General features: G+C 38.3%; 1 protein-coding gene and 3 long non-coding RNA genes across 31 annotated transcripts, besides 14 other annotated features; 1 reads left to right on the forward strand and 3 right to left on the reverse strand.

Annotated features, from left to right (window-relative positions):
* Positions 1 to 798: 798 nt before the first annotated feature.
* Positions 799 to 328,876, forward strand: TPRG1 (tumor protein p63 regulated 1). 28 transcript variants are annotated; one of them, XM_047448038.1, is made up of 14 exons: positions 124,874 to 125,433; positions 127,151 to 127,272; positions 130,629 to 130,782; positions 131,776 to 131,940; positions 132,908 to 132,961; positions 133,465 to 133,546; positions 135,971 to 136,269; positions 151,156 to 151,219; positions 210,948 to 211,166; positions 218,864 to 218,955; positions 223,140 to 223,199; positions 242,305 to 242,481; positions 313,958 to 314,111; positions 324,198 to 328,876. In XM_047448038.1, exons 9-14 carry the CDS (start codon positions 210,957 to 210,959, stop codon positions 324,390 to 324,392), a joined length of 888 nt encoding a protein of 295 aa, XP_047303994.1. In that variant the 5' UTR covers positions 124,874 to 125,433; positions 127,151 to 127,272; positions 130,629 to 130,782; positions 131,776 to 131,940; positions 132,908 to 132,961; positions 133,465 to 133,546; positions 135,971 to 136,269; positions 151,156 to 151,219; positions 210,948 to 210,956; the 3' UTR covers positions 324,393 to 328,876. The 28 variants fall into 28 exon arrangements, 24 of the variants coding, with proteins under 24 accessions (XP_047303988.1, XP_047303984.1, XP_047303990.1 ...); XM_047448029.1 differs by lacking the exons at positions 131,776 to 131,940; positions 132,908 to 132,961; positions 133,465 to 133,546 and adding an exon at positions 123,385 to 123,959 and having other exon boundaries at positions 125,234 to 125,433; XM_047448039.1 differs by lacking the exons at positions 132,908 to 132,961; positions 133,465 to 133,546.
* Positions 26,073 to 26,589: an enhancer, noted in NCBI's record as "NANOG-H3K27ac-H3K4me1 hESC enhancer chr3:188740290-188740806 (GRCh37/hg19 assembly coordinates)". NCBI's record gives its function as "activates a minimal SCP1, AML or CMV promoter by ChIP-STARR-seq in naive H9 embryonic stem cells {active_cell/tissue: H9 hESC(naive)}" and the evidence as "EXISTENCE:reporter gene assay evidence [ECO:0000049][PMID:30033119]".
* On the reverse strand, positions 67,452 to 104,631 carry LOC107986167 (uncharacterized). The gene is made up of 5 exons (XR_007096249.1): positions 104,608 to 104,631; positions 102,577 to 102,751; positions 76,808 to 76,906; positions 74,377 to 74,509; positions 67,452 to 67,992 (listed from the first exon to the last, which is right to left on the reverse strand). It is a non-coding gene; the product is annotated as an uncharacterized LOC107986167 (long non-coding RNA).
* Positions 131,587 to 132,786: an enhancer, noted in NCBI's record as "BRD4-independent group 4 enhancer chr3:188845804-188847003 (GRCh37/hg19 assembly coordinates)". NCBI's record gives its function as "activates an origin of replication core promoter dependent on BRD2, P300/CBP, MED14 and CDK7 cofactors, and independent of BRD4, by STARR-seq in HCT116 cells {active_cell/tissue: HCT116}" and the evidence as "EXISTENCE:reporter gene assay evidence [ECO:0000049][PMID:35650434]".
* Positions 135,375 to 136,574: an enhancer, noted in NCBI's record as "CDK7 strongly-dependent group 2 enhancer chr3:188849592-188850791 (GRCh37/hg19 assembly coordinates)". NCBI's record gives its function as "activates an origin of replication core promoter dependent on BRD2, BRD4, P300/CBP, MED14 and CDK7 cofactors, with strong dependence on CDK7, by STARR-seq in HCT116 cells {active_cell/tissue: HCT116}" and the evidence as "EXISTENCE:reporter gene assay evidence [ECO:0000049][PMID:35650434]".
* Positions 136,012 to 136,081: an enhancer, noted in NCBI's record as "active region_20976". NCBI's record gives its function as "activates an Ori minimal core promoter by ATAC-STARR-seq in GM12878 lymphoblastoid cells {active_cell/tissue: GM12878}" and the evidence as "EXISTENCE:reporter gene assay evidence [ECO:0000049][PMID:35858748]".
* Positions 140,880 to 141,381: an enhancer, noted in NCBI's record as "NANOG hESC enhancer chr3:188855097-188855598 (GRCh37/hg19 assembly coordinates)". NCBI's record gives its function as "activates a minimal SCP1, AML or CMV promoter by ChIP-STARR-seq in naive H9 embryonic stem cells {active_cell/tissue: H9 hESC(naive)}" and the evidence as "EXISTENCE:reporter gene assay evidence [ECO:0000049][PMID:30033119]".
* Positions 170,050 to 171,249: an enhancer, noted in NCBI's record as "MED14-independent group 3 enhancer chr3:188884267-188885466 (GRCh37/hg19 assembly coordinates)". NCBI's record gives its function as "activates an origin of replication core promoter dependent on BRD2, BRD4, P300/CBP and CDK7 cofactors, and independent of MED14, by STARR-seq in HCT116 cells {active_cell/tissue: HCT116}" and the evidence as "EXISTENCE:reporter gene assay evidence [ECO:0000049][PMID:35650434]".
* Positions 242,049 to 243,248: an enhancer, noted in NCBI's record as "CDK7 strongly-dependent group 2 enhancer chr3:188956266-188957465 (GRCh37/hg19 assembly coordinates)". NCBI's record gives its function as "activates an origin of replication core promoter dependent on BRD2, BRD4, P300/CBP, MED14 and CDK7 cofactors, with strong dependence on CDK7, by STARR-seq in HCT116 cells {active_cell/tissue: HCT116}" and the evidence as "EXISTENCE:reporter gene assay evidence [ECO:0000049][PMID:35650434]".
* Positions 242,258 to 244,166, reverse strand: TPRG1-AS2 (TPRG1 antisense RNA 2). Its single transcript, NR_046722.1, has 3 exons — positions 244,069 to 244,166; positions 243,849 to 243,958; positions 242,258 to 242,528 (listed from the first exon to the last, which is right to left on the reverse strand). It is a non-coding gene; the product is annotated as a TPRG1 antisense RNA 2 (long non-coding RNA).
* Positions 276,507 to 276,696: an enhancer, noted in NCBI's record as "active region_20977". NCBI's record gives its function as "activates an Ori minimal core promoter by ATAC-STARR-seq in GM12878 lymphoblastoid cells {active_cell/tissue: GM12878}" and the evidence as "EXISTENCE:reporter gene assay evidence [ECO:0000049][PMID:35858748]".
* Positions 289,845 to 289,894: an enhancer, noted in NCBI's record as "active region_20978". NCBI's record gives its function as "activates an Ori minimal core promoter by ATAC-STARR-seq in GM12878 lymphoblastoid cells {active_cell/tissue: GM12878}" and the evidence as "EXISTENCE:reporter gene assay evidence [ECO:0000049][PMID:35858748]".
* Positions 311,490 to 311,549: an enhancer, noted in NCBI's record as "active region_20979". NCBI's record gives its function as "activates an Ori minimal core promoter by ATAC-STARR-seq in GM12878 lymphoblastoid cells {active_cell/tissue: GM12878}" and the evidence as "EXISTENCE:reporter gene assay evidence [ECO:0000049][PMID:35858748]".
* Positions 327,638 to 328,837: an enhancer, noted in NCBI's record as "MED14-independent group 3 enhancer chr3:189041855-189043054 (GRCh37/hg19 assembly coordinates)". NCBI's record gives its function as "activates an origin of replication core promoter dependent on BRD2, BRD4, P300/CBP and CDK7 cofactors, and independent of MED14, by STARR-seq in HCT116 cells {active_cell/tissue: HCT116}" and the evidence as "EXISTENCE:reporter gene assay evidence [ECO:0000049][PMID:35650434]".
* Positions 398,180 to 398,389: an enhancer, noted in NCBI's record as "active region_20980". NCBI's record gives its function as "activates an Ori minimal core promoter by ATAC-STARR-seq in GM12878 lymphoblastoid cells {active_cell/tissue: GM12878}" and the evidence as "EXISTENCE:reporter gene assay evidence [ECO:0000049][PMID:35858748]".
* Positions 408,517 to 408,596: an enhancer, noted in NCBI's record as "active region_20981". NCBI's record gives its function as "activates an Ori minimal core promoter by ATAC-STARR-seq in GM12878 lymphoblastoid cells {active_cell/tissue: GM12878}" and the evidence as "EXISTENCE:reporter gene assay evidence [ECO:0000049][PMID:35858748]".
* Positions 452,559 to 453,103: an enhancer, noted in NCBI's record as "OCT4-NANOG hESC enhancer chr3:189166776-189167320 (GRCh37/hg19 assembly coordinates)". NCBI's record gives its function as "activates a minimal SCP1, AML or CMV promoter by ChIP-STARR-seq in naive H9 embryonic stem cells {active_cell/tissue: H9 hESC(naive)}" and the evidence as "EXISTENCE:reporter gene assay evidence [ECO:0000049][PMID:30033119]".
* Positions 465,474 to 481,764, reverse strand: LOC105374270 (uncharacterized). The gene is made up of 3 exons (XR_924819.3): positions 481,460 to 481,764; positions 472,174 to 472,293; positions 465,474 to 465,560 (listed from the first exon to the last, which is right to left on the reverse strand). It is a non-coding gene; the product is annotated as an uncharacterized LOC105374270 (long non-coding RNA).
* Between the last annotated feature and the right edge of the window lie 94,952 nt (positions 481,765 to 576,716).

The raw sequence follows: 576,716 nt of genomic DNA on the forward strand, positions 1-576,716 counted from the left end.
GAGTAAACAGTGAAGAAGAAATTACCCAATCAATGATTGAAAAAAAATTCCCAGATCCAAAGGACCTGATTTTTCAGGTTGAAGATGTACATGTCATGGCTATCATAAGAAGTGAAAAAAAGACCAAGAATACTGTGGACAGAGAGAAGTTTTCTAAAAGCTACTAGGAGAGAAGATGCCATATACAAAAAGATCAGAAATAAAAATGGCATCTCCATCTATTTGTATTTTACTTTAACGTTTAATCTGGAAAATATGTTGAAATTAATTAAATATGTTTTCTACTGAAATTGAGTCTTAAACTGTGAGATACCTCTTAGCTATGAGCAACATGACTACAAGAGGGACTTGGTGCTAGAGGGTAGGTACACTGGCACAAACTATTTTCCTTGCTGGAAAAACAACTCAAAGCAAGTGAGGTTCGTCAGTGCCAGTTCGAAGTGCTTTCTTTCTTTCTCTTTTTTTTTTTTTTTTTCTGAGTCTCACTCTGTCACCCAGGTTGGAGTGCAGTGGTGCGATCTTGGCTCACTGAAACCTCTGCCTCCCAGGTTCAAGTGAATCTCCTCCCTCAGCCTCCTGAGTAGCTGGGATTACAGGCGCGTGCCACCATACCTGGCTAATTTTTTATATTTTTAGCAGAGACAGCGTTTCACCAAATTGGTCAGACTGGTCTCGAACTCCTGACCTCGTGATCCACCAGCCTCAACCTACCAAAGTGGTGGGATTACAGGCATGAGCCGCTGCACCCGGCCAGAAGTGCTTTTTAAATTCATGTCATTTATGTTTTCTTCTCTCTCTCCCTCCTTCTATGCATTTTTTTCTTTAGCAAACATTTTCAAGATTTGACATAGGTAGAATAATTTCTAAGCTGAGAAGCATCCATTCTATTGCCTTATGTGTCACTTTTCCCCTGGGGCTCTCACTGTAATCGCTGGCTCCATCAGATGGTCCTCTTTAAATACTCTCTTACTTTCTGTACAGTTCAGAAAATCTTTCCTCAGATTTTTAAATACATCAAACTCTGAGGAAAGCTATAGGAAAATGTTTTTCTTATGAAGTACAGTGTAACGTTTTGATCTTCTAGAGTGATCAGTTGTTCCAGTTTGCCAGAGGCTGAGAGGGTTACTGGAACATGAGAATTTCAGCTTTAAAACCAGGATAGTTCTAGATAAACTGAGATGAGTTGGTCACCCTCGATCTGACTCAAGTAATTCACTGTCTGAGATAGCTACCCTTCAGCCTCAAAGAATGGCCACAACCTCTCAGGTTCCTGAAACAAAGTTTATCATATCTATAGTTCCTGGAAATATCTTCATGAAGGGACATCCGAACAATTACATTCCAGGAGCTGTCTCCTATATATCTTTATGACTATATCACGAAGTATAAAAAGGGAAATTTTCTCCTCTGTACTTCCTCCCCTTGCTCCTCTCCCAAGACCCTGATTTCTGTTTCTAGTTTGAGACACGATTTTTCCCCATTGGCTTTACTTTACATAGATCCTTTCTCTACACATCAGAATTTAACTTTACCCTTGCCAGAGAAAAAAAAATTCACATTCATTCATTCATTCATTCATTCCCTCCCTCACTCATTTGTTCAATTAAAAAACATACAAAGTTCTTGCTAAGGGTCAGGCACGATTTTAGGTGCTGGGAATTTGGTGGTTAAAAAAAAGAAGTGTTCTTGCTGCCATGAAACTTATGTTCTTATGGGAGCAGACCATAAACAAACAGAAATATGATAGTAACATAATTTACATGAGTATAAAATCAAGTGGTGTGATGGGATAAAAAATAATGGGATGTATTTAAAATTGGGCATTAAGGAAAGACCTTTGTAAGGAAATCAAATGTGAGCTGTAGCTTAGAAATATGAGAAGAAGCTAGCTCTGAGAAAGTTTAGGGAAAAGAAGAGTGACAACTATAAAGTTCCCCAAATGGGAGACAGCTGGACTTGTTTAAGACACAAGGCCAGTATGGCTGGAACATAGGAAACACATATGGTATGACTTGATGTTAGAAAGGCAGAAAGGAACCACAGCATGCTAGAGTTTTGTGGGTCATGGTAAAGAATCTGTGTAAAGACACTAGATGGTTTTGAAAAGGAGAGTGATGTAGTCTGAATTACATTAAAAATGTTAATCTTTTTGTTTCAATGGATAAATGGATAAAAAGTGTGGTACACATACACAGTGGAATACTATTCAGTCATTAAAAGGAATGAAACCCTGTCATTTGCAGCAACATGGATGGAACTGGAGTTCATTTTGTTAAGTGATAAGCCAGGCCCACAAAGGCTAATATCACATACTCTCACTCATATGTGAGCTAAAAAAGTTGATCTTATAGAAGTAGAGAGTGGAATGATGCTTACCAGAGGCTGAGGGGGTGTGGGAGGAAATGAAGAGAGGTTTGTTAATGGGCGCTAAAATGTAATTGGACTGAAGGAACTAGTTCTATTGTTCAGCAGCACTGTAGGGTGACTATAGTTAACAGTAATTTGTTGTGTATTTCAAAGTAGCCAGAAGGGAATATTTGGAATGCTCCCAACACAAAGAAATGATAAAGGTTTGAGGTGATGAGTATCCTAATTACCCATATTTGGTCATTACAATTATTATGTATCAATAAAAAACATAAATCTCTTTGGCTATTGTGTGGAAAGGATCACAGGAGGTAAGGGTAAGGGTAGTGAGACCAGTTAGGGAGGTGTTGTGTGGTTGTTCAGGGGAACGTAAGAGCTGGCTTGTTCTAGGGTGGAATCAGTGGAGAAGGAAAGTGGTTGAAGTTGGGACATATTTTGAAAGTGAAGATAACAGGACTCCCTGTTGGATTAAATGGGGTGGTGGTGAGGGAAAGAGAAGTCTCCTTGACTTCTGGTGCGAGTCAAAGGCAGCTGTTGGTGTCTAAATACTATTCATTGATCACAGCACTCATGGCATGCCTACAATAAGAGCTACAGAAAAGAGACCATTCTGAAGTAAGCAAAGCATTTTCCTATGACATTACATATTTCTCCACCACAGTATGGACAGTATGCACAGGGGTTAGGAGCAGTGGCTCTGGAGCCACACTGCTTAACTGCGTAATTCCATCCTGCCATATGGTGACTATGGATCTAGGTTAAAATAACTTATTTGCCCTTTTTTTCTTATGAGGAGAATAAGTAATACACACTTCATAGGATTTTGTGAAAATTAAATGAGTTAACACATGAAAAGTACTTAGGAAAATGCCTGGCAAGAAATGATAGTTATTATATTTATTACTTTTTTTATTGGCTGTATAATATTTGATTATGTAAATGTATTAATTTATATAATAGGTCTCCCCACTTTCTTGGATATTTAGATGATTTCTAATGGGCTTTATTAGCTATAGTTATACAATGAACACTCTTTCACATATATACATATATACGTACATACTTTTCCATTATTATGATTATTTATTCAGGATAAATTTCTACGGTTTGAATCTGGTGGCTTAAATAATCTAAAAGATGCATGATTTAAGAGTTTTGATACATATTGCCAAATATTATACCCTTTTATACTCCCACTAGCTGAGTATTTCCTTACACCATAGCCAAATTTGGATACTATAATAAAAAAGAAAATAACACATTTACAAATTTGGTAGAAAAAATTACATTCTTATTATTTCAGTTGACTTTAAAAATTATGGAATAGACTGAATGTTTTATGCAATAGTTAGCTGTTGGCCAGTTTTCTTTTGGAGTATTTGGATTTTTCTTTTTGATTTGTAGCAGTGTTTACCTGCTATTTTTGCTTCAATTTAGTTTAGTTTATCATTTGGTGGTGGTTGTTGGATTCAATGTGTACATCTTTTACTATATTGCATTTGTCTTCATCCTGATATCATGTAAACATCAACCATATTTTTAAAGGGCTAATTTATTTCAGCATATGGTATAAATTTATACCATAGATATTATGATATAAACCTAATATCTAGGTTTTTATTTTTCAAAATAGTTAATTGTTCCATATCCTTTATTTACTCTTGAATTTTTTGTTCTCCTTTAATTTAAAATGCTTACCCTAAAACACTACTGAGCTATTTCTATAGGAGTTTGTATATAAGTATGCAGATGGATTCATTTTTAAAAATGGAACACACTCACCTCATTTTTAATGTACAAAATTATTACATGTGTGTGGCTCTGTTTTTGAGTTTTCCTCTCTGTTTCATTTGGCCATCTCTGTATTCCTATACCAGTATCCTATTAGTGAGGTAATTGTAGCTCTTTAATTCCATTATGTATGTTCATGTGCATATTTATATATATTATACATATGTATTTTTTTTTTTTGAAACAGGATCTCACTCTGTTGCCTAGGCTGGAATGTGGTGGCATGATCACAGCTCACTGCAGCCACAAATTCCTGGGCTCAAGCAATCCTCCTGCTTCAGCCTCCTGAGTAGCTGGGACTATAGGCAAGCGCTACTGTGCTCAGGTAATTTTTGTATTTTTGTGGAGATGGGGCCTTGTTTTGTTGCCCAGGCTGGCTTCAAGTGATCCTGCCACCTTGGTCTCCCAAAGTGTTGGGATTACAGGCATGAAACACCACATCTGACCTCATTTAATATGTTATGTGTAAGTCCTCTAAATTATTCCTCACTTCAAAATGACATTGGAGTTTTAACTAGAATGGTCTTAAATGTAAAAATGAATTTTGGAGAATGTTAACAACATGAAACATCAAATCTCCCCAACCAGAGACATGTATTCATTCACTCTTCAAGTTTCACAATTTTTGAGTTGAAATATTTAAGCAAGAAAGACAAACAACTAAATCACAACAATAAAACAACAACAACAACAACAAAACCTTTTTGTCTTGAAGAAATTTTACTCTTTGTCCTAGTCTGTTCGAGCTGCTAACAAAATCCCATAAACTGGGGGCTTACAAATAGCAAACATTTATTTCTGAAGGCTGGGAATTCTAAGATCAAGGTATTGGCAGATTCAGTGTCTGGTGAGGACCCTTTCTTCATAGGCTGAACCTTTGCTCACTTCAGGACTGTGTGTTCACTTGGTTGGAAGGGCAAACAAGCTCCCTTGGGTCTCTTTTAAAAGACACTAATTCCATTAATGAGGGCTCCATCTTCATGATCTACTTACCTCCCCAAAGTCCTACCTCTTAATATCATCACTTTGGGAGTTAAGTTTCAACATATAGATTTTGAGGGACACAAACATTCAGACCAGTGCAGCTTTGTGTTATTGAAAGATGCTGAAGACAAGATGAGCTCCATGACTCACTTCCTTGGCTCAAGATATGGAAGTCATGGAAGTGAGTTTCAAGTCATGGAAATGAGCTCCATGACTCACTTCTTTGACTTCCATGACTCAAGATAAGATGAGCTCCATGACCCTTTCTGAGTGTGAGGATTGGAAATACAGAAACAACAATAATGCATTATATGTGTGTGTTGCTGTTTTACTTATCAAAGTGTTTTTTAAATCTAAATATTACTTAACCTTCTCAGTATCTGTTGGAGGAAGGCAGGCAAACTGCTTAAAGTTCCATTTTATAGAAGAGGAACTTAGCGGGCAGAGCCCAAGTTGCCCAGGACAGCACAACTAGTTAACGTGGCCTTTGGCTTAAGATTAGGTCTTTTGGATTCTGGAGCTGGCTCCATAATACTCCTTAGCCTAGTGGGTTCTGGTTATGAAGAAAAGGATGGGTATAAATTGAAGAGCCTTAAATATGCAGCGCGCTGCCTCATGGGCCCAGGCCACCCTGATGCAGATACTTGATTCAGGGATACTTAGTTTCTACATTTCCAACCTCCTGCTTTGTCTCCTCCACAGAGGCCAACATTCTCTTTTTTTTTTTCCTTGTTACTTTCCTCCTTTACAGCTTGTTCTTGTGAAAACAACTGATATATCTATAAATTTCACAGGGATTTTCTTACACTTAAGCTGTTGACAGGTCTAAAGTCTAAATTGTGAGGCAAAAATCTGATGCCATAGACATCAGAGAGCTGAGCTAGAAAGGTGATGTTTTAATCCAGGTGAATTTTTCAGTTTCTAGAGTCATACTATGTAGGAAGGGCTTGCCTGGCCATTGGACAGATTCCATATAGCGTATGAATTCACAGAGTTGGAAGAACCTTTATATGCAGCATCCCAAATGCCTCTCTGAAGTCCTTAACTTTAAGGGAAACCTGCTCACTCCATTCTCCCTGGAGCTCCATGTTGATAAATTACCCGAAGGAATTTTATGAATCTACATCTTTTATGTCTGCAGACATGACCTTTCATCTGATGAATATTGAAACAGAATTCTCCAGTACAATAGAGGACTTGTGGACATTAGTAGGAGCTTGCTCTGAACCAACACTGGTTTCATCCAGGACTTGAACCTGGGCATTATTTTCTATCTGCTCAGTATATTGACCTGTCAGCACCTTACTTATTTTTTAAGCACATGCTCAATGGCCACCCACTCCAAGAGGTTTGAATGATTTAATACATGAAAAACATTTAACCACACCTAGCTTATATATAGTAAGAACTCAATAAATATTAGCTATTAATAATTTTAAAATGGCTTCCGAGTCTTCTAAACAAAGACTGAAATATGAGCTCGGCTTAACCTGTTAGGTGTATTAAAGGCATAACGACATTATTTTTCATTTGCCATAGTCACCTGAAGCTGTTGTTTCAGAGACAATGATTGTGTTTGGGTACTACTTACTGCTTGGTGTAAACCACATTCCACGCGCTAGTGTTCAGGTAGTCGCACAGAGAGGGAGAGAATTAGAGAAAATGACAGTGCCAGTGTCATCCATTAGGCACTGAGTCACAAGGCTTTGAGGTTAACATGGACTTGGAGACTACCTAGCCCTAAAGGCTCCTACAGCACTTCCAACCAATAAGCCCCATGGCTCTGTGTCACTGTCTCCTTAAAATGGCAAAGTAGCCTATCCTATCTCTAGATAGCTATGTTAAATCCTCTTAATTTGGAACAAAATGTGACGTTAGGACTTTTACCTAGGATTCCAGTTCTGTTCTCTGATACCACACAGGAAAAGTTTAATCTCTCCTCTTTGAGACTGTTCTTCAAAATTCTTGGAGACCTGCAGTAGCTAAGCACTCTAGGATCTAGTTGTAGAGCTCTGGCTTGTATATTGATTGACTTCAAAGGTCAATTTGTATAATGTACTCTCCTGATTCATCTTTGGTGACTGAGTATGACTAGAGATTTAGTTTTATCCCTAGATGGGTTGGCATTACAGTTCTCTCTTGTAGACTGGTATGAGAAGTCATTCCTGATCCTTCTACTTTCCCAAATGCTACCCTTTTAAAGACTCTTTGTGTATGCCAGAGGGTACCATGGTTCAATATTTATATTCTGTTCTTCTTCAAAGTTTTCCTTGCTGTAATATTTTTTTTCTGAAACTCACAGCTGTATACTTAGATCTTGCAATTCCTTCTCTTGGGGGTAGTGGGGGATTTATACCATAGGGCTGAGAATCCAGGAATGGATCTTACCATATGGCCCTTGCCCCTGATTAAATCTGCTCGCCATTTTGTCCGAGTAAAACTCGGTGAAAATAAACATTATAAGTGAATCCGACAGAGAAAACTGATGCTGCTGAAGGGCCAAAAAAGACAAAATGTTTGGATGAATGTGAGCACCAGGTTTTCTTTAATTTCATTTTAATAGTTGCTGTATTTTTGGAAATGGTAATGCATTTATGTGGTTCAAAAATTTAACGTTTATCTGTACACCAAACCCCCATGACACAATTTACCTATATAGTAAACCAGCACATGTACCTCTGAACCTAAAATTAAAGTTAAAAAAAATACAGTGTTAACAGATGTACACTAAAAATCTGTTTCCCACTCCTGTTCCTAGTCACTGTGTGTTTCCTTGCTCACTGTGATTAAGTTTCTAGTGTGTAGTTTTGAAATGACAAGAAATATAAATGCATATTCTTATTTCCCCCTGTTTACATGATGGATAGTTCTGGCAGAAGCCATAGTGTTCACCAATATTCACACTCTTTTCTATCTAATAAAGACTTCGTGTGTGGATAAAACTCTTCCTTATGTGATCTTTTCTCTTTTAGCTCTCACTCTCTGGCTGAATGTAGAGGACTCTGAAGGCTTAGGCAAGAGGGGAGTTATAAGGCACCACAGAACCCTGAATGACTGCATGGAGCAGAACCCTTCGCAAACCTGCTCTTCAGGCCTCCTTTTTGAGACAGCTGGAAAAGATTCTTTCTCCTTTTCTAGCAATTACTTCCTCCCTCCGACTCAAATGCCTACTCAGCCTCTAGTATTCAGTGTAAGTACGTGTATCACTAGAAATCTAGATCTGGGGATTTAACCTCAGAAGCTTTCTCTGCCTATCCTAACCCATACTGCCCATTTTTTAAAATTTTATTTTTATTTTTAATTTTTGTGGGTTCATAGTAGGTATATTATTTATGGGATATATGAGATGTTTTGATACAGACATGCAATGTGAAATAAGCAATAACATGGATGGAACTGGAAATCATTATGTTAAGTGAAATAAGCCAGTCACAGAAAGACAAGCATCACATGTTCTCATATTTATGGGATCTAAAAATCAAAACAATTGAACTCAGGGACATAGAGAGTAGAAGAATGATTACCAGAGGCTGGGAAGGGTAGTAATGGGCTGGGAGGGGTGAGAAGGTGGGACTGTTGCTCACTTTTAAACCAATGCCTTATAGCATATTTTACAGTCTAATTTAGAAGTTTACATCTGTTCTTACTCGGCAGATCATAAGCTGCTTGAACTCATAGAAAATGTTTTTTGCTTCTTGTATCACCTCAGTGCCGAGTAAAGTGTGATACAAAGTGGGGACTCAGTATATCTTAATTGATTCACTGATTTTCTAGTGGAACAGATGAGAGGTGACTGGGGAGCTTGAATGAGCTATCTCCACATCAGATTCTGAGTCTGAACTTTTGGCCCAATCTAGAACTCTCCAGGAGTATTTTGAGGTATCTTCCAAGAAAATTTTCAAATCAGGAAAAAACTATCATTTTTATTGAGGACTTAGCCAAAGTTGAATATTTAGTAATTTAGGAAATTTTGCTGACAGCTTTGATTGTGTTGACTTTTAAGCATTAATAATTCCATAAAAAAGAGAAATTAGCTGGGGATTATGTTCCTTTATTTAAAGAAGTGAACAAAAGTGTTTCTGGGCACGTACATGTGGCTAAGGAGATTCATTTTGAGTTGAGAAGGAAATTCCCATTATATACCATCTTTCTTGAAAGGAGTCATCTAATTTTCTTCTTCCTTTGGGGATATTTTCATTACTTTTAAAAGGCTAATGGTGGAAGAAACTTCTCAACACAGGTCCATATGATGAAATAATTAATTAATTAAATTTATTCAGCAGTAATTGAGCACTTAGTAAACTAAAGGCACTATACAAAACAGGATGAAGCATGTAACAGAAAATGGAAGCATATGCAAAATGAAAAGAATACTGGATAAACAGCAACAACAGCAGTATCAATAGCAGTAGTAATGGTAGCTGCTATTATTCAGCATGTATTCATGCCAGGAACACTAATTATATAATTCCTAACTCTCAAAATAACCCTTCAAAGTAAGTATTTACTAATATACATATTTTTATAGTTAAGAAAATTGGTAAAACTACGAAGCGTATTTGAATATAGCTGTTTCTCAATCCGCATGCAGCTTCCCGATCACTAAGCACACTTTCTTGCAGTACAGGGGCTGGGTTCAAGTCTAGATTTTGTCTCTTAATGTTTGTTGAGCCTCAGTTTTCTTACCTTAACATCTGGATGATGATCATCTTGGCTCTACTTATCTCCCAGGAGGATGTTCTAATCAAAGGGCCTAGAGGATGTGAAAGGGTTTGTGTAGAACCCATAACACAATAGTGTGGAAAGTGATAAATGATGCAATACAGGCACTGAGGAGAAGGTAGCGGTGTCCAGAGGGAGAGACACCCCTGTTGGGATATCAGAACAGTAATAAACATTTGTGGATATAGGCTTTTGGGGAGCAGCCATGGCTTCTGCTCTGAAAGAGTGGCTCTCCTCTGGCAGGCAGATACACTCTGACAACTATAATGGAGTTCTAATCACAAGGCAAAAATCTAAACTTGAACTCAGGCCCTGTGACTACAAGAAAGTGTGTGGAGTGGTGGGGGAAAGCTACATATGGATTGAGAAACAACTGTATTCTAAAGAGCACTGTCATCACAATCATTACAGTCCCAGTTTAAAAAAAAATGTAGTAATTTCTTTATATGCCTTAGGGGTTCTAAGTCAGGGGTGAGCAAACTTTAGCTTCTCGCCTAAGTGTTTGTTTTTGTAAATAAAGTTTTATTGGAATACAGCCAGGCACATTTTTGAATGTATTTTCTATGGCAGACTTGAGTCATTGCTACAGAGACCGCATGGCCTGCAAAATTTAAAATATTTACAATCTGGTCCTTTAAGAAAATGATTCCCTAGAAGAAAACCTAGGCATTACCATTCAGGACATAGGCATGGGCAAGGACTTCATGTGCAAAACACCAAAAGCAATGGCAACAAAAGACAAAATTGACAAATGGGATCTAATTAAACTAAAGAGCTTCTGCACAGCAAAAGAAACTACCATCAGAGTGAACAGGCAACCTACAAAATGGGAGAAAATTTTCGCAACCTACTCATCTGACAAAGGGCTAATATCCAGAATTTACAATGAACTCAACCAAATTTACAAGAAAAAAACAAACAACCCCATCAAAAAGTGGGCGAAGGACATGAACAGACACTTCTCAAAAGAAGACATTTATGCAGCCAAAAAACACATGAAAAAATGCTCATCATCACTGGCCATCAGAGAAATGCAAATCAAAACCACAGTGAGATACCATCTCACACCAGTTAGAGTGGCAATCATTAAAAAGTCAGGAAACAACAGGTGCTGGAGAGGATGTGGAGAAATAGGAACACTTTTACATTGTTGGTGGGACTGTAAACTAGTTCAACGATTGTGGAAGTCAGTGTGGCGATTCCTCAGGGATCTAGAACTAGAAATACCATTTGACCCAGCCATCCCATTACTGGGTATATACCCAAATGACTATAAATCATGCTGCTATAAAGATACATGCACACGTATGTTTATTGTGGCATTATTCACAATAGCAAAGACTTGGAACCAACCCAAATGTCCAACAATGATAGACTGGATTAAGAAAATGTGGCACATATACACCATGGAATACTATGCAGCCATAAAAAATGATGAGTTCATGTCCTTTGTAGGGACATGGATGAAATTGGAAACCATCATTCTCAGTAAACTATCGCAAGAACAAAAAACCAAACACCGCATATTCTCACTCATAGGTGGGAATTGAACAATGAGATCACATGGACACAGGAAAGGGAATATCACACTCTGGGGACTGTGGTGGGGTGGGGGGAGGGGGGAGGGATAGCATTGGGAGATATACCTAATGCTAGATGACGAGTTAGCGGGTGCAGCGCACCAGCATGGCACATGTATACATATGTAACTAACCTGCACAATGTGCACATGTACCCTAAAACCTAAAGTATAATAAAAAAAGAAAAGAAAGAAAAAAAAAAAAACGTTCTAGAAAAAAAAAAATGATTCAAGGGATCCTACTTTAAATGGAGACAGCAGGCATCAGTTAAATAAAAATAATGGTCATGTTACACATGTATCTGCATGTGTGTGAGTGGTGAGAGGGGCCAATGGGGTGAGCAATGCGAGTGCCATCGACTTTGTCCACTGTTGATGGAATCTACTTTGTTCGCAGTTAGTCACTAGGAGAGGCAGCACACTGTGATCAGTTGTTCACAAGTTTGGCTGCATATTGGAATCACTTGGACATCTTTTAAAACTCTTCATGCACAGGCTGTACCCAGAACAATGTAATTAGGATCTCTTCAAATATGATTGATGATCAGTGATTATTATAGCTTTACAGGTGATTCCAATGTGCCGCTAAAGTTGCAAATCATAATGTAGTGGAAATAACCTTGGCCTGGGTTTCTAAAATGTAGTTCACAGCCCAAGAATTAGTACAATTTTACTTTAACTAACTACTGAGTGTATAAATGAGAAATTAGTTGCTATTCATGCTTTTTTTTCCTTCCAAAGCAGTATTTTTTACTGTCTTTCTTGGACTGACAAGAAGCCTGGGAGGCTCTAAAGCAATGGGATTATTAATTTGGGTTTTCTTCTTGCTGTAAGAGATTGTGCATGCTCCATGCACAATAGATTTCAGAGTTTATGGACACTGGAAGGCATCAAAATTGTATGGAAAAGGAAACAGCCATCGGGCTAGTCCCTTGGGATTTAAGATGTGCTGAGGAAAACACAACAGAACACAATAAAATATTGTCTCTGTTTGAATAGAGTTTTTAAGCATTATTCTATAGTGCCTAATGGCAGAGAATGGGCAACTCAGTACTTTTTCTTATCTCTCCAAGACCTCTTTACTCTTCCTGGATTGAGAATGAGTGGGTCGGCAAAGGTGATTGAGAAGGGTGTGCGAGTAAACTGGGGATTTGCTATTTGCCTTTGTGCTGTGGCTTTTCATTTGATACCATAGAACTAATTGTTTACCCCAGCACAGAGTAGGCCTACTAAATCAATGAATGCATTCTGGTTATCTTCAATCAGTAACCAGAATGCATTCACTGATTCCACCACTGTTTCGTGGCCCACCGGCTGGCTATGAGAGCTACAGAGTCCAAATTTGGGGTGTGTTTTCTGAAGCCATGATCAAAATCCAAGTATGTTCATTAGGGTTGTGGAAGGATTGTGGAAAACTTAACCCTATTAACTCATTAGCTCCCATTAATATTGATAATTTATTTGACTGGTCTGAGGGAAAGGACATTGGCCTAGTAAATGTAAATAATACCTAAGAGAAGTGGGTATACTAGACCAAGGAGTAGGATGAGAATGATGCTAGTTAGGGAAGGCAGATGTATTGAGACCCTTTAAGGAGGGCCTGCGAAATTGGATAAGTAAAAATTCTACTCAGTGAAAAGGTCTCTTTTCCCCTCCAATTGTAAAAGTAACCCCTGATTTTATATACATATACAGCACCTGCAGAAATGCAAAGAAATATATTTTAAAAAGCAAGAAAACTAAAATCATCTCATAATCTTCTCTATTAATGCTTTCTGATCATTTTTTCCATTTATTAATGCAAAGTTCTTTCCCAATAGAAATAAATATAATATTTATATCTAGTATTTACCAATAGTGTTATCTTATGACTCTCAGGTGGTCGACACCCAGGTGCAATAATTCTCTCTCTTTTTTTTATTTCCAACTTTTATTTTAAGTTCAGGGGTACATGTGCAGGATGTGCAGGTGTGTTATATAGGTAAATGTGTGCCATGGTGGTTTGCGCGCAGATCATCCCATCACCCAGGTATCAAGCCCAGCATCCACTAGCTATTTTTCCTGATCCTTTCCCACCCCTTGCCCTCCCACAGGCCCCAGTGCATGTTGTTCCCTACCATGTGTTCATGTGTTCTCATCATTTAGCTCCCACTTATAAGTGAGAACATAGGTATTTCATTTTCTGTTCCTGCATTAGTTTGCTAAGGATAATGGCCTTCAGCTCCATCCATGTCCCTGCAAAGGACATGATCTTCTTCCTTTTTATGGCTGCATAGAATTCCATGGTGTATATGTACCACATTTTCTTTACCCAGTCTATCACTGATGGACATTTAGGTTGATTCCATGTCTTTGCTGTTGTGAATAGTGCTCCAGTGAACATGTGTCTTAATAATAGAAAAATTTATATTCCTTTGGGTATATACCCAGTAATGGAATCACTGGGTTGAATGATATTTCTGTCTTCAGCTATTTGAAGAATCACCACACTATTTTCCACAATGGCTGAGCTAATTCACACTCCTACCAACAGTGTATAAGCATTACTTTTTCTCCACAACCTCACCAGTACCTGCTATTTTTTAGCTTTTTAGTAATAGCCATGACTGGTGTGAGATGGTATCTCATTGTGGTTTTTGATTTGCATTTCGCTAATAATCTGTGATGTTGAGCATTTTTTTCATGTTTGTTGGCTGCATGTATGTCTTCTTTTGAAAAGTGTCTCTTCATGCCTTTTGCCCACTTTTTAATGGGGTTGTTTTTCTTTTGTAAATATGTTTAAGTACTTTGTAGAGTCTGGATAACAGACCTTTGTCAGATGGATAGATTTCAAAAATTTGTCCCATTCTGTAGGTTGTCTGTTTACTCTGTTGACAATTTCTTTTGCTGTGCAGAAGCTCTTTAGTTAATTAGATCCCATTTGTCTATTTTTGCTTTTGGCATCTTCCTCATGAACTCTTTACCCATGCCTATGTCTTGAATGGTATTACTAGGTTTTCTTCTAGGGTTTTTATAGTTTTGGGTTTTACATTTAAATCTTTAATCCAGCTTGAGTTGATTTTTTTGGTATATGGTGTAAGGAAGGGGTCCAGCTTCAATCTTCTGCATATGGCTAGCCAGTTCTCCCAGCACCATTTATTGAACAGGGAATCATTTCCCCATTGTGTGTTTCTGTCAGCTTTGTTGAAGATCAGATGGTTATAGGTGTGTGGTCTCATTTCTGTGTTTTCTATTCTGTTAGATTGATCTATATGTCTGTTGTTGTCCAGTACCACATTGTTTTGGTTACTGTAGCCTTGTAGTATAGTTTGAAGTCAGGTAGCCTGATGCCTCCAGCTTTGTTCTTTTTGCTTATGATTGCCTTGTCTAATCGGCTCTTTTTTTGTTCCATATGAATTTTAAAACAGTTTTTCCTAATTCCGTGAAGAATGTCAATGGTAGTTTAATGAGAATAGCATTGAATCTATAAATTACTTTGGGTAGGATAGCCATTTTCACGATATTGATTCCTTCTATCTGTATTAGTTCATTTTCATGCTGCTGAAAAGACATATTCGAGAATGGGCAATTTACAAAAGAAAGAAATTTAATGGAGAACTCATAGTACCATGTGGCTAGGGATGCCTCTCAATCATGGCAGAAGGCAAGGAGAAGCAAATCAAATCTTACTTAGATGGTGGCAGGCAAAGAGAGCTTGTGCGGGGCAACTCCCATTTTTAAAACTATCAGATCTTGTGAGACCCATTCACTATCATGAGAAGAGCATGGGAAAGACCGGCCCCCATGAATCAATCATCTCCCACTGGGTCCATCCCACAACATGTGGGAATTATGGGAGCTATGAGATGAGATTTGGGTGGGACAAAGAGCCAAACCATATCACTATCCATGAGCATGGGATGTTTTTCCATCTGTTTGTGTCCTCTCTGATTTCTTTGAACAGTTATTTGTAGTTCTCCTTGAAGAGGTCCTTCACTTTCCTTGTTAGCTGTATTCCTAGTTATTTTATTCTTTTTGTAGCAATTGTGAATGGGAGTTCATTTGTGATTTGGCTCTCAGCTTGCCTATTGTTTGTGTATAGGAATACTAGTGATTTTTGCACAGTGATTTTGTATCCTGAGACTTTGTTGAAGTTGTTTATCAGTTTGAAAAGCCTTTGGGCTGAGATGACGGGGTTTTCTAGAGGTAGGATCATGTCATCTGCAAACAAAGTTAATTTAGCTTCCTCTCTTCCTATTTAAATATGCTTTATTTCTTTCTCTTGGCTGATTGCCTTGGCTGGAACTTCCAATACTATGTTGAATAGGAGTAGTGAGACAGAGCAACCTTGTGTTGTGCTGGTTTTCAAGAAGAATGCTTCTAGCATTTGCCCATTCACTGTGATATTGGTTGTGGGTTTGTCATATATGACTTTTATTATTTTGAGGTATGTTCCATTAAAACCTAGTTTATTGAGAGTTTTTAAATGAAGGAATGTTGAATTTTATCTAAGGCCTTTTCTGCATTTGAGATAATCATGTGGTTTTTGTCTTTAAGTATGTGATGAATTATGTTTATTAATTTGTGTATGCTGAACGAGTCTTGCATCCCAGGGATGAAGCCTACTTGATAATGGTGGATAAGCTTTTTGATGTGCTGCTGGATTTGGTTTTGCCAGTATTTTGTTTTCAATTTTTCAGAATAGTTTCAGTAGGAATGATACCAGCTCTTCTTTGTACATCTGGTATAATTCAGCTGTGAATCTGCCTGGTCCTGGACTTTTTTGGTTGGTAGGCTATTTATTACTGACTCAATTTCAGAACTCATTATTGGTCTATTCATGGATTCAATTTCTTTCTGGTTCATTCTTGGGAGGGTGTATATGTCCAGCAATTTATTCATTTCTTCTAAATTTTCTATTTTATGTGCATAGGGATGTTTATAATATCCTCTGATAGTTGTTTTTATTTCTCTAGGGTCAGTGGTAATATCCCCCTTATCATTTCTGATTGTGTTTTTTGAATCTTCTCTCTTTTCTTCTTTGTTAGTCTAGCTAGTGGTCTATTTTATTAATTTTTCAAAAAATCAGTTCCTGGATTTGTTGATTTCTTGAAGGATTTTTCATATCTCTACGAAGGAGATAGAAATATCTTTTGTATTTCTATCTCCTTCAGTTCAGCTCTAATCTTGGTTATTTCTTGCCTTCTGCTAGCTTTGGGGTTTGTTTGCTCTTGATTCACTAGTTCTTTTAGTGATGTTAGGTTGTTATCTTGAGATCTTTCTAGCTTTTTGATGTGGGCATTTGGTGATATAAATTTCCCTCTTTTCACTGCTTTAGCTGAGTCTCAGAGATTCTGGTACTTTGTATCTTTGTTCTCACTGGTTTCAAAAAACCTTCTTGATTTCTACCTTAATTTCATTATTTACCCTAAATTCATTCAGGAGCAGGTTGTTCAATTTCCATGTAGTTGTATGGTTTTAAGTAAATTTCTTAATCTTGAGTTCTAATTTGATTGTGCTGTGGTCCAGGAGACTGCTTGTTATGATTTCAGTTCTTTTGCATTTGCTGAGGAGTGTTTCACTTTCAATTATGTGATCATTTTTTTGAGTAAGTGCTATGTGGCAATAAGAAGAATGTATATTCTGTTGTTTTGGGTCAAAGGGTTCTGTAGATATCTATCAGGTCCACCTGATCCAGAGCTGAGTTCAGGTCCTGAAAATCCCTGTTATTTTCTGTCTTGATGATTTGTTTAATATTGTCAGTAGGGTGTTAAAGTATCCCACTATTATTGTGTGGGATTTGAGGTCTCTTTGAAGTTTTCTAAGAACTTGCTTTATGAATCTGGGTGCTCCTGTATTTGGTGCATAAATATTTAGGGTAGTTAGCTCTATGCTACATATATATGAACCCTCTACCCTTATATATTGCCCTTCTTTGTCTTTTTTTGACTTTTGTTGATTTAAAGCCTGTTTTGTCAGAAACTAAGATTGCAACCCCTGCTTTTTAATTTTTTCATCCATCCCTTAATTTTGAGCCTGTGATGTTCTTACCTGTGAAATGGATCTCTTGAAGATAGCATTGCAGTGGGTGTTGGTTCTTTATCCAGCTTGCCACTCTGTCTTTTCATTGGGGGCCCATGTCGTCTTCTTACATTTAAGGTTAGTATTGTTATGTGTGAATTTGATCCTGCCATCATGATGCTAGCTGGTTACTTTGCAGACTTGTTTATGTGGTTGTTTCATAGTGTCACTAGTCTGTGTACTTCAGTGTGTTTTTGTAATGGCTGCTAATAGTTTTTCTTGTCCATATTTAGTGTTTCTTTCAGAAGGTGTTGTAAGGCAGGTCTAGTGGTAACGAATTGCCTCAGGATTTGCTTGTCTGAACAGGATCTTATTTATTTCTCCTTCACTTATGAAGCTTAGTTTGGCTGGATATGAAATTCTTGGTTGATATTTTTTTCCTTTAAGAAAGTTGAATACTGGCCCCCTATCTCTTCTGGCTTGTAGGGTTTCCACTGAAAGGCCTACTGTTAGTCTACTGGGCCCCCACTGTAGGTGACTTGGCCTTTCTCTCTCACTGCCCTTAACATTTTTTCTTTTATTTCGACCTTGGTGAATGTGATGATGATGTGTCTTGGGGTAATCTTCTCATGGACTGTTATAATGTATGATATGGTTTGGCTCTGTGTTCCCACCTAAATCTCATTTTGAATTAGAATTCCCACATTTCATGGGAGGGGCCTGGTGCAAGGTGACTGAATCATGGGGGAAATCTTCTCCCTTGCTGTTCTCATGATTGTGAGGGAGTTCTCACAAGATATTGTCATTTGAAAGTGTGTGGCACTTCCCCCTTTGCTTTCTCTTTCTCCTGCTCCACCAGGGGAAGATGTGCCTTGTTTCCCCTTTGCCTTCCACTATGATTGTAGGTTCCCTGAGGAGCCCCAGTCATGCTTCCTGTTAAGCCTGGAGAACTGAGTCAACTAAATGCCTTTTCTTCATAAATTACTCAGTCTCAGGTAGTACTTTATAGCAGTGAGAAAATGGAATACTACAGAAAATTGGTACCAGGATAGTGGGGCACTGTTATAAAGATACTTGAAAATGTAAAAAGAACTTTGGAACTGGTTAGCAAGTAGAGGTTGGAACAGTTTGGAGGGGTCAGAAGAAGATAAGATGACGCAGGAAAGTTTGGAACTTCCTTGAGATTTTTTTGAATAATTTTGACCAAAATGGTAATAGTGATATGGACAAGAAAGTCCAGGGCGAGGTGTTCTCAGGTGGAGATGAAGAACTTATTGGGAACTGGAGTAAATGTTATTCTTGCTAAGCTTTAGGAAAAGACTGGTGGCATTGTGCCCCTGTTCTAGGGATCTGTGGAACTTTGAACCTGGGAGAGATGATTTAGTGTATCTGGTGGAAGAAATTTCTAAGCAGTAAAACATTCAAGATGTGGCATGGCTGCTTGTAACTGTGTACAGTTATATGCATTCACAAAGAGATGGTCTGAAATTGAAACTTATGTTTAAAAGGTAAACAGAGCATCAAAGTTTGGAAAATTTGCAGCCCAACTATATGGTAGAGAAGAAAAAAACATTTTCTGGAAGAAATTAAAGCTGCTTGCAGAAATTTGCATAAGTAAAGAGGAGCCAAATGTTAATAGCCAAGACAATGGGGAAAATGCCCCCAGTGCATGTCACAGACCTTCGTGACAGCCCCTCCCATCCCAGTCCTGGAGGCTTAAGAGGAAAAAATGGTTTCATAAGCCAGGCCCAGGGCCCTGCTGCTCTTTGCAGCCTTGAGACATGGTGCCCTGTGTCCCAGCTACTCCTGCTTAAGCTGTGGCTAAAAGGGGCCAGGATACAGCTTGGGCCATTGCTTCAGAGGGTGCAAGCCCCCCAGACCTTGGTGGTTTCTATGTGGTGTTGGGCCTGCAGGCACACAGAAGGTAAGAGTTGAGGTTTGGGAACCTCCACTTAGATTTCAGAGGATTTATGGAAACAAATGGATGTCTAGGCAGAAGTTTACTGTAGGCACAGATCCCTCATGGAGAGCCTGTACAAAGTCAGTACAGAGGGGAAATGTGGAGTTGGAGCCCCCACACAGAGTCTCCACTAAGACACTGCCTAGTGGAGCTGTGAGAAGAAGGCTACCATCCTCCAGACCCCAGAATGGTAGATCCAATAACAGCTTGCACCGTGTACCTGGAAAAGCTGCAGGCACTCAATAACAGCCTGTGAAAGCAGCCAAGAGGCCTGTACCCTGTAGAGCCACAGGGGTCGAGATGCCCAAGGCCTTGGGAACCCATCCCTGGCATCAATGTGGCCTTGATGTGAGACATGGAGTCAAAGGAGATTATTTTGGAACTTTAAGATTTAAAGACTGCCCTGCTGGGTTTCAGAATTGCTTGGGGCCTGTAGCACCTTTATTTTGGCCAATTCCTTCCATTTGGAATGGGAGTATTTACCCAATAATTGTGCTGCCATTGTATTTTGGAAGTAACTAAGTATGTCCCTTCTGTATATGAGCCTCTTTTTGATTTTATAGGCTCATAAACAGAAGGGACATACTTTGTCTCAGATAAGACTTTGGATTGTGGACTTTTGAGTTAATGTTGGAATCAGTTAAGACATTGGGGGACTGTTGGAAAGGCATGACTGGTTTTGAAATGTGAGAAGGACATGAGATTCGGGAGGGGCTGGGATGGAGTGATATGATTGTGCTCTGTGACCCCACCCAAATCTCATTTCAAATTTTAATCCTCATGTGTTTGGTGAGGGACCAGGTGGGAGGTAATTGAATTATGGGGGTGGACTCCTATCTTGCTATTCTTGTAATAGTGAGTGAGTTCTCATGAGATCTGGTTTTATGAAAGTGTGTGGCACTTCCCCCTTCATGCTCTCTTTCTCCTGCTCTGCCATGGGAAGATGTCCCTTGCTTCCCCTTCACCTTCTGCCATGATAGTAAGTTTCCTGAGGCCCCCCAGTCATGCTTTCTATTAAGCCTACAGAACTGTGAGTCAATTAAACCTCTTTTCTTCATAAATTACTCAGTCTCTGGTAGTTCTCTATAGCAGTGTGAAAACGAATTAATATACTGGGTTCTCTGCATTTCCTGAATTTGAATGTTGGCCTGTCTAACTGGGTTGGGGAAGTGCTCCTGGATGATATCCTGAAATATGTTTTCTAAATTGGTTCCATTCTCACTGTCTCTTTCAGGTACCCCAATCAGTTGTAGATTTGGTATCTTTTCATAATCCCATATTTCTTGGACATTTTGTTCATGCCTTTTCATTTTTTTTTTCTAATCTTGTCTGCCTGTCTTATTTCAGAAAGACAGTCTTTGAGCTCTGAGATTCTTTTTTTTTTTATTAAAATATATATTTTTTTATATTATTATACTTTAAGTTTTAGGGTACATGTGCACATTGTGCAGGTTAGTTACATATGTATACATGTGCCATGCTGGTGCACTGCCCCCACTAACTCGTCATCTAGCATTAGGTATATCTCCCAGTGCTATCCCTACCTGCTCCCCCCACCTCACAACAGTCCCCAGAGTGTGATGTTCCCCTTCCTGTGTCCATGTGATCTCATTGTTCAATTCCCACCTATGAGTGAGAATATGCGGTGTTTGGTTTTTTGTTCTTGTGATAGTTTACTGAGAATGATGATTTCCAGTTTCATCCATGTGCCTACAAAGGACATGAACTCATCATTTTTTATGGCTGCATAGTATTCCATGGTGTATATGTGCCACATTTTCTTAATCCAGTCTATCATTGTTGGACATTTGGGTTGGTTCCAAGTCTTTGCTATTGTGAATAGTGCCGCTATAAACATACGTGTGCATGTCTCTTTATAGCAGCATGATTTATAGTCATTTGGGTATATACCCAGTAATGGGATGGCTGGGTCAAATGGTATTTCTAGTTCTAGATCCCTGAGGAATCGCCACACTGACTTCCACAAGGGATGAACTAGTTTACAGTCCCACCAACAGTGTAAAAGTGTTCCTATTTCTCCACATCCTCTCTGGCACCTGTTGTTTCCTGACTTTTTAATGATCGCCATTCTAACTGGTGTGAGATGGTATCTCATTGTGGTTTTGATTTGCATTTCTCTGATGGCCAGTGATGGTGAGCATTTTTTCATGTGTTTTTTGGCTGCATAAATGTCTTCTTTTGAGAAGTGTCTGTTCATGTCCTTTGCCCACTTTTTGATGGGGTTGTTTGTTTTTTTCTCGTAAATTTGTTGAAGTTCTTTGTAGATTCTGGATATTAGCCCTTTGTCAGATGAGTAGGTTGCGAAAATTTTCTCCCATTTTGTAGGTTGCCTGTTCACTCTGATGGTAGTTTCTTTTGCTGTGCAGAAGCTCTTTAGTTTAATTAGATCCCATTTGTCAATTTTGGCTTTTGTTGCCATTGCTTTTGGTGTTTTAGACATGAAGTCCTTGCCCATGCCTATGTCCTGAATGGTAATGCCTAGGTTTTCTTCTGGGGTTTTTATGGTTTTAGGTCTAACGTTTAAGTCTTTAATCCATCTTGAATTGATTTTTGTATAAGGTGTAAGGAAGGAATCCAGTTTCAGCTTTCTACATATGGCCAGCCAGTTTTCCCAGCACCATTTATTAAATAGGGAATCCTTTCCCCATTGCTTGTTTTTCTCAGGTTTGTCAAAGATCAGATAGTTGTAGATATGCGGCATTATTTCTGAGGGCTCTGTTCTGTTCCATTGATCTATATCTCTGTTTTGGTACCAGTACCATGCTGTTTTGGTTACTGTAGCCTTGTAGTATAGTTTGAAGTCAGGTAGTGTGATGCCTCCAGCTTTGTTCTTTTGGCTTAGGATTGACTTGGCATTGCAGGCTCTTTTTTGGTTCCATATGAACTTTAAAGTAGTTTTTTCCAATTCTGTGAAGAAAGTCATTGGTAGCTTGATGGGGATGGCATTGAATCTGTAAATTACCTTGGGCAGTATGGCCATTTTCATGATATTGATTCTTCCTACCCATGAGCATGGAATGTTCTTCCATTTGTTTGTATCCTCTTTTATTTCCTTGAGCAGTGGATTGTAGTTCTCCTTGAAGAGGTCCTTCACATCCCTTGTAAGTTGGATTCCTAGGTATTTGATTCTCTTTGAAGCAATTGTGAATGGGAGTTCACTCATAATTTGTCTCTCTGTTTGTCTGTTGTTGGTGTATAAGAATGCTTGTGATTTTTGTACATTGATTTTGTATCCTGAGACTTTGCTGAAGTTGCTTATCAGCTTAAGGAGATTTTGGGCTGAGACAATGGGGTTTTCTAGATATACAATCATGTCGTCTGCAAACAGGGACAATTTGACTTCCTCTTTTCCTAATTGAATACCCTTTATTTCCTTCTCCTGCCTAATTGCCCTGGCCAGAACTTCCAACACTATGTTGAATAGGAGTCGTGAGAGAGGGCATCCCTGTCTTGTGCCAGTTTTCAAAGGGAATGCTTCCAGTTTTTGCCCATTCAGTGTGATATTGGCCGTGGGTTTGTCGTAGATAGCTCTTATTATTTTGAAATACGTCCCATCAATACCTAATTTATTGAGAGTTTTTAGCATGAAGAGTTGTTGAATTTTGTCAAAGGCCTTTTCTGCATCTATTGAGATAATCATATGGTTTTTGTCTTTGGCTCTGTTTATATGCTGGATTACATTTACTGATTTGCGTGTATTGAACCAGCCTTGCATCCCAGGGATGAAGCCCACTTGATCATGATGGATAAGCTTTTTGATGTGCTGCTGGATTTGTTTTGCCAGTATTTTATTGAGGATTTTTGCATCAATGTTCATCAAGGATATTGGTCTAAAATTCTCTTTTTTGGTTGTGTCTCTGCCCAGCTTTGGTATCAGAATGATGCTGGCCTCATAAAATGAGTTAGGGAGGATTCCCTCTTTTTCTATTGATTGGAATAGTTTCAGAAGGAATGGTACCAGTTCCTCCTTGTACCTCTGGTAGAATTCGGCTGTGAATCCATCTGGTCCTGGACTCTTTTTGGTTGGTAAGCTATTGATTATTGCCACAATTTCAGATCCTGTTATTGGTCTATTCAGAGATTCAACTTCTTCCTGGTTTAGTCTTGGGAGTGTGTATGTGTCGAGGAATTTATCCATTTCTTCTAGATTTTCTAGTTTATTTGCGTAGAGGTGTTTGTAGTATTCTCTGATGGTAGTTTGTATTTCTGTGGGATCGGTGGTGATACCCCTTTATCATTTTTTATTGCGTCTATTTGATTCTTCTCTCTTTTTTTCTTTATTAGTCTTGCTAGCGGTCTATCTATTTTGTTGATCCTTTCAAAAAACCAGCTCCTGGATTCATTAATTTTTTGAAGGGTTTTTTGTGTCTCTATTTCCTTCAGTTCTGCTCTGATTTTAGTTATTTCTTGCCTTCTGCTAGCTTTTGAATGTGTTTGCTCTTGCTTTTCTAGTTCTTTTACTTGTGATGTTAGGGTGTCAATTTTGGATCTTTCCTGCTTTCTCTTGTGGGCATTTAGTGCTATAAATTTCCCTCTACACACTGCTTGAATGCGTCCCAGAGATTCTGGTATGTTGTGTCTTTGTTCTCGTTGGTTTCAAAGAACATCTTTATTTCTGCCTTCATTTCGTTATGTACCCAGTAGTCATTCAGGAGCAGGTTGTTCAGTTTCCATGTAGTTGAGCGGTTTTGATTGAGATTCTTAATCCTGAGTTCTAGTTTGATTGCACTGAGGTCTGAGAGATAGTTTGTTATAATTTCTGTTCTTTTACATTTGCTGAGGAGAGCTTTACTTCCAAGTATGTGGTCAATTTTGGAATAGGTGTGGTGTGGTGCTGAAAAAAATGTATATTCTGTTGATTTGGGGTGGAGAGTTCTGTAGATGTCTATTAGGTCTGCTTGGTGCAGAGCTGAGTTCAATTCCTGGGTATCCTTGTTGACTTTCTGTCTCGTTGATCTGTCTAATGTTGACAGTGGGGTGTTAAAGTCTCCCATTATTAATGTGTGGGAGTCTAAGTCTCTTTGTAGGTCACTGAGGACTTGCTTTATGAATCTGGGTGCTCCTGTATTGGGTGCATATATATTTAGGATAGTTAGCTCTTCTTGTTGAATTGATCCCTTTACCATTATATAATGGCCTTCTTTGTCTCTTTTGATCTTTGTTGGTTTAAAGTCTGTTTTGTCAGAGACTAGGATTGCAACCCCTGCCTTTTTTTGTTTTCCATTTGCTTGGTAGATCTTCCTCCATCCTTTTATTTTGAGCCTATGTGTGTCTCTGCACATGAGATGGGTTTCCTGAATACAGCACACTGATGGGTCTTGACTCTTTATCCAATTTGCCAGTCTGTGTCTTTTAATTGGAGCATTTAGTCCATTTACATTGAAAGTTAATATTGTTATGTGTGAATTTGATCCTGTCATTATGATGTTAGCTGGTTATTTTGCTCGTTAGTTGATGCAGTTTCTTCCTAGTCTCGATGGTCTTTACATTTTGGCATGATTTTGCAGCGGCTGGTACCGGTTGTTCGTTTCCATGTTTAGCGCTTCCTTCAGGAGCTCTTTTAGGGCAGGCCTGGTGGTGACAAAATCTCTCGGCATTTGCTTGTCTGTAAAGGATTTTATTTCTCCTTCACTTATGAAGCTTAGTTTGGCTGGATATGAAATTCTGGGTTGAAAATTCTTTTCTTTAAGAATGTTGAATATTACCCCCCACTCTCTTCTGGCTTGTAGGGTTTCTGCCGAGAGATCTGCTGTTAGTCTGATGGGCTTCCCTTTGAGGGTAACCTGACCTTTCTCTCTGGCTGCCCTTAACATTTTTTCCATCATTTCAACTTTGGTGAATCTGACAATTATGTGTCTTGGAGTTGCTCTTCTCGAGGAGTATCTTTGTGGCGTTCTCTGTATTTCCTGAATTTGAACGTTGGCCTGCCTTGCTAGATTGGGGAAGTTCTCCTGGATAATATCCTGCAGAGTGTTTTCCAACTTGGTTCCATTCTCCCCATCACTTTCAGGTACACCAATGAGACGTAGATTTGGTCTTTTCACATAGTCCCATATCTCTTGGAGGCTTTGCTCGTTTCTTTTTATTCTTTTTTCTCTAACCTTCCCTTCTTGCTTCATTTCATTCATTTCATCTTCCATTACTGATACCCTTTCTTCCAGTTGATCGCATTGGCTCCTGAGGCTTCTGCATTCTTCACGTAGTTCTCGAGCCTTGGTTTTCAGCTCCATCAGCTCCTTTAAGCACTTCTCTGTATTGGTTATTCTAGTTATACATTCTTCCAAATTTTTTTCAAAGTTTTCATCTTCTTTGCCTTTGGTTTGAATGTCCTCCCGTAGCTCAGAGTAATTTGATCGTCTGAAGTCTTCTTCTTTCAGCTCGTCAAAGTCATTCTCCTTCCAGCTTTGTTCCGTTGCTGGTGAGGAACTGCGTTCCTTTGGAGGAGGAGAGGCACTCTGCTTTTTAGAGTTTCCAGTTTTTCTGTTCTGTTTTTTCCCCATCTTTGTGGTTTTATCTACTTTTGGTCTTTGATGATGGTGATGTACAGATGGGTTTTTGGTGTGGATGTCCTTTCTGTTTGTTAGTTTTCCTTCTAACAGACAGGACCCTCAGCTGCAGGTCTGTTGGAGTACCCTGCAGTGTGAGGTGTCAGTGTGCCCCTGCTGGGGGGTGCCTCCCAGTTAGGCTGCTCGGGGGTCAGGGGTCAGGGACCCACTTGAGGAGGCAGTCTGCCCGTTCTCAGATCTCCAGCTGCGTGCTGGGAGAACTACTGCTCTCTTCAAAGCTGTCAGACAGGGACATTTAAGTCTGCAGAGGTTACTGCTGTCTTTTTGTCTATGCCCTGCCCCCAGAGGTGGAGCCTAAAGAGGCAGGCAGGCCTCCTTGAGCTGTGGCAGGCTCCACCCAGTTGGAACTTCCCGGCTGCTTTGTTTACCTAATCAAGCCGGGGCAATGGCGGGCGCCCCTCCCCCAGCCTCGCTGCCGCCTTGCAGTTTGATCTCAGACTGCTGTGCTAGCAATCAGCGAGACTCCGTGGGGTAGGACCCTCCGAGCCAGGTGCCGGATATAATCTCATGGTGCGCAGTTTTTTAAGCCCGTCGGAAAAGCGCAGTATTCGGGTGGGAGCGACCCGATTTTCCAGGTGCCGTCCGTCACCCCTTTCTTTGACTCGGAAAGGGAACTCCCTGACCCCTTGCACTTCCCGAGTGAGGCAATACCTCGCCCTGCTTTGGCTCGCGCATGGTGCGCGCACCCACTGACCTGCGCCCACTGTCTGGCACTCCCTAGTGAGATGAACCCGGTACCTCAGATGGAAATGCAGAAATCACCCGTCTTCTGCGTCGCTCACGCTGGGAGCTGCAGACCGGAGCTGTTCCTATTCGGCCATCTTGGCTCCTCCCCGAGCTCTGAGATTCTTTACTCCACTTGGTCTGTTCTGCTTTAATACTTGTGATTGCATGGTGAAGTTCTTGTACTGTGTTTTTCAGCTCTATCAGGTCAGTTATTTTCCTCTCTATACTGGCTGTTTTTGCTGTCAGCTTCTGCATTGTTTTATCATGATTCTTAGCTTCTTCGCATTGAGTTACAGCATGCTCCTTTAACTTAGCGAAGTTTGTTTTTATCCATATTCTGAAGCTTACTTCTGTCATTTTAGCCATCTCAGCCTCAGCCCAGTTCTGAACCCTTGCTGGAGAGGTGTTGCAGTCATTTGGAGGAAAGGGGGCACTCTGCCTCTTTGAGTTGTCAGCATTTTTGCACTGATTCTTTCTCATCTTTATGGGCTTACCTTTGATCTATGAGGTTGCTGCCCTTTGGATGGGGTTATTGTGTTTCTTTTTTGTTGTTATTTTTGTTTGTTTGTTGTTTTTCTTTTAACAGTCTGGCCACTCTTTTCTAGGGCTGCTGCAGTTTGCGGGGTTCTTCTCCAGACCATAGATGCCTCAGTTTTTGCAGTACCTGGAGGTTTCACCAGTGAAAGCTCTGAAACAGCAAAGATGGCAGCCTGCCCTTTCCTCTGGGAGTTCCATCCTAGGGGTGTACAGAACTGTTGCTGGCCTGAATACACCTGCATGAGGTGGCTGAAGACTCCAGTTGGTAGGTCTCACCACTCAGGAGGAACGGGATCAGAGACCCACTTAAAAAAGTAGTCTGGCTGTGTTTTGGTAGAGCAGCTTTGCTGTGTTGGGGGATCCCTTCAGTCCCCAGTTGGTTTGGACTCTCCAAGGCACACAGGCTAGACCAGCTGAAACGTCTAAACAGCAAAGGTGGTGGCCCACCCTGCCCTCCAGGCACTCCATCCCAGGGAGAAATTAGAACTCTGTAGCCAGTAGAACATGGGGAGAGATGGCTGGAGGCCCTGGCTGGGAGAACCTTCCCCGTGAGGAGGAATGGATCAGGGTCCCCTTTAAAGAAGCAGTCTGGCCACACCTCAACAAAACAGGCCAGCTCTGCTGGGGAACCGCCTCTGCCCTGATTCGTTTGGACTCTCCAAAGCCTCTAGGCTGGAACAGCCAAGTCACCCAAACAGCAAAGGTAGTAGCCTGCCCCTCTCCCAGGGCACTCTATCCCAGGGGGAAATCAAAACTCTGTCTATATAATATAGGCAAGGGTGGCTGGAAGCCCTGGCTGGGAGCTCTTGCCCAGTGAGGAGGAGTGGACTGGGGTCTTGTTTAAAGAAGCAGTGTGGCGATGTTCTGGTGAAGCAGCTGTGCTGTGCTGGGGGGTTTCTTCCTTGTCCAGACGGTTTGGACTCTCTAAAGCCTGCAGTCTGGAACAGATGAGCTGTCCAAACAACAATGATGGTGGCCTACCCCTCCCTCCTGGGCACTCCGTTCCAGGGAGAGATCAGATTTCTGCCTATAGAATATAGGCAGAGGTGCTGGAGGCTCTGGATGCGAAGTCCTGCCCAGTAATGAGGAATGGATAAAGATCCCTCTTAAGGAAGCAGTCTGGCCACATTTTGATAAAGCATCTGTGCTGTGTTTGGGGATCCCTTTCTCGTTCGGATCTTTGGACTCTGCAAAGGCTGGCTGAGTTGTCCAAATGACAGAGCCCCCAGGGGCTTCGTCCCATCTCAGACAGGCATTACGCTGCTGCCAGTGGCTGGCTGGAATTCCAAGCCAGTGGGTTTTATTTTGGGAGGTGCTATGGAAGTGGGTCCTGCAGACTGATGCTGCCTGGTCCCCTGGATTCAGCCCCCTTCCTAGGGGTATGTACCAACATCCTGCCTTGCCTGAGATGCCATCACCTTTCTTGGGGATCCTAAGGCTGGAGTATGTAAAGCTCCTGGGTCTCTGTATGTGCCTGAGCACCGGTTCTTCCTAGACTCCACACAGCTCTGTGTGTTGGACCCAAGGCCCTGGTGGGGTGGGCTCATGAGGGGATATCCTGATCTGAGGGTTGCAAAGATCCATAGGAGAAGTGTGGTTTCCAGGGGTCACACATTCACTCACTGCCTCCCTTGGCTTGGGGTGGGGGTTCCCTTGGCTCCGTGTTGCTCCTGGGTGGGCCACTGCCCTGCCCTGCTTTTCTCCATTTTCTCTGCATTGAATTGCTTCCCTGATCAGTCCCAATGCGAGTCCCTGGATATTTCAGTTGAAGGTGCTGTATTTACTTGCTCCCTTTGTTCCTCTCCCTGAGTGCCATGCAAGTTAACTGCTTCTAATCAGCCATCTTGTCTCCCTCCTTAATAATTCTCAACTGGCTTGTGGATGTATCTTCTCAAGGGTGCTGATAAAATGTGAGCAGTATACTGAAGCGAATTGTGTGTGGTATGATAGTGTATTCACTCTAATGGTTGACATGTCCTCTGAAATAAGGGGAAAAACAAGGAGTAACTTGCTGACACTGAGAGGAAAGAGACATGGAATAATCAAGCATGTGCCTGCTTTCTGGAATATTCTCTAGGGTATAAGAGAATGTTGTCTTTTGAGTATCTAAGAAAGCATTAACAAATCAGTTGACATATCTACAGTGAAAAAAATAATAACTTCATGTTGAACAGTGATCCAGAAAAAGTGCAAAATGGTGGATGATTTTTAAACATTCAGAGATACAGTTCTTCCTCAAAAGAGATGTGTTGTTATTAATCGTGACTTTTTTCAGTTTTTTAAAATATTTTTAGGCCCTTATTAGTGCATCACCAAAATTTATAGGCTTCACAGTCATTGAACACAAGGTTGAGAATCCCTATTCTAAGGAGTGAGGGAGAGTGTATTAGTTAGCTCGAGCTGCCACAACAAAATGCCACAGATTGGGTGTCTTAACAGACATTTTTTTTCTCACTATTTTGGAGACTGAAATTATGATGCTAACAGGGTTGGTTTCTGATGGGGCCTCTCTTCCTGACTTGACAACTGCCTCCTCCTCACTTTGTCCTCATGTGGTCTTTTCTCTGTGGAGAGAGAGAGACAGTGAGAAAACGACAGAGAGAGAGAGTGAGCTCTGGTGTCTCTTCTTCTTCTTATAAGGACATCAGTCCTATCAGATTAGGGAGCCAGCCTTCAGATCTCATTTAACCTTAGACCTCTTTAAAGATCTAAATCCAAATACTGTCACATTGGGGGTTGGATTTTGACATATGAACTTTGGGGCCACACAATTCAGTCTATAACAGGGAGCAAGTGATTTTTGCACATTGCTGGGCAGGTGAGGTTTATACTAGCCCTGGTATTGGGGAAGTTTTTTCTTTCCACATGGACGAGAACATTGAGATGGAAAAATCAAAACCATGTTTTGGGAATGGCAAGTAGGGTTTAAGCTTAGCTGGAACATAAGATTTGTGCAGGGAGAGATTTAGAATATTAGTTAGAAAAGACATATTGAGGTGAAGTTGTAGAGTCTTGGAAAAGCAGAATGGGGATGCATCACTTGATTTGGGAGGACAGCTAAGAGACACTAATGAGTTTTGAGCTGAAGAATAACATGGAACGAAGCTGTGCTATAGACAGTCACATTGGCGAAGGATGGATTGAAAGACGAAGGAGTAAGATGGAGGCAAGGAGCCCAGGTAGGAGGCAACATGGCGTGTTTGTTGAGAGCATTGACTCCACACCCAGGCTGTCAGGTCTTAAACATGACTTGTGCCACTTATATATATCAATAACTTTAGAAAAATGTCTTTATTTTTCTGAGCTTTTGATTTTTTGTAAGTAAAATGTGCTGATCAATGTGTTAACAGTATTAGATGAGTCAATATCTGTAGGGTGCTTAGAAAAATACCTTGCACGCAATGCTATGCAATTGTTTTCTTGTGCAGTGAAGGTGGGAAAGCACTAGAGAAAAATTCCAAATCAACACTTTCTTCTTTCCTTGACCAACCTTAAAATAAGAGTTTTTCAGTTAATAACTTCTGTGGTGTCTACTACATTTGTACCTCAGGCCTACTTTTGTAAACAATTAGATTTTCACTCAGCCTGCCTCACTCTGACCCTGCCAAAAGAAACCAAAATACCCCACCAGTATTCAGAATGCCTACAAGCAATCAATAAATCCTTTGCTTCTAAAAGATGCAGCTGTTCTAAAAGTTTACATCTGGACTAAGTAAGGTATGTAAATAGAAAGTCAGAACTATGCTGAAAATCTCATTTTTCTGCATTCAACTTGAACAACCAGACTGTAATGAACCAAAACACCATAAAGTCTATGTAGAAATATAAATACACGCATGGTGTATGCAAGACAAGCCCACAGGGGCAATATTATTGTGATTAAAATATGGCTAGGTTGAATTTCTTCACTAGGTTTTCAAAGGCATACAAAATTATGTTTTTATGTATCCAATGCTGTATTCCGTGCTGCTTGGTGGATGGTATTTGGACTCAGTTTGAGTTAGTCTATGTTTTGGATGAATTATGCAAAATCCCCAAATCATATGTTTTGTAAACATAAGAAAGGAAGTGATTCCAATGGATAGGAAAAGTTGTTCCAAATTGGAAAAATGGAAAATCAGGGCCAGATGGAAGTGTGTTGGAAGGCTTAAAAGCAATAGCATTGTGAACAGTGAGCATGCATTCCCTCTTATGCCTTGATGTGAAGGAAAAACTTATTACCGATTCCTGAGAACTGACGTAGTGGCCATTTTTTTTCGTTCCCTCATTATTCATTATTTCATCAAGTATTTACTATTGAGAACTTACAGTGTGCCATGTCCTAGGATTTCTCAGGAAATTCATATTCTGGTGATTATTCATTATTTCATCAAGTATTTACTTTGAGAACTTACTGTGTGCCATGTGCTGGGATTTCTCAGGAAACCCACATTCTGGTGAATAACAGGAAGATATAGCTAGAAGGAGCCTTTGGTTATATAATCGTACTCCATGACTTCACGGATGGGGAAATTGAGGCCTAACTCCAGTCAATCATATTGTCAGAAATAGGCTTCAAGTTCCCTGACCGCATTCCAGTGCCCTATTTGCCACCCAAGATTGGCACTTGAGGGAGACGCTTGGGCATTCCATAAATTGCTCATTGTGCAAAGGTGGAGAGAACGAATGAAAGGCCAGATAAGCCACTGAAGATGACCAATAGTGTCACAACTATTTCTTCTATGGGGGACAGGGTCACTTTTGCTGTCCTTCATATAGCATGCATTGCTCATGTGTTCCTTGGTAGTAAGTGGGAGACAAAGAGGAATTAGGATCGTGGTTCTGTCATATCTGAGATCTTCACCCATTATAGCTAACAGATAAGAAAACAAAGAACTTTGTGTGTTAAGGGATCTAGATTCCAGTTCCCCCTTTAGCAGTTTTTAGGGTTTGTAATTACCTGCCCTTTCCCTTGCAAGTATCAGGTTTTTAATTGCGTGTGCTAATATTTATTAGTGCAGTATCATTGCTGTGATGTAGTAGGGGTAAGATGTTGAGCACACTGCACACTGTGTATGGTAAGGCCAATAAATAGTAGTTAGCATGGTCATTTGTCTCTGTAAACAGTAAAACAAATGGTAGTAATGTATTTCTACTGTACGTTAGTTAGAGTACATCATAGCCCCTGCCCTCCAGTAGGTGAGGCTGACAAATGTATGACTACAGAGCAGATTATAATAGGCATTTTAATAAAAATACCAAGTGTCTCGAAATAAAGGAGCAAGGGAGGCTAATTTAACTTTCTCCTCGTCCCCAGTCATGGTCTATTTCCTATTGAAGATGGAATTGAGTAAGTGTTTTCAATAAAAAAAAAAAAAAGTAATTTAGTAGGTTGAAAGTGATAATTTATTTTAGGCAAAGTGAACAGTTTGGAAAGAGGTTCAATAAAAATTGAGCCTTTTTTTCTACTCTAAAATAGTTAATATGATAATGCCTGCTATCCTGAGCTAAGGGAGCCAGAGAAAATAATACCTTTTTATTGAAATTTAAATTGGTTGAAGGGGGAGAAAGGAATCAGTTTGTGAGATGTGACTTCAACAGCTGAAAACAGACACCTGGAAATGTGGTTTATTTAGAGATGCAATGTTTTATGATGTTGCTGCTTCTGATAAAAAGAGCAGGGAATAAACAGTATAGAATGTCGATGTTATAAAACATTCCATGTAAATTAACATCAATAGAGATGAATAGGGCTTTAACATAATTAATGCCAACCTGTCTCTGTGCTGTCTTTCATTATAGAACAGACAAAAGCAATTCAATAGGCTTTTCCCAAGCAGGCCCACACAATCTTAATTAATGGGTTAATGATTTTAGCAACAACAACAAAAAGGCAATGTAGTATAAGCCTTTATAAATGGCTTAGAAGCTGGATTCTAAATTTAAGAAAGATATTTTTATGTAACTAGCTGATATGGTTTGGGTGTTTGTCCACCCAAACCTCATGTTGAAATGTAATCTCCAATGTTGGAGGTGGAGCCTAGTGGGAGGTGTTTGGATCCTGGGGGCAGGTCCCTTGTGAATGGCTTGGTGCCATCCCCTGGATAATGAGAGAATTCTCACCGTAGTCATTCCCATGAGATTTGGTTGTTTATTAGTGTGGCACCTCCCACAGCTCTCTTTCTCTTGCTCTGATCATGTGATACGCTGGCTCCCTATTGCCTTCCGCTATGATTGGAAGCTTCCTGAGGCCGCACCATAAGCAGATATCAGCATCAGCATCATGCTTCCTGTACAGCCTGCAGAACTGTGAGGCAGTCAAACCTCTTTTCTTTACAAATTACTCAGCTTCAGGTATTTCTTTATAGCAACACGAAGACAAACTGGGTACGGGAGGAGAAACCAGAGGTGTTTCTTCTCTTTTTCTATGCTCTTTTGCCTGAACATTTCTGATGTTTTTTTGTGCTTCTTGTGACTTGAAAAGGAGTCATAAGATCTGGGTTTGAGTCTTGCGTTTCATTTTCTAGATGTGGGCGACTTTATTTCATTATCTATTTCAATTTTCCCATCACAAAATAAGGAAATTGTGTGAGATGAATATTGGCATTTCAGAGTAGGTTTGCCAGAATTAGCAAAAGATATAAACAAAAGTAAAAAACAACATCCAGTTAAATTTAAATTCAAGTTTACCTGGATGTCTTGGATTTTTTTCTGGCAATACTATACTCCTTTCTCCAATAAGTTTTAAATAGCCTCTGGAATCAAAAATCAAAATATCAGTTTCTTTCTTTTTTCTAATTAATCTGCATTAAATAATTCACTTTCCAATTCCTCCAACCATTATTCCCAATTAAATCTACTAAAAGTAAAATCCAGGTAATGATCCTACAGGGGAAGAAGTGAACAGAGTTGCTAAAGGTGTTACTCCAAGCTCCCTACCTTGGGGAGTGTACATACTTCTAGGACATGAGGACAACATGCCCTAGAAGTATGAAGAAGAGTTGCTGAAAGTGTTACGCCAGTCACCTACCCTGAGGAGTGGAGTGTACAACCTGTTCTGTACGTATGAGGAAGGGGTCATGGCAGATCACCATATGTCATGCTTCTTAACTCATTTAACCTACCCTTCAATTCTATGAATTAGCTTTCATTATTGTCACTATCCCATTTTACAGATGAGGAAACTGGGACACAGAAATGAGTTGTCATTTGTCCAAGATCACACAGCCAGTAAAAGACAAAGCCAGCACCTTAACCCAGACTATCTGTCTTCAGTGTCTGTGCCCTATTACTTATTACTGGAGAAAATATTCAATAAAAAATTAAAAAGGGCCGAGCGTGGCTCACGCCTGTAATCCCAGCACTTTAGAAGGCTGAGGCGGGTGGATTGCTTGAGGTCAGGAGATCTCAAGCTGTTAGAGACCAGCCTGGCCAACATGGAGAAACCCCGTCTCTACTAAAAATACAACAACAACAAAAAATTATCCAGACGTGGTGTCAGGTGCCTGTAATCCCAGCTGCTCGGGAGGCTGAGGCAGGAGAATCACTTGAACCTGGGAGATGGAGGTTGCAGTGAGCCGCGATTGCGCCACTGCACTCCAGCCTGGGCGACAGAGCGAGACTCTGTCTTAAAAAAAAAAAAGAAAAATTAAAAGGGACACTGAAAACCGTGTAAGGTTGAAAAGCGAACAAGGCAATTCTTTCTACCTCACAGGATATGTGGTACCAATACACATGGCATATGTATGCATGATGTTTCATATATTTATACATTTATATGAAGCCTATTTTACTTAGATATTAACATCTCTGGAAGTCAAGACAAGCAACATTGGGTGGTAGGTTAGTATTTTCTTCAGTGTCTTCCTCTTTGTATTCCTTACATTGCTGGCTTTTCTCTTTCTGTTGTGGCTATCACATAAAGACCAATTCAATACATCATTTAGCAAACTGTTGCTGAGTGAATATCACATTCCAAGCACTGTTTTAGGTCCACAAAATACAAATATGTATAGGACAGTGTTCTTTAATGAGACGGTTGGTGATTCACTCTGTGGAGGAGTGGTTGAGATGAAGAGAGGAAATATCAGGCAACCTTTATTTGGGAAGTGGGGAGGCAAACAGTGCATGTAACATATTAAAAAGTGTTTCCTAAACAAAGATCTTGTTTTAAAGCACTCTTGGAAAAAGTGTCTCACCAAGGAAAGTAGCAATTAGAATAATAAAAATAAATAATAATAAGAAGAAGCTAATAGAGTTTGGGAAAGAGGGTATATTAGTTAGAATTTAGGTCCAGTTAGGTATAAAATTGACCCAAAGTAACAGTCGTTTATAAAAGATGTGGGAGGTAGAATAAAGCCCCCTTACTCCAAATATATCCACATCCTAATGTTTGTAACCCATAACTATGTTACCTTACATAGCAAAAGAGGCTTTGCCGATGTGATTGAGTTAAAGATTATAAGACAAAAAATTACCATGAACAATTTGAGTGGGCGCCATGTAATCACAAGAGTCTTCACATGAGAGAGGGAGGAGGCGCAGAGTCAGAAAAGAAAATGTGATGACTGAAGCAGAGGTTGCTGTAATGCAAGGAAGAGGCCGTGACCTAAGGAATGTAGGTGACTTCTACACACTGGAAAAAGCAGGGAAACAGATTCTTCCCCTAGGGCCTCCAGAAAGAAAGCAGTCCTGCACCTTGAATTTTGGACTTCTGACATCCAAAACTGTATGAAAATAAATTCAAGTTGTTTTAAGCTACTAATACAGTGGTAATTTGTTACAGGAGCAATAGAAAAAATAAAAAATAGAATACACTAGATAAATTATTTCTCTCGTACATACGAATCAAGTGGCAGGTGGTCCTGGGCTGGTTGTGAGAGTTTTGCTCCACCAGTTGGCTATTTATGTGTTATTAATCTCTCCTTTTTTTTTCTTTTTTTTTATTATTATTATACTTAAGTTTTAGGGTACATGTGCACAATGTGCAGGTTAGTTACATATGTATACATGGGCCATGCTGGTGTGCTGCACCCGTTAACTCGTCATTTAGCATTAGGTGTATCTCCTAATGCTATCCCTCCCCCCTCCCCCCACCCCACAACAGTCCCCAGAGTGTGATGTTGCCCTTCCTGTGTCCATGTGTTCTCATTGTTCAATTCCCACCTATGAGTGAGAACATGCGGTGTTTGGTTTTTTGTCCTTGCGATAGTTTACTGAGAATGATGATTTCCAATTTCATCCATGTCCCTACAAAGGACATGAACTCATCATTTTTTATGGCTGCATACTATTCCATGGTGTATATGTGCCACATTTTCTTATCTGTAGTCCAAATGTCCCACAACCGTGCACACGATTCAGACAGCTGGATAGAAGAAAAAGAAAAGAAAGATAATGTCTCTTTAGGAAATCTCTTTAGGAAATGTATTTCAAAAATCACACATATCATTTCTCACACATTTTGGACCAGAACTTATCACATGACCATGCCTTAAGTGAAGCTGGGAAATTTAGTCTTTGGGTAGCTTTGTACCAAACTAAAAGCCAGGTTCTCTATTACTACAGAAAAAAAGGAGATTGGCTATTGAGAACAGCTACGCAGAGTCATTATTCCTTTTTTTTTTTTTTTAATTTCTTGAGGCAGGATCTCACACGTTCACCCATGCCGGAGTGCAGCTGTATGATCTTGGTTCACTGCAACTTCTGCCTCTCAGGCTCAAGAGATCCTCCCACTTCAGCCTCCTGAGTACCTGGGACAACAGGTACGTGCCACCACGCCCAGCTAATTTTTGTATTTTTTGTAAAGATGGGATTTTGTCATGTTGCCTGGGTAGGTCTTGAACACCTGAGCTCAAGTAATCTGCCCTCCTCAAAGTGCTGGGATTATAGGTATGAGCCACTGCACTTAGCCTACTCTTCTACTCCTTTTTTTTTTTTGAGATGGAGTCACTTTGTCACCCAGGCTGGAGTGCAGTGGTGCAATCTTGGCTCCCTGCAAGCTCCACCTCCCGGGTTCATGCCATTCTCCTGCCTCAGCCTTCCGAGTAGCTGGGACTACAGGTACCAGCCACCATGCCCTAATTTTTTGTATTTTTAGTAGTGACAGGGTTTCACTGTGTTAGCCAGGATGGTTTTGATCTCCTGACCTCGTGATCCACCTGCCTCGGCCTCCCAAAGTGCTGGGATTACAGGCGTGAGCCACCGTGCCCAGCCTACTCCTCTTAATAAAAGAAAAAAGGTATAGAGTAATTTATGCCATAGATTATTAATGATACCAACAAAGCTTGTAGAGGGCTAAGAGAGATAAAAGATACATGGAAGCATTGTCTGCTAGAGGAAAAGAAATAGACATTAACTTTTAAAATATTGATGGTTTACGTGTAGCTATGTGTCTTAATAACTTAAGAATAACCCCAGGATATTAAAAGTAGAATGCATAACTTCTAAGCAACGAGAAGGAAATTTGATCTATCTAATGAAAGTTGAGAGGAAAAAAGGGGACAAATAGAAGTTTTGTAAATGGAAACACAAAATGTGGTAGAAGTAATTTCTAACAAAGGAGGAATTACAATAAATATAAATGAATTATCTTACCAGTCAAAATCAAAAGCAGATCCTTTCAGATTGGATTAAAAACAAGATCCACACTTATGTTATCTGCATAAGCTGCATTTAAACAAAAGCTTACAGAAAGATTAAAAATAAAGACATAAAATGACATCAGACAAATATGATCAGATAGCAAATTAAGATAGCAATTTCAAAATTGGCTCATTAGAAATGGAGACAAGTTATCATTGTCAAAAATCATAGATTTAATATATTGGCAACATAAACAATATATCAATGTACCTTATGTTTTAAATACATAAAGCAAGAATGACAGAACTGTGGTGAAATAAAGGCAAATGAATAGCTGAGCTAGAGAGTCTTTAAAAATTGTTAGTTTAAACAGATAAAAAAGAAAAAGCAAGGACATAAAAGTTGTAAACAAGAACATTTAGAAGGAAATCTGGTGCTTTAAATACCTCTAAAAGAATAATAATTAAATACATTTTCCACTGAAGAAGCTAAGGTGAAAGCTCTTTACACCAATTACACAACACTGATGAAAGAAATCAGAGATGACACCAACAAATGGAAAAACATTCCATGCTCATTTATAAGAAGAATGAATATTGTTAAAAGAGCTATACTTCCCAAAGCAATTTACAGATTCAATGCTATTTCTATCAAATTACCAATGTCATTTTCCGCAGAATTAGAAAAAACTATTCTAAAATTTGTGTGGAACCAAAAAAGAGCCTGAATAGACAAAGCAATCCTAAGCAAAAAGGACAAAGCTGGAGGTATCAAACTAAAAAACTTCAAACTATATTACAAGGCTACGGTAACAAAACAGCATGGTACTAGTATAAAAACAGACACATAGACCAATGGAACAGGGTTGAGAACCCAGAAATAAAGCCACACACCTACAACCATATGATATTTGACAAAGTCAACAATAACAAGTAATAAGGAAAGGACTTCTTACTTAATTAATGGTACTGGGATAACTGGCTAGTCATATGCGGAAGATTGAAACTGAACCCCTACCTTTCACCATATACAAAAATTAACTCAAGATGGATTAAAGACTTAAATGTAAGACCTCAAACTATAAAAACCTAGAAGCAAACCTAGGAAATATCATTCTGTACATCACCTTGGAAAATAATTTATGACTAAGTCCCCAAAAACAATTGCAACAAAAACAAAAATTGACAAATGTGACCTGATTAAACTAAAGAGCTTCTTTCTGCACAGCAAAATAAACTGTCAATAAACAGGCATCATACAGAATGGGAGAAAATATTGGCAAACTATGCATCTGACATATGTGTACTATCTAGAATCTATAAGGAACTTAATCCAGCAAGCAAAAACCAAGTAACCCCATTAAAATGGGCAGAAGACATGAATAGACACTTCTCAAAAGAAGGCATACATGTGACCAACAAATATATTAAAAAGTACATCACTATTCATTAGAGTGAATCAAAAACTACAATGAGATACCAACTCATACTAGTCAGAATGGCCATTACTAAAATGTCAAAAAATAACAGATGTTGGGGAAGTTGCAGAGAAAAGGAAACACTTATACACTGTTAGTGGGAATGTAAATTAGTGCATCTAGCGTGGAAAGTAGTTTTGAGATTTCTCGAAGAACTTAAAACAGAACTACCATTCTACCCAGCAATCCCCTTACTGGGTCTATACCCAGAGGAAAATAAATTGTTCTACCAAAAAGACAAATGCACTTGTATGTTCATTGAAGCACTATTCACAATAGGAAAGACATGGAATCAATCTAGATGCCCATTACTAGTGGATTGGATAAAGAAAATATGGTCCATATACACCATGGAATATTATGCACCTATGAAAAAAAACAAAATCCTGTCCTTTGCAGCAACATGGATGGTCATTATCTTAAGTGAATTAATGAAGGAACAGAAAAACACATACTGCATGTTCTCATTTGTAAGTGGGAGCTAAACATTGAGTACACACAGACACAAAGATGGGAACAATAAACATGGGGACCACTAGAGAGGGGAGGGTAGAATGGGGCTAGGGTTGAGAAACTACTAGTGTAAAATTAGTACTGTTGGGTACTATGCTCACTACTTGGGTGACAGGATCATTTGTACACCAAATCTCAGTGTCATGCAATTTACACATGTAAGAAACCTGCACATGTACCCCATGAACCTAAAATAAAAATTACAAAACCCCACTAATGTGTGGAAAAAGTTAAGGGAATGGACACCCATGAAGTTGAGATAAGTTATAGGAGATAAGGAAGCTATAATTGTTTGCATATGTAAAAATATAAAAAGAGCAACAACATAATGCTATCCCAGACAAAGGAGGAATAATAAAATAATAAAGATAATATAAAATTCAAGAAATAAGAAATAATAACACCATATACGTGACAACAGACAAATAAGTTTGAATTCTTTGGAAAGATGAGTAACATATACAGGTATCTGGTAACACTGGTAACAAAAAGTTGAAAATTAGCAAAATATAGAATAAAAAAGGTGATGTAAATTTAGATGTAATGTACAGATGGATAATTATAGATGTAATGAAGATTATAAAGACAGTAAATACTATTAATGAGATCTATAAACCGATTAAATGAAACCAAATCATTTTTTAAAAATTCCAGAATCAGCAGAAGAAGAAATAAAAAATTTGAAAGGTCTAAAAATCATAAGATAAACTGACATAGTTATCAAAAAAGTCCCCATTCTTACTCCTACTCCTGCCCCACCAAAATCCGAGGCCCAAATGATTTATAAGTGACTTCTGAAAAAAAAAACGAAACAAATATTTAAAAAAAAAATCACCCTCCTTTCCTCATACAAGTTGTCCTAGATAATAGAATAATAGAAAAGGCCAAAGTGCCTTAATCATTCTTTGATACTCATGAAACAGTAATTATTTTTACTTGATAAAAATATTGTCTATAAAAAATTATAGAACAAATTTATTTATAAATTTGTGTGTAAAAATTCTACGAAAATCATTAGATCACACACTAAAATATTATTTGAGAAAAGAAAAAAACATGATGAACATGTATGATTTACCTCAGTAACATAAGGAGGATTTCATATCAGAAGCTCTATCAATGTAACAGTAGTAATTTACTAAGGAAACAAATCATATGTTTAGCTCAATATAAGTAGAAAAATTATTAAATAAAATGTAATTTCTGTTTATAATACAACTTTTCACAAAATCAGGCATAAATGAGAACCTTATTAACTAGTTAAAGGCTGTATATGAACAACTTTCAGTAAGTATTTTTTAAAGAAGAAACTTAAGGTATATTTAATATTAGACAAGAAAACATTATGTCGCCACTACTAGTTAACCTAGTACTAGTGGGACATAACCAAATATAATGAAACAAGAAATACAATGAGATATCACTGCTGGAAGATGAAAGAGCTTCAGATGATTTAATCATTTATGGAAACTAACAGTCTTCTCCAAGATTTTGTATACAACTAGTAAGAGTATTTCTGGATAAAATATATTAAACAACCAACAATATTTTCTACCAGTAGTAAATTAGTAAGATATATCCATCAAGTATAATATACCAGCAAAACTTTAAGATATAAATATATTAACCTATTAAGAAGTCTAAAGATTGTTTTGGAGAAACTACCATCTCTATCAAAAGGCATACAAGATCTGAATGAATACAGAGATAAACCATGTTCATGGATGGGGCAACTTAGTATTTTAAAGAGGTCAAATTTTGCCAAATTAAATAAAAAATGTATAGAATTCCAATCAAAACTTATACAGAGAAACTTAGGTCTAAAATATATTGTGAAAAACAAAAGTCCATAAGTAAATGATAATTTTGGAAGAGCAAAAAGGAATACCTTCCCTACCCTCTATTATTATATAACCATAAAAGAAAAAAAAATAGCCTGCCACATGATCAGACAAGTAAAACAATGGGATAAAGAACCATAAACCGTCCCTTATGGAATATGGTATAAAATTAAGGTGACTATTTTAATTTGCCTGTGAAAATTTTACTGCATTTATGCCTATTGGCCTAGCAAAATTAAAAATAATGTCCTCTTTTACTTTTCAGTTTGGAATATATTGTATGATGTCTTCATATATAATCAATTGATATAATAAATCAATGGAGGAAAGATAGGCTTTTTAAAAGCATATAGTATTGGCAAAACTGGCTTGTTAAATGGAGAAAAGTAAAATTTGATAAAATTTTGAATTAAACATTAGTATGTAAAATGTAAAGATAAACTGGTGAGAAAATAATGGAAAGTACCTTGGCAACTTCGGGGTGGGGAATGATTTCTGGAACAATACTCCCAAAATTAAAAGTATAATGGGAAAAAAATGAATGGATCTGATACATAATAATTATGAATTTCTGTTCATTGAAGGACACTGTAGATAAAGGTAACAGATGGGAGACAGACTGGGGGAAGATAATTACAACATTTAAAACTGACAAGGGATTAATACCTAGAATAATTAAGCAATTCCTGCAAATCAACAAAGAAAAGAGAGTAATTGGCAAAAAAAAAAAAAAAATGAATAGACAATTCACAGAAGGGCAAACCCAAATTACTTACATGCTCATGAAGACATCCCCAACATCATAAGTAATGAGAGAGCTATAAATTAAAACCATAATGAGACTCATTTTACACCCATCAGATTGGTAAAAATGAGAAAGTCAGATGGTATCATTGTTGGCACAGATGTGAAAAAATGAGAATCCTCATGCACTGCTGGTGGGAGTGGAAACTGGTGAGCCATTCTGGAGGGCAATCTGTTGGAAGTATATGTATATATATACCCCTTGACCCAGAAATTCCCGGAGGGAAACCTATGCAGGGTCACATGTGACATATACAAGGATATAGCTATCTAGATGAAATAGCATTACAGTTTGGGTAGGGAGGTGTTGCTTTATGGAAATGTTCAGAAAGAAATGGAGCACAGTGAACCCAGAGCTGGCTCTCTGTAGGCTTATATTCTTTGCTGAATCTTCAGTAAGAAGAAAGCAAAGGTTACTTCCATTCCACCCCAGTCCTAGGCATTGTCAAGGCCCAGGTACACCCTTGTTCCTGGCACTCTCCAAACTTTCAGGGCCCTGTTGTGAAATTCTCTGGGAAGTTAAATACATGAATGATGTTAGAAATTGAAAGGAGCATTTTAAAAAATGAGGGTTACCACAAGATGAGGGCAACGTTTAACTGAAAGGGGAAAATGATACAATATAGGTTTCAGTGATAGCTAAACAACAGAAATCTGTGACATCACTGAGTGCAGACACTTAGAGGCCCCAACAGAAATTTGGAGACCTCTTTAGATCTTTCCTTCTGTGTAGTGAAAAGAAAGCAATTTCATAAGAGAACATGACAGTGAACATTTCTATTGAAAACCACAAAGTTTTTGCAATTTTAGCAGAAGTCTAGTTTTGAAGATCAAATCATTGAGAGAGAATGTACACTTGTTTTTTTGTCATTTACTGAAAGCCAGAAAAATAGGTGAAGCTTGTCTTAATTCAGATGGCACCTTGGAAAGGAGATCATTCTGATATCTTCTTCTCACTCCTATTTTTTTTTTTGACTTTTCAAAGAGCAACAGAACATTGGAGCTAGAAGTAGCCTCTAAAGTTAAGTAACACAGCTCCAGTCTGCTATGGAATTCTTCCTACAAACATGCATTTCCTTATATGTAAACCTCAAGAATCTACTGGAACCAGACCATTGATCCATTACTTTAAGATACATTACTCCTTCCTTAAGGGAGTTATGTAAGCTCTTTCTATAGAGGCTATGCCTGGAAAGCTGCCTCCCTGACACCCTAGGGCCAGGTTATAACTCTTGGACCTAGCTTGCCTCCACTAAACTCCAAATTTGGGGGTTACATTTTTTATAAGTCATGTTTTCTCTTGAATGGCCTCATTGTGGTAGATGAAAGAAACGAATTTTAATGAAAGTGAATTAATCTTAATGAAAATTAAATAGACTTTTATGACTCCTTAGACATTTAGGAAAACAGCGAAATATTGAACTTCTATCCCTTCTTTAGCCATCCTCCTAGTTATTTACAGGTATTCCCAGAGGTATACATGATGGACAAATAAGCCTCCTCAGTTTTGGTTGCCAAAATGTTTGTTTCCCTGGTAGTTTCATCACTGTTGCTGCTGGTGGTATTCCCCATGGATGGTGCCAAGAGAGTTATACCAAGGGTTCTGTCTTCTCTTGCTCTCAAAATACCACCTCAGGCCATTGCTTGGCTTCCTGCTGTGGCTAAGGCTCTTGGCATCTCTCAGTGGGAGCACAATGCCATTCTGTCCACCATTAAGAGTACTGCTGTTCTTGCCCCCTGATACTGGTGCTACTTCTGCTCATATCTTCTGCAATGGAAAAAACCCCTTTCTCCCAACCTTGTACCATTGTCTGTTACACTGGTCCCACAGTGGTATGATCCCTTACTCTCAAAGTCTTAAAGAAACGATGGGTAAAACATTCCATCCAGGTTGTTTTCTTTCCCCATGATTTGGGCACAAGTCCCTAGGGACTGAGCCACGAGATGAGTCAAAGGGTGGTCCTCAGTGTCATTCTTCCTCTATTGCTCAGAGGCACTTTTCAGGCATCTCTGCCTGGGCTTTGGCAGCTATTCCTTAGATTGACTTACTTCCCAAGAGGCTCCTCAAGCCTGTTCAGCCCTGGTCGCCCCTCCACAGTCTTCTGGTCTTTCCCTGACTGTTTCCATTTTAGGCTGAGAGCACCTGCATCTTGAACCAGGGTGCCTTTGCACTTTAGCCTGGATAACATCACAGCTCTAGATTTGGTGAAAGGAAACAGAATCAGGGAACCCCTGAGCCACAGCCATTTTAGGATGTCGCTAGGCTCCTCTACTTCCTCTTTCCTTATTGCTCCCAATTCTTTGCTTCCTTCTTGCTAAGTTGGAAGGAGCCCACCTCCCCCTAGAAAGAGGATCATTTCATAAGCTGGATTCTCATGTAGCATGGTCATTGCATTCCTTAAACTCACCTCTAGGTCCCAAATGATAAACTAAAAGCTGCTTGAGTTATTCAAGTAACAGGAAAAATATAGTATTGCAACTAAGAATCTGAACTTTGAAATCAGAGAGTCTCGGATTCAAATCCTGGCTCTTCCCTTTCTGGCTGTATGCTTTGGGCAGATTATTTAACAACTCTGAGCCTCTTTAGCACGTACTTCACAGGACTATTGTGATTAAGTAAGCACTCAATGTGTGGGAGATATTATTGTTTCTAATTAGGGAGCAAAGCAAAACTGCACATGGGGCATGGGCAAGGCACTCATGGCTTCCCTTCTCACCCCATGTGGGGAGGTGGAACAAGCTTCCTAGTCTTAGCCCTTTACTCAGATGCCAGCAATTTTCTGCCATGTTACCTGGTGATGGGGCCCTCTGGTGGCAGGAGAGAATGTGATTTCTTTTTGAGAGACCAGCTTGCCCTTAGATCTGCTTTCAAGTGGAGGCGAAGGGTTGGGGAAAACCCCAGCAGATTCTGAAACTGCCATGCACAAAGGCCTCAGACTCAGATGCTGAGCTGTCCCTGTTGCTGCAGAACTGTTTATTTCCTTAGGATGTTGAACGTAAAATATACAACTAGACACTGCCTTCTCTTGCTCTCAAAATACCATCTCAGGCCATTGCTTGAGCCTCACCCAATAATTTGGATTCTGATATGAAAATCAACTTCCCTACCTCCAGCCTTAGGATGCTTCTGTATTGTTAATGCCAATGTTAGCAGCTTGTTTCTGAATCATTGGGGAGCTCTGTAAACACATGTTGATGGGAATTGACCTATCTTCTTAAGGTTAGGTCCTTAAGAAGCCCTAAACATTGAACAATGAAAATATCCTCAATTTTAGAAATTAAAAAAAAATCTGAAATTATAAAACAAGTATTAAAAAGTCAAAGAAAGATAAACTTTTAGCTATAATGACAACCTTAACGTCCTTTTTTGAACTATCAAGAATATATTTCTTTTCCAATTTCAGCTTTTTTGGTTAATTTTATTTTTCTAGTATCTTACCTTGTGTTTTATCCCTCTTTGGGTCATCCTGATCTGCTAGGTGTATAATAAGCTTTATGTCAGAGGTGAGTAAAATATTGATAACATTTTCTATCTATAAGATGTTTAATAATTTATAGGTTACTTAGGTATCTGTTATGTTTCAAAAATCTCATGCCAATCCTGGTTAATTATGGATTTTCAAGAAATACTTTTTGAATGAAGAGGAAGGAGGAAGACGTTGTATCTTCAGATGAACAAATAGAGTCCTGGAGAGGTTGTGTGGATCTCTGGGCTAGCAGGGGTCAGAGTTGGCTCACCAACCCAGGTCTTCTCACTGCTTCTTTATATTGTATCTCAGCTGCTTGAGGCATACTTGATGATCCCTCATGAAAATGAACTCAATCATGCTTGAAGAAAAGTATGCTACACAATGGAAAGCTAAATAGTTTCTTTAGGCATTGAGATAAATCATCATATAACAACATGTAATCTGCTAAGGCTGGGAGGAACCTTATTTTATGGATGAGGAAACTGAGGTCCATAGGAAGGAAGAGCTACAAGCAGGAGGTTGCGTGGTGGCTCACCAGAAGAGCTGTCAAGGAAACCCTGGTCTCAACCCAAAGACCTCCATAAAGGAGACAGCTGAAACAAGCTAGAGTAAGCCCGGTGCCTGTCACCGTTTGTAACCAGAGACAATGACCACACTGTTCACCCATTGTTTATTCTCCAAATATTTTGTAAAGCAAAGGAGAACACTATGGGATCTGCTAACTATAAGGCCTTTCTACTTTCACCTTGTTTCACAAGGTCACAATTAAATGGGCCCTGTTCAAAAAATAGAAGGAAAACTATATATAGATTGAATCCAAACCGAAAGATGAATCTAAACCACAAAATATTGGCTTGAACATAGGGCCTCATGGTGCCTGAGTTTTAATAAACATAAAATTCTTTCTTTGGGGAAACAACATGATGGGGATACAGATTAAAGAGTACGGTTTAAAGGGTATTGCAAAGACCCTGAGGCTTGGAATGAGGAGTGTCAGATTGTGGAGATGCTTTCAACACTTCCACTGACTTTCTCTGTGACCTCGTGCAAGATGTTTCTTTCTTAGCCCTCAGTTTTTCCATTCACACAAATGACAAGGTTGGACTGCATATCATGCAGGCCCTTTATGGGATCTGACCTTCTGTGACATTAAGTGTTCTCTTTATTTTTCATATTTTCACCCCTGATGGAAGAACAATTTGTTGACTTACTAAGAAGCAGACTGTCATAAAAGCCAATCGTCTGCTTAACTCCATTACAATTTTTTGGGCGACAACTCCCTTCAGAGACTGGCTTGTATATATTGACACCACCTCAATTTAGGCACTGCGATGGCACTGGAATTCTATGACACCCACTCTTGAATTGAAGGAGGGCACGGTGACATTGGCATTTCTGCTTGGGGCTAGTGGTTGAATCACTGTTTAAAACTAGTAGTTGGGTTGTGATCCAAAGCTTATTGGAGCCAAAAGTTTCCACAAGGATGTCATTAAGAAAAGTGACTTTTATTCCCAGAGAAGAGAGCTGGGTCTCTCGAGACGATGAGGTCTATGAATAACGAGTGCCATCTACAGCATTTGAGCAATACCCAGTAGTGAGACTAAGACAAATAACTTCATTTTTTTCATTTCTTATTTTTCCATCTAATGATCCAGTATCAATGTTTTGCTGGTGTCTGTGTCTGCTACAATAGTAGGTACAAGGTAGATATTCAGCAAATGCTTGATAAATAAATGAATATATAAAAATTACTCTCTCAAATTAGTTCATCTCCTCAAAGAATAGTAGAGAGAGAGAGAGAAAAGACCTGCAAGTAAATAAATAAATACAAGGCAAATTGTCGGAAAGAGACAAGCTAAGTATCACAGGGACTCTGGAGCTGGAGAGGTTAGATGCAACATCATGACAAAGAAAAAAAAATGTGGCCGGGTACGGTGGCTCACACCTGTAATCCCAGGATTTTGGGAAGCCGAGGTGGGTGGATCACCTGAGGTCAGGACTTTGAGACCAACCTGGCCAACATGGCAAAACGCTGTCTCTACTAAAAATACAAAAGTTGGCTGGGCGTGGTGGCAGGCGCCTGTAATCCCAGCTACTCTGGAGGCTGAGGCAGGAGAATCACTTGAACCTGGGAGGTGGAGGTTGCAGTGAGCTGAGATCACGCCATTGCACTCCAGCCTGGGTGATAAGAGCAAAACTCCGTCTCAAAAAAAAAAAAAAAGTGAGCTGAGCTTTGAAGGACAGTTCTGTATTTAATATGTAAGGATGGCAAAGAATAGAAAGAGGATACGAAGGTTAAGAAGAGCATAAGCAAGGGCAAAGGGGAACTATGATGTACAGCAAAGAGCAATGGCCTAAGTTGCATGAGGCAGGGAAGAAGTTTGAAAAAGGTAGTTGGTGGTCTTCTTGAGGAGAAACTTGAATGACAGAATTTTTGGACTTTTATATAAAATGGATGGCCACTGAATGTTTTAGAGAAAGGGAATGATATGATCAGATCAAAGGATTAGAATTAATTCATTTAAACATACAAGAGTATAGTATGAAAGGGCCATAACATTAGATTTTATGTCGAAGTGTGGTTTGTTTTTTGACAGTGTAATGCTTATCCTGGGTGAAGAAAATGAACTCTTTCAGCCATCAGAGTATTCATTAATATTCTTGGAAAATCACCAAATAAAACTGCTACCCCAGAAGATCTAATGTGTCCAGCATAAGCTGAGCTGTACCTCTAGAGAGTTTATTTAACTGTGCCCTTCATGGGTTAAGGTCTATTTTTAATCAATGCTCATATATATTTTTAAAAACATTACACTAAGATAAACATCTGGAATGGCAATCATGATATTTCAGTTTTAAGAACACCAAAGGACTGTCCCGAAATGATGACAGGCTAATTGCTAACTGAGTAACACTCTATTGCAAAAATTGCAGTGTACTCATCAAAGTCCAGGTCCAATCTTCTACTTCATCTATACAAGTGAATGACTTCTTTAATTGCTATTCAACAATCATGGAAAAGAACGTCAAGTCTCAAATTATATATTTCTAAATAATAAGATCAGGATTTATACATTTTGTGGACAAATGTAAGTGGAAAAGATGGCAGCTCTTGGAATTAGATGTCTGGACTTCATTTTGATGCTATCAATTATTAGCAGTTAATCGGAACAGGTTACTTGATCTGTCTACACTTCAGCTTCTTATTCTGTAAAGTGGGAAAATGTCTGTACAGTGCAAAATATCTGTACAGTGCACGGAATAGAAGCTGGTACAGAATAACTATCTGCTAAGTGGTAGCTATTTTAATCATTATCATTGTTACTAATATTATATATTTTTCCTTGATTGTATATTTACACTGAAAGAAATTATTTATATTATAACTGGAACAGTGTTGGGCTCTTGGCTATATTTAGATCACAGCAACAAGGCCTGCAGTGGAGAGGACAAGCCTGGGGCTGACTGGTTTGGAGGCCGAGGAAGTCTGCCTGCTGCAGAGGCTTGGCATTTGGGCAGCTATGGTCTACATCCAAAGGTTCAATATACACACCAAGGTCAGGTAGGGGCTGGGGCCAGCAAGGGAAGGGTAAGTAAGAGGGTGCAAAAGAATAAGGGAAAACTCAGCAGCAGGAAGATGTTACTCAAAGTCAGGAAAGAGGCAGGATCCCGAGTGCAGGGCCTCAGTAAGAGGCAAAGCTGTTGCTCCTGGAAATGAGTCTGCAAAAGCTCAGCAGACTTCTAAGGTTTTAGTTATGAGACAGGATATTGGGACCAGGAAGTTGGGGGAAACCAAGGAAAAACCCAATCGAATCTTGGTTTGGGCCAATGGTTCTTCCTGTGCACACTGACTGTGTAGGTCAATGACAGCAGGATTTAATGTCAGGGTCCAGAAATCTGGACAACATCTCTGTTGGTGGACAGAGATTGTTGGTAAACCCTCTTCTCCACTTAGGCACTGAGGTAAGCACAGTCGGTGTGAACTCAGAAATCACAGAGACAGTTCAGTAAGGCAGCTAATCAGATCTGCTTCTCAGGAGAGTTGCAAAGATCCACCGATTAAATATGTGGGACAGAGCTAACGGCTATTTCTTTGGGCAGTATCTAGGAAAATTTTTCTGGCTTGAGATATAGGGAATAATTATGCAGAGAATTCTTTAAGTTAAAACCCAACAGGGAAATACAGTGAAAGGGGAATGATTCATCTGACAAACTAGGGAAAATTAAAAGATTGTATAACAGGAACATCACCACAGGGTTTTTAAGGCTTCTCTAAAAGATTTCCTGGATTCTTTTTAAAAAGTTTTAAGATTAAAGATATTTGCATTATACTTTTCCTGTAGTATACGTTTCCTTCTCTAAAAGATTTACTGGATTCTTTTTAAAAAGTTTTAAGATTAAAGATATTTGCATTATACTTTTCCTATAGTGGAAGTTGCCCAGGGAAGACAATTTTTACTTAATGGCTACTAGTCAGTTCTTTTAACTGTCTTCCCCCATCATCAACTCAGACTACCACCACTAAAAACTGCCTTAAAGAAAAACAACAACAACAACCACCACCAAAACAAAACAAAACAAAACGACAACAATGAGTTCTCACTGAACGCAGAGGGGAAGAGCAAGAACTTTGGAACCAGAAAAGCTTTGTTTAAGGCAATGAAGTATCCTGGAATTGAAGCAGCTTTACTTTTTTTTCTGAAAATACAGGTATAGCTCTTTCTTGAAGGCCAAGTAGATGGAGCGAAGGATGCTATAAAACTGATGCCAAAGTAAGAGATATATCATATATATTACCAGGAAATATACAACAATTTTATTACAATCTTAAATATATACACGCATAGGTTGGAGATACTGTTGATTTGCTTCCACTCTACTGTCTAAAGCAATATCACAATAAAGTGAATCACATAATTTTTTGGTTTTCCAGTGCATATAAAAGTTATTTCTACAGTATACTATAGTCTATTAAGTGTACAATAGCATTATATCAAAAACCCCAAGGTACATACCTTAATTAAAAATACTTTATTGCTAAGAAAATGGTAACAATCATCTGAGCCTTAAGTGAGCTGTAATCTTTTTACTGGTGGAGGGTCTTGTCTGTATGTTGATGGCTGATGACTGAATAGGGTGATGATTGCTGAAGGCTGGGAAGGCTGTATCAATTCCTTAAAATAAGACAGCAATAAAGTTTGCCACATCAATTGACTCTTCTTTTCATGAAAGATTTCTCTTTAGCATGTGATGCTGTTTGACAGCATTTTTCCCACAGCAGAATTTTCAAAATTGGAGTCAATTATTTGAAACCCTGCTGCTGCTTTATCTTCTAAGTTTATGTAATAGTTTAATCCTTTGTTGTCATTTCAACAATGTTCACATCATTTTACCAGGAGTAGATTCCATTTCAAGAAACAACTTTCTTTGCTTCTCCGTAAGAAGTAACTCCTCATCTGTTAAAGTTTGATCATGAGATTATGCAATTCAGTTACATCTTCAGGCTCCACTTCTCATTCTAGTTATTTTGTCATTTCCAGCATGTTTGCAGGCATTTTCTCCAGTCAAGTCTGGAACCCCTCAGTTATCCATGAATGTTGAAATTAACTTATTCCAAACTTCTGTTAATATTGGTATTTTGACTTCTTCCCATGAATCATGAATGTTCTTAATGACATCTAGAATAATGAATTCCTTCCAGAAGGTTTTCAATTTACTTTAGCCAGATACAGCAGAAGAACCACTGTTTATGGCATCTATAGCCTTACAAAATGTATTTCTTAAGACCAGAAAGTCAACATTATTCCTTGATCCATGGGCTGCAAAATGAATATATGTTAACAGGCATGAAAACAACATTAACTTCTTGTGCAGCTCCATCAGAGCTCTTGGATGCCTAAGTGCATTGTCAATGAGCAGTAATATTTCAAAAGAAATATTTTTTTCTGAGCAGTAGGTCTTAAGAGTAGGTTTAAAATATTTGCTACATCATGCTATAAAAAGATGTGTTATCAATCAGGCTTTTTGTTCTATTTAAAGAGCACAGTCTGAGTAGATTTATCATAATACTTAAGGGTCCCAAAATTCTCAGAAAGGTAAATGGGTATTGACTTAAAACTAAAGTCACCAGATGCATTAATCCCTAAAAAGATGAGTCAGCCTATCCTTTGATGCTTTGAAGCCAGTCATTTCTTGTTCCTCTTAGAAAGTCCTAGTTGGCATCTTTTTCCAATAGAAGGCTGTTTTTTTTCTACCTTGGAAATCTGGGCTACATGAGTTGGATCATGGTGGATGGGACTCAAGACTAGATTCAGCTCCAGACAGAGCAGCATGAGGAGGCTTGCACTGTGAATTTTACCTCCAGATCGACTGCAAGAACAAACCAGCAATCTCAAGAGGACCCACAGACCCTCTGAAGGAAGCGAATGCTCCTGCAGGACCTGGGAGACACTCCAAATACTGTGAGTGCCCCAACTGCAGAAGAGCGAAAGGGAGACCCTCCCGTCCGCAACACACACCCCCACTGGAGAAGCTGAAGATCTGTTTGCAGGAGAAGTTTCCAACTTCACCTGGAGCTGAGTCAAGTTAGAGAGCTGAGCGAAATACAGGGGTAGAGGAGCAGCAGAAAGGCCTTGAGAGCTCGCTTGGTCCCCAGGCAACCCATTCCTGCATGGCACCACAGCGATCCACTGGGAGGGTAGCCAGAGGAGCAGGGAGTAAAACTCCACAGGGAGAAGGAATTCTCTAGCTGAACTTTGTAATAATTTGAACAGGGTGAAAAGCCTCCCGGCCACAACTAGGGGAAGGGTGGGAATAGGTTGGGCAGACTTCACAGGCACAGGCACGGAAGAACTAAAGCCCTTTTCTCTTGCAGCTGGGAGGCAGATAGCCTCAGGCAAGTTTTCAAGCCCCTCTCGCCCTCCACCTGGAAACAGGCTTGGGGCTGTGGGTAGTGGGGGCATAGTGGGAGTGAGACTGGCTCTTCAGTTTGCAATGGGAGCTGGGTGAGGCCTCTGACTGCTTGCTTTCCCCCACTTTCCTGACGACCTTCATGACTCAGCAGAGGCAGCCATAGTCCTCCTAGGTACACAACTCCAGTGACCTGGGAATCTCACCCCCATACCCCACAGCAGCCACAGCAAGACTGGTCCGAGGAGAGTCTGACCTCAGACACACCTAGCCCTGCCCCCACCTGACGGTCCTTCCCTATCCACACAGGTAGCTGAAGACAAAGGGCATATAATCTTGGGAGTTCTAGGGCCCTGCCCACCACCAGTTCCTCTCCACACTACTACAGCTGATGCTTTCTGGAAAGCGCCACCTCCTGGCCCAAGGCTAACCAGCACAAAAATAGAGCATTAAACCACCAAAGCTAAGGACCTTTAGGGAGTCCACTGCACCTTCTGCCACCTCCACCAGAAAAGGTGCTGGTATCCATGACTGAGAGACCCATAAACGGTTCACATCACAGGACACTGTGCAGACAACCCCCAGTACCAGCCAGGATGGAAATTTAAAAAATCTTTGAACTGAATGACAATAATGACACAACCTATCAAAACCTCTGGGATACAGCAAATTTGGTGCTAAAAGGAAAGTTCGTAGCCCTAAACACCTACATCAAAAAGCCTAAAAGAGCACAAACAGACAATCTAAGGTCACGCCTCAAGGAACTAGATCAACAAGAACTGACTAAGCCCAAACTCAGCAGAAGAAAGGAAATAACCAAGGTCAGAGAAGAACTAAATGAAACTGAAACAAACAAACAAAAAACACAAAAGATAAATGAAACAAAAAGCTGGTTCTTTGAAAAGAGAAATAAAATTGATAGACCATTGGCAAGATTAACCGAGAAAAGAAGAGAGAAAATCCAAATAACCTCACTAAGAAACAAAACAGGAGATATTATAGCTGACACCACTGAAATACAAAAGATCATTCAAGGCTACTATGAACAACTTTATGCACATAAACTAGAAAACCTAGAAGAGATGGATAAATTTCTGGGAAAATACAACCTTCCTAGCTTAAATCAGGAAGAATTAGATAACCTGAACAGACCGATAACAAGCAGCAGGTTTGAAATGGTAATTTAAAAATTACCAACAAAAAAAATTCAGGACCAGACAGATTCAGAGCAGAATTCTATCAGACATTCACAGAATTGGTACCAATCCTTTTGACACTATTCCACAAGATAGAGAAAGAAGGAACCCTCCCTAATGCATTCTATGAAGCCAGCCTCACCCTAATACCAAAACCAGGAAAGGACATAACCAAGAAAGAAAACTACAGACCAATATCCTTAATGAACATAGATGCTAAAACCCTTAACAAAATACTAGCTAACCGAATCCAACAGCATATCAAAAAGGTAATCCACCATTATCAAGTAGGTTACATAACAGGGATGCAGGGATGGTTTAACGTACACAAGTCAATAAATGTGAAACACCACATAAGCAGAATTGAAAACAAAAATCACATGATCCTCTCAATAGATGCAGAAAAAAGCATTCAACAAAATCCAGCATTCCTTTATGATTGAAACTCTCAGCAAAATCGGCATGCAAGGGACATACCTTAATGTAATAAAAGCCATCTATGACAAACCCACAGCCAACATAATATTGAATGGGGAAAAGTTGAAAGCATTCCCTCTGAGAACTGGAACAAGAAAAGGATGCCCACTCTCACCACTCCTTTTCAACATAGTACTGGAAGTCCTAGCCAGAGCAATCAGACAAGAGAAAGAAATAAAGGGCATCCAAATCGGTAAAGAGGAAGTCAAAATGTCACTGTTTGCTGACGATATTTATCATTTACCTTGAAAACCCTAAGGACTTCTCTAGAGAGCTCCCAGAACTGATAAAATAATTCAGCAAAGTTTCCAGATACAAGATTAATGTACACAAATCAGTAGCTCTTCTATACACCAACAGCGACCAAGCAGAGAATCAAATCAAGAACTCAGCCCCTTTTACAAGCTGCAAAACAAATAAACAAACAAAAAACCACCTTAGGAATATACATAACAAAGGAGTTGAAAGACTTCTGCAAGGAAAACTACGAAACACTGCTGAAAGAAATCATAGATGACACAAACAAATGGAAACACATTCCATTCTCATGGATGGGTAGAATCAATATTGTGAAAATGACCATACTGCCAAAAGCAATCTACAAATTCAAGCAATCCTCATCAGAATACCAGGATCTTTCTTCACAGAATTAGAAAAAAAAATTCTAAAATTTATATGGAACCAAAAAAGAGCTCACATAGCCAAAGCAAGACTAAGCAAAAAGAGCAAATCTGGAGACACCACACTACCTGATTTCAAACTATACTATAAGACCATAGTCACCAAAACAGCATGGTACTAGTATAAAAATAGGCACATAGACCAATGGAACAGAATAGAGAACCCAGAAATAAACCCAATTACTTCCAGCCAACTGATCTTCAACAAAGCAAACAAAAACATAAAGTGGGGAAAGGACACCCTTTTCAACAAATGGTGCTGGAGTGATTGGCTAGCCACATGTAGGAGAATGAAACTGGATCCTCATCTCTCACCTTGTACAAAAATCAACTCCAGATATATTAAGGACTTAAACCTAATACCTGAAACTATAAAAATTCTAGAAGATAACATTGGAAAAACTCTTCTAGACATTGCTTTAGGCAAGGATTTCATGACCAAGAACCCAAAAGCAAATGCAATAAAAACAAAAATAAATAGCTGGGACCTAATTAAACTAAAGAGCTTTTGCACGGCAAAAGGAACAGTCAGCAGAGTAAACAGACAACCCACAGAGTGGGAGAAAATCTTTACAACCTATACATCTGCCAAAGGACTACTATCCAGAACTGCAATGAACTCAAATCAGTGAGATAAAAACAAACAATGCCATCAATAAGTGGGTTAAGGACATGAACAGACAGTTCTCAAAAGAAGATATACAAATAGCCAACAAACATATGAAAAAATGCTCAACATCACTGATGATCAGGGAAATGCAAATCAAAACTACAATGAGATACCACCTTACTCCTGCGAGAATGGCCATAATCAAGAAATCAAAAAACAGTAAACACTGGCATGGATGTGGTTAACAGGGAACACTTCTACACTGCTGGTGGGAATGTAAAGTAGCACAGCCACTATGGAAAACAGTGTGGAGATTCCTTAAATAACTGAAAGTAGAACTACCATTTGATCCAGCAATCCCACTACTGGGTATCTACCAGAGGAAAAGAAGTCATTATTCGAAAAAGATACTTTCACATGCATGTTTGTAGCAGCACAATTCACAATTGCAAAATTGTGGAACCAACCCAAATGCCCATCAATCAATGAGTGGATAAAGAAACTATTATATATATATATATGCTATGCAGCCATAAAAAGGAATGAATTAACAGCATTTGCAGTGACCTGGATGAGATTCGGGACTATTATTCTAAGCGAAGTAACTCAGGAATGGAAACCAAACATTGTATGTTATCACTGATATGTGGTAGCTAAGCTATGAGGACGCAAAGCCATAAGAATGATACAATGGACTTTGGGGACTTGGGGGGAAGAGTGAAAGAGGGGTGAGTGATAAAAGACTACAAATATGGTGCAGTGTATACTGCTTGGGTGATGGGTGCACCAGAATCTCACAAATCACCATTAAAGAACTTACTCATGTAACCAAATACCACCTGTATCCCAATAACTTACAGAAAAAAAAGAAAATCAGATGTTTAGTGTAGCCAGCTTCATCAATTATCTTAGCTAAATCTTCTGAATAACTTGTGGCTCCTATATCAGCACTTGCTGCTTCACCTTGCACTTTTAGGAAGACAGCTTTTTTCTTTAAACCTCATGAACCAACTTATACTAGCTTCCAACTTTTCTTCTGCAGCTTCCTCACCTGTCTTAGCCTTCATAGAATTGAAGATAAAAGCAGCCCAATTTTCTCATAGAACTGATGTTTATGGTTTCTTTTGAGGAAACATAGAAATTGACCCTCCCAGTCTTGAAACTTGAGGAAATTATTTTTGTCTTATCCGAGTTTCTTTCTCAGGAAACCAAACATTTGGGCTCCCGGATAGTATCAAGGAATTGAAACTTACCAGATCACTGCATACGGACAATAAGATGCCAGACCCCGCACCCACCATGATTGCCTAAGTGACCTTCCACTTCCTGTTGACCAACTCCTGCTCCTTGCTCCTCCCTAATTTCTGTTTTCCCATATGTGGTTACATTTCTTCTCTGCTATATAAACCCCTAATTTTAGTCTGCCAGGAGGACGGATTTGAGACTGATCTCCCATCTTGGCTGCAGTACCCAGTTAAAGCCAATACTCATTGTCTCAGTGATTGGCTTTCTGTGTGGTGAGCAACAGGACCTAGACTGAACCCTGGTGTTTTGGTAACAAAGAGCAACAGGACCTAGACTGGACCCTTGTGTTTTGGTAACAAGGAGAGTTAGGTCATCGCCCTGGATTAGGCTTCGGCTTAAGGGAATGTTGTAGCTTGTTTGATCTTCTTTACAGATCACTAAAACTTTGTATCTGCAATAAGGCTGTTTTGCTTTCTTAACATTTGTGTATTCATTGAAGTAGCACTTTCAATTTCCTTCAAGATTTTTTCCTCTACATTCACAGTTTGGCTGTTTGGGGTAAGACGCTCAGCTTTCAGTCTTTTTTGTTGTTGTTGTTTTCAACATTCTTTTCTCACTAAGCTTAATCATTTCTAGCTTTTGATTTAAAATGAGAGACATGCAAATCTTCCTTTTACTTTAACCCTTACAAGTCATTGTAGGATTATTTATTGGACTAATTTCAAAATTGTTATGTCTCAAAGAGGAGAGAGTCCTAAGGAGACAGAGAAGGACGGGAGGATGACCAGTTGGTAGGACAGTCAGAGTATACACATTTGTCAATGAAATTTGCCATTTTATAAGACCATGGTTTGTGGCACCCCAAAACAATTACAATATTAACATCAAAGATCACTGATTATAGGCTAGGCGCAGTGGCTTATGTTTGTAATCCCAGCACTGTGAAAGGCTGAGGTGGGATTACAAACATAAGCCACTGCATCTAGCCTGTAATCAATGATCTTTGATATTAATATTGTAATTATTTTTGGCGTGCCACAAACCATGCTCTTATAAAATGACAAATTTAAATGGCAAACTCCTCAGGGCTAGGAGTTTGAGACCAGCCTGGACAACATAGTAAGACAACAATGTCTACACACACACACCCACAGATGCACACACACAAAAGCCGGGTGTGGTGGTACCCATCTGTAGTCCTAGCTACTGGGGAGGCTGAGTGAGAGGATCACTTGAGCCCAGGGTAGAGGTTATGGTGAGCTATGATTGCGTGACTGCACTCCAGCCTGGGTGACAGAGTGAAACACTGTCTCTTAAAAAACAAAAATCACTGATTATATATAACCATAACAGATAGGATAATAATGACAATGAAAAAATGTTTAAAATAGTTTGAGAATTACAAAAATGTGACACAGAGAAACGAAGTAAGCATGTGCTGGTGGAAAGATGGTGCCAATAGACTTGCTCAATGCAGAGTTGCCACAAACCTTCAGATTGTAAAAAATGCACCATCTGCAAAGTGCAATAAAGTGGAGTGCATTAAAATGAGGTATGTGTGTACAGTTTTTCTCTAACTAAACTATCTGTTTGAATAAAATGCTACCTAGTATTTAGTTGTAGAGTTTCTCCTGGCTAAATTAAAAGTTTTGTCTATGAACACTTAGGCTAGAAATATGAGATCCTTTTCTAAGGTCCCCAGGTAGTTAGAAGAGATCTCTTAATGCCCAGTCTAAAAGTACCACTGTCTTTCTTCTAGTGTTATCTCTTATTTCCTCTTCTTTCCAAAGACCTTCTACTGTTCCTAGCTTAGGTTTTGATCCTCAGAAGCAGACCCTGAGGCAAAAATCCATGTGAAATTGAATTTTAAGGAAATGTTCCCAAGAATAACTTGTAGAGTAATAGCGAAGTGGAACCAATAGAAAAGGAGGCCAAGTCAGAGTACGCTATCAACCAGAGGTCCGCAAGGGCCCACTCAGGCTCTGATTCACAGGGAAGTTTTGGGAAGCGTGTAGGTAGTCCCAAAAATTTGTCCCAACCAAGGTGCAGGGGAGCTAGAACATTTATATTCCTCACTCACCAGTCATTTGTTAAAGGAAACTCTCCATCTTCCTGACCAGAGGGCTGGGTTGTGGATGGGAATATGTAACATATCAGACACTTCTTATTCTCTGACTGTGTAGGCAAACAGTTTCTGGCCATTTGAGAACAGCCCTCCCAACAAAGAGATGGCAGGTGCTAGTTTTCAGGAGTAAAATTCCACCCAAAGCTAGCGTTCATGAAATTGGTAATGAGGTCCAAGGGAATATGTGTGGAGTCCTGATACTGACCCATACAGTTCCTTTCCAGGCATAGAGGGTAGAGTACTACACCCATTATGATCTGGCTCCAAAACCTCTCTCACTGCTCTGCTTTTCCCTTACCTTCCAGTCTCCTACCTTTCTATATGCTGTTTCTTCTGCCTGCAGTGGCCCTCTCTTCCCTGTCCATTTGCTCTTTCTTACTCTGCTTCAATGTCACCTCTTGTATGAGGATCTCTCTCTCCCTCCCTCCCTTCCCTCCCTCCCTTCCTTCCTTCCTTCCTTCCTTCCTTCCTTCCTTCCTTCCTTCCTTCCTTCCTTCCTTCCTTCCTTCCCTCTTTCTTTTCTGAGAGAGAGTCTCATTCCATTGCCCAGGCTGGAGAGCATGGCAAGATCTTGGGTCACCGCAACCTCTGCCTCCCGGGTCCAAGCGAGTCTCATGCCTCAGTCTCCCAATTAGCTGGGATTACAGGCACATGCCATCATGCCCAGCTAATTTTTGTATTTTCAGTAGAGACGGGGTTTTGCCATGTTGGCCAGGTTTGTCTTGAACTCCTGACCTCAAGTGACCTACCCACCTCTGCCTCCCAAAGTGTTGAGATTACAGGCATGAGCCACCATGCCCAGCCTAGCAGAGGTATTTTTGCTGTTTGTTTTCTCTCCCCCTTATTTGTGTGTGATTCCTACCAGGCAGAGTACAGGACCCAATAAATAGGCCTCAATAAATGTTGAGTAAATGAATGAAAAGAACTTCAAGTCTCCCTGCCAATCAAAGTAATCAATCTCTCCATGATTACACCATTTTCCTCTTAATCATAATTATTTATACTCATGTACTAATTCCCCTGCCAGTTTACAAGTTCCTTGAGGTCAAGAATCATGTTAGATTCCCCCATGAAAGTGCCTAGTATAGGTTTTTGAACATGGTAGGGGTTCAGATGATGCTAACTGGAGTGGTTACAAGAATCTCTCAGTGCAGACAGATGAACAGATTGAATCCATGATACTGCAGCAGGGTGGGGTTTTCAGTTTTTACTCTTGTTCACACCTACTCCTTTGGGACTGTAATGTCTTAGGCTACTAATCAAAATGATGGCTGGTGCTTTGGAAAGCCTCAGTACTATGTCACGATTGAAGATGATATACATCCCCAAGTTCATATGATTTTTTTTCCACTGTACATCCAGTGCTCTTCCAACTGCATCTTGAACTCACTTCCCCCTGAGGATAATTTCTGAAGTGTAAAAATTAATCACTCTTGCTTCCCCTTGAAGCATTGCTAAATTAATGGCTTGACATCACATCTATCATGCTTTCTCTAAGCTCTCTAGGGCCCGTTAGGATTGGGGAGTTTCTGGGAACACAGCACAGGCTGAGTGAGAAAATCTTCCTTGGGAATCAGTGAGTGAATCCAAAATTGTTTCATACACAGTGGCATTTGAGGCCCTGGGCTTATGGCTTGTGTTGCCAGCACATGATGTATGCTTCAGCCATGAGGTGCTTGCTCACGTTTGCATTGGTACACTATTTCTTCAGGTCTGAATCACTAAAGTAGAAAATATTCCCTCTGGGCTGTAACATGAAAGAGAAGATTTTTAGATTGAAAATCATTTTGTAAACCTCCTGCAATTTTATTTTGTCTAGACAAAAGGCAATAAAAGGAAGAAAAATCATCAGAGATGGTAATAAGGAGACACGTGCAAGAGGATTTGCTTCTTACAGAGCCCTGATTGCTTTTTTTTTTTTTTTACACATTCTGTGGGCTCTTTTCTACAACCCCATCACTTTCTAAAAATTCTTCAGACACTTTTCTCTGTTTGACTGCTCTCCCAGGAGAGAAGTGTTAATAGATGTGGACAAACTTCATGTTGAAACAAAAACATGGAATAAAACACCAGAAGTAAATGACTCACTAATAGGAGACAAGAGGGCATTATTCTAATTTTGGAACCATGGTTCATATTTCTATTAGTATATATATACATATATATATATATACACACACATATACATATATGTATATTTATGGGTATGTATGTATATATATGTGTGTATATATATACACACATATGTATGTGTGTATATATATACACACATACGTATGTGTGTATATATATATACGTATACACATATATACACACGTATATATCTTGTATATATGAATATATAAGTATATATTGTGTGTATATATATGTTGTATGTACATATATTGTAGGTTGTGTATATATTATGCTGAATATTAACATGACAGTATGTATATGTCAGGATTTTTTCTGGACCTCCACCATCTTCCTCTGCATAGTGAGTTAATTGAAGCCAATTTGGGCTGGGATATCCACTACCTGTAGAGTGAGTTTGTACTCATAGACTGTCAGCAAGAAAGGGGCCTTGGAGATCATCAGTTATGTCCCCAATCACATATCACACTTAGGAAGAGCGAGGTCCCAGCGATGACAAGTAATGTAAATATGTGTTAGAGCTGAAGTGTCAACATTGCACTCTGGGATCTTTTCATCATCCAAAGCTTTGCTCTCCTTAAATCCATCTCTGACATGTTTATCAATAGATTATTTTCTTTGTACTCAGGAGTGTAACGTCGGTACACAGAAAGTCTCCACAATTGTAGTTTGGCCTCAATTGACACAGTAATAGGCGGAAAGTGAAAATGTTAGCTGGTTTCTATAAAATGGCACCAAACACACAACCTAATTAATTCTGCTTTATTCTTTATATTTATAACTGTGTATCTACCCTTTGTGGGGCCCACAAAACAAGTCATTGGATCAAGGGATTCGGAAAAGTCAAGGCGCTGTTAGAATTAATATAGTCTCCACAAAGAAGGGTGCTAACAAAGAGGTATGCATCATGAAATTGTTTTAAGAAAAATAATTGTTAATGCTGGTTTCTTAAAGCTGATGCTTCCTTAGGAAAGCAGTGGGTTGTCTGTGGGGCTAATTTACCCAGTATGTGACTAACTTACAACAGCTGTATTTAGAATACACACTCAGCCTTTATCGCTGGGGCTGAAGGAGAGTTGAATGCTTTATGCTTTTGCTGCTCAGGCTGAATTGATGGAATGGACCTCAAAATATATTAACTATAAGGCATACTTAGAAGCATTGAAAACGTCCCACATGCACAGATACCAGCAAGCAAGATCGAGCAAACTGAGGAATTTTCATTTAGATGGGGTCCTTTCTGTAAGCATATCTAGTTCTGCCCCTCTTAGCACTAGCACTGAGGCTCCAAAAGTCATTAGGGTGTCCCAGGGCAGAGTAGTAGCAGTTCTGGCTCCGTTGCTTGCTAGTTCTGTGATATTGGGCAAGTTATTTACCCTAGCGAGCCTCAGTTTCCTGATGTCTAAAATTTAAATAATAATATCTAATTCATAGGATTGTTTTGAGGATGACATGAAGTAGTCCCAAGTTTCCAAGTAAGACAGTAAGAATAACTAATATTTTCCAAGCACTTTCTGTGCCAGACACAGTTCTTAAGTACTTCACAAATATTAACTCAATTAAATCTTAGAAAAAGTCTGTGAGAAGGCCAGGTGCAGTGGCTCATGCCTGTAATCCCAGCACTTTGGGAGGCTGAGGCGGGTGGATCAGGAGGTCAGGAGATGAAGACCATCCTGGCTAACATGGTGAAACCCCGTCTCTACTAAAAATACAAAAAATTAGCTGGGTGTGGTGGCATGCGCCTGTAGTCCCAGCTACTTGAGAGGCTGAGGCAAGAGAACCGCTTGAACCCAAGAGGTGGAGGTTGCAGTGAGCTGAGATCGCGCCACTGCACTCCAGCCTGAGCGACAGAGCAAGACTCCATCTTAAAAAAACAAAAACAAAAACAAAATGAAAAAAACAAAGGAAAAAAAAAAGGTCTGTGAGATAGTCAATATTTTTGTTTCAGTTTTAAACATGAAAAAACTGAGGCATAGTGAGGTTAAGTAATTTTCTTAAAATCACATAAATAGTAGTTATATAGCTGGGATTCAAACCTTGATAGTCTGGAATGAAAGGTAATATAGATCAAGTAGGCTTCATCCCCAGGATGCAAGGTTGATTCAACACATACAAATCAATAAATGTGATTCATCACATAATAAAGACAAAAGCTGCATGATTGTCTCAATAGATGCAGAAAAGGCTTTCAATAAAATTCAACATTCCTTCATGTTAAAAACTCTTGGCTGAGTGTGGTGGCTTACGCCTGTAAGCCCAGCACTTTGGGAGACCGAAGTGGGTGGATCACCTGAGGTCTGGAGTTTGAGACCAACCTGACCAACCTGGAGAAACCCAGTCTCTACTAAAAATACAAAATTAGCCGGGTGTGGTGGCGCATGCCTGTAATCCCAGCTTTTCAGGAGGCTGAGGCAGGAAAATCACTTGAACCTGGGAGGCAGAGGTTGTGGTGAGCTGAGATTGCGCCATTGCACTCCAGCCTGGGCAACAAGAGCGAAAATCCGTCTCAAAAACAAACAAAGAAACAAACAAAAAACTCAATAAACTAGGTTTTGAAGGAACATACCTCAAAATAATAAGGGCCATCTATGACAAAGCCACAGCCAACATCATACTGAATGGAGAAAAGCTGGAAGCATTCCTCTTGAAAACTGACACAAGACAAGTATGCCCTCTCTCACCACTCCTTTTCAACATAGTATTGGAAGTCTTGGCCAGAGGAATCAGGTAAGAGAAAGAAATAAACAGCATCCAAATTGGAAGAGAGGAAGTAAAACTATCCCTGTTTGTGGAAGACATCATTCTATATCTAGAAAACCCCATAGTATTGGTTCAAAAGCTCCTTAAGCTGATAAATAACTTCAATAAAGTTTCAGGACATAAAATCAATGTGCAAAAATTGTTAACATTCCTATATACTAACTACAGCCAAGATGAGAGCCAAATCAGGAAGGCAATCCCATTCACAGTTGCCACAAAAAAGAATAAAATACCTAGGAATACAGCTAACCAGAAAGGTAAAATATCTCTACAATGAGAATTTTGAAACTCTGCTCAAAGAAATTAGAGATAACACAAACATATGGAAAATCATCCCATGGTCATGGATAGGAAGAATCAATACCATGAAAATGGCCATACTGCCCAAAGCATTGTACGGATTCAACACTACTCCTCTCAAAGTACCCATGACATTCTTCACAGAACTAGAAAAAAACTATTTAAAAATTCATATGGAACCAAAAAAGAGCCTGAATAGCAAAGGCAATCCTAAGCCAAAAGAACAAAGCCAAAAGCATCACATTACCCAACTTCAAATTATACTATAGGGCTACAGTAACCTGAACAGCATGATACTGGTATGAAAATAGGCACATAGACCAGTGAAACAGAATAGAAAGCCCAGAAATAAGGCCACACATTCACAACCATTTGATCTTTGACATTGCTGACAAAAACAAGCAATGAGGAAAAGACTCCTTGTTCAATAAACGGTGTTTGGAGAACTGGATAGCCATATGCAGAAGATTGAAGCTGGACTCCTTCCACCATATACAAAAATTAACTCAAGATGGCTTAAAGACTTAAATGTAAAACCCCAAACTATAAAACACCCCTAGACAAACTGGGCAATATCATTCTAGACATAGGAATAGGCAAATATTTCATGACAAAAATGCCAAAAGCAATTTCAACAAAAGCAAAAATTGACAAATGAGATCTAAGTAAGCTAAAGAGCTATTGCACAGCAAAAGAAGCTATTAACAGAGTAAACAGACAATGTACAGAATGTGAGACAATATTTGCAAACATTGCATCTGACAAAGGTCTAATATCCAGCAGCTATAGGGAACTTAAATTCACAAGAAAAAAACAAACAATCACATTAAAAAGTGGGCAAAATACATGAACAGACACTTTTCAAGAGAAGACATACATGTGGCCAACAAGCATATTTAAAAAGCACAATATTACTGATCATTAGAGAAATGCCAATCAAAACCACAACGAGATGCCATCTCATGCCAGTCAGACTGGCTATTTATAAAAAGTCAAAAAGTAACAGATGATAGTAAGGTTGTGGAGAAACAGGAACATTTATACACTGGTGGTGGAGTGTAAATTAGTTCAATCATTATGGAAAGCAGTGGGGCAATTCCACAAAGAATTAAAAACAGAACTGCCACTTGACCCAGTAATCCCATTACTGGGTATACACCTAGAGGAATATAAATCATTCTACCATAAAGACACATGCCTGTGAATGTTCACTGCAGCACTATTCACAATAGCAAAGACATGGAATCAACTTAAATGCCCACCAATGACAGATTAGATAAAGAAAATGTGGTACCTATACACCATGTTATACTGTGCAGCCATATAAAAGAACAAGATCATGTCTTTTGTGGGAACATGGATGGAGCTGGAGGCTATTATCCTTAGCAAACTAATGCAGGAAGAGAAAGTCAAATACCACGTGTTCTCGCTTGTAAGTAGGAGCTAAATGACGAGGACCTGTGAACACAAAGAAGGGAACAACAGATACTGGGGACTACTTGAGGGTAGAGGACTGAGGAGGAAGAGGATCAGAGAAAATAACTATTGGATACTAGGCTTAATACCTGGGTGATGAAATAATCTGTACAACAAACCCTGGCGACATGAGTTTAACTATATGTCAAACCTGAATATGTATCCCTGAACCTAAAATAAAACTTTAAAAAAAGAAAATGATAATTTTTTTGGACTGTTAGGAAGAAAGAAGGAACAAAAAAATAGCAGAAATATGAGTACATACAATGGACTATCCTTCCCCTCATGAGTTTTATAAATCATAATTGATCACTGAAATAAAAATTCTCTTACCATCTGACATTCAATGATATTTAAAAGTGGAGAAGGAAAATGGACCTAAATTAAAGGGAGGATTCCATGTCTGAAATGTTGATGCCAGTAGAATGTGATAAGCCATATAATAAGCCATATGTATATGTTGTAATATCCCCACCCCACAAAAAACTACAAAAGCTGTACAAAGAAATACTCTGAGAAATACTATAAATAAATCAAAATAGAATAATAAGAAATTTTCATATAACCCACAGGAAGGCAATAAAAGAGTAACAGAGTAACAAGAACCAGATGAAATAGAAAACAAACAATAAAATACTAGGCTTCAGTACCAACATATCAAAAATTATCTTAAATATAAATTATCTGAATACATCAATCAAAGAAAGAGATTGGTAGAGTGAACAAAAAAGACCCAATGATATACTGATTACAAGAAATTCACTTTAAATTCAATGATATGGGTGGATTGAAAATAAAGGAATAGAAAAAATTTACCATGCAAACTTTAAGCAAAAATGCAGGTGTGGTGTATTAATATCTAATAAAGTGGACTTCAGAGCAAAGAAAATTACTAGAGAAAAAGTCACATTACATAATAATAAAAGGATCAACTTACTAGGAAGAGGTAGTAATTCTAAATGTACACACCAAAAAACAGAGCTTCAAAATGCATAAAGCAAAAACTGATAGATTTGCAAGGAGAAATAGGTAAATCTACAGTTATAATTCAGTACTTCAGCATTACCTTTCAGCAACTGATAGAACTCCTAGAACTCCTAGACAGTAAATCAGAAAATACTTAAAAGATATGAACCACACAATTATTCACCAATAGTATCTAAACGACATATGTAAAAACTCCACACAATAGCAGAATAAACTTTTTTTCAAGTGCCCATTTAACATTCAGTTATATATTCCATATTCTGAGCCATAAAATATACCTCAACAAATTTATAAGAACTGAAATCATACAGTGTGTTTTCTCTGACTACAATGGAATCAAACTAGAAATAAATAAAGTCTACAGGAAATTCTCAAAATATGTGGGAATTAAGCAACATACTTCTAAATACTTTATTGGTCAAAAAGGAAATCTCAAAGGACATTTAATACATATACAAAACCAAATTAAATTGAAACAATAATGTGTCAAAACATATGGGATGCATCTAAAGCAGTCCTGAGAGGGAAATTTATAGCAGTAAAAACTTACTCTAGAAGCAAAGTGTTTTGGAGGTCCCCAAGACCACTCCTGTTTTGGTGATTTTATTAGAAGAGCTTTTAGGACTTAGAAGTCATTATACTCATGATTGTGGTTTATTATAGTAAAGGGTCCCAAGAAAAATCAGTGAAGAGAAAAGGTGTATGGGTAACGTTTGGAGAAAATCAGGCACAAGCTTCTAAGAATATTCTTCTAGTGGAGTCACTAGAAAATACACTTAATACACATAAGATGCACTTAATTCTTCCAAGAATAAATTGTGAAGGTGCATGTAAAGTTTTGTCTATTACAGAGACTTGTCTAAGCCTATAAGTTCACAATTTTCATTGTGGGTTGGTTACATAGGGATATAGTATCCGTAGGACTGACTACAGTTGCTGAAGATCCAGGTCCCCAAAGGAAATGAGTTTGTTCATAAATCACATTCCTCATACAAACTATTTAGAAAGCCTGGCATAATATGGCTCAAGGTCCCAAGTGTTTAAAGCATTCCTAGAAGTTAGAACATTCCAAGATCTCAATTCCCAAGAACTGTTTAAGGCCTCACCACAGAATAGGGCTTTCTTGAGAACTGCAAAGTTGGAGCAACTCAGGACAACTGGGTTAACGCTTTCCTGTACACAAGAAAAAAAAATTCAAATCAATAATCTAAATTTCTTTCACAAAAGATTAGAAAAAAAGCAAAATACATCCGAAGCAAGCATAAGAAAAAATAAGAAAGATTATAGCAGAAATTAATAAGATTTAAAATGAGAAATGATAGACAAAGTTAATGAAAGCAAAAGCTGATTCTTCAAAAAAGTCAGTAAAATCAATAATCTCTAACAATACTAGTAAAAATAAAAAGTGAGATGACATCCCTAATATCAGGAATGAAATAGAGGATATTATGATAGATGCTGCAGCCATTACATTGCTAATTAGAGAATACTGTGAAAAGCTTTATGTGCTATAAATTCAACAACTAAAAAAATACACAAATTCCTAAAAAATTAGACACCACAAAAACTCAAACAAGTTGAAATAGATAATGTAAGTTGTCTTAGAATCATTACAAAATTGGATTAATAATTTAAAAACTAATAATTAAGAAATCTCAAGGTTGGCCACAGTGGCTCACACCTGTAATCCCAGTGCTTTGAGAGGTTGAGATGGGAGGATTGCTTGAGATTAGGAGTTTGAGACCAGCTTGGACAACAAGGTGAGACTCCATCTCTACAAAAAGTTTGAAAATTAGCTGTATGTGTTGGCGCACAGCTACTCAAGAGGTTGAAACAAGAGGCTTGCTGAAGCCCAGGAACTCAAGGCTGCAGTGAGCTAAAATTATGCTAGTACACTTGATTCTGGGTAACAGAGCTAGACTGTCTCTTAAAAAAAAAGAAGTAAAAAAATACCATTTTGAGACCAAAATGATTTTACTAAAGAATAATACCAAACATTTAAAGGAGCATTAACACAAATTTTGCACAATTTCTTCCAGAGAATAGAGAGGAAACACTTATTACCTTATTTTATGAGACCAGTAGTACTCTGATACCAATACCAAACAAAGACAGTACAAAGAAAGAAAGTCACAGACTTGTATCCCTCATGATTTTAGATGTAAACATTTTAAACAAAATATTAACAATCCCTATCTAACAATATTTAAAAAGAATTATAGATCATGAACAACAGATTTATTTCAGGTATAGAAAAGTGACTTAACACTCAAAAATCATTCATGTAATATACCATGTCCAAAAGCTAAAAAAAAAAGGCAATGATGATATCAATTGATGCAGAAAAAATATTTCACAATATCAAACATTTATCAGGATAAAAACATTTAGCAAGTTATAAATAGGAATTACTATGACTTGATATGAACATCTACAAAAAAACTGTAGCTAATATCATACTTATTGGTCCAAGACTAAATGCTTTCCTCCTAAGTCTGAGAACAAGGCAAGGATGTCTTTAATACTACTCTTATTCAATAGAGTACTGGCGCTCTAGCTACTGCAGTAAGCTAAGAAAAAAAAAGGCACACAGATTGGAAAGGAAGGAATAAAACTATAATTTTTTGAAGATGACATGATTATCTTAATAAAAATCCCAAGGAATCTAAAGAAAAAGAATCCTAGAACTAATAAATGAATTCATCAACTTTGCAGGATATAAGATTAAAACACAAAAATTGGACATTGCAGCTGATACTGCAGAAATTCAAAGGATCATTATAGACTACTATGAGCAACTATATGCCAATAAATTGGAAACCTAGAAGTGGGTAAATTCTTAGACACATACAGCCTACCAAGTTTAAGCCATGAAGAAATGCAAAACCTGAATAGATGAATAACAAGTAACAGATCAATGCCATAGTAAAAGTCTCCGAGCAAAGGAAACCCTGGGACCCAATTGCTTCATTGCTGAATTCTACCAAATATTTAAAGAAGAACTAATATCAATCCTACTTAAACTATTTCAATAAATAGAGGATAAGAGAATATTTCCAAACTCATTCAACAAGGCCAGTATTACCCTGATACCCAAACCAGACAAAGAACATTACAAAAAAGAAAACTACAGGCCAATATCGCTAATAAACATTGAGCAGAAATTCTTAATATAATACTAGCAAACTGACTTCGACAATACATTAAAAAGATATTTCATCATGACCAAGTGGGATTCAACCCAGGGATGCAAGGATGCTCCAAAAAATGCAAAAATAAATCAATATGATACATCATATCAGCAGAATGAAGTACAACATATGACCATTTCAATTGATGCTGAAAAAGCGTTTGATACAATTTAACATCCCTTCATGATAAAAACCTTAAAAAAAAAAAACTGGCTATAGAAGAAACATGCCTCAATACAATAAAAGCCATATACAACAGATCCACAGCTAGTATTATACTAAATGGGGAAAAACTGAAAGCCTTTCATATTAGATCTGGAACAAGACAAGAATGCCCCTTTCCCCAGTTATTCAACATAGCACTGGAAGTCCTAGCTAGAGCAACAAAATGAGAGAAAAAAACAGAAAAGGCATCCAAATTTGAGAGGAAGAAGTCAAATTATCCTTCTTTGTGGATGATACAATCTATCATTTGGAAAAACCTAAAGACTCCACCAAAAAACTATTAGAACTCATAAACAGATTCAGTAAAGTTGCAGAATATAAAAATCCACCTACAAAATTTAGTAGCATTTCTATATGTCAAGAGTGAGCAATCTGAAAAAAGAAATCAGGAAAGTAATCCTATTTACAATAGTTACAAATAAAACAAAATACCTAGGAATAAACTTAACCAAAGAAGTGAAAGATCTCTACAATAAAAACTATAAAACATTGATGCAAGAAATTGAAAAGAATACAAAAAGTGGAAAAATATTCCATATTCATGGATTGGAGGCATCAATATTGTTATAATGTTCATACTACCCAAAGCAATCTATAGATTCAGTGCAATCTCTATCAAAATACAAATTACATTCTTCAGAAATAGAAAAAATAATCCTAAAATTTATATGGAACCACAAAATGCCCAGAATAGACAAGTCTGTCCTAAGCAAAAAGAACAAAACTGGAGAAATCACATTACCTGACCTCTAATTATACTACAGAGCTATAGTAACCAAAACAGCATGGTACTGGCATAAAAATAGAAACATAGATCAATGGAACAGGACAGAGAACCCAGAAACAAATTCACACATCTGCAGTGAACTCTTTCTCAACAAAGGTATCGAGAAAATACACGGGGGAAAAGACAGTCTCTTAAGTAAGTGGTGGTGGGAAAACTGGATATCCATATGCAGAAGGATGAAGCTAGAGCCCTATCTCTTCACATATGTAAAAAAAATCAAATCAAAATGGATTGAAGGCTTAAATGTAAGACCTCAAGCTATGAAACTACTAAAGGAAAACATTGGGGAAACTCTCTAGGACATTGGTCTGGGCAAAGATTTCTTGAGTAACAACCCATAAGCACAGGTAGTCAAAGCAAAAATGGACATGTGGAATCATATCAAGTTAAAAAGCTTCTGCACAACAAAGGAAACAATCGACAAAAAGACAACCCACGGAACAGGAGAAAATATTTGCAATCTATCTGGCTGACAAGGGATTACTATCCAGAATATAAAAGGAGCTCAAACAACTCAATAGGGAAAAATCTAATAATCTGATTAGAAAATGGACAAAAGATCTGAATAGACTTTTCTCAAATGAAGACGTACAAATGGCCAACAGGTATATGAAAAGGTGCTCAATATCATTTATCAGCAGAGAAATGTAATTCAAAACCACCGTGAGATATCATCTCACTCCAGTTAAAGTGACTTTTATCCAAAAGAGGCAATTGCTGGCAAGAATGTGGAGAAAAAGTAACTGTCATACACATTTGATAGAAATGTAAATTAGTAGAGCCACTATAGAGAACAGTATGGTGGTTCCTCAGAAAACTAAAAATAAAACTACCAGATGATTCAGCAATGCCACTGCTGGGTAGATATCTAAAGGAAATGAAATCCGTATGTTGAAGAGATAATTGCACTCACAACATGCGCTATTTGCAATAGCCAGGATTTGGAATCAACCTAAGTGTCCATCAACAGATGAATGGATTAAAAAAAGATGGTACATATACACAACAGAGTACTAGTCAGCCATAAAAAAGAACAAGATTCTTGGCTGGACGCAGTGGCTCACGCCTGTAATCCCAGCACTTTGGGAGGCCAAGGTGGGTGGATCACTAGGTCAAGCGTTTGAGATCAGCCTGGCCAACATAGTGAAACCCCGTCTCTACTAAAAATATAAAAAATTAGCCAGGCGTGGTGGCGGTCGCCTGTAATCCCAGGTACTCAGGAGGTTGAGGCAGGAGAATCGCTCAAACCTGGGAGGCGGAGGTTGCGGTGAGCCGAGATTGTGCCACTGCACTCCAGCCCGGATGATAGTGCGAAACTCTGTCTCAAAAAAGAGAAAAAGGAAGGAAGGAAGGGAGGGAGGGAGGAGGGAGGAGGGAGGACAAGTTTCCATCATTTGCAACAACGTGGAGAGAACTGGAGAACATTATGTTAAGTAAAATAAGCAAGGGACAGAAAGACAAACTTAGCATTTTCCACTCATTTGTGGAAGCTAAACGTTAAAACAATTGGATTCATGAAGGTAGAGAGTAGAATGAAGGTTACCAGATGGGCATTTATTCAGAGAAATGAAGACCTATGTTTACACAAAAACCTGTATATGAATATTTATAGATGCTTTATTCATAATAGCCAAAACTGGAAACAATTCAGATGTCACTCAGTGGGTGAATAGCTAAACAAATTGTTACATCTATATCATGAATTACTGCTCAGCAATGAAAAAATCGCTAACTTCCCATGTGTACAACAGCCTGGATAAATCTTAAGAGAATTATGGTGACTGAAGGAAAAAAGCCAATTCCAGAAGTTATATTTTATAATTCCATTTAAACAACTTTCTTTAAAATACATACTTTTAGAAATGGAGAACAGGTTAATGGTTACCAGGGATAAAGGTAGGAGTGGGCCAGACGACAGTGAGTACAGCAAAAAGGGAAACATGAGAGATTCTTTCGGTGATGGAACTGTTCTGTATCTTGACTGTATCAATGTCAAAATCTTGGTTGTGATATTGTACGATAGATAGTTTAAGATCTTACTTTTGGGGGAGACTGGATAAAGGGTACATGGTATTTATCTATATTATTTTTTACAGTTGCATCTAAAGGTATAATGATCTAAAACAAAAATGTTTAATAAAAAAAGAAAAGCCCTTGCAAATACCACATGACCCAGAAATTTCAGTCTTGGGCATTTAGTCCAGAGAAATGACAACTGACATTCCCACAAAATGTATACACATGTTCATAGCAACTTTCTTCATAATAGCCCCAATCTAGAAATAGCCTAGATGTGCTTCAACAGGTAAGTAGTTAAACAAACTGAGGAACATACATACTATGGAATACTACTCCACAATACAAAGGAAAAACAGGCTGGGCGTGGTGGCTCATACCTGTAATACCAGCACGAGGTCAAGAGATCGAGACCATCCTGGCCAACATGGTGAAACCCTGTCTCCACTAAAAACACAAAAATTAGCTGGATGTGGTGGTGCCACGTGTCTGTAGTCCCAGCTACTCGGGAGGCTGAGGCAGGAGAATCGGTTGAACCTGGGAGGTGGAGGTTGCAGTGAGCAGAGATCACGCCACTGCACTCCAGCCTGGTGACAGAGCGAGACTCCATTTCAAAAAAAGAAAAAAAGGAAAAACAATAAGAAATACACACTGCTTGGAAGAATGTCCAGTGAATTCGACTGACAGAAATAATTTCAAGTTACATACTGTATGATTTAATTTATATAACGCTTATGAAATGACAAAATGTTAGAAATGGAGGACAAATAAGTGGTTGCCAGGGAGTCGTGATGAAAGAGGTATAGGCAGGAGAGGGGTGAGTATCATTATGAAAGGTCAACACAAGGAACCCTTGGATGAGGGAACTGTTCAGTACCTTGTCTGTGGTGATGGCTATATGAACCTATACATGTAATAAAATTGAATAGAACTAAACACACACACTCATGAATGTGCATAAAAATAAGTATAAGTCCCCTTCTCTGGGGATATTTGATTACGATTGCCAGTTCGTATCAATGTCAATATCCTGATTGTGCTATGATAGTATAGTTTTGCAAAATGTTACCACTGGAGAAACTGGGTAAGGTTTCTTAAGGATATATGTATTATTTCTCACAATTGCATTTGAATCCAAATGATTTCAATAAAAATTTAAATCAACGTATAGTAAGAAAGAGAGAGAAAGAGAACAATACGACAGTTTTATTAAAAAAATTCTTCGTGGCTACAGCTTGAAATCTAAGATAGCTGAGCATCTAGGTATTCCAGAATCTTACATTATTGAAAAGGAGATATTCCAACCAATCTAAAGTTAGTAGGAGCAAAGGCAATTACCTGAAAAACATGGCAGGAGATTGAGTTGGGGCTTGCGAGAAGTGTGAATCTCTGTGTGACCATTGTTTAAACTGGCCTTTGACAGTCCAAGATAGAGGCCACAAAGCTGAGGGTTGAGGGGATGAAGGAAGGCCTGTTGATTGAAAATAGAAATTCTCAGATTTGTTTCTGGGTTTAAATATGGTGACTTGATGAAACTTCTGGCTTTGTTACTTACCCCAGGAATTGCCTGGAAGCAAAGAAACTAAAAGCCAAAGAAAAAGAAAAAAAAAAAAAAAAAAGGAATGCCTTAGAAACAGCTCAGTGAAGGTCCCCAGACCAGGTGCCCAAAGCAGACTCTGGTCACCAGGGCAGAGAATCCTGTTATTCCTGCTCAGCAGAATTGATATATGCAGGGGACCAGCCATCACTATGTGTGGGTGGTTCCAATTTTTCCTTTTCCATGTGGGAACTTAAAGCTAACCCTAAATATTTCTGTTAAATAAGCCAATAAATTTCCTTTTTCCTTAAACAACTTTTAGTTTAGTTTAATGTCACTTACCATTAAAGAGATCCTTATAAATACATTGTTCATCCATTTTATACTTAGTAGTGTATGAGTTTTACACACACACACACACACAAAGTAGCACAGCAATGCAGAGGTATTTATCCACACAGACACAGAGGTGTCCACACACTTGCACAGAGGCATGAACTTACACCTATAAGCATCAGTATGCATCTGTACACACACAGACACACACACATGCAATTGAAAGAGGCAAGCACACAGGTACAGAAAAAGTCATTTACAGTGGTATATGTGTGTGCATACAGAGTAATAGCTCCAGCAAAAACTACCATTATGAGTCATCCTCTGCCTGACACCTTTCAGCATATCATTAGCCTGAGGGTATTCAAAGGCAGAGATGATGCACTTACTGCCAACGATTAATGAGCAGAGTTACATTTTGTTTGAGCTTCAAAAGATGATGTAGGATTATAATATAATGAAGGTTTCTAAGGTTCGAAATCTGCTAATTAGCTTGTGTGTTCACTTCAATGGAGCTTTGGTTCCCACAAATAAAATCAGCACCTAGATCTCTTTAAAGTAGTCTCTGCAGAGCTGGGTTCGGGAAAACTGTAGACTTACAGCATGGTATCATCTCTGTCCTTCTTGGTATATGCATGGACAGTAAAGCTAAGCCTCATTTAGTTGAGAAGTAGTAATCAGGGAATGTGAAATGTTGGCCATACTGGGCCTTTGTCAGGCTGACTTGATAGTGATGATGGAGAAAAAAAGGAACATTTTATGTTCTCACTGAACTTGATTCTAAAACATATGGAGGAGCAGGCATAATAAATGGGCCCATCATTTAAGGATTTCCCTTCTTTCATCAATGTCTTGAAGCAATTTAACATTCATATAACATTTGACCTACAGATCATATTCCAGAACTGTCAGTTTTCCCATAGTATGCTTTATGACTATTATCTCCTGCCCCAGTTTAAGAATCCAATCTAGAGTCATGAATTGCATTTAGGTGTCATGTTTCTTTACTTTCCTTTAATTAGGAACCATATTCAGCTGTTCTTTGTTTTTTATATTATTGATAATTTTGAAAAACAAAGCTCAGATATTTTGACTATTGTTTCTCAATGTGGATATTTTTTATATTTTTTATGATAAAATGGAAATTATCCCTTTATGGCTAGTGTACTCCACAGGTGATATTTTATTTTTCATGGGGCATACATCCAGAGGCACAATATGTCTGTGTGCCCTTCATTGGTAATGTTAATTTAGATCACTTGGTTGCAAGTGTTCAGTTTCTCCACTTTTTTCTTTTTTCTTTATAAGTAATTTGTAGTGATATGCTTTTAGATTTTGCAAGTATTTTTTATAAAACTACCTTCCTCTACCCAAGATCCATTGGTTGTTTCTTGCCTATCGTTCTCTTTATATCTCTCTATCAATCAATTCGTCCATCCATCCATCCATCCATCATTTATCTGTCTATGTAATTTTTATTAGTAGGGACTCATGGAATTTATTATGTTTAATTGTTTATAATCTACAACAGTTCTCATTAATTTCCTTACTCACATCGTCCCAGATATCAAAGTGGGAGCCCCTTCAAGCATGCTTCTGTGTATTGTTATATGCTTCCCAAGTTTTTAAGACACTTTCTTACTCTTTGGCACAACAAGATGATGATCTTATCTTGTGCTTTCCCTGCCCCAGTTATTGAATTGAATTAGTAGCTATTTCCACAATGAGTACTGGTTTGTTTAGTGGGAATAGCATTTAGAAACTGAGATCTGGGTACTAGATGTGTTCATTTCTATGTGAGTGCACTGTTTTAAGAGCTTTCATAGACAGACCTAGGAAATAGATACCTATATGGAATCAGAAGTTTCTATTTCTCTGAATGCATCCCAACCTTACAGGGTTTTTCCTTGCCTTCTCCCATTCTGTATGTGTATTTCTTCCTTCCAAGAACTCTGGCTTCCAGGGATATCTGTATATTTGCTCTTTTGTTCGGTCCTGTTAACACAGACACATACAAAGTTCTTTCAGTGTTATTACTCTCATGACACTATAAACACAAATCAATTACGAGTATTCAAGATTTGTTTGTAGTTCTTTTTTTCGCCCCTTTGGATGAAAGGTATATAGATAAAGTAGAGAACTAAGTTATTTGAATAGGTATCTTTTTTTCCCATTTAGTGTGCTTAAATTTATCTAAAACACTCTTATGTTCATTTTTTTCTGTTTGTACTTGGTTTTAGTGTTTTCTTTCTCATGCTCGTTGATTTAATTTTGTTTTGAATATGTAGATCATTATGATAATTCTATATGTCAAAACATTACAAAAACAATGTGCTCAGAAAAGTGTCACATTCTCCCTTATTCTTTATACACCCCTGTAGGTGAGCAATTTTATTATTTTTTGGTTTATCCTTTCAATGTTTCTTTTAGGAAAAATGACTTTTTTTCTTCTTTCTCATGCACAATATATACAGAAGTAATATGTATGCTTCTATTTTTATTCAAATAGCATGTATGCTACCAATATTCTCTTGTATTTTTACTTTTTATGGTTATCAACATATTTTAGAAATTACTCTGTATTATTTCATGTATTCTTACCCTCACTTTTGAATGACAGTTTAATTGAAACTGTTGATTCAAGTTGTGAACTCCTTTATTAGTTTTTGGAAGCTATTGGTGCTGATGAGAAGTCGGCCATCAAATAACGGTTGTTAGTTGTAGAATTTGGCCTTTCTCTTTGTCCTTGAAGTTTTTCAGATTCATCAAGATGGGCTGCTGTATAGATTTGGTGTAGATTTTTCTTTATTAATTCATGTTGGCGTTTGGAGTTTTTTTTAATTCTGAGGAATTATTTTCCTTTTTTTTTTTTTTTTTTTTTTTTGACGTGGAGTCTCGCTCTGTCACCCAGGCTGGAGTGCAGTGGCGCGATCTGCGCTCATTGCAAGCTCTGCCTCCAGGTTTCGCGCCATTTTCCTGCCTCAGCTTCTTGAGTAGCTGGGACTACAGGCGCCCGCCACTACGCCCGGCTAATTTTTTGTATTTTTAGTAGAGATGGGGTTTCACCGTGTTAGCCAGGATGGTCTCGATCTCCTGACCTCGTGATCTGCCCGCGTCGGCCTCCCAAGTGCTGGGATTACAGGTGTGAGCCACCGCGCCCGGCCCAGAATTGTTTTCTTTTTTACGTTTGGAAACTCTTTCTGGAACTCATATTAGATGTAGGTTAGAGCATCTTAGTTTATTCTCTATGCTTCTTAATCATTCTTTCATGTTTTTATTTCTTTTTCCCTGTGCTGTTCTTTCTTTAACTGTGTTCTTTTATTGATCAACTATGCTTATTTATTGATCTTATTGTTATATCCATATATTCTTTCATTAATTATGCTTTTTAAAATATCTTTGAATCTTTTATGTTATTTCATCATTTATCACTTTGAGTACACTAATATCCTTATTTTAAAGTCTGTCAGCCTACCTTTTTTTTTTTCTTGAGACGGAGTCTCGCTCTGTCGCCCAGGCTGGAGTGCAGTGGCGCGATCTCCGCTCACTGCAAGCTCCGCCTCCCGGGTTCCCGCCATTCTCCTGCCTCAGCCTCCCGAGTAGCTGGGACTACAGGCGCCCGCCACCACGCCCGGCTAATTTTTTGTATTTTTAGTAGAGACAGGGTTTCATCGTGTTAGGCAGGATGGTCTCAATCTCCTGACCTCGTGATCCACCTACCTCGGCCTCCCCAGCCTACCCCTTAATATCAGTTTTACAGAGAGCGAATTCATGCTCTGATTTTTAAATTTTATTATTTTTTTTATTTTTTGAGACGAAGTCTCAGTCTGTTGCCCAGGCTGGAGTGCAATGGCACGATCTCCACTCACTGCAACCTCTGCCTCCCGGGTGCAAGTGGTTCTCCCGTCTCCGCCTCCCAAGTAGCTGGGATTACAGGCATGCACCACCATGCCCGGCTAATTTTCTTGTATTTTTAGTAGAGATGGGGTTTCACCATGTTGGCCAGGCTGTTCTCGAACTCCTGACCTCAGGTGATCCACCCACCTCGGCCTCCCAAAGTGCTAGGATTTACAGGAGTGAGCCACTGCACCTGGTGCATGCTCTGATTTTTTTGCTTCATTGGTTGTCTTTCCTCACTCTAGACTTCTTTATGAGTTTTAGAATTTGAGTAGATGGGCCCATTGTCAGTCAGCCAAATTATTTTTGTCTCTTTTTTCTCCCTGGTCAGTATTTTGCATTTCTCTAGGCACTTGAAACTATCTCCCCCTATCCCCAGTTCTGAGTCTGATTTTATAATGGCATTCTGGGGCTTTAGATTTGTGGTGATTTTAGAGAAAATTAGTTGCCTTGGTCAGTTCCACATCAGAGTGTATTTTTACAGTCCCACTTCCTTAGCCCACAGTTCCCATCAACTGTATCTTCAGGGATAAAATTGGCAACTTTTTAATTTTCTGCTCCCTTTTATGCACGGGGATAACCCCATACTTAGCAAATCCCTATCTTCAAGCAGTCAGCCTAGTTTTGTTCACCTGTCTTGCATGGAACACTTTTCTTCCATTATTCTATACCTGCCACTTCTGGTTTCTCTCTCCAAAGGCGCTCAGGTTCTTTGTTTCAACTCCCCTTCCCAATATATACTTTTTTTCTCTTTATGAATATAACAACATATTTATTTTCTTCAACCCCAATTTTCAGGTGAGGATATTAAAATATTAAGATGAAACGACTTGTCTCAAGCCACATGGTTAATATGTGGAAGGGCTGGGACTCATATCCAGGTATACTTGGCCTGAGATTTCATATTTTTAGTAGCTCCAAGCGGCCTTCTGGTTGGCTTTTGTTTGTCCATTAAGCATTTTTTCTAAACATCTAATAGGTTTGGACTTTCTTTTCTAATTTAGACTGTAAAAAAGAGCGCTTTTCCTCACAAATGCATAATGATATGGTGAAATGAACACTGGGCTGTAAGTAAAATTACCAGAGTTTGGTTCCTGGCTTGGAAATTAGTTGTCTCTGGCCCTCAGTTTTATCTTCTAAAACATTAAGTGGTTTGACTTAGATGGGCTCTAAGTTCCCTTGCAGTTCTAATGATCTGTAAGTGCACCTTTAGTATGCTCCATTCTCAGCAAGCTGTATTTTGCTGATTGAATATCATCTTTTAAAAATATGTGTATTATCTGTCACTGAGACTGTTTTTTTTTTTACAAAAAAATACTTGTATAAAAACAGAATGGGCTCATCGCCATGAGCAGATGGTTAGTAAGTAGTTTAATGGTTCCATATGGAACACTGTTGTTAAGCCCTGGGCTTAATGGTCTCTCCTTCCCCCTTTTTAAATTCATAGATCATTACTGGGAGTGATAAGATAATGTAACTAAAAAAAACATGCCCAGTAATTTCCAGGAAGATACTAATGGGCCACCTAGGCAAATGTATCACTGTTTATACTGGAAATGACAGATGAATACCCAAACTCTCAAATAAATAGCTAAATATTGTCATTTATTGAGTCAGATTTGAAAAGAAGTTATAGCATTATATGCAGAAAAGTGGGCAAACACTTCACAAAAGAATATATGTGTACATATATATATATATATATAGCCAATAAGCACATGAGAAAGTGCTTATTGAAAATAAAAACCACAATAAGATAAATTGTAAATGGCTAAAATCAAGAAGACAGACAACATTAAATGCCAGTGATGATATGGAGCAAGTGGAACTTTCCTACATTGCTGTTCTGAGTGAAAATGCTGCATAACTATGGGAGAGTGTTCCGCAGTTTTTTAAAGTTCAGCAATTATGTACTCCATGGCTGTTCCACTTCTAGGAATTTACTCAAGATGTATGAAAATATAAATCCACAAAAGATTTAAACAGCAATGTTTATGGTATATTATTAATTCAACGTCATATTACTTAGCCTTTAAAAATAATGAACTACTTTTACACATAACAACGTGGATCTCAAAAACATCATATTAACTGAATGAAGCCAGATTCAACAAAAATACACACTTTCTGTATTTTTGCCTATACTAACTAACTAATAGTTAGGCAACTAATAGTTAGTTAGTTTGCCTAACTAACAGTTAGGCAAAACTAACTATGGGGATAGAAATCAGAAATTTGTTGCCTCTTTAGAAAAGATTGAGTGGAAAAAGACACAAGGAATTTTTGGGGTGATAAAGATATTCAATATTTTGTTGCGGGAATGATTATATAGGTGTACAAAATTGTCAAAATTCATTGAACTCAACACTTAACAATTTGTGCATTTTACTGTATGTTAATTATACCTAAACTAAAGAGAAATTGATATATTCCACCCTTTTAATCCAGTCAGAGATTGTATTTATTGATTGGAAATATTCACACTTCACACCTTTTAGGCACTCAGTATAGATTAGATTTTTATTAATCTGCTTTGAAATACAATGAGTTCCTTTCTTACCAGATATTTTCTTTTAGTTGGAGAATTGAGAAATTGCACTGTTAGCTTTGCATTTGTACAGAAACCAGTGTATGGTGGCTTAAACTTAATATAGTTTACCTGAAGTATAAAGTCAGTGCTTCTTCCAAACAAAGATGATCATGTAGCCATTTACCAATTACTGTGCTTTGAAGAACTCTCTTGGTCTCATTAATATTTCTCCTAAAAACCTTTTCCTTCCTTCCTTCCTTCCTTCCTTCCTTCCTTCCTTCCTTCCTTCCTTCCTTTCTCTCCTTTCTCTCTTTCTCTCTTTCTCTCTTTCTTTCTTTCTTTCTTTCTTTCTTTCTTTCTTTCTTTCTTTCCTTTCTTTTTTTTTTTTTAGATGAAGTTTTGTTCTTGTCATCTAGGCTGGAATGCAATAGCACTATCTTGGCTCACTGCAACCTCTGCCTCTTGGGTTCAAGTGATTCTCCTGCCTCACCCTCCCGAGTAGCTGGGACTACAGGTGTGTGCCACCATGCTTGGCTAATTTTTGTATTTTTAGTAGAGATGGGGTTTCACCATATTGTTCAGGCTGGTCTTGAACTCCTGACCTCAGCTTGTCTGCCACCTCAGCCTCCCAAAGTGCTGGGATTACAGGTGTGAGCTACTGTGCCTGGCCAAAAACCCTTTTCTTAAAAATGTGTTTCTATAGTTAAAATGTCCTGAAGATGCAGTCTGTATTTCTTATACATCTTCTACTGAATGAGCGAAGGAAGGTAGACCTGGAATTGCCAATGAAATTTCTTACCCATAGCTAGACTGCAGTCTAAATTGTTTTGTCTTATTAAGTACTGTAAGCTCTTTTCTCTTGTCATGAATTCAGGGTTATGAAGAAAAATAATCTTTTGATAATAGATATATTATGCTTTATTATGTAATTAGGAACCCATGGCTCTGAATTCAGGCAGACTTATGTTTAAATACATTGGCTCCACCACACACTAGCTGTGCTACCTTAAACAAGTTTTCAGTGTTTCTGAGTCTATGTCTTTATTTAACTTTGTACAATAATAATGTAACAATAATGTCTACCTCAAGGGTTTTGTGTTATGACTTAAGTAAAGCAATAGTGTGGTGTTTGGCATGGGTAGGTCACCATAACTGTCATCGTGTCTCAGTCTGTTTACATTGCTATTGAGGGAATACTTTAGGCTGGATAATTTATAAAGAAAAGAGGTTTATTGGGCTCATGGTTCTGCAGATGGTATAAGAAGCATAGTGCTCACATCGCATCTGCTTCTGGTGAGGGCCTCAGGAAGCTTCCAATTATGGCAGAAAAGGAAAGGGAGCAGGAATGTCACATAGCAAGGGAGGGAGCAAAAGGAAGAGAGGAGGAAGGTGCCAGCCTCCTTTTAATAGCTAGATCTCATTGGAACTAATACAGTGAGAACTCACTCTTTATGGCAAGTAGGGAGGCAAGCCATTCATGAGGGATCTGCCCACATGACCCCGACACCTCCCACCAGGTGTTCCCCACCTCCAACATTGGGGAACAAATTTCAACATGAAATTTAGAAGGGACAAATATCCAAACTATGTCACATCATGAAGCTTCACTGTTACCACTTGCTTACTTGATTGTTATCACCCTCTAAATTGGAAGCCCCTCAAGAATAGAGACCATGGCTTCTATATCCATATTTTAACCTGCACCCAGAATAGTTTCACAATAAATGCTGAATAAATGATTTTACTTTTTCATTTTTGTGGTGTTTTCTCATTGTTTATGCAATATTAACATATACTACTAATAATTAAAAACAGAAGTATTTTAAACACACACACAAATATGCACACTCATAATTAATTAAACAAGATTCCTGGTCTTGAAAATATTTTTGTTTCTCTTGGCTTTGATTGACACTCTGCACTCCCCATATCCCAGTAGTACAACATGCAATTACTACAGTGAAAAACTAAATCATTCAATCTTTATTGGCTTTCTGGACATAAACTCAGTCTTCTAAGCACATGTTTAAGATCTCATCTATGAGGCCAAAAGGTTTAAATATGGAACAGTAAGCATTTTCCGAGGCATTCATCTGACTCGTAACCAAGTACTACCTGTGTTAATGCTTCACTTGTTTGTGGATGCCTTTTCCTGCCATCAAGATAATAAATGCTTTGTACCTGATACTTTTTTGTGCCCTCCCTCCAAATTCCAACACCTGATGTGGTTGGATGCACGTTGTATAGCTAAATAGATATCTGTTGAATGAACGAATAAATGAGAAAATTTATTGCACAGTTCTAGTCAGTATATAATGAAGGGCTACATTATATGGCAATGGACAAGACTGTAAGAGCTAGAAAAGATGTTGAAAGTTATCTAGTTCAAACTTCTTTTAAGTTTGGACAGCGAAACAGAAATCATGCTGGATCTTTAAATAGAGTGAGTTTTAATATCGGGAATTTGTCATTTCTGTGACAGAAATGCTGAAAAACCAAACAGAGAATAGTAAGGCAACCCAGAGAACAAAGACCACTCCTCAACTGGAGGGACTGGAGGGAGGTATTGCTTCCAGAGTTCAGAAGCTGGGACTATCCACAGTAGCTGAAGCCATAGAAGAGACATAGCCATTACTGCAGACACTGCAAAAATACACAGAAATAGGAAAAGTAAAATACTGGCTTGTCTTTCTTTTCTTGAATCTTTTTTCCTGCTTTCCTGGAGCCAAACCTACCCAAAAGCTAGAGGGCAAGGGAACCTTATTCCCTTGTAGTGATACAGAGAGGAAAAGGGAAGGGAGAGGATGGATCTGAGAGCAAACTGGCAGTTGACCAGCATAGGTTCCTAAAGAAAGGTGGGCATGGGCTAAGTCTGGAAGAATAAGTTGAATTTTGAAACTTGGAGGTGCAAGAATGAGGCATTTGGGAAAATGGGACCTAAAAGATAAAAAACAAGGAGGTATGAGGTATATTGATGCAGTGTGGGGAGGCCATCCTGGGTTGATTAGGAAGTACATATTGAATAGCACTGGGATTAACTAGGTAAACTGGGTTAGGTCATGATCTGGTATGCTAGTGGAGGAGTGACATGAGAAAATGGTATTGAAGGAAGAATGTTTGGCAGTGGCATGCAGGGTAGATTTGAGTGAGAAGAGACCAGAGGCAGGAAAGCCACAAAGGAAGCTACTGAGATAAGTTACACGTGGGCCAGCTAGAGTCTTGTCAAGGGATTGGCAGCAGGTGTAGAGATGAATATTTCTCTTTATAGAAGATGAAGGTAAAGAATTGGTTAAAAATGATGTCATTTATTTTCAGTCTGGATAATTAGAAGAATAATTGTGATTGAAACGGGCTGGTGACTGAAGATGATAGCAAAATATGAATGGACAAATCAAGGAAAATGAAGATATACCACTGAAGCTTGTTTGAAAAGATAGATGTGGTGATGCAGCTTTGAAGGTCATCAGTAGGCCATGAGAATGAATGAGGAAAAAATGCGTGGGGAGAGGGATTGTTGAGAGAACCAAGGACTAACCTTGGGTAATGTCTTAGAAGAGCCAAGAGGCAGAAGGAGAAAGAGGCACAAGTGAAAGGGACCGAGGAGCAGTCAAAGAGGCAGAAAGATGGGTAGAGTTTCAAGACAGAAAGTGAAAAGGCAAGTCAGGGCAGGATGAGGAGTCAGTATTATGCAGGTAATGGAAATATGGTCCAATTGGCAAGGTATAGTTACATGATGAACAATCCGAAATTCATGCTTGAATGAAAGAATAGAAGAAAAAAAGTATGGTCACAAGTATTAAATGATACAGAAAAGTTGATAAAAATACAGACCAAGAAAACACCTTACATGGTTCACTTTGGATCATTAAGTAGCAAAGATTACCTCTCTATTCTGAATTTTCCTTATAATGTAATGATGTATTTCTTTCTGTTAAAAAATAAACCAAACATATGCACATACACTTACTATATCTTCTCTTCCATGATTTCTTTCCTTGTTAAAACTATATGTCACAATTTATAGCATGTCGTAGTACCTCTATGGTGTTGCATATTTTTTAGGTTCCTTTGGTTATAATTCTGTATTGATGAAACTTTTTTTTGCAGTGTTATTTAACTGTCTTTGGAGGTTGGAATTTGCCTGGGATTCATCGAGATTTAGCTCAGCTCTGTTTTGCCATCAAAAGAGATTCTAGACGAGGCTAAACTCACTAAGGAAGAGTTGGGGGTTATTTGATAATAAGCCATCTACCTGGCTTCAGCTTAGTGGACAACATTGGACTTGTTGTCTGAGGTGGAACAAGATATATCTGAGGTCTATCTTGCTGAGGTGGAAACTATCAGTGGCTAGTGATAAGAGAGGGACACACAAGGTGAAAACATAAGAGGGTGTGTGTCTTCAACGTGTAAAGATGACCTGGAGGTAAGCATGTACCCTGGAAATGCAGCTATTTGAAATGAGAAAACCTGGGTCCTTGCCTGGCTTTGCCATCTCTTGCCTGCATGATTTTGAACAGATCATTCAATTAACCTCTCTGGGCCTTACATGACCCTTGGGAAGATTAACCAAGAGGACAAGATGAAAGTGTGGAGCATGCTGCTTGGCTCTATGTAGGTGTTCTTGACTGTTTTTCTTTACTATGCTTTATCTAGGAAGACAAAAACTTAAAAGAATGGTTAGGCATCTTGTCAGAAGCAAGACAACAGTTGGTAAGTCCTATCTCCCAACTCTTGAAGGCTATAGGCAGTCTTCTGGGCTTTATCTGCATACATGCCTGTTAATGGAGTCCCTCACAACGGATGCCAAGTCCAAGTCAAGATTTGTGACATCTTACACTTGAGCAACCGAGACAGGTACTCTCAGGTGTCCTGCCACTCACTCTAATTTGGTTTGACTGATTCTGTTTCAAACTTTACAATTTACCTTGAATTTCTCGAGCTCAGAAGGTAAATTCCAGTGGTTAGAACATTCATAAATGCAGCTGTAGCAGCCATAACCTGTAACTGACACTTTAAAAGGCCAGCAATTGATTCCAAGCATAGCGGAATATTTGACTGCTGATAATATCCCTGCTACATTTACTCATGCACACTCAAGAACGTACATTCACACACACACACAGCAGATATTTCCCTGTGTTTGTGCTATGTCACATGCACAGGAGATTTTGTTTTTTACCTGAAGGAAGAGAAATGGTATTTGGGTGGGGTCAGAGCCTAGGAAAAAGCAGGACAAGAAAAAGGGAGAAGATGGCACGGCTCATTTCTCATATTTTTCCATTGACTGGGATTGAGTGCTATAATTAGTGGGGGCTGTGGGTGGGGGCTGGGTGTGGAAGCTGGCAGGCCTGTTTAAAAAATATTTTGTGAGATTCTTGGCACAAGCATAACCGCTGGGGCCCAGGTGACCAAGGGTGACACTGAGCTGGGGAGGTGGGGCTTCTCATTGATACTGCATGGAAGCCAGCACATCCTTGGGGCCAGAGGCCTGGAAACTTTGACCACTCTGGCATAGGGATTCGGCTGCTAATGATGGGTGGAGCAGCTGTGGTGAGGCTTCTCCTGGGGGGTTTGTGGGCAACAGAGAAGACCTAGCAGAACCCAGAGAAGGAAAGGGAGGGGCAGGGAAGATGCCTTATGCATACTCTATCTGATCGACTGGTCCTTGGGCCTGTCACGCCATCTACCCAAGGGACCCCAGGAACCACTGGAGCAGGGAAGGGTTAGGTGACTTTAATTTTAATACCAGCTTTGTCATGAACTTACTTTGTTGCCTTGGGCAGATCATCCTTCCCTCTCTAGATCTGTTTTCCTATCTGGAAAATGAGGATTTGGGATTGGGTCTCAAAGGTTCCTCCTAGGTCTAACAGAATTAACCTCCCAATTGTATTAATCTGTTGTCAGTTAATCAAACAAAATATTTTCCTAGTGCCTATATCAAGTTTCTACTGCCAAATTCTAGAGATGGAATTATAAGTATATGTTGCCTGTGATGCTTGTCAGGTCCAGGTTCAAAACCCATTTTTGTCATTCACTGGCTGTTAATTTTCTTTATCTCTGATCTTCAGCTTCTTCATAGGAACACTGAGGATAGTAACACCTCCTGTTAGGGTTATTAAAAACAAAATGGGTCAGGCATGGTGGCTCACGCCTGTAATCCCAGCACTTTGGGAGGCTGAGGCAGGCGGATCACCAGAGATTGGGAGTTTGAGATCAGCCTGGCTAATGTGGTGAAACGGCTGGGCGTGGTGGCACATGCCTGCAATTCCAGCTACTTGGGAGGCTGAGGCAGAAGAATCACTTGAACCTGGGAGGCGGAGGTTGCAGTGAGCCAGGATTGCACTGTTGCACTCCAGCCTGGGTGACAGAGTGAGACTCCGTCTCCAAAAAAAAAAGAAAAGAAAAAAATGTACCATGCGTTGAAGACATAATAGGTGCTCAGTGAATATTGCCAACAATTATTTTATTATAAATTAGATATTCTAATAATGGACACTATTAACCTATACATAAAAATGTGGCTTTATAAAGTACCAATAGAAATACCAATACGTATGAGCTTGTCAAGGGGTCTTACTGAATTAAGAAACTTTCTGCTCAATATATATTCTATCATAAAAATAAGGAGCCATCCTTTGAGAATGCCCTGTTCTTTAGCTGTTTCATTACTCAGGCTTGCCTCAGAATTCCACTCAGCTTGTCATTCCTCATGTTTCTTTTCCTCTGACAAGAAACTGAGAAAGTCCAAGGATCTTTTCCATGTATGCAACTTAAAGATTTCAACCTAATTAAAGTAACTTTGCTTAATTAGGTTAAATATAACTTCTTTTATTCTGAATCAGAATCTAGAGAAAGCTATTCATTAACTAAGCTTTCTGTCTCTCACTATGCGTTTCTCTCAGAACTGCCATCTCTCCTCCACCCTCCACTTGGAACACTGTTATGTGGCCTAAATGGATGCTGGTCTTGTAAACCTATGTTTCCTGTGTAGTATCTAGATACAGCCCATTATCTGACATCATGCGTAAGAGGAAACTTCCTAAGTCCACACAGTTGCTACAAATAGTTACGCAACACTTGACCTTACCCAAATGTTTCAGGAGAGACTTCGCACCCCCAAAGGAAGCCAACCATATTTTTGTCATTTCTCTTGCCCCAGAAATAGTAGATGCTTGATAAAACATGTTAAATTACAGTAACAGACAATATGTGCACATGCTTTACCAAGAATAGTTGCAAACATTTTCTCATATGATCCTTGCAGCAGTCCTCTAAGAAAAATATGATTGTGCTGTTTAACAAATGAGGACACGTAGATTGAGTGATTTTATCCAAGTTACATGAATCATAAACTAGTAAAGCCTTGCCTTGACTCTAAAAACAAAACAAAAGCGAAAAGCAAGTACCGGGCTCTGTTACCAAGTGGGGCATAGGTACATTACGGTCCTATAGGTGGGGTGAGGTGAAGGATACTCAATGCCTGAAGGTGTGTCAGTCTGTCAATGAGCTATTCAGCTGTAAGCTATCCCCACAATTCATAGACATGCAATTCACATCTCATAGTATTTGCAAGACATGCAATTCATATCTCATAGTATTGGAAAACAAAAGGGAAAGATGGCTGGCGGTGGATACACATTTTCATTAATGTTTGGATTCCTCGTGTCTGTGTGTGTGTGCATGTGTGTGTGTGTGTGTGTGTGTGTGTATTATGGAGTTCCAGTAGCTGAATGTTGCAGCTAGACCAATGTTTGCTTCCCTAACAGGAGATAGCTGTTGCTGTCTGGTTCATTCTTTCCTGGGAGAGTCCTAATTAATATATGTTCCTCTCTTAACATGAGCTAATAACTAACTCCTCAGCCTAATCAAGAAGTATTTGAAGCAAATATACTGAGATTACAACTTTCCTTCCAGTTGAAGGATGACATCAGCAGCTTTATAGTGGAAACACTTTAACTTCTCAGGAATAAGTGATCTGATCCATAATGAAAAGTTCAAAGGCACAAATATTGTTACCGTTATGAAATTAATTGAAGATTAAAATCCATTTACACTTGAGGATATGGATGTATTTCATTCATTTTGCTTTCAATAAAATAAGAGTCATAAAATCATGAAATTAAGTGTTCAATCACTGTATTAGTCAGGGTTCTCTAGAGGGACAGGACTAACAGGATAGATGTATATATGAAAGGGAATTTATTAAGGAGTGCTGACTCACACCATCGCAAGATGAAGTCCCACAATAGGCCATCTGCAAGCTGAGGAGCAACGAAGTCAGTCTGAGTCCCAAAACCTCAAAAGCAGGGAAGCCGACAGTGCAGCCTTCAGCCTGTGTCTGAAGGCCTGAGAGCCCCTGGCAAACCACTAGTGTAGGTCAAAGGGTCCAAAAGCTGAAGAACTAGGAGTCTGATGTTCAAGGGCAAGAAGCATCCAGCACAGGAGAAAGGTGGAGGCCAGAAGGCTCAGCCAGTCTAGTCCTTCCGCATTCCTCTGCCTGCTTTTATCCTAGCTGTGCTGGCAGCTGATTAGATGGTGCCCACCCAGATTGTGGGTGGGTCTTCTTCTCCCAGTCCACTGATTCAAATTTTTTTTTTTTTTTGAGATAGGGTCTCACTCTCTTTCCCAGGCTCCCAGGCTGCACTGCAGTGGCACAATCAAAGCTCATTGCATCCTGGAGCTTCTGGGCTCAAGCAATCCTCCCTCCTCAGCCTCCCCAAAATTCTGGGACTGCAGGCATGTGCCACCACACCCAGCTAATTTTTTTTTTTTTTTTTTGAGATGGAAGTTTGCTCTTGTTGCCTAGGCTGGAGTGCAATGTCGTGATCTCGGCTCACCACAACCTCCGCCTCCCGGATTCAAGTGATTCTCCTGCCTCAGCCTCCCAAGTAGCTGGGATTACAGGCATGTGCCACCACGCCCAGCTAATTTTTTGTATTTTTAGTAGACACAGGGTTTCTCCATGTTGGTCAGGCTGGTCGAACTCCTGGAGGAGTTTTTTTGTTCTTGCAATAGTTTGCTGAGAATGATAGTTTCCAGCTTCATCCATGTCCCTACAAAGGACATGAAGTCATCCTTTTTATGGCTGCATAGTATTCCATGGTGTATATGTGCCACATTTTCTTAATCCAGTCTATCATTGATGTACATTTGGGTTGGTTCCAAGTCTTTGCTGTTGTGAATAGTGCTGCAATAAACATACGTGTGCATGTGTCTTTGTAGCAGCATGATTTATAATCCTTTGGGTATATACCCAGTAATGGGATGGCTGGGTCAAATAGTATTTTTAGTTCTAGATCCTTGAGGAATCGCCACACTGTCTTCCACAGTGGTGGAACTAGTTTGCAGTCCCACTAACAGTGTAAAAGTGTTCCTATTTCTCCACATCCTCTCCAGCACCTGTTTTTTCCTGACTTTTTAATGATCGCCATTCTAACTGGTGTGAGATGGTATCTCATTGTGGTTTTGATTTGCATTTCTCTGATGGCCAGTGATGATGAGCATTTTTTCCTGTGTCTGTTGGCTGCATAAATGTCTTCTTTTGAGAAGTGTCTGTTCATATCCTTTGCCCAATTTTTGATGGGGTCGTTAGTTTTTTCTTGTAAATTTGTTTGAGTTCTTTGTAGATTCTGGATATTAGCCCTTTGTCAGATGAGTAGGTTGCAAAAATTTTCTCCCATTCTGTAGGTTGCCTGTTCACTCTGATGGTAGTTTCTTTTGCTGTGCAGAAGCTCTTTAGTTTAATTGGATCCCGTTTGTCAATTTTAGCTTTTGTTGCCATTGCTTTTGGTGTTTTAGACATTAAGTACTTGCCCATGCCTATGTCCTGAATGGTATTGCCTAGGTTTTCTTCTGCGGTTTTTATGGTTTTAAGTCTAACATTTAAGTCTTTAATCCATCTTGAATTAGTTTTTGTATAAGGTGTAAGGAAGGGATCCAGTTTCAGCTTTCTACAGATGTCTAGCCAGTTTTCCCAGCACCATTTATTAAATAGGGAATCCTTTCCCCATTTCTTGTTTTTGTAAGGTTTGTCAAAGATCAGATGGTTGTAGATGTGTGGTATTATTTCTGAGGGCTCTGTTCTGTTCCATTGGTCTATATCTCTGTTTTGGTATTGGTACCATGCTGTTTTGGTTACTGTAGCCTTGTAGTATAGTTTGAAGTCAGGTAGCATGATGCCTCCAGCTTTGTTCTTTTGGCTTAGGATTGTCTTGGCAATGCGGGATTTTTTTGGTTCCATATGAACTTTAAAGTTTTTTCCAATTCTATGAAGAAAGTCATTGGTAGCTTGATAGGGATGGCATTGAATCTATAAATTACCTTTGGCAGTATGGCCATTTTCATGATATTGATTCTTCCTATCCATGAGCATCGAATATTCTTCCATTTGTTTGTTTCCTCTTTTATTTCTTTGAGCAGTGGTTTGTAGTTCTCCTTGAAGAGGTCCTTCACATCCCTTGTAAGTTGGATTCCTGGGTATTTTATTCTCTTTGAAGCAATTGTGAATGGGAGTTCACTCATGATTTGGCTCTCTGTTTGTCTGTTATTGGTGTATAAGAATGCTTGTGATTTTTGCACATTGATTTTGTATCCTGAGACTGCTAAAGTTGCTTATCAGCTTAAGGAGATTTGGGGCTGAGACGATGGGGTTTTCTAAATACACAATCATGTCATCTGCAAACAGGGACAATTTGACTTCCTCTTTTCCTAATTGAATACCCTTTATTTCTTTCTCCTACCTGATTGCTCTGGTCAGAACTTCCAACACTAATTCATAGTCATTCTTGACCTTGACCTCAAATGTCGGGGTTACTTCCAAAAATACTATTAACTGTTTATTTCAGTTACTTACAAATGTAATTAAACTTATAATAAATCATCTATATCTATATATTTTCACCCCATTTCCTATATCCAATCTACATTCAGAGAGCATTTGTGATCCATGTGTGAGAGGAGGGGAAGAGAGAAATAAAAGACTTTGAAAATCGTCTCAAGTAGTGAAAAAAGGTTTGCACTTGAATTAGGAGGTCAAATTAACATCTGTTGCTGTGAAAATTGAGTAAGTAATATATCTTTTTCGTACATCAAACTTTTTAAAAAAGCAAGTTATTAGATTAAATTACCAATGAAGTCACTCCAAGCCCTAATGCTCTTCCTCTGTTTCTCTCCCTCTCTGTCAGATATATGTGTATCTATTGATATCTATCTATCTATCTATCTATCTATCTATCTATCTATCTATCTATGTATCATCTGTCTATTAATACCTTTTTACAAAAGGCACAACTAAGGCATTTGTTTTAGGATTTTTTTCATCTGTGTTCTTAAGTCCAATTGAATGATTACAGGACTAACAGTCTATAGTTTGATATCAGGATTTTCTACTGTTACAGAATCAAATGGGAAGCTGTCCATCAAAAAACACTGTGGAATGTTTTCTTAAAAATTTAATAGAATTCATCTGTAGAATCACATGGGATTCCTTTAACAGAAATACTCTGATTATTTTTTCAATCTTCTCTTCTGACTACTGGCTATTCTGGTTTTTCAAGATTCTTCTGTAGTCTATTTTGTATCTTTACTAAAACTAAGACATATTATCCAATTTGTCTAGATTTTCAAATTTACTGGCATAACTTATAAACAATATTCTCTCTTAACATTTTCAAAATCTGTTCCATATTGGTATTTTAGTCTATTTTCCACTGCTTATCATGAAATATCTGGAACTGGGTTATTGATAAGAAATTTATTTCTTACAGCTATGGAGGCTGAGAAGTCCAATGTCAAGGAACCACATCTGGTGAGGCCCTCCTTGCTGGTGGGGACTCTGCAGAGTCCCAAGGCTATACAGAGCATCACATGGTGGGGAGGCTGAGCAAGCTAGTTCATGTCTCTCTTCCTCTTCTTATAAAGCCACCAGTCCCATTATCATGATAATGCACTAACCCATTAACCTATTATTTCATCAATTCATGAATGGACTAATCCTTGATAATCAAATCACCTTTTAAAGGTCCCACCTTTCAATACTGCCCCATTGGGAAATAAGTTTCAACATGAGTTTTGGAGGGGACAAACATTTAAACCATAGCAACTGATAATAATATTTTTTATTTTGTTTGTCTTCTTTTTTTTATGAGATTTTTCCAGGAGTTTATCTATATAATTAGTCTTTTCAAGGAAGCAGCTATTGGGGTAATTGATTAATCCTAAAATCTATTATTTTATTAATACTTATTTTCTATGTATTACTTTTCAATAGCCATTGGATTTATTTCATTGTTATTTTATATAGTATTTTAAATTGAATTCATATTTAATTTATTTTCAGTATTTCCTGTTTGATAGTAAATGCATTTAAGAACATACGGATTCTTCTGAATATTACTTTAATACAAAGCTACATCCCCCAAATTTTGACGCATAGTATTCTTATTGTCATTTATTTCTAAATGGATTTTGACCACAATTATTATTTAAAATGTTTCAATATTTTCAGGTGGATTGTCATTTTTTGGAGAGGATGGATAATGTTTGTCGTTAATTTCTAACTGTACTGCTTTAAGATCAGAATCTCTGATCTATACGTAATTTTTGCTTCATAGCAGGCTGATAATAGGTCAGTGTTTATAGATATGCAAAGTGGAAAAAATATATATTGTTAATTAAATTATTCAGATCTGTATTTGCTTTTGATCTACTTAGGATGACGATTATTGAGAAAGATATATTAAGATATTTCATTGTTTTTGCTTTATCATAGTTTTTTATTTAGATATTTTGCATCCATTTTAATTAGGTATATAGAAGGTTAATGACAGCTTTATTCTCTTAATCATACCTTTTATCAATTTAAACAATTCTTTGATATTTAAAAAACTTTTCCCCTTGAGTTCTGCCTTTTATATTAACGTTAATATATCTACTATTTTCAACATTTACCCTATGTATCTCTTTAATGTTTTCATTTTTATCTTTTCTGGATCTTTCTGTTTTAGGTATATCTTTTATAATAACTTATTGCTAAGCTTTATTCTTTTCTTTAACAAATCTTTGTCTCTGACTTATAATAGGGAAATTTATTCCAAAGTCTTTGCTTTGATTAATGACGTTTTGCAATTGTTTCATGCATTTATGTTTTTAACTTAATGACAAGAAGCAGTGTAAAAGAATGTTATTTGCTCTGACTGGGAAACCCAGTTCTACCATAGTAGATATTTGACCTTGCTTAAATTACATATATTTTCTATGCCTCAGTTTCTTCATAAATTAAATGAGAATGATTATAATTATGCTCAATTCATTGACTTATTGTAGGGATTAAGGAAATGATTACATGTAAAATATTTAAAACTTTGCCTGAGAAAGAGTGTGTATGAAATAAATGTCAACTATCATTATGTGGCTTTTTTCTTTCCACTTGTATTTGTTCTCTCCACCCCCTTTCTTCTTCCAGTGGTTTGTAAACAGTGCATTTGAGTTTTATTGTTCTAGCAGTTACTTTGTATATGTGACAGATGCATTTTGAAATCAACTTTATTGAAATATCATTTGTATATAATATCATGTACCCATTTTAAGTATATATTTTGATGAATCGTGACAAATATATACAACCACTTAATTACCACCACAATTGAGATATAGGACATTTCCATCACATAGTAATAGCCTGTGTCATTTCCTATACAATGCTCTCCACACCCTCCACCTCTTTCCAATACCCCGTTAGTCATTGATATGCTTTCTGCCACTATGGATTAGATTTATCTTTTCTAGAGTTTCATATAAATAGGAACACATAGCAGGCAGTCTTTCGTAACATATATTAAAAATTATTTTGCCTGTATTATCTGGAGTTATTTAATACCTCTGTCCTCCCCTGAATAACAACTTCAGTAGTTTTTCTCTCTCCTCCTCCTCTGTTACCTTCTATTTTCAGATGACCTAAGATCCTAGTTATAAACATTTAGAGATTATGCACTGAGTTATTTATTAATCTGTTTTCTACTTCATTTACTCATCACTGTGTCTTGTATCTTCTGTGTTACTTATTTTATCTATTTATCTTTGTTTCCCACATTTTTTTTCAGATATTTTGAAATACATAGACATGTATTTTTTCCTAGAGGGCATGAAAGGTGGTAACTTTTCTGAATCTTTGCAATATTCTGTATGTCCTTATTTTGCTCTCCTATTTGAATGGCATTTTAGATGCTAAATGTAGGATTCTAAGAAATATTGTCCTCCTTTATTTTCTCCTGATATGTAGTTTTGCCAGCAGGAGCTCAGATTTAGCACTAAAGAAGACTAACACAACTGGATCTTTTCACTCACTATTTTTCAGTTCAGAGATATCTATTTCTACTTTGCAGTTTATCAGTGATTTTTTCAATAATCAAAAATTCAAATATCAATCCTGCTAGTTCAGTAGTTCTCTAATAGCAATATGCATACAAACCACCTGTGGGATCTGTTAAAATGCAGATTCAGTTTTAGTCATTTTAGGATGAGGCCTGAGATTCTGCGCCTCTAACAAGCTCCCAGGTGATGGTGATGTTGCTGGTCTGTGGACCACACTTTAAGTATCAAGGCCCTGGCTACTGCATCTTCATGGATTTGATATCCCTTTAAACCATTCTGAAGAATACATTATTTATCTGAAATTTCTTTTTTTTTTTTTTTTGGTATCTTCTATTAATTCTGTTTTCTTGAGATAGCGATACTTGTATTTCTTAGGTCTGTGGCTTCTCGCTTCCGGTATTGATTTTCCTCAATTTGTTTCCTTCTTTTAAAAATGCTTGGTTGTCAGAGTTACCTGTTGCTTATCTATTGCTGTGACTGTGGGTGAGGGGAGGCACGCTGCTCAGAGTGCACTGGGAGCAATGTGAGGATTCTACATCTGCCTGTCTGACTTCAGAACTGGCTCTGCTTCTGTCTACGGGCAATACCACTGTCACCAAATGCTTATCATAAGCTAGGGGAGAGCGCTGACCAGCACAGCTGATAATGATGATGATCAAAATAACCAAATTAACATTTTTGAGTGCCTACTGCATGCAAGGCCCTGTTCTAAGTGCTACACACGTATTAACTTGTTTAACAAATGCATCTTGTCAAAGACATGTTTAAAAATCTAAACCATATTAACAGTTCCTCTCTGTTTTTAGTGTTCTCTAATTTGCTGAAATTGATGAGCATGATTTATCTTTATTCTAATTATTTCTCCTTCTTCTTCTGTGATTAAACAGAAAATGCTAAATATACAGATATTTGCCTAGTTGAAATAGCCAAAATATTCCAGCATAACTAGATAATACCCCCAAACCGAACCCTGTATAGAGGACAGTGAATGGAGACAAAGAGCATGAGAGAATAAGAAAAAAGAAGAAATAAAAGAAAGTAAACTCAAGGAGAGAGCGTCAATAAAGAGACAATATAAAAGATGAAGGAGAAGATTAATGGAGGTAAAACTTGCACGATAAAGAATTCAGCTGCATTTTGCTTGGGTTTATGTTTAGACCTTCCTTAAATTCTTTCACATCTCTGCAAACAGGAAGATTAATTGAGTAGCCTTCAACATTCAGACACAGCCCTGGCTGTGGTGACCTTACAGATTTGACCCAGGAGAACAGGAGGAATATTAATTTTGGCTTCTAAACAGGCAGATTTTCATAAATTTATTGGAGAGACATCTTGTTCTGTGTTGTATGGATTGTTTCTGTGAGCTGAATGAAATGGTCTCTTATTTTGTGGGCTCGCGGGGATTTTATTAGCAATATTTATTTAGACACCAAAGAAGAAGCCATTTGAATCTTGGAACCTGGTTTGAATTTGCAGCTAAATGTGATCTTTCATCTCGGGGCTATTTCCTTTCATTTTCAGGATGTGGATAGACAATGGAAAGACAGGTGAAGCCATTGGTATTTTGGGCTCATGCCACTAAATTCCAATATTTCGGGTTCTGGGAAATTTGAAGCTCACACTCTTAAAATGTTTTCCACTGTTTGTAAAGGCATTTGTTTTGCAAAGGAAACACAATCCTGATGTTCTGTACTTATAAAATCTGCATCTTTAGAGTTGACCGTGCCTCTACGGGCCTTTCTACTTGTCTTTAATTAGGGTTAGATAATATTATTCTGGATAAAGAAAGCAGCCCAACAGAAAAGGGATGGTCAAAGCAGCCCTCGGGACATCAGCCTGGTTTGAATCTATCTATATTTTTAATAAATTGTTCATTTTTCAGTTTGTAACTTGAATCTCACTGAAAGATACAGCCTCCAAACACACGGAGTTTCTACCATGGGCCTTGCCCTAAGCTCGAACCCTGGGACACAAAGATAATTCCATGAAATTCTTGGGTTCAGGGACCATCAGATGAGTCCTAAACAGAGATATTTTTGGGAACAGAGTGCTAAAACACATTATATGTACTGTAACAGGGTAGCGTATGAAGTAAGTGGAAAGGGGGCCTCACTCAGCCTGAGTAAGTGGAGTACTGAACAGACATTGTGAAGGAGGCAACGTTGCCCCTGGATCTCACAAAATGAAGAGATGTTCTCCAGTACAATTTTTCTCTCTTCTTCCAACACTCCATAACTGCCCCCTCCTTCTCTTCCTCATTCCACTATGCCTCTGCATGCCTACTTTTAAAGCTTTGTTTCTGAAGAAAAAGGATCTATTCAAAATGCTGACAATCCCCGTTAAATGGCTCTTTAAGAGGTCCCAGGTTGTCAGAACTGCTTCACGTCCTTGAGCTTGGAGATCAACCTGCTATTTATCCAGCTGAAATCCCTCCACCTCCTCACAGACTCCGGCTTGCATCTTAAATTTGCGTCATTTGTTCTGACTCACGCAGCTGTTTGAATTATAGCACTCAACTTCACCCAGGTGTAATTGATTTTCTCTTGCCTGCCACTTGTATATTGGCAGCCAATCCCAAAAAGAGGAAGTGTCTTAAATTTAGGCGATTTGAGACATGATAGGTAGTGCTGAGTATCTGTGTGTGTCAATGTTGATGGGGGAGGTGAGAGAACTCCATAACTCCCCTTCTTTAGGGTGACAATCCTCTTGCTGTCATCCATCACTGAAGCCTTCCTCCTTGCTCTGGTCGAGGCAGGGAGCAGGCCCATCCATCCTGGAGGAGCAGGATGCACAACCGTAGAAAATGATTGGCATCAGTTTTACAGAGGCACTCTCCGTTCTGGGGCATCATATCAGTCTTGTGTCATGTGTATTGATTGTAGACTTCCTTACAGAGAGTCTGGCTCACGACTAGGGTACCAATGCAATTCTTCTGGCCCCTGCCTGCTGAGAGAGGGAGATGACAGAGAGGTTGTGTGAAGGTGAAACAAAGACTTGATCTTCAGTGGCTGTTGTTTCATTTGTTCTGAGTACCTGCAAGGCTCTGCAATGGAACAGGACATCTTTTACCTTCTAATTGCCAGTCTAGGAGAGGCTGCCTGCTAGAGGCAGATTTGGGTAATGAAGACTGGCAAGGTTTCTAATGATGAACAAAGGGAGAGTGGGGGAGTCATAGACCAGAGCATAGATAATTCATGGCATACTCAAAATTGTGTCTCAGTGGCATGTCTCTTCCTTGCCCTTGAGTTCAGAGTATCTCATCTGATATTTATGGAATGTCTCTGCGGTGGCATGCATGATGCTAGGTATGTGGGACCCATAGCCAAACAAGACAGAGTCCCTGCCCTTCAAGGCCTTAGGATTGATGTATTAGTATTGTTTCATCAGTCTCCGTTCTTTAAAAATCTCTTGAATTACTCTCGTCTTCTCCATCCTCTCTGGAAAGCTTCGCCAACTTCAGGCAAAGCTCCTCTCTATACTCTGTACTTAGGTTAGCACTGAACTCTCTAAGTCATGGTCAGATGGGTTTCTCTCCCCTGAATGTCTTGTTCATAAGTCTCTGCGGGCAAAAACAGCATCTTTTCATCTCAGAATCCCCATTGCTCTTGTCAGGAAGTGGGCATTCAGAAGTACATTGAGTGATGAACCTCACAGCTTATGTCTGTCTTTCCCTTATTCATTCTTCAGTATCCTTCTCAGGTTGGGATAGAAGAAGCTCAGCCAGGGCCTAACGTTATAAAATGTTGTCTGGTGAATGAGACCTTGGGAGAGGAGAGGGGAGTTTGGTCAGGGCCCAGCTCTGTCTCTGATTTGCACTTGGCATGAATCATCTCACTTCTCTTGACCTCTATCAGTCGTATCCATAACGTTTGCTCATGTATACTGTGGGAATTGGAAACGATAAGACACTGCTAACTGCATTCATGGTCAATCATTGTTTTCATGTGCACATTAATCTTGCAAACAGTTATTAAACACCAGTTGTATAGGAGGCTTCTCCCAGCAGGCTCTGCATACCACACCTCAGTTGCATCAAATGGAATGCTTGCTCTCCACTCAGTATACCTTCCTTCTCCTGTCCTGGGGCTCTTCCCCCTGCTTGGGAGGCCCTAGTGCCACCCCATCACTACTGTCTTTTCTTTGGTTTTGTTTTCTGAATCCTCAGTTTCTATTCTGGCTTCTCGAGTGTTACCTTCTCTGTGAAGACTTCTCTCACCCCTCTTCTCTCCACTTGAGTGGAGCACTTCATCTCTCCTCTGCTGTGGCATGCCTGTGCTTGTAGAGCAGCTATAGATCTGCATGTTTACCTTCCTATTAAATTATGAGCTCTATAAGAGCTGGATTCCTCATAGTGTCTGATACCAAGAGATTGATCTTTTCTTCCTTCTGACCTGTTCTTCTACAGCAGTGGTGCTCAAACATTTTGGCTTCAGGACTCCTTTGTGTGCTTTAAAATGATTAAGGACTCCAAAGAGCTTTTGCTTATGTTAGTTAGATCTATTCATATTTACTCTATTAGAAATTAAAAGTGTGAAACGTAAAAAATTCATTAGTTCACATATTTTCCAAAAGAAAGTGGTGTTGTTTTACATTCTTGCAAATCTCCTAAGTTTGGCTTAATTGAAGACATAAGTATATTCAATCTGTAATAATATGTTGTTTAGTTGAAGTAGATGAAGAAAATTCTGCCTTATACAGACGTATAATGGAAAAAGAGTGAAATATTTTAATAGTATTTTCAGACAACTGTAGACAGTTCTCTCTCTCTCTCTTTTTTGCTACCACATCAAAACTTAACAACTGGGAGTTTCTCTAAGATTAACTGCATTGTGGGATCTGGAACTATATGAATGAACATTTTGTACTCAGTTATATTAAAATTTACTAGTGCATCTTGCATTTTAAATGTGTATTTTCTCCATGCATGGCTTTGTAACACTACGCATTTGGTCATCTGGGAAATATTGGTTCACTGACTTCTACCAGTCTTTCAAATGTTGGCACATTTCATTCCAAAACTCAAATTATCACATATTTCAACATCAACACTAATCAAATAAAAAAAGTTTTAAGTATTGGGGAGCTGTTAAGTTCCTGGTGGTGGATACACCTTTTCCAACATTCTAATTTTTTATTGAAAGCTTAAATTTTATGATTGGCAAAAGGTATTATTGATTGTGCTCTTGAAGTGGCAGCTTCACTTTGTTCATTACTGAAAAAATGTCTGTGAAATACCCAGGTTTAAATACCTATAGTTTGTCTGTCAGTCATTCTTCCAAATAAATATGTGTTTCATGAAAAAAGCAATTGACTTAGTTTATATCTCAATTGCACAACTACTTTTTCTTGAGACAACTATTATACTTCAGGAAACAGCAGAAGCCCTTCGTGCATATTTCTCATTTTGTCATGGAATAGAAAAAGATGTGTACTCATCGTTATAAATTTCATAAAATAAATAATAATTTTAACTGCATCTTTAAAGCAAATTAAAGAGAAATTTACTTTTTCTTTTAATAGTTGTTCATGGCCGTGAAAAATATGGCCTGATTTGGGTTCACTTCCTTAAATGTGCTAAGGCCCCAGCAATTTTACCTGCTGTTGTTTTTGCACATCAGTCCAAATGGCAACACAGGAAAAGTGGCAAATAATAGCTTCATATTATTTTGAAAATAATTGGACCTTGTGTCTTCTCTGAAAGGATCTCAGAAACCGCTAGGGATTGTTGAACCACAATTTGAGAACTACTGATGGAAATAATTGGTTTCTGTGTTTTCCCCCCTTTACGTAGTCATCTTTTCTTTACCAAGAGTAAAAAAGGCCTGTTTGTACTAGATCTATACCGAAGATTTAAGAGGAGAGACAGGATTTTCTATTTGACTTCATTTCTTTCTGCAATCTCATTCTGCCTTTGGTTTAGACATCGTCTCCTTTGATTCATCAGGGGCCAGTGACCTAGTCAGAGGGTCACAGAGCTAAGACTGACCAATTGATCAAGCACTAGAAGCACAGAGTATAAAGAAGAAGAAAAGAGAGCCGGGTAGGGAAAGTACTAGAGGAAACAATGTTTGAAGATAAAAAATATGAGAATTAAAGAAAGAGGAACTAAGGAGGAGTGAACAGGAAGGGAAATAAATGAAGAAAAACAGGGACAATACGAGTAAAGAAAATAAGACGAAAGGAAGGGGGATCCTGTGGTAGGAGAGCATGATGTCATCTGCTAGAAAGGCTGTGAACCAGGAGATCTGGGTTCAGCAGGGCCACATCCAGCTTCTATCCTTGCAAGACTCTATATCCTCCATGGGTCTCACATTTTTCCTTCTGCAAAATGAGATGGCTGAGAGGGGAAGAGAGGGTACTGGGGGCAGACAAGAACGTCCAGGGGATGGGCTTCCAGGAAAGCCCCTGCACTCCCAAAATTGTGAGTAAAATCTTGGGTGTTCAGAGGTTTTTTTTTCCCAGGACAGGGAGTGGGTTGTTCTCATAAATTACTCAAAGGTCTCTTTACCAAGCTGGATGAAGAAGCGCTGGTTTGGATGGTTTATGATCTTTTGTGGCCCCAAAACTTTATGATTCTTGCATAGAAGTAGAGCCCGCATTCTGATTCTAAACTAATTTCCAAGCCTTGTGGTTTCACCATCATTGCCTTTGACCCTGAGCAAAATTCAACATGAAGTCTCTGGCCTTATAACAATTTGTTTTTCCCTATGTAGAAAAAAATTAATGAAACAACAATCCCTGAGAGTCCTGAACCCTTGTCACCCTGCAGTGTCTGGCAGGTAGAACAGGTGGAAAATCAGAATCTTTGGGAGCCACCCAGCCCAGCTGCTGCCCCAAACAAGCTGCAAGCAAACAGAGACGGCTTTACCCTGCGTGCTACAGCCGCAGCTCCTCTGGTCCCAGCTTGTTGACTTGGTCCCAGAGAAGGAACAAAGCTGTCCAAGTCCAATGAATGGCCGGCAGTGGAAAACCAGTGTTGCTGTCTGTTGGCAGGCAGGGCGGCCGACACCACACTTGGTCAGCTCCCCACAAGCGGCGCTCCCCTACCCCCACCATGGCTAGCTTTGGCAGGCGTTGCCAGGCCTGAGAACGCAGGAAGTTTTGGGTCACGGTGACCTCTAGTTGTTGATGCCAGATGAAATATGCCCTGGAGGTTCTCCAGTGTCACATGGTGTGTGGAGCAAGAAAAGGCAGGGTTGCTCTTGCGCTGACGAAGTGGATTTTGGTTCCCAAATGGCACCCCTTGGGGAATAGGAGGGGTTGTGGGTGGGAAGGGGGGCAGGCAGGCCGAGCGGTGGTGTGAGAGTGGGCAAGGGAGGATTAGTTTTGCATTTTTCATCTCCTTCAGCCTTCCAGGAAGCCGCTTCCTCCTGGAGGTGGAAGCATACCCCCAGATTTGTGGCGTGGGAATTTGGGGAAAAGTTTCTGCGGTGTTTTAGTTGTTTATGTGGTGGTGGGGGTGGATTTCTAGCCCTATACATGCTGGGTCTCATAGCTGGATAAAAGCTATGTAACATGTGGGGCCTGACCTACAGCCCCGCCGGTAGCTCAATTGCTTAAAATGGAAAGGACGTCAACCATGGTTGCTCAGGGGAGGGGGTGCCACCTCCAGACCCAGATTGCTTTCAGCTACTACCCGGGAAAACGATACTGTCCCTTTCCATCCTGCTGAAATCTCTCTTCATCTTGTTTACACATGTTGAGTTATCTAGTCCTGTTTTTCTGAATTCCAAACACTTAGAGGAGGCTCAGTGGCTCCCAAAGGAGACCTCTACCAGAAGTCCAGTGATGGACACCTGTCTTTTGTCCCACGTAGGTCCATCATGCCTAAATACAATCTCTATGCCTTGTCCTGGGCAGGAGGATGAGGCTTGGCTACGTTCCCTTTCACGAATCAAGACGAGAGGACTGAAAGAGAAACAGCTGAAAAGAAGGAGCCAAATAAAAAACAAGATCCAGCTGGAGGAGTTCAGGCCCGATAAGCAGGCTTGAAAAAGAGGTCAGGCCCCAGGAGCTGGGCTGGAGCAGTGAGGAGTGTTTCTTCCAAGAGAAGATGACTGCCTGAGAGGTAGGTGGGCTCTAGTCTGCTGCCCCACACCCAGCTTCAGTTGCCACAGGGAGGCCTTTCCAGTTTTCCCTCCTTCTCTCCTGAAGGCCAAATTGCCTCAGCTGCATTGAAATGGAGACAGAAAGGGTATATCTGAGATGTAGAGGGAAGGTATCTTTGGGGAAAATGAAAAATCATTCAAGGGTCATCTCCAATCTCACCTCCTCCAAGAATCCTTGCCAAATCTCTCTCATGGGTCTCGGCTCTCTCTCCACCCTCCTCCATAGCAGTTCATGTCTTGGTTCTAGTATATGTCTCTAACTGTCACATAATGAATTATTTGGTAATGGTAGTAAGATAATATTTGCACAGTGTGTCTTCCATTGCAAAATGTATTACTTTTGCAAATAGTAACTCGTTTGCTCTCTGTAATGACCCTGAAAAGTAGCTAGTAGTTATTGATAGTTTGCTTTATTTAGAAGTAGGGTGGTACAGAAAGCACAGACCTTGGCTCTGTCAGATTAAGGCTTGAATTATAAACCTTGTGATTGGCTGACTATGAGAGCTTGGATAGCCTTCTTGACCAGTTCAGACAGCGGTTGGCCCCACCAAGAGAAATCTGTGCCCTCTCATCTGCCAGTGGGGCCACTGCGGCTTCCACCGCAAGCTAAGTTTCTGGTAAAAGAAAATCCTGCCTTGTACATCCAGAAAAATATTAGCTTGGAGGCATCCTATTTTCACAACATACTATTTGGAACTCTGAGCAAATGCCATGGTTTTCTAGCATCAAAACAACTTTATTCCAAAGTTTCTTTTGGAAATTTGAAGGCCATGCACTCTGCCAGGCCTCACATTCCAGCTCTCCTTGGCAGCCATGCCCTTGGGTCATTACAGCTCCTCTCTCACATACCTGCATCCATGTCCTGCTTTGATTTCTCTTCGCTTTCCCTCCTGTGTCCTCCCCCTTCCAACTCTTTTCACAGTACCCTTGAAGTTTGCCTGTTCATGCCAGCGAACCCTCACAGTTTTAGTCTCTTTATAGAGTTCCTTCCCTATCTTCTGCCCTAATTGAAACTTGGTCTCCCCTACTTGTTGGAAGTCCTCTTAATGGTCTTCTAAGACATGTAAAGTCTCACCCTAAATTTGGAGCTATGTGACTTTTTCTTATATCCCACATTACTGTTCCAAAATGTTATTCTTCCTGCAATTCAACATTTATCTTAAAAAAAAAAATTAGGTATTTGGCGACACCATCCAAGTCCTCCACATTTCACACTCACCCCCCACTGTCAACCATGGACCTCTGGCAACCATGGACCTCTTAATTTCTCTCCACAGTCATTGAATATTTAAAAACACAATTTGCAATTCTCCTTCTTTCCTTAAGCCCTACCATCATTCTGGATGGTCAATATTCGGGACCATCCAATTCCTTGACTTTCAGAAACTTCAGGATCTCATTTTCTAACCACAAGCCTTGATCATTGTGTATCTCACCCCCTTCATCTGTTCTCTGATATCTTTTAGAGTCCTTGGGCTGTCTGCACCAAACTTCTCCAACCTAACATTTTTGTTTGTTTTCTTTTCAAATTAATAATAAAAATAATAATAAATAAATAATAATAAAAATTAATAATAAAAATAATAGCAAATATTTCTTGAGTACTCAGTACTTGGTGTGCTGCATGATCAGATTTTTACGTACATCTTTTTAGTTGCTATATACAACCCTATGAGTTAGGTGCTGCTATTGTTTTATTTTAATTTTTTTGCAGATGAGAAAACTAACAAATAGAGGTACTGAGTTGGGATTTGAGCTCAAATATTCTGGCTCTAGAGAGGATATTACTACCATGTCTCTCCTCTCTCTATCTCTTAAAAGTCTTTGTGTTGGGGGTTTCAACCTTGGTCATCCTTTTCATTCCACACACTTTTTCCAAATGTCCTGCTCATGTGCTCCTATATTCAGTTAACACCCAATTCTGTAATTTTAGTGTTATTGTAGAAAACATTCCCCTGGCCTTTCTTTGGCCTCAGTTTCCTCATCTGTGAAATGAGAGTAATGATAGTTTCTACCTCCTAGGGCTGTATGTAGTAAGCAAATGTATATAAAAAGCTGACTTTTTATCTATCTCCAGAGCCAGCTTCTTATTCACCATCTACATTTCCACTCAAATGGCCCACAGGCATCTCACACACAACATGTACCAAGCTGCATTCACCATGCCTCACATGTTCCAATATTGGTGGCTTTTCCCTCTTATCCATCCAATTTCCTTGTGAATAGTTTTCTTCTTCTTTCTCAGCCCTACATGTTACCTGTCTCTAAGTTGTGTTCCATCAGTTCTAGTATGTAAATTGACTCTATTGCCTAAATTCAGGCCCTCATCCCTTCACGTCTGAATAATTGCCATGTTTTCCTACCTGGAATCCCTCCCTGTTCCTACTTTTTATAGCTTTAAGAGATAATTAATTTTTTTAAAAAAGAAGGAATCAGACGATGTTCATTCTGTTTGTTTTAAATTCTTCCATGGTTCCCCAAAGCTTTTAGGATAAAGTTCAAATTTCTTTGTTTATTAATTTTTTTAAAACTTTATCTTGCTTTTGTGCTTCATCATGTTAATATTTCTTGCCATTTTTCCTAACACTTATTTTGCCCAATCATGGGGAACTTCTGGTAGGTCCTCAAACGCCAGGGTCTACCAAAGCTCATTGCACTTGTAAATGCTGATTTTTCTGTTCATCTCTCCTTGCTCTGGCTAACTTCCTCTTAAACTTGTCTCAGCTCAGGTGTCATCTTTTGCAGAAATATATTTTTCTTGATGCCTGTGGTTTATTTTGGTGCTTCGTCTGTAATTCCAGAGCACCTGGTACCTATTTCTGCCAATCAATTAACTCTCCACATCATGATTCTCAACTTTACTTTGCCTCCAAATACCTAGAGCCAGGGTGGCAAACAGCAGCCCAGTGACCAAAGTCATCCTGCCACTTGTTTTTGTAAATAAAGTTTTATTGGAACAGAAGCATGCCCATTCAGTGTGCTCTATGGCTGATTTTGGATAAAAAGAGCAGAGTTTAATTGTTGTAACAGAGTCTATGTATCCCCCAAAGCTAAAATATTTACTATTTGACCTTTTGCAGAAAATGTTTGCAGTCCCCTTTCATCTATTACTGTGCATCACTATTACAAAATTCTTAGCCAGAGATGCCAGACCCTGAGGGAGAAAGTGGATCAAGATCTTGCAGAGGAGGAGTGTCAAGGGAAAACTAGAGTTGGATGATTCAGATACATACCCTAGGGGATCATGTTCCTTCCCTACACCACGGACAATCATTCCATGTGTCCTTATGAAATATTTCTTATATATCATGAGACAGAGACTGTATGTTTTTTAATCTTTTGGCTTACATGCCTAACATGGTGACAGACTATTAGAAGTAAAAATAAGCCAGAAAACAACCCCCAAAAGCCAAGCTCACACCAAAAGAATTTTTTGAAGGATACTGGGATATAATCAGGGGGTCTAAGAAAGAGGTGAACACCCAGTTCTTGAAAAGACACAGCAATGATGTGGAGTAATGATTGTTATCAGGATCCAGCCTCTGTCTTGTGTCTCTGCTGTTTCTCATCATGTCAGCTTCATCTTTCCCTTTCACCGTGGACTTCCTCTAGCTGGCAAAAATCACGGCCCATCACAGTTCCTGAGTTTTTCATTTTATAGTTTTCAGTCATTGATGAGCCTTTATCCTGACTTTGTCTTAGTCCCATATTCCAAAATACTAAGTCAGTTTACCATTGATGTGGTCAAGGAAGAGGGGTTAGGTGAGAAAACAGAAATGTTAGTGATACTTATGGATAGACTAAAGATAGAGGATGAGCCAAGAACGAAAGAGGTACTGTTCCCAGAATAAGGGAGAGCTACATAGACAAGGCAGTAGGTGTCCCCATGGTAGCTCCTGGTAGATGCCCCCCAACAGTAGCACTTAGGAGGTGCTTAACTGATGTATGTTGACTCAATAAATAAAGAAAGAAATTAACCTCTTTGAGCCTCTTCTGTGAGATGAGAATAGCATCTACCTCACAGGCTTGTACTGACGATAGAGCACTAACCACAGTGCTTGACAGGCGTAGATATTCAGTAAATGCAACCTAAATATCCTAGCACTCATCTGGGTTGGAATTGCAAAGGGAAATTAAGGGAGAATTTATTACAGCAGATTATCTTTTAAAATTCAATCAGCATGATTATCCAATAAAATTTTAATCAAACTCTATGTCCCATCTTGTCTTCTAATCAGACTTAAGTCAACATAAATATTAGCCCAGGACTCTCACTTGGCTCAGTCTGAGTTGGCGCATTCCCTAAGGGAAACTGTAGGGTGTCAGAAGAAAGCCCCGATTTGTACCTATAAGAGACTATATTTACTTGTTCAGAAGACGAACAGAAACTGGAGATTAAGAACCCTCGGTCTACTAGATCAATGTCTACTGTTTCACGAGTTAAGCTTTAGCTTCCCTGTTAACCAGACTAGCTCACACAACATATACCCACCTGAACTATTAATGTGTGCATTTTCTTGGATGTGCCTCCTTCCTTTGGACAGTATTGCTCTTTGTCTCATATTTAAAATGCCTTCCTCTGCCCTGTTACCTTCATCTGCATAACTCCTCAACCTTCAGGGTCTCCTCTGGCTCCATAATTTTACTGACCCATCCCCATCAGCTTTGAAAAATCATAATTCAAGTTTTTCCAAGACCTGATACAGAACACTTTGGCACAAGCCAGGTACCTGGGTCCTTCTACTCTAATTCCCTAACCAAACTCTTTCTTCTAAACTCATACTGAGAAATGCTAAAGATTTCCAATAAAATTTCTTTTCATGGCTCAGTGGTTTGTAGAAACCGTTTATAGTTTACAAAGCTCTCTACAACTCTCTGATGTTGGTGTTATTAAGGACATCCCACTCCTGATCAGAATTTCTAATTGATCGATAATTTGGGGAGATGAGACTTGATTTTACTGAGAATAGTGTCCTAAATCTTTCGTTAAGGAGGCTTTTTTCAATGGTATGTCTCAGTGCTAGAAGAAACTCTAAAGCTTACTCATGATGTTGGTCCTGAAAAGCACCTGAATCTTCTCTATATGGCCCTCAGATGGAATGTAATCTGTACTGAAATTTATGGCTTCTGAATTGACTTCCAGAGGAATATCCATTTCTCCACCCTACCATATTAGACATCTCCCACTATTAGCTCTTTTTCATGCATTGAGGCACACTTTGCCCCCCTGCTAACTTACCATAATGAGCCTCTCTCATATCCATTAGAGAGAATCTAAGTTCCTCTTCTACATATGAGTTTGAGTAGGTATGTGGTAGGTATGTGGGGTCAAGATAGCATCTCCCTCATTTTCCCTTTTCTATCCCCAACAACCTTGGGAACTTCAACTGCTGGTTTTGAGTCTACTTTGCTTTTTCTCAGGATATATTCTGGTCTACCAGTTTTACTGTTTTAAATTCTTAAATTTAGCAAGCTGATTTTCTTTGAAGCCTACGGAATAGAGGGTGTCAAAAATGTCCTTCCGACATAATAATTACTAAGTATATAGAGATTAGAAGCTTACTTTGGATATAGAGACTTTCTAAATTGGAAACATTTTTTGAAGACAGGAAATTCAGCCTAAGTAAAACCTAGTGTGTCCACTGGGGCATGTTGGGTTTGGGGAGGGAAAGTATCAGGAAAAATAGCTAATGCATGCTGGGGTTAATACCTAGGCGATGGGTTGACAGGTGCAGCAAACCACCATGATACATGTTTACCTATGTAACAAACCTGCACATCCTGCACATGTACCTAGGAACTGAAAATTCAACAACAACAACAACAAAAACACTGAAAAACAAAGACACTGTTCTACCAGAAACAAAACAAAACAAAACAAAAAAACTAGTGTGTCGATATTCACAATTGTTTTGGTTTATTCTTAAAAGCAGTATGAGATCATTATGATGACCACATAAATGAAAAACAGTAACAGTCATTCTGGCCTTCTAGTACCTTGAAGATGTCCAGTTACTTCAAAGCCTTTGAATGTGCTTTCCCCCTTCCCCCACCCTGGGAATATTGTCTGCAACCCCAACCCTCCAAATTTTGGTCTGCCAACTTTTCATACTTCAAATCTCTGAAAAGCTTTTTCTTAATTATCTTGTTGCCCCCGACCCCAGTCCTAATCTAAATTGGGTCACCCATCATAATTTTGTAACCTGCCTTTAAATTTTTCTTATGGCAAATATACAAATTTTAATGGTATATTTAGTGATATGATTATTTAGTGTCTGTCTTTTCCATTAGACTATTAATTTTGGGAAGCAATTCTGTCTGCCTTGTTTACTGTGGAATCCCCAGTGCCTGGCAGAGAGGCTGGTTTGTGTTGGTTGTTCACATAATGTTTCCTGGATGATTGCATGAATGAATAAATGACTATTACATTTGTAATAAATGTAATAAATGATTGTCACACACTGTTTTTCTTCTTCTTTGCTTACATTTGTATATGACCTTGTGTTTTTCAAAGAATTTTCATGTTTCTGTAGTTTTAGGTAGATAAGACTAATTATTACTGTCCCAATTTCCATCTGATGAACCTAGGGCCCAGAAAAATGAAAAGACTAACACAAATTCACATACCTGGTGATGTGTGAAGCTGCAGTCAGAGCCGAGACTACATGTTTACTCTTAGACTAGTGTTCTCTCCTTTAGTAATTTAAAAAATAATATTAGTCTCTTAAAAGATAATTTAAGTGCACATAATGTGATTTTTTTTTTAATCTTGGAAAAAATAGCATTTGTTTTTTTTGGAAGGTTCTGGTTAAAATACAATACCCTGACTTTTTAAACAGAATTTTACTGTTTAGAGCTGTTTTAGGTTCACAGCAAAATGGAGCTGAAGGTACAGATATTTCCCATTTACCTCCTGCAATACCCTGACTTTTATGACTTCTTTTCTTTAGGTGACCTATTATATAGGGGAATGTGAAGGGGAGATCTCACTTAATCCCATTTTTGGGGGTGCCTTCAGGACCTCAGGCAGCCTATATGCAATATATCTTGCTTAAAGGCAGAAAACAGTTTTTTGCATCTGAACACGTTTATATATGTTCTTGTGAGAGAAATTAGTCAAAATTAAAATATTAGTTTTTGTCCAAAGAGTGGCTTAAAAAAGTAAAAATTCTTTCTAAAATACCTTTTGCTTCATACATGTCTAACACAAATTGTCTTCTTTCCTATTCATTTACCTCATTTTACTAATCAAACCTTTACAATAACGTATGGACAAAAAAGCAATACAGCATTATTCCCTTACAGAAATTTCACCCCTTAGCCTTTTTGTTTTCCTATTGAATCATATCAATCTTTTCATATCATTTCAAATTGGTAGTGTCTGTTGTTCATTCACCTGCATTCAGAAAATCATAAGATCCTATTACAGTCACATTAGCACTAACCTGCTTTAAATGAAAAAATGTGCATATCCCTGTAAGTTTTTTACTAAATTGATACATAATTTTAAAAGCATTATTTACCTTGTAGCCTATCTCTCTGATTTATCTCTCAGGGTATAGAATTCTTAAATATGGTATCATTTATTTTTATCTCTCTATGGAATCATCCAGGCTTTGATTCATTATGGAAGAGAAATTTCTTATAATGTAGTATTTTTTCTCACTTCCTTGAAAAAAAATTGCATAGAATCATAAGGTTGTATCGTAACAAGAGATTTTATAGGCCGTTTAAACCAACTCTTTGAATTCCCTGTGCATATGCCATCCAAGGTCATCTATTTGCTACTTGGATACTTTGTCTAATGGGGAGGTCGCCACTTCACTTTAACTATATGCCCTCAGGGATAAACCAGGTTGGTTGCCTATCCAATTATGTATGGTTCCTTTAACTCACCAGCAAATATGGGGCTTTATTTATATCTGTACAGTATGCCCAAGCTTCCTTGAATCCTGGACATCTGGAGAGTGTGCTCTGCAATTGGAGTCAATCTGCGATTGTTTAGACTGTCTGGAAGCAAGGCAGGCTGACTTCATTTGGAGCTGGAAGCAGGGGCAAGCTGACAGCAACTTATAGAACATGGAGATTCCTGGCTAGCTGCTTGCTAGAAAGAAAATGTTTTAAGTGAACTTAGGTTTCCAGATGTCCCACTAAAAAGTACATAATTGCCATGACAGAGGATGAAAAAAGGAAAATGTGTAGTATGTGAATTAATTACTTTTTCTCTGATTATTTTTTACTTAACATTTGGCAGCACAGTTTCCATAAATTTTATTTTTTAGAACGTGTTTTTTTTTTTTTCGCCTCGGAACAACTGTACGGAATGCTGATAGACCCACAGCTTTTCTTAGTAAGATTTTTATGTGCATTCTTTTTCACTTAGTTCACACATTATTCCATATACTAAAAATTCTTTGTTTCTGCTTTCTGAAGAATAGCATAATTTTATAACATAAAATAATTTCAACAATATCAAATCAATAACCAACATTTATGGTACCTTATGAAATAGGATAGCTTGCTCAAGTATTTCTATCTTCCTGTAAAAGAGAGTGCAATAAAGGTAGCGCCTTTAAAAAACTTTTAAGCAGGTGAGGTGGAGCTGCATTTGAAGACACCAATCTGTTTTTCCTAGCGGTGTTTCCATCTTGCTTTGCTCTCCTGCACCCCTGTAGTTAACTCTGTGCTTGATTGCCTCAGGGGAGGCAGGAAAAGGGCTGAACTCAGAAATAGCCTGCTTGTCTTTCTGACATTTGTCATGAAGAAGCCTAAGCCCTCAGGGGAACTTAGAGAGTTTTGCGGAGAAGGTAAAAGTTGGTATTTAAGGGTATAGACAAAGTATTTTGGTCAGAAACAAGCAGAGGAGAGAGCAGAGTATTCCTCTGGGCTGTGTGGGAGACAGAGCAGAGAGAGAGGGAAGGAGAAGAGGAGGAAGGGATGAATGAAATGGATCAATGAAAGATTTCTGTCGTCCGGAGGAAGGATTCTGCCTTTGCTTTACAGCAGTGCTGATGGACCATCAGCAAGATCCTAAAGAGGAAACGACTGTCTAGTGCGTGTGGTGCGGTGTTAATTGACACACAGTAGCCTTGTAAGAGTGACGTGGAAACAATGGGAGTTACCTGGAGTTACCAGATGTAATCGCTCATATGTCCTGGGACAAGGGATGCAGCAACGTGTGTGAACCTGAGTACTGATCCCTGGCAACCTCTGCTCCCACCTTGCTACTGCACAGTTAATGGCATAAATTTTGGAGAAGCAGAGACAAAAGATAATTCTCAGGAAGAACTGAAGATAAGTTCATCCACCAGTCCAGCAGAATAGAAACTCAGGAAAAAGTATTACAATGAATTATAGAAAATGAACGTATAATACATTTAAGTGTGTTTACTGAGAGGCACACTTGCTTACAATCAATAACTATTTTTCTTTTTTCCCCACCTAAAAAAATTAAGGTAAAATTTACAGACATTCCCTTTTAGTACACAATTCTATGAGTTTTTGCAAACACCCAGTCTTGTAACAACCACCACAATCAACATGTAGAACATTTCTCTCACTCCCCTAAATTCTCCAGTGCTCCTTTGTAGTTAATCCCTCTCTCCTGGCAACCATTGATTTGCTTTTGCCCCTTTTGCAAGAATGTCAGAAATTGAATCATAAACTATTAAGCCCTATGAATCTTATTTTTCTTTGAATAATGCATTTGTAATTCATTCATGTTGCATGTATCAGCAGTTTGCTCCTTTTTATTCCTGAGTAGTATTTAATTGTATGTATGTACCACAGTTGTGTCCAGCTTTTGTGGTTGCAAATAAAGCTGCTATAAACATTAGCATACAGGATTTTGTGTGAATATAGGTTTTCATTTAACTTCGGTAGAAACTACAAGTGGGATTGCTGCATTGTGTAGTATATGTTTAACTTGGTAAGATTCTGCCAAATAGATTTTCAAGGTGGCTGTAAGTTTGCATTCTCATCAACAATGTATGAGGAGTTCTAGTTACTCCACCTTATATTGCCAGTTTAAATAAATTCGTTATGTTAAGTGCATAACAGTATCTCATTGTGACTTTAATTTTCATGGCTTATTTGCCATTTATATTTATGATACATTATCTGTTCAAATGTTTTGTCCACTTTTAAATTGGTTTGTAAATGTTGGGTTTTTAGACTTCTTTTTCTATTCTGGTTACAAGTCCATATCAAACATATCATTTGGAAAAATTTTCTCTCAGTTTGTGCTTTGTATTATCTTCCTACTGGTATCTTTTGAAGAGCAAAAGTTTTTATATTTGATTAGGTAAAATATGTAAAAAAAAATTTGGCTTAGACTTTTGATGTCCTATCTAAGAACTCTTTGCTTATTCCACAGTTACAAAGTTTTTTGGTATTTTTTTAATTCTGCTTTTTCTTCTGGAAGTTTTCTAGTTTTTACACAAAAGTTTGATAATTCTAGGTTTGTGATCCAATTTCAGTTAAGTTTTTATAAGGTACAAAGTCTGTATCTAGGTATTTTGTTTTGCTTTGTGCAAATGGGCATTCATTGTTCCAGAAATATTTGTTGAAAAGACTACCCTTTCTTTACTGAATTGCTTTTGTACCTTTATTGAAACTTGGTTTTCCACATGTGGATCTGCTTTTGGAGTCTCCACTGTGTTCATATATATTTATATTATATAATAGATATATAAAACCTTTCTTTAATACCAACTGGTTTGACTATTACAGCTTTAAGTAAGCCTGGAAGTTAAGTAGTATGAGTCTTCCAAATTTGTTTTTGCTTTGAAAAATATTCCAGCTATTCTTTTTTCTCTGCCTTTCCTTGGAAATTTTAGAATCAGCTTGGCAATTTCTAAAAAAACAAACAAACAAAAAAAATCTTACTAGAATTGCATTGAATCTGTAGGTTAATTTGGGGGAAATTAACATATTAATAATGTTGAGTCATCTGATCCATGAACATAGTATATATCTCCTTTTATTTAGGTCTTCTTTGATTTCTTTTGTCAGTATTTTGTAGTTCTCAGTATAAAGGTCTTAGAGATATTTTGCAAGATTTGTACATAAATATTTCAGGCTTTTTGTTGCTATTGTAAATTATGGTTTTAAAATTTTAATTTTCAAGTGTTCATTGCTAGTATAGATGATCCCCTACTTATAATGGTCCAACTTATAATTTTTCAACTTTATGTTGGGTTTATCAGGATTTAGCCTCATCATAAATGGAGGGGCTTCTTATTTATGATAGGGTTATAATTTCTACTGAATGTATATTGCTTTCACACCATCATAATATAAACAAATCTTGTCTAATAATTGTTAGCCAGGGACCATCTGCTATGTTGCCAGCATTAAATGAATTTTCAACTTATGATATTTTTTATTAAAATAGACATTTCAGGATGTAACTTCATCGTAATTTGAGAAGCATTTGTATACAGTAACATGATTGCCCGTGTATCCTCTACCTTTGCTAAAATCACTTATTAGTCCTAGTAGGTTTCTAAAGTATGTTTTTGAGATTTTCTCTTTTGGCAATCATGTTACCTATGAATCAAGTCTTGCCTTGTTGCACTGGCTTAGACTTTCAGTATATTGTTGAATAGAAATACTGAGAACATCTTTGCCTTGATTCTGGTCTTGGGGAAAAGCATTCAGTTTTTCATCATTTGATATTATCGTAACTCTTCTGATGGTGCCCTTTACATGGTTGTGGAAATTTTCTTTTATTCCTAGTTTTCTGGGAGTCTTTAATCATAAATGAATGTCAGATTATGTCAAAGGCTTTCTTTGTGTCTATTGATATGATCATTTGTTTTTTTCCTTTGTATTCTGTTGATATGATGAATTACGCTAACTGATATTTGAATATTGAAACTGCTTAGCATTTTTGGGACCAACTCCACCTGGTCATGATGTGCTATACTTTTTATAGGCTATTGAATTTTATTTGCTAGTACTTTGTAAGAATTTTTGCATCTATGTTTGTGAGAGATATTGGTCTATAATTTTCTCTCTTTCTTGGCATGGTTTTGGCATGGAGGTAATGCCAGCCTCATAAAATTCATTGAAAAGTGTTCCTGTTCACTCTGATGGTAGTTTCTTTTGCTGTGCAGAATCTCTTTAGTTTAATTAGATCCCATTTGTCAATTTTGGCTTTTGTTGCCATTGCTTTTGATGTTTTAGACGTGAAGTCCTTGCCCAAGCCTATGTCCTGAATGGTAATGCCTAGGTTTTCTTCTAGGGTTTTTATGGTTTTAGGTCTAACGTTTAAGTCTTTAATCCATCTCGAATTAATTTTTGTATAAGGTGTAAGGAAGGGATCCAGTTTCAGCTTTCCACATGTGGCTAGCCAGTTTTCCCAGCACCATTTATTAAATAGGGAATCCTTTCCCCATTGCTTGTTTCTCTCAGGTTTGTCAAAGATCAGATAGTTGTAGATATGTAGCATTATTTCTGAGGGCTCTGTTCTGTTCCATTGATCTATATCTCTGTTTTGGTACCAGTACCATGCTGTTTTGGTTACCGTAGCCTTGTAGTATAGTTTGAATTCAGGTAGCGTGATGCCTCCAGCTTTGTTCTTTTGGCTTAGGTTTGACTTGGCGTTGCAGGCTCTTTTTCGGTTCCATATGAACTTTAAAGTAGTTTTTTCCAAATCTATGAAGAAAGTCATTGGTAGCTTGATAGGGATGGCATTGAATCTATAAATTACCTTGGGCAGTATGGCCATTTTCACGATATTGATTCTTCCTATCCATGAGCATGGAATGTTCTTCCATTTGTTTGTATCCTCTTTTATTTCCTTGAGCAGTGGTTTGTAGTTCTCCTTGAAGAGGTCCTTCACGTCCCTTGTAAGTTGGATTCCTAGGTATTTTATTCTCTTTGAAGCAATTGTGAATGGGAGTCCACTCATGATTTGGCTCTCTGTTTGTCTGTTATTGGTGTATAAGAATCCTTGTGATTTTTGTACATTGATTTTGTATCCTGAGACTTTGCTGAAGCTGCTTATCAGCTTAAGGAGATTTTGGGCTGAGACGATGGGGTTTTCTAGATATACAATCATGTCATCTGCAAACAGGGATAATTTGACTTCCTCTTTTCCTAATTGAATACCCTTTATTTCCTTCTCCTGCCTAATTGCCCTGGCCAGAACTTCCAACACTATGTTGAATAGGAGTGGTGAGACAGGGCATCCCTGTCTTGTGCCAGTTTTCAAAGGGAATGCTTCCAGTTTTTGCCCATTCAGTATGATATTGGCTGTGGGTTTGTCATAGATAGCTCTTATTATTTTGAGATATGTCCCATCAATACCTAATTTATTGAGAGTTTTTAGCATGAAGAGTTGTTGAATTTTGTCAAAGGCCTTTTCTGCATCTATTGAGATAATCATGTGGTTTTTGTCTTTGGTTCTGTTTATATGCTGGATTACATTTATTGATTTGCTCTCACTCATAGGTGGGAATTGAACAATGAGAACACATGGACACAGGAAGGGGAACATCACACTCTGGGGACTGTTGTGGGGTGGGGGGACGGGGGACGGATAGCTTTAGGAGATATACCTAATGCTAAATGACGAGTTAATGGGTGCAGCACACCAGCATGGCACATGTATACATATGTAACTAACCTGCACATTGTGCACATGTACCCTAAAACTTAAAGTATAATAATAATAAAATAAAATAAAATAAAATAAAATAAAGTGTTCCCATCTATATTATTGGAGAATTTGTGTAGAATTGGTATTATTTCTTGGTCAAGAATTTTTTGCGTTGAAAAGAAAAGCCAGATATTTAATCACATTAAAATTTTTACTTTACTATTCCGTCAGCTAAAATACCAGAACCCCTTATTACATGAGGGAGCTTCTATGAAGATAATTTTATTGTGGGGTGTTTTGAGGATAACTAGTGAATGCAACTCCAGTGTCTCCAGCTCTAGAGCAATCTCTGTTGTTGTTAGATGGAAGGAAACCAACATGTTGGACACAGATGTTGTACCAGGCACCTAGATGTTGCTTGTTTGTTTGTTTGTTTGTTTGTTTGTTTTAAGATGGAGTCTCCCTCTTGTCACCCAAGCTGGAGTGCAGTGATGCGATCTCGGCTCACTGCAACCTCTGCCTCCCGGGTTCAAGCGATTCTCCTGCCTCAGCCTCCCAAGTAGCTGGGATTACAGGCACACACCACCATGCCTGGCTAATTTTTGTATGTTTAGTAGAGACAGGGTTTCACCATGTTGCCCAGGCTGGTCTTGAATTCCTGACCTCAGGTGATCTGCCCTCCTTGGTCTCCCAAAGTGCTGGGATTATAGGAGATCACTGGTTTTATTTCATGAATGACACATAGGGTAAGAGTCCACTCCTCTCATGCCCCCGAATTCCTCCCAAATAAGGATTTGCCCAGCCACAAGGAAGAAGAGGACTAGTGATGCTAATACTAGATGCAGGCTTGGCCTGTGTCATTGAGATGGAGCCCAGTATCCCATTTCTACATTGTCTAATATTTGATTCCTGTCACTTGGTCCAGAAACGTGGGTAATAGAAATGCTATAGAAATTAGTGGTATTTAAGAGTTAAATAGATTGATAACTGGCTTAGTCAGTTATAGCCCTGAGGGATGGCAAGACTCAGAAAATCTCAACTACAACAGGACTGTGAGCTATAGCTGTGGCTGTAAGAAGACAGAAAGAACTCTACTCCTACTGTATCTCTTTTAGAATATAAAGTAGGAATTTCTGTTTTTACACAAGTAAAGGGAAGAGGGCACTTATCCTTGTTTTATTTCACCCCCTGTTGAAGAGACTTGATCCCAGGACACACAAGTTCTCTGACAGGTAGAGGTTGTGGTTGTATTGTGCAGCTTTGCTTAAGGCAGAGTGTATGTGTTCAATTCAGGGGGTGGAGCACAAAAACTGAGAAGGAAGAAGGCATTTTCTATGTAGTAAAACAGCTTTTTAAATTTTTGTCAGTTCTGGAATTATTTCTCAAATGGATCAGAATTTGAGAGAAGAGAGGAGTGTTATTTATTGCCTTCCACTATAAACTTCAACATATTGGCGCATGGACTGGGAACCTTAAGAAATAGTCCCAAGTGCTGATGTTTGCAGGCTGAAATCTAGGAGAAGTTGAGCCTTCCACAGTAGCTAGGGCAATAGCTATAGGCTTTGATAATTTTGTAGGCCAAGCTCTCTTGGGTATTTGACCTTAGTGATTGGCAAGGGCTTATGTTTTGCTTTTGTATCTGGATTTTCACTGGTCCAAAGAAGGCATAGATTTGTCTTGTGGAGTTGTGCTTTATAATGCAGACTTTTAAAGTATTAGCGGTTGTCTAATGGCTCTCTTACACAATATATTCTGCCAGGATTGTAGGCCTGGGCTTTAAACTACAAAAACTGAGACTGTGTTCCACAATGTTACAATGAATGAGACATGGTCTCTAAATTGTATTAGGTATTAGCAGTTAGCATAAGGCCCACCTGAGAAAATTCTGTTACTCTTTATCTTGTTTGGAATTGCATTCACTATGGAGGAGGCCAAGGAGAGAAATACGAAGGTCTAAACTTTATCATCTCTCTTTTTCTCTGTGAGACTTCTTGGGCAGGTTACCTCTTTTAATCTACTAATAATTAAAAAAAATTCCTTTTACAGATGTTTGTCAGGGAAATGTAAATCGAAAACACAATGAGATACCACACCACACCCAGTAGAATGGCTACTATCAAAAAAACAGAACATAACCACTGTTGGCAAGGATGTGGAGAAACTGGAACCCTTGCATGCTGTTGATGGAAATATAAAATGGTATAGCCAGTATGGGCAACAGTATGCTGGTTTCTCAAAAAATTCAAAATAGTATTACCATATGATCCAGCAATTCTACTTTTGGATATATGTTCCAAAGAATTGAAAACAAGGTCTCGAAGATATTATTATTATTATTATTTTTTGAGATGGAGTGTCACTCTGTCACCCAGGCTGGTGTGCAGTGGCGTGATCTCGGCCTACTGCAACTTCCGCCTCTTGGGTTCAAGCAATTCTCTGCCTCAGCCTCCTGAGTAGCTGGGATTGCAGGCGTCCACCACCATGCCCGGCTAATTTTTTTGTATTTTTAGTAGAGTTGAGGTTTCACCATCTTGGCCAGGTTGGTGTTGAACTCCTGACCTCGTGATCCACCCACCTTGGCCTCCCAAAGTGCTGGGATTACAGACATGAGCCACCGCGCCCAGCTCGAAGAGATATTTTTACACCCATATTCATAGCAGCATTATTCACAGTAGCCAAAAGGTAGAAGTAATCCAGTGTTCATTGACAGATAAACAATATGTAGTATGCATGTACAACAGAATAGTATTCAGCCTTAAAAAGGAAAGAAATTCTGACATTTGCTATGACTTGCATGAACATTGGTGACATGCTAAGTGAAATAAGCCAGTCATAAAAAGACAAATACTGTATGATTCTATTTACATGAGGTACATGAAGTAGTCATATTCATAGAGATAGAAAGTGGAATGGTGGTGGATAGGGCCTCAGGAAAGGGATGAATGGGGAGTTGTTTAATGGGTGTAGAGTTTTAGTTTTCAAGATAAAAAGAGTTTTGGAGACTGGTTGTAGAACAGTGTGAATGTACTTAACAGTACTGAAGTGTACACCTAAAAGTGGTAAAGATGGTACATTTTATGTTATGTATATTTTACCACAACTAAAAATACAAATAATAAAAAATACTAAAAAAAATTTTCTCAAAGAGAAGTTAGACTTGGCTGTATCCCCTTTACTTTTCATACCAGTTCGCCTGTCCTCCAAGATCTTTACTTTAAGGATGTCTCTTTCTCCAGTTTAAACAGTCTTACTTCCTTTACCTGAGCCAAAGTGTCATGCAAATACTTTATTGGGACTTATAATCTCAGGGCAGGGAGAGAGGAAAAAGAGGGCAATGAGGAAAAGAGGGTAAAGAGGAAAAGAAGGTAAGCATATATAAGGTGGCATGTTACTGAATTGGCCATGTGTTCATAACAAATCATGAGTGGTTGCTCAACCATGTGGGACATAACTGGAAGGACGTGGGAAGACAGATTTCTTTGCCAGCACCTTTCCACCACCTGTTACTCAGTAGTTAAAATTCTCATTGTAGGGAGTTTATTCCCTCACACTTCCAGTTTATATCACCTAGCCCCTCAAAAGAGATAGTCCCTGGGGAAGCTGGACTCCATGCCCTGTAGTTTAGCACTTCAACCAAATATAAAAGTGATAGAAGAAACCAGCACTTTTGTGGGTTCAGGCAGTGACATGGTTTTGCTGTGTCCTCACCCAAATCTCATCTTGAGTTGTAATCATCACAGTCCTGTGTCATGGGAGGGACCCCATGGGAGGTAATTGGATCATGGGAGTAGTTTCCCACATGCTGTTCTTGTGATAATGAGTGAGTCTCACAAGATCTGATGGTTTGTTAAACATCTGGCATTTACCCTCGTTGTACTCATTCCATCCTGCCACCATGTGAAGAAGGTACTTGCTTCTCCTTTGCCTTCTGCCATGTTTGTAAGTTTCCTGAGGCCTCCCCAGCCATGTGAACTGTGAGTCAATTAAACTTCTTTATAAATTACCCAGTCTCAGGTATTTCTTCATAGCAGTGTGAGAATGGACTATTACAGTAAATTGGTACTGGCTAGTGGGGTGCTGCTGTAAAGATACCCGAAAACGTGGAAGTGACTTTGGAAGTGGGTAACAGGCAGAGATTGGAACAGTTTGGAGGGCTCAGAAGAAGACAGGAAGATGTGGGAAAGTTTGAGACTTCCTAGAGACTTGGAGATCTCAGAAGACAGGGAGATATGGGAAAGTTTGGAACTTCCTAGAGACTTGTTGAATGGCTTTGACCAACATGCAGATAATGATGTGGACAATGAAGTCTAGGCTGAGGTGGCCTCAGATGGAGATGAGGAACTTGTTGGGAACTGGATTACAGGTCACTCTTGCTATGGAAAGAGACTGGCCGCATTCTACCCCTGCCCTAGAGATCTGTGGAACTTGGAATTTGAGAGAGATTATTTAGGGAATCTGGCAGAAGAAATTTCTAAGTGCCAGAGCATTCAAGAGGAAGCAGAGCATAAAATTTGGAAAATTTGCAGCCTAACAATGTGATAGAAAAGAAAACCCCATTTTCTGGGGAGAATTGCAAGCCACCTGCAGAAAGTTGTATAAGTATCAAGGAGTCAAATATTGATCACCAAGACAATGGGGGAAAATGTCTCCAGGGCTTGTCAGAGACCTTCACAGCAGCCCCACCTGTCACAGGCCTGGAGGCCTAAGAAGGAAAAATGGTTGTGTAGCCTGGGCCCAGGGACCCCTGCAGCCTTGAAACATGGTGCTCTGCATCCCAGCTGCTTCAGCTCCAGCTGTGGCTAAAAGGGGCCAACATACAGCTCAGGACATTGCTTCAGCGAGTGCAAACCCCAAGCCCCAAGCCTTGGCAGCTTCCATGTGGTGTTGGTCCTGTGGGTACACAGAAGTCAAGAACTGAGGTTTGGAAACCTCTGTCTAGACTTCAGAGGATGTATGGAAATGCCTGGATGTCTAGGCAGAAGTCTGCGCAGAGGCAGAGTCCTCATGGAGAACCTCTGCTACAGCAGTGTGGAAGGAAAATGTGGGGTCAGAGCCCTAACACAGAGTCCTCACTGGGGCACTGCCTTGTGGAGCTGTGAGAAGAAGGCCACCATCCTGCAGACCCCAGAATGGGAGGTCTACATACAGCTTGCACTGTGTGCCTGGAAAAGCCACAGGCACTCAGTGGCAGCCCATGAAAGCAGCTGTTAGGGGGGTTGAGCTTTGCAAAGCCACAGGGCAGAGCTGCCCAAGGCCATGTTGTGGGAGACCACCTTTTGTATCAGTGTGACGTGGATGTGAGTCATGGAGTCAAAAGAGATAATTTTGGAACTTTAAGGTTTAATGACTGCCCTGTGGAGTTTCAGACTTGCATGGGGCCTCTAACCCCCTTGTTTTGGCCAATTTCTCCCATGTAGAATGGGTGTATTTACCCAATGCCTATGCCCCCATTGTATCTAGGAAGTCACTAACCTACTTTTGATTTTACAGGCTCATAGGTGGAAGGGACTTACCTTGTCTCAGAAGAGACTTTGGACTTGGACTTTTGGATTAATGCTGGAATGACCTAAGACTTTGGGGGACTGTTGGAGGGGCACGATTGCGTTTTGAAATGTGAGGACATGAGATTTGGCAGGGGCCAAGGGCAAATTGATATGGTTTGGCTCTGTTTCCCCACCCAAATCTCACCTGGAGTTGTAATAATCTCCACATGTCGTGGGAGGTACTCAGTGGGAGGTAATGAAATCACAGAGGCAGTTACCCCTATGCTGTTCCTGTGGTAGTGAATGAGTTCTCATGAGATCTGATGGTTTATAAGGAACATTTCCCTGTTTGCTCAGCACTTCTCTCTCCTGCCGCCATGTGAAGAAGGACATGTTTGCTTCCCCTTCTGCCATGGTCGTAAGTTTCCTGAGGCCTCCCCAGCCATGCTGAACTGAGTCAATTAAACCTCTTTCCTTTATAAATTACCCAGTCTCAGGTATGTCTTTAATAGCAGTGTGAGAACAGACTAATACACGCAGGTTCCAGTAATGGGGTCTGTCCACCGGAGCGCCTCTGGCTCAGCCGTGGCAGACACAGTGGAGGCTATGCTAGCAGATAAGGAGGTTTCGGGGATGGCAGTGGCATCTAGAGCACTCCATGAGCAAGTTGTCAAGTGTCTTGGAGACAAGTGGTAACCTATTAGACCTGAGAGGGCATCATTAACTGTGCCCCAAACTAAAACATACTAAACGAACAAACCCCAAACAAATATCAGTATCTGTCAGAGGCAGTGGCAATGACCACTATGCTAGGAATGCATTTTAAAATTAGGGTGGGGAGGCTGTGTTGTTTGCAATCCAGTGCTTAACTGGCTCAAAATAGAGTTGGGAATTTTTAGAGCTTTAATATGCTAGATGAAAGAAAACAAGTGACATGATGACTAGAACCGCCACCACTGAATTTTCTAAACTTTAAGAAAAGGCAAGAAAATTGCTTTTAGAAGAAGAGAAGTTGAGAATATGCCCCAGTGAATCCTCCCCACCTGCAGTTATGGTAAATGTCTTTGTTTCAATTAATCTAATGATAATATATTTCATTCTCAGTAAGTTCCAAGATGTAGATTCTGGACAAAGAGTCTGGCATACTGGAAAGGAAAAAATATGTGAATCTTTGGGTCAGTGGTTCATTGAAGAATACTGACATTTAAAAAAATGCTTATAATAATGTGTGTTAAGTGCTATGAGAAAGATATGTGATACAGTGTATTTTGAATTCACATAAATGGAACATCCAACCAGACTTTGAAGGCCAGGAAAGTTGTCCAGAGAAAAGTAATGTCTAGGATTAATCCTAAAAGATGACTGAGGGTTGGTTGGCTAAATAAGGCTGAACAGCCAAACTGTTAAGAGGGCTCAGGAAATTTCATCTAAATTATAGCTGAAAGGCAAACCTGGTAAACCTCGATATAGGTCAATAAATTTTGGTGTGTGTTTTGAAAATCTTCTAAATTCTTCTCATGGTCACACACCCCATCTGAGACCAGGTCTTGTTAGTATTTCTGCAGTTTCAGAGGAATGTGCAGGAAGTGGGAAAATTTAGATAAATAATAAAGCATTTTATTCAATTAAAATTAAGGACATGTGTGGGAAAGCTAAAGGTAAATTATTAGATGACGCAGTACTACATTGAGCAAAAATCTTCTGTCCCAGAATGTGGTAGGTGAAAATAAAGATACAGATCTCTAAATTTTTATTTTCTTAGAGGATAAAACCAAAACAATTATAGAAAGAGTTTAATTATGAAAGGATTTTGTCAGTTAGGTAGATAAACCTGAGAGTTTGTAGATTTTAGTACCTGAAAAATCTCTTTAGGTAGAGTAAATAATCTAATTTACGTAACAGCCCTTGTGGCAGAGACAATGCCCTGTTTTACCACATCATTTCCTCTTCCTGGATACTCCGGAAGACAATATTTCTCAGCCTCCTTGAGGTTAGGTTAGGACTGAGTTTTATGTGATGGAATTTTGGCCAATGGAATGTGAGTAAAAAACCTTGAGCTCTAAAAAATTTCTGACATATTCTGTACCCCTCCTTCTCTTTTTTATGTTGAATTTGGAAGACAGGATTGTTTATTTTGTAGCTAAAAAGCAGAAGCAACTTGAATCTTTGACTCATAGCTTAGAAGAACCACTGAGTAGAACCAATCTATATCAGACTGTAATTGAACAAGAAGTAAATGTTTGTTGTGCTAAGCTACTGCTATTACTGGAATTATTTGTTCTTGAAGCAGAGCCTGATCTATCCTGACAAATGTACTCTTCCTTCCAGAGGTTTCCCCATGCCCTCTTTTGGACTTGATGGGGGTCATTTGGGACAATAAGGCCTGATAACTCCTTGGACTTAGGAAGCGAGAGAGCAGGAATCAAGAAAAGCTTTTGTGTTTTTTGGTTTGTGTAGAAAATATGATGGATTGAGATAAAATTTTTCAAAATAGGCCCAATGAAGAAGAGCAGATTCAAGGAGTAAAGGTATGATTTTAAATTGGACATGTTATGTTGAAAAGATATTTGGCCTTATATCATGCAGGATCTTGTAATTGCCTTTGAGAGAAAGCAGTGTTTTTATATGTCTAATTTTCTTTAGTATCTAGTATTTATATACAATTTATGTTTGTTGATGGGTTGGTTCCCTTAGCTGTGTGTGTGTGTTTGTGTATGTATGTATGCACACATGCCTAGAATTGCTTTGAGTTGTCTATACATTCACATGAAGTACTAGTAGCTTGTTTAAATGACAATAGTATATTTATATTCCTTCTTTCTTTCACTTTCTCTCCGACGTCTTTTCTGAATGTTTTTAGTCAGCATGTTCTTACTCTTTTTAAAGATATTTCTCATTAGGTAGATTGTAAAAGCCAACACCAAATGTTAAATCCAAGTTTGTTACACAAGCAGTTTGGAAGGTCAGAATGATCTCCACAAGATGCATACCAGAAGCTAACTCAATTTTTGATTTTCCCAAATGACTTTTCTTGTGAAATCTGGTTTTCACATCTCCCTATGCTTTTCCCCAATGGCCTGCTTTTATATTTCAAAATATAACCAGGACAAAGTATTTTAGAAAAGTTATTGGTTTTAATTTATCTTTGAAATCTCTTGGATTATTCCTGGGCATTTTTTTCCTAGAAGAGTATTTTGCGTAGCATGGGTATTAAAGGAGTCTTTGTTGACTGGTTAAAAGATCTTAGTTAGTTTGAGCTAGAAGAAAACTTACAGATCATCTAGTCCAACCCTGTCCTTTTATCGTTGTGAAACAAAAGCCCAGATAATTGAAATGTCTTGGCCAAGTTCACAAGGTTAGGCTTAGACCTGCTGCTATTACTAATGATGCTGCTCCCTTATTTATGTGCATAAGTTGTCAGTTTCACAAAGCCATCATTTATCTCATTTGTTCCTACGGTAACTATGTGAGATAAGAAATACAGAGATTATCAGTCCTTTTGGTTTTTTAACAAATGAAAAAATTGAGGCCCGGAGGAACTAAGTCAAATAGTTAGATTATCTTACTCATTTATGCACAAATATTGATTGAGCTCTTATTATGTGCCAGGCACTATTCTAGTTTTGTTCTAAAAACAGGCAAATGCTTTGTCCTCCTTGTATCAGGGAGAATGAAAGTGAAAACGCTCTAATAAATAATAGCTGAAATGAGTGAGCTTGCCTTCTCACTTCAGTCCAGTGGTGTTTTTCTCTACATCTCTGCTAATTAATTAAAACAAATAACATTTCTGGTGGATTGATTAATTCTCCTTTACTGAAGAGAAATAGCCCCTTTAAAGAATTTATCCTGTAAAGCATGCAAAACATTTTAGATGCAGCAATAAAAAGAGGGCTTTAGAGAGTTATATAATTTTATGTGCTCAAGAGAATATGGAGAAACATCAGTACATGTTCCCTTTCTCTCCAGCTTTGAGATTTATGATTGGTCTGTTACAATAATAATAGCTGAATATTGGTGCAAGAAATATATTTGATTCAGTGGGTAACATTTGACAGCCTTAACTTGTGAAATGTAGAAAAGTTCTTGCAGGAAGCTCCGGCAGAATGTGTAATGTACAAGAAGGTATTCAGGGAACAGAAAAATAAAATGAAAGGAACCTGCTACCCAATCTGTTTCATTAAATATGAAAATTAAAATGCCTTAACAAAATGCTTTCTCTTCCTCTCTCCTCCCAACAAACAAAAGCTTTGGTAGGCAGCCTGAAATTGCTCATCAAGGAAAAAGACCAGACTCGGATTTTAAATGGCTTCTTCTGAATGAAGCAATTAATGCTAAAAGGAACATGTTGTCTTATCAGCATTTATAAGGTACAACATTCATTGTACTTGCTGGCACTCTATCAAGTCTCTCCTTGGCCTAAGCGAGTAGAGAAATGCTTTGCTGCGTGTGCTCTTGACCTCTGGTAATCGGGAGGATTTGGCTGATAAACTTGACAGGAGTGATTCTCCCTGGGACTGGAAATGTGCCCGGGAAATGTGCTCTGGAGTCTCTCTCGCTCAGACCCTGGCCAGCCAGCCGTGGCAGGCCCATCAAGGCTGGCAACTCACCTATTTGCCAATTAGAGGTGGTACTGCTGTATGATTGTTTAGGATTTGAAATGCATTAGAGTAATGCAGCAGAGTCTTGTCTTTACTTCGTTGTACGTGTTCTGATTATTCAGCTTTTTCAGGTAATATTTTAAGAATATTACCTTCTTAAAGTTACTTATTATTCATTGACTCACTAATTCACGTGTTCATTCAGAGCACATGAATTAATGAGTTCCAGTGTGCCAGAGACAGCTTTGGGGAGGCTCTGGAGTAGGTACACAGAATAAGACATGGTGCTTGTCTTTAAGGAGCCTCAGTCTAACGGAAGAAGCAGGCAGAGAAATTCCTTGTGGCAATAAAACATAGTGGCTTAGAAAAGAAGCATATTTAAAGTGCAAGGGGAGCTCAGAAGGGGTGACAAAAGCTCCATCCTGTATGGTGATTTAAAGCAATGGCTTTCAAACTGTACTGTGACAACCCTGGGAGATGGGGAAAGTGAAAGACATAGATTAACAAGAGAGTTTAGATTATTCTTCTGCTAGATCCCCTCAGAAGAAGGGCTTTCTCTTTTGTTTCACGTATACATATTATGACATTTTTTTTAAGAACAAAGGACTTTGTGTGTGTGTGTGTGTATATATATATACACACACACACATACGTGTACATATATTAATATAGCTTTTCTTCATTAACTCATTTAATACTCTAATAATCTTGGCAGCAGGAGGCAATGTCCTCTCCACTTTATGTATGAGGAAACTATTTATCTTACATGAACATTTGTTATTTCATGGGCATTGCTAAAAATAGTAATCTTTATTTTTTCCTCCATAAAACCAAACTACTGAAATATTTTCACATTCAATTTGGGAAGGTCCACTACTGGCATGGAGCAAGATAAGAAATTGTTCAATGGGTAAATGATGGCAGAGTCTAGACCTATCTTTCTATACAATAACCCATGTTAAATAAATCCAAACTTTTAATTTATTAGCTTGAAAGTTAAATAAACTTTTGACCAAAGTAGTATTAGATCTTGCAATGAGATCTTAAGTGATTTACTTTAATCTGTTCTACCTTCAATTTAGTAGGTAATCTTTTAGGTCTCTCTTCGCTCTGAATGTTTGCTTTTACTTCTTGTTTTCCAATATTGGATGATTTATTTAATTAATTTCTAGGCAACTACATAAAAAAGTCTGCTTATACTCAGACAAAAAGTTTTCTTATTGTTTTTAATGTTTACTTTAAGATAATAATGTAGCATTGGAAGGGAAACCTGTATTATAGAGTCAGAGCAAGTCAAATCCTTGTTGTTCCACAAACAAGACATATAACCTCGGGCAAGTTTCTTTTTCTCCCTTGGCTTCAGTATTCTCAGGTGTCAAATGGAGATATTAATCCCAGTTAACCTCCCGTATTGTTTTTGAGGATCAAAAGAAATGATATAATAGAAATTACACAGTGAATTTATAAAGTACTACATTAAATGAAGGTGCTTATTATTTACTGAGCCCTGGGCCTGTCAGACCATATGATCTTCTTCCAGGGTTGTCTGTTTATAGCTGATTAATTCCTCTTTCTCTCCACCCCACCCCTTTTGAGGTCCAAAAAGGTAGGAGATTGGCAAAGAAATAAAAAGCCACAGCTTTCATGTAAACAACTCCTCCCCCAATTAATCCTTCTTTGGTCTCTCTATTCATATGTCTTCTTAATCAACAGGTACAAAGGAAGTATCACCTTCAAGCCCCATGTTAGGATTCTGCCAGCTCAGGGGCCCCAGATCTCAGAAAAGACCATCCTCCTCCTTTGCAGAATTCTTTATATCAGACTTATTTTTCTCATTGAGAGATTCCATTGCCTATTCAGAAGATGGAGCTGCAGGGTGTTTTGTGTGTGTGTGTGTGTGTGTGTGTGTGTGTGTGTGTGTGTGTGTGTGTGTGTGTGTGTTTGGTATATTTAGTTTTATTTTTTAAAATGTCTTTAGTGATCAGAAAAAAATGCTTCTGTAAGAACATCACCCTGATGGCACTCCATCTTTATTGTCTCATATCAGATTAACTTTTCTGACAAAGTACAAAGTGGATTTCTCCCTGCCAGCTCTATAAGCACTGCCGATGCCTGGAAGAGAGCTGGGCTCTTTTCCTGAGTTCACAGCATCATTATAGATAATAAAAATCCTGGAAGTGGGACTTTACTGACAATTTTGGTTTGGGGGATGATGCATGAGACAGAGAAAAGTCCATTTTGGGCAATGAGGTGCTGACACCAGGAAAACTCTTTGTTCCACATAAAATAAGTCAATTTGACTCAGAAGATACATGGAGGGTAGAGCTATATTCTCATAAGGTGGCATGACCTTCTTCTAGTATTAAAAAAATACCACTCTGCTTTCAGACAGAACTTGAAGGTTATTTCTTCTTTCCTTAGTTAAGGGAATCTGCTCAGAGAACAAGATAATAAATAGGCTTAACTCCTAGTTTTGCCACTTATTAGCTCGATGTCACTAAGACTGGCCACTGGTTATTTATAAATTGGGAAAAAATACCTGCCTTATTATCCCCTGGTATGTTGTGAGGGTTAAGTGAGAATTCCTTCATGTGTATGAGGCTTTCTGATTTTAAAGCATTTTTATATGGGAAATGGGTGCATGTGATTAAGAGTGTGGTTTTTTGGGGCAGCAAAATGTGTCTGAATTCCATTTCCATTATTTCCTAGCTCTATGACCTTGTATAATTTGCTTAAGCTTGCTGAGCTTAGATCTACTCATTGTTCAAATGGAAATTGGACCTCCAAATTTATGAGGACATCAGAAGGATTAAATGATACAAGTGAAGTGTTTACCTTGGCACCTGGTGTTTGCTATGTATTCTATAAATTATTGCTAGTTGTATCTTATTTGATTCCTACCAAACCCTGTAGGGAAAGAAAGACAGCTCTTATTCACACGATTTCATTGTGAAATAATTGCTAACCAGAAGTACAGAAAGATGAGTGTGATGATGATCTAGGGTTTGAATCCAGTTTCTAGACTTAAATCCAGCAGGAATATCCTGTAAAACAACATATAAACTTAGAGCTTCTGACCTCTAAGCTGTCAGTAATTACAAATCTGCATCTTCCCTTTGAGACAGGATTATTTATGAGGATGGCCTGTGCAAAAAGACACCCAGAGATTTCATGCTGTTGATTCACAGAAAGCCTGTTCCTCTTCACTCCGTAGAGTCCTCAGAGTCTGGATCATCCCTTACAGAAGATCCTTGATAATATTTCTGATATACCTCCAAGGTGAGTAGAAGGAACTATGGGAGTGGCAACCAAAAAGGAAAATTATGATGCCTATAGGAATTTGATTTCAGTAGCCAGAATAGCATTGAGGCCACAAAACCATTACTTAGGTGTCTGCTCCATCAAAAACTGGGATCCTAAAAGGCAAGATGTCAGAACTAGAAGGATTTTAGAGATCATATAGGTGCTGACATATGTTAACAAATGGAAACTATTGACACAAGTTAAAATTGTATCTGCCACAGTGTATATTATAACCAATGTGCCAAGTTAGTGGTCAATGGGCCTCTCAACTTTCAATTTTGAAAGTCACGTTTGCTTTGGAGATACCGTAGGGCATCTTGACATGAACATGACACAACCTTTGTCCTTAAGACCAAAATAAGAGATATCAATACAATGTGAATAACATGTGGCTATACTCCCAGGTAAAGGTCTTAAGGTCTTTTTATAGCAATGTGGAGATTCAGAGAAAAACAAACCATACTTGATTTGGAGAATAAAGGAGGTAAACTCACAAAAGAGATGGCCTCTGGGTAGAACCTTGAGGTCCAGATGTTATGGAAGAGAAAGAAGTATGAAATCAATGGCCTTTGTGAGGTAGAGTCTAAGTTGTCTTCCCTCAGACTCAGTTTCTCACTAGGAAAGTGAAGTTAAGCATAATTCCCTATATGCTTAGCTGGTATATGTAAAAATGTTGTGTTCAAAGTCTTCCTCCTCTTCTCTTTCATTCTTTCCCCAAAACCTCACTACAGGTCCCAAGAGGTGGGCTCCTACTTTAGTCTACCAGGACCATCTTATAGGTTGTTGCTGATTTTGATCTTTCCTCACAGCTTAAAAAATCTGCACAGTATTTTTATCATTGGGCTTTTGTGGGGAGTGAGAAGTAAAAATAACTTAAAAATTTTAAAATAAATTTTGCACAATTGCAAGATGAGTCAGAAAGGGAAAATTCCTGTTTGTCGTGTACTCTTAATGAATTCGTTTTGCTAGAGTCTTGTGATAGATGAACCTTTGTGCAGCTCTCCTGGAGCATGGGCCGCCATGGCCCTTGCATGGAATCATTGTACCAGAGCTGTCAGTATTGTGCAAAGACGGCCTGGAGGAGGGAAGAAGACACCTTCAAGAAAGGGACAGAGTATTGGAAGTCAGGTCAAGGTAGGTTTATCAGATTTAGGAAATAAAAATACAGGGCATCTAAAGAAAAAAATTGTTTTAAGTATGTCTCAACCATAACATGAAACATATTTATACTAAAAAAGTTGTTTATCTGAAATTCAAATTTAACTGGAGTCCTATATTTTATCTGGCAACTGTAGTTGAATGAGATGAAAAGGTCAAAGAGTTAAGAAGTAATAAAGATATTTTTATAAGGGTTTATAATTTTCGAAGTGCCCTCATGTTCCTTATCTCATTTTGACCTCATATCAACAAAATGTTGGTACTATTTCTCTAATTTTAGTGATAATGAAAGATTAGGCTGAGAGAGCTTAGGTAACTTACCTAAGGACATGCCACTGGTAGGTGTCAGTGTTGGCTCTTCAACTCAGTTATTTTATTATTAGCATTATTTTTTGAGACAGAGTTTCGCTCTTGTTGTCCAGGCTGGAGTGCAAGGGCGCAATCTCGGCTCACTGCAACTTCCACCTCCCGGGTTCAAGCGATTCTTCTGCCTCAGCCTCCTGAGTAGCTGGGATTACAGGCGTGAGCTGCCGCACCCGGCCCAACTCAGTTATCTTTTAAACTTCTTATTTTGAGATAATTTTAGACTCAGGAAAAACAAAAACAAAAACAACAGCAGCAGCAACTTCTCCTAATGTTAACATCTTATCTACCCGTGGAACAATGATTAAAAACTAAGAAATTAACTTTAGTACTATTCACTAAAGTATGGACTTTATACATATTTCATCAATTTTTTCACAAATGTCCTTTCTTATTCCTAGGCTCCAATTCAGAGTCCCACGTTGCCTTAGTTGTCAGGTCTCCTGCCATCTGTGACAGTTTCTCACAGTTTTTCCTTTTCTTTCATGATTGTGACACTTTTGAAGAGTACTGATGAGTTATTTTGTAGAATGTCCTTCAATTTTGGTTTTTCTGATCTTTTCTTGGGACTATACTGAAGGTATTGCAAAAGATACCACAGCAGGGATGCGTCCTTCTCAGGCTGTGATACCAGGTATATTATGTTGATATATATTATTGGTGACATTAACCCTGATCACTTGGTTAAGATGGCATCTGCTGGATTTTTCCACTGTAAATTTGCTGTTTCCCCCTTTGTTATTACTAAATATTTTGAGAAGTGACACTTGAGACTATAAAAATATGCTGTTTATACTTAAACTTTCCCTCATTAACTAATTTTAGCCTCTTGTGGTGGATCTTGCTTGTTGCCATTGTTATTATGATGTTGTAATGGTCATTTTCTATTTTCCTCATTTTCTCTATATTTATTAACTGAAACTCTCTGTTGGAAAGAGTTGTCGCTTCACTCCTTATTTAAGCTCAGTTATTTTAAGTCCAAGACTATTGCTTTTTTCACTAAAGCACAGATGAAGAAAAAAGTATAGGATTTTGAGCTATGGTAAAGTTATGATTGTTTCATGTGCACAGTGGAAGGAGTATGAAAATAATTTTACTTATTTTACTAACATTGATCAAACATTTACTTCTATACAGGGCCTTGTGTTAGGCATTGTGAAGGAAAGAGAAATGCACAAAAAATCTCATGGAGGCTGATAAATCAAAGATAATACTTAAGGTACTCTTCATAAGAGGGATAATAAAACTTCTCAGCTGAATGTTGAACTGATAAATGATTATGTTGATGACTATGGCAATGATAAGTGAATTGTAATGCAGTTATCAAGCACTCATGGCAAGCTCAGCTCTGAGTAATATAGAATATCCTCAACCAGATGATCATGATGTATGTACAGATCTTGGCACATACATCATGTGCCATGGGTTCTAGGCACATGCATAGTACCGAGTATGTTGGGTTATAAGCACCATGAGATCTTTCTCATAATTTATAGAAAGAAGAACTCAACTAGACAATAACTATTTTGACTGTCTTTAGGATCCATGATTCCTTTCTGCCTGGGAGAGATTATGAGGCTTCAGAGAATTCAAACATTGCTCCTCATTAAGGAAATGGTGAATTAACTTACATGTAGTACCTGAAAAAATTAAACTTCTATTCTCAGTGCTTTCTTAACTGGCCTAAAATGGACCTTACAGGTATAATCTCAGTAACTCAAATGTTATCAGAGGAAAATGGCCTGGCATGGTCAAAACGTAGCAGATTATTTTAACCAGTAGTTAATAAAACTGAACAACAGCATGAAAGAGAACACCAATAGTCCCTTGACATGGACTGTAATAGGATGAAACTAGAGGCAAATGTAGATTCCCTTCTGTGAGTGTGAGGGCTCTACTATCAAGCAACCATTTATATATTCTGGCAGAATATGAACTGCTTAGGACACACTCATAATGTGATGTGAAGAGTACCAATGTCTGTTAAAAAAATCCATTTGAAAGTACTATTTAAAAAATCCAACAGTAGAGCTATATATTCCAGCTATAACAGGCTTTCATTTACATTCTTCCTCAAATGCAGGTCATAACCTGAGTTTGAGATGCAGGGAATGACCTGCGTTTTAGAGAAGAGGAAAGTGAGGTTCAGGGCCATATGTGATTTTTGCTAACAATGGTGGATCTTGAGCTAGGATCCAAAACTTCTGATTATGAGATGTGTACTTTTTACCTCATGCCATGTTACCTCTGGCCGGTAAAATACCTAAAATTCTGCACAACTCTAAGTAACGTGATCGTATGTCCCACTTTGCCCAGAACAGTTCAGATTTATCCTTTTTGGCAGCATAATTAGTAATAATCTTACCTTTTACTCTAAAAAATGTTTTAAATCGGAGCAGCGATTATGTAGTAATTTCACTGATGGGAGGGCTCAGGGAGATTCCAACTTGGGCTTCAGTGTTTAAATTGGTGCTAAAGAAATCCCTAATGAGTTACTTCTATACATTACAAAAAGGCAATATCATTTAAGATATTATGTAAATATGATACATTCTAATGTTGGAATTATATATAAATATTCATGTGTGTATATGTATACGTGTATATACGTGTATCTATATGTGTGTTTATATATATATAGTTGTCTAGAAAAAAGCTCACTAAAAGGCAAAATTACAATAATTTGAGAATATAAAATCTCCATCTTGAAGGAAACAAGACCATGTAGATAGCAGTTGATAACATAATAATAATTCTTCTCACAAATGCAGTAGGACTTTATATTACTGAGCACTTTCTGATCATATTTTCTCATTTCAACTTTCTAAGAATGCTCAGTCAATAAACGAATCCCCCATTTTGCAGGTGAAGCCAAAATGCAGATACACAGTGAATGAGGCAGATCTGGGACCTCTGAGATTGTCCTCATTAAGACCCTTCAGCACTGACCTTTATCCTTATCCTATATTGGCTTTCAAAGCTAAGAGTGAGACATTGAACTTATAGCCAGAGGCATATTATTATGCTTGTGCTGCTTGTCTCTCATCTCCTTGAGAAGGAAAAGGAGAGCATAATAGTGCCACAGTATAACTCAGGAGAAACTAAGGAAAGCTTCTTTTTTATTTAAAGCCAACGTTTAGCCAATGGTTAATTTCTGTCTCAAGCTATTCAAAGGAATACTAACTAAGATTTGCTGTGACTGCTATGTGATTTATGGCAACTTGCTTTTCTTCTCTAGTCCTCAGTTTCTCCATGTGAAAAATGAAACTTTTAACTAGATCATCTCCATGGTTCTCTCTGGCTCTGATAGTGCACGACTCCCTGATTCTGAACTTCTGGGAAAAGGACAAATTCCAAAGCTGTATTCCAGAACCACCCTGTCTAACTTGGTCTCTTCTTTTCTTTGCATTTGGAGTGAGCCCAAAAGAAAGGTCATTTTTGCAGACATCTTGATGTTGTGCTCCAATGTCCTCATTAAATAACAGGAGCCTGGACTGGCAGGCCCAAGGGAATATTCAATCAAGGAGAAAAAGGCCAAGTCATTACTGGAACCCTATCATCAGAGCTGTAAACACAAGCATCTATTCCTGGGCGTTAGCTGAAAGCGTGTTTGATCGCGTGCTTTCTCTCTCTCCTTATACAGGTTCCGTTTGTCAAATGTGTGCGACCCTTCTGATAAGTCACCAGAGGTGATGAGGGAGAGAGAGAAAGAAAGCAAATTACAACTGTAAAGAGTCTCTGAACAGTGAAAGATCAAAACAGACAGTCTCTGGCTTTACTGGATGAGTCACCATTGCAGCCCGACCGCAAAAACAAGCGTGGCTTCTGTACTTAGCAGCAGTCTTCCTGTCTGGAAAGGAAACATTGCTCAGATTGGAGATACTGGCCATTTTATAGACTTCAAAGCAACTTAGGCCACTGAACTGTCAGGCGGGAAAACAGGTAAAACAATTTTCCTAGCGTTTGTCTGGAGAATCAGCTACTCAAATCTGATTTGAAGCTGCATGGAAATACTTTCATCTTTAGCCAAAGCTGTTTATTTTAAAAAGTTTTAGTATGATGGTCTTCAGTTCCAGTGTAGTATGTCTATTTTTCCTCAAATAATGTAAGTTAGTTTTTTCTGGAAGAGACTTGTTTCCAGGCACTGAGCTAAGTTCTGTGGGGGATGGAGATATAATCAACATGAGGACCTTCTAATGAGGAAGCGGGGCCAGTACACATACCATGACACTATGAACGGAAATATGTACTGAAAACAGGAAAAACATGATACCATGATGGTGCAAGGAAAACAGAGGTGGGTCTTGATGAATGGTCTACCAGAGGAGAGACTAGTGTAAAGAAAGGCCTGTGTGTATTCAGGATTTAGCAATGAGTCTAATTTAGGTTGAAATGTAACATACAAATAAGGAAGTAGAAGAAATAAAACTGGAAAGAGACTGGGATCAGATCTGGAAAGAGTTTGAATGCCAGGATGAAGATTTGAAGTCTTATGCTGTGTGCTAGGGAGACAGGGAGAGAAGAAGTAGTAACGTTATGGGAAGATAATAGTGCCAACTCCAGAGAGGAAAAGGCAAAGGAGCAAGATCAAGATCAGTTAGAAGCCTCTTGCCACAGTTCAGGAAAGAAATTAATTTTGGCCTGATATGGTTTGGCTGTGTGTCCCTACTCAAATGCCATCTTGAATTGTAATCCCCTCGTATTGAGGGAGGGAAGTGACTGGATTATGAGGGTGGTTTCCCCCATGCTGGTCTTGTGATAGTTCTCACAAGACCTGTTGGTTTTATAAGCCCTGCCTACACTTCTCTCTCCTGCCACCATGTGCAGAAGGTCCTTGCTTTCTCCTCTGCCATGATTGTGAGTTCCCTGAGGCCTCTTCAGCCTTGTGGAACTGTGAGTCAATTAAGCCTTTTTCCTTTACAAATTACCCAGTCTCAGGCAGTATCTTTATAGCAGTGTGAGAACAAACTAACACATGGCTCCTCACTTACAGCATTCCATCTCGAGCTAGACAAGAGAAGATCTACAGGAGAGGGTTGTGTTAATGCATCTGAATTTCTAACCTAGTCTATGAGGATATTAATATAAATAAAAGTATTCACCATCACAGAATGGATTAGTGTATGTTAAAGTCATTGAGTGGAGGTGTGTGAGACTCTGAAGACTGTGGCCAACTCAAGTTGACACAACAAAAGAAAGTTGCTCACTTCATAGAAGTGTGGAGGCAAATAGTGTTATCTGGACTACTCATACTGCAGGCTTTATTGCTGCTTGGAATGTTGAATACACATGTTAGCTATTCAACCCATAGTTTCTTTCCATTGTATGGTTTGTTTCCAGTCAAGGTCCCAGCCCTTGGTCTTTGAAAGTAGTGACACCAGGAAGGAAGAGCTTCCACCTTATCTGGTGGCTCTGTCCCTGCTGTGTGTCTGACCGTGGGTAAATCACCTGCCATCTCTGGGGCTTGGTTTCCTCATCTGCAAAATGAACATGTTATGTTCTTCAGTATTCAGGGCCCTTCAAAGTTTCAGCAGTTTAAGTTGTATGTTCAGTACAAGTAGTATCCATTACTAACGTTATCTTTCACAAAATGAACCAATCTCATTGAACCCTCCTAACAGCCCTAGGAATAAGCAGTGGGGGTATCCTTTTTTTTTTTTTTTTTTTTTTTTTTTGAGACAGAGCCTCTCTTTGTTGCCCAGGATGGAGCACAGTGGCATGATCATAGCTCACTGCGGCCTTGACTTCCCTGACTCAAGTGATCCTCCCACCTCAGCCTCCCCAAGTAGGTGGGACTATATATAGAGGCATGCCACCACACCTGACTAATTTATAAAATTTTGTAGAGTTGGGGTCTCACAATGTGGTACAGGCTGGTCTCAAACTTCTGGCCTCAAGCAATCGTCTTTCCTCAGCCTCCCAAACTGCTGGAATTATAGGCATGAGCCACTGCATCTGGATGGTATAATTATTTTAAATACATTTTACTCATATGTTAATAGAGCCACATGAAAGGTAAATAATTTTCACTAGGACTTACAGTGATTTACTGATCTAGTCATGACTAGAGCCTTGACCACCTGACTCCTAGCCCAGTGCTCTCTCCACTCTACCAGGCTGTACTGATCAGTAAAGTACATGACAAGGAATGTACGCAGTTTTCTATGATCTTGAATATGCTGTGGCTTTATTGTTTCTTCTGAGTTAGGACAGCCCAACAGAAAAATAATGGTTTTACGGGGTCCCTGAAAAGTTTTACTGGTTAAATGCATGTCTTTTAGTCTACTTCCTTACAGTGGGATGTGTGCAGATGTTGAGCTCTTCTTTGCGGTCAGTACTTCTGTCGTCAGATGCAGGTGGTTATGAACTTGGATGCAGTCAGTAGCCAGAGACTTGGCCATCTACACTCTTCAGCATGGGTCCCTCTGACCCTAAAAATCATACAGTCCCTGGGCCAAAATGGCCTCATCCAATCCAATGTCCTGTCCAGGGCTTGATCTCTTCTATTGCAGTTCTAATGGTTGTCCAGCATCTTCTTGAGCGTCAACATCACTTGTGGATCCTGGACGTGTACTGTCAATTGTCTCAACATCTTCACATGCTTCCCTCACTGTCAGCTCACATTCAACATGACAAGTTTCAAAACCCATGTTACCTTTTCTAAATACTTTTCTTCTCAGATGGCATTGCTATCTATTTAGTTTAACAAGCTAAAACCTAGTCCTCTTACACCCAGTCTTCTTCGACATTTAGCAACTTATGCTCCCCCTGAAATCTGTCTACATCTATCCTCTATTGTATTCACTTTCCCTGTCGCCCTTCATGCCCCCCTGCTATATTTCTCTGGACTATATGTGTAGCTGCTCAAATGATTGCTCAGAGCCTTTAATAGGCAAGTCTGCATTTTACATTTCTAAAAAAGAATATAGGATACATTTCTCCAACTTATTGGCTATGGAACATCTTTTTTTCCTCAGAGCATCTTCTGGAAAATGCTAGTCTAGCCTTTCCAGATGCAGTGTAGTCCCTGTCATTGTCACATCTGTCCACCCCTCTTTGTAGCTGAACTTGTTATTTCCTCTGCTTAGAATGCCCTTCTTCCTGACTCTTGCCATCTGGAGAAATCCTACGCATATTTCACAGTCCAATTCAAATATCTCCTACTCTCTGAAGCCTTCTTTGATCTCAAGTCCCAGTACATTGGCATAACCTCTGAGCTCTCAGAGGGCCGTGTACTTGAATCTATTATAATATCTAAATTATATTATAGCTGTGTGTTTGTGCCTATCTACCAACAATTCTAAGCTCTATATGTTACTCACCTGTCACCAAGTCTGGAAATTTGACTCCCTTCTTTCACTTCTTTGAACATTCACCAACTTATAGTTGATGCTAAATAAACTTCATGCAATAAATGAGCTTACAGTTCTAGTACAGTGTTCAGCCTCTTCACTTCCACCATGATTCCCTGTGTCCTGGTGGAGGGTGTATGCTGGGGCATGAGAACATTGTTTCAGAAGGGAAGGTGGGACAAATATATCAGTAGTAATTACTGATCCTTATGGAAGGGGACTTCTGGGGGTGGAGAAGCCGTTCAAGATGCTTATGGAAGGAGACTGCTCAGGGAGGAGAGCCGTTTCTGGAGAGGAGCTATTAGGGAACATCCCTGAAGCTGAGTATCAATGTCTTACATTTACTGAGCACTTTCTTCTTGCGGGATATTGTGCTCAGAACTGTGAATACATGTGAACCCTCAAGCAGCTTCTAGTTAATAGTTAGGCTTGCTAAAGACTCCTGGCTTCAATTAACAAAAAATGTCTCTGCTAACTGGACAACAAAGATAAGTTTACTTTAAGAATGCGGAAATTTCAGAATTCAAGGGCAAGAAAACAGCTAGGTCTCTGCCCTGCCTCTCACTCTCGTTACAGCGCTGGGCCTCATCAAGGTTATTATGCACATTTGAAATATATTTGCCAAAGTATCTTCCAGTATCCTAAAATAGATAAATGACTCTTCAGTTTGGGGGCAATCCATACATTCCCAGTCTAGGCAATAATTATACTTCCCTGTGTAGACCACTACAGGATTTATAGAGCATTTTAATGTCTATTACCTTATTTGGTCTCCACAATCATCATTCAGTCACTCAATGATCTTTACTGAGGGCTACAACATACCAGGTGCTAGGATAGGTGTATGGAGACAATTTTTAAAAAAATGGACATGACCCCTGTCCTTATGGAATTTGAAAGTCTGGAAAGACAGAGTTCATATTTTTCTTATTTTAGAGACAAACTAAGGTGGAATGATTTGTCCCAGCAAGGTGGTAGAGCTAGGACTCAAACCTGGGCTTCCCATTCTGAATCCAAGACTGTGATTTTGCCACGCCTGCTTTGCAATCATTGGGAAATCCCTGTGTATCTTCCAGGAGTTAACTGAAAGAAAATAATGTCAATGAAAACATCAAAGTGGCAAATAAAGAAGCCCAAAGTATCAACATTAAGAAAGCAACAAAATAAACAGCTTCTGAAAACCCCAAAATGTGTGTGTGTGTGTGTGTGTGTGTGTGTGTGTGTGTGTGTGTGTGTGTGTGTTTGGGTGAAGTGAGCTCTCAAACCAAAACAAGTAACAGCAGCAATAGCCACTTGAAAACAGAACAAAACAAAAAAACAAAAACAACAAAAAAAGAATTTTTCCCTCAAATCTGGAATGCAGCAGGGTGTCCTTAAGTTGTACAGAGCAGTGTTTGATGTGAGCATCCAGGCCCTGCTGTGAACAGAGCTCTACATTCCACACAGCCCTTATTGACTGGCTTTGCTGGACTCAAATGTGAGCAGGCTACAGCTTTGCCTCTGGCCATTAGAAGGATAATCTTTCTTGGGGGTCCCAGTAGGGTGCCAAGTGGGAATGCAGTGAGCGGGAGAGAGAGGCAGGAGGCCTATTTTGATAGGGAAGTTCCGCATGTCTACAACACTTTATGCCTGCTTCTCTCACGTGAGCATCCTTCCCCCTTCTCGTGTCTCTGTATGTAGCCAGTATAGGCCTTGGTTGGTGGATGGGTAGAAAGAAAAATGTGATCTTCCTTTTCCTGCGCTATGATGAGATCTTCTAAAGGTGAATCAAATGGACAATTCCATTTGTCTCTGTGCCTCTCTATTTTTAAGCTGGAAGATGTAGCCTTAGGGTACCTAATTCCATAGATAATAGACAAAAATAGAAAGGAAAAAAGAGAGCTGCCTTAGACGTCCATTAAAGCCTTGAATAAGACATAGTGCCTGCCTCAAGAGGAGGGACACATATGTGTAAACCATAGTTCCATTATCACATAATAATGGGCATGTACAAGTTTTGTGAAAGCCCAGGGGAGGAAGTGACAATACTTCTGGGTGGGTGTGTTAGAGCTGGGTCCTGCAAGTAGGAGTTTACTCAATACAAAAGTGTAATTGGAGTTCAGGAGAGAAGAGACAAGGGAAAAAATGTCATGTAAGCAAAGGCTTGGAGGTGTGAAAGAGCATGGTGTTTTCAGGGAGTATTTGAGGAGACACTGGTTGTTTTTCTGGTAACAACACATTTTGTGTAATGAGATAAAGTCAATGATTGCTTGGGTTTTATGGCAGGGCTAGCTACATTAACAACCAACCAACAAATACCAGCGGATTAAGAGAGCAGACTTTCATTTCTCACCCACTTCCCAGCACAATACAGGTTGGCAAGGGAGTTATGCTCCAGGCAGTCATTCAGAGACCCAGGTTCCTTCCATCTTCTGGTTTTCTCCTCCCCTTAGTTCCTCAGGTCTTTGCCACTCAGCTGGAGGTTGGAGAAAGAGAATGAGGATCAGGCACGCATAGGAAGTTTAAAGGTGATGTCTGGAAGTTGTGTACATCACTCCTGTCCATATGTATGCCTTTGGCTAGAACTTAGCCACCCAGCCACACTCAACTGCAAGGGGTCCAGGGAATTAGAGGCTAAGGGGAGAACACATTGTTAAGCAGATCGGTGTCTATCACAGCTTTGTGTCTGGAGAACAGGAGGATGGAGAGCATGAGGGCTTTATGCATATAAGATAGAACTTGATGAAAGTGTTCTAGCTTCCCTAGGGGACAAGCATGTAATAAAGGGGTCAGGGAGGGCTCTAGGTGAAAGGTGCCCTGTGGCCACACTCCTTGGGGAAAAGAAGATGAATGATTCTATCTGAAAGGTGTTTGTACTCAGACAGAAAAAAAATCTGCTCCAGCCATGAGAAAATGGACAAAAAATCACTGTAGCTCAGCTCTTAAAATGGGAGCAAAAGAAACCCAGCCAAGTAGACAACTTACAGCCCCAACATTTAGAAAGCACCATGTGGTTTACTGTATGCTCACACACAAGGTTCTCAGCTGATCCTCACAAAGGAGGAGGACCTGGTTGAAAATTATCCCTGTTTTAGAAGTGGAAAAATGTATGCTCAGAGATGTTAAATAAGTTGCCAAGGGTTGCACAGTAAGTAAGAGATGCATCTGCCACTGAAACCCACACTGTGCTCTTTGCAGTTTCACAGACCCTCCTCTGTGTAGCGGAGATACTGACCACACTTTGGGGAGCTGACCCGGATCCAGCCCTGGACTGGGGGCCAGGATCCTAGGGAAGCTCTCCTCCATCACCCAGCCCTCTGTTTGCCTGACTTCTGGAATCAGTGAACCAGCTCCTCATCCAGAGAGCACGTACATGTTAGCTGTCAAACAGTGCGTGCCGCATCTGACAACCCTAATATCACTGTTTGTATTATCAGACAATTACCAGCCGAGCTCGTATTCATAATTTGACTAACAACTCGCGACAATGATTATTTTTCCTTTTCTGGCAAAACAAATATAGCAGCGTTTTCTTTTCAGCATCAGCGCTGATGCTCCTTGGCATTCTATCAGCTGAAGGATTTTTTTTTTTTTTTCAAAAAAAAATGTTAGTCGTACTCCCCCACATCTCGCTAACTTTACAGTCCCCCATGGCATCTGTGTGCAGTGAACTGAGCTGTTGAGACTAAATGTAATTTGCAATCAAGCTTCTGTTAACATGGAAATGTACCGGCTGGTCTGCTGCAATATGGGTTCTCATTCTGTCTAGCATATGGTTGCATTAAATCCAGTCTCCAGAATGTCTCTTGTTACCACATTGTCAATCCGTGCAGAGCAGAGAACCCTAAAAAACCACTAAAGGAACATATTTTTGGAATTGGCTCTTCTATTGGATCTTGACAAGAGCTGTCCAAAGACATACTTGGTTACTTGAAATGAACTAGCCCTGTCAGATCTATGCACACACACACAGAGACACACAATAAACTTGAAAACTGGCTTGATGCTCTGTAGTCGTAAGCATAGGAATCATGCTGGAGGACAAAGGAAAGAAGGTGAAGGACTCAGCTTCACCAGATACACTTGAGACTCCTTTATAGGTTTTCTCTTGGTATCTCAATATTTAAGGCCCAGAAAATTAGAGTTGGACAGGACATAAGCAGTCTTTGTGGCTAAAAGCGTAGGCTCCTGAAGTGGATGGACTTAAGCTTGAATCCTGACCCCAGCCCTCCCTAGCTTGGTGACTTTGGGCACATTCCGAAGCTTTGTGTGCCTCAGTTACTTCATCTGTAAAATGGAGTGGACGAAGTGTACCCTCACAACTTACAGCATTATAGGGGATTAAATCCCTACACACGGGACTTATGTCAACAAATCATTGCTATTACTTAGTATTAATTACCTCTTCCTCACCAACCCTATTCCCAAATCTGATGCTTAAATACCTCCTACAATGTTACCACTATTATTCTCCTTCTCTTGTCTTGCACCCCGCTGGTGTCCAGAAGGCCAGTCTCTTCTAAGGCAGCCCGTTCTTTTCCGTACAATTCTGTTAAATGGTTTTTTCTTATATTAAACACAAATCTTACCTGCACCTTGAGCCTTTCCTTTGGGTCATATAGAAAAGCCTAATTCGGTGGCAGTCCTTCAGGTATTTCAAGAGGGTAATCATGCACTCTGTAAGTATTCTGCAGTTTCATTTGGTACCTTTCATTTCTCCTTTGAATTATGCAGTTTTGCATCCCCTTCCTAGGCAGACACCTCCTCTCGAACTTGCCTGGGTATGTCCGCGCCAATCTTGATTTCTGCAGCCCAAGCTGAGTGCCGTGTTTGCAGCTGCTGTATCACCAGCCTGCAAACCAGGTCCTACCTGGTGATGAGTAAGGATTTGCCTGATTACTTTAACACAGCTCAAAAGTGGACCTATTTGCACACAAGTACATCAAGCTTTATAAAATAGACTCTCCTTGAAGAATTAACAAATAGCAGTTTTCAGCAAATCATACTTTAAATTCAATGCAGGAAAAAGAGCTGCATGCCTACAGGTCTCTGTATCATGTTGCAGAAAAAATCCTTTTTTCAAGGAAGTAATTTCCATCCTTATACATCTCTTCTGTAAATCTAAAGTTCTGTAAGTTGTATGGAATGTGCTTTAAGTAAGAAACACACACAGACGGTGCACTGTATCTCACCGAAGAGATAGGATGCAATATCCTCCAACATTTAAAGGGCACTTTGGGAGGTCAGGGGAAAATGGAGGGGAAGACATTCTAGCCATTCATTCATTCATTCATTCATTCATTTGTTTAAAACCTATTTGTGTGCCAGACACTGTGTTAGGCACCAGGCATGTTTCTAACAAGCTGCTCTTGCCACCAAGAAGCCGGAAGACAGGTTAAAGCCAATTAAGATATGCCAAGTGCAGGATGCTGTGGGGCCATCTCACCTAGTCTTGAGTAGCTCAAAATCCAGGGATGGGGATAGATATGAAGGAAAATAATTACATTACTATGGAATAAGTGTTATATTTAAAGACTGTACAAACTGCTCTGAGCACTTTGAGAAGAGAATTTGTTCATCAAATATTTTATTGAGCACCCAGTATTACTGGATCTACAATGAAGAGCAAAACATAGTCCTTGAAATTTACCAACGTTACAGTCTCAAGTATTTGTGTGTGTAGTCTTAAATCAAGTTCATACACTATATTTTTTATTGATTGATTACTTTAAAAAGCTGTGACAAGTGTAATGAAGGAAGAGAACAGGATTCTAGTAGAAAATTAGATGGGGCCCTGACTGGAGAAGTCAATGGGATATGAAGGATTTCTCCTCCAAGTGGTATTTAAGTGGAGACCTGAGAGATAAATTGCAATAAGGATGACAAAGATGGAGACAAGCACCTGTTCAAAGACCTGAAAGAGGGACCAAGTTTAAGGAGTCTGAGGAACTGGGGGAAACAGGGTGACAGAAAGGGGGTGGTCAGGAATGTCTTTGCTGAGCAGGTGGCTCCACTAAGGAAGACTTAGAATGTGCAGAGGAAAGACAGGTCATTTCGGGCAGGACGGGCAGCACGTACAGAGGACGCGTCCAGGTCTGGGAGAAGCTCCTTCCATCTTCGTGGTGATGCGAGGTGGTGGTGAGATGTTCAGGGAATGTGCAGAAATGGAGAGGAAAGCTGGGCCAGGTCATAAATGGCTTTATAAACTACACCAAGGGATTGATTATACCTGCAGACCCCACAAAAGCACTGAAGATATGCTAGATTGTCTTCATTTTCTTTTTTTAAAACCCATATCCCATGCTTGTGAGTAAGGAGAGGGTAGAGGCATGCCTTCTGTATCTCTAGATCCTACCCCCTGCCCCCATTTTCAACGATGGGTGGTTCAGTTAAATTCTATCTCCTCCTTGTCACTTTGTTCCCAGCTCTGATTTGTGATCTGTGGAAGCTTTCATTTTGCCATTCTCTGATTCTTGTTGTAGTGACCTTGTGCTACAGTCTCTTGATATGAGTGAGGGGTCAGCAGCTTCTGAAGACCAAAGAGACTCTAACTCAACCCTGCATGGTGCTTGCAACCTGTTCCTGCATTCTGACAGGAAGGTTTCACCCAAAGGTGTGAAGGATGAATCACCCCATGATGCAGATTATTTTCGGCTGCCAGTTGGCCATCTCTTACTGAGATCACAGAAACCAGAGGCTTGTGAGACTGTTTAGCCCAGTGCTCAGGCTCAGTGGAGAAACTCATTAGCTCTATTTAATTAGAGAAAGCAAACACTTCCAAACCTACTTTAATGTCAGCCTACTTCCCACCACCTCATTAATATATTTTTAAAAACTTTCACCTTTAATGTGGCAATGATTTTCTTAATTCTTTCAGTATTAGAACTCCATAGATTTAAGGCATTTAGCTAGAGAACAAGTAGAAAGATTATACAAGTGATAGTCATGATTCTTTGAACCAGTATCTTTTGGTATTACTAAATAAGAGATTTTTAAACTCGATTTTCATGTATAACCTAGATGAAGGTTGTTGTTCTGGTTTAATCCTATAATATTGCAATTTTTAGGATCATCTTTTTTTTATATAGGATTTTACATTTTCCAAAAGGTTTTACATCCATCAGATGATTCCCACAAAACACTGAAACAAAGTAGGAGCCGCTGGTAATATCTCCATTCTCCAGATGAGGAAGTCTGGGCTGAGAGCAGTCAAAGGATTTCTCCGAATGACATCTATATGCTTCAAGGTTGACAATGAGGACACAAGTTTCAGGCCCAAGTGGCTTGAGATACTGCCTGTCGATGATAAATAAGGAAGTTAGGAGGAGAAGATGGTTGTCTGAGAAAAGTGACAAACTCAGAGTAGGATGTTCTAAATTGCAGCTGACTAGAGAGCTGGAAGCTGGATGCATATTTGTATGGCTCTGTCATACAAAAGCTGCTCCAATACTGTGTGAGTATGGTCTCCTCAACCTGGAGGGGGCCAACATTTTTCTTGAGTCAGAATCTTTTCCAGGTAGCCTGAGAACCCACATTAGGAAGTAACCTCTTAATTCATCCTAGACACCTCTTTGTAATCCCTTGGTCTTTTACTCAGGCTGACCCCAACCCAGACTTAGGTGTAGGTGACACTGATTTCATAACATGTTTTCATATGTTTTACCACAATTGATTCCCACAGCACTCCTGTGAGATTTGGATTCTGGTCTCTGTCAAATCTACTGGAAAATGGGACCCTGTTAAGATGCAGGCTTTTCCAGTAGGAAACAGCTAATGGTGGAAGACTGGGGGCTTGAAGCTTGGGCCTCTCTCTCCAATAGCGTGACTTATTCAATCATTTCCGGTGAAACTCCCCCAGACACTTTGCTTTCCTCTTCCATTTCCTCTCTGTGTAGCTTCCTACTTTAGGATCTTCAGGAACTCTTCCCACAGTCTAATGACCAGATCTGCTTTCTGGAAACATTCTCATGTCAGTCATACATGTTTTACTACGATTTTAAAACTTTGAGTTATCTCTGTTAAGAGTATACATATTCTCATTATTGTCTTCTCCTTGCTCACTATAACAAATACTTCTTGAGCCCTTGCTATGCTCTTGACACTGGGAGTACAATGATGAACAAGCAGACATCACCTACATCCTCCTGGATTCAATATGGTTGTGGCAAGAAAGCTTTGTTTCCTATAAGTGGACTTCAGAGATCCACATAACTTATAGGCAACCATTTGTTCCTGCAATTTCAAGGTATTTTTAACCTTTAATTGTGGGTTTAGGAATATTTAGCCAAATACTCCTCCAGGTGACATATAGGCAATGAAGAGGAAACAGTACATAAAATAGTGATGTGACTTCACATTTCGAAACAAAGAGGCAGGTGGTTCTGCTGTCAAACTGAGCATTAAAATATAACTGGGGGTGTAGGTGTGGGAGTTTCTCAATAGCCCTGGAAACAGCTAATATTTTGGTAGATTCACAGGATTTTCTCTTTTAATAAAGGGGATTACTTGCATCTTATCACAGGACTAAACAGTGAAGCCAGGAAATAGTATGAGTTTCCTACTGGTTTTTGCTGAAATTTTGGAACAGATCATTACACAACTGATTCATGGGTATTTTGAAGAAAAGACACTGATCACTAGAAGTTAATAGGAGTTTACCATAAACAGGTTGTGTTAGACACACCCCATTTCCTTTTCTTATTACGCCACACAACTGGTAAATCAGCAGGATGAGGAAGTTTTAGCAGTGGACTTAACACGACCTCTTGTGACGTGATTGCACATAAGCAGGTGAAATATAGGCAGGGTCATGTCTTACACACTGGTTTCACGGGCAGGTGAATAAAAATGACGCTTGAGCCTTGCTAACTGTTCCATGTAAGCTAGAAGGAGGTTTTTGGTGAGGACTAGAAGCCTTTTATTCTGTTCAATATTTTTTGTTAATTACTTGAAAGATTATCTGGAAGAGGGAATACCCAAGTATAAAAATGACACCGGCCGGGTGCGGTGGCTCAAGCCTGTAATCCCAGCACTTTGGGAGGATGAGGTGGGCAGATCATGAGGTCAAGAGATTGAGACCATCCTGGCCAACATGGTGAAACCGCGTCTCTACTAAAAATACAAAAATTAACTGGGCGTGGTGGCAGGCGCCTGTAATCCCAGCTACTCAGGAGGCTGAGGCAGGAGAATCATTTGAACCCAGGAGGTGGAGGTTGCAGTGAGCTGAGATCGTGCCAGTGCACTCCAGCCTGGCAACAGAGGGAGACTCCATCTAAAAAAAAAAAAAACATGCCAAACTAAAACAAAAATCAAATACCATAGACTAACACAAAGAGATGGCGTAATATAGTAAGGAGAAAGAGTTCTGGCATTGGAGAGAGAATGGCCTAACCTTGCAGCTTGTCTCTGACCCCTTGACAGTGAAGTAACATTGAACAGAGACTTACTGTTTCTAAGAGTTCAGTTCCATCACCTATAAGGTAGCAATAGGGTTGTTTGTGATTCAGATCAGATGAGAATTGAAAAAGAAGTGTGTCAACAGCTAGTATCATGCTTGGCACACATTTTCAATAAATTAATAGCAATAACATTAATAATAACAGCAAATTAATATCTAAAATGATCTAGAACTTCTAGAACACAGGACTGAAAACAATGAAGCAAATCTGAACTTAAAAGATATGCGTGGAGATGATATTGGAGGTATCAGGACCATATTTATGACACTCAAGCTGCTAAGAAGTGATTAACACATGTCAGACACTTCAGAAAGTACGTTAATGATGACTTAATTATCTGTGTGTGCTTGAGAAATCACAAAGGAGAATCTTATATTGATATTATATGTGTCTGATATCTTCATATATATGAATGGCTGCCATATTGAAGAGAATATGCATATCTTTATTTGCATTTTTCTAAGAGAAAGCCAGGCTAAAATTGGTAGTAGTTAAAAAGGGAGACAATCTGGATAATATTAAAACCTTTTTCTGTAATAGTCAGAGCTTTACTATCATTGATCTGTGTGGCTTGTGGAACAGGAGACCCTTCATCACATCAGCTGGTTTTCCCTGTACTGAAAAACCAGGCAGTGTTGGTTGCATGATGAATGTATTAAAGCTTTGTTTATGCATTGCCGTGACTAAAGATCAGTTTCATGTTGGGCAGTGAGTTAAATGCTGGTGGCCAAAGGATAAAGATGTGACCTCCACCTTCAGTTAGGTCACAGTTAGGAAGAGAAGGCGCCCGTAAGTCTCTCTGAGGGATCTGAGGAAGACTTAGACAATTACTAGGAATTTTCCAGGCAGATATTCCATTTAAAGAGAGTAGCCAGTGTCAAGGTTAGACGTATGAGACATCATAATGGATTCTCAAAAAAACAAATGTTGTTGGGAGTAGACTTTTCCAGGAAGGCAAGGACCTGCAATGCCCTGTACAGAGTGTCAGGGACTCAAGACGCCTTCCCACTCTGTCTGTTGTATCTTGTACATACCCATGTTAGAGCACTGATCCCCCATATTATAATTGCTGTGGATGCATCTCCTCAACACACTACAAGTTCCTTGAGGGCAGAGACCATGTTTTATATATTCTTGTATCTTCACTGCTTACCCTGAGCTATCCACAGTTTACATACTAAATAAATGCTAATAAATAAAAAAGTAATTAAATGAAAGCAATATGCATCTCATTTAAAAGATGAGTTTTGGCATGATTTAGGAAGAGGTGTTTGGTTCTTAGAGGTTTCCAAAGCTGGGCTGAATGTAACACCAAGAATCATTTCTAGAGAGTTGTGCCTTTTCCACAGTACTTCTGCAAATGCTAATGCTATTATTTAGTATATGGACACAGGTACTGCACTAAACACTTTTCCTGCCTTATCATTTAATCTGCACAGCGTCCCCTCTGGGGTCCACATGTATTTTCTCCATTTATTGATAAAGAATTTAAGATTTGGAGAGGCTAAGTAACTCATCCAAGGTCATAGATTCAGGGAGTGACACAGCTGGGATTTGAACCCCGGTCTGTTTGACTCCAGAGCCTGAGTCTTAACCACTACACTATCTACAGAAGGAAGAGGAGGGAAGAGTTATCCAGTGATCCCATCTCCAGGGTAGACCCTTGAGATTCCCTGTGAATTAAAAGAGACTTGCTTAGTTAAAAGAAGCTGAGCTCTCCAGAATCTTTCGGCCTCACATTCTAATATAACCTCTGCTCTAGCAGTGGAGAAAGAGAAAATCCATAGGGGTAGGATGAGTTTAGAGGACCTGGAGCATTGTGGATGCAGGTGGATATGGCAGCCACCCCTCCCTGCTCTCTACCTGTAGCACTACTACACCAGCAGACGCAACACTTGGTTAGAGAGCAGAGGAAATTACAAAATAGCCATGTCGGAGGCAGAAAAGAAGTGGAAATTGAGACTCTTCTTGCCTTTGAATGTTTTGTATCGTCTGGGAGACCCACTGGGATGTTTCTTTTTGTTTTTCCTTTCGACTAGGATGTCTTCCATTTGGAAGCCCCTTTGCTTCTAAGAAGTTCCAGAGACCATCCCAGGCCCACAGGTAAGGAGGCTAGGGCGTACCTCTAAGTTCTATCCTGGAAGAGAGGGAAAAGTGACCTGTAGGTCTCCGGCCTGAAAAGCACAGTGCTGTCCAGTGGAACCCAGGGGAGATAGTGATTTTAAAAGCAAGCATGGAATGCGTGGCTGACTTTTGCTTGTTGCTTGAGTCTGGCAGATGGGGGTGGGCAGGAGGTTAAGGAACTTCAGCAGACGCCAGCAGTCAGTGGATGTGGGTGGTCGTTCTTCCCAAGTGCTGAAAAGATGGTCACCTTGCACTTGTGAAGATAAAATTCAAACCTAAGTTTCTCTGTCTTGGAACACAAACAGCATAATCCTTTCTCAATCTTCGAGAGGAGTGTTTTCAAAAAGTAGCAGCATATAGGGAATACAAGGCTGCCTAAGGTTCTGATTCACAGATGTGAATTCTGCCCAGTCAAAAGTCTTGGTGTTTGTAGGATTTGTTTGTCTGCAAGGACAAAGATGAAAGGCAAGTTGCTATAAAACCTTTCTGCTCCCTCCTGATTGGTAAGCAAAAATGTCCACACACTGCCATCTGGTGGGCACTACTGGTCACTGTCGTTTTAATGGGAAAGTTTAAAGTTTACTCTAAACTTAGAAGGGGCCAGGCAACTCCTAGTCTTCAGCAAAACAGCAACGTATAAAACACAGTTCCTGGCTGCAAAGGGCTCACAGTCTAATGGAAGAAACGGACATGCCCAACACGTGGTTACAACTGAATAAGTACTATTTTAAGAAAAGGTGCCGAGTGTTATCAAAGCAGAGGACCTCTCTCTGGGAGTTTAGGGAAAGCCACCTTTGAGCTGAGTCTGGAAGCATGCCTCGCACTGTGGCAAAAAGGAGGAGAAAGTTTATTTTAAACAAGGGGCACATCATGGGTCATTGCATGGTGTGAGTTGTTAGTTCAGCCTGGCTGGTAAGTAAGGAGCATGGCAAGAAGCTATAGAAAAAAGGCTGGGAAAAGTTTAAGCCAGACCATGAGAGGCCTTGACTGCCTGACCCAGGCAATGAATCGGCTCTAGATTATACAGCCAGAATATAAAGGATTCAGATTTGGGTGGTAAAGCAATATGAAAAACAAGTGTCGGTACACACGCTTTTCAAACATTTGGAACTCTCTCATTACTTGAAATCACCTGTGGAAACCCACTATGTGAAATGGATAAAACCATAGTTCTTCTGGTCAAAGCAGAAGTGGGGATTCAGAGCCCGAAGAACTTCCACCATCCCATTTCTCCCGTTCCTGGAACATGCGGATGCCTTTGGGTAATGCCTAAGGCTCAGCAGACTCTTGCTTGACACTGCTGCTGTGGGCGATTGCTTGACCTAATGTGACTATCTCTGCTCTGGTGTTAGCACCAGCTTCGTCCTATCCCTCCTATGTCATAGGTATCCATAAAGTAGGTTCTAGATCTTTTTCTATCTCAGCGCTGTTCTCAAGATTCCATTTATGGTAATCTCTATCTTATTAATAAATTAACGTTCCCAAACAATCTATATGACCTGGTCCCTGGCCCCTAGCTTTATATTGCTAACGGACACGTGTAGGGAGGTGGATAGAAAGCAGCCATCTCTGCAGTGTCTGTTAAGCATCACTGTATGCTGTCTAATGTATTAATTCATGTTAAGTATCTACAGCATATGTGCAGCACAGATAATCTATGATGGAGTTATGAGAAGTTGTTTGATCTTACTCAGGGCACGAAAGTTGTTGCTTTCATTCCAAGAACAGCACTCTGAGAAAGCATTCAAGAGCTTTCTGATGAGTGGCTGAGTTATCAAGATCTCTAGGACTTTCTGTTCTGTGAAGACATGGAGCTTCTAGATGGCATTTGCCACCAGAGGAGAGATGTTAAGAACTGATGAAGAGTGACTGGTCCCCTGATGGGCAAAGACTGTTTTGTTTCAGCCAACGTGGTTATCTTCTGCCCTCTTCAGAACAACACTTCTAGAGGCAAAACACAAATTCCACCCACCAAACAGCATTTCCTCTCATTCTTTCTCTTGTTCCTTGTCTTTACTCACGCCTTGCCCACTCTCTCTGCATGGTGGGGTCAGTTTGCTCTCACTTTCCCACACTAACTTCTCTGTTTCGAGCCTGTGTCCGGAACTGCCTCCTTCTTGCCATCTGGTAGCTGACATCTGCCACATCTTTCCAACCAGAGCCCCCATCTTTTCTTGGAGGCCTTTAAAAAAAAAGATGTTAACTTTCATTGCATGACTTTTCCCAGTACATGATTATGTACGCAGTGTTTTCCACATGGTTGAATAACTACTTTAGCATCGACTCTTGCCTGCTTTACTTAGGTTAATTGTTATTTTCCTGAGGGCACACTGACCAGTGTCCTTTGATGTACCCAGTGCCAAATTCGATAAACAATAACCCAGAATATCACACTTTATAACTAATGAGTTGGGGCTGTTCTATGTTTTATTACAGCAAATGGAAATGCAGTTCTGCTTACTACCTTTGATGAAGAGAGTAAAGTGGAAGTGACTTGGTGAACTTGCAGGCTTTGTAGGGATTTCTTTTTTTGAGACGGAGTCTCACTCTGTCGCCCAACCTGGAGTGCAGTGGCACGATCTTGGCTCACTGCAACCTCCACCTCCTGGGTTCAAGCAATTCTCAAGCCTCAGCTTCCTGAGTAGCTGGGATTATAGGTGTGCACTACCACGCCGAGCAAATTTTTGTATTTTTAGTAGAGGCGGGGTTTTACCATGTTGGTCAGCCTGGTCTTGAACTCTTGACCTTGTGATTCACCCGCCTCGGCCTCCCAAAGTGCTGGGATTACAGGCATGAGCCACCGCGCCGAGATCTTTGTGTGGATTTCTACTGTTGATTTACCTGCTTCAGCTGCGACTGTTCATTTTCATGGCTGTTTCCCTTCATAAAACTGTTAACTCCTTGAAGGAAGGAGACGACAGTGTGAGGCTTGGGACCAGGATCACAATACATGATCAATAACTGCTTTTTAAATGTATTTTCAATAGAGTTATAAGGATTCATCTGGGCACTGAAGACATTTGGGACCTCAGTGAAGTTTCTCCGAGGCCAGATGGTCACATTGATTTTCTGGAATCATTTTGAATAAAAATGAGCGAGGTGGTGAACACAATGCAAGGCTCTCCACGTACTGTCTGGTATTGTTCAACCAGCTCCACGACTCCCTGAGGGCAGAGATGAGCAGATGTTAATGGATAAAGCCAGGTGGGATGATGTTATAACATTTCTCCTACAGCCCCAAATCTCCCAACTCCTGCATGTGTGACCTGAGTAAGACTCGGTGCAAGAAGACATCAGTGTTCCCATCTGTGAAATGAAGGAATTGACCCCCGAGGATCTTCCATTTCTGACAGTGCTTTGGATTTCATTGGTTTTGTCACAGGTACCCCCCAAAAGCCTCCATCTTTGGATAAGTGATTAAAACTGCTGAGTAATTTTCAATTAATAAAAGTTCAGTGCTGGCTCTCATTTTCTTCCAAAGATGTTTGTGGAAAGACCTGTGCAAAACACTTCAGATGGCAACCCACCTCCAAAGTGGGTCCCTTAACACCAGTCGTCCTTCAATAAGCTCAGTTATTCAGAAAAGCAAGTGAGTTTTCCAGATATAAGATACTGTATTATTAGAAACTCACCAATATAGAAAAAGCTGATGTGGGTTGGGAGATAGAGCTGATATCCCAGCAACAGTCTTCTTACTTCATAATCTAAGTATATCAGAGACGTATTTTGGAGACACAAATTTGACCCTAAATATAGCTAAAACCATGCTATAGCAAAGGACTTCGTTGTAAGGTATTACTTTGTGCTTAATTACTGAGGCCATTAAACTCCTTTGGTTGTAAGAAAGAGAAACCTAAAGAGTTTAACAGCCTCAGTAATTAAGCACAAAGTAATACCTTACACCAAAGCCCTTTGCAGAAAGAGAAACCTGGCCAGGCGTGGTGGCTCATGCCTGTAATCCCAGAACTTTGCGAGGCTGAGGCAGGTGGATCACCTAAGGTCAGGAGTTTGAGATGAGCCTGACCAATATGGTGAAACCCTGTCTCTACTAAAAATACAAAAATTAGCCAGGTGTGGTGGCATGCCCCTGTAGTCCCAGCTATTTGGGAGGCTGAGACAGGAGAATCGCTTGAACCTGGGAGGCAGAGGTTGCAGTGAGCCAAGATCACGCCATTGCACTCCATCCTGGGCGAGAGAGCATGACTCCATCTTACAAAAAAAAAATTGATTACTTGATCCTCCATTATATGTCAAGTAATGGAGGATTTACTTTAAGGACACACTTGTGAAATAGTCCTCTCTGTCTTTACTGGAAGCCAGGCAAACCTTAACCATCAGGCCTTACAGAACCTGGAATAGGAGTATGGTCTGGATTGAGCAGATGTGCATGGCTTGGTGTGCTCTAGGGACTGCAGGAGCTAGAGCACAAGGCTCTTATTCTCGTGCTTCACCTTCCATGTGACTCAACTATTTTGTCAGTTTCTGCTTCCCTTAAGATCTGTTTTTTTTTTATGTTACCAAGGTGAACCATTTACTTCATTTTACAATATCTGGAGAGAAATGGTCTGAGGCTGTTTAATTACCATAGTCCCTTGAGGAGTTTTCCTTCAAGTCACACCATCGTTGCTGATTATCCTATATTTTGGCAACTCTTGGGCCATGGGCACTTCCTAGTCCAATCAGCTTTGGCCAGAGGCAGATTCTACTATACAGACATGGTCATCTCCAAATTAGAGGGAACCCCCAGCTCCAAGTGAAGGGTACATGTGGACGGTTTCCTTTATAAAGGGATGTGTGATGGTGGGACAGGCATGTCTGCTGCAGTAGGAATGTTTCATTTGGTAGAGAGGAAACATAAGAAAAAGTAGGATTGGTACCCACCATTATTATTAAAAAGTAGGATTGCTACCAGCCATTATTATTAAAAAGTAGGATTGCTACCCGCCATTACTATTAAAAAGTAGGATTCCTACCCGCCATTATTATTAAAAAGTAGGATTGGTACCCGCCATTATTATTAAAAAGTAGGATTGCTACCCAACATTATTATTAAAAAGTAGGATTGCTACCCTCCATTATTATTAAAAAGTAGGATTGCTACCCTCCATTATTATTAAAAAGTAGGATTGCTACCTGCCATTATTATTAAAAAGTAGGATTGCTACCTGCCATTATTATTAAAAAGTAGGATTGCTACCTGCCATTATTATTAAAAAGTAGGATTGCTACCCGCCATTATTATTAAAAAGTAGGATTGCTACCCGCCATTATTATTAAAAAGTAGGACTGCTACCCGCCGTTATTTGCACAGCTACCTTATGAAAGTAGTTTCACGTGTGTCTTAGATCACTTTAGAGGAAAGATATCAGACAAAGAGACCTGAAATAAATGGGAAAAACTTTTGACTTAAATGTAATATTCCTCTGACAGTGTACAACGTAAGTGGAGTTGGAAATTATGCCAGAGAGTGAGTTTGCCATCGCCAGGCTTTTACAAATGTCGTCATCCCTATGTATTGAGCACTGTTTCAGTGTGCAGATACTGGCTAGTACTTTTTTAAATAAAGATTTTATTTTGAGTAACCTGGCTATTAGTCATAACCTGTCTTAATTCACCTTCCCTAGAAGTAGAACCTGAGAAGGAATTTGGGTGCATGTGGTTTATTGAGTTTACACTCTTAAAAAACATCACCAAAGAATGAAGAAAACAGAACAGAGAAGAGCTAAGCAAGAATGTAATCATAGGTAAAATGCAGTCTTATTCTGATTCAGAAGAATTATGTAAAATTTGCACTGGAGAATTGTTCCAATCTGAGGCAAGGTATCTTGGATTTGTGGCCCCTGCATCACTCAGTCATTGGATGTTTGGGGTGAGGGGTGGTGTCACTCCCCAAGTGTCTCGGGGTGAGCCAGCTCCCATCAGCCCCAGGTAATTCTTCCTAGATCAAGTGTGTAAACTGTTAGCTGCAGCACCTGCCATAGCCGGGAGATGGGTATCCAGCTGGCAAATGGGATCTGGGTGGAGCATCAGCAGCATCTGCTGCAGGCTTCCTTGAGTCTACCTCAGAGAGCTTGTTGCAGGCCAGAAACTCTGGCTCGTATAGGCAAAAAGCAGAACTGATTGGAAGGAATAGAGGGCTGACTGATCTGAGAGACAAGAGGACCATATCTGGACTATGGCAGAAGACAAGGCAATCTTAGAGGACTAAGAGGACCAAGTCTCAGAAGCCTGTCAGTACAGTGAGGGTTTTTAAGCAATAATTGCTGGCCAGGACAGCATTTTGACTGGATGCCACTGGACATCATTGCAGCCATTCTAAGTGAGTTCCCATCATCTCTCCAAAGCCAGCCCTTTGGGTAGAAACACCCAATTGGCCAAATGTAGAGCACACATTTATCATTAGCATGCTTTAAATGGAGAGAGGATGAGGCAGCTGCTTTTTTCTTGGATGGAAGGAAGGCATTGCATCTCACCAATAACTCACATCATGCGATATTCTTCAGCAATTGGAAAAGGAGTTTGATGCTGAAGAGCAAAACCTGAGAGACAGCCAGAGTGTCTCCTGAAAGCTGGCAAAGTGAAGATTATTACCCTTATTTTACGATTATAAAAACTGAGGCTCAGAGAAGTAATTTTATTCATTGATTCAGAGAGATTAAGTTCATTCATTTGCCAATTATTTGTCGAGTGTCTGCTATGGGCTGAGCCTTATTCTAGGTCCTAGGGATTCAACACTGAACAAAATAGGCAAAAATCCATGGCCTCATGCAGTGTACATTTTTTTTTTTTTTGACATGGAGTCTTGCACTGTCACCCAGGCTGGAGTGCAATGGTGCGATCTCGGCTCACTGCAACCTCCACCTCCCAGATTCAAGCAATTCTCCTGCCTCAGCCTCCCAAGCAGCTGGGATTACAGGCTCCCACCACCACGCCTGGCTAATTTTTTGTATTTTTAGTAGAGATGGGGTTTCACTATGTTGGCCAGGCTGCTCTCAAACTCCTGACCTCAGGTGATCCACCCGCCTCAGCCTCCCAAAGTGCTGGGATTACAGGCAGGAGCCACTGTGCCCAGCCTGCAGTGTACATTTCTATGTGGTGTGTGTTGGGGGAGAGGGGGTTGAGACAAAAAATAATAGGTAAATAAAACACATAGTACATCAGACGGTGACAAATATTAGAAAGAAAAAATAAATCAGGAAAGGTGAGTGGGTTGGGGTGTGGTGGCTATATTATGGAGATGTTTCCATTTTAAATAGGGCAGTCAAAGTAGTCCCTGCTAAAACAGTGACATTTGAGCAAAGACCTGAAGGAAGTAAGGGAATGAGCTATGTGACTGTCTGTGGAAATGTCCTAGGCAGAGCGAACAGCAGGTGCAAGATGCCCTGAGGCCTGCATGCAACTGGCAAGCTAAGGGACCCACGTGGAGGCTAATATGGTTGGGGAAGAGGGAGCAAGGGGGAGCCGCAGGAGGAAAAAGCCAGGAGGTGGCTGGGCCTGGATCATGGGGGCCTTGGAGCCCATAAAATGTTTTGAGGAAGGGATTGACATTATTGGAATTACATTTCTAAGGGTAGAAGGATGGACAGAAGCAGAAAAACTGGTTAGGAAGTTTCTGCAATAAATTAAGTAAGTGATAATAGAGTCTGGGATTAGGGTGGCAGCTGTGGAGGTACTGAAAAATAATATTTTTGCTATGTTGTAGGCTGCACAGTGGCCCTCTAACATGTCTGTGTCCTAATTCCTATAAGGCAGAGACTTTGCAGATGTGGTTAGAGATCTTGGGATGGGGAGATTATTCTGGGTTATCCATGTGGTCCCTATATAAACATAAGGGTCCTTATAAGAAAAAACAAGCAGAGTTAGAAAGAGAGAAGGTGATTATTCATAGAAGTCAGGTATGGAAGTGTCAAGGGTCAAGGATATGGATACAGTGAAAGCATTCATCGATAGATAAATGGATAAAGAAAATAGAATGTTATTGAGCTTTAAAAAAGAGTAAAATCCTGTCATTTGTGACAACATAGATGAACACAGAGGACATTATGCTAAGTGGAATAAGCCAAGCACAGAAAGACAAATACTGCCTGATCTCACTTATGTGTAAAATCTGAAGATATTGAACTCATAGAAGCAGAGTGTAGAATTTGGTTAGCAGGGGTTGGAGGGTGAGGGAAATGGGGAGATGTTGGTCAGAGTACAAAGTTTTAGTTATGCAGGATGAATAAGTTTGGAGATCTCATGTACAGCATGGTGACTATAGTTAATAATACTGTATTGTAAACTTGAAATTTGCTGAGAGAGTAGATGGTAAATAGTCTTACCACAAAATGAAAAGTAACTATGAGAAGTGATGGTATGTTAATGAGCTTCATTGTGGTAATCATTTCACAATGCATAACTATATGAAAACATCACATTGTACACCTTAAATATATACAATATTTATTTATCAATTGTAACTCAACAAAGCTGGAAAAGGAAGAAGAGAGAAGGTGATGTGAAGATGGAAGAAACAGAGACAGAAAAGGTGCTATGCTTGCTTCTGGCTTTGACGAGTGAAGAAGGGGCCAGGAGCCAAAGAATGTAGTCAGCTTCTAGAAGCCGAAAAAATCAAAGAAAAGGTTTTTCTCTTAGATCCTCCAGAAGGAACACAGCCCTACAGATGCCTGACCTCCAGAACTATAAGTAAAAAAAAAAAAAAATTATGTTGTGTTAAGCCCCTGTGTTTGCAGTGATTTGTTACAGCAGCGAAAGGAAACAAACACGTGGGTTTTGGAGTTAGAGTCAGTGATGTTTACCCATGGATGAGACGCAGAGAGGGTCAGGGATAACGTTACAAGTTTGTGAAGAGCAACTGGAAGGATGGAGTGCCTTTTACTGGGGAAAACTTGTTTGGGGTGAATTTAAGTCCAAGCCCCTGGCGATACCCTTTCTGCTCGGGCTATGCTAAGAGGATAAACCAGGACAAAATTCATGGGAGATGCACCAGCTTAGCTGGTCAGATGAGTATGTCCACTGTCATCATCCTTCCCCTAATTTTACACCCTCTTTGCAGCCTCTATCTATCAGTATTTCCTCGTTGTTCTTTGATGGTAGCAGGCAGCACAGAGCTCAATGAAATTAGACATATATTTCTTATTTTAAGGTACAGCTGAGAAAATGTCTAGGAAATAAAAGTTGCTTTGATGTAAGCTGCATTATCTGGAGGCTTGTTAATGGTCTGTCACTGGGGTCCTCAGGTTGAGGAATGGATTCCTTAAATTGATAATCACTGAAATAGTCCCCAACGACCATAGTGCTGCTTTGGTTATCCTCAGCCAGTGACAAAAGTCATACTATTGTAGTCAAAGAAGCTATGCCAGGGAGTTGGAGCGCCTGGTTTTGACTGGCTTTGCTATTCACCTGCTGTCACTCTCTCTTTTTGAGCCTCAGCTTCCCCATTTGTAAATTGAGAGTGCTACAGCCAATGTTTTCAAAGAGGCTTCATGGGGCTGCTTCGCCTTGCTATTTGTTATGCATCTTAGAGAGAAGCTTGATCGAGCATTAAGCCATCCAGATCTCAGCATTGTTCTGTCTCAGGTCCTGAGGAGCAGGCACTGACCTACTTCTCCTGCCTTCTTTTCCCTGCTGTCCTATTGGTCTTTATTCTGACCCCAGACCTGTCATTGCTCAGGATGCAGTTAAGAGGCCTTACTTCTATTCCGAGTGGCCAATGACTCACATGTCCACGGGACTGAGCAGTGAGGACAGGCTCCATTCGACAGAGTCCAAGGCAGATGGTCATGCTTCCTTTCCAGAATGAACATCAAGTGCCAGGAACTCAGTGAGGGGCACTCTCCTTCTGACTTGGAGCTCTGTGAGGCAGCCACACAGGCCAGGTTCCGGCCACCTTCTGTTCTGGTTTGCCTAATGATGCTTTTGGCGAAAGACAAGGAAGAACAGCAAAAGCAAAGAAGGAAGCGATTCATCTGTTAAGGGAGCGTAGCAAGCATCCTTGACCCTCCCGAAGGAAGTTTCCATGAAAATAAAACACAAGCAGAACACCATGCTGTTGCCTCCCAGGAGGATGACAAATTTGTGGTATGAATGCCCTCCCTGTCCTCCTTCCTAAGCCACGCTGATGAGTTGGGACCTGTAGGACCCATGTGACAGGAGTTATTATGACTCCCTCCATTCCTTCTCCTTCCGGCTGTAGCAAATCTGGCCTGTCTGATAGCACAAGACTGAATGACTGGTGCTGAGTATTATACAATGTATGTTGTAGAGACTAACGAAGACTTAAATAAATAAGCAAGTGCATTTAGCAAGTGCATCCTTTTAGGATGTTATTTACTGTGGGACTTTATATATGTCGCATCATTCTTTTGCTTCTCACGGGGAGCACGTTTATCAAACAAAGATTCTGGCCAAATCTTTTATAGTCAAAAAGATATTGAATGTCAACATCATAGTCATTTACCATTGGAGGGTCCCTTAAACCACTTAAGACAGGAAATAGAAATCATCATTATTTCCTGGCTTTCGAACTGCTCTTACCCTGTTTCACTTACTTAGTGCACCACACAGTCCTGTGGACTAGGTTTCACTATTATTCTCTTTATGCAGCTGGGGGAACTGAGCGGTTGAGGGATCTAAAGCATTTTAAAAACTTGCAGTGGGGCTGGGCGCGGTGGCTCACACCTGTAATACCAGCACTTTGGGAGGCCAAGGCAGGCGGATCACCTGAGGTCAGGAGTTCAAGTCTAGCCTGGCCAATATGGTGAAACCCCGTCTCTACTAAAAATACAAAAATTCGCCAGGCGTGGTGGCTTGCGGCTGTAATCCCAGCTACCCAGGAGGCTGAGGCAGGAGAATTGCTGGAACCCGGGAGGCTGAGGCTGCAGTGAGCTAAGATTGCGCCACTGCACTCCAGCCTGGGCGACAAAGTAATACTCCATCTCAAAAAATAAAAAAAAATAATAAGTAAATAAATAAATAAATTGCAATGGGAAGAGCAGACACCACTGCTCTTGAAATATCCTTCAGCCTTTCCATGACTGTGGAGTTTCACCATCCCCAGCCCATCTCGTTCAGTTTGTCTCCATCTTGGGTTCTGTCTCCTTCCTTCACTTCCTAGCTCTGCCGTTTTCGTTTTGCACTCCCTCATCCGAAGTCTAAAACAAAATTGCTCTAATTTCACCACAGTTGTTTTGCCCACTTGTCTGAAGCTGTCCTCAAAAGTATCTTTTCTATCCAAAGAGCTCATCAAGTTTTTTTTTTGTTTTTTTTTGTTTTTGTTTTTTTTGGTCTTTTTGCCCCAGACAAAGGCAATTTTCCTCTTAAGAGGAATTATTCTGAAAGCTGTTAAAAAAGTGACATTTGCTGTCTCCGGGATTTTCTTTGGAGTAGCAGGCAGTTGTTCCTATGATCATGAAGATGTGCTCCTCTCACACCACATGTGCACCCTGCTGCCCTGGGTTTGTGCCATTTTGTTTTCACAACTTTTGGTTTCAATGCTAAATCATAATAAACTTGTAAAAAGTTTAACATGATAATTCGTTTGAGCCATACACATAAAAAAAGACAGTTATTTTTTTCAGGTTTTAAAATGAAGAGAAATGCAAGAGCAGACCCAACTCTGGGAATTATGACAGGTTTCACAAGGAAGGGGTCTCAGGTGTGTGGCATATCCTACCAAGTGGAGGTGGCATTTCAGGTAGAGGGAATAAGATAGGCAACGGCAAAGATGCATAAACTAGCATGGTATGTCAAGATAATAGAGACGGAGAATTGAGGCGAAAGTGAGAGATGATTCTGGAGGAGCAGGTTGGGAAGAGGGAAGGACAGAGTCCTATCCCCTGTCCTTATGATCTCGTACAACTCCCACATAAACTATAGAGTACAGCACTATCTAACGCAGCAATATTTGCTCGTGCTGATGATGTTATTTTTGTGTTCTTGTTATTACTAGCAATCTGAAGTCAGCCAGGAGTCCCAAACTGGAATGATCTGATTTCAGTGGCTGGTGTGGTTTAATTCTCTGGCATGTTGTTCTTAGTATTAGGAGTGCAGTGTGGAATGGGCAATGAGAAATTGGGCACCTGTTTCCAATTTCAGGCACTGCAGATTCATACGCACAGTCCTGGGGTAAAGGTTTTTGAGGTAGATAATGCTTTCATGGAGTGTTTGTGTATGTGTGTGTGTGTGTGTGTGTGTGTGTGGTGGTGGGGGTAGGGGTTCACGAGCTGCAAAGATCCACTGTCATCAGTTTTCACGAGCATTTCAAAGAAGTATGTGTGTGAGGGGTTGGCTTTCTCAGAGATTGTCACTCTATGATTAATCTCATAATAAATCCTAAAATTCAAATTCCAAAGGAAGGCCTTGTATGGTGGATGGTGTGTGGGTGGTCGGGGGGTCAACCGAATGCTAAAGAGAAAGTAGGCAGAGCTGTTAGCCTGAGCTGAGATGGGCTGCAGCCCTCCCGGAAGCTTAAGTATGTCAGCACCTCTGGGAGAATGGGTCATGAGTTGACTCTTCTGAAGGAGAAACGTGGAGTGAATGAAAAGATCCCAGTCAATTGGCAGGTTGACTAGAGATTTGATGGGGTGATTTCTTCTTCACAGTGGGAAGATGATCTCACATGGCAGTGAGGAGGGAAGAACCCTGTGCAAGTGATTTAGATGATTGAAGATAATTTTTTGGCTGGGGAAAGATGTGATAAAATTTGGTGCTCAGTAAATCCCTCCTCCACTTTAATTGGAAGTGTTGGGATCAGCCATCTATTTTGTGCTGTTGTAATTTTCTTTACTTCCATTTAGGTTTTTCTCAGCATTTAGTAAATTTCATTTTGAATGTATCAGCCTGTCTCAGTTGTGCAAAGGAAAACAAGGAGAAAGATTATGTTTACCTTGAGCTGAGAAGAAAAGAGGGATAGCGTTTCTCTCTCATCCTCCCCAACCCAACTCCCCAACCCAGGGAGACGGGGACTAGGCTTGGTGGCGGCTACAGGAATCAAAATAAAAGAACTCCAGGGAAAGGCAAAAGCTCAGAGGGAAGTGTTGGAATGCTGACCTTGCCCCACCCTGTTTACCTGCCAGACCTGTTTCCAAGGATACTCTTCTCTGGGGGATGAAAATTTAGATCATCACACGGAAAATACTTATCGTGTTCTTCATATTCAAGGTAGTAATGAATTCCTTCTTTATGTTTTTTGTGTGTTTGTTTGTTTGTCGTTGTTGTTGCTGTTGAGAATCTCTTAGTATGCTACTTATGGCTGGAATCTGTGGAGAAGAGGCAATGAGGCAAAATTGAAAAGGTGCCTCATAATGGCCTGGATTGGATTTTTGGCTTTGCCCTGTGGCATGGCCTGGACACAGAACTTCATTGTATTCCTTCCTTGTGATAAGATTGGTGATGGCTGCCTCCTGGGATGATCAGGACAATCTAGGGTAATGTGTTCAAAGTACCTGTTAATTCACTGGTATGTGACAGGCATTTAGGAAGTGTTAGCATATATTGTTTATTGTCTTTTACGACATACAACTGTAGAGGTAATCGAGTATGGAATTATCATGGGGGTTAGGGCTGGAGGGAACAGGCAAGGCCTCTCTCATTTTTCTTTTGCTATAGAAGCAGTACATCATGGAAAGGAGCTTCAGAACTGGACTATCTTTGCGGCCTTGGGGCAAGTTATTCACTTGTTTCTCCTCAGTTTCTTCTGCCATAAATGGAGAAGCATTGTAAAAACCAAAAGATTCAAATACATTACATGCATATTAGATTGCTTATTGCCTCCTAGCTTAATAAGTAGTAGGTTCTTTTTTTTTATTATTATTATTCTTGTCCACATTGCCTTATCTTTCTCAGCAAATATCTTTTCTGGGTGCAAAAACTATACAAAATATACCATCCCTCAGGCCCAAAAGCCTGGCAGTAGGGTCTAAAGAAAATGATTGTGCCCACACCTTTATCCATTTTTTCACTCTTTATCCACTTCATTTTATATCATTCTATGAAATGTTTATTAAATATCTATTATATGCCAGCAATAATGGTAGTTTCAGTGACTAATGTGACAGCTCTTGCTGTCAAAGAGCTCTCAGATTAATCAGGGAATGACAATAGTCTAGAAATAATTATATTGTAAGGCAGATACTGCACGTGCTGTGAAAAAGGTAAAAGGATATGGAGGGTCAAGGTGAAGGCAGATAGCTTCTGAATAGTGGAGGTGTGAAGAGAAATGGAGAGAGCTTCATGGAGGAGGTAACTTTAGACCAGAATCTTTGAGGCTGTGAAAACTTTCTCTATGTGGGGTGATGGGGAAGGACTCTAGGAAGCGGGACCATTCTTTTTTTTCTTTTTTTGAAATGGAGTTTCACTCTATCACCCAGGCTGGAGTGCAGTCGTGTGATCTTGGCTCATTGCAACCTCTGCTGCCCGGGTTCAGGTGATTCTCCTGCCTCAGCCTCTCGAGTAGCTGGGATTACAGTCACCTGCCACCATGCCTGGCTAATTTTTTTGTAGTTTTTAGTAGAGAGAGGGTTTCACCATCTTGGCAGGCTGGTCTTGAACTCCTGACCTCGTGCTCCACCCACTTCAGCCTCCCAAAGTGCTGGGATTACAGGCATGAGCCATCGCACCCAGCCGAAGAAGGACCATTCTAAGAAAAGCAGGGGGATAGCAGCTTGTGAGACATATTTGGGAAATGCTGACAGTTTAGTTTGGCTGAAGAATATGATATGCACAAAGAAACGATGGGGAATAAGGGTGAAGCACTGTTGTTACGAGTCTTTAATGACAGGATAATAATTTTGTACTCAGTTTGATTTGCAATAAGGAAACATTGAAAGCTTTTTTGAACAGGAGGGTAAGTAATATGACAATGAAGATACAATGAGTTGGTATCAGAATTTGGAAGTGGTGGGGTTTACATCTGGCTCTAGCAACAGCCAGATAATAACATTTGGGTCTTTGATGGCTGCTATGGAAGAGAGAGAAAGACAGCATTTCATGTTCCAAATCAAAAGGACAGTAAAGCTAAAGACAGAGGTAGAAAACCCTAGGAGATCACTGAAAAACAGATTAATCCAGGTTGCTCTATACATAAGATACACGTGGGGAAATTTGGAGAGAGAACCAGATCTCTCTCTGTGCCCAATTTTCCCACCTATAAAATTTCAATAACATATAATACCTTCATTAGAGAGTTATTGTAGAAACTAACTGATTAATATTTGTAAGGTGTTTACCGCAGTTTCTGGCACATGATAAGCACTATATAAGTATTTGTTAAATAATTAGAAATAAATTTAAAACACAAGTTGATTTAACATAGAGTTCTTAGGCTGGGTGTGGTGGCTCACACCTGTAATCCCAGTACTTTAGGAGGCCCAGGCGGGTGGGTCACCTGAGGTCAGGAGTTCGAGACAAGCCTGGCCAACATGGTGAAACCTGGTCTCTACTAAAAATACAAAAAATTAGCTGGGCACGGTGCCAGGTGCCTGTAATCCCAGCTACTTGGGAGGCTGAGGCAGGAGAATCACTTGAACCCAGGAGGTGGAGGGTGCAGCGAGCCAAGATGGCACCATTGCACTGCAGCCTGGGCGACAAGAGAGAAACTCCGTCTCAAAAAACGAAGCAAAACAAAAAAACATGGGGTTCTTACTTTTTTCTCTGACTATTTCTCTCTGAGACATTGATTCATCTTGATAACACCTTGCTTTAGTTGGTATTTTAAATAAAATTTTGATATGTGTTAGCTCAAGTTATCTGTGTTATGATTCAATACAGAACCGTGATCAACTCTGACACGGGCCAGCTAATCTGAAGACATTTAAAAATGTCAAGCTTGTTATAGCCAATTGTTTTGGTTATTGTGATGATTTACCGGTTTTAGGCTTAAAACCCTAACATTCATAGGAGATAAACCTGTTTCTTTAATGAAATGACGACTTTTACGGGGCAACAAGTTTCCTTGAAAAGGAAATACGGGACTGAAGTTAAAATTAAAGATATGACTTTACAGCTCTCTGTGCCTTAGTTTCCCGGAATGTAAAATTAAGGAATTAGGCTTCTATGTGTGCCATTAGGGCTTCTCCACAACTTTACAGGTACCTCCAATATATTCCCGAATAGCAGTGGAGTTGCCGGGGTTGGGCTGGAGTGGGCACCCTTTGGCTCTACCCTCTTGGCTCTGCTTGTCTAGCAGGGCAGTCCCTGAGGCACGCTGGAAACCCCGCCGAGAATCATTCTGAAAACAATTGGATAAGATGATACCTTTAGCTAATAGTCTTTGGTTCTCAAAAAATATGCATTTTTTTTTCAAATAAGGTAAACTTTTTGCATAATAAACAAATAAATAAGACATATATACCTACATGCATTTTACTTGTATTTTACATGAAGTTGGGAACTTTGCTACTTAAATGGAACTCATGGTAAAAGAGAAGATTCTTTTATAATGTGAACAATTGTTTCTTCATGTCTTTGTTTTCTAAATTCTGAGTTTTACTCTTTTTCTTTTTCTTTTTTTTTGAGACAGAGTCTCACTCTGTCACCCAGGCTGGAGTGCAGTGGTGCGATCTCCACTCACTGCAACATCCACCTTACAGGTTCAAGCGATTCTCCTGCCTTAGCCTCCTGAGCAGCTGGGACTACAGGTGCCCACCATCATGCCTGGCTAATTTTTGTATTTTTGTAGAGACGGGGTTTCACCATGTTGGCCTGGGTAGTCTTGAACTCCTGATCTTAGGTGATCCACCCGCCTCGGCCTCCCAAAGTACTGGGATTACAGGCGTGAGCCACCAAGCCTGGCCCCTACTTTTTTTCTTAAATTGGGACAATTTTTGGCTCGAAACACAGTTGTGAAAACCTAGGATACTAGCTTCTTTGTTCATTATCTACTTTTCTAGTCATTGCATTTGTTATTCTTTTTACCTCTTTTGAAAATTGAAATAAGCTAAAAAAAAAAATAAAAGCTTCCCTTTTTTTTAAAAAAAAAAGGTATCTGAAATTTCACAAAGTATGCTGGCATCACAGCATTCCATGAATATTTAATCATCATCATCAAGACAGGAGGTTGGAGAAAAAAATCAGGTTGTGATATTTGGGAACAGCAGGTGTGGGAAGGAGGGTGTTGACATCCTCTGAAAACGGATATGGCATGTTGTGTGGCAGGTTCCCTCCACAGCTCCCATGTCCCCCTGGGGTCCCAAACGTGCTTTAAGAAAACTCTGAGGAGCTGGAGCTTGTCCTCAGCCTTCATGTGGCAGAGTATCCCTGGAAATGGGGATGGGCTTTGCTGAACTCCTTTCCTTCACAAAAACCTCCACGATTTCTCTTTTCTGGGCCTTTGTACAATGTAGCTAGCTCCAGCCCCCATCTCTGTGCATTTTTACCCTTATTACTGTTGTTAAGCAAGAACCTCTTTCATGTGTAGTAAGTCAGCAAGAGTACAGATATCCAGCTATGAGGATTTGGGATGGAGGGTAATGAAACTTTGAGTTTACCTAGGAACGTTTATATCATACAGTGAGGAGCAATGTAAAAATGAAAGAATCGTGGGTCATTCATGTACAGATTACTTGCCTTCTAACCTTACCACACCCTCAACTTTGCCTGCCGCCCAGTGTTCCAGACACACAGGTTTTACTGCTGTTTCCTTACAGCAAGACTGATTCACCCTACAGGTTCTTGCCCCTGAGCTTTTGTACAGTCTATTCTGGGTTGGAGTTTTCTAAATGACTGTCACGATAGATGGAGAAACTGTAACACTCTGGTTCTCAAACTTTTATGTGCATAACAGCCATCTGGCAAGGCTTGTTGACATGGAGATTTCTAGGCCTACCCCCAGAGATTCTAATCCAGTAAATCAAGGGGCCTGGGCATGTGCATTTTTAATATGAGGTTCTCAGGCAGGTGTCCAGGGACCTGCGCATCAAATGCTGTCTTCGGGGTGAGAGGCTCTTTCTGGACACTAAAGGCTGCCCTGGCATGAAGATCCAGGCTGATACTGGAGTCATAAGCCCTGGACTCTGGGCCTGTCTTTGATTCAGGCTGCTCACTGCACTGGGGGTGGGACTATTATTTGTGTGACAGTGGAGTAAGTTTTTCCCCTGTGGACCCCAAAGATGCAGAAAGGGGGAAAGAATCCAAAATTACTGCCAAGAGGTGGAAACTGCTCACCGTGTGATTCAGGTGGCCATTGAGTGTTGCCAATATGGAAAATCTCTTAGGCTACAGGAACAGAGGCAGGGCTGTAACTGGTCAGGGACTAAGACAGACAAAAGGAAGATTCCCTCCCTCTCCCCAGGTGATTTGGGCTCTCTGGAAACCCAGAGAGCAGTCGCAGTTCAAAAGAAATCATCAAATGTCAAGACAGAATCACTGAGTAGAGTCCCCAACAACATAATAAAGATGAAAATTAAACATAAACTTCTTGGCTAAGCATTCCAGACCCTCAATAACATGGCCTTGGCCTTAGAGGCCACCATTTCCCTTTAAACTTCAGACATTCCAAGAGAACAGAGCATTCAGTGTCTTCAAATGGGAATTCAAGGGACTGTGTTGATAGATGAGTGCCATAGGATCTTCCTCTCTGGTTCAACTCCTATGGTCCAAACTCAAGTTTTTGAATTGAACTGTTTTGTTGTTTTCATTACGTTGCCATGCCAACTTAGGTTCTAGAGTGTAATCTTACTTTAAAAATCAATCCTTAAGTGGGGACACTGACATGGAGGTGATAACAGTTTGATACTTAGTAGCATAGAATGACAACCTAGAAGAGACCTCACTTTGAGCACGTCCAAACTGCTTTAATTTGCTGACAAGGAAGCCAAAGGATACCGAGGGAAACTTGCATAAGGGTATACTTGACCGAGCACACCCAGGGAGTTAGTCAACTAGGGAAGTAACTCTCCATGCCTACAGAGAAATGCATAATACCTTTTATCCTAACTAGTATCCCTGATACTTTCCTTGGTGTCTCAGCGTTTCAAAAGCCTATCTTATTTGCATTGTAATTTATCACTAGCTCTTCGTTTGTGTGTTTAAATTTTGTCAAGGTTCTTCTTCCTTCTTTAATTTCTTCCCTGATGAGACATGTAAAATGCCTCAAGCTGTTAGGAGAAGAACTTTAGGTAGGAAGAAAAAAATAATCCAATGGTAATAGTTTCATCTTACTGAGGTTTTTAAAGATCAGGGTCATTTTCAATTTAATTCGACCATATATTGGGTATCCGAGTCTGCCGGTGACTGAACTGGGGGTGGGACTCTTATTTGTGTGACAGAGGAGTAACTTCTTCCCCTGTGGACCCCAAAGATGCAGAAACGGGGAGATAATCCAAAATTAATGCCAAGAAGAGGTGGGAGCTGCTCACAGTGTGAACTGGCCTCAGCCCATTCTCTAATAGAAGCGGTGTTTTTTTCTCTGATGAAGGTGGGCTGTGGTGGTTGCCTGAGTCGGCTGTGAGATTCCATCTAGCTCTTGACATTGAGAGGTGACTGGATGGTTTCCACATCCACTCCAGCGTAACCCACACTTCCTCCTGAGCCCTGTGAACAGGGAGGAGCCCAGGTGCTTAGCAGGAATGGTGAGCCACACCCCAGGTATGAGTCAGACCTCCCATCCAGCAAGATGGGGAAGGGTGATGGGGTGGAGACTGTGGCAAGTTTCACATTCTCCCGCCTTGTCTTTTCTTTGATTTATATTTGTAAGGAAGGGCATTTCAAAGTGAAGCTCTGCCTTATGGGGAGCCCTTCTCCCTGCCATGAATGGCTGGCAAAGTACACCCTTGTTTTCCTTTTCCTGGTTCTTTCTTAGTTCTCTGTTGCTTTGGGGGAGTGCAAGTGTAAGAGTAGGGGCAGGACTGGTTTGTGAGGCCAAGTGCAAAGTGAAAATCCAGCCTCCTTGTTCAAGAACTATTAAGAATTTCAACATGACAACAGCAGAACAAAACCAAGCACAAGGCCCTTCTACCTGCAGGCCTGTGTAACTGCACGAGTTGCATGCCCATGAAGCCATTCTTGGTTGGGGTGGATCAGAAAGTCAGGTGAGGATCTGGAGTGGAGGACCCTCACTGGGTCTCAAACCAAAGCTAAAAACATACAAGAATTCTTCCCCATCTGTAATGAGTGTGAAAAATGGTGCAACATTAGCAGATTGGTATCCAGAGAGTCTCGAAGTATTGCACTTACTTCGAGATTCTGTGGCTGTCAAGAGCAGACCTTATTTTGCAAAGGAGAAAGAGAGGCCAAGATAGAAGAGACGATCCTCTGAAGGTCACATTGCTTGTTAGTGGCAGAATGGGAACTAAATCTTAGGCTTTCTAACTTCCATGCCAGTGCCCTTTTTAGCCCTCAGTGAACCTGTGCGACAATGAAATTGTTCTCTTTCATTGCGGATAAAATTGGAACTTGGAAATAAGAGTGAGATGCAGGGAAGGAAATGAGATCAATGATAAATGAATGGAGAAAACAAAACAGTTTAGGAAGCCAAAGCAGTTTGTCTGAGTCCTATCTGATACACAACATACAGCAAAGCAGACAAATGTGTATGTGGCAAAACAAAACTGGAGGAAGCAGATATTTTCAAATAAAATATGCATATTTCCAACCAGCCTTGAGCTCATCTGATAAGGGACAGATTGTCCGGAGTAAATAGAGAGAGAAAAAAAGATGCTTTGGGCTGAATTTAGTCCCTTGTCAAAAGCAGAAGGGGCTTTTTGTTTCTCCTTCTCTGAAATGTCACCTCTCTAGCTGTGAGGCCTTGTAGGGCTGTGAAGGAAAACAGAGTAGTTTGTATATTCATTCGTTTACTCATCCACCCATCCGTCAAAGTAGGTATCTTTTGAGTACCTACTATTGGCATTGTACTGTGCTAGATTCTAAAAAGAATGTCTTGTTTAAGACATGGTCCTTATCTTTAAAGAGGGTAGACAGATGCATATTGGGGAAGAAAACTAACTATAAGAGGGCGGTACTAGTGACGTGTGTGGTGTACTATTGGAACGCAAGAGAAGGGGAAATTCATATTGCTTAGTACCTGTTCACTTCAAAAGCTGCTGCCAGTATCTGTTCATTGTCATTGAACTCCTCTTTCCCAAAAGACTCCTGGGACAAGGGGTGTATCTGGGGAGTTGGGATATGGGATTCTTGTAGACAGTACCTATTTACCCCCAGTGATGCATGTTTATTTACCAATTTTTATCTGCATGATCCACTATGAGGGAGACCTGGACATGAGGTGATTCTGGTTCATACCTGACCAGGATCCATGCCACCTGTACTTCCTCCTGCCCATCTGCTGCCCCAGGCAGTGTGTAAGAGAACAGCCCTGCTGAGTCCAGGGAGGAGACTAGCTTGTGTGATCATCAGGATGTCACTCCATCCCCATTTGAAAAATGGCAGAAGAGGGGTTCTAACATACCAGTGTTTCCTAACCTAAATAAGTAACAACATACGTTATTTCTCATAGACACTAGAGCTGAATGAGAAGAGGAAGAACAATAATTTGTAAAAGCTATTATTATTATTATTTGAGATGGAGTCTCACTCTGGTGCCCAGGCTGGAGTGCAGTGGAGCGATCTTGGCTCACTGCAACCTCCGCCTCCTGGGCTTAAGCGATTCTCCTGCCTCAGCCTCCCATGTAGCTGGGATTACAGGGGCCCGCCACTGCGCCCGGCTAATTTTTGTATTTTTAGTAGAGACAGGGTTTCACCATGTTGGCCACGCTGGTCTTGAACTCCTGACCTCAGATGATCCGCTCACCTCGGCCTCCCAAAGTGCTGGGATTACAGGCATGAGCCACCAGGCCCGGCCTGTAAAGGTTATTATAGAAGAGAGAGAAGAGACAGGACACAGAGAGAAATGATCTCTGAAGGCCAATCTGGTAAAAATTATTCTGTGCTTCCCTGCTCCTTGGCTGTTGAGCATGTCCTCTACTGGGAGATCTGTACATAGCCTTTGCTATGCCTGGAAATACAGACATGAAGTGAATTCTTATATATAGCCATATGTTCTGTCATAGTATTGCTTCACATTCATACCAATACTTTGAATTTTACAAAGCTCTTATCACCTCCAGGAGCTCATTTTCTCCCTCAACAGCCCAGGGAGGTTGGTGGGATCTGTACTGTAACTCCCATTGCACGGAAGAGGCAATCAAGGCTTGGGGAAAACTAAGCTACTTGCCTCTGATCCCAGTGAGCAGCTGAGCAGGGACCAGAGCTGAGGTTTTCCGTGTGGCATTACTCCTACTGCTTGTGCCCCTCCTGGATGTATTATGTTACTGCAGGCTGCAGTATGGCGGAGCTCAGCATGAGCTGGGAGGAGTGTTCAGTGGCCGCTGGAAACCTAACGATAATTAGATGGATGCCGTGTGAACAATTGATGTCTTTTCACAGAGTTTCTTGCCCTTTAAAATAGCATACTTCAAACAGCAGTGCATTGCTTAGTCCTTCTCTTAAGAGACCAGGCTGGGATCCAGCATGTCTCCACTCCTCCTGCCTTTTGTGCCCCCACCCTGAGCTGTCATAAAGACATTTGGAGCTGAGTGGGAACGGTATTTGCCTCGCAATTATTTCTAATTGCCCTGTAGTTTTGTGGCGTCTAAGTGGTGTGACCTAGATACCGGTTCTGTAAAACTCTCTTTTCAGCCTGGGGTCTGTATTAGGGAGGGGGCATAAATCAGTTTGATCAGGTAACTGTGGCTGAGTCCATCTCACCAATAACATTTATACCCAACTCTACCATCTGTGCTTGTTGAAATCCTGGCTCTTCTTAACAGCCCGGATCTAATGCCGCCTCCACCGCTGTGCAGCCTTCCTGGAGTTGCTCCCTCCTCTGGATTACCATAGTACTTGTTAGGATCCTGTCTGTGGTGCTCATCATCTTCTATATCGTGCAATGCTAATTCACTTACAAATTTTATCTTCTTGAGCTCCTTATGCCAGAGAATGTGTTTGGTTCCTTTTCATATCCTTGTCTATGTGGATAACTGAGAAAGCTCAAGGTAGTTGCTCAGTTAACTACTGTTGAGTTAGTATACATGACGTCCTCGACACGGTGGAAGCAGGTAAAAGGACTGTTTATTCATTGTGACCTCTCCTGAGTGGCGAGTTGCCAGTTTGCACTTCATTTCCTGTGGAATCGCTTCATGACCTCAGTATTCCTGGAACTTTAAACAACATTTTTTGAAGGGTGAATATTAGTTATTTTTCTTTTAAAAGAATGGAATTCAACCAATTTACTTTGTCAGCGCACACCCGTTCCTCCAGCCATCAAACAAATACAATCTGATTTGGCCAGAGTCTGCTGAATGAAGTAGAGAATTTAGGATAGAAGATTGAAATTCAATCATACACATAACAGCATTTTGTTTTCTGTGCTCTCCTTTCTTTCAGCAATCCACCTACTTGTGCAGTTCATACTTTATTTTATACCAACTCTGTATGTAGAACACACTTGCTTAGGTTTCAGAATGTGTTCATTAAGATTCTATTTCATTTTTTTAGCACCGTTGCTATGTCAAATCTTATCCTAGGTTTATTCTCATATGCTTCCTTTCAAGTTCTATCTGCATTTCTGAAGGAGAAATGATACTCTCAACTTACAGATGACCAAAATTAAAAAACCTCAGAAAGATAGATTATGACTTGCTATAGGCTGCAAAGCCATTAAATGACAGATCAGGATTCACTAAATAGATATTAATGGATCATCATTAATTCAATGTGTATTTATTTATTACCTACTATCTGCTGGGTGTTTTGAGGAGTATATGAGAGAATAAGATGTAGCATTGCCCTCAAGGGGCCCCCCATCTAGGGAGGGGGATACACACTTACATAGAGACAATATCATGTGGCACATTTCCTAATAGGAATACTGACCAGAGATTGTGTGTACATGTGTTTGTTTTCAGAGATACACTGCTCTACATGTCTTCTACATTTTTGACAAGAGTGGTAGTGATGCTTAAAATCACAAATATCCAATAAATCAAGCCATCATAAAGAATATTAATGATAGGAGTGTAGGCCTCAGGCTTAAGCTTAATTATAACTACTTGGAGGCATACAGAAGCCATGGAGGAATGGATGATAGGCTGCTCCTGCTCCCTCAGCTGGATGTGTATTAGAGGGAGTTGGCAGAAAAATGCAGGACTTCTTGAGGGAGAGGACAGGAGGTAAAGGTGTGTCATTGCAGAACAAGAAAGGCCCCACCCACAAACCCAATTCTCTGCCTCTGACGGGTTGAGTTCCACCCTGTAAACATCCTCAGTCCTTTCATTTGACTATTTGAGGGTGGCAGTGTAACTCTCAGCCTACTTGGTGAAGTGAGATTCAGACTGAGTGGGGTCACAGCACAGGGCACTGTCTTGCCTGGCTTTATCTGAGCCAATCACACCTCTCCTGGCCACTATCTGTGGTCTAGCCCCCTTTGTGCAGAAAGAGAAAGAAGAGCCTTGAGGACCAGCCTAGTCAGGTAAGATCAAGTGGCTTGTCACTGGTTCTGCAGAGATGGGTTATTTCTCTATGAACCAATTGCTTCTGTCCCCTAAGCCGAGTTTCTGGTCACCTCCCCCACTGACTTGCAGTTTGGTTTAGGTTTGTAGTTTTGCATTACCATGTGAAATTTCCCTATTCTTCCTTACTGTCCAGGGTTGATGAGGCTTGTAGGCTAGCATTTTTTAGCCTATAAAGCCACTTGACATACTTATCTATATATTGATTTTGATCTTAACTGCCCTATAGTGCAGTAGGATGGGTATAATTTTCTCCATTTGGTGGCTTAGTGAACTGAAGCTTGGTCAATTGAAGTGATTTGTTCCAATTGGATCAGCAGGTTAAGGCCAAGATTAGATTTGATTCCTTCTTCCCTCTTCCTCTATTATAGAACCCAGCAGGTCATACCTTATCCCCAAAAGCCAAAAGAAGTGAAAAGCCTTTCTGAACCGTTAAATGGCAAACAAAAGGTGATTATTTCTTTGCAGGCAGTTTGAGAGGGTTATTTTTGAATTCATCTGAGGGAAATTTCATAATAATATATAGGTCCCATCAAACAGGGCTGTTTTTAGAGAACAAACGAGGGCATGTATGTAAAGGGGAGTTGTAAACTGAAAGGTGATAGGCAAATGAGACAGCGATGACTACTTGGCGCCTGAGACATCCTCCAGATCTCTGTATAAGCAGGTTTTAATTCGGGGCTAAATGACACTCTCCAAATGTCAGAGGCAGCGTAGTGAGGCACAGATCATACAGGCCCTGGGGAAATATTTTAGCTTTTCAGTCACACTGTGGTATGTAGAAAAGCAAATCTCAATGGGGGAAAAACACCCCCAAATCCTTTCAAATACACTCATGCAATTTCCTCTCTTGTGACAGCTATCATAGTATCTCATTGTTCTACAGTTTTAAGGAAATCTCATCTTCAGTTATTATGTAGTTTACTTTTTAAGATGCTAATTTTAGCTATCATTTTTCTTTTCATGCTCAAAAGGTTATATCATTCTTAGTTGTGGAAGGAAATGTTTCCTCTGTGTGTGTGTGCATGTGTGTATGTGTGTGTGTGTCTGTTTGAGTTTATTATGACAGTACTGATAGTCATCCCTTGGGGCCACCACAAATGCATTGGGTTGTAATGCTATATAATCTTTGGCAGACTTCTATATATTCTTTTTCTTTCTTTTCTTCTTCTTTTTTTTTTTTTTTGAGACAGAGCCTTGCTCTGTTGCCCAGGCTGGAGGGTAGTGGCGCGATCTCGGCTCACTGCAGCCTCCACCTCCCGGGTTCAAGCGATTCTCCTGCCTCAGCCTCCTGAGTAGCTGGGATTACAGGCATGCACCACCACACCTGGCTAGTTTTTGTATTTTTAGTAGAGACGGGGTTTCACCATGTTGGTCAGGCTGGAACTTCTATATATTCTTGGTGTCTTTCTGGCTGTAAGGATCCTGAAGAAATCGTTTAATTGATTACTTTATTCAAAACAGAGAAACTGAGGCCCAGAAAGATGAAGTGATATGCACAAGTCACACAGCCAGTATCATTGGAGCTGCAAGTCACATATGGGTCTCTTACTCTTTCATTGCCCACAATATGTAGTGAATGGTGCTAGGAGTCCCAAGCAGAAGCATTAGCCATGTCATTTTGGAGACTGTAACTAGATGTCCTTTAAGATTTCTTCCAATTAAGAGTTTTAGGGCACTTTGACCTTTGCTTAGCATCTACTGGAGATGGTATCATGCCCTTTAGAGCAGGGAAATCTGTCAGAGAAGCCTCTCTCTTTATTGACTTGGTTCTTCTGGAATATTTGCTTCGGCCAAATGTTGGAGCTGCTCCTTAGGTATAAGATGGGGAGATGGGCAAGAGGTGGTGGCATCTTCATTTTCTTCAGCCTGTCTGGATTTTTATATTTTCTGGGATCTTCCTAAATAAGTGCCACTCAGTTTGATCCTTTTAAAACTTGAAGTGATAGTTGATATTTTACTCAACATTGTTTAATCTAATGGCAGCGTCAAGTCCGAGAATTCATTTACTCCAGAGCTTGCAGAGCAGCAGCCACAGGTGAATCCAGCATGCAGATGTGCTTTGTTTGTGCTGCCATGTTAAACAAGATAAAACTAGTTCCAAAGTATTTGATATCTAGGAAATTTCCTGTAAAAAATCCAGATATCTTGTTTTCAGGAAGATCAGGAGATCTGATAATAATGGACCCACATCCCCTCATGGATAACACCTGTGCTGGGGCCGGGCAGCAACTTCTTCCTGTAGATAGAACATGTTTTCCCCCATCCTCCACAGCTCCCATTTTACCTGATTTAGGCTACCAAGTGTTTGAATTTTCCACTTCTGATCTCTTCCAATCTCTTAGGTATTAGGATTCCTTTCAATCATTCTCTTTCAACGGAAACCTAGTTCTACATAATGACAGACCAGGCTACAGGTTAATGGCACCAGGGAAGAGGTGAAGTTAATTATTTGTTCCTAACCTCTCACTATGTAAGAGATATAGGATATATGATGACTTCAGTAGAACATACCGTTGGCTCTGATACCTACCCAGGATATTTTCTTCAGCTAGCTATCAAAACTCAGTGACTTGAATGCTAAAGTATTAAGCAAGATGACACTGCTGCAGCATAATATTTAGATGCCTATAAAAGAATAGGAAGGACAGTTGATACTTGCAGGGTAATCCTCTTTACTCAATCGATCAATGGCATAAAAACAAGAAAAGAAATTATGATGTATGATAGCACATAGATAGCAATATAATGCCCTGTTTCCAAAGAATCCAAATTGCTGAAATACTAGAGACTAGCTTAATGATATGTTTTCTCTTATTCACCCACTAATATAATAATCACCTTTTGATCACCTATGGTGTATTATACAACCCTAAGCTTAGGGATTTAGGGGTAAAGAGTAGAGACCCTTTCTCAAAGGGGCTTACCATCTAGTATTGAAAATGTGTACACAAGTAACTATAATGCAAGACAGAATATGATAAATATTTCAAGACGAAGAAGAAAGCAAATATTGAGGTCTCACGAAGAAGAGATTTATGGCAACTAGGTAGGTTGCCATCAGAGATAATTGTAAGGATGAAATGGCACTCGAACTGGGCTTTGGCTCAATAGACGTGAGAAGAGTTTTCAACAAGAGAAGAGTTTAAGTAAACTCCCAAGTCAATACTATTTGAAGTATATTTGAAGGGTAGGAAGCATTTACTACAGCTCAATATAGGGCCAGTGGAACTGAAGTGGAATGAGGCCAGAAGTCTGGGTCTTCACCAGATCCTGGGTGCTGGCAGGCTCAGGGTTTCAGATCAGGCACAACATGGTGTCTTTGATGGGCATTACGGCTATTGACCAGACATTAGTTCATGATTATTAGCTCATTGTTATCCAAGTTTGTAAGTCGTCAGTGAGAGAATGTCTGTGTAGGCACACCTTAGCTCTACATTAGGATTTTCAGAAGTAACAGAAAAAAAAGAACAGGATTAAGTTGAGCACTTACATGAATACAATACACAGTATCATGTGAAGTGAGTAAGGCAAGGTGGTGCTATACAGTAGAATTAGAAAGATGGATAAAAATATTTTTAAAATATGTTAAGCAACCTATAAGACTCATTTAAAAATATGGAAAAGGTTTCTCTCTCTCAAGAAAGTCTATTCCTCTGGGTTATCTGAATGTTAGAAAAATGATGATGCACAAGTTGAGTTCTTAACTTGTGTGATGTGGGAAGATTTTTTATTACGTAACCTTTGTCCTTTGGTCTGGGAAGCAGTCACTCTATAAGGAACAGGCATAGAAGATTCTTGATATCCTGACCCTGGATTCCTTCATAATAAACATTACTGAGAAAATCGTAAATATATGCATGCTCCACTGTGTTTCACAGCATTCCAGGTGGGTGAAGGGAAAGATTTTGTTTTGCAAAGGGCTACACTGTCACCAAAGCAATATTTAATATTTACACAACTCCAAACCCCAAGGTATTTTATAAATAACCAAACTTTTCTCATTTTCATGTGTATGATTGTGTGTGGGATTGGCTTAGAGTTGTACTTATATCTCAGAGTTCTGCGCCTCAAGAGACGTATGTAGGTGATGTGACACAGAGTAAAATGAGGTGTTTGAACAAGATTCATTCATTTTAAACTATTTATTGAACAATGGTTCAATTCAAACGTCTATTCAAGTGTCATTCATTGAAAGCTATTGAATATCTGTTTTAAGTTTTGGGAAGAAAATTGTGTCTTTTCTACAACCCCATAAGTAGTTCTGGTAATAGCAGCAGTGAAAAAAAATAATAATCTCTTTATTCAAGGAGCTTATATTTATAGTGATACAGAAAATAAACAAAACCATTCAGTAAAATATGTAATATATGAGATATGGAGAACAATAGAACAGAGAAAGAGGATAGAAAGTTATGGAGAGCTAGATTTTGGACAGGGTGCTTAGGGTGGAATGAGGCATTATTTGGGTAAAGGACTTAAGGATATGAAGGAGTCAGCGAGGCACTAATTGGTGAAAGAGTATTCCAGGCAGCTGGAACAGGAAGTGCAAAGGCCTTGAAGCAAGAGCTTGCCAGCCTGGCATCTTTGAAAAATAAGGCGTGGAACGAACTGAGTGGAAAGATCTTTGGATTTTGGGAGATGAAGTTAGAAGTTAGATGATTGTGGAGTGAGAACAGGGAAAAGTGATAATGCAGGGCCCTGTAAGACACAATAAGGGCTTTGACTTTCACTCTGATTGAAATAGGAGCTATTTGCAGATTTGAGCAGATGAATGACATGGTCTGACTTATGTTTGAAAGGTATCCTTCTGTCTGTGTGTTGAGAACAGATGAGGATGAAGTGGGGAGAGAGGTGGCAGAAGAAGAGAGATTCTTAGGGAGTTATTGCTATAATCCAGATGAATGATGTGGAAGCTTGGATGAGGATGTAGCTGGTTGTGCAGGAATGAGAATGTTTTGATTCTAGTGGCTGATATATAGAATGAGGGATAGTGAGACAGATAAGTCAAGTATAACACCACAGTTTTACCTGAGCAACAGGTAGAAAAGAGTGGCCTTTATTTGAGATGGAGAAGATGGTGAGATGAATAAGTTTTGAAGGAGTATTAGGAGCTTACTTATGGACAGGTTAAGTTTGAAATGTTAAGTGGGGAGTAAATGTATAAATCTGGTATTCAGTGAGGATATCAGAGCCGAAGATAAAAAATGGGAATCATATATGTATGTATGTATACGCATATATATGTCTATACATATATATGTATACATATATATGTCTGTTTATATATGCATATACTTATATATGTATATACATATATATGTCTGTTTATATATGCATATACTTATCTATGTATATACATATATATATATGGTATTCACAGCAATGAAATCAAATGAGGTAATCAAAGGAGTTAGTATCGATAGAAAAGAGGAGAGGTTTATGGACTGACTTCTGGGGTGCTGAATGTTTGAGTTTAGAGAGGTGCAGTGAACCCAGTCAGTGGTGTACCAAATGGGAAGGGGGGTGGTGAGAGTGGTCCCATGCCAGCAGAGAGGGGTATTGTATCACCTAAATCACTTAGAATCTCTATCACATGGTAATAATGAGAATAATTCTTTTCATTTACATTTTCTGTAGACAATGCATCCCTAAATTATCAACACGTTAAAACAGAATATTCTTGCTACTTCCTCTTTCCTCCACTTCTCTCAGGTTCTATTCGAACCCAGAAGGGAGATGGAGGAGGAGTAGCCAGCGTGCTGGGTGGACACTAGGTGAATGTGGTGTGTCCTGGGAGTCAGGCAAAGGAGTCTTCCCAGGAGGAGAAAGTGATCAGATGGTACAGATGCTGCTGAGAGGTGGAGTTGGATGATGCCTGAGAACTGAGCATGCAGCAGTGTGCTGGCACAGGCTCAAGACAATGGGAAGAAAGGAATTGGAGATTGTGAATATAGATGTTCCTTTCAAGGAGCTTATTTATAAAAGAAAATGGAGAAAATGGGCACCAGCTGTGAGGAAAAGGATGGGTTTTTATTGAGGTGGAGGAAAGATAACAGAAGTATGCTTTCATGGGCCGGGCACACTGGCTCATGCCTTGTAATCCCAGCACTTTGGGAGGCCAAGGTGGGCAGATCACTTGAGGCCAGGAGTTCCAGAACAGACTGGCCAACATGGCAAAACCCCGTCTCTACTAAAAATACAAAAATTAGCTAGGCATGGTGATGCGCATCTGTAGTCCCAGCTACTCGCAAGGCTGAGACACTAGAATTGCTTGAACCCGGGAGGCAGAAGCTGAGATCACGCCACTGCACTCCAGCCTGGGCGATAGAGTGAGACTCCATCTCAAAGGAAAAAAAAGAAATATGCTTCGTAGAGTTTGTAACTTGATTGATGTACATAGGCAGAACATTTTATTTTATCTTTCTACAACCCTGTAAAGTAGTTCTGGTAAGAGTTATCATTTTTTCAGGCTCCAGGGGTTGAAGTCAACTGTGCAGAATCAGACAGCAAATTAATAGCAGATGGTATTTAAACCTGGTTTCTAAAAGTTGAGTTCATGGTTCTCTTCACTGCCTTACTCTACTCATAATTTTGGAGATAACTTATAGCTTTAGAACTTTCTATAACAGTTTTACTTAGCCATGGTTTAAGGACATTTTATAAATCTCAGGAAACTCACACTTCTGAGCAATGTCTCCTAAACTGACAGTGATTTTACATCAAATGGAGGATGTTTGGAGCTCTAAAAAGGAATTAGAACTCAGTGTCTGCATCAGTGAAAACTTGCAGTATTTGGAAAGATTCTCCCAAGTAGTGTCAACATAAGACTTCAGGTTGAACCATCTGCTTGGCTGGAGGTTGGGAATACAGTTTTTTATACCTTTACTCATAGACTGGTTCTCACATTAATGTCTTCCTCTAGTAGTGCTTTTGTGTCAACTTACCAACATCTATGATATATCCTTATGCTGTCTGATGCTTTCTGTCAACTTGAAGGTCATGCACAGTTAAGATTCTTTCTTTTTACATGGAGCTGCAACCATACATTTCTGGGTCTCCAATTCTACCTGGTTCTCAAATGGGACATTGCTACTCTTTATAAGCAGGCATGGACATATTATTTTGATCCAGAATGGAAAGCTTTGCACACCATTTGTCACTTCCCCAGTGGTGGCTCTCCTCACCCATCACTGAGATCACCAAAAGGTAACTTCCTAGAGTGACATATAAACCTTGTCTTTCAGCCACAGATTGTACTGAATACTTGGTGTGTCTCTAGTGGTTTGCCTTTTGGAAGAGCTCCTAGATCCATAGGTATTCAGACAGCTCAGCGTGACTTTCTGCAGTTGCATTGAGAGTGCCCCTATTGCACACTATACAGATTATTGCCTATTGCTTTATCCAGACATCTCATAATTATCTGTTTGTAGATCTGACTCTTTCACAGACAATTACTCCTTAAGGGAAGAAATTGTATTTGCAGGTTGCTTTCTACTCTCCACCTCTCTGTTTTCCCCAGCACAGTACTTGGCCCAGAGAAGTTTCCCCCAAAATGTGTTTGAATTAATCAATTAAATGTAGCACTCTTTTATGCCATTTAGAGTTGCACTAGGGAGGTTAATGTATGTCACATAAGAAAAAGGGGGAGTACCCAAGTTCAAGACATTCTTATATGCAGAACTAATTAATTATGCAAATCAAATCTACAACCATATTAGTCCTTTTTCACACTGCTGGTAAAGACACACATGAGACTGGGCAATTTATGAAAGAAAGAGGTTTAGTGGACTTACAGTTCCATGTGTCTGGGGAAGCCTCACAATCATGATGGAAGGCAAGGAGGAGCAAGTCACATCTTACATGGACGGCAGCATACGAAGAGATAGAGTTTTTGCAGGGGAATTCCTCTTTTTAAAACCATCAGATCCCGTGAGACTTATTTGCTATCATGAGAACAGCATGGGAAAGAGTTGCCCCATGATTCAGTTACCTCCCACTGGGTCCTCCCATAGCATGTGGGAATTCAAGATGAGATTTGGGTGGGGACAGAGCCAAACCATATCATTCCACCTCTGGTCGCTCCCAAATCTCATGTTCTCACATTTCAAAACCAATCATGCCTTCCCGACAGTCCCCCAAAGTCTTAACTAATTCCAGTATTAACTCAAAAGTCCACAGTCCAAAGTCTCATCTGAGACAAGGCAAGTCCCTTCCACCTATGAGCCTGTAAAATCACAAGCAGGTTAGTTACTTCCTAGACACAGTGGGGGTACAGGTATTGGGTAAATACAGCCATTCCAAATGGGAGAAATTGGCCAAAACAAGAGGGCTACAGGCCCCATCCATGTCCAAAATCAAGCAGGGCACTCTACTCTTAAAGTTCCAGAATGATCTACTTTGACTTCATGTCTCACATCCAGGTCACACTGATGCAAGAGGTAGGTTCCAATGGTCTTAGACAGCTCCATCCCTGTGGCTTTGCAGGGTACAGCCTCCCTCCCAGCTGCTTTCACAGACTGACATTGAGTATCTATGGCTTTTCCAGGTGCACAGTGCAAACCGTCAGCGCATTTACTATTCTGGGGTCTGGGGGAGTGACCATCTTCTCACAGCTCCACTAGGTGGTGCCCCAGTAGGGATTCTGTGTGGGGACTCTGGCCCCACATTTCCCTTCCACACTGCCTTAGAGGAGTTTCTCCATGAGAGCCTCACCCCTGCAGCAGACTTCTGCCTGGACATCTAGGCATTTCCATACATCTTCTAAAATCTAGGCAGAGGTTCCCAAACCCCAGTTCTTGACTTCTGTGTACTGGCAGGCTCAACTCCAAGTAGAAGCTGCCAAGGCTTGAGGCTTGCACCCTCTGAAGCCATGGCCTGAGCTCTATGTTGGCCCCTTTCAGCCATGGCTGGAGTGGCTAGCACACAGGGCACAAAGTCCCTAGGCTGCACAAGGATGGAGACCCTGGGCCCAGCCCACTAAACCACTTTTTCCTCTTAGGCCTCCCAGCCTGTGATGGGAGGGGCTGCTATGAAGACCTCTGACATGCCCTGGAGACATTTTCCCCATTTTCTTGGGGATTAACATTTGGCTTCCCGTTACTTATCCAAATTTCTGCAGCCAGCTTGAATTTCTCCTGAGAAAATGGGATTTTCTTTTCTATCTCAGTCAGGCTGCAAATTTCCCAAACTTTTATGTTCTGCTTCCCTTATAAAACTGAATGCATTTAACAGCACCCAAGTCACCTCTTGAATGCTTTGCTGCTTAGAAATTGCTTCTGGCAGGTACTCTAAATCATCTCTCTCAAGTTCAAAGTTCCACAAATCTCTAGGGCAGGGGCAAAATGCAACCAGTCTCTTTGCTAAAACATAACAACAGTCACCTTTGCTCTAGTTCCCAACAAGTTCCTCATCTCCATCTGAGACCATCTTAGCCTGGACCTTATTGTTCATATTATTATCAGCATTTTAGTCAAGACCACTCAGCAAGTCTCTAAGAAGTCTCAAACTTTCCCATATTTTCCTGTCTTCTTTCGAGCCCTCTAAACTGTTCCAACCTCTGCCTGTTATCCAGTTCCAAAGTTGCTTCCACATTTTTGGGTATCTTTTCAGCAGCACCCTACTCTACTAGTACCAATTTACTGTATTCATCCGTTTTCACACTGCTGATAAAGACACACCTGAGACTGGGCAATTTATGAAAGAAAGAGTTTTAATGGACTTAGAGTTCCATGTGACTGGGGAAGCCTCACAATCATGGTGGAAGGCAAGGAGGAGCAAGTCATGTCTTACATGGATGGCAGCAGACAAAGAAAGAGAATTTGGGCAGGGTAACTCCTCTTTTTAAAACCATCAGATCTCCCGAGACTTATTCACTATCATGAGAAAGACTAACTCCCATGATTCAATTACCTCCCACTGGGTTCCTCCCACAACACATGGGAATTCAAGATGAGATTTGGGTGGAGACACAGACAAACCATGTCAACAACTTTGGAAGCCAACTACTATGGTTAATTTTACATTTTAGTTAGGAATTCATAAGCTTGCATAATTGGTGTGTCCATTCTGAAAATTTTGTATCATTATTCTTACCTATTAATCCTCAATAGTATCTGCAATGAAGAACTCTTGCTGAGCAGTAAGTCAAAGAAGATGAAACTAATAAAAGTGTCTGCTTATACATGCATACCCCAACTTTCCAAGCTCATAACTTAAAAAAAGTAGTCCACATTAAAACAAATATCTGACTAACATGTTTTAAACAGTTAATTTAGGATTAAATTATAAAGCCCTCTGCTAACCTGTGGGAAAATGGACCTTCATGTATTCTACTGAAACTTAAATTGGTATAACATTAGATATACCATTAGGTTGGGGGAGGAATTTGGCCATGTATACCAAGATTCATAAATCTTTGATCCAGCACTCCCACTTCTGGAAATTTATACTGAAAAAGAAATTAAGGCTTATAAAAAGTTTTACCTACAAGAACCCTCAGTGCATAGTCATTATAAAAGTACGTAAAAAGGGAGCAACATGAATAATTAACAATAGAAAGTAAATAATAGAACCTTATACAGTCACTATTATGTCATTATAGGAATTTATTTATTTATTTCCAGCTTTATTGAGGTATAATTGACAAATAATAATTATATATCTTTATGGTGTACAATGTGATGTTTTGACATATGTATACATTGCAAAATGATTACCTCAATCAAGCTAATTAACATACCCATCACCTCACTTAGTTATAATTTTTTGTTTGTGGTGAGAACATGTAAGATCTATTCTCTGAGCAATTTTCAAGTATAAGAAAATTATTAACTAAGTAGAGTAGCAACTACTACTACTAGTGGAAAACAGGCTTGGAAACAGAGTGACTTTTTATCGGGGAACCTGCCCCAGTAGTCACGTAGGTTCTTTTCCATTTTCCCTAAGCGTCAGCCAGTTTGAGAAATAAAGGGACAGAGTACAAAAGAGAGAAATTTTAAAGCTGGGCGTCCGGGGGAGACATCACATGTCGGTAGGTTCCATGATGCCCCGCAAGCCACAGAACCAGCAAGTTTTTATTAGGGACTTTCAAAAGGGGAGGGAGTATACGAATAGGTGTGGGTCACAGAGATCACATACTTCACAAGGTAGTAGAATATCGCAAGGCAAATGGAGGCAGGGCAAGATCACAGCACCACAGGACCGGGGCAAAATTAAGATTGCTAATGAAGTTTCGGGCACCATTGTCATTGATAACATCTTATCAGGAGAAGGGTTTTGAGAGCAACCAGTCTGACCAAAATTTATTAGGCAGGAATTTCCTCTTCCTAATAAGCCTGGGAGTGCTATGGGAGACTGGGGTTTCTTTCACCCCTACAGTTTTGATCATAGAAGACGACCACACCCAAGGGGGCCATCTATAGACCCACCCCCAGGCACATATTCTCTTTCCCAGGGATGTTCCTTGCTGAGAAAAAGAATTTAGTGATATTCCTCCCATTTGCTTTGGAAAGAAGAGAAATATGGCTCTGTTCCACCTGGCTCACCAGAGGTCAGAGTTTAAGGTTATCTCTCTTGTTTCCCAAACATTGTTGTTATCCTGTTCTTTTTTCAAGATGCCCACATTTCATATTGTTTAAACACACATGCTCTACAATTTGTGCAGTTAACGCAATTATCACAGGGTCCTGAGGGGACATACATCCTCCTCGGCTTACGAGATGACAGGATTAAGAGATTAAAGTAAAGACAGGCATAGGAAATCACAAGGGTATTGATTGGGGAAGTGATAAGTGTCCATGAAATCTTCACAATTTATGTTTAGAGATTGCAGTAAAGACAGGTGTAAGAAATTATAAAAGTATTAATTTGGGGAACTAATAAATGTCCATGAAATCGTCACAATCCATGTTCTTCTGCCATGGCTTTAGCCAGTCCCTCTGTTTGGGGTCCCTGACTTCCCACAACAACTTTTGATGAACTTAGAGCTCTATCAGTTACTAACCGTGTGACCCTGGGCAAGCTCCTTAACCCTCTGAGGTTCAGTCTCTTAATCTGTCAAATGAGGATAATTAGAGTACCTGAACCATGAGGCTATGATGAGTTTGCAATGAGCCAATGCAGATAAAACCATGTGCATAGCACATGCAAGTGCTTCATAAGTATTGCCACCATTGTCAATATTGGTATCCTTTTATGTATCAAGTGTAAAAGGCAGTTTACGAAACAACACTGATAGCATAACTCCATTGTTTAAGTAGAAAAATGATATTATGTCCAGATAAATATAGAAAAAGTCTGCAAGTATATACAGAAAAATTATTTACTTTCATTTTCCCTGCATAGTGGGCTTAAGGGAAGATTTCTTTTTCCTTCTTTTGCTCTTATGTGTGGTCTACAACATAATAAGAAAAATTAAATGAGGCCAAATAATTATTAAGATCAATCTCTCTAAAGGAACATTTAGCAAAGCTGTAGCTCTCTGCCTGTGTTATCACTGTTGTCCTCATTAAAATCTTCCCGTACCGTCATCATCAAGGCCACGTATCCTGCAGTTGGCAATGTTAGACTGATTACCTCTATGTTCTTCTTATTCCTCTGCCCTTGTGCTTCTGCCATCCCCTGCATGGTGTACATCATACACATTTATTAAGTATCTATTCTGTTCAGAACACTCAGTGTTAGCAGTGGGGGTGAGATTCGCAACAGCAGAGCGGATGGGATCTTACCTAGTGGAGCTTATAGTTCCCTTGGAGATAAAAGGCACTTACCTTGGCGTGCGTGTATTGTTTCATCTTGTTGTGGAAGTCTGTCTGTCCCAGTGGGTTTGGTGGTTAGGCAAAGCCTGTTAAGGAGGTAGGAATGAGTTAGCTCAATATCCTTATTTGGTGGACTTTAAAAACTAAGTGCATTTTCATGTCCTACACATACAGTGATCTCTGACCTGGATGTAGTCCTTCTAAGAACCTTGTGTCACTATTATCTTTGATGGGTTTTTTCTTCTATGATTACTTGCTTATCTGTCACCTTTGAAGGTGCCAGCTTGGGTAATCTTTTTTTTTTGAGACCTGATCTCACTCAGTTACCCAGGCTGGCTGGCAGGAGTGCAGTAGCACAATCACGGCTCACTGCAGCCTTAACCTCCCAGGCTCAAGCGATCCTCCCACCTCAGCCTCCCAAGTAGCTGGGACCATGGGAATATGCCACTCCAGCTGGGTATATTTTTGAAATTTTTTGTAGAGATGGTGTTTTGCCATGTTGCCCAGGCTGGTCTCAAACTCCTGGGCTCAAGCGATCCCCCAATCTCGGCCTCCCAAAGCACTGGGATTACTGACGTAAGCCACTGCACCCAGCCTGGCTCAGTTATTTGAAACAATATTTACGACATTTTTTTTTCCTGTCAGTCCTAAGGATTATCTACGTGCAAAGCAAAGAACACTAGAAAATGTAGAAAGTTATAAAAAAAGAGAGTAAGAATAATCCAGAAGCCAGTGAGCCAGAGATAATATTCGCAACATTTTGCAGCATGTGTTTCCAATGCATATGTGCATTGGATGAATTATTCTACATCTTTTAAACCTTCTCCTTCCAGAGATAAGCCCCCTTTAACATTTTAATATGTTACTTTCTAACATTTTTCTTTGCTTATTTGTATATTTTTCAGGATTTGAAAAACCATATGGTATGTATAGCTTAGGACCCTACTTTTTCACAAAGCATTATTCTGTAGATTTTTATTTGTCATTTAATTGTCTTTAAAAATATGATTTCCAAGGATTGTATTATACTCCATGATAGATGTGCATACCTCATGTGATACAATAAGAACCTTTAATTTTAAATATTTCCAATTTAAATTTGATCCTTAAGTCATTAATGCTTCTACTAGGCTCTAAGCTTTAGGCAGCAAGTTATTTTTTAAAAATTTATCTTTGTAGTTGTATAGTCAATAGACAAAGATAAAATCTTTGTTCTATGTGAGATAAACACTAAATGGAAGTTTTCACTATGTAAAAAATCCAGAAAGCTATGACTGGGTTATTTCATAAACTGGAGAAAAGTCAATGATGACCCGAAATGTTGTGATTGGTGAGGGTGAGAGGGGAATTTTTCTTGGATTGACCATGTCTAGCTGGAAATTTGCCCAGGGTACGAAGGCTGGTCCTCTCTGAAGTGCTGATCTCATTGCTGGGAGGGAACAGCTAATGAAACCAGACAGAAAGTCCCTACCATTCGATGTTTTTTTCCTTGTTGAATTAAAACAAAACAAAACAAAAAACCTAGTAACTTGTTTTTTCTGATTTCCTACCCTTGGTGCTCTTAAAGACGCAATTTTCTGCAAACATTTAACCATGAACTAGCACCTTTTGACTTACAGTAGGATAAAAATGATAAAAATAAATATATTCCGGCTCTTTTAGTCTTATTGATTTGGTATTTGACCTGTTTTATAAATGACCTGTAAGAGCTCCATCTTGTATTAGAATGAGGGCTCCACACCAGACCTGAGTAGATTCCTAGACCAGCATAATTAGAGAGAAAATTGAGATGGGGGCAAGTAGTTCAGTATTCTCCTAGTACATATGAAAAAAAAAAAGATAGCTAGAGAAGAAATGGATTAATGGATTATACTTGAACCTGGATTTCCTGATGCCTACTTCTTCAGGAATTCCCCACTATCGCTAGATTTCATATATTCTGCTCACAATTGTTCAGATTCCTCTAGCATAGATTCAGTCAATTATTAGACTTCAAACTGTTTTGAAATCCTATCATATTTTCTAGGCCTTTAGATTCATTTGTTCATCTAAAGTGTTTTTTTTTTTTTTTTTTTTTGAGATGGAGTCTCACTGTCACCCAGCCTGGATCACAGTGGCACCATTTCGGCTCACTGCAACACTTGCCTCTCAGGCCCAAGTGATCCTCTCACCTCAGCCTCCTGAGTAGCTGGGATCACAGATTCGCACCACCACACTTGGCTAATTTTTTGTACTTTTGGTAGAGACGGGGTTTTGCCATGTTGCCCAGGCTGGTCTCAAACCACTGGGCTCCAGCGAGCCTCCTATCTCAGCCTCCCAAAGTGCTGGGATTACAGGCATGAGCCACCCCGGCCAAGTTCATCTAACTTTTTTTTGTTTGTTTTTTGTTTTTTTTGAGATGGAGTCTCACTCTGTCACCCAGGCTGGAGTGCAGTGACACGGTATTGGCTCACTGCAACCTCTGCCTCCTGGGTTCAAGCGATTCTTCTGCCTCAGCATCCTGAGTACCTGGGATTACAGACCCCGCCACCACGCTCAGCTGATTTTTATTTTTTTTTTTTGTATTTTTAGTAGACACCAGGTTTCACCATATTGGTCAGGCTGGTCTCAAACTCCTGACCTCGTGATCCACCTGCCTCGGCCTCCCAAAGTGCTGGGATTACAGGCGTAAGCCACCGTGCCCAGCCTCATCTAATTCTTATACTGTCCTGTAAGATGTGTGGATCTACTTGACATTTGAGAAAACTGAGGCTGAGGGGTTTAAATTGCCACTCAAACTCAGGTAGCTGGTAAGTTGCAGAGCCCAGATTCAAGCTCAAGTCCTTCTGACTCCAAAGCTTTCTCTAATATGCTGGTCTATTTTGTGATAAAGGTATTGATTGCATGAAATGAATCAATTTTTATCTGAATTGCTTCTTACCCATTATCTTCTGAAAGCGTTGACGTAATTAATTCTCGAAACATTTGTGTCTTTGAGTTGTAGTGAATAATCTTGATATATCACCCACAATGTTGTATGTAAATCAAAAGTAAAGACATATTTCAGGCTCCAACGGAGGAAGTTATAATAAGTTGTCTGGTTCAGCAACTGATTGGCTGAACTCCCAAATGGAGTGAAAGCTCAAAAACTGAAAACAAGCAAGAATTGAACTTCTGCAGAAGTCAAAGAAATAAAAAGAAAAGATAATTGAAAAAAAGAAAAACTGTTCAGTGCAATATAAGTAATGTTACCTCTACTAGAGAACAGATGCATTTCAAGAAACACTGACATCAGAAAATTCATTCGAGAGTTAACAGACGTGAGTACCTTTAGGGATGTGTGCTGGGACATGGATTCCCTTTGGCCAGGCATTTTCTTTTGACCTCTTCTCAGAGAAAGGTGAGTTATGCTATGACTTCTAGCCCATTTGGCACAATGAAAGAGTAAAGGTGGAAAATATTTTACTCTGTTTTGTTTCAGACCAGCATTTTTGAGCCTGGCTTGTGTTGGGGCCCAAGTTCTAGGTCCGATGGGTGTGGAATCACTCGTCTGGATAGCCTGCCTTTACTATCCTGTCTCCCAGCCCTATGTTTAAAACAGTCACTGCCATCCTTCCCTTTTCCTCCTCCACATCACTTGCTGTAGTCTTTTGCTATAAGACTAGAATTTCTGCCAAGCCCTGTCCAGTCCATCTATAACTAAGGGCTTTGTTCTCAGATCTGTTCATTGGAAGTGTACTGGGCTTATCTCTAAGCAAACATTCCTCCCTCCCTCTTCCCTCATATAATTTACATAACAGGTTTGTAACTTCTTGGCCTGCATAGCACTTTCATAACTTCTTGTAAGATAAGCCTTGCCCAAGAGACACTGTCTGTCTCCATTCCTCAGAACTTCTTTTGACTTTTTTTCCTGTATGCAGCCTTTGCATATCAGTGGGCAGATAAAAGTCATTGACCAATAACCCAGTTATCTGCGTACAGAAAATAGTCTCTATTTGGGCATTAATTTTCATCTTCTCCTGACTTTTACTTTTGGAGATTTTCTGAAGGCCAAACTTTAATACATTTCGTTTACAAAATAAAATAGTTTTTTCCTTGATGGTGAAAGAGAAATCTGTAATGAAAATGTAGGCACCTTTTAGATTTTTGAGTATTTTTACTGGAACAAATGCTGTTTTTTTCTTATTTGTTACTTTTTATAACATTTGCATTGTAAAAAATTAGAAAATATAATTTTAAGACAACCTATAATCCCATTACCTAGAGAAAACTAATGTGAACATTTTCGTGGATAACCTTGTAAATGTTTTTTTATACATATCTATATTTTATTTTTGTAAAAACTACGATCATGCTATGTCCTTTTTATAGCTTGATTTAAAAAAAATGCCATAGATATCTTTCTATTGTATTTGTACAACGTTAGTTATAATGGTTATATAATATTCTACCTAAACTACATTTAGATAGTTGTCAATTGGTTATATAATATTCTACCTAAACTACATTTAGATAGTTGTCAATTTTCTGATATTATAAATAAAATAGAATTGTTATTTTAAAAAAATTGGAATAAGGGATATACTTGGATTTGCCCCTGGGAGATGATGAGTAAAAAAAAAATCTGGCTGGAAAGGTCACTTATTTCAAATGATTCCTCTCTTTTCACATGTACAAGTACACCAGAATAGCTTGTGATAATATGCTGGCTTGCCCCATTTATGTCATGGGACATAAATCTACAGTTAGATAACATTATTAGTTATGCAAAGGAACGTTCTTCAAGATACCTATCCCGGACGGGGTGTTGAACTAGCACATGAGGCCTCTCCTAAATTGAAGATTCTATATTCTGTCACTTCCAAATGGAGAGTTAGTTTTAGCTACTCTCTATAGCATTTTCTAATAAGTATATCCACTGATTATGCTTTAGTGGGAGAATTACAGAGATTCACTGTCAAACACTAATGGCATTTGAAGCCTGACATTACCTATTTTAGATGGGATGCAGGAGAAGAAATAAGGAATAATATGAAGTAGAAATAGATCTGATTATTATAGACTGGCTATAGCCCATTTAAAAGGGAAGATAGAGCTTCTCTCATAGTTAACAGGGAATACATTTGAGAGTCGCATCATTTAGGTGATCTCTTTAAGCACTATACAATGTCACCAATGAAGTTCTTAGATACAGAGATACTGCCAAACACTAATGCTGTGAACTAACCCACTTCTGGTGAAACCTATATCGAAAGAAAACTCTAAGGAATAGTCAGACTTATCCATTCACTTGAATTTCTCTGTTCACAAATAGGACATATTATATAAGCCACAGATGTTCTTTCACTGCCTTTATGTTCTGAAAAAATTCTCTAGAGGCAAGAATTGACATAGTAAGCATGTTCACAGGTGATGTGGGCAGCATCAAATTCTGGCCCTGTGAGCTTCAGTTTCTATCTGGTCTCCTTGGTCTTCTGGGAAGAATTGACACATCCCTGGTCTAAACACATCGCCTCTCCTCCCTGTCACCCCCCACATCTTGCCAATAATGTTAACTTCATCAAGATAGATAAAAGGTTTCCCTCAAATCTCTGGGCAGCCTCACTTTCTCTTTGGCATACTTTAGGAACTGCCAGCAGCCTCTGCACAGAAATTATTTTATTTTATTGCCTCCTACGTCTATGATAAGAATGCTAATAGCTCTTCACAAGATGCAGGATCAAGATACTTCATCATCTACAAAGTACTTTCACAACTTTTTTCATTTAATCTTCACAAAAATTGTGTAGAGTAAGCAGGCCTGGCATCAATGTGCATATTTTTATAGATAAAGAAGTTGAGAGGTATGATTACAACATACATGTACATTTAATATATAGAGATGGCATTACCAACCACTCTTCATAATGAGTTCTTTCATTAATCTTTCCCTGATCCATATTCCTACTCCCCTCTTAGCTGCTTTGTGATTGAGTCATACATTTACAGAAAGGCTGATCAAAACCAAACATTATCCCTTTGCAATGAGCCGGCTTTGAGATAAATATTCACAGAAGCAAGGAAATGCGAATATCACAGGTAGGTCTTTTAATTTTCTCAGGACATTTACTGTCTATTCTGGCTAATTTTGGTCATTGCTTATTCAGTAGTTGTAGCAGTTCACACGTAAATATACATGTATTCTTACTTTCAAATATGACCATATTTATACACATATGGTCATATATAATTTTATTTTCATATGTGCACATATCTTTATTGTTTTGTTTTCTTATGGAAATATAGAAAAATAAAGAGCTATTTGTGACAGATGTTATCGTTCTTCATCAGTCTTTTATCTAACTGCCTTCAGCAAGACAATATGAAAGTATTTTTTAATTTTCATTCTTTAGCATTCTGAACTGTCCACTTTTATTAAATCATCTTAGAATGAATCTGAATGTCATTTTTAAAACTACTTTCCTCTTCCCACATTTGTGCTCTGACCTTTATTACTTTAATGAGAGCTACCCCTATTGTTCTAGCTCTTTTGCCTTTTCTCTCTCCCTGGATGGAGCTCTCTGGATCTATTTAAATCTTCCTGGCATCTTGTAGAACAGGCTGAATTCTAGGTGGTAACATCCTAACCCAGGTGGAGTGGAACTGGGTCAAAGTAGCCTTAGAATGATATTATTTGGATGCCTTCTTGCATCTCATTATTTTCTCAGATTTGGTGTCTTGTTTAGCATTCAGCATTTTGGGAGCTTAATGTATATATTTCATCATTAAAACACAAATTATCCTTCAGTTACAGCCCCACAAGATGAGAAGTTAGCCACATCTATTTTTAAGACCTGGGCTCTCCTTCCTGGTCTTGTTCCACCCCTTTTGAATGCCTACTCCTGAATATTGCCCATTGGTTTAGATTAAGCCTCTTCTCTAGTTCCTTTATACCTAGATCCTCTTTCAGGGAAGACTCTGATATTCGTCACTTACTTCTCAGGATGGTTTCAGGCAGAAGCAAATGATTCCTTCTTCTGTCTGTCTCTAGTGATGCAAACATCTTCTGTGAAAGACATTATAACTGAACACACTGGGCTGCACAAAGGCTTACAGATTTTGTGGGGATCCAGGAGGGACAAATCGGGGCACAGGAAGCTCACCAAGCTCACAATTTACCCATGGAGCCCAGTCATAGGCAATAACTAAATAACTGGTTGACAGAAGATCATGATGCCTGAGAGCATAGAAAAATTGCATTTCTAAATTGCCATTCATGTTACATTTCTGAGAACTGTTAAGTTTGAAGCCAGGTTTAGAAGAAAGGATTTCAAATCTTCTCTTGTCAGTTCTAGTTTCATAATACCTGAAGAGAGAGACTCTCTTAGCTAAATTCCCTTTGCATTTTCTGTCGTGGAAGCTCCATGTAGTAAAGATATTTATTACTGATTCATTTGTTCAGCTAATACATAATGAATGCTTTCTATGTGCTCTACTTGGTGCTAAGGATACCATAGTAAATAAAACCTGGTCCCTAACATCAAGGAGCTCATGTACTAGTGAAGAGGATGTGAAAGTTAAGGCAAGCTAACAGGTAGTTGTAATGCAGTGTGATTAGTACTCAGTAGGCAAAAATTGAAAAGAGTAAAACTTAAGGGACATGAATTAGAAGGTCTTTATAATGATCCTCAAGAGATCAAATAATTTATGGTTATTGATGGATGAGAATTTACTCCTGTCATTCTGTGAATTGCTTTCTGGTTGTTTTGTGTATCCTTTGTTTCTTTCATTTTCTTTTATTGTCTATCATTGTGGTTTAATGGTTTTCTGTCATTATAAGGTTTGCTTCTTTTTTTCTTTCTCCTTTGAGTATCTGTTCTACCAGTGAATTTCAAACTTTTGATGTTTTCTTGATAGTGAATATTAACTTTCTGCCTCCAGTTGCAGGATTTCCTTGAGCATTTCTCATAAGTCCAATCTAGTGGTGATGAACTCCCCCAGTTTTAGTTTGTCTGGGAAATACTTTATTTTCACTTCATTTCTGAATGATAATTTTGCTGGGTATAGTATTCCTGGTTGTCAATAATTTCCTTTTAGCACTTTGAGTATATAATCTTCTTTTCTACCTGCCTGTAAGGTTTCTGCAGAGAAATCTGCTGTTTAGTCTTACAGGGATTCTCTTATATGTGACTTGATGTTTTTATTTTGCTGTTTTTAGAATTCTCTCTTTGTTTTTGACTTTTAATTTTTTTTTTTTTTTTTTTTTGAGATGAGGTCTTGCTTTGTCACTCAGATTGGAGTGCAGTGGCATAATTCCATTTCACTGCAAACTTGAACTTCTGGGCTCAAGCAAGTCTTCCACCTCAGCCTCCTGAGTAGCTGGGACTATATGTGCATGATACCATGTCCAACTAATTTTTAATATTTTGTGGAATTGGAGCCTTGTTGTGTTGCCCAGATTCTCTTTGACTTTTGACAGTTTGACTACACTGTGCTTCACAGAGAAACTTTTGGGTTTAATCTATTTGGGTACTTTTTTGCTTCCCAGATTTAAATATGCATATCTCTCCCCAGACTTGGGAAGCTTTCAGCTTTATTTTATTAGATAGGTTTTCCATACACTTTCCCTTCTCTTTTCTTTCTGGAACTTCCATGATACAAATATTTGTTCACTTAATAGTGTCCATAAGTCTTGTAAGCTTTCCTCACTCCTTTTCATTCTTAGTTCTTTTTTTTTTTCTCTGACTTTGTAATTTCAAATTACCTATCTTCAAATTCAGAGATTCTTCTGCTAGATCAAGTCTGTTGTTGAGGCTGTCTCTTTTATTAATCAACTTATTCAGAATACTGCGGGATTTCTGTTTGCTGCTTTATGTATGTCTACTATCTCTGTGCAATTTCTCATTCATACCATGAGTTGGTTTCCTGATTTTGTTGAATCGTCTGTCCGTATGTTTTTGGTTGTTTGTTTCTTGTTCCTTAAGAGGATTATTTTGAATTCCTTTTCCTGGCGATTCATTTATTTGTCTATTTATTGAGGTCGGCTACTAGATAATTATTATAATTTGTTGGTGACATCATATTTTCTTGCTTTTTCATGTTTCTTATTCATGTGTTGCTGTCTGTGCATATGGTCAATCATCTCTTGCAAACTTTCTACAATAGCTTTCATAAAGAAAGATTTTCACCTGCACCTGCTGTTGTTTTTTTTGCCTGCTGGTTGTGAAGGGTGTAGTGACCGTTTTTCTGCATAGGTGCAATGGTATGATCTCTGTGCAGCTTCTTTAGCTGTATTCAATGTCAGTAGTAAGTGTGGGCACCTCAGTGGCCTAGGCTGTAGAAGCCTGTGGCCATGACAGCATAGGTTGTTAATGTTCTAGGTATCAAGCGCTTTGGGGTTCTTCTCTCCTTACTTTTCCTACAGTGGAGAGACTTAGCCAAGGAGATCCCTTTTATTATCAGGTCTGACACAGCCTACAAGTAGCTGCAGTGGTGCTGGGTTCCAGGTACAGGTAATCATAGCAGCTGTGGTGCAAAGGTCCTGGGCTCAGTGTTACATGAACCTATTGTGACACCTAGGTCTTTGGCTGCAAGTTTTCTCTCTTTGGCTGGTTGAATACAGGTTGCCCACAGAGCCTGGATCTGTGACTCTGAGGCATCTCCTAACAGCTTGGGCTCAGGAGTCTGTGTCATGATTGTGATTCTACCCATGGGTGGGAGCTCAGAGTACTGGCACATCTGTGGGGAAAAGGGAGTGTCCTAGAGGTTTGGACCTGCAGAGCAGAGTATGGCTGCAATTTGGAAACCTGTGCCAACAGGGCTCAGTGGCAGCTTGAGTCCCAGGGAATGAGATACTGTGTAGTAGTAGCTATAGACCCTGGGATTTCAGGGCTCAGCAGTATCTCAGCCTCTGTGAGGCCAGGTGCAGTGGCAACAGTACCCCAGAACGGTGGAGCATGGCTATTATCTGAGCCCTGGAGCTGGGCTGGGGACAGCACAGTGATGACTTCACTCCCCAGGAAGAGGGGTGTCTCAGCAGCTAAGACACCACTCTAGGGGGCTAGTCCAGCTCCAAAGGTACTAGACTTATTTGGCTTATAAGGTGAGGTATCTCAGCTCAGCCACTGCTCTGTTTCCTTGGAGCATGGGGTACTATGTAAGCCCAACCCTGAGATGCAAAGCTGCTCAGCTTAACCAGGGCACTGATTCCCTAGGGGGTGATATGTTGTATCAGCTCAGGCCTGAGGGTATGGTGACTGTTCTGGGCCACCTAGGCACTGTTTTCCTGGGATGCAGGTTGCTGCTTCAGCTTAGGTACTGGGGTGCATGACCACTCTTGGTGGTCAAGGCACTGTTTCCTGGGATGAAGGGAACTACTTCAATTTAGACACTAGGGAGGTGTGGCTTCTCTTAGTGGCTAAAGTACTATTTCCCAAGAGGCAGAGTCCTGCTTCAGCTCTAGCTGAAAAGGCAGCGGGAGTGGTAGGTGAAGTGGCTTCACCTCTGCTCGACTCAACAGAGAAAGCTGTAACAGCTGATTGTGGCTTGGCTTGAGGATATTTGGCCACTGGTCTGCGGTGGTTTGGCAGTAGCTTAGCCTCAAGGATAAAGGAGAGCCATGACTACTCACCGCTAGAGCAAGACACACTCTAGCCATAGTTCTAATTCAAGACAGTGTATTGCAGTAGCCGTGTGGGCCACAGGGGGCAGGGCACAGTGTCAGCATCTCCTCTGGAGGGAGCACAGCTATGTGGACTCCAGTCAGCTCCCACAGCTGGGCTTAGTGCCTGTGAGCACAGCTGGGGATCCCAGGGTTGAAATCTATTGGTGTCCAAGGTGTTGATGGGGATTCCTAGGATCCTCTTGCTTTCTTCCTTGTTGTAGACAGAAGTTCCTCCTAGTTCCTAGGTGATCCTGATTAAGGGATGGAGTGGTAGAGGCCTGGCATTTCCTTCCCATCTCTACGTAACAATCCCAAATTTCTGTGTTTACCAGGGTTTCTGTTACTCCCCTGATGTACTTTGGTGCCCTTCCTTGGTTATTTTCATTAAAATGTAGTTGTTTATTTATTGTTCTGACTGTCTTTGTAAAGAGTAGAGTGCTAGGGGGCTTCTAGCCGGCCATCTTGCTGACATCACCTCTCTCAGAGAGCAGGTTTCTTTTGCTTCATAGGCCAACAAAGCTTTCTCAGGGATTTGAGGCAGTTTAAGCAGAAAAGAGGAGCCTGAAACCCTACTGCTTCCATTAATTTACTTTGTGACCTGAGGTAAGTCACTTCCTTACTCCCATCTGAGGATCTAATTTCTTATTTGTAAAATGAAGATGTTGAGTTAGATAATATCTGAAATGTTTGGCAGCCCTGTTGGATTTTATCATGTGAAACTAACTGAAGAGTCACTTTCAGAAAAATAATCCTGTCACAGTGCTGGTAGTGTGCTATTTCTTGACTTCGGTAATTATTTGCATGGTGTATTAATATCTGTTATCATGCTACTAATAAAGATATACCAGAGACTGGGTAATTTATAAAGGAGAGAGGTTTAATTGACTCACAGTTCCACATGGCTGGGGAGGCTTCAAAATCATGGCAGAAGGGGAAGGGGAAGCAAGACACATCTTACATGGCAGCAGGCAGGAGAGGGCATGTGCAGGGAAACTCCCCTTTATAAATCCATCAGATCTCGTGATACTTACTCACTATCACGAGAACAGCATGGAAAAGACTGGCCCCCATGACTCAGTTACCTCCCACTGGGTCCCTCCCATGACACTGTGGGAATTATGGGAGCTACAATTCAAGATGAGATTTGGGTGGGGACACAGCCAAATCATATCACACTGGTATTCTTATTTTATGATAATTCATTGTTCTGCATATTTATGATTTTCTGAGTGCATGTCATAGTTCAATAAAGTGTTTATTAATAAAAATTTCATTAGAATAATAAAGGCTGGAGTTTTTATTTTGAGGGGAAAATCCTATTTTCAAAACTTAGATGAATACTTTCCATGAATTTTATAAAATCGATGTGTAAAAAGTCACAGTTGGTCTAACAAGAAACTGAGGTTTTGGGGTGACTTCCTTAAACAAAACTCCCAGGCAAGAACATGTGGTTGTGGAATGTTTGTTCTCACTGCTGCCTGGCACCAGGATTGATGCTGGGAAGGTAGTAATCTCTGGTAGGCATTAATCTACACACTCGCCTGGGATGTCTCAATAACTGGGACAGAGGCTTGCTTTAATGTGTAGGCATTGACACCACCAAGCTTCTGAATCAGCAGATTCAAAATCAGGGATTGTGTTTAGTTTGTAGAGAAAATAACAAAGGCTACTGCAGGTCTCAGCTGTTGGCATTGGTTGATTTTTTTTATCTCTCTGCTTCTTTCTTGTTCATCTGTATATGGAGAAAACATCTGAGTCTTTACAGGCTCTCCGAGTGCATTATCAGGACCCACATCTTTAGCCTTGCGTGTTGCTCTATCCTGTCTTTCTATATTTTTCTCTCTCTTTTGTATGTGTGTTTGGTTGGGGTTGGGGAACTGGTGACTTAGTCTTATTTATTCTACTCCCCAGAATTCCACCACTTTTCTGTCCCTTTTCTGTCCCACAGTCTTCAGGGTCAGGCCAGTTGCAAAGTAGGACACTTTTGCTATTGCCTGAGATAAGTCACTCAATTCAATATTTGGCTTACAGAGTGGTTTTGTTTTACTTTTTCAGATGCTTCTCCTGCCAACTCTCTTCTAATTCACAAATCCTTATATAGGTTTATATTAATAGCTAGCTATAGAATTTATCCCTGTAGGGGAATTTCAATATTGGACAGGGCTGTGAAGGGGAGAACCCAAGAGATCTGGATATGTAGATTAAGTGGATATGTTTCTAACCAAAACCAAACACATAAACAAGAAAGAATTTGTTATTCTGAAAAGAGAGAAGTGAGAAATAGATAAATGATACAATATTGGACCATACACAATGTGACAAACCTCCCCATGACCTCTCTAAATCTTTGATGAAGTTGTTAACCCCATGAAATTCTTAAGGCAACTGGAATATTTACAGTGCCAAGGCCAGAATGTGTAAGTGGGTTGACTGTGAGAAAATTCTCAGCAGGTGTGGAGGGGATGGCAGAGAGAAGCGAATACAGAGAAAGTGTGAGAAGTCTTTCAGATTCTCCTCCCATTGCAAAATGTTAGTTTTCACCAACTGTAACCAGATCTTCAAGGGATTGGGTTTGGGGGTGGGCGGCTGACATCTCAATTGCACACACCATATTACCTGCCACTTTTGGAACACACTCCTCTCACACCTCACACATTTGCCTGGAACATCCTCCACCTACCCTCTAGTGTACAGTCAGCTCTGAGGTGCCTTATTCCACACCTCTAACTTCCCACACTCGCATTCCCCTCTTCCCACTCACCATCTTCTGTCTCTATGGTGTTTTGTGCACATACTCCTATCATGACTCTATCACAAAAGGCTGCCATTATCTGCTCATGTTTCTGTCACCTCCACTAGACTATGAGCTTCTATAGATTAAAGACTGTGGTATGAGTTCCTATGTGTGTCTGTGAGAGAAGATGCTTTTGTTCATGCTTTAGCACAGAACTTCATTACTCGGTCCACAAACATTTACTGAGCACTCGCTGTGTATGAGGAAATGCGCACAGATAAAACAAATTAAGCCTTGTCCTTCCAATCTGAAGCACTGCCAAGGAACAGGCAGGGTATCCATTCATCCATCCAAGAAATTTAAACTTAATGGCGGCTCTATATCATGCCCATACTAAGTGCTGGACTATGAAGATTAGTGCAGCACAGTTCCTGCTCTGGAATTGCTCATGGCCCACTAGTGAAGACAGGAAAGTAAATGGTGATTACAGAATAGTAGGATCAATGCCACGGGAGTCAAGAACTCAAGTGCTCTCATAACCCAGACTGGATGAGTGGTAGAAGCATGCACTCAAATGTCTAAGAAAATTCATCTCAAGGGATCTGTAATCTCAAAAAATTCTCTAGTCAATATCTTTGTCTTTATCATTTTCTTCTTTATGTATTTTTTGAGAAAATCTCTCTAAAAATAAATACATGCTGTGAGAAACTCAACAGAACTTTAAATTATTTCCTTCTTAAGTACAAGAATAGTTACTGAGGTTCGAGCATGTCTTTGGCCCTAGACTGGGTGAGATGCCCAGCTCTCCACTCTGCATGTCCCAAGCAGCTCTGGTCTATATGGATTTTTATTTGAGTCAGAGGGAAGTCATAAAACAACACCCTGTAATCTCCACAATAGGCACCCAAATTCATGACCGTTATCACAATCTTATTCCTGTGACCTTACAGCTTTTGAATCACAAGAGAACCAATTTGCTCAGTTGGAGTCACATGATGATATGGGGAAAACCATTTATGAACAATCTCTACAGGCTTCCATCTAAAACATTCTGGACACTGAAGAAAAATTAATCAAATCTTGTAGACTCGTTGAGCTGGAAACTTAGGAATAATTTAGTCCAACAGTTTTCAAATTTGAACATTTTTCCCTCAAATAAAAGCTTCAGAAGAAATCCAGTAAATGATAAATGGATCTTTTTTGACTGAAATAAGATTGATGACCGGGAAACCCACCCATGAACCCCTCAGGTAACCTCAAGAGTAGTATCCAGGGCCGGGCCCGATGGCTTACGCCTGTAATCCCAGCACTTTTGGGAAGCCGAGGCAGGCGAATCATGAGGTCAGGAGTTCGAGACCAGTCTGGCCAAAATGGTGAAACCCTGTCTCTACTAAAAATACAAAAAAATTAGCTGGGTTTGGTGGCGGACACCTGTAATCCCAGCTACTCAGGAGGCTGATGCAGGAGAATTGCTTGAACCCTGGAGGCAGAAGGCTGATCCAGGCGAATCTCTTGAACCCTGGAGGCAGAGGTTGCAGTGAGCTGAGATCACGCCACTGCACTGCAGCCGGGGCAACAGTGCGAGACTCCATCTCAAAAAAAACCAAAACCAAAAACAAACAAACAAAAAAACAATGAATAGTATCCAGGAGCACAACTTGCAAACAATCAAGTCTCACCTTTATTTTGTAGAGAGGAACCTGAAGTGCAGAGAAGGGAAGCAAGAAAGTGACCTACCCAGGGTCACTCTGAGGGGACGGCAAAAGAGTGAGCACCCACATTTCTTGGCCTAGCCCTGTATTCTTCCCCACGGCCCTCTTTCCATCTGCTGCTGAGTCGAAGCACTTTATAGCAGAGCAGAGGACTCTGCCTGGCCCAGGTGGAGCTGGGAAGGGAGAAAGCCTCCATCAACTCAACTTTCCCCCAGGACACAGAGCAGCCCTGCTGGCATGTTATCACTAATATACAAAATGTGAAATTGTAAGGAATTGTTTGCCAATTTTCTTATCTCAACTGGCACAGAAGCAGGCTTGTTGGAGAGTTATGAGGTGTTAGAGTATTGTTGTTTATCCACCGCACATCCCTCGGCTGTTCTCACGGAGAGACTCACGGAAGCCTGCACACATAAATTCACATAAATTACCTTCACAAAATGTCAAAATCAAAAGTAGATTTTTATTTTGGGTATATGCCTTGAGACTGTTAACCCCTTCATGGGGGTAGAGGTATCAGCATGAGAAAACACAGTTGACATCTTTGACTACACGCAGGCCACAGGGACTAACTCCTGATCTTCCTTCCTATTCCCATCGCTATCCCATCTGCAACAGAGTCATCGTTCTTGTTAACAAGCCATAGACTTTTCTAAGTTCCCTGTCTGTGCACAAATACTGTTCTAGAGACAAGATTTTTTAATTCTGTGGTTACCGTAATTTCATTCTTTATTTAACTAAATTGTAATTAACTAACTGAGAGTTCAGAAGAGATACACAACCATTCTGGGCCTCAGTTTCCTTACTTGTAAAAGGTGGATGCTACAGTTTGAAAGTCTGTGTCTTCTTCAAGATTTATATTGAAACATAATCCCCTAAATGCAATATTAAGAGGTGAGGCCTGTAGGAGGTGATTAGGCTATAAGGGCTCTGTTCTCATGAATGGGATTAGTGCCTTATAAAAAATCTGGAGGAAACTAGCTAGGCCCTTTTTACCCTTTTCATTTCTCCCATCACATGAGGACACAGCATTTGTCCCCTTTGGAAGGTACAATGTTAAAGGCACCATCTTGAAAGCAGAGACCCGCACCAGACACCGATGTGCTGGTGCCTTGATCTTGGATTAACCAGACTCCAGAACTGAGAGAAATAAATTTCTGTGGTTTATAAATTATTCAGCCCCATGTGTTTGGTTATAGCAGCTGCAATGGACTAAGGCAGTGAAGATTGGGATAGATGAGTGCTGAACAGCCAGCTTTTCTTCCCAAGGGTTCACAGAGATAGCAATGGGGATCATCAAGTAGCTATTGATATTTCAAAAGCTTTGTGGATATTATAGATACCTGCAATAGGATTTTTAAAAATCCCGTGTGACTTCTGGAGGTATCAGGAGACAGACAGAACAAGTGAAAAAAGCAAGGGAGTGCCTGGTGTTGCAGCTGGTCCGGTAGGCAGAGAGGGCCAGCAGCCCAGAAGGACTTTCTGAAAACTAGATTTAAAAAGGGGGCAGGTAGTGCTGAAGAAATGGAGAATGACATGGCTCTTGTGAAGAGGTTCACCTTGAAATAGTCCTGAGAGAAGACAAGCATCTTTAATGCCAATACTGTTTTCTAAATCTGAAGTATGATCCTTTTTGTTATACTCAAATTGTTGTTTTTTTATTTTTTTTGAAATGGAGTCTTGCTCCATTTCACCCAGGCTGGAGTGCAGTAGTGTGATCTCAGCTCACTGCAACCTCCGCCTCCCAGGTTCAAGCAATTCTCCTGCCTCTGCCTCCCAAGTAGCTGAGATTTACAGGGGCCTGCCACCACGCCTGGCTAATTTTTGTATTTTTAGTAGAGATGGGGTTTCACCATGTTGGCCAGGCTGGTCTTGAACTCCTGACCTCAGGTGATCCGCCCACCTTGGCCTCCCAAATTGTTGAGATTACAGGCATGAGCCACTGCTCGCAGCCTCAAATTGGCCTTTATTGAACTGTTGTGAGAGGGAAAAACACCCCCAAACATGCCTTTTCTTTGCCTCCGACTCATGTTCTGGCAACTAAGTGTGGCTGGTTATGCCTTTCAAGCTGATTAGAAGTTTTCAGGGTGCCTTTCACACTGATTAAAAAGCTCTCAGGGTAGTTATTCATCCACTTCTCTGAGAAACAAACATTTACCGGGGGCCAACTATGGTGGATCTGTCTTTGCTTTTAAAAAAAGCGGAAAGAATCATCTTAAGATCATGCGGTTTTTCTGTAGGACAGAAATCTTTCAGTATGTGGTGGAGCAGAATCCTCGATGATGAAGAGACTGGAGAGCTACCCCCCTCAGACCGGGGGTAGGCTAGCTCTGACAGTCTAGGATGGAGCATCAGAATGAAACCTCAAATGGGAAATGGGAGTAGAAAGAATGTGGATTTGTGCCAGGACCACATTATGATCTCTATGCCCCAAACCTTTTTGTCTTCCCACTGTAACAACATCAATATTAAAACTTCTGTTTCTATAACTTTAAATCGTTCAATATTATGTGTTTTTTCCCTTTTAGGCAAAACGTAATAGGTTTGGGGTGCCTTACAAATTTTACTTTTTCTTTTTTCTGATGTGAGAACAATTTAAAACTTTTAAATTTGTGACCCTAAAAGCTGTTTTTTTCCTTCTTGTTTTAAAAGAAAGTAAAATATTTCAAGGGCTGCTAAAAGTTTTGTGAACCTCAGGCACTGAGCTTCTTGTGCCTAAAGGATTTGTCAACCTGGCTCTGGGGGAAAGAGAAAGGCTTCATTCAGCCTGCAGCGCTCGCTGTGGGACTGCTGATGCACGGGAAGCTGGGGATTGGTCCTGCTTCATGGAAGCCGTATCTCTCAGCCCAGAACTCACTGGGCTCAGACATTTGGCAAAAGTGCCTCCAGTTTGCCAGTGCATGAGTTTGATGGCCGTTTCTTTGCTTTTCTTCTAAATGGGGCAACTTGAAGAGCAGGAAAGAACAGCGAACTGGAGTCCAGAAAACTAGAGGTCGGGTTGCATGTTTTCATTCTATGGAGCTGTGTGGCCATGGACAACCCTCATTTCAGGGGGTCTGTTTCAATATTTGCCAAATAAAAAAGTTGAACTAAACAATAACTTTTAAGCTATAATTTATGCCCTACATGCTTCTATAATATTATTAGAAAAATTCTCAGAGAGATAGATGAAGTTCCTTATAAATGGAAGCAGTTATACTTAGACCAGGATCTGGAAATAAGTTATTTACTATAATACTATATTAAATTTAGTTCTGAATTTTCTGGCAGCTGAGAAATATAGTATTTCTATTGTCTAATCAAAGGCAAGGTAGTACTTCCTTAAGGCTTTATTTGGGATTTTTTTTTTAATGCTAAAAAAATCAGCACTACTGCCATTTAATTTTTTTAAAAGAGCAAAAATTGACGCACAATCCACTACTTCAATAAATATAACTATTTTCTTTCTAGTCTTTACCAATGTGAAATTATTCAGTGGAACATTCCAAGATAAAATATTTTTGGTTTCCTGCTTTATTTCACTCAAGAAGATACAACTGTTAATCTCGTGCTACTGCAATGTTTGCGTGTTATTTTGAATGCCTGTGTAATACCAGTTGGATATACTTAGCCATTCCTTGAACATTAGGTGTTTAGTTGGTTTTCCATTTTTCATTACTACTCAGAATAAGCAATTAATATTGTAGCATTTTGCTTCTTTCAGGTAGTTTTTATTACATGAATTCCCTGGAATGAGAAGATTCCATGAAAAAGTATGAACATTGGCTGGGCAAGGTGGCTCATGCCTATAATCCCAGGACTTTGGGAGACTGAGGCGGGTGGATCACGAGGTCCAGAGATCAAGACCATCCTGGCCAACATGGTGAAACTCTGTCTCTACCAAAAATACAAAAAATTAGCTGGGCATGGTGGCAAGCACCTGTAGTCCCAGCTGCTCTGGAGGCTGAGGCAGAAGAATTGCATGAACCCAGGAGGCGGAGAATGCAGTGAGCCTAGATCGTGCCACTGCACTTCAGCCTGGTGACAGAGCGAGACTGTCTCAAAAAAAAAAAAAAAAAAAAAAAAACTGAACATCATTTACTTTTTCTAAGTTTTGACCCTTTGTTTTCCTATGAAATTGTGCTGCCTTTACTCTCTAAATGAAGATATAAATTTACTGGGAAATATTACAGAACAGCAAATCTTTTCAGTTCTAAAAGGCTCCCAATGAGTTTGTTGCAGGGGATGATTGATCTATGTGAAAGCAATGGAACATTTGATTTTGATCTGTTACTGGTATTAATGTACCTTTAGCATTTCACGGAATACAGCCTATGCAGGGATAGAAGAGCACTTACTATTGAATTGGGAATGAACTGGGCCAGAGGTCATGAGAAATAGAGTGGAATGTGTAGATGTGCAGCACGCTTCTCCTGTTGGGGAAGCTGAGGAAGTTCTGTTTATTGTTCTTCTAAGATGTTCCTGTGACTGGAACAGAGCTGGAATTACTCTGGATTGGGATAGCTGGGCTCAACTTTCCCACTATTTATGGCAGTGAGAATTTAAACGGAGCTGAGAGTTTCCTTCTTTCCTGGATCTCAAACAGCTTGGTCTCAGAGCGCAGAGCTTCCCCAAGTGTTTCCAGAGAAGACAGCCTGAGGGAGAGGAAGTGGTGCTAATTAAATCCTCCCTCTGTTTTCCAGGCACAGGAGCCTTTCGCAGATGTCTGTTGTTAGGCGTGTGTTCACAGAGTGCGCAAATACAGAAGCAGGCTTTCCTTCCCCAATGGCACAAACCTTCCTTCACAGGTTATAGAGAACTTTAGAAATGCATTTCCTTCCAACACCCACTGTGATAAAGGTGGCAGACCTGCATAAATACAGCATGTAGCTGCCAGGGACAGGAAGGTCAGAGTGCCTCCTCTGTCTGTCTTTCTTTCTCTGTCTCTGTCTCTATGTCTCTCTCTCTCTCTCACACACACACACACACACACACACACACATACACTCTTTCTCCTGCTTCTTCATTCCTTGTTTTCTCAGAGACCAATTTCTACCTTTTGCACACCTAACTTTAAAAGATCACCTAAAAGCTCAGAGACATCTTTTCTGTCATAAGGCAGATGTTGGGTGTGCTATACTGGGGGCATGGTTGGGAGGACACTTGCTGCTACGACTATTCAAGTGTGACCCTGGGTGGTTCCCATCTACTCTGTGTTCCTCAGAAAGATGGGGAAAGACTAAGTAGCTCTTCTAGGATTGCTGGAAAGATCGGATAAGAAAACATATAAAGCTTAAGAAATCATATAAAGCAAACTGCATAAGGCTTTCCACTTGTGAGTTACCTTAGCTGTGTTTTCTACATTCAAATCCTCAGGGTGAACATATATATAGAGCCACATTTGCCTGAGACTGTCCAGTTCACTCCTATCATCCTGACATAATTGTCAATAGCACCCTTTTCATGCCAAAATATCCCAAAATTAGCTAATAAATTATATGATCATACTATTTTTACCTCTTGTGAATAGCCTAGTTAATCCCAATTTCAAAAGCGGAAGCTTGCTGGGGATAGGGGCTTCTTCTCACCTTCTTTTGTTTCACAAGAACCAAGGAAATTGATTAAAAACCACTTTTGTTTAAGAACAAGGAGGTGACTCCGAGAATAATATGGCATTCCTACTTTCATGGTGAAAATGGACATGAAACTTTCTAGGTAGCATTGATAACATGCTCACTGTCAGCTTGAAAGGATTTGAGTGCACAGGCTAAGCTAACATGTGTCTTCTATTTTATTTTGCTTTGCTTTATATGTACAAAATAGAAACCAAGATATTATTTTTATTTATTTTTAAACCATGTGTGATCATTACTAGCACCCACAGACATGCAAACAAAAATAAAAATCACCTCTAACACTGTCATCTAGAGATAACTATTGTTATATTTTATTTTACTTCTTTTCAGGCCCTCTTTTTAGACATTTTTAAATCTGTTATACCATACATGTGTGCCTGTATATACATATGCAGGTACATTTCCTTCCTTCCTTCCTTCCTTCCTTCCTTCCTTTCTTCTGTCTTTCTTTCTTTTTTCTTTCTTTCTTTTTCTTTCTTTCTTTCTTTCCTTCTTTCTTTCTTCTCTTTTTTCCTTCTTCCTTTCCTTTCCTTCTTTATCTTTCTTCTCTTTCTTTCTAAATTATTTTAACAAATTGGAATAATATTATTTATAATATTTTTTAACTTACTTTTTTCCATTTATAATATATTTTGGATATTTTTCTGTGATAAAATATACACTCACACTTTCAGTGATAACATTGTATTTACAGTGCAACATATTTTATTTAGTCAACTTCTTACTGATGGATACTTATTTTATTTTATTTTTTGGTGTTAGACTCAATGTTGCATGAATGTCTAATGTTTTTACATACAGTGTTGTATGAGATATAAAGTGGTGTGTTTTTCTTTTATATATAACCTGGTATATTTTTCTATTAGATGCGGTGTTGTGATGAACAAACTTTTTTTTTTTTTTTTTTGAGACAGGGTCTTGCTCTGTTGCCTAGCCTGGAGTGCAGTGGCATGATCTTGACTCACTGCAACTTCCACTTCCTGTGCTCAGGTGAACCTCCCACCTCAGCCTACCGAGTAGCTGAGACTATGGGCACATTCCGCCATGTCTGGCTAATTTTTGTATTTTTTGTAGAGACTGGGTTTCGCCATGTTGCCCAGGCTGGTCTCAAACTCCTGAGCACAAGGGATCTACCAGCCTCAGACTCCTAGAATGCTGGGATTACAGGCATGAGTCACCATGCCCAGCTGAACAACCGTGTGTGTGTGTGTGTGTGTGCACGCGTGTATGCATGTGCGTGTGTGTGAGTCTTTGGGTATTCGTCTAATTATTTTCTTAGAATAAATTTTTAGAATTCGAATCTTTCAGTTAAAAACATGTTCAGTTCTAAGTGCTCTTATGCTCTATTATGACTCAAGAAGCACACAAGAAAATGCATTATCATTGCTTTTAACTCTTAAATAAGCTTGCAGTCTGGTGAATTTTCAACCAAAAATGCTATGCAATTTTGAAGAGAAATTGTCTGGTAATTATTTTATATAGCTCTTCTCTTGTTCAGGTTCCTGTCTCCTGGGATTAAACTCCTTTTCTCTGTCCGGAGAGTCTCTCCTTCACTTCTCTGGTAAATGACCTTGCAGGATTGTGGATGGTATTTAGAAGTCTGTGTTATGAAGCTGTATCCACCAATGCCTCTGTTTAGTTAACATGAAGGATGTTTTTAAGTTTCAGGAATTCCGTTTGCTCATCATATTCTGTTTTGCCATAGCTAGGACACAGGTACAGAGGTAACATTTTTTCAATGAGATTTTTCTGCCCTTGGTTTAGGCTGAAGAAATGTCAACAATTGGGAGTTTTGAAGGATTCCAGGCTGTGTCTCTGAAGCAAGAGGGAGATGACCAACCCTCTGAGACTGACCACCTATCGATGGAGGAAGAGGACCCGATGCCAAGACAGATTTCAAGGCAGTCAAGTGTGACCGAATCAACTCTTTACCCCAATCCTTATCATCAGCCTTATATCTCACGGAAGTACTTTGCTACACGGGTAAATTTATTGGTTCTCTTAAATACTATATAAAAATTCACCCCAAGACATCTTAAAATCCTTCTGTGTATCACATATTTACTGAGTGTACTCACATTTGTCTCATGTAATCGTCATAATAATCATGAAGTAGCTATCCTTATCCCTATTTAAAGATGAAGGATCTGAACTTTAGAGAATTTAAAGATCTATGTTTGATTCCACAGATAGTATTAAGGAGAAGTGTGTCCTCGAGCTTCCTTCTTTGGTTCCTCAGTTTGTGTTTATGCTAAACCTGATCTCAAAGAACTAGTATTCCATAAAGAGAGAACCATAGCAGCTAGAATACAAAGCTGTTAATCCAGTGAGGGTATTCATTGTTTGTGTGGAAAAGATATGGATAATGGAGTGGAGAGGGTTGCTAAGATCGCACTGACTCTCTAAAGTTTACGATGGGATGCTCATATTACAACGAGGGAGCAGGTAGCTTTAAATCTCAAACCTACAGCGACCAGCTGGAGCTGAGCTCTCTTACCTGTGCAATGGAGCTGGGAAAGTAAATGGATGGGTAAGTAAGCAGGAGGGAGCTTGTATATCTGGATGTTAAAAAAGCAGTATTTTTAACTTTTAGCATTTGATTCAAGTGGAGAGTGCTTCATAGGTTTCTAGTACCTTTCCCTCTTGAGCTCTTCTTCCTACTTATAGATCCTCTTTCCAATCCTTCAACATTCTTATTAGCACAGTCATGGTTAGCTTAGAGGTTACAATCAATTGGGGGCAAAATCAGGGAGTTTACACTATGGCAACAGAGAACATCTCATTTTCATGTGTACGTGGGAGATCTTTTTGGAAAAAAAATGTATTTCAACTCATTCTCATAAAAAATTGGGGCCAGGGTTTTGTGACTTTTCCAAAGCTTTAATTAATAAATCCTGATTTGGTTGCTTTCAAAAGATATCTTTGGTTTAGGTAAAGTTTTAACTAAAGCAACTTAACGAGTGTGTGTGTGTGCCTGTGTGAGTCTGTGTTTAAACACTGCATATACTCTTATGTGCAAGATGCTTTAGTAGGTGCGATACTATATGTGTGTTTGTGTGAGTGTTTCTGCATATGTAGAGCATATGGTTTGTTTTCCGAAGTATGTGAACTTTATTGAATATGCAAAGTTAAGCTGTGTGATATAGCTGCAAAGGAAATCAAAGCATCTCTTGGAGTTGTGCTATCTTTGATATTGATGATGTAGGGTTTGATGATAGAAGAACACACTGCGATATAGAATAAAGATTTATTGCTGGGAGCTGATGCAATTATGAGAGCTGGCTGGGACTATGGAAAGTTGTTTTCTCTGAATCTGGTGTTGGGCCTGAAGTTAGAATAGGCCAATCAGTTGGCAGTTGTGAAGAGGAAATAGGGAAAAAGGAATAGGAAAAAATTGCATGGACAAACTGGAATGTCTGGTGACAATGTTTAACTTATGAGGAAAAACTGGAACCTATGTCTGTCTCCCACCAAGTCTAACCTTGATGGTGTGAGGTCACTTTTAGAAGCTAGTGCTTTCATTACTGAGCTACACACTTAACTAGCCCAGGGAGAGGAAAGTCTTAGAAAAAAAGCCTGACTGTGATGGAAGGAGACGCAGGTACAGGGGCTACCCCTTGCCGTTAAGTAAACCAGGATAACAGTTGCCATGAACATGAGTTGTCACAGTGCATGGTGACCTGCACTGATCTTCAACAGGGAAAACGACTTATGTTTCAATTCTACCTTTTGAATATTACACAGGTGTCTCTTGTTGCCAGCCCTAATTTGGAAACACACACAAAAAAGCAATTCTAGAAAATGTAGTTTCAGCTCAGCTAAATTGACAGAGTCCAAATCCACTACACATGATGATTGTATTGGTGTTGTACCATGTAGCTTATACAGCAAACTCACATCCTTTATCTGTTTGATTCCCCAGAGCAATACTGGGAGGCAGGCAGGAGAGGGCTTAACATCCGTGTTTTAAAGATGAACATATTGAAGTTTGAGAAAAATGAAGTGACCTGTCCAAATCATATAATGTTAGTGGAAGGGCTGCAGCTAGATTCCGGGTCTTGATTCTGGAACTTCTTTCTCCAAGTCCAATACTTTCCTGACCACGCACAGTAGAATTTATGGCTCCTTTATAAGTGTTTTCAATGACTGATTCCAATCAATGCGAAGAATATCTTTTTCATTAGGTGTATCGAAAACAATCTTAAGTTCTCAAAAGCTTGTGAGGGATCTAAAGTAAACCTGAAGACTCTGGGAACCAATAGGGAGATTTTCCCAAGATACTCAGTGTTTGCCCTCCTTCAGACCAACAAACATAGTATGAAGAGCTCTTATTGCCATGTGAGTAAAATAAATGTGCATTCACACACATGAGAACAATGAAAATATAACTGTTGGCTTAACTAAAGTTTATAATGATAAACTTAAAAAAAAAGATCCAGCTTTGCTAGCTTATGAACCACAAGTCTGCTAATGGGTGGTAGTTGAAAAAAACTGGAGAGAAATGTGTGTGTCTGTGTGTGTTGGGGGGAGGGTATTGGATGTATATGCATATATTTCCTCATCTACAAAGTATAGATAAAACGCCATTTTTATATAGAAATTTAAATAAGCTAACTTTGTAAAAGTTCTTAGTAGAGTGCATAACACATCTATCAACATTTTATAAATGGCATCTCATTGTTGTTATAAATGCTTTCTCTTTTTTCTTGACTTTACATCCATTTTTCTGTAATTGGTAATAGGAAACAACATTAAGATGCCCATGACCTCATCATGACCTTCAGGGTAAGATATAAATGTAGACGTGTAGGGTCTGTAGCAGTAAAAAGGAAGCTAACTCATTTTCTGAAGGGATAATTCAATAAGATAAAGAGTCTCAAAGATTGAAATCTATGAAAGAGTCATGATAAAATATGACTTCTTAAAGCTGAAATGAAATCTACAGATGATATAGTCAGATGATTCTCAATCTTTACTATGCAAAACATTATATTCTAGATTTCCACAAAGTCTCTGGTGATACTGATGCTCTCTGTCCTGAGACCACATTTTGAGCGTGAGTGAGCTAATCAACACACTTGTTCTCAAAGGAAAATAAGGCCAAGAGAAGGGGGAGTCGCTTGCTCAATGTCACGGTAGATAGTGATCACTGACTTGCCCAAGAGGCTAGCAAGTGGCAAAGCTAGGGCTCAAACTAGTTTTCCAATTTATAATTAGATTCAATTAAAAAGAAATCAACTTATCATGGAGTAAGAACTTAAAGTATATATGTTGTAAATTCAGAAGGGTAGTCATTGAGTGGAGGGATTACTTGGTCAGGTATTTTCTATTATTAAAGTGTTTTAAAATTATTGCACAGGAGGTGGTTTATTGATGAAAAATTAGAAAATGTAAATAAGCAAAGTAAAATAAAGATTATCACTGCCCAAATTTAACTAAAATGTATTAAATCTGCTCTTATATATTTAGGTGCATATTCTTTTTTCTTTTACTTATATATACACAATTCTTGTGTAAAAATGGGATTATATGCCAACTATTATTTCCCATTTCAATAACATACTTCCATAATCTAATTTTTAATAGTTTCATAATATCCAACTATGGGAATATACTATAATTTATTTAACTTTTGTTGTATATGTAGGTTTCTTACTGTTTAAATGTTTTAAACTAGAAAAGAAAGTTACTCATTGGCTCCCTGAGGCAGGATATTGCTCAATTTCTCCAGTGCCAGGAGTAAGCAGCCGATGCCATAATCAGAAAGAAGTTCAATTATATGAATTACAAATTAGATTTACAAAGAGGTGACTGACACATAAATTAATTATTGACCAACAAGTCAATTTTAGCATCATAACCTCATATATTAGACCACATCACTCAATACTGGATCACAAAAAAAAGTATATCTGGCCCCTTAAACCTCTTGTATTCTTTATGGGTCACTCTGGGATGTTACTTCCTTTCCTCAGGCTTCCAACCTATTATTTATTTTCTGAAACTGTGTGCCTCTGACTTAGCTTCGGAGCTCCCAGCTAGAAGGGTCTTGAAGAATATTGAATCCAGAATCCAACCTTTGATGCACACAAATGAGGTATGACTTGGTGCCAAGGTCAACAAGCAACCTCTGGGCCACGCAAGAACTAGAAGACAGGCCTGGAACCCAGGACCCTCGATGCTTTCCACCACATCCCACTGCCTCTGACCTTGGAAAATGAATGAAAAGTCACAGAAACAAAGATCCAAACTACTTGCCATCAGTCTGCTTGGATAACCTTTTCCTTTGGTTTCAGTTCATCTGCTATTATTGCTTAGACGTATCTAAAAAAAGGCCTAGTGCCTTCTCTGAACAAAAGTACCCCTCAAGGCTAATAACTAGAGGTATATTATGATAATCTTGGTTGTGGAGACTGATATTCAAAAGCAACTTCTTATGAAAGGAACAATACTTAGTCCACATGGGGAAAGATATTTTTAAACTCTCTGTAGGACTCTATATTTGCAGATACCTTATCAGAAAGTTGAAAGCGATTTGGGATGGGGAATTATCTCTAAATTTATACTCGAGAATGTAAATTACATACAAACTAATGGGACTAAAACTATTTGATCTTTTAATATTTAATTAATGGTTCCCCGTGGCGTTTTTATAGTCTGTGTTCTATTGTGAGCAACGAGATTTTAATAAGCAGGTTCAGGACTTTCCATTGTGTAGCAAGATGTCATTGCTTCCATGACACTAATTTGGCTTTCATACTCTCTCTCTTTCCCTCTTCTCTTGCTATAGGGTTCCCTGTGTCTTGCTTTCACATTGGGAACAAATAAATATATTAGTTGTATTGTTATTGCCTGTGTGGGCTTCTTTCGGGTGTAGAAAATAGTTATCTCACTGGGCAAAAGGTTTCTTGACTCCTTCCAACCCTGAAATCCTGTGAAGATTGTAAAAAAGATGATTTTTTTTTTTCTTTATGAGAGCAGAGGACTAACCACAATGAGATATGATATATTCCCTTCATTTTCAGGTAAAGACAAATTTGCTTGGACTTTAAAAATCACATCTGATTTAGAGCTGATTTTCTTACTTTATGTGTTCATTGCAAAGTGACTGCAGTCTGGACATGACAAGAGAGACCCAAGTGTCTGAGTCTGCAGAGACATTCTTTTCTATACCACTCCTGTTTAGCTAAGGAGCTCATTACATCGAGAAAAATTAGCACAGACATGGACATTGTTTGTGTGACAACTGGCCCCAGGCTAGTCTAGCTCAAGGAAATGTAAGGAAACAAACACATATGTTTTCAAAATTCCCCCAGTAGGTTTGCTTTGACTAAAACTATTCAGTGCTAGACTGTAAAAGACAATATTGCCTGTTACGCTGTGTCAGATGATGTGTACATATTATTCCACTGTATTTCCCTGTTTGTCTTAGGCTGCATGATGTCTCAGAGCTGATTATTCAATTACAGTAAACATTTGATCCCCAAATTCTGGTATAACTATTTTCCTTCTATCTGATATCAGCCATAATGAGAATGATGATAAAGATTTTTATTAATCAGTATTTACCATTTTATATGTAATAATATATATAGTGTTTTGTAGCATGACTCAGTTACAGTTGTTATCTTCTTCATCTAATAAATGAGCAAACTGATGTACGGAATGACAAAATGGTGTATAATGGATCCTCATAAGAAAGGCTGAGATTTACACCTTGATGTCCCAGACACAAGTCAATGTATTTATACTTTCATATTATATTTGGCACTAAATGACTAAAGTTAACTTATTATAGTAACTATAATAGTAAGATAGGGGAGAGTACAATTCTGTATCTGGGTATATTTTCCTTCTGTGTTCTATAAGGGCTTGACCTACATTTTTACCAAAGATAAGAACAGCACAGTGAGAAGACTGATAGAACTCCAGAGGCTACCAATTCATTCTGTAAAGAACATGCTTTATTTTTTGTGTCTGACTTTTGAAAAGGTATACAGCAAAACATCACCTTCATCTTCTGTCTTCATCACATTCGTTACTACCCATAGGGAACCAATGTTAATAGTTTCTATATATCCTTTAAGAGTTACTTTAGGCATATAGAAGCAAACATAAATATTTGTTTTTATTCCCTCTCCTCCTTTTTATGCAGAAAATGGCATATTTCACCTTCTCTTCTGTTCATTTTTTTCTTTCATTTGATAATACCTTTAAAAATCTTCCCATATTAACACAATTTTCTTCACACTTTTTATAACTTCATCATATTGTATTGTATGAATGTATCCTATAATATATATCCCTAGTCCTTTATTGAGAGATGTTTGCGGTTTTTTTCCAGAAATTTTTGCTATCCAAAAATAAGGCTGCAAAGAACACTTTATAGATATGTCATTTTGTATATATGCAAAAATTTCTTTAGTATAATTTCACAGAAGTGAAAATATGGATCAAAGGATAGATCATTTTTCATTTTGATAGGCTTTGCCAATTATTTTCCATAAGCGAGGCAAATAAGGTTTTAAAAATTCTACATGATTATACTCATCTTCACATATCCTTGGCAAAGTGCCTGGCATAAAAGCATTCAATAAAATGCTTATTTTAGGATTATTTCATGACTCTTTACTTAACAATTTTTTCTTCTGAAAAATATTAGTCTCACTACTCAGTTATATTTGTTGAGACCAAAATTATGTGAATACAGGAAGAGAGACCCAAAAAAATACCCATGTTGTGTCATTAAAGAAAGTATTATTTTTGAGAGGACAAGTGGGACTGGAAGAGTCAGACTGCATCACAAAGAGTGGAGGTTGAGTGTAGGGAAAATTGTCATAGAATCCTAGGCAACTCCCCTCCAGAGTCATCTATTCCTGCCAGTGGGGTCACTGGAGGTGACTGACGTTGGCACAACCTTCTCTGTCGAAGTACATTTGAGCAGTGGTTCTCTTAGTACAGTCTCCACACCACCAGCAGCACCCAAGAACTTGTTAGAAATGCAAATTCTCAGGTCCCACCCTGGTCCAGCTGAATAAAAAACTCTGGGTAGAGTCCCAGAAATCTATGTTTTAACACATACTTTAGGTGATTCTGACGGGCATTGAAATTTGAGAGTCATTGAGCTAAAGAGTCTATGAACTTACTAGAACAGATGACAATCAATCTTTAAGCTAAGGTTGGGCCTATAAGTAGTAACACCTGTTTGGGGAAGGAAGCAGAAAATGAGGTGAGGAGACTGAAAGAGTGTATCTCCATGAGTCAGCTAAAATTTATTGTCAGAGCATTGGAAGAAGGCTATGTTGTTTTTTATTGACATGTGCTCTAGGAAGAGAAAAAAGGTTTAATTTAAAAATGTACAGATTCCTAAAGGCTTTGAACTTTATAATGCTTGTTTGGGAAAACTGTTCCTCTGAAAGTGGCTGTCTTCATTTATATAATTAAATCTGAGTAAGATTATAGAAGATGGGGCCTAGATCACTTTTTCTCTACCCAAGGAGAAAAGCTTACCAGAGTTCAAGAGTAAGTTTTCTGGAAGGCAGTTAGGCATACAGGCAACTGCATAAACTATATCCTTTGTGACCAGCTTTCCGGAGGAGCTGCTGGAATATACTAACTAATCATAAGCGCGAAGTGGGCTAAGTCTGCTCTAAACTAGGTATTTTCTCCTTTCCACACAGCCGGGGGCCATTGAGACTGCCATGGAAGACTTGAAAGGTCACGTAGCTGAGACTTCTGGAGAGACCATTCAAGGCTTCTGGCTCTTGACAAAGTGAGTAGTCACAGCTAAGTGAAGGGCCGTGGAAATACAGCGTTTTCCTTGACATCACTGTAGCAGAATAGGAGATGGACCTGTGGTAGAATTTCTCTGGTTGCTACATAAGATAAATGATTGAATTACCAGGTTAGTCACATTTTCCAGCATTCCGTGGCTGATGATATGACCAGATATGACTCCTATACCTGTTTTCTGGGCTGGTCCCCTCACTCAACCATCACTACGTCTACCTTAGGTCAGGCCTGTATCTCCACTCTCAAAGACTGTTATATTGGCTTCCTAATTCTCTCATTCTAATCTCTTATTTAAAAGCACTCCCCCTATAAACACATTGAACTACTAATCATCTCATTCTAGGTGTCATGGAAAGAAAGTCTGGGAAAGAATATAGATAAAATCAACATATATACTTTGAATTTGATCTTATATACAATCATGAACAGAAAAACCAGGGAAATCATGAAGATAGCTAAGTCAGGTACATTTCCAGAGTTAGGATAAAAACCAAGTCGAACATTCAAGCCCTTATTGCTTCAATAACTGCCTGCATTCCCCCCAAAGATTATCTTATCCATAAGAGCTTTGCTTGCAAATACCACCACAAAGATGGTTACCTTTCTAGCCTTCTCAGAAATTCTGTTGTTTGTGTGACCATCTCTTTACCCGCCAAGTAAATATTAGTAATACCATGGTCTTTATAATAAGTAAAATATCCCTATAATAAGAGAAAAGGCAATTTTTTTTTACTACGGAAGCCTTAATATTAAATAGATAATTTGATTAGACTACCCAGTTCAGATACTTGATTAATTCAGTAAGTTCTGTTTTCTGGCCTGGTAACTTGATCACAAAAGGGTTCAGCAGAGAAGCTCTGTGATTCCTATACCTTGAGTAAATAATCATTAATCTTTAACTGCTGGGCAGGATGTCTTGTTAGACTAAGTTTCAGGAGGGCAACACTTGAATGTTTTACCATCCAGGCCAGCAGAACAAATTTTTCAATCAATGGAAAGTAGAGCCATTATCACCTGTGAGTTCATCTGATTGCTCACCATTTTATACTATTGTTTCAAATAAATAAAAATGAACTCTTAGACACCAACTTATCTGTTAATTTTGGGTTTTTGTTTCTTCATGCATAAAATGGAGATAATAGTATGTATCTGAAGAATTCTTGAGGCCCAAATGAGATAACGTTGGTAAATTAGCAAAATGCCTAGCACATGGACCTTCAATAGCTGTTAGTGCCCCTCTTCGTTCACAAGTGATAACTATTAGTAAGAGGCTCTTTCTTTGTAGCATCTTCCTTCATTTCTATACTATCCATCTCTGTCATTTCTGGGTTACCTCTAATGAAAAGAAAACTCTGCAATTCAGGCTTTTTCCTAATTCACTTTTACCAACACGCATTTCATTTCCCACCCCCACTTCCCATCCATTGTGATATTTGACTTCTGCAAATGAATATTCTGCCTTGATTAGAATAGGTGTCAACATAGATTTTGGAGATCCCATCAGTAGCAAACACTTAACTAATCTGTTTCTACACTGCATCTCCCTTACAAGAAAGAATACACAAATGCGGTATTTCTAAATCTAGTCAAGGCTGTTGTTGAGTTCTCAGATAATAGAACTGGTAATTTCTTTAATCTTGCACATTTTAATTGGTTTTATTTATATAGAAATATGCTTTTTTTGTTTGCTTGATTATTTTTATTCAGTGATTATAAAGATGTGTAGACATAAATTGTCCAAAACTAAGTCAGACTGCATGAACTATATTGAAGCTTAGCACTACAATTCTGCCTGCTTGATTTAACATCAACTACAATGATTGGTAACACCAGTAGTTTTCAGAAAAGTATGAACAGCTGTCCCCCAAAGAGCCAAACTTTGAACCCAGCTTGAACCTAAATAGGAAGCTCAAAAGTTGGTAAAGCCTATCTAGAAACTCATTTTACATTTCTCTTTTGTTTTGTGGTACCTATTTAAATTAACTACAACAATGAGGGATGAGTCCTGCATACACATAATTTCTTACTATCATATTTGCTTGTTTGCTTGCAGACTTTCTTCCTTTGCACTTTGGAACCCATCCATCCCCTTTAAATCGTAGTTCCTTGGTGTTCTTTTTGGTCTTCTCTCTGCCAAAAGCCTTTACCTCCTCTTCCCCATTAAAACCTACTTTCAGGAAAAGTTCTGATTTCAGTCATTTCTGCCATGGTGAGAATTTGACAGTTTATTTTCTTTGCTTGTTAAAAACCTCATCGTGGGTTCCGAGATGCATTATGCAATGGAAAGCGCTGCTAGTTGTAAAGACCATGGTTCAGGCATCTGGTCCAAATAAATGAGGTTCCTAGTCTAGCCACTGTTACTTTTCAAGCAGAAAAATAAGAAAAAATAATTGTCAAAAAGAGGAGCATTCATGGAGGATTTAAATGGCCTTTCATATTTAAGCCTTTTTGTTTGTTTGTTTGAAAATTCTAGCACACCAAGGCAGGGAAAGGCAAAAACAACAACAATGAGAACACAAAAACAAAAATCCCAACTCCCCCAACAGCAACCACAAAACAAAAAAACTAAAGAAAATAAACAAACATGCAGGCCCAGAAAGGTAAGAGCTTGCAATTACTCCTGGCTTCTTGCTTCCCATTTATTTAGTTCTTATGAATTATAGGAGCTGTAATATGGACCAACTACCCTAGCCTCACCAACCACACAAGATTCTCTCTTTTTTTTTTGAGACGGAGTCTCGCTCTGTCACCCAGGCTGGAGTGCAGTGGCGCAATCTCGGCTCACTGCAAGCTCTGCCTCCCGGGGTTCACACCATTCTCCTGCCTCAGCCTCCTGAGTAGCTGGGACTACAGGCACCCGCCACCACACCCAGCTAATTTTTTGTTTTTTTTTTAGTAGAGATAGGATTTCACCCTGTTGGCCAGGGTGGCCTCTATCTCCTGACCTCGTGATCCGCCTGCCTCGGCCTCCCAAAGTGCTAGGATTACAGGCGTGAGCCATCGCGCCCGGCCGAGATTCTCTTTTATGTATAACAAAAATGACTGAGCTTCATGCATATTAACTTTTAGCTCATTCCATGGAGATGGGACACTCCTGGCTGCTTGTCTAGCAACAGGGCTGCCTGTCTAGCATGCCTGGCTTTGGAACAAGGATTCCCATTTCAGAATGATGAGAGTAAAAGCCCTTTTACTGTGTATAGCACATGTGAAATGATTTTCACATCTGTGAACTTACGTTAGCTTCACAACTTTGTTGGTTTTATGATTCCTGTTTTATAAACGAGAAATGTGGGCTGGAGAACATGAAGTGCCCAAATGAAGAACATATAAGTGACAGAGCAAGGAAAATAGACTGCACTCCTGCATTCGTCTTGAGGCTGATTGGGTTCTAATTCTTTCCAAAGATGCAGGTGTGAGTTGATTGATGAACTCAGCTCAGTCTTTAGTCATATTTGATCAACTCCTAGAAATAGTTTGATGTAGGAGGGCAAGGTGGGAATTGTCAAGAGAAGAGACTGGAGAAGAGACTAAGGGCCTTTGCATCATGTTAAAGAGCTTAGATTCTATCCCATACGTGATGGGGAGGCACTGAAGGGTTGAGAAAGTGCAATCAATTTCCATTGTATAAAGACCACTATTGGCCCTCAACCTTTCATCTAAAATTGTTGGGACTAGATGTGAATGAGAAATGAGAATTTTTCAGATTTTAGAAGAATAAAACAATGCATATGTTGTTTATTTTACTAACGTTAAGTTGGTAAAGCCATTTTCCAAGGAGTAGTACTCAAATTAATTCAGGTAAGCTGCTTTGTGATTCTCTAAATTGATATGGGCACATTATTCAGTAAAATCAGAAAAATAAGTTTGCAGGCACTTGGGAAGAGAAGACAAAGAAAATAAACAGAGAGTCCAAGAGGGGCACTGGAGAGAAGCAGCCCTAAACCTCAGCTAGATCCCAGTTTAGCTGACACCATTAAGAGAATTCTAATGAATCTCCGATTAGGATTCAGGCCTCCAGGCGAGCTCATCCAGGACTGTTATATACATCTATAAAGACAGGATAGTGTTTATTTCCACCTTGCAGTTTCCTATTACCTTTCTTATTGGCCCTTCTGAAAAAAAAAAAAAAAGATTATTTTAAAAAAACTATGTGTTTGCTTTTAGAACGGATCCATTAAGCCAGCACCAAGGAGAACATCTTGACACTTTATGGAATTTCAAAAAGTATGATATGATGGCAATAAAGTGGCTCTTCAGCAGAATGTACTTGAGGTGTCTTTGTCTACAATGGTTAAAGAGACAGGAGGAGACAGCATCTTCCCTCCACACACGTTAGTGTGAAGTGGTGGTGGGCGATTGTTGTTCTTAATTCTTCTTATTCCTCATTGAGAGTAGTTGCCTAAGGTATTTAAAAACCGGTAATTCTTGTTCTTCATCTTTATAAAAGATACTTAAAATATGTTTCATTATTCCCCCAACTCCACCTGGTGTCTATCCCAGGGCTTCGGTGTAATTAATATGTGAAATCGGACTGTCCATGTGGAACATATAGACGGTAGAATCAAAGTGAAGTTGAAGAGTCAGCCTGGTGTCATAGAGAAAGCACTGAATTCACAATCAGAAGGTTTGGCTTTGAATCCTGGATCTACTACTTACTATCAGTAAAGCTGGGTGAACTTGGTTAGGGTTTGTCTTTTTAATTTTTTTAATTGGTGAATTTGTTTTAATATGTCCTTTTTTGTGTTAAGGTTTGCTTTAATATGCCCTTGTTTTAATAGTTTTTCCTCTGTTGTGCAAAGACTCCCCATTTAATAGGTCCTTTAGTTCATTAGATGTTTACTATTCTTGAAAGAAGCACAACCACTTTTAATTTTTGATATATATATATAGTATATAATTCCAGCTTATTTTTATGTATTCTTGCCAAAAATTGTTACATATTAATAATGACATTTACTGAGCACTTATAAAATGCACCAAATGTTTTGATGTCCATGCATTTGTCTTTATGAATACAAGTGCGTATAATTATTTTTAACTTTTATTTTAAGTTCAGTGGTACAAGTGCAGGTTTGTTACAGAGGTAAAATTGTGTCATGGGGATTTGTTGTACAGGTTATTCAATCACACAGGTACTAAGCCCAGTACTCATTAATCATTTTTCCTGATCCTTTCCCTCCTCCCACCTTCTACCTTCAGGTAGGCCCCAGTGTGTGTTGTTCCCCTCTATGTGTCCATGTGTTCTCATCATTTAGCTCCCACTTATAAGTCAGAACATGGGGTATTTGGTTTTCTGTTCCTGTATTAGTTTGCTATGGATAATGACCTCCAAATCCAACTCCATCCATGTCCCTGCAAAGGACATGATCTCATTCTTTTTTATGTCTGCATAGTATTCCATGGTGTATATGTACCACATTTTCTTTATCCAGTCTAGTATTAATGGACATTTAGGTTGATTCTATCTCTTTGCTATTGTGAAAAGTGCAAATGTATATAACATTTATGATCTTCTCTAATTGGAACTTCTCTCAGTTTTTTCCTTTTATTTTTCCTGATTACCATATAGTTTTTATAAAGTTACTCAATCATTCACCTATTATCAGATAATTACTCTCCAAACTGTCAATGACACACAAATGTAAGGGTTTATTATGATTCTTTCAAAACTGAATATCCAAGTAAGAAATATGTATCAGTGGGGCAGAGTAAGACTTTATGATTGGAAAGATAAATGAAACTATATGAAGCATCCCCATTTATTTTTGGCTATTTCTATAATAATAATATTTCTATAGCACTTTATAGTTTAAAAAGTCTCTTCTTCATTTAGATTAATCTTCACAGTAACAGTCTGAGGTAGGAAACATTACCTTCAGTTTATAAATGAGAGAATCTAGGCTCAGAAGAGTAGCACAGCTCTAAAGTTGCGGAAATAAGGCTCCAACCTGGTATGTTGTCCTCACTTTTGCCATAATAGCCCTTCCACTGTTGTGCAAAGATTCCACACGTGCCTCAGTATTATATTGTAACCTTCAATGGCCAAGGGTTGCCTCTTTCATATTTGGCATTCCCTGAAGAGCATGCTGGATCTCCTCTGGCAAAAACTTATTTGAAAAACAGAGAAATGCTGTCTCTTGGATTTGGTGCCGTAAGTGGAAGTGTGAAGGGCATCTATGCTTAATTTAGAAAGATTCTGCAGAAGAAAGGGCTCTATTAGATCTTTAAATAAAAAGAAGAGCAGCCTGGGAGACAAAGGAACATTGAAGAAATGGTGATCAGGGACTGTTTTCCAGGCACAGGGTTGCCTCTTTAAGTATCCTGGTCCCCAAAGTGACACTGTGTGTGGTCGCTTTCACACCTACTATCCTATGCAATTCTCAAACAGACCCATGGGAGAAGGCAGGGAGGGACTATTGGCTTTATTTTACGGATGAAGAAACCTAGAGATTAAATGACCTGCCGAAGGGCAACCACTTATTAAGGGTCACAGGAGGGCTTGACTTCATGACACCTCTCTCCCAGGCCAGTTGTCTTCTCGTTACACTGCTTTTGCTGCCTTTTGTGATTTTTTTTTTTCATCTCCCAATACAGTGATCACTGCAGTTCAAATTGGTTAAATAATCTTTGTGCCTGTGTCTGTTTTCTTTGTTGATTGTCTTTTGTTTGCAGGGAATAGGATCAGGGGTTCATTGGGCAGGTTCAGGGACCTTTTCCTCTCCAGATCTTTCTCTGGTTTTTGCTGTTCATTTGACTTTATTTAGTCTTTGACCAGGAACAACAAAAAAGTCAAATGCCTGTAAGGGATGGTGGGCAATGCTGATGGACTAAAGCCAGTCACACGTTTACCTTGTCACAGTCTCATTATGTTATCAGGACTGCTAAACTAATCATATAATAAAAACACTACTACCAATAATTAAAAAGGAAAAAGGTTAAAAAAAACTGGAAATCAGAGATTTCTAATCCTTATTAAATCATGAGGAACTGAATGATAAAAGTACTATGGAAACTACCATTTCGAAACTGCATTTTCTACTCAACCCCATGGATTTTTGTACGCGCTCATCTAGTCTAGACCCCTGGTACTCAAAGTGTAGTCCTGAATTCAGCAGCACCAGCATCACCTGGGAGCTTGTTAGCAATGCTAACCCCTAGTTCTCATCCCAGCCAGGCCTACTGAACACAAATCTGCATTTTCACAGGATCCCCAGTTGATTCCTTATGCACATTAAAATTTGAGAAGTATACTGGTCCAGATCACTCTCATGTTCATGCATAAGAATTTCGGTGGGTTCTCACTGCTTCCATATACGTCTGTTACATCCACAAGCCTTTGTATGTCATGACTGAGTTTCTTGCTCCAGCCTTACTTACCATTATGAGCCTTTACAAATTCTATCAGTCAAATTGAACTGCCTGCTGTTTCCCCAAATTTCCGGTGCTATCCCTTGGCCTCATGATTGCACTCATCCCATTTCCTCTGTTTTGTATGCCTCTGCCTTGTTTCTGCTAACCCGGCCTTCTCCTGTCATTCAGGGATACCAAGTCCATAGAGCCTTTCCATATTGATTCAACTGGAATAATCTTGTCTCCCTTCTTTGTGCTCACATTATACGATAAAGTGTAGTTCATTGTGCACTTTGTGAAGAAGGCACTCCTTGAGGCAGGGCCTGATTCTGAGTCACTTATATTCAGCAATCTCAGCCTAGTTCCCAGTGATTAGTACAGTGTGTGGCACATGATTGGGCTCAGAACTTACCACACACTTGGCTCAGATTTGGTTCTGATCAAGTAATCCACTGTATGAAGCCCTTGGCTGATACTAGCAGGGTCCATCCGTTGTGTCCTGCCTCCGTGTCCATGGGCCTCCAAGCAACTCAAAGCCCAGTAAGACTTGCCTCTGTCTTTGGGTGAAAGCATTCAGGCTAGAAAGTGCCTCAAATCTATCAAGATGTTAATGACCTGTGGCAGGACTCTGGCAGCAACAAAAGCATCTCTCTTGCCAGAATCCATTTATACTGGGTGGGTGTTTTTGACAACCACTTAATTAAACACATTGCTTTTCTCTATAAATTCACCATGGCAGCAACCTTACCCTGATAGCTAATGGTCTCTGAGTGACCTGCATTATAAGACAGTGAGGGCACTTAGTTGCTACAGTCACAAATGTACTTGGAAGTGTTTATTTTCTCATGACTGCTACCAATTAGGGAGGACTCAGAAAAAGTCAAGAGGTGAAAGGAGTCTAATGCAGCGAAATGCCTAGCTACATCAGTTACAAGCTATCTGGCCATGGTTGTACAAATCTCTTATGTCCTCTGGGCCTCAGTTTTGTGATCTATAAAATAGGGATCTTAAGAGCGTTATTTCAATGATTGCATTACTTAATAATGTACAATGCTTATGACAGTTTTTTGCCATATGTTATGTCATGTAAGAGTTGGCTTTTAATTATTATTATTAGTAGTAATATTTATTTATATTCATTCATTCATACATTTATTTATTTTTTTACTGAGTTCCCTCTGTAAACCCAACTCTGCCCTAAGTGATGAAAGTACAGGGATAAATAAGACACAGTTTCTCTCCTCAAGGTGCTCTCAGTCTTGTGAGAAAGACAGACATGTAAACAAAGTCACAACAGAGTATGATACATACTGATATATGGCCCTACAAATGATTCCACGGGAACATAAAACTCACTGTGTATTGTTACATTAGGTAAAGAAGACATCAAGATTTTAAAAGGAGGAGGGGTTTCCAAAAGAAATGATGGTATAAAACATTCCTGGAAGGCCAGGCATGGTGGCTTACGCCTGTAATCCCAGCACTTTGGGAGGCGAAAGCGGGTGGATCACGAGGTCAAGAGATCGAGACCATCCTGGCCAACATGGTGAAACCCTGCCCCTACTGAAAATACAAAAACTAGCCAGGCGTGGTGACGTGGCCTGTAGTCCCAGCTACTCAGGAGGCTGAGGCAGGAGAATCGCTTGAACCTGAGAGGCGGAGCTTGCAGTGAACCAAGATCGTGCCACTGCACTCCAGCCTGGCTGTAGAGCGAGACTCCATCTCAAACAACAACAACAACAACAAAAAAACAAAAACATTCATGGAAAAGAGAAGAATATGTGCAGAGTAACAGAGACAGGCTGAGGGAATCACAAACAGTTCAATGTGGCTGGATTATAGTGAGCAAGAGTGAGAGAACTAGAAACAAGCTAGAAAAATAGGAATGAATGAGAACGTAAAGAATTCTGAATGGTAGCCTAAGGAGTTTGGATCATATTCTCTTCTGGAGTCACAAACTGGGGATCCATAGGCCATTTCCACTCTGGTCCGTGTTTTTTTAAATTTAATTTTGAATGCCTTCAGAAAGGCTGTGTGCTCCCAGCTTTGCCAACACATTGCCACTGCCCACTGCCTTACACCAGCCCCTCTTTATTCTCTAACACAGTGTGCAATGGTGCATGGGAACCAGCTCTTACCCCTTCATGAGAGCCACCTATAGGTGTCTCTTCCTTTTTCTTTTTTTTTTTTTTTTTTGAGACGGAGTCTCGCTCTGTTGCCCAGGCTGGAGTGCAGTGGCGTGATCTCAGCTCACTGCAAGCTCTGCCTCCTGGGTTCACGCCATTCTCCTGCCTCAGCCTCCCAAGTAGCTGGGACTACAGGCGCCCGCCACCACGCCTGGCTAATTTTCTGTATTTTTAGTAGAGATGGGGTTTCACTCTGTTAGCCAGGATGGTCTCGATCTCCTGACCTCATGATCCGCCCACCTCGGTCTCCCAAAGTGCTGGGATTACAGGCGTGAGCCATCACGCCCTGCCGTCTCTTCCAACTTCATGTTCAGGAACCTCACCTTGGTGTCTTGAAATCAGTTGTGACAGTTATTTATACCAAGGTAATAAAGTCAGGACATTATTATTATGATTATTTTAGAACTTGTTTAATATTTACAGCACACCATTGCTTTTATGTTGCCTTCATGGCCACTATAGGCATTCTATCTTAAGTTACTGAAGGATATCAAATAGGGTGTTGACATTGTTAGAAATGCATTAGGCTCTGGAAATAATTGCTCAATAATTTAAACATAGTCTTCATTATTTAGGGGCCTGCCAGTGTGTTTCCTTAAAGCAAACAAACAAGACCTCAGTCTTAATGTTGAGGCTATCAACACTTCTAGACCATTTTAACAGCAGTTATACAAACGACTTTTATAGCCTGTTAGGAGCAAACATGCCGCTTGATTTACAAACAATGCATTGTCTTCTCTCTAAGGGGTTTCCTGGGTTGTGCCAAAATGTCCTGTAGGGAGGGTAGGGTGGGTTTAAGAAGAGCACGTAGAGCAAGAAGGGTGAAGAGAAGGAAGCCTGTGCTTCCAATGGTCTGTTCAGTAGACAGAACTTTACAGTCCAAGAGTTGCTGTGGTTTCTGAAATGCTTTGCCATGTGAATTAATTAAAAATGTAGAGTGCTAAGTAAAGAAAATTAACAGGGACAGAGAAGGATATTATCTAATGATAAAAGAGACAATCCACCAAGAAGATACAGCAATTCTAAATGTGAATGTACCAAGCAATAGAGTTGAAAAATACATAAAATAAAAACTGATAGAACAGAAATGAGAAATAGACAAATCCATAATTATAGTTTGAGACTTCAACAGTCTTCTCTCAGTAATTGGTATCACCGCTAGACAGAAGATCAGGAAAGATTTAGAAAACTCAACACCATCAATCAGCTGGACCTAATTAATATTTATGGAACACTTCATTCAATAACAGCAGAATGCACATTCTTTTTAAGCATCTACATTACATACGGATGCTGATGCAGTATTTTGCTTATGCAAGAGCTACCATATCCTTAGCCACAGAACAAACCTCAACAAATTTGAAAGAATTAAAATCATACAGAGTATGTTCTCTGACTACAATGAGTCAAACTAGAAATAAATAATAAAAAAAATAGAAAAATGTCCAAACACTCGGAAATTAAACATACTTCTAAATAATTCAGTGATCAAAGTGGGAATCTCAAAGGAAATAAAAATTACATTAAACTGAATGAAGAAAAAATACAACTTATCAAAATGTGTGGGACGCAGCGAAAACAGTGCTGAAAGTGGAATTTATAGCACTAAAGGAAAAGTGTACATATTAATTGAGGGAAAGTCTCAAATCAACAACCTAAGTCCCTGCTTCAAGGAACTAGAAAAAGAAGAGCAAAGAAATGAAAAGTGAGTAGAAGAAAGTAAATAACTTAGATAAGAATAGCAATCAATGAAAAAATTAAACAAAAAAAACCGAAAGAACTATAGAAAAAATTAACAAAACAAAAAGTTGGCTCTCTGAAAGGATCAATAAAATGGAAAGCATCTAGCAAGGCTGACAAAAAAAAAAAAAAAGAAAAAGAAAAAAGAGGAGACACAAGTTACCAATATCAGGAATGAAACAGGGGATATCACAGCATATCACTACAGATGCTGCAAATGTTAAAGAGACAATAAGGGATTATAGCTAACAATTCTACACATATCAATTTGACAACTCAGATGAAACAAACCAATTTCGCAAAACACACAAACTATTGCTACTCACTCAACATGAAAGAAAAAAAATTGAATAACCCTATAACAATTAGGAAACTGAACAATTAGGAGACTAAAGGCAGGGGGAAGGGAGATCATTGGAGCCCAGGAGTTGGATACTAGCCTAGGCAACAGAGTGAGATCCTGTCTTCACAAAAAAAAAAGAAAAAAAAGAAAAAAATTAGCCAAGCAGACAGTGGTTCATGCCTGTGGTCCCAGCTACTCAAGAGGCTAAGGCAGAAGGACTGCCTGAGCCCAGGAGTTTGGGATTGTCTCTCTGTAGCCCTGTCCTGTTCTCAGGCCTCAGTTCCATAGCAGGGTAACTGGTGAGAATCTCCCCCACCTTTCCTACCAGAGTTCCTGGAGGGGGAAGCAGGACTGCTGTACAGGGAGGGCCACGGCAGCTGCCCTTCTGTCCCTGGCACAGGGCTTTGCTCAGTGTGGCAGTTTTAGTTCCTGAACTGAATTTTTCTTCTCTCAAAAGTCATGCTGGTTGCTTTGGAGCTGTCATTTTTTTCCCTCTAGCCTTGAGATTGACGCAATTGTAGCCCTCACTGTGAAGAAGTAGAGAGAAGCTTCTTTATCTGCTGTTTTGATACAAGTTGTTACTACACACTTCTTACGCTGTAACTTAAAAAATGCAATCATTGTAAATTTGTAACCCATCAGCGTTCTTTCAAATGTTGATTTCAGTGAACTTCTTTGTGTGTGTGATTTGTAGAAAAATAAATAAATAATAAATTAAAAACTGTAAAACTATGGTCACGCCACTGGCCTCCAGCCAGAGTGCCAGAGAGACCCTGGCTCTAAAATTAGGAAATTTAATTTATAATTAAAGATTTCTGGCCAGGCACAGTGGCTCATGCTTGTAATCCCAGCACTTTGAAAGGCTGAGGTGGGCAGATTGCCAGAGCTCAGGAGTTCGCGACCAGCCTGGACAACATGGTGAAACCCCTTCTCTACTAAAATACAAAAATCAGCCAGGTGTGGTGGCGGGCGCCTGTAGTCCCAGCTACTCGGGAGGCTGAGGCAGAAGAATCGCTTGAACCTGGGAGGCGGAGGTTGCAGTGAGTCGAGATCGCCCCACTGCACTCCAGCCTGGGCAACAGAGCGAGACTCCATCTCAACAACAACAGCAATAGCAACAACGACGACAACAACAATTCCTCTAAAAGAAAATTTTAGGCTCAGAATTCTATGAAATATTTACAGAAGAATGAACATTAATTTACATTTTTTTTCCAAAAATAAAGCAGAAGGAAATACTCCCAACTTATTCTATGAAGCCAGTATAACCTGATACCAAAACCAAAGACAGTACAAAAATAGAACTATAGATCAGTATTCCTCATAACTGTAGATGCAAAAATTCTTAATAGCAAATATAACACAGTATTAAAAAAAATTGGTGTAAAAAGAATTATACATCATAACCCAAAGTGGGTATATTCTAGGCATGCAAGGCAGGTTCAATTTGGAAAATTAATCAATATAATCAACCATATTAACAGGTTAAATCAAGTAAATATATCATCATATCAACTGATGCAGAGAAAGTATTTGACAAAACTCAGCACCCACTCATGATAAAAACAAAAAAGAGGAAAACTTTCCTCTATTTAAAAGAAAAATTTGCATAAAATCTATAGATAACATCATGCTGTTGGGTAATGTCTAATTGTTCCCCCCTAAGATTTGGAACAAGGAAAGCGTATTCATTCTCACTACATTGAATACTCTAGTAATTCAATGTAATACTGGAAGTTCTAGCCAGCAAAATAAGGCAAAAATAAAACAAAATGCATACAAATCAGAAAGGAAAAATATTAACTATCTCTATTTGTATATGACATGATAATCTATTTAGAAAATTATAAGGAGTCTACCAAAAAAACTGTCCAGATCTAATAAATTATTTCAGCAAATTTTCAGAATACAAGATCAGCACCATAAGTCAGTTATATTTTTATATACTAGCAATAAAGAAGTAAAAGCTAAAATTAAAAATGCAATAACACTTGTAATCATGCAAAATAAAGAAGAATTACTTAGGTACAAATCGCACAAACATGTATAGGACTTGTATACTGAAAGTTACACAATGCTGATAAAAGAAATCACAGAAGATCCAAATAAATGAAGAGGCATACCGGGTTTGTAGATTGGAAGACCCAACATAGTAAAGATGTCCATTATCTTCAAATTTGAAATACAAATCAAACGCAATTCCTATCAAAATCTAAGCAAGATATTTTTGTAGGTATAGACACATTTATTTTAAAATTTGTGTGGAAAGACCAAAAAAAAAATAGCTAAAGCAATTCTTAAAAAGAATAAACTTCTCTTAACTGGCAGGCAGTTCCTATTTTCTGTGGTGGAAGTTCAGCCTTTGGCCGTAGCTGACTGGACAAAGAGAGGTTAAGTCATTAGACAGCCTGTGACCCAAAGGGAGAGCTTAAAGAAATGATCTGGATGAACAAAATTCTCTATCTTGGGAATCTGAACTGAGAGATACAGAGATACTGCAGTTAGTTTTGAAAGCAGATCTGAAAATTCATGTACAGTCAGGACTAAGTAAATGATTAAAGGTCACAGGCAAGAAGGAAGTAAAGAGGAATGAATATTTATGGTAGCAGAGGGCGCACACCAGTCAGGAGGAAACATGAGGTGTATAGAGAGACACAGGAAGCACGACAGAGACCACTCTTGAGAGAGTAGCTTTTGCTCCTTGTGTCTTTCCAGGTACCAGGAAGCCCAGCTGTGCTGTAGTTCCTGCTCTTAGATTTCTGTGGGATTCCTCAGAGTATTTTTACAACATCGCCTCATCTTGGGTTTGCCTGATCTGGGCTGTGTCCCCTCTACCATACAAGCTGTAACGAACATACTACAGTAGGCAGATCTCTCTGCTGCTTAAAATAATAAAACAATGGAGGTGGCAAGATGTGTACATTTGTGCTATCTTGTCCGTCTGTTCTTCCCTCCTTGCAGCCTCCTTAGAATGGGGTCTTGTTCTCCTGCCAGCTTCCTTGGCTTCTGATCAAGTGAATCCCCTCAAGTGAATTCAGAGGAGGAGAAAGTCGGTCAGGGGTGGGCCTCTTGTTAGCTCCTGGTGTGCTGTAGAGTACTTGAGCTATTCAGTGGTCTTGTGGGAAAGAGAGAAGGATGGGGGCGTGCCCAGATTCTTTACTTTTGTGTAGCATTTAAAATATCCTCTTACTGATGGTAGTGCAGTAGAGAGAGCAAAATTGCCTGGTCCTGTAAGGAAAATAAGTGGGAAAAGCGGCTTGATGGAATGTATGCAGCCTGGGATGAGAGTCAGCTAGCTGGATTCTGGCCTTGGCTCTGTCACTTCATCCATGTCACTTTATTCAGGCTTGGTTGTTCCATCTGTAAAGTGGGGGATCATAACCATTTCACATGAAAAATAGTCATAAATTGCAAAAAAAAAATGTGTTGTGTCCCTGCATGTGATCTGGCTTCTGCCCCAATCTCCCTCCACTCTCTTTGCTCTCTTGCTTCAGTCATGCTGGCCTCCTTTCTGTCTCATGGACCTCCATGGATCCCACCTCAGGGCCTTTGCAACAGCATTTCGCTTTACCTAGAATACTATTCTCCCGGGTATTCTCCTATTTCCTTTTTCTCCAGGTCTCTGTATTGATGTGTCTGTCTCCTTTTGTCTGTGTCCCCTCCTAGAATGTAAGCGCCAGAGGAATAGGGGCTTGTTTTGTTCACCATTATACCACTAGTGCCTGGAGTGCAATAGTGGCTTAATTAATATTTATTGGATCAGTAGGGGGATTACTTCTGGCCTGATTACTTGGTATTGGGTTTCTAAAGAAATGCCTTCTTTATGCCACGTAGTGAGAAGAAGTTCAATCACAAATCAGTAACTTCACTTTTCAGCTATTAATATCATCCTGAGCTGCTGCCCTGTGTCTTCTGATGGGGGCTCGTATTTGCCTCCTCCATTGGCTTCTCTGGCTAGGGTATCTAAATGAATGTAGCATAACTCCTTCAACTGATACTCTCATGAGTTTCCATTTGGATCTTTTTTCCAACTTTTCCAGGTTCTTACTTATAAGGTGTTCCACAGCAGTCACCTGCAAAGGGAACTTTACATATAATGCATGGTCTGTATTTTAAGTCAGAGTAACTTAAGTATAACTTCCAGTAACTTGCAGTATAATAAAAATACAACTAGTTATGCCAGAAAAACTGACAGAAACCTTTTTCTCTTTTCTTCTCTCTCTCATACAAACACCTATAAAACATATATATATATATATATATGCACACACACATACATATGGAATTAATGACTTCTCTTTTAATTTTTTTAGGAAATTAAAATGAAAATATTTTGTATATCCGAAAACTATTATAGGCTTGAGGACTTCTCTTTAAGTAGATTTACTTCACTCACCCCCTCATTAACTCATTTGTTATTCAGTGAATATACAAAGTGTTTAAGGGATTTAGAAGAATCTTCATCATCGTCACCATCATATTAATAACCAACAATATTTGAACATTTTTGTGTGCTTGGTATTGCATTAAATTCTCCGTATGTCATATCTCTTTCATCCTAACAACAGTCCTATGAGGAATACACTATTATTATCTTCATGCTGGAGACGTGAAAACCAAATCTTAGAATGGATAAGTAACTTTTACAAGATTATACAGCTAGTAGGTGGCAGAGCTGCATTTCCAACCCCAGACCTGTGTGATAGAAAGCCCGTCACTGCTCAGGAATCTTGTGCTCATCTGTATTTATCAGGATTGTTGGTGAAGATTAAAAGAGATGATATGTGCATAGCTACTAGCACAATACCTGATCCATAGAAGACCCTCAATATATGGAGGCTTCTGTTGTTATAATCTAAGAAAACTTCATGGCAGAATTATTCCTCAGTTCATGTAAATTTCAGAAGCTTCAAACCTGGTTTGTGTGTGTGTGTGTGTGTGTGTGTGTGTGTTTGGGTGTATATCTATCTCTTTCAACTAAAACTTAATGTTTGTGATTTTTATTGTATTTTTAGAACTTACAAAGCCCTTTGTTTTATAAAGAAAAAAATGGCCACTTTTTTTTTCTGTAATCAACTGGAACAATATGATGGAACTCATGGTAGGACTTTCCTTACTAAAGAGAAAAAGTAGCTTTTAAGGGATACATAAATGGGTGTTTCCAGGTTTTTCCTACCTGTCTTTTATGGGGATACTCTGTCTGTCTTATACTAAGTGCACCTTAAAGAAGTGTTAACAAAATGAATAAATACTCCTGAATAAATACTCCTGAGTCCTTTCCTTGTGAACATTTCAAAGAATCATTCGTACTTTGCAACTTGTGCTTTTCCAACCTTGAGATTTTTACCAAACAGCAGGAAATGAAGGGTTGATAAGATAACCTTTTTCAAGGGCATCGAATAGATACATGGAGTAGCAAGCCCTATGGGCAAGAGGCTGGGAATCTGGGGACCTGAGTTCAGCTTCTGTGGGCTTGAGTTACCATTGTCAAGCCTCGTTACACCACACTACTCTTCCTTACATATTCCCCCTCACATCTCAGAGGATTGTATATTCCTTAATAATGGTATAATATTCTCTCTGTTCCTGGTAATTAGTACAGAGCCTGGTATGTGACTGTCTGCATGGGATAGTGGGGGGAAAAGTGAACTCCAGGGAGTCAAGTCAGGAAACCTGGGAACAGGGAAGGTTGGTGACCATTGGGTTTCTATTAGTATCCTGTGTTTACTTTGAGAGTCCTCTATTTTAAGCAAATTGGAAAGACCCAGGGGAAGAGGAACCAAATGACTGAAAGAAAAATATGTGAATCTGTGGATTAGTTAGCTAAAGGTCTTCCACGACTCCACTTAACTCAGAGGGAGAGAAATTGCTTTCCTTTAGTGCCGTGCATTTTTCATCTGTTTGTGTTTGAAGAGCAAAACAAAATTGGATCCTCTTCAGGGCCTGAAACCCAGTGGGTGATCAGGGAATACGTGTGGAATGAATGATTCAGTTTTTTCCTCCTGGGTTGCTGATTCCTTGTTAGCCAAGATACTATCTTTTCAAGGGCTGGGCTAAGAGGTTTGAAGGGTGCATGAAGGTTGATTTGTAAATTAGGAATAGTAACTATTTAATATAAAGGAAGATACCTCTACTGAGTGTGTATGTGTGTGTGTGTGTGTGTGTGTGTGTGTGTTTGTGTGCAAGAGAGGGAGACAGAGAATAATATTAAAATAAAATCTTTCTTGGAAGGAAATTATTTCCAAACCACAAAATAATTTGACACAGCTTTAAAAGAGCAACTGAAAGTATTGCTGGGCGTGGGACTGGGGCCACTGGGAGGGCATCTGTGATGATTTGAGTAACTGGGTGTGGGCACTGGAAGCTCTCAGGATGGATCCAGCCTGTGATTCCTAGTTGCCTGTTGCCCTCTGCTGGTGAAACTGTTGTCATCCCAGGAAACTGAAGACTCACGAGTTCTCAGGTGCCTTTTTATCTGGGGGAGAACCTAGGCTCCATCTCCTCAATTGGGGAAGTGATAATGGTGCTGAGGAAAAGTGGCAACTGGAAGAGATGCACAGACTCCTTCGCCAGGGAAGACGGGCTCTCACAACAGAGGGAATGGATCTCATGGTTCTATATTTTTCATTCTGTGACCTGCTCATTTGTTGAGCCCTTACTCTCTCTTTGACTCTTTGCTGAGCACAGTGAGGAGACACAGATAAAAATAAAGCACTGATTCTACACTAGAGAGGCATCCATTTAATATGCGTGGAGGGAGGAATGGGTAGGATAGAAAGCACTGTAACATAGAGAAAACTGTGATTAGGGCCACAACTGAAGCACTGATAGAGGCATGTGCACATTGATTGATTGATTGATTGAAGGAGACAGGGTCTCATTTTGTACCCCAGGCTGGAGTGCAGTGGTGCTACAATAGCTCACTGCAACCTCAAACTCCCGGACTGAAGTGGCCCTCTCACCTTGGCCTCTCAGGTAGCTGGGACTATAGCCGCGGACCAACACACCCAGCTATCTTTCTTATTTTTTTATTTTTAGTAGAGACAAGGTCTCCCTGTGTTGCCCAGGCTGGTCTCAAACTCCTGGGCTCAAGTGAGCCTCCCACCTCAACCTCTCAAAGTGTTGAGATTACAGGCCTGAGCCACCACGCTTGGCCTTGTGCATATTTAAAGGGAGGAAAGATATTAGCCACTTGTGGGTAGGGGAGGTGAGGGTAAGTTTCCATGGAATAGACAGCATTTAAGCTGCAAACCTATGGATGGGTAATTTATTTAAAAAATGCCACTGATATCAAAAAGTTTAATGTGTTTATGGTCAGAAAAAGTAAACTCTGGCAAATAAAAGCATAAAAAGTAATAAAAGTCACCTGAAATTCCACCACTTACAAATAATCACTGTTAACATTTTGATATGTGGATTATTTTGTTGTTGATACAAAATCGGAAGGATACCGCAGGTAACATTCTGTATCCTGCTCTTTCTCACTATTTTGGCATGAACATTTCCGCAATGTTACTGATTGTTTATTGACAGAAAATACGTTATTTTGTGGGGTACTATTGCAATATATAAACCTGAAAGTCGGGTTCCCCAAACAGCATGAACCAAGGCATATAGGTTGTGCAGTGCCAGGATAGCTTGTGTTTTTAGTAATTCATTTCAGAAGTATGTTTTGGATACTACAACCTTGGAGACACAAGGCTAAGAACTGAATTTGTATTTTCAGAGTTTACAGTATAGGAGGGGAGACAGACATTAATTATGTAATCATAGAAATAACTATACAATAGCATCCAAGGTAAGTACCATAAGTGGGAAATATGTGTGGTCTGAAAGTGTATATCAGAAAGAAGACAAGTAGCCACAGAGGTTTGAGAAGGCTTGCTGGAGTAAAGGGTAATGGAGCTCAGCTCTGTCAGAGTTAACTAGGTGGAGATTCATGAACAACATTGCCAGCAGAGGGAACAGCATGTACAAAGGCCTTTAAGTTGGAGGGGGCACAGTGAATACAAGGATCTGAAAGAAGATAAAGGAAATGGAGTGGAGGGACTTGGCCTGAGAGGGAATTGAAGAAGTAGGTAGAGCTTGACCCTGCAGAAACTTTTAGACCAGGGTAAGGTTTTTGTAATTTCTCAGAAAAGCAAGAACTGTTGAAGTGTTTTGAACCAGGGTAGGGCGGTAAAGATGAGGTTTGCTTTTTTTTTTTTTTTTTCCAAAGGATCCCCTCACTGCAGTAGGGTGAAGGGATTGGAAGGCAGCAAGAGTATATGTAAGTAAATCAGGTTTGGGTGACTAGTAACCCAAGCCTAGAGTGAGAGTGATTGCAATCATCTAGGCAGCAGATGATGAAAGACTGAATTAGAAGAGTGAAAGGGAAGATGGAGAGAGGTGGGTGGTGTTGACATCTTTATCTTAGGAGTAAAATTTGTAGGACTAGGCATGGAATGTGAGGAAATACGGTGAGTCTGAATGACTCCCAGGTCTCTAGCTTGAATAACTGGATGGAGGGAGGGTTCTTCCCCAAGCTAGGGGACACTGAAAGGGGACAAGGGCGGAAAAAGACAGTCTTGATTGTTGTTCTGAAGAAGTTTGCTAGAAGGAAAAATTCTAGGAATGGTGTGTCTCATCACATCAGCTTCTTGCAGAGGTTGGTTTTACCATGTTTACAAACCACACTGAAGGGTCCACTTTTGAAAGGTTGGTAGTACTGAGGAGAAAGCAAACACTATGCCTGGATATGGTGTCTCAGTACCTGTGTCGAGTCCCTGCACCACTGTTTGTTGGGTGCAGAGCATTGAACAAGTCATTTTAAGGATCTGTAGACCTTAGTTTGTCTTCAAAATGAGGGTAATAACATTTAGACCAAAGGGTTCTTGTGAAGATTAAAGGACAATGTTGATATTCAAGGACCTTGTAAACCTTTCTGAGCTGTACAAACACAATATATCTTTATTCCTATATTTGTTGTTATTGCCACTTAAAGCTCAATGCTATTAATGTTTGGAATATGCAATTTAATGTTTCTCCATGAGTTCTTAGGGGAGAAAGTGTGAATGATGTCTAAATAAATCAATACACAACCCAGGAACTTGAGATGGTGGCCCCAAACTATTTATAAGCCTGTATGTTTACTTGAATTTAGATATTCCTGACATGTAAATTATGCAGAGTTTGTGTCAGAGCAGAGCACTCTGTATTCCTAAAAAGAATCCTCCTTTTTTTCTGAATCCTTTACCTTTTAAAATACATCTCATTATGGAGTGCTGACATTTTCAGTAAAACCATTCAACCAAAAGCTGCAGTTTTTTTAGACTAAAACAAGTCTGGTTTATTAGGCAGCAGCTTATAACTTACTGCTAAGTAGATGCAATCTATTTAGGGAAGTTTATGTAGATATCTGATAAGAAATTTTAGTCTTCATCTCTTTCTGACTAAGACTGAGAATGTCAAGCAGACTCTCAAGAATTTCCTCTTTCTCTCAAAGTGGAGGAGGAGGAGGTGACTATCACTGTTTGGAGGTGAGTATCCACTGGATGGAAACTGTTGAACCAAGACTTAAACTTTATGCCATTTCCTTTCACAATACCACTAACTGTACTATGGTATTCTAGCTGAGTGATTTTGGCCATAACCTTCTTCAAAGGGTTGTGGTAAGATATAGAACTAATACTTATGAATATATAATGGCAGGCATATACTAGGACCTCAATTAATGACCTCATTCTTCTTTTCTTCCTTTTTCTGCTTCTCCTTTCTTTCTTTCACTTCTGTCTCCCTTTTTCTGTCCTTTGTATCTTCTTCTCTGTGTCCTCCTATTGATTCAACTCCTAACTGCATCTTGCCTATCTGTCTTTAGACTGCACTGTGAAGTGGTACATAATTGGGTTACCCAAGTCACTTAGTGACACAGGTCCCTTCCAGCAATAGTAACAGCTAACTTATAAAGCCTTAACAGAGAATTATTTCTTTTAATCTTCTCCCCAAATGGATGATGTGAGTACTAGTATTGTCTTCATTTCACAGACGTGGAACCTGGGCCATAGAAAGGTTAAAAGTCCAATATTACAGAGTTAGTAAGTGATAAAGCTGCAGATTTCCACCTCCAGCCTCACACCACCAAAAGTCTCCCAAAATGGTGATAACTGGAACTTATTTATCCACTCAATAGATATGTATTTACTGCAGGCTATTTGACTGAAGGGGATGGAGTGAATAGCCCAACAGACACAGTCTCTGCCTTCATGGAACACACATACACACACATGCACACACACGCACACACACACACGCACTCACACACACAGGGTTGGTGCTCAGCCTACTCAGCTTGTACTTATTAGCATTTCCCTACCTTCAGTATTGTGGTGTATATTCTGATTGGTCAGTGCCCACATGGTACCCATTGCTAAGCATTTTATACTTCATTTCTTCTTACAAACTGTGATAAATGCTGCAAAGAGGAAAATATGTCTGCTTTGAGAAAATACAATGAGGCCAAGTTTATACAGGAGTTTAGGAAATCCTCTTTGAATGAGGCATTTGAACCATGACTTGAACAATGAGTGGTTTCAGCGTACTCTGAGATGACCCTGAGTAGAGGCCGGATTATACAGGCGTGTAGTCCATGTTATGAACCTAAAATCAAGGGGATGCTATTTAATAAAGTGAACAAGGAGTGACATCATTCAGTTTGTATGTTAAGAATTGCACTGTGGTTACTGTGTGGAGAATGGTGAGAATGGGGTGTCCATGCCATTTACACATTAGATTGATTCTGTGTGGTGAGGATTTAGACATGAATTGGTCATCAATCAACATTTTCAGTTTTTTAGGGAAAAACAAAACATGTACCAAAACAATTCTAGTGTAAGTCTCGAAGTGCTGTATCCTAAAGGCTACAGTAGGCAGATAGCAAAAGTGCTGTCGGTCTGGGGAATTATGAACCATGTTCACTCTCTTTTAACAAGAAGCTATTGTATTTTATTTCTGTTCTCTCTGTTGGAGAAATTCTGAATTCTCAGTCAGAATGTTACATGTGTGTCCTGGAAGGCTCTCACATCTGAGGCCAATTAATTCAGTAAACACTTATCTAGTTTATCTACTTATCTACTTTACTCTGGTTCATAAAAATCTCACTTCACTTGTTTCACTACATTTCTACCACAAGGATATGGTAGGATGAGCTGCAAATAGGAATGAGATAACTTGGAAGACAGCGGACCTGTGTTCCAGTCTCCGACTTACTTCCAGTCAGCAGTGCAACCTTCGGAAATTAGTGTAGGCTAGTTCGTAGTGAGTAAATTTGTGGTACGGATTCAGCTAGAACAAAGAGATATTTTTGGTGTCCATGAAGGAAGATGTCCTCTATGAAGTTTTCTAGAGAACTGGGAAAATGTTGGGAAGTATGAGTCAGTTGACTGCTAACACAACACACACTGGGTATTCCCCTAATGGATTCCATCGTGGGTAATCAACTATCTTTGAGTTCTGGGATGATAAAATATTTCTCCATCATCTTCCACCTTTCCTCCTTCTTTAGTCATGGGACCAGACTGAGTGGGGTAGTGGTGTGGTATTAGGTATTTCTCAGCCCCTCTCTCTTCTGAGTTGATCAAACTTCACTGTTTTCTGTGCTAGGAGAGATGTGAAGGTCATTGCTTTTAACTTAGGCTGTGTCATCAATTTTTATTTGCTATGATGATTCCTATAGGATAGACCACTGGAACAATGAGAAGGAGAGAATTCTACTGGTCACAGACAAGACTCTCTTGATCTGCAAATACGACTTCATCATGCTGAGTTGTGTGCAGCTGCAGCGGATTCCTCTGAGCGCTGTCTATCGCATCTGCCTGGGCAAGTTCACCTTCCCTGGGATGTCCCTGGACAAGTGAGTATATATCTTATACTTGAAGAAGTGGTGCAGCAGGGATGGACCTGCAGGGAAAACAAGCCGAAAATTCAGTTTGGCCCTGTAAACTGGGAGAACCCAAGGGAGGATAGTGAAATCATGAAAGTTGAAATCATTAAACTAGAGTTCCTACTCTATGTCAGCCTCCAGGGATACAACTTTAAGTAAATATATTAGTTCGTTTTCACACTGCTCATAAAGACATACCCCAAACTGGGAATACAAAAAGGTTTATTGAACTGACAGTTCCACATGGCTGGGGAGGCCTCAGAATTATGGCGGGAGGGGAAAGTCTCTTCTTATATGGCCGCAGCAAGAGAAAATGAGGAAGAAGGAAAAGTGGAAACCCCTGTTAAACTCATCAAGTCTCGTGAGACTTATTCACTATCAAGAGACTGGCATAGGCAAGACTGGACCCCATGGTTCAATTACCTCCCCCTGGTTCCCTCCCACAACACATGTGAATTCTGGGAGATACAATTCAGGTTGATATTTTGGTGGGGACACAGCCAAACCATGTCAGTAAATTTGTATTTTAGTATGAGGACGTGACAAATAAATAGCTAATGTAAGGAAGAAAGAGCTGTGGGAACATGGGGAAAATGCACTCAACCTAATTTGTGTGTCACGTAATCAGAGAAAACTTTCAGAAGAAACACTTGAGCCAATATTTAATATTGGGCAGGAGTTAGCCAAAGAAGGAGAACCAAAGGGGAAGAACATTCCAAAGCGGTAGCTAAAAAGAGTAATGCCTCTGGGAATTGAAATTATTCTGTAAAGCTCAGTGGATAGAACCAAAATGGGTAGTAGCTCTTCTTATAAAATGTCTCTTGGGATCATTCCTGGAAGTTCAGTGACGTAGGGGTGGTGAGGTGTGTCAACTGTTTCACAGATGTTGACAATTACCAAGAGACTTGGTGAGGTCTACAGAGGAGAATGCTGAATTAGGTAAGTTCCTGTCATAGTCTTCGAGGCATCTGCCTTTACTAAACATTTTAGATCTAAGCAAGAGAAACAACAGTCTTTCTCTAAGACTGAATGTGAGGTCTTCCCATTGAACCGTGAATTCCTTGCGGGCAAATGTTGATTTTGTTGTCCTTTAAGCACCTGGCATTAGGACTAGCACATAGTAGGGTCTGAAATCTTTTCAATATACAGAAAAAAGCACGAGTTCATCAAGTGACTTGCTTTCCTTACACTATGCATACTACATAAAAAACTTATTTTTGCTTACTCTTTTCATGGATGCAAAAAGTGATTAATTTATTAAGTTCATTAGCTTTTAAAACTGTTGATTTTTTTCAATAATAATATTACACATTGTAAAATATATATTTAAATATTACAAAAATGTTCATTTTCAGGAACTCTCTCTTCTACACCAGACCCTCGGTTCTTCAGCCTTCCCTCCATGGGTGATAGTCAACAGTTTCTTGTGTATTTTTAAATAAATAGTCTATAAATATAAAAGAATAAAAAGTTCTGTATTAGTCCATTGTCACGTTGCTGATAAAGATATACCTGAGATTGGGCAATTTACAAAAGAAAAAGATTTATTGGACTTACAGTTCCACGTGGCTGGGAAGGCCTCACAATCATGGCAGAAGGTGAAAGGCACATCTCACACGGTGGCAACAAGAGAAGAACTTGTCCAGGGAAACTCCTGTTTTTAAAACCATCAGACCTAATGAGACTCATTCACTATCACGAGAACAGCGCAGGAAAAACTTGCTCCCATAATTCAATCACCTCCCACCGGGTTCCTCCCACGACACATGGGAATTGTGGGTGTTACAATTCAAGATGAGATTTGGGTGGGGACATAGTCAAACCATATCAAGGTCTCTCTGTGTACATATGCCTATACACGTTTAAAAGTACATATCTACACACATATTTATTACATATTATTTTACCTAATGAAAGCACATGTCATAAACTGTCCTGCCTCATGCTATAATATCTACCAGTGATATAACTTGGAGGTTTATATAATCATCTATAGATCAATCTCAGTGTTTTTTAATAGTGCAGAATATTACCTCTTAAGCTTAATCTATTTAGCCAGTCCCTCATTGATGTATATCTATTTTTACCGTTGCTACTACAAAGTGCTGCTACAAATATCCTTGCTTACAAGACTTTGCACAAACATGTAATTGTTCCTTTAATGTATTAATGGATTTCTAGAAGTGGAATTTTTAGGTCAAAGTCATGTAAATTTTAACCGATGAGTATTGTCAAATTGCCTTCCAAACAGGTGCTACCAATTAATACTTTCACAAAGTATCAGGGTAATCTTTTCCACACACCCACACCAATATCAAGTATTACAAAACCTTTTTACATTGCCAGTGAGATAGTAAAGAAAAGTCTCTTATTTGGGGTTCAAATTGCATCACTAGAATTTGAAGAACGATATGTGTTTTTATCCTTGGGTTAGAAAGCCATATTATTTATTTTTCTGTGAACTGCCTATTTATGACTATAGCCCATTTTTTTTTTCCTGTTGGGATGTTTAATTTTTTTCTTATTGATTTGTAAGAGCTATTTGTGTATTAGAGAACTGAATTCCTTTTCTGTCCTATATGTTGCAAATAAATTTTTCCCAGTTTGTCATATCTCTTTTAACATTATTATGCTATTTTTCATGACCTTTAGTTTTGGGGTATTGATATGGTTTGGTTGTGTCCCCACCAAAATATCAACCTGGACTCTATCTCCCAGAATTTCCACATGTTGTGGGAGGGACCCATGGAGAGGTAATTGAATCATGGGGGCTGGTCTTTCCAGTGCTATTCTTGTGATAATGAATAAGTCTCATGAGATTTGATGAGTTTATTACGGGGTTCTGCTTTTGCTTCTTGCTCATTTTCTCTTGCTGCCACCATGTAAGAAGTGCCTTTTGCTTCCTGCCATGATTCTGAGGTCTTCCCATCCATGTGAAACTGTAAGTCCAATTAAACCTCTTTTTGTTCCCTGTTTGGGGTATGTCTTTATCAGCAGTGTGAAACAAACTAATACAGGTATCAAATTTCTCATTCTTTCAAGGCTTCTAAATTTATGTCTTTTTGAGAAAAGCTTTCTCCATACTATAATTATAAAGTAAATTTCCAAGTTTTTGTCTAGTAATTTTATTTTACTGTTAACAACGAACTTATATTTCATCTAAAATTTGCCTTGAGTAAAGAAGAAGGTATGCAATCAACTTGAATTTTTATCCAGATGGCAGGCTAGATTTCTCGATATCATATATTTGATATTTTATGTTTATTATTTTATAATGTAGTACTTTTCTCTGTGTGTTTCTGTACCTGGATTTTCTATTCCATTCCATTTGTGTCTCTTAAAGCTCAAAATGGTTTTAATTATTATAACCTTATATTATGTGTCAATATCTGGTTGAGTTATTCCCCATTTATTAATCGTTTTTTATTTATGCATATTTATTTTTTAATCAGCTTGTCTAATGTTTGAAAGTCTTATTTTTATTAAGATTTTCAAATATTAAGTCAGTTCTTCATTCCTAAGGTAAACATGTTTGGTTGTGACATATTATTCTTTTTATGCATTAGTGGATTTAGTTTGCTAATATTTTATGGATAATTTTTGTGCCTGTGTTCATGAGGGGTATTAGTCTGTTATTTTCATTTTTTAAAATGTTTTTGCTAGGTTTTCATATTTTGGCTATGCTGCCATCATAAAACAAGTTGGAAAATGTTCCCTCCTCTTTTATTTTTTAAAAGATTTTTTATATGAGTGGAGTTATCTTTTCATTGACTGTTTGATAGAGTTAATAAGGGAAATCTTGGCCTGATCATTTCTTGGTGGGAAATTCTCATAATAAAGTTAATTTCTTTTATAAATATTGTGTTTATCATAATTTTTTCTCCTCAGGAGGCCCTCCCATCACAGGTCCTGAGGCCTAAGAGGACTAATTTTTTTATTTCATATTAATTTTGATAAATTATATTTTTAAAGGAATTTGTTGTTTATTTAAGTTGTTGCAGCTGAAGGCATAAAGTTGTTAATAATATTTCCTTATAATCCCTTTAATGTCCATAAGATATTTAGTGATATCTTCTTTCTTTCCTCATATTGGTGATTTTATTTATTCTCTCATTGGTATAAAGAAATATTTAAGACCAGGTGATTTATAAAGAAAATAAGTTTAATTGGCTTATAGTTCTGCAGGTTATACAGGAAGCATAATGGATTCCACTTCTGTGGAGGCCTTAGGAAATTTCTAATCATGGCAGAAAACAAAGGGGGAGTGAGGCATCTTGCATAGTGGGAGCAGGAGCAAGAGAGAGAGGGGTAGGTGCTACATACTTCTAAGTGACCAGATCTCACTATTGTGAGGACAATACAAAGAGGATGATACCCATTCCTGCTAAATCTGCCCTCATAATCCAATCACCTCCCATTAGGCCCCACTTCTAACACTGGGGGTTTAGTCCTCCTAGGCCTCAGGACCTGTGATGGGAGGACCCCCCAAGGAGGTCTCTAAAATGCCTGTGAGTTGTTTTCCCTATTGTCCTGGCTATGAGCATTTGCTCCTTTTTATATATGCAAACTTCTGAAGCCTACCTGAATTCTTCCCCTGAAAATTGGCTTTTTTTTTTCCTACCATATGGCCAGTCTTCAAATTTTCCAACTTTTATGCTGTTTCTTCTTTAAACATGAGTCCAACTTTAAGTCATTTCTTTGCTCATATGTATGAGTATAGGTTCTTAGAAGCAGCCAGGTCACATCTTGAATGTGTTGATGCTTAGAAATTTCTTCCACTAGATAATCCTAAATCATCACTCTCAAGTTGAAACTTCCACAGATACCTAGGGCAGAGGCACAGTGCAGCCAAGTTCCTTGCTAAGGCATAACAAAAGTGACCTTTGCTCCAGTTCCAAATAAGTTTCTCATTTACATTTGAGACTTAATTAGCCTGGCTTTCACTGTCTATATCACTATCAGCATTTTGGTGATAACCACTCAGCCAGTCTCTAGAAAGTTCCAAACGTTTCCTCATCCTCCTGTCTTCTTCTGAACCCTCTAAACTCATTCAACCTCTGCCTGTTACCCAATTTCAAAGTTGCTTCCATATTTTTAGGTATCTTTATAGTAATGCCCTATTCCTGGTACCAATTTTCTGTATTATTCTGTTCTCTCATTGCTATAAAGAAATATCTGCGACTGGGTAATTTATTAAAAAAAGAGGTTTGCCGTGTGCAATGGCTCACACCTGTAATCCCAGCACTTTGGGAGGCCAAGGTGGATGGATCACTTGAGGTCAGGAGTTCGAGACCACCCTAGCCAACATGGTGAAACCCCGTTTCTATTAAAAATACAAAAATTAGCCAGGCATGATGGTGCATGCCTGTAATCCCAGGCTGAGACAGGAGAATTGCTTGAACCTGGGAGGTGGAGATTTCAGTGAGCCAAGATCGAGCCACTGCACTCCAGCCTGGGTGACAGAGATGAGACTCCATCTCAAAAAAAGAAGAAAAAAAAGAGGTTTAATTGGTTCAGAGTTCTGCAGACTATACAGAAACTTCTGTTTCTAGAGAGGCCTCAGGAAGTTTCCAATCATGGCAGAAGGAAAAAGGGAACAAGGCATCTCACATGGTAGGAGCAGGAGCAAGAGAGAAAGTGGGGAGATGCTACACACTTTTAAATGACCAGATCTTACAAGAACTCACTCACTATCATGAGGAGAGTACCAAGAGGATGGCATTAAACCATTCCTGAGAAATAGGCCCCCATGATCCAATCATCTTCCATCAGGCCCCACCTCCAACACTGGGGATTACAATTCAAGATGAGAATTGGTGGGGACACAGATCCAAACCATATCAGTGATCTGTGTCTTCCCTCTTTTTTCTCTTCTGTTGATGATCATACCAATTCTGTTGGTTTTTAACAAGATCATGCTTTTCACTTGGTTAACTTTTACTATTGTTTTGCTAATTACTAATTAGTTGATCTCTATCTCTGCTCTCTTTTTTTGTTGTTGAGGCAGTTTCACTCTTGTTGCCCAAGCTGGAGTGCAACGGTATGATCTTGGCTCACCGCAGCCTCCACCTCCGGAGTTCAAGCGATTCTCCTGCCTCAGCCTCCCAAGTAGCTGAGATTACAGGCAGGTGCCACCATGCCCAGCTAATTTTTTGTATTTTTAGTAGAGATGGAGTTTCTCCATGTTGGTCAGGCTGGTCTTGAACTCTCGACCTCAGGTGATCCGCCTGCCTTGGCCTCTCAAAGTACTGGGATTACAGGTGTGAGCCACTGCGCCCGGTTCATTTCTACTCTTTTCCTTATTATTTCCTTTCTTCTACTTTGGGTTTACTTTTTCTTTTTTTAACTTCTTGAAGTGCAGCCCAAGGTTATTGATTTTAAACTTTCCTAATATGAACATCTACAGTTATAAATTTCCTTTTAAGTACTACTTTTGCTGCTTCCCAGAGATTTTGATATGTTGTGTGTCTATTATCATTTAGAGATATTTTTAAATTTTTCTTGTGATTTTCCTCTTGACCCATGGATGCATTGTAAGTTGTATTGGCTAATTTCCAAATATTTCAGGTTTTTATAGATATCTTAATTATACTTAATTCTAATTTAGAGAGCATACTGTCTTTAATTTTATTCCTTACTGATACTTTCGGATTTGTTTTATGAAGCTCATTATGATATATCTTTGTGAATTTGTCATGTACACTTGAATTTTATTTGTAGTTTTTTACAAATATCAATTGGGATATTGTGTTTGATAATGCTATTTAGATTATATATATTTTTACTGATTTTTTGTGTAGTTTTTTAATAGTTACTGAGTGGAGTGCAAAAATCTATCACTGTGGAATTTTCTAGTTTTCTTTTTAATTTTGTTAACTTTTGCCTCACATATTTTGAGTCTATTATTAGGTGCATGCACATTTATGATTGGTGTCTTTCTGGTGAATTGAGCCTTTTTTTCATTATGAAGTATTCTTTATTTCTGGCAAAATTCTATGTTATAAAGTTTATTTTAAAATCTGACATTATTGTAACTACTGTGTCATCTTTATACTTACTGTTTGTATAGTGATATGATTTGGCCGTGTCCTCACCCAAATCTCATCTTGAACTGTAGCTCTCATAATCCCCATGTGTCGTGGGAGGGACCTGATGGGAGGTAATAGAATCATGGGGGTAGATTTTTCCCATGTTTTTCTCTTGATAGTGAATAAATCTCAATATATCTGATGGTTTTATAAAGGGCAGTTCCTCTGCACATGCTCTTTTGCTTGCCACCATGTAAGACGTCCCTTTGCTCCTCCTTCACCTTCCGCTATGATTATAAGGCCTCCCCAGCCACTTAGAACCGTGAGTCCATTAAACTTTTTTCTTTATAAATTACCTAGTCTTGGGTATTTCTTCATAGCAGTATAAAAAGGGAGTAATACACATAGCATGTTTTTTTTATCCGTTTACTTTCTACTTATTTATGTCTTTGTATTTAAAGTGTGTTTGTTGTAGAAATCACACAGTTGGCTCATGCTTTTAATCCATGACCTGCAAGATAATGTTATAACTTGTGCTTTAATAAATCATAAGTATTTCAAAGAAATTTAGATAAAATAGTCTTTTATATTTACTTAGATATTAACATGTATGATATTCTTCATTTCTTCCATAAGATTCATTTCCCTTTAATGTCATTTTTCCTATACATGAAAAATTACATTTTAGCATTTCTTGTAGTATAATCTAGTGGTGATACATTCTCCTAGTTTTTCTTTCTGAAAATACTTTTATTTAGTCTTAATTCTTGAGGAATATTTTCTCTAGTTATAGAATTTGGCTTGAGATTGTTACTTCTTTCTTCTTTCAGAACTTTCAAGACGTTGTTCCACCATTGCTTGGCTTCCATCTCTGATGAGAGGTCCACAATGATTTGAACTGCTATTCCTCTTTATGTTCTCTGGCTGCTTCACATTTTATCTTTATCTTTAGTTTTTAGAAATTTGACTTTGATGTGCTACATGTGCTTCTTTTTGTATTTACCTTGTTTGAGATTATCTAAGCTTCTCACATCTGTAAATTTATCTTTCAACAAGTTTCGGAGGTTTGGGGCTATTACTTTTTATTTCATTTTTTCTTTCTATTTGTTTTCCTGGTACTTAAATTACACATATGTTAGACTTTCTGATACTGTCCCACAAGTCTCTGAAGCTCTATTTTTTACCATTCTTTTCTGTGACTTATCTTCAAATTGGATAATTTTCGTTTATCTATCTTTATGTTCACTGAAATTTTTCTTTGTCATTTAATTCTGCTATTAAATCTATCCAGTATTTTTCATTTCAAATATTATACCTTTTTCTTTTAAAATATCCATGTAGTTCTTTAGTATAGGTTTTATTTTCTTAAGAAATTTTATATTTTTATTGTTTATAAGCATAGTTTCTTTTACCTAAGTTAGCATAATTACAATAATTGCTTTAAAGTTCTTTCTGATAATTTCAATCTCTTGTTCATCTCAGGATTGCTTCTGTTGACTGTCCCTTTTCTTGAGAGTGGTTCATATTTTCTTGTTTTTTTGGTATGTAAAATACTATGGGATTTATTCCTCCTTGAAATTGTGGAGACTACTTACTCTCCAAAGTCTTCAGGTAGTTTTTTTGGTTGTTTGTTTTTTTGGCAAAGTGGGGAGTGGAAGAATGGGTTTTATTCACTTATCAATTGTGTCTGTGGAATTTCAAGTTATTATTTTCAGGAAAAGCAGTCTGCTGGGAATCTATGCCTAGTTACTGAATTTTATCAAACGTTTTTGCTGCGTCTTTGAAGATGATCATATATTTACTTTTCTCCTTAGGTTTAATTAAAAATGGTCACACATTTCTTATTATTGAAACATTTTGGCAGGTTCAAGGTATGAATACTACCTGGAATTAGTATATACTTATTAATATACTATTGAATATTAATATGCTATTGAATATTAATTGCAAGTATTAATAGGTTTTTGCATTAATATTCATGTTTAATTGACATATAGATTTTTTTTTTAATTGGGCTATCCTTGTAAGTTTAGTTTCAATGTTAGATAATTTTCTTAAAAACTACTTTCTCTTTATTCTCTATTGACTTTATTAGATAAACAAATGGCTTTATTTGTTACTTAGAAGTTTGGTGTGTTTCACCTATGAAAATGCCTGAACCTGGTGCTTTTAAAGGAAGATAAACACTACAACTTTCTCAATTTTCTCTGTAGCACTGGCATGTTTAAATTTTTTTTCTTTCTTTTATGATAAGTTTCAGTCATTTATGTCTTATTAGAAGATCACTTAGTTTTGTTCAGGTTTGTAAATATTCACTCATTTGAGAAAGCCTAAAAGAGGTAATTAAAGTAATAATAAAAGTTTATTTTGCAGATAATTACTTTCTTCCTTGTGTGAGGATTCTGTTAGCTAATGATTGTTTGATAGATTTTAAAGTACCACTTCTTTTGGGTTTACTTGTTCACAATAGAATTCTTTTTTTTCTCATTCATTATTTTCTACATTTATCTGTATTATGTATTAATTCTATATTTGTATATATATATCTTGCATTTTATAACTTCACTTGAAATTTTAATTCATTTATGGTTATTTTTGTTAGATATATTAAGCTTTCTGACTCTTAAATTTTCTTCAGTGTGGCTTTTTCAGATACATAATAGATTTTATTATTATATTTCATATATCCTAATATTATTGTTTGTACATTTCCTCTTTGACCTGAGAATAGATTGAAGTAACTTTATTTAAAGTTGAATTTTTATGCTTTTAAATTTTGTTATTAATTTATAGTTTTATTACATTGTGTTCAGTGAATGTCTTCTCTTACTATTTCTACTCTCTGGAAATTACTAAATATGTTTACCTTTAAATTGCCAATTTTTTTTTATCAATTTCTTAAATACTTAAATGTGCTCTCTCTGCTTTCTACTTTCTCTCTCCTTGGAATTAGCATATCACTATTATACTACTTTCTTTCTTTTTGGAATTAGTATATCATACATACAGAGTTCTACATATAGAGTAAATAAATGGTAGTGAGATTAGTATATCATATATATAGAGTTCTACATATAGAGTTTCATAAGTGGTACGGAGATCTACTATCATGTTATTTAGGTATACTCTATCTTGGTCTGTTTAGTAATAAATGTTTTATATATATATATAGCTACATTTAGTTATATACATGTAATGTTTATATATATGGCTACTTGATTTGTCATAGATTGAGATAGGATAAATTTTTTTATTACTGTGGTGGATTTCTTTTACTCTAGTGACTTTACATGAATGGTGATATTGTATTTTTTGTTGTAGAAATATTCATAGATGTTGAATCTTTAGATGTAATATTTTTCATTATAGAGTTTAATTACTTTAATACCTTTCCTGATGACTATTGCAACCCTTACATTCTTTTTCTTTGAACTTTCTTGGTATATCTTTGTCTATTTTACTTTAAGCATTTTGAGTCTCTGTGTTTTTGATGTGCACTTGCATACATCCTATAATTGAATTTTACTTTGTGATCCAATCTTGGGGTCTTTTTCTTTTAATGGGTAAGATTAACCTATTTACATATATTAGTATGACAGTTATGGCCTTAATTATAATATTTTGATTTTTGTATCATATTTTTAAAATATATTACCATGTTGTCTAATTTCCTTTGCTTTTCATTGAGTGCATTTTCTTCTAACAGAGTAATCATAGGTTTCTCTTTCTACTAGTGATTGTAAGTGTAACTTAATAGTCTTAGTCTTATCTTTTTTGAGTATTATCCATTGACTCCCTGATATAAACAGGGAGTCTCCCTGATGTAAACTTCCCATTTACAAGAACATCCCAGTTCCTTCACCTTATTTTTCTACTTCTACATCATTCTTTCAAGTTGCTTATAATGGTCATTATTAGTTACTTTAATGGTTATTTATTTAGAAAATATGCTTCCAGTTTATGTGCCATCTTAGTGTTCATTAAATCTCCTTCTAAAAGATGAAAAATTTGCATATTTGTATCATTCCCATAAAATCCCACCCTTATTCTCCCTTCTTTCATTAGTTTTACCAAAGAAACTCTAATTTTTCATGGAATATTATATTTCCCATGAGACATCCAATTGTTACCACTGGGGACTGATGTAATTCCAGCCTTCCTAATTAACCTGTGCAGCTTATTCAGATTTGCAACCTGTGGTTAGAGTGGGGAAGCCTGTGCCAGCAGCTGGCATCTGTTAAGTGTAAAGGGCTTTCTCTGGCCACCCTGGGCTAGGAACATACCATGATTAAGTGATAGTTGTTTATGTACTGCTCAGGGATTTTTAGCAAACATCCATATTAAAGTACTGCCAGAGGAATCCCGGGTTCTAGTCCCACTTTTACAACTGTTACTTTATTTGTTCATCTATTAAAAGGTGACATTAATCGTCATTCTGCTTCATTAACAGTCTTATTGTTAGGTTCTAATGACATAACTTGAAAGCCCTTTGTAATGTGCCTCATAGATTTCAGGTGTTAACAAGTTCTGATTTCCGCCCCCCCCCCCCCACCCAGATTAAAGCTTTTGTTAACATGGAACTAAGTAGACTAATTTGATTGTTATCTTTACTTCTAACTTATTTGGCCCTTCTCAGGCATTAAGTCACCATTATAAGGTCAAAGGTAAGGCAGCAGCAGGCAGAGAAAAGAGTAGGAGGCAAGGAAAAATCAGCTGCTAAATAATGGCAAGCTGACTCCAAAGGAGAGCCTGGACAGAGTCTGAGCAAATTCCCTTGTTTAAAAAAAAAAAAAAAAAAAAGCAATGATTTAATCTTAGTACCCACTCGCTGTAGGTGGTAATGTTGATGCTGTTTTCAAGTGTCTTTACCTCCCTTGTGCTGTTTGACCTTCAACACCCAGGAAAAGGCAGAGCTGATTGAATACATCTTACAGGTGAGAAATGCGAGACTTACAGGTGTTCAGGGATTCATGCATCATGAGCTATTGATCGCGGGCCTTAAAATCTGTTCTTCTGACTCTCTGTCCAGTGTTTTTTTCTTTGGATATATAATCTTTTATCCTCCTCCCTCTCCTTTACTTGCCTCTCTTCCCCTCTTCTCTTCCCTCCCTCTTTCTCTCTCTCTCTCTTTCCTTACCTACAGTTGTTTTGTTTTTTTGTCCTTTCTCTTCTTCCTTCCTCTCCATGTGCTCCTCTCTGTTACTGTAACTTCTGCTTAAGAGGCCGAGAAGAGCACTATCAGAACTTAGCAGACAAGTGCCAGCATATCCATATACTGGTACTTAATAAAACAGAGTTTTGTTTTATGCAGTTTGCCTTTGGCTTAATATGAAGGAAAGGGGTGACGGCAAGAGACAAGTAAAGGCTGTGGATGATTTGTGTGAAATGAAGGCAGATTCTCTTTGAAGGGGTGGGTTGCCCCTCCACACCTGTGGGTGTTTCTCGTTAGGTGGAACGAGAGACTTGGAAAAGAAAAAGACACAAAGACAAAGTATAGAGAAAGAAATAAGGGGGCCCAGGGGACCAGCGTTCAGCATACGGAGGATCCCGCCAGCCTCTGAGTTCCCTTAGTATTTATTGATCATTTTTGGGTGTTTCTTAGAGAGGGGGATGTGGCAGGATCACAGGATAATAGTGGAGAGAAGGTCAGCAGATAAACACGTGAACCAAGGTCTCTGCATCATAGACAAGGTAAAGAATTAAGTGCTGTGCTTTAGATATGCATACACATAAACATCTCAATGCCTTACAGAGCAGTATTGTTGCCCGCATGTCCCACCTCCAGCCCTAAGGCGGTTTTTCCCTATCTCAGTAGATGGAACATACAATCGGGTTTTATACCGAGACATTCCATTGCCCAGGGACGGGCAGGAGACAGATGCCTTCCACTTGTCTCAACTGCAAAGAGGCATGCCTTCCTCTTATACTAATCCTCCTCAGCACAGACCCTTTATGGGTGTCCGGCTGGGGGACGGTCAGGTCTTTCCCTTCCCATGAGGCCATATTTCAGACTATCACATGGGGAGAAACCTTGGACAATACCTGGCTTTCCTAGGCAGAGGTCCCTGCGGCCTTCTGCAGTGTTTGTGTCCCTGGGTACTTGAGATTAGGGAGTGGTGATGACTCTTAAGGAGCATGCTGCCTTCAAGCATCTGTTTAACAAAGCACATCTTGCACCGCCCTTAATCCATTTAACCCTGAGTGGACACAGCACATGTTTCAGAGAGCACGGGGTTGGGGGTAAGGTTATAGATTAACAGCATCTCAAGGCAGAAGAATTTGTCTTAGTACAGAGCAAAATGGAGTCTCCTATGTCTACTTCTTTCTACACAGACACAGTAGCAATCTGATCTCTCTTTCTTTTCCCCACACTCTTTGGATCAGAGCATTCACCAGAGACAGAACTAGGAAATAGTAAAAGGCCTGCTTCATTCTCCAGGGTAACTAGTAGCTAGTACATATCTTTTGTTATTGTCGCTTTTCTGAAATGGGAGCCCTAAATCTTACCTCTATCATAATTGGATTTATTCCAAGATTTTAATTAAAAACCAATTTCCATAATCCTATTGTGTTTATAACCTCCCAGAAAAGTAGAGGAAGGAGGGGAAGACTATGGTTCCCTGACAATTAACTACAGGTTTAAAGCTATGACTAATCTTAACCGCACCATTTTCCTGCTATTTGAATTTGGACAATTTACTTTAATTTAGGGGGGTTCTCAATTTTCAATCTATAAAATGTCAATAATATAAAACCTTGGGAGACCTAACTCATAGGGTCATTGTAGATTTAAATGATGGATTTGACAGTGCTTTCTAATTTTTAAAGTGCTAAAATAAAGTTTTCATTTAAAGAGTTTTAAAAATCTATATTTACTTGTCGACTCTCCCATTTTTTTATTTTCAAAACTTATTTATTCTCAAAGCAAAATGTGTGGATATTTCATGTTTTAATTAAAAACCGGAGACTATTTTTAATTTCATTTACATATTGGAAAACAATACAGGGTGATTTGACAGGTACATCTCAGTAAATCCCAGTTTTTGATATTATTTATCATCTCAACCTATATTTTCTTTTCCTTTTTTTAAATTATACTTTAAGTTCTGGGATACATGTGCAGAATGTGCAGGTTTGTTACATAGGTATACATGTACCGTGGTGGTTTGCTGCATCCATCAACCCATCATCTACATTAGGTATTTCTCTTAATGCTATCCCTCCTCAGGCCCCTCACCCCCCAACTGGCCCTAGTGTGTGATGTTCCCCTCCCTGTTCCCATATGTTCTCATTATTCAACTCCCACTTGTGAGTGAACTCCCACTCATGTGGTGTTTGGAACCACTCATGGGAGTTCTCATATGAACTCCCACTTATGTGGTGTTTGGTTTTCTGTTCCTGTGTTAGTTTGCTGAGAATGATGGTTTCCAGCTTCATCCATGTGCCTGCAAAGGACATGAACTCATTCTTTTTGATGGCTGCATAGTAGTCCATGGTGTATGTGTGCCACATTTTCTTTAACCAGTCTGTCATTGATGGGCATTTGGGTTGGTTCCAAGTCTTTGCTATTGTAAATTGTGCTGCAGTAAACATACGTGTGCATGTGTCTTTATAGTCAAATGATTGATAATCCTTTGGGTGTATACCCAGTAGTGGGATTTCTGGGTCAAATGCTATTTCTAGTTCTAGATCCTTGAGAAATTGCCACACTGTCTTCCACAATGGTTGAACTAATTTACACTCTCACCAGCAATGTAAAAGCTTTCCTATTTCTCCACATCCTCTCCAGCATCTGTCGTTTCCTAACTTTTTAATGATCACAATTCTAACTGGCATGAGATGGTATTTCATTGTAGTTTTGATCTACGTTTCTCTAATGACCAGTGAAAATGAGCTTTTTTTCATATGTTTGTTGGCCGCATAAATGTCTTCTTTTGAAAAGTGTCTGTTTACATCCTTCACCCACTTTTTGATGGGGTTGTTCTTTTCTTGTAAATTTGTTTAAAGTCCTTGTAGATTCTGCACTTCTTGTGCTGTGCAGAAGCTCTTTAGTTTAATTAGATCCCATTTGTCAATTTTGGCTTTTGTTGCCATTGCTTTTGGTGTTTTAGTCATGAAGTCTTTGCCCATGCCTATGTCCTGAATGGTATTGCCTAGGTTTTCTTTTAGGATTTTTATGGTTTTAGGTCTTATGTTTAATTCTTTAATCCGTCTTGAGTTAATTTTTGTATGAAGTGTAAGGAAGGGGTCCAGTTTCAGTTTTCTGCATATGGCTAGCCATTTTTCCCAACACCACTTATTAAATAGGGAATCCTTTCCCCATTGCTTGTTTTTGTTAGGTTTGTCAAAGATTAGATGGCTGTAGATGTATGGTGTTATTTCTGAGGTCTCTGTTCTGTTTCATTGGTCTATATATTTGTTTTGGTACCAGTACCATGCTGTTTTGGTTACTGTAGCCTTGTAGTATAGTTTGAAGTCAGGTAGCATGATGCCTCCAGCTTTGTTCTTTTTGCTTAGGATTGTCTTGGCTATATGGGCTCATCTTTGGTTCCATATGAAACTTAATGTATTTTTTCCTAATTCTCTGAAGAAAGTCAATGGTAGCTTGATGAGGATAGCATTGAATCCATAAATTACTTTGGGCAGTACGGCCATTTTCACGATATTGATTCTTCCTATCCATGAGCATGGAATGTTTTTCCATTTGTTTGTGTCCTCTCTTATTTCCTTGAGCAGTGGTTTGTAGTTCTGCTTGAAGAAGTCCTTCATATCCTTTGTAAGTTGTATTCCTAGGTATTTTATTCTCTTTTGTAGCAATTGTGATTCAGAGTTTGCTCATGATTTGGCTCTCTGTATGTCTATTATTGGCGTATAGGAATGCTTGTGATTTTTGTACATTGATTTTGTATCCTGAGACTTTGCTGAAGTTGTTTATCAGCTTAAGGAGTTTTGGGGCTGAGAAGATGGGGTTTTCTAAATATACAGTCATGTCATTTACAAACAGAGATAATTTGACTTCCTCTCTTCATATTTGAATACCCTTTATTTATTTCTCTTGCCTGATTGCCCTGGCCAGAACTTCCAATACTATGTTGAATAGGAGTGGTGAGAGAGGGCATCCTTGTCCTGTGCTGGGTTTCAAAGGGAATGCTTCCAGCTTTTGCCCATTCAGTGTGATATTGGCTGTGGGTTTCTCATAAATAGCTCCTCTTATTTTGAGATATGTTCCATCAATACCTAGTTTATCGAGTGTTTTTAGCATGAAGCGGTGTTGAATTTTATCAAAGGCCTTTTCTGCATTTATTGAGATAATCATGTGGTTTTTGTCACTGGTTGTGCTTATGTAATGGATTACGTTTATTGATTTGCATATGTTGAACCAGACTTGCATCCCAGGGATGAAGCCAGCTTGATCATGGTGGATAATCTTTTTGATGTGCTGCTTGATTTGGTTTGCTAGCATTTTACTGAGGATTTTCACATCGATGTTCATCAGGGATATTGGCCTGAAATTTTCTTTTTTTCTTGTGCGTCTACCGGGTTTTGGTATCAGGATGATTCTGGTCTCATAAAATGAGTTAGGGAGAAGTCCGTATTTTTCTATTGTTTGGAATCGTTTCAGAAGGAATGGTACCAGCTCTTCTTTGTACCTCTGGTAGAATTCGGCTGTGAAGCCATCTGGTCCTGGGCTTTTTTTGGTCTGTAAGTCATTAATTACTGCCTCAATTTCAGAACTTGTTATTGGTCTATTCAGGAATTTGATTTCTTCCTGGTTTAGTCTTGGGAGGGTGTATGTGTCCAGGAATTTATCCATTTCTTCTAGATTTTCTAGTTTATTTGCATAGACGTGTTCATAGTATTCTCTGATGGTAGTTTGTATTTCTGTGGGATCAGTGGTGATCTCCCTTTTATCATTTTTTGTTTATTGTATTTATCATTCTTTATTAGTCTGGCTAGTGGTCTATCTATTATGTTAATCTTTTCCAAAAAAAACAGCTCCTGGATTCATTGATGTTTTAAAGGGTTTTTTGTGTCTCTATCTCCTTCAGTTCTGCTCTGATCTTAGTTATTTCTTGTCTTCTGCTAGCTTTTGAATTTGTTTGCTCTTGCTTCTCTAAGTCTTTTAATTGTGATGTTAGGGTGTTGATTTTAGATCTTTCCCACTTTGTCCTGTGGGCATTTAGTGCTATAAATTTCCTTCTACCTACTGCCTTAGCTGTGTCCCAGAGATTTTGGTATGTTGTGTCTTTGTTGTCATTGGTTTCAAAGAACTTATTTATTTCTGCCTTAATTTCATTATTTACCCAGTAGTCATTCAGGAGCAGATTGTTCAGTTTCCATGTAGTTGTGCAGTTTTGAGTGAGTTTATTAATCCTGAGTTCTAATTTGATTACACCGTGGTCTGACTGTTATGATTTCCGCTCTTTTGCATTTGCTGAGGAGTGTTGTTTTTCCAGCTATGTGGTCGATTTTAGAATAAATGCTAAGTGGTGCTGAGAAGAATGTATATACTGTTGATTTGGGGTGGAGAGTTCTGTAGATGTCTATTAGGTCTGCTTGGTCCAGAGCTGAGTTCAAGTCCTGAATATCCCTGTTAATTTTCTGTCTCGTTGATCTGTCTAATATTGACAGTGGGGCATTAAAGTCTCCCACTATTATTGTGTGGGAGTCTAAGTCTCTCTGTAGGTCTCTAAGAACTTGCTTTATGAATCTGGGTGCTCCTGTATTGGGTGCATATATATTTAGGATAGTTAGCTCTTCTTGTTGCATTGATCCCTTTACCATTATGTAATGCCCTTCTTTGTCTTTTTTTATCTTTGTTGGTTTAAAGTCTGTTTTATCAGAGACTAGGATTGCAACCGCTGCTTTCTTTGCTTTCCATTTGCTTGGAAAATCTTCCTCCATCCCTTTATTTTGAGCCTATGTGTGTCTTTGCAAGTGAGATGGGTGTCCTGAATACAGCATACTGATGGGTCTTGAATCTTTATCTAATTTGCCAATCTGTGACTTTTAATTGGAGAATTTAGACTTTTTACATTTAAGGTTAATATTGTTATGTGTGAATTTGATCCTGTCATTATAATGCTAGCTGGTTATTTTGCCCATTAGTTGATGCAGTTTCTTCATAGTGTCAATGGTCTTTACATTTTGGTTTGGTTTTGCAGTAGCTGCTACCAGTTTTTCCTTTCCATATTTAGTGCTTCCTTCAGGAGCTCTTGTAAGGCAGTTCTAGTGGTGACAAAATCTCTCAGCATTTGCTTGTCTGTAAAGGATTTTATTTCTCCTTTACTTAAGAAGCTTAGTTTGGCTGGATATGAAATTCTGGGTTGAAAATTCTTTTCTTTAAGAATGTTGAATGTTGGTCCCCACTCTCTTCTGGCTTGTAGGGTCTCTGCAGAGAGAGCCGCTGTTAGTCTGATGGGCTTCCCTTTGTGGGTAATCTGACCTTTCTCTCTGTCTGCCCTTAACAATTTTTCCTTCATTTCAACCTTGGTGAATCTGATGATTATGTGTGTTGGGGTTGCGCTTCTCGAGGAGTATCTCTGTGGTGTTCTCTGTATTTCCTGAATTTGACTGTTGGCCTGTCTTGCTAGGTTGGGGAAGTTCTTTAGGATAATATCCTGAAGTATGTTTTTCAACTTAGTTTCATTATTCCTGTCACTTTCATGTATACCAATCAAATGTAGATTTGGTCTTTTCACATAGTCCCATATTTCTTGGAGGCTTTGTTCATTTCTTTTCATCCTTTTTTCTCTAATCTTGTCTTTACACTTTATTTCATTAAGTTGATCTTCAATCTCTGATATCCTTTCTTCTGCTCAATTTGGCTATTGATACTTGTGTATGCTTCACAAGGTTCTCGTGCTATGTTTCTCAGCTCCATCAGGTCATTTATATTCTATAAACTGGTTAGTCTAGTTAGCAGTTCCTGTAGCCTTTTATCAAGGTTCTTAGCTTCTTTGCATTGGGTTAGAACATGCTCCTTTAGCTCGGAGGAGTTTGTTATTGCCTACCTTCTGAAGCCTACTTCTGTCAATTAGTCAAACTCATTCTCAGTCCAGTTTTGTTCCCTCGCTGTTGAGGAGTTGTGATCCTTTGGAGGAGAAGAGGCATTCTGGTTTTTGAAATTTTCAGCCTTTTTGTGCTGGTTTTTCCTCATCTTCATGGATTTATTTACCTTTGGTCTTTGCTGTTGGTGACCTTCAGATGGAGTTTTTGTGTGGTCATCCTTTTTTTTTTTATATTGATGTTACTCTTTCCTGTTTGTTAGTTTTCCTTCTAAGTCAGGCCCCTCTTCTGCAAGTCTCCTGGAGTTTGCTGGGGGTCCACTCCAGACCCTGTTTGCCTGGGTATCACCAGCAGAGGGTGCAGAACAGCTAAGATTGCTGCCTGCTCCTTCCTCTGGAAGCTTTGTCCCAGAGAGGCACCAACCAGATGCTAGCCAGAGCTCTTGTGTTTGAGGTGTCTGTTGACCCCTGCTGGACGTGTCTCCCCATCAGGAGGCATGGGGGTCAGGGACTGACTTGAGGAGGCAGTGTGTCCCTTGGCAGAGCTCAAGCACTGTGCTGGGAGATATGCTGCTCTCGTCAGAGCTGGCAGGCAGGAATGTTCAAGTCTGCTGAAACTGTGCCCACAGCCGCCCCTTCCCCCAGGTGCTCTGTCCCAGGCAGATGAAAGATTTATCTATAAGCCCCTGATTGGGGCTGCTGCCTTTCTTTCGGAGATGCCCTGCCCAGAGAGGAGGAATCTAGAGAGGCAGTCTGGCTACAGCAGTTTTGCGGCGCTGCAGTGGGCTCCATCCAGTCCGAACTTCCCAGTGGCTTTGTTTACACTGTGAGGGGAAAACTGCCTACTCAAGCCTTAGTAATGGTGGACGCCCCTCCCCCAACCAAGCTCAGTGTCCCAGGTCGACTTCAGACTGCTGTGTTGGCAGCGAGAATTTCAAGCCAGTGGATCTTAGCTTGCTGGGCTCCATGCGGGTGGGATCCACTGAGGAAGACCACTTGGCTCCCTGGCTTCAGCCCTCTTTCTAGAGTGAACAGTTCTGTCTTGCTGTGTTCCAGGGACCAATGGGGTATGAAAAAAACTCCTGCAGCTAGCTTGGTGTCTGCCCAGATGGCCTCCCAGTTTTGTGCTTGAAACCCAGGGCTCTGGTGGTGTAGGCACCTGAGAGAATCTCCTGGTCTGTGGGTTGTGAAGATCGTGGGGAAAGCGTAGTGTCTAGGCCAGAATGCACCATCCCTCATGGCACAGTCCTTCATGGCTTCCCTTGGCTAGGGGAGGGAGTTCCCTGACCCCTTGGGCTTCCCAGGTGAGGCGACACCCCACCCTGCTTCTGCTTGCCCTCTGTGGGCTGTACCCACTGTCTAATCAGTCCCAATGAGATGAACTGGGTACCTCAGTTGGAAATGCAGAAATCACCCCTTCTGTGTTGATCTTGCTGGGAGCTGCAGGCTGGAGCTATTCCTGTTCAGCCATCTTGCCCAGGAATCCCTTTTTTTTTTTTTTTTTTTTTTTACGAAGTCTTGCTCTGTTGCCCAGGCTGGAATGCAGTAGTGTGATCTCGGCTCACTGCAACCAACCCCCACCTCCTGGGTTCAAGTGACTCTCCTGCCTCAGCCTCCCAAGTAGCTGGGATTACAGGTGTCTGCCACCACACCCTGATAATTTTTTGTATTTTTGGTAGAGACGGGGTTTCAGCACGTTGGCCAGGCTGGTCTCAAACTCCTGATCTCAAGTGATCCACCCGCCTGGGCCTCCCAGACTGCTGGGATTATAGGTGCAAACCACCATGTCTGGCCTATTTGTTTTTTATGCCCATAAGAAACAACAGTGAAGGAACTGCAATTCTGAGTGGTTGAGTGACTTGTATGCAATCGTGGAAACAGATGATGGTAGCATCTGAAACATGAAATTCTCTGATTTCACCTCCTCCTCTGCCTTTGTCATGTGCCTAATTCTTACTTGTTCTCAAATGCATTGTAATTTTTGATGGTCACTAAGCCCCATTTCTTTCCCCATATTCTCATCTGAACTCTAATGAGGAGATAGAATATAGACAGTTTAAGGCTTAAAGACCTTGTTCTGAAGTCGGGCTGACAGGGAGTCAATCCAGATTTCCCTCTGGGTGACCTGGAGCAAGTTACTTAACAATCCATGCGTCGGTCTTCCCATTTGTAAACTGGAGGGAGGAGGGGAGGGTTGGATAATAGTATCTCTCTTATTGGTCTGTGTTGAGGGTTCCATGAGATAATATGGGTAAAATGCTTAGAAGAACATTTGGTATATAGTAAGCATTTGAATTACGCAAGCATCTTTAATAGTTTTGGTAGAAAGACCTTGGTTTAGGATTCAGGGACCTGGGTCCTGATACATTTTCCTGATATAAGTCCCCTCCCCTTGCTGAATCTCCTCTTGCTAAATTTCTAAAATCTCTAATTTTTCTTTGTATTGAATCCTATACCCTTGTAGTACTATATTAGTGTAGCAATTTTCCAAAAGCCATTCATCTTAGAGGGCTAAATGATTTTACCTTATCAATTCCTCCTGTGAAAAAATATCTCTAAAGAGGTTTTCTGCTGGAAAATATTGTTGCTGTCACATTGATATGCCAACAAAAGCTAAGCAGGGAGGTCAGGCCAAGAAATATCTCCCTGCAAGAGAAGGCATCGCACATGTATCTCTCCATGCTATTTAAATTTGCATTCTGCAACATAGAAGGGATAGGCCATGCTGCAGAAGCCAGGTCCAGGAAACTGCTTTCTTTGGCCTTTACACATCCTTTTGGAGAGATGCTGGTGAAAGCAGCAACTACCATCTGCCTCCTGTTGACTTAGTGTCAGCAGGTGGAGGGAGGAAGGAGGGCATCGCAGACATCATTCTATTATCTCAACCTTGCTTTCTCGGATCCAAAGGCCAAGAAGTTGCTGCTCCATGCCCTCAGAGCTCTAATTTGGCACCTCTTCCTGAAATGAGAGCTTGAAAGGGCTTCTGCTCTGGGTGAAACCGGCTCGTGGCCCGGGCCAATTCTGCTGGCTTCGCGTCTGTCAGTGTGTCCTAATCACTGTTATAAGTGTGGTTCTGCGGAACATCTTGTAAAATATTTTCCTATTGCTCCAGCAACATCTCCTGTCTAGACAATCTAATTATGAACACAGAGCAAATAGCTGAAGTGTATGCCGCCCCCAAGGGTTGCATAACTCCAGGAATGGGGCTAGGAAGACAGGGGAGGGAGGTGTGTGTGATGTTCATTACTTTTTTGTTGACCTGACCAGAAAATTGAGTGCTCCAAAAGAATCTGGCTAACTTTTAATTAAGAAGAAATGATCTGGTGGAAGCTGGCATTTTGTTGTTTTTCCAAAGTCAGTGGAGGATTAAAGGTACTGATGTGTTTCCCTCTAATCACGTCTTTTTCTTGGCTTCAGAGGTGGTTTGTGGTCTTTGCTTAAAAAAAAAAAAAGAAAAAAGCCATTGACTTAATAATCTGCCCTCCCAGCAGCATTTTGCAAACAGAAGGCAGCTCTTTTAACTGTATGTTCTTTCTAAGCAGTAATTTGATTACATTCAGAAAGTCCTTCCTAGGCTTGGCCATGTGGCAGCCATTGTGTACGACAGAGTGGCAAGACATAGCCTCTGCCACCAAGATGTTCACAGTCTCAATGCGATGCAAACGTATGCACACACATGCTTTAGCCCAAAGCAGGCTTTGGTTAGGGCTCCAGCAGAAAACCAACAGTGTCATGGGCACAGGAGAGGGAGAAAGAATTGCTACTGGGAGATATGGGAAGGTCTTAGGAAGAAGGTAGAATCTGAGGAGTTTATTACGGGATGAGCCAAACTTGGACAGAGAAATAGAGAAAGCAGGACAAGGGCAAGCATAAGCTAATGCCCAACTAGTGTGCTCATGTGAAGTCTCCCAGTTGTCTGGGCCCCAACTGTTGGGAAAATATGGTGAAAGTTTCTAAATGGTTTTGAATGATGGTATGAGGAGTTTGGGTTTCAGTCATATTAGGATATGAGATTATTGAAGGTTTTTGGGGAGGAGCCTGAAATGATTGACATTTTGCCTCAAAAAGATAAGAATGGTGACAATATAAGAGATAGTTTGGAGAAAAGAGAAGCTGGACAAAAGGGCCAGCTAAGGGAGAAATTCTGTCATAGTAGAGTTGGGAAATTCTAAGGATTTGAACTGGGCCAGTGGTTGGGAAAAAGAGAGCATGGGTCTGAGAAGACTTGGTATAAGTATAAGTATAAGTATAAGTATAAGTATAAGTATAAGTATAAGTATAAGACTTGGTAGAAGTATATGAAGTATACGTCTTTGAAATGACTGGATTGGGTTTTTTCTGGTGTGGGAGAGGAAGAGAAGAGGGACAGATAGTAAGCCTACCAGTGGAGGATGCACTTCATGCTCATTACTGGGGGTGCCTGAGAGGCTATGGGAAGAGAGGTCGGTTGAGACAAACTATTCACTCAAGTGTCATCTGTTGAGCACTTGCTTATGTGCCAGGTGCTGGGCTGGGCAGTATGATCCCATTGTGCTCAGAGAGTCAGATTTTCTGTTCTCATGGAGCTGACAGTCATGGGGCAAGCAGACAGTCATGAAATAATCATGTCTGATAAGTGTAAAATTACAAAAGTGGAAAGCACTTTGAAGGAGAGTTATATGGGGTGTGCGAATTATCAATTGCTATGTTTCAACTTACCTGAACACTTAGTAGTGTAAAATAAACATTTATTACTCTTCAGTTTGGGGGTCAGGAATATGGATATGGCCTAGCTGGGTCCTGCCACAGAGCTTCAATCAAAGTGTTGGGGCTGGGGGATGCTGTGGCATCTCAGGGCTTATCTGGGGGAAGATCACTTTCAAACTCACGCACACAGCTGTTGGCAGGCCCAGGGCCTTGCTGGCAGCTGGCCAGAGGTATCAGTTCCTTGCCATGTGGGCCTTTCCGTGAGGCTGCTGACAGCATGGCTGTGGACTTCCCTCAGAGATGGCAAGAGAGAGAGCAAGAGAGAGAATGAGACGTTGAGCAAAATAGAAGCCACAGATTTTGGTAACCTAATCCCAGGAATGACATCTCTGCACTTCTGCCACATTCTGTGTCATAGATGCAAGTCACTAAATCCAGCCCACACTCCTGGGGAGGCTCTTCCAGAAGGGCAGGAAGACTGGGAAGTAGGCATTATTAGAGGCTGCCTTAGGGCAAGCCTGCCACTTTCAGGATTTCAGCTTTTATGACAGAATTTTGACCAAAATTGCAGGGGGAAAGATCCAGAAAGACTTTTCTAAAGAAGAAATTTTGGTATTGTGATCAGAATGATGAGTAGGAGTTAAGGAGATGAAGGGGTTTATGGGGTGAATGTTTCAGGGAGAGAGAAGAACAGAGAGAGCTTGGTGCCTCCGAGGAACTGTAAATAGGCCAGCACAACTTGGACCTGCTAGATCCCAAGAACCTGAAGGACATCAAAGTGGAGATTAGTTTTGTATTTAGGTGTTGATGAGCTATGGCCATTTTGGAGGAGCTAGAATAATTCTGCTTTTATCTGTTGCTTGTGCTGGCATTCACTACAGTGTAAAGGGGTTCACAGTTAAAACTAGTTTGAAAGCACTTACTATAAACTGTGGGGACATCTCTGGAATTGCTGAGAAATGGGTTTGATTCAGTGTATAAAGTAAATAAAATTGCCCACTTATCTCTCAGGATAATTACTTATTGTGTAATGAGATAATACGCATAAATCACCTGGGGTTTCTTGGGGAATGGTATTATATAAACACAGGGCTTTATCAGTGATGCTGGAAAGATTTAAAGGATTAAAATCAGAAGTGCATCTTGATGCTATGGCATTTCACTCCAAACTAAGAGACGTGTGAAGGTTGCATGACTTCTTGAGAAGTATTTCAGTTTAAGAAATGGAGGCAGCAGGGTTATTGGGAGGTAGTTTGCTCAGGTATAGGCGTGGAGAGGCAGGGTAGGGGCTGGGAAATGCTCTCTTTTTAGCTCATTAGCTCTGATCAAGAATAGCTTCTACCCTTTTAATTCTGGTTAAGTGAGGGCAACTATTTAGAAATGCCATATGAAGTCTCCACCTCAACTGGAAATAAGAAAATTTGAATTCTTATCCCAATTCTCCCTCCAATTTGCTATGTCTTCTTGAGAAAGTTGTTTCCTTTCTCAGAGCCTCAGTTTACTCCTCTGTAACATGAAATGGGTTAAATTTGATGCCCTTTAAGTCTCTTCCCTTTCTTGGGTCAATGGTTAACCAAGATTTTATAACCTTCTTTCTAACTTTGCTCCATGAAACAAGAAAAATAAGAAGCCCTTGTCAGCAAGCAAGAAGTACAATGAGTTTTTGCTTTGGGAAAGTTTACTATTTGTACATGTATTTTATAGACCCAAGGGAAGGATGAAATGGGATATGGGAAGATAGACCAAAGTTGGTGTTTGATCTATTTTTCCAGGTTCAACTGACATATTCTTTTTCTTTCTCCTTTTTGTTCTCCTCCTACTCTTTTCCTTAGTTCAAATTTCCTGGATCCACCTATACAGTTCATATTTCTTTTTTTTTCATATCATTCCTCCTTTCACACTTTATTAAAAAGATTCAGCATGGTAGGAAGTGGGTTAAATTATTCTTCATTTAGGTGTGTCTGACTACTAGAGTTTTTTTTCCAATGAAGTGTTCATTTCACCAAAAAGATTTTTTAAGAAAACACAAAGCACAGCAATTTTTATTAGATAGGAGGTAAGGTGAGAAGTTATTGAACAAGGGCCTAGGTTGTTGTCTTCCTAAACAGTAACTCCCTGATTTCTTATCCCTTCCTTCCCCAAATATTCAGTCAGTAAATAATATAAAATCCCACAGTATTTTTCTTCTTCAAATGAATCATTATTTTTAGAAATATTTCTGCAATTCATAACATTCAGCATAAGAATCCCTGGGTGCAACTGAAATCCAAGAAAAATTGTAAACAGTGCTAGATCACCCAGCATGAAGATAAGCACAGGGGTAAGACAACAGCAAAACATGGCCAGCAAATAGTGAGGAAAGTTGAATCTTAAAGTACTTATTCAAAAATTTGAAATGTATGAATCTAGAAAGAAGCCATTTGAATTTTGACATTCATGAAAGTGTTCTGCTTTGTGGTTTGGTGTGGTTGGTATTTTGATTTGTATATGAATAAGGAGGAAGGCCATAATCTTTAACAGTGTTCGGAGTCACAGGATCTTAGTATGGTTGTCAATGTGAGTTGTGGAACTGGTAGTAAAGGGAGTCCCCTCTTCTGAAGAGTGGCATTGAGCTAGAGTCATCACATGATGGGCCTGTCTTCTCCTTCCACTTAGGCAAGAAGCATCAACCTGGACCTTCTCTGTAGAGTGTTTACAGGCATGAATTTAAAAAACCCGATTTTCTTTTTCTACCTTTCCGCTTCTACATGACAATCCTGTAAATTCTGTCTCTACAACTTAAATTTTGTCCTCAAACTAGGGGAAGTGTCTGCTAAATTCTAATGGCATGGTGTTGGCTTCCAGTAACATTCTCCCATCTCTCCTTCTCATAGGATCCCTTAGTTATTGGGGGAAGCCACACACCTATCTGAAACACTAAATAGCTCAGGCTGCCTTGAATCTAAGTCTGTCCATTTGACTAAGTTCTGGCAAGTTAAAGGCTAGCAGAATAAATGGGACTGCTTAAAAGACTCCTTAAAAGGCAAGGAAGCACTTTCCTCCATTCCTTCCTACTCCCCCTCCTTCTGTCTGTCATGTGGATGTAATACTACAGCCACCATCGTGAACTGTGGATCTGAGGACCAAAACTAGGGATGGCAGAGTGGGGAGCGGGAAGGAATGTGGCTTTCTAGTGACTTTGTGGAGCTGCCTTCCACTCCTGTACTGTTCACATTTGGCCTTCTTCTACCAAGACAAGAGATGCGCAGTTCATCATTAGATGGGACTTTTATTTTATTTGCAGCCAAACCTAGTCCTAACTAGTACCTCCATTGAATAGGAGAAGGGTTCCTGCCAACTCCCAAAGACCGAGAATGATAAGGGTTGCAGTTTCATTTGGTGTAATGTTCATGTTGTTTAGAAGTCCACGGGCCATGGTTCCAATCCCAGACTTGTCACTTAATGGCTTTGCTACCGAATTATTTGGAGGCTCATATACTAATTTGTAAAATAGAATTAATATCTACCCCACGGAGTTGTGGGATTAAATGAGAACACATGAGAAGTGCCAAACTGGTGACTGCCATAGGTGTTCCAAATGTATTAGCTTCCTTTTACTTTCCAATTTGCTTTGCTTTGCTTTTATTAGGAAGATGTCAGTTCCTCTATGTGTATTATTTAAGGTGTTACAAAATGTTAATAGGCAGCTATATCCTGAGAAGCTAGTGAGTCAGAGTGGGGCAGTCAGAACTACAGTCTGTACTGTAAGTTCAACAGAAAAGGAGTGTTCATCATTCACTCAACTCAAGGCCTGTTACTCTGTGACAAACTAACGGAGAGCTGGAGCCAGTTTTCTGGTGGGAATAGGGACATGATGAGTTGGTGTAAGAGAGCCAAAGCCTTAATAATGGGAGACAGGAGATCCGTTTTTGTGATCAAGAAAGCACATGTGAAAATGCTCATAGGAACAAGATGGTATCTCACAATTCAGGCCAAGCTGAAGGCATGTATAAGATGGGATGACTCTGCAAGTATACAAAACAGTGACCTTAAACCCCATAAATGGCTCCCTAAAACACCTATGGTTATATTTTGTATTATTATTGACCATCAGAAGCTGGTTTTAGAGCAAAGCATAACTTATAACTAAGAATATTAGGTAATTGATATTCCTTGATCTTTCTAGTTACAAAGTTGTTTCAGCTATTTCATATAGTTACCGTCATTATGCATTTTCCTTGTGTTTTTTTTTTCCCCTTTATGCTAACTTGGATATTGCTGCACCCAGATCTTGGAAAGGTTAAGTTGAGATAGTTTTAATTTGGTGATTCAACAAATGGAGGACAATGGTCTAGTTGTCTCTATAGGGAAAGAGAGATAAAATACAGTTATGTATCACACAAAGTTTTGGTCACAGACCACATATATGATGGCAGTCCCACAAAATTATATCATATTTTACTGTACCCTATGTTTAGATGTATTTAGATATACAAAAACTTACCACTGTGTTATAATTGACTTCAATATTCAGTACAGTAACATGCTGTTACATGTTTATAGCATAGGAGCAATATACTCTATACCATATAGCCTAGGTTTGTAGTAGGCTATACCATCTAGCCTTGTGTAGGGTGTCCAAAAGTAGCCTTGACAAAATAGCCTAATGACATATTTCTAAGATGTATTTCTTTTGTTAAGTGATGCATGACTTTATACATTGGCCTTGCCCTCAAATAGCTTGAGATCTAATTGGGAACTAAGAGGGTAAATATATAGAAAACTAATTTTCATATAAAGCATAATCTGACAAAGCCCAAAATAAAGATGTAAGCAACATATTGTGAGAGCATAGACAAGGCAATCGTTTTTAGTGGTGGGAACTGTTGCTAAAGAGACAACAGAATGAAGAATTTTGGTAGAGAGTTATAAAGTGGCTCATAAACTGGAGGAAGAGTATGACAAAAAGAATGATATGAAAGTGTGAAAAGTTGTTTAAGTAATCATGACTAGTCTCCTGGGTGACTGGAAAATAGAGACAGTAGTGGAAGAGAGGAGAACATGCTCATGGACAGTGTTGAATGGTAAGATAGGAGGTTTTATTTATTTTGATTGACCAACTGACATCATAAAGATTTCAGAGCATGAAGGCTTATCTTTGTGTCCTTATAGCCTATAGCACAACATTAGTATATGGCAGGCACATTGCTGTATGTGAATGGTGAGTAAATGATTAGAACAGGGAGCGGTATGTGGGATGAATTGGAGCACTGAGAAAAGTGTGATCAGGTCTTGGAGTCAGTCCTGGTAAAAGGTGTTGGATGCCTGATCTTGGTGTGGAAATGAGAGGTTACATATAAGATTCTGAATATCACCCTCTTGTGGACAATACTGATTAATGGTCTTGGAATTCAATGGAGGGAAGTCACTTGGATGGAGATAAATTCTGAAAAGAGAATTGCCTTGGAGCTTATGGACTTACCATCCTCAGCAAGGATCAAGTTACATCACATGCTGTGATGAACAGGGCAGCAGGCGAGGATTTTGTCATGTACACTCTTGACTTCGCCTTTGGGTATCTGTGCCAAGAATGCCCGGGGTTTGATTTTTGGGTGCGGTGCTGTCCACTCACTCTAATGCCCAGGGAGGCATGTTGACAAGGATGGGTGGCTGATGGGGGATTGCTGAGCTATTTCTTGGCAAATCTCCGTGGGGAGGCGTTCCCCAAATACCACAATCCTGTTATTTTTGAGTAATGGACTGAACCCAGGTGCCTGATTGGACAGGGCCACTCCCCATTTCTTCCAGATAAATATTTGGTTGCCAGGAGGTTATATTTAAATGAGAAATACCTCCTTAGGAAGTTGTTGCCTAAGAATTCCTGCAGAGGGCAGGATCCCATCCCTGCTGGGGAATGCCTGAGAAGGGCGCCAAAATTTATCCTGTACTCACTATGATACATTTAGTGTGATGGCACCCACTTTGAGGTTCTATAATAGTTTGTATCTCTGAATGACAAGAAAGCTCATCAATGCTAGAGATGTTGCATTTCTTCTAGGGAAGGGCTCCTAGTCTTTAGCGTCGTAATAGCAAGATCCTGAAACGCAGATGGAATGTATGTCAGAGATTTGGCTTTTATGAAAGGAAGGAATCAGTTCTCCAAAAAAGAGCTGAATCTTTTCTGGAACCTGAAGCACCGAGTACAGAATCTAGGAAGCTAGAGACTTTGGATCTTTCAGGCTTTAGGGTGCTCTTTGTTCTCGCTACTTGTGAACATTGAATGTTGGCTTTTCAAGCCTTGTCAATTTAGCATGTGTATTTTCTCTATGACGAGAACCCTCTTATTTCATACATTTTCCTCCAGAAAATGGGATATTAAGACTCAACAATTAAATTTCTAACTCTTTGGGCATCATCTGTCTTTAGAAATACAAGAGTTAACATCCTGAGGTTTTTTTTTTTCTTTTTTTCTTTTTAAAAAAGAACAAAACAAGAGCTAAAGCACACAGAAAAAAAAGGCACAAGGCAAAACATAAGCAGAAAAGACTATCACTAACTTTCTTGGTGAAAGTTCAATGTTTTGGGTACTCCAGTAAAAATCCATCCTAAACATACATTTTCCATAACAATGTGTGGTCTCAAGGTCGTAAACTGTGACTCTCTGTCTCCATGATTTTCTAAATCTTCTTTTAATCACCAGCCATATATTATTTTGTTTTCGTTTTTCACTTTTTGAATCCTTTTGCATTAGGAGTTGTAATAATATTTGCTGATGTGGATCACTTCATAGAGGGGAGACCTTACTTAGGTGCGCCAGTTTAAATACAAGTGAGAAGAGGCATGTTCAAGAAATTGTATTGAGTCCCGGAGCTGTGCAGGGTGTATTTCCTGAGAACTCATCTGGAGGAATGGCATGTGTGCTGGGGATACTTGGCAGAGGATTTGTTTCTTCTGATTCATTGCAGAAAAAAAAACCCTGTTAATTATGATGTGTTTAGAGCCTTCCAAGATGCTATAAATATAATTCAAGAAATAAAAGTAGGTGAGAAGAAATACAAGCTTTTGGAGCTACAAGGGATTTTTCAGCGTTTGCTTTAATCTCCCTCATTTTACAGTGGTCTTAGGGGACTGTGGTCAAGAATTCCATGGCAAAGCTGAGAGTAAGACTTAAAGATGGGTAAACAGCTAAGGAGTTTTTTCATTGACCTAAATTTACAAATTCTAGCATTTTTTGGTTTTGTTCTTTTTATGTCACCAGGAAAAAGGAACATGCTCTGTGGAAACATGGAGGAAATGGAGCATTGGTTGAGTAGATATAGAGTTTTGACTTTTCATAAACAGGCTCCCTGACGTTGGCTATCTTTTCTCTTCTCTGGATCTTCTTCTTCTTCTTCTTCTTCTTCTTCTTCTTCTTCTTCTTTTTTGTCTGTAGAGTAACGAGAGCACAAACTAGCTATGTTGTTCAAAGTCCGATCTTCAGAAATAAAATTTGATAATTTAAAATTGCTTTCTGGCTACTTTTAAGAAAAATAATAATAACATGCTGAAGAGAGAAAAAAAAAAAAGGTCCAGGTGGTTTTACAGAAATTATACCATATTGGAGGGAACATGCCTGGATATCCGTGTCAGGAATTTTGAATTAGATCTCATCCCGGCATTGAACTCCTCATGCCTTTGTAAATTGTTGTGGATGAGGAAAAGGCTTTCAAATTGCTTCTGAGATTTCAAATACATTCTACTTGTCTGAAATCCATGCAGTTCCCTTGGGCAGTTGCTGGGTGGCAGCAGAAGTGCTCCAGTGGTAGACTGTGGAACCTCAGAATGGCAGTGCTGGAGGCTGCAGTGTTCCCAGGCTCAGTCAGCACTGAATGTGGAGCCCAGGTCCCCACGCCAGTGAGGCATGCAGCTGGAATGGCTGGTAGGGCTAGGGTTGGCAGGCAGGGAGATCCTTTCTTTCCCACTGTTTGTCACTGGCCATGTGAAAAAAGTGGTTAATACAGTAGCCACTACAATGCATTAAATAGCCACTGTGGATGAGACACTGTATTCGGCTCTTTAAATATGTCATTGTGACTTCAAATATCATCACTATCGGGTGCCATTATGTCCATTTGCAGCTGAGGAAACTGAAGCAGAGAAAGATTAACAAACATCCTGAAGGCCACAAAGCTAGCCAGTGCTTTACCTGAGATGAAACACAGATCCGTATGACATTGAAACATGTTTTTTCCTACCATGAGACTACTCAAAATAATGATAATAATAATAATAAAGCCAGCAGCAAAAATCTAAATCTCATTTCTATTTTTATGCTCATGATACGTTAGCATCCTGGAATCTGCAAGGGCTTTGCTTGCTCATTATTTGATTGGGTACACACACAAACACACACACACTTTCATAGTGAAGGCAGGAGAGTGGTTGACTTTTGATTTTAAAAAGGAAGAAACTGAGGCCCACTAGAATGTGAAGTCACTTTACTAAAGTCCTTGGGAAATGACGGTAGAGCTGGGTTTCTTTATTCCTAGGTGAGGTAGGGCGTTTTCTACTGTAACACAGTGCCTTGAAGGGATGGGTTGCTTTAGACGAATACATGGGCAATCTTATAAAATCAGTTGGCTCAAAGGTAGAGAAACAGCCCACCTGAGTGCAGAGTTGAGATGGCCTCTATTCACATGATGGCCTTTGTCTGTCAGCACTAGTTGACTCCTGCCTGTGTTTATGATGATGCCTGTCTCATCTGCAGCTGTTTGCAGAGTCTTGCATATAGTATATGTCTAACTTAAGCTTGCCCACATGCACATAAAGGAACTGTGAATATGTTGTTTCTTTACTGAAGGCCCTCAGTGGGTGCCAACATTCAGACAAATCTTGATAAATGTGCCATAGCAGAAAATAGAAAAGAAAGTAATCTAGATATTTTGGGTATTGTGCATGCGTAAGTTTTACATTGTTTATTTTTGGATAGAATTTACACAAGAACTTCTTCTCAAGTCTTGAATATTTGCATCAGAGGAACTTCTAGAACTAGAAAAGACCTTAGAGAGTTTCTAAGACCCAAAGAGGGAAAGTGACTTATGTAAAGTTAAACACATTTACAGAGACATGGACGACTGAGGTATCCTGATCTTTTGGGGAAAAGCATGTGCTTGGGAACCAAACAAGTGTGGATTTGAATCCCGATTCTCATTTACTTGTGTACTTGTGGTATGATGACATGTTAACTTCTCCGTAGCTCTAAGTCCGATCTCATCTGTAAAAATAGAGATAAAAAGCAACTACTTTGCTTGGTATCTGGTCAGTCTAAAAGAGTGGGTATATCGAAAAGCCTAATGTGGTGTTTGTGCACTCTGCCTTTCCTATACGCGCTGATGCCCCAATCCATTTGTTTTGGATTCTAATGAAATCATGTGTTTTATAGTTTACAGCACAGATGTCCCACATGATATAGGAGTACAACTTAGTTCTTGATGGGAAAAACACAGTGCAATCAATCCCTTTATAATTTATTCATGTCATCGTTTAACCATGTTATAGCATGCTTTTCCCATATGTAATGCAAGCATCTATTATTATATTTGGGATCTGCTTTGACTTGTATTCCTGAACCTGTATAATTAAGTGTTATATTATAGTGGGCTTCACAGCATTGGGTAATGAAAAGAATTCTGGCCTTGTAATCAGCAGAATTTTGTGCCAACTCTGCCAGGACTGGCTGTGTGATTCTAGATGAGTTTCCTTTTGAGGCCTCAGTATGATAGTTCAGGTGAGCTATAAGTTTCTGATGAGCTTTCAGATTTAATTTGTGTGTATTTTTTTTTCCTACTAATATACATCGAGACTGTTGCTTATTGTGTCTGTAAAGTGCTTCTCAGGAAATCTGGGCAAGTCTCGTTCTTCAAATCAGCTCAGTAGTAGAAGATTAAGCTGACTTCCCAACCACAGACTTCTTCTGCCAAGTCTCTTCTCTTCTCTTCTTTCTTTCTTTATCTTTCTCTCTCTCTCTTTCCTTCCTTCGTTTCTTTCTTCCTTCCTTTCTTTCCTTTCTTTCTTTCTCTTTCTTTCTTTCTTTCTCCTTCCTTCCTTCCTTCCTTCCTTCCTTCCTTCCTTCGTTCCTTCCTTCCTTCCTTCCTTCCCTCTCTTTCTTTTCTACAAAGGCTCAATACTAAATAGGATCAGTAGGTCCACTAGGCAGCTCAGACAAGGATAGACATTTATAAAGTACTCCAAGCTACAGAAAGGTGGTGCTAGAGACTCTTCTATTTCTGATGGGGTCTGGGGTCTGTAATGGAATAGCCATAGATTACTAAAGAGTAGACCATCCAAAGCAGGCATTTTCTCTCCAGTGATCCTGACAAGTGGTTATCCAGCCTCTGAAGGCTTCTGGTGAAAGAGAATCCACTGCTTCCTGCTCGGCCTCTCTGACTCTGGTAGAATCTAGTTAGAATGTGTTGAGGGAAAATCAGCTCCTCTAATCAGCTCCTCTTGAAGCTGTCACTTGTTGGTCCTAGTATTTTATTCTGTAGCTATACAGAATCAAGAATCTATTTATTAATTCAACTACTATTTACTTCCTATTACTTGTCAAACACTCCAGAGCTAACATTTTTCTTTTTAAGGGCTTACTGTATGGCTGGAGAGGTAGAAAAGTAAAATCTCAATTCCAGTATGATGTGGCAAGTGCTGCTGGAGTTAAACATGGAAAACTGTGGCCATGCAGAGAAATGCACCTCACTCAGATGAGGAGGCAGGGAAAATACTGCAGAGAGTTTGAAAATCAAAAGTTTTTATGTCCTTCATTCCCATCCTCACTAGGCTAACTGTGCTTAGAGTATGCGACAGGCAGTGTGACAGGAAGTTGTAGACTCAGGAAACTTGAGTTCTAATCCCAGTTTTGCTGATATTGTCCCTACGTAACATTGGACAAGTTTAATTTATTAGCCATAGTAGAGAATGCAAATAGCATCCTGTCATGTTATTTAGTCTTTGGAATTTCCAAAAAAGCAGTGAATGCACTCATTTGATAGCTCTGGCCCAGTATTTCCTCCTTTATTTCTCCTCATCCCTGGTTGGCCTGGAGTTGAAAATCAGTGCTTTATTCTCCCTGTGTCTGGGCTTTCTCATGTCTCACTCTACCCCTCTTCCAAGCCATAGGCCTATATTGGTCTGTCCCTTAGCTTGTGCCTGAAATGTTCTCAACAATCATTAAATGAAAAGCATGCTTACAGAAACCCACAGAAATTGTGAATGTACACAGGCACATTGGAAGTTGCCCCCAGGTATGTTGCCATTGACCAGGACAACAAAGATGACTAAGGGAGTGTCTGCCCACTCCTATGTGGAAATAATGTTGTATTTGTCTGGAAGCCAGTGAAAAAATTATGTTGAATGGCCTCATGACAGGCTATTTTGTACCCCAACTGTCTTAATACCTCAAATTCTTTATCTTTTAACTTCTCGGAACCCAGATTTTTTTTTTTTTCACTGATCCATGGAGTGATTTTTAGAAAAAGGCTAATGACCCTGACCTCAGAGTCTGATGAGCCTGTGAGAAATGGGATAGGCATTACTCCCACCTACTTCAGCTAAGCTCTGATAATTTTCTTAGAGCTAAAATGAAATGAAAATTTTGGCTGAGTGGGTTATCTCACTATCATTGGAGGGAAATCTCTTAACGATGGAATATGCAATCTAGTCTCTAGGTCCAGTTACATAAAATATTATTTTTCCTGGATTGGGAAAAATGTAATTGCCGTTTGTTCAGCCTGTTTGGATAAAATTTTACAGTCAAAGCCACTCTTTCTTGGGAGTTTTTATATTGTACAGAACTTAAATAAGAACTTAGACTAAAAGGGACGGTGACTTCCCTGATTTTTGGGATTTGAATGACTCTTGTGTGTAGTAGGGTGAGTAGTAATCGAGGGTAGGGCCCAGATAGTAGCACTGAGACTTCTCTGTGACTCTGGTATCAGAGCACAGAATTTCTAATGTACTTTCAGTAAACTTTGACCACTGATTCAAATTTTTGCAAAATAATCTCCAGGATTTGCTACCTTCTCTCTTTTCCCTAGACTGAAAAAGGTGAGGCTTGTCCCTCAACTTGGAAATAGGTATTTCTTACCAATTTAAAAACATTTGAAGATAATCAATTAATTTTGATAACATTTAAAAGCATATGAACAGTTAATTCCCACCTTAAATTGAATTTTGACCTGTGCTTTTTTTTTCTTATAAAAATAAATAATAAACAAGAATCACTAAGTTTTCCCAAGGGCATTTCTTGATAATGTAATGAGTGTGTGTGTGTGTGTGTGTGTGTGTGTGTGTGTGTGTGTGTGTATGAAGTCATTATTGACTAACAATTGTAATCCACAAAACCATGCATTCATCAAATATTTATTGAGGTTAAGGCACTGCATGTATTTATGTCTTCTGATTGCTCTAAGTAGAAGGGAACAGAATCACCTGCAGTGAAGTCTGAGGCCTTTTTCTTTTTAGCTGAACTTCAAATCAATCTTCTACTTGACAACTTGACTTAAACAACAAACAGCATACATACAGTGTTATTTCAATACAGATCCAAACAATCTTAATAGAATAACCATGCAATGAGCATGAATATGTGTACATCCCTGTTTTAGATGTTTTAGTCATATAGAGCCAAGCAACACAGTTCCTGCTATAACTACTACATGCTCTAGTAGCAAGGATAAGTCAAGTATATATACAGCTATATTATAAGGTGCAATAAGGATATGCCAGTGGAGACGAATTGACAATAAAGAGAATTCATACAGTTGTGACTGCATCTGGGCAACACAAAGGAAATAGTATAAGACGAGACCTTTGGAAGATAGTAACAGGTGGGAAGTTGGGATGTGAAGAAAGGGTTAGAGGGAAAGGCTATTCCAGGGAGAAGGTATAGCAAGAATAAAGCCATATGGTCAGGAAAGAAATTCAGAGAACAATCAGCAGATGTGGTTTTGCTTGAATATAATGAAGGTATTGTGGATGTGATAAAGTTAGAGATTGGGGCAAATAGGAGAGGCTTTGAATGCCAGTGTAAAATGTTTGTATTTTCTTGGTGGCAATAAAGCTACTGTTGTATTTTAAATAGGGAAATGCATCCATTTTAAATGAGGAAGGGCATCCAATTGTTATTTCACACACACAAACACACACAGATTTTGCCATGCCCTCTATAGGTCCATCACTATGTAAACTGTTGAGGATTCAAAGAAAATAGACAATCTCATACCTCAAAGTCTTCAGTGGGGAAGAGAGGCAAATACAATAATTTTCATAAGTATTGTAGGGATATCTTGTTCAGACACCTAGGGGAATCATAGAAAGCTTCTTAAAGGAAGTGAACCTTAAGCATTGGTTGGTTAAGGGCTTTCTAGATGCAAAAAAAATGAGAAGTGCTACTCCAATAAGACTCTTGAAACAGTATATGTGATGATAACACAAGGAACACTGAGAGGGGAAGGCAAGGTAAGGAGGGTGTGAAGGGAGGCCAGTGAAGAGGCTGCCACGATAGAATTGGTAAGAGGGAATGAAAGGCTGAGCGATGGAAATGGCTGTGAAGATGAAGAGGTGGTGGCCCCCATGGATGTGGCACAACAGCAGATCTTGATTTGGTGCTGGAAGTAGGGGGTTGTGGTTGGAATTGCAGAAGTGGAAGAGCATTTTAAAAAAGTTAAAATGGATAAGACTGGAATTCTGAAGGGGGAAGAAGGATGTCATTAGTAGGCATGTGGCAGTCAGGAGAAGCTGGTTTCAAAGGAATTGTGTGAAATTTAGTGTTGAGTGACTACTAGAAAGCAGAATAGGCAACTTCCCATAAAATTGAGTTGTGAGCAAAAATTCTTGGGCTCTGATGTCATGGTTTTCCTCCTTTTTTTCTCCTGGAAAATTCCAAGTCATAAGACAAGTGCCCAAATATTGCCTCAAGCATGCTTTAAAGTACTGATGTCTAAGGGATTTCATTTTAGGAAAAGCTTAATAGATCATGTGTATTAATCATAAAGTGTAAAAACAAGACATTGTTAACAATCCCTAGTCTCTTCCTTGGCTTGGCTCATGGCTGTTCTAAATAATACCTTGGGATTATTTATGATGACAGGTTTGGCATTCTGCTTGGAACATATACATGCCCCCTTAAGCAAGCTGCTTCCTTGGGAAGAGACCAAGAGAGGCAGGGTTTTTCGAAACACCTAATTTTCATTTCTTCCTCCTTTCTTTTTTTTTTAGTTAGTGGATAAAATGAGTGATTACTGGACAACGTATATATTTTTTAATGACTCCAGATGCTTTCGGGATGAATCATAGTAGCCTCCTCTCTTTGCCTCCTTGTTACTTCATTTCTAACTCCATTTCTGTCTCCACTATAATTGCAGCACTGGGTGAGACGCTGCTCGAGGAGGAATTAGCTGAACTGTGGTGGTTTGGCAACAGAAAGATAGAGGAAGTAACATGGAACAGGAGGTCTGTGAGAAATGTGCAGCCATGTGGCTTTCTGCCCAACCAAGGCAGCTTTCCCTACAATCCCCAGCCCTCCAAGGGCTTTTAAAGCATTGAGTGTGTGATGGGGGTAAGTCCGTATGCTGCACTTACTCCAAACATAATTATCAAGCTATAAAGGAGACACCTTAAACACACACATACGCACACAACACCTCATACCATAAGATCCCAGGGGAATTTCAAAACCACATACATATTTCAAAAAACAGTAAATTCAAAATAAAGAGAGGAATTGATTTGGGTGGTCTGATAGTTTGGTGGAAAAAATGCAGTCAATAAGATTAAGAATCAGAATAAATACAGCTCTATGCTATTAGAAAAAAGCTTCATTTTTTAAAATGTGTTTTTTCATTTTTGATTCAAGTCTTACCAAATCAAAATGTGTCACTCATCAGATGTTTGCAGTGAACACGTTTGGACAGTATACAGAATAGAGAAGATTAAATCAAAGTTTAACGTCTTGAAGTGCTGAAAGTCAATTAATTAATTAGAAAGATAATTGTTGGAATTATGTATAGGCAACTTAAATCCAAAAAAGAAAATTAATATATTAAGGAGCATGAGAAGCATCAATCCATGAATTCAAATGTATTTTACAGCTTTACGAGTCCAATCCCACATTGTTGGAATCACTATTATGTTAGCTGGCAGGATGGAAACTGGTGTCTGCTTCAACTTACTCAAAAATGGGGAACTCACTACCTCCTCAGCCAGCATATTCTGTTTTTAAATAAGATATAGCTGTTACAAACTTCTGTTTTTACAAATCTGATTCATCAGTGCTTCTTTTGCCTCTGAAGCCACGTCGAAGCCTATTTCTTTGTATCCATAAGCACCTTTCAGATTTGTGAGCATTACATCATTTCCTTTCTCAGGCTTTGTGTCTGCAGGCTGATCAACCCTCTTTCCAGAGGACTTCCACTCCTATGCAGGATGTTAAAGCCTCTGCCACCATGCTCCTTCCACATGCCCTTTGTTGCTTGATTAGGCTTGGTGGCTTTTCTTTCCACAATATTCTGCCTTTGTAGAGTTAAAATGATGCTTTGACCCCAAGTCTCAGGAGCAGTGAAGGGCCTGGGTAACCTATTGCCTGGGTTATCAGGTGAATCTTCCCAAGGTGAGCATTTGGGCAGTGGTTGCTCGAGTGCCCTGGGTGGAGAGAGAGCAGCAGGGGTCTACAGGTCAGGAGTCTGGATTCTCACAGGCCTGTGTCTTCTAACCCAGTTCCAAGTGCTGGAAGCCGGTGCTGGAAAGCAGATTGCTTTACGTACTGTGAGCAGATTGTGTAACCAGACCCATAATGTCCCTTGTCAGTAATGGGCTAAATGATGCTATGAACAATGCCAATTTCTATCCATCTCTGTAGTCCATATGCTTGTTAAATAAGGTTAAATGTGGCATCATGGAGGAAAAAAGGTACTTAGGACTTAGGAAACCTAAACCTAAATTCTTGTTCTGGCAAGCGTCAAGATCTAACATAGCCTCAGTTTCTTCCATCTGAAAACATCTCCTATGCTTCTGTGTGTCAAGTATTGTGCCAGAGCTCTATAAACTTTGTCTCTCACATTCAAAGCACTGTAATCCAGGTGTCATCACCACCACTTGACAGCCATGTCCTGGAATTTGAAACCAGGTCTGCCTGTGATCTTCTTTTCTCTTCCATCACCCCCTTGCTAAAATGAGGCAGAGGGACTAGAACTCGTATATACCCATGTATAATATGCCATTTCCAGTCCCAAGTACTTATGCTCATATTCCTAAGAAGTGTATATATTGCATACAAGAGCAAAACTCCATAAATGAAACCTGTTAAAATGTATTTGACATCAGAGTTGTTCTAGTGGTGGAGGTAGGCAAACTTTTTCTCTAAAGGACTAGATAGTAAATATCGTAGATTTTATGAACTATACAGTATCTGCTTCAACTGCTAACTCTGATGTTGTAGAGTGAAAGCAACCACAGGCAATATATAAATGAGTGAATACACCTGTGTTCCAATAAATCTTTATTTACAATAACAGGCAATGGGCTTGATTTGGCCAGCAGATCCTAGTTTGCCAACCTTTTCCTGAAGAGAGTGGAGAGTCAGAATAGTGGAGAACAACTCTTGGTGGGCCCTATTCTATCCTGTTCAACTTTCTATGCATGATTCAGTTGAAGGTAGAGATCACAACTGGGAAATCTGCAAATTCCAGGACATCAGGAATGTTCTCTAATATACGTTATGACATAATTGGGGTGCAGAAAGAGGCAAGTATGCCCTAGTGCTTAGGATTATTGTCTTTGGAGTCAGGTGGACCTTCATTCAGATTGTAGCTCTATAATTATCTATTTGGAGAAACTAATTTGTGTAAATTATTCAATCTCTCTAAACCTTATTTTTTCTCATCTGTAAATGGACATAATTTTACCTTTCTCAAGGGTTGTTGTGAGGATTAAATTAGATGATGTATATAAAGTATTTAGAACAATGCTGAACATAGTGAGCCCTCAATGAAAGGTAGTATGAAAAACCTCACTGAATTAAGAACAGAAACAAAGGAAAACACCCAGTTTGGAGGAGAAATGGCATAAACTAATTTATCAGGAAGAGGCAGAATACCCTGACTACTAATTCAGGTTGTTTCTAGACACTCACTATCAACGTATAGATTGTGACTTTGGATGAAACAGTACAGGGAGGTAATTCCTTCTCTAATAAGATGTTTATGAAAAGTTATAGGGGTGTATGAATGAACGGGAAAACTGAATGTAGTCCTTCAGATAGGCAGAAGAGTTAGAGGAAAAGTTAGAATATTTGGTAGATCACGGGTCTTTATCTGGAAAACCTCTGAGCGGGATTGGTAGCCACTTCCCATTATGGTATGGTTGGATAGAATTCCTGCTGTGGAAAATAAGAGGGATTAGTGATATTAGACTATCTCTTTTGTAGCTCAGGGACTTATCTGTTAACATATATCTCATATCAGCACCTGTTGTTTAGCCCTGTTGTAAACAACAGGACTAGCACCATAGTGGTTAGTGAAGAGTGTAGAGTGAAAGCAGCCACGGGCAATATAGAAGTGAATGAATGCACCTGTGGATATACATAAATGAATGGAATAATATATATAAATGAATGGATATATATAAATGAATGGAATAATATATATAAATGAATGGAAGACATTTTAGATGACGAACTAGGACTTACTGAACATTGACTTCTTTCCGTATAGGATAAAATGTTTTTTGTAAGTATGAGTGTCATGAATGAGAGGAGACTCAGTTCATATAACATGTGTATTAATAATAGGAATTGAAAAACTTAGAGCTTTTTTATGCCCCTCTTTCCTACTTTATCTTGTATCTTTCCACTCCTCTAAGCTGCAGCATTGAGACCCATATCTAAAACTTCTCTACATGCACCTAAACAGGACCAATGGAAACCTATGCACATGGAGGCCAACAAGAAGCTTGGGGAAGGTAAAGGGAAGGTGATTGCCATAACAGAAAGAACACAGGACTCGAAGACAGATAGCCTGGGTTAAAGCTGTAACCCTACCATGGCTATTTCTCTTACCTGAGGCAAATTAATTCACCTCTCTGAGTCTTGGATTTGCTCTGTAATATATGAATGATACTATCTGCATCATAGCGTTGTATTAAAGATTAAGGGATATAATACATGTAGCAGACAGTTTTGATTGCCTACCCAACAATCACTTATGCCCTTCCCCCATCCTAAGCAGAACCACTTTTAACTACGTATCTATTCTCCTTCGGGAGACCCATGAGATTCAGGAAAGGTGGTCTGCAGCCCCAGGAGAAGAATGATGGCAAGCTCTCCTACATGTCAGTTAGTGTCTTAGCCATGACTGTATGACCCAATTCAGGCCCAATAACTGACATGTTATAGGACTTGCCATCAACCAAATGCTGTTAAAATGTCTTTACATACATTAACTCATTTAACACACTATAAGGTAGATACTATTATTCATTTCACAAATGAGGAAGCTAACGAATAGAGAGGTTAAGGAACTGCTTCAAGGAAACACAGCTAATAAATGGTAAAGCAAGGTCCACACCTAGGAGTCTGATCCCAGACTATGTGCTCCTAACCACTGAGCAATATCACTTCCCACAAATGTGAAAATCTCCTAGTAAACTTAAGGAAAACATGTTCTTTATTGATTAAAAAAATGGGAAGAAGTCCTACATTGTTGGGTCTGTATGTGAAACTTCGTACACCTTTAGCCATGTTACTACCCTGAGAGGAACTACAGTGAAATGTAGAGGACAGCAAAACAGAAAGATGAAAATATTTTTTGTTTAAAAATGTCATTTATATCCTGAGCCAATCACCCATTGAACTATGTTATCGTGGATGCATATGTGTGTGTGTGCACGTGAGTGTGTATAAGAGATATGGAGACATTTTTTATCCTAATTATATGACATGTAATTTTATAAATATAAAATCATAATATAAGAAGTATTTTTTTCATCTTTCTTAATGTATAAATCCAAGCTAAAGCTATGGTAAGCTTGTTTTCACAAAGATTGAGCACTAGTTGAGTTAGTAAATTTGTCCTCAATGACTTTACCTTTCTGGTTTGACATGTTTTCCATCTCAAGGCACCTACTGACTTCATCATTTCTTCTTTTACTCCAAGGTCTAAACCAGCTCCCAGAAAAGACCTTGAAAGACACCCACAAGAGGATTTTATTTTTATTTTTTATTTTTTTGGAGACAGAGTCTCTCTCTGTCGCCCAGGCTAGAGTGCAGTGGCATGATCTCAGCTCACTGCAACCTCTGCCTCCCAGGCTCAAGCAATTCTCATGCCTCAGCTTCCTGAGTAGCTGGGACTATAGGCACCCACCACCACGCTTGTCTAATTTTTTGTATTTTAGTAGAGACAAGGTTTCACCATGTTGCCCAAGGTGGTCTTGAACTCATGAGCTCAGGCAATCCGCCCGCCTTGGCTGAGGTTTTTAAATATTTGCAAATAGACCGAAAAAGTTTCTTAACCCAGGGCAATGTCAGTAGGCATAATAGTCCTTTCCAAAAAAAAAAAAAAAAAGGCAGCAGCATAGGTAGTGGAATCTTAGGCATCAGTGGATAACATGGTGTTATTTTGGGCAGTGGGTCAGCCAGGTGCTCCATAAGTCATATCTTGTAGGCGTTTGTTCTTTCAGCAAGCCAGGCCAGCTCTGGTTGCTACTTCTACATACTCTTCTAACACCTGTATTTGCCTGAACATGCAGTTCAAAAGACAGAGAGAGTGGGGGAGAGGGTATTAAACGTGTATTTTGTGCCTCATTTTTTGTCCCATTTCCTCTTCCATCTCTCTCCTTTTTGTTAATTCTTTCTTCCTCTCTCCCCCTTTTCTCTCGTTCTCTCTTCTCTCTCTGTCTTCTTCTCTCCCTTTCCTCTATTCCTCTCTCTGCCTTTCTTTCATAACTGCTTTAATAAAATGATATTTTCTGTGTTTTCTACACAATGCCTTGGGCATTTCAAGAAATACCTTTCCCATCTCTCTGTTTTGATTACTCTGAACAAGGATACACAGCTGGCCCCTTTTCTTTTCGCATAAAACCACAATCCACTAAGCAAATCACTGCTTTTCACTCTGCTGGCTGGAGGGAGAAAGGATCAGATACGTGAGATGAGGATGTGGAAGGGGGGATGGGAAGATAATGACAGATTTGATGATAGTTAATATTTTCTGTGTCTGAATAGTGAAAGTCTCATCCAAGTCCCCAGCCAAGCTCAAGTTAAACTCTTAGTGTGTGGGTTTAAGTGCTCTGCAACCTTGCATGCTGGGGCTGGTTTAGATGAAGTGATGCTGTATATGTGGAATTTTGTGGTTCTTTTTTTATTATCATTACCGAGTAAACCATTCATATCTAAAAAGGAAACTTTAAATCAACCCACTCTCAAGGTGAAATAATGTATTGGGTCTGAGTTACGTAGCCCATAATTTAAATTACCAGAGAGTTTATGTATTAATTATTAAAGGTTTTGGAGTTCCTTGACCACTCATTTTCATGCTTACATAAAACCTCAATTATTCGTGCTTCATATTTGTGCCAGTTTTTTAAAGCAGTGGTACATCTCAGATTTGATAGACTGGTAATGGTTTTCATGTCCATTGAAATGACATTCAGCTTCTACCAGAGTTGAGGACTGGAAATGCCTCCTATGTGACTCTCATGTTTTATTCCAGTGTTTCTTTCAAAAAGGCAATGTGTCATCTCTTTTATATCAGTAATAGAAATTAAGAAACAAACAAGATTTTCTCTAATATGATTTGTTGGAAATTTTTGATTCTGTGATATCAGAGTGCTTTAATTTTAATAAATGTGTTTTAAAAGAGAGTAACTGAATACATTTAGGGTTTATTTGCTATGAAATTAACATTTATAGAGGTTCTCTTAAAAATAATATTGGGTGGCTCATGAAAGCCCAGAGAGAAGGTTTTCTGTTGGGGAACGATCAGCAGTGACTGGTCAGTTGTTGATTTCATAAACATTTGTTAAATCTACATGAGGCAAGGGATTATCACCATATCATTTTATTTAATCTTTACGATAATCCGGAAGGTAAACAATTATTTTCTTCCTTTAAAATCAGAAAAACGTGAGGCACGAGGAGACTAAGTTAGTTACTTGTCTAGATCACAGAGCTAGTAACTAGCAGAGCTCTAGAGTCCAAACCTGAGTCTTGTGTTAAATAAATCCAAGATGTGGATACAGGCGTTAGTACTTTAAATTTACTTTGCCATTTTTATGTTATTGAACAGATAAGATGACTGGAGACTTTTCCCTTGGCCTATTACCAGATTGTATGAAAATCAGGGACAGGGCAATGATATTTAACAAAAATGAATGCACCGATGCACCAATATTACAAGGACATGTATCCTCTGTAGTCTCACCCACGTTTCCCAGGTTTGGATAAATGTTTCTCCATTAAAGTTGGGAAGGACATTTTCTGCTTGCATCCCTCCCCGCATTTTTCTTTTCCCTTTTGAATTCCTCACTTTTACTTTTTTTTTTTTTATTATACTTTAAGTTTTGGGGTACATGTGCACAACGTGCAGGTTAGTTACCTATGTATACATGTGCCATGTCGGTGTCCTGCACCCATTAACCTGTCATTTAACATTAGGTATATCTCCTAATGCTATCCCTCCCCCCCCCTCCCCCCACCCCACAACAGGCCCTGGTACGTGATGTTCCCCTTCCTGTGTCCATGTGTTCTCATTGTTCAATTCCCACCTATGAGTGAGAACATGTGGTGTTTGGTTTTTTGTCCTTGCCATAGTTTGCTGAGAATGATGGTTTCCAGCTTCATCTGTGTCCCTACAAAGGACGTGAACTCATCATTTTTTATGGCTGTATAGTATTCCATGGTGTATATGTGCCACATTTTCTTAATCCAGTGTATCATTGTTGGACATTTGGGTTGGTTCCAAGTCTTTGCTATTGTGAATAGTACCGCAATAAACATATGTGTGCATGTGTCTTTATAGCAGCATGTTTCCTATTTAATAAATGGTGTTGGGAAAACTGCCTAGCCATATGTAGAAAGCTGAAACTGGATCCCTTCCTTACACCTTATACAAAAATTAATTCAAGATGGATTCAAGACTTAAATGTTAGACCTAAAACCATAAAAACCCTAGAAGAAAACCTAGACAATACCATTCAGGACATAGGCATGGACAAGGACTTCATGTCTAAAACACCAAAAGCAATGGCAACAAAAGCCAAAATTGACAAATGGGATCTAATTAAACTAAAGAGCTTCTGCACAGCAAAAGAAACTACCATCTGAGTGAACAGGCAACCTACAGAATGGGAGAAAATTTTTGCAATCTACTCATCTGACAAAGGGCTAATATCCAGAATCTACAATGAACTCAAACAAATTTACAAGAAAAAAATCAAACAACCCCATCAACAAGTGGGCGAAGGATATGAACAGCCACTTCTCAAAAGAAGACATTTATGCAGCCAAAAGACACAGAAAAAATGCTCACTTTTTCTTAAAAATGAACTTCATTATTCTTCTACAATACTAGTTAACACACTGTTGGAAAAGAAAGGTGTTATAAGAAGTTTGGGAAAGTGCTTGATGGCCTTCACTTGTGAATGTTTCCTGCCAGGCCTAGGCGAGGAAAGGCGGGCGTAGGCTGCTATGGAGCTCCCCTCAGTGACACTGCACCTGTTCTGTGTGTTTTAGAGATGGAAGGGCCCTTTGAGGACATCTTTTCTGACTTGTTCCATAGAATCACACACATAAAACAAAGTGTTCAGTGCTCCAAGTAAATGAAGGAATACCAGATTGCATAAAGCTAAGTAGATTTCTTACTGATACCTTTCCAGATTATTAGACTAATGTCCATTGTGAATGTCTGAAAGAGCAAAGCGTTTCCTAACATTTTTGATCACAGAGCACTTTCTTCATAGAGCCTTTTTCACATCAATATTACAGACATTGTACATAATTTCTTTCTCAGAGTAATTCTTTAAGGTGGGTAGTAACTCTGTTTTATCTGAGAATCAAAAAGGCTGATTCACTTGCTCGAGGTCCTACAACTCGAATTGTCCAGTTGTATTCAAACTCAAGTCTCCTGACTCCAAAGCCTGTGATTTTCCCCTTAGACGATTCTGCCTTGTACTATCTCCATAGAGACTTCTCTCACTTTCCACACATGCTAGTTTATTTTTTTTTCTGAGTACAATATTTCACTTATATCAGTTTGTAGTAGACACTTTTGAGGGATGTTGTCTCCTGCATGTTAGTCTTGCCTGAGTGAGGTCCCTGCTCTCAAAGATGGAGCTTCAGAAGTCTTGTTCTGACCCTTCTCTTGACTTAATTTGTACAATTTACCTTCAAGCTCACTCTGCTAGAAACATGCTGGCTTCCTTGGTACTTCTTTTAAAATGCCAAAAAAATGCTTCTGGTTTCAGCCTTAAATTTGCTGTCCTCTCTGCTTAGAATGCTATTCCCCAGATACCACATAATCACTCCCTCTTTTTTTTTAGATCTCAGATCAAATGTCACCTTCCCAGAACACTGACCACCCTATGAAAAACAGGAACTTTCCCACTGCATTAGTCTTGTTGCTTTACTCTGTTTTATTTTTTTTATATCATATCCTTCTGCCACATAGTATATATTTGTTCACTTCCTTCCTGTCTCCATGCCAGAAGGTAAGCTGTATGAGAACTGAGATTTGGTTTTGTTCACTGATGCATCCTCTGTGTCTACAACAATGCCAATCCAGAGTAGGAGCTCAACAAATAGTTGTTGAAGGCAATTAAGTGAATGCATGTTTATTTCATATTACCTCCTACTTCCAGGACATAGGGGCAGATATCTCTCTCAAGCAGGATCAATCAGATTCTCCTGCCTATGTATTTGGAATTGGGACTGAGAGATACTAGTCAGGATTTGAGAATTGGGACTGGGAGAAGGATGGGAAAACACATAACCTCAGATTTGTAGGCCAGCCACATGCATATGGAAACAGAGGAATGTCTCTGATCTCTTGTCAAAGAGAGAATAAGGTACAGTTAGTTGCACACAGGAAAGTTCAGACATAGGAAACCATATGACCAGAGACAGAGAGAGATGAAATGACAGCAGGCTTCCTTGGTAGCTTCCTACTTTCTTTTCTTTATCTGTTATGAGGCCAGGCTCCAGTTCTCTGTCAGGTGATGGGAGGCACTCCTGTATCCTTCTAACGAACTCCTCTTTTTCACTTGGGTCAGCTTGGGTGATTTAATTGTAAGGATAATATACAGCTGTTGAGATTAACAGAGGCTTATACAGTTGTTGATGATGAATTTCAGGATTGATGGCTCACGGAGGGCAGCAGGGCCTCACCCTCCTTTTGTCTTTCCATTTTGCTGTCTTTTGCCTGAAGACCCTGACATTCATCATGCTTGTCACCGCATGGTTGCAAGATAGCACTGCACCGTGTAGCCTCACTCTGCATTTCAGACAGGAAGAAAGGGAAAAGAGAGGAGGCAAAGAGCTTTCTCCCAGTGACGCTTTGCCTTTTACAATTGAAGAAAAGATCTTCCTTGGGGAATTCTACTTGTCTCATTGTCCAGACAATGTTGCACGGTCATCTCTAGGCAGAGGAATCAAGTATTTTGGCTTTATAGATTTCTATATGTGGATGGCAAAAGAAAAAAAGGTTGCACACACAGTACCTGTTTCTTTCTTTCTTTCTTTTTTTTTTTTTTTGAGACAGAGTCTTGCTCTGTTGCCCAGGCTGGAGTGCAGTGGCACGATCTCGGCTCACTGCAAGCTCCGCCTCCCAGGTTCATGCCATTCTCCTGCCTCAGCCTCCCGAGTAGCTGGGACTACAGGCGCCCACCACCACACCTGGCTAATTTTTTGTATTTTTAGTAGAGACGGGGTTTCACCCTGTTAGCCAGGATGGTCTCGATCTCCTGACCTCGTGATCTGCCCGCCTCAGCCTCCCAAAGTGCTGGGATTACAGGCGTGAGCCACCATGCCCAGCCTACTTGTTTCTTTAAAGATGCCGAGTTAATATTGCCTAGAGGAATCACTGGATTTTTCTAATGATGCTTAAATACCAGCATTTTCAATAAAAAGGCCATTCTTTCAGCAAAACTCAAATGTGTTTATTTTTTGCCTATTTTCCCCCAATTTTAAGGTGTGATTTTTAATGAAAGAACGTTTTAGGTGGGAATTTGCGAAAAGATTGAGAATTGAGTTCATAATGATGAAATGACTTTATCACCCAACTTTAAAATTGTGAGAATTTTAATTTTTAAATTAAAAAAATTTAAGTTAATAAAATTTAAATTTAAAAAATTTAAATTTTTAACACAAAGTTTATGTCTGAGACAGTGAGAGAGAAAAGAGAGAGACAGAGGAAAAAGAGAGAGGAGAGAAAATTATGTGTGTATATGGTTGTGTGTGTGTGGTTGTGTGTGTATACACAACCAAAATTTAGCTAAATAATAAAACTAGTTTTCAAAATGTTTAGATTCAGATCAATAATGTAGTTGCTTCACTTTTTAAAAAATGAATAACATTGTATGTAAAAAAAAGATGCTGCTATTTGTGATAAACTAATATAACAAAGTCTATATAAACTTTAGGATTTTTTTCTGCAACGTGTAGTGAGATTGTTGTGAGAAGTAAAAACAAAACTTCAAAGGCCAATGTACATTGCAGGAGAAGAGGAATGAATATTATAGCACATAGGATGACTAAGAAAAGCTATATATTAATACTATTCACCATCTAATTTTGGGATGATATGCTTGTTTTTTAAAGGTGCAAACCTGATCAATATCCTGATCATAAACCAGTAACTGAAGCATATTCAGCTTTGTAAATGACCTTGGGGCCTTTGCATTCTATCTCTTCTTAACTCCAGCTAACCTTTGATTCCGCTTTCCAATGTCCCCTTTTGCTTTTCTTTCCTCTTCCCACCTCAGTGGGGTCAAAGGCTTCTCACCTCTAAGCCTAACTCTGGGCAAACAGTATCATTCTGAGCTAAGTCGCAGTTTCAAAACTTTAAATAGACTTCATTATGATGCATAAGCAAATTAACCTTTGTAAGGGCAGCTTGCTGCAAGGAAGAAAGAAATTACTCAGCTGTTACTGCATCTATCGCAAACCACTGATTTGTGCCTAATAATGTGAGTTTTGAAAATAATCAGCATAAGATGGTCTTGCAAGATTCCAGCTTGTTATGAGGTAACCGAGTTTATGGGTGCCTGTATCTGTACGTGAGCCTTTCCTCCCCAAAAGCATTTATGGAAAATTTTATAATCATGTGTCACTCACCGATGTACTGTGTATTAGAGGGTAAGTCTAAGAGAGTAAAAACCTGGGCTGAAAAAAGCTGATTGGACCTTTAGCTTGTCTGATTGCTGAGTGATGGGAAACACACTGCACCTGCACTTCTTCCCCGTGGCTGTCTCCACCTGTATACCCCACAGGCATCTCAGACTCATCATCTTTCCCCTATATCTTGCTTCCTTAAAAACCTGCTTCTCTTCTGTAGGTCTTTATTTATGAGGATGGCCTCATTATCTTCCCAATTATGCAGGCTTAAAAAATCAGTCATTTTTCACTTCTTTCTCCCCCCGACCCCAAATCCAATCAGGTTGTCAAATTCAATCAAGTCAATCTTTGCCACATTTCTCAAACCTAACTCTTTCTGTTCCTACTGTCATGATCTTACTTTGGGTGTTTTTTTTTTTTTCTCTTGCTTCAATGATTTTGATGTTTTCCTGACTGTGATTCTATGTAGTGGTTAAGAGCTGAGATTCTGGAGACCTGCTGCCCCTGCTTAAGTTCAGGTTGAATCACTTGTTGACTACGTAGTCTTTGAAATGTCATTTAAATTATCTTTCTTTTGGTTTCTTCACCTGTAAAATGGGGATGATGATAGTTTTTACTCAGAAAATTGTGAGAATTAATTGAGACTACTTCTTTAACGTGCCTAATACAGCAGCACTAGGTAAATATTAAGTACTATGAGATTATTGTATCACCCTTTCAGTCTTACCAGTCTTTCAATCTATTCAACTTAAATCTATCAGATTACCTTATTAAAATACCATGCTGATCAACCTATATCTTTGCTCAGATTTTTGCCCACGATGCTCTATTATCTACTTATGCTTTATAAATGGGATTACAGAAAATCTCAGGTAACAGAGTTGTTATAGCTACTACAAGAAGCCACAGGATAAACATGCCATATCTACCTGAAGCCTAAATTTAATCAATTAAATGGTGTACATTTTCAGATATTGCTTTTATGTTAAAATCAACCAATGTAAATGAAATGCAATAGGAAACATAATTATATGGTTTTAATGATAAAACAATTGCAAATAAATTTTGTGTTTATGGCAAGTGGTCATGGCTCTATGGCAGTGGGGGTGTTCTACTGGCAAAATATGAGAAGCAGTAATGTGCAGCTTCATAGCCTGACTTATAAGAACTTTGCATTATGGTCCTAATCTACTTTTCTATTCTATCTATTTCTAGATTTCACTTATATAAATCATGACCTTGCCAAATCAGACACGTTGATTTTTCCCATATATGTCCCATCCTTCCTCTGCCAGTTAATTAACTTACATGGTTCCCTCCTTTTACCTGTTCTAAACCACTTAACACCTCCTCCCAACACTCACACACTCATGTCTACATTCATCCATGTCTTAAAGCCCACATTTCAGCGATGAATCGATAGAGTGTGATAAAGTAAAGAGAAATATGGAAGATGACTTGATGATATCTTTCGTTGAGCACATTAACATAGAAAGCTTTGTCTTAACCCCTGTTAGGAATAAATAGAACAAACAGATACGTTTTCCATCGATGAAATCAGCAATTAAGTGGCAGCTTTTATTAAGAGGCTACTGGTTTTCTTTGAAAGGAATAACATTTTATGAAGGAAAAAGTCTCTGAATGTTTCCAGGGCAGAGAAGTTTGGCCAGGTTTTACTGTGGACTATTGCAGGTGTAGAAGAAGACGTTTAGGAGAGGCCATTTTGAAAAAGCTTTGCAGATGTGTTTTGAATGATGCAGGCTGAGACCCTCTCATAATAGTGAGTACAAGTGCTGATGTTGGGGAGTTAGTTGAAAAGTTAACAGGATGGGAAAGTTTTCTAAGATTGTGTGACTGAATCCTGAGACAGCTGTAGTTTAGTTGAAAAATCTTTAGTGGCCCATTTCTTTTTGTTGTTGTTGTTGAGACGGAGTCTTGCTCTGTCACCCAGGCTGGAGTGCAGTGGCCCGATCTCCACTCACTGCAAGCTCCGCCTCCGGGTTCACGCCATTCTCCTGCCTCAGCCTCCCGAGTAGCTGGGACTACAGGGGCCCACCACCACACCTGGCTAATTTTTTTTATTTTTAGTAGAGACGGGGTTTCACCATGTTAGCCAGGATGGTCTCGATCTCCTGACCTCGTGATCCGCCTGCCTCAGCCTCCCAAAGTGCTGAGATTACAGGGGTGAGCCACCGCACCCAGCCGGTAGACCCATTTCTAAACCTAGGTCTGGCTTCAACAAATTATGGGACCTTAGGGAAATTGTCTTTCTGAATCATAGTTTCACCCATCCAACCAAACAGAAATAATAATGGGGATATGAGGACCAAATGAGGTGATCTGTTTGTATGTAAAAATACTTTGTATATTTTAATGGAGTCTCTTTTATCTCTGAAATGGAGATAATAATATAGCTCTTCATAGGGTGATTCTGAGGATTAAATGAGAAAGCCATGCAGTACATTTACAAGGTGTTTGAAACTATGGTGCCAAAGAGAATAAGTATTAGCCATCATTATTATCATCACTGTTACTATTTATGTGTCACACCAATGAATGGATATGATACTATTATGGTAGCATTTTGGTTTTAGTTTTCACACTAATTTTTGATTTAGGGGACTAAAGAAGTAGTATTGTTATGCTTTTAACCCCACGACAATTCTTAATCTGAGAAGCCAAGTCCCTGTTTTAGTGATCTTGCCAACTATGTTTTATTTGCATAGTGCTTTGTTTACTGCAAAGAGCTTTGACAAATATATATCTCATTAGCTCCTGAAAACAACCCTGATCATTAAGCAGGGCAACACTGACACACCAATTGGGAGATGAACAAACTGAAGCTGGGAGCATTGTGTTTTGGCCAGAGTCACATAGAAAGTTGGTGATGGTTACAGTGGGCTCCTCTGGCTGCTACTGCAGAGACATCCCAGAGCTCTGGGTAGGCTTCTACTTATCAATGGCTGACATTTCAGGTGAGCTCCGGGAGGACAGGTACTAAAACACAAATGTCTTCTAATTCTCCAGATGCCAAGCAGCATTCAAGCACATAGTAGGATTTGAAAACTACTTTTCGAATTCCCTTTTTAAACAATTTGAAAACATCTTCTGTGTTATTTCTTGATGATTCTAAATATAGCAATAAGATGTAATCTGTTTTAAAACTTTTTTGCAGCATCAGTGTAGGGACTCTAAAAAAGGCAGTTAAAACTTCTGCAGTTGCAGAATTTACACAGAATAGTCACAGTGATTATTTCTGGGTGGTGGGACTCAATGTAATTTTCTGAAGTTTTTGCTTTTTTTTTTTTTTTTGCTTATCTGTACTTTCTACCTGTTTTTTTTCCCTCCCATTAAATTTTATGTAAAAATAGTAATTACATTAGGTTATCAACAGTACCACCCTTTGGAGCTAGTGAGTGTGTTTTCCACATACTATTTTGGTGACCTTGAACAACTGCTTTGTCTCTCTGTTTTCAGTTTCCCTGTCTATGAAATGGAATAATAATAATAACACACAGCTAATAGGGCTGTGGGGAGATTAACAGAAATAACAGAAGGATCCTGGCATGTGATAGGTGCTCAATTAATATATGGCTACCACCACTCTTACCTCTTCTTCCCTACTCTTCAAACTTATAGTAATTTGGGGCTAGAGAACAATTTCAGGGGTGGCTTTAACTTCTTTATGGAATAAACCATACACACTTGCAGAAAACAACTGAGCAAAAGCTTTAAGGTGACAAGTTATCATAAATCTCAGTTCTTTCCCACACATCCCTTAGTGACTGGCTCTTACAAGATTTTGTTATTAAATACTACCTGGCAACGAGCAGAGATGGCTGGCCAGATTATCCCACAAGGAAGGCTAGGAAGCATTGTTTAGAAAGGTGTCCTTGGAGGTAAGGGGATGGATGAGAGGGGCCTCTGCAGGGTGTATTGGGCTGCTTTCTGAGACAGGCCAAAATTCAGGCATTCTGGGGTCCCACATGTGCTTGTTTTGGCCCTTGTTTGGATCACTCTGCTTAATAGGAACCGGCAACCTCCGTTTCAGAGCTTGGGCTCAGTTTAGACAGCTGTCTAATTGGTTTATGTCATTCATTAGGCATTTCTTTTCTTTAAAGTTGGCAACTTGATGCCAGATTATGGGGAGAGATTCCGTACCACCCATGTCTGTTTTGTTGTTCCCCAGGTTATAAATGAGATGATGTGGAGGCTCCTCTGGCAGTGTCCTTAGCTTGGCTCCCAATTTCAACATTGTTAGAGTCCTGCTGTGTTTGGACTGGAGGCTCTCCCCTCCCACTTCCGCTGTCACACACCAGGAACTATGCTGGTGCAATGTGCCTGCAGGGCTAGCCACTTTCTTCTTTCCTCCTGCACTGAAAACTGAGGGTTTCCTGATCTGGGACCTGGATAACTAAAGGCTCTCTCACCCCTGAAAAGGGATTGCCAGAGGGAAGATGGGGAAAGGTGTGGCGGGAAAGGGAGCAAAAGGTGCCAAGGATAGGTTTCCTACCCCACAGATTCCTGCAGCTCAGCAGGCTCAGGAATAGTCTCATTTCCCCTCCCACCAAACTTGCACTGACTGTTCTGGTTAAGGGCATCAGTGTCTTCTCACTCATCAAGGATGAAAACCTCAGGACCACAAAATAGAAAGGGACATGGTGCAATTTTTCAAAGATATTTCCATCTAAAGATTAAGATTCTATTATCTTTGACTCACAAGTCTGTCTCCTCCTTTTTATTCTCTTTGTCACTTCCCTGTTTCAGGTCCTCACAGTTCCTCCACTCACAGGCTCCTAACTGTTCTCCCTTGCTTTTACTCTCCAAAATCCATCTTGTCTGTCAAGTTCCGACCATTTAATCGTCACAAGTCAAAGCCACGGCCCAGTTCATATCTCTTCCCTTATTAAAAGCTTGCCTCAGTCTGCAATTGTTTGCAAGATAAACTCCTGAGCCTAGTTTCCAATATCTTCTACTACCTGTCTGCAATCTATCTGTCCAACCTTTTGGCCTGTTTCCCTATGAACACTAAGTTTGAGCTACACTGGAACATTCAACACGTACCTTTTCTTCTGTGTATACTGTATGAAGGGCTAAGAAAAAAGCATAGTTGGGTATACAAAACATGTGAATGTCTCATTAGCTTACTTTTCTCACCAGATGGTTATGCCCATAGGAAACTGACTGGTGATTTTGAAAATTGAAGTTTAAATTTCTGGAGAATGATAAAAGGGAAGAGATCAGGAATCAAGTACTTAGATACCATGTCACCTCTGCAGTGATATGGAAGATCCTATGGGGAAGTGGGGGAGGAAAAGCCAGTTCTTTCTTGGAGCCAATTCCAAATTATATAATAACCAGATTTATGGCATAATATTGCCATATAAATCATATATAATGGATTAATTTGTGCTCGGGGCCCACTTTGCTTGTTGAGTGAAAGAAAATGAGCAAAGGTTGAACTGGAATGATCAATTAACTTTACTGAAACACTCATTAGTCTACAAGATTTCTGTGGGAGGCTTACCTGTAAAAAAATGCTACCAGCTCCCCAGCTCCACTGTGTCCCCTTTAGAGAGGTGGTAAGTGGGGTGTGTATCGCAGGGGGAAATACACAGGTCTTGTTTCAAATAGACCAAAGACAATACTTCAGCAATTTGAAATAGGTTCTTTGAACATTAATTTCCTCATAAATATAGCAAATATTATCTATAAGATTTCTATAATATTTGAAGACAATGAATATGAAGATGTGTAGACCATGTTCCCTTTTCTGTGTCACCTTTAATTACACAACCCTTACAGTTACACACACACACACACACACACACAGCGCGCAAGCAGGAAGAAACTGGTTAATTTTTTTTTTATTACACTTTAAGTTCTAGGGTGCATGTGCACAATGCGCAGGTTTGTTACATATGTATACATGTGCCATGTTGGTGTGCTGCACCCATTAACTCCTCATTTACATAAGCTTTAGGACAATGCTAATTATTTACCTCACCTACGGTGAGAAGTAGAAAAACTCCAACACTTTCCCACATTCACGCCTTTGTTTTATGTGCTTCTATGTGGAATAATCTTTCTCCAATCTTTGAATGACCATTTCTCATTATACTTTTTCATGCCCTGGTTAAATCGCCACTTCTTCCAAAATTGACTTATCCTCAAATCAGATGTGGAATCTGCCCTCTGTAATGAAAGCTTCTCCCCTCAGTTTTCTCCTGTCTTTCTTAGAACCCGTATCTTTCCTAGTAGACTGTGAGCAACCTGAATGCAGAGGCATTTCCTTGTTCGTCTTTGATCAACAATGCCAAGGCTGTGTTGTGAACACAGTTCAGCTCAGTACACATTTGTGGAATGAATAATATTGTTGCTAAGTTAGAGTTCAGTATTTACATCTTTTAAACTACATTATCTCTGTGGCTTTAAATTAGATTCATTTTGTTTAGTATTCATTAGTTAACATAAACTCTATTGGGTACTACTCAGATTGCAAAAAAAAAAAAAAAAAAAAAAAAAAAGGCCTTGGTCTCTTTGACCCTTAAATTATTATGAAGGAGTCGCTTTAATATTCAGAGACTCATTTCTTCTCTGCTCTCTGTAGAAATGTGTGGGGATATGGTAGTGGAAAGCTTCATTGATATCCCAAGCATCTTTAGGGGATTGTGTGTACGTGCACATTTTCATTTAAATGATTGGAAGTTCTCAAGGGCGCGTGATGTTTTACTAGACATAATGCAGGATTAATTAAAGACCGTGCTCAAACTTTGTCTTTCTGGCTCTTACAGTATTTTGGATAATGCTTACAATGCAAATAGAATTAATTAGCCACATAGTGAAACGTTTTGCCACATCCTAATTATGTTGTGGGGAAAGATGATTTACTTAGTTTCATTTTAAAATGATGCTTTAAAAAAAAAAAAAAAAAAACATTTAGACTGTTTCTTAAGCCTTGACCAGGATAGGAGTTTGCGTTTTTGTTTCTTGGTTTGTTGACCCGTTTGGGGCTTTATCTCCCTTAATTCAAGAACTGTTTCTAAAACGGAGGTACACTTCATGATGAGTTGGTAAGTCAATGCTGGTCTTACCAGGACAGAACAAACTCAATTTATTTTGCTTTTGCCTTGAGCATTTAGCCTAAATAAGTCATCAGGAGAGTTTGTTCTCTGCCTCACAATTTCTGATCAAAATCTTCTTTGTGAAAGATCAGGTGCCAAAGATGGAATTTAACTGTGAGCTGTATTTTCCATGCCTAATTTCTTCAAAAGTTAATTTGAAAAACCAACTCTTCACAATGTAGTTTAGCAGAAGCAGGTATGAAAAAGCTTAGAAATTAGAAATTATATTTGATGGTGAATTTCAGGTGAGTCAGCAATGTGGTAAATCACCAACACAGCTAATGTTGCTGTTGGCTAAATTGCAAATATACAGACGATTACAATTATATAAGGATATATATACAATTATACACAGACATACACAATTATGTGTAGATCTGTATATCTGTATACGGATGAACAGAAGGAGGGTGTTTCATGGCATATTCCATAGTGATTGGATCACTGTTGTAGTATTGTTTCCTTTTTATGGCCACATACTTTAATAAGGACATTGGAAAACTAGAAATAAGGACATTGGAAAACTAGAACATGTTCAGAAGAAGGCGAAGCAATTGGCTGGTGAAGCAACTTTGACCTTGTCAAAAGAGGAGTGGTTGAAGAAATAGGTGTCTGTTGTAGTTGCTATTGCTTTTTAAAATAAATAAATGGAGAGTGACAGGGAGATTATATGATAAAAGTGTTGTATCACTGTAAACATTTGAATAATCTTCAAACAAACCTTATACTAGTCTGTTTCCTTGATAAAAATATTTTTTGAAGACTTAAGTATTATAACTCCACTAAATGATAGAAACAGTGTCTGAATTGCAGCCTTTGGGTGCCTTTCATCACAATTCACTGATAAACCCTCTTCTTCTTCTTCTTCTTTTTTTCTGAAACAGGATTTTACTCCCATAACCCAGGCAGAAGTACAGTGGTGTCATCTCAGCTCACTGCAACCTCTGCCTCTTGGGTTCAAGTGATTCTGCCACCTCAGCCTCACGAGTAGCTGGGACTACAGGCACGCGCCACCAAGCCCGGCTGATTTTTATATTTTTAGTAGAGACAGGGTTTCACTATGTTGGCCAAGCTGGTCTCGAACTCCTGACCTCAAGTGATCTGCCTGCCTCATCATCCCAAAGTGCTGGGATTACAGGCATGAGCCACCATGCCCGGCCACTGATAAACCCTCTTCTGCTTAGATTCCTGTCTTGCAATCAGGTAAAAATGACCATGCCTTTCACTTCTCATTCAATACCCATGCCCTAGGTGCATAGTTTAGATGACCCTTCTTTTGATCCCTTTCTAGCTGTGCCCATCCCCGCGGCCTGAGGAGCCCTCAGGGCCAAGGATATTTGCCAATCCAGATCCCATACTGCTCCTCCCACTCCCTCTGACTACTTGTTCTTAGGTGGGGTTAGGATCACCTGGGAGCTCATTAGATGTACAGAGTCCAGAATTTCAGGCCCACTCCAGACCAGCTGGATCAGATTCTGGATTTTAAGAAAACCCCAGGTGATTCAGATGCTCATTAGAGTTTCTCAAGCATTGTTCTAAACCACGCTCTGAGTGTCTGAAAACCTAAAACTTTTTACCTGATGGCCCTACCTCTGCTTGCAGGGCTTGTGCGAGTTTTTCCAATGGGGCTGTCCTTCAAAGAGCATATCGTGCTGCCAATGGACATAGACATAGGGCTGAGGGGTGACCAAGAACTGACCATTTGGGAAGAGGACTCATGTATGGAACTTGGGAACATGGGGCTGGTTGTTCTCATTCATGTATGCAAAGCCTGCTATGCTAAGGGACAGAACACTAGGACTGGGAGAAATGGAGGGAGGATCCCAGGTCTCCGTCTGAACTATCGCTCTGGGCCTGGGTGGAAATGCAAAGCTCTGTGGTAGAAGTAAATCTTAAATAAAAACAAAATCATAAAACCCCAAACTCATATGTATGCAAAGCAATATTATTGCAACACGAAGATAAATCAAAAACTTCAAGTAAAACTTAACTCACTTACCCCAAAGCAAATATACACTGTGGAATGTAGGTGAATCAGCTCTATTTCAGGAAACATTGGCATTTCTTGACTTTGTACATAGCTTAGTATTTTACACCATTTTCCTTCTTTGCCCGCCTGAATTTCTGATTTAACAGGTTGTGATGGGAGCCAAAAAAGCTAGCAGGAATGTAAAATAACTCAGAAAATTATTTTCTTGTGATTGACTTTGCAGGGTTCTGTTAAAGAAATGCTTTAAACCAGTGATGAGATAGACCCTTTAGGTAACAGTCTTGCACTAGCTCTGCTGAGTATGTCTCCTGTCTCTATTTTTCAGAGGAGGAAACATACTGAGTGTTAAAGTGACTTCTCCAAGGTCACACAGTAATGCTGGTGCTGAGATTTGAACTCAGATCTGCATCCTCTGACCTCTAAGACTTCTTTTATTACATAAAAGTACTTCATCAGTGGCATGGGATTTTTGTTGTCTGAGTTTCACCTGTGGTTGGTAGAATATACTCACTTTGGCAGGGAAGGGGCCACAGAATACCCAACCCTTGCTCAACAGTTTGAATGATTCATGAGGGCCATAACCTAGAGAGTGTGTGTGTGGAAAACCTAGAGGGTATGTGTGTGGAAGTTTGCTTTGTCATATAACTTACTGTATGAAATATCATAAACTTCTTCAGGAAATGTCATGAGCTGAAAGAGAAAACAAATGAATGTATCATGTATCTTCTCTTGAAATTTGTTCCATTTCAAATTCCTCCAAAAGTGGGGAAAGCAGAGCCTTCTGTACCCACCACCCTCTCGGGCAGACCCATGGTTTCCTCAAGGGCCATGACAGCAGGGCTAGAAGTTTGTGTTAACTGGTCTAACTGCCCGTGTATGTATTCCAGACCATCTACTCCCAACCTCTCTTGAGAGGAAATGGAAACAGGAGATTTAGAAAAATGGGTTTTTTTTTTTTCTGAGAATTTTTTTTTTTTTACTTAGTTATTCTGTGCATGCTGAAACTTGTTTTTTTAGGGTGCTCAAAAGTACTTCCTTTTAAGAGGAGAGACAAAAATTTACACAAACCTGAGGCCAGTGATTTGCCAAATGTACCAATTCATAATGAAGGGAGTTGCCTCAAAATGTTTCCTTTATTGTGTAGCATTTTTCTTGGTAGCTTTGTAAGAGAAGCTCTTTCCTCTGTCTACCTGGCAACCTCTTGGCACGGAAAGCCTTCAATATAGATGTGACATGCCAGCATCTGCGGCAAAACACTTTCAAAGCAAGCCGTATACTATATGCATGCAAACGTATAACTCTTTCTATCCTGGGCATTTCTCGAAATATCTGTTACATACCCCTCAAAATTGATGAAGGATTTCTCTCATCTCCCTCAAACAAACAGGAAACACTTTAAAATCTCATTTTTAAACAGAACAACTCAGAAATATAGACTAATGAAAAATAAAAACAGCTGGAGTCAGATCACTCTGCTCTGAGGAATGGGCATTTTTGTTTTATTTTGAGTTGTGTATTTTTTTTTTTTTTTTTACAGTAAAGATCATGGGTCTACTCATGTCCAACCGATTTGACCATGAACTGCAAAATGGATATCATGGGGGCCATGAACATGATTTAGACATCGACCCTATTCTTGATCAGCTCACAGTTCATTTGATGATGTAACATTAGTATATAGAATAATTTCATATTGATGAAGTTATCACAAATGTTTTAAGACAGGCTCAGGAAGTGGAATGGTTTGGTTGGAGCTGTGAGGGGTTGTGGTTTTGGATATTGGAAATGCATGCTAGAATTCTACTCAAAAGGTTGTGTATCTGGCTGAGAAAGTGTTTCTGAATTTGGTAGGCAACTGGAAGCCACTTTAGTTTTCTGAGCTGGTTGGAGTGACACTATGGAGCAAGGTAGAGAGCAGATTAATTTAGGTGAAGAGAGACCACACATAAAAAAGTGAACTCTATAATGATTATCTTCGTGTATGCTTACTGGGAAAGCAAACAATTGGTTGGCATAAATGCTTCTTTTCTTCATTGTCCTGTATAGCCATAGGATACCATGGGATTATCAGGGGATATGGAATCAAGAGACCTAAAATCTAGTGCCTGATCTAGCACCTACTACTTAATGTCTTTAGACCTAACTTTCCTCATCTGTAAAATAGAGATTATAAAACTATCTTGTGAGCTCATGGTAAGAACTAGACATAATGTATGTAGATGTCTTAGCGCATTGCCTGGAACAATTTAGGCCTCGCTCTTAAGACAGATGACACATCTTAAATATGCAGGTTATCATTTCCATGTAAAAATAATACATGCTCATTACAGAAAGTAAGAATTTTCAAAAGAAGAAAAAGAGTTGTGTCAATAGTGTTAAAGTTCTATTGTGTCTTTTTCAATCCTGTTATATGCTTCCCACTCAGGTTTAGTGCCAGGGTAATGAACTGGAAAGAAAGCAGGCTTAATGTTATCCTTCTTAAGATTTTACTCTTCCTCTTGCCAGATTTGCTTTGCTGTTTGTAGGAAGAAGAACCAGAGCTAGACCAGATAAGCTCCAGATCCCTGCATCTGGCTTTTCACTTCCATCACTGAAGACATATTCCTGGTCCAGACCTAGAATCTGAGCACTGTTGGGAGTAGGCAACTTCTGCCAGCAATGCCAATAAATGTCCCCTTTGTTAACCAGCCCTCAGATATCCTCAATATTCCTACTTTACTAGTAGAGCTCATGGCTCTTGACCGGAAATCCAGGTCAGAGTTCTATCTCTGGGTCAGAAATATCTGGTTGTAAATCCTGGCTCTCACTAGTTCTGTGCCTTTAGAATTTTCATAATTCCTTTCTAATTTTCAGGTATCAACAATTTATGAAGAACAATGAGATAATGGATGATAAAATGTTTGTGTGCTGGGCACGGTGGCTCATGCCTGTAATCCCAGCACTTTGGGAGGCTGAGGCAGGCGGATCATGAGGTTGGGAGATCGAGACTATCCTGGCTAACACAGTGAAACCCTGTCTCTACTAAAAATACAAAAAAAATTAGCCAGACGTGGTGTCACACGCCTGTAGTCCCAGCTACTCAAGAGGCTGAGGCAGGAGAATCACTTGAACCTGGGAGGGAGAGGTTGCAGTGAGCCAAGATCCTGCCACTGCACTCCAGCCTGGGTGACAGAGTGAGACTCCATCTCAAAAAAAAAAAAAAAAAAAAAAAAAAAAGTTTGTGTTCTGTAAGACACTTTCCAGCTAGCAAATATTGAATGCCTAGTAGGCACTGTTAGAGGCTTCACATTTTAAATTACATTTAACACTTTATAGTATGTTTTTGAGAAAAATACAACTAATTCCACTTAACAGAAAATTAAGGTGCAGCAAGATTGGTAAACCTGCTACTCAGTGAAGTGGCAACCATCATTGAATCTGTTGAAGATAAAGGTTATATTTCATATAATGTTTTCCTCCATTTTTTTTCTTCTTCTGCCATTATCACCATTACCACCCAATCTTTGATTTTATCCTCTTTTGTGTTTGCCTCTAGTCTTCTTAATGACACCCAGCAGGAGGCTGACAGATAGCAAGGCCCAGCCCCACTCTTGGCCTGGAGACCAAGGAGGGCATCCAGCTTAGCCACGGGTTCCATTCACCTCTGAACACACTATGCCTCTTCGTTCTCTAGTTTTGCATCTGGCAATTAGAGACAAATTTTTTCAGTTAATTAAACCACACCCTACTGACTCCTCAGTGACTCCTCACTAGCTTCCATGTTAGGATTAGACTGCTCTGGACCATGCACTTTTCTGTTTAATCACAGCACCCTCCCCTGCAACCTCTACCAATTTCTGTAGATTTCTTCTGGACTGTCTGACTTCACCCTGCTTGCTCACATGTAGCTCAACTGGACATAAATACAGTCACCACAAATATACAAATTATGGCACATAGCACACATACAATTTTTCTTATGTGGATCTTTGTTCTTATGATTTCCTGTCTTCAAAGTACTTAATGCTATTTTCTCATCAAAAGCCTTATATCCATCAAACCCCAGCTAAAAGGCCCCATAGTTATAAAATCATTAGGCTGCTCTGAGTTTATGGAAGGCTTGTTTTATATCTTTCGAGGTCCTTGCATGCACTTGGTACAAAGTCAAAGATCAGTAAAGACGTATTGAATGAATGAAGCCTTTTTTGATACCTTTAACTATGAGAGATTGTTCCTTCTTCTGAATCCTCATCACAATTGTATCCGGAGCAATTTCCCTGGACTTCATGGAGGATTTCTATGAAGGATTTACTTAAAATGTTCCCACTTAAATTAATTATTCATTATTGAGGGAGTTATACCCTAAAAGGTTTGAAGGATGGATCAGGGTGTGAGGCTCCGTGTACAGAATATGACAATGCCAGTGTCTGCCGAAGTATGACTCTAGCAATGACAACATTTCATGTCATCCTCATCAGTGGAAAGAAAGTTATCACTTTTAATCCTAGGATGACATTTGTTTCTTTCTGACAGACATGGACTCCAAATAGGCCATTTAGATGCTCACAACTTAAAGTAGCATCCAGTTTCTTCTCCTTTGTTCGAAAGTTATTTATTGTCAACTTCATTGGATTAGCTTTCCATTTAAATGGCATCTGAGAAAACACAGCTTTTTCTAATAACTTGTTGCATTTTCCTTAGAATAAATGGCCTGAGAAAGAGGGTATTTTTATCATTTGCCCATCACCCCAATAACAGTATGTTCCTAGTTTCCCTGTCAATAGAAGTTTCGAAAAAACAAATTAGAAAAAGAGCAGCTAAAGTCAGGAATGTTGATAGCAGCAAGAAATGGCAGCCTGATGGTGATGGAGGAGACAGCTGACATAAGAACCAATAAACTTAGCAGTCAAGAATCTTTTAGAGCTTTAGGCAAATAGTCTGACTCTTCATATACAACAGCTGGCTTTCATAAAGGGAAGCAGTATAGGAAAGTATTATAAGGGTTTTGAGTATTAATTTGGGTAACATTTAGATTTCAGTCTATATTTGGTGAATTTAAGGAGCCAAGGACACAGGACATAAATGATGAATAATAACTCCCTTCTAGGTCTTAAAATCTGGGTGTTTTTTTGGATAACTTTATTAAGTAATTAAAAATAGCTATTTTTAATATAAGAAAATAAGTATGTAAGTTTGAGAATGACTTTCATCCAAATTAATTCACTGAGGAAAAATACTTCTCTGTGTTATTTAAGTGAAACCCAAAGGTTGGTAATCCTCTGCTCTGATGGGTCAAACACGTTAGGTTTGTGTAGAGTTAGAGTGTCCTCTAGACACTATCCAATCCAGTGCCTTCTTTATTTTATAAGGAGGGAATTGGCACATCAAGAAAAGTGCCCAGTCTAAACCACAAAGAAAGTGACTATAAATGCAAGGATTTGAACCACATTTTTTTTTGACTACCAGTCCAGGGAGCTTACTACCATAACATGTAACACTCTAAAAATGGAATAATATGACATTCAAATTGACAGGCATCCTAACTTGGTCTGTAAACTCATTCATTCACCTTCATTAAACAAAAATTCATTAAGTGGTTTCTATGTACCTGGCACTGTAAGCAGCCATGTTTATTTCAGCATAAATATTTACTGCACAAACACACATATATTCCAACATTGTGAGTCATGAAATCTTAGGTTGGACCTTTGGTTTGGAAACTTTGTCTTCCTCTCTTCAGCCATGAACATGACCACCTCTAGGACAAGCACATTTAAAGTTTCCCAAGCAGATAAACATCTCTTTTAAGGACTTTCAGTTTGGGAGATTCCGTGACCATTTTTGGTAACCCTTTTTATAATTATTCACTCTCACTTGATCTAAATTCTGCTCTTGATTTAACCTCAAGTCTTTTCTTCTGCAGGTTAAGATCACTTTTTTTCACCTTTTAGGAGAGGAATGTTCAGGTCTTAGTATCCTTCTGAGAATTTCTCATATTCATTAAGTTATCCCTTGGGTTAACTCTTGTTTTTTTTTTTTTTTGTCTAACCAGCATAACACAAATTATTCTGGTCTTTCAGCATAGATCTTAATTTATTGGGGGTAGAAAAGGATCTTACAAATGATCTAGTTTTAACTACCTGATATTACAGATGGATCCCCGGAGCCCGGAGAAGTAAAAGGTTCAAGTTACCCAGTTGAATAGTGGCAGATCCATCTTTTGAACCCAGGCCTTCTAATTCTCACTCAAGGTTTTTACAATGACACCACAATGCCCCTGAATCTTTTTTTGATGAACATTGCCGATCTGCTTTATTTATTACTTACCTCTGCCTCAAGTAATATAACCCATACAATTTCTTGGTTACCCTTGCCAGTAAGTGGTTAATCTCACTGAGCTAAAGGCCCTGGAAACTTCTGGGAGGGAGCCAGGTGAGCAAAGAGAGCAGATAAAGGCAGCACCTGCCGATGGGTTTGGAACAGCCTGGGGACATGGAGAGAATGTAAACACATTCTGCAAATCTTATTGTCTGACTCTGTGCCAGCGTCTTTTGGGTTCTTGTCATGGAAAATATTTCCTCTGAGGTCATTCAATGAGCAAAGGAGCATTGAATACCCTCCAGGGTGCCAACTCTGTCCCTGCTTTTGTCCAGATTAAATAAGCAAGAGACTAACATTTCATGGGCCTAGAAGTCTGCCTTTCAACAATACTTGCTCTAAGGTAGGGGGAAAGGAGACATTAAGAAAATAGATCATGTTGTTCTGAGTTGCTCTCTCCCCATCGCCCGCCCGCCTCCTCCCACTCACAGCCTCCCTCTGTTTGCTCACCCATACTTACAAGCACACGCCCTGCGTTTAGAGCAAGAGTTAATGTCTGTGCTTCCTCATAAATCTCGGTTTGGTGCCTCGAGCTATGTTTTTAATTCTGTGGTGGAGCTTTGAGATTTGAGATGAGTAGAAAGGAGGGGCAGCTGATGGAGGTAATAATGAAAGCTGCCATCTTTCCTTCTAGGGAGCTAGGTGTCCTCATTCAGTTTTGCTAACAGGTAGGTTAGTGCCTTAACAGAGACTCTTTGGAGGCCAGGGTAGAAGGAGAGTGAGAAGTCCAGGGAGAGGAAGCCAGCTATGTTGCCCTATGCAAGAGGACCTGTGGCTTCTCTCTGAAGAAAGAAGAATGCACGGAATGAGTATATTAACTCAGACTGAGGACTGACTGGCATATTTTCTAGCTCAGCTAAAAACAACTTGGAGGAGAGGAGTCTTTCCTGTCAAAAATAATTTATTCTCTTACAAAGTTGGTTATCAAAGAATGTGTTTCCTTCTTCCAACCTGTAGCTGCTTTTTGTGTTGTTAAGCCATATTTGTTTTTCATGACTGTGTGCTTTGCCACTAGTATGAGCAGTTTCTACTGTATAAAACTCACCCCTTCAGCATGTCTTTGCTTTTTTTGTGTGTAGAAAGCAAAACTTCTATTGGTCTGCTATGATGATTTAAAGTAGTAATTGCTCTGGTCTTCTATCCTGCCAACAACGGTGTTTGAGTAGAACTCTGAATCTGAGTCACTGAGTGAAACATGTAATTAACATGACTAAAGTAAGAACTGTGATCTTTGAAAACTCTAGTCTCAGTTACATATCTATAAAATCAAAGAATTGGAAACTGACCTCTCCAAAAGGCCTTCCAACTCAGATAGTTTAGGATCCTAAACATCCATGACTATTACAAACCTTCTTCCACCAAGTCCTTATGGGACCCTTCCCCTGCCTCTGCCTCTTTCTGGGAGGCTTTGGAACTTACTAGAAGTAAAGAGTACATTGTCCTTCTTACTTCCACTACTGTGGGAATGGAGGCCAGATCCAGCTGTTTTCCTTGAGGATAGAAAGTGGGAATAATTGAAATAAGTGATCCTCTATTTCTGAAATGAGACTTGCAAGTTTCTATTTGTGCTTTTTGAGGTCTGGGAACAAATTGATAGTAAAATCGGCTCATAGATTGTCAGATCATGGGCTTACAGAGTTCAGGCACTGAGTCTTATTCCTTTCTCTATACCCTGCATAGAGAATGTGCTAAGAAAATGGTGGAATTGAAAATGGAGAACTTTGGAATGTTTTAGAGGATCAGCTCTGAGGTGATTTAAAAGATTACTTTTAACCCATCAGAAAATATAATTAAGAAGTTAGGCTTATTCAGACTGAAGAAAAGAGAATTGAAGAGCTTATTTAAGCTATCTGAATGGAAGTTTTTCTGATGGATTTAGATTCAAGTAGAAATCTTACATATGAAAACATTGATGGAAAGCAGAAGCTGACACATAAGAAGCATCCTTGGACCCGGATACAGGTGGAAGAAGAGGTATCAATAGGTGAAGACAAGCATAAAACATCCCAATACTTCCTCTGTGCTAGAGATTTGCTTCTCTGGTTTTGTTTATGTCCAGTGATTCTGGTGTTTTTCCTTTCCCTGCCCCTTTTTTAAAATTACATTTCACTAGTGGTTCTTGACTTGATGATCTGATTAAGTCTGGTGATATTCTTTAACTTATTTCCTGTAACTACATCTATGTCTTCAAAAGTAGCTCAAAATTACTATATGGGTTAAATAAAATAAAAAATATAAGATCTCTAACAGTACAGAGTGGGTAGTATGGTTCATAGTAGACACTCAATATATGCTGGTGGGACAGTGCCTTACAGAAACAAAACTTTTTATCATCCGTTATCCTCCTGTTTTTCACAAAATTATTGTGACCTACAGATCAGAAAGGTGGTGTGAAATGCCCAAAGACACAAGCTAGTGAAAGTCATGATTTATACCGAGTATAATTTCAGAAAGAAAACTTCCAAATATTTATTTGCTTGATAATTTGATGTTGGCAACCTTTACTTAGGACTTTAATTAACCCATCATAGCAGCTCAGTGAGAAAGACCCAGTCTTCTTCTTCTTTTTGTTTGAGACAGAGTCTCGCTCTGTTGCCCAGGCTGAAGTGCAGTGGCATGATCTTGGCTCACTGCTACCACTGCCTCCTGGGTTCAAGTGATTCTCCTGCCTTGGCCTCCCAAGTAGTTGGGATTACAGGCTCCCACCACCACACCCGGCTAATTTTTGTATTTTTAGTAGAGATGGGAGTCTCACCAAGTTGACCAGGCTGGTCTCAAACTCCTGACCTCAGGTGATCCACCCACCTCAGCCTTCCAAAGTGCTGGGATTACAGGCGTGAGTCACCGCACCTGGCCAAAGACCCAATCTTCTCACCCTGACAACTTAACTTGTTTGTAATTGTCTCCTTCACATCCAGTGCTTCCTTATTTTCCTATAGTCTCAAAATTGCTCATATTGAGTATATTTAAGAATGCATAGTTTGTTTTGAGACAGAGGTTTTCTTCTGATAACTGACTGGGATCCGTAGGCAGGCTTTTTTCACCCATGAATGATGACAGCCTCCTCAGAGCAATTCTTTTAACTTTGTGTCTATTGGAAATAAGGCTATGTTATGCAATAGCAGGGCTTTAGCTTTGAATATATTTTGTAGCCTTAGCCCAGAATGGTGAAAAGACCCCTGAATGAGGTCTCAGGAAACCAGGACTCTTGCCAGTTCATCCCTGTCTTGTAGTGATGCTTTGGGAAAATTCTGGTACTTTCTGAGTCTCAGTTTTTTCCATCCACAGAAAGGAAGCACTGGGCTATAGCTTCCAAGAGCCCTTCTAGCTCTGACATTCTACAGTTTATAAACCTTATCTGCATTTCCACTGAGAAATAGCTGATTTGTGCTTTTCCATGTTTGTAAAATGTTGTGGTAGGTCCTGAAAGCCTCTTGGAATGATAGGATAGTACTTGCTGTGACCTTTGCAGTAGAGGACTTGTTCTGCTCAGTGGGGCTAATTAGATGCTTCTGAACTAGAGAATTCATACCCCAAGACTGCTTATGGATGTTGTATGTCTGCAACCAGATGATCGTTACTGGCATCATGACCACCTACACTATTCACACAGCATGACTGAGGTCATGGAATGTCTCGATATAGAGATTCTAAAGAACAGATGAGGAAGTCCTGTTTTTTTCTAAATATGGGAAGACATATTCAGAAGATTCAGAAAGAGAAATGATTCAGATTCAGAAAGAGAAATAAGCTTGCCCATAGTCACGCAATGTTAAGTGTCAAAACCGAGACTGTATCACAGGACTCCCGGACATCCAGCTCACTGCACTTTTACTCCACTCTGTCGCCTCCCAGGATTTCTTTCATGTGAGTACGTTACTATTAAATAAAGTATTTCTGGTCATAAAGGCATCTGCAGTCTCCACGATTGTTCTAATGGTGTTTGACAAAAGAGAAGATGATCGTCTTTCATAGCACTGTGATACTAACAGCTTTGCTGGATGGCCTGAGAAGCCCCACCCTTGGAGTGATAACTTAGCTTCAGATTAATCTTCCTAGTTTTCACCTCTGGAGCTCAGGAAAGAAGGTTGGCTGAACTTGCATATTTGGAAGTATACTATATCTCTGAGAAAGGTCCTTTTTATAGTCACATTGACTGGTTATTTAGAAATAGGGTCCCTCTTGAATTTCATGCTCAAACTTCATTTGAGGTTTCCCTAAGGTAAAAGAATATAATGTGTACTTATTAGGCAAGCTCTCTTGGCAGATTTTCATCCCCTTTGGATAAAAGCAAAATTGCACCCAGCACATAAATTGACATATGAAGCAGTAAATAATTCCATTGTGCAAGTTGTTTTAATGGACTCAATCCAGAATGCTCCATTTACCAGCACTCATAGAATATTCATTGAGTTTAGAGTTTATTGTCAGGCCAGAAAAAAAAGAGCTGGGGGATAATAAATGCCAGTATACTAGCTGAGAAGGAGAGGGAGAAAGAAAACTTTAGAGGTATATTTTTCTTCTATTTTTCTATTCTTCTCAATATTTTTCTTTACTCTGTCTTTTTTTTCCTAACTCTGTCTTTTTTTTCCTATATACTTTTTTTTTTTTTTTTCATTTTTCTTCTTGGGCAAAGGATTAAGTACAAAAAAAAGTTGGGTGTCAGTTTTCAAATATAATCATCAAAAATCTGATAACTGGCCAGCAGAATGTTTCAGGGACTTTTTTTACTTTCCTTTTGTGAGAAAAGTTCAGGTATTAACCAGTTGGGGAGCGGAGTGTTATATGCATTTGTGTGAAATTGTGCTTATACCATCTCCACATGGATAAACATTCAGAAACCATAACAGCATTCCCGAAGGAATCCTTCCTTAATACAGGAAGTGACAGTTTTGTGAAGGCACCACAATTAAGCTCTGGTTTTTCATTCCAGAAATCCCAGGATTTAATTTTTAGACAAAATGAGACATCCGTGAAGTTCCATAGGGCTGTTTAGAATTACAGGCAACTTAGTTTCCAAGCTTGTCGAATGCAGGGCACCTGAGTTTGGCTTAACCTCCGGGCATCTCTTTGCATTCAGAGATACCTGAAACCACAAATCATAAATTCTGATGGACACATGCAAAAGAGGCCTCAGAAACACGGTTTTGTTATTCAATGTGGCCACACTCCTCTACCATGAGTTCTCTCCCTGTTATCTCAAGCTTACTTTCTCTTGCTCTGCACTTAGGTTTACCAAATGACCAGGCCTGGGCTATGCCAGAGTGGCTTCCTCCCACATCTTGTGGATTAAGACTGTGAACTTAACAGGAGGGGCAGGCACAGTCTTTCTACAAGCTTTGACATGTTTGTTGCTGCAATTTCACTGAATGGAATGTGTGCAGAGAATAGAGGACAATGAGATTCAGAATCTGAAGTCGCAGAGCATTTTGAATTTGTCAGCGTCCCCCTCAAAAATCATGTATATTCTACCATTTAAGAAGTCCCATGTCTTTTCTCAGTCAGTTATTGCTTCTGTGGAAACTGTTATTGTCATGGCAGCTCCTTTCTTCTTGAAACTGTCTCCCACCTGAACTGTTCTGTTACTGTTCACCTCTTTGATACCTCCTCTCTTTCTCTTTTAATTCTTACCATCAGAATCTTGGTGTGACATCAATATCCGTATTTCCAGCTCTAGCCACTGTTCTGAGTGTCAGACTCACATTTCCAAGTAGGTGTTTCCCATATAGAATTCCTCCAAACACCTTGAATTTCCTATTTTTAAAACCTAATTCACCTTTTTCTTCTCACCCCCTAAAATCTTTTGAACAGTTTAACTAGTTGGGAGTTAATATGAAGGCTGACTGATGTATTACATTCTATTTTTTTTTTTTTGGAAATGGAAATGACTAATCTAATGGAAAACGCCTTTCTTGTAGGAGACAAGGAGAAGGCCTTAGGATCTACTGGGGGAGTCCGGAGGAGCAGTCTCTTCTGTCCCGCTGGAACCCATGGTCCACTGAAGTTCCTTATGCTACTTTCACTGAGCATCCTATGAAATACACCAGTGAGAAATTCCTTGAAATTTGCAAGGTAGGAGGCATCTTGGGTATTACTCTCAGATTAGCTTTGTTGCTGGAGCTATGTGCTTCTAGGGACGTGTACTCCTAAACAAAACAAAATAAAATAAAATAAAATAAAATAAAATAAAATAAAATAAAACCAGCAATTTATATAGACAAAAACGGTAATAGGTTTATAATTTATTTTAGTAAAGAGTCAAACTGTTTTTATATGTAAATATACATTATATTTATATATAACATGCTGCTTTCCGCTTGCTAATTGCATGCATTGCCTACATGGTGTATATACTTTCCCACATATAATCACATTCTAATTATTTTATTCATGGAAGTGTGGAATAGTATAAAGCATAGTTCGATGAGGTTCTATGGTCATGCTCGATTAAGTCACTTGTCTTTCTGAGACTTGGTAGTCTCACGTCTAAAATGAAGATAATGAGCACTGCCTTTCCTCCCAACCTCACTGGACCATTATAAGGTTAAATAGAATGATGTGTGTATAAATACTCCATGAAGTGTAAAGCTATTCACAATTTCTTTGTCTTTAAATTTCATCTCATCAAGCAGATATTAGACTTATTTCTAAAGGGAACAGTTTTCTATTATTCTCTCACCTCCCCCAGGCATCTAAAGCAGAACGGGGGCATTCTAAGTAGTCAAGAAGGAAAACAGCTGGAGCTGAAAATGTAGTGAAAGATCAAACTTTATATTTTCAATAAAACCAAATATACATATGAGTGCGCTTATAGACCTAGAAATTCTTACCTTCTCCGTCCTTTTTATGTTTACTTTTATATTCTGTCATTCATTTCAGAATATTACAATTCTTTATTTGCTATGAATTCAAAACTTGGCAATCTGTATGTAAAGACTTTCTGTGGTTGATGGCATATATTACATTTCTTGCATTAAACATACCTATTCGTGCAAGTGTAAATATATATGTATGTGTGTGAAAATATTTTAACTTGATAGGTCCTGGGGATTTTAAAAAGAATTTGAGGCAACATATATTTGATTACAGGCTAGATGGAGTCTTCATTCCCCCATAATACATAGATGAAATGACCTCGAATCACATTATTCTCCCATGAAAAGTCAATGTTCCTCTCAAGAATTATGCAAATGTCCTCAGGGATTTATAGTGTCACGGTGTCCCTCAGGCTCCAAGCTGTTATTGACACTAAACTAGCTTGGTATATGGATCATGTTGCCACTCTTTATGGGACACTCCTATTTCAAATTTCTCAACCCAAGCCTCAGCATCAGCCCCTAGCCTGACTCTTTACCACTGAAAGCCAACAAAACAAAACAACCAATAAGAACAACCTAACACCTATTTGAAGGCAAGAATATGAGAACAGACTCACCCAGGGCTTCAGGGGGACAGAGTGGGAGTTTGCATCATGCTCTTGCCGTGAACTTCAAATGCAATATCAGACTTCTCTGTTTCTAGAAGTTCTTATTAATAATAACACATTAATGCATTGTTCCATAATCTTCAAACTCTGTTTCAAAAATTATTGTTAACAATGCAGAACACTTTATGTTTCTTTCTTTCTTTGTTTCTTTGTTTCTTTCTTTGTTTCTTTCTTTCTTTCTTTCTTTCTTTCTTTCTTTCTTTCTTTCTTTCTTTCTTTCTTTCTTTCTTTTTTTCTTTCTTTCTTTCTTTCTTTCTTTCTTTCTTAAGACGGAGTCTCGCTCTGTCACCCAGGCTGGAGTGCAGTGGCACAATCTTGGCTCACTGCAAGCTCCGCCTCCCGGGTTCACATCATTCTCCTGCCTCAGCCTCCGGAGTAGCTGGGACTACAGGCGCCCGAAAACATCTGTTAATCCAAGATAAAGAGCTTAATAACCTATTTTCCCAAAGACATTTTCCTGCTTTAAAGGACATCTGGTTCCGACCATTAAAATAATATATATTTTTGAATTAGTAGTAATTGTACTTTATTGTAAATCAAAATAAATACTAACTGCCTTAGTTGGTACATCCATCATTTCCTGGGCCAAGTCTTCTCTTATTCCTCATACCTTGTGCATTAGATGGTTATTCCCTGAATGCCCTTTGCAGGAAGAAGTTCAGCGTGAGGAATTAAAGAACAAGTTTTATAAACTGCAGAGAAATAACACTGTCACATTCTAACATCTGATTGTGCTTTATCTTATTCTGTTATATATAAATACAATCAAATAATGCAAAAATAAAGATGAAAAGTAAAATATCAAAGAGGGTATGGAATATTATTTTCCAAATACCCACAAATGGAATTAATAGACTAGAGCATTGGATTTTGCCCTAGCCTTCCCAGTAGCAAAGGCTGAACAGGAAATTGATGTTCATGTAGCTCTTACTGGATGGAAGTAAGAATAACAGGTGGGAGGCACATGCACACACACGAACATGATAGACGGTGAGTTGGTTGGTTGACTTTTAGCCAATCAAACTACTTCGCGGATCTGTTAAGTGTATTTCCTTTAAGGCTTTTCTCCTTAAATTATTATTCCAAAGCTTTTTCTCTTTTTTTTTTTTTCCTTTAGCAATAGTCTGGCACTTTCATTTGCCAAGCTATTTCTTATTCAAAGGCCACCCAAAGTCCCAGCTCTCTAGGAAAACAAATGATCTCCATCTGGAATGTGAGAGGATGAGTACTTTGATCCAGGTTTTTGTGTCTTATTTTCTCTTTTGTTGTTGGTTTTTATGTCACAATATTATTTATGTTTAGGACATTTTCCAAGATTGGCTTTGATTAAGACCCAGTTATATCAATGTAAAAGAATAAATAAGAAGAAAGATAATTTGGGGGATCTAGAATTTTTTTATGTTAATATTTTGGCAAAAACATGAGATTTTAAAAGGGTTTAATAAACTGGTTTTTCCATCTCTCTGATGAATGAAATAGGAAAAAAGTAGAATATGGGGAAAATGCATAACTAAATCAAAAACTGAAGCAATTTAATTCAGTTTAAGAAAACTATTGTCTCACGGGGAGGGAATAACATAGAGCTGAGTTATGCAGTCAACACTTTTAAATTATTTACAATCTAATGGAACAAATTATTATTTTAAAATACATGAAAATATTCAAACTTATTCTTACCCAGAGTCATTTCTTCTACTGTATCTAGAATCTCTTTATTCAAGAGATTTTCTAACACCAACAAAATGCAGGTATTATGATTGTTGCTGAGGATACCAACAGAAATGAGACAAGGTTCTTGCCTTTGTGGAAGGCAGTGCTTAACAGGGGAGGCAGATAAAAATGCAAATATTTTTAAGAGTTCTAATTAACTGAAACTGAAGTTTGGATCAAGCAAAAAGGAGTAGAGGTACATGAGAGTATGCAGAAGGTTCTTAGATAAAGAGTAATTTGGTTTAACTGGAGTTTAATGTTACATAGTCCCCACTGTAGTTATAATGGCTTAGATAATAGATATAAGAGCCTAAACTAAGTTCGGAGCAGTAGGAAGGGAAAGAAGATGAGGAGATTTTGAGTTATTCAGGAGAGAGAATTAATGAAAGCAAGTAACTGACAGGATATTGAAGATGATGAAGAAGTCAAAGATGACAAGGTTTCAGGATTGGGTAGATGGTGATTCCATTAATTTGATTGAAGAAAACTGGAAAAAGTAGGTTTGGGGACTCAGCTTATGACATGTTGAATTCGAAACATGTTGCATTTCTGTAGAACTTGGGGTAGGGTTGGTTGTCAGGCAGTTAGAAATTTAGGTCTGAAGCTCAGTACAGAAAGCTGAACTGGTGATATAGGTTTGAGATTACACAACATTGGGCCAAAGCTGAGTAGTCATGGGGCTGGTGGGTCAGGAAGGTACCCAAAGAAAGAGCATTAATGGATATAATTACGTTCAAGTTAAAGTTTACGCTATGTCTAAGTCTGTTAACATTTATTGATAAAATTGCTGTAAAGTTTATACAATGCTATGTCAAAATATACTATTCCCATCTCACTAACTCTATACCACTTCCACATCTGGCAGATATGGTGGTCAAATGGCCTTTTCCCAGACAGTCTTGCTTATCTCCCTGCTTCACCAAACTTTTCCAATCTGTTCACATACATAGTTTGTGTTACTCATATAAAACAATGTGAAAGTATAAAATAAAATAGTAGCTTTTTGGCACTGCTTTTAATATTATGAGACATAAAAATATCTAGTATACTATTATATAGTTATACTTTATATCTATTGATTACAATTTGAATACTATTTTCATGTAATTCAACTAATAAAACCCCTGTAAGATAAGGATAGGTGTCTTTGTTTTAAAAATGAGAACACTTGAGCCATGTGTGGTGGTGGCCTATGCCTGTAGTCCCAGTGACTCAGGAGGCTAAGGTGGGAGGATTGCTTGAGGCCAGAAGTTCAAGACCAGCCTAGGCAACAGAGTAAGACCATGTCTTTAAAAAAACTTAATAAAATAAATTAATGAGACATGGTGGCATGTACCAGTATTCCCATTCCAGTTACCTATAATCCCAGCTACTTGGAAGGCTAAGGCAGGAGGACTGCTTAAGCCCAGGAGTTCGAGTCTGCAGTGCAAGTCTGCAGTGAGCTGTGATTATACCATTGCATTCCAACCTAGATGACAGAGCAAGATTTTGTCTCTTTAAAAAAAAATGAGGACAGTTATTCAGAGGGATTAAGTGACTGAAATCATATAATAATAGTTCTATGTTATACCCAGTTTCCTAATATTCAAGGAAATGGGTATAAGCCTGAAAGAATTGTGTGTGTGTGTGTGTGTGTGTGTGTGTGTGTGTGTAAGGGGGGGTGAGAAAGAGAGAGACTGTGTGTACATTTGTATTAATTGATGTGATATGGTATAATATTGTATCTCAAAACCTGGCTCAATTATCCTCAATTATTTCATCCACTTTGTATTTGCAACTTATAGCCTTACCTTTTCTTTTTTAACCATCGCTTTGCTGGGTTCCTACAGTATGCAGAGACTACTGCTGGGAAGGATGAGTACTGAACCCAGAACTGATGAATAGCAGTGAACGCATTATGTGTGCCCTACAACCATCATGATCTACAGACCAACCATTTGTACTCTTTTCTTGTATTTCTATCCATCTTTTCAAGGGGATCATGTAAATGAACCAATGTTTTAGCAATTAAATTTAACTTTATACTCTTAGCCCTTTGTTTGCCTTTTACAACAATTCAACAAATATTCATTGAGTACTTACCTGGCAGTGACCATTACATGATGAGCAATATTCTGGATTACCAAGAAGAATAAAACTGATTTTGCCCTACAGATACTTACGGCGTAGGGGGAGGAGGCAGCAAAGACTTTCACAAATTATAATTTAAAGTACTAAGATTGTAAATAGGGGGAGCCCAAAAGTGGGAACAGATAAGTCCAAAAGTTAACAAGTCTGATGACATTTGATATGAAACTCAAGGTATGGGTGATTTAAGCACCAAAGAAGGTGGGAAAAGACATTTTAATTAGAGGAAACATGCTTAAAAGCTGCGAATTACAAAGGTATACAAAATGTTCTCCGATAAAGACTAATTCAGTTTAGCTAAGTTTAAAGTGCACTTGTGTGTGTGTGCACATATGTGCATATGTTCAGAGAGGAGGGTTGGGGGATGGGATAGGATGAGGATGGAAATTGCTATGGGTAGAAACCTCTCTTGTGCAAGAAAAAAGAAGCTACTGCCTCTTCTTATTTGTCTCTATGCACTTGAATTTATAGTCACAGGGGCTCTATGAGGATAATTCCAGGAAAAATGTGCAAAGATGATATATACAGTCTGTCCAGCAGTGTGACTTCTCAAGTGATTTCAAGTACTGGGTATTGGATGGGCGTGCCCTCTATGACAGGAGACTTGGAGACTTCCTTCCATACACAGGGAGGCTGAAACCTGTAGCCTGCAGGCTCAGAAAACCAGCTCAACTGAGGAATGTGGGCCTACAGGCATGAAACCTGGTCTCTTTACCCAGTGTAAACAGGAAGCCAGTGATGGTTGTAATAAGGAAAACTGAGACTCCAGGCAATGAACTGTTGGCAGACAGCACCTAAAGCAAACCTGTGGACCAGGCACTCGGCTGGTAAATAATTGGTGGAAAGTCAAGAATAATACGATGTCCCCCCTGTCCCCACCACGCACACTGCTGCTATACTTTATCCTAACCAACACACAGCCCCTGTGTAACTGGAGTTGTTAAAACCTGACCCTCTGTATTTGGGACTGAAATAAAAGAGAGAGCCAGAGGTGGGTGCATAAAAGCTTTTAGGGAAAAGTATGTGGCTGGTGGCATTCATATCAGATGACACAGCGTTCCTGTCACATAGATTTAGTTCAGGTGCTTGAAATGCTCAAGAGCCAGCTCGGGGACTTGGCCTTTTGTCTGCCTCTCCTTCAATGCACTGCTTGTCACCCTGCTTGTCTCTCTGTAACCATGCCCTCCCCTGGCTTTGAAGGGGCTCCTAGAAATGACTGGAAATGAAGTCCATCTGACTCCAATGAAATGCCAAATTCATTGAGTATGAAATAGTGCCAACTTTTACTTTCTAGCACTTTGATTTTGAGTCTACAGAGGATTCTTAAGGAAAGAAGTTTATGATGAAGCCAGAGGAAGCATTCAGTAATCCAACTGGACAAGATTTACTGATCTATGAAAAGGCATCCTGATAATCCAGACTTTGGATAATCCAGACTTTGTTGCAATAGAATTGTTGAGATGAATTATACTTTGATTTTTAAGAGATCATGGTTTGGTAATGATGATGAGGATGATGTCAGTGATGATTAAGCAGTTATTATTTATTGATTCCTGGCAACAAGCTTCCTTTATGGCCTTTGCAATATAACTCCAAATTTCAGGCTCATCTCATTCTGCTTTCCTAATCCTTTATATAATATGTGAGCACACAAGTGCATGTATGTGCACCCCTCCATTCACAGCGTGTATACAAACACTTTATTTCACTTAATCTTTACAACCACCTGATAAGTTTGATACTATTAATATTCTTATTTTATGGCAAAGGAACTATAAATTTCAGAGAGGTTGGATAACTTGCCCAAAGTCACACAGCTATGTGAGTATCATAGTTCCAACTTAAGACCCCTCTGCCTGATCCTATACTTCCTTTAGTTCAGTGGTTCTCAAGAGAGGGTGATTTTTCCCATGGGGGACATATGACAATGTCCCAGTGTCCCAGTGAGATATTATCGGTTGTCATATCAAATGTATACTTACAAAGGTATATAAAATGTTCTCTGATAAAGACTAATTCAGTTTAGCTAAGTTTAAAGTGCACTTGTATGTGTGTGCATATATCTGCATGTGTTCAGAGAGGAGGGTTGAGGCATGGGATAGGATGAGGATGGAAATTACGATGGGTAGAAACCTCTCTTGTGCAAGGAAAAAGGAGCTACTGCCTCTTCTTATTTGTCTCTACACACTTGAATTTATAGTCACAGGGTCTCTATGAGGATAATTCCAGGAAAAAATATGCAAGGATGATATATACAGTCTGTCCAGCAGCGTGACTTCTCAAGTGATTTCAAGTACTGGGTATTGGACGGGCGTGCCCTCTATTACAGGAGACTTCCTTCTATACACAGGGAGGTATCTGTCTGGTATCTGGTGGGAGGAGGATAGGGAGGCTGCTTAACATCCTAACATGCAGAAGACATTCTCTGCCATAGCAAAAGATTGTCTGGCCTAAAATAGCAATAGTCCCAAGGTGAAGAAACTTTGGTTTAGCTGTACAGACAGCCACATTTGTGACTCTACTTCATAGAAAACCAGATGAAATATTTGAGTGGAGGTATAGGTATAGGAAACACATAAGAGAAAAAAAGGTCAACTTTTCCCTTGAGTTTGTGGGAAGGCATTGTGGAAGATACAGGATTTAAGCTTGGTTTTGAGAGATGTGTTGGAGAGTCGGCACTATAGATCTTTTTGGATTAAATCATTGATTGCCAGAGCTGAAGTTTCCTAGGCAAGTGATTTTCATTTAAAAAGAAGTAAAATCTTACTTGGAACTCAAATATATAAAACTGATCATAAAAATAGAGCAGCTCTGATGTGATTGAAGAGACTAAAATAAGTTACCTGCTTGGCTTTTGGCTTTTTGTTGACATCCTCTCCTCGAAGCCTCAGGTACCTGCTGTCCCAACATTATTCACATAGCACTTCCTTTCTTTTCCAGAGAATTTAGATTTGGATGATAAATTATATGTACCCACCCAATCTGTGAAGAGATCTAGTGTTCTAAAGAACATGGTTTAAAAATTAATGAATGTAATATTTTCTCCCTTTTGCAAATGAGGAACATGAATTCTTCCCTAAATATCAGAATTTTAAAACTAAATTTTCTAAAAATTAGAATTTTATAATTCCTGCTCATAACAGCAATGTTATAAAGAGAGGACTTCAGGAGTTAAGTCAGGAGACCTGAGTCCAAGCCCTTGCTCAATCATTTACTAGTTATTTGGTATTGGGTAGATCCCTGTAACATTTAGATCCTCAGTTTACCTACCAGATCCCCTCTACATTGCCCACAATGCCTAGTATCTTATCCAACAAGAGTTTCCTGAATTTAATTCCTACTCTCTGTCCCATATCCTATCATGTTTAGGCTATTAACTTCACTTTATGAATATCATTCTTGACTTCTGGGTCTGTGATTATTATTATGAAAAATTTATAGACATGGACTTTTTATCTGTATATTTCTTCATGGTCCCAGATTCTATATCCAGTTGCCTATTGAAAATCTCTAAGAGGATTTCTGGTGAGGTAACTCAAACCACGTGTCTGCAACAAAATCCTCCATCCCTGTATCTTACCATTTCCAATCTGTACCTCTCCTAGGCTTTCTCAACTCAATAATAATATCGCTATCTACCCAGTTGCTCAGGCCAAAAACCTGGGTGTCATTTTTTTCCTTCTCATTTCTTCATCCCTAAATTCAATCACACCAACACATTCTTTGGCTTGAACCCCCTGCCCCCCAAATCCCTAATTTAACCAGTTCCGATGGTCTCTACTGCTACACTGTCCAAGCCACCGTCGTATCTTGCCTGGACTCCTGAAGTGAACTCCAAACTCATCTTGTCTTCCTGCTTCCATTCTTAGCCCTAAGAGCATTCTATTTTTGACTCCACACAGTAGCTAGGATTATTATTATTTGTAAAATAACAGCATACAACATTGAACTCCTTCCTAAAATCACATCAATCCAAAGCCCTTAATATGGCCCTGAAGACTCTTCATGCCTAGTGCTTCAACCTCTTTCCTTTGATCACTAGACTTCTGTCTAAAAGGCGTTTTCTGTGTCCCTTGAAGAAGCTAAATTCATGCCTCCCTTACAGCTTTTGCAGGTGCTGTGTTTTCTGCTTGGAATTTCTTCTTCACGTAACTAGCTCTTTTTCATTGTATGGGTCTCAGTTGAAGTTTTACCTCCTCAGAAAGACTTGCCCTGAATACAGTATGTGAAGTAACTCTAACTTTCATTACTTTTTATCCCTTTACCACATTCTATTTTCCTTCTAGAATTTATCACCTTCAAAATTTTTATGAATATTTTTTGTCTGCAATCACGAGAATGTGAGCTCCATGACAGCGGGGTTTTTTTGCCTGTCTGTTCAACTTAAAATGTCCCTGGAACTTGTTGTAGGCGCTTCATCAATATTTCTTAAGTAATTTCAGATGCCCTTTCATCTATTAGTGACAAAGAGAGTCAGTTTACAGTACTAATACCGATGCAAATTATTTGTATACTAACAAAATATTAAAGCAGCTAAAACTAAAATGGTACTTGGTAGACTTATGTGGATGATAAACAAACTGAAAAAATTACATATTATTTCTGACATTAAGAAGCAAAATTGGGCCTGAGGAAAGTTAGTCTTAATGGACTTAAGCACAGTTATTAACTGAATTAACTTAATAGAGATAAATTTAACCATTTATGTTTAAGAAGTAAGAATAACTGCAGCCCCAGGAGAGTAGTCAACTTCTGTGAAGACTGGCTGGGGAGATGAGTATCTCTCAACTTAATCTACAGTAACTAACTTTGTGCCTTCTTTTTTTCTTCTTCAGTTGTCTGGGTTCATGTCTAAGCTTGTTCCAGCTATCCAGAATGCCCACAAGAATTCAACTGGATCTGGAAGAGGAAAGAAACTGATGGTGTTAACTGAACCCATTTTGATTGAGACCTACACAGGGCTGATGTCATTCATTGGAAACCGCAACAAACTTGGCTATTCCCTTGCCCGTGGGAGTATTGGTTTTTGAGAGTCTTTTTGGTACCATAAGCATATCATCCACAGATATGTCACTTTGAAAATTCCAGTTTGACCCACGCTATTTTTGGACTGAAACAATTAATTATTTTTAAATGACGCTTTATGATTTAGAAATTTAGTATTTCCGAAAATTTAAAAGCTTGATTGGACTGATAGATACACACTTTAGACCTCATACAAGAATAATCAAATTTTCTTAAAACTAGAAAATAAATGCTGCTGAGCCTATCAAATACTGTTATCAAATGAGTGCCTGATCATCAACTCAGGAAAGAAGACTCTAAGTCCTGTTGCTTCAGCTCTCTAAATGTAGGCTTTTTTTTTTTTTTTTTTTTAGGTCTTGGTCTTCAGCCCTCTTATCCTGATTTATTCTCTCATTGGGGTCTCACTGTCTCTAGTATTTTAGCTACCACTTGATAAGGATGACTTCCAAATTTATATTCCCATTCCCAATATTTATTCCAAGACTCAGTTTTGCATTTCTGACTGCTAATCATCTATATATCAGTGTCCCAGTGGCCTCTTAATTGAGCATTATCAAAATCCTGTGGTATTTATATGGTCCCAGTTATCCATCCCTGAAGTCTGTCAATTTTGATTTCTCTAAATTCCTTGCCATGACATCCTATATATGATCACATCTCTATACGGCTTAGCATTGTATTCCGATGCCCAGATGTCAAACTTGAAGCTCATTCTCTTATCAAAATTGTTCATGTATTCCTCCTTTCCATTCTTATAGCTGTATTATTAGATCAGGTTTTTAATTCTGCTCAACCAATTATTACCACAGCCTGTTAAATGGAATCCCTACTCCAAGGCTGACTGTTTCAATCTATCCTACACTTGGTTTCTAGCTCATTTACTTATACCATCTTTTGTTCAAATATATATTTTTTAATAACAGACCTTTTTCTTCTAAAGAAATCTTTTGTAGAAGCAGCATATACGAAGCAGATAAAAGTAGGTTCAATGCGGTTGGAGTGAAGATGAGAATGCCACAGGCATCTTTCTTTCTAGGCCTCAGAGGTGCTGCATATGGAATGTCCATGGATCGCAGAGGGTTTTGAAGACCATGTTTTCAAAAACACTGTCTTAACACTCTATTGTCATTGCTCTTTTCCCTCTTATTTCCTCTTTGTCTCTTCCCGACTTAGATCTAATTTTCAACAACCCAGGAAATTATCTCATATGTTTGCATCTCTCAAGTTTCTTTTCTTTTTTCTTTCAGAGTCTTATTTTATCTAAATTTATGTAGAAAAAAAAGCTTTGAATGTTGACTACATAGACATTACTACAATAAGCTTTTTGCCTTTCCCAAGACTCAAAATTGACACATCTTTGTTGATGTTTAAGTTGAAATTCCAGCCAACTTTTTTTTGACTTTTATGTGAAGTTTAAAGTCTTTTCTTTGAAAAGCTTGCTTCCTCAATTTCAAAGATTTGTCCTCTGATATATTTATAAACATCAATTTAATGCAGACATTCAAACCCTAAACCTTGAATAACTCTTATTTTATTTTGTCTTTGTTTACTTCCATTAATTTTTTTTTCTTTCCCTCTCTTCCGCCTTTACAGCACCCACTTTTTCTTCCCCCCATGATGGCAAATATTGTTATAGTCCCCAAGGCAGGGAACTTCTATTCAGACTGTAAAAGGAAATGTTGAAATCCATAGCTGTCCTGTCAACAGTAGTGGAATGAAAAGTCGTTGGATTGTTTTGGCACTGGTTCTGAAGCAGGCATAATTGGCAAATTATTATAATACTGCTGCCCGAAAATCCCCATTTGCCTCAAGATAGTGGCATTTATTGGCAGAAGCCTCTGAAATGTCCAGCACATTCTTTTGAGTTACCATTTAAGGATCAGCCTGACAATCGACTTCTCTCTGCACATTTGCCCCCTTTGTAACCTAAGCCAGACTGTTCCCAAATGACCTTCTAAAGGACACAGTGCACCATCATCAATGGAAACAGTTCAGAAAGGATGACAGGAGGGAGATGTTTCTTAGTTCTGAGAGCCAGTCTGTAACAATGGGATAAGCATTTAATGGAATCAAAGCTGTTTTGCATAAAGAGTGAACTCAGAGACGACAAGAGGGTCTTTATGAATTCCCTTCACATTTTGTAAAAACTGTCATATATAGGCTATCCCCTTAATTGATAAATGGGATCTAGAAAGCGGTATTATGACCAGAGGGTGAGAAGATTTAGGAATTTGGATAGCAGTTCAAGATAAGAAAGAACTTCTTATAGTTATAAATTTTCAATGATGGAATGGGTTGCTTCTTTAAACAGTGAGCCCACCATCACTTGGTATGTTCAAGGAAAGACTAGATAAAGTCGATATTGTGAGAGGAATTGCTGTATGATACCGTTTGGAGAAATGATTGACATAATCTTTTAAGGCCGGTGACCCTATCATTTTCCAAATAATTGTTGCTAGTACTTAGTTAATTAGACCCATTTTTTTCTTAGGAAAGAGTTGGATCAATCATGGGAGACCCTGAAAAATTTCCTTACCTTTCCTAAGGTTTAATTTCCTCTTCTGCGAAATGGAGACAATTATATTACTTTTGCTTATTTCATAAAGATCTTGTGAGGATTCAATGAAATGAGGTTAAATTCTTTTATTAAACAGAAAGTTTTGAGTATTTGCCTAGAGAGTGATGTGACTTTTGCAGCAGAAGGTGGGAAAACATCCAAGGGAACTACATTTCCTCCAGAAATTGTTTCTTCATTACCATCGACCTACTGATTATGGTTTTCTCATTTTACACTTGGTGTTCTTACTTGGGATCTTTGTCCTTAAGCTCAACAGGGAGCCACAACCCAGGGGACCTATGTGTACACTTGGAGTTTTTATCAGACTATCATTTGAACTTACCACTACAGTTTAGCAAATGGCATGATGAGTTTGATTGATAATAGGAGTAGACGCAAGATACATTAAGTAGAGTACAAAGCATTTCATAACCAAAATGTCATGGTTGGAGGTCTTCATTATTCGGTCTTTATCTCATTCAGGAATTTCCACTTGAAAAATCTCTGATAAGCTTTATTTCAGAAACTGCTTGAACAGCTCCACTGACAAATGCCTCACTATCTTCTGATACATCGTAGGCAGTTCTGAGGGTGAGAAAGTTCAAAGCAGATAGATGTTTTAACACAACAGGAGGACTTTTAAACAATCACCAGGACTCACTCCTCGGTGGTCAATTGGGCCTGTTTGGAGGCCTGACCTTTGGTCATCTTAAGGTCATCTAAGGCAGAAAAGAGAAGCTCACTTATAAGTTGGCACTTCTGAATCATTTGCCTTGAGGTCCATTTTTTATTCAGCCTTTGTTTAAACCTTCTTAGGAAGCCAGTTTGTAGAGTTCTGGGGATAAGAAGGCAGAAAAACCATGTCAATTCAGTGCTTTTATTTCACAGAAAATGAAGCAAAGGCCTAGAAACTAGAAAGACATTTCTCAAAAAGAAGATGGTGAACTTTTGGAAATACTGAGATTAGACTACATTTTCCAATTTCTATCCCTAGCCCACTGCTCTTTCCAATATAATATCTGTATTCCATGGGAAAGACATGCCATCTGAATTGATGTATCGTAGTTGTTGAGATAATTTTGAAATGAGAAAACAATAGGGCACAGTCGTTTGGGAAGAATTTCCAGAAATTGCCATCATTTTCTTAAAGGCTAAGGACACTTATAGAGCTCTCCGATTTCCTATCTGATAAAAAAAGCCCAAACAAAGCTGCGGAAGCTGGCAGAGCCAGCAGATATTTTGTAAGGCAGCTTCACCTCTGCTGGCATTTTGTGGGGCAGGAGAGGGGGAGGGCAAAGGTATTAAATTTAGGCTTAAAAGCTCCTCAGAAATTCTTTACACACAAGAGACCAAGTTGGAGAAAAGAAGATGACTTGTGCCAAGGGGAAGAAAGAGAGAGACTAATGCCTGTGGTTTTCAAAGGTTAACAACAACATAAAAAAGCCAAGGTATTTGCACAGGGATGAATGCTCATTGGCTCTTGGCCAACAATTATACAAGGGCTTGTGCCCACATCCTGTAGCTGTGGTTTAGGGACGCTGCTCATGAGTGACTTCTTATGCTTAGTGGCAGGAAACTTTAGTCACTGATGTGTAAACTCACCTTTGGTCTGCACCTCCCACAACGTGCTCCGAAAGCAGTTAGGGGACTAGGCCTCTTGATTTCCTTGTAGATACCAGTTCCCCAGAAGCTAAGGAAAAACTCTGAGGCCTTGGAGTTACTGAGAGTGGACCAATACTTGTCTTATTCTACCTGATTTTGGCAACTGCTTAGGGTTCTTCTGTATCCACAAAAAGGAATTATGATATCCTCTGCTAAACCCTCTCTTTAGCCTCAAAGCCCAAGACCAAAAAAAATGAGCCATATTTCATTGCAGGCCTGCTGCCAATGTGAAATATAAGGAATAAAGTCATGAGACTGCTTCTCAACCTAGACCTTGTATCTCGTGTGCTATTTTATATTCGATTTTAAAAAGCTCTTAGTAAATATCTCAGTCCCCTTTTCAGTGAAGCCAAATGGAATTTGCAAGCCCAGTTTAATTAACTCCTACGTTTTTAAGGTAGATATGACAGATCATGATATATTGTGGATGCGTTGAGATCAAGTGTTCTGAACCACCAACTTGTCTGTCGTGTCCTGCCCATAATGCTTACCCCATGCATCTCAGAAATTCCTTTTCCTTTTTTAATATTGTCTGAGCACTCTTCACGGAATCTGAGATTAGAAAGGATCTTAAAGGTCATGTAGTTTAGCCTCCTTTGGTTGAGGTTGCAGGAATGCCCTCAACCAGAGCATGCACAGCAGATGGAAAATCAGCTTCTGTGTGAACATTCCAAGAGCCCAGAACTCCTTGCTTTCTAAAGCAGTTAATTCCACTACTGAGCAACAGCAACAAGTAGAAGGTTTTTCTGGACATTGCACCCAAACCTCTCTCCTTGGAAATGTATAGATTTGATGCTAGATATTCCTTTGAAGGTATCCCAAATAAATTAATTTCCTAGTTCACATATTCACACTTTCTATAAAGGCAGGTGCTCTCCTAAAAGGTAGTGACAGTAGTTTTATTTTTGTATTTAGAGACAAAACTCCAGTGAGCACAATCATTTTTAAATATGATGCATTATCCAGAGTCCTTATCGAGCTTGTCTCTTCTTTGTAGACTATTCTGTTTGGTAAACACTTCTTTTAAAATATTATATTCAACACTTGTCTTGGCAGTTCATATATAGATTAATCAGTGCAAATTAGAATGGAGTTGTTCTTTATTTGCCACTATACTGTTATTAATAAAATCCAGGTTTCTTCTATCACACTGTTTGTTCACATGAAATGTATGAATAACTTCATACTATAATATAATATATAACTCCTTTCCTGATTGGGTAAATTCATTGAAAGCACAAATGAGACCACTTTAGCATAGATTACTTTTACTGAAATTGTGTTAGTTCTGAGTAATTACTGTTTTCTTTTCTAACTTTTAAATTTATTTTCTAAATTATTTGTTTAACACTTTACCATATAATTTTGCCTAAGTCACTGTTAAATTTACTCTTCTCTAGCATCTGGCAACCACCAGTGTTTTTAAATGAGTTTTTTTCTGTCTTCAGTCTAGAGGACAAGGTGGGCATAATTATCGTGATGGACAGCAGAGCCAAAGCAGTAAACAGATGGTTTGATCCACGGAGTTCTTTGGAATTAGTTAGTTGATCATGGCGTCCCTAGAACAAAAATAGATGGACAGCCTACTTAAGTCTTATTTAACCTGTGGAAACAGAAGTGATTTGAAGTCCGACTTGAGTCAGCACCTGCCACTCCAGGAAACCCCCATCCTGATTGAACTTAGGGATCTCAATTTAATGGCAGCAGTTTCCACTGTCATGCTTGCCCGCAGAGAATGGCCACCATGGAACTATTCAAGAATAGTAGGATTTCCTTCAGAAATGTGTTTCTGGTCTTGGGGTTGAAAGCGTCTTTGGAACTTCCTAGGGGACATAGAGGCTAAGTGAAAAGGTTGTACACAATAAAACCACTTTTGCATCCTGAGCTCCCCAAACCTTTAGAAGCCTTCCTCTGGCATTTCAAGTTCATTAATGTATACTTTCTTTAGGTTGATAATTGAGTTAACAAAGCAAACTATTAGAGCCACTCTTAGTGTCCCAAATACATTGGATCAAGAATCCTGGCCTGGTCCACTCTAATCAATAAATTCTTCATGTTCCAACATTATGCTTCTGATCTGATAACCTTGGAATCAGTGCCCATACATGTTCTTCCTCTATAGATATAAGTTGGCAAAGCCTTACAATTATTTTGGAATTTATTTTACTCTCTCATGAATCACACTTGTTCACTTACTTTTTAGGAGTCAAATCTGTTTATAAGTTTAGAAACAATGCAAAATGAGGATAAATTATCATACATTTAATCAGATGCTGACTCCAACTACAGCTATTGATCTAGATGTGGTTTTGTTGCTTGAGTCAAACAATACATTCCTTGGCACCTGGTATGCAGTTATTGATCTTGAATTTCTTTTTCTTTTTCTTTTCTAATCTGTTATTAAGATTATGAAAAGCAGTTTGCTTTCAGCTTGTAGAGCCAGCAATATACTCAGGGTTACTATATCAACCTTCTAACCTTATGTCATATTCTAGTCAACAAGGATCTTGAACACCTCTCTGTTCTATAAGACATCATGCTGGTCCATTTCATTGATGACATCATGTTGATTAAACCAGGAAAGCAGGAAGTAGTAACTGTTCTAACACTTGTATAAAACATGTGCAAGGAAATGTATTGCCTCAAAATTCTTTTCTTTGTCACCAAAAAGTCACATCAGTAACTTTTGTAAAGGATCAGTGGTCTGGGGCATGTCAATATACACATCCTAAGGTAAATGGTAAATTGCTCCCCTACATGACTAACTTTCTTAGTTAACCCCTCAATACTTAATGGGGTTCTTTAGATGTGAAAGTAACATATATCTCATTTGGGTCTGCTACTTGAATATATTGACAAAATAATCCAAAAGGCTGCCAATTTTGAGTGGGGCACAGAATAGGAAAAGAATCTGAAACAGGTCCAGGCTACCATGCAATCTGCCTTACCACTTGGGCTGTATAACCCAGCAGATCCAAAGGGGCTCAAAGTATCTGTGGCAGATATAGACGAGGCATGGATCCTTTGTTCAGTCCCTCTAGGTGAATCACTGGGTAGACCTCAGAATTTTAAGCACAGATATGCCATCCTCCCAGATATATACATATTTTTTTGAGAAACAGGTGTTGGCTTGTCACTGGGCTCCATTAGAAACTTAAGACTCTTTGGGAGGCCAAGGCAGGTGGATCACCTGAGGTCAGGAGTTTGAGACCAGCCTGGCCAACATGGCCAAACCCTGTCTCTACTAAAAATACAGAAATTAGCTGGGCATGGTGGTGGGCATCTGCAATCCCAGCTATTAGGTAGGCTGAGACAAGATAATTGCTTGAATCTGGGAGGCAGAGGTTGTGGTGAACCTAGATTGCACCACTGTACTCCAATCTGGACAACAGAGCAAGACTCTGTATCAAAAAAAAAAAAAAAAAGAAAAGAAAAAAAGAAAAGGAAAGAAAGAAACTTAACACTTGGCCACTTGGCCATAGGCTATCAAGTTGCCATGCAGCCTAAGAATGTACTAGATGTTGTCTGACCCATCAAACCATAAAGTTGGGCATGCACAATGGCATTATATTATATTAGAGATGATATATACAAGATAAGGCTTAAGCAGGTCCTGAAGGCCCAAATAAGTTGCATGAGCGACTGTCCCAGAAGACCATAATGCCTGTTCCTACTACATTTTCTTCTCACTCTTTTTTTTTATTTCTTTTTTTTTCCTTTATTTCTTCTAAAAAACAAATGGGATACATGTGCAGAATGTGCAGGTTTGTTAAATAGGTATACGTGTGCCATGATGGTTTGCTGCACCTATTGACCCGTCCTGTAAGTTCCCTCCCTTCACCCCTCACCCCCTAACAGGCCATGGTGTGTGTTGTTCCCCTCTCTGTGTCCATGTGTTCTCAATGTTCAACTCCTACTATGAGTGAGAACATGTGGTGTTTGGTTTTCTGTTCCTGTGTTAGTTTGCTGAGGATGATGGCTTCCAGCTTCATCCATGTTCCTGCAAAGGACATGATCTCATTCCTTTTTATGGCTGCAAAGTATTCCATGGTGTATCTGTACCACATTTTCTTTATCCAGTCTATCACTGATGGGCATTTGGGTTGGTTCCATGTCTTTGCTATTGTAAATAGTGCTGCAGTAAACATATATGTGAGTGTTGTGAGTTATTGTTAAGCTGATTCTTCTCCCTCCTAACCCACATCTATGGCTTTCTGGGAAGCTCCTTGTGACCAGTGGACTGAGGAAAAAAATTGGAACCAGATTTATAGATACCTGTGCTGTATCACCTGGAAATGAACAACTACAGTATTGTACTCCATGGTGATCCTGGAAGACAGCAGTGAGAGAAATTTCTTTTAGTGGGCCAAATAAATTAGCTACCATTTCCATGTTCTGCTTCAGGACTGCCTTCCATTTTGTAAGTGAAGAAACAGAGTTCTGAAATAATAATATGACTCAGTTACTGTCATACATACCCAAGAAAGCCACCATAACTTGCTAGTGGCAGAGACATGACGCTTCTTCTTCCATTTTGCCTATTTCAGATTGGATTCAGTTTCAGGTAACATAAACAATTTCACTATTTTAAACACAAAATCTTTTAAAATATGGAATAAAGTACTTACAATATCATTAGAAAAGCTGGAGACACAAGCTCTAGGGCTGGGATTCCAGAAGTGACTCCAGAACAACACAGCAAATTTGACTTACCAAGGTATTGGTTTTCTCTGCCATATGCAGAAAGCTACGCAACCAGGAACCTGCTATTCTTATTTATTTATTTATTTATTTATTTATTTATTTATTTATTTATTTGAGATGGAGTCTTGCTCTGTTGTCCAGGCTGCAGTGCAGTGGTGTGATCTTGGCTCACTGCAACCTCCACCTCCCGGGTGCAAGCGATTTTCCTGTCTCAGCCTCCCTAGTAGCTGGGGTTATAGGTGCATGCCACCATGCCCGGCTAAGTTTTGTATTTTTTGTAGAGATGGGGTTTCACCAGGCTGGTCTTGAACTCCTGATCTCAGGTGATCCTCCTGCCATGGCCTCCCAAGGTGCTGGGATTATAGGCGTGAGCCACCGCACGCTTTCAGCTGCTAAAGAAAGTGTGGAATGACATTTTACTATGGGGGAACAAACATGTAGACAACGAGCTGAGTGATGTACAGAGTGCCTGGCATAAACTCATCAGTTTCAGAACAGAGCTCAGTTAGCAGAATCATAGGCCACACCTAAAGTAAGCAGAATATGATGACCTGATAGATACTGTGGCCACAATAGTAGGAAGATCAGGAAGAAGGTCCCAGCCAGAACCTGCTATTCTAAGAGCAGGATCTCATCACCTTAGCTACAATCTAATGAACTGCTGGCTTCTGAACCACATTGTGTCTGCTAGATTTGCCCCAGGAAAATGGATGTGACACATTCTGACCCCTTCCTCCTTATTTATCCTAAAGCAGAACCTGGGGAGGGCATTTCATTTCTACCTTTTAATAATAATTGCAAAAAATTATTGAGTGTTTAATGTGTCCCAGACAGCGTGCTAAAATCTTTACATTAATTACATCAATGAATCTTCAAATAACTTTCTCAAGAATATAATATTAATATCACCACTTCAATTTTGAGATGAGGAAAGTGAAGTAGGAAGAGGCTAAGAAACTTGGCAAAGGTTATGTACTCCTTGGGAGAAGATCTGGGTTAAATTAGACTTACTCCTATCTAGAACCTAGCTACAAAGGAATCTGAAAGTTTTAATATTTAGCTTCTGACCTCTGTAGTACAGAAGACATGCTAGAACAAGGTTGGAACAGATTGAGCTTGTCATTCCACTAGATTCACAAGCTGACTTATATTAAAGATAATTATTAAACTCTTTCTCCCCTGATTGACTGTGAGCCCCTTGAAGATATCTCAGTTTGTTCTCTAGCACAGCCCTGTATTTATATTAGGCAATCAATAAATGGGTCTTATGATGTGGATGCCATAGATGTTTTGGTTTCAACCCATTTAGGTAGCATATGCTTAAACTTCTGTGAAACCACTGCCTTTTTGTGGTCTGGTTTTACAGAGCAGCAGCCCAGGTTAGGACTTCTCCCTGACTTTAGAAAGAAATAGTATTTTGTTTTCACCAAACGCCTTGTTATTCCTCAAATACTTTATTGTGGTTACATCAACAGCACCTAGCAACAGTCAGAATGTGCATAGCAAAAGAAAGTGTGGAATGACATTTTACTATGGGGGAAAAAACATGTAGACAACGAGTTGAGTGATGTACAGAGTGCCTGGCATAAGCTTGTCAGTTTCAGAACGGAGTTCGGTTAGCGGAATCATAGGCCACACCTAAGGTAAGCAGAATATGATGACCCGATAGATACTCTGGCCAGAATAGTAGGAAGATCAGGAAGCAGTAATAAGCCGAGGCTCTCCTGGCCTGCTAACAGCTTTAAGAAGAGTGAGCTGCAAGCAGTAGAGACCAGGCATCTGATTCTAGGGACTTTTAAGATGATGCATCAACAATAGAAGTGGGGAGTGTAAAAAAGAAAACAAAATGACTTTCATGGGAAATATAACGTGTTCAGATTTGGATAAGCTGAGTTTGAAAGGGTAGGGGAGATCAAGTGAAAACAATTAGCAGGAGCATGTGAAAGCATGTTGCTCAGGAGATAGGGTCCTTGCTTGGATAGAAAGGTCAGGGATTCATCCAAGAATGAGTGGTAGTTAAAACTGTAAGAGTGGATGAGCTTGCTCAGTGTGAAGTATAACTATCCAAAAACTTTCTGCAATAATGGAAAATTCTATAATTCATTATAGAATCATAATTCATTCTATACTATCCAGCACAGTAGCCACTAGCCATGAAATGAGAGGTGAATATTAGGAACTGAAATTAATTAATTAAATTTGTATAGCTACGTGTGTCTAGAGGCTATCCTATTGGAAAGCACAGGTGTAGAATGAAGAAAAGAGATGACTGAGAATAAAATCCTTAATAATAGCAATATTGCATATCTGATGTTATTTTGACGCTACCAAAGATAGGAAATAACACATGCCTTATGAGTGGTTTATTTTCTTTTATGTTTTATCAAATGGTAAATGAATTAAAATGATATAGAAGAGCTTATGTTCAAAACCAGCAGCTTCCCAACCCACCACTTCCTACTTCCAACTTAGTGATAATTCATTTTAAGAATCTTTCTTTCTGGTTCTGCTGCTATAAATCCAAAACTCTAAAAGAAAGTTCATATTTCTATGTATTAATTAATCAACATCAGATATTATCTGTTAATTTCCATTTTTGAAAGACCAAAACTTGAAACCATGCCCCAAAGAGTTAAAGATACCAATGACTAACCGAAATTCTTGAGTTTGCAGCATGGCAGACAAGAAATGAAACAACTTCATTTTTTTTGAGACAGAGTCTCCCTCTGTCGCCCAGGCTGGAGTGCAATGGCACGATCTCGGATCACTGCAACCTCCGCCTCCTGAGTTGAAGCGATTCTCCTTGCCTCAGCCTCCCAAGTAGCTGGGATTACAGGCACCCGCCACCACGCCAGGCAAATTTTTGTATTTTTAGTCGAGACGAGGTTTTGCCATGTCGGCCAGGCTGGTCTCGAACCCCTGACCTCAAGTGATCCACCCACCTCGGCCTCCCGAAGTGCTGGGATTACAGACCTGAGCCACTGTGCTGGCCAAAACAACTTCTTCAGTGCTGAAACTCTCTCCCCTTGTAAGATAACTAAACTGGCTGAAATCAGCTGGAACCAATATGGCTGGCTGGAGTTTGTGCAGAAGCCTGCTGATGTTACAGCTTGAATTTCCACCCAATGTTTCATACCAATTCCCCAACAATTTGCACATGCAATCAATGAAGTGGTGTGAAAAGATAACTGCACATGCCCTAGGAACTTCCAGACCTCTCCTTTCTTTCCACCAATCACCTACTCATCTCAGAATCCACCCCTAAAACTTTTCTAACAAAATTACTGCCTTAAAGCCAGCTCAGGGAGACAGATTTGAGCTGGACTCCACTCTCCCTGTTCATTGACTAGCAATAAAAAGCTTTTCTTGGCCGGACGCAGTGGCTCATGCTTGTAATCCAAGCACTTTGGGAGGCCAAGGCAGGCAGATCACGGGGTCAGGAGTTCAAGACCAGCCTAGACAACACAGTGAAACCCCGTCTCTACTAAAAATACAAAAATTAGCTGTGCATGATGGCGGGTGCCTGTAATGCCAGCTACTCGGGAGGTTGAGGCAGGAGAACCACTTGAACCCGGGAGGCAGAGGTTTCAGTGAGCCGAGATCATGCCACAGCACTCCAGCTTGGGCAACAGCACTAGACTCCATCTCAAAAAAAAAAGCTTTTCTTTTCCTCCAAAACCCTGTGTCATAGAATTGGCTTCTAGCAAATAGGGCAGTGAGTCCCTTATGCTTGGTGACAGACTTAGTTTATGTACACTATATTCCACATCCTCTTCCCCTTTTTCCTTAAACGCTTATTATTTTCACCATTGAGTACACTTGTTACTTAAATAATCTGCTTTACTTCTGTTTCTTTCTCTATCACCTTTAGTTTCTATCTCACCTTTCCTCTATGAAAATAAAAATATTAGTGAGATAACCGAAGATTTTTTTCCAGCAAAATTTTTTTTTGCCTTCTTTCAAATATGCATTTACTTCTGCATGGTTCAGGGTGTAAGCTTTTACATTCTGTTCTGTGACCATATTAAATGATTCATGCTTGTCTATATCTAGTGGTTCTGAGGGAGTTGGTGGTGGGCTGGTGGAAGGAGGCAGATGAAGTATCAATTATCTACCAGGTAGCTTTAGTTCCCCATCTTATTTTACTGGTGCAAAAACATAACTCATGGCCTATATGTCTTCAGTTTCAAAGATCTACCATGCTTTTTTGAGATTCTCTTTCAAGGCTACACATTATTAAAATCTTTGGTTTTCCAATGACTTAGTCAAATCATTCTGTTTCTCTCTGCTTCCAATCAAAACATAGAGAAATAGAATGACTTGACTAAGGCCATATTACTTGGGAGTTGGAAAGTTGAGATCAGTTCTGGTGACACATCACCTCACAAATCTGTTCTCACTAACATTTCCTAACAAATGAAGTTTGCAAAAAAATTATGGGTTGGTATTTTTAATTTAGATTTACAATCCACAGTGCAGGCTAGAGCAAAGACATTTGAAGCTTGTGTGCTGTGACCACATTTTCTTTCAAGGAACTCTAGAAATGTCTCCAGGCATCTGGGTGCTTCATGAGCCCAAGTCGACAAATGCTTACCTATGGGTAAAGAATCATCTAACATTAAACTAACATTTACCAAGCACTTAGGTGTTGGCATCTAAGCTGGGATATTTCATATACATTATCTTATTTAATTCCTGCAGCAACCTCTGTAAGTAAATAGAGGTGTAATTGAAAAGTTTGAATTTCAACAATTTAGCACTGTGTATTTAGTCCTCTCCATCTCTAAAATGGGGTAGAATAATCTGTGCCTCAGATTTTCAAAAGACAAATTGACTTTGGTAAAGTTAAATGAGACTGAGTGGTTTGGTTGCTTGGGAGATAGGCAGTATACAAACATAACACTGATGAGTAATAGTAAAGTATTATACGGCTTTGTTCTTATTACCCGTAATGCAGTTGACCCAAAGGGATTGGCATTAGGGAACTGTTTCTGGGTACAAAGCAAAAGACTCCAAACACTCTTGTAAATTGCTAAATTCCAGTGAAGACAGTGCTGGAGTGACTATACAACAAGGATGGTTCCTGTTCACCAAACCCACCCAGGAAGCTTCCTGTCATTCTCAGTAATCCTGTGATGAATATAAAACCACTAAAGAGGTATTCCAGGCAAAGCACAGATTACAGTTTCATGGCAACTGAAGCTTTTATGAATTTGAAGGGGGCTTTGTGTGTGTGTGTGTGTGTGTGTGTTTTGTTTTTTTTTTTTTTTGAGATGCAATTCTAAAATTCCTTGAAAGAAAAGACTCTCAACTCTTGCTCTGTTGCCCTGTCTGGAGTGTAGTGGCACAATCATAGCTCACTACAGCCCAGAACTCCTGGGTTCAAGTGATCCTTCCACCTCAGCCTCCTGAGCAGCTAGGACTACAGGTGCACACCACCATGCCCAGCTAATGTTTATTTATTTTTTGTTGAGGCAAGGTCTCGCGATGTTGCCCAGGCTGGTCTTGAGCTCCTTGGCTCAAGCAATCCTCCTGCATCAGTGTCCCAAAGGGTTGGGATTTACAGGCATGAGCCATGGGCCTGGCCAAGAGTAGACTCTTTTTTTTTCTTTTTTTTTTTTTAAAGCAAAAAGAATACAATATTATAAATACAAAATCAAAATCAGACACAAAAATGCATATTTTGAAAGAAAAATGAATCTCAACCTATTACAAATATTACAAACCTGACAGATATTTTAAAAAATCAAACATCTGAAAAACCTGATACCTTTATTAATGAACACATCTCTTGTAATTCTTTATTCATACTCATTATTGACTACATATTGCTGGGTCACCTCTTCATATAAAAATACAGTTTTAAAATTTTCATTTTCTGTAAAGGGAATAGAAAGATAATTTCATGTTATTTCAGTTGATTGAAATGTATTTTTATAAAATTATTGATAGTTTAGAAAAGTTTTATTCAGCTTCATAACTGATAATGATTTTATACATTTTAAACATGCTTTTCAAATTTAGGAAAACATTTATGAAGTTTCTTTCACATATGAGATTTTAGATTTGGAAAAATTTTCACAGACTGTCTCCTGGTTTGTATATTTTTAATCTCATTTTATTTTGTTACCCTCATGCTTCCTGTGCTGTCTACCTCAGGGCACATTCATTTTTCCATAGGAACAAAACTTTGGCCCTGCCCTTCCTTTGAATCATGGTATTAGCTGGTTGTAGTATTCTTGGAGGCCAGTCCTACATAGTGTAAGCAATAACTTAACTCCTTATGAAAGTGACTGTAAACCACAGAAGTACAACCTACTAAACCCCAGCTGAACATAAACCTACCTTAGCTGCTTCTAAATCCGATCTCACAAATGCTGATGGCCATTTTAATGCCCAACAGGAAAGGAAAAGTCATGGAAGGGAAAACAGAATGGAAAGAAACAGGATTCTTAACCGATTGCAGTTAAAATATTTACTTTTTAAAAATTGAAAAAAAAATGCAGAAAGAAAAATGGCCATGGAAACACATTGCTAAGGCTTTTCCCAGGGTCTTAGAAGGGACCATCAAATAGCGATAATCTGAAAACTTTTTCAATTTTTATAATTGACACAAAACAATTACACATATCTGCAGGGTTCATCGTGCTATGGTCATGTATGTAATGTAAGTGATCAGATCAGGGTAATTAGCATATCTATCATCTCAAATATTTATCGTTTATGTTGGGAACATTCATATCCTCCTTCTAGATATTTGAAGCTATGTAATACATTATTGTTAATTATAGTCATCCTTCAGTGCTATAGAACACTAGAACTTATTCTTCCTATCTAACTGTAATTCTATTTCCTTTAACAAATCTCTCCCCAGCCCTTCCTTACCCCTGCCCTTCTCAGTCTGTGGTATCCTCTGTTGTACGTTTTACTTTTATGAGATCAACTTTTTTTTAGCTCCCACATATGAGTGAGCACATACAGTGTTTAACTTTCTGTTCCTGGCTTATTTCACTTAACATAGTGTCCTCCAGTTTCATCCATATTGCCATGGACGACAGGATTTCATTCTATATGGTCAAATAGTATTCTATTGTGTATATATACCACATCTTCTTTATCTATTTGTCTGTTTTTGGATACCTGGGTTGGTTCCATATCTTGGATATTGTGAATAATGCTGCAATAAACATAGGGGATGCAGATGTCTTTTCTTTACACTGACTTTCTTTCCTTTGGATAAATGCCCAGTATTGGTATTGCTGGATCATATGGTCCTTCTAATTTTATGTGTTTTTTGTTGTTGTTGTTTTTTGTTTTTTTTCCAGAAATCTCCATACTGGTTTCCATAACGGCTATACTAGTTTACATTCTCAGCAACAGTGTGTTCCCTTTCCTTTATATCTTCACTAGCATTTGATATATTCTTTCTGATAATAGCCACCCTAACTGGGATGAAGATGATATCTCTTTGTCCTTTTGACTTGCATTTTTCTGATCATCAGTGATGTTGAGCATTTTGGAATATATTTGTTGGCCATTTGTATGTCTTCTTTCAAAAAACACCTGTTCAGATCACTTGCCCATTTTCTAATTGATCGTTTATTTTATTTTTTATTTTTTGCTGTTGAGATGTTTGAGTTCCATGTATATTCTGGATATATATTCTGGATATTAATCCTTTATTGTATGAATCATTAATTAATTTGCATTAGCTTTAGAATAAAATCCACTCAGACTCCAGGATTGTGGAAGTAGCAACAAATTTGTAGTGTAGGACCTTGAATCTAGTTTTGGCTCCTCCACTGACTACCCTGGTGGACCTTGGGCAAGTTATTCACAACCTAACCCTCACTTACTCCTTTAAAAAATGGGAGTTTTGAATAGATAACACCCACACCCCACCCCTCGGAAAAAAAATCTCTTCTATCTATGACATTGTCATAGCAGACAGAACTGGCTGCAATAGCAAAATATGCACAGATGGGGGCCTCCCCACCTTCATAGGCTCAGGACAGATCTTCTAGGCCTAAATTCAGGAGACAGAGGCAACCCTAGCCATTTCCACTCCATTTTGGAAGCAGCTGCCTTGTCTTTCAAGAATGCAGTCAGACAGCTTTTTTTTTAAAGAAAAAGGTGTAGTCTTTCCAGGGACTTTAGTCCCCTTTGCTTCCCAGTGATCTTGTGAGTCACTAAATGATTGATGGGGGGCTTATTTCCATGGTGACCACTTCTGTCCTATCTAGCAGCTGGAGAGCTTAACCCAACCCTGACACAGCTTCCTCAGTTGGGCTGGGCATCCACTTAACCAAAGCATTCAAGGGCAGGACTTGACAGCTCTGAACTCTGGGCCATGGATAGGATTCCAGAAGAAAGAAGGGTGGGAGCATGGTGAAACCACTCATCTATGCTCTCATTTTTTTCCATGGATTAAAGTCTCAAGAGTTATGTCCCAGCTAGAAAGGAACCTTGATAGCAAAGGAGTCTTGAAGAGCTCTTGGATACTGAATGAACCATTTCTTAGTGGATGGGGCTGTCCAGTAAGACCTCCCAATGCCATTTGCTTCTGATCTTATGGAGTAATCTTTTCTCTTCCCTGGCCAATTGGGCTAAGTTTGCTATACCTCAATCTCAATAACTGCCACTTCTCTGCCGCCAATCAATTCTCTGTCTGTTTCTGGGTATGTTCTCCTCATGTTGCCTTTTCTGCAGGCTTGTCAATATAAAAACAAGAGCCATTTGCTTGAATGGAGGGCTGTGCCTAAAAGTTAACAGACAGTCACAGCTGTGTTAGAGGATTGAGGCATGGAGTACATTCTAAAATAGAACTCAGCCGCAGAGGGCATGGAAACATGCCGTGCTCAAGGCTGCCAGGGAATGCAGCCCTGAAGCTTGGGTTTTTCACGCCTCAAACTCATTAAACCCCCAGCCTGCATGTCACACATCACATCCTTCCAGAATTTCTGGCTTCCTTCATTCAAATAGAATACTCTTTTCTTCCTCAGGTGGCTTAATTTGTTCTTTACTAATTTGTTATTGATATTATTATTTATCCAAAATTTTCTGAATGCCATGGCTATACCAGTGGGGAACAGAATGTTCCTATGGAGGGAAGAATTGCTCTGATTATTAGAATTACTGAATTATTGGCATGTTATTCTGATTATTCTGATTATTAGAATTACTGAATTATTGAGCTGGATAGGTTACTAAAAATCATGTAGTTTTATCACCATTATCCTATAGTTTGGGCAAAAAGAGGACAAAAGGTTATACGGTGAGCTGGCTCATAGCCAAAAAAATAGAAACTGATTTTCTCCCATTTTTATTTCTACTAAGTTATTTAAAAATTATTATTCTTAACATCAAATAGCTTTGTGAATGTACTTAAGTTTTGTAGAAATAGGTATCTAATACAGTCATCTAGCTAATTGACCTTATATTTTGCTTTCATTTTAGAGTACTGCCTGGCCTAGAAGTGCCAAAGAAATTATTCCCTGGTATACACAAACATCTTATATATTTGTTTTTATAATCCAAATATCCATGTACAAGCATCAAAGTCCATATCTAAATACTTCAACACATACACACTTGTGCAGGTGCAATCTCTGGCACAGTGGGGTACCAGGAAAAGAAATATGACAAATACTCTGCCCAGGTGGGGTTCCCAGCATACTGAGAGGGTCAAACAAGCCCCCTCCCCTTCTCTACATGCTATAACTCTAAGATAAGGCAGATTAGAATACCTGTTTTAAAAAGGTATAAGACTGTAGAGGGAAGGAAGAAGAGAGAATGGTTAATTTAAACTGGGATGTCCAGGGAGGTCTTTAAGGGGAGATAGCATTTGAAGTAGTCTTAAAGAATGGGAAGGAATTTTACTTGTACACAAGGGCAGGAGAGTAATAACACAGAGAGATCAGTGTGAACACAGCATGAAGGTGAGGGGGTCATTGAGAGTGTGGGCTCCAAATTGTGAGCAGCTGTATCCCATAGCTGGGTGAAAAGAAGGAAGCACAAAACTCTACTCAGAAAGGGGACACTCTCAAAGAGTTACACCTGCATTTCCAGATATGAATTTCCATAATAGAGGCAAACACACCAAACAGGTAAGATTTTCAAATTCAGAGACTTCCTCATTTTAGCCATATCCGTATCAAGAAAACTCAAGATCTTTCTGCTTGTTGAGTTTTAAATCCTGGCCTTGCCACTTGATAACTCTGGGATGTTAGACAACTGACCCGATCCTCTCCAAGCTTCCCTTTTTTCTTAGATAGCTTATCTAAGGTGCATGTGAAAATTAAAATGACGTAAAGCATGAAAACTTCTCAGTTACAGTACTTGGCACACATAAATATTTCAGTTCTTCCCCACAGCTACTGTCTTCCAAAGGCATGAAAAAAGGCACATCGACTGGACTAGCTGAATCACTTCTTGAGGCTTCCGTTTAACTGTTGGCAAATAAAAGAGTCGGCATGGCTATGTGAGGGTAATCAACTGTCCTGGTATTTCTAGGACTGAAGGGTTTCCTGGGACATGAGACTTTCATTACGAAAACTGGGACAGTCCCAGGGACCCAGGATGATGGGTCAGCCTACTTATGTGGTTAAGAGTGGAGCCTCTATAGCCAGACCATGCAGGTTCAAATCTTAGTTTTGCCATTACCATGTTTATAACCTTGAGCAAGTTGCCTAACACCCCGTGCCTCAGTTCCTTCTTCTGAAAAATAAAGACAATAATAATAGTGCCAACCTTGTAAAGTTATATGAGGATTACATAAATTAATATATGTAATGTTAGCTGTCCGTATAGTAGAAGATTCCAAGCTTTGTCTTCACTCACCTACCACTACTTCCTTAGCCAATTATTTAAAAAATAACTTGTTAGAAAGAATTAAATTAATTTCTACTTGTGTACTTACACATTCTCTTATCTTTACAAGGGACTTGTGGTGGGATGAAACTCTCCTTCGAGTGCCCCTGGAGCCCTTGGCTTTCCCTGTCCTCAAATTCTGTGTGCTGCTTGATTTTTGCACCATTGGGTGCCATGGAAATCTGTGTGAGAATGTGGAGGGAAATGTGGCTTCTTATTCAAGTCCTTTCCTCCCCTCCTGCAGGGGGCAGTGTAGGAAGAGCCTGGACTGAGAGGACACGGCTCTGTCTCATTGACCTTGGCCATGGCCTCTCTGTCTCTGGATCTCAGTTTCCTAATCCTTTAAAATGAAGGGGTTGAGCAACATGATACCCCAAGGCCCTTTGATTCTGGGTGGAAACATCGCACCAGACACATTTTCTTCTTTCTCTCTAGCTCAAGAAATGCAGAAGAGAGAAGCAGAAGCAGTCTCCTTGCATCTCCCCAAATGTTTTACAATCCTAAGGAGAATTCTGAAGTATCACACAAAGGGTTGTTTAGGCTCTGCTCCCTCTAATTACGGCCCATTAAGGCCTCAGATCCCTCCTGTCTGCAGAATGTGCTATTTAACATTCTCCCTGGCAGGGCCTTCGCCAAGGACGCAAGCCATTGCACTCACTTCTGTTGATGTTTATGTTGAGAAAGTAGATAATCCTCACTGCAGTGACAAGTTGATTGAAGCAAGTAAAAACCGAATAGGGTTTAGAATTGTAATTGCTGACAGATTCATAATGGTGTGTGAGGCTTGGTGTCTGTCTGGCTGGCCATGCTGTTCAGAATAAAGTGTGAAGTTAAAGAGTATATTGTTTCTGGTATGAAATTTCTCAACCCCAGAATTGTTTCTTTTCTGAATGAAGGTGTGGGGGAGGAAAAAAAAAAAAGCCTCTCTAAAAATGAAGTAGAAAAACATCCACAGCACTTAAAATAGGAGGAACAAGATAATCAGGTGGGGTTTTCTAGTGAAAAAGTAATGTGCAGAGGGATTTTGGGGCAAGATATCTGAGTTATCACCAGGTGGTGACACTGTGTCACTCGGGAAAGTCACTTAACTTCTCTGATCCATCTATTAAATGAGTGTGTTAGATTGAAATTGTTTACAATTGTGTTGTCTTACACTGGTTTTGTACTGCATCTTTCTAGGAAGAATATTATATGATCACACAAAATCAGAATGCTATCGGTTGAAGGGTCCCTAACGACTGGAACTAGTAGAGAACACTTATTATCCATTGATATTTATGTGTGTATATGAAATTATACAAAATGGTCTGCAAGGATTCGGAAAATATGTAATAGTGGCTGTCCCTGGGTTGATCAGGGAGTGAGACTAGAGACTGAAAGAAGTTCAATTGTATCTGCATAATTTACCTTCTTATATAAAACTGTTGGAAGTAAATATGACAAAATGTGAACAGTTTTTCAGTTATAGGTGGTGGGAAATAGGTGTGATAATAGTTAAGTACTTTTTGTACTTCTGTTTCTCTTAATTTAGAATAAAATTGACTAAATGTTCATTGCCCCTTCAAATTCTGATATTTTGTGATTTTGTAAGATACCGTTTTTGAACCTCAGCTTTCTCATTCATAAGAAGGTAGGTATAGGTGACATCTACGTTTCTTTGAATTCTCAAATTCTATTTCTGGTAAGAAAATAAAAATAGGAATGGTTAATTGACAGGGAAGGCAGAACCTATTATTGTAAGCCAGCATGCTGGAAGATTGCGTTGGGACCCGCTTCAAAAGAAATGTGTTGGTTTTTTCTTCCTCCCAATTTCTAGTAATTCCACATAGATAAATAGTTCCCAAATGCTAATTTTAAAATTTAGTATTTGAGAATCACCTACAGCATTTCTTTGCCTTAGCAGAAACTACCACATTGATTAAGAGGAAAGTGGGAATAGATAACTTCAGGTTTATAATAAGTGACCCTTTTACTCACTCACCAATTGTTATTATAGGCTGAAATTCAGTCTTATGTTACACTAAAAGCAAAATACGAAATGCCTATTTTTACAAATAAACTTTAATTCTGAATTATGATTATCTTCTTTGTCTCTTCATATTCCCATCCCACACCAATTTAACTCTTCCAGCCTCATCCTCTAAATTTATACTAGCTTTTCTCTGGTAATATGGTGAGAAGATTTAGGCACATTATGGACTAATAAATTGACAGTTTCTAGATTAAAGTAAATGTAGAGACAATGATTAAAGAGCTGCTATACTAGTAAAGTGAATAATAAGCACTCAGAGATTGTCCTTGGATAAAGAAACCCTGTGGGCATATTTCAAAGTCCATTTAGTGGTCAGGGGTTGGGGAGTCTTTTTGAGAAGAACATACCGTAAATCACTTGGTCTTCATATTTTTTTTTCTAAGGAGACACAGACTGAAGCCATGACTCAAGCTTGCCAAGTCTTTAAACCTGTGGTTCCAGGAAGTCTAAAAATTCTGGAGCTGAGACCACTGAATTATGTTTCCAGTATCAAAAGCCAACCTGAATGTTGATATTCCCCTGGCAACCTGAAGGGAGTAAAATATGATAGCTCTCTGTCCCTGTTTAGCTGTTTTGTATGATGACTTTCATTCTTTCTTATGGATAGTGGTGTAAAATACACAAAAAGGTACCTGTTGGCTTCTTCAAATCTAGCAAATACAATTTAGCCACTTTCCACATTGAATCTTTTTGTTAGCTTTAAGCAGCTACCTTTTTAGATTTGTTTGTTTTTCTCTAATAAAACGTCTCAGCCTGATCAGCTTAAAGTGTAATTGATGGGGAGAAAACAGAGCCTGAATTATTGTCACTGTAGATGGACCATAAAGAAGACAAAACCTGATGACAGCAACATGTGGGAGAGAGGTTCCAGTGATAGTGTATTTTCTGATCCATTGACAGTCAACACATGTTTATGGAAATCATCTTCTATTGCTGGATTTCCATCTCAAGCCTTGGAAAAGAAGATTGAGATGGTAAGGAGAGAAGAGGCGAGATTTGGAATGGTCTCTGAAAGAGATCACGTCTTCTATAAGGGTTGATTTTATGTAACTGTGTCTCTTGCCTTTCAAATATTATGAGTTAAATGACTAAAATGAACCATATTTCTGTTGACATCTTTGAGAAATAAAATACATGGATATTACACTTGATGAAGGGAATTATGTAGCCCATCGGCATCATTTAAATACGAAGAAAACTTGAGCCTGTGAAAGCCCATGATCACCCATTCATTGAGAATCAGAGTTGGAAGCTGAATTTGATTTTTCCACTAAGCTCATGCTCAGTTTGACCTCTAGATTCAATCTAGAGTGGATTTAAATTTTAGCTCTTCTTTTTAAGTCTTGTACATTCTTGGGCGTGCTACTTAACCTCTGTACCTCAGTTTCCACATCTGTCAGAGATGCTAATATCTACTTAATAGGGTAGTGATTAAAGATTCGGTGATATAGCCATAATGCTTAACATAGTGCCAGTAACATGTTAACACAATACTACTGGCTATTGTTATCATTGTTATTATTGTTACACCTGGAAATTATAGTATTGTGGGTCAAAATGTATAGTTTCTAGAGAGGGGGGTATTGTTTTACGGTAACGAGAAAGAAGTAAATTCAATCCTATCACACACTGTCATGATTAAGAACCTCTTGAGGTTGTGCATTGCACTCAGGTTAAGACTACATTCCTTATCTTCAGGATATGGCTTAAAAGATGCTCCTTGATTGGTGCTAACAGACATTTCTAGCCTCATTCTTTGTCATTTTCCCTCCTGACTTACCTGCCTGCTGCTCCCCTCTCCAAGGTTTGATTAGCCTCATCTTAGTTTTCTGGACAACCCATGTTCTTCCTCATCTCTGAGGCTTCATATGCATCCCCTCTGCCTGACAAGTCCTTCTCTAACCTCTTCTTCTGGTTAATTCCACTTATTCTTTCAGTCGCTTAGCTCTGCCTATGCAGTCCCCTGAACATCTGTACTTATTTTTTCACATCCCACAAGACACAAATTCAAGTATCTTATTTTCTTGTCTATCTCCTGGCTTGAGTAGACATACGCCTTTAAAGTCAGGGCCTATATTCTGTTCACTGCTGTATTTTCCAGTTTTGGAATAATGATTGCTGTGTGGTAGCTGCTAAGTAAATATTTGATAAATTCAGTGAATGATCCATGGAGTGACTTTCTCCCTACAGAAGGAATCTTGCAGCCTGAGAAAGTAAAAGGTTTTTTTTGTTGTTGTTTTGTTTTGTTTTGTTTTGTTTTCTACTCCTAATTGCTGGTAAATGGGAGCCTCTACACCCAGAGCTGCACCTACAGGTCGGTGTCAAAATCACTGAGGCAGCAGTTTCCCAAGAGGGACACATCCAAATGTCTGACTTCACATGATCAGGGTTTAGGAGAATACATTGCATTGCCCTGAAAGAGGCTTGGAAAATCAACAATTAGGCCATGGGAAAGAGAGGAGAATGGTGATTAGGTCTCTATACTCAGCGAGGGACTCGAAGAAGTGTGATTTCCATTGTCTCACTGGATAATCCTCCCTCACATTTTCTCATGATTGCCTGCAATAAGATTTCTTAATTGTTCAGGGGGTTTAGAGTATGAGCCCTTGAATGTATAATTATCTCCATTATTCCAAACAAAGGAGACACGTGCCAGTGGAAAAAAAATAAAAATAAAAACGTAGCCTCTAGCAGAAAACGGAGCTAAACTCCCTCCCCCATCCTCAGATTCCCTTTTTCTGCTTTTTTTTAAAATTTTTATTTTTATTTTTCCCCTAATGCCCTTGATCACATAAAATGTTCCACATTCCTGTTTCTGTGGGCTTTCAAATTGCAGTGGCAAAATAAGAGTAAGCACAAACAGCAGATGGGTACTCTGATCAAAAGGTGAGCAGCGCTCAGTTCAGACCAGAAGGTTACAGCATCCCGTCACACAGTAGGGCATGTGCCAAGATGAAATGAATTTGCCACTCACACCTTCATAATTAGTTACAGTGTTTTTTTTTTTTTTTGAACTTATCTCTCCTTAGGAAATAAAATGCATTATTTATTTATGTTCCTGAAGCCCTTTGAACAGTGGCTCTGGTTCTTACAACCAGAGCCAGTGCTTAGTAACTGCCTCCCACCCTGCCTACAATCCCTGAGACCCTCAGGTGATGTGGCACAATGAGAAAAGACCCGAAATAGGATCATGATGACTAGGTTCTAGAGCTGTCTCTGATGCATACTATCTGTGAGATCTTGAGCTGTTACTTCTCCTTGGGTATTAATTTGCTCATCTTTAAAGAGGGCATTGATTTTCACCAGGTATTGATGATTTTTTTTCTTCTGTAAAGAGTCAAATAGTAAATATTTCAGGCTTTGCAGGCAAAAGGATATTTGCTACGCATACATTTTTCTGCTGCTATAGCACAAAAGCAGCCACAGACAGTACGGGTAAGCATGGCTGTGTTTTAATGAAACTTTATTTATGGACACAAATTTAAAATTTCGTGTAGGTTTTACACGTCATGTCTTCTTTGGATTTTTTTCCAACAATTTAAACACATAAAAACCATTCTTAGCTCCCGAGCCATCAAGAAATAGGTGGCATGCCCTATTTTGCCAATCCCTGATCTACACCGTGGTTCTCAAAGGAAGGTCTATAGAAGTTCAAGGGAGAGATATCAATACACAGCAACACACTTTGCTCCATTGATCTGCTTTTCCATCTTGTCACAATATTTAATTCACTTTGAATTTCAAATGCAATTTAAGGTGGGCATGTGATTTTTTGTTTACCAAAAGGAGTTTTAAAAGATTTAGGGAGTTTTTTTTTTTTATTGTTATCTCCAAGGTCATCACATTTATACTTTACGAGGCCCTGGAATCCCCTGTAGCTGAACTTCAGCTTCTAGGGTGACTCTGGGCCACCATGGACCAAACAACATTTGTTAAATTTCATTTATTCATGGCCATGGCAGAGAGTTGAGGCATGAATAATACAAAAGAGTGGATAAAAAATCATTTATCCTGCATTCAGCTTCAAAATACAGCATGGATAATTTTTTCCTTCTGAAGATTTACCTTCATAATCCCTTTTGCTGATATGAAAATGAGATTGCATTACCTGAGCTCACAGTTGATTATGGTAGAATTGGGATGCAGAGATGTGCTGGAAATGCAATAAGAGAAACACCTCAGGTTAAAGTTTTCTCCTTGATACCTCTTGACTCTCCCAGACACTGGGAATTTTCCTTGTCACCAGTTCCATCATTGTACACTCTCATATGCACATCATATTGTCTTTCCTGTTCTGACCTTGAATCCTTAGCTCCTGAGACCTCCCTAATGTTTCCCAAGTGGCAACTAGCCACTATGTGACATCCTAGGGGCAAAGAGGAGTTCTTATGACTTACACATGGTTATCTCAGGTGATAAGTCATACTAGAATAATGAGTCCTGTGATTTCACCTGCACAGGAGATTAATAATATAGAATTCTATTTATTAAGATATAAAATTAATACTATAGAAATAGCTCTGTGCATCTGTCTGGCATACATTGAATTTGGCTTAGAAGTGATAGACATAGAATGATTTTCATATTGACCATGGCTAGGTAAAAATATGGAGTTGGGAAACAAGGGCAGATAAGCTTGTGAGAAGCTGCTGAAGACTTCTGAGAAAGTGACTCTTCCCACTCAGTGATTGATTGACAGGAGTCATGGGGTGAGTGGTTAAGGATAGAGTTAAGGATTCAATGATATAATATAGGCATAGTGTTTAACATAGTGCCAGTAACATGTTAACACAATACCGCTGGCTATTACTATCATCGTTATGATTGTTACACCTTCAAATGATGACATTGTGGGTCAAAATGTATAGTTGCGAGAGAGGGAGGTGTTGTTTTATGGTAATGAGAAAGAAGTAAATCCAATCCTAATTACGCGTCCCTAACATAGGTAGTCTGAGACTATCGCTGAGCTGGCCCCTACTTCTTGAGTGGATTCTGGCAGGGTCCTAAGGTACCCCATGCCACAGGGGAGCAGCACTGAACAAGAAATGCTGCTGCATCATGTCTGGGCCAAGAAGACCAAAGACTTGTCTCAGAAGTGACTGCAGCCCCAGTGTAGCAGGAAGGTGTGCAGAAATTGTCTATGAATCTCTTCAGAAGGCTCAGAGATGGCAGTTTGTGAGCCAGGGAAAGTCTCGCAGTCAGGAAAAGGCAATGTCAAGGCAGAAAGTAATGTGGAACATATGACAGAACACTCGTGGGATTTCAATGAACAAAAAATATTGAGTGCTGACTACGTGCCAGATACATGACACTAGTCAGTCACAATTCTAATCACATGAGATAGAGTAATGGGAAGAAAAAGAGATTAAAAAAACTCTGCCTTCATGAAGCATTTTGCTGATGGAGAGTGGAGAGAGAGGAATGAAAAAGATACACAATCAAGGAATACTCAAGAAGCTGGTAAGTGGCATGGAAAAAACAGAGGTTGGGAGGAGACTGCTGGAGGAAGGTGGTCAATTTTAAATATGGTAATCAGGGAAGGTCTCACTGAGCAAAGACTGAAGAGAGTGAAAGAAAGAACCACGGGAATCCCTGGGAACAACTGGTGCAAAGACCCTGAGGCGGGTGTGTGCTTCAAGTATAGGATAAAGCAAAGAAGCTGGTATAGCTGCAATGTGGTGAATTAGGAGTGAGTAGAGGCAGTTGAAGTCAGACAGTTCATATGCATCTAGACCATGCAGAGACATGCTGGTCATTGCAGGCTTTGAGTCTTGTTACAGTGAGATGGGAAGCCTTTAACTATTTTGAACAGAAGAGTGATACAGTCTGACTTATTTTTTAGCAGGGTCATTTTAAATGCTCTGAGTAAAATAGCATGTAGGAGTCGAGGGAGAAGCAGAGACAGTAGCCAAGAGTCTATTGCAATCATCCAGGTGAGATACAATGGTGGCTTGGATCAGTGTGCCACAGTGTAGATTAATATACATGCTTGGACTCTGGATGATTTTGGAAGCTAGAATGGACATCACTTTATGAGAGAATAAATGTAGGTTATGACAAAAAAGAGAAAAATCAAAGATAACTTGACAATCTAGGCCTGAGCAACTAGAAGAATAGAGTTGCCATTTACAAAGTTTGGAAGACTAAGAAAGGTGAAGGTTTGGGGTTATGGGATATCAGGAATTGATCTGGGACATGTTGAGAATTGGATGTCTATTTTATTTTCAAGAGGAGGTGGGATCTGATGTATAAGTGAAGGCATTGGAGAGGAAAGAAGGCAGTGGAGCACATGGGCATTGATTTTGGTAAGTAGAAAGGCGAACATCTTGGCAAATATCAGCTTGTATTGATGCAGCTAGGGCCCAGGTGTTTTCCCCACGATGTAACGTAAGCCTCTCAGAGCTTAAATGTGCTCTTGCAAAGAAGACAGAAGGGAAATCATAAATTGGCAGACTTAAATTTTAAAATGACTAGGGTTACCAGGAAATGCAAAAATAGTTATTTTTCTGCCTCCAGACAGAATGAGGCTTAAATAAATATTATATGCAAATGTATTACAATTTTCTTTTTATATCTGTGTCGTGTACTGAAAATATCATATGTGGTATACTTTTTAATAGTATGAATAATGGAAAGACAGTAAAATGAGTGTATGAGTTTAATGAAAGAATATACTGAAAGATAAATTTGAAAGCAGAATGGAAAATGTGAGATAAAAGAAAGAGATATGGAGCTCGTTTCAACTGAGAGGGGAGGTATATAATGATCCTGCCCTTTTTTGCTGCATCAGAATGCATCTGGATAGCAGTTCTTGGATCCAGGGACCAGACTTTTGAGTGATATTGACAAAGAAATCCGCAGAGGGCCATGGCCCAAACCACTTTCTGCAAGGGAGTAACCTGGAGCATACTCAATGGTATTATCTTTATCATCTGTATGTAACTGAAGAACTGGCATGGAGGAGAGGTTCTACTTCTGTTCTGTGGTCCTAAAGGATAGATTCAGATCAATGTTGCAGAAATTCTAGGAAAAATGATTTCACAAGGTAAAATAGCCAGTATGGCTCAAAGATAGGATGCGCTGCCCCTAGGAGTTAGTGAGCTCTGTGTCAAGGGAGTGTTCAAACAGAAATCCCATAGCCATTTGGCAGGGAACTATATAAAAAGGGTTCAGTGTCAGGCTCCTGCCCAAACCTGCGATTCTATTAGGCAAAAATGGCAGAGTGAAAACACTGACTGAGACAAATGCCATATATAAAGGTTCAGCAGGAAATGGGGAAGACCAAAAATGAATACAAAACTATGAAGTCATTTTCTGCATTTGGCAAAGAAGAATAATGACTGCCCACATAACTTAGTCTAGACTTTCACTGGCTGACTCGATAGAAAGATTTTCGGGTTTTTTCTAGATGCAGGGACTTGAATATTGCCTAAATAAATAATGGATAATTTGGCAGCTAGGGGTAGTTTCAGAAGAGAGTTCTTATTCTTACTTTTTTATAAACATACTCAAGGAAAGAAAATAAATGTTCTTAAAGGAGGTTTAAAAGGATCAGAAGCTGGGATTGAAGAAGAGGCCACGAAGCTTCATTTTACTGTGGGGTGTCATTTTTCAAATGGCTCCTAATCACATTGCTGAGTCTGTCTGGAAGGACCAAAATATTAGTATTCTTACCAGCAAGGCAGTGCAGTGATTACTGTCTCATGCAAATGTGTTGGGATTTCAGCTGAGATCCACACAGCAAAATTACAGTCTCCATGCCCTTAAGTTGGCCTCAGACACTTTTGGACAAACGAAAAAACTATTGTCATGCCATGAAGGTCTATACAGGACTTAGAAACAGGATCTTACCTCAGTTGCATATCATCTTCTTTTGAGTTTGCAACTTAGAGTTTACGTTTTGCAGTTATTTTTTTCTCCCAGAAATTTAATATTTCATACCCATTCACACAGCAAATGCTCTTTTTTTTTTTTTTTTTTTTTTTTTTGATACGGAGTCTCACTCTGTCACCCAGGCTGGAGTGCAGTGGCGTGATCTTGGCTCACTGCAAGCTCCGCCTCCCAGATTCACGCCATTCTCCTGCCTCAGCCTCCCGAGTAGCTGGGACTACAGGCGCCCGCCACCACGCCCGGCTAATTTTTTTGTATTTTTAGTGGAGATGGGGTTTCACTGTGTTAGCCAGGATGGTCTCAATCTCCTGACCTCGTGATCCTCCCGCCTCGCCCTCCCAAAGTGCTGGGATTACAAGCGTGAGCCACCATGCCCGGCCAGCAAATGCTTTTTTACTATTTACTATATATCAGGTGCTATATTAGTCACTATGGGATAATAAGTTAATGAGGACAATGTCCTGCTTTCAAGGAGCTCCTAGTAGGAGGGAAAATCCAAGACTCCAACAATAAGGATGTTGTGTGTTATATGCTAGAATAGATGTGTGATGGGATATGCTGGCAGTGGTAGATTTCAGAGAGTTGACATAGACCAAATTTCAGAGGCAATTAGGTATTAGACAAAGAAGTGAAGCTGGAAGACTGTTTCTGGTAGAAAGGGACACATGTATTAAGGTCTAGAACATGAAATAGTAGGAAGAGTTAGTATTTCAGGCTGGCTGGGGGAGAAATTGGTTGGATCTAGGGGGTCAGGGGTTAGAGATGGGGCTAGGTAGGCAGGATGGAGGCAGAGTACAGGAAATCTTGGCTAACCCAAGAGATAGAATTCTATCCTGAAAGTTGGGAGAGATATTCAAAGATTTTAAAGCATGGAAGTGATCATTCAGACTTCAGCTTTTAGAAAAGTGAGAAATAAAAATAACCTAGAAGCAATCGCTGCAAATGGGGGAAAAAAAAACACTAGAATCCAGGGTCAGCTGTCATCCAAACCCCATTTGAATCCTGGTGATCATGCCCCCACCCCTCTCATTTTATTCCCCTTTGTTTCCGCTGACTTTATGGAGATATAATTGGAGTTTTGAAAAAAATGCATTTGCTCATGTAACCACCTCCCCAGTCAAGATCTAGAACATTTTTATTCCTGTAAAACGTTTCCTCGTGCTCCTTTGTAGACAGTCTATACTCATTTCCAGCACAAGATTTCTGTCACCATGAATAGTTTTGTCTCTTCCAGAATTTCCTATGAATGGAATCATACAGTATATATAATTTTTTTGTCTGGATTCTTTCACTCGCATATTTTTTTGAGGTGTATCCATATTGTGTGTATCAGCATTTTTTTTCTGTTATATTGAGGAGTGACAGTCCATCACACAGTTATACCAAAATTTATTGATCCATAACCTGCTGATGAAGGTAGATTATTTCCATTTGTGTCTTATTCTTTTTTTTAATTATTTTAAGGGAATTTTTTAAAATCTAGTAGAATCTGTTGAGTTGAGTGTCAGGTCCCTCATACACAAAGTAGTAAGTGTAACTTGCTGCGGTTTTGAAGGACAATTTGGCAACACCTATTAAAGCTTTAAAATGTTTATTGTCTCTTTTTTTTTTTTTTTTTTTTTTTGAGATGGAGTCTCGCTCTGTTGCCCAGGCTGGAGTGCAATGGCGTGATCTTGGCTCACTGGAACCTCTGCCTCCCGGGTTCAAGCGATTCTCCTGCCTCAGCCTCCCAAGTAGCTGGGACTACAGGTGCCCACCACCACGCCCGGCTAATTGTTGTATTTTTAGTAGAGACGGGGTTTCACCATGTTGGCCAGAATGGTCTCGATCTCTTGACTTCGTGATCCTCCCACCTCGGGCTCCCAAAGTGCTAGGATTACAGGCGTGAGCCACTGTGCCCGGCCTATTCTCTCTTTACTTAGTTATTCTACCCTTTAGGATCTATCATACGAAATATCCCAACAAATATGTAAGGGCATTGGTACAAATGTATTTGCTCAACATATTTTTATAATTCTCTATATTTTTTCCTCTGAAAAGTTTCATTTGTTCTATACAGGGTTATCTTCTGTGTCCTTATCTTTTATTTTTTTCTGGTGATAAACTTTGTTGGCTGTCCTGTATGAAAATTTAGGAAAGAGTGCATGTTTTCAATATAATAAATTGAGTAATCCCCAGCTTATTATCCAAAAAAACTAGTTATCTATATAGGTATTTGAATTTACATTGTAATTATCTGAAAGTTTTGATTATTTCAGAGTTGCTAACTTTGGCCTTTCTTTTCCATTTATAATTCTGAATTTGAACAGAATGTAAGAAATCACTTGAAAGCTCCTTTAAAATGTCATTGTTTCTTACAATTCTCTTTGGCATCCTGGGACACCTCATTGTCACGTGGGGCTTTAGCCAAATGCCTTCTCAGAAAGGGTTTTGGAGACATCTAATGAGGTCTCTATTAATGACGATTAAGTGGTCATTGAAGTTATTTTTGTTTCATATTTGATGGAATTTAGTCATAGATCAAGCAAATGTCCTCTACAGAGAAAGGCTAAGCAATAGCAGAGCACTGGGTCCAAGGATGCTCTGTCCATGTATTGGTGTTTACACTCTCCAGCTGTCCACTGGAGCTCACATGGCCAGAACTACAATGTTGGCTGAATCTATAAAATACAAAAGCTTTAAGGCAGATGCCCAGCTCAATGAGATGAATCAAAGTCAAACCCTACTATTAGGAAAGTCTAGATCTGAAATTGGGTATTCTACTTATTCATTCATTCATACATTCATGTATTTATAAATTCTACTTTTATGCGAAAGCACTTCTAGATTCTGGGCCATGAGAGTAAAATAGGAATGGATCATTCTTTGACCTTTAGGAATCACCTGTCTAATAAGAGAAATGAAACAGGCGAGTAACCACGACAGTAATATTGAATCCTTATTATGTATTGGGAATCATGCCAAGTATTTCATATTATTTTTATGATTTAATCCTCACAGCAGGTAATATGATTCTGTTTTACAGAAGAGAAACCTGAGGTCTAGAGAAGTCAGTCAACTTACTCAAAGTAACACAACCAGTAAGAGGCAGAGCTAGGACTTAAACCCAGACAAATGGACCCAAGGACCCATGTTTTTAACCTCCCCACTCTGCAGCTCCTGAAAAGAATGTTGGAATTTCATAGGTGTGCTGGGCAGTTTGAAAGTAGAAGTCTTTCTAGAGGCTTTGGTAAGGGTGTGGCCAGCAATCCAGGATAGTCTCAAATAATTACTCATTGTTTTCCGCATGTATCACAAGTTCTTTCACACTTTTCTGCTTTTGCTGCGTCAACTCTAGCTGAAATGTGTTCACATCTGTAGTCTCCTTATCAAATTCTACTTGCCCATTAAAGTGGAGGTCAAATGGTGTTTATTTCATGAAATTCTTCTTGAAACCTACCGTCAGAATTGTTTTTTTTTTTTTCTCTGCATTCTATCACTATCACCAGTTACTTGTAGCCACAGTTTATTTTGCCAGATATTAGAGTTGACTTTTTACATATTTATTCTTTCTGTGCCTTTCTGAGTGCAAACCGAGTATTGTTCATCTCTTATGAATACAGGGCGTGGTAGTTGCCTGCTGAGTAAGTGAATAACCTCATTTGTCAGTTTGTGCAGAAGTAGGTGTACTATGACCTGCTAGAGTGCTCACTAGGGGTTAAATATTTCCAAGACAGAGTCTGGAATGAAGTAGTTACATTTTTCTTGAAGAATCATTATCTGTCTTCAGGTAAAGTGCTTCCTCATCCTGACATGTCCTGAAAAAAGAAATTTTTTATTGGATCCAGCTTTCTTCCTTCTCCCTTCTTTATAGGAAAGAAGAGCCAGCTTAAGGCCGGTTGTACAAAAGCAGCTGAGGTGGCAAGAACTGATCATAAATGTTACAGACCAATGTTTACCTATTTCTTTTTTTCGAGACAGGATCTCACTCTGTGACCCATGCTGGAGGGCAGTGGCAGAATCATAGCTCACTGCAGCCTCAACCTCCTGGACTCAAGTGACCCTTCCACCTCAGCCTCCTGAGTAGCTGGGACTATGGGTGTGTGGTACCACACCTGGCTAATTTTTTATTTTTTGTAGAGATGAGGTCTTCCTGTGTTGTCCAGGCTGGTCTTAAGCAATCCTCCCACTTCTGCCTTCCAAAGTGCTGGGATTATAGGCATGAGCCCCGCCTGTTTCCCTATTATAACCTCCCAAAAGCCCAGAAACATCCCCATAGTCTGGTATATAAATACTTCTTTCTCAGCAACAATTTTATTCCACCACATTAAGGAATACAACCATTGAGATTTTTCCCAGCGTTCTCTGCCAAGGAGATTGAGAGGATCCCCAGAGCTCACAGAACTGCCTCAGTTTATGGGCCCAAATATAGGCTATTGTCATTTCTCTGACTGTTTGCACAGAGTCTTGGAGAGATAAATTGATTGTGCACGATCATAGGAATATTTATTAGGACTTTGTTGAATTAACTCCCTCAAATCACATGGAGCTAAATTAAAGTTACTAGGCATTGCCTATTATTTTAGAATTTAAATCATAGTCAGTTCCTTCTTTCATACAAGAGCTCAGAGAGAAAATTTTGAAACTAAAAACACAGATGAATAAGAATGGGTAATTTTTATGAAGCAAGGGGTTAAGACAATAAAAGAAGGCCTTCGTTTCTGGCTTCCCTGTCACCTAAAGTCCTGTTGCATCAGGCGGTCTCCCATCTCAGCTACAGTATTAAGTTAACTACAAGCTACCCAGAAAGCTACATCTATTTCAAGGTTGTAGCCCTGGCTGTGCCTTTTATTTTTTTAAATCTGAAGTGTTGGGAGGAGAGGGGGTTCAGCAGGGTGGGGAGATAGAAGTCAGAGGGGAAGGGGGGTTATTTCAGGCCTTGCTTCTCTAAGCCTTCAATGTCTGAGCTCCAGGACAGACCTTCCTGTTGTGAAATACTGGACCAGTTGTTGCCCTCTGAAGATAAACAACATTCCAGCAGCTCCCCTAGAGCTACCCGAGGCCTTGTGCTTTTTAACATTTCCCTGGCCCTACAGTGATCCAGGAGCTGAGGATTACTGCACTACCTGCTGCAGCACACACAGCATTAGCTTTGTGGTCTCTGTGCTCTTAAGCTGGGTTATGGTAATGAATCCAGGGTGAAATCTGGGTGCCTCTGCCTGCTTGTTAAACTGATGAAACACTAACATCTTTTGTGTAGTTTTGGAAGCCCAAGCTGTGCTGATTGGAGGTGGTAAGGACAGGGCTCTCTGCCCTAATGTGTAAGGTTTCTGTCTTCATTAAAGTTTGAGGCTGAATCAAGACTCACTGGGGTCACGTAAGGGCAATTTTGCAAACCCAAGGCAAGCTGTTAACAAAATCAACCTGGGCCAATCATCAAAGGGTTGGACCTAAGGTTGCTATACTCAATAGAACAAGCATTTTAAATAAATTTCTCGTAAGTTGTTGCTTTCTTTATGTGGTGGGTGTGGCTTTAAAGAGCACAAAACCACAACAAATCAAAGAGTAGCTCGGGCTTGTCTTTTGCTTTATGGCTGAGGGTTTGAAGGATGATTCATGGACTTGTGAATGCCAGCCCCAGTCCCGGCTTAGGTCTATCTGCCAATACCACCAGGGCCAACAAATTCACGCAACAAATTCTCTCATTTTTTACAGTTTATCAGTTGCACTCATAGTTATTGTCATAATCACTCCCCACAGTAACCTGTAAGGCATATAAAGTAGCTATTTTAGTAAGATAAATGATATTTTATATATGTTATGATAAGATAAATCTTATCATTTTAAGAAGAAACTGAGGCTCGGAGAGATGAAATGACTTCCTCAGTTGCTAACGCTGTATAAGTAAACAATTTTAATTTTTTTTGGCATTGGGTATTATTTCACCTTTTGTATGTGTATATGTCTGATTGCTAATTTAGTGGGTTAAGATGAGTGTCAGGCTGACATCTAAGATGGCCCCTAGTAGTTCCTGCTTCCTTTACTCTCTCTCTCTTTCTCTCTCCATATATATATATATATATATATATATATATATATATATATATATATATATATATCTGTGTTATGTTTACTATCAGGTGCTGGAAGCTGCAGCATGGGATAGCAGGAACAAAAATTCAGATTAAAATATTGAATATAATATTTTCAGTGAAAAACAAAAATTCACAGCATAATGAAAGATGAATAAAAAGAAAAATGGACTTTTTAAATCATTAATAAATTAATACACAATTATAACTGAATCTTCTTAATAAGATTATTGCTTGGCACGCTTAATTGTTGAAACAATGACACAAGAGTAACAAATTACAAGAAACTGAGAAAATAAATAATAATAACAAAAAGATTTTTGTATTCATTGAAGTTAAATGGTCATCGATTTCTTGGTCATCAAAACAGTTAAAGAGAGCAACATCTCCAGTACGATGGCAGGTTCACATTATAAGAAGCAGGAAAATATCAAAAAAGGAAATAACTATAACCATAATAAAAATGCCTGATGTAAAATGCTATATAGTTTTCAAAGCTATTCAATATAAATGATGCCTTTTCATCTTCACAAAAATTCTGTGATGTAGTAAAGGAAGCAGGGTTGAGAGTATTGTATCCATTGTGTTGGCATGGAAACCAAGGACCAGATGTGTTAAAAGTTAAAAGCCCAAGGTTATATAAATAGAAAAGAGAGTTGATAATCAGCTCCTGCATTTTTAGCTTTTGATTAGTTCTTGTGCATTTATATCTTGGCATTTTATGATAGCATGCATGTCCAAGGGGGTGTGTGTGTGCGTGTGTATGAACACATGACATATGGAGTTTTGATGGCCAATAAATATGGACATATGAAAAAAAGTAAAAGAATGGATCTTTGACATTTTAAGGCACCAGTGGAATAACTGCAAAATAATTTTGCTTTCTATTGAAAATCAATGCAAACTTTTCAGTTCAACTAGCATTTGAATAATTCAAGAACTGTGTTACTATAAATACTTCCTTTCTCTTTTGGCTATTTAAAAATGTTTTGTTTGTTTTATTATTAAGAATATGAAGTCCCAGCATTTGTAAAACTTGCTTATAAAAAGAGGACTTTTGTCATTATAGAAAAAATCAATGTCCATTAAGTGTTAAATTTAACATAGTTATTTATATTGTATTTTTGAAATGTATTTTAAAGTGTGACATGGATGTAATCCCAACATTTTGGGGGGCTGAGGCAGGTGGATCACTTGAGCCCAAGAGTTCAAGACCAGCCTATGTAACATGGCTAAACCCTGTGTCCACAAAAAATACAAAAAAATTAGCCTGCCATGGTGGCATGCGCCTGTAGTCCCAGCTACCTGGGAGGCTGAGGTGGAAGAATCACCTGACCCAGGGAAGTTGAGGTTACAGTGAGCAGTGATCGCGCCACTGCACTCCAGCCTGGACAACAGAGTAAGATCCTGTCTCAAAAAAGAAAAAAAAAGTGATGTGGACTCATTAGACCATGAGAAAAAAGTGGTGTGTACTTATGAGACCATGAGTTCTACTTTGACAGAACAACATGATGAGAACTCATTTCACGTAGACAACTAGAAGGATGGTGTGGCACTTGGTGGTGGGGAATGAGTAGGGAAGGCAGCGATGGCCCCTGTAACTGAGGAGGCTGTAATAAAGGGGAAGTGGAGAGCCCTGACTCCTTTAAAGCTGACTGCCCAGGGCCAGTGGAATGAGCAGAAGTCAGTGCTTAGTGATTCCCTGGTCCATTTACAAACAGGAAAAAAAGGAGCCAGAGAAGAAAAAATAATTGCAGACACCAGGATGAACTGCTGTCTTCTGTGTTTTGTTCTCCCCTCCTCCCTCATTTGGAAGAATGACTAGGGCCCCACTACCTGTTCCAATCCACCTAGGACTCAGGGGTAAGAGGAGACCACATGAGTATTAGACTACTGCTATGACCTGAGGAACTGTCTCCGCCCCTTTTCATCTTTCCCAGAGCATGCTGAAAATTCTCCCGTAGCCTTCTGTCCTGTGACATGGACTGAGGCTTGATGACACATCTCTGTGATCCCCGACCTGGTAGCTGTGGTCTGTCATTGTGCTGTAACCCAAAATGCAACGTACTAGAACTCAGAGTTCTGTTTCTGCGCTTTCCACCTGTAAGATCCAGACCAGCTCCCTAGTCTCACATGGCCTCAGTTTTTTCATCCCTTAAGTGGGGTGTAACAATTCTTACCATGACACCTTCTCACATTTTTATGAGGATTAAATAAGATAGAGGGCACTCAGATTTACAAACTCTGAAGGACAGTGGAGGTATTAATTATCACCTTCTATTACCAGAGGAGTAAAGAATGGAGATTAGAAACTCAAGATCCACAATTAAACTAAGCTTACTCTAATTAGGCTACATTTTCCACTTGTACGCTGTTTGAATTCAGGTGTGTTGTGTAACCTTGCTATGTCTCAGTTTCTTTATTCTTCAATGGCAATAATAATAGTTCCTACCTCCTCACAGTGGATTATTTTGGGGGGTTAAATTAAGCAATGTCACAGTGGCTGAGATGCAGTAAGCAACCGACACATTTTTCTAATACTATTACTCTGTATCTACAAACTGACTGCTGTGATTCTGAAAGTCTGAAAGAGCACGGCCTTTCTGGAAGTTCAAGCAGGAATTCCCTACAGTGGAATAATTGCTTTGGTAATTTTCTGAGCTACATCTTAATTATCTTGGGGAATTTCATTATTCCCAAGGTTTAAAATGCAGTTATTTTTATAGTGGGCAGTAGAAATAAAAAAATCCAAAGAACTTTTTTCCTTTCAAATGTTTTCCTATTTGTGTATTGTCTTTAAACTTTTCAGGGACTATAATGAGGCTTTAAGAGAATAAATACCTATCAGGAAAAGGAGAAAAGCAGATTGGAAAGATCACTAGACTGAGTGTCTGGTCCTACATTTGCTCCTAACTCATTGTGTAATCTCCCACCTTAGGTCTCTTTCTTGAGAATTCTGGTTTTCCATTGATGAAATGAGAAGATCATGACCAGATTTCCTCAGTGTAAAAAACTGAAATAAAATGATAGTCATAGTAAAGCATCTAACACAGATTCTGGTACAGAGTCATTACTAAATACATAATTATTCTCTTTCTCCTATATGACGTTCTGTAATTTAAGAGTTGCGTCCCTTGGCAAAGTAAGATTTGATTTAGATGTGTTGAGATGTTTAACATAAGGGCAGAATCTAGTGGGAAAAGTCCCAGGAAATCAAAAGATGGTTTACTGAACTTAGATACTCCTTTCTAGTCTACCTCTAAAACAACTTCCTTAATAATAATGTTGTGACTTTTTTTGCAGTTGGAGCCATAACACTATTGGGTACAAAGCAGTAAGGACTGAATAGTTTTTCCCCAAGGTGGTGATTGGTATGTTGGTGCCATGTCATACAGAATGAGCCACCAGAGTCCTTTGGAAACCAGCGTGCATGTTTGTAAAAGGAGACTACTGAATCAAGCTCTGCAGACCACACAGAGAACTGAATTTAGCACTCTCGTGCAATTCATTGCTCAAACTGGCTCTACTAATAAGCCAGCTCCCCTACAAAGATATTATCTGTTAGAGCTAAGAAAAAAAAAAAGGACCTTAAGTATCCTCTCTAATCAAGCTCTTCATTTTATGAAGATATGAGAGAGTAAAAGTAACTATCCAGGAGTCAGGGATCAGTAGAAGAGGTGTGATTGGAAGCTGGGTCTCTGGATGCCTAGCTCCTGTATGACCAATGACTAAAAATAATGTCAAGGGATAGAGAATAAGTGTTTCTTCACGTTAAACTGAATTTCCTTCAAACCAAATTTTCCAAATCTCTAGACACTGATGTGCTCAAGTTCCATAACTTAATGGTTTGGAAAATGTTTTGCATTCCTTAAATAAAAGGCACTGCAGAAGGCTATTTTAACTGGCCCTTACGTGAGGTCAGTCTTTGGTCAGCGTTATGTGTTGGGCTCATGGGCTTTTGTACTGTAGGCTCAGCTGCTCTGTTGCCCCAGCTGTTGGAGACACTGCACAGTCTCTCTTGCCTCTGTTGCCCCTGTTTGGAGACTGGTGCTTGGTAATATCAGGGCATGGATACCGCAGAACCCTCGCAGACCAAGGTATAAAGTCGAATGGAGGCCTGTTGGACTGAGGGTTACAGGTTCATGGAGAATCCTGAGGAACCTAAGCAGTATCGTGCACAGAAAGCTGAGGGCGTCCATCTTAAACATGCATCAGAGGCTCCTGAAAGGTTTGTTAAAGCAGAATTCAGGCTGGGTGTGGTGGCTCACACCTGTAATCCCAGTACTTTGGGAGGCCGAGGCGGGTGGATCACCTCAGGTCAGGAGTTCAAGACCAGCCTGGCCAACATGGTGAAACCCTGTCTCTACTAAAAATACAAAAAGTAGCTGGGCATGGTGGCTGGCACCTGTAGTCCCAGCTGCTCAGGAGGCTGAGGCAAGAGAATCTCTTGAAGCCGGGAGGTGGAGGTTGCAGTGAGCCGAGATTGCACCATTGCAATCTAGGCCTGGGGAACAAGAGCTAGACTCTGACTCAAAACAAACAAACAAACAAAAAAAAAACCAGAATTCAGGTCCCACCCTCAGGGTTTCTGGTTCAGTACATCTGAATGAAGCATGAAAATTTGCATTTCTGTCAAAATTTCCTTGGTGATGCTGATGCTACTGGTCAGGAGATTGCACTTTAAGAGCCACTGGAATACAGCATGATGTGTTGATGCACACAGCTGATAGCTGGCAACACACAGCTGATATCCAGTAATTTGAATGGAATATAAAGAATTCTGGAAGCTCTCTCTGTAATGGGCTTTCTGGGCAAGGAATTCAGCTTTTTCCTTTGGGTCAACTTGGGTCTTGAATGATCTGGCCAGCATTTAGGAAGGCATTTGACATTCTGGTTTTAATGTAAACACTTCCCACCTGTCCCAAGTATGTGTATCCCTTTGCAAGAGCTTCAACATTTCTGACATTGGTGGAACCCTGATCTTTTCTCCCCTCCCCTTCTCACTCTTTCCCTCTCTCCTGGCTGGCATCTGTTCTTTTCACAGCTGTGACTGTTTCATTCTGTCTGCCTCTCTCTCTTCTCGTCCCCAACCTTTCACCCCCCAGCCCCCCCCCCACCCTGCCATTAGGATCAAAATACTCTGTTTTTATTTATTTACTCCACAGCTGTCAGTGTTGTGTCTGGGTTACTGCAGTGCAGCTTGCAGGGAAATGCGATCCATGGTGAGTCCTTAAAACTGCAGATACTTGTAGTAACCAACATACACATAGTCAATAACACAGACACCTTCCTTGGTCCCTGGGTTTGTCTGAAAATGGGAGGCTTGGGACTGTGTGTCAGGGTGACCCCAGGAGGAATGAAGAAGCCTAATGGTCCTCAGGATTTGCACCAAGCCATTTAAAGGTATTGAACAATTCTGAGTATTTAAAACGTTAGCACTAGCAAAGGAGACAGAATAGTTCAGTGGAAAGAACTCTAAATTCAGAGTCAGAAACTGAAGTTCTAATTTCAGCTTTGCCACTAATAAGCTGAGTAACCTTGAAGAACATCTTTTCTCTCAATATCTATCCTTGTCTTTTCCCTTCTCTCTCTGCTCACTCACTCTTTCTCCTTTCTCACTTAATTTTAAGTTGAAAATAGTAGACTTGATGATTCCCAATGTCCTATTTTCAGTGGATCTAAGTTATAGATATGTGAAGATTCCATTGAATGTTTGATTCCTATATGGTGGTTTCACATATACATAGTGATCTCAGGCTGGGTTCTAGGGAGTTTTCACTGAAGTAACTGTAAAAACAGAAAGTGTAGGATTTTGCATCGGAAACTAGGATAATGAAAGCAATATACATTAATAAATCAACCAGTGAGGATGTATTCGGCAAGTAACACGTCTAAAGGAGACTTGAGGGAGGCAGCCTGAAAAAGGATTAGTTTCACCAGTGGTGGAAAAGACACTCAACTGGGAACTGGTACAGGAAAGAGAATCAATATGAAAGAAGAATTAATGTGAAACAGAATGAAAACGACTAGACCCTATGCTGTCTTTCCTTCGTATCCATGTTCTGAGCAAAATCAACCTTCAGGATAAATCGCATAGAGTCATGTGGATAGCAGTGGGGAAATGACATAATGTGTGAAATTAATGAACTGCTTGGTGAAATTTTTCAATTCAATCATACTGATTTCTCACATTACTAGATAACCTTTCTGGGAAGTGGTTAGTGTCATATTTTGTTAAAGAAAAAATCCTTCTTAATGCCTGAAGTGCACTCCTGTAAGCCTAATTTATTTTTTCTTTGTAGAGCCCTAATATTTTCTGTTAGCAAGTTGTAACTACCAAACCAAAAAAAAGATAAAAAATTGCATTAGATAACAATTCACGTTTTGGAGCCAATTACAGTTTATAATACATAATCATACCCTTTATTTCATTTGTCTGACTCTCTCTCTTCTCGTCCCCAACCTCTCACCCCAATGTCCCCCAACCCCGCCATTAGGATCAAAATACTCTGTTTTTATTTATTTACTCCACAGCTGTAAGCCTAATTTATTTCATTTGTGTAAAGCAATAACTCTATGAGGTGGCCAAGTAGTCATTGTTATTTCCATATGGAAACTTCATTTCCATATGAAGTTTGCTAAGTTATTTGCTAAGCTCACACAGATACTGTGGTAATGTCACCAAAACACAGATTTTAATTTTCATTAATTACAGTTGGTCATTGAACAACACAGGCTTGAACTGCACAGGTCCACTTATATGTGGATGTTTTTCAATAAAACTTACACAAAGTGTGTCTTCCTCTTCTGCTTCCTCTTCCAGCTCCTCTATCTGTTCCATCTCTGCCACCCAGAAACAGCAAGATGGAGCCCTTCTCTTCAGCAAGATGGAGCCCTTGTCTTCCTCCTCCTCCTCCTCAGCCTACTCTACATGACAAACTTTATGATAATCCACTTCCACTTAATGAAGAGTAGATCTATTTTCTTAATAACATTTTCTTTTATCTAGCTTATTTTAGTATAAGAATACAGTAAATAATACATAGACAAAATATGTGTTAATTGTCTATGTTATCAATAAGGCTCCATTATTAGTTATGTTTTGGAGGAGTCAGAAGCCTCGGTCATGGGGTTCCCAGATGTTTAGTCAAACATTACTGTGGGTGTTTCTGTGAGGGCGTTTTTGGATGAGATTAACATTTAAATCAGTAGAGTGAATAAAGCAAACTGCCTTCTCTAATGTGGGTGGGCCTCATCCAATCAACTGAAGGCCTGCATAGAACATAAAGACTGACCCCCCCCCCCCAACCTCTCCCAAGTAAGACAGAATTCTTTCTGCCTGGGGGTTCTTGAACTGGGATATGGGCTTTTAGCTTTTTTCTGTCTTCAGACTAAAACTGAAACATTGGCTCTTACTGGGTTTGAGTCTGCCAACTTTTGAATTGAAACTACCCCACTGGCTCTCCTGATTTCCAGCTTGCTGACTCACCCTGCAGATCTTGGGACTTGCCAGCCTCCATAATTGTGTGGGCCAATTTCTTATAATAAATTTCTTTATTATTTATACACACAAACACACACACACACACATACATCCTCTTGGTTCTGTTTCACATGAGAACCGTGGCAAATGCAGAGAGTTTACTTATTTGTTATATTCTTTTTCAAGTCTTCAACTCTGGTTTAAAACTAAATATGTGCATTTATTATTCTAAGCATGAGGACATAACCTCACAAAAGTTATATAGAAAATATTCATTTGTAAAACAAATCAATATGCCTGGTTAGCATTTCCTCATTAATTTCTTCCAGTGAAAGATGTGCTCTAATATGAAAAAATCTTTCAGTGAACATATGTGCAAAATTCCTTCAATAAGTGCTTGTTGAGCAACAATAGCTATGCTGGGTAAACTAGTGGAGCTCTCAGAGGGACCTTAGAAATGATTTAATTAAATTTCTTTATTTTAGAGAAGTCCAGTAATGACCATCATTCATACAACAATTCAGTCAGAGAATTGCGCTAAAACATTACAGTGTTGATTTCTATCTTCAGATGCTATCTCCCTGTAACTCACTTAAGGTCAATGGTATTTTCAAGCACATAATTTTCTTTTCTTTCTTTTTTTTTTTTTTTGAGGCGGAGTCTCGCTCTGTCGCCCAGGCTGGAGTGCAGTGGCACGATCTCGGCTCACTGCAAGCTCCGCCTCCCGGGTTCATGCCATTCTCCTGCCTCAGTCTCCCGAGTAGCTGGGACTACAGGCGCCCGACACCACGCCCGGCTAATTTTTTGTATTTTTAGTGGAGACGGGGTTTCACCATGTTAGCCAGGACGGTCTCGATCTCCTGACCTCGTGATCCGCCCGCCTCGGCCTCCCAAAGTGCTGGGATTACAGGCGTGAGCCACCGCGCCCGGCCACAAGCACGTAATTTTCTTAATCTCAACTATTTCCCCACAAACAATTCAATCATAGGTTCTTTAGAGACTTATAATTCACCAGATATTGTACCAAATCCTACTGAAACAATTTGGTAACAATAATGCTTGGAAATTTTAATCAGATATTTGTAGAGTTTCTAAGCAATTAATTGACAATAGTATCCTAAGGTGCAGAGAGCTTTGGTTTAGGAGTCCGTGAGGAATAAATTTTTACCAATAATTTTCTAGCAGTCCTTAAGCAAGTCCCTTAATTTCTCTGGATCTTTATTTTATCATTAGTAAAATTATGAGACCTCTTTAGAGATTTCATTTTTTTTCTGACTTTCAGACAGCATGACTCAAATTTGACTATTTTATAGATATTCAGAATGATAATGACAAGATGAATTCCTTTATCTTAAAGGGTGAGTAATCCATGTCACAGAAATTTTGATTTGTCTCATTATTTATTATGTACTTAATATCAAATTTTTGTTTTGTTTTAATTTTGAACGTTTATATAGTGTTATCATTATATAGTGGTTTTGGACCTTGTTTACCAAAAGGTTTTTGTCCTGTAAAAGAAAATAACTGCAGAAAGGTAGTTTAATTCATGGAAAGTAATTCATTTAAATCTAACTGTGAATAGACTGTTAAATATCTACTTGGTTTTGTTTATGAAATTGACAGAATTTTAGCTTTGGGTGAAATCAGCACACAACGAGAGGAATGTAGTGGCCCAAACCACCACTGGAGAGCAGACTAAAAATTCTCAAATGGCCTTTAGTTGGAATGAATTGCTTTGTAAATTCTTTCCATCTCCAATTCTCATGATTCTGCAATAACTCTACTTCCTGAATGTAAAAATAGGCTGTAAGTAGAGCAGAGAAATGGTGGCTCTCTTCCACCTTAGGAAGAAAGGTTTTTTCTGTAAGGTAGAGGGGTCCAATTCCCAACCAGGCTCACTTTTTTTCAACACAAGGGAAACACCATCTAACTTTTTTTCTTTTCTTTTTTTTTTTAAGCCACCTAACTTTTGAGGGCCTTATATGACTAAGAATACTGAGATATAGCAGACACATTCTTGGATGTGAAAAGGTACTCTAAAAATATAGATATCATTGACCTGGCACCAATAGGCTCTTATCCCATCCTTCCCTTCCTCCTACCCCCACCCCTGCAGTGTATCTTAAGTAAAAGTAGCATCCAAATATAAAGCAGATGGGTCGTGTCCCATTCCATGGGATCTTGAAATGTCTGCACTTAAAACAGGATAAAGTTAAAGCTGTGTTTGAAGTGGCCCAAACTAGGGCACCAAGAGCAGCTGCTCTTCCTTCCAGCTGGATCCCTCAGCCTGGCAACGAAGGTGAGAGTTACCTTGACACATTCTCATTTCCAGGCATCTGGAGATCAACTGTACATATTGCTTAAGGCAAAAGGCTGACAAGTTCAAAGCAGAACAAAACAGAAAACAAGAATCAGAACAATAATAAAAACTTTTTCCACCTAATTTATTTTTTAAAGGAAATAATCCATTTGAAAGTGTGAATAATACATACAGTGTATTCTGTACTATTTTAAGTGACATACATTTTATATCTTTCTATAGTTTTCTTAACTCAACTGCTTCTGAACGTATTCGTTTTCCAATATTCAGGATGAGGAGACAGGTATCCAAAACTCTGTAGATAGATTTCGACAACTTCATTAAGAAAATGAGCTAATTCTATGTAGAGGCTTGGTATGTAACACCAGGCTTAAAGTAATGGCAAATGACTTAGCAGTTAGAGAATTCACATTTGCTTGCTATTATTACCTAACATTTATTGAGACTCTACATTTTATAAGACATTGTGATATTATTTCATTGAATCCTTACTGCAACATTTTGAAGTAAGACATTATTAGTGTCATAGAAAGGTAGGACGCAAGGTTCAGAGAAATTGTATTAACCTAGTTTATACAACTAGATGGTGGTAGATTAATGATCCAAACTCAATCCACCTAAACTACAGGCCTGTTTTATAAACTACTACGTTCCATGGCAGAAAAAAATAATTGAAATTGTAACTGACATTTTTCTTTTTTAAACCTAGTACTTTTCTGTAACACTACTACGTTGCCCTGACAAATTTGGTAAATCTAGATTTATTAATTAAGAAGAGATAATAGAGCAGGATCGTTTTTAAATTTCTATTTTTTATTTTTAGCTTTTGAGTTTCAAAACTGTAGCCCTTGGAGAGGGTCAGAGACTGGCCGATTTTACACTAACCCCATTTCTTCTTCCTCTTGGCAAACAGCTAAATGTTACTTTCCAGCTTCTTTTGCAGCTGAGTGTGGCCCAGGAATATGTGTAGAAGTGATATGCTCCCTCCTTATTCAGATCCATATCCAGATCTGATTTATTAAAAAAAAATAAACACCTCCCACATGGGATAATTATGAATTATCCTTTCTCTTCCCCTGCTGGCTGACTGGAATGAGACGACCTGCTTGGTAATCACTAAAAGGCATATATTAGACACAGGGGAGTCAACAAAGGTAAAGATCCTGGGTCCCTGGATCATTGTATGGACGGGAGTCACAGCTCAGAGGATCTGTAACACTGGTTTTAAACTTTCCTGTGAAGAAGTATGTTTCTATTGTGTTAAGACAGTCCGAGTTGAGGTTTTGTGTCACACACTATTATAGATGACAGTGAAAAGGAATTTGAAAAATTCGGGAGGATATCTGACATGTATGTTTATGTAAGAGTCCACAGTCCAGATGAGGATTTCCTGAAAATCTACAAGGCAAATGACCTGATCTCTTCAAGAAAAGATCTTAGGGGTGAGGGTGGAGCACAAAGATTGATAAGAACCTTACCTATTGAAAATAGACTTAAAAGATATATCAATTAATAACAATAACAATAAATCATTCTTATTCGGACCCTAATTCAAGCAAACACATTGTTTTAAAAGCAAAATATTTATTAGACACTCAAAGAAGTGTGAAATATGTGAATACTAAGTAGACATTTGATGATATTAAGGAATTAATGTTTTTTTTTCTGATAACAGTACTGTGTAATTTTTTTTAAAACCCTATCATTTATAGATTATTTGATGCTTTCAAATTGAAAGAAATAATGTCTGAGATTTGTTTCAAAAGTACATTGACGGGGAATGGGTGGGAGTGTAAATAAAACAAGATTAGCTTTGAGTAGATGATTGCTGAAGCTGGGAGATGGGTACCTGGGGTTTATTATATTATACTTTCCCTATATTTGTGCATGTTTGAAATTTTCTATAATTAAAATTTAAAAAAAATTCCTAGGTTGAGAAGAGAACTGAGTCCCAAAGCAATGAAAATGTTTCTCTGATGCTTTCTCCACTGTAGACCAAAATTTTGGGGAAGACAATCAAATCCTCAGATAAGTTTAAAAAGTAGGGAGCTGAGAGGCCTGTGCTTTGCTTTCCAGGAAAACCTGAGCAGGAAGCAAAACCCAGTTCAGAAATAACTGCGTGGTTTATGCAAATCAGGACTTAGCTCAGAGTCTCCTATGGCCCAGTGTGGACCAGGAGATGCAGAAGGAAACAAAGGAGACACAGAGAAAGGGTTCACTGACCATGAGAATGAGGGATGACTGAGCAGTGATCTGCGTAGATCTATGGTCATCAGTCAAATTCGTGGTGGATATTTCGGTGCATAATTAGATAGCAGTAGATACTCAGATGCTTACTGGTGTCTTGGCTTGAAAGAAAGCCTTTGGAGCTTGCATAAAAACCTAGGAAAAGGAGAAGAACCCTAAAGAGATGAAGATTAAATTTCCACCACTTAGTGAAATGGGATTCCAACATATACATTAGGTTGAATCATATATAAATACAAAAATTTAAAATGTTTTCCCACCTGTGTGTTTGAACTGCAATTCTTACACAATTATAATGCCTCTCAAAAAACCCAGGGATTACTTCCACTGCATTTAAGTATCCTAGCTAAAGCTCTAAACACAGTCTTTCTCCCTTTATTTTTCCTCTTCATTACCTTTATCTCAGCTTTTTAACTCAGTTAAATATTTAAATTCTGAGTTCGTTTAGAAAAGCTCTTCCTGGGAGATGAAAACTCTGGGTTAGTGCCTGGATTCTGCTAGTAGCTATTTGCATGACTTGAGAAAATAATGGACCTCTTTGGACCTCAGTTTCTTTGTTAGTGAAATAAAGGTTTTATTCCCAATCTACACCCAAATTCTTTTGTAGAATGAGTTTTTGTGTGCATGTGTGGTTCCAGGAGTATCAGCAAATGTCAGGCTATATTGTGTAGATGTACTCGTTGACCCCGTATATGAGGCTTCATTGATCATCATCTATAATAGAATTTTCTCAAGCTGGATTTGGAGTTGACGATTGAAGTAATCAGTACTTCCTGTACATGATATTGGTGGGGAAATCCTAAAATGACAAATCCTAAATTCATAAGGAATCTTACAGATTACCTAGATCATTCTTCTGTGACCCAGAGACAATATTATTTGTATGACATTATACAATATTAGTGGTAGAGCCACACTCTGAACTTGAGTTTTTTTGACTTAGGGTTCCGTTATCTTTTCCTTATTCCTTCCAGCCTCAAATATAAAGCAGTAGATTTCAATATATCTATTATTGTTATTCAATACTGAATACCGTTACGAAGCATCTGCTGTATACAGAGCATAGAGAAAGTTTCTGTACAAGCAATGTGAGTCACCACAGGGAGTGGGTAACAGTTGAGAGGGAAGAAGCACTTATGCTAATTAATTGTACCAGGTGATGTAATTCCAACTGGGCTTCGATGAGGGCTTTCTTGAGGTTTTTTAAAAAAATGCTTTGAATATAAAATTGAGGAAGAGCACCCTTCTGGGAGAAGTATGTTATCTGAGCTGGGCCCTGCAATTTGTTTACAATTTTGTTAAACTTGCGGTGGGAGAAATGAGGAACAGTATTACAGATAAAAAGAACAGCATTAATAAAACCCGAAAGGAAGACAATGTACAGTGTTTGAGGGAAACCTCCATTAGACTGATGTGCCTAAAGTCATGGTAAGGCTAGAAATTTACACCTCAGGTTTGGACTTTCTCCAGCAAGAAGTAGTTAAGTAATCACAAAAGTAGCTAAAAGACACGCAACAATGAAAGTGTTGTGAATACAGTCTCTTCTCAATTTCAAAGTTTTGAAGAGGCTTTAGGTTGGCAAGGTTAACTACATCCCTGTTTGGAAAGACACATGTGCATGTCTCAGTACAGCACACCTAGCTGTGAAGGAAAAAAAAATTTAGAGAAGCGCTTTCTTTAAGTCCGTAAAGAGGCAGATGAAATTGGGGTTAGCTTAATTGAGAAGGTTAAATTTAAAGTTTGTATTCGACTAGGGACTAAATTAGGACCGGGAAGATACTGGCTTCAGGCCAGAGCTCAGAAATACATTGGTAATTGAACTTAAAGTGGTTTAAATAGTTTTAAATCAAACTATTTGCCCTTGAGAGCTTTATGGTTGTGTAAAAGCCTGAAATATTCACAATTTTGCATTTTCACAGTGACAGGACCAGCTGACATTGTCAACTATGTTTCTCCCCAACCCCCAACACCCAACAGAGGGCTTAGTTTAACATTGTCTTACTTTCACAGCATGTGAGTTACAGCTTTTTGTAATGAAAACCAATAATCAATTCTAAAAAAAAATGACAACAGGTTCATCAAGTTCAGGGCTTTTGTCAGTTTCCACCTGTGTTCCCTCTGCCTTTGTGTTGGGATAGTACTTACAAATAACTATTTTCCTGGGGGAATCATTTATGCCAAGGAAATAGAAAAACAAATTAAATGTGTATGCCTTTCCATGATAACAACTGATCTTGTAAAAATTTATTCCTTGTGTAGTTACTTGAAATATTGTGTAAGTTTTTAAGAGCTTTGGCTCTGGAATCCAATACCTAAATTTTAATTCCAGTTCTACTACTTTCTTTTTCTGAGATTTTGGCAAACTTTTAACTTCTGTGTACTGTAGTTTCTTTGCCTGTAACATGGAGGTAATAATACTAGTTATCTCACAGAGATGTTTTGAGGCTTAAATGAGTTATCGTATATAAAGAACATAGAATGGGTCAGGTGTGATGATGGCTCACGCCTGTAATCCTAGCACTTTGGGAGGCCGAGGCAGGTGGATCACCTGAGGTCAGGAGTTCGAGATCAGCCTGGCCAACGTGACAAAACCCTGTCTCTACTAAAAATAGAAAAAATTAGCCGGGTATGGTGGCTTGTGCCTGTAATCCCAGCTACTTGGGAGGCCAAGGCAGAAAAATTGCTTGAACCTGGGAGGTGGAGGTTGCAGTGAGCCAAGATCGTGCCATTGCAGTCCAGCTTGGGTGACACAGCAAGACTGTCGAAAGAAAGAAGAAAAGAAAGAAAGAAAGAAAGAAAGAAAGAAAGAAAGAAAGAAAGAAAGAAAGAAAGAAAGAAAGAAAGAAAGAAAGGAAGGAGAAAGAAAGAAAGAAAGAGAGAGAAAGAAGAAAGAAAGAAAGAAAGAAAGAAAGAAAGAAAGAAAAAGAGAAAGAAAGAAAGAAAGAAAGAAAGAAAGAAAGAAAGAAAGAAAGAAAGAAAAAGAAAGAAAGAAAGAAAGAAAGAACAGAACAGAATGGTGCTTGGCAGATCATAAGCATGATAAGAGTGTTGGCTATAATTATAATCACAATAATAATTATTATTGTTCATTAATTATTTGCACCAGCTACTGTTTTTGCCCTGCCCCTATTCCAGCTACACTGGACTACCCATTCTTCCCAATTAAGCAAGGTGCATTCCCACTTCTGCTCACATAGTTCATTCTGATGAAATGAGCTTCCCTTACTAAACCTCTTATTAAAATTGTCTTAGGCTTTAAAGTTTGGATCTTGTGATATTTCATTTGTATAGCGCTCTCACACCAAGCCCTCTTCTAGAAACCTTTGACAGAGTGAACTAAATTCTCTTCTGTGCTCCCATAACATTTTCAATATTGCATCGTCATTATTTGTTCGTCTTCACCACTAAAATGTGAGCTTCTTGAGTGCACAAAATGTTGCCCCTTGGTCTCTCTCTTTTCAGAGATTTAGATAGGATCCTGTTCCAAATAAACAGCATATTTATATTTATGGAATTAATTAATTATATGGTCACTGTATATATTGATGCCAGAAAAAGAAAAACTATGAAAAATTATGAGAATTCCAATAAAGATAGCACTGAAGTTTGCCCAGCTGTATAAAAACAAGAATTTCAGTAAATTAATAAGCATGCAGGATTGCAACAGAAAGATTTAGCTTTGATAAGAAGGGATATTTCAAGAATAAACGTTACTTTTATGGGTGTTAGTGCCAATACATTTTTGCTGAGTATGAAAATAATTATTCCGTGGTTTCCTCCACAACTGTCACAACTGTTTTTCTAAAACTGTGAAGATTTATAGCATGATATTCTCACCATACTTCAAAAGCTTTTAGCCTAACAAGTATTGTTTATCTAGTCTCAAACCCTTTACACTGTACTATATTTACACTCACACACGTTTACACATATATCAGCACCATTGTCACTTTCCCACTAATGCAGTGCAACATCTCATTAATTTTCTCAGTTAACTATTTTCATGGATTCAAGATTGCTGAGCAATGTAAAACATTTTCTTAACACTCTTGGTAATATGTAAAATAAGAGTACTGCTCTACAGATGAATATACAACCTAAAATATGTTAGATAATTTTGTAGAAATATACTATATAAAAATGCAAATTAGTAATTATTTTAGTTCAATGGAATTAAGAAAAACACAGGAATAACATAATAATAAAAATGATAATGATAAGTGCAATAACCTAGCAAGGACAGATTACAATCATAAACTTGTAGTTACTAAACAATACTGCCTGAAAATATACAATTCTCTAGGCGAATTGAACAAATTCATAATCACGGTGGGAGATTTTTAACACATGTATATCATCTATCAGACAAAATTTAGCTATAAATATAAAAGATTTGAAAACAAAATTAACTAGTTTAATCTACTTTTTGCAACTAAAAAGGCAATTGGTCACAAAAGAGTTGCACTAAGTTTCAAAAAATGAATATCACATAGAAAATGTTTTTGGCAATTCCAAGTTTTGTAAATAATGAATAACACAAAATTGTGAACCAAAGTAGGATTAATTTAGAAATCATCTACGTAAGAAAATGCACACCCTTCACTCAACAATAACATATATTTGCAAATGAAAAAATGCGTTTTGAGATAAGCCACGAGTTAACAAGCAAACCACATTCAACTCAAGAAATTATAAAAAACTACGTAAAACTAAAGAAATCTGGAGGAAGTAAATACAAATACAAGAGCCAATAATAATTTAAAACAAGAAGGTAAACAGTAAAATCAAAAGCTGACTCTTTAAAAAAATGCAAAAAACTAGTATAAAAGACACACTATCTAATCAAGAAGAGAAATGGCATAAAAATGTTCTAAATATTCAATAATAAATATTAAATATTTAATAAGTAATACTAAGTTATTAATAAATATTAGGAATTAAAAGAGAAGATGACTATTTTCCAGAAAGAATTATAAATTGTAATAAAAACCTTGAATTAAATGAATAACAATTACAAAAATTTAGTTAATAATTCAATGTACTCTCTAGGATCTACAGAACCCAGGTGTTTTTATTTTGACTTTTATGAAATCTTCGAGGAATATATCATAAATACATTAACTAGTATATTTAGAGAACACCACTGAACTCATTTTATGAGGTAGCTATTACCTCAATCTCAATAACAGTTAATTTTGTATGGCACTTTGTCATGTGTCACATATTATTTTAAGAGTAAGTTGCAAAATGAGAATTCTTTTACACTGCTGATAGAAAAATAATATTATATAATCATTTTAGATATATCTAATAAAGCTGAAGATAAAAATTCCTTGAACCATCAATTCCTCAACAAGAGATGCTTTTGTATTTGTGCCCTAAGAGACAAGTACCGGAATGTTCATTGCAAAACCATATCAATGGAAAGTTGGAAACAAACTAATAGCTACCAAAAGAATGTACAGTTAATACTTATAAACAAAAGTTGCATATATCAATATGGACACATCTCAAAAATAGAATGTGGAATTTGTGCATTAAAAGTAAGGCAGCTGGTAGAAAATTGATGAATAAAAAGTCAATATAGAGGTTCTGTGGAGGAAGGGGTTGGATTAGAATTTGGAAGAAAACCATAAGTAGCTTGAATCATATCTGTGATGTTTTATCACCTGAAAAAATAAAGACAGAAAAAAATCTGAAGAAAAATAATATAGAAATTGTCCCAGCATCCAGGTAGAGAAAACAAATCTACAAGGGCCAATATCAGCCATTGCTCCAGTAACATTCAATTCTGAATTATAATGGACCAGTACTGATATAGCTTAGGTCTGTGTCCTCACCCAAACCTCATGTTTTATTGTAATCCCAGTGTCGGAGGCAGGACCTGGTGGGAGGTAATTGAATCATGGGGGTAAATCCTTCATGAGTTGTATAGCACTATCCCCTTAGTGCTGTTCTAGTTATAGAGTTCTTATGAGATCTGGTCATTTGAAAGTGTGTAGCACCTCCAGCTGCCCTCTCATCCTCCTGCCCCAGCCATGTGAAGTGCTGCTCCCACTTTGCCTTCCACCGTGATTGTACATTCTCTGAGGCCTCCCTAGAAGCTGATGCTACCATGCTTCTTGTACAGCCTGCAGAACCATAAACCAATTAAACCTCTTTTCTTTATAAATTATCCAGTCTCAGTTATTTCTTTATAGTGATGTGAGACCGGACTAATACATGTGTCTTCTAGGTTTCTAAGGAAAGAAGCTGTGATTTAAGAATATCCTACAAGCCAAGATATCATTCATGTATAAAGACAGCACCAGGCAGACATTCTCACACACGAAAAAGTTGGGGAATATGTCACACATTGACCCTTTTGCAAAGCATTTTCTGTCAAGAAAATCTAACCAATTAAAGGATGAATCAAAATAGAGAACCCAGGAATTAAGAAATATGATTAAAATAAAGCATAGCAAAAGAAGGCTGATAACGAGTAACTTCACTTAAGAACAGAACAAATATTAGACAATTTTGTTAATTATGATAACAGAACACAACGTACATTTTATAAGTGTAATCAACATAAAATGAATAAAAACTAAAAGCTAGGAGTAGGGGTGATGTGTAATTGCTAGAGTAGCCATATATTCATCTTTTTTCATCATTCATCATCTTTCTGGCCAAGTGATTCACAATTCTATCCACATTCAAAAAATGTAGTTAAAACATAATTATTTCACCTCGTTTTTTATTGTAAACTTTATTTTTTAGAGCAGTTTTGAGTTTACAGCAAAATTAGGCAGAAAGTACTGAATTTCCATATACCCACTACCTCCATGCATAATCTCCCACTATCAACATATCTCACCAGAGTAGCACATTTGTTACAGTTAATGAATTCACATTGATACATTTTCACCAAAAGTCCATAGTTTACATTAGGGTTCAAATCTTTGGGTTTTGACAAATGTATAATGACGTGTATTCACCATTGCAGTGTCATACAGAACAGTTTCACTGTCCTGAAAACCCTCTTTGCTCTGTCTATTCATCCCTTTCTCTCTTCTAACTCTTAGCAACCACTGATATGTTTACTATCTCCAGAGATTTGCCTTTTCCAAAATGTTATAGCATTAAAATCATAAGTATGTAGCCTTTTAAGATCAGCTTTTTCCACTTAGTAATATGATTTAAGATTCTTCTATGTCTTTTCATGTGTAGGGGAGGCAAAATTCTACCTTCACCTTCTTAGGGTCCCGGCTGTGTCTGAGAATTAAATTGGCATGAGCTAGATTAATGGGAGAAAAGCATACAGATTTATTTAACACAGGTTTTACATGGCATAAGGAAATGAAGACCCAAAGAAGCAGTTAGAGTCAGATACGTATTTATTTAATTAGACAAAGAATAGTAAAGTGTGGAAGTATGATAAGGCAAAGGAGCTTAGGCTAGGGTAGTTAACTGAGTAGAGATGTACCTAGGAAGATAAGAGTTAGTTTAACATAGCTTGTTTGTACAGAATTCCTATGGCTTCCTCCTCAATTTCCTCATCCTTGATGATAAGAATGTTTCTTTTCCTCTAGTATAGGGAGGACATCTTCCACATAAAAATTTCATCTTCCGCCTTAAAGGAAACACTAAAGTCAGAGTGATCTTTTTGCACCTGCTGTTTGTCAAGTGGCTTTAACTTAAATCGTCAATATGACAGAGTGGTATATTTTTAAGTTCTTTACTTGCCTTGATCGCTCATTTCTTTCTATTGCTGAACATTATTCTTCTGTTTGGATTTACCACTGTTTATTTAGGCTCTCACCTACTGAAGAACATCTTAGTTGCTTCCAAGTTTTGGCAATTAGGAATAAACCTTCTATAAACCATCCATGTACATAATTGTGTGTGTGGCCCTAAGTTTTCAATTCCTTTAGGTGAGTACCAAGGAATGTGATTGCAGGATTATATCATAGCAATATGTTTAGTTTTATAAAAAACTGCCACACTGTCTTCCAAAGTGGCTGTACCATTTTGCACTCCCATCAGCAATGAATGAGTTCCTGTTGCTCCACATCCTGCCAAACATTTGGTATCATCCATGTTTTGGATTGTGAGCATTCTAAATAGTGTGTAGTGGTAACTCATTGTGTTAATTTGAAATTCCCTAGTGACATATGATGTTGAACATCTTTTTATATGCTTACTTGCCATCTCTTTTTCGTCTTTGGTAAAGTGTCTGTTCAGATTTTTTGATTTTCTTATTGATTAGCTTTAAGAGTTATTTGTGTGCTTTGGATAAAAGTTATTTATCTGATTTGTCTTTTGCAAATATTTCTTCTGTCTATGACTTGTCTTCTCATTCTCTTGACATTGCCTTTCTCAGAGCAGAGGTTTTTAATTTTAATGAGGTACATCTTATTGATTATGTCATTCTCAGATCATGCTTTTGATGTTGTTTTCAAAAAGTCATTGATACACTCAAGGTCAGCTAAGCTTTTCCTTATGTTATGTTCCATTCATTTTTTTATTTTTGTGTTTTACATTTAGTTTTCTGATCCATTTTGAGTTAATTTTTGTGAAGGGTATAAGGTCTGTATATAAATTCTTTTTTTTTTTTTTTTTGCATGTGGATGTACAATTTTTCCAGCCCCATTTGTTGAAAAGACTGCTAGTTTGCCAAAGATCAGCTGGACTACATCTATATGGGTCTATTTCTGGGCTCTGTATTCTGTTCCATTGATCTATTTGTTTATTCTTTCACCAGTACCATAGTATCTTGATTATTGTAGTTTTATAGTAAGACTTGAAGTTAGGTAGTGTCAGCTATCCTATATTGTTCTTTTCCTTTAATACTGAGTTCATTCTTCTGAGTTTCTGCCTCTCCATATAAACTTTAGAATCAGTTTTAGAATCAGCTTTTTATATCCACAAAATAACTTGCTAGGATTTTGGTTAAGTTTGTGTTAAATCCATAGATGAAGTTGGGAAGAACTGATGTCTTGACAATATTGAGTTTTCCTACACATAAACATGGACTATTTCTTTGGTTATTTAGTTCTTCTTTAATTTCTTATATCAGAGTTTTGTAATTTTCCTTATATAGATATTGTACAAATCTTGTTAGGTTTATACCTATGTTTTTCATTTTAAGTGCTAATGTAAATGGTAATATGTTTTTAATTTCAAATTCCACTTTTTTATTGCTTGTATATAAGAAAGTGATTGACTTTTGTATTCTAGCCTTGTATCCTGTAGCCTTGATATAATTGCTTATTTGTGCAAGCAATTTTTTTGGTCAGTTCTGTCAGATTTTCTATATAGCTGATTATGTCATCTGTGAATAGAGAAAATTTGATCTCTTCTTTTCCAATTTAAATACTCTTTATTTCTTTTTCTTGTCTTATTGCATTATACACTTCTAGTAAGATGTTGAAAAACAGTGGGAAGGGCTGGGCTTGGTGGCTCATGCCTGTAATCCCAGCACTTTGGGAGACCAAAACAGGTGGATCACTTGAGGTCAGGAGTTCAAGACTAGCTCGGCCAACCTAGTGAAACTTTGTCGCTACTAAAAGTACAAAAGTTAGCATGGCATGGTGGTGCATGCCTGTAATCCCAGATACTTGGGAGGCTGAGGCAGAAGAATTACTTGAACCTGGGAGGTGGAGGTTGCAGGTTGCAGTGAGCTGAAATCACACCACTGCACTCCAGCCTGGGTGACGAAGTGAGACTCTGTCTTAAAGAAAAAAAAAGAAAGAAAAGCAGTAGTGAGGTAGTGAGAGGGAACACCGTTGCTTCATTCCTGATGTTAACAGAAAGTCTCTCACCATTAAATACAAAGTTAGCTATAGGATTTTGTAGATTTTTAAAAATCAAATTGAGGAAGTTCTACTCTACTCCTAGTTTGAAAAGAATTTTTATCATAAATTGGTGTTTGATTTTGCCAAATAATTTATCTGCATCTATTGATATAACGTGATTTTTCTTCTTTAGCTTGTTAATGAGATTGATTACATTTATTGATTTTCAGATAATAAACTTGCCTTACATACCTGGGATAAATCCCACTGGGTCATCATATAGAGTCCTTTTTATACCTTGTCTAATTTGATTTGCTAATATTTTTGAGGGTTTTTGCATTTATGTTCCTGAGAGATATTGGTTTGTAGTTTTATTTTCTTGCAGTATATTTTGTCTGGTTTTGGTACTAGAGTAATACTGGCCTCATGGAATGAGTCACGACGTGTTCCTCTGATTCTGTCTTCTGAAAGAGATTGTAGATAATCTATATAATTTATTCTTTAAATGTTTGGTAGAATTCACCAGTGAACTCACCTATTACTGGTGGTTTCTGTGATTGAAGATTATTAATTTTTGATTCAGTTTCTTTAATAGATATGAGCCAGTTCAGATGGTCTATTTTGTCTTGTGTGAGTTTTGGCAGATTGTGTCTTTCAAGAAATTTGGTCCATTTCATTTAGATTATCAAATTTGTGGTCATATAATTATTCATAGTATTTATTTTCTTCTTGCTCTGTCACCCAGGCTGGAGTACAGTGGGGCCATCTTGGCTCACTGCAACCTCCGCCTCCCAGGTTCACACCATTCTCCTGCTTCAGCCTCCCGAGAAGCTGGGACTACAGGTGCCCACCACCACACCCAGCTAATTTTTTGTTTTTTTTTTTAGTAGAGACGGGGTTTCACCATGTTAGCCAGGATGGTCTCGATCTCCTGACCTCGTGATCCGCCCACCTTGGCCTCCCAAAGTGCTGGGATTACAGGCGTGAGCCACCGTGCTCGGCCTTTATTTTCATTTTAATGTCCATGGAATCTGTAGTGATGTCCCTACTTTCATTTCCAATATTAGTATTTTGTGTCTTCTCTCTCTCTTTTTATTTATTATTATTTTGTTGGCTTTGCTAGAAATGTATTCACCTTACTGATCTCTTCAAATAACTAGCTTTCGGTTTTGTTGATGTCCTCTATTGATTCCCTGTTTGCAACTGTATTGATTTATATACTAATTTTTAGTATTCATTTTATTCTGCCTGCATTGGATTTAACTTGTACTTATTTTTCTAGTTTCCTAGTGTAGAAGCTTGAATTTCTGATTTTGTATATTTCTTTCTTTCTAATATATGCATTCAATGCTATAAATTTTCTCCACAGCACTGCTCTTACTGTATCACACAAATTTTGATAAATTATTTTTAATTTTTATGTAGTTCTAAATATTTTCTAAATGTTCTTTAAATTTTGTTTTCCACCCATGTGTTTAATCCCGAAGTATTTTAGAATTTTCCAGCTATTTTTTGTTATTAATTTCTAGTTTAATTCCATGGTAGTCAGAGCAGACACTGAATAATTTGTATTGTTTTAAGTTTGTTATGTTGTATTTGGTGGCCCAAAATGTGGTCTATCTTTATGAATGTTTTATGTAAGCTTGAGAAGAATGTGTATTCTGCTGGTGTTAGATGAACTGGGCTATAGTTGTCAATAATATTTAGTTGATCAGTGATACTCTTGAGTACGGCCATGTCCTTACTGATTTTGAAAGAATAGATTCAACAGGCACAAAATCAATTTGCACCTCACATATTTTCATGGTCTCTTGTTGGGTGTGTATACATTAAGGAATATGTCTTTTTGGAGTATTGAACCCTTTATCATTATGTAGGAGTATTTTTTATCCCAAATAATGTTCCCTGATCTAATGTCTTCTTTTGTGCTTTTTAATAGATTAGTGTTAGAATGCATAACACTTTCTCCACCCATTTATTCTTTTAAAATAAATAATAAACTGTATTTTAAGAGCAGTTTTAGGTTCACAGTAAAACATCTCTTTACTTTTAATCTATACATGTTTTTAAATTTAAAGTGGGTTACTTGTGGACAACAAACATCTTGTTTTATAATCTACTCTAACAAAATCTGTCTTTTAATTTGTGTATTTAGATCAACAATTAAAGGTAATGATTGACATAGTTGGATTAATATCCACCATATTTATTATTGGTTTTTATTTCTTGCCCTTGTTCTATGTTTTTTTTTCTTTTGGTACATACTTTGTCTGCATGTTATTGTTTTAATTGAACAGTTGTTTATATGATTCTATTTTTCTTTTTTACAATATCAATTATAATTTTTTTTACCATGTTCAGTGGTTTCCTTGGATTTTGCAATATACATTAACAACTAATCCAAGTACACTTTCAACAACACTATACCACTATAAGTGGTTGTACAAGAATCGTATAATAAAAAACTATCTTTAATTCTTCCTTACTGTTCTTTTTATCGTTGGTGTCATTCATTTCATGCTTATGTAATACATATGTGTATATACATATGTAATATATGCATATATACATATATGTTATGGTTTGGCTGTGTCCCAACCCAAATCTCACCTTGAATTGTAGTTCCCATAATCCCCACATGTCATGGGAGGAACCCAGTGGGAGGTAATTGAATCATGGGGGTAGTTACCTGCATGCTGTTCTTGCGATCGTGAGCGAATTCTCACGATCTGATGGTTTCGTAACCCCCTATTGTTCGACACTTCTCCGTCCTGCCGACCCGTGAAAAAGGATGCGTTTGCTTCCCCTTCCACCATGATTGTAAACTTCCTGAGGCCTCCCCAGCTATGCTGAACCATGAGTCAATTAAACCTCTTTCCCTTATAAATTACCCAGTCTTGGGTACGTCTTCATTAGCAGTGTGAGAACAGACTAATACAATATATATATATGCATATACATATACAAATATGTATATATAATTGAATACATTGTCGATATTATTATTTTGAACACTATTATTAAATCAATTAAGAATTTAAAAAGTAAAAGTTGTAATTTTACCTTCACTTAGTTATTCTTAAATGCTCTTCCTTTCTTTCTACAGATCTGAGTTTTGTTTTTTTTGGTTTTTGTTTGTTTGTTTGTTTGTTTTTTTGAGATGGAGTCTCGCTCTGTCACCCAGGCTGGACTGCAGTGGCGCTACCTCGGCTCACTGCAAGCTCCGCCTCCCGGGTTCACGCCATTCTCCTGCCTCAGCCTCCCAAGTAGCTGGGACTACAGGCGCCTGCCGCCGCACCCAGCTAATTTTTTGTATTTTTAGTAGAGACGGGGTTTCACCATGTTAGCCAAGATGGTCTCGATCTCCTGACCTCATGATCCGCCTACCTCGGCCTCCCAAAGTGCTGGGATTACAGGCGTGAGCCACCACGCCCGGCCTAGATTTGAGTTTTGAACCTTTCTTCTTCTTCTCCTTGATGTTAAAAAATGTCTTTTAACATTTCTTGCAAGGCAGATACACGTAACAAATCCCATCTTTCTGGCTAAGAAAATGTATATTTCTCCTTCACTTTTGAAGAATAATTTAACAGACAGAATTCTGGTCGGCTGGTTGGCGTTTTTGTTTTTCAAACATATCAACTGTTTAAATATTTAACTCAACTTTATGTTTTCATAGTTTCTGAGAAGAAGTTTAATGTAATTCTTGTTCTCTTTTCTCTATAGATGAAGTGATTTTTCTCCGGCATCCTTAAAGATTTTTTTCTTTATCTCTGATTTTCTAAAATTTGAATATGACATACCTACGTGTAGTTTTGCTTTCTTTGGGCATTTATTCTGCTTGGAATTTTCTGAGCTCCTGCATCTGTGGTTTGGTGTCTGACATTAATTCATGAAAATTATCAGTCATTAGTGCTGCAAATATGTATTGCTTCTGTTTCTTTCTCCCTTTTCTCTCCTGGTATTCTTGTTTGTGTATGTCACATCTTTTGTGGTTTTCCCACAGTTCTTGGATATTCTGTTGTGTTTTGGTTTTGTTTTTTAGTTTTTATTTCTTCTTTTCAGTTTTAGATGTTGCTATTGTCATATCCTCCAGCGCAGAGATTGTTTCCCCAGCTATGTTAATTCCACTAATGAGCCCAGCAATGGGGTTCCTCATTTGTTTTAGAGTATTTTTTATCTTAAGCATCTTTTTATTCTTTCTAAGAATTTACATCTTTCTGCTTACATTATTCATCTGTTATTTCATATTGTTAGCAGCAGCGAATCTGTATCGGTCTGCAACGACCTCAATTCTTGCCCCCTAAGAAGAAAGAATTCGGCTGAGGGGCACAAGGCAGAGGCAGAGACTGAGGCAAATTTTAGAGCAGGAGTGAAAGTTTATTAAAAAGTTTTAGAGCAGGAACAAAAGGAAGTAAAGTTGTTATTTTACCTTTACTTAGAAGAGGGCTAAGAGGGTAACTTGAGACATCCAAGGGCACAGTTTGACTTTGACTTGGGGTTTTGTTAGCATGCTTCTGGGTTTTGCATCTCTTCTCCCCTGATTCTTCCCTTGGGGTGGGCTGTCTGCATGCACAGTGGCCTGTCAGCACTTGGAAGGGGCAGTGTATTTACTGAAGTTGCACACATGCTCATTTGAATCATTTTTCCCTTACCCGTCAAGTGTTTCTAGAGGAAGGTCGTATACCAGTTAAACTTTGCCATTTTGCCTCTTAGGGTGCATGCTTGAGCCCAGTTGCCCAACTCCTGAGATATTATCAGGAAGTTGCTGATCCCCAGCTTCAGGTGTTTCCTATCTATTGGGAGACGGCCCTTCCCTGGTGCCGGCTGCAACCAATTACTATTTTAGAGAGACAGTTTAACAACCACCTGACCATCATTGCCTGATATTTCTGGTTGGGGAGGGGCCTCACGGGTCCTGCTCATGTCTGCCTAACTACCTACTCTAACAATATTGTCTCCTTTCTTTTTCAAAACATCCATTAGCATATTAATTACAGTTAATTTTTAAATTTCTTATCTGATAATTCCGACACTCCTGCCACATTTGACTCTGGTTCTGATGCTTGTTCAGTCTCTTCAAACTGTGTTTTTTGTGTTTTGGTGCATCTTGTAATTTTTTGCAGGGAGGCAGATGATGGACTGGGTAAAAGTAACCATGGTAAATAGGCCTTTAGTAATGTAGTGGTTAGGTGTTGGAAGAGGGGAAGCATTCTATAGTTCTATGATCAAGCCTCAGTCTTTTGGTGAGCCTGTGATCCTGGACTGTGAACCTCACAAGTAAGTCTGTTTTGTTTTGTTTTGGTTTCTCCCCCAGCAGATGGGATCGAATGCCTGGAGGGCACTGAAATTAATGCATTTACCTTTGCCTAGGTGAGTCTAGAGAGAGCTGGAGTTGGATATTTCCCTTCCCCTAGGCAGGTTAGACCTGTATATAACCTGGCAGGTTGGGCTCTGGTAAATAATTTCTCCTGAGGACAAGCCTTGTTAGAACAAAATGTTCTAGAGTATTACAAAATAATTCTCTTTGCCCTCTTCCTGCTGGAAGCATGAGAAAAATTTTCTCCATTATTCACTGTGAGGACTCAGTAGAATTTCTGGTGGTAAAACTCACAAAGATCCCCCCATACATGCCCCCGGCTACGGCTGGGTCCTCCTGGAGCTTTTATCTCTCAGGCTTGTCCGTAATCAGCCTTCAGTGATTCATCAATTACAATTTAGGTTTTCCTACCCTGTTACTGGTTTCTACAAAAGTTTCTGTTTCTGGATTTCTGTTTGGGTAAAGTTGTGATTCTCTGCCATTCTCTCTCTCCGGTTTTGGGGGCAGTGACATATTCAGTGACTTCATTTTTCTCATAATCTAAGAAGAGTTATTAATTTTTCAGTTTAACTTTTTACTTGCTGGGATGGAGTAAAGACCTCTAAGCTCCTTACATGTTTGACAAGAAACTGGAAGTGCACCGCTTTTTTTCATAACTGATTTTTATACCCAGAGAAACTTTTATGAAAATAATATTTTTTTGTACCAAAGAAACATTTTCTAAAAATATCAGCAACTTTGGGTTTATTTTACTTTGTGTTGCTGCTGCTAAAGTACAGTTTGTTACTTAAAATAGTTTATAAATATATATCAATAGATATAGATGTATAAAATACATTTTTTTCTTAAAAATGCTCTTCTATTTCTCTGTGTTACATACCTCTGGCTATTTTGGTCAATATATATAAGTAAAATGATGTCTGAAGTTTTGTGTTTTTTTTTTTGTTTGTTTTTTTTTTGAGACGGAGTCTTGCTCTTATTGCCCAGGCTGGAGTGCAATGTTGTGATTTCAGCTCACTGCAACCTCCGCCTCCCAGGTTCAAGCAATTCTCCTGCCTCAGCCTCCCAAGTAGCTGGGATTACAGGTGCCCACCACCACGCCTGGCTAATTTTTTTTTTTTTTTTTTTTTTTAGTAGAGACGGGGTTTCACCACGTTGGCTAGACTGGTCTCCAACTCCTGACCTCATGATCCTCCCCACAAGGCCTCCGAAAGTGCTGGGATTACAGGCGAGAGCCACTGCACCCGGCCTCTGAAGTTATTTTCCTGGATCATTATGTGATGTCATAGGATCTAAGGTAATTATTTTATTATTATTCTACTTTACTGAGTAATAATTAAAATAAAACACCATTAATATTATAGAAATAATATCATTATTTTTATTAAGAAATAAACTTAATCAGTATCTCTGTTGTCCCCTTGAACTAGTCAAGAACTTTAATTTCATATCATGTTTTCTTCCCCCAACTTCCTAACACATCTCTTATTGAAAAGATCTCAGGTTTTACTTTTAAATATGTATTAGTCTTTTCTATAATACACAATTCTTTAGATTCTAAATTGATTGCTGCCTGTGCTCAATATTCCTTGTTCCAGCATCTTTGCTTGTTTCTTCTGAAAGATTTTAAGATTGTTTCTCTTACTCTGGCTTTTGATGCATTTGGATTGGAGACTACATTCTCCATCTTGCTTGATAATCAGTTTACTTTTTTTTCTTTTCTTTTTGTTTCTTTTTCTTTTTTTTGAGATACAGTCTAGCTTTGTCACCCAAGCTGCAGTGCAGTAGCACAAACAGGGCTGGCTTACTGCAGCCTCGACCTCGCAGGCTCAAGCAATTCTCCCACCTCAGGTTTCTGGGTACCTGGGACTATAGGCATGTGCCACCATGCCTGGCTAATTTTTTTTTGTATTTTGTAGAGAGGGAGTTTCACCATGTTCTCCAGTTTCATGATGTTCCCCAGGATGGTACTGAATTTCTAAGCTCAAGCAATTCACCTGCTTTGGCCTCTGAAAGTGCTGAGATTACAGGTGTGAGCCATTGTGCCTGGCCAATAATTGGTAGACTTTTCTTTTTTTATTTTCACATTTTTAAAATTATACTTTAAGTTCTAGGGTACATGTGCACAACATGCAGGTTTGTTACATAGGTATACATGTGCTATGTTGGTGTGCTGCACCCATTAACTCATCATTTACATTAGGTATATCTCCTAATGCTATCCCTTCCCCCTCCCCCTACCCCACAACAGGCCCCCGTGTGTGATGTTCCCCTTCCTGTGTCCAAGTGTTCTCATTGGTAGACTTTTCAATGTAAAGAATGATGTCATCAGTTCTGTGTATTTATGTCATTGGTTGTAGTAGCAATAATAGTATTGTTATTGGGTTATTACCTCTATTACATTATTTTTCTTCCTTTGAAATGAGTATTAAAATTTGGATCAATGTTGTCTTTTAATTTTTCTGATGTACTTTATTTTGTACCTTTCCCCTGCATTTTGGAAAAATTGATCAGATTCATCTTCAGCTGCAGCTATTCTACTATCCCATTCATTTACTGTGATTTTACTTTTGGCAATCATTTTCAAGATCTCTAGTTGGTAATATTTTTTACAACCAAGTTATTGATTCATGAATATATTAAACTCTCTTATTACTCTGAAGATACTAATACATTTCAAAGTATCTTTTTGCACTAGGAACTCTAGTTCCTAGGATGATGTATGTTTATTAAAGTTGGTGATTCTCTCTCTCTCTCTCTCCCATGTTACTTGTTTTCTTCAAGTGTTTGATGAATCCAGCTTGTCTCTTTATCTTTGTATTTAAGAATGATTACCCTTTCTGAGAGTATTATTTTTTTCTTCCTCAGGCTATCTTTAAATTTGTAAAAGAGAAAGAAATGTGATATATGTCAGATTATCCTAACAGCATTGTAAATATGAGTGTTTCTTTATCCTTGTAAATGTAACCAATTATCCAAAGCCCACCCTGTGTCTTCAGGCCTAAGCAGTCAGTTACTGCTTTTTTGTTGGAAAAGAAGCCCATTTTACCTGACGGTTCATTGTCTGACAACAGAGTAAGACATGTGGGGAGAAGATCTCTCTACAAATTACCCTAAAGGTTGTCCTAGGACACTTCCCTGCTTAAGGCTCTATTACTTTTGAACTTGGCAAACACACCTACAGAGTCATTTCTACCTTTTACAACTGTGCTTCCTTTTATAGTTATAATCAGTATAAAATATATTATACTTTTTGAACTTGGCAAACACAGCTACAGAGTCATTTCTACCTTTTACAACTGTGCTTCCTTTTATAATTATAGAGCTACGATCGCAATAATCAAATTCTGTTTTATAATATATGTATATATTATAATCATGATCTATTATAACTTCTACTCAACAGAAGTGAAGTTTCCCTGTTTTTCAGCAGTGTAACTCATTCATATTGATTAAAACTTTATATATGTAAAAAAGATAAGTACCTTATGTATCATATGTTTATAATTTTACATATATGTGTACATACATGTGTACATATATAGCACGATTTCTTTTTTTTTTAATTTTAATTTTTGAGACAGAATCTCTCTGTGTCACCCAGGCTGGAGTGCAGTGGCACAATCTCGGCTCCCTGCATCCTCCGCCTCCTGGGTTCAAGAGATTCTCCTGCCTCAGATTCTCCTGAGTAGCTAGGACTACAGGTGTACACCACCCCTCCCGGCTAATTTTTTGTATGTCTAATAGGGATGGGGTTTCACCATGTTGGCCAGGCTGGTCTCGAACTCTTGACCTCAAGCAATCTGCCTGCCTCTGCCTCCCAAAGTGCTAGGATTACAGGCGTGAGCCACCACGCCCGGCCTATATTGATTTCTAAATGTGTCAAAGGTGAGAAGGAGGTAGATATACATCCTGAGTTCACCATTTGATTTATTCTTACACTCTATCTCTTTAAGCTGAGATTATAATCACTTTCTTGTTTTTTGTAAAAAGTTGCACTTCATATAGGATACACTTAATAGAAAGAAAGACTGTAAGTATCTGCCATTCCAGGAATTCAGAATAGCATATGCCACGTTTGTGTGTGTGTGTGTGTGTGTGAGTTAAAGACCTAAAATAAACCTTCTAAAAGAAATATTATTAATCAGTATTCTTTTCTTGAAAAAAAAAAGTTTTGAAATATATTGCTCACAACATTTTTATCAGTATTAGAATAATTGAAATTAGACTTATGTGCTTTTAATTTGTTTAAGTCCAGTGTTTAATTTTAGAAGTCTAATGCGTTACTGGCATTTCATAAATATTTTATGACATGTACATTAGTAAAGATATAAATAACTAATGTCTTATCACAGTTACATTTTATCATGAAAATATTAAATTGTCTATAATAAACAATGTTCTTGAGCATATTCCATTAACTACTTTTCTGGCTCTCTCTTTAATGGCGGTGTTGTCAATGCTGTGAAATTATCATGAATTTACCCCATAGGCAGCTGTATTTTCCTAGAATTACTGACCTCAGGATTTATAAAGAGAGATAGAAATCCCCTTATCATATGAATTAATTTAGATGGGCTTACTGTTTGCAAAAGAAATGTTCCTAAAAAGAAAAAAGAATTTGTTTAGAAAAGTTATTGATAAAAATGCAATCTTCCTTTGTAACTTAAGATGTAAAAACCTTATCAGTTGATTTTGTTTTATATAAAAGTTAAATTTTATTCATACTTGTTTTTAAATTGTTGCTTGACGGTGGTTAAAAATGAGTTCTGGCCAGGCGCGGTAGCTCACGCCTGTAATCCCAACAGTTTGGGAGGCCAAGGCGGGTGGATCACATGGTCAGGAGTTCAAGACCAGCCTGACCAACATGGGTGAAACCCCATCTCTACTAAAAATACAAATATTAGCTGACGTGATGACACGTGCCTGTTGTACCAGCTACTCGGGAGGCTGAGGCAGGAGAATTGCTTGAACCTGGGAGGCAGAGGTTGCGGTGAGCCTAGATGGCGCCACTGCACTCCAGCCTAGGCGACAAAGCAAGACTCCATCTCAAAAACAAACAAAAACATGAGTTCTGAGTGCAATTCTGGTTTTCATAATTCTGAGAACAGTTCCAGAATAGAGTTAAATGTTGACCTTGACAAAACAACCCAGCCTCTCAGTCCCAATGGTTGTGTGTATCTTATTTTGAAATAAACTACAGCATACAGCACTGACAACGTATTTTTTCAGGGTACCTTATAATCAGTTGAATCAAACACATCACATGGACCCCGGAGAATGAAACTTCTCTGGCTTTGAGCTTCTATCTATTGCATATACTGGCCATAGATATATCTACTCAGGCAACTGAAAATAAACCTACTTGCTTGGAACCTGGAAAAAAAATCATATTTTGTACTAAAAGTAGGTTAAGTATGGACCTAACTGAATCAAATCAGATTTAACAAAACTTTACATTGACCAAGTATAAAAGAATAATAAAATAATTTAAAAAGATAAAAAATGGATACTACAGTACTCCATGAGTTTAAATTTTTTTTTACCATCTTTCTTCTGTTTAATCTTCATTGTCCAGAGGAATATATACAAAATTTTTACATTTAAAAATAATTCATATGTTTAACTGAGGAGCAGATTGAATTTGAACATTTAACTGGAAACTTGTTCACTAGTACCTACTTCTCATCCATGGTTTCACTTTCCATTGTTTCAGTTACTAGTGGTTAACCACAGTCCAAAAGCATTAAATGGAATATTCCAGAAATTCATAAGTTTTTAATTGTGCACCATTCTGAAAAGCATAATGAAATCTTGCTCCATCTTGCTCAGCATGTGAATCATTCCTTTGTCCAGTGTATCCACGCTGTATACATTAGCTGCCCGTCAGTCACTTCGTAGTTGTCTGGGTTATCAGTCAAAAAAAAAAACCCATAGTATATGTGAGCTTTCATACTATCCATGGTTTCAAGCATCCACTGGCGGTCTTAAAACATATCTCCCATGAATAAGGGGCGACTACTGTATTTGGCAGCTGAGTCTTTCTGAATGCATTTTGACAGCCTTTTCAATGGCAGTGTTTATAGCAAAACCAATCATTATACAACACATAATGATCCAACAGCCTGAAAGCTATAGGTCCACTGTCTACCTAGAAGGAAGTAGGTAATTAAATATACAAGTATTATGTGGGAATGTGGTTGTGAAATGTTTTTATCCATGAGATTGAAACAGATACAACAAAAATAATTAGAAATATGCCAGAATCAATGTTTAACCTATTAGATTTAGAATCGGAAAACATAGGTTTCTGCTATTGTTTATTAACTTTGAGGTTTTGGACTTCAGTTTCTTAAGTGAAAAGAGGAGATCATCATAATAATAATAACAATAACAAATTTAATTGAAGGAATGATAACATCAAATGAGTTAATGTACATGAGAGTGTTTTTTAATTAAAAAATTAATAAAAATATTCTCATGTATATTAACTCATTTCTATGTTTAAGAAATAGAAATCCACATTAATTAATTTTTAGTGGTATGATCCAAAATTAATAACAAATGAAAAAGTAAACATTATGAAACCAGTTTCACACATAAAACAGAGGGAATAATTCTCCATCCTTAATTCACAGGCCGTGTGTATTAGTAAAGGATGCGCATTCAAATTTAAAGCTTTGATTTTTCGGGGGGATTTTGTTTTTGCTCTCCGGGATTACCCAAAAGGGAAATTGTCTACCGTGATCATTTGTTTTTAAGTTCTCAACTTATTCCATAGGTTAAACATTTTTGGAGAAAACTCCACATGGCCATCTTTACAGTCTTATGGGCATTGGATTTGGAATCTAAGAGATCTGGGGTCTGTTTACAGGTGTCTCAGTAACTGTGTGGCTTCAGGAAAATCGTTTTAACCCATCTGAGTTGTGCCAAACCCAGAGTTTTTTGAATAATACATTTGAAAATGCTCTGTTGACTGTCAATTTCAATAGCAGCGCAGAGCAGCAGAGTGTCTCTGTCTGGGGTCAGGCAAGTGAGAGATTCTGGTTCTGCACGTGCCTCTCGCTCCCTTTGTGAACCCGAAAAAATCTCAGATCTCTCTGTGTACCTCAGTTACCTTATGTGTAAAATAAAAAGGTTTCACTAATCACCTCTGAGATTCCTTCCAGTATTTACACTGAAGTAATCCATGATTCACATTTAATGATTGTATTTTAAAATGTTTAAGTGGCTAAACATTTTGGGGGAATTGCTAAAGCAGAAGATATATATTTGTTGTTATTGTTAGAGCAGGAAGATAACGTTGGTGAAAGGACAGTAATAGCAGGGACTGCCATGTGTTTTTTAATTATGTTTTTCTCTCCACTATCCCCTTTTCTACTCCTGAGCACCCAGGAGTGTGGTTACAGGAGGCCTCAGGGACTCAGACACAGAAAAGCACCTGCACGCCAACTTTCCCTCACTCTGTTTTTCATTTTCCGCCTCCTGGGTTCAAGCAATTCTCCTGCCTCAGACTCAGGAGAGTAACTGGGACTACAGGCGCCACCACCACGCCCAGCTAATTTTTGTATTTTTAGTAGAGATGGGGTTTCACCATGTTGACCAGGCTGGTCTCAAACTCCTGACCTTAGGTGATCTGCCTCCCAAAGTGTTGGGATTACAGGCGTGAGCCACCACACCTGGCCAGATATCTTTTTATTCCTTAACTTTTCATAGTTTCTAGTCTTTAATGGAACTTCCAAAGTTTTTGGTGCTTGTGTCAGGCAGGCAGGAAGGATCTATGGGACATCAGAGAGGAGAAAAACATAGTCCCACATCTTGGGTGGCATCATGGAAGGGTTTTCTGAAGAAAAGAAATGATAAGAAGACAAAAGACTGCAGGCTGCAAGGTGTCCCTGGGGAATTTGTCCTAGAAAAGATGTTCGGCCCCACAATTTTCAGGTCCCCAGGATCCCATGGTCATGTTCTTCATGGATATTCATCCTCCCTGGTTTCCTGGGCCCTGTCAATCAGGATCTGCAAGTGTCTATCTCCCACTTCGGGAGGGTGAGATTTTTCAAGCATTCCAAATTGAAGCACATTTTCTTATACAAACTTGGTTATATTTGACAGCCAGTTACTGTAATTATTTTTGTAAAGTATTATAGGTACATTATGGGCTGAGTTGCTTTGTGCAGGACAAACTTGGATCCTGAACCAACATATATGCCATGGTTTCCATAAGAAAATGGGACTTCAGTTCCAAACTACTCCTTCTTCTCTAAGTTGAGGAAGCCTTGGAGATAATTTTAAATATTTTCTTCGGAGTTTATAGTATAAAAGGCATTTGAAAAATGAAGATCTGAGCTAATCCTGGTTTGGTGCTTGATATCTCTGGTAGTCTTGGGAGAATGGCTTAATCCCCCTAAGTTTCTGTTTGCTCAGTAGCAAGGTGAAGTGGACCATTTTTACCAGTTAAAAGTGACATGCCAAGCGTCTTGTAATAATCCTTACTTTTGATTCCATTCTCTGGCCATATTGAATTACCCATTTTCCAGAACAACCATGCTTTCTCACACCTCTGACATTATATCCCTTCTGCATCTTTAAAGATTCAGCTCAGACATCACCTCCAGGAAAGCCTTCCTGAACACCACACACATGCACAATACAAACACACCCAATACAGCCTTCTTTGGAGTTTCTACAATGCCTCGTGTTCACCACTGTTACGGCACATATCTCACTGCATAAAATCTGGCTTATTTATTTATTTATTATTATTTTTTGAGACAGAGTCTCCCTCTGTCACCCAGGCTGGAGTGCAATGGCGCAATCTCGGCTCACTGCAACCTCTGTCTCCTGAATTCAAGCAATTCTCCTGCCTCAGCCTCCCGTAAAGCTGGGATTACAGGCGCCCGCCGCCACACCTGGCTAATTTTTGTATTTTGGGTAGAGACGGGGTTTCACCATGTTGGCCAGGCTGGTCTTGAACTCCTGACCTCAGGTGATCCACTCGCCTCAGCCTTCCAAAGTGCTAGGATTACAGGTGTGAGCCACCACGCCTGGCCAAAGCCTGGCTCTTTAGTTGCCATCTCTCATGTTTCACCATAAAATTTTTGAGAATATGGGTCATATTACTTGGTTGTGTAGACTGGAATATTTGTGTAATAAATACCTCTTGCAAAAATGAATAAATGCATGAATAATAAGAAAGCTTTTTCACTCTTTCTGCACTGTCTCCCTGCTAGTTCACTGCTCTGTTTACCTGTGTTAAACATATCCCAAGTTGGCTAAGTAATCAAAGTTGCTCTACGTCCCAGAATCTATTAGCTGGAGCCCTGCAGGATGAGACCATGCTCCTTCCCCCTTACTCAGCCAGTCATGCTGACACAACTTTGGAGGTATGGGGAAGCGCCCAGAGCCCACACCCTTCTTTAAGGCTGTACCTTACCCCTTAGGCATGAAGTGTTCCAAAGTCTGAGTCAGCCATCCCTGTCCATTCACATGCCTGGCTGCAGTCCAATACTCAGATAAGAAACCACCCAGGTGCTTGGCCTCAGAAAGCCAGCAATGAGGTGGTCTTGGCCAATGGAGACCAAATTAAACTAGTGAAGAATAAAGTAGCAAGCAAGCCCTAGATGGGAGTCAGGAAATCTTGCCTGGTTTCTGCATTGATAAAAGCTGTTTAACCTTTGGCAAGTCACTTTTTCTCTGGGCCTACTTTCATCTTCTGGACAGTTAATGGGTTGAGCCAAATGACCTCTAGAGTTTTGTTCAGTTCTCAGGTTCTAGGATCTAAAATCAAAGGCAGGCTAAGCATTTCTCATACCTGAAATGGTAATGATACTTACTTGCCTGTAGCAACCCCATCTTCAGGGGAAGGGGCAGAAGTAACAGCTTAAGTTCACTGACAGTGATGGCTTAAAATGCACACAGGATACTGTCTGAGCCCTCATTTCATTGAGGCTAAGAGCCTAAGAAAGATTAGCCTTGCTGCCTCATAAAGCTTTACGTATTAGCAGAGGGTAATGCTGTACTAGTACAAAGCAAAGGCCATGACCTGGGCTGCACTTATTATTTAAATGAGCAATGTACTACTACACATACATTGTGCAATTGCATCATATCCTTTGCGCAATCTATTCTGCAGAGTCTTCAGCAACCAGGGCGTTTGTGTCCTGTAGACAGGCTAGGATCAAACACCAATTGCTTTGCAATGGATCGATAAGAATAATATTGATAATACCAGTACTTCTACCGAGAGTACCACCTTTTATTTAACATTTAATACATCCAAGACTTGTGCAACACTCATTTTGTTCTTTTAACCACTCTGGTAATGCAATATTTTTATCCCCATAATACAAATGAAGACAGTGAAGTTAACTTTAATATAATTAAGACAAAGTATATAAACTGGCTAAGAAAGCTTGGATGACAATTTTAATCTCTCACATTTGTATAGCATTTTAAGCTTACAAAATATATCTTAAAATATAATTCTATTTAGTTTTTACTATGATGTAGCAGCTGAGTAATGACTGTTTCCAATTTAAGAAATAAAAATTTGAGATGAGGGGAGATGGAAAAATGGTAGTTCAGATCCCTTGATCTTCAGTCCTGGGCCTTCCCAGTAACCCAGCAATCTGTGCTGAGACTCCTCACAGGTAAAGTGTGGCCCAGGTATAAGAAGCTTTCTGAAAAACAGTGCCTTCAAGTCAAACAAAGCCTATACAGCTGAATTCTGGAGCTTGGTTGAAATTGTGGATGAAGCAGAAGATAGGTTGGGGTATGAACAAATGTAGAGAAAGAAGGAAGGGCAAAGATCACATTTTAATAATGTTCTGTACTGTACGTGAATAATGCCAACAGTACACTGTCACATTTGTGTTTAGCTCATTTTCAGCAACAGAGCAAGATCCCAGAGTGTAGCAAGAAGAGAGACCGTTTTGGGTGGAGATATTTCTGTTTCCGCAGGGGCTTTTATGCTCATTCAACTTGAAACTTCTAAAATAACTCATTATGTGTGGAATAGCAGGTGTTCACATTAAACATATTTGCTTGACCTCACTTAATCTATTATATAGTAAATGTTCCTCTTCTTCTCGTTTACCCAATCTTGGGTCATTAGTCAGACAGAATTAATTATTCACAATGTTTAGAAAGAAATTACATATCTGAGTCTTCACGGCAAGGAAAATTGACATATCAGGCTCCGAGTCAAACTAGGATTGTCAGAGTTGACAGTGGTCATTCTGTTACTTGGGGAAAGTCAACGTTTAGAAAATTCAGAGTTGCTCTTATTTTGTTAAAGCGTAATTCACAAAGGAAGTGTAGATAAAACTTTCATTATGAAGCTTCAGTTCCACTTCTCTTATGCTTTGGTATCCCTTAATTTAATTATATCATTCTGCAATTTCAAGGATGATCAAATTAAAGTTATCCTTTAGCAAGACTTTTTGTTCATCAAGCTGCCTCTGCCAAAAATTTCTCAGTGAGCCTCAACTCTCTTCTTCATCAGCCTCTGCACCTCCAAATGTTTGCTAATTTCTATCGATTCTGCCTCTTCAATATCCTTAAATTGTCTTTTTAATCTCAATTTTATGCCCTTAGATTTGGCCCACATCATTTTTTTTCTGTGAAAGGTTGCAATAGCATTTTAATTGTCATCCTGACCCTAACATGGGCTGGATTAGTGATGCAGTACCAATAAATTACCCCAATGTATAAAACCTTCCATGGTTCTGTAACCTCAGGATAAAATTCCAAATCCTGGACATTTTGCCTCCTGAGCCTCATTCCATGTCTGTCTACCATATGTTTCTTTAGCTGTACTAAATTACCTGCCATTCCCTGAACACCCTATGCTCTTCTAAGTCACTATGTTTCTGCTTATGGTGATCCCTTATTCGGAATGCGTTTTCTCTCCTTGCCCTGCTATTGATTTATCACCTTTTCTTCATAACTTTCTTCTCCTTTCAGCCATCTCTGACTGCTCTCTTCCCCAGGCTTCCACGATCCATTTACCCTTTGGCAATTTGTACAATCTTTTCATAGTTCTTGTTTCACTGTAATTTCAGTTACTGGCATATTTATTTGTTTGTTCATTAAACTGTGAACACAATTATCAAATACTATAATTGTGCTTTTATATTTTTCTATTCCTATAGACTCGACAAATACTATTATAATGAATATTGATATTAAATTGGAACAAATGTAGAGAAGGAAGGAAGACAAGTGTTGTAATAGTATCCTGTACGGTATGCAAATCATGCTAACAGTACCCTGTCATATCTGTGTTTAGCTCATTTTCAGCAGCATAGAGCAAGATCCCAGAGTGTAGCAAGAAGAGAGACTGTTTGGGGTGGAGACGGGCAGGTCTTTTTTGGATCATTCAGCAAAAAAGAAAAAAATAAGTACCTTTTCTACTTGCATTGGGAAGAAACAAAAAATATATATTGTTAAATATCCATTCTAATAGTATTCTAATTTAATACAAATAGCTCATGTAACTTCCCAATTTAATATCAATATCTCTGTGAATATCAGGTTACCTTTTCAATTTAATATCTAACAATATCTCAATATCAATTAAGAGCTGATGTTTCATTATAAAGCGACATCTTGCTCTTCATAATATAGATTAAAAATATTTCTTCCCCAAATCTTTGAAAATGATGGAATGACCAATAGTTTGATATGAAGATTAAATGACAATTTAAATGTGGAAATAATATTGAGAGATTCTAGGGCCAGACTGAATCCCAAGTGATTATTCTCGGCAGTTATGCAGTAAAGAGGATAAACACGGACGTTCTGAGACTCCTTTTCATTTCATCAGTATGGGGCCCTGAAATAAAGAAGTTTGAGAAAAAAAGTTATTATTATACAAAGATTATCTTAAATGATAAAAAAATCAATAGGTGAGACTTTTTCAGATAATTCAGCAAAAAGGAAAAAAATAATGTTTCTAGTTGCACCAGGAAAAAAATTAGAATATATTGTTAAATATTCATTCCCCTAACAGGAATCAGGGATCCTTGAATAAATGTCTACCTCCAGGACTTGGGCAGGGAAAGCACAAGATGATCCTGGAACATTCTGTAATGTCAGAAAGTTAAGGAAGTGCTCAAAGAAAGACAGGGACATGTCAAAGCGAAAGAGAGCTCAGCTTGGAGGAGCCCCCCGCTGACCAAATCTGTGGCAATTTAAGCATTCACATAAATAATGATAAGATTGGATTTTATTGCGGTAGAATAATATAACAATCCAAGAATACAAACAGATATAAATAAATGACCAACTGGAAAATTTAATGAGTCACATAAAGTGTACATTTTAAAACAAAGCAAAATATGCTAAGGCAGATAACGAAAGTCCAAATCAAATGCTCTGAAAGATCAGTGTGCAGCAGGAAACAGGCAGCAACTTTATGGCAGTGCAGGGAAAGACCCGGAAGTACGGATAAGAGCCCATAGAAATTATTCCAGGAGGCGGGGCGCGGTGGCTCACCCCTGTAATCCCAACACTTTGGGAGGCCGAGGCGGGTGGATCACGAGGTCAGGAGATCGAGACCATCCAGGCTAACACGGTGAAACCCTGTCTCTACTAAAAATATAAAAAATTAGCCAGGCGAGGTGGTGGGCGCCTGTAGTCCCACCTTCTCGGGAGGATGAGGCAGGAGAATGGCATGAACCCGGGAGGCGGAGCTTGCAGTGAGCTGAGATTGCGCCACTGCACTCCAGCCTGGGCGACAGAGCGAGACTCCGTCTCAAAACAAAAACAAACAAACAAACAAACAAAAAGAAATTATTCCAGGAGGAGAGGACTGCCATCCACCAGAACGTGTTGGATTTTCTTAGTGGCTATTTGCTGTGCTCTTGTTTCTCACTTTAGCTGTTTTGTGGTGCCTGCTCTTTCAAGGTTATCATATTGTGTTTTGGCACCTTCTTATTTCACAGAATCTCCCCGTGACCTCTTCTCAGTAATTGGTTTTTATTTTTACCCCCATTATTGATTTTTCTGTCTTGAAACACATGTTAAATGAGCAGACATCATTTATCACAGTTTTCTTGTTTTGACCCTGTCAATTTCACATTATAATGGGAATACCAGAAGAGAAGGAAAATTATTATGACTATAACGGCCTGTAAAGGCCTCATAGAAAAGACAGCATTTAAATAAGTCGCCCCCAAATTAGTAGGCGTATTTTCTCTCCACATAGAAATACATATTTTTTTTAGTTTTTACCATTTATAATTTCATTAAAATGTTATATATTCATTATGACTCAAGCACTACAGAAAAGTTCAAAGAATAAAGTTTAAAAAGAATCCTTACCACTCAGAAATAACTATTGCTTATACATTATTTACATGTCGTTTCAGGTCTCACTAGATAGATAATTAAAATATATATGTAGATGGACAGAATAATAATAATATTACATCACAATTTTTATAGGGTACTACTTGAGTATAATGAAAGATAAATTTAAGATATTTAAAATGTAAATATTAAATATCAACATAGTATTTGAAATTCAAGGATTTGCTGATATGGGTTTGCTGACATAAATTTCTTTACCACAAACTTTATTAGCGTGTATATTCACAAGATACAATTTTTAAAAATTATTTCTTTGTAGACCTCTATGTGTTTTTCCAGTCTACTTTATTTAAGCTTGCCATTTTAGATAGTGTCTATGCTGGATATTCTTTGTACTTCTCCAAATCCATTCTCCGTCATTCTCCACCCTGTACTGTGACCTAGGAGGCTGACCTCTGAATTTCACTGTCCATGCTCCTATGCTCTCTGTCTTCCAAATGGATTTGCCAATGGGTGGCATCATCAGGAGATCAGAGGGAGAAAATTTGTCCCCCTTAATGCTTTTTTTGGGGCCATGGGTGGACAATGACTTCCCTCTATGGCTACAACTTGTTTCAGCCCCAACTCCTGAGAATGACATTTCTCCATAGATGTATCACGCCAAGTGCTGGTAATTGCCTCTTTCCTCTGCCCCTTGGTAGAATCTGGGTCCTTCATCATCCTTCATTGTTTTACCTAAACATTGTCCACAGCCTTGTAAATTGTTTTTCATTCAACTGTCTTCAACAACAGTGTGCCATCTGTTTTCTGCTCAGATTCCAACTGGCATAATGTCTAATGATTCCCTTCTACGAAAATTATACTTCCTCTCAACATCTACTCACAGATTTATAGATCTTAATTTTTTAATTGCCCTGCTAGATACCTTTATAATTCTACATCATAGACTGTAATTCCTATTTTTTTCATTTATACATTTCAGGTATTCATTGACTTCCCAATAGGAAAGATGAATAATTTAGCAACCCTACTGTGCCTAAGGGAAGAAATTTATCAGCCAGAGAGAAAGAGCTGTGCATGCTTACAATTATTAATAGAAAAACATCATGTTGGAACTGTGTTTGACCTTCAGTCAGTGTATCCTGCATTCCAGCCAGAATTTTATCGCTATTATGTATAAAAATCTATGTCATTTAAAAAATAGTATTTTTGGTATGACTTCTAACACATATCACAAATTTCCTCTTCAAACGTGAAATGCATTCAATAATAAAATAATCAGGAAATGGAAGTATCATATGAAACTGAGTCTATCATTTAGATGATTGTTACTGCCTTTCTGTAGGTAATCTTATTTGGAGGTAAAGAACTAGAAATAGGTTCTTTTGATATTGACATATCTTGAACAGCCACACATAGAAATATGTTGCCATGGAGCCCAGTAAATGGTAATTCAGATTTGCTAGGCCTTGGCTAAAAACTGGATTCATAGAGCTCTGACTCCTTCAAATTCCTAGATTTTCACAGTTCAATGTGCTCAGTGAGCTGGGGCACTGTCTGTTGGAAGAATATGTATCTTAGACCTTTTCCCTCCATCGGCTTTCCCAACTCTATCCTTTCAGTCCCTCAGGCCAAATACCTTGAAGTTATTCCTAATGCCTCTCTTTCTCTTATCTCTACATCCTATCCTTTAAGAAATTATATTTTCTCTTTATTAAAAATTTATATTAGATGACAGGTGAGTAGATATTACTGTTTCATTTTTATTTTTGAGACTGGAGAGACTCAAGCAGGTTAAGTGATTAGATCAAATACGCACAGCTAAGGAATGTATTCTAAAAAAATTAGGAGATGTAAACAGGAAAATAATCAGCCACACAGATGCCTCCTTACCCTACAAATTATTTTTTGTAGTGTCATACCAAAAACATTTGTTATAAAGCATTTGTGCTTCATGCAATGAATTCTTTCTTATTTATTAAAAAATATCCCTTTTTCCTCACTATGAGACAGAACTTATGATCTCGATGAACTGAGTTTACTGTGTTTGAACCTGTTTGTGAGTTTCACTGTTGCTATTTTCACTTATTCTTTTACTGTGCCTTTGCTAAGATACTGATACTGAGAGTTTTGTGTTTTTTCTTTAAGTCTGTTTACATGGATTATAAGTGGGTGAGGTTTCATAAAAGAAAAATCTTTATAAAAATACTCTTTAACATCAGCTTATATTAGCTATTGTTAAGTTGAACATGACTGGACTGAGAAAATATTTCAGTTGTGTCTGTGTTAAAGGCAGTTCTCACTGTCTTTCACATTGTCCTTTACGTTTAACTAGTATTTTTCTGTCTTTGTGATAGGAATTGTTTAGGCAAGATTTCTTTGTTATTCCTGAATCACGCTTGCATTTATTTATTTTTTCAAGTGTTTAAAGGAAGTCATGAGAAAATGTATTTCTCTTTTATTTTAGAAAGAAGTTGACACTCTGCTAAAGCAGCCATTAAAAAAAAATCTGAAATGATCTGAGCAAATAAAAATGAGCAAATGTCAAGAATGTAGAATCATGAGAATTCAACAAAGTATAACAATGGCCTTAATATTTTAAAATAGCACGTTTTAGAAAACATTGGAGATAAGAGAAAGTAACTTATGGAAAAAAAAAGATCCATCAACAAAAAGTTTAAGGCAACCAGATCTGCCTCTTACAATCTATGTTTTGTTGGTGTGAAGTGAGTCTAAAGAGTTCTATAAGGTCATTTATAATACATCTGATGGATGTTATAAGGTGTAGTATGAAGGCAGTAAAAGAGTCTGGATTACTTTGAAGTTTGATGCGTATGTCTCCCAACTCTTATGTTACAAGTAGGGCAGAGAGAGTGACATGACCTAGTCTACATACCTGGATGTTGGAATCCTAAGCCTAGTTCTACAAGGAACTAATTCTGCCACCTTGGAAAAGTAATTTTCCTCTGTAGAGGTCAGGTTTCTTGTATGAAAAAGTATATTGGCTATTGAATCTGTCTTATTCTGTCCTTTTTCAACTGACAAGTATTCTTATTGGGTGAACTGTCCTAACTAAAAATGTCAGTACATTCTAACTGTAAATGTTGCAGTGTTAGAAACTTAAAATTTTGGAAGAAGTGAATAATTGAAATTAAAAGACTTGCCTCTTAAGAGATATACTAGTATCTAGCTAGTAGCTTTTAAGTTTTGAAAGCCTTTACTTCATGGGGCTAAATAAGATTCATGTGCTCAAAGTCACAATATTTATTTATTATAGCATCTAACTAGTATCTTTCATATACAAATTCATGTGACAACCTATAATTACATTTATGATATAGAGTTACAGTATAGCAGCATACCATAAATCACGGCAATGAATTATGGAGCATCTACTTTGTGCCAACTATTTAGATACTTAGATACTTCACATAAGGTTTCATTATAACAAGTCTACAAGTATAATATTACTTTACACTTATATACTAAACACAGATAGCCCTTAGAATGTTTAGTAGTTGTCCGTGGTCACACATTCTAGCAAATGGCAGAATCTATACATTTCAAATTCTAATTAAAAATATTTTCAGATAGGAATTTAAATATGGATTTCATTAACATTAAAGTCTATACTCTTCCTTAAACCAAGTTGAGAAGACATCTATCGTGGGCTCAGAATTCCATTCTTTTCCCTATACTCGTACTTTCTTCTTCTGGATCCTGGTTTTCCTCACTGTAATGGAAGAATTAAACCAGGCGATCTCTACTTATTTCTACAGTCTTAAGATAAACTATGAATACACTTATTTGAGCTCATGTCCCCCTTCTCTCCGTAGTGCATTTACAAGACCTGTCAGATAATATTTTTGAAGCATTAAGGATGAAATTTTACTTCTGTTGTTTTCTCTTTAACTCCTCCTCCATTTAGGCAGGCAGACATTCTTTATGTTGCCTCAAAAAAAAAAAGATAGCAAAAATAAAAAAGAAGGGGAGAGGCAGTCTTTGGCTTTTAAATTTTGAAAGCCTTTATTTACTTCATGGGGCTAAATAGGATTCATGTGCTGAAAGTCACAGATTTGACAGCATATGGGATGGGAGGGGAAAGGGGGTTATTTTCCATGCTAAAAACTTGAAAAGATCCTTCGGATTATGCAGGAAAAAGCCTGTGCTGATGTGATGAATGCAGAGCTCACCAGATCCCAGGAAGAGATGAACTGATCTTGAATGATACAGACAGAAGCAGTGTTAGCAGCTGACACCCCTTCTCCCCTAACTCTCTCTCGCTTGTGCTCACTCTCAAGTTGAGCTATTGCTGGCTAGGGCTTAAAAGCCACATGAGAGTAACATCAGACTCATAGCCACTCACTCAGTTTCCACTGGAATGAGAAAGATAAATAACCTGGAGGGAGGGGTTCGGTTACCTTTCATGATGGCATCTAGCCAACGAGACAGAAGCCAGCAAGTGGCCCCACTGGCTGTCCAGTGGAAGTGCTATTTATCCTGCCCAGTCCCCATCTGACTTGCCTCATGTAAGGACTCATTTTAATATCCCACAATATTGATAAGCCCTCTAGATGGAGAGTTACATCAGGGTAACTAGAGGGATAGAAGCAGTGTGGAAAACAAATTTCCTACCTTTTCCCATTGAACGTCCATGTTTGTATATGGGCAGGACTGAATGTAACCAGCTCTTAATTTCCTACACAAACAAGTTCAGCAATAAAACCCACCTTACAAAAAATAAGTCCTGCTTGTTAATTTAGAACATAGTAAGAATTTCAAATAGAGAAGATTCTCCTTAAGGAATAAAACATAATGTTTTGGGCATATCTTCCCATGAAAAAAATCATTTTAGATTAGAAAACTTTCAAGGCACTGTTGACTATTCCTTGTAGTTACCCCCAAGATTGAAGTTATTTTTTATACTTTTTATTAAGCTTCATGGGATTTCAAAACCCTGAAGTTTATCTACCTCACCTCCAACTCTGCCCTGAACAACGTGTGGCAAAAGGTAGAGTTTATTAATTCCTATTCCCAAAGGAATACACGATCCGATGGGAATGTGGGCCTGAGTCTCATTATTGTACCAATGTTTTAAAAAAGGATACCTCCTGGGTAGCTAGGTCTCACTGGTTTTGCCCAAGTACATTTATTAAACAGTGATATGGTTTGGCTGTGTCCCCAGCCAAATCTCATCTTGCACTGTAGCTCCTATAATTCCCATGTGCTGTGGGAGCAACCCAGTGGGAGATAATTGAATCATGGGGGCGGTTTTCCCCATACTGTTCTCATGGTAGTAAGTATCACGAGGTCTAATGGTTTTATAAGGGATTTCCTCTTTCTCTTGGCTCTCATTCTCTCTTTGCCAGCCACAGTGTAAGACATCCCTTTGCTCTTCGTTCATTTTCCACCATGATTGTGAGGCCTCCCCAGCCATGCGGAACTGTGAGTCAATTAAACCTCTTTTTTTTTTAAATAAATTATACAATCTTGGGTATGTCTTTATCAGCAGCATGAAAACGGGCTACTACAAACAGGCTTTAATGACTTAAGTGTGTTGTGTGTGTGTGTGTGTTTTGGAACATCTCCTATGGTACACTATTCCTAGATAGCATTTGTTAATAGCCTGACATTCCAGGAAAGTGCAGATATGTGCAATTCCAAACACCACGCATAACCAGCACCAAGTATCAGAGAACTTACTATAGTCATAAATGCTTCTTAATTAATGTTTAATTCCTGCTGGTGAGGTAAGGTTAGTGACATTAAATATATATCACATCCTGAAAAGAGCCTGATGAGAGATCTTTGCAAAATAGAAAACTCTCTCTTTACGAACACTATGCAATTAGGATGTTGGCAGCTAAATTTATCTGGACATCAGCTCTCAGTCAATACAATGTATTTTCATTTTATATCACAGTTCGAAGTGGCTAGTTGAGGATTATAACTTTGGCAATAGCCTATGTTAATTTTTATTTGCCAACTTAAGAAACATTATCATTGCATTCTTGTTTCAGCAACCTGTAAACAAGTGGTCTGTACCTTCATCCAAATTACTACCTACTGCTCCATTATTCATCAAACATTCATTAAATATGTATGAGAGTTTTCTTTCTGTGCAAGAATTGGGAGTGGTGCTATGGGACTCTAAGGTGAATAAGACACAGTCACTGAGCTCAAATTACTCTGGGTGTGTGGGAGAGAGACAAGTACTCTAAGAATCACATGAAACATGACCCAACCCAGCCACTGATTTTATGAGCTTGAACTTTTTTGTGATATTGACCATCTTCAATAATTAAATCTTCCATAAATAGTAAACATATATATACATTTATTCAAAAAATGTTTTTAATGATGTGTTTTATATCAAGTATTATGCTAAGTACTGGAGATACAGGCAAAATTAAATATAGACTGGACCTTAATGAGCTAACAGTTGGACAGCAAAGGCAATCACTAATAATGTGCCATAAAGTATGTATATTGTACCACAGACTAGATTTAATGCCCCAAAAGAACCCCAAATACGTTTTGAACAATAGTAGTATTATTAAAATAGTTGTAAACTTCTAAGGGGATTATTTTGAATGGATAAAAATGAATCTGCATTTATTTGGATGCATTGTCTCTGGTCTGGTCTTTAAATGTACCCACACATGCACAGTATAGCATGGTACAAAAGACATTGTACTTGGAATTTTGAGATCTGGCTTCTAGTTCTATACTTTCTACGTTGATCTTGGGTACTCTCTTACTTGCTCTGCTCCTTAATTTTATGTACTGTAAAATTAACATTGACAAGTTAGTCTGTAACACCTGGGGCAATCCAATATTGTACAACTGTACGGAAATTGCAGACTTGACTTCTTCAATTGCAAGGTCAATGGTGAAAAAAACTGACTCTGCTGGTTTGAAATGACAGGACCAACTGTATTAATACCTTCATGAAATGAAATAGAAATGGAACTTAGAAACCACAGGGACTTCCCAGTGAGTTGGTGAAAATCCCTTCTTCTCCAAAGTCTAGTTACTAGCTTCCATTTCAGGTATAAAAGTTTTCATGAAAACAAACCTGCTTAAAATGAAGCTATTTGTGACTGCAAATACTTTCTTTAAGGTCCAGGACACATTAATACCTTGGCCTGAAGTTGTACTTAATACAGAGGATTAGGGTATTTGATGTGAGAGGTGAGACATCCTGAGGTTAGAGTCTGAAGATGATGATATCACTCGCTTGGCTCCTTACTTATGAGACGTCAAGCAAGTTCTATGCCAATGCAAGGGGAAATTTCTCCTTAATTTGTTTGTCACAAGTCCTGAACAAATAACCATTTGTTTACCTAATATTGTCCCTTGAAACACACTGGGCTATTGCCAAAGAAGGAATAGTAAAAGTACCAAAAAAAAAAAAAAAAAAAGAAAGGATGGTGCCATTTCTACCACATTTTTTAGGGGAAGTTATAGTCCTAAAAAGTGAATGTCTTCTCTCTGATCTATCTTACTTTCCAAGTATGCTAAGTCTTCACTTAATGTCATTTATAGGTTCTAACTGTGACATTAAGCAAAAGGACATATAATGCAGCCAGTTTTCTTCCTTATCAATATTATAACAAAACAATGTTGAACAAAATGGCATTATTCAAGGAAATGCCGTATACTGCTTCACTTAAAGTTGCAATATCCAACAACCTGTCATAGACATTAAGTGGGGATTTACTGTTAAGTTGATCTTGGCTAACAATTATTATTAATTTCTTTTATGAACGTAGATTATTGGGTTGAAAGTTTTAATTCCTGATATTTTTCTTTACTGGGCATAAAAAAATTCCATGACTGTTTCAACCAGAACCAGTTTTGTGGACAATTATACCTAGAATGAATAGATGAGGAATTATTTTGTTGTATATGTGCACTGGAGATTATTCTATGATATGTTGATAGGAGACTTTGACAGATGGTTGGTCTGGTGCATTATAGTAATGGGATGGACTCCTGACTATATGGTTCTTGGACACATTAAAAGTGCCTTTTGAGCTTTAGTTCTCTCAATGCAAACTGGAACACATGATATACTTTTCATCTCCCAAAGAGCAGTGGTGACAGAGTGTTCCTTGAATAATCAAAGGTCTAATAAATTATCTTTTAAATTTATTTTTCAAAACAAATATTCTTGCTCATGTGCCACAGGAGACTTTGCACTACAAGAAGGCTTTAGTCATTAGGGAAAGACGTAATCACAAACTCCTTTTATCAAGTCATAGTCCATGGGACAGATGGAAAGGCAAACTAGCCAGCAAATGACATGGTCTCATATCCTGCCAGAAATTGCAGTAGTAAGAGAGCTCCAGTTGATATCTTATATTAAGTTCACTCTCTGGTATTCTAATGGCTACTTACCAGAAAACAGCTCATCCATCCAAACCTGCAGGGATATCTCTACTGAAAAACTGGCAGCCTTAAGGGACCATAAGTTCCATTTGTATTTAAGTAAACACCTGTTAGTATTAGATGTCATAGGTTGTTGGAAGACTGAGCTACTTAATAGGATCATGAAATATAAATAATGTAAAGAATATTTTTGGGTTCCATTAAATACCTTTTAAAGAATCAGAGTCTGGAATGCCAGAGGAGGTATAAAACTTATAGATCATCTAGTCTCCTCCCTCTACTAGCAGATGAAAAGACTGAGTCTTAAGAGAAATTTAGGCCAGGCATAGTGGCTCATACCTATAATACCAGCACTTTGGGAGCCTGAAGAGGGAAGACTGCTTGAGGCCAGGAGTTCAAGTTCAGCCTTGGCAACATAGTGAGATCACCTTCTCAAAAAGAAAATAAAATTAAAATTAAAAAAATTAGCCAGGCATGATGGCATATACCTGTAGTCCTAGCGACTCAGGGGATGAAGCTAGAGGATCCCTTGAGCCCAAGAGTTCAAGGCTGAAGTGAACTATGATCATGCCACTGCCCTTCAGCCTCTGTGGCAGAGTGAAACCTGTCTCTTAAAAAAAAAAAAGGAGGAAAGAGGGAAAGAAAGAGAGAGAGAACTTGCCCAAAGACACACACCTAACTACTTGCTGATGTAGAATTTAGGTCTAGGTCTCCTCACTCCTAGTTAAATGTCCAGTTCACCATCTTCCATTTCACATTTCCTGAATGCCTATTATTTGGTACTTCCAATTAGTGATAGATTACTAAGATTTATCTCTGACTTAAAGGAGCTCATGGTTTAATGGAGGAGGGAGAGATGTGAATTACAAATATTAGGAAGACTATGTAAGTTTCCACAGTGGAGGAATACATAAAGAGTATGTAGAAACAAAAGAGCTAATAGGTGCTCTTTGGATTGCATGCATCCCAAATATATAAAGTAAAAGAGAATTTTCATGAAAGTTCCCTCTCCAAACCTTACATGTCTGGATTCACCAGCCTCATCCATTCCTTCTGTGAATTATTATGAGTTTTTAAAAATATTAAGTGCTATTCAATGAAAAAAGTGTGTAAAAATGTAGATTATCATCTCATTTATATAATAATAAGACATAGGTATAAAAACAAATAAAATAAATATTTTCTGAGGGCTAAAACTATGAATATTTTTGGTCCCTTGAAAATGATATTGATTGCTAATCATAAAGTAATAAAAAATATATATTTTTATTATAAAATTAAAATACAAAACTCAAAACTTTAAAAATTTTAGGAAAAAACATAGGATTATATATTAGTGGAATTAGGAATTAGGAAGGATTTCATAAACAAGTTCCCAATATCATAAACCAAAAAATAATATTATTGAAAATTTTGACTTCATTAAAATTTAAAACTTATTTATGAAAGGACACTGTGAATCTAAAATTAAGTCAAAGAGAGGAAGAAGATTCTTCCTACACAAATTAATAATGAATAATAAAAGTTATGTCTAAAATTTATAATGAACTTCTAAAAATAATGAGAAATTGTCAAATAATCTAATATAAACACATGTTATATACAGGCATTTCAAAGAATGAGAAATCTGAAAGACTGTATATGAAAATATATGAAATCTCAATAACAACCAGATAAATGTTTATTAAAATCACAAAGAAATGCCATTCACATTCATTATATATACAAATTTAAAACTTGGCAAATATCAAGGGCTGTTGAGGATAGAGTCAAAAGGCTCATATACTGCTAGTGGAAGGGTAAATTAGAAAAGTAACTTGGGAGCTCAATTTGACAATATCAGGTAAATTTGAAAATGCCGTATCTTATGATTCAGAAATTTCATTTCCAGGAATATTCCTTATGGGAACTCTCACATATCTACATGAATAAATGTCTATAAGAATGATCATTATGACAGTTTATAAGACTAAAGTTGGGATAATTTATATGTTCTTCAAAGGAAAAAGAATATATAAACACAGTGAAATTCTAGGAAGCAACTAAAATAAACTCGATCTTCATGTATCAAGATAGATAAATTAGATAAATATCAGATCCCATAATGTTGAATGTAAAAATACAATAAAATTGGATGCATAAAGTTTAATGTCATTTAAAATTTGTCAAAATTAGTACAAAATATTATAAATATCAAGTATACAATATAATGGGAAAGATGCATATTAACATTAGGGCACATATGAACTTTGAGGAGGGTAATAGAATTTCAGGGGTGTGCAGGATATCATTAACCTTTTATTTCTCAGTATTATGTCTTTAAAACCATATTTAATTTTTTAATGTACTTTTTATTCTAAAAGAATTTTTTTTTAATTCTGAAGCCAATATAGAATATAGCAGTATTATATAAATCTGAGTGGTATTTATGCATATGTCTATTAATTATTTTTTATATATTTGTATATTTGAAATATTTAATGATAAATATTAACACATCAAAATCAGGACATATTGGATATTTATTTAAACTAACAAATTGTGAATAAATGCATTTATGAATCTATTGGGATACTGAAGAGTAGATATTTGATTATCTGAAATAATTTTTTTTTTAAGGTGATATTTATCTTATACCAAAATATTTACAGATAAAATGACGTCTGAAATTTTCTTCTATATTATCTATAAAGGATGGAAATGGGTAGGAGTATAGATGAAATAAGATTGGTTTTGAATTAATTTTTGAGGCTGGAAGATATATATATATTAATTCATCATACATATTCAGCATACTTGTCTCTACTTTCCCACAATAAAAAGTGGAAAATATATATTGTGTTTTTAGAAAAGCAAGTCATAGAAAAAAAATGACAGTGCAGTTTGAGTTCTCCTTTACCATTTCCATCAACACCATTGGCATTTCCAGACCTCTTCTCTGAAGTTCTGTATGCATTAATACCTGTAGAAATGGAAGTGTATGGTTTTGTACATGCGTGTTATCACATTGGACGTATTCTGTAGCTTCCCTTCCTCATTGCCATAAACAACATTTGTCAGACATCCACTTAAGTCAGCACACTTTTCCTACGTAATTATTTTTAAGGCTGCATTAAACTTCACACAACAATGTCCCATATTCTCTTATTGATTGATAGATGGATATGTTTTTTAATACAATTTGAAACTTTGTGAAACATACTGCATCTAAAATCCTTGTGTAAATGTTGTGGGTCTATTTTTCATTATTTTTAACTATTAAAGATTAAATTTTCTACAATTAACATAATATGTATATTTATAATTGTAAAATACATGCATATAATGATAAGTAACATATGAAAAAGATTCCAATGAAAATCAGCAGTTCTCTGGATTATAATTTTCTGCTGTCCAGCACATTTAACAATTTCTGAATCTAGTTCATCTGCTAGTTTTTCTAAAACTCTAAATCTGTACTTATATCTCTATTTTCTTCAAATTAGTAGATGTTATATGACACCTATTTAGTAGATGTTATATGACACCTATTTCTATCTGTATTTTCTTCAAATTAGTAGCTGTTATATGACACCTATTGGCCCTCCATTTAGCATTATTACACAACTTCCCATTTCTTCCCCAAATTTAAATAGTTTTATTATTATTTGTAGTTCTTTCATTGATTATATTTGTAACTTTAAATATAAGTTATGCTACTGAAGATCATAAAAATATAAGTCCTATACCTCTATTTCTTGTTTCAGCAGCTTCAGACATAGCTCCTTACTATGTAAAATGAGAAAATTGTATTTCTATCCTTATGTTCACACCACTTCCCCCTTCCAACACCCAACTCCTGTCAGCCATACTTTTATACATGAATTAAAGTTGACATTTGCATTATCTTCTGAAACTAAATTTTTTTTACTTTTTATATAAGTTGACCTTAAAAGTTGAATACCAAAAAATATATAATATTACTATGATTTTATAAATCTTGCTCGTTTCAGTCAGGGCTAAGCATGCTAACATTTCTAAGATTAATTTCCTTTTCTAAAGATAGAATGCTATGATTCCTTTGTGTTATTTGGTGGATACTTTTCCTAGAATCTGTGTTAACTGCATTCACTTTTCTTACATTTCATCAACTGCTCAAAATTTTGTTCCATTCTTGTTTCCTTTACATTTATACCATGATTTTTCTATGTATAATAATTTTAAAAATTAACATCCTGTCTAACATCTTGTCATTCTTGAAAACTACGTAACATGACTTCCCCCATTCCCACATTGTTCAGGCTTTTGGTCAGTCAATTGCATGGAATTCCTTCCTTTCCTTTCTTTCCTTCCTTCCTTCCTTCCTACCTTCCTTCCTTCCTTCCTTCCTTCCTTCCTCCCTCCCTCCCTCTTTTCTCTTCTCTTCTCCTCTCTTCTCTTCTTCTGTCCTCTCCTCTCCTCTCCCCTCTCTCCTCTCCTCTCCTCTCCCCTCCCCTCGCCTCCCCTTCTCTTTTCTTTCTTTCTTCTCTTTCTTTCTCTTTCTTTCTTTCTTTCTTTCTTTCTTTCTTTCTTTCTTTCTTTCTTTCTTTCTTTCTTTTTCTTTCTTTCCTTTCTTTTTCTTTTCTTTTCCTTTCTTGTCTTTCTTTTCTTTCTTGAAACCTTCTCTCCCATGTCCTATGATAGTTGAAAATACTTATCTTTTATATCTACTTGCAAGGGTATCATACTGAAGCTTCATTGTGCTCCTAAGTCCAAACCTCTTTTCCTGGATTCCATATTTTCCTTTTTTTGCTTGTTTTTCTGGAGTATGTTATCAATTGACTTGCTCATATAAAGCATATGGGAGACACAATTTGGGGGTTGTTTCTTATCTGAAAATCACTTTATTTTATAGCAACACTGGTCTAACAATTTGGCAGGATATAAAACTCTGTTATATATAATCTTTCCTCACAACTTTGAAGGTGTTTTTCCACTGCCTTCTAACTTACGAAGTTAATATTGAGAAGCCTGCTGTGAGTCTCATGCTCATTCTTCTGTGGATATATTTTTATTTCTTCTCTTTCTGTCTGATTTTGGGATTTTAAGATTTTCCCTTTGTTCTTCATTTTCCCAAGTAAGGAAGGCATAGGTAGTCAATACATTAATTTGTTCATTTTTGCTCTCTATACACTTTAAGAACCTTCTAAATATGAAGACTGGTGTCCACTTTTATCTCTATAAGATATTCTATTGTTGCTTCTCAGCCTTTTGGCTAAGATCCTGTGTAAAAATTCTATTATTGCTTTGATAATTTTTTCCATAAGTTTCTCTTTCTGAAACTTCTTGGTGGATACCATAGTTCCTGACTATTTTGTTGTGTCTCTTTCATTTTGTTCTCATATTTTATATTTCTTTTTATTTACCTCTACATCCTGGGATTTTTTCAAACTTTTCTTCAAAAAGTTTTGTTTGGATTTCATTCCTAAGAATGTATTTTTAATCCCCAATATCTCTTTTGAATTCATTGATTGATCATTTATTTTTACCTTTTTTCAAATTTCATAAACGAACTATCTTCTCAACACCCTCTGACAGTATAATAAAAATTATTCCTATTTCTTATGTCAAGTATCTGTTGCAGGATCCATTATTCTTTACTCATATTTTATTTTGATGGTATTTTTCATTATCTCATGCTGCTGTATTTCTATTCATACAGAAAAATTAGAGGTTCATCTGGCAATTTGGCTGCGTGGATGTGGATCTCTCCTGCTTTTGTACATGTGACATGTGGGCTCTTTTCCTGCTAGACTTCTTTCTGAATGGAAGGCTGACAGGACATTCAATGCACTTAGCAAAACTTATCAATTGCCAGTCTTAACATTTGAGTGGCAGGCCAGAAATGAACCTTTAACCTACGAATTTCCAAATGCAAAATAAAAAGGAATTTTAATTTGGGTTTACTAGCACCCACTTTGAGATCTAGTACCCATCTTGGTCATCTTAGCCATCCCAAGGATCCATCTGATTTAGAAAATTGCTCCCAAATTTTAGCTAAAATTCCAACTCTAAGTAGTTAGTAAGAGAGTTCTAATTTCTGAATTTTCTGACCTTGAAACTTCTAGCTTCTTCCAGGAAAACTGTCTCCCACAAGTATTATGGGCAGAGATTTTGTCTGCTACATTCCACGTAGGTATAAGATTTAACATTACAGAAATTTTTTTAAATCTCTCATACTTCTCTATTCTTTTTGCTATTACTAACTTGTCATTAAATAAAATTCTATACTGTTATTTCAACAGAATCTCCTTCCAGAGAAAGAGAAAAAAATACCTGTGTTCTAGTTACTGTTAAACCGAAAGCTAACTTAAACTACAAGAGATTTTCAAGTTCCTTTGTAATGGTCCTATTTGTAGTGTGGGAGGTGTACAAAAACTGATATCCTTTGTATTGTTTTATATCTTAAAAAAGACCGACTATTGAAAAGGAATTTTTAAATTTACTATTAATATTACCTTTTACTGACAAATCATACGTACCTTTATGGGGTATAATATGATATTTTGATGTATGTATATACATTGTGGAATGATTTAATCAAGCTACTTAACATATCCAGTACCTGGCTTACCAATCATTTTTTATCATGAGCCATTTGAAATTCAGTTATTTTGAAATCAACAATACACTATTGTTGACTGTGGTCATCTTGTTGTGCAGTAGATCTCAAAACCTATTTTTCCTGTCTACCTGAAGTTTTGTATGCTTTGGTCAATAGCCTCCCATTTCCTCCCTCCTTACCTTCCAGCCTATTCTACTTCTGAGTTCAACTTTATTAGATTCCACATATAAGTGAGATTAGGTGGTATTTGTTTTACTGTGCCTTGCTTATTTCACTTAATATAATCTTCTCAAGATTCATCCATGTTGTTGCAAATGACAGGATTTAATTTAAAGCTAAATAGTATTCCATTGTGCATATACACCACATTTTCACTGTTCATTCATCCATTAATGGATATTTAGGTTGATTTCATATTTTGGCTATTGTGAATAATGCTGCAATGAACAGATATCGCTTGATATACGGATTTCAGTTCCTTTGAATATATAATCAGAAGTGGAATTACTAAATCATATGGTAATTCTATTTTGAGTTTTTTGAGGACCCTTCATACCAATTTCCATAGTGGCTATGCTAATTTACATTCCTAGCAACATTTGTTACCTTTCTTATTTTTGATAAAAGCTATTTTAACAGGTGATAAGTGACATTTCATTGCGGTTTTAATTTGCATTGCCCTGATGGTTAGCAATGCTGAGCATTTTCTCATTTTTCATGTACCCTTTGACCACTTGTATGCCTTCTTTTGAAAAATGTCTGTTCTCATCTCTTTTGAGTCATATTCAAAATATTGTTGCCAAGATCAATGTCATGGCACTTTCCTCCTATGTTTTCTTCTAGTAGTTTTACATTTTTAGGTCTATATAAGTCTGTAATCCATTTTGAGTTAATTTTTGTGTATGGTCTAAGATAAGGGTCTAATTTCGTTCTTCTCCACATAGATATTCAGTTTTTTCAACACGATTTATTGAAGAGACTGTCTTTTCCTGATTGTGTTTTCTTGAGACCTTGTCAAAACTTAATTGATAAAAGGAACTGTTTGTTATTTAAATAACTATAGTTTACTTTTTTGTTGTTACATGTAGATTTACTGAGATAGAGCATGCAAATGTGGTTCAGAACATACCATACAAGGACTTTGTTTTTCAAGTTTTGCCAGACACAGCTGAGACCAGTTCATTGTCTTCCTTCTTTATCTTCACAAAGCTCCTTTTTGTGTGTATCTACTACTGCTATTTTGGGTTCATAAGCATTCCTCAGTGATCAACAGACCTAACATAATGCAAATCTCTCCCTTACATTATAAAATTATTTCTGTAAGCAAGAAATTCCTAAATCCAATGTACCTTGGATTTATTCTGTAGCAGATTCTGTAGCAGAACAAAAATATTAGTGGAAAAACTAATAAAATCTAAATAATGTCTGATGTTTAGTTGATAGTAATGAATTAATGTGTTTTTTCTTTAGTTTTGACAAATATGTAAGATATTAATGTTAGGGAAAATCGGGTGAGAGGTACATGGGAACTCTTCATAGTATTTTTGCAACTTTGAAAAATCTAAAATTACTTCAAAATAAAAAATTTGCTAAACACACACACACACACACACACACACACACACACACACACAGTTCTGTTCCTTTTCTTTACTTACTGGCCTTGGTTATTATAACAGGATTTAACACTCCAACTTCTTTGGCAAATCTTTATAAAGCACCTACTACTATGGGTTGGATATGATGGTAGATACTTTGAGGATATAAAGATGAATAAGATTTCAGTTTGCATTTAGAGAATTATTTTTTTAAAGGACATGAATGGCATTTATAATTTTTAGTTTACATCTGCTAATTTAATTGTGCTGTGTCTGTGAAGGTAGGGGCCTTCTATGATTCTTCCTTAAAACCTAGCACAAGTAAGTCCTTGAAGATGCTGGGTGAAAAAAATGAGTTCATGTATTAAGTAATTATGTGCTGTATGCCCACTATATACCAGGCATAGTGTCCACTTCAAAGAGAATGCCTGAGTCTTCTTATGAAGAGGTAATCTATCCAGCGTAAATGCCGAAGGTAAATGGGTGGCAAGTGTGATAGTATGGATGTAGAGTCCATAAACTCAGGTTGATATTTGCTCTGTCACTTACTGTCTACACCTCTCATCTGTATTGTATAGAGTGGCATTTATAATGCTCACTTCACAGATATTTAAATAAAACAATATTTCCTAAAGTACTTTAGAGATAAGATAATACTAATTAAGTCGGCATTTTAAAGTACATACATCCAAAATAAAGTAAACCCAATTTTGCTGCAAATATTCTCTTTAAACATTTTTTTGAGAAAAACATTAATAAATACCTTTAGAACATATTTTAAGATTTTTTAAAACAAAAATGGAAATAAATTTCCAAGGTTTTCTAACACTGTCTAGGATAGTGAGTCTAAAATAACTAATATTATATCTTCAGGAAAGAGTTAACAAATAATGACTTCATTTCAAAGCAAAAGCAGTTTCTATTTATTTTAATTTCTATTAACTCTGTCATGCATCATTCATTGGCTTCATAATTATTCTCTTCTATGTCTGAGAACATACTTTACATAGCCTCATGGCCTCAAAGTGTGGTGGCCATTCACAGCTCTGTCTCACAAGAGGTTGGGAAGCTAAGGGCTCAACAGACTCTTGTAGCTCGGAAGGTTCAAGGTTGAAAAAGTCCCACCCACCTTTTTCAGTGAAGTTGATATCCCTGGGTGTGTCCTTCTAGTGTGTTTCAGAGTCTTCCTCCCATGGAACATGTAATTTCACCCTTTTCAAGTCATTGTCTTAGTCCTGTGTATTGATTAGGGTCCTTAAATGTAACAAGCTAAGACTGTGTCAAAATCAGTCAATGAATATTTCTTGAGAACCTACTGTGTACAAGGACTCAAGTATACATTTATATAATACTTCGTAACACAATTTAAAACATTATTCAATAAATACTCAGAAAAAATGTTAGACGTTATTAGCCTTTCATAGAAGTAAAGATTTATGTTCAAGGTCTCAGGAGTTTTAACTCATAAGGATTTTAGGCTGGGCGCAGTGGCTCATGCCTGTAATCCCAGCAGTTTGGGAGGCTGAGGCAGGTGGATCACAAGGTCAGGAGTTTGAGACCAGCCTGGCCAACATGGTGAAACCCCGTCTCTACTAAAACTACAAAAATTAGCCAGGTGTGGTGGTGGGCGCCTGTAATCCCAGCTACTTGGGAGGCTGAGGCAGGAGAATTGCTTGAACCCAGGAGGTGGAGCTTGCAGTGAGCCAAGATCGTGCCACTGCACTCCAGCCTGGATGACAGAGCAAGACTCTGTCGCAAATTTTTTTTTTTTTTAAATAAGGATTTGAACGCAAAACTCTTGAGGGTAAGCCCCAATATTCACGGACTACATCACAACTGGTTACCAAGATAGTTGCTGTGGGTGAAGCAGAGATAATGAGTCACAGATTCTACACTTAAGATCTGTGTAGTCTCCAGGAGATAAAATCTTTACCAGAACTATACTCACATAAAGTAGAAATGGAAGGTTATCATAAGACAAGTAAAACAAACAAACAAACAAATAAAATAGAAAAAGCAATTAAAAGAGAGAAGGAAAATATCAGTGAGGTAAGGGGAGACTCTACATTGCAGAAAATATTTGATTTGGGCTTTGAAAAAAAGATGGATTTGGGTGGTATGGATTTGTTTCATTTTTGTGCATATTATTTTATTTCTTTTGCTTGAAATATTATTATACATATAAATACTATATATATTGCTTTTATATTAAGAATAACAATACAATTATTTTTCCTATATCCGTCACATTCCCATCACCTTTGAAGCTCTTCAAGTGCCCTTCATCTTTTAAATTATCTCACTTCCTCACTCCCAAACTAATCACTATCTGGAATGTTAATTATTCTTCATTCTCTTGCAGTTTACCACAGATATGGGTGTCCCTAATCAATATATTGTTTAGTTTTGACTGTTTTGACCTTTATTTAAATGAAACTATAATAGATGTTATCTTTTGTGACTTGTTTTGTATTCAGCACTATGTTTTTAAAATTCATTAATATTGATCCATGTAGCTGTGGTTCATTCATATGTATGCTTGGGATGTTTCTGGTTAATTCATTTCTATTACAAATAGTGCTACTCTAAACATGTTTATCTGTTACTGCAAGTCGCACACACTGAACATTTGCATATTTGCAAGAGCTTGATCTAGCATGGCAATGCTGTGTCCTAGACTATGTAATCACACCTTTAAGAGTAACAACTAATCGAACTGCCTTTTTCAAAGTGGGTTTGCCAATTCATTCTCCCACCAGAAGTGTGTGAAAACTTCAATTACTTCAGTCCTTGAAAGCAAAGACCATCTTATTTATTTATGTGTCCACACAGCACTTGGCACATGGGGAGGATCTATGATATTTTTTGGTCAGATGAAGGAATAAGACGTGATGCTTAAACAAAGCGAGAGAAAGAAGATGCAGGTTCTTTTAGGGACTACTATAAAATAAACTTTGTTTTCCTCCAACGGGAGGAGATAGATGACTTTATTGATAAAGAAGACACTGTTCGAAAAAAATTACATTTTGTTTTTGCACCTAATGGGGTAAGTGCTGAGTCAATTTCCATCTTGGGCTCTGAATCTTGCTACCATCATTTCTTCCTTTTTTCCTGCCTCAGACAACACTCTATCTCTTTTATTATTTTTGTCATGTAAGGAATGCATGTTCATGAGAGATGAATAAGAAGAAGCTATAGTGATGGATAATTTTTTAAAAATTATCATCTGAAATCGTATCATTAAGAAATAACCACTATTGGCGGGGCACGGTGGCTCATGCCTGTAATCCCAGCACTTTGGGAGGCCAAGGTGGGCAGATCACAAGGTCAGGAGTTTGAGACCAGCCTGGCCAACGTGGTGAAACCCTGTCTCTACTAAAAATACAAAAATTAGCCGGGTGTGGTAGCATGTGCCCATAATCCTAGCTACTCAGGAGGCTGAGGCAGGAGAATCACTTAAACCTGGGAGGCAGAGGTTGCAGTGAGCAGAGATTATACCACTGAACTCCAGACTGGGTGACAGAGCAAGACTCCATCTCAGGAAAAAAAGATGAGAGAAGAAATAACCACTATTAGCATTGTATGGGTGCACCATAATCTATTTGTCTCTGAGGTTATTTTGATGTTAGTGACTTCAAGGAAGAAAAAGTGGCTTCTGGGAATGTGCATATTGACACAGAAGGTATATAGAATGAAGTGCCTTTTGATTTTAAATGTAATCAGACATTCAAGAGAGCAGAACATATGGACTCTCAGAACATCAGAGCAAGGAAGGAATTTACATGTGTCTATATAAGCCCTTTATTTTGGAAATAGCCAGAAATATTGATCTCAACTCTGATAATTGTACTCCCTTGGTGTGAAACTTCAGATCATTCCTAGAGATTTGAAAGGCTAGAGTCCTCAGGTGGGCATCCACGGGCATCTCAGTATCAATCTCTGTCCAGTGTACCAGATTCAATATTCAAAGTCAATAAAAAAAATTTTACTTCCCACTAGGTGCCAAACTCTGTCACAGATTTTTTTTTAAATTTAAGCCAAATGACAATAGTGTTGTGTTTATTGCTACCACAATTACCACCTTATTTTACAAATGAGAAAACTGAGGTTGAATATTGAGTTATTTAGACTTTTTGCTAAAGTCTCAGAATAACTTGGTACAGTTCCTAGATAAGCCAAGTGCCCAGATCCCCAAGACACTACATTAAGAAGATTCTATTCTATGGAGTATCAATCACATAATACATTCTACTTTCATTGGTCCAAAAGCAAGTGACACATAGATTTTCCACCTGGCATTATTCTTCCCATTAGGCCTATTTCTTCTCTTCAGTCACTTATGGGTAGCTTTGATTTCTTCCCTTCAGCTTCTCTCCCACCTGGCATGTGGCTGCCACACACGGGGCAGGGAAGGGTCGGGGGAGGGGTGAATGGGCAGTGTGGAATGGGGCTGGAGGAAAGAAGAGTAGATAGCTGGGTGTTGTTTTTGCTCTAATATTATTGTCTAGCCAATATCCAAGATGCTGTCCCTCTCTCGTTGCTGTGTACTCTTTGCTCTTTAACTTAGAAGTGTTTATTATGATAAGCTGTGAGCAGATGGACTGAAGTGAGGAGAGAAATTTGACCCAAGAAGATGTCACTTAAACAGCTGAGGCTAGTATTTCACCAGATGTCCAAGCGGTTAACCCATTGAGAGCTTTATGAAGAGCAGTAGCAATTTTTTCATTTGCTGAACTCTTAATTACTAATTTTTCTAATTAGTTAATGGTAGCAAGTATTTGCAAATTATAAAGCATATTTTATATTTTAAAACATTTATATTTAGTATCCTCTTTGATGCATTCATCAATCCAGAGAGATAATCTGCCTCGGATGATAACTAATAATAACTTATATTATTAGTCCTAGTTTACTGATGAGTAAACTTAGGTGCAACTTGTGAAAAGTCACATGCACACACGGAGGAAGAGCTCAGACCACTAAAAGAGAAGAGAAGTTGGGACAGACTTACAGACTTCAGCAATCACCTAGTCAAATATGTATACTCAAAAAATGAGAAAACCGAGGTGGGTTCTGCTGGGCTGATTTGTTGAAGCTCCCCCAGTGAGTTGTGAGTTCATATGGGACTTGAACCCAGGTCCCCTTCTTGCAGCCCCAGGGTTTCCTCTACCAGATTTTTTGATTCCTGACTATTCAGTGTTGCAACATGCCTGCCTCACTAGCTGGCAAAGGAGCAATCCAGTGTGCTGGCTGAAGATGAAGGGGGAAAAGGGACTGCCATGTTCTATCCAGTCATCCTGTACAATTGTGTCAAGCTTCAAAAGCCCTCATGACTCTTAATAAGTAAATAGGTTACTTGAAAGATTGAAATCAAACCTTCCTAGTAATTTTGAGAATTGCTTAACATTCTGGTTTAAAGAAAAAAAAAAAGGTCATCTCTTTGATTTAATCATGCCACCAATGTTGGAGAGGATGAAGAAAAAAATTCTTATTTTAAATTCTCCTTAAAGAAAAATAGAGAATTGAGAAAGCTAGTGTAGAGTGAAGGAAAAAAATAGTGGATCAGTAGTCAAACAACCAGAGCCTGAATTTAAACTATGTGAATGTTACCTGGATTCTCTGAGTCTCAATTTCTTATGTAAAATGAGAGTAAATACCCTCTTATTTGCCTCCTGTGACTATGGGGAGAATCTATTTTTAATCACTGTGACTGCTGTATGTAAAATTAAAATTATGCTATACTAATATGAGGCAGAATTTAAAATAACACTAATGGGCATCTCTCCCTTGGTCTGGTAAGAGAGGCAGCAAAGCTTAGCAGCTTGGAGAACAGACCAGGGAGTCGTATTGCCTGGATTTGAATTCTAGTTTTATCATGTACTACTTGTGTGATCTTGAGCAAGCTACCTAAGCTCACCACTAAAATGTGGATACTAGAATATCTCTCACTGTTTTGTTATGAAGATTAAGTGAGTTAATGTCTGCAGAATTCTTAGAACAATAACTTTTGCGTAGTAAGTTCTATATAAGTGGCGGTTAAATAAATAATTTTAAAAATATAATGATTACTTCAAGGCAAATATACATCCAGGACAACAGAAATGTTCATTTAAGATTCTGTCTTAGCTGTTTTCCTATTTTGATTTCTAGCCACAGGCCTTTACTTATAGTAAGTTGGAAACATGCTCCGTGATTACATCTTGACATGATTATACATTTTTAATGATTTAAGTTTATAAATAAAGAATGTACAGTATTAGATGCAAATCTAACTTACATTTATCCAAATGACAAACATTATTTACTACTTTATGCATTAATAAAACACTCCATACTTGTGTATGGAGTCTCTCATTGATGGGCATTTGGGTTGGTCCCAGTCTTTGCTATTGTGAACAGTGCTGCAATAAACATACGTGTGCATGTGTCTTTACAGTAGAATGATTTATAAACCTTTGGATATATACCCAGTAATGGGATTGCTAGGTCAAATGGTATTTCTGGTTCTAGATCCTTGAGGAATTGCCACACTGTCTTCCACAATGGTTGAACTAATTTACACTCCCATCAACAGTGTAAAAGTGTTCCTATTTCTCCATATCCTCTCCAGCGTATGTTGTTTCCTGACTTTCTTTCTTTTTTTTTGTTTGTTTGTTTGAGACAGAGTCTTGCTCTGTCGCCCAGGCTAGAGTACAGTGGCGTGATCTCGGCTCACTGCAACCTCCACCTCCCAGGTTCAAGCAATTCTCCTGCCTCAGCCTCCTGAGTAGCTGGGATTATAGGCGCCTGCCACCACGCCCAGCTAATTTTTTTGTATTTTTAGTAGAGACAGGGTTTCACCATGATGGTCAGGCTTGTCTCGAACCCCTGACCTCGTGATCCACCCGCCTTGGCCTCCCAAAGTGCTGGGATTATAGGCATGACCCACCACGCCCAGCCTGTTTCTTGACTTTCTAATGATCACCATTTTAACTGGAGTGAGATGTTATCTCATTGTGGTTTTGATTTGCATTTCTCTAATAACTAGTATGAGCTTTTTTTCATATGTTTGTTGGCCGCATAAATGTCTTCTTTTGAGGAGTGTCTGTTCATATTCTTCACCCACTTTTTGATGGGGTTGTTTGATTTTTTTCTTGTAAATTTGTTTGAGTTCTTTGTAGATTCTGGATATTAGCCCTTTGTCAGATGAGTAGATTGCAAAAATTTCCTCCCATTCTGTAGGTTGCTTGTTCACTCTGATGGTAGTTTCTTTTGCTGTGCAGAAGCTCTTTAGTTTAATTAGATCCCATTTGTCTATTTTGGCTTTTGCTGCCATTGCTTTTGGTGTTTTAGACATGAAGTCCTTGCCCATGCCTATGTCCTGAATGGTATTGTCTAGGTTTTCTTCTAGGGTTTTTATGGTTTTAGGTCTAACATTTAAGTCTTGAATGCATCTTGAGTTAATTTTTGTCTAAGGTGTAAGGAAGGGATCCAGTTTCAGCTTTCTACCTATGGTTAGCCAGTTTTCCCAGCACCATTTATTAAATAGGGAATCCTTTCCCCATTTCTTGTTTTTGTCAGATTTGTCAAAGATCAGATGTCTGAGGGCTCTGTTCTGTTCCCTTGGTCTATATCTCTGTTTTGGTACCAGTACCATGCTGTTTTGGTTACTGTAGGCTTGTATAGTTTGAAGTCAGGTAACATGATGCCTCCAGCTTTGTTCTTTTGGCTCAGGATTGTCTTGGCAATGTGGGCTCTTTTTTATTTCCATATGAACTTTAAAGTAGTTTTTTCCAATTCTGTGAAGAAAGTCATTGGTAGCTTGATGGGGATAGCATTGACTCTATAAATTACCTTGGGCAGTATGGCCATTTTCATGATATTGATTCTTCCTATCCCTGAGCATGGAATGTTCTTCCATTTGTTTGTGTCCTTTTTTATTTCATTGAGCAGTGGTTTATAGTTCTCCATCCTAATACCAAAGCCTGGCAGAGACACAACAAAAAAAGAGAATTTTAGACCAATATCCCTGATGAACATCGATGCAAAAATCCTCAATAAAATACTGACAAACCAAATCCAGCAGCACATCGAAAAGCTTATCCACCATGATCAAGTGGGCTTCACTCCTGGGATGCAAGGCTGGTTTCACATACGCAAATCAATAAACGTAATCCAGCATATAAACAGAACCAAAGACAAAAACTACATGATTATCTTGATAGATGCAGAAAAGGCATTTGACAAAATTCAGTAGCCTTTCATGCTAAAAACTCTCAATAAATTAGTTATTGATGGGATGTATCTCAAAATAATAAGAGCTATTTATGACAAACCCACAGCCAATATCATACTGAATGGGCAAAAACTGGAAGCATTCCCTTTGAAAACTGGCACAAGACAGGGATGCCCTCTGTCACCACTCCTATTCAACATAGTGTTAGAATTTCTGGCCAGGGCAATCAGGTAGGAGAAAGAAATAAAGGGTATTCAATTAGGAAAAGAGGAAGTCAAATTGTCCCTGTTTGCAGATGACATGATTGTATATTTAGAAATCCCCATTGTCTCAGCTCAAAATCTCCTTAAGCTGATAAGCAACTTCAGCAAAGTCTCAGGATACAAAATCAATGTGCAAAAATCACAAGCATTCTTATACACCAATAATAGACAAACAGAGAGCCAAATCATGAGTGAACTCCATTCACAATTGCTTCAAAGAGAATAAAATACCTAGGAATCCAACTTACAAGGGATGTGAACAGTTTTTTAAGTAGCAGAGGAAACAATGGCAATGGAAGACTAACACAGCATTCTAAGTCTATAATAGGGAAAGATGTCAAAGTTAATCACACTATTTAATCAATTAGGTGCCAAATAATTGACTATTAGGCATACCTCTGACTTTGAATACAAGAAAGGAAATGTTTTCTGAAGTCTTCAATGACAATTTATAATAATAATAATAAAAATAAAACTTATAAGAGAATCTATTATATTAAATAAACACGAAGTTATAGCATGCAGAAGTTTTTAAAAATCTCACCTAATTAAATATTGGGTAAAGGAGGCAGAAGCAATTTACAGAAAAAAAACCTAAATAACAATATTTGTGATGTATCCAGAGATATAGATACACTATCTGTGTGTGTGTGCATGTGTGCATGCACATGTGCACATACGTGAGTTTTTTCTTCTAAGTTCTCAGAACAAGGCTTCATTTTCTCTTTTGCTTCAGAATACTTTCATACCAACCACATTAATTTTATTTGCTAGTACTTAGAGTAAAAAATTTTCATTGTTCCTGTGTAAGCAAATGATTAGTTCTAAGTTCAGTATGTACAGATATTCATAATTAGTTGATTTATGAATTAAATATAAATATAAATAGAGAATGAAGAAAATATGTGAATTAAAGAGAATAAGAAATGATACACACCTTTTCAGAAAGGTTTTTGAAAACATTTTAAAAAATTTAAAGCGTGTACATATACAATGAATTGAAAATACTTTGATGTAGTGCCAAGGCCTTTTCTAGGTTCAGTATATTTAAAGAGCAAAAGAAAAAACAAATAGAAGACACCCTGAAGCATCGTGCATGCAGAAGTTAAGGAGTTTTATAGTTCTCTCTCCCACCCCCCATCTCCTAGTCTCGCACTCTTCTCACATGACAGCAAACTCACCCAAAAGCATTTTTTTCCTAAAGCAACACTTCTTATGGGAAACTTCCAAAATATTCTACTTAACTTTCAGAGAAATCCAAAACAAGCCCTCTTATTTATATTTGTAATTTATTGGTTACATAATATTTAATTAACCTACATGTGGAAGAAGAAAATCATAACAAATTTGGGAAGCAAACATATATGATTCTTGATAACCCATTGAAGACAGCTCCATCGTGCTAGTACCCTTGAAAGAAGGGTATCAGAGGTTTGGTCCCTAGTCCGGCAACATCAGCATCACCCTGAGAGCTCATCAGTAGCTCAAACTATAAGCCCCTCCACAGACCTACTGGACTCAGAAATTCTGGGGTAAGACCAGAAGGCTATATTTAATTGGGTGAGCACTTTTACATTTTTATGTCTTTATATTTTGTATTTGTTTCATATGATCTATGTGATTTATGCTTTCTAAAATGTATTGAGCTCATCTTTGTGGCTCAATACATTGTAAATGGTCAATTGAAAGCCTCACAGCCACTTTTGATGAATGCTAAAGGTTGAAAACCACTTGGCCCAGAGTGTCTAGTAGCTGAGAGATCTCAAGTGTGTGGCAGGCAGAAATAAGTCTGTTCTATAGTCCTTAGGAGAGATCTTGCTTTACCTTCACTAACTTTCAATCCCCTTGAAAGCTGGCAGAATCCTCCTTGGGACTGGAGGGCTGGATGCTATCTATGCATATGCTTAGCAGAGTTCTCAACTCCTAGCAGACACTCACAAAATATCAGTTCACATTCTTAATATGAGATACTTTTCCAGGCCTCTACACAAGAAAGGAAGTCTCCTGCTAGGGGTCATTTTTTGCAGAGGAAGTGGATGAGGTTTTAAAGCTAGCAGTTCTGGGTTTCTACATGCTTTTTACAGGATGCCACCCCTACATATGGAATTACAGGGATCAAGTTCCTTCCTTACCCTGTTTCGGTAATGTGTTCTTTTCCTTCTCAGGTTAATAAAGTGTTGCTAGTCTGAAGCGGAGGTTCCCTTCTTCCCCCTGTAGCTGGGCCACTTTAATCGCACCAATAAAGATGAGGAAGAGCCTGTTCTTTCTGCTGAGATACCTCTAACCTTCCTCTGTCATCTGTTAACTAGGTCAGTGTGGAGAGCAAAGCAGTTTGACCTGATGTCCATTTTATTCTATGCTTGTTCTGTGGTCTGGGCTGGGATAATTTGGTTTGAGGCAGTGGTTGTCCACTATGGCTATACATGAGAATCAGTTGAGGAGCTTTTAAAAAATACTAATGTCTTGGTCCATTAAATCAGAGTCTGAGGATGACACCTTGGCAAAGGTCCTTTTTTATTCTTTTTTTAGAGTTTCTACAGTAAAGAGAGACAGTTTGACTCATTTTCCTGTTCAAATGCCCTTTATTTACTTCTTTTGCCTGATTTCTCTGGCTAGGGCTTCCAGTACTATACAGAAAAGGAGTGGTGAAAGTGGAAATCCTAATCTTGTTCCAGTTATCAAGGGAAATGGTTCTAGCTTTTGCCCTTTCAGCATGATATGGGCTGTGGGTTTGTCATAGATGGCTTTTATTATTTTGAGGTTTGTTCCTTCAATGCCTAGTCTGTTGAGAGAGCTTTTATTAATGAAGGGATGTTGGATATTGTTAAAATTTATTTCTGCATCTATTGAGATGATCATATGGTTTTTTCCTTTAATTCTGTTTTTGTGATAAATTATATTTATTGGTTTCTGTGTACTGAACCAGACTTCCATCTTAGGAATAAAGCTTACTTGAGCATGGTGTATTAAGTTTTTGATGTGCTGCTAGACTCAGTTTACTACTATTTTCTTTTCTTTTCTTTTCTTTTTTTTTTTTTTTTGACGGTGTCTTGCTCTGTCACTCAGACTGGGGTACAGTGGCACAGTCTCGACTCACTGCAACCTCTGCCTCCTGGGTTCCAGCGATTCTCCTGCCTCAGCCTCCCAAGTAGCTGGGATTCCAGGCTTGTGCCAACATGCCCGGCTAAATTTTTTTTTTTTTTTGTATTTTTTTTAGTAGAGATGGGGTTTTACCATGTCAGCCAGGTTGGTCTCGAACTCTTGACTTCAGGTGATCCACCTGTCTTGGCCTCCCAAAGTGCTGGGATTACAGGCCTGAGCCACTGAACCCGGCTGGTTCACTACTATTTTCTTGAGGATTTTTGCATCTATGTTCATCAGGGATATTGGCCTAAAGTTTTCTTTTTCCATTATTTCTCTGCAAGATTTTGGTATCAGGCTGGTGCTAGCTTTATAGAATGAGTTAGGGAGGAGCCCCTCCTTCTCAATTTTTAGGAATAGTTTCAATAGGATTGGTACCAGTTCTTCACTGGATATCTGGTGTAATTTGGCTGTGAATCCCTTTGGTCCAGTGCTTTCCTTGTTTGGTACGATGTTTATTACTAATTCAATTTCAGAACTTGTCATTGGTCTGTTCAAGTTTTCACTTTCTTCCTGATTCAATCTTGGGAGTTTTTCAGTTTTCAGGAATTTACCCATTTCCTCTAGTTTTCTTAATTTGTGTACATAGAAAACCCTAAAGCCTCTGTCAAAAGACTGCTAGCACTGACAAATTACTTTAGTAAGGTTTTAGGATACAAAATCAATGTACAAAAATCAGTAGCATTTCTATACACCAACGGCGTTCAAGCTAAGAGTCATTTTATGAATACAATCCCATTTATAATAGCCACAAAAGAAGAGAAATATCTGGGAATACAGCTAACCAAGGAGGTGAAAGATCTCTGTACGGAGAACTACAAGACGCTGCTGAAAGAAATCAGAGACAACACAAATAAAAGGTAAAACATTCCATGCTTATAGATTGGAAAAATCAATATCACTAAAATGACTACACGGCCCAAAGCAATTTATGGATTCAAGGGTAATCCTATCAAACTAGCACTGTAATTTTCCACAGAATTAGAAAAAACTAATTCTATTTCTAAAATTCATATGGAACCAAAAAAGAGCCCCCAAAGCCAAATCAATCCTAAGCAAAAAGAACAAAGCCAAAGGCATCATATTACCTGACTTGAAACTATGCTATAATGCTACAATAACCAAAACAACATAGTACAAGCACAAAAACAGATGTATAGGCCAATGGAACAGAATGGAGAACCCAGAAATAAAGCTTCATTAGCATATACAACAATTACCTCAAGATGGATAAAAATATAAATGTAAGGCCACAAACTGTAAAAACCCTAGTAGAAAACCCAGGGAGAACCCTCCTTGACATCGACCTTGGCAAAGAATTTTTGGCTAAGTCCCCAAAAGCAATTGCAATAAAAATTAAAATTGACAAGTGAGAACTAATTAAACTAAAAAGCTGCTGTACAGCAAAAGAAACTATCAACAGAGTAAACAAACAACCTATAGAATGGGAGAACATATTCACAAACTATGCATCTGATAAAGACCTAATATCCAGAATCCACCATGAACTTAAACATATCAACAAGCAAAAAACAATAACCTTATTAAAAAGTGGGCAAAGGACATGAACAGACACTTCTCAAAAGGAGACATACAAATGACCAATGAATATATGAAAAAATGTGCAATATCACTAATTATCACAGAAATACAAATCAAAACCACAATGAGATATCATCTCACACCATTCAGAATGGCCATTATGAAAATGTCAAATAATAACAGATTTGGAAAACCTGTGGAGAAAAGGGAATGCTGATATGCCGTTGGTGGAAAGTTAAATTAATTCAGCTGCTGTGGAAAGCAGTTTGGAGATTTTTCAAAGAACCTAAGACAGAGCTACCATTTAACCAGGAGGCCCTATTACTGGGTATATACCCAAAAGGAAACAAATCATTCTACCAGAAGGCACATGCACTCATACGTTTATTGCATCATTATTCACAATAGCAAAAACATAAAATCAACCTAGATGCCCATCAAGAGTAGATTGGATAAAGAAAATGTGGTTCATATACACCATGGAATATTACACAGCCCTTAAAACAACAAAATCAGGTCCTTTGAAGCAACATAGATGCAGCTGGAGGCCATCATCCTAAGTGAACTAACTCAGCTACATAAAATCCAATACTGCATGTTCTCACCTATAAGTGGGAGCTAAACATTGAGTACACATGAACATAATGATGAGAATAGACAGTATGTACTACCCAAGCAGGAAAGTATGGGGGGATGTGGGTTAAAAACCTATCTATTACATACCATGCTCACTACCTGGGTGATGAGACCCATACCCCAAACCTCAGCATCATACAATATACCCATGTAACAAACCTGCACATGTTCCCCCTGAATCTAAAATACAAGTTAAAAGTATTTATATAAAAAAACAAAAGCTTCTCAAGGTGATTCTAATGTCTTGCTTGGGCTGTGAACCATTTGTTAAAGGAACACAGTAAGATAATTTCGTTTGAGGCCTGTGTCTCTATATCATGGATGAGCACATTGCAACACAGTGAGGTTCCATCGCCCCAGGAACCAGCAAGTGGCAGGACTGGAATTCAAAGTCCCTCTGAGTAAAATATCATGTTTCCTGCAATCCACAGAAAGCCTCACCAACTAGGAAAGTCACATTCCTGTGAATTAAGATAGATACAATAATCAGCTGTGAAAAAGTGATAGCTGAGCATAGAAAAAGGGTTAATTAATGATACTCATAAAATGTTTAAAGGGAAGCTGGAGTATATAGAGAAGACTAAATATTTTCAATGGAACAAGGTCTCTAATGCATCCTGGGCTTAAAATCTGAAATCCCAAAGACAATGAGAAAGTGATGTTCATGGGCTAATGTTCTTTTATGGGCCCCCAAAATAAAGTCCCTTTTAACTAAGAGCAAGTGCATATTCATGATTCTATGTATTTATTCATTTGTTTCCTGAGAGGAGGCTCTTAGCAAAGAATTACTCTTGCTTTAACTAATTTGCAATTCTTTGCAGAACTGAATCTCTGTATCCTAGCTCAAGAGTATTTTCTTGTAGTTTCTCTTGTCTTCTTTTCCTAATGGAAATTCTGGTTTTTAAGACGACTTATTATTGAAGTAATTATGTCCTCTGCCTCTGTAAGCAGCCTGATTTTCCATAAATCTAAAGTTATCTTCACACCCTCCCAAAAAAAGGGAAAAATACACACTCTCAAAAATGAAGTGTGTGTGTGTGTGTGTGTGTGTGTGTGTTTAAATCTTCCTCTCTCATAAGAACAGTTAGTTCTGAACTTTATGTATTATACTGGAGTTTTTCCAGAAGCCTGTAAATCTTTTGAAGAAATGGCTTTGTTGCCAAAAAGATTTTTTTTTTTTTCCTGAACTGGGGAGGACAAGACATGCAAGAATGGGCATTTCAGTTCAGTTTGCTTAGTGCTCATGGAATCACCTCATTCTCCTGATTAAAACCTGTGATGACTTCCTATTGACCCCAGGCATCTTTGGCATGAAAAGCTTCTGCTTCATCTTCTGTAAACCTCTGAAGCCTAACCTTCTGACACGTTCCTTTCCCTCTCAAACTCCATGCCACTTAAATGAAATCTGTATATCTCCTTGACTTTACAGAAATTTCTCTGCCTTTTGCCTGAGTGCCTTTCACCTCCAAATCTACATAGTTAACTTCTTTCTTTTCTACAACATCCATTCATCTCTCCTTGGATGTCTTACCAGCCTTTTCTAATGCATTTCCTCCTTTCATTCCTGCCAACCAAAACAAACAAACAAACAAAACACATCTATTTGTTTTAGGAGCCACTTCTCTGTGCTTTCAAAATATCTTGTACTGTTTTTGTTTTTGTTTCCAAGATGGCAGATTGAAGGCATTATTAGCATGTCTCTCCCACTTGGAAAGACAAAATAGTGTGTAGAGGCTCAATCTGTGAACTTTTTTCCAAGAAGCAGCACAGGATCTTAACAGGATAACTGAAAGAAACCACAGACCCTTTGAAAGAAGTGGTGGGCTACAACCTACAGCATGAACCAGATGGAAAACTGTGAGTTCCCAGAGTGTGAGAGGGGAGAGATTGCCTCCAGGATATACTCCCCTATTGGCGAACCTGGCAACCCAGGCCACTGGGGATGGCCTTAACTCTACCCAGCATTGGAGCAGATTTAGTGAGCAGTGGGGAGTATATGAGAAGGAGAGGCACTGGGACATGCCTGGTGTGCACTCTTAGACTCCAGCAGTGTTTGGGGGAAGTCATTCCTGATCCTACCTCATAGGGGATCTCGCAGAAGTCTGCAGGATAACTCAAGTATTGGTCACAGGTTGAGAGAAGCTCCCAACTGAGATTTGCAATATACTGTTGGGTCAGGATGACCCCCCTTGGCCAGAACTAAGGGGAGAGGGGGAAGAGTGTAATAGCCATGGGCACAAAAGCTGGGCACCCCTATTTCACAGGCAGGCTGGAAAGGGTGTGGCCTGAAAGCCATAGTTTCTGTCTTGGTGGGAAGGCTCATTGCCTCGGGCAGTTTTGAGTTCTGAGTGCAGATTGCCTGAATCAAGCTAGCTTTTGCTAGTGGAACACTGTGGGTTTGAGACCTGCCTTGCCAAGTGTTTAGGAGCTGAGTGGAGCTTACTGCTGCCTGCCATTCCCCAATCCCTGTGCGGATTTTTCTGTGCTACAAAGGTAGCTGGGCTCTTACCTGGAATGCTACCCCAGTGCTCAGAGAGCTGCCCTCTAATTGCCACTGGGGCTGCTGCTTGCTCCTGCACATGAGGAGCAAGAGTACAGCGTTACCTGACCCAGTCCACATCTGGCTTTGCCCCATCACCCTCCCTGGTATCTTAACTCAAAGGACAGAAACTTTTGGGAGCCCCATGGCTCCATGCATTGCCTGAGACACCAGAGCCCCTCCCCTGGGTAACATAAAGCAAGCATAAATCCCACTGCTACCACCAAAGCTGGTGCTCCTTTGCAAGCATCACCTCCTGGATGGAGACCAACTGACACAGTTCATTATAGCATCTGCAGGCAGAATACACAGTGCCCAGGAAGGAGAAACGTTTTGTATGACATCAGCCGTCACCATTGCCTACATCACCCTGGCTAACCAGAAGGCCTTGAGGATGTCCACATGAACAGTTTATTACTACTGCAACTGGCATTTGAGAAAACGAATACACTAAGGCTATTTCTAACTAAGAAAATATCACAGAGTCCGTATCTCTCCCCTGCCATCCCCATCAGAGCTGTTGTTGGTACCTGCTGCTGGGAGACTTGAGGACAGGTCATATCACTGGATTCCTTACCAACATTCCCCAGTACCAGCCTGGAGTGTGGCTGCTCTACTGGGTAGCCAGACATAGAGGAGCAGCAGGATTCACATTAGTCTGTCCCTCAGGGACTCCTACTCCTAGGGGAAGAGGGAGGGCAGTGTGTCACAAGAGCACTCCGTGGGACAAAAGAATTCAGATGGTGGCCTTGAGTCCCACAACTTGCTGTTGTGGGAAGTTTTTTTCAGCAGAGGCACAGTTGCAGTGCTGGGCTCAGTGGGGAAAGTCTGCAGCTCTATCTCAACAGTCAGACAGCCTTGGAGCTCCTGAAGGGCCTTGGAGCTCGAGAAGGGCCTTGGAGAAGGAGACTTTTTCTTCCCCACATTTACTACTGAAGACAGAGTTGGGCCCTCTCCCATGGGAGCTCAGCATGGGTGCACCTGTCTACAGCCTTTCTGGAACACTTTAGGGTGGCTGCATCCCCACAGGAGGAGTGCCTTTCAAGTCCAGGCTTGCACAAGGGGTACAGTCACAACCCCTCCATACATGGAACGTTAGCATTCCTGCAGATGAAAAGAGGTGCCTTTCCAATGTGAATAGCTGAAACACTGGATCAGGAGTGTGACTGGGAGGAATATCACTCTCATGACCTGGTAGGGGAGCTGAGGTGGCTTCCTCCCTTACCCCTGAACATACCTTAAAGCATTTCACTGAGAGCTCTCCCAGTAGACCTCTCCCAGTGGGACCTCTGCCTGCCATTGAATATTGTACTTACCTACCTGCTTTGGCCACAACCAGTTTTTACCTGTAGAAACCTACTACTGGCCTAAGCCTGAGCTGTTTAACTCAGTTAATAAAATATTGGGGAAAATAAATAAATAAATGTGCACACCACTGGGGAATGAAATAAGCTTCGTGCAACTTTGCAATTCTAACCCCACAGGAGAAGTGAGCCTGCTCACACATGAAGCACATTGCCACTACAACTAGCATCTGAGAAAACCATCATACACGCTCTGTAAAAAAGGAACCCATACGGAGTCTTCACCATCGAAAGCACTCAGAGCTAAATTAGGTTACAATAAACTGTAAGCATTAAAGTTACATCATCAGAGGGGTGGGGGAGGCATAAAATAAAAGTTGAATAAAAAAATAAATTCAAACATAATTAGAAGAAATAGTCTATGCAAATGAGAAGAAACCAGAAAAATTATTCCAGCAATATGAAAAGACAGGGTTATGTAATACCCCATAACATCCTACTAGCTCTCCATCAATGGATCCAAACCAAGACAAAATCTTTGAAATACCAGATAAATAATTCAAAACATTGATTATTAAATTACTCAAGAAGATACAAGAAAAAGGTGAAAACCAACATAAAGAAATTTACAAAAACAAGTGAGAATATGTATAAAATTTTTTCTAAAGAAATACCTGTTTTAAAGAAAAAAAAATCAGAATTCTGGAAATCAAAGTCACATTTAGGGAATTACAAAGTGAAGTGGAAAGTTCTAACAATGGACTAGGCCAAGTAGAAAAAAGAATTTCAGAGCTTGAAGACAAGCCTTTTGCATTAACTCAATCAGACAAAATTAAATAAAAAAGAATTTTTAAAAGAATCAACAAAGTCTCAAAGAAATATGAGATTTTGGAAAATGGCCAAACCTAGGAATCACTGGTATTCCTGAGGGAGAAGGAAAAGCAAAAAAATGCTTAGAAAACTTATTTGAGGGAATAATTGAGGAAAATTTTCTGGCCTTGCTAGAGATTTAGACATCCAAATACAAGAAGCTCAAATAACTCCTGGGAGATTCACTGAAAAAAAGGACATCACCAAGGCATATAGTCATCAGGCTATAAAGTCAATGTGAAGAAAAGAATTGTAAGAGCAGTGAGACGAAAGCCATCAGGTAACCTATACAGCAAAACCTATCAGACTTACAGCAGACTTCTCAGCAGAAGCCTTACAATCCAGTAGAGATTGGGGTCCTATCTTTAGCTGCCTTAAACAGCACAACTGTCAGCCAAGAATTTTGTATCTAGCAAGACTAAGTTTTATAAATGAAGGAGAAATAAAATTTTGTTTTCAGTCAATCAAATGTTGAGGGAGGTTGTCACTACCAAACCAGTCCTAAAAATGTGCTAAAAGAAGTTCTAAATCTTGAAACAAAAGGTTGACATGTACCAGAATAGAATCTCTTGAAAGCATAAAATTCACAGGACCTATAAAAAATAACAAAATGGAGAAAACAAAGTAACTAAGTAACAATCAACACAGTCACTGGAACAGTACCTCATGTCTCAATATTAATGCTGAATATAAATGGTCTAAATGCTCCACTTAAAACATACAGATTTTCAAATGAATTAAGAAATCACAAACAAAATATCTGCTCTCTTCAAGAGACTCACATGAAACGTAAAGATAAAACACTCAAGGTAAAGTGATGGAAAAAGAATTTCCACACAAATGAAAGCCAAAATCCTGCAGGAGTATTTACAATTATATCAAATAAAACAGACTTTAAAGCAACAACAATAAAAAAGACAAAGGCCATTATATGATAATAAAAAGATGAATCCAATAAGTAGATATAACAATCCTAAATATATATGCACCTAAATCTGGAGCTCCTGGACTCATGAAACAATTACAAATAGACCTAAGAAGAGAGATAGCAACACAATAATAGTGGGAGAATTCAGCCTTCCACTGACAGCACTAGAGATATCATTGAAACAGAAAGTCAAGAAGGAAACACTGCACTTAAACTGCACTCTAGAACAAATGGAACTAACAGATATTTATAGAGCATTCTACTCAAGAACTGCAGAATATGCATTCTTCTCATCAGTACATGAAATATAATTAAAGATAGACCATATGACAGGCCACAAAACAAGTCTCAATACTTTCAAAAAACTGCAATTATATCAAATATCTTCTCAGAACACAGCAGAATAAAATGAGAACTCAATTCCAAAAGGGAACCTCAAAACTATACGAATACATGGAAATTAAACATTCTGCTCCTGAATGATTTTTGGGTAAACAATAAAATCAAGATAGAAATTTAAAAATTCTTTGAAATGAATGATAACAGTGACAAAAGTTATAAAAACCTCTGGGATACAGCAAAAGCAGTTCTAAGACAAAAGTTTATAATAGTAAGTACCTACATCAAAAGTCTGAAAGATCACAAATAGACCACTTAACATCACACATCAAGGAACTAGAAAAACAAGAACACAACACACCCAAAGCTAGCAGAAGAAAAGAAATAACAAAGGTCAGAGTAGAATTTAATGAAATTGGAACAAAAAATACAAAAGATCAATGAAATAAAAAGTTGGTTCTTTGAAAAGATAAACAAAATCAATAGATCATTAGCTAGATTAACCAAGAAAATAAAAGATTTAAATAAGCTCAATTAGAAATGAAAATGGAGATGTTACAACTGATGCCACAGATATACCAAAGATTATTTGAGACTACCATGAACACCTCTACACACAAACAAGAACACTTAGATCAAATTGATAAATTCCTGGAAACGTACAACTCTCCTAGCTTTAATCAGGAAGAAATAGAAATCAATAACAAGCAGTAAGATTGAATCAGTAATAAAAAATTTACCAACAACAAAGAAGCCCAGGGTTAGATAGATTCACAGCTGAATTCTACCTGATAAGAATTGGTAAGACAATGATAGTCCACTAAAACTATTCCAAAAGAATAAGAAAGAGGGAATCCTCCCTAACTCATTCTATGAAGCCAGTATCACCCAGATACCAAAGACAAGAAAGGACATAACAAAGAAAATGGTAGACCAATATCCCTGATGAAAATAGATGCAAAATGCCTCAACAAAATACTTGTAAATGGAATCCAATAGCACATCAAAAAGATAACTCAACATAATAAAATGGATTTCATCCCAGTAACGGAGGAATGGTTTAACATATGCAAGTCAGTAAATGTGGCTGCAGAATTAAAAACAAAAAACTATATGATCATCTCAATAGACACAGAAAAAGCATTTGGTAAATCCAGCATCCCTTTATGATAAAAACCTCAACAACCTAGGCATAGAAGGAACATACCTCAAAATGATAAAACCCATATATGAAAAACCCACAGCCTATACTGTGAATGGGGAAAAGTTGAAAGTATTATTCCTACAAACTGAAAAAAGACAAGGACATACACTTTTACCACTTCCATTTAACATAGTACTGGAAGTTATAGCTACAGCAATCAGGTAAGAGAAAGAAATAAAGGTCATCCAAATTCGAAAAGAGGAAGTATAACTATCTCTGTTTGCCAATGATATGATTTGATACCTAGCAAACTCTAAAGAGGCTTCCAAAAGACTCCTAGATTTGGTAAATGAATTCCATAAAGTATCAGATTACAAAATCAGTGCACACAAATCAGTAGCACTGCTGTATACCAACAACCAAGCTGAGAATCAAATCAAGAACTCAATCTCTTTTACAATAGCTGCAAAAGAAATAAAATTCCTAGGAATATACTTAACGAAGGAAGTAAAAGATCTTTCTACAAGAACTACAAAACACTGCTGACGAAAATCATAGATGACACAATTGGAAATACATCCCATTCTCATGGATTGGAATAATCAATATTGTGAAAATTACTATATTGCCCAAAGCAATCTACAGATTCAGTGCAATTCCTATCAAAATGCCAACATCATTTTTCAAAAAATTAGAAAATAACAATCCTAAAATTCATATGGAACCAAAAATGAATCTGATTAGCCAAACCAATCCTACACAAAAAGAGCAAATCTGGAGGCATCACATTACCCAACTTCAAATTATACTATAAGCCTACAATAACAAAAACAGCATGGTACTTGTATAAAAGTAGACACATAGACCAATGGAATAGACTACAGAACCCAAAAATAAAGCCAAATACTTACAACCAGTTGATTTTTGACAAAGTATACAAAAACTTAAATTGGGAAAAAGACACCCTATTCAATAAATGGTGCTGGGAAAATTGGATAGCCACATGTAGAAGAGTGAAACTGGATCCTTTTCTCTCACAATACACAAAAATCAACTCAAGATGAATTAAAGACTTAAATCTGAGACCTGGAACCATAACAATTCTCAGAAAAAACTTAGGAAAAACTCTTCTGGACATTGGTCTAGAAAAAGAAATTGTAACTAAGACCTCAAAAGCAAATGCAACAAAACAAAAAATAATTAAACTAAATTAAAGTAAAAAGCTAATTAAACTAAAAAAGCTTCTGCAGAGGAAAATAAATAATCATCAGAAGAAATTGACAACTCACAAAGTGGGAGAAAATATTTGCAAACTATACATCCAACAAAGAATTAACATCCAGAATCTACAAGGAACTCAAACAAATCAGTAAGAAAAAAATCAAATAATCTAATAAAAAGTGGGCAAGATACACAAATACACATTTCTCAAAAGAAGATACACAGATGGCCAACAAGTATATGAAAAAATTGCTCCCCATTACTTGTCATCAGAAAACTGCAAATTAAAACCACAATGAGATCTACCTTACCCCAGGTATAATGACCATTATTAAAAAGTCTGAGAAACAATAGATGTTGGCATGGATGTGGTGAAAAGGGAATGCTTATACACTGCTGATGAGAATGCAAAGTAGTGTAACCTCTGTGGAAAACTGTATGGAGAATTTCTCAAATAACTAAAAGTAGGTCTACCATTCAATCCAGCAATGCCATTACCGGGTATCTACCCAAGGAAAAAGAAGTCATTATATCAAAAAGACACCTGTACACATATGTTTATCACAGCAAAATTCATAGTTCTAAAGATATGGATCCAAGCTAAGTTCCATGAATAGATGAGTGGATAAAGAATGAAATAATATCCTTTGCAGGCACTTGGATAGAACTGGAGGTCATCATTCTAAGTGAAGTAACTCAGGAATGAAAAACTATACTGCATGTTCTCACTTATAAGTGGGAGCTAAGTTATGGGTACACAAAGGCATACAGAGTGGTATAATGGACATTGGAGACTCAGAAAGGTGGAGAGTGAGAGTGGATGAAGGGTAAAAATCCTATATATTAGATACGATGTATACTACTCTGATGATGGGTGCACTAAAATTTCAGACTTCATCACTGTGTAATTCATCTATGTAACCCAGAACCACTTGTAACCCAAAAAGCTATTGAAATTTTTAAAAAATAAATTTAAAAAACACAAAATACTTTGTACTGTATTTTTTAATTTGTTATCTCTCTCAATCACTCAGTAACTGTAAACTCTGAGAGATGATATCTTCTTTGTTTACATTTCTCTCATAAAGCACCTTGTCTCACTATAAATAGGATCTTTAGACATACAGAAGACTAACATTGCAGAGACGAAGCACAAATTCTCCAAGTCCTCCATCACTGGCAATGATGGTGAAGACACTCTTACATGCTGCAGTTCCTAAACTCTGTGTGTGTGTGTGTGTGTGTGTGTGTGTGTGTGTGTGTGTAATCCTCATGCCATGGTCTGTGGCAAATGGTTTGTCTGCTTTGTTAGAGCCCAGGAAAGAGAAAGATTGTGAGATCAAGACAAGGAAGTCTGGGGCAAAGCTTGTGGAAGGGCATAAGGGAACAAGTAAGAAGTGTAAACATCTTTGTATTACATGTTATGCTTACCAGAGAGCACCTACCAGAGCAGCAGAGTCAGTAAACAACGAAGTGGATCAAATCACCTGGCTGGTTGGTGTCAGCCAGCATCTTTTGCTGACCCTTCTCAGTGCTGTCTAGTGTCACAATGGGTTTATGGGAGGGAAAAAGCTGTGGATGTATGCTTAGAGGGAATGAATGGACCAAAGAGCCTGGGCTCTCACCTACCAAGACTGATCTAACTGCTACAACTGTCTAATGCCAACACTGTCTAATCTCCCTCCAGAAAAGGAGACCAAAGCTGAACCCCAAATATAACTTCATGCCTCAAGTAGACTAAGTCATCACTTGGTAATTTGAAACCAAGTCATCACTTGTTGGAAATTAATTCTATTGTACCCTTCCTATCTTGGAAAAGGCAGAAATTCTTATAGACTGGAAGTGGCACATATTCCAGGCACATGCTTTTCTTTCCTGCCTGTAGAAACCTTGCCAACATTGCTAACCGAGGGCACATCAGTATGCTTGGCCAAGAATCCATCTTTGACAAATGAGGTGTAGTAATAAGCATCTGACCAGTGGTCTTATGACACTACATGACCCAAACACTTCTGGCAGATGGAGTAATAGAATGTTGGGGGTTTTTTTGTTTTGTTTTCTTTTTCTTTCTTTTTTTTTTTTTTTTTTGATACGGAGTCCCTCTCTGTCACCCAAGCTGGAGTACAGTGGCATGATCTCTCAGCTCACTGCAACTTCCACCTCCTGGGTTCAAGCAATTCTTCTGCCTCAACTTCCCGAGTAGCTGGGATTACAAGCACACACCACCATGCCTGGCTAATTTTTTTGTATTTTTAGTGGAGACGGGGTTTCACCATGTTTGCCAGGCTGGTCTTGAAATCCTAAACCTCAGGTGATTTGCCTGCTTCGGCTTCCCAAAGTACTGGGATTACAGGCACGAGCCACCGTGCCCACCCAGAATAGTGTTTTGAAGGCACAGTTGATGTACCAACTTATTGATGATACCCTGTGAGGTTGGGATGGCATCCTGAAGGAAGTGGTGTACAACTAATTGAATGACCATTACATGGTATCATCCCCAGTAGGTAGAATACCTGCGGGCTCCATGTATGAGTGAGGCTTTAGCACAACTGCTTTTCATTTTCAGCTTGCATCCACACATGGAGCCAGCATATCCATTAACTAAGCTCAGGCTTTTCCCTTGTTTATTAGATGATGACAAGAGGATCCTGTACAACCAGTGAGTAGATACCCATGAATTTTGGGTCTGTTGGTGCAGCATTGGTGGATGACATGAGCTTCTGAGCTGTCTGCTTGTGCAGCTTACTTGTGTTTGTTGTTCCTACTTGTGTCTAATCATAGGTGTAAAATCTCGTTGTTACAATGAATTGCTATTGAATCTACCTGTCCATGTGGTTTGATCAGTCTGATGAAACCTAGCTCGCATGGTCGCATGATATCCTATGATTAGTCATTCCATCTTTACCAGGGACCAGAAGCATTATAAAAGCAAGATCTGGAGAAAGTGAAGTATCACAAAGTAAAAAAAAAAAAAAAAATTACAAATCACTAAAACAAAAACATATAAGCCAAGAGTGCAGCAAATGAATGTTTTAAGGTTCTGTATTGTCCAGGAAGAGTAAAGGCATTACTAATTAGGTGTATACTTTGATATGTCGATCATGTAAATTTTAACACCCACTAAATAAAAAAGGGAATGATGCATTACTTCCAAGAGAATAAATAGCAAAAGATAATAACATAAAAACTATTCCAAAAGAAATTTAAAAAGGAGAAAGTACACACAACAATAGGACAAAGAGAAAGGATAAAAGAAGAGATTAAAATGAACTAGTAAAAACATTAAAATGTAAATGGATTAAATTATCCAAGTAAAAACAAATTTGGCATAGTAAATTAGAAAAAGATCTAATTAGTACTATTTAAAGAGTGTGTATATATATATATGTACACACACACACATATGTACTATTAAAAGAGTACATATATACATTAGTACTATTTAAAGAGTATAGATATACACATATATATTTATACTCTTTAAATAGTGCTAATTAATATATATAAATAGTACTAATATATACATATATTCTTTAAATAGTGCTAATTACTATATATGTATATATATTGTATATATATACTATATATAGTATACTATAGTATATATAGTATATACTATATATAGTATATATAGTATATACTATATATAGTATATACTATATATAGTATATAGTATATACTATATATAGTATGTATATACTATAGTATAGTATAGTATATACTATATATAGTATATACTATAGTATAGTATAGTATAGTATATATAGTATACTACACTATAGTATATATAGTATATCTAGTATATATATATGATATATATATACTATATGTGAGATATATATACTATATATGAGATATATATATACTATATATATCAGAAATATACAAATATACAAAAAAAATACAAAAAGGTTGAAACTAAAAGAATGGAAAAAGACATACAGTGATAATACCATCCAAAAGACCATGATATTAATATCAGACAAAGTCTAAGGAAAAAATATTACTAGAGCAAAAGAAAATCATTTAGGATGATAAAAGTTTAAATTTATCAGGAAGTCATAATTCTTATTTATATGCAGCTAATGACATAGCTTTAAAATATGTAAAGCAAAAACTCAACAAGAGTCTAAGGGAAATTTTAAAATCTCACGAGCAAAGTCGGAATTTTGAACATATTTTTTGAGTAACTGGCAGATCAAGCAGACCACAAATCAGTAAGTATAGAACATATTTAAGCAACATTATTACAAATTAGACCTTAAAAATATACAGAACATAGCATCCTGTAACTACATAACACATTCTTTTTGCATACATCTAAATATAGCTGTTATAAAAGTTGACCTTAATTTGGGTACCAAGTTGAAACAATTGTTCAAGGATAAAACATATAGGGCATGTTATCTAAATACAATATAATTAAGCTGGAAATATATACCATAAGATTTTTCTTTATCATATTCATGTTTGAAAGTAAATATCTCTTCTTGGAAAGAAAAAATATTTTTATGTAACCGAAGGAAGAAATTAAATGGAAACTAGAAATATTTTGAACTAAGAAAATGAAAATAAAATAATGCATATCAAAACTTGTTGGATGCAGCTAAAGAAACTTTTGAGTCAAAATATATACATTAGAAATATTTATTAAAAAATACTGAAAATTAATTAACTTTTGTATGTAATTAAGGTAATGATTTCTAATTAATATACTAGATAATATCCAAAGGCTAAGTGACTTAATACAATAAATTTTTACTTATTTGACAGTGCAGTGTGAATATTCTTGATTACGTGTCAATGTATGTGGCATTCAGGTTTCTAGACACCTTTTATTTTACAGCTTGCCCTTCTGTGGGTTTTAAGAGTTTTCTCTACCTAACAAATAGAAAGTGGGAAGAATTGAAGGTCCCCTTGTCATTATTTGATAGGTAAGACTTGGAAGTTGCATGCTACAATTCTTCCCATATTTTATTGACAAGTACTGAGTCACATGTCCACATGTAATTACAAAAAAGAAGCTTGGGGATGGCAGTCTAACATGTGGCCAGGAGAATTCTGCCTCTCACAACTCCCATTCAACATTGTGTTGGGACCTAGTATAATGACCTAAAAAACCAACCTAATAAAAATCAATTGCAAAGCTTTATTTACTAGAAACAAGCAATCAGGCATTAAATATGACATTTATAATATTATAAGATAATATGATGTACCTAGTAATAAAGCTAGCAAAAGACGTGCAAGACTGCTATGGAAAAAACTCTAAAACTTTTTGAATGACACAAAGAAAAATCTCAACAAATGAAAAAAATACACCATACCCTTGGATTAGAAGATGTAATTTTATTATGTAAATTGACCTCAAGTTTTAATGGTGTACAAACATAATCATGTTTGTGTCTGTATGAACTGAAAAGTAGTTTCTGAAATTTATACAGAAGTGAAATGAATACAAATACCTAAGACACTCAAAGAAAAAAGAAAAAAGTGGAACAACTTGTATCAGATATTAAGATTCATAATAAAGTCACAGTAATTAACACTGTATTATATTAATGCTTAATTAGACAAATGACCAATGGAATTGACATTTTAAAAAGTTCCCGGCTGGGCACCGTGGCTCACGCCTATAATCCCAGCACTTTGGGAGGCCATCGGGGGCGGATCACCTGAGGTCGGGACTTCGAGACCAGCCTGACCAACATGCAGAAACCCCGTCTCTACTAAAAATACAAAATCAGCCGGGCGTGGTGGCACATGCCTGTAATCCCAGCTACACAAAGGTGAGCCAAGATTCCAGCCTGGGCAACAAGAGTGAAACTCCATTTCAAAAAAAAAAAAGTTTCCACAAATTTAGGAAAAGATAGATTTTTGTTTGGTTATGATAACAAGTAGTCATCTGAACAAATTTTAAAGCTGTTCAAATAATCAACAACTTGCCTTACAGAACACACTTTTCTTTTTCTTTTCTTTCTTTTTTTTTTTTTTTTTTTAATGTTTCTTTCCTCCTTAATGGAATTCAGGTAACATGTTTGGCCCATTTTTCCATTGGATCGATCCTTCCTTCCTTCCTTCCTTCCTTCCTTCCTTTGTTCCTTCCTTCCTTTCTTTCTTAACTTTATTTACTCTAAAAGGAAAAACAGGATACATGTGCAGAACGTGCAGGTTAGTTACATAGGTATACGTTAGCCATGGTGGTTTGCTGAAACTATTGACCTGTCCTGTAAGTTCCCTCCCCTCACCCACCACCCCCAACAGGCTATGGTGTGTGTTGTTCCCCTCTCTGTGTCCATGAGGAAACACGCTTTTCTAAGCCAAGCAATCGGTGTCTTCCATTTCTTCTGAAAATAAGCCAATCAGGAATGAACTCACTCCAGTAAACCCACCTGTGACTGCCAACCTATCAGTACTAGTAGTATTTGAATCAAATGGATCTCCAAGTTACCTGAATTCATTTACATCTCTGAAAGTACATCATCAATCCCCTAAACTCCATGCTTCCTAAAGACCCTAAATAAGATCAGCTATCTGTTCTCAGAAATTTCTCTATAAGCAGACTTCTCCCTTACTCTAGTAAACAATAAGTACAGCCGTTTATTTTTATTTTATATCGAGTGGTGACCTCATTATCCATTTGAATGAACAGCATGAGGAATTTAGAAACACGTTCAGCCAGGTGCACACCCAGCTCCTAGGGAGGTTGAGGCAGAAGGCAGGGACATGGCTTGAGAGTTCATGGTTGTAGTGTGCTATGATCACACCTGTGACTAGCCAATGCATCCCAGCCTGGGCAACATAGGGAGATCCCGATTTAAAAAAAAAAAAAAAAAAAAGGACTTCTATTTGAATTATAACAAAGGAGGCACTGCTGATCAGTGAGGAATCAATGGGGATAAGACAATTAGCTGACCTTTATTGCATAATGTGTACACAATGAATTCCATGTGGATTGAAATTTTTGACATAAAAGTAAAAGCTTTAAAACTTTTCTAAGATAATATTCTAAAGATAGATAATGTTATATCATGACCTCATTTTAAGAAAAGATTTCTTAAACCGATCGCAAAACATTTTTACTGTAAAGAGAAAATTGATGATTGGACTGCATTAAAATTTTGAACTTACATCCTATAAATCACCACAAAGAAAAGAAAGCCACAGATGATGGAAGAAGATATTTGCATCACGGTGTCTGTAACCAATACCCAGAACAAATAAGGAACTTCTAAAAATAAACTTTAAAGTCTCCCATTATTATTGTATGGGAGTCTAAGTCTCTTTCTAGGTTTCTAAGGACTTGCTTTATGAATCTGGGTGCTCCTGTATTGGGTGCATATATATTTAGGATAGATTGCTCTTCTTGTTGAATTGATCCCTTTACTATTATGTAATGGCCTTCTTTGTCTCTTTTGATCTTTGTTGGTTTAAAGTCTGTTTTATCAGAGACTAGGATTGCAACCCCTGCTTTTTTTTGTTTTCCATTTGCTTGGTAGATATTCCTCCATCCCTTTATTTTGAGTCTATGTGTGTCTCTGCACATGAGATGGGTTTCCTGAATACAGCACACTGATGGGTCTTGACTCTTTATCCAATTTGCCAGTCTGTGTCTTTTAATTGGAGCGTTTAGCCCATTTACATTTAAGGTTAATATTGTTATGTGTGAATTTGGTCCTGTCATTATGATGTTAGCTGGTTATTTTGCTCGTTAGTTGATGCAGTTTCTTCCTAGCCTCAATGGTCTTTACAATTTGGCATGTTTTTGCAGTGGCTGGTACCAGTTGTTCCTTTCCAAGTTTAGTGCTTCCTTCATATGGAACCAAAAAAGAGCCCGCATTGCCAAGTCAATCGTAAGCCAAAAGAACAAAGCTGGAGGCATCATGCTACCTGACTTCAAACTATACTACAAGGCTACAGTAACCAAAACAGCATGGTACTGGTACCAAAACAGATATATAGACCAATGGAACAGAACAGAGCCCTCAGAAATAATGCCGCATATCTACAATCATCTGACCTTTGACAAACCTGACAAAAACAAGATATGGGGAAATGATTCCCTATTTAATAAATGGTGCTGGGAAAACTGGCTAGCCATATGTAGAAAGCTGAAACTGGATCCCTTCCTTACACCTTAGACAAAAATTAATTCAAGATGGATTAAAGACTTACATGTTAGACCTAAAACCATAAAAACCCTAGAAGAAAACCTAGGCAATACCATTCAGGACATAGGCATGGGCAAGGACTTCATGTCTAAAACACCAAAAGCAATGGCAACAAAAGCCAAAATAGACAAATGGGATCTAATTAAACTAAAGAGCTTCTGCATAGCAAAAGAAACTACCATCAGAGTGAACAGACAACCTACAGAATGGGAGAAAATTTTTGCAATCTACTCATCTGACAAAGGGCTAATATCCAGAATCTACAAAGAACTCAAACAAATTTACAAGAAAAAAAACAAACAACCCCATTAAAAAGTGGGAGAAGGATATGAACAGACACTTCTCAAAAGAAGACATTTATGCAGCCAGAAGACACATGAAAAAATGCTTTTCATCACTGGCCATCAGAGAAATGCAAATCAAAACCACAATGAGATACCATCTCACACCAGTTAGAATGGTGATCATTAAAAAGTCAGGAAACAACAGGTGCTGGAGAGGATGTGGAGAAATAGGAACACTTTTACACTGTTGGTGGAACTGTAAACTAGTTCAACCATTGTGGAAGTCAGTGTGGCGATTCCTCAGGGATCTAGAACTAGAAATACCATTTGACCCAGCCATCCCATTACTGGGTATATACCCAAAGGATTATAAATCATGCTGCTATAAAGACACATGCACACGTATGTTTATTGCAGCACTATTCACAATAGCAAAGACTTGGAACCAACCCAAATGTCCAACAATGATAGACTGGATTAAGAAAATGTGGCACATATACACCATGGAATACTATGCAGCCATAAAAAAGGATGAGTTCATGTCCTTTGTAGGGACATGGATGAAACTGGAAACCATCATTCTCACAAACTATCGCAAGGACAAAAAAACCAAACACTGCATGTTCTCACTCATAGGTGGGAATTGAACAATGAGAACACATGGACACAGGAAGGGGAACATCACACACTGGGGCCTGTTGTGGGGTGGGAGGAGGAGGGAAGGATGGCATTAGGAGATATACCTAATGTTAAATGACGAGTTAATGGGTGCAACACACCAGCATGGCACATGTATACATATGTAACTAACCTGCACATTGTGCACATGTACCCTAAAACTTAAAGTATAATTAAAAAAATAAAAATAAACTTTAAAAGGACAATACAAATAAATGGGTAAAATACTTGTACATGCAAGTCAGAATAGAACATAACGTAATGGCCTGTAAACATACAAAATGATGCTCAACTTCTTTATAACAGAGTTATATTAGTAATCAGAAAAATGCAAGCTTAAAATACAATGAGACTATCTTTTAATTGTTTAGCTAAAATTTAAAAATCTGACAATACTAAGTGTTGCAGAGAATGTGGTAAATGGATAATCTCATGTATTTTTAGTGGGAGTATAAACTGATATGGCAGTTTGCAAAAATATTTGATATTATCTAGCAAAATTGAAAGTATGCATATCATAGGAAACAGGAATTTCACTTCTAGGTATATAACCTAGAAAATATTGTGGAGATAGGTAGCAAGGTATCTTTACAAAAATGTGAATGTCAGGATTTTTATTATTTGTCCCAAATAAGAAAAAATCCAAATTTCTACCAAATATACCATGTATAAATAAATGGTGCCATAGTCATACAATGGAATATTATGCAACAATGTAACTGAAAAATATGGAAGGTTTGCACAGCAACATGGATGAATGTCACATAGAAATTGACAAAGAAGCTAGACAAAAAATAATACATAGAGTATTACTCCATTTATATAAAGTTGAAAAGCAGGGAAAGCTAAACTATATTGATGAGGGAAAGCATGGTTGCGGATGAAGCTATAAAGGAAAGCATGGCAACGTTAATGACAAAATTCTGAACAGTGGTTATATCTAGGGGGATAGGGAGAAACTGGGTCCATGATGGGCACACAGGGGGCCTTCAATGATGCTGCCAAAATTTCATTACATAAAATGGTTAGTGATTTGGGTCTTGCTTTATTGTTAAATTTTAAATTGTACTTATAAGTTTTATGCTTTTTCCCATTTGTACATGAAAACAAAAATTAAAATTAAATAAGTAATTGTTAATCTAGTGTAGTGATGGGAGGAGAAGTCTCATTGTAGTGAGTCAAAGAGGGAATGTATGGTGAGTCAGTAGAGTCATTGCTTATAGGCAACTATATCAGCGTGCATAAGGATAAAAACAAACAAACAAACAGAAAAGCCCAAAGCGTAAATAAGGAAATACATTCTCCAACATAGTAGCAGTTAAGTGGCTGAAAGTTCTTAAGTCAGGGCTGTTCTCTGAAGTTCTCTTGTTTCTCTAGATGTAATTTTTGTCATCCCAGGGTTGTAGCAAGAATGCTGAAATGTTTCCAAGTATCACACTGAGATATCATGACAGCACTCAACCAAGAAGAAAAGCAGCCTTTATCTTTGATTTATAAAACTCTAGAATGGACTTCTCCCACACTTTCTCTCACATTGCTTTGGCCAGTTTAGCATAACACGCATATTTGTAAGCCAATCTTTATCAAACAGGAATGGGAATGGGATTATATTAATTTTCTGTAATGGAAGGGATGTTAGTGAACAAGACACATAACTACTTTCAAGGACTGGCTTCTGAGGTTTTACTTGTAAGCTAACAATTTAAATGGCCACAGTTTTATGCATGCTGGTAGAAGACACAGATTATTGGGTCAGAGATGAAGAATAGCTTCTTAAATCCAGAGAAGCATCCAGGGGATCAGCATTTTCATAATATTCTCCTGAGGCCCAATTCTGATGGGGCAGCAAAAATAGGGCCAAGTAACAAACATCTGCACACACAGTGGATTCATTACAGGAGAGGAATCCTGGGCTTAGTGAATCTTAATATTTTATAATAGCTTGTAAGCTTTCCCTCCAATTGCTGAAAGAGAGACACTATCATTATCTACCAAAGCTGTTAACCACATAAACTTTTTTGAAAGTATATTCTGGATCAGATGGTAGTGCCTTTGCTCAGAGGAAGTTCAGATATGTGGGAGAAACCCATGGATAATTGTCTCCCAACAATTACTGCTACTCTTCTATCTTGAAATTGTCTATAAATGAATAGAGTGAATGAGGCAAGTTGGAAATTGCCAATTTGTTTAGAGGCAAGTTTAGAGGCAATCTCTTGCTACTGGAATTCAGAAGCCTGGGTATTTTTCAAACATAGATTTATGAACTTACAGTTGTTAATTTTCTTCAACATTATGTCTCATGTGTTGAGAGATGGTTTGTCCTGAGACAATATTTTTTTAGAGCAGAAAACTAAACCTGGAAAGAAATTGTCCAGTGAATTCGTAAAATATGTAAGTATTCAATATCAAAATATCAAAACACAAAACAAAACAAAAATCATTAGTCACTGTCTTAAATATGCCTGAATTTATAAAATGTCTTTATGACTAATTTTTATTTTCATTGCTTAGTATGTGACTGGAATATGTGCATATGTAATATAGCATAAGACTTAGTATTTTTTCTAGTGAACCTTGGTTTCTTCATCTGTAAAGTGAGAAGATGGGGCCAGGTTTTTTCCAATGCCCCTGTGCTCTGAGCTGATATGACTATGTTATATATTGAAATTTCCCATTCCCAACATTGACTACTCTTTCTCATTTTACTCCCCAAAATATACACCTCCATCAAATATGTGTGTAGTGTTTTTTTTTTTTTAAAGATGGAGTCTCACTCTGTCACCAAGGCTGGAGTGCAGTGGCACGATCTCGGCTCACTGCAACCTCCGCCTCCTGGGTTCAAACTGCAAACTCTGTCTCCTGGATTCAAGCAATTCTCTGTCTCAGCCTCCCGACTAACTGGGATTACAGGCGCCCACAACCACGCCTGGCTAATTTTTGTATTTTTAGTAGAGACGGGTTTTCACCATCTTGGCCAGGCCGGTCTTGGACTCCTGACCTCGTGATCCACCCGCCTTGGCCTCCCAAAGTGCTGGGATTACAGGCGTGAACCACTGCACCTGGTCCCTGTGTAGTTCTTTAAAGACAAGAAGAACTTTAAGTTTTCCCACCTTCCCGTGAGGTAGACAAAAGTCATTATATTTTAACGGAAAAAAAAAAAACTTGCACAGGAAGATGAAGTGAATTGCCTAGGGACATTTTTTTAGATCAGAAATATATTGAATAGGTAATTAGTAGAGGCAGAACTTGACTTAGAGCTTTTGAGTCTGAATCCCTGGACTTGGTATTCTCCTATGCTATTGTTCTCTAATTCCCTTCCTATACACCATTAAAACAATCATCCAGGGCAGTCATCCCTGGTTACCATGACAATCAGAGACGTTAAAGAGCAGAGCTCTACATGAGAAGCCAATTGGCTTCAGAAATGGCCCAGTAATTATGAAACTAAGTGGAAACAGTTTTTGCATGACCATTTACTCAATATTAGCTTTTATAAACCTCTCCCAGTTAGCTTCTCTCCATATGGACAAAGTAACTGTGAATAAAATCCAATGAGAAAATATCATCATTCTTCTTGTGAAAAAAATCACTTCTTTAATTGACAATTATCCTTTTGGCATCTGTCTCTGCTTGTACTTCTCTGCAATCAATTGGCTCATGTATGAAAGGGTGTGTGTGTGTGTGTGTGTGTGTGTGCTACACATGTATTAATAAGGAAAAAGAAAAAATTCATTTTGATTCATAACTGGAAAGTCATTAGAGATCATCACATTGAATTACTGTTGTTGGTTTATGTCTGTCTCCCCCACCAGATGTTGCAATACTTGAAGTAGGGATCATAGTCTCTTCTATCTCTATAATATCTACTCTCAAAATATGAAGGCATATGGTAGGTTCTAAATAATGGTTGCTAAATAACAAAACACATCAATTATCTAGTCCAACCTTCTCATTTCATACATGAGAAAAATGAAGCCCGGGAAGATAACAGGCCTAAATTCATACAACTACTTAAGCATCAAAGCCGTATATAGAATCTAGGTTTTGACTCTTACAGTGCACTTTCTAATAGTCCAGGCTATCTTACCATTTTAAAATTATCCAAGAAGTGTTTCTTCAAAACACTATCTCATATGAGGGTGAAGTTAACTGTACATAGTTAAAGTGTGGGGAAATGCTGAGTACCCCTGGTCTGGAATAATATCCATGTCATCCACAATTAGCTACTGTGAGTGGGATGAAACAGGTTTTGCAAGGCACACCAAAGACAGATTGTACATTACTGTTTACCCTGACACTGAGCTTGAAGCTAAATTGTAGTTTTAATACTGCTTTGAAAGGTAGGTGACTGTATCAAAATAAAATAAAATAAGATAAAATAAAATAAAATAATTAAAAAGCCATACTCAACAGGAGCCACATTGTAAAGGGGATATATTAGACATACTGGCAAAACCTCATATACCTTATACTTTGTATAAATATTTTATGTTTTATATATTTTATTTTTATTTTATTCATTTAATATTGTTTTAGAGACAGGGTCCCATTCTGTTGCCCAGGCTAGAGCGCAGTGGCACAATCATAGCTCAATGTAACCTTGAACTCCTGGGCCTAATTGATCCTCTTGCCTCAGCCTCCAGGGTAGTTGGGACTATAGGTGAGCACCACCACAGCCAGCTAATTTTTAATTTATTTTATTTTACTATTTTATTATATTTTATTTTATTTTTTTGTAGACAAGAGGTCTTGCTTTGTTGTCCAGGCTGGTATCAAACTACTGGGCTTAAGAGGTCCTCTCCCCCCGGCCTCTACAGTGCTGGGATTATAAGCCACTGCACCCAAACTTCTATGCTTTATATTTTGTGCAAGATAGTCTTACTCCCATTTATTAAATGTGGAGTAGGAAGGACAGATGTTACCAACCCTCACTTAAAGGTGATAAACTTAAAATTGGGAAAAATTAGGCAACAGCCTTTTCTTAAATCTTATAAATAAGGTTTAACTTTAGATCTAACTAGATAACTTTCACTAACTTTAGAATCAGATATTTTATCTGAATCTACCACTAACTAGTTTTGTGACTTTGGGTGAGCGAATTCTTAATTCAGACTCAATTTCCTCTCTTTGTGTGTAACGGTGATACTCAACAGTGAAGATTAAAAGATAATTGACTGTTTTGTGTTGGGAATTGACAAAATATCATAGATATCATGTTGTCTTGCTTATGTCCTAAGTACTGTGCAAGGTTATTAATAATAATAATGTTTGTAAGACCCTTTCACATTCACCAGAAGAAAGGTATCATTTTATCAAATGGCAATATTATTTGAGATGAGATTCTCTCCAGTACCTTCTGTTAGGATGATTGTTTTTATTAAAAATAAGTACATCTTGTGGGTGGATATTAGGGACAGGAGGATGGCCCAGATGATGAGACTACACATTTGCATAAGAACAGCTGAAATTAGCTGTGAACTTAAAGCAAACCCATAAGAAAGAAAAATGAAGTTTGTTATAGTAGCAATGGACTTACTGTTCCGTAAAATAGTTGCAAAGCCTAGCTCTGTCAGGCACATAGGCAAAGAGGAGAACAAATGGGATTTGCTAACATTTTATTCTAAATACAGATTAGTCACAGCTACCAACTTCAACAAAACAAGGAAATAATGTCATGTATGCCTCCTTTCCCACCTCCTAAACCTGAGGCAAAAGTCATTCATCTGGACATGTCTGGGTTCTCCCACTTGTCAGATATGTAGTCTTGAGTGATCTTTACATGTTTCTGAGAGCATTTCCTCATTTGTGATATAGGAACTAGTTCTTTAAACCTAGAGGCTCGTTTTGAGAATTAGATGCAGTGAGGTATATAAAAGTGCCCAGGACAGTGAGTGGTATACAGTGATTTCTCCAAAAATGTTTCCTAAAAAGTTGTGGAGCTGCCTGTCCTTACATTTTGTAGCAATTGCCAGATCATTGGCTCTCACAGATCTTGTTCACTTTTTAATATAATATGAAATATCTGTTTATAGTCATTTAATTTCTATCAAACATTAATGAAATGTATTACTAAAAGAAAATGACTCATATTGCACATTATGACAAATCATAGGATACAGGAGATTAAAATATATATAAAGTTATAAAATGTTGGAAAAAATTAAAATAAATGTTTTAATAAACAATTTAATGATACTACATAGGAAATTATGCATAGCTGACTAATGAGCTAAATTCACTCCTTGGCTCTTAGTAAATGTCATAGAAAGCAGACAATTTATTCCCAGATGCTGGGATCTATATTACATAATTGTTGGAATATTGAATTTCTAAAACAAAAAAAGACGCATATCTAAGAAATAATCTGTGAGAATGATCAGTGCAATCACTAAACTGAATAACTCAGAGACCTAAAGTTTACTTCATTTGTATACAACATGCAGGAGCAGTAACTCTATTATAGGGTAAATAAAATTATTTGGAGTCCTGTATAATCTAGGGCAAGTAACAAATCCTAAGACTCGGGGTTTGTCACTGTTGGCTTTTGTTTGGTTTGGTTTGTTTTGTTCTTACGGGTGAGATAGAAATCATATCATGAGTTTGAAGTAATAGGTTTGAAAAGGTTTGCGAACTATAAAGCAGAATATGAGTATGATGTCTGCCTTTCACTGTAACTAAGAAGAGTTCCATGTCGTATGAAACTTTCTATCCCCAAAATTTTACATGTTAGCTGGCTCATAGTGATACTCATCAAACATTTGTGAAGTAAGATCCAGTGGAGTCCAAGTCTATTTTATCTGTCTGTCTATCTATCTATCTATCTATCTATCTATCTATCTATTTATTTTTGAGACAGAGTCTCACTCTGTTGCCCAGGCTAGAGTGCAGTGGCATGATCTCAGCTCAATGCAACCTCCACCTCCTGGATTCAAGTGATTCTTCTGCCTCAGCCTCCTGAGTAGCTGGGATTACAGGCACGCACCACCACGCCCAGCTAATTTTTGTATTTTTTGTATTTTTTAGTAGAGATGGGGCTTCACCATGTTGGTCAGGCTTGTCTCGAACTCCTGACCTCCTGATCCGTTGGCCCCACCCTCCCAAAGTGCTGGGATTACAGGCGTGAGCCACCGCACCTGGCCCAAGTCCATTTTATTAGGTGGAATTAGCTCAAGATCATTACCCTTGCAATGCCTGTTCTATATCTCCTAGCAATTCTACTTGGACTACAAGAAACAAAAAAATCCTTCAAAGTCCAGTTTCCTCCTATTTTTCTTCTTGAAACACTTTCTGACCAACCCTACAAGAAGTGTTCTGTTTGTATTTTAAAATATGTTGATACTTGTTGCTTATATAATTCATTTAATACCCGCTTAATCACCATTTCTTATGAGTCTATCATTTGTCTAACTAAACCATAAATTTCTGGAGGTTAGGCTGAGGTTTCAAATGTGTTTGCATCCCCCTCAGGGCTTTTCTTGTCCATATTTTTTGAATACATTGATGAATGACATTAAAGATCTGATCTGATACTGTACCCTCGACCTTGTAACTAAGAGAGACAAGGGACCAGTATCCAACAATATTTGTCTCCTTGTGATGGAAAACCAGTGCTCTTGTCAAATAGTTTACCATTGACTTGCCTCTTCAACTAGCCTGTAACCTCAATAGTAGAGATTTTCATCTTTAACTTAGATTCCTTATGGGAAGCAGTACAGTTACTGGCTCGTCCAGTTTCAGTAAATATTTGAGGAATAGTTATTGTTATTGTTATTGAATACTTATTGTTCTCCTCTTTGTCTATATTTGCATAACTATTCCTTTAATATTCCTCAATGTGACAGCACAAAAATTATTAACATTAAGTTCCTCACCTTAGTTCACGAAACAGAATCCTCTGCTCTCTTTCCCGTTTTATGCTCTTGTAATGAGGAAAGATCCTTTTTTGCTGAGAAGAGACTCACTTTATCTACATAATAAAGAGCCTAAGACAGTGGTATTAGAGTTGTTATAAAATTAAGGAAAGTAGCTAACGTTTTGTAACTCTTGCTATGGGTTGATTATTTGGACCCTTTTCAAAGTCTGTATGTGGATAATAGTAAAGAATCAAAGTTATTTCACTACTTCTGCCTGTTGAACTATGCTGGTGAATTTGACATGGCTCATGTCCTGATCCACATGGGTTTCTGAGTGCTTTAGAGTTATAATTAAAGAGATGAGTAAATTAAATAAACTATGGCTCAATTAAAGTCTGAGAGAGTCTGAGGGCAGATTGTCTAATAAGCAGGAATTTTGGCAACAGTAAACTGTGGGCTGTAATGAGCAGGAAGAATTGGCAATTGTAGTTTCAGTTCTTTACTTTTTCTCTCTCATTCTTCATAAGCTTCTTAAACATCCTATAGTTCAATCTTTGATCTATTGGCAAAGTTTGAGAGTCCAAATTCAGTGTCATATCTCATGAAGTGGAAAGATAACTTTCTTCTGTTGAATACTCATTTTCTTCTGTTTGGATATGTACAACAGAAGATTTTTTACAAGATCTATATACCGTGTTGTATATAGTAACCTAGAAATGAACCCAAAATGTCCAAAAGCATAGAACTGAATAAATTTTGTTACAGCAATATAATGCGTATTATGTGACCAAATAATTATATTATGTTTGCTAATATGAAAAAAGTTTTCATATATATTTTAACACTTATAAATTGCTTATATCAAATGATCCATTAAATATAGGTATGTTTATATATGTATATATAATATATAATTATATATATTATATATGTTTTATATATATATATTCCTACCATAAGCATTTTCCTACAATAAGCATTTTTTTTGTGTCTAGGGAAATTCCTACAATAAGCATTTTTTTTTTTTTTTGTCTAGGGAAAGAAAAGAGACCACAAACTTTTTTTTAATGGGTAATGATACACTGCATACTTATTTCTGAAGATCTGCTGTTGAGAACTCAGTATTAAAGAAAAGTACATGTTTATTGAAATTAAATCCATAAGCCTTCTCTGTTAACATTTGATTAAAGAAAATCTTTCCTAGGGGCAGGAGAAAGAGGAGAGGTGAAAAGAGGGAAGGAGGAGACCGAAGACCGCTCAGATGTCCTGTTAAATGGAATCTGCCTGAGCATGCTGTGCTTAAGTTGCCAAACATTTTTTCTCAAAGAAATACTGAGGAACTGCTGCTAAGGCAGATGAAATCAACCTGACCAGTTCTTTTTGTCTCTCTTCTCTCTCCTCCACCTCCAGTGCATTGTGCAAGAGAAAGCTTAAACCATCTTCCTGTCAGGTGGAACGAGAGGATAAGCGCCAGGTGGCCATGCCCCTGGTCCTCATGCTCAGGGTGCAGCTGCCTGGGTGGAGGGCCAGGTCTGGCACAGGGCACACATTGTCCCGGTGCTGAGGGCTGGCTGCGCACAGTGTACTCACTTTGTGTCCAAAAGCCTGGGTTTGGGGGTTGAGGAGCCAGATTATTGTGCTATGGGGTTAAACGACTGCTAGGTGTACATAGGGCAAATTAATTCTTTGGCAGGAGGACTTTTATCTGGTAAGGTCAATTTAGAAACACTTTTGTGACTATAGTAAGAGCTAGAACATAGGGAAGAGCTGTGGGACAGTAGAGGTTTTTATCAATTCAATTCACTGATTGAATATTTAATAAGGTAAATCACCTTGAAGGTGCTATGAGAAAAACAGGTGAGTCAAAGGGACTACTTTCTTCAGGATCTTAGAGTTCCTGCCTGGGTGACAGTCATACAAACAGCAAAGTCTTAAGTGATTTCACACTGGTAAAGGGAGACCCTGGAGTGAGCTTTGGAGATCCAATCTGTCACCCATTGTGCCAAAATTAATAATACTTAAACATAGACATGTTGACATTCTGAATTCTTGAGAAGTTAAGTCAGTAAAAAGATGGCTAGAAGAATAATAGTAGATACACTAGATATCAGGATAAATAGTCTCAATCTGGGTTCAGTGGCTGACTGAAATTTATAGCTTGGAATAAGTTAGTTCCTTGCTCTGAATTGTATTTTTCTTAAACCTCCACCCAGTTCTGGAATTTTCTGATTATCATAAAAACAGTCATTCTGTGAAAGTCAGTGAAGGGTAGCTATGTTATAACTGTCATCCTCCCAGCTGAAATCATAGGATAAATCATAGATAAAAGACAACGAAACTCTTAGTTTATTTCTTCTCTTCCTCGCTCCTTTTCTTTTCAATCCCCCACTGGACCCCCACTGAATCTAAACTCTACTGAGCTATTTGCTGTCTTGTGTTCCCCAGTGATGCGTAATGACTTGCAGCCTGGGAGAGCAAATACAACACTGAAACTGTGCTTCCACGTGTACACGAGAGCCTCAGAAACTGGCTTGGCAAAGCTATTTGGCTGCTGATCTTCTGTCCAGTTTCTTTCAGCTTTACTGAAAACCACCCTTGGAGTTCTGCTCGTCCCACTCAATGCAGTCTCATCCACCATGGAGCATACTGATGGGCAAAGTTCAGACCTTGCATTATTTTTACTGAGAGCCTAGCAGAGGAGCAATAACAAATAGGTATACAACTGACCAAATGTTGAGATAGGATACGATCCGTGCCCTTCCTTAGAAGGCAAAAGGCAAAAGGGTTATGGGGTTCAGAAGACAAGGAACATACTTCTGGCCTAAGAGACGTGTAATAAAAAAGAGGTCATTTAAGCTGCACCTTGGAGAATGGAATCATGTTTTAATAAGAAAGGTGTGGAGAAATAGGGCAGGACACACTACTCAAGTTAGCAGTGTTACAAAGGTATCTGCATGGGTGGGGACCATTTTTGGATAATAATGTGCAGTTTCACTTAATGGCGGGACATTCAGTTTAAATGGCTGATTGTGTCAAACTATAGAAAGCCTTGAACACCAGCATTTTAAAAATGGACTACATGGTAAATACTAGAGATCCTTTAGGTGTTTCTGATTAGAGGTGTGGCATGATTAGAAAGGAGCATGTGCACGGTGAAATAGACCAGGGAGCACACTTTAAAAAGTTACGGTATTTGTCCAAGTTAGTGATGATGAGGCCTAAGCATTATAGGGGTGGGTATTGTGAACAGAAATGCTGCTGGACTTGGCCATTGATTAACAAGGGGAGTCCAAGAAAAGAAATCAGAGATGAGCTGGAATTTTTGAGCCAAGTTAACAAGGCAAATGTTGGCAGAGTTGGGAAAGCCAGGGAGGTATGGAGGAAGTATTTTATGATGGAAAGTGATTTCATTGGTGTGGGTCAAACTGATCTTCCAGAACACAGCGGGGATGTTGATTAGCTGGTTAGAAAAGGAAGCTACAAACGGAAATCCCAGTTCTGGTTAAAAATTCCTAAGTTGGTGATCATCACCGTTAGGTGGTTACTGAAGCTGTTACGTGTGCATTAGAGGTAGGCAGTGAAGAGTGAGTAAAGAGGAAGGGCTTGTCTGCCTAAAGCCTTCCTGACTCTCTGGTTGGTAGACCTGGCCTGCAAATATAGAAGCACAAATTCGTGGGTTTCTTGGATTCATTAGCACTAGTGAGTAGTCCGTTACAAAGCTCCAACAGTTGGTTTGGATCTGAGTGTGACCACAGGAATCTGATCTAGGCCATAGTAAGTCCCAGAGGTCAACTCCACCGCAGAGAGGGCCTGGAGTGGGGGCCCCCTCAACTTCACTTTGCCCCCTCTTAAATGTAATCAGGTTCTAATTATAAAATTGTAGTGCTGAAAGCATAGTTTCATACATATTTACTAGAGAGTGATGCAACTACCGATGCTTTGTAAGTTATAAATTATTATACCATTATTATTATTGTTGTAGATAGTATAAAGAATAACCATAATGTAGATGACAGGTCACTGAAAACGAAGTCTTGACAATAAATCTATTCAACCCTCCTGCTAGACGGTTGGGGACCTTGGGACTCAGGGAGGGAAACAGCTCGCCCAGATGTTATACGGAGCCCGGAGCAAAGCCCAGACTGCTGGGCTTCCAGTCAAGTGTTCTTTCCTTTTTCATTTAAGTGAATTCCTCGCTTCACCCTACTTTTTTGCAATCAATTTAACATGATATAATATTAGTCAAGATATGTCTCATTTCTTCGGTTTTACTTTTAGCTCTAAGTTTGAGGGCATTTTGGGAAAGTTACCAGCAAGTTGGAAAATGGGAAACTACTTAAAAATAGCAGAAGGTTAAAAATAATACAACTGAAGTTGATTGAGTATTTAATTTTGTAAAGTTTCTGAGACAGAGCTGGATCAGAAGGACTGTGTTCTCTAGCACCTCACAGTTCTTGTTGGGCTTCAGACAAGCAAACAGCTTGGGCAAAGCTGAATTTGATAAGAATTATCCTGGAAAAATAAACAAATATAGCATTTTTGGTTCTGTTCACTTCCTGAATGGATAAAAAACTGTGGACATTCCATGACATGCAAGGAAAGAAAAGAGGGAATCTTTGGCAGGCCGTTTTTCTATAGTACTAGTCATTCTAGGTCAATGTATTTTAAAAATTGTATAATGTATGTTAAGAAGGGAAACAAATCTCTCTGTCTCATCTGTCTTTACACATTCTCAGACTCCAGCAGCCTTCACAGTAGATTCGAGGATAGGTGGATGGAAGCATCCTATGACCCAGCACACCCAGGACAAGAAACTACAGGGTTTTTGGACCACTGCCAAGCTGTGAGATGAACCTGATAGGGTTCCTAAATAACAGCATGCCCTCAGCCTCAGGCCTGACTTCATGCTATTCCAGTCGTGTGACCTGTCTCCTCCAGTGATCTAAGATAACACTTATCGCGGTCTGCCTTGGAATCAAGTTACTTGTGTGTGTGCCTGCTTTTTCCACTAAATGAATGAGCGATGACCATGACTTACTCAACTCTATCCCCCAGAGCACTTGGCACAAGCCCTGGCACTCAGTACGTTCCCAGTAAGTGTGCAGGGTCGGCTGGGATTTTGGCAGGGCTCCTCATTTCTCGTTGGTAAAATCTATGGTTCTTCTTGCCCAATTTGAGAAGGATAAAATGCACATTTTGTTAAAAATCCTGGATCTGATTGCAGAGTCCAGGACTCTAAGAGAAATACGGATCTGTAATTTACTGTCTGTGAAGCTCTGTGCCATTCCTTTTCTCTTGCACACCTGTTTTTCTGTAGGTCATAAATATGTACTGTTAATGCAGTTCTTGCATTTTATGATTCTTTCATTTTGTAAGGTAAATTCACATGTAAAATTCCTTTTGGTTCAATTTCTCTTTATCTCTGCTCATCCTTGACACAATAATATGTAAAATAGTAAGTGGTTGTTCTATATTTAAAAAGATATATTCAAAAGAAAATTAAACAGTGGAATAGAAGAGAAAGAACACAGCACTGTTATTCAATGAGAATAATCATTCATTTATTTGCTGTTACCTTTTAGGTCTGAATGAAAATTTCCTTATATTTGTTTCCTATTACAACCCTGAAGTGAACTTTGCAAATTTCGATGGGCAGATAAGGAAGCAGCTTGAGGAGGTTAAGAAATTCACTGAAATCACAAAACCAGTCAGTAGTAGACTCGGAATTCCAATGCAGACTGACCTTCTACTACACTGCTCTGTACTTTCCAAACACTTCAAGCAAATCACTTAGCACCTCTGGGTCTCACTTTGGCTGTAAAATGGAATTAATAACATTTTATAGCATTCATGGAAAATTAAAATCATATATGTAAAACAGCAACTATTTTGGAAATCTGAAAAAGCTAAGCCAATCTCAAAAATAATTGCATTACTAAATAACTAGGGTAGTAGTCCCAACAACCAAATCCTGCTTTGAAATAAAAGTGAAATTGGAAAACTGTTGATCTCAATAATAATAAGTTGACAGTACTGACTGTGCTTGATACCTTGTGATGTTACATCCCTACATCAGATTCTTATATTGTATTTCTTATGAGTACAAGCTTACTCTCTTGCAGAATTAGAAAGGTTAGGAGAAAAAATAAAATGAAGAAAATCTAAATGTTATTCCTTGATTATCCTTTGATTGGGAAGTTAGTAAACATTTTCAAAATGATAATCCTTACAAGGATTCAGTGAAGCTGGAGCTCTCATATATAATTTGTAGCAATAGAAAATTCTTTTGTAATTTAATTTGTCAATATTATCAGATGACAGTGTTTGTACATGCACACTTCTGAACCACTAATTATTTCTTTAGTAATGTATAGTAAGGTGGGGTAATAATTTTGGAAATATATAAATATGCTTGTCTCTTTTGTGTTTCCATGTATCTGATTTTCATCCAAGTCAGCCTGAAGCATCTATCTACTCTTTCTGAGGATGCAGGGCAGGGAAGTTCAGAGGGAAAATAGAATTGTAATAACATGAAGGCAGAGTGAAAAAGATAGTACTCAGTTTTTGGCAAACAAAATAGGAATTTTATGTGCACAGGAAGATAATTAAATTTAAAGCAAGGCTCATTAAGAGAGAGAAATGTCTTCTAAAATCCCTAATCTCCTCCTTTAACTTGAAAGCCTGTCTAAAATCCCTAATCTCCTCCTTTAACTTGAAAGCCTGAATGACTTGGTCATAACATTTTGTTTAAGGCAAATAATGATCATATAGAAAGAGAGAGAGGAGAAAGCCCATTTCTGCCAGTCCCAGTGATTACGAGAGGAAGAGGAGAAACCAAGATCAGATACCATGCTTCTCTTCTCCATATTGGTGACAAACTATATTGTTGCTTGCAAAGAGATGTAAAGATCACTTTAGAGATACCCAACTAAGCATCAAAGACAATTAGGATGATGGCCTGCACTCATATTCTTGGCATCCTGGAACACAAAGCACTAAAGACTCCAGCCTTTAACCTCGTGCTGTTTCCAAGAGTGTGCAGAAACAATGAGATCAGATGGCCTGTGAAGATAGATGTGTCAGAGGTGATACAAATGCATTTATTATACTCTTGCTTACAATGGAAAAAAAGGCATACATAGCTCACTTGTCTAATGATGTTTAAACAGAGGTATCTTTTTTTTCACAGAAAATTTTGTGAAGATGCTGACATTAAGTATAAAAAATACAGTAGCATGGAAATATGAGCTTTTTATCTTTGCTCTGCTTGTCACTCATTGACTTTTAAAATATTCTGAATTTTGAGACTATTCTTTAAGTAAACCTAAAGTGTCCTTTAAGTAAGTGTCCTACAATGGCATTAAACTTTCATAAATGAGTCCTATACATTGTGCTTGTATTTAATTCAAAATTAGTTGAAAATTTTTAATCTATGTGTTCAGTGAATGAAGTGAAGAAAACTTCAGCACTGAGAATTTTAGAGACGGTATATAGAGCAAGATGGCAGAGTAGGACTCTCCAACAGTTGTCCCCTTGTAGGAACATCAATTTGAACAATAATTCATGCATGAAAATACCTTTGTAAGAGCTGAGGAAACCAGGTGAGAGTTTATAGTATTTGGTTGTAGCACAATAATTAGAAAAGACTCATTGAAGATGGTAGGAAAACAAGTTTACATCACCTGCATTACCTCCAAACCCAGGCAGCACAACATGGAGAGAGATACTGTCAATTTGAAGGAAAGAGAAGAAAGTGAGCAGAGAACTTTGCATTGGACCCAAAAACTGGGCCCACCCAGCACTAGGCAGATCTTCCTGGTCTTATTCCAGGCTGGTACCTATAGACTGGGCCTTTAGGCCTGCCCCAGTGCTAGATGGGACCACACAGCCCCATGCTTAAGGCTTGCTTGGTGAACTCAGTATTTGGTCCACACTACCACTTTGCCAATATCAGTGGACCCAGGCTTCTAGTCTGTCCCAGCTCTGTGCCTACCATAGTGGGCCCCAGGCTTCTGGCAGTGCCACCCCAGCTGCAGCTGCCCCAGATTTCTTGTGTGCCCCCGGGCCACACAGGCTGCACATCTGTCTCAGCTTCTATCCTGCTCCAGTGCCTTACCTGCCACAGCAGGCTCCAGGATTTTGACAGCACTGCACCAGCCACAATTGCCCTGTGTTTCTGGTGGGCCCCGTCACCATGCCAGCCACAGGATTTTCCAAGACAAAGCCAGTCTGTGAAGACAGTAATAATTACCTATTTATTCAAATGTGCAAACACTGATATACAACCACAAGGATCAAGAATAATCAGAAAAACATAATATCACCAAATGGACAAAATAAGGTGCCAGTAACTAATCCTAAGGAAATAAAGATATATTAAATGCCTGACAAAGAATTCAAGATAAACATTTTAAGAAACTCAGCTCACTTCAGGAAAATATAGAGAAACAACTCAATGAAATGAGAAAAACTATACATAACCAGAATTAGAATTTAATAAAAATATTGAAATAATAATTATAGTAATAGTAAGATGAAATCCTACAGCTAAAAACTACAATAAACAAAATTAAAAATATATCAATAGTAGAACTGACTGAGCAGAAGAAGGAATCTGTGAGCTTGAAGTCAAGTTATTTGAAAATATATAATCAGAGGAGAAAAAAGAATTAAAAAAAGAAAGCTTACGTAATTTATGAAACATTATCAAAAAAGAAATTTTTTAATCATAGGAGTTAAGGAGAAGAGAAGATAAAGGGATATAAAGCTTATTTAAAGAAATTGTAACAGCAAACTTTCCAAACCTGAAAAAAGTATGTAAATATCCAGATATAGGAAGGTCTAAGGTCTCCAATCAGATTCAATGTGAAGAAAACTACCCCGAGGCATATTGTAATTAAAGAGTCAAAGAACAAAGACAAAGAAAGGATCCTGGAAACAGCAAGAGAAAAGAAGCAAATAACATGTAATAGAATTCTACTACAGCTAGCAGCAGACTTCTCAGCATAAACCTTACAGGCCAGGAGAGCATGGGATGTCATATTCAAAGTGCTGAAGGAAGAAAACTAACAACCAAGAACACTGACAACCAAAAAGACAGCAAAAGCTGTCTTTTAGAAATGAAGAAGAGATAAAGATTTTACTAGACAATTAAAAAACAAGATAATTCGTAACCACCAGACCTCTTATAAAAGAAATGCTAAAGAGAGTTCTTCAGAATCAAAGAAAAAGACACTACTGAGTAAAACTGAAACATCTGAAAGTGTAAAACTACCTGGAAAAATTAAGTACGCAGGCAAAAGCAGAATGCTCTAATACTTGAATGGTGTTGAGTAAATAACTTATATCTTCAATATAAAGGTTAAAAGACAAAGATATTAGAAATAATGGCTAAAATAATTTGTTTAAAATACACAATATGATTTAAATTCACATCAAAAATTCAAAATGTGTATCAAGAAAGCAATACCATATTAATAGCTACAAAAATACCTGGGAATATATTTACCCAAAGTAGTAAGCAATCTCTAAACTAAAAACTAAGCTACTGATAAAAGAAATTGAAGACACACAGAAAAAATGGAAAGTAGCCCATACTCATGGATCAGAAGAATTAATATTATTAAAATGTTCTTACTACCCAAAGTGATCTACAGATTCAATGCAATCAGTATTAAAATATCAGTGATGGTCTTCACAGAAATTAAAAGAAAAATCCTAAAATATATACAAAACCACAAAAGGGCCTAAATAGTAAAGGCATTACTGAGCAAAAAGAGCAAAGCTCAAGTCATTACACTATCTGACTTAAAAATATACAGCAAAACTATAGTAGCCAAAACAGCATGATATTGGCATAAAAATGAACACATAGAGCAATGGAAAAGAATAGAGAGTCCATTAAGAAATGCAGCCAGGTGATTTTTGTTAAAGGGGCCAAGAACAAACAATGAGGAAAGTACAGTTTCTTCAATAAGTAGTGCTAGGAAAACTGGATATCCATATGTAAAAGAGTTAAATTAGACCCATATCTCTCACCATACTGAAAAATCAACTCAAACTAGATTGCAGTCTTAAATATAGACTCAAAATTATGACGCTACTAGAAGTGTGAAAAAAACTCCTTGACATAGGTCTCAGCAATGACTTTTTGGATATGCCCCCAAAATCACAGGCAATAAAAGCAAAAAAATAGACAAATGGGATAACATCAAACTAAGGAGCCCCTGGAGAAAAGAAACAATCAATAGAGGGAAGAGACAGCCTATAGAATGGGGGAGAATATTTGCAAACTGTATAGTTGTTAAGAAATTTACATCCAAAATACATAAAAAATTCAACAGCAAGAAAACAACTCAGTTGAAAATTGGCAAAGAAACTGAATAGACATTTCTTAAAGGAAGATATACTAATGGGCAACAGGTATATGAAAAAAATTACCAACATCAGTAACGGGGATGCAAATTAACACCACAATGAGAAAATTCTATTGAAGTAGAAAGTAGCATGTTGGTTACCAGGAGCTGAGATGGTTAGGGAGATGTTGATTAAAAGATGCAAAACTTCATTTAGACAGAAGAAATAAGTTCAAGAGAACTATTTTACAGCATGGTGACTGTAGTTAATGAGATATTGTATTCTTGTAAAATGCTGAGAAGAATAGATGTCAAGTTTTCTCACCACGAAATAACTATGTGCCAGATTTAGTCATTCCACAACATATGTGTACTTCAAAATATTATGTTGTACACAGTAAATACATATAATTTTATCTATCAATGAATGAAATAAAATTTAAAAAGAAACTTTTAGACAAGTATTTTTTTAAATAAAGCATACAAATAAAAAGATGTTGAAATGCACCTTTATAAAAGCAAGAGAACAAAACAAATTAAATGGTGAAAGTTAATCTGTGTAAAAGATTAAATATTAAAATTATTTAGTTGTGCTTTGGAATATATAAACTTGTGGAAATAGGCCTACTTACATTAGATAAATGTGCATTCCATTTTAGAATGAAATAGATAACACTTTTTATTTTGTAGTATGTAAATTTGGTGAAACTTGTAAATGAATTTTAAAAAGGGACAAGTTATTTGATGGGTTTTTATTTTTAAAAATATTTGTTGAAGAAAAGTATTTTAAATAGAGGCAAAATACAGTATCTGTGAAGTTATGTGGGCTGAAATAACTATATATTTTATAGGAAATAGAATAGAGAATATCCCCGAGTTAGCGAATTTTTCACTGAGCTTATCACATTTTTCAGCTGCTATAGAGTATTTTCTCAATAATGTCTATAATGACAATTAAATGGAAAATTTCAGATATTTCAAATTAATTGTAGAATGCAACTTTGAAGAAATATTTCAGACAGTTGAAAAAATTAAAATGATAAGATCACAGAAAAAAATACATTCTTCAAAAAAGAATGGCATTCCAGTGCTATGGTATTAAAAATAGATGAAACTAACAAAATTAGTAAAGTTTGTGAACATATTCAAATAGTCATTCAGTTAAGTGATTCACTTCAGATAATTAATATAAAGTTCTTTTCCCCACATATGTATGTGTTTTTATATATATATATATATGCTACTTTAAATTTTAGAATGACTTTTAGTTTTGAAAATATATTTACATCCAAAATATATAAAGAACTCAATAGCAAAAAGAAAGCAATTAAAAAATGGACAAACAACCTGAATAGACATTTCTCAAAAGAAGACATACAAATGAGCAACAGGTATATGAAAAAATTCTGAACATCACTAATCATTGAAAGCTCTATTTTTAGGCACGTCAATACAATATAGCTAATTTATGGTAATTATATAAACATTTCAAAAACATTTATAATTATTTTTAGCTCCCCTTTTACTGATAAAATTGTCCTATATTATTGCAAACACTACATGATCACCCTAGATATAGCATAGGCACTTGTCAGTATTGTTGTTTTGTATCCAGAACAAAGGCTACAGATAAAACACAGTTAGATTTTTTAAAGCATAGGGAAAATACTACAAGGGATATTTTTGAAGTTCCAAAATGGTTATACCAGGTGGTAGAGAACATGAATTTTTTTCCTAGGTTTCATTTATCATGTTATTGAGATCATGTTATTATCACAAGGAACAATTATGCTAGAGAAAAACAAACAAATAATAGGAAGCATTGAACTTCCTGGAGAAAGGACATAGGAGGCAGTATCTTTCATCTGTCAGTGGGGCTCTGAGGGCAGCAAGGGTAAAGATGCACGCACAGCATGCCAGCTACCTCTACATCTGAGCACATGTGCCTCTCCAGCATCTGTCACAGCATCAGCTGGTCAAAATGTTCTTTCCTTCCCCTCCAGACCTAGCCAAGGTAGCACTGACAAATAAGGTCAGATTTGGGGGCTGAGGTGAGTGAAGCATTTTATATTTATATCCATGTACACACGCTCCTGTGTATGTTCCAGTGACTTCAGGGGACTTTCCACAGCCATGGGTGTCATGTCCAGTGTGAGGTAACTCTGTCTGGCCCAGGGAATTCTCTGGACACTAATCACTAGGTTAAGGATTGGGTTCCAGAGTTTATGGATTGATGCTCAATAATACTTCTATCTCTTCTGTGCTATCTGGTCATTATGACAGTCACAAATATGCAGGATTTTTTGGTAAGGTGTTTTGTTTTGTTTCTTCTCTCTCATTGATTGTTGGCTCCAAGTTTGAGGAAGCAATGAATATACTGGTTTAATGACTTCCAGCTTGGGCATTGCTCCTGCTTTTATGGATGATTATTCTGATTAGTTACTACTAGGCAAAATACACATAGAATATAAATAAAACACCTAGAGGACTGCCTGGCACAAAATAACTCATAGATAACTTCTGTACTGGCTTTAACACTTTATGAAACAGCAGACTTCCGCTCTAGACGGAGGAGTTTCAGTGGAGACAAGAGGGAGATCTAATATATGATAAAGAATGGTATGAATTAAGATTTAAACATTTAGAAGGCATGTTGGATGCATATTACATGCAACACTGGTTTAGGCTTCAGGAAAAATATGATGAAGAAAATAGACTAAATTTCTGCCCTCAAATAATTTACAGACAAGAAGATACAATTTACCTGAGTTAAATAAGTGTAATGTTGCACATTTTTTCTTTTTCTTTTTTTTTGAGACGGAGTCTCGCTTTGTCGCCCAGGCTGGAGTGTATGGTGCGATCTCGGCTCACTGCAACCTCTGCCTCCTGGGTTCAAGCGATTCTTCTGCCTCAGCCTCCCGAGTAGCTCGGACTACAGGCACGCACCACCATGCCCAACTAATTTTTGTATTTTTAGTAGAGACGGAGTTTCACCATATTGGCTAGGCTGGTCTCGAACTCCTGACCTCGTGATCCGCCCGCCTCGGCCTCCCGAAGTACTGGGATTATAGGCGTGAGCACAGCGCCCGGCCAATGTTGCACATTTTTATCCAAAATCCTAGCTGTACAAGTATTATATGTGTGTGTGTGTGTGTGTGTGTGTGTGTGTGTGTATATAGCCACATATATATATAAAATACAAATGTATATTATCTACAAATATACACATAAACTGGAGTGTGTTCAAAGGAGCTGAAGAAAGTTGAATGACATTCAAGGAGTTGAGTGAACTGTGAGTGTTCTCTCCTCATTAATGTGTTTAGAGGGCAGCATCTGTAACATAGAGTCCTTATTTTCTGCCTTCACCATGTAGTACAAAGGAAGGGTTTCAATGAAATAGAAGCATATAATGGCTGCTGCTGAAGAGACTGTTAGATTGCCCACTCAGTAATCATTTCCATTTCCTTTCTGTTAACGTAATTTGGTTTGGGTTTGGTTTGAGATAGCAACGTGCTCAGAAAAGGTGGTTGCTCAACCTTCAACAGTCTCAGGGGGTAGACCTTGATTACTTTAAGGCTTAGGCTTATGCTGTGCCTTTCCTTTTTACCCCTGATTGGTGTGAAGTGGCACACAACCCTGCTCTGCCCCATAGAAAATGAGGAGAAAGTATTAGGAAATCTCAAATGAAGGAGCTTGAGCATTAAGCTCCTTAAATTCAAAAATTGATTTGAGATCTAAAAGGAGAAAATAACTTGCTATGTGGCCTTGGGTGTATTGCTTAACTTCTCTAGGTCTCAGCTTCACAGTAACATTATATTAATAATTCTTGTCTTCCCTAATTAGCAGGGTTATTGTTGGTATTACGGACAGTAATGGATGTTAAAGCAATTTCCAGTTTAAATGCATATAATATGTAAATTGTTACTATTAATTTTAATTACTTTGAAATATTTAAATTAAAAAGTGATATAAAATTAAATTAGTAATGCCATAAAAATATATGTTAATATGACAACCCTAGCGAAAAATGCTTCTTCCCTAATAAAACTTAAACATAATTGTATATAAGACTTCCTATGCATTTATTTATGCATACGTATTTCATTTTCCTTTCCTTAATTAATTTTCTTTAAAATCCATATAGAACTTTGGAATTACATATTTAATAAAGTTCAATGAACTAGTGTTTGTAAAAAAACTTGAGACATTCCCTTCTGCTCTTTGAGAGCATAATAACAAAGGCAGTAAGTACAGATTCAGACGCTTTAACAATACATTCATTTTGTTATAAAACAATTTCAAACACATAAAAATAACATAATAATCACAACACCCACTATACATATTTAACAAAGGCTGATTAACATATTTTCTTCAAATGTCTTTTTAGAACAAATAAAATATTACAGATACATTCAAAGTCCCTTTGTACCTATCTTAGTCAGTTTGGTCTACTATAGTAAAGTAGCATAACATGGGTAACTTACAAAAGTAGAAATTTATTTCTCATGTTTCTGGAGGCTGTGGATCTGAGAATAGGGTGCCAGCATGCTCGAGTTCTGGTGAAGGCTCTCTTTGAGGTTGCAGGCTGCAAACTTCCCATGTATCTTCACATAGCAGAAAGAACGCTAGTTAGCTCCCCAGCCTCTTCGTAAAAGACACTAACCTCATTCACGAAAGCTTCATACTCATAAGCTAATTACCTCTGAAAAGCCCCCTCCACCTAGTACCATCACCTTGGGATTAGGGTTTCAACATAGGGGTTTTGGGGAGACACAAACATTCATTACATTGTAGTGCCTTTCTCAATTACACTTTGCAGTGTGTGTATACAGTTTCAGATCATATTTTACACTTTGCTTATGTATCTGTGTATAACATAGGGTATTAACTAAACTTCTCTAACATATACATTAACATTAACAAAACACAATGGCTCAAAGTAAATTTGAGTTTATTTCTTTCTCAAATAACAGTTCATAGGGAGGTAGAAAGTCCAGGGTGGGTAATCTACTTTGACTCATGAGATTCTGTTGTTTTACAATCTCCTAAGGCAGTGGTTTTGTGAATACAATGTGAGAGCTTCGAGGTCCTGTCTGCATCCCCTTCCTTTTTCCAACTATACATCTGTGTGAGGCCAAATTTTCTTCATATCCTTCAACAAAAATAACATTGCTATAGATTGAAGAAACAAATATTAGACTTCACTTGTCTTAAAGTAAGACATTTAAAAATTTGTGAAAATATAAACAATGTCACTATTTCAATAAATTTTTAGTTATTTTTGATAAAATGATATGCTAATATAAAAGTTTATTATAGTTTTAAAAATTAAATAAATACATATTTTAATATCACTATTGTAATGTTGAATACGGTAAATATCAATAGATATTCCAACATTAGTAAAAGGTCTTTGAGGTCCTAAATAGTCAAGATAGGAAAATATATTGTCTACTTGGTGGCCATGTCTAGCTAAAACTCTTTTTGCTCTGTAAAAGGTAGAATGAATTTAGGGAAACAACTAGCAGTTCAATGCAACGTGTGTGTCCATAAACAATATATGATATTTGTGTGCTTTAAAAATTTACCTGAATAGCATCTTTCTCGGTACATCCTCCTATATATCACTTTTTGCTCAAAATTATGTCTTCAAGATATATCCATGCTAACACATTGGTCTAGTTTATTCGTTTTAACTGTTGAATACTATCATACTGTAGGATTATACAACAATTTATTTGAACATTTATTTAATTGGCAGATACAGAAGGTTTCCAGTTATTCACTCATGAGAGCAATGCTGCAATAAACATTATTTTGCATATGTCCTTGTATAAAATGAGAATGTTTCTTTAGGTAATTAAAAGTTACGTTCTGTGGTGTAAGATATACATGACTGTGTTATTAAATGTTATTAACTTGTTCTCCAAAGCAGTTGTGCCAATTTGCAAACCCACACACACAGCATGAGAATCTCTTTGCCCTCTGTTTCTCCTTTTTGGGTTATAATCTTGTCAATAAGATGGTAGGAGAATTGAAAGTTACTGTTGTTTAATTTGAATTTCTCACTCTAGAAATTAGAATAGATAAAAATAGTTATGATGGCAATCAAAAGAACACTTGAAAACAGTGATTACATAATTCAGATTTAGTTTTCTCACATAAGAAGTGTGGAGTTAGATAGGTGCTAGCATTGGTTTTGCAGATCATTAATGTAATCAAGAAAATTAGGCCCAGCTATCTTTCTGCTGAATTATCCTAAGTATATTATCTTTTCCTCCTCTAGCTTATCGTCTAATGGTTGCAACATGACTGCCACTACATTACTTAAATGTTCAATGTAAAAAAAAAAAAGGAAGGAAGATGGTTCTTACATTCTCCTTCTAAATTTGTTCTCTTTTATCAAATTTAGCAAAGAAAAAGTCCCTAATCTCTACCCCAGCAGACTTTTTCAAATGAAGTTTTTCCCGGAACTGTGCTAATTTGCCAATGTTGACACACTGTTCTTGTATCTTTAAATAAATGACATAAAAGACAAGGTATAGCCCTCATATTTATTTTTATATCAAACTTAGCTTTTCAAGAATCTTAATTCTTTAATGTACTTGTATCAACTTATCACATTTTATTTTCAAAATTCATTTGGATTCTTTTATTAGGGTTGCATTTTTTAAACATCTGGGATAAATGTATAGCTTTACAACCTTGTAAACAGCAAGCAATTGGATCTTACTTTTAAAAATCAACCTGACAATCTTTGCTTTTTAATTGAAGCATTTAATCCTTTATATTTAATGTAACTATTGACAGAGCTGTGTTTTAAGTCTACTATCTTGGTCCTCTTTTCTTAATTCTATCTTAATTTTTTCATGCTTTTTTTTTGGTATTTTGTTTGTTTTTCAATATGGCAGTTTTATTTTTTCTTTCTTTCTTTCTTTTTTATTTTTTTGAAACAGGGTCTTACTCTGTAGCCCAGACCAGAGTGCAGTGGTGCAATCTTGGCTCACTGCAACCTCTGCTTCCCAAGCTCTAGTGATCCTCCCACCTCAGACCCTGAGTAGTTGGGACTATAGGCACATGCCACCATGCCCGGCTAAAACAGTATCATTGAAATTCATATTACATACAATTTACCCACCTAAAGTGAATAGTGCAATGGCTTTTAATATAATCACAGAATTGTACAACTATTACCACAATCTATTTTAAAATATTTTTATTACCCCAAAAAGAAATTCATTAGCAGTCACTCCCCAGTTTCCACTTACCCCTCACTCTTATCCCTAAGCAAACATTAAACTGCATTCAGCCTCTATAGATTTGCCTAATCCCAACATTTTACATAAATGGAATTGTAATGCAGTGGCTCACACCTGTAATCTCAGCACTGTGGGAGGTTGAGGCGGGCGGATAACCTGAGGTCGGGAGTTCAAGACTAGCCTGACCAACATGGAGAAATGCCATCTCTACTAAAAATACAAAATTAGCCAGACATGGTGGCGCATGTCTGTAATCCCAGCCACTCGGGAGGCTGAGGCAGGAGAATCGCTTGAACCCAGGAGGCAGAGGTTGCAGTGAGCCAAGATCGCACCATTGCACTCTAGCCTGGGCAACAAGAGTGAAACTCTATCTCAGAAAAAAAAAAAAAAAAAAAAGAAGGAATTGTAAAATATGTGGTCTTTTGTAACTGGGTTATTTAACTTAGCATAATGATTTCAAAGTGCATCTATGTTTTAGCATGTATTTGTACTTTGTTTTTCATAGGTGAATAATAATATTTCATCATATAGCTATACCATATTCTATTTATTAATTCATCAGCTAATAGGCATTTGAGTTGCTTCTACTTTTTGGCTATTATGAATAATGTTACTATGAACATTCAGGTACAAGTTTTATGTAGACATATTTTTTTTTCTCTTGAATATATATACGTAGAAGTGGAATTCCTGGGTCATATGGTAACTCTATGTTTGACCTTTTGAGGAACTGCCAGATTGATTTTCTCAATAGTTGTGTCATTTTATATTCCCACCAGCAGAGTGTAAGGGTTCCAATTTCTCCACATCCTCACCCACACTATTTTTGTCTTTTATATTTTAGCTCTCCTAGTGGATGTGAAATGTCACACCCTCTTTTGAGTAAATAAAGTATATGCAATTAAGTATATAATACATCGTTATTACTATTTTGGCCCTATAAAAAATGATAAAAGTAAATTCTTTCAGGGAAAGGGTAACTATACCAGATGGAAGCCCACACCTTCAGGAAGAAATGAAATGCATCAGAAAGATATATATCTTTTAAAAAATGAAAGATCTGCATTTTTTATTATGTAATCATTTATATCTATATTTGTTCAGATGACTATTGACCATTTAAGGAAATAATAATAATAATAATAATGTACTCTGAGTTTTGCTGCACATATAGAAATAAATTTAAAAACTACAAAGGATGCTTATCTTTATCTATGACAAGATCCTTCACTTTCTGCTACTCTATGAGGCATGGAAATAGGAATGATTCTCTTTTATTCTAGTAAGAATTTTCATTTACTTTATTTTGTTCCTGGTAGATCATAAAAACTATGATTTTGTAGTTTATATGGCTTCTTCTATCTGTTAAAGAGTTTTGAGTTTCAATATTCTAACCAAAAACAGAAACCTATCATTCAATTTTAATACTTTTAAAATTACTATTTGATCCATAACTTACCTTGAAATGTGTTTTTTAGTTTGTTCATATAGGGGGGTCTGATGTTTCTGATATTTATTTTTAAATTTATTGCACTGTATATAATATTATATGAATGTTTAAAAGTGTTTTTTTGTAGTTGACATTACTGAGAAATAGTACGTAGGCCTGGAGCTCCTACGTATTATTGTTTCCACAAAGATATAGTCTGCCTAAAATGAAGCCAACATAGAACTTAAAAGAAAGGAAGGTTTAATTATATTTTCCCCTAAGCCAATCTGCTCCTAATGTCTGACTTAAACTTTTCAGTTGTAAGACTATTATTTCTCATTTTTGTCTTACACTAGTCTGGGTTGAGTTTCTTTTGTTGTGTGCAACCTGACTAACATAGAAAACACGAGGAGTTCACTCTGAGATATATTGAGTTTGTGTTGTGATAGAACACAACCAGAAGATGTAAATTCAGAATAGGGTATCAAGAAAGGGTTCAGAGCCATAGTGACCTGGGGCTTGCTAGCCCTGACCCTGTGTTAAACTAGTGCTAACAGTCTTCATCCTCTGAAGTCAAAAGCCTCCCTTTTGTTATTTTAGACACGTAGAAATTAATCACTCTTCTATCTGCTTTCCTTACTCGGGAACTTTTGTTCCAAGCAAAACCTTACGTAAAATGTCTCTCTAAGCCAATATTCACCTTCGGAAGGCAATGATACATTATTGGCTGCTTGATATAATCAAAAACAAGAGATAGTACTCTGGATTTGGTGGCTATTCTTTCAATTCCCTGGCTATTGCCAATATTTAACAAACAAAATTGGCTTGCCATAGTTACCAGGAAATGAGTGTCTATGCACATTCATTTCAGGTTGCATGGTACCATATACCTGAATATGCATATGCCAAAAGATGCCTTGGTGTTTGCAACCTGCAGCACTTACAGGAACAGCCCCACTATAAATGGTCATTTTTAATTATAGCCTGAATTTCTTTAAAAGACAGCCAGAGAAATGAAAGCTCTCTGCCAGAAGACTTTTTGTTTTCAATACGAATGTAAAGAGAATGAATCCATGAACAGGTCACTTCAGAGAAGTTTAAAATAAGCCAACCTTCCCTTGCAGTGGCCTTTCTGTACACCACCTCTTTTCTGTCCTGTTGGCTGCTGCCCTTTGCTCAGGCCATCATTTCCACTTATACTGTTAGTAGCTAATGTAGTTGCTTCCAGCTAGCATAACAAATCATTCAAACTGAAAAGAGGGTTTTTTCAATAACTCTCACCATTTTGCCAATGGTGAAAGTAAAGATATAAGAGATCAAGTTATTTCCCCTAGATTATATAGATAATTTGTTTCAGGGCTCAGACTTTCCAGTACAGCATTTGATGGTTATATGGTATTTTGACTTTTTAAACACTACTGTTTGAATTCAGCTGAATTAGTCATGCTAGGCTAACTATTCTAATAACAACCCTACATTTCAATGGATTAACAGAATAGAAGTTTATTTCTTCATTATATAAAATTCAAGGATGGTGACTTTTTATGTTGTCATCCAGGAACCTAGGTTCTTTTTATCTTGTATCTCTGCTAGGCTCTATGTCCTCATAATCCACTCCTTTTGGTTAGAAAGGGGGAAAAGGGAGCATAGGATTATCTGTTGGAAGTTTATGAGGTATTCTGAAAGTGGTACACATACTTTTGCCCATTTTCCATTGGGCAGAACGAAATCACACAGCCAAACCAACTTCAAGGGAGGCTGAACAACATGGTCGAGTCATGTGTCTAACAGAAAAAATGGATGTTTCAAACACCTGCATTTGCTCTAGATGCTTTGATTGACCTACTTTGATGTATATATACTTGACTGGCTTAGAAATATTAAAAATATTCACTGTTTTAAAAATGTGCAAGTATATATTAAAATAGATACCCTTAGCCTATACACGATACACAATCCATCTCTGAGTCTTATCTTGAATCAGTTAGAATCAAATTTAACCACAAATAACATGAGCCACAAATAACATTGGCTTAAGCAAGATAGAAATTTATTTCACTCTCTCTTTCTTTTATGTAAAAAGAAGTTAAAATTAAACTTGGAATTGAAGTCAGAGCTGGTAATACTCACCATCGTGGTAATCCAGACTCTTATCATCTTACTTCTAAACTTAGGGTCATTATACTGTAGAATTTAGGGAATAATTAAAAAAAAAAAAAAAAAAAACCCCGAGGTCATCTCATGATCCAAGCTAGTCACTACCATTCCCACCTTCTATTCACATTGCAGGCTGAAAAAAATAAAAGCAAAAAAAAGGAGGGGCTATGTAGATTTCCCAGCTGTCTCTCCTGCTTCCTTTATAGAAACTTTCATGAACTCCCTGTCCACAACTTTACATATATCTCACTGGCTAAACCCTATTCACATTGTTATGGAAACTGAAGTGTTCAGTCTTTCGGCTGAGCACACATTATTGGTCCCAATGATACAGGGATTCTAATAATAAGAAAGTTAAAAATATATTTTCAGTGCATACAGAATTGTAAGTTGACCTTTTTTCTTTCCTTCTTTCACTCAGCACTTAGATACCATTCCTTTGTTCTCTAGTTTCCATTATTTCTGAAGATCAGTCTGTGATAATTCTTATCTTTGTTGCTTTGTATGTAAAGTCTCTTGTCTTCTGGCTGCTTAAAAATTTGTCTTTTTATGCTAGGTTTTTAGCAATTTAATTTTGATGTTTCCTTTGATGGATTTCTTTGCGTTTATTTTGCTTTGGTGCTTATTAAAGGTATTTAATTTGTCTTTACCTATACAACTAACTGTTCCTTTCCTCCCACCAATATTTCAGCTTTATCCCCTTTATGATTATGACACTGAGGGCACATATCAGAGGTGGGATAAGACTGAAGTTTGCGGCAATGATAAATACCTACTCTGGAGTAAAGTAAGGAGTTGAGCATATTATTTGGTAATCAAAGCAATTTGATTTTAATTTTGATAAACGCTGCTTCCCAAGGTTGGTCAAAGGAGCTATGATAACAGGTCCTACTAAAGAACTCATACTACTACAGAAAACTCCTCTCCTTTTTTTTCTTTTCCTTCTTCCTTTAGTATCTATCTATTGAGAACTTACATACCACAAGTTGCACCTGGGAGCTGGTGGTGAGCAAAATCTTCATGGTTCCTTCCTTTATGGACCTCACAGTCCTTGCCTTCCATATATTCAATACCTTTTAACACCATTCCAGAAATAATTATCCTAAAGAGTATAATTGCATACATTTCCCTTAATGAAAAAGATAAGATTTAGAGATAAAGTCTGCATAGTGGTTGAGAACACAGACCTAGATTTGGCTTCTAGCTTCATCATTTACTAGTTGAATGACCTTAAGAAAATTGCTTTTTTGCACCTCAATTTCTTCACCATTAAAATGGGGATGATAATATTTATCTGATAGAGGTATTCTGAATAGAGTTATAAGTGGAACAAAATACCTGGGCTTTATCTCAGCGCGTCACACTGTAGAAAAGCTAGACAACACACCCATCTCACTAAAATAGAAATAACTTAGCATAAATTAATCAAATTATCAAGAATACTGAGTTAAATGCAAAGCTATAATGTGTCTTATATGATTGATAATATTCATCTATGAGACACATGAATGAATGCATTTTGAATACACGTCTCACTTCTTGCTTGCTATGTAGAATTTGTGGTAAGGATTAATGAGCGACAGACAATCCCATGATCCCTGATCTCATTGTTCATACCCTTAGGTAATCCCATCCCCTTGAGTCTGGGCAGGAACAGTGACTTTATTCTAACAAACAGAATATAGCAGAGGTGATCTATGACATGGTTATATTACATTATATAAAACTCCAAGTTTCTAGTGGACTTGCACAACAGACTGTTATTGTAGGTTTAATAAAATAAGCAGCTACGATGATACTATGAACTGTGGGGACCTCTAGGAGCAATGGGCAATCTCCATCCTCTAGCCAACACAAAAAATGGGGTACTCAGCCCTATAAACACAAGGAAATAGATCTGGCCAACTACCTGAGTGAGCTTGGAAGTAAATTGTTTCCTAGTCATGCCTTCACTTGAGAACACTGCCCAGCCAACATCTTGAATCTGGCTTTGTGAAACCGTGAAACCCCAGATAAGCCATGACCAGATTCATGACCTATGGAAACTATGAGATAACATAGGAGATAATGAATGTTTATTGTTTTAAATCACTAAATGTGTGGTAGTTTGCTATGCAGCAATACGTAACTAATGTTTGGCATGGAAAAAGCACGTACAAGAATAATAATTTTAAAAATTATTAAAAACACACAAAGTTCAAATTCTTAGTATGCCATTTAAGATTATTCCACTAGGTTCATTTTCCTAAGTCCTAAGCTTTAAACCTACTGGAATGGGCAGATCACTTGAGTCCAGAAGTTCAAGACCAATCTGGCCAACATGGTGAAACCCCGTCTCTACAACAGATAGAAAAATTAGCCGGGTGTGGTGGCATGCACCTGTAGTCCCAGCTACTAGAGAGGCTGAGGTGGGAGGATCACCTGAGCCTGAGAAGGTCGAGGCTGCAGTGAGCTGTGACTGTGCCACTGCACTCCAGCCTGGGTGACACAGTGAGACCCTGCCTCAAAACAAAACAAAACAAAAACAAAAACAATAACTAGAGCCCACAGATACCCCGGATCCCTGGTATCTGAGCAGTATGACCTTTCTCAGGGTGCCTTTCTCAGGGAAAGAGAGGGTTCTTTGCCCATCTGTCCCTCCCTCCAGAAACACTATCCAATTCCTAGAGTACTTGCCAGAATCGAAGTCATAACCAGGAGGTGGCAGGTTGGGGAGCTGAGCCCAGCCTGTTGTCTAGTAAGGTACTTTGTCTTCATCACCACTTAACTGCTGCCAGATAAGTCAGTGACCAGAAGAGTCCTTGGCCAGCCCCGTCCCATGACCTTGGCCCTGCCGCAGAGAGGGATCCCTAGCACCACCATAGATACAGAGAGGATGCAGCAACTCCCCCTCCCCTCCAGAAGCCCAGGTAGCTGTACACCTACCTGTCCCGTGTTTATCTCAGTTGCTTGTCGGGGGCAGAGTCCTCATCTGCCATGTGGACATCTGAGACCAGCTTTCTGAGTACCTCAGCCAGTCCCACAGGCCTGCAGGCCCCAGGTGCAGAAAGCCAGCTAGCCCACAGCTCTCACATCCCATAGGGGTTATGGGGTTTTTACACTTAGAGAAACAAACCCCTTTCTCCTTTGAGCCTCCTTTTCCTCTGAGCTGTGGATAGTTTTGACCCTGTAAATATGGTCAAGCTCTTCTGACACTGAGATGATTTTATCAATTGTCTGTCCCCTTACCTGTAATATATACCTGTAATATAAACATAAAATTCTCCGTGAGTGGTTTCCAGATTCAGGCTCCAATGGACCACATAAAAGTATTTTGTTTTGAAAAACAAAAACAAACAACAACAACAAAATACAGAAAGCCATACTGAATTATTTGCTATTTCTGAAATATTTCCAGATATCTTGACTTTGTCCATGGCTGTTTTATTTACCTGAAATGCTTCACTCTCTTTTTTTCTTGAGATGGAGTTTCACTCTTGTTGACCAGGCTGGAGTGCAATAGCACAATCTTGGTTCACTGCAACCTCCACCTCCCGGGTTCAAGCGATTCTCCTGCCTCAGCCTCCCAAGTAGCTGGGACTACAGGCATGTGCCACCATGCCTGGCTAATTTTTTGTATTTTTAGTAGCAATGGGGTTTCACCATGTTGGCCAGGCTGGTCTTGAACTCCTGACCTCAGGTGATCCACCTGCCTCAGCCTCCCAAAGTGTTGGGATTACAGGTGTGAGCCACCACACCTGGTCTTCACTCTCTTTTTCTTTAGCTGAAATTCCTTTCAATTCTTCAAATTCTATTTTAGGTTCTATCGACTTCATGGATATTTTCTAAGTATACTGGCTGTAATTAATTTTTTTTTCTGTGTTCGCATAGTATCTAGTTTTCACTGTTACCATAACTCATCACATTGTCATATCATGAGTTGAATTACACTTACTGTAGTTTATATTTAACTACTTTTAAAAATAAAATATTATTTCAATTATATATGACATAGTTTTAAACAGATTTAGTAACTTAAGGATTCTCTGAAGATAACTAAGTCTCTCCTTGAAGGACTAAGGTTTAAGCTCAGTTTTTCAGATTTCTGATCAAACACTCCTGCTCTGGCTTCTCTCTAAAATTACATTTGGATGTATGGCAAGGAAAAAGAAGTAGCTTTAGTAATATAATGACTATAAGAGCGGCACGACTCAATGTAATATACCATGTATTCATGCTGATGTGATCAGTGAAGCAAAATGGCCTGTGCTTCTCTTTGCACTGGTGATAATTAAAGTATGACTGGTCCTGTCTGTTTTTGACGAGGAAATATGCTGGTCTCTGAAGATTGCCTCTTCCCATTTAATTTCTTCCTGATAACCTCTAGAACCCCTTCCCAAAGTAGGTAGATTCTTCCTACAGAAGTTAAAGAAGTAGGAGTGTTGCTTAGGATATTTTTTGTTTACACTGTTGGACACCATCTCCTTGTCATTGCTCCTGTGCCAATCACTACAATACTGACGGTGGTGCTCAGCTGAAGGCTTCAGTTTTTCTAGGGGCTTTTGTCTCCTCCATGATCTTTACAAGTTATATCCCAGAAGCTCTTCTGTTCTTAGGCTCCACCATACAGTGGGGTGTTTCTAAAACCTCTAGTAATTGCCACTAAGTTTCAGATTCCAATAGTTAAGTGGAAAAATAAGAACACTGATATCTCACATTGTACCCCTTCTGCTATCTCACTTCTTTTTCTCAAAGTACCTTTGGTTAAAAGATTTTCTCCTTCATCTACTATCTTTCTTCTAAGTAGAGCACTGAGCTTCACCCCATAGGCAAATAGCTAACTTTCTCAGTACTAGAAAATGAAATCCTCTGAGCCTGGTGTTTGTGAGAGTAAATTGAATTTTGAAAGTTTAGATTTATTTTCAAGGAAAACATTTACCTCAAAATTCTGTTTTGGAGAATTTTTCTTCCAGGTCCAAAGAAATAACTAGTATGATATTTGCCCTTCTACCATACACAACTATAAACTAGAGAAAATGCATGAAGAAAATATTTTCAGATATTAAACCTCAGACAGCACAGGAGTATGACCCCGAGAGAAAGGAAAACAATTTGGTGAGCCTACAATATGCCCCACATTTATGCCTATGGGCACTTTCTTGACCATGGTTTAGGGAAAGAAGATCCAATCAGAGAACAGTCTTTCTGAATTAAGGAGACAGAAATTGGAATTCTGGAAAATTGAGGTATCTACAATTTGTGGAGCAGATTACTTGAGGTGTTAGAACAAGGCAGAAAATCCTTCAAGAAATATTCAGGAGGATTCCCTCAAGTCTGTGCTTTACATTTGTAGGTGCAACTCCATGAAGCTTGAAAAACAATGACTGCAAAAACTCACAGAGGTCAAGGATAAGTTCAGCTTCTACCTGACCAAAGCAGAGAATTTGCTGAACACATTGGCCATTCGTTAGAGACTGCAGAAAGTCATGCCTTAGTAGTAAGGCTAAAGTAGTACTAGAAAAAAGCTCCTTACAATTTTCCTAACAAGGTTTTAAAACAATTATTGAAAAGTTCAAGCTGATTCATAAGTAACTTAACTGCATGTCAAACCAAACTTTAAACTCTTTAAAGTTTTAAGAAGTTCAATCAGCCCACCTAGCACTCCGATCTTGATTTCTAAATAACTTTCTCCACTTTCTGTTTTAGTTCCAGCATGTAAAGAGCTTGGAAGTCACCGTTCTATCCTTAAAAAGGAGAAAGCTACATAAATGGAAAATCAGTGACTTTCCTTGGGCCCTTCAGAGAACTGAGATTACAGACAAACCACCACCCTGATATGTGGGAAGATAGGTAGGTACATACATACATGAAGACATAGCTGAGATCTGCTTATCTGGAACAGAAATCCCTGGAGCCAAAAACCTTTAGAAACACTTAAATAGCAATTTTAATCAACTGTCGAAGGCTGACTGTAGACTAGCATGAAAGTAAGAAACTCCGGAGTCTTGCAGTCTTATGGAGACCCAAAGACTTTTGTGGGCTTTACATCCAGGAAGCCAAACAGATCCTCATAGTAAAGGTCCAAAAATAAGTCTGTCTGGGGTAGAAATTGTATTAGTTTCTTAGGGTGTAGTAATTGTGTTAGTGTCTTAGGGTATCATTAAAAAGTACCACAAATTGTGTGGCTCAAAACAACAGAAATTTATTCTCTCATATTTCTGAAGTCTGGAAGTCTGAAATCAAGGTGTCAGCAAGACCATTCCTTCCTGAAACCCATAAGGGAGAATCCTTCCTTGATTCATCTTATCTTCTGGTGGTGGCCATCTGCCTTTGGTGTTCCTTAGCTTGTGGCTAATCTTTCCAATTTGTGCCTCTCCATCACATGGCATGGGACTAAGGCCCACCTTAATTACCTCATCTTAACTTGAGTAAATCTGCAAGGATCCTGTTTCCAAATAGGTAATTCTAGTTAGAAACTCAATATATCTTTTTAAGGGGGACATAATTCAATTCATAACAACAATCATTGAGAAATACATTCAGAACCTTAATAACAAATGCACTATTTAGGAGAAAGGATGTTTCCAGGGTCTTATCCCAGCCCTGGTAAATAAATTCCTTCCACTCCAGTGCCTTCCAGCCTTCTTGTCTTACCTAAGAGTAAAAAATAATAAAGTATATCCAACAGGAGTTAGGGCTTTGAGACAGTAGGTTGGAAATGTTGCAGCCAGAGAAAAGAGTATGAAGTAAGGTGAAAAAAAGCTATACTCGTGGAGTAACATTTGTGCAGGTGAAAGTCTTGAGACACCGGCTGACTAAAAGACTAAGATTTAATCAGAGGATTACAGAACCCTTCCCCTCCCACACACCTTACTTCCATGTCAACAGGGCCCCATCCAGTATAACAGTGGTTTACAACTGAAAAAACTGCAAGACACAGATACTCTTTGAAGAGGAGTAGTTGGAAACTCACAGTCAGGAGGGGAGACAAAAATGAGGACAGTAAAGAAACTGGAATCTTCTGGAACTTACAGAACAGCAACTATTAAACACAGCCCAACTTCTAGCCAGCTTAACACAAACCCTCACACTAATGGTCTAACTATCTCAGACTCCATCACTCAATAAAATATATCCAGCTTTCAGAGCATGCCAAAAGGCAAGGCAAAAAATACAGTCTGAAGAAACAAATTATCCCCAGTATGACACATATATCAAAATTATTACATAAAGGACATTAAGAAGCTTTGATTAATATGTTAAGGACTCTAAGGAAAAAGCAGATAATGTGCAAGAATAGATGGATAATGTAAGCAGAGAAATGAAAACACTATGAATCAAAGGGAATTTCTGGAAATAAAAAACACTGCAGCAGAAATAAAGGATGCCTTTGATGGGTCATCAGAAAAACTTGACATTTCACAAGAATCAGTGAGCTTCAAGATAGGCAAATAGAAACTTTCCAAACTAAAATTTAAAAGGAAAAAGAGCAAGAAAGCAAAGCAAAGAAAAGAAAGATCAAATGAACATGTAAGAATTATTAGACATTCTCTGGAACACCAGAAGGATAAGAGAAAACAAAATATTTGTAGTAATAATGGCTGAGAACTTTCCTAAATTAATCACAGGTCCACCAAAGCACAGGAACATCAGAGAATACCAAACAGGAAAAATAAACAAACAAACAAAAATACATCTATAAACACACTAAAAATATTGTATGTAAGCTTCACAAACCAAAAAACAGGGAAAATCTTGAAAGAAACTTGAACAAAAAAGTTCCTATATAAAGGAACAAGAATAATCATTTTAGTAAACTTGCTATTGGAAACCATGCAAGCAAGAAGAGAGTGGAATAATATTTTTAGTATTGAAAAAATACCAGGCCAGAATTCTATATATGGAAAAATTATACTTTAAATATGAGAGAGAAATAAAGACTTTTGCAGACAAACAAAAACTGAGAATTTATCACCACCATATCTTCCCTGAAAGGAATATTAAAAGAAATTCTTTAGGCCATGGGAAAATGGTATAAGTCATTGTATCTTGGATCTACATTAAAAAGGTGCAGTGGCTCCTTAGTGAATTGCTCATTCTGGGTCTGAGAAGGGTAAACACAAAGTGAACATGGTGCATCTTGTAGTGCCGGGAAGTGAGGAGGTGCTCCTAATACAGACAAACAACAACCACAAAAAATGGGGCGCGTCAAAGAAACACAGGAGCCAGCCTCAAAGAGCACCCCCCACCCACCGCCATGGTCAAACCTGGAGGAATTTGAACAACAGAACAGACAATGTAGCATTAGATTATTACTGAAAATATAAAATAAATATGATGAGTCCATACTGGTATGTAAAAATAACGAAATCAACAGAAAATGGGAGAGAAGGAACAAATCTTCTTTACAGAGGTATTCCATATACTCTATGTATATACTTCTCTTTCCAGGAACTGGAGCTTAATTTCCCCTCTTCTTGAGTGTGAGCTGGACTTAGGAATTTGCTTTCAAATAATGAAGTATATAAAAAAAATGGTAACTTTATGTATTTCACACCTAACAGACACTAACTTAAGCAAGTGACTAAAATCAACATCATCAATAATAAGTTATGTTGTTATTATTTACCTCTGATACAATATAATCAGAAGCATACGTCACCTCTGTGGCATTCTTCCCAAAACTTTTAAAATGTATAACCATTTTTAAAAAAGACAAATCCCTATTGATGGACATTTTGAAAAATATTTCACCAATACTCTTTTAAAACTGTCAAGATCATGAAAAGCAACGTAGCGTGAGACAGTCTCAGTTACCAGAAGGGACAAAAGGGACATGATCAATAAATGCAAGTTAATGTCCTGGGTTGAATTCTGAAAAAATAATTGGTAAAATCTGAATAAAATCTGGAGTTTAGTTAATAGTAATGTGACAATGACAGTTTTTAAATTTTGACAAATGCGACACAGTTATGTAAGATGTGAATGTTAGGGGGAAGCAGGTGAAAGGTGTGTAGCAACATTTTTAAACTACTTTTATAATGTCAAAAAAATTATTTACAAAAATAAAAGGATGAAAACAAGATACACAACAAAAAGGTCATAAAAAATTTTATGTGACTATATTAATATTCAATATATTGAAGTTAAGAGAATGTTCACTGAGATAAAGTGGTGAAAATGCAATACATGAAAGAGATATAAAAATCTGAATATATAGTCACCCAATAACAGAGTAACAGAGCTTCAACACAAGGAGCAAAAATGAATAGAACTAATACAAAAAGAAAGTACTACTAGTAGTTAGTAGAAAGTTCATTTTCTTACACAAGTCCACAATGACATCAGGTAATTTCGACTTCCTGTATTAATGACTAATAATAAATTCATGAGCATATCGTATTGAATGACAATACTGTAAATCTACTTGACCTAATTTGTATCATTAAACACTTTTCCCAACAATATAATAAATTTTCTCCCTACCTCACATGGAACACTCATCATGTTATGTTGGACCGTAAACTAAATCTCAATAAATATAAAAGGATTACAACTATATAGGCCACATGCCATGGCTCATGCCTGTAAGCCCAGCAGTTTGGGAGGCCGAGGCGGGAAGATCAGGAGGTCAAGAGATCGAGACCATCCTGGCCAACGTGGTGAAACCCCGTCTCTACTAAAAATACAAAAATAAGCTGGGTGTGGTGGCGTGTGCCTATATAGTCCCAGCTACTCAGGAGGCTGAGGCAGGAGAATCACTTGAACCCAGGAGGCGGAGGTTGCAGTGAGCCGAGATTATACCACTGCACTCCAGCCTGGTGACAGAGCAAGACTCCATCTAAAAAACAAACGAGCAAAGAAACAAACAACTATATGAAGTATTTTTTCTGACTACAATATAACTAAATTAGAAATCAATAACAAAAAAGGATATCTTGACTATCTGCAAATGTTTGGAAATTAAATAACATCTATAAATAAATCATTTATCAAAAGGAAATCAATGGAATTTTAGAAAATATTTTAAACTGCATGAAAATGAAAACACAGAATAACAATATGTATGGGATTTAACCACAATGCACTTACAGGAAAATTTCCAGATTAAAGCACTTAAGTTGTAAAGGAAGCAAACTCTAAAGACAATATCTAAGTTTGCACAAGAAATTGAAAATATAATAATGATAAAACCATAATTAAGTAGTTGGAAGAAAATAATACAAATTTGAAAATAGTGACATAGAAAACAAACAATAGGAAAAAGCCAATGAAAGCATGAGCTCTTCAAAAGAGTTAATAAAATTGATCACCCTGTAGCACTACTGATCAATAGAAGGAAAAGTCACAGATTATAAATATAAAGATAAAATAGAGTACAATACGGAGGATGATAAAAGTATAAGAGGAGAATATAGTGAAAAACTTTAGTTCAGTAAGTGTAACAGGTTAGATGAAATGCAGAAATTCCAGTTAAAAAGACTGACAATAGAAGGTGTTGGTGAAGATTTGGAATAAGTGGAATTGTTTTATATGTTTTGCTGGTGAGAATGCACAATGGTATAGCCACTTTTAAGATACACCATGGTAGTATCTTACGAAGTGAACACTCATTCCCCTGGGTGTTAAGAGTGTTGTCAGCTAACTGCTCTCAGCTCAGTTCCTCTCCTGGGACTGCCTGGGGGCTAAAGAGAGCAGCCTCACCACCCTCCCTCCTCTTTCTTAGAATAAAGACACATGCACACATATGTTTATTGCGGCACTGTTTACAATAGCAAAGACTTGGAACCAACCCAAATGCCTATCAATGATAGACTGAATAAAGAAAATGTGGCACATATACACCATGGAATACTATCGTTCATGTCCTTTGCAGGGACATGGATGAAGCTGGACACCATCATTTTCAGCAAACTATCACAAGAACAGAAAACCAAACACCACATGTTCTCACTCATAAGTGGGAGTTAAACAATGAGACACATGGACACAGGGAGGGCCTGTTGGTGGGTGGAGAACTAGGGGAGGGATAGCATTAGGAGAAATACCTAATGTAGATGATGGGTTGACGGGTGCAGCACACCACCATGGCACATGTATACCTATGTAACAAGCCTGCACGTTCTGCACATGTACCTCAGAACTTAAAGTATAATGATTTTTTAAAAAAGTGAATGTAAAGATGTAAACCCTTAAAAAAACAAACAAACAAACAAACAAACAACAACAAAAAAGAAAGAGACCTCATCAAATGACTTCAAAGTCGAGGTATAAGTGTTTAGCCCGCTCACACTAATTTAGGACACCTCTGAAGTATCAACAAGTTCCAAGCCTTCTGTAAGATTGACTGAAGCCTTTGTTATGGCTACATTGCATTTTACCCCTCTTCTGCGCAATCAGGTTTTCTTTGCTCCCCCACAGGGGCTGTTCCCAGAAAAACTTCCCATTTGGCTTTCTTTTATAAATCTTCATCTCATTGAAAAACACATCTCCACTTAAAAAAATTCTATCTCAGACTATTTTGTTGGGAACTTCAATTTTGAAAGTGGCTCAAACTTGTTTATTTACACTACTCCTGCTTAGTTGATCTCTCGTAGGAAACTAGTATGCCCAAAGTCTGTATATGTTCCTCCACTCTGCCCCATTACAATTGTAGCCTCACATATGGTTACAGTTCTCTTACATGCGGCACTTAATTCTTTTTTTTTTAACTTTTATTTTAGGTTTGGGTGTATATGTGCAGGTTTGACAAATATAGGTACACATGTGTCACGGGGTTGTTGTACATATTATGTCATCACCCAGGTATTAAGCCAAGTACCCAACAGTCATCTGTCCTGATCTTCTACCTCCTCCCACCCTCCACCCTCAAGTAGACTTCAATGTCTATTGTTTCCTTCTTTGTGTTCATAAGACACCAAAAGCAATCACAACAAAAGCAAAAGTTGACAAGTGGGATCTAATTAATGACTAAATCCATTGACTGTCTATTCACATGTTTATTAGACTTGTAGATATTATCTTCTTGAAGTGCCTATTCTAATATTTTACCCATTTTTCTATAAGATGTTCTGTCTTTTTCTTATTTAGCTGCAAGAGTTCTTTACATATCTTGGACACAAGTCCTTTGTCAAATTATTTAATTGTAATATTTTATCTCACTTGTGAGTTGCCACCTCATTCTCCTGGTGGTAGCTTTTGGTGAAGAAATGTTCTTAACTTTCACAGTCTAAATTGATACAACTACTTTGGAAAAGTCAAACATATGTATACTTCTAGGAATATATTCAAGTAAAATGCATCCATAGAATGTTTATAGCTGGACTACTGGTAATAGTAAAAATCTTAAAAACTAAAAATTCTATCATCAATAGGCTGTATAAATAAATTGTGGTATAGTCCCACAGTGAAGTATTATGCATCAATGAGAAAGAATATTCTAATATTACACTTAAAAATGTAGATGAATCTCACAAACAAGCTGTGGAGCAGAAGAAGCTACAGAAAAGGGCATATTTATTATTCAACTCAATTATGAACAAAAACAGGCAATATTGACCTATGCTGTTGGATGTCAGGATACTGGTCATCCTTGGGTTATGGGGCTAGTGACTGGAGGGGGCCCAAGGAGGCTTCAGGAAACTGAATCTGGCAATACTTTGCCCATTCTGGCAATACTCTGTTTCTTGATTTGGATGCTGGATGTTCATTTTATTATAATAATTGAGTATTGTTATGTGTTGTATCTATCAGTATGCATGCATTATACTACAATAATACATGTAAAAAACATGCTTCCAAACACCGGATTTCATTTGAGCCTCATAACAACCTTTGAAGCTGCTGATGCAGGGGACATTATCATCCTTTTAAAGACTAAAAATATGAAGCTTTGAAAATTCAATTCAATCTAACAGTTTTTTTTAAGACACCTAATATATACCAAGAAAAGAGAGCACACCAGGTAATAATATGTAAATGGCCCTGACACTTCAAAAAATGAAATAATTTACTCCTTGAGCACATAGCTAAAAGGATGGTAGCACTTTGGAGACAGAAGGGATCTGAGACATGACCACCACTATCATTTTCTAGATGAGGGTGAGGCCGAGAGCTTGGGCTTTGCAGGGACAATGATTCAGGCTGGATTTCTAGTTTAAACACTTGATCACTGAGTGACTCTAGACAAGTTACCTAGCCTCTCTGTGTCTCTGTTCCATCATCTGAAATATAGTGTTAAAATATCTACCTCAAAGCATGGCACAAAGGGTAAATTTTAAGAGTCTTGGAGCATACCCTAGCACTCCATCCAACAACTAGTAGTTACCATATAAATTCATATCCCTTCCCTTCGGGTGATTCAGGGTGAATGACTCAAGGTCCAGCACCCTCTTGCGCATGCCTTTCTGATTTTCTATGTACAAACATGATGTAAAGTGTTAGGTACACTGGAGGTGTGAGGGACACGCTGCACAAGCCCTGTCCGCTTTCCAGGGAATCTGCCTGTGGAGTTCCTGTGTTTCATAACCCATGGGTCTGGAGATCCTCTGGCCCAGCAGGGTAGCAGAAGCTCTCCCCGGTGTTGACGGCATGGCTGTGAGAGCACAGATGAGTAATCCTTTCTGGGAGGAAAGCAGATACAACAGCCTGGAAAGCACACATTCAGGGAGGCTGAGTAGGGCAATGAGCTTAGATGAGCAAGGACCACCATCCTGGGTATGTGATGCAAAGCCTCAGGAATGTGTCCGAATTCAATCCAGCGGTCGTCCTTATGCTCTGCAGCCCTCTGAGCCCTGGCAGCTGTCCTTGTGACTGAGGCATGACACTCAGACCTTTGCTGACACTGTCCTTCCTTCTTGTCTTTCACCCACGGCTGATCCTGTTTTCCACATACACACTCATGGCACGTAAGTCTATGGAACTGCTTGGGGGGAAATCTTCTCCTCCAGGATCCTCGTCTCAGGACTGCAATCTCCCACTTGTTCAGGAGATTGATAGGAACGCTTAATCAGGGAAGCACTGCCTGCTTCTCTGCAGGGGTCCTTCCCTGCACCAGCCATTTTCCCATACTTTAAAGGAGGGCTAGATGCTTCAGAACATATTCTCCACTAATGAGAAAGCTCTTTATATCTTATAAAGCACATCCATATTCAGCACTTAATTTGTTCCTCAAGATGACCCTCTGGAGGAGGCAAGAAATGATATTATTTTCTTTTCACTGATTAGGAAAATGACGTTCACAGTGGTCTGCATTGTCCAAGGCTATGTGACAAAGTAAGTGGCTGTCAAAATAACTCAAGCTTACTGAAAATGAGCATGTTGCCTTTCACTATGCTGGTTCCCTACTCCACAGGTGACTTCTATGGCTACTACTACTTAGCAATCTCTTCTTCCCTAATTAGCAAAAAGAACTCTTTTCTGTACTTACTCTATTCTATGAAATTGAAGAGAGGGAGTACACAAGTCAAATGAACAATCTGACATAGCTTTGAGAATCAGTTTCAGTGTCATCTCTGGGAAGCTACATCTAGTATCCTCAACCCAAAACTCCCCCTCTGCTTTTTGTTTCCGTAGCATCCTGTGTATACATTTACATTGTATGTAAATAATCTATTTGTGCATTTGTCCTTTTCCCTTAGATGTAAGGCCATTGAGTTCAAGGACCATGTCTTACTCATTCTTGTATTTTCTGGTACCTGAACATGGTAAACACAAGTGTTTGATCGAATGGCTGATTGAATAAGCAATGCAGTCAACAGTATTAAGAGTAAAGTGGTATCTAAAGGCAATGCACATTGATTGTCATTTTACTGAGGAGAACTCTGATCTTACAGAGTGAAGAGGACATATTTAAGGTCAGAAAAAATAAGACCCAGGAGCAGAATTACTCAAGTTCTCTGTCCTTCCAAATTACCCTGTTCTGTAACCTGTAAACATAATAAAGCATGTCCCAAACTACATTGCTGCAGGAGATCTACTCCTCCAGAAGTACTTCCGAACATTTCTTGGAAATGTTTACAGGTTCTGATTATCCAGACTATGAGTAAAGTCTGCTTTTTGGTCCACCTTCTGTGGTTCCATGGCCACTTTGATCAGCTACTTGTTCTCTCCCCTTAGGGATTCCTCTAATCATGGACGTGGCCCTTCTGCCATTCCCCAAATGTTGAACACAAGGTTCAAAAACATTTACCAAGTACAAGAAGATAGCAAAAGAAAATTGGAAAGCCAGAATGGGAAAACTGAATATTGGATATTAGACAACAATGCTTCCTGGAGCCCACCTGCAAATCACATCAGGAGAGGGTTAGGGCTGCCTGTGTCTCTCTGCGGCTCCTGCCTTCCCACACTGTTAGTGCCTGCTCTTCAGAGGCACACCTGTCAGATCTTTTCCCTGAGGATTAGCCTGATACCCCCAACTCTGATCTTCAGTACTGCAAGCAGAGACCTAAAAGAAACTTTTAATATAGAAAGGGAAAATCTTAGGAAGGTGGATTTCACTCCCCACTTGCATGACTCATTAAGCAAAATCTGTCAAGGCAGGTCTGGGGACTTTGCATTGACATTTCTTCACCAGTATTGGCTCCCCAAAGGTCAAAGAGTAGGTGCTTACCTGTGCATAGCCAGAACATTCCAAAGAGTGAACTCGCCCAGAAGTGAGAGTGGTATGCCTCAAAGAAAAATTCTTACTTCCTTATTTAACTACAGGGAAAAAAAAAATCACAGTAAGCTTAGAACATACCCATTTTGTTCCAGTTTCAGTAAATCAAATATTCAAATATTCAGCCTTAGAGCAGTTTTTTCAAAACTTGGGGACTACCTGACTAAGTACAGATAGCCAATGGCAAATATTTGTCATCTGTGTGTATTATTAATAATAATTAATATTTATTGAGTGAGTACTATATGCCAGTGACGGTGCTTAGCACTTTACATGCATTCTCTTCTTTAATCCTCAGAAAAGTTTATGGAAAGGCACAATGACGCATTCAGGGTGTGGTTTAGGGTGCGGCTGGCTTGGCACCCAAATCCTACCATTTATTTTTCCTCTTCTCTGGAGTTCCCAGCCAAAAAGCATATTCACCAAAGAATCAGCAGCCATATGGGTAAGTAAGTGCTGATGTTTTTAATGTCTCTTATGAAATAGGATTAGAGAAGAATGCTGAAGTTTAGGAGAGTGAAGTCTTTGTAGGAGAAGCAGACCTGGTGCTACCCCCGCCTCAGCCTTCAGCTTGACTAGAGGCTGGAACAAATCACAGTGTTGTCTGCTTCCTAAAGTGGAACCAATAATGGGGGAAAGGGTCTTGAAATGTGACTTTAAGATATTGCCACTATGCCCAGTGAACTCAGGTTCTGGCTAATAGATGAACCTAGGAAGGATCCAGTGAGGTAGGATGGACAGAGGAGTATGACATAAGGAAGGAAGTGAAGTGAAGTTGTTGCTCCCTATGGGTCAAAGAAAATTAGTGAATACAGAGGCACACAAGCATTGCCTTTTCCATTTTACAAGGGAGATAATAAAAGCCTAATGAAGTTAAATACTTTTCCCACTGTCACAAGGCTAGAAACTGGTCTTCAAAGGCAAGCTCTCAGGCTTCAAATACTTAACTCTTAACAGTTGCCTAATAACACCACCTCTAATCCTTCACTCTTGCTATACCCTAATATACAGAAATTCAACTTTTTCAACATTCTCCCCCATTATTTTAAGAAAACTCCAAAGGATATCTCTCATTTGTGTTCATGAACTTGGCTTGCCTTCATCACATCACGCCTGTCACTGCTTTGCTTTTCTGCTCCAGCGGGTTTTGGGGTCTTATTACTGGTGAAGCTGCTAAAATATTCCTTTCAGCAGTCTCTGGAGACCTATTGGGCTACACCTCACGCCTCCAGGGATCCAAGGAGTCTCAGAATCTGGAGTCGTCTTGTACTGCATTCATGCTGGCTTCGATGCAGAGATAGGGAGAAGTCTATCTCTTACTATTTCTTTAACATGGACGCCCAGGAAAGTGCCATGGTGTCCTTGAGCATTTTAGATAAATCTGTTCCTTCAGTTTCTGCTTGCAGAATCAGATGCTGCCTGCAGGACCGGTCAAGATGACCATGACTAAGCAGTGAGCTATTCAGCCATCCCCTTCCATTTTGGTTTGTGATGTCCTGTATCAAATGCCCTTGTAATTTATTTCTTGTGCCTACCCCCAAATTTCTAAGATTTTCTAGGATGTTCTTGAATCCCAGGGACAGATCAGCTTTAATTGAACCATGGAAACTTTGAAGTATTAAAAATTGTTTCATTAATCTTTCACACAGAGCTAACACATCCCTCAGTATTAGTATGCAAGAAAGGGGAAAATATATGCGCAGGGACCACATTGTCATGGTCTACAAGTGCTGCCAGCTTTCCTATACACCACACCATGGGAACACCTAAAAGGAACCCCTGGAATAGACTTGGATATTTACTGAGAATTGGACTTCTGACTTACCAGATTCTCCTGCTGCTCATTTCTCTCTGCTCTTTAATCACCTGGCTTTGTCCTCTGTCCTCATACTGCCAACTTGTTCAGGTTGCCTTACTGGGTAGATATCCCTGTATCCCAAACACACACAGCCAACTCTCACCTCTGTTGTTACACATACTTCTGAATTAGAGACCCTTTCCATCAGGTTTGGGTTCATGGAATAGAATTAACCCCTCAGTTCTCAAGCAGAGAAAATAATATCATACACTTCTGGTATCTGCATATCCAAGTTTCTAGCTGTATGCCCATCTAAAAACAAACATACATGGAGTAATATTCAGCCATAAAAATAAAAGAAATAATGGCATTCGTAGCAACCTGGATGGAATTGGAGACCATTATTCTAGTGAATTAACTCCAGAATGAAAAACCAAACATCATATATTCTCACTCATAAGTGGGAGCTAAGCTATGAGGATGCAAAAGCATAAGAATGATACAATAGACTTTGGGGAGGGGGAGTGCGAGGGAGATGAGGGATGGAAGAATAGAAATTGGGTACAGTGTATACTGCTTGGGTGACGGGTGCACTAAAATCTCACAAATCACCACTAAAGAACTTATTCATGTAACCAAGCACCCACTGTTCCCCAATAACCTATGGACATTTTAAAAAGAATTAAGTTAAAAAATAAAGACAAACAAAAACAACCAACAATCAAAAAACAAAATCAACGATTAGGTTTCTAGGATATCATAGCATCATGACTTAAAGCCTTATTGAATAATTCTTTTCAAACCTATCTTGCTAAACACCTGAGCTATACAAGCTCTCGCCATGGAGGTGATTGTGAGCCCATAGAGCTGGATAAGACCCAGTACTTTGAAGAGAACTAATGGGAAAATACAAAATGCATGTAGAGAATTCTCCTAAAAATGATTTATTTTGATACTTCATATGTAACAATAATGTGAATAATTATAATTGAAGGCAGTATGATATAAGGGCCATTAAAAGATATGGGCAAGTTGTTATTCCAGCTGAGGCAATAAGGAAGCATCTGGGAAATTTTGATTACATTTTGATATATGACAAGTGAAGAATGGTTTCGTTACAAAGGGAAAAACGGTAGGACTCAAGTCTTTGCAAGTGGCAAGTTGAATTTGATGTTGTTTGACCTGAATGTCAAACATAGGCACACATTCAGGGGATACAAATAGTGAGCCTGGTTGCTCACGTCAAAAATTTCAAACTATTTCATAGGCAGTGAAAAATTTTTGAAGAGTTCTGATTCCGGGAGCACTGTGATTAGAAAGTGACTTAAGAACCTATCAGCAATATAAATGATTGAACTGGAGACAGGCAAGAAAAGAGACAAGGAAGGCAGCTGGAATTCTCTTTGACCAGCCTAGAGGCGAGGTGGGCATGTACAATCCTTGGGGCCTACGTCTTTATAATTAGTAGTATCTATTTCTTGTTTACTTCTTATACAATTCATTGTATCTTATTGCAGAAAGTTGGAAAAATACTGAAGAAAAAAATTAATCCACAATTCTTTATTTAGGAACACAGTGGTTTATTTTTTTTCTATTTACATTCTTGCTTTTTTCTGTATAATTTTGTGTGTGAATTCATATTTTTGCAGAGTTGAGATCATAATGCACATTTAGTAGTGGGGTTTTTTTGTTTTGTTTTGTTTTGTGTTGTGTTGTGTTGTTTTTGAGATGGAGTCTCTCGCTGTGTCACCCAGGCTGGAGTGCAGTGGCGCCGTCTCGGCTCACTGCAAGCTCCGCCTCCTGGGTTCACGCCATTCTCCTGCCTCAGCCTCCCGAGTAGCTGGGACTGGAGGCGCCCGCCACCACGCCCGGCTAATGTTTTGTATTTTTAGTAGAGACAGGGTTTCACCGTGTTAGCTAGGATGGTCTTGATCTCTTGACCTCGTGATCCACCCATCTCGACCTCCCAGAGTGCTGGGATTCCAGGCGTGAGCCACCGCGCCTGGCCAGTAGTGGGTTTTAGACCATGTCATATCACATGCATTTTCCATGCATGCTAATAAATCGCTTTAATCTTTCAGAAAAATGATAGAAAATTGAATATAAACCTTTATTTTTTCTTAAAATTTAAAAAATATTATTTTTTCTTATAATAGTAAATTATGTTTTCTAAAATTGAAAATATTAAGGCACAAGGAAGGAAACAAAATTAGGCTATAAGGCCATAATTTGGAGATAAACACTGATGAGTATCCTTCAAGCATATTTTATACATAAAAATACATTTAGAAATTAGAATAACATGGTATAACATGGTTTAAAACCTTTTCGTTTCTGCTTAACAACTAATTGGGAAGTGTTTCTTTTTTTTGCTTGTGATAAAAATCATTTAAAAGTATATTAAGTGTTGCATAATATTACATCATATAGATATGTCATCAGTCATTCATGCCTGACTATAATTATTTATTCATGCTTCAAAGCCAAGACTACACTCAAAGACAGCTTATTAATGCTTTCATTACAAATCAAGAAAGAAAGTAACCAAGCCTGGAAATGAGTTAGAAAGACACCAATAAAATGAACTTGAGAAGAGTAGGAAGAAGGATTCAATAAAGATAAAACCAAATAGCAATGAATTGAGAAATGGAAAAATGATAAATAAATGTATTTGATGAATAAATGGAGTTGATAACACTGTTATTTGAAACTGCAATAAATTTTGATCTTCAGCCTTGGACTATGTGGATTCTTCTTCCAGCTCCACTAACAGCAGTCCTGAGAGAACATACCAGTTGGGCCTAATTTTTGGCCTCACTTTCTTCACTCCAACTCAGTGACTTTTTTTTTTTATAAAGAATCCATAAATATGCAATTCATTTAATGGAGTTTAAATAAGTATAAGGAGCTTTTGTAAAATTAGGAGGTTATTATTTTGACTCAAAATATTTTAGCCTAGATTAAAATACTTCTTGGATAAGTCAGATCTCACATATATGAGAGATATATCTCAAAATCCCAAGGACAGGTTTCAAAGTCATAAGCTCTTGTAGAGATTTTGAATTTGGGGAGAGGTCTAAAGCCTCCTTCTTAGATTGTTCTTACAAAGCTTAAAGAAAACAGATGAATATTCTTGCTCTACAGAGGAGGCAGCTGAAAGACTGGCTTAGTCAAGATATCATAATGCAAGTTTAATGCCAAATCCCTGCTTTCATATTGCTTCTCCACTAGTCACTCACTCACTCCATAGACTTAATTGTGTTCATCTCTGTACCTTGGATTTTCTACTGTAACCCTGAGGATGCCGTGCTTCCCAAACACTCTGAGAGATGAGAAAAGAAATGACCATTTTGAAGAACAGCAACCATTTTTTATGATTTCACTATCAAAAAGTTTATCTGACTTCAAATTCTGTTTTTCAGTTCTTTGAAAGCCTAGCCAGCTGAATTTATAAGACTAGCTTTGGATAGGACACCAGAAACCAGCAGAATATAGCACACATTTGAAGACATGAAGGTTGCCCATTGGTGTGATATAATTTCTTATCTCTTAATAATTGAAGCTTCATTATATTTCGCCACAACCTAACTTCAATCTTCCTTACTGATATTATTATTTGAGGTCAGAAACTTTTCTCTGAGGAAAAGCAGTTATGTCCAAGTCTTTCTTATATTTAGTTGCAAAAAAAAAAAAAAGGTAATTTGTTCTTCGTTCACTCATTCATTAATTTATTCAGTAAATGTAACCACTTGCTTGATCAGGCACTCCATTAGATGCTTTGCAGGATACAAAAACAAAAAAGACATAGTTTCTGCCCTTCGGGCTTTAACAATTTTATAAGCAAAGAACTTAATACAAAACAACAACAACAAAAAGAGATAGAGCTATTCAGAGATGGGATTTGTCTGAATTGGGCCTGGGATGCTTTAGAAAAGTGACAACTCAATTGTACCCTGAAGAATGTGGGATTGTGGGATGGGGAAGGACTCCAATCTGTGGTGAAGCCGACCTTGTCAGCCTTGTTCTACTATCCTAGGGGATGGAGTGTTTTACATTCATGTCAAAACTTACAACACCATACAGCCTGTGTTGCAAAAATATTATTTTGGCTCCCAAGTGAGAGATATGAGGCAGAGACATTATAGAAGCACTTCTGTCTCCACAAAGCAGAAGTGGAAAGGGCTGAGAGAGGACTGATGCTGTGGAGGGGGCGCTGAGAGAGGAGTGATGTTGTGGAGGGGAACTGATAGTCTCTGTGTTTAACAATCACTACCAAAAGGAAGCTTTCCTTTCATTCATATCATTTTAGAGATGCGAAGCACAGTTTACTGGCATTAATTTGTCTTTATTCATCTTCTCTAAAATAGCTAGCAGGTTCTGTACAAATGATATCTTCTTGGCATGTTAGATGGCAGTGATGCTTTCCACAAAAGCCTTAAATTGGGCCGTGCACTTGTATCTCTGTAATAGCCATCCTTGTTGTTATAAACTAAAAATGTGGCACTCATTCCGGAACATGCTCAACCCTCTGCTTAGCTGTGAGCTCATGCAGGAAAACATCACCACCTATCCACACAGAAGGATTGGAAGTTTATGTTGCTCCAAAACTAGAAGCAAATGAATGTTTGAGCAATTTAGACAAAATGGTTATTTTTAACTTTGGTATCATTTGAAATTTTTTGAGTCATTTACAGGAAAATTGTTGCAGTTTATTTTAGGAGTAATCAGCTTTATCACGACTAGGATAACATTTCTGAGTGCAAATTAGTTATTTTTGACATTTGAGCTATGCTCTTTTGTGAGTTTTCTTTTTGTGCCAACCCTAGTACTGTGTAGTAGTTTGTGATTGAATTGTCTATATATCTGTGATAACCAAATTTTAAAATTAGGTTAATAAAGATAAACTAGAAATGTTTTATTTATGTAATTTGTTTATTCCAACAATAAATGATTATCCGCTCTATTCCAGGCACTGTACTAAATAACAGATTTAGGGTTGGCATGGCCTTTGCCCTTCTGGAACTTACGTTCTTACAGGAGTCTAAGACAGATACACAAGTATCTCTACTACAGTTCATAATGTTATGGGTGTCTCTAAGCAAAATACTGGAGCACAAAAGATAAAATATTAATTTCATTAGAAGAATACAAAAAATAAATCAAATGATATAACATTTTAGACAGACTTAAGGAATGAGTGCTGGGATTCAAACAAGTAGAAATCAAAGAACATTCCAGAATGAAGAAACAACATGTGTAAAGAAGTGAAAGCGTAAAGTGTCTCTGGAAAGGCAGCATAATCAAGTAGAAAGAGCCTGGGGACATACACACATATCTGTGCCCTACTCAACCCTCTTACAGGTGACTCTCTTGTAGGCAAGTTACTCAACTTCTCTTGAAAACTGAGATTATGTCTATCTTGATGTGCTATTTTTTTTACTAAATAAGATAATGAATGTAAAAGCATCTGGCACCTTGAGAAGGCTCAATCAATATAGCCTAACATTATTCTAGAGAAACATGTTTCCTTGAGGTAGAGTATGGGGTGTGTAAATGGGAGTGTGGAGGGAGCTGAGGTCAGATAAGATTGTACCGAATCATGTGAAAGCAAAGCTAAATCATTAAGAATTTATTCTGAAACTAATCAGGAGCTCTTGACTCTTTAAGCAGGTCTGGGACATGGTTAGATTTAGGTTCTAGAGAGATCAACCTGGAACTAGGAGGAGAGCAGATTGCAGAAGAGTGAAACTAAGCATGGATGGGAAGGCTGTTGTAGTGATCCAGTTTAGAGGGGTTGAAGATTTGAACTCTGCATTGGATTTGAGCTAGAAGGAGGGAGTGTATCCACAAGAAATGTAGTGCAAATGCATTAAGCGAGTTGGCAGGGTCTGGGGACTACTAGAATATGCCACTGGAAAATCCTAAATTATCTCCCCATGGAACACTGCTGGCTGAAGTACACACAACTTGTATTTTCTTCTGCAGTAGCACAGATGCATCTGCCTATTTGCCCAGCTGCTTGCAGTTGGAAGAAGCTAAGTCTACATCGAGAGAAACACGGCTATTTTCTGCAGCTAAGTCATTTACAGGCACAAGGGAGTGGAGAAGGAATTTAATTGTGCTATTGTCTAAATGTTTTGGTGCTAATTGACAGACCTTCTTGGGGAGAAATTGGAATAATCTAGTAGATTCTATACTTATTTTGCAGATCAAGAAACTGAACCCAGAAATAGGCAAGTGATCTATCTAACAATCAGAGTGTGCAAAGCACTGGATCCGGGACTCAAACTCAGGTTTTTACACTCTCCGCCAATTTCGCTCTAGTGTTACTCTCTTTGATAAAATGCCTTCCTGAAGAATGTAAGCAGACGTCACTAACAGCTAAGGAATGAGTATGAATTTTGTCTATCTTCATCAACACAGAGATAAATACACTATTTAATTTCCCATTTGATGATTAAATGCCAGTTGAAGGTCAATCAAATAGAGCTAAAATATCCTAAAATTCATATGCAAATCAATAGTAAAAATATTAGTTGATTTATGAGAGTCTACATCCACAGACCTACAGAAGCACATTGCCGTAGTAAAGTCAGGCAAAATGATTTTGTTTTCTTAATTTTGATTATAAATTCATGGGGACTTGTTCAAAAAATGATGAGGGTACAAATTAGAATTAGCCCAGGGGTGATTCTACACGAATAGAAAATGTTAATTCTCCAAAATTTAAGCTATAAGTAGCAACACAAATGTTACTAAAACACTTTAAGATTAAAATCCTCTACCCTTTCCAGTGACTCAGCACTTATCGTTTTTGCTTGGGAACCAAATATTACACAGACTATAATTCTAAATTATTGATACCTATCTTTCTAAAGGCCATTTGAAAATCGTCTGGATGTTACTTATTGTTCACATTTTACTGACATCTTTAAAGCACATTTAGAAACTATTTTAGAATATCTTGATTGAAATCATTATTATGAATATAATGTCACAGATATTAGACCTGGACATGTTCCTAAATATGATGTACTATTTGTGATTCCCAATGTGATGAAATACATATAACGAGGTTATGAGAACTTCTAGTAGGATGGGAAGAATGAATGCAAACCTACTGAGGCCTCTAGTGTAAAGATAGAGTTATTTATCTTATCCTCAGGGGGCAAAGAATATTTAATGTAGAAGGAAGTTTTACAAATGGGCCAACTTCTAGAAGCAGAGAGTAGAACTGTGGTTGTCAGAGACTGGGGGATGGAGAAAATGGAGGGGGGGGATGTTGGTCAGAGGGTACAAACTTTCACTTACCAAATGAACAACTTCTGGGGATCTCATGTGCAGGTAATGAATATGTTAATTTGATTATCATAATTATTGCATAATATATAGATATATAAAATCATGTTGTACATCTTGAATGTATTTAACCTTTGTATTCCAATTAAATATTTTATAATGTTAAAAAGCATTTTTAAATTGTTAAATGGGCCAAATGCAAGGTGCAATAACATTGCTGTCTGGGTAAAGGAAGAAAGCAATGAACTGGAATAAAAGGATCTGAGTTCAAATTCTGGTTCTATCACTGCCCTGGGTTAAGTCTCTCAGTCTGTTGCCATTTTTCTCTGTTTGCTTCAGTCACCTAACTTGTAAGCAGGCGACCATTCTGAATGTTCCTTTAGGGTCTGACCTATGATTACATGATTCTTCCATTGTCAAGTGTGTTACTGTAAGCAGAGATCGGAGCAGGCAGAGAGATAAGAAGCCCAATTTAACTCAGAAATATAGAACATTAAAATGCACTTTCATCTAAACTAGTATTTTATTTTAAAAAGTGACATTTAATGAGCACTACTAAGTACCAGAGATTGTGCAAAGCATATTAAATGTTTTCACTCATTAAATCTTTCGACTCTATGAAGTAGGTACTATTTGGTCTTAGCAACTTCTTCACATCATAGGATATTTTTGTCATGTATCTAACAGGAAATTTAAGCAGCCTTGCTAGTGTTACTGTAAGCAGGATGTGAATCCAAGACAGCTATCTGAAAACATTACCAGAGCATCTCTTTTGACTAGAGAGAGCTCATTGGCCATGCATGTGTCTGTCATGACCAATGACGTGCCCTCCTGCCCAGAGTTACCAGTATCGCTAGGCTGGCAACAAGTCTTAGGAAGTTTACGTCATCTCTATATTTTTGAAGTTACTAAATGTGAAAAATATCATGACCTCAGTGTTCCCTTGCTGAGCCAGATTCATAGCATTACCACCACCTGCTCTTCCAAAGGTTTCCATTTAATGCAGGTTTAAAAATAAGGACTCTGAACTCTCTCTTGCTTTCTTTAGAGGAAAGGTGTAAGTCTGGTTGGAGTGTTTAAGAAATTCCAGGGTGATGCAGTGGAAAAAAACATGTCTCAGCTTTGCCACATGACCCTGCGCAAGTCAACTGCACAGGCCTTCAATTTCTCCATCTCTGTAACAGAGTGATTAAATAAGACAATTTGTTTGTAGGAAAAAGGACATGGATTGGGTTATGTGTCAGTTTATCTTTAAAATCCATTTAAAGCTTGAAAATGAAATTGTGCAATACTTGGTAAACACGTATTGGCTAACAAACTGCTTAAAATAGGTAGTTTAGAACCTTTTAACCCTTCCTTCCTTCCTTCACTTCCTTCCTTCCTTCCTGCACTTCCTTCCTTCCTTCACTTCCTTCCTTCCTTCCTTCACTTCCTTCCTTCCTTCCTTCACTTCCTTCCTTCCTTCCTTCACTTCCTTCACTTCCTTCCTTCCTTCCTTCACTTCCTTCCTTCCTTCCTTCCTTCCTTCCTTCCTTCCTTCCTTGTTTTCCCATCCAGACACCACTTTAAGTGCTAGAAATGCAGTTCTGAATAAAATAGACAAGGCCTCTCTTTTCTTGGAACACACATTCTGGTGGTATAAGTGGAGGACATGAAAAGAATACAATGACAAAATAGGTTTTAAAGTGATTGAATGCAAGTAGGGCTTTTATATTTCATAAAGGGCTATTAAAATAGGTTTCTCTGAGGGGGAAACATTTTGCTGAGATCCCAATGTTGAACTGGGGCCGGTGTTGTTCTGAGGGGAGACTATCACAGACGGAAGACCCAGAAAGTGCAAATGGGCTGAGGAAAGCTTGAGCATGGCCTGTCCACACAACAGAAAGAAGGCTCCATGTCTGGAGCCTGGGGTACATGGAGGAGAGTGGAAGAAATGGAATTAGAAAGGTAGCGCCAGCCAGGCCATGTACTGCATGTTAAGAGCTCTGATTTGTATTTAAAAGTCACTGAAGTGTTTTCAGTATAGTTTGATGCATTTCACATTTTTAAATTATTACTCTAACTGCAATGATTTTAGGAGGTAAGAATAGAAGCAGAAAAATGCATTAGCAAAATAAAAAGTGTACCAGGATCCAGAAAAGTGGAGTAACCAGAAGGATTATTGGAAAAAGTAGAAATTGAACGAAAATCGAATTTGAATGCCTCCAGTACCAGGCAACCCATTATCTTTTAAGGCAGATGAATCTATTTTTAAACAACTTCATCTCTCAGAAAGTACATGCCACAATTTATCACAGTATACAATATGTGCTCAGTAAGTGTTATTTCTCCCATCCTTGCACTGTAGTGTTCACACATCAGTCCTGGATTCATCCCTTGGGATCACACAAAATGATTTTAACAACTTAATTAAAATCCACTCAGTAAGCAGAGGCTAAGCATTCTGATTTCCATTTATTAGTCTAATTGTGGACAGCTTCATATTCAGTGACAGATCAACACCATTATTTCTTTCTTTCCCATAGGTCTACAGTTCTTATTAGACACAAGCTAGAATTGTGCTATGATGAAAACATTATTCTTCTTTGACTATATATACATGGTGAAAAGAGGTTGGGTGTTGAGGGACTTAGGCTGGTTCAACTTTTTATCAATTTTCAAGTCCTGCTAGTCTCTCGAGGAAGACGTATGTTCCTTAAGTGAAACCAAGTGGGTTGGCCTTAAACAGCTTTAGTCTCAGTGACCAGAAGACAGCTTGTGAAAGGTGAAAGAAGGCATGGTTCTGACCGTAAGGGCTGACTGAGCTCTGGAAAGCAAGGGAGCCAGGCAAGAGGTATATAAAGTTGTCCTGGGGCCATACAGCTGAAATTAAGACAGCTTGGGAGACCAGGTGTACAATGGCTCGGACCTACAATTTTGGAGATAATTAACTAATAGAGTGTTAGAATTATTATAGAATATTGGAATCGATTTATTCCCATATTCATACTATGTAAGCTAGGCACTTTTCTGCTTATTATCATTTGTTCTCTTCAATTCACATTTATGTTCATAAAGTAATTTTGAACAATTCTATCTTATCTCAGCTGTTTTCAAGGAAACCAAGATATGGGGTACAAAACCACATTTGACCTAGAACATCAAAGGGAAAGCACCTTATCTCTGTGTTGTGGCACTGTGGGGGAAGAATCAGCAAAATTCTTAAAGGGCATGGTTGGACTCAAGCAGAGAGAATTTAGTGATCCTTTCCTCTTTTCTTTTCCAGTTAAATGTTCTGCTTTGATTCTTACACCCCACACGTTTTGTTTTAAATAAATGAAGACATTTTCCTTGCATCATCACCACCTTGATCCCTCCTCTAAACAGATGCTCGGATTCAGTTGTTTTCAAAATGTGGTCACCAGGCCAGAGGCATCAGCAACATCTTGGAACTGCTAGAAAGGCACATTCTTAGACCCCAGACAGACTTAAATGTGGCATACTTGGGATAGGTCTGAGCAATTTCTGTTTAACAGTCCCCTTCAGATGATTCTGATGCATATAAAAGTTAAAAAATCTCTGATCAAATTGTTCTTAAAATGAATAACTGAGAGAATCCCCACAATTTACCTGTGAGGTAGAGCAGTAATTCCTGCTGCCTGCAGTGAGCTGGAGGTGGACCTTGGATTAGAAATCAGTTCTCTTGAATTCCAGGCCATGGCTCTTTCCATTGCATATGCCCTCAACCTCAGAGCTTATAAAGAACTACAATCTAAAGGTTACTTGGAATATTATCATTCTTTTAGTTTTGTAGGTTTACCAAGCTGCAAAAAAAAAAAAAGAGTAATTTTATATTTAGAATTATGAATTAAGAGGGTAAGCAGAGATGTGCACAGCCATATGGATATGTAGATATTTATTGAAATATCATTTATGACAGAATTTTTTAAAATAAAAAACTGAGAAGTTAAATGATCAACAGATAAAATGAATAATTTTATAATATATCCAAATATTCTGATACTACAGAGCCATTAAAAATAATGTTTTCAAATGATACGTGGTTATACAGAAAAAAATATACTTGGTACGAAATTACAAGAGCATAACATAAAACTGTATATGTCTAAAAATCCTTATATTTTAAACAAATGTGCCTAGAGATTGTATTTGTAGAAAATATAAGTATTAAAAATGGAAAAGAATGTACCAACATTGTAAAGATAATTATCACTGAGTAATAGTTTAATGGTGACTTTTTCTTCTTGCTTGTCTTTCTTATTCAACATTTCTTTAATTAATTTTTTGAACTTCATTATCCACGAGTTTTCATCAAGCATACCCATGCCAGTTTCTTATTTCAATTATAGCGCTCAGCTTCTGGATAAACCAACTTCTTGTGTCCTTTATTCTCATCTGGGCCATCAATCCATGAGTGCGAAGTGAACTATAAGTGTAAAGAACTCTGATAATATTAAGAACCATTATTAAATATGATTACCAACTATGAAGTTTCTCATTTTGTGTCATATGTCTCAGCAATATTAAATACCACAAGGGAGGAAGTTGGAACTTTATTTTTCACAGAAGAAACCTCAAGTTGCTGTGTTTTTGCATATTTATTCTTCATTTAGACAACAGTGACAGGCAACTATTTTAGGGATTATCAAGAGCTTTCCTCTTATTATCCCCTAATCTATCCTCTTTTCTTTCAACATGGCTTAGCCAGAGTTAAGAGAAATGTTTTGCTTTTATGACTTGCAAGAAATACTATGTAAAAACTTGTTAAACATTAAATAATAAGAATTAGAATGATAATAAATGTTTTTGTCAGGGTAAATGCTAATGTCTCTAGGTACACCTCATCTACGCACTTATATTCTTCACTAAAGGGAGACAGAAAAAGGGAACAAGAGAAAGATAACTGTAGTTTATTGGGAATAAATGTGTTAATTCCAAAAATATTTACTGAGTGCATATTCTGTGTGAGGCACTGTGCTGAGCATTACTGTGAAAGCACATCATGAAGTTCATAGTTTAATGGAGCTCATGAAACATTATTAGACATAGACATCAGAACTCAAATTAAAGTTAAAAAAGAGAGTAGACCAGAAGAGACGTAAAAGGTCAATAGTGATGAGCATTCAGAAGAGGAATGTGTATTTCCACTGAAACTAGAAGTTTGTTTGGAAGTGTTGAGGAGATGACGAATAGGAGATCCTTCCAAAGGAAGCATAAGCAGGAACTTTAGGGTGGCAAATGATGGCATAGACATGAAAACACAAGTAGTGTTCTTTCCCTAGAGCATATATCCCTACTGACATGCTATTTTGAAGTTTGTTCACCTAGAACAGCAAACAGGAAGCCCTCAGTAAATGGTAACTCATGATATCACACTTGGAGTAAATTGATTTGGGGAAGAAGAGGAATGAATATAGCCTGGCTACCCTGAGGACTGCTTCTGCCCAAACACACATTTCCCAAAACTCCAAACTGACTAACCGAACAAAAATTCCAACTCAAGAAATCTTGAACATGATGTGTTTTTAGAGTAAGTTACCTCGAAGGGGCCATAGATGGTTGTCTATCATACACTAAATATGCCCATTCTACACTAAACTTCTCAGAAATTTTCTTGCTCTTCATCTTTTTCCTTCACTTTCCCCTTCTTCTTGTGATGTGGCTCATCCTTTCCAGAAGAGTGAGTATGGAATGCAGTTGACTTTCCCCTTTGGAGCAGGGATTTCTCGCCAGGAAATATTCCCAGGACACCTTGGTAAATAAAAGTATTTGTCTTCTGTAGGAAAGAAGCAGAAGCAGAGGTAGAAAAGGGAAATGGAAACCTTACCCAACATCAAGAAGCTGTGAAATGATAGAGGTAAGATTTTATTCAGCCACGCGCTGTGGCATAGGCAATATTCTGTACTACCTGATACTAATGTGCCTACCTGATTTTGGGAACCCTTCAGGGCACACCTGGAGGTCAGTATTTATTTCATTAGGAAATCTTGCCAACTTATTTTAATGGCAAAGCAGACACCTTAGCTATGGTTGTTGTGAAGTACACAACAAAAGCTTCTCCTAAGATGTGTTAGGCAGGGACTCAAGGACTTAACATTTTGTGAGCCATGGGAAGAATTAAGCCTTTCTGAGGAGTGGTCCCAGCTTTGTCTGTAAATTAGAATCACTTGGGGAAATTTAAAAAACACAAATGCCCAGCTCTACCTCAAATTTTCTGGTGATAGATTTGAGGTGAAACCTCAGTAGTGGTAGCTTCAGTAGTTTGCTAAAACTCCCAGGTGATTCTAATGTACAGTCAGACTTGAGAATCCTGCTCTAAAGGGATTGAAGAATCAAAGGAAAGTGGAAATGATCATGAAAGAGCCAAATATAAATGAGCAAAATAACCAGTAATTGTCTTGTCTTTGCGGGAAATTTTATATATAGCAAATATACATATGTAAACCAAAAATACTCATTTTTAATTTCTATTTCAGTAGTATTCCTGATGTTAAAATTTGCTTAAAAGAGAATGTAACAAAACAGCAGATGCTTTTGGGTAACTGTGTACAGATGAAGTGTTTTTTTCTATTCCTTCATATGTTTGTTTTTTTCAAAAACAGACTTTGAATGTGCTAATTCTATAATCAGACAATACAAATAAGACCCAAAGCAAAATCCACATGTTGAATCATTATATATATAATATAGAAATACATACCTATAATTACATGATAATTTGAGAGTTGTTCACATAAGAAAAGATCATTTAAACATAGTCACTGTTCAGACTTTTAAAATTAATTATTGACTTTAAATATCACTCACCTTATCAAATAAAAAGTTCATTCACATGGTCACCAAATGCTAGTGGCCACTGCACAATTTTTAATTATTTTTTTAACTCACTACAATGCCTGGAGGCAGGTGCTTTCATCAACTCCCTCTTGTAAGTGAGGAAATAAAGGTAAAGAGGGCTTAATTAACTTGCCCAAGATCAGGAGGCTGTGAAATGGCAGAGGGGAGATTTTATTCAGTCTTGCACTACGGCATAGACAATATTCTATACTCTCTGATATTAATGTGCCTACTTGATTTTGGAACTCTTCAGAGAACACATGGAGGTCAGTACTCATTTCATCTGGAAATCTTGCCTACTTAATGTTAAGGCAGGCACCTAAGCTGTATTTGATGCCAAGTACACAGCAAAACTTCTACCTGAAAGAATGAATAATAAAAGAAATTCAACAGCCACTGTGGAGAACAGTATGGAGGCTCCTCAAAAAACTGAAAATAAAGCTCCTGTATCATCCAGCAATTCCACTGCTAGGTATTTACCCCAAAGAAAGGAAATCAGTACACTGAAGAGATATACTCCCATGTTTATTGCAGCACTATTCACAATAGCCAAGATTTGGAATCAAGTGTCCATCAACAGATGAATGAATAAAGAAAATGTGGTACATAAACACAATGGGATATTATCCAGCCATAAAATATAAAATCCGGACATTTGCAACAACACAGATGGAAATGTAGGGCATTATGTTAAGTGGAATAAGCCAGGCACAGAAAGACAAATTTTGCCTGTACTCGCTCATGTGGGAGCTAAATTTTAAACAATTGAACTCACAGAGATAAAGGGCAAAATGACGGTTACCAGAGGCTGGGAAGGTTAGTGAGCAGGGAGGGGAAAGTGGGGATTGTAAATGGGTGCAAAAATATGGCCAGATAGAATGACTAAGATCTAGTGTTTGATAGCTCAATGAGGTGACTACGGTCCACGATCATTTATTCTATATTTTAAAACAACTAAGAGTCGAATTGGAATGTTCTCAACACATAGAAATTATAAATGCTTGAGATAATGGATATGTCAATTACCCTGATGTCATTATTATACATTGTATGCGTGTATCAAAATATCACATGTACCCAATAAATACATACATGTAACATGTACCCATTACATTTTTTAAAAATCAATGGCAGGTTTCTTATCACAGTGACATGAGTTACTTTAATAAACTCAGTAAAAAGTTTTAAAAAGAACCTCAAATCTACAATAGTTGCTGAATCTTAAACTTGTCACACGTTGAATATTAAGTGCAGAGAGTTAAGAGCTATTTTCCACTTAAATAACAACAATTGGAGGAAGTGGTGGTTATCAGTCATCTTTAGCCCTCACTTTAGTTTAATAGCCATTAGTAAAAAACAGAGATAAATTTTATAGGTGCTAATTGACCCTGCAAGAAGCCTTTGAACCTCTCCCACTAGCTTAGGACTTTTTCTTTGAAGCCTTGTTTTAACTAAAGTGTCCCAGCAAAAACCTGGGAAAAATATATGTTAGAGAAAAAGATGCAGGTACAAAACCTTTGCACTATATGAATAATTGTAAAACTATGGTTTAGTGACTGTGAGCAAAACAAACCTGACCAGTACTTGACCACAAAGGACTCCCCCAGTTACTCTAAAAGTTTTTTGAGGAAGTACTTTAGAAGATTTTGAATGTGTTATCACTCTATTCTGTTAATATTAGGAAGAGAGGAGAAAACAGCCTACATATTTACAGCACTATACAGCTTTCATAACTCATTTGATCCACATAAAAACCTTGTACGATCTGAAGATCAAATAGGTAAAATAACTCACCCAAGGTCACCCTGCCAATGAATAGAAAAATTGGAATTCAATTAAGAGAACTAGAGCAAGCTTCCTTTCACTGCACCGTAGCTGCCTTGCACATTCACTGTATCGTTGAGTTAGAGAAGTTGAATTAGAACAAGTAAGGAGATGAGGCACAAGTCTAGTCACGGAAGACCTAAGAAGAAAGTGAAGAGATTTTTTATAAGTACACTAGTCCTAAGCATTTACATTCTAGTTAAGCTCCCTGTTGACTAATATCCAAGAAAAAGCCAGGCATAATGAGAACAAAATAAAATCATACGCAAGAATCTTTATTTTGACCCAGGAATTATTCCAAGCTTGTTTCCCACCCATTTGCTTCTACCTTCTTTCTTCACTAGCTGTCCATGGTCTTCACATCATTTAGAAAGTGTGAATTTGGGAGATGGCAGAAAAAACAAAAAACAAAAAAAAGCAGTCTTCTAGAGAAAAACAGTGGGCTGGTTAGAAGATGACACCTTGGAATGGTGCAGAATTGACTTTGCCAAGGAGAAGGAGAGAAATGACTGCATTTCATCATAACTATGCTTGAAAGAATGGAGTAGATGACCCCTTACGGCCACTTCCACTTGCCAGATTTCATATGCAAACTTACTCCTTTTTTATCCCTCAGAACACTGGAAAGGTTTCAAAAGACAAGTAATCTTAGCACACTCTGTCCTTGGAGAATTGTGGATGAAAGGGGCACATAAATACCTGTTATTAGTTTCATGCAGCAATTTTAGTTGGATTTTCTTGACCCATCTCCCCTTTTGTAATATTTCTCAGGGAGTATGCATATATGTGAGAGTGTGTGTGTGTGTGTCTGTGTGTGTCTGTGTGTGTGTGTGTGTTTAAGTGGTTTTGACCTTAGGGTTCTCTTTGATTTATAGGCAGCTCTGTAAGTTATGCTGGGATGGTTTCAGAGCCTGTTTGTTCTGGCATCCCAGTAAAGCTTTGCTTCCCATGGCAACTCCAGCCTACGAAGAAAGGCCTCAGGGAAAATACAGCTTTCATTGCCAGAATGAGGCAATAGCACTTTTGGGGTGCTATTTTGTTGGGTGGTGTATTAATTCTTAAGCAACTCCACTCATGGAAAACTAAAAAAGCGTTACAGTCTGAATATTACCACAGACAGCAGCAATCTCAGTTTCTCTCAAAAAAGTTAATTGATTCCATGAGACTTTATTTAATTTGGGGTTTTTCAGGCACTGTCTGCACAGTAGCAAGATTGTGGGGCATGACCTTAATGAGTGGTTCTAACATATGCATGTTCCCTTCTAAACAGCCTTCCCATTTATAGTCTCAACTTCACAGTTTAACCTTAAGGTCAATTTTTGACTTTCACTGATGCTCTTCCCTGCTTGTATTCAAAAGGAACCTGTGCTTCTCAGTCTTGGCGTGTACATCAGAATTAACCAGGGAGCTTCCAATAAATGCCAATGCCCAGACCCTACCATTAGAGATTCTAATAGTGGTGGCATGGGGCAGGGTTTGGGTATCAATAGTTTTCAAAGGTCCCCAAGATATTTTAATGTGCAGCCAGTGTTAAGCACCGTTGATCTGGTCCATTTCCTTTGAGGTCCTGAGAAGGGAAATAATTTCCTTAAGGTCATTAAGCAAATAGGTTTATTTTTGACCACACATGTTGACTCGTGGTTGATTAAAATGCCTATGCGTAGTTAATTGTTCTCTGTTATTATCTACATAACGGTCATGCTATTTACATTGTAAATCAGGTAGTCTGTGGTAGTTGAGTCCCAAAATACAAGGTGTTGACTTCCATTGCATGTCATACCCACCAGAATCTGCCAGTTGCCATTAGGAGTGTGACTATGGCTAGGAGAGGAGAAAAAATGGTGCCAAGGTAGCAGACCTACTGCATTTCCTGACAAAATGTTTTCTGTATTGGAAAGGTGACTTATTTCCGTGGTAAAGAGTGCTCCTGGGTATTTAATGAAATTATTCTCAGTATGGCCTGGTGATGAAGATGCTCTAGTGGGCTCTGTATACTCCTGACCTTACTTCTGTATTGTTCAGCTAGGTCTAAGTGTGCCACAGAGTGTGAGACTTTGTCAGCTTTGGAAGCCAACTAGTTTATGATTATGCCAATCTTGTGCCAAGAGCTCTCAGCTTATCGGTATGTTTGTGGTTGAAGTCCCAACATAAGTACACATTTTATTTTCTGTTGTGGCTTCTGTGTGATATTTCCTAAGAGATAAAATCATTTTTGGTAATAATTTTTTCCTAACTTTTTAATGTATTTTTAACAATTTTCTATTAAAAGGCTTATTTCAACACCATAACACAAAGTCTAAATGTATGTTCTTATTTGTTTACCTTTGATTTTTTCTTTTACTGAAAAAATTAATAAATCATTTAGCTAAAATTACTGTTAATGTAATATGAATAAATTTAACTTACATAAATTTGGTTTAAATTAAGAATGTATAAGATTGATTTTATAAACCTACACACACACACACACACACACACTCACACACATGAATAAGAATGTAGCTTTCTGGAACTATAATTGTGTTCATATGAAGAATGCTACTTATAGCTGCCCAGGGACTCTACTTCTAAAGGGAAACAGATTCAGAAGCAGAAGTCTCAAAAAGAGAGAATTTACATTAACACTTGGCTTCTTATTGCCTCCATCAATACTGTTTCCCTTCCCCAAAAAACAGACAACTTCACCAAAAAGGAGGGAACTCCCTAGAACTTCTACCCTTCTACCCAGTGCCTCCAATTCTCTTTGCCCCAATCTTTTGCCTTCTGTGTCCAAATGACCTGCGTATTTCCACATACAAAGACACAAACATTTAGAGAGTTAATGCCAGATTTCTCTCACTGAATGGAAAAGCTAGAAGGTCTCTTAGAGAAAATGTAGTGCAAGATCTCTGGGCCGGGTGCGGTGGCTTACGCTTGTAATCCCAGCACTTTGGGAGACTGAGGAGGGCAGATCACCTGAGGTCAGGAGTTCAAGACCAGCCTGACCAACATGGTGAAACCCTGTCTCTACTATAAATACAAAAATTAGCCAGGTGTGGTGGCGGACGCCTGTCATCCCAGCTACTCAGGAGGCTGAGGCAGGAGAATCACCTGAACCCAGGAGGCGGGGGTTGCAGTGAGATGAGACCATACCATTGCACTGCAGCCTGGGCAACAAGAGTGAAACCCTGTCTCAAAAAAAAAAAAAAAAAATCTATGTACTTGGCCTACCCTTCCCTACCCTACCATCTGCTCTCATTTCACAGATGAAATGTCTGAGGCTCAGGGAAGTTAAGTGACTTGCCCATACTCTAGCTTGGTGAAAACCTAGGACTCAAATATTCTCAGGAGTTCTATTTCTCTTGCTTTATAAAATGAAATTATTATAATATAAAATTAGCTAAATGTTAACACAATAGCTCCAATATGCTCTTCAGGATTGTTTTATGTGCATAATACATGTACATTAATCCTGTGTACAGAATTCACTTGTTTAACTCTTGGTTATCCATACTCATAGAAGCAACACTCGTTTTGATAAGCATCAGTTGTTGAGTAGAACACCAAAGATCATTGGAGCTTGAAGACACGTTTGGTATCACTACTCCAACACACCTATTAGCAGGGAAACATAGACCTGAAGAAGGCATGCAAATTCTCAAAATCACTTAGTTGTTAAGGAAGCTTCTAGAATATGAGCAATTAATTTTGTTTTATCTTAGGCTTAATATTTTCAGAATTCCATGATAAATAGTGTGAAAATTGTGACTACCAAGTATCTCACAAGAGAAAAAGAGAAAGCTTATAACGAAAGTCCAGAAGTGTGACTTGAGCTCTCTTAGTGATCTCAGATAAACATCTCTAGGCTTGTCAACTCCACCAACTGTCAAATGGGGGCAATAGAGTAGAAGACCTTTACAGTTCTGCTTTTTTCTGAAAACCTTTCTTTTCAATGAAACTGGCAGCTTTGAGAACCAGTCAGTTGACTATGATTTTACTGAATGATTGGAGAGAAAACTCTATATTAAGCCATGCTCCACTGCAGAGGTATTTTTTCCAGGTTGAGAACAGCTATGGAACAATGCAATTGGAGCACTGATGTAATTACTCATGTCCATGGAAGTGTGCAGGCTTTCCTCTTTGGTTCTCTAGATAGAGGATATGTGAGTCTCAAGAGTACAAAAAGGGGAAGCTGGGCACAGTGGCTTATGCCTGTAATTCCAGCACTTTGGGAGGCTAAGGCAGGAGAATTGCTTGAACCTGGGAAGCAGAGGTTGCAGTGAGCCCTGATCATGCCACTGCACTCCAGCCTGGGAGACAAGAGTGAAACTGTCTCAAAAAAAAAAAGGCACAAGAAGGGGAAAAAAAGAACAAGAGAAGCTCTTGAGGTTAAAGCATCTTACACTTCATACACATAATTCTTTTTTGGTGAATATTTTGTTTTCCTAAAAAGTAAGGGCATCTTAGAAGAGGCCTCTCTGTGAATAGTCTCTTTGGAGGAAATGGGGTAAATAAAAGCACAAAGTCTCCAAATTACAAATAATCTGGAGACCATGCTCTCACAAGCTCAATTTATCAAGAGCAATGAGGAAATACTTCCTAATCTTCATCCCAGGGTGATTTAGGCCCAGAGCTCTTGAGAAAGTAAGGTGGGTGTAACCTAGTCTAAGTGACTGGTTCTTCATGGGGTTTAAAATGGCTCAGGGGAGAAAGTGCAGATGATAGCAACATCACCTGTGGTGACTTTGCTCTCTCAGAGCTTACACATTCTAATGAATGCTCTGGAAGGAAAGGGCACCAGGTGATCTGCAGAGTAGCTTTTAGGGTCAAAATGTTCCTACCATGCTGCTGGTTATTCTTTCTGGCACAGACAAAAGTGCACTTATAACACCGAATGCAAATAGCATACCCTTGCATCGGGTCCCTTTCATCAGAGCCAGTGGTCCTATCAATTCGAGGAATTTCATTTTTGGTATCCTGAATAGTGAGGATAAAAAAAATATAGGTGTTTTTTGCTCCCAAGGGCTGGAAGAGTTTTTCACTCAAGAGCCAAATTTGTCTTTCTATTGTAGATGAGAGGGTGAGTGTAGGTGTTTGTTTTACATCAGGATGACAAGCTGTGCATACCTTTCTGAGGCGAGGTCTGGGTGTACTGGGGTGTGTCCCAGAGGAAGTCAATGTTCAGAGCTTTATTTTGTGTGTGTGAGCTATTCAGTTTAATTATACCCATGCTGCCAACTTGCTTTTTATTATTACTCTTATTCACTTTAATATTCCCTTCCCTTGGCTAAGCATAAAGAGAAGGTTCGTTATTATTTGAACAGCTTTACATTTATGATGCCCCGTTAGTTTGCAAAGCTGGAGACTTCACTGTGAAAGCGCTGTAATAATACTCAGGGAAGATGAGCTCTAATCCTACTTCTAGCTTGGCGCACAGGAGCTTCGGAATTGCTCAGAATTTAAAGGCGCTTCACTGACATGAGGGAGGAAAGGGATAAAACAGGGCAGAAGGGAGGAACTGGGGATCATAGGAATGAGACTGACAGTACATATGTCTCTGTTCAGTTTTAAATTTTGGTAAGTAGAATAACAGATTATACATTGACATCTTGAGAACAGCAGCTGTCAAAACTGTCAGTCAAAAGGAGATTGATTCCATTCAATTATTTGTTAAACCAAGAAGTTTAAAGATAGGAAAGAACTATGAGGCCATGCAACTCATTTAAAGTCCCTCTGCTTCGCAAATTTATTTAAGATCAGCATCTGAGGGCAAAATAAAAGTTTATTATTATTTCATGTTAACGTAATAGCAAAGATAAGGAAGAACAATATTGTATTAGGCCATTCTCTCATCTCTCTAAAGAAATACCTGAGGCTGGGTAATTTATTTAAAAAAAAGGGGGGAGTGTTTAATTGGCTGATGGTTCTGAAGGCTGAACAGGAAGCATAGCACCATCTACTTCTGGGGGAAGACTTAGGAAGCTTCCAGTCATGGTGGAAGGGGAAGGGAGAGTAGAGTAGGCATGTTGCGTGGCCAGAGCAGGAGCAAGAGAGAGCAAGCAGGGAGGTACTACACACTTTTATATTACTAGATCTTATGAGAACTCAATCGCTATCACAAGGACAGTACCAAGGGGAATGGTGCTAAACCATTCATGAGAAATTCACCTCCATGGTCCACTCACCTCCCACTAGGCCCTAACTCCATCATTGGGGATTACAATTCAATATGAGATTTGGGCAGGCACACACAGGATCTATGTTCTGATGATACATAGATGTGATAAGTGCTAAACACTGGTGATTCAGAATTGGTAAAACTCAATTCGTGTCCTCAAGGAGTGCACCATCTTTTATGGTAGTCAGCTGTGAGCCAATAATGCAAATGTCCTGTGATGGGTGAAGTCACTCAAAAGGTGTGTACCAGCGACTGAAGTGGAAACCAGTAGCTAATATTATGCTTACATTTGACCTGCAGGCTGCAAGGCACAAATAGGTACTCTCTTGCCAAGTTCATTAAATAAACGGGATAGCCCTGAGTTCCACGTCTGCGGATTTCTTTGCTTTTGTTGACTGTGTTTTCAAAATGTGAGTTGCAAAATGAAAATATAAGTGCCTTCTATTTTGGGGAAGAGAGAGATTACACTACACTGTTTCACATATTGATTCCTATAGTTTTGTAGCCTGTACCTCAACTTTTGTGCCACTAAAATAGAGAATACTAATACTGACTTTCTTCACAAAGCATGAAGATGAACTAACATATCTTTAAAATTATCTGAAAAGATGTAATTTATCTTTTTTTTTTTTTTGAGATGGAGTCTTGCTCTGTTGCCCAAGCAGGAGTGCAATGGCATGATCTCGGCTCACTGCAACCTCTGCCTCCTGGGCTCAAGAGATTCTCCTGCCTCAGACTCCTGAGTAGCTGGGACTACAGGCATGCACCACCACACCTGGCTAATATTTGTATTTTTAGTAGAGACGGGGTTTCACCATGTTGGCCAGGCTGGTCTCGAACTCATGACCTCAAGTGATCTGTTCACCTTGGCCTCCCAAAGTGCTGGGATTACAGGTGTGAGCCACCGTGCGCAGCCTGAAAAGATACAGTTTATCATATTAATAACATGATGGATTCAGAATTGTAGAGCTGGAAGGCCTTTAGAGAACTTTTAGTCCAACTTTAGTCCTCAAATTTTAGCATGCTTCAGAATCACCTGAAGGGTGTCAAGAGCAGATTTCATGGCCCATCCCCAGCATTTCTGATTCAGTAATTAAATGGTGGGGCATGGGAATTTGCATTTCTAACAAGTTTCCAGGTGATGCTGATGCTGCTGGTCTGAAAACCATACTTTGAGAACTACTGATCTTGTCCATCCCCTTTAGTGTAAAGATGAGATCACTGAGCACACACTGCCTTTCCTGCCAACCCACCCCAAATAAACACACGATCTAATTAAAGACTGTAGTTTTGTTACACAAAAAATGGCTTTAAGACAAATCTCCTGACTGTTCTTTTAACCAAATCTCAAACAAAAATGCCCTTCTAAAGAGAAGAAATTGGAGTCCATATAATTTTATTTTTCAACTTTAATAAAATAACTTGTGTGGCTTATTTAATTCACTCCTTCCCAATGGCAGATGTCTGAAAACTGATTGGAAACTTTGAGAAATTCCTTTAATATCTCTGTGTTTTTATTCTTTCCATCTGTAAAACGGGGTCAGCTGTATTGTGCCTCATGTGTAAATCTGTGTGCGGTGAGGTTTAGCGGGTAAGTGACTGCAAAACATGTTGCAGATGGATGTGTTATGGGGGAATGCTTAATATCAAAGTGAGATGTCATTTTCTTTCACTCTGCATCTGTAGTTTGTAAAACAAATGCTTCTAAATTCACAGTATTTTTCTCACATGTACTATTTTTTCCAGGGTGATATTTTCTCAAAGACTCATGCTGACTTAAGCTTCTGGAACCTTGTGGGTGGATGTGCTAAATTAAAGACTTGTATTTAAATTTTCTGCATAACACTTGTGGGCTGAATGCATCACAGTGACTGAGGAAAGTAGAGAGTTTTCTAGTCCTGAGAGGCATGAGTAGAACTGTGTTGGTCAGAGGACTATGAATCCAGCAAAGTTTTAAGCCATTACTTTTCCAAAATGAATAAACAGATGCATCCTTGGTTAAAAAAATCTCAAACCCTGGAAAAAAATTCTCAGACACAGTAAAATATAAAGCTAGCTTGCTAGCTAGATAATGGATGGATAGCTAGATGGATGATTAGATAGATAGATAGGGATAGAGAAACAGATGAACAGTATAAAGATATACATATGAATATATAGATTATCAAGAGCACAGTATTTTTTGAAAGAAATTACAAGGAGAGGGAGCAAGATGGCTGACTAGATGCAGGTGGCATGTGCCTTCTCCATGGAGAGGAACCAGAAAAGGGAGTAGATACTTTTTGAACAGATTGTCTAGGAGAGAACACTAGGATTCACCACAGAACAGATGGGAAGACCAGAAGTAAGTAGAGATTGAGGCAACATGACTAGGCAGGGACTGACCAAGAGTCGGAATAGAAAACAACAGTAAGAATGAAAGCCCCAGGTCTCTGAAATGGGCTTTTATGAGCTTGGATATGGGAGAAAACCTTGACCCACTAGGGCCTCAGGACTTATACACAGAGCTGCTGAAAGATTGCACAGAAACGTTGCTTCCAGAAGAGGAGCCCACATGGATTCCCACAGGCATCCAAGCCTAGAAAAGCCTCAGCTAGGCACCACCTTGAAAGCCTAGATATGGGGTATCCACAAATGGCTGCTGTCATTGTGCCACTCCATGGAGGGAGGAGGGAGACCAGGAGCTCACATGCACCCCCGGGAGGGGCTCTACCACCCTGTTGTCGAATGTTGTTGAGCCTGAGACATGAGCCCACTTCACTCCCCATAGCTTCTTGCCCATGCCGTTTTCCTGGGAGGGACCCTACCCTCTCTGGTCCCAGGGTCACTATGACGTTTTGAGAATTTAACATTGGGCTGTGCCCCACCGTCAGATTGAGTTTGGGCTGACACAGCTGCAGCTACCACCTAGCCAATGAGGAACAGGGAAACAAGGCTGTCCTTTGCACATCTGGGACAATATCCACTGCCCTATAACAGGCTGCTGTGAAACAGACACAAGCAGACTATCCACTATCCTCTGCCCAGCTTCTTGCCTATGCTGCTTGCATGAGTGGTGCTACTCCCTGCTGGTCTCAGGTCTAAGACACCATTTTGGGAATTTAATGCTGAGCTGTGCCCCACCCACAGGCCGAATTCAAGTGGATGTGGCTGCAGCCACCAGCCACGGAGGAACAGGGAAAGCAGGCTCTTCTATGTACCACTAGGACAATACTCACTGCCTTACAACAGGCTGCTGTGAGACTGCTATGCGAGCAGATTACACTCCCCACAATTTCTTGCCCATGATGCTTGCCTGAGAGGGGCTCCACCCTCTCTAGTCACAAGCCCACAGCTGGCACGATTTTGAGATATTAACACTGGGCTGTGCCCATACTTGAGTTGAGTTTGAGGCAACATGGCTGCAGCTGTCACCCAGCCAGAGGAGGAAAAGGGGAAACAAACCTCTCCAAAGCACACTTAGGACAATACCCATTACCCTCCTACAAGTAGCTGTGGGATTGGGCACTAGCCTGCCCAACCCATCACAGCTTCTAACAACACCAACACAGACTTCCTGGGTTTTAGTGGGTTGCTCCATCACTACTGCTATCACTCACACCACAACAGCTGCCCAGGAACTTGAGAACCTATTAAAACACCTGGCCTGTGGATTCCACTGCTAGCTTCTGAGCAAGCCACTAGGAGGCCCAAGAATCAACCCTTAGGACCCACTAACATTAGAACCAGGGTGAGCTGCTACGGGACTTAAAAATGGGCACATCTGGCTGGGTTGGAATTGAAGTCCCCAGCTAAACTTCATTACAACATCAATTTATAACTGGACCCTAAGTCACCAAGAAAATCAGATACCACTTGCCCTGTATAATGTTGAAGAAGTAATACAAATATCACACTACTATGGGCACCCAAAATGAAAGCTAAAATATCTTAATCAACCACATACATATATCTTTTGCAATTTCAAAAAGTTGGAACAAGTGACCGCTACCCAGGTAAACAGATATCAATGGAAGTGCACAGAAAATATTAAAAAATGGGGAAATATGACACCACCAAAGGACCACGACAATTGTTCACCAACAGGTCCCAATCAAAAAGAATTTCTAAAAATGCCAGATAAAGAATTCAAAATATTGATTTTAAAGAAGCTTAATGAGATTCAACAAAAACATGAAAACAAATACAAAGAAATCATAAAATCAACTCAGTATATGAATAAAAAATTATCCAAGGAGAGAAATATCTTTAAAAAAAAAAGAAGCAGAAATTCTGGAAGTGAAAAATTTATTGGAAGAAATACAAAATACATTTGAAATCTTCAATAATAAACTAGACTGAGCAGAAGAATCTCAAACCTTAGAGACACTGTTTTTGAAATAAACCAGTGAGACAAAAATAAGGAAAAAATAATAATAAAGAACGAACAAAGTATTTGAGACGTCTGGAACTACATAAAGTGATTGAACTTATGAATTACCAATATTCACAAGGAGGAAGAGAGAGGAAAAGTTTAGAAAAACTATTTAAGGGAATAATCAATGAAAACTTCCCAAGTCTACCAAGAGAGTTAGACATTCATATACAGGAGGCCTATTGATCCCTAGGCAAACACATTGCAAAAAGACTTCACTACAGCATATCATATTCAGAATATCCAAAGCAAAAGTAAAGGAAAGAATTTTAAAATTAGCAAGAGAAAAGCATCTAGTTTCCTATAAAGGAAATCCCCTTGGACTAATGGTGGACTTTTCAGTAGAAATTTTACAGGCCAGAAAAGAATGGAATAGCATTTTCAAAGTGAAGGAAAAAAAACCTGTCAGTCTTGAATTTTTATCCTGCCAGAATAAGCTTCATAAATGAAGGGGAAATAAAAGTATTTCCCAGATAAGAAAACGCTGAGAGAATTTGTCAACAGACTGGAACTATAGGAAATGCTAAAAGGGGTCTTACACATGGAAATGCAAGATTGATATTCACCATAATAAACACACATGGAAATATAAGTGCATTAGTCCATTTTTACACTGCTATAAAGAAATGCCCAAAACTAGGTAATTTATAAGGAAAGAGGTTTGATTGACTCACAGTTTTGCATGACTGGAGAGGCCTCAGGAAACTTACAATCATAGTGAAAGGGGAAGCAGTCACCTTCTTCACAAGGTGGCAGGAGAGAGAAGAGTGAGCAAAAGAAGAAAAGCCCCTTTTGAAACCAACAGATCTTGCAAGAACTAACTATCACAAGAAGAGCATGAGGGAAACCATCCCTGTGATCCAATCACCTCCCACTAGGTCTCTCCCTAGACACATGGGGATTCCAATTCAAGATGAGATTTGACTGGGGACACAAAGTCTCAATAAAACTCACAATTCTCATGCCTGTGTCCCTAATGGTAATGCCTAGGTTTTCTTCTAGGGTTTTCAGGACATAGGCATGGGCAAGGACTTCATGTCTAAAACACCAAAAGCAATGGCAACAAAAGCCAAAATTGACGAATGGGATCTAATTAAACTAAAGAGCTTCTGCACAGCAAAAGAAACTACCATCAGAGTGAACAGGCAACCTACAAAATGGGAGAAAATTTTCGCAACCTACTCATCTGACAAAGGGCTAATATCCAGAATCTACAATGAACTCAAACAAATTTACAAGAAAAAACAAACAACCCCATCAAAAAGTGGGCGAAGGACATGAACAGACACTTCTCAAAAGAAGACATTTATGCAGCCAAAAAACACATGAAAAAATGCCCACCATCACTGGCCATCAGAGAAATGCAAATCAAAACCACAATGAGATACCATCTCACACCAGTTAGAATGGCAATCATTAAAAAGTCAGGAAACAACAGGTGCTGGAGAGGATGTGGAGAAATAGGAACACTTTTACACCGTTGGTGGGACTGTAAACTAGTTCAACCATTGTGGAAGTCAGTGTGGCGATTCCTCAAGGATCTAGAACTAGAAATACCATTTGACCCAGCCATCCCATTACTGGGTATATACCCAAAGGACTATAAATCATGCTGCTATAAAGACACATGCACACGTATGTTTATTGTGGCATTATTCACAATAGCAAAGACTTGGAACCAACCCAAATGTCCAACAATGATAGACTGGATTAAGAAAATGCGGCACATATACACCATGGAATACTATGCAGCCATAAAAATGATGAGTTCACGTCCTTTGTAGGGACATGGATGAAATCGGAAATCATCATTCTCAGTAAACTATCGCAAGAACAAAAAACCAAACACCGCATATTCTCACTCATAGGTGGGAATTGAACAATGAGAACACATGGACACAGGAAGGGGAACATCACACTCTGGGGACTGTTGTGGGGTGGGGGGAGGGGGGAGGGATAGCATTGGGAGATATACCTAATGCTAGATGACGAGTTAGTGGGTGCAGCGCACCAGCATGACACATGTACACATATGTAACTAACCTGCACATTGTGCACATGTACCCTAAAACTTAAAGTATAATAATAAAAAAATAAAAAGAAAAAAGAGAAAACAAAAACAAAAAAACTCACAATTCTCATAGAACATCCACACAAAGGAGGAAGAAAAAAGAATCACATGGCAACATGACAGAATTTCATCAAACCACAAAGACAAAAAGACACAGAAAAAGAAAGCAACAAAAAATTTATAAAACAACTTGAGAAGAATTAACGTTATGGCAGGAAGAAAAGCCTTGCATATCAATATTAACCTTAAATGTAAATTGATTAAATATTCCACTTAAAGTATACAGATTGGCAGAATGGATTTAAAAACACCATCCAACAATATGCTGCCTATAACAAACTCACTTTACTTGTAAAGACACATGTACACAGAAAGTAAAGGAATGGAAAAAAATATTCCATAGGAACAGAAACAAAAGGCAGGCAGCAATACTTCCATCAAATCAAAAACAGTTTTTTTAATTAAATTTTTTTTAAAGTACATCAAATCAAAATAGTTTTAAAAAGACAAAGAAGGCCATTATACAATAATAAATGACATATATAATATATATAATCATAAAAGACAAAGAAGGTCATTATATAATCATAAAAAGATCAATTCAGTGAGAGGATATAACAATCCTAAACATATATGTACCTATATAGAAGAACCCAAATTGAAAAACAAATATTACCAGATCTAAATAAAGACAGACAGCAATACAGTAATAGTGGGAGGACATTCACCCCAAACTCACAGCACTAGATAGGTCACTGAGATGGAAAATTAACAATGAAAATTAAACTTTAGAACAAATGGACCTAAAAGATGTTTATGGAACATTCTACCTAACAACTACAGGATATACATTATTTTTATCAGAACTTGGAATATTCTCCAATATAAACCATGTTAGGCAACAAAACAAGTCTTAACTCATTTTTAAAAGTAATCAAAATCATATCAAGTATCTTCTCAGTCCACAGTTGGATAAAGCTAGAAATCAATACAAAGAGGAACACTAGAAATTATACAAATACATGGGAATTAAACAGAATGCTCCTGAATAATCACTGGGTCAAGGAAGAATTAATTTCTCCATTCATTAATTAATGTATCCATTCTAGTGATAAAAATTTAAAATTGTTTTTGAAATGGATAAAAATGAAAACACAACATACCAAAATCTGTGGGATACAGCAAAAGCAGTGCTAAGAGGGAAGTTCATAGCATTAAATGCCTACATCAAATAAGTAGAAAGATCACAAATTAGCAAATTTATGTTGCACCTCAAGGAACTACAAAAACAAGAGCAAACCAAACCCAAAGTTAGCAGAAGAAAAGAAATAAAAAAATCAGAGCAGAACTAAATAAAATAAAGACAAAAAATTACAAAGGATCATCAAAGTGAAAAGCTCATTCTTCAAAAACATAAAGAAAATTGATAAATGACATTAGATTAATGAAGAAAAGAATAGAGAAAATCCAAATAAACACAATCAGAAGTGAAAAAGGAGATATTACAACTGATACCACAGAAATTCAAGATGTCATCAGAGACCATTATAAACAACTCTGTGGTCACAAACCAGAAAATCTAGAGAAAATAGATAAATTCCTGATAACATACAACCTCCTGAGATTGAACCAGGAAGAATTAGAATTCCTGAACTGTAATGTAGGAAGATTGAATCAGTAATTAAAAAAAAAAAAAACAAAAAAAACTCTCCCAACAATCACACCACCACAAAGCCCAGGGCTAGATGGATGAACAACCAAGTTCCACTACCCTACAAAGAATAACTAATACCAATCCTCCTAAAACTATTCCAGAACATCAAGGAGGAGGGGAGCCTTCCTAACTCATTCAATGAGACCAGTATAACTATGACACCAAAACTAGACAAGGACACAGCAACACCAAAAAAGAAAACTGCAAATAAAAACTCCTGATGATCATAGATGTAAAAATCCTTACAAAAATATTAACAAATACAATGCTACAGCACATCGAAATGAAAATACAACATGATCAGTTGGGATTTATCCCAGGGATGTGAGGATGATTCAACATACACAAGTCAATAAACATAATTATTAAGGACAAAAACCATATAATCATCTCAATAAACACACTTAAAAAATTGATAAAATTCAACAGCCCTTTATGATAAAAGTTTGCAACAAACAAGGCATAGAAGGAACATATCTCAACATAATAAAGGCTATATATGAAAAATACACAAACAACAACATTCTTACAGTGGAAAAGTTAAAGGCATTCCCTCTAAGAACTGGAACAAGACAAGAATGCCTACTTTTCACCATTCTCATTCAACATAGTGCTGAAAGTCCTCTTCAGAGCAATCAGGGAAGAGAAAAAATAAAAGACATCTGAATTAAAAAATAAGAAATCAAATTATCCCTATTTGCTAATGATATGATCTTATATCTAGAAAACTCTAAATGCTCCATCAAAAACCTCTTAGATTTAATAAATGGATTCAGTAAAGTTTCAGGATACAAAATTTATATACAGATAGCAGCATTCCTATACGCCAATAATGTTCAAGCTGAGAGCCAAATCAAACAGACAAGAAGATCAATGGAAATGAAGAGAGAACCCAGAAGTAGAGACACATACCTACAACCAACTGATCTTTGTCAAAGTCAACAAAAATATACACTCAAGAAATTACCCTCTATTCAATAAATGGTGCTAGGAAAATTGGATAGCTATACGCAGAATAATGAACTTGGACCTCTCATTATATACAAAAATTAACTCAAGTTGGATTAATGACCTAAATGTAAGACTGAAAACTATAAAAGTTTTGAATGAAAAGCTAGGAGAAACTCCTCTGGATATTGGTCTGGGCAAAGATTTCATGACTAAGAACCTAAATGCAGCAAACCCAACAGAAACAAAAATAGAAAGATGAGATTTAATTAAAAGCTTTCTACACAGCTAAAGAAACAACTGACAGAGTAAACAGACAACTCGCATAATGGGAAAAAATATTTGCAAACCATGCACTGACAAAAGGCTAATATCCAGAATCTGCAAGGAACTCAAATAACTCAACCAGAGAAAAACAATTACCGTTTAAAAAATGGGCAAACAAGGCAATTTACAGATTCAACACTATTCCTATTAAACTACCAATGTAATTTTTCACAGAATTGGGAAAAACTCTTCTAAAATTTCTATGGAACCAAAAAGAGTCTGTATAACCAAAGCAACCCTAAGCAAAAAGAACGAAACTGGAGGCATCACACTACCTGACTTCAAACTATACTACAAGGCTAAAGTAATTAAAATGGCATGGGACCAGTACAAAAACAACACATAGACCAATGGAATAAAATAGAGAACCCAGAAATAAAGCTACACACCTACAGCCATCTGATCTTTGACAAAATTGACAAAAAATTGCAATGGGGAAAGGACTCCCTACTTAATCAATGGTGCTGGAATAGCTAGCAATATGCAGAAGAAGGAAACTGGACCCCTACTGATCACTATATAAAATAAAATTAACTCAATATAAGATTAAAGACTTAAATGTAAGATGTCAACCTATAAAAATCCTGGAAGAAAATCTAGAAAATACCCTTCTTGATATCAATTTTGGCAAACAATTTATGGCTAAGTCCTTAAAAGCAATTGCAACAAAACTAAGTATTGATGAGTGGGACCTAAATAAACCAAAGGGATTATGCACAGTAAGATAAATTACAAAAGAAGTAAACAGACAATATGCAAAATGGGAGAAAATATTCACAAACTATGTGTCTGGCAAAGGTTCAATATCCAGAATCTATAAGGAACTTAAATAATTCAACAAGCAAAAAACAAATAATCCCATTAAAAAGTGGGCAAAGGTCATAAATAAACAATTCCAAAAAGACATGCAAGTGGCCAAAAAGCATATGAAAAAATGCTCATCATCACTAATCATCAGAGAAATGCAAATCAAAACCACAGTGGATACCATCTCAAACCAGTCAGAATGGTTATTAAAATGTCAAAAAATAACAGATGTTGATGAGGCTGTGGAGAAAAGGGGACACTTACACAATGTTTGTGGAAATGTACATTAGTCCAACCATTGTGGAGAGCAGTTGGAGATTTCTCAAAGAACTATGTGTTGAACCACCATTTGAACCAGGAATTCCATTACTGGGAATATGCCCCCAAAAAAGTAAGTCAGTCTACCAAAAGGACATATGCACCTGCATGTTCTTTGCATCACTATTCACCGTAACAAAAACATGGAATCAACCTAGACGCCCATCAACAGTAGAGGAGATTATATATATATATGCACATATATATTTTATATATATATTATATAAATATGTGTGTATATATATCTATAGACACACACACACACACACACACACACACACATATATATGGGGCTGTGCCTGGTAGATCATGCCTGTAATCCCAGCACTTTTGGAGGCCAAGGCAGGAGGATTGTTTGAGTCCAGAAGTTTGAGTTTGAGACAAGCTTGGGCAACAGGCTTGCCTGTGTTTACAAAAAAAAATTTTAAATTAGTGGGGCCTTTTGGAGCAAGCCTGTAGTCATAGATACTCTGGAGACTGAGGTGGGTGGATTGCTTGAGCCAGGAGGTCAAGGCTGCAATGAGCTGTGACCATACCACTGCACTCTAGCCTGGGTGACAGAATGAGACCCTGTCTCAAAAATAAATAAAATAAAATGGAGTACACATACACCACAGTATACTATGCAACCATAAGAAAGAATGCAATCATATCCTTTGCAACAACATGGATGTAGCTGGAGGCCATTATCCTAAGCAAACTAATGCAGAAACAAAAAATTAAATACTGCATGTAAGTGGGAGCTTAACATTACTTGTAAGTGGGAACTAAACATTGGGTACACATGGACATAAATACGGAAAAATAGACACTGGGGACTACTGTGTCAGGGGAGAAAGGGATAGGGGAAAGGGCTGAAAAACTACCTACTGGATACTATGCTCACTACCTGGGTGGTGGGTTCAATTATGCCACAAACCTCAGTACCATGCAATATACCTTTATAACAAAACTGCACCCCCTGATTCTAAAATAAAAGTTGAAAAAGAACAAAAAAATGGGCAAAGAACATGAACAGACACTTTTCAAAAGAAGACATATGAGTGACCAACAGACATATGACAAAATACTCAACATTACTAATCATCAGTAAAATGCAAATTAAAACTACTACTGGATACCATCTTACACCGTTCTGAATGTCTGTTATTAAAGTCTAAAGCCAATAGATGTTGATGAGGATGCAGGGAAAGGGGAACAATTTATTCTGTTGAGGGAATTAAATTAGTACAACCTTTGTGGAAAACAGTATGGAGATTTCGCCCAAATCAAAAAAGGTAACTACCATTTGCTCCAGCAATCCCATTACTGGGTATATCCCCAAAGGGAATTAAATTACTATATCAAAAAACACCTGCACTCATATGTTTATCACACTATTCACAATAGCAAAGACATGGAATCCACCTAAATGTCCATGAACAGAGGACACATATGTGTGTGTGTGTGTGTGTGTATACACACTCAGCCATAAAAAAGAATGAATACTATTCAGCCATAAAAAAGATAAAATTATGTCTTTTGTAGCAACATGGATGGAGCTAGAGGTCATTATCCTAAGTGAAATAACTCAGAAACAGAAAGTCAAATGTCGTATATTCTCACTTGTAAGTAGGAGCTAAACAATGAGCACACATGGACATACAGAGTGGAAAAATAGACATTGGAGACTATAAAATGTGGGAAGGTGAGAGGGGTGTGAGGGTTGAAAAATTACCTATTGGGTACAATGGTTATTATTGGGGTTATGGGTACGCTAAAAGCCCAGACTTCACCACTATACAATATGTACATGTAAGAAATCTGCACTTGTACACCATAAATATAAAAAATTAAAACAGGCCAGGCATGGTGGCTCAGGCCTGTAATCCCAGCACTTTGGGAGGCCGAGGCAGTGGTTCGCCTGAGGTCAGGAGTTCAAGACCAGCCTGGCCAACATGACGAAATCCCGTCTCTATTAAAAATATAAAAATTAGCCCAACATGGTGGCAAGCTCCTGTAATCCTAGCTACTCAGGGGGCTGAGGCGGGAGAATTGCTAGATTTTTTCCTCAGCAAGGTTTGGGTAACAAGAAAGGAAAGGACAAATCAAACACACTGATTGAACAATAAACAAATACATTAAGTAACTTTTCTCTACCCAGTATTTTAATATTCATCAATAAGTCACTATACCTCACAGGGGCCTGAGACTCGTAATACATTTAAAAAAATCAAATTGTTTATATAGACAGTGACCCATAATATTATTTGACTAAAGCCCTGCACAGGTTAGGAGTATCCCTGGTCATAACTGTCCCCCACAAAAAATAATGACAATTGTGCACCAACCTCCTAACTTATTATTATTCTTTGCTGTGGTTCATGAAATCACAAAGTCTTAGAATTATTGCATTAAGGTACTGCCACACTTAGTCCATTCAGAATGCCTAGACTCCCATACTGGTGCTATCATTGGCCTCAGAAGGCATATAAAATGAAACTCAGCCTAACCGAAGAAAAGAAAGTGGAACTCCCTGGCCTAAACTCTTCAGCCCACCTCATTATGCATCTGCCTTAGGTATCTACCTTATGTTTCTTGAGTCAAGAAATTGATTTGCCTTAAGTAACATTTTAGAATAGCACTACTAATTTTTTAAAGCTGTAGAATCCTTTATACAAAATAAATCTTTGGAAAAATTCCTGTATATCAAAAGTTAGAAATGGAGGTGATGTGTTCTATAGTGGGGGGCCAGGGTCTTCAGAGTAGATCTCTTCCAGCCTCTGAGTCTAGGCAAGCACACATAGGAAGAGGCTGGTTTACTGGGCATAGCTGAAGATATTGTAAGCAAATAAAATGACTCTGGGAACTCCTGAAGATGTTGTATCTCAACCCCTTCTTGAATTAGCTGAATCCATGGATGGAGAAAATTGTAATTTTATTATAGGGACATTGAGAAATTTTCATGAAACCATGTATGCATCTTGACCTGGGAGTTTTCATGAGACTTAGCAAATCAATATGTTTCAAAGCATTTTGATGACCAAGCCTGTATTTCTTCCCCCAGTCCCATTTTAAAAAGTGACTTTCTGGTCCTCTGTAACTCTTTTTTTTTTTTTCCCCAAGACAGACTCTTGCCCTGTTGCCCAGGCTGCAGTGCAGTGGTGCAGTCTCGGCTCACTGCAACCTCCACCTTCCAGGTTCTCCTGCCTCAGCCTCCCAAGTAGCTGGGATTACAGGCGCCTGCCACTGCACCTGGCTAATTTTTGTATTTTTAGTAGAGACAGGGTTTGACCATGCTGGCCAAGCTGGTCTCAAACTCCTGACGTCAGGTGATCCGCCCGCCTCAGCCTCCCAAAGTGCCTTTGTAACTCTTTTAAGGATATACCTGTTTTCCAAATTCTGCATAGTAAGAACTTTCCTCTGCTCCAAGAGTTGTCTGGTGAGCCTGGTGACAGTAGCTGAGCTGTGACTTAGATCCTGAACTAACTGCCTTTGCCAGTCTAGCTCCTTATTCATAGCTCTGCCCATTCCTCCTTTCTCCTCTCTGCACACCCTCTACTTTTTGTGTTTCCATTGTTGAATGGGGAAAGACACGTTTATCTATGTATATTTTTATTTGAGAAAAAATTGTAGGGCCTGCAAAATCTCACCAATCTCTGTTTTGGTGAGTATTTGTATTGGGAGTAATTCAACAACTTAACTTTAAAGTCGATAGCAAAATAACATTTTGTGTCATGTCCCTTTCTTTTGACAGACCTCTTTGCCAAAAGTGAAATCACTCAGTCTTACAAACACTGCATTTACAATCTTTTCGTCCACTTCTGTCTTCTTTGGGGCCTATGCTGTTAACAGAAGCAGAAACACACACAATTCATTAAATAATGTTTAACTAATTAACATTTTTAAGTCGAATACAGTACTTTCTTGTGGTTTCCTGTATTTCGCTCCTTCAGAAAAAGAATATATCTATTCCTAATGATAGCATACTGCATTATACACAGTAAATTAAAGGATTCTTAGATCTTCTTAGATCTTATTAGAAAATATTTACAACTATTTATATATTTCTATCCTATTGAAAAATATTTATAACTATTTATACATCTGTCTATAATATTTATAACTATTTATATAGCTGTCCAGCCACCAATTGGTTGGATGAAATCCTTTGATTTCTGACTTTTTTCCAAGGCTCTAGGCAACTACCATCATTTCCTATTTAGTGAATGAAAGAAGCTTGTACTTGAAGATATAAAGTTAATTTAATGTGATCTTATTAATAATCATTAGAGCTGCTCACTGAATATTCTAGGCATATAGCAAAATTGCATTGTCTTGTCCTCTTGAAATAAGACGTATCTTAGTGACTAACTTTGGCCAATATAATGTGATCCTATTGAGGCATAATATGTCATTTCCAGGCAAGAGCCTTTAGAAACTGACACCTGATTCATCATTTTCCTTTCTGTTTGCCATAGTAATTGCTAATGCTCCAGGGGTTGAAGTTTCTGTCAGCTTACATACCTGAGTCAGAATAACGTAGAAAAGAACCTCTTGTCAATCCACAATAGACTTGCATTATGAGTGGGAAATAACCCTCTTCTGTTTTAAGTCACTGAAATTGAACTCATTTGTACAGCAGCACAACCTAACTTATCCTGGTATTGGAATCACTAGAGTTAGCCATGCTATGATATCAGTAGAGCTATTCACTTGTTACCAAATTTATTGAACTCAAAACAGATCCTGTGCCCTGTGGGGCTTACAGAGAAGGTAGAACATAGCAAAAGCTATGAAACAAGGCAGTACCAATTAAGGGCCCTAAGGCAGGGAGGGAAAAAATGCTAAGAAATTTTGAATAGGTAATGATTACTTCCTGTTGCAGTGTCATAGAAGCTTCTAAGAGGACGTGACCATAGAACAAGTCTTAAGGATGAGTAAGATTTGGATGTGCAGAGATGGTTGTGATGGAGTCCCTAAAATACGGTGCTGGGTGAACAGTCCCAGACCAAGAAAATACAGTGCATACTCCAGAAGGGTGAAAGCGAATGCCCAGTCTGGTGACAGTAATGTATATATTAACACCTTAGAGCTGGATTATCAGGTGGATAGGCGTCAACCTCACCTTTGGTATAAGGATGGCTGCTTCTTGAAACAAATCATGTGCCTCTTGGTTTCTGAATATGAAAACATTGTGTCTGTGAGTCTATCTTCCTCTTGTGGGAGGGTAAGTCATTTTTTCCAGTGGGACACAGAGCCAAGACAACACATTTCAAACCTAGCGCCTGCAAACACATTTATTTTAAGAACTGCACCCAAGCTCAGTTTTCTTTTCATTAGTTTGGTATTTCTAATACAAAATTATTTTAAATATCTCAGTATAAATTCCCTGACATTTCCCTTTCTAAAGAAAGAAGTAAGCACCTTTATTTGCCCTCCTATTCTTCCTTATTTTCTCTTTCCCTTCCTTCCCGCTTCCTTCTTCCTTCTTTTCTCCTTCCTTCCTTTTCTTCCTTTCTTAAGCTTTTTTCTATGTAATTTTCTCTATTTTTGCTGCACTTAACAGTTTCTACTTTGTGTCATGCCTAGGCTAGAGAATACTTTTCATATCTTATTTATATTTTATTTCCGTTCTATTTATTAATCCTGCTCAACCTGGCAATTTCTAACGTGTGCCACATGTTTTGCAGAATAAATAATTTTTCCTCTTTTCTTTGGCTTTTCTTTTTTGTTCAGACATGGAACTCCCATTGTATCTGTCCAAAGGCGGATTTGACCACATTTAACCACAATGGGCACCCATCCATTAGAGTTTCCTTCCTTCCCTGTGCTAACTGGGAGCCCCAGCCATCCTATTTTATCTGTGTAAACTAAGAGTCGCATCACAAGGCCTCCAGGATATTTGTGGTTAAACCACTCGACCACCTTGGGATTGTGCTAACTCTGTGTTTTGGTTTGAGGGAGTGTGTGTGGGTTGGAGATTGATTTGACTTAGACTTTTTTTTTTCAAGTGCTGTAACAGCATAGCATGCCTCAGGTTCACGTTGGTGAAATAAAGCCAGCAGCTTTGAGAATTGGTTTTGTTTGATTTCTACCAATGTCTGTTATAAAACTGGTGCCCAAGCAAGGCAGGGGTCCATGGAGGCAGTCTACTTGAAGAGGAGGCAACTTCATCCCTGCCACTCAGGTTGAATATAGTCTGAAAAGTCCTGGAAGTAATCAATGATGAGAAGGGGTGGGGAGCCAGCCCTTTTTTAAATTTCATATTTGCTCTTTAGGATGTGAAGATTTCTTGTTAGAAGCCGCTCTGGTGGAAAGAGTACGGTGGCCACATAAAAGGTTTTTCTGGAATTCAGCTACAGTCAATAGGTACTGATTCATCAATAAAGCTTTTAATCTCTTGGGCTTAAACTTGTTGACTCAGTCTAATTATAGAACACAAGTCTCTGTGTCTTACTGTCTTTGACACTGTCTTCTTTTAATTAAAAAAATGGTCAAAGATATGTGCATACTATTCTTTAAACAGGAGGCTCCTGTCCTACCATTGATGGTATATTCTGGGACTATGAATAGATGCACATTTAACCATGTACAAGTTTTTATTTTGCAAAATAAAGGACTGTATTTAGGCATGAAATAAGCCTAATGGAATAGAGCAAGCATATAGCAAATTCTAGAAATTTTAAAGCTGGAAAGGGCTGTGGAGGTCATGATGTCCAACCCTGCTACAAACAATGAAAATGACATGCAAATGAACAAATTAAGACAACACAGCTATTTGATGACACAATCAAGAGTCATAGATGGAGCTGCACTCGATTTTCAAGAGTGTCAAGGTTAGGAGAGTCAAAGAAAGACTGAAGAACTGTTATAGATTGAAAAAAATAAAAGACAAATGACAACTAAAGGCAACATGTTATCATATATCAGATTTTTGTGAAACAAAAAAATATTATTGGAACGATTAAATGAAAGGTAAATGGGGTCTGAGGATTAGATTGTAGTAATGGATCAACATTCATTTTCTGATTTTGATAACTGTATTATTGTGACATAAGAGATGATTTTTGTCAGAATTGCATGCTAAAGTTCTCAGGGCCTAAGTGTTGCCTTGTGTCAGCAACATCCTCTCTAATAGTTCAGGGAAAAAATTCCTTGCACCATTTTTACAACTTTTAAGTTTGAAATTATTTTTATGAAACAACAAGAAGAAAGAAATGCTTTTTTTAAAGATAAGCTGCTCGGATAAATCTCTTTGAACATTAAAGATGTGATCAAAGACACCTTGGGATTACCCACCATATCCCAGACTTTTGGTATTCCCCTACTTGCACTTTCCATCAGCAGCAGTTGAAGAATCAACATGTCCCTCCCTCAGATAACAGTCTTGGCCTGGGAACTTTCCTTTTTTATTCTCTTTGGCTCCCTTCATCCACAATAGAAAAATAGCACATTAAAATGTACATTTACACAGTATTTTGAGGTAAAAATCTATTTTGTGACAATGTGACAATGCATTTGGTTGTTACGACTCTTTCAGTCTCGTGTAATTTCTCCTTCTCACCTTTTGATTTCTACCCCATTTATTTGGCTTAAATCCTGGTTGAATTTACTATGGAATGTTCCTTATTCTGGATGTGTTTGTCTGATTCCACATGATGTCCCTAAACATACTTATCTATCTGCCACGTTGCCTGTGAAGGAATGAGTGATATGATGCCTGTCTGTTATGGTGCAAATCTTACTTAGTAAATTCAGCTTGGTTTAGTAATTCAGTGATCAGGCATTTTTAAGTTCTATCTTGGTTCTAGCTTAGGACAGCTGACTTCCACAATATAATTTGAAGGAAGTGTAGGAATATTTCTTCAGAATTTCTTAGCTCTCTTAAGCCACTTAAAATTAATGTCTTATAGTGGGAAGATAGTGATGATAGCATAGTTTTTTAATATCATAAATCCCCCACATAGAAACGGAGCAACTAGAGAGCAAGAGCAAAATACACAGTGAAAACATGAAAACCCATGAACAACATATACCATTAAATTAGGTAACAAAAAACCGCTAAAGCCAAAATACACCATTGGTCAGCATGATATCAACGTCTGAGTGATTGAACAAAGAGGGAATCTATCTGATAGACAGGAAAAGATAAAAAACTTAAAATAGATAATGGGTATTAACTGTAAATCAAAGAATTTCAATTTTAGAATAGCACTGCAACTAGGAGGATTTGCCACTCCCAAGTGAGTGCAAGGAGCCCGTGGTAAGAAAGGCCAGAAGAGGCTATAAAGCCACTATAAATTCATGAAATCAACTAGCCAGGATTCCTTTCCAGGGCCCTTCCACAGAGGAGAAATGACAACCAAAATTGAACAAGGTAGGCACAATATACACAAAGAAAAGAGAAGAGTCAAATACTTGTGAAGAGGGAATCAGAACTAGAAAGTCTCAGAAAGCAAGCCAATCATATTTTCTGAGCACTACGAGAAAGCAACGGAAAATCTGAACAACATCAAACTTTTGGCAGCAATGCTTTATGCCAAAAGAAAATTCGGTGTCATATTTATGATACTTAAGACATGTAAGCCAAGGGTTTTGTATTCAGAAAGACTGACTTTCATATATAAAAGGCAAACACAAAGCAATCAATATGTAAGAACTCAGGGAGTATTTTTCCTGTGAGCTCATTCTAAAGAATTGTTAGAGAACAAGTTTCAGAAAGGCAAAATGATTAAAGGGTTACTATCATAAGGTCCGGCTATGAACAGTTACTAGAAAAATTAAGACTAAATGAGAGTTAAAAGGAAAAGCCTAGTAAATAATGGCCGTGTGTTTAAGCATGAGATATAGCACAACCATTAAAAATGGAAAGAAACGACAAGAACTTAAGAAAAACCTATTTACCTGTCTTCAGAAATTATATTGGTTGTGGCGGTTTTAGTATTGTTATTCTGAGACTGTTGCATGTGTATTAAGGGATAAAGAAAATAAATAATGTGGGATATGTTATTTCCATCAGCTCCTATGTCATTGAGACCCAAGATTCTCTTTTTCAAAGAAAGGAAATACAAACATAACACAGAAGAGGATAAGAAAAAGTCTCTGTAGTCTGAAATTGAATTAGAAGCATCAGTAAAATCTTATGAGATAATTTGCTTTAAATACATATATGTTTCTTAGTTCTTTCCATTCAAAACACCTAGAAACAATGCCCAGTAAAGTAGCATTGAACATTGGTAGTGCCCAGATTGTGATGCTGAAATAGAATCTCCGAAGAAAAGACCACAGATTTTTTGAGAAATGAGTTATTCCAGAACTGCCACAAGAAATGTACAAGATGAGCCTGGAACAATTTTTTCATAATAAAAAAGCCATGTCATCCCAGAACCAGGGCTAGAATTTTGTTCTAATGGAGTTCTACTAACTCCAGTTCTCTGAGCATCTTCCATGCACCATATGTAGTCACTACATTGGGACCAAAAGCTCCCTTCACGGGGCTCGCTCAGATTAGTCTATGTTTAGTGGCTCTTTCAGACTCTAACTTCTCTGGTTCATAGTTATGGCTGATTTTATGACAAGGGCACCTGTTCCTTGGGATCTAAACCCTAATCCATTACTAGATCCCTTCATATTGGCAGCAGTAACTTCCATCCCCTATCTACTTGGGATGGATTCAAACAGGTGTCTTAGAGGCAAAAATCCCCTTATCACATTACAAAATGCCTTGCCATGTGGTAATGTCCATTAATGAAATCCTTCTTGAACTGGTGCATGATAGATGCCAAGAGAAGATTTCTTTCAATAGGAGATTTGAAAAATTAGTCTTGTTTCTTTTGGCTATGTCTATTAATCAATTAGTTAGTTAATTTACCAAACTCGAGTTAGCACTTACCATGAGCCAGACACTGTGCTGGGTTCCAAAGAGGGAGCAAAATCCAAGACTTATTTGAACTCAGCTCTGAGAAGTTGGCAATCTGTTCATCCCTGACCATCATAGGGAAACTCATAAGGCTTTATCCAGGCTTACAACATACAGTGCGGGGCAAGGTCTTTCATGAATCTCAGGAGAAAATAATTCCAAAGGTGGAACTGCAGACCAGCAATTATTTCCATGAGACACGTAAAAGGATGTTCTTTTCTACAGGATTATGACCCCTATTCCAACACACATGCATACACAAAAATCAAAAATAAAATGCATGGAGTAAACAACATAGAAGGGAACCAGTGGCTCTTTTTATACATTTTTAAAAAATTCTTCCATTGTGTTTAAAGATACATTAGACAAAATTACTATATTTAGCACAATGTATGTATATAAACTTCTTGTAAATGTAGTCATATTTGAACAGGCTTTTAAACAACCACCATGGCCATTCCACATTGATGCCTTTGTTCCAGCTGAATCCCTAGTCTGCAGTCACCCCTTCCTCTACTTGTCCCAGTTACAGAGTTCTTACAGAGTAAGCTCTAACAGTTTTTCACTCTCTCTTGGATCTGATGTTTCACATATTTTAATTTTGTCTCTTCAATTAAATGTGAGGACATAAAGTATACATGTATCCATGGATCTGGACAGAAAATAACCAAAAGTTGTTTCGTGAGTAATGTTCAGTGCATTAAGGAAGACTTTTTAAAAAGTAATCTTACTTTAGGTCATTCTACAAAACAAAGTACAAATAATCTCTTTTATTAGTTAAACTTTTAATTTTATGTCATATTTGCTTAAAAGGAAGAGCACCAATTCCTTCATGAAAATTGTAAGCACAAAACTTACTATCCACTTAGCCTGCCTTTACATTTTGTTAAACCACGTAAAAGATGTAGAAATATTGTTCATGTGAAAGACTCCTTCCTGCTTTCCTTTGTTTTCTTTCATGATAAAGCAAGTGTCTTGTTTATCTCTCAATTGACAACTATAATTTTTATTTTTAAATTTAATCTGAGGTCTGTATCTTTTCTTTATTTACATGGCTCCTGATCTTCACACAAAATTTATCTATATTCTTTAGGAATTGATGGCCAAGCATCTCATTTTTTGTTGTCACAAAAGATTACTGATTATTTTAATATCAACCAGTCAGCCTTCATTTCAGTACCCAGTGTAGAACTTTTCATAATAGCATTTTAAAAAGGGAAAACTTCTTTGTTGAATAAAATATACAACTGTATCAATGAGTGTTTGTAATACCTTAAATCCAGGTAAGGCAAGGTTATCTTGTTCCATGTTTGTGTTGTTTTAAATCGTAGCAGCTTGTAGAAAATAAAAGAGAACTGAAATATAGTGAATGTCTTGTGTTTGTCTCACCAACACCTCCCCACCACTTCTAAAAATGCCTATGTGTGTGGTTTCTTGTAAGATACAATTATATTTTCTTTTTCTCCTTAGTATAAAACTTTGATGTAATTAAAAAGCATTATAATTTCTTCAGATCTCTCTCCCTCCCCTTCTTTCTTTCTCTTCTTCCCCACTCTTCCTTCACTTTTTTCCTTCATTTTCCTTCTTTCTTTTCCTTCTTTTTTTCTAACTAAAACTTTAAAGATTTCTCTTTAAAAACTTTTTCCCCATCCCTTTTCTGTTTTTAAATATGATTTCAATTTTTATTTTAGTTCTTGGGATATATGTGGAGGTTTGTTACATGAGCATATCGTGTGATGCTGAGGTTTGTGGTACGATTGATCCTATCACCTGGGTAGTGAGCATTGTACGCAATAGTTAGTTCTTCAGCCCTGGCTCCGATCCCTCCCTCACCCCTGTAGTAGATCCCTGTTTCTATTGTTGCCAACTTAATGTCCACAAATACCCAATGTTTAGTTCCCACTTACAGTATTTTGTTTTCTCCTCCTGCATTAATTTACTTAGAATAAATGGCCTCCAGCAACATCCATTTTGCTGCAAAAGAAATGATTTTATTATTTTTCTGGCTGTGTAGGATTTCATTGTGTATGTTCACCACATTATCCTTATGCAATCCACTGTTGATGGGCACCAAGGTTGATTCTATGTCTTTGATGTTATGAAGAGTGCTGTGATGAATGTATAAGTGCATATGTCTTTTTGGTAGAATGATTTATTTTCCATTGGGTATATACCCAGTAATGAGGTTAGTGGGTCAAGTAGTAGTCTGTTTTTAAGTTCTTTGAGAAATCTATAAACTTCTTCCTACAGTTGCTGAACTAATTTACATTCCCACCAATAGTATAAGTATTTGCCCTTCTCCACTGCCTCACCGGCATGTTTTTTGACTTTTTAATAATAACCATTCTGACTGGCATGAGATAGTATCTCATTGTGGTTTTGATTTGCATTTCTCTGATGACAAGTGATGTTGAGCATTTTTCCATGTTGGTTGGCTGCTTGTATGTCTCCTTTGGAGAAGTATCTGTTCATGTCTTTTGCTTACTTTTTAATGTCTTTATTTGTTTTTTGCTTGTTCAGTTGTTTAAGTTCCTTATAGATTCTGGATATTAGACATTTGTCAGATGGATAGCACACAAATATTTTCTCCCATTGTGTACGTTGTCTGTTTACTCTGTTGACAGTTTCTTTCTTTCCTTCTTTCTTTCTTTCTTTCTTCCTTTCTTTCTTTCTTTCTTTCTTTCTTTTTTTTTTTTAATTGAGAGAGTCTCACTCTGTTGCCCAGGCTGGAGTGCAGTGGCATGATCTCGGCTCACTGCAACCTCCGCCCCATGGAGTCAAGCAGTTCTTGTGCCTCAGCCTCCCAAGTAGTTGGGATTACATTCACGTGCCAACACGCCTGGCTAATTTTTGTATATTTTGTAGAGACAGGCTTTTGACATGTTGCCCAGGATGGTCTCAAACTCCTAAGCTCAAGCAATCCTCCCGCCTTGGCCTCCCAAAGTTCTGGGATTATAGGTATGAGCCACCGTGCCCAGTCTTGACAGTTTCTTTAGCTGTGCAGAAGCTCTTTAGTTTAATTAGGTCCCACTTATCAATATTTGTTTTTGTTGTAATTGCATTTGAGGACTTAGCCATAAATTATTTGCCAAGGCCAAGGTCTAGAATGGTGTTTCCTAGGTTTTCTTCTATAATTCTTATAGTTTGAGGTCCTTACATTCAAATTTTCACTCAAGTTTGTGTTAATATTTGTGTATGGTGATAGGTAGGAGTCTAGTTTCATTCTTCTGCATATTGCTAGCCAGCTATCCCAGCACCATTGGTTGGAGGTCCTTTCCCCATGCTTCTTTTTGCTGACTTTGTCAAAGATCACATGGCTATAGGTATATGGCTTTATTTCTGGGTTATCTGTTCTATTCCATTGTTCTATATATCTGTTTTTCACCAGTACCATACTGTTTTGGTTACTGTAGCCCTGTAGTATAGCTTGAAGTCGGGTAATGTGATATATCTGGTCTTGTTCTTTTTGCTTAGGATTGCTTTGGCTATTCAGGCTCTTTTTGGGTTTCATATGAATTTAAGAATTTTTTTTTCTAGTTCTATGAAAAATGACATCAATAGTTTGATAAGAATAGTGTTTTATCTGTAGATTGCTTTGGGCAGTATTGCCATTTTAACAGAATTGATTCTTCTGATCCATAAACATGGAATGTTTTTCCGTTTGTGTCATCTGTGATTTATTTCAGCAGTGTTCTGTAGTTTTTCTTGTAGTGATATTTCTTCTCCTTGGTTAGATGTATTCCCAGGTATCTTTCTATTTTCATGGCTATTGTAAATGGGATTGTGTTTTTGATTGGGCTCTCAGCTTGAACGTTATTTGTGTGTAGAAATGCTACTGATTTTTGTGCATTGATTTTGTATCCTGAAACTGTATTAAAGTCACTTATCCGTTCCAGGAGCCTTCTAGCAGAGTCTTTAGAGTTTCCTAGGTATACAGTAATATCATCATAGAAGAGAGAGAGTTTGACTTCTTCTTCACCTATTTGGATGCCTTGTATTTCTTTCTCTTGCCTGATTATTCTGGGTAGTACTTTCAGTACAATGTTGAATAGAGGTGCTGAGAATGGACATCCTTGTCTTGTTCCAGCTTTCAGGGGACATACTTCCAACTTTTGCCTGTGCAGTATGCTTACATTCCTTCTGTATCTCTCTTCCCAAAGGAAATCACTGTCTGAATGTGGCATGCATCATTTTTATACATATTTTTCTATTTTTACTACATATATCTATACATAAAATGAGAAAAGTATTATTTCATGTATTTAAAGTTTATACAGTCGATGTCTATTTTCGTTTCCTTTTTCAATGTATTATCTCACCCAACATTATAATTAGTTGTGTTTTTATAGCAAACACTTCAACAATACACCACATCCCTTTCTCAATACTCAAGCTGAGGCAATAATGGAATTCTCCTTTTCTTCCTTGGGGTGATTATTCCATAATTGGAGTGGCCAATGAGGATCAAGTGTTTTAATTTGAGACCAGAAAAATACTCTCAGTCCCTCTACAGTAGTAAAGCAGGAAGGGCCAGTCAGATTTGTCAGAAGCCATATTTCTAACAGGGTAGAAAGGAGATGTGAACGGAGTAAATAGGGAAGCTATCAAAAAGAAGCAGAGAGGAGAGATAGGGAGAGAGCTAGCTGCGTTCCTTGGTTCTAATATTCTGTGAGGCTGCCTGCCCCTCCCACAGCTTGATTGTTTGAGAATTTCAGGCTTCTTTTTATTCTATTTGGCTTGTGTTAGGTTTCTGTCACTACAGCCAAGTTTCTTGACTGATTAACAACATTTTTTTTTCCTTTTATTGAGAGAGACAGAGAGAAATAGCATTTGTTGAAAGCCCACTATGGGTTGATCTTTGTTCAAAGCACTATATGCATTGTCTCACTTAATCCTTATAGCACTAGGAGATAAAATATTATTATTTATAATTAAGGGATTTATAGCTCAGAAGCTGAGACACAGAGAATATAAATAATGTGCATAAGCCAAACAGCTCAATGACAAAGTCAGACTTCAAATCCAAGTTTTTCCTACTTTGAAATCTATGCTGCTTTGCTGTTCCCCATTATATTATGCTACGCAGTAAATAAGCCAATATCAAATGACAATTCCTGAGCAAAGCAATAGGAAACTCACCATTTGATCAGGAAGTTAAGTCTCAGCTCCCTCCCTTACATGACTATGTGACACTGAACAAGCCAAAGCCCTTTTTGGTTATCTTTCTTCATCTATACAATTTTATCTTATGCAAAGAATGTGTTATTGAGCACCAATTTTATTACTATAAACTTCTAATTTCCCAAAGATGGTATGGATTTCCTGAGAGCTTCCCACAATCTCCAGAGCTTTCCAGCTCTGCCTCCAGGGCCAAGTAGTTTCACAACAATAGAAAAGGGTTAATGTTTTTATCTGTCTGCAGCAAAGAACAAAGACAAGCTAAACAACCTATTTGGGAATTAAGCCTCCAAAATCAAAACTGATAGAGGATACAATTCCTAATCATTAAAAATACATAGAAAATGAAGTGGTTTGGATCTGTGTCCCTCCTCAAATCTCCTGTCAAATTGTAATCTCTAATGTTGAAGGTGGAGTGAGGTGGGAGGTGATTGGATTATGGTGATGATTTCTTCTGGTTTAGCACCATCCCACTTGGTACTGTCCTCATGATAGTGAGTTCTCATGAGACCTGGTTGTTTAAAAGTGCGTAGCACCTTCCCCCCTCACCTTGCTCCTGCACCTGCCATGTGAGATACCTCAATCCCTTTGCCTTCCTCCATGACATGATTGGAGGCATCCTGAGGCCTCCCCAGAGGCAGATGCCACTATGCTTCCTGTACTTTCTGCAGAGCCATGATCCAATTAACCTCTTTCCTTTATAAATTATCCAGTCCGAGATATTTCTTCATAGCGATGCAAGAATGAACTAATACATAAGATATTAGCCATAATTTAGCAGTAGATTTTCATAACCCATTGCTTTCTATTGTTTTCAAAAGTTCTTTTGATCTTAAAAAAAATATCAATAACTCTTTATTTTAGCTTATATCACAAGTAATATGGTGATGTTCCATTATGAAATTATATGATATTATTTTGTTTGTATGTTACAGGTTAAAATACAGTTTCTAAAACATAGCCTCCTGTCTTAGATTCTGAGGCAAAGTTTACCTACAGTCAAGGATCTTTCCATATTCAATAACATAAGAAATAAGTCTCAAAGTATGTTTAACTGTCAAAAAGAAGAAAAAAAAAGTTACCCTAACTGAGAAAAAAATGTTTTTCAAAGAATTGCTGTTTATCTGAGTACTTTGTAGTTGTAGTAGGGCTTTTCACACATCCCATATTCACCTACAATTTAAGAGTGAATATTAATTTTTTCCTTTTTTCTACTATAAATACTGTGCTTTGAGATTTTGAATTGGTTGATCTTTTGTAGTTTGCTTTTTAATCCATTTCAATATTTTGTTCCTGTCAAGTTTTCTTCTACTGACATAACTGTGTTGACACATATAAGCCTGTACGAAGAATGCATGAAGGTGTTTAAATTAAGTCAAACAACTGGCTAGTTGCTTATTATGAAAACTGATGTATTGGTTGAACTTTAAAATTTAACTTTCCACTCTTCAGATTTGTGACAAAAATTAAGATTATGTTATAGGCCTATCACTTTCATTAAAACAATCCTTTATGTCACTATTGATACTGTCCTCTCCCTTATTCGCAAAAATCAGAAGAATCTCACAGCCTAGGACATACGTCTCTTATATTCTAGGGCCACACAGAAAAATAAACCTGTGGTATTTTTAATTTACAAGACATTTTCTTCCATATCTATATGAATTCTAGTTTTTACTAGAGAGTTTTGTGCTATTCTAAATTCAGACTCCTGCTTAGAAAAGCTCATCAATGCTTTGGATAAAACATTTCTGCTCTATACTCTCCTGTTAGTGCCTTTTTATTTGTTCTTATTTTCCATTTTTGATGTTGTCAAAAGAGCAAATCTATAAGAGATGATACGAGAGTGATCATGGCTGATTAAAGTTTGAGGGGGCAAAAGAAACTATAACCTGAATTTTCCATCATCTTTTATTCCGTGGTCCTAAAAATGATACTTCTAAGATTTCTCTCTAGATACAACTTTCTTTCAAAATAGATGGTGATTTGTTCACTTGAAATTTGTTTTTGTTGTAAGCCTTCAAAGGGAGACTGTATCGCTGGAATGGAGAAATTTCTGGGTCACTGTTGTATGCCTATAAGCACTCCAGCCCTCACACGTCCCTTGTTGTGTAGCTCTCATACTGTTCTCAGTCTCCCGGGATGTCTTCTACTTTTCCTCCACTTGCTTTTTAAAATCTTCTCAAAGATTCGGAATGCAGCCCTTTTCTCAGTCTACACACACATTCATTCTTTTCTGAAATTACCTTGTGTTCTTAACACTCATAGCTCTATTTTGGGGAATCAAGTTTTTCTTAAGTCCACACCCATATAACCAAATGATCCCTGAAAATTTCTCCTTTAGGGACCTCAAACTTGACATGTCTGAAAACTGATTTATTCTCTCTCCAGAAGTAGATGTACATTGGGGTAACAGCCTAGCCTGTGATATTTCCTTCTGCCTAAGTGGACAAAATTGACAGACTCAGGTTGGGCTGATCCCATTCTTTTTACCAGAAACTAGGAAACTGGATGGAGAAACTGGAAAATGTAAGTAGTTAGAAGGTAGCCATTTTTATGGCAATTCTAAGAAAACAATTCTCCCCAAACTCCTGTTGCCAGGCTGAGTCTCCAGATGTATCCCAGTTTCTGCCAGAATGTTTCTGTTACATATTCATACACCATTAAAATATTCTTCTCTTCATGTTTTCCTTATCTTTAATAACTGTACCATTATTTACCTACTATTCAAGCCAGAAACCAGAAATCCTAAGACTGATCTTTCTCTCCACATTCAGTTAGTTACTTGGGATAGAGATAGGGTACCTCAGGCAAGGATTATATTCTAAACTCTGAAATCATCTACAGTCAAAATGTATCCTTTAAAGATGAGCTTTCTGTCTCTCAGTAGATTCAATGCATTCAATTTTTCATCCAGGGCTTGAATAGATTGCTGTTTCATCAATTGAATAGCAGATGAAGTAATTAATTTGCATTTAGCACTAAATATCTACAAACTTTAAAATATGAGCTTCATATACAGCCCAATGAGATGATCATGGAACCAAGGGAATTCAGGAGCTGAGGCTGACTAAAGAATGGCAGGGATGCAGTATTCCCACTGCATGTTCATTAAATGAACTCTCTTACTCTCTCTGTGTATCTTCTCAAATTAAATGAGTCTATTATGGGACTCTACTGCATCTCCTACCTATCTCAACCTCTCCATCCCTATATTAGTTAATTTTATTCAACATAACCGTCTTTTGATATAGGAATTATTTTCCTCATTTATAGGTAAAATATTAGAGGCTCAAAATTGTCAGATTGATTGAAATAGCATACATAGAGAAAGATCTGAGCTTCAACTCCAGAAATGTTGTGCCATTTACAGTGCATGACGTGGAATGGCATGAAATATAGGGGAGGATTTTTATGGCTGAGATAACCCAACATGGTATGATACAGAAAATGACATCTAAACTGACTCTTGAGAAATGGAGACATGGGCAAGCAGACATGGAGAAACAAGATTCTAAGTTAAGGGAAGGCATGAGCTAAAGCCAAGATATACAAATTCACAACATATTTGGGGAAAGGTGAGACTAGTCCAGGAGTTTTTAGTATAGCATATATGCAAGGAATTAGGAGAAAACAAGTCTGAAAATTGAAACTGAGAACAGGAATTGGATGTCATCAATGAACAAATGAAATAATGGGAAGAGAGGGAAACAGAATGAAAGAGAAAGTAAAAAAGAAAGGGAGGGAAAGAGAAAGAAAAGAAAGGAGAGAGATAAGGGAAAATGAAATAAATTATTTTGTTCATAATATTTAACATGATTGCTAATTATGTCCTGGGCTGCTTGCGGTGACATGGAACCGCAAAAATCATACAATAGGATGCCATTTATATAAAATTTAAATACATAAAAGAACACTAAAATGACTGTGGTGGAAGTTCATATCAAGGAACTATTTCCTTCATTAGAGCCTTTACTTCAGTAGCTTTCTCACTCCTAATAGGATAGGCCTCAACACAGCCTATAAAGTTCTGGTCAGTTGTTGTGTCTAGACCTCAAAAGGAAGGTGATATAAAGAGGTGTCTGATCTCCCATCAGATCATGACTGGGAACTCAGTTTTCAGGGTTTTTTCTGAGGTCCCCTTTGCCACAAAAGGGATCTGGTCAGTTAGGAGAGAGGCTGTATTAGTCTATTTTGACACTGCTGTAAAGACATACCTGAGACTGGGTAATTTGTAAAGAAGAGGTTTAATTGATTCACAGCTCTGCATGGCTGGGGACGCCTCAGGAAACTTACAATCACGGTGGATGAGGAAGCAGGCATGTCTTACATGGTGGCAAGCTAGAGAGAGTGAGCAAGAGCAGCAAGAGCGGGGAAAACTGCCTTGTAAAACTATCAGATCTTGTGAGAACTCACTCACTATCATGAGAACAGCATGGGGGAAATGGCCCCCATGATCCAATCACCTCCCACCAGGTCACTCCCTTAAAACCTGTGGATTACAATTAAAGGTGAGATTTCGGTGGGAACACCGAGCCAACCATATCATAGGCTTACGATTATATTTTAGTTTACATTCCCGCTTCTTGGCCAAGATTTGCCAGAAGCAGTATTGATTACTAAATTTTATTTTGTCCCATATCATTGCTGGGGTCATGTGGCTACCTGCCCCAGGTCCATCCTGTTCCTCAGTGAGATCTCTATGGTTAAGGGACTTACAGTCAAAAAACTTATAGCCAATTAAACATTCTAGAAACATTTATCCAGGTACTGATTGAGGTGAGAAGGCACTCATTAACCCTTAAAATCTTTTAAGCAACATAAAAGCCAAAAAACCAAAGGCCAAAAAGTGAGGTTGCATAATTTAATTCTGGTCTTAGACACTAACTTGTAGCAATTAGCCATACAAAACATAAGCATTTTGTTAAACCCATTTGAGTTAAGAAATTTAGAGAGGCAAAAAATCCTCAATTTGTCAGATGTTTAGGTATCTGCGTGCCCATCCTTGATCTGGAGAGTCTGAAGTAATTTTATTCCTCAAAATCGGCCTTTACAACTCATGCACCCACCTCTTCTGTGATAGTCTCTGGACCTAGAGGGATTGAATAGTTTTAATTTCTGGCCATGTGCCTCACAAAAGCAGTTCATTTTGATTTTCACCTTCTCTTGGACCTAAAGATGAAGCTTTTACTGGCATTAATGCTCAAGTTTTAGTAGGAGTTGGTGCCTTTTTCAGACCCGGGAGTCAAAGCCTTGTAACTTAACAGCACAAAGATTAGTTAATAGCGTGTTTATCAAGGATGTTAAAAGGCTCAAAATATTTGATCAAAACAAAACTACAAGTTATTATAAAATAATAGTTATTCATTTAACCAAAGTGATAATCAAAAGACTTTAAAAGCAATACAGAAATAAAGTTATATTAAAGGAACATTCTACCTGTGATATGCAGATAGACTACTTTCCTGTAACATGTTTTTATCTATAATATAAATGATAAATTATAGTATATGCATTTATGCTAAGAACAGAAGCCAATGTTTAATGAAATGTTTAGAAACACAAGAAAGAACATTTAGAAATCAGTGATTCAGTTTATTAACACTGCAGAAAGTCCCATTATTCTTTCTAACATGTCAAAAATGAAAATATTGTGATTTGGTGTCTAGGAGTTACTGTCTGCAGCACTTCAAGCCATTGTATTAAAGTGGTTAGGTTACTCCTCGCATATGCCTAGTAGTTAGCATTCTAGCATTCTAGTGACAAAATTATGACAAAATGTATAAAAAATATGATAGCTCCTATGCCATCCTTATTAAAGTAAGACAATTAACTTTTCTCTCAATATTTAAACAATGGTAAATGCAAATATCAGTTGTGGAAATTCAGTATTAGCATAAATAATCTCTTTCGCTTAACTATTAGAAAACAAAACCACAGAAACAATAAGCACACAATAATTTCTTTTTAGCTATTTTTAAAGATTGACATCACTCATTTACAAGACTGACTTTTAGATATAGTACTGACAAATGATTAGGTAGCTTTCACAACTAGAATTTTCAAATCAACGCAATACTTGTACATATTTTGTTTTCAAGCATACACAATAAGACCCAAGAGTAGTAAAAGATTTGGGATCAAAAATCACTAGAAAATCTCACTTTTTAAAATTGTTGCTTAGTTCAAAGAGTAGTAAAAGATTTGGGATCAAAAATCACTAGAAAATCTCACTTTTTAAAATTGTTGCTTAGTTCAAGGAAATGTCACTTAAATTTAACAATGGTAAACACATATAAAGTAGTTTGAGAGAAATTACAGTCATAATTTTTTTAAAGACAAGGCCAATCATTTTTGAACATTAAAACTTTGTACCCATATCACATTTCCTCATTACCTAAAGAAAAAAGCTCCTAAACCAACTTAAATTATTGATTCAATTGAATTATCTATTAATTAAATAAATATATTAACTAAAATTATTATTCTTATTAATCTTAAATTTTGGTGAAAACCAGGAAGCAAAAAATCCAGATCAATCAAATATTAGTATTTTATACCTGAGAACATTCCACAATTTTTAAAAACATGCTTTTCCATATTATAACTATTTCTTAATTAGAAATGATCCAGGCACTCAATGAGCATTAGAAATAATTTAAAAATTTTAAATTACACAAAAAGTTCACTGACAAGCATTTATCCCATTTACCTTTACTCAGTTCTTTTGTTTTTAGCAGTTTATCTACATTCCTTCTGAAAACTGAGATATTTAACAGAGCTAGTTATCATTTCAGGTTATTTCCTTAGTAACCATCATTTTATAGCCTGTGAATATGAATATTAGGGGTTAACTTAAGAACCTTAAAGTTAAACACATGGGCGTTTTGCCAAAAACTCAGAAAATTCAGCTGTTTTTATTAAACCAATGACATTTAATTAGTCATAATTGTCAAAAAAATTACATAAAGATTATTTTGTTTTGGCTGGGTTTATAGTTTTATAACCTTCCATGTCAAACCTTGAGACCCTAAAATATCTGACACAGACAAATATAAAAACCAGAAAAATATGTCCTGACAATTCCAAAGACATCCCTAGTAAATTCCTTTTATTTTACCAATAATTTTAAAGCTTATTTATTAAGGATTTACTTAAGTCATGTGAACTTGAAAAATATTTGGACTTGTTTACTTATTTTATGAGTGCAGTTTTTATTTATAAGCCAATTCAGGAGACACAACATAAAACATAATAAATGTACATATACCAAAACAAATCTAAACTTGTATACACACATATAGGCAAAGATCTAATAGCTTTTACCTTAGAACTCCATGAGTTAGCAATACAAAGCCATGAGATAGCAATACAAATTCACCAGTTTAGAAACATGTTCACATGATTAAACTTTGTTTGCTTTGATAAGTAATCCAGAGAAGGCTGTGAACCCAAATTCTGGGTAAAGAAGTTTCCATGAGAATTTGAATTTAAAGGCCAAACCTCCCCAGACTCTAAAGAACACTAGGACCAAATAGCACCACAGAGGAATATCACATACTAAGCAGGCCCTACCCTGCTTAGAACAGCAGCACAGAAGCCTAGATGCAAGGAACTCCATCCTAATTTCCTGTTTGAGGGGAAAATAAATCCAATGTTAACTTACCACTGTAATTCAAAGATTTTCTGAGATCAGACAAGATCAGGCACATTCAGAGTAATATAACAGACTTTCCCCCACTCCATCAGCCCACAACTACATTCAGACCAACTTTGAAAAATTTTTCTCAGTGGGCTGCACCCTGTGATTGAACCCTGACCTCCTATCAACACATACACAACCAAACAATCAACAAACTAGAATCCAAATGAAGCAGCAACCCACAAGCCAAGCCCCAAGAGTGTCCAAACTGAAAAAGCCAGGGTGCATTCTCTCTCAGTAGGTTGTACTTTTTCAACCTGCAAACAGAAATTCCTTTAGGATTTCCCAAATTGAGAGGAAAAGTTCCTGCTTTCTGGACTCACAAAGGACAGTCACCTGTCCTGAAGCAGGTGCCAAATTTCAAAGGCTGTTTTTCCTGGGCAATTAGGAATCTGGCTGGGGATGGCAGTAGCTGGGCCAAATAGAGAAATAAACCAAAACCTACCTTCAGCTGAAAATGATCAGGTAGCTACTAGGAGGGCTTCCAAAAATTGTATTCCATGTCAGCTGAGCCACAAGCAACACATTTGTTACCAAAATGCCAGGGGTTCAGTCTAGGTTTCATGGCTCGGTTTCATGGCTCACCACATAGAAAGTCAATCAGAGACAATGAGTATTGCTAGGGAAGAAAGGCTATATTCCGGTGATGTCAGCCAAAGGACAGGAGATAAGTCCCAAATCAGTCTCCCCCAACTGACTAAAATTGAGATTTATATAGAGGGGAAACACTGTAGCTACATGTGGGGAAAATAGGAATTAGGGAGGGGAAAGAAAAAGGCATTGGTCAACAGGAAGAGGTTGGCTGGTTAGGTAATCATGACTGATGAAGGGTCTAGCATCTCACTGTCTAGATGCAGTGATCTGGTAAGTTTCAGTTTCTTGATATTATCTGGGATTTCCTGTTGGTCAGTTTTCTGGAAAGGTACTCAGATAAGACAAATGTCAAGTGTAAGTTTCAAGTTTTATGACCAGGAGGGTCAACTTTATGCTTATCTAATCAACTGTAAACATCAGTTCTATGGGGAAATTGATCTTTCAAGTAGAACAAGATCAAGCACACCAGAACTTATAGATGTATGGAAGAAGGTAATAATTGAAATATTAACAAATAAGGTCTACTGGGCCTCTTGAACTTCATTGAGAGTAATCTGAACCCTATGTGATAGAAAACGTTAGATAACATTAACTAAGCAAGAGATCAACAAAAAAATTTCTCTATTCTTTCCTTTAAGAAATTTACTATTAGGGGAAGTAAATTCAAGATGTTCAGAAACAAATTCACAAAGAGATGAAGACCATTGGCAAGTATGGTATAAGTAATTCAAGAAAGTTTTTACAATATAAAGCCTATGCAAATGAACAGAAAATGAATACATTACCTATGTATTGCACTACTGCAATCCTGCACTGAAATTCTCTCAAGGAAGTAAGCTAGGGTAATTAGAGGGCTCCCCCTTCCTGCGTCTCAGGGATCATTGTCTTTCATTTCCCCATGTCCAGTGTCTTCAGTGCCACTGTTTCTATATATTTTGACTGTTTTTGTTGTTGTTGTTTCAGGTGTGATACACTAAACACACTAAATACATTACCGTACTCTAAGATTTGCTATGATCTAAATGTTTGTATCCTTTATAATCCATACATTGAAACCTAATCCCCAATATGGTATTTAGAGGTGAGACCTTCAGAAGGTGATTATGTCATAGAGATGGAGCTCTCATGAGTGGCATTAATTCCTTTATAAAAGAGGCCTGAGACAGCTTGACCTTCAACCATATGAGAATGAAGCAAGAAGGTGTCATCTAGGAGAACAGGCCCTTGCTAGACACTGAATCTGCCAGCACCTTAACCTTGGACTTCACAGCCTCCAGAAATGTGAGAAATAAATTTCTGGTTTTTATAAGCAACACAGTTTATGATATTTTGTTACAGCAGCCTCAACAGACTAAGACATGATTCTAAACTTAAATATTTAATGCATACCAAATAATATCAATAATAGAAAAAAAAACCAATGAAGCAACCTAGGAATTCTAAAACCAGATATTTACATATCAGAACCTGGTATGTGACAGAAATGTCTTTGCATATCACTGAGGAAATTAGTCTTCATTCAACAGAGGTTACTAAGTTTACTGTGAGAGAAAATGTTAAAAACTGATTTTGAGTTCCTACTTTATATTATATATAAAATATTTCCTAGGCCAATTAATAACTTAAATTTTAATGGTAGCACTTTAAAATATGTAGAACAAAATAAGGAAGAAATATGAAATAAGACAAAAAGTATAAAGTAATATATTGATATATTTTATGACACTAAAATTATTTCTAGGTTTTTGCATCTGGTGAAAGTGGAATGACAAGGTCTGGACTTCCTATCACACCTGAAATAACAACAAAAAAACAGTCAAAATACGTATAAACAGTGGTACTGAAGACATTGGACATAGGGAAATGAAAGACAATGATCCCTAAGAGACAGGAAATAGAAGAGGGAGCCCTATAATTGCCCTAGCTTACTTCCTTGAAAGAATTTCAAGGCTGGATTGCAGGAAAGGTGAATCCAATCAGAGCTCAGAGGTCTCCCTGAGTTGAGCAGATGAAACTGGGAATCTGGGGAAGCCAATGAAGCTCAAGTTCACAGGGCAGAATACCAGAGAGAAAGAGGGCTACATGGAGAGAACTATGGATATGTTCAGGTGGTTCCCCTCAAGCATTCATCAGAGCACTGACTAGCCCATGCATGTAAAGAAACTTCTTGAAGTGGGGGATGAGGGACCTAAAAGTATTTGAGAGAAAAGTAATTATTGCTTACACAGTGTTAGTATATGTTATCAGCAGACAGAAAGGAAATCCTCATAATTCAGAGGGATATCAGACAACCAAGAATAGTCTTGTCTCTTTAGTGGAAAATAATTAACCTTAGACTAACTGCTGTGTTGGTCTCACCTAACGAAGCTTAATAGTAAAAATCCAAGGGGATGAAATTGCATTCTAGTAACCTAACTGTACACCAGAACAAAGCCAAGGTATTCAAAACTATCCAGTACCCATAAGGTAAAATTTATAATTAAAAATTACCAGAAAATTAAAGATGCAGGAAAATACAGCTTATCATAAGGAGGAAAATCAATCAATCAAAACTGACGGAGAAATGGCACAGATAATAGAATTATCACACAAAAATATTAAAATAATTATTGCTCCATTCGATATGTTTTAAAAGCTAGAGGAAATGTAGAACATGTTAATAGAAATATGAATGATATAAAATGATGCAATCTGAACTTCTAGAAATGAAAAATGCAATGTCTAAAATGAAAACTACACTAGATAGGATGAAGAGTAGATTATACATTTCAGGAAAAAAAATTAGGGAACTTGAAGAAATTGCAATAAAAATTATACAAGAGGAAATACAGGGTAAAAAAAGACTAAAAGGAAAAAAATATATCCTCACAATCCCAAGAAGTTCAATAAACTCAAAGTACAAGATATGTGAACAGAAACAGACCGAAGCACATCATAATCACATTACTTACAACTAGTGATTAATAGGAAAATGTTTAAATAGAACAATCAGAGAAAAAAGGCATATTATGGAGTAGGAAAAAAATATGGATAACAACAGATTTCTTATTAGAAATGATGCAAGTTGAAAACACTGGAGAAATGCCTCTAAAGTAATAAAAAGAAGGAAATCCCCTGGTATCTCATAATTCTTTATCCATAGAAAATATTTTTTGAAAAAAAATGAAAAACAAAGACGATTTCACAGCTGTAAAATCTGAAAGCATTCATCACCAGATACCTAAACTATAAGAAATGTTGAAGGAAAACAATGTAACACATGAAACCTACATTTATAAAAATAAGTGAAGCATATCAGCAATAGTAACCAAGTAGGTAAACAAAAATTATTATATCTTATTTTAATATGTTTAAAAGATAAACTATTTAAGGCAAAATTAGTTAAAAATGTATTGTGAAGCTGATAATATATAGAAGTATTAATAAAATGCATGAAAACATTAGCCCAGAAGAGGGATTTTCACAATAGCACAGATAGAACACTTTTGTGAGGTTTTATATTATAAGTCAAGTAGTATAATATCACTTGAAGGTAAAAAAATAGTAAGTTAAAGGAGCCATTAACAGAACACAGCACATAATTGTAGCTGGTAAGCAAAAGAAAAAAAAGTGAGAGAGAAAAAATAGACAATCCAAAAGAGGAGAGAAAAAAGAACAAAGAACCGCTATGGAAAAATAACAACTAGCAAGTTTAGTAGATTTAAGCCTACCCGTATCGATAAGTACATTAATTTAATTAAACACTGATTTTAAGTCAGTGATTATAATATTGAATATTAAGCAAGATACAACTATATGCTGCCTACTCAAAACTGAATTTAAGACACTAATTTAGGCATAAGTGTAGGAAAAGATATACAATACTAAAACTATTCAAAAGACAACTGGTATCACTATTTTAGTATCAGACTAAGTACATTTCTGACCAATGAATATTACCTAGGACAAAGAAAGCCATTCATAATGATAACAGAGTAAACCAAGAGGATGTTACAATCCTAAATGTCTATGCACCTAATATCAAACCTTCAAAAAAGATGAAGCAAAACCCAATCGTACTACAAAGAGACTAGACAAATTAAGAACTAAAGTAAAATATTTCAATATCCTTCTCTCAATAATTAATACAAGGAGATATATAATTAATAGAGATATAGAATCTTTGAACAATAACACTATCAACAAACTTGATTTAAATTACCTTTCTAGAACACTCCACACAACAGCAGAAGACATTTCTTTTCAAGCATTCATGCAGCATTTACCCAGATAAATGTTATAGTCCTTTGCTGCTACTCTAAGATAATACCTGAAACTGGGTATTTATAAACACTAGACATTTGTTTCTCACAGTTCTTGAGACTGAAAATCTAAGATCAAGATGCAGACATTTTGTGTGTAGTAGGAGCTGCATCCTCCAAAAAAGGAGAAACACTGTATCTTCACAGTGTAGAAAATGGGAAGACAAGAGGGGATCAACTCTTTCAAACCCCTTTATGGGGACACCTAATTCCATTCACCAGGTGAGAATGCCTTAGACCTAATCTCTTCTTAAAGGCCCCACATCTTAATGCCATCAAACTGGCCATTGAGTTCAAACACCTAAATTTTGGAAGAGACACATTCAAGCAATAGCTATCAAACATATTCTGAGCTATAAAATAAAGATCAATAAATTTAAATACTTTAAGTCACATAAAGTGTTCTCTTTGATCATACGGAAATCAGTTATAAATCAATAACAGAAGGAACTTTGGAAAACACCAAAATATATGAAAACTAAATAACACACTTCTAAATAACCCATGGGTTAAAGAAGAAATCAAAAGAAAAATTACAAGATATTTTGACTGAATAAAATGGAATTACGACATATCAAAATATGTAGGATGCCACTAAACGTATCTTAGGGTGGTGGTGGTGGTAGACTTATAGCATAAATGCCTATGAAAAAAAGGAAGGTATCAAATCACTGACTTCAGCCATAACTTAAAGGAACTTTAAAGAGAAGAATAAATTAAACTGAAAGTAAGAAAGGAGGAGTTAATAAAGATCAGAGCAGAAAGCAATGAAACAAAAATCAGAAAAACAAGGGAGAAATTAATGAAACTAAAAGCTGGTTCTTAGAGAAGATCAGTGAAATTGATAAATCTCTAGCTAGACTGACAAAAAAACCCAACCAAACAAAGAACAAACACAAATTTCCAATATCAGAAATGAGAGTGATAACATCACTACACATTTGGCAAATAGACACTAAAACGATAATAATAAAATATACGAACAACTTATGCCAATAAATTCAACTCTTTAGAATGGACAAATTTCTTGAAAAACATAAACTTCTAAAGCTCACTCAAGAAGAAATACATAATCTAAATATATATGTGAAATTGAATTTCTAGTGAAAAATTGTAAGCAATATTTTTCCAGTCATACTCAACACCATAGAAGGAAAATTCACTGTGACCAAGTGGGATTTACATTGCAGAAAGAAAAGTTCTGTTTATTATTCACGTATCAACTAACATAATTCAACATATTAACAAACTAAAAGAGAAAAGCTAAATGATCATCTTAATAGATGCAGAGAAAGCAAGCCAACACTGATTACTGATTAAAACTACTCAGCGTTTTAGGAATAGAAGAGAAACCGAAAAAGGACATCTGTGAAAAACTTGTAGCTAATATCACATTTAATAATGAAGAACTGAGTGGTTTCCCTCTAATATTAAGAAGAAGGCAAGGATCTCTGCTTTCACCACTTCTGTTACAGCATCTTTGGGGTGTCGTTTTTCTGGTCAGAAACATCTGTGGCTTCTGGCACCTTTGTCCGAGCTCTTGTCCTGCATCCAGGAAGAATGTGGTATGCAGACAAGTGGAGGATGAGCAAGATAAAGAGAAGCTTTATTTAGTGTTAGAACAGCTCAGAGGAGACCCACAGGTCTCCCCTCAAATGTCATCCTCTCAAGTGTTCAGCTTTCAGCAGAGAGGAGGCCCTGGAGTGTGTGGATCTTCAATCCTCAACATGTCCTCCCATCCTCTTGTTGTCTCTGCAACTCTCAGCAGAGAGCAGGCCCGGGAGAGGGTGGCTCCTCTCTGCAGTCAGGTTGTTCTGACATCTCTGCAGGTCTCTGAAGCTCTCAGCAGAGAGGGTAGCTCCTCTCTGTAGCTGGTTCTCTGATTGTCTCCTGCTATCAGCAGAGAGGGTAGCTCCTCTCTACAGCTGGCCATCCTCTCTCCATCCTGTGCCCTGTTCTGGCTGAGCCTGGGGCTTTTACAGACTTCAGAGGGGAGGAAGTGCCTACTGATTGGTCCATGGGCAGCCCGGAAAAAGGCACCATAAGTCCCCATTCTGGTCCATGGGTCTGGCATCCCAGCTATCAGCCTTCAGGGCTGCCTGGCCTGAAGGTTTGGCTTCCTTGGGGACCTGCTCCCTTCTGCCCAGGAGCCTGTCTGCTTCCCGCAGCCATCCATGGCAGCAGGCTTCTGGCACCAAGGGGCACCTGCAAGCCCGTGCCCAACTGCCCTCAGCCCCCCTTCAGTTTCTCCTCTGGCACTCCTTGGTGCCCAAAGATCAGAGGAGGCCAAGGCGGCAGAGGGCTGGCATATCAGCACTACCCTGAGCTTGCATACATGGTCTGGGTTGTGACAGTGCTAGAGGCCTGCCCCAACCCCACTCGGAGATCAAAAAGGGAACTAGGAACAAAGAGAGGCCAGGCAGTGGGAGCAGGCACCTCTGAGCCTGCAAGGTCAAGGGGGCCATTCCTAGGCCCCCAAAGAGTGCAGGGATGCCTGGGTGTGCAGCCCTGGTTTGGGCAGCTGCATCTGTGGGGGATGGGGGGACTCCTACCTGCTTAGGATCTGCAGCCATGACTCCACTGGCTGCAGCCCTGTACAGGAGGGCAGGGCTCCTGCCTACTCCCAGCTCCCAAGAGCAGAGGGGTGCCCGGGTTGCAGCCGCAGCTTGGGCAGCTGCAGTTGCACCTGGGGCATCTGAAATTGCACCGGGGGAGCTCCCACCTTGACAACGTGGAAGAGGCAGGGCTTCCACTTTTCCCTGGTTTCTGGTGGCTCCATGGAGCATGGCACCCTGCCATGCCCCCTTGCAGCCTGGGGCACTCCAGGTCCTTGCTAGGCCTGGGCCAGCATCCAGAGCAGGCCTGACATTCTCCTGAGCTTTCCCTATGGCTCCTCCCCTCAGGGGCAGATCAGAGCTCCATGGGACTGGCTGGGCCCCATCGGGGGAGCCTCCAGGGTTGCAGGCTGTGGAAGTTGGTGGGGAGGTTTTCCACCTTCTCCCAGTACCCTGCTTGCAGCTGCCAGCAATAGGGCAGCTGCCACACCAGACTGCCTGCCACTGCCATCACTTCTGTTCAACATTGCACTGAAAGTTCTGGCCAGTGCATTCAGGCAATCAATCAATCAATAAATCAATAAGATAAAATCATCCAGATGGGAAAAAAAGAAGTAAAACTATCTTTATTGAGAAAATTTTATGAAATCCACCAAAAGCTACTAGAATTAATGTGTTTAACCATATTGCAGGATACATAATTATAGAGAAATCTGTACATACATACATATACATATATACTAATAGTAGACAAATACATTGAAAATAAGAAAATTATAGCTTAAAAATTATAAAATACTTAATATTGTTAATATATATTTGGACAGTTCTGCTCAGATTGATCTATGGATTCCAATCACAAGCCTAACAAGAATTTTTGTACAAATTGAAAAATACATTCTAAAATTTATGTACAAGTTTATAGGACTTAGAATATGCAAAATTGCTTTGTAAAAGAACAAAGTTGGAAGACTAACACCATTTCATATCAAGAGTTATTATAATGCTATTGCAATTAAAAGCATGTGGCATTAACAGAAAATAGATTACTAGATTGTGAAACTTCCAGTTGCCAAGATGGTCAATTAGAAGAATGAGCCAAACTTAGGCCAGGCATGGTGGCTCAAGCCTGTCATCCAAGCACTTTAGGAGGCTGATGTGGGCAGATCACATGAAGCTAGGAGTTCAAGACCAGCCTGGACAACATGGCTAAACCCCATCTCTACTAAAAATACAAAAATTAGCCAGGTATGGTGGCACACTCCTGTAATCCCAGCTACTCGGAAGTCTGAGGGATGAGAATTGCTTGAGCTTGAGAGGCAGAGGTTGCAGTGCAGTGAGCCAAGATTGTACTCCAGCCTGGGTGACAAAGACTCCATCTTGGAAAAAAAAAAAAAAAGAAGAACAATGAGCCAAACTTAAAGTAGCAAATTTGCAATCAAGCTTTTATTCACTTTCCAGGACAAAGTAAAAGAGACATGTGCTAAGTCCTAGTGTTTTATTTTTCCTCACAGAATGGTATTGACAAGAGTGAGAGGATGTACAACACAAATGAGAGAAATTTTCTCACTGCTGAAGAGTCTAAACAAAAGGCTCCTGCTTTTTGTGAACCTGGACTACTAAGATTGGATGACGAGGAGAGATTGGAGTGGGAAAGTGATGAGCAGAGTGAGAAGCAGTCCCTCAGCTCGGACAGCCATATAAAGTAGGTTTTCATGAAGTAGAGTAGAAAGTGCTTCAGCTTTGTCCTGATAAAGAAGCCTCTAAATGGAGGTGCCAGGAATAATGTCGATATGCACATGAACATGACAGGCCCAGAAGGGCCTATGTCTTTGACTGAAATTCCGTTCAGACTGGAATAAAGTTCCTGTGCACTAAGTCTGGTGAGGGGAGGACAAGTTCGCCCATAAGGCCTGCCAGTCAAAGCCTTGTAATTGCCTATGACTGGGCCTAAGGGCTCACACACAGAATTTTGGCCTGGAGCTGGACTCCTCATAAATCAATGGAATATAACAGATTCCAGTAATAGAACCATATGTATACAGGCAACTGATTTTTGACAAAGATGCAAAAGTAATATAGTTACAAAAGAATAGTCTTTTCAAGAAAAGCTGTAGGAAGAACTGGATATCCATATACAAAAATGAATGTAGAGCCATACCTCACACCATATATAAAAATTAACTCAAAATGGATCACAGAGCTAACCATAAAACCTAAACAACTATATCAATCAATATGTATCTATATGCTAACAATAACAAACATTGAAATCTCTTTAGGTAAAATTTAAACCTATAAAGCTAGAAGAAAGCACATGAGGAAATCTTTATTATCTTGGGTAAGGCAAAGATTTCTTAGTTATCACACCAAAAGTACAATCCATAAAACAATAACAACAACAATAAATTAGACTTAAGGACTTCTACTTTCTGAAAGACATAGATAAGGAAGTAGAAAAACAAGAATCAGACTGTGAGAAGATAGTTTCAAATTGCATATCTGATACCAAACTTGTATCTAGAATATATATAGTAGTTCCCATTTTCCATGGGGGATATGTTTCAGCACCCCCAGTGGATGCCTAAAATAGGAGATAGTACCGAACCTAATATATACTATGGTTTTTCTATCTGATAACCAAGACTTCTACTAAATGACTAAGTGCGTGTAGTTTTACACAGTGAATATGCTGGACAAAGGGATGATTCACATGCCATGTGGGACAGAGCAGAACATGCTGCTCAGAATGGTGCACAATTGAAAACCTACAAATTGTTTATTTCTGGAGTTTTCTACTTAATATTTCAGACCACAGTTGACGGCAGGTAACTGAAACCATGGAAAGGGGACTACTGTATTCCTAAAAGTAAAAACTATATAAACAAAGACAAAAATGGGGGAAATACTTGAACAGATAACTCAGAGAAGATGTATGATTGGCAAATAAGCACAGAAAAGGAAACTTACCCTTGTTAGACATAAGAAAAATGTAGATCCAGATGAAAATGCAGCACCACTACATACCTATTACAACAGCTAAAATTAAAACGATTGACCATACTAACGTTGACAAGGATGTGGAACAACTGAAACTTTCATACACTGCTGATGGGACTGTAAAATTGTCAAACTTTTTTGGAAAATAGTTTTCAGTTTCTTAAACGTTAAATAGTTAAATGTAGACCTATAGCCTAACTCGGACATTCCACTGCTAGGTATTTATTCACCTAAGCAAAATGTAAGTGTATCTTCACTAAGCATTTGTCATCAAACTTCATCTCAGCTTTATTTGTAATATGAAAGTTGGAATCACCCCAAATGTTCATCAATAGGTAAATGGGTAAACAATAATTGTGTTATGTCTATACTATTTGAAATACTATTCCAAAAAATAAAGCTATTGATGTATGTATGTGGCAAAATAGATGAATTTCAAAATAAATATGCTGAGTAAAAGACTGACACAAAAGAGTACATAATGTGTAATCTTATTTATGCAAAATTCTAGAAAATGCAAACTGATCTATATTGTCAGAAAATAGATCAGTGTTTGTCTAAGGATGGGGGCTGGCAAATATGGAAGGGGCAGGAGGGTGGAATTCCAAAGGAGTTTGAAGAGACTTTGGGGATTGATGGAAATGGTCATTATGTTGACTGTGGTGATAGTTAATGGATGTACACATATCTCAAAACTCAACAAATTGTACACTTTATTTTATATATATATATATTTATTATACTTTAAGTTCTAGGGTACATGTGCACAACGTGCAGGTTTGTTACATATGTATACATGTGCCATGTTTGTGTGCTGCACCCATTAACTTGTCATTTACATTAGGTATATTTCCTAATGCTATCCCTCCCTCCTCCCCCCACCCCACAACAGGCCCCAGTGTGTGATGTTCCCCTTCCTGTGTCCAAGTGTTCTCATTGTTCAATTCCCACCTATGAGTGAAAACATGCAGTGTTTGGTTTTTTGTCCTTGCAATAGTTTGCTGAGAACGATGGTTTCCAGCTTCATCCGTGTCTCTACAAAGGACATGAACTCATCCTTTTTTATGGCTGCATAGTATTCCATGGTGTATATGTGCCACATTTTCTTAATCCAGTCTATCATTGTTGGACATTTGGGTGGGTTCCAAGTCTTTGCTATTGTGAATAGTGCCGCAATAAACATACGTGTGCATGTGTCTTTATAGCAGCATGATTTATAATCCTTTGGGTATATACCCAGTAATGGGATGGCTGGGTCAAATGGTATTTCTAGTTCTAGATCCTTGAGGAATCGCCACACTGTCTTCCACAATGGTTGAACTAGTTTGCAGTCCCACCAACAGTGTAAAAGTGTTCCTATTTCTCCACATCCTCTCCAGCACCTGTTGTTTCCTGACTTTTTAATGATCACCATTCTAACTGGTGTGAGATGGTATCTCATTGTGGTTTTGATTTGCATTTCTCTGATGGCCAGTGATGATGAGCATTTTTTCCTGTGTCTGTTGGCTGCATAAATGTCTTCTTTTGAGGAGTGTCTGTTCATATCCTTCACCCACTTGTTGATGGGGTTGTTTTTTCTTGTAAATTTGTTTGAGATCTTTGTAGATTCTGGATATTAGCCCTTTGTCAGATAAGTAGATTGCAGAAATTTTCTCCCATTCTGTAGGTTGCCTGTTCACTCTGATGGTAGTGTCTTTTGCTGTGCAGAAGCTCTTTAGTTTAATTAGATCCCATTTGTCAATTTTGGCTTTTGTTGCCATTGCTTTTGGTGTTTTAGACATGAAGTCCTTGCCCATGCCTATGTCCTGAATGGTATTGCCTAGGTTTTCTTCTAGGGCTTTTATGGTTTTAGGTCTAACATTTAAGTCTTTAATCCACCGTGAATTAATTTTTGTATAAGGTGTAAGGAAGGGATCCAGTTTCAGCTTTCTACAGATGTCTAGCCAGTTTTCCCAGCACCATTTGTTAAATAGGGAATCCTTTCCCCATTTCTTGTTTTTGTCAAGTTTGTCAAAGATCAGATGGTTGTAGATGTGTGGTATTATTTCTGAGGGCTCTGTTCTGTTCCACTGGTCTGTATCTCTGTTCTGGTACCAGTACCATGCTGTTTTGGTTACTGTAGCCTTGTAGTATAGTTTGAAGTAAGGTAGCGTGATGCCTCCAGCTTTGTTCTTTTGGCTTAGGATTGACTTGGCAATGTGGGCTCTTTTTTATATCTCAAAATAATAAGAACTATTTATGACAAACCCATAGCCAATATCATACTGAATGGGCAAAAACAGGAAACATTCCCTTTGAAAACTAGCACAAGACATGGATGCCCTCTCTCACCACTCCTATTCAACATAGTGTTGGAAGTTCTGGCCAGGGCAATTCAGCAGGAGAAGGAAATAAAAGGTATTCAATTAGGAAAAGAGGAAGTCAAATTGTCCCTGTTTGCAGATGACATGATTGCATAGCTAGAAAACCCCATCATCTCAGTCCAAAGTCTCCTTATGCTGATAAGCAACTTCAGCAAAGTCTCAGGATACAAAATAAATGTGCAAAAATCACAAGCATTCTTATACACCAATAACAGACAAACAGAGAGCCAAATCATGAGTGAACTCCCATTCACAATTGCTTCAAAGAGAATAAAATACCTAGGAATCCAACTTACAAGGGATGTGAAGGACCTCTTCAAGGAGAACTACAAACCACTGCTCAACTAAATAAAAGAGGACACAAACAAATGGAAGAACATTCGATGCTCATGGATAGGAAGAATCAATATCGTGAAAATGGCCATACTGCCCAAGGTAATTTATAGATTCAATGCCATCTGCATCAAGCTACCAATGACTTTCTTCACAGAATTGGAAAAAACTACTTTGAAGTTCATATGGAACCAAAAAACAAATTGTACACTTTAAACATGTGCAGTTTATTGTATGTAAATGATGCCTCAATAAAGTTATTTAAAGTTATGAGTTTCTGTTCATGGAAATACATATTTCCTTTTTAAAGTCAAATTCTCGGGGAAGGGTCCTAAGCTTCATTTGCTGTTGGATAGCAGGGAAAGCAAGCTCATTACAGGCTATCATGGGTATTTCCTGGGAATGATTATGCAATCCATAAATCTGAGCTCACTTCCTCATGGGGTCTTGCTCCACAGTCCTACTCTCTTTTTCAGGAGGTCACCTCTTGATGTCTCTAAATTAGCAACTTTAGGGAGCTATTGCATACACTCTATTACTGAACTCCAAGCTCGATCACAGAATCTTCCCTCAGTTCTCTTTAGTAACAATGTAACTTTTCTGAAGGCTTCAGGACTAACAAAGTTGGAGAAAAAATTGTTTTACATTAATTGTGAAACAAAAATCTTGAAATTGAACATGGAGTTTCCATGTGTGGGATGCTGCAACTGACGTCTATGGCCTATAAAAGCCAATTATTAGATATTCAGCAATCTTTCAAGCTAGTGGTCAAGCATAGCTGTTATTAAAAATTAAAGTACATACATTTAGAACTAAATGATATTAAAATCAGAGACAATGGATATTCTAAACTCATCACTTCTTACATCCACTATGATCTATGCTCTTGGGGTTTGCATCTCTTACAAACTCACATTCCATGACAGCAGGTTGGCATCTTGAAATCAGCCATTGTGGGAATATTTACACCGCAGAAATGAGCTAATAGTACAAATAGAGGCTTAATTTATTGCTTTGTTGACGAGGAAGTGATGGAGAAAGTGTTTATAATGCAGATTAAAACTGCATTGTGTCTCTGGTCATTGTATTGTGAATAGCACCAAAAATTGAGAAACTATTATTTCAGTATTTGAAAACTATTATTTGATTCAATGCCTAAGTGGCTTGGGTAATTGACAAACCAAAGTTCTGAGGAATATTTTTGTTGTTTCACTTTTGTCTTACTCACTAAACAATACCAATCAATATTCATACTGGAGTTATATTCACCCATCAGTTGCAACCACAGGTTGGCTATACAAGAGTTTAACAAAAACTGATAACAGAATTCTATTGTATATTCTGTTATTATTTATAATTTTGTGCTATGTAAACATTATGTCAATAAAATTTATAATAAGCTTATATACATAAAAATATGCATCCATTTTTCACAAAAAAGCCAGCAGCTAAACATTTAGAAGTATACTATTAGGCTGCTTTCACAGTTTATAAGCCCAGATGCTATGCAGAGATTTTCTTCTTGAGTATTTTTGTCTTGGCAACTTCCTGTCACTTGGTTGCACTTACCAGTTTACTTCCCTGTAATAGGACTTGCTTGGCCCTGAACTGTAAACAGTGAAGAATATTTTAGTCGCATTTCCATAGCTAGTCACTACCTAGGAGAGTCTCTTCAAATAAGGCAATACCTGACTTTGAAAATGGTGGTTTTTCTAGCTTTAGTTTTTCAGTTGCAGCAGGAACTCTGTTACCTAAGTTAAAATACCAAAGGCAGAAACTATGTGAATAAAATTGATAGATTTGCCACGTTAAAAAGCGGTGCTTCTATAGTACGGAAAACATCATTAACGAAGTTTAAAAACTAAAGATTAATAGGAAAACATGTTCAATAACTATTTCAAAGGATTGTTGGCTTTAAAGTATAATTTTTACACTTCTGTAAGAAAACAATAATACCATGAAGAATAAACAGGCCAAAGTCATGAACAGAAATTTCACAAGGAAATTCAAATGGCAAAAAAAAATACAATAATAACCTCACCAGTAATCAAAACAATTAAAATTAAAATAAGATACATTCACTTTTAAATTTAAAGATTTTTAAATGATTATCTGGGAGAATGTATTGTGGGGAAATACAGGGACTCTCAAATAATTCGATAGGAGTGAACTTGCACCCACTTTCTGGAGGACTTTTTGGCAGGACCCTTCTTGTCTCTTGACCTCACAGTTCTACTTTAATAATTCATTTAAAGGTAATATTTAAATACATGTGGAAAGATGTAGCTAAAAAAATATTTATCACAGCTTTGTTTATAATAAATTTTTAAAAATAACTTACATGTCTAATAAGAATGAATCAGTTATTTACACAGATACAGAATCCTAAGCAACTGTAACAATTATTTAATGAAATATTATTAACTGTCATGGAATGACTTTAATGATATATAATTGTGGAATGAAAACAGCAGATGTAAAACTATGTATAACATGATCTCACACTTGATATAAATATGATTTTATATATACAATTATTTGTGTATATGTTACATACATACATATACACATAATGCATAAGATCTTAAAGGATATACACCAAAATGTTAATTGAGCTTTTGTTTCAGGTGGTTTTATTTTCTTCTTCGATTCTTTTCTTATTTGTATTTAATTGTTCTACATTGAGCATACGTTACTCGTACAATAGAATTTAAAAACCCATCCCTACACTATCTCAGCACTTTATGAGTTTCATAATCAGGTGATTCAAGGACTTGTTAGTACTCAGATTCTTGGGAATTGCAGCTGTCCTGCCTAGAGATGCAATTGGACGTAGCTCAGCAGGATAAGTACAACCTACAAGGGCACTCCTGGAAGGAGGAGAATTCCCTGTGTTTGCATTTTTTTCTGGCTACACAAATGCTGTGCTGACTTAACAGCCCACAGGTGGCTGTTCTCTTCTGCCTCGGTGTGGAAATGGAAAGAGAGACTGACTAATTTTACTGAATCATTTTACTAGTTATGTGACTGTGGGTTTGGTTACCCACAGGCATTTCTGCTGCAATTGGTTAGCCTGGGGGAAGTTTTATTTTAACATGTTCACAGAGGCTTTTCCTGTCCAAGTGAATGGTTGTGAATGACAGCGAGGGAGACTACACCCTCTCACGTATATCCATATACAAGGATTGGGACAGCCTGACCTTCTGGGATTATATCCTTTTTTTGGCATCTCTGGGTAAAAGGCCTTAGGCTTCTAACTTCAATGTTGGAATTTTGACTACAGGGCAATGTCTCATATTTCAAGCATCTCTGTAGCCTACCCTTTACAACTATCCTGAAGAGACCTCTATCCATCTGCCACAAAAAAGACCTAACACCGAGGTTGCTTCTGGAGTTAAGAGCCTGGAGTTTGCTGCCTAAGACTATGGGAAGGCTACTTCCGCACTTAAATGTGAAGTGACCCTTGGTAGGATCTGTGTTCAGTATCCCCATCATTTCTTCAGTTGAATCTATTGACAAAGGCATCATTAAAAGCAATCAACTTACATTTCATTTTGATGACCTTGTAAACAAAAAATAAAATCCTAAGCCCCCACCATCTGAACAGGCCCCCTCTTGGCCAAGGGATTCCAGAAAAACCTAAAAACTGAGTTTCCAGCCATGACCCATGATGGGACAGGAGGTCAAACATACTCTGTTAACCCCTCTCCTTTTTGCAGTTTAGACATAACTGACCAGCATTAATGTTAAAATAGAGACCACAAGACTGACAGAACAGACTCTTTATGACAATAGACTATCAAATTATAAACAGGACCTAAGGCCATGCCATGCAAGAGTTAAGTCACATGCCTGCACTAAAGAATAAACTGTGTTCTAACCATGCCACAAGGCTTTTCTTTAGCATCTAAACAAGCACTGGTCTTGAAAGAAGCAATATTAAGACAATTTTCAGCTCACCACCATACACTCACTGACCTCACTGTTTTACCTGCCATAATTATAGCTTTGATTGGACAAGTGACTGATTTCAGTAACTTTCTTCTGATAAGAAGACCACTGACCATGGACTGGCTCTGGTTGGTTTACAGAGGCTGTGCACTGACTGGAATTCCTTGTGTCCTGAAAAGACCTTTAGATGGATAGGGACTAATTATAATACATTTAAATATTGTCCCTACTCCAAGGTGAACTTTCTTCTTTCTTTCTTTCTTTCTCTTTCTTTCTCTTTTCTTTCTTTCTTTCTTTTTCTGTCTTTCTCTCTTTCTTCTTTCTCTCCCTCCCTCCCTCCCTCCTTCCTTTCTTCCTTCCTTCCTTCCTTCCTTCTTTCTTTCTCTTTCTTTCTTTGTTCTATATATGAACGTGGGTCATATGTAACATGCATGTTTGTTCAATACACATGCGTCCGGACCACCTTCATGAATATTCACCTCCTCTCGTAACCTGTTGAATATGTATGTTTAGCCAATGCACTCAGCATAAAGCTCCTACCCAATCTCGTTTGAAGGGCCTGTGCTTCTCAGCCTGCAGGATGACCACTTTGAAGGATGTAACCTTTTTATTAAAAAATAAAGTTTCCTATTCTAAATTTATAATTTTATAATTTTTTTTCAAAGTTAGCAACCTATACTGGACTTCAAAAATATGCCAAGAGCGGTGCTAGATGCTGAGAATAGAAAAATAAGTTAGACAAAGCCCTGAACTCTAGTGATATACAGTCCACAAGAGAATTTGCATGAAAAAATATGGCTTGTCCATAAAGTCTGGAAACATAAGCATATATGCCTAATAATATATGCATGTCAAGAATGTCGCCAATATATAAAACTGATAAGGTAATATCATGTATGTCCCCAGACTTTATAGATAGCCTGTTGAACATAAAATAATAAGTAATATGGTGACTATAGTCAGATCTTAGATTCCAGTGAATAATTAATTCTTCCAGGTAAAGGTAGTTTTAAAGAGGAACAGACCCTCATCCTGTTTGAGGATAGAGGTCACAAGAACTTCTCAAGAAGTGAAGATGCAGTGTATTGTTTTCTGGGATTGGCTGGGGTACTGAAAACTAAACAAAGAGATAGTGGCAAAAGTTTTCTTCCATTCATGACCATTCTTTCAGCAGCCAGATGTTTGACAACCATCATATTGATACTGGTAGAAACACATATTCAGAGAGTGGGCAGGGCAGTTAACAGGGGTGGTAGCTTGTCATTTTGTCATATCAGAGATGTGGCTGCTTGATAGTCTGTAGTGACTTCCTACAATTTTCCAATGCTACAAAATTAATCATAAACTTCTCAACCTACAGGGTCTCACACAGTACCTTAAATAGTCCCCTGCAGGTCTGGGCTAGGTGGGAGGGTTTCCGTAGTCAATATTCTTGACCCTGAGATTTGAAGGCTTGGTGCAGTCAAAGTTAATGAGGATCAAAGCCCACGTAGAGTCCAGGGGTAGAAACTGGGAGAGAAGCCTCACTCACCTGGCATCACCTAGAAGCTTGTTAGAAATGCAGACTCTTTGCCCCACCCCATGCCTAATGAATCCAAATCTGCACTGTAACAAGATCCCCAGATGATTTATGTAATACTGGTCTGCAGACCGGACTTTGAGTAGCAAAGATTTAAACTGCTATTTCTCTAACTTGGATGTATATTGAAATTAACTGGGGAGTTTTAGGAAACACTGATCTCTGATCTCTGCTGCATATTTGCAGATATTCTTGTCCAAAAACCAAAGGGCAGAAGATAGGAGACGTGACCAGGAAAAACTGTTACCAAGAAATATGTTCTCAGTGTCAGAACTCAATGGGCATGTAGATTGGATGGACCAATGATGGGCCAACAGGCAGACTGGTAAGTAAATAGATGGATAAGAAGAGGCTAAAGGACTTTGAAATGAAGATTTTTAATTTTGTAAGTAACTTTGGGTTATGCTTTCTCTTGATAAGCTTGGGCCAGTGTTTCACACAGCTTATCTGTAGAATTACTGTAAAGGAATACACATTTTAAAATGTAGATTCTGGGCCACACCTTCAGATACTGAATCAGCATTTTCAGAGAGGAGACCAAGTAATCTGCATTTTCTATACATGCTTCAGGAGAACATTCTATATACTAAAGTATAATAAGGACTTCTTTAGACAGTGTCCTGGCTAACTGTTAGAGGAACAATCTAAATTGAAGTGTTTCTCCATGAGAGGGATTTTGGTATATACTTGGGCAAGACAATTTTTCATTGTACAATATTGACCGATACTTAAATGTTTAGAATCCCTGCCTCCAACTACTAAATTCTACAGCATGACCCCGTCATTGTGACAACCAAAATGCTCTCTGTTATATTTCTAAATGGTGCCTCCAAGCTACAAAGCACTAGCTCAAACTCCCAAGTTCCCTGACAGAATCATGTGAAAGACTATAAGTGTACAGAGAGTTGCCTATGTATGACAGCTGACTACATCAGAGATTGAGTTCAGACAAGTGAAATCATACTTCTTGAAGCTATGAATATGTATAAGTGAGGAGGTTTGAGGTAGAGTGCAAAGAATCCTGAACCTGAAATCAGTCTGCTTGAATTTGAGGCCACTCGCTAGCTGTGCAAATGAGATAACATTAAGTCACCATTTCTTTTGCCTGGGTCTATTTCCTTGTTTATAAAATGGAAAGAAAAATAACTGGTTCAGTTATCTTACAGGACTGTTGGGAGATGATGAATACACTATGTTTTAGAAGGTCTTCTGTAGCCCTGATAGTGCAGCCAGCAAGTTTTCCCAATGGTTGAAATATGGGTAACAAGTTGCTCAAATAAAAATAAACTACAGCTGCAACTTTAAATGTTGTTTTTGACTCTAGCCCCTGCAACCTAAAGCCTCTTAGAATTCCCCTACACATATTCAAGAGCAGATGGTCAATGGGAAATTCCCATAAGTTCCTCCATATAGCATTTTTTACGCTTGACTTAGAGTTATATTCCGTTCTCTCACTTTCTTTTTTGCTATCTTTTCCTGTGTCTTTTTCTTGCTTTTGTGTATTAAAATATATATTGAGAAATAGTAATGTGTGCATTTGTGCCAGATATCATCTATTTCCTCTTCCATACTCACACACCACTGGCTTTTTGTCCCAGGAGCATAACTCCATGGACTGTGTCAACATGCCTTCTACTTTCCAGTTGGGTTCAGTTAGTGGTCAGCCCCAGTGAGAGGTCAGACGTTGGGAGGAAACAGAAGTGAGGCTCTTGATCTCTCTGGTCCCCAACTCCTGTGAAGTTTCAGGCTGGCTGTGCCCCTTCACAGAGGGCAACCTGCTCTTTTTCAGCAGCCCTTTCTGTGGGTGTCTCTTTTTGTAGATTTATTTCTTTCATTTCTTGCTTCACTGGGCCTTGGGATGGGGCACTGTCACTGCTAGACTCAGTTTAAATACCATCTCTTTTTCTTCCCCTACAATTCACTTACACACTTATATTTATTCTTTTTGAAAATAAACCCACCTATTCAGAGTGGGACATCCGTGTCCTGTTGGGATCTTTACTGATTTAGTGGCATAAATCAAAAAACACTGGACATTAAGGATGTGGGCAAAGGTCATCATGTTTCCACCAATAATTTGCCATGAGACATTCTCTAGTAAGGCTTTGGTCTTCTCCACTTATAATAGAATGAAGCTTTTGGGCTGTGTGATCTTGAAGGTTACCGTCCCTAGCCACCAACTAAAGGGTTTGCAATAAGATAAAGTAAGAAAAATTACTGCACAGGCATGTGGTTTGGCTATGGTTATCATTAGCAGAATCTGCATTCACATATTCTCTGTATGTCATTTCATCAACTGGGACTTGTGGAATCTGGGCAGGTGAAAAAGCAGCTTTCTGATGTTTGAAATATCTTGACACTTATCAATGTATGTGATTCCTGGTGGGTGGTGATTTTGATCATTGTTTGCTTATTTGAAAATGTTATGCTCATTAAATTTATAAATGTATGATTCTTGGCCTACGTTGTCCAAATTTGAATGGTTTCAAAAAGGAAACAGCTTTCTGTTCTTTTAGACAACATTCATCATCGTCCATCAATCAATCAACCAGCTGTCTTGGAATACTTACTGTCAATCACATTGATGCCAGCTTCTCAGTTACCATTGTTTTGACTCTGGGGAGGCAAAGAAAAGCGCCACGAGAAAAGGAAATGACAAGGAGTGCTTGTCCATGGCAGCCATTCATTTGGAGCCAGCAATGATGTTGTTGGCTTCCTCTAAAGCAGGGCTGCTGTTTTGTCATGTTATAATTCCTAAGTAAATCCCCCTTGAAGAGATCTAAATTAGAAAACTTGTAGTTTACCGTTTCCGGCTATACAGAATCTATTGAGCTGACAGGGTGACCTGTCAAAATTCATTCAAGACTAAAAAAACACTTTCATTTCAGTCAAACCTAGTGTTCTATTGCTCAGTTTTCCTTTTCTATCTAAGTATTTCTATTGCTTTCTAAATAAAAAATTAAATAAGCCATACGGGTTATAAATATTCATATTATTTGCATAGTACACAACAGTTTAGACAGTTTACTCTCTGGCATCTTATTTTGTCCTCACTATTATCTAGTGAACTTTGGCTTGGTGACATTTGGTAAACAGTGGCGCCAACACACAAAGTCAAATTTCCCAATACAAGACCAAAGCTGTATTCCACTATGCTGTGCAAGTGTTTCTGTCCTCCGAGGAGTGTAACATGCCCACAGTACAGGCTTTTACTATTTTTCCTAGCATCGCAGGACAGAAGGAGCACACAAAGCTGCCCAGGTGAGACAGAGTCAGAAATAAAGAAAGTCACCTGAAATAGTGTGAGAATCACTCCTCAGCTCCATATCAAGTAAAGCTCTTCATGCCAAGATGGTGACTTTAAATGTAATTCACTTTCATTCAATTCAACCATCTTTATACATCCTTCACATGGGGCTCTCCCACATCTTTTCCACAACCAGTGCCTGTATATCCTAACCACACAGTGCCAGCTACATTCGGTTTCTTCTTTCTACTGAAACATCACCCACTGTCTAGGTCCTTATCAACCCTCTCCTTGACTTTGCATCAAAGGAGGTCCCACATGGCACCCATATCAATCTGCACATTGTTGTTAGATCAGCCTTCCTGTGGCCGGAATAGATGCTCACCAAAGGTTTGCTTGAGTGACCTGTGCTGGAGAAGCTGATTACAGAATATAATAAAAACAGCAAAGAAATATTACAGAAATACCATAAGTTGAGCCAGAAATAAATATTTTTGCAGAAGATCTAAGAAAGCATTCCAAAGTAATTTCACATGTAACAGATTATGTTAATGCTATGCTCCCACTTCATACTCAATATTTAAGTTAAGATGTTTTGTTTTGGGGGAACAGGGTTATTAATTTGAAGCCTTATAGCATGAAAACTAACTGTTGATGAGATAGCCTCGCCATCATCAGTTCTTGCAAACTGTGCTTAAGGTGCCTCTCATCCCTTTGCACATTACTGCTTTCAGGAATGGGAGGAATATTTATAAAGTCAATCTTTTGGGATCATCCCCCAAAGGATGGGGTGAAAAGCTCTTCCCCAAAGGATAATGAGAAACAGCAAGGCTCGAGGCTTTTCTCTGTTTCTGGTAGTTACTTTCTAGCCTTTGTTTATTTCACCAGTTCTGTCTCCAGTTTAACTGTTGTTCTTCATTAGCTAACATTCAAGGCCCTCACCTTGAAAATGCAAACATCCCCTATTCCTGAGTAGGAAGATGAGCCTGTGTTATTCAATCTGGTCATTTCCTAAGAGAGCCCCAGGTCTGGTACAATTCAATGGAAAATTGGAACTAGAGTGAGGGGAATTTGAAACTAGGCTTTATTACTGCCTGTGTGGCACTAGGCAATATACTCCTGGAAAATAATTCTCCACTCTGAAATAAGGACAATAATGTTTTCTTTGCCTACCTTTCTATAGGTTTTTGTAAGGATAAAATGAGGTAATGTACAATAAGGTGACATAAATTGAAAAGTGATGTATAAATGTTAGTTGTGACTATTGTTATGAATAAAGAAGAAGTAGTTATTTACTTCAAAATCATGTAGAGTCCTATGTCAGTGAGATGTAGAAAGTGAAACCAACAAATGCCTTAGTCTCTAAGTAATCTTCAAACTGGAGTCTTGATCACCCCTTGAGGTACACAGAGCAGCATAAGGGACACAAAGGAATGATACAAAATTTTAAGCAAAATAATTTCTAGATCTTCAGTATATACATATCTTCTTTTTCCATAAGAAAAATCCAGGAGTTGAGGACTTCACACAGTTCTTACAATCTGACTCTCTCACTGTGACATCACTTTCACTAACAACTACAGGGAATCTGTCTCTTATCTTCCTTGGTCTCAAGACCTGAGGTATAAAATTTCTGAGGGATCCCAACAAAGTAGTCGTTAAGAATATTGATATCAGAAAGTCTACTTTAATCAGTTGCTTTAATTATTTTTAATAATAATCATTATAATAGCCTAATCCAGAAGTAATATTTTAGCACTTGTGTCTTATGGTCACAGGTCATTAAAAATAGGCTTAAATTTATATGTGTGCTTTATTACAGACAAGTAGAGATAAGTAATCATATTAAAATTTTTATAGATAAAAGTATACTACAAGAGAATAAAATAATACAAGGGCAATGGGATGAATGTATGATTGAAAGGAGAAAATAGAATGACATATTTCCAAATGGTATTAAGAATGAGCTTTCTCATGTATTTTTTAAAAGATGAGTTTATGGATTAAATCACTGTGGTATTTATATTCTATTAGAATCATTTAGAAGTTTTATTTAAAAACTAATAGTCTTTATTTAAAATGTCAATATTTATAGTACTTTGAAAATTATTAACTTTGCGGCTATTTCAATTTATGATGAAAAATTTAAAATATCAACTTAAAAATGTAAAGAAAGGTACATACATTTTCAAAATTATATTGAGACATGCTAACAAATTCTTTGAAGGTCAATGCTTTAGAGCAGTGGTTTTCAAAAGTTTGGTCCCCAGAGTAGCAACATCAACCTGAAATGTGTTTGAAATACAAATTTTGGGTTCCTGTCCCAGACTCTGAATCAGAAACTCTGGAGGTGGGACCTAGCAACCTGCATTTCAGCAAGCCTGAAAAGTGATTCTGGAGCATGCTAAATTTTGAGAAATATTTTTAAAGTCTTACAGAACTCATTCTTAGGATATTTGTCATTTCTCTCCCTTTGTCTTTCTCAATTCCTGTTTCCCATAGAAAATGACAAAGTTAATAAGCAATGCAGAGTTTAGAAATCTGTATGATTTACAAAGTACTTGACTGGTAAGAACTGGTCATAGTTGTAGGCTGAGGTGATAAAGGGTCTAGACTCTAGACTAAAGAGCAAATGATTCATCACTCTTTTGATTCTTGTCGTACGGTTGAAGCTGGTTTGAAAGACCTAGTGTTTACACCTTTGGTTACCTGGATAAGTTGACTGTCTGGAATTATTTCCTACTTGTCCCTGTGAATCATGACAATGCATTATCTGATTCCTCTAGCATCTGATCAGAGCCTAAAAAGACTCCTAGACACACACTAATGTAAATAGCTGTTAGGGTAAATGAGAGGTTACAATGAAGGGTGAGAAAGCTGGCTGGGGCCTGCCTGTTAAAGGGTACAGGGACATATGAGGACAGTTTACTAAGCTTCTGATGAGGGAATAATTTAATAACTTTGTGGACAAGATTACTAGTTATCTGATGGATTGGAGTTCTCACTGCTGTATCATAACTCCTCCACAGTCTAATTATTCAGCAAAATGACCAAACCTTAATTGGAAGAAGGAGGAGATATTTATATAATTAAGAGTATTGAAGGGATCAGACAACAGCAGATTCCATCAGAAGGTATACTTACAGTGTCTAGTATTCATCATAAGAAGTGGATTAACAATAACTTTTGTACTATCTTCCCTACAATGTTCTAAACACTGTACTTTTTATAGTAACTCTGTGAGATGAACACTATTATTCTAGTAGTCAGTTCTTATTACTCTTCTGCTTAAAAACCTACATATAGCTCCCATTCTTACTCAGAGTG

This window comes from Homo sapiens, chromosome 3 (genome assembly GCF_000001405.40).
Source record: "Homo sapiens chromosome 3, GRCh38.p14 Primary Assembly".
NCBI classification, from domain to species: Eukaryota; Metazoa; Chordata; class Mammalia; order Primates; family Hominidae; genus Homo; species Homo sapiens.

What these genes read in the sequence shown, in the direction of transcription:
- TPRG1 (XM_047448032.1), top strand. Translation starts at nt 210,957, where the DNA reads ATGTCAACAATTGGGAGTTTTGAAGGATTCCAGGCTGTGTCTCTGAAG. An exon ending in GGCTTCTGGCTCTTGACAAA is followed by an intron (nt 218,956 to 223,139) that starts GTGAGTAGTCAC and finishes GTTTGCTTTTAG; the next exon opens with AACGGATCCATTAAGCCAGC. An exon ending in CCTGGGATGTCCCTGGACAA is followed by an intron (nt 242,482 to 313,957) that starts GTGAGTATATAT and finishes CCTTTCTTGTAG; the next exon opens with GAGACAAGGAGAAGGCCTTA.